Here is a 576,716-nt window from a genome sequence, read left to right as displayed (position 1 = left end):
AAGGGGGGTAGGACGTCAAACGAGCCGACTTGGAGCAGGAGAGGCACCACAGGACATTTTATTTTCTACTGTCTATACTTTTACAAATAAATTCATAAATTTTTGTCAGCATGACCAGGAAGGATTCAGGATTCACACTCATAGCAGTGGAAGTGCAAAGACATAACAAAATAAATTTTTTTAGATATGAAATTTCATCATTTTTTCACATGTAAAAAAAAAATATTTTGTTATGTTTTTGAACTTCCGCTGCTATGAGTGTGAATCCAGAATCCTTCCTGGCCATGCTGACAAAGTTTTATGAATTTACTTCTAAAAGTATAGACAGTGGATATTAAAATGTCCTGTGGTGCCTCTCCTGCTCCAAGTCGGCCCGTTCCGTTTGACGTCCTACTTCCCTTAAATGTAACTCTGTCTGTGGAGGAGCCCCTATGAAGGCCGAACTGTGTAGGAGCCAGTAAGCCATTTTGTGTAGTGTGACTATAAATCCTATCATACACTATTCTCTCAAATACCTTTGAGAATACTGGCAGCAGGGAGATGGGCTGACAGTTGGATATTTCATCCCTTGCTCCACTTTTGTGGATTGGCATCACTACCGCATGTTTGAATCTATCTGGGAAGACACCAGTTTCCATAGACTGGTTACACAAATAGCACAATATATAACTGATTAAGTCTGCACATGATTTTAAAATCCTACTTGATATGCCACCGTATCCACAGGAATCTGAGTTTTTGAGTAATTTTATGGTTTTTTCAATTTCTTTTAGGGTTGTACTTCTGAAACGAAGTGCTACTTTAGGTGTTATTTGCAAGTGGTTAAGTAGTTCAATAGCTTTTGTGTGAGACTGTTTATTATGGTTCGCTGCTTTTCAGCTATAGTGAGAAAAAAAATTGTTGAAATCGGAGGCTGCAACTTTGTGTTTATTATTGTCAGGTTTTATGTCCCTATTTGTCTTACTTTTTATGATATGCCATATGGTTATTATTTTATTGTTTGAGTTGCTAATTTTTTGTGCATAGTGTAACTGTTTGGCCTTCTTGATTACACTTGTTAGAATTTTACAGTATTTCTTGTAATGTAACTTTACTGCTGGGTCTGTACTAGTCCTCTGTTGTACATACAGATCTCTTCTTCTTACATGATATTTTTATGCCAGTAGTTAGCCACTCTTTCCTTTTACTACAGGTTGGTTTGATTTTAATCTGTCTTTATAGGAAAGAAGCTTCAAAATGATTAAGGAATAAGTTCAGGAAAGAGTTGAACTTCTCATTCACTGTGTCAGCCTGGTATGCTTCCTCCCATTGTTAATGGCATAAACTATTTCTGAACAAGCAAGTAGATTCAACATTTATTATTCTAACATGTTTGACTTGGCTAGAATGGCCATGTGCTGTTTTTCTGCTGGCAAGTTATGGGGTTGTCATTTGACCATCGTGATCAGACAGACCATTTGTTACTGCCCGTGTCATCACTTCATTGTAATTTGTGGTATCTAGGAACAGATTATCAATTAGGGTCTTGTGCCCATATACTCTTGTTGGGAATGAGATCATGGGGAGCAGATTGAAGGTTAACAGTAGTGATTATAATAGTTTCTTATTGTTATTTTTTGTGAGTAAGTTTATGTTAGTCACCACATACGATGACATTACCATTGTTTCTATAAAGTTCTGTAAGAACTGTTTCTAGCTGAGAGAGAAATTTTTGAATGTTTCCCATAGGTGCCGTGTAAACTGTTACTATGATCAGGAACTGTATTTCAAGCTCTAATTTGACTGCATAACATTCAAATTGCTGTTCAATACAGTACTTAGATACATCTATAACTTGTGACTTAATAGTATTGTGTGTGTAAATTGCCACTCCGCCTTCTCTTAAATTGCTCCGACAGTAGGAAGAACCAATTTAATAATTATTTAAATGTAGCTGATTAATTTCTGTGGCTTGCAAGTGATGTTCAGGTAAGCAGAGAACATTAGGAATAATTCCGTCTGTGTAAGCTGTTTCTTGCAGAGAAAGCAGCAGCTCTTCTTTTTTATTCGAAAGACTTCTTATATTCTGAAAAAGGTCTTACTGGAGTGTTGACTATTACTGGAATGTGTTGATGTGGAAAAAAATCACTATTTATCTTTTCTGTGGTTGGCGATGAAACAAATTTTGTCATTAATGTTGAATTTGTAGTAGAACTATTGCCTGTGCTTCTTTCAATTAGTTCTTGTGCTTGCAACCTTTTCCCAAGGCTGTTCAAATGAAACCCATGTGAGGTATGGAATCTTTGACCAACACCACTTACATCTAGAACATTTACATTTTTAAAATGTTTACATATGTTTGAAAGCTGTTCATTTGCAAGTTTGATCTCTCTGTTCACACAAGACCACTGATGTAAGTCGTACCTCTGTGGAATGTTTACATATATTACATTTGTGTGTCGTAGATAACACAAGCACCTCTTTAGTTCTTGGCCTGCTACCAATGTTTCATTACGGTACACGTCATTAGAGCCATTTAGTAGTATAAGAAATCCTTGGACGACAACTTACCGATTTCTTCTGAAAGTAATACAAAACGTGCTGCCCGTCTTTCAACATTTTCCAAGTAAATCTTGTGAGGACAGGTTATGTGTCGTGAATGGGTAGCTCAGATGGTAGAGCACTTGCCCGCGAAAAGCAAAGGTCCCAAGTTCGAGTCTCGGTCTGGCACACAGTTTTAGTCTCCCAGGAAGTTTTAAGTCAGCACACACTCCGCTGCAGAGTGACAATCTCATTCTGGATTCTCCATGTACTCTGTCAATCGTATCTGGTAAGGATCCCGCACCGTGCAGCAGTATCCTAAAAGAGGATGGACAAGCACAGTTCAGACAGTCTCTTTAGTACCTCTGTTACATTTTCTAAGTGTTCTGCCAATAAAACGCAGCCTTCTTTAGCCTTCCCTACAACATTTTCTACGTGTTCCTTCCAATTTAAGTTGATCGTAGTTGTAATCCCATGTATTTACATTTGAGTGGTTTATCGTGTAACCCAAGTTTAACGGATTCCTTTTAGCACTCATGTGGATTACCACACACATTTCGTTATTTATGGTCAATTGTCAATTTTTGCATCATACAGATATCTTTTCTAAATCGTTTTGCAATTTTTTTTTTTTGATATTCTGATGATTTCACTAGTCGATAAACGACAGCATCATCTGCAAACAACCTAAGATGGGCTCAGATTGTCTCCCAAATCGTTAATATAGATAAGGAACAGAAAAGTGCCTATAACACTACTACCTTGGGGAACGCCAGAAATTACATCTATTTTACTCTTTGTCTTTCCGTCTGTTACTATAAATTGTGACCTCTCTGACAGGAAATCACGAATCCAGGCACCTAACTGAGACGATATTCCATACGCACGCAATTTCCCTACAAGCCACTTGTGTGGTACAGTGTCAAAACCCTTCTGGAAATTAGAAATACGGAATGAATTCGAAATCCCCTGCCAATAGCACTCAGCACTTCATGTGAGTAAACAGCTAGTTGTATTTCATAAGAAAGATGATTTCTAAATTCGTGTTGACTATGTGTCAATAGACCGTTCTCTTCGAGGTAATTCATAATGTTCGAACACACTATATGTGTTCCAAAATCCTGCTGCATATCAACGTTAATGATATGGGCCTGTAATTTAGTGGACTACTACTACTACCTTTCTTGAATATTGGTGTGACATGTGCAACTTTCCAGTCTTTGGATATGGGTCTTTCGTCGAGCGAATGGTTGTATATGGTTGTTAAGTATAGAGCTATTGCAATTGTAACTGTAATTTTATTAATCCTGTAGATCATACATTGTGTGCACAGAAGCACATGATGATATAGGACAAGTAAAAATGGAGATGAGATAATATATAATTAAAATGATTATGGCAGTGATTTTATAATGATACAAGTGTTCATATAAGGAGGTGAGAAGCCAAGGTGTGTAAGTGACATTTTCGGAAAAAATGAGTTAAGTGCAAAAATGGGTTCCTAATATATGGTGGCCAAGAGGTACAAGTGTATCTCTGTCTGGTGCTGCAATCTGGCGGCAGAAAATTTAACTACTTGCAGAAATGGGTGTATTGTCTGGCGGCCAAGGGGTATATGTGAAGCGGCAATAAAGGTGGTGCGTGCGTTTGAATGCAGTGTTACTGTTACGAAGTGAAGTTCGTTGTTTCATTGCATATAAGTGATGAAACAAACTTCATTTACTGTCTTTCATCAATAAATACGAATATTAATGTTATTTTTATTGTAAATTGGAAATAAAATACGAGAGAGAACAGTAAAGGTGCGATTCCGAACACGATCGCAGACCGCAGACTGCACCGACCGGCTGCAGGCGGCACCACTGGTTGCCATTGTTTGCAATGTGAGACGTGCTGAACGCGGCGGCAGCGCGTCTCCCTGCTTCGGCGGCAGGCCGCACATCCGGTCAAGGACCAGTAGTGCCGCTGCCGCCGAACCGCATAGCGACCGGAGACTGCTTTTACTGGCCGAATATACCCACATTTGTGCCTGGCAAACATTTTGGTGGAGGTATATTAAACTCCTTTGCGGCTATTTTCTTGCCCATAGCCGATTTCTGAAATATACCGTTATCAGACTCTTTTTCCGTAAGCGCCGACATCAACGCTAATGAATTTACAATTTGCGTCCACAGTAGCCAGCAGATCAATTGAAAAAAAAATCTTTGTAATTAAAAAATAAGAGATCCACTTTTCTCTGGTGCCCTTATGCGAACATGGTTTCCATCTATAGCGCCTACACAATTAGGTATATTGCATTTAAGCCAAAATTCTTCTTCAATAAGTCTGAAATCTGATTCAGTAGAAGGTGGCATCAACATGGGCAGCAGCCTAATTCTTAATATCTTCAAAACATTTGTAACAACTCTTGATATGTAAGATGGTGATATACGATAGGCAAATGATAAAGACCGGTAACTTTTGCCTGTGGCCAAGAATCTGAAACAAACGAAAACATACAGCTAATATAATTTCCATTTACAGGTGATGACTGTAAGAAGAAGTGGAAATTTTTAAGGGACGGTTACCAGAGGTTCAAGAAGAAAAGCAAATTAGGAAAGGGCTCTCCTGCCTCAAAAAATTCAAAAACAATAAGACACAAGCAGCTATCGTACCTTCACAGTGTTGCAGAATACAGATCTGGAGGAACAAATATTACATTGAGATCATCACAGACAACAATGCAAGAAAGCCAAGAAGACAGTGGAGATCGAACTCGTCAACTGGACCTTTCGGCATCACAGGAAGAAGATACGGCAGAAACACATACAATAGGAAATAGTGGTGAAACATCCGTGGTAACAAACGATGAACGTTATGTGGCAGCACAGAAAAGGCAACCCAGTAAAGTTCGTAGTAATGATGATACAATATTACAAATGTGGAAAGAAAGGCACGAAATTAGGCAAAATTTACTAAAAACATTTATGGAACACAAAGATGATGATATTGACTTATTTTTCCGTCACATCAGCACAGTTGTAAGGGGTTTACCTCCAGTTTATAAGGCAGAAGCCAAAAGAAAAATTAGTATGATCGTTTCTGATTATGAAATAATGGCTGCACAGTGCAACACACATCAGCCAAGTGATAACAGCAGCCCTTCAAACTCCACAACTCTCTCACAAAGTCTTGGAACTGCAGCACAATCTAATAATGTATAACATTTTGTGGACTTACCTCAGCGTCAAATATAATTTTTCTTCTGCACTTATTGCGTTTCTTAGGCGCTGTGGCATTATGTCATCTTTAATAAAACTGAGCACGAAATTAAACTGTCTTTTATTCAAACGACAGTAGCTCCCGAAGATATTTTCATCACCTAACAAATGTCTTTTTATCAATGCTGAGTAACTACCTTCTGCAGTTCTACTTTTATATAAAGGCATTACCAGCTTTCATCTTTTCCTGGAATGCAACAATAAAATGTCATCGTCTTCCTCTTCCAACAACAGCGCAATTACAGCGGTGGTGTTAACAGACATCTCGCCTCGCGCAGTTGTTCCCGGCAACTGCGTTAACTTGTCTGTCGCTGCGTTCCGCAACGAACCTACTGCAGGCGGCAGCGTTGCCATCTGTCTTCTGCAGCCGCGGTAAGTCGCTGTCGCCGTGTTCGGAATCGCACCTTAACTATGACATCTCCAGAAGGGGACTTTTCTGACAGCTCCGAATGTGAGTAATTAAGTACACCATTAATATTATTGTCTCATGGTTACATAAAACACTCCAAAAATACGTATATTTTATATTTAAAGTGAAAAGCTGTTGATATTATTCGCTAGAATGACCTTTTTTTCGCTACAGACCAGACAGATGATGATGGTATTTCGTATGAACCAGAGGTAGATAGTGTAGATACTGACTCCAGGGAGAACTCTAGTGATGAAGGTAATTTTCTATAATTGATGCAATATGAGCAGTAAACTAAGTTACAGTTTGTAGAAATTTTCCTAGCAGAGTAGCTTCTTTCTTCTGATCGATAGTTCTCGATGGAAGTCAGAGTGCATTGTGCTGTTTTCTGCTTGCAGACGCTACCAAACGTAGTAAGCAAGTGCTACGAAAGATTTACTAATTAATTCCACATTCATTAACACTTCTTAGAACTACATTACTTTGACAGTGAATATCTGTATAATATTATGCTTTCATGAAGCATTGTTACTACCGTGCATCGTCAATTTCTACCATAGTGAATTATTAATGTGAAGTTAACAGTACTACACAGAATTGTCTCCCCTCCTCTTTCCTCACTCCACAGCCATGTTGGTGCATTTTCTTGTTCTAATTTTCGCCTTGCTGCTCAGAAAAGTTTTATAAGCTGTGTATTTACCATCAATTAACAAATAATAAGAAATAAAAATAACTTTCATTACCTGAAAAAGTAAAACTAACCAGGTTAACGTACTGCTCTATGCTTCTTCATTTCAGACGAAAATGAGGGGTCTGATGAAATTGAGGTAAACAGTGGAGGGCACAAAGCTTCTAAGACAGTAAAGCATGTGGGAAAAAAAAAACACGAAGGACTCATTTATGGAAAAGAGTAGTATCATCTACAAAACGTAATGAAGGCAAAGAATATGTGGATCGCAAAGGAAAGTTGCACAAAGAAAGAAAGGTAAGAGTGTACAATCATAACTGCCGATTCAAGTGCAATCAAAACATCAGTCAACAAACAAGACAGGAAGTATTTAAAGAATATTGGAGTCTTGGTAACTGGGACTTGCAGACCTCCTTCTTATACTCTTCTGTTACTGTCAGTGAGCCAAATAGAAGGAAAGGAACTGCTACAGAAAGAAAATCTATTAGTTGCCAATGTTCTCTCCAGGCCAAAAGAGTTTGCAAAGAATTCTTTTTGAGGACCCTAGATGTGTCTAACAAGAGAGTAACAAACGTGGTACAAAAGAAAACCACTTCAACTACAAATATATCACCAAAGGACAAGCGAGGCCATAAAACCCCTCGAAATAAGATTGATGAAGCTAAAGTAGGTCTTATAATGGAACACATCAAAAGTTTCCCAAAGTACAGTAGCCACTATTCACGCCAAAAAGCAACTAATAAGAAGTATCTGGCAGGAAACCATAACCTCAAGAAAATGTATCAGCTTTATAACGAGTTTTGTGAAGAAAAGGAAACAGAGTCAGTACGCGAAAGCTTTTACCGCCATGTTTTTAACAAATGCTTTAATCTTAGCCTCCACGGGCCATATAAAGACACATGTGCTATGCGTGACAAGCTGCAAAATACCATCATCATGGATTGCTTGACGAAAAACATGGTGCTCTTGTTGAAAAGGAACTCTATCTATGGAAGGCAGAAAGTGCTCAGAAACAAAAAAATCTGGTTGCTAAAGAAGCTCGGCATGTGGCTGTATTTTTGACTTACAGAAAATGCTCCCAACACCAGTTCTGACATGTTCACAAGCCTATTACTCTCGACAGTTGTGGACTTATAATTTGTGTGTACATGATTTGGGTACAGGAAAAGCCTACATATTTATGTGTCACGAGAGTCAAGCTTTGCGAGGATGTCAAGAGATAATGTCTAGCCTACTGAAATTTATTAACAGTTTGCCACCAACCATCATGCATCTCACTGCATTTAGTGACAATGCAGGAGGACAAAACAAAAGTCAACACATAGTGAAATTTTGGCTCTATATAGTCAACAACACTCACATTCAGACCGTTGACCATAAATTTCTACTTTCTGGCCATTCATTTAATGATTGTGCAGAAACTTTGGAATTATTGAGTGCAGTAGAAAAATTTCACAAAGGGGTATTTACGTTCCTCAAGACTGGATTGATGTAATCACCAAAATGTCGAGACGTTTTGAAGTAGTGAAGGATTTTGTCACACTAGACGTGACTGAACCATTTTTTCGGAAATCTGTAAAGGGAATTCAAAAAATGCAGTGGTTGAACCTCAAAAAAGATGAACCATGGACATTGTTTTACAAATGTACCTTCAATGAAGATTTTGAATTCTACACCCACAATATGAAAGCAAAAGCATTGGAAGACATGTTCAGATACTCCCAAGACTAACTCACAGAACAACTCTGCCAAAAATTAAGGAAAAACAGTACAAAGACTTCCTGAACCTTCTACCATTTGTGCTTCCTGTGCATCACAGTTTTTACACAGAACTCAGTTCTGCAGTCCATCCACAAGAGGAAAGAAATCGATTAATCCTGCAGAGGGAAACTGCAAGAGAAACTAATAAGTGTCGGCCCTTACCAGCAGCATGTGCAGCACACCGTCAAGAACAGTCGATAACAGAGAGTGATAACTTGGAAGGGGAAAATGACAATATTTTTGACAGTGATTCAGATTAAGAATGCGATAATAGAAGAAAATTATTACAGTTGTTTCCATTACTTTCCTTTTTTTTTTTAATCAAAAGGAAAGATTAGGCATTTTCAGTTTTTCTATAATTTGCAAAGAAACTTTTTCCTAGATTTTTCAACATTAATTATTACTGTATTTAATGTGCATTATGTATTATCATTGATAATATACTAAATAATTTGAAAATTCTTTTAATATTTCTTTGAGATCATACCTTTCTAACTCTCACTTGGAAGCCAAGGGTTAAAAGTGACACGTGTCATCAAATTATCAATGACAATTCTTAAATGACTAATTTTTTTGCTGTAGAAATATGAGGGAGATAAACATAAAACTATATCTTCAAATGATGTGCAATAATGTTTTCTATATTTATGTCCTAGAATTAACTATTCAACTTAAACTTTAAACTTGATTATTTCAAAACTAACTTTTTGTCACTTGTACCCCTTGGCCTCTCACCTCCTCATATAACACATGTGTAAGGCCAAGAAACAGAAAAGTGTATAGGAGGATATTTTGTGAAATATTCAGAATTGCACACTATTTCTGAATAAGTTCACATTATTAAGGAAAAGAAATACATTAGCAAGTAACATGGAAATTCAAAAGCACCATATACATTTAAAAGTCCATTACTAAAGTAAAACAGTAAAGGTGACATACTTCTGTATTAAGGTGTTCAGGTTTACGTACAAAAGTACAGCATATGGACAGAACGAATTTTTATGTTTCAAGATATTCATCTATACTATAACAAGACTTTTGCAATAAATATTCATGGACAGCAGTTTTAAATTCTGAAGTGTCTTTTATTCTTTTAATGTTATTAGGTAGATTATTGTACAGTCTGTTTCCTGTTTGCAGTGGTCCACTCTGTTTTAGTGTTGTGCATGCCTGTTGAACACGTATATCCTGCTTTCTTCTTTGGTTAGTTGATACAAGACTGTTGCTATTTTATAAGATTTTCCTAACAAATGTTATTACTTCTAGGATATATAGACATGGTAGTGGAAGAATGTGAAGTTTCTCGAACAAGGGCTTGCATGAGCTTCTTGCAGCAGCATTTTCTATTACTCTTACAATTCTCTTCTGGCAAATAAAACAACTTTTGCAGGCAATTGCATTTCCCCAAAAGATTATGCCATATCGCAATAATGATTCTGCCTGGGTGAAGTATACATTTTTAGTGCCTCTTTCGGTGTCCAAACAGAGAGAATTTTGATAGTGTAACAAATGGTATTCAATTTCTTTGTAATGTATTTTGCATGTTGGATCCATCTTAGATCTTCTTGGATCCATATTCCAAGAAATTTTGTAGAGCATACATTTTCAAGGGTTCTGCCAAACGACTCTATGTCTGGTGTTAGTAGGCACTTATTTTGCACTATGTGTAAGTGCATTGTAACTGTTTTTTCACTGTTTATTACGAAATTCTTTCCAGAAAACCAGTCTGTAATGTGGGTGGTACACTTTTTAACCTCATGCAGTAATTCTTCTCTGGTCCTTGCTTTTACAATCCCATTTGTGTCATCTGCGACTTTTATACAGTTATCTACATCTACATCCATACTCCGCAAGCCACCTGATGGTGTGGGGCGGAGGGTACCTTAAGTAACTCTGTCAGTTCTCCCTTCTATTTCAGTCTCGTATTGTTCGTGGAAAGAAGGATTGTCGGTATGCTTCTGTGTGGGCTCTAATCTCTCTGATTTTATCCTCATGGTCTCTTTGCGAGATATACATAGGAGGGAGCAATATACTGCTTGACTCTTCGGTGAAGGTATGTTCTCGAAACTTCAACAAAAGCCCGTACCCAGCTACTAAGCGTCTCTCCTGCAGAGTCTTCCACTGGAGTTTATCTATCATCTCCGTAACGCTATTGCGATTACTAAATGATCCTGTAATGAAGCGCGCTGCTCTCCGTTGGATCTTCTCTATCTCTTCTATCAACCCTATCTAGTACGGATCCCACACTGCTGAGCGGCATTCAAGCAGTGGGCGAACAAGCGTACTGTAACCTACTTCCTTTGTTTTCGGATTGCATTTCCTTAGGATTCTTCCAATGAATCTCAGTCTGGCATCTGCTTTACCGACGATCAACTTTATATGATCATTCCATTTTAAATCACTCCTAATGCGTACTCCCAGATAATTTATGGAATTAAGTGCTTCCGGTTGCTGACCTGCTATTTTGTAGCTAAATGATTAGGGATCTGTCTTTCTATGAATTTGCAGCACATTACACTTGTCTACATTGAGATTCAATTGCCATTCCCTGCACCATGCGTCAATTCGCTGCAGATCCTTCTGCATTTCAGTACAATTTTCCATTGTTACAACCTCTCGATGCACCACAGCATCATCTGCAAAAAGCCTCAGTCAACTTCCGATGTCATCCACAAGGTCATTTATGTATATTGTGAATAGCAACGGTCCTATGACACTCCCCTGCGACACACCTGAAATCACTCTTACTTCGGAAGACTTCTATCCATTGAGAATGACATGCTGCGTTCTGTTATCAAGGAACTCTTCAATCCAATCACACAATTGGTCTGATAGTCCATACGCTCTTACTTTGTTCATTAAGCGTCTGTGGAGAACTGTATCGAACGACTTGCGGAAGTCAAGAAACACGGCATCTACCTGTGAACCCGTGTCTATGGCCCTCTGAGTCTCGTGGACGAATAGCGCGAGCTGGGTTTCACACGACCGTCTTTTTCGAAACCCATGCTGATTCCTACAGAGTAGATTTCTAGTCTCCAGAAAAGTCATTATACTCGAACATAATACGTGTTCCAAAATTCTACAACTGATGGACGTTAGAGATGTAGGTCTATAGTTCTGCACATCTGTTCGACGTCCCTTCTTGAAAACGGGGATGACCGGTGCCCTTTTCCAATCCTTTGGAATGCTACGCTCTTCTAGAGACCTACGGCACACCGCTGCACGAAGGGGGGCAAGTTCCTTCGCGTACTCTGTGGTGTGCACTGGTCGGTTCCCAGTTATTTATAAAAAGTAGAAACAGAATTTGTTCTAGAATGGGGCCTTGTCGTACACTGTACTTAATGCTCTACTTTTCTGAGCATTACGACTATATCGTGTTGCCTTTTTGGGTAGCAAACTCAACTACTTGCTCTATATTTTGGAGATATGATTCGATCCATTCATAGGCTGGTCCTCTACTACCTACAGATTCAAGTTTCTTAAGAAAGATGTTGTGAATGCTTTAGAGAGGTCCAGAAAAATGGGTGAGACATACTCTTTGCTGTCTATTGCATTTAAGGCTTCATTTAGGAATGCAGAAATAGCAGTCTCAGTAGATGTAGATTTTCGGAATTCGTGTTGTGTATTTGAGAAGTAATCATTTTTTTCTATAAAATTGATTAGTCTTTTCTAATAGAGTTTTTCAGTTATTTTGGAAAAATCAGACAGTAGCGAAATAGGCCTGTAGTTTGATACTTCTGTTTCTGTCCTTTTCTTGAACAGAGGTTTTACTTTTGCTGTCTTCAGTTTTTCTAAGAACACCCCTTCTGGTAGGGGACAGTTACAGATGTCAAGAAGTGGCCTGGCTATGGGGGGGGGGGGGGAGCACATTTCTTCAAGATGTAGTCAGGGATATTGTCAGTACCAACAGAGAATTTGGGCTTCAATTCTTTGATTATAGCAGATATTTCGTTTTCATTGGTCGGGTATAGAAAAATAGAATTATTATTTGCAGCACATCTGGATTGATTTCTAGGAGTACAATGTAAATTTTGATTCATAAGATGTTCAGCTATCTGTGTAAAGTAAATATTAAATTTATTTGCAATTTTTGTAGGTTCAGTTATCACAGCTGACTTCTCCATTAGGCAGTTAATATTATGGAAATCTGTCTGTTTTGTTGCAGTTTCCTTCCTCACAATATTCCATTTGGCTTCCATCTTTCTGGTGGAATTTTTTATGTGACATTTGCCATTAGTTTTGCTTGTTTGACAACATTTTTGAAGATCTTTTTATAGGTTTTGTAAAAAGTATCAAATTCAGGTGATGTGAGCTGTTTGGACAATCAGCGTAGCAATCGTTTTTTGTTTGAGGATACCACAATCCCAGAAGTGATCCATTTATTATTTGTTTTCCTTTTGTATATTTTCCTCTGTGTTGGAGGGAAGCACAATTAAAAATAGTAGGAAAAATTACCGCTAAAGTTATTATATGTTCCATCTGTGTGTTTACAGTTACAAATCTCTTTCCAGTTTTCTTTGCTTAGGTAATGGAGAAAGTGATTTATATTTCCATTACTGTATTTTCTACTGGTGGTAGTTAGGCAATATTTCAATTTCAGCTCCTTTTCTTTACTTAGAGAGAGTTTTTGAGCTGTGTGATCCCTGAAGCCCGTGTTTAGTGTTTCTGTTTTTTAGTCCTTTTCTACATTTACAAATTTCTTATCAGTGGTGGTAGTTGAAGTCTTTGTGATACGAGTTGCTGTTTGTACAATAAATTTCATGTTAAATATTTTGCAAGAGATCCAGTAATTGATTCTTTTCTTTGGTGTCCTTTGGAAAGTTAATATTAAAATCACCACTTAGAATAACTCTTCTGTTTCTTTGTGTTAGCCTGTTAAGTGAATTTTTTAAACTTTTTAGGAAAGTATTTATGTCGCCAGTTGGAGCTCTGTATAAACAAACAATGGTTAGTTTAGTGTCTACTATCTCAAGTCCTGATAGCTGTATATCTTTTTCCTTCACTATTTCCATGGGAAATGTTATATTTACAAAGTGTATATTATTTCTTACAAATATACAATTGCCACCAAATTTAAGAATTTCTCTACAGAAATAACCACGTAGCATAAAGTTAGTTAGTGACACAATATATAACTTGTCCTCATCAAGCCAATCTTCTGTGAGACATAATAATGAGGTGCTATGCCGAGCCGGGAGCTATTGGGATAGCGTCATTAAAGAATCAATAGAAATACGGGTCCACGAGAACCTTGTGAACAGGGACGAAGGCTATCAACTGAGCGCGGCCTGGAATCCAGCATTAGCCGCAATACGCCAGGAACGCAACAAGAACCGTCCAGCTCACGAGACGCAATCAGAATGCTCTGACGGAGACACGAACGGCGCACCCGCTTCCCCCTCCACCTCGCCCGCCGGCTCCTCTGGACCCAGCCTCCCGCGGCCAGGTGGTGGGGGGCACACCGCAGGTATAAAGGGACCGGCATCCGCAAAGTCTCGGCACTTCGCCAGAAGATGATGAGTATGTCACTCGTCGAAACGTCGCTGTTTGAAGACACCGCCACCCGGCTGGAAGCCCGAGAACTCTTCGCCTAGTTTTTAATTCTTTTCCTAAGAGAATTTGGATTTCACTTATTTTACTATTTAGTGACTGCACATTTTGATGAAAAAGAACCAAGTTCATATTTTTCTGTTTTACTTGTGAGTTCAGAGATAAGATGTTTCTGTGACTTATCTGTGAGTTGGCAGGCTGATTTTTCACATTTTTACTTTTTTCCTTGCTTGAAACAACAAAAAATAGTAATTGAGCGACACAGATGTATTTTGCCTTTGACTCCTCCTTAAGCTGTGTTGAACTGCTGCTCCAGCTGTTCTTGGTTCTGTTACTGCTAATGGCTAATGTTGTTGTTTTTGGTGCTGCTGTTGCTGCTACTGCTTCTGTTGATGATACTGCTAGTGTTTTACTTATTGCTGGTGTTTGCTCTTCTACAGCTACTGTGCTGTTCTGTATGCTGCTTGCATTTGGGGTGTTCACTTGCGTTAACAAAATCTCACATTTGTCTTGGAGGGTTGTAGCTTCTCTGACAGCAGATTTCCCATTTCAGTCTGCAGGTAACACACACTTCTTGTCCATGAGAGGCATGACTCGTGTATCATCACACTGCACATTTGAGATTTTATTTACTGCTTCTAAATTTTTTGTTACTATAACGTTTTTCCCAAGTGTACAACCGTGTGTTGTGTGGAATCTCTTCCCCAAATTGCTTATGTTCACAAATGTTACATTTTCATACCTCCAGCAAATATTTTGCATCACCGTATTTGCACTTTAAAATTATTTGTTTACACAGTACGGTACCATTCCCTCAAGTCGTAACGATGTGGCACTGGAAAAAAAAAAGAGTTTGTTCCTCGCATTTCATACAGTTTTCTTTTTAATGAGATTAAAAGATACCGTAATTGTTTTCATTCCTTGCGACATCGTTAGATCCCGCCAGGAAGACAGTAAAGTCCCTTTTGCTCTAGGAGGAAATTCTTTCCTTACTCATTGAGTGGCAGGGAATTCTAGAAGAAACCTAACTGGTATACAGTCTGGAGTGGAAGGCTTGCTTTTGTTAAGTGATTTAAGTTGCTTCACTACTCCGAGGATATCTACTTCTACGTTACTCATGTTGGCAGGCGTTCTTGATTCGAATTCTGGAATATTTACTGCGTCTTCTTTGGTGAAGGAATTTCGGAAAGCTGTGTTTAGTAACTCTGCTTTGGCAGCCCTGTCGCCTATAGTCCTTCCATCGCTATCGCGCAGAGAAGGCATTGATTGTGTATTGCCGTGAGCATACTTCACATACTACCAGAATCTTTTTGGATTTTCTGACAGGTTTTGAGACATTGCGGAAACTATTATAAGCATCTCGCATTGAAGTCAGCGTTAAATTTCGAGTGTCTGTAAAAGATCACCACCTTGGAGATTTTGCGTCAGTTTAAATTTGGCATGTTTTTCTCGTTGTTTCTGCAACTGTGTTCTGACCCATTTTGTGTACCAAGGAGGATTAGCTCCGTTGTCCGTTAATTTATTCCGTGTAAATCTTTGAATTGTTGCTGATACTATTTCTTTGAATTCAAGCCACATCTGGTCAACACTTACATTGTTAATTTGGAAGATGTGGAGATTGACTCACATGAAGGCATCAAGCAAATTTTTATTGCTTTTTTTGAATAGGTTTTTTTTTTTTTTTTTTTTTTTTTTTTTTTTTTTTTTTTTTTTTAGGATTTGGAGGTTACAATATTCAATCTCGCTACGACAACCCTGTGTTCAGTAATCCCTGTACTCGTTTTGATGTTTGTTATTAACTCAGGATTATTTTCTATTAAAAACAGTATTAATCACAATTTATTTAGTACAGTGACCGGTTTCGACCACTACTGTGGTCATCTTCAGACCAATGAGTAAGAATCTCCTTCTGCTAGAGAATTCTCTAGCAGAAGGAGATTCTTACTCATTGGTCTGAAGATGAACACAATAGTGGTCGAAAACGGTCACTGCACTAAATAAATTGCGATCAAGACTGTTTTTAATAGTAAAATTTGTAACATATTGGTCACTGCCACTCCCATAATGTATTCAGGATTATTTGCTGCTAAGAGGTCATGTGTGTTTTTACAACCGTTTACTATTAACAGTCGAACGCTCAGAGGGGTCAAAATGACCCTTTTCAGTTTTTAAGTGCTAGCTATGTTTTGAAGAATGATTCAAGCGATTTCATATTATTGCCATATGAAATGACAACAATGGACTCGGTTCACCAGTGTTCGTCATTCTTTTGTAGGAATCAGTCTTTCAAAGATGATTGTGAGCTGAAGATCGAAATGAGTGGGAAAGAGTATTTACGAAATTAAGAGATTTTAGCAGGGTTACAGAGAGTTATGGAGTGTTATTCAGATGGTAGCGAACTTTTTTCTGACGATTCAGAGTAATAGCTTTTACCACAGACGTTGAGAAAAAATGAATCATCTAATACTAATGAATCTGATTCTTCAGATACAGATAATGGAAGTTTACAGTCTAGTAAGTATATTATTATTATTGTTGCTTCTAATTTATAATCATCGTATTCTTATCTACATATAATGTTACTGTACTTAATCTAGGGCCGGCCGAAGTGGCCGTGCGGTTAAAGGCGCTGCAGTCTGGAACCGCAAGACCGCTACGGTCGCAGGTTCGAATCCTGCCTCGGGCGTGGATGTGTGTGGTGTCCTTAGGTTAGTTAGGTTTAACTAGTTCTAAGTTCTAGGGGACTAATGACCTCAGCAGTTGAGTCCCATAGTGCTCAGAGCCATTTGAACCATTTTTGAACTTAATCTAGACTTCATGGTGACTTGCTTACATTTGTTCTATTATTCAGGATCTATAGACTGAGAAGAATCATGTAACAGAAGAGGAGATAATTCTGATCCTCGCAGTGTAGAACAAGTGACTGCTTCTTCATCGTCCGATGAGAGACATAAAGAAGTTGCCCCTGATGGAACAGTCAGGATAGAAGCAGAGCCTAATTCACAAGGTGGGCGTCTTCCTAATCACAAAATTTTGAGAGAATCTCCTGGATTTACACCACATGCAAAAAGAAATGTGTTTGGCACTTGTTCATAGACAATTATATAATCAAACATATATTGAAATGTACTGTAATAGAGGCACACTGAGTACTAGGAAATGACAGCTGGTCAATGATCACGGAAGAACTAGCAGCATTAATTGAAATTATGTATGCTCGTGGTGCGAGTGGTTACTGTAGTACAGACCTTCACAGCTCATAGTCAGATTCCTGTGGTCTACGATTTTGTGTGGAAACCATGAGTAGAAATTGATTCTGTGAGATTATGAGATTCCTGAGGTTCGACGAGAAGTCTACACTCCCTGTACGATCACAGAATGATAAGTTTGCATTGATTTCTGTTGTCTGGAACAAATTTGTAGAAAACTGTATAATATGTTACAAATCTGGAAGTGACATAACAATAGACAAGCAGCTCTTCCCAAGTAAAACTAGGGGCCGGTTTACACAAGTCATGCCTTCAAAGGCTGACAAGTATAGGCAAAAATACTGGTTAGGTGTAGATGTTGAAAGCAAGTTTATACTCAATGGTTTCCCTTATCTTGGTAAGGATACTGTACGATCCCAAGACGAAATGGTTTCAGATTATGAAGTGGTGCATCTTATGGAACCATTTCTGGGCAAAGACAGAAATGTCACTACAGACCGTTAATTTACTTCACTCAAACTAGCCAAAAAATTGAAAGAAAAATCAACGTCCATTGTAGGAATAGTAAATAGAGCAAGAAGAGAAATATCACATTATCTGAAGTCCTTGAAGAGTCCTCTGTAATCCACCAAAGTTTTAAAACATTATGATATTTCCTTGACAGTCTATCAAGGAAAGGAAGCAAAAATATGTGCTAGTAATGTCTTCTCTTCATCCTAGTTTTACCATTAATACAAATGAGAAAAAAACTCCACAAACTGTGTTGTGGATTGGCAAGACAGCCAACCCACTATGAGAGGAAGCCGAAAGGCACGCGTTTTAGCTCACGCAGGCTGGCGTGAGGTCTGGAATAGGTCAAGGAAATGAGACTAACGAAAAACGTACGTAACTGCTGGAATACTTTACTTTAATCCATAATTGGTGAACACCGCTCTTGACAGTACATGTTTTACAGCATCAATAGTAACTGGTAATGGCGCCTTGCTAGGTCGTAGCAAATGACGTAGCTGAAGGCTATGCTAACTATCGTCTCGGCAAATGAGAGCGTATTTTGTCAGTGAACCATCGCTAGCAAAGTCGGCTGTACAACTGGGCGAGTGCTAGGAAGTCTCTCTAGACCTGCCGTGTGGCGGCGCTCGGTCTGCAATCACTGATAGTGGCGACACGCGGGTCCGACGTATACTAGCGGACCGCGGCCGATTTAAAGGCTACCACCTAGCAAGTGTGGTGTCTGGCGGTGACACCACAAACTGTATGTTATTACAAGAAGCAAGATTTGGGGTTGATATAGTAGACAAAATGGCGTGGCAGTATTCAGTCAAAGCTCCCTCAAGAAGATGGCCAGTGCACTCCTTCTACAATATCCTTGAACGAGCAGGAATAAATACCTATATGGTATTGTGGTATTTAGGGCTGTTGCTGGGAAGAAGATCAAAAGAAGACATTTTATTGAGCAGCTTGCAGATGAACTACACTCTATGTGAAGAGTCGCTTTCCTCGTATGGCCACAGAGAGGTATAAAAAGAATGAAAATGAAGATGAATACGAAATGCTACAGAAGCGCCGTGAATGTCAAGTTCTAAAATTTTACAAATATAATAAAACTATATCCAAGAGCAGTGTTTGTAAGGAGACGGTTTGTCGAAAATGTACAAAAGAAACTGATTACAGATGTGTCAACTGTGTAAAACAATGAAGTAACTGAAATTTTTTTATGAATCTAGAACAAGGAAAAGCCTGTCACTTACTTACACTTGTTTGGGTGTTACCAGGTTCAGTGAAATTTGTTTATTTATTTATTATTTATTTATTTATTGATTTATTTAACCTGGCAAGCTTAGGGCCACTAGATCCTCTCTTACGTCTAACCAGGCATTCTACTTAGTTTACATTCATATGTTTTAGTAGGCATGTTAAACTACATCTAGTACAAAAAGTGAAATAAACAATTACAAAGGCACACTTGGAAAAATAAATACATATAGAGTTGATGATAAGTACTGTTATAATTAGACATTATGAAAGAGACAGATTTTAGATAGGAGTGCTAGCAGCAGGGAGTATGAGGGAGACTGATGGTGAAGGGAGGAAAAGAATAGAGACATGATGAAACATAATTAAGGAAATATAAAGGAAAAGAAGATTGCGTGGCTAATAGAGATAGATGAAGAGGAAGAAGAGAAAGGAGCAAGACAGGAGACACTAGCTTTGCTATTTGACAAAGGGGAGGATTGGCCTTGTACATTAATTTTGTGGAAAACGTTATGAGGATGATAGTAGGAAATGCTTCAACTTCTTCTTAAAAGCAGCAGGTGCTTGAATTTTGCGCAAGGTAAGGGGTAGTTTGTTCCAGAGGCGGACAGTGGCAACTGAGAAGGAGTGTGCAAAAGTTTTTCCATGCAGTGGGGTATATTCCGTTCACGAGGGAAAAATTAAATATGTCAGTTAAGACAGGTACTAAGATATCGGCAACATTCTTAATCATGGTTATACTGATCCTGTCGTTGCCTATCGCTTCAGAAGACATTCTCATTATTGCTTTTCTTGCCATATTTATTGTTACATGTTTTAGATGGAAGGTATCGTTGTTAGTTATCCAGTTAGGGGAATCTTCCATAGAGTCGTGGGCGTCAGATCGCTGCATACAAGGGAGAGAGCGTGCCTGATTTTAGCATTGCGAATGCATTGTTTCACTCTGTTCCGTAGCTTTCTATATTATTCGAAACGCTCGGGTTTCGGATCTGCCTTGAAACGCCTGTGGGCAGCATCCCTATTATTCATCATTTGGCGTAATTCAGCTGTCAGCCATGGAGCAGGAGATTTTCTTACACGGATTGTGCGAACAGGTGCATGGTTGTCATAGAGTTCATTAATTTTGCCATCGATTGTAGGTTCTCTGATTATTTGACGCCACGAGATTTCTGGCAGTCGGCTGTTAGAGCGTCAGGGTCAATACGTTTCATGTTCCTACAAGTTATGTAACGCGATTTGATCCGTGGGGGCTGCACAGAGTAGGCCAGGAATATTACATCATGTGCTGAGAGGCCTGGGGCCGAATTTTGGCCAACATCTCTTACTTTGTCAGTTTGTTTCGTTGCGATTACGTCTATAAGAGTATGACTGTGCGCCATATGGTGTGTAGGTTGTAATGGAAGAATGTTCATGTTATTGCAACTAAACAATCTTAGGTTTATTGCGGAAGGAGTGTCTCTTAGCAGGTCTATGTTCAAGTCACCCATTACGATGACATGTTCGTATTGACACTGAAGTGAATGTAATTCCGACTGAAAGGAACTCATCTAGCTTATTTTTGGCGGCCCGTATGCGACACCAGTCAAGAACTTCCGACTTTGTATATTTATTTCAGTGAACATGAATTCAGCCTCTTTTTCTTCAGCAGGGTTTGACGTACATAAGACTCTCGCTTTGAGATCTGTTCGTATATACGCGCCGACCCTGCCACCTCCCTTTTTTAATCTGTCTGCCCTAAGAAATGTGTACCCTGGGATATGAATAGATGCAGAGGATATGTGTGGTTTTAACCACGTTTCGGATAAGAGGATTACGTGGTAGTTTAGTTGGGTGAAGAGGAGGCTAAGTTCTTCGTAATGTCTAGATAAAGACTGGATGTTGCAGAGCGCTACTAAAAGCTCTGACGCGTTCCGCTGGGCTGCCTGGAGTAGGGTGGCAGACCGGTTTGTCCCTTTGTTAGGCACTACCTGCCGCGAGGGGCCCTGGCCGCAGCTTCCGCGAAGTGACATAACACAGGGGTGTCCGAGATTTTGCGAGCCCTGTTTGTGACTCCGCGAGTGCCGAAAGAAAGGCGATCGCAACAGATTTCCTGAGGTTGCAGGGGTATAGAAAATGGAGTAGTGGTATTCGGTGCAAGGAGAATATGACCAAAGCTGTGACGGCTGTGTGTCACTGTCTATCCTCTGTCGTAAGAGGTGAAATGTAATTGCTGTATTTGAAACAGCTTAGGGTGGAAATAAGGAAAAGTGGAGTGATTTAAAAGGCTGATGCTGCTAGCAGAGAGAAATAAGCTTAATAACTAATCGATTATCGTAGGAAGCTAGAATTAAATTGAAATTTACTGAAGTGATACTATTAGTGATTATCGTAGGAAGCTACAATTAGATTGAAATTTACTAAAGTGATACCGATAGTGATTTTTCTTATGAACAGTTTAAACCGAAGAGATGGGTGATTAATGAACTAAAGGATAGACTAATAATTGCAATGGTACTATTACAGAATTGAAGAAAATAAACTGAGCAAATAAAAATAGTATTAGCAGTAATTAAAATTGGCCGGCCTCAGTGCCCGAGCGGTTCTAGGCGCTTCAGTCTGGAACCACATGACCGCTACGGTCGCAGGTTCGAATCCTGCCTCGGGCATGGATGTGTGTGATGTCCTTAGGTTAGGTAGGTTTAAGTAGTTCTAAGTTCTAGGGGACTGATGACCTCAGATGTTAAGTCCCGTAGTGCTCAGAGCCATTTGAACCATTTTTTTGGAACTAAAATTAAGTAAAGGTTAGAGCTACAGGTACAAAAATAATACAAAGTTAATACAATTACAAAAACAATTAGTTGAAGTTACAAATATGGGGATAATTAAGAAGTTAAGACAATTACAAGACAGTATATCTGAGTATAGGGATGTAACAATTTGCAAATGGTGTTAAGTTTGCACTTTTGGCTTGAGTAGCTTCACTTGGTACTATTCAGTTCTGTCATGTTTGTGACTGTCTTCTTTCCAGATGCTGTCTTAATGATTACTCTGCCATCCTGAGTCCACACATTCTGAAGACCGAAATGGGATATGGCACTGTTTAAAATCTTTAGCGGTTCGTGTGTCAGATCTTCCCTTATTTTAAGCCCTGTCCTTGCTAACCTCTTCTTCTGGGTAAAGATCTCTGCCCTTTTTCGGTATGAGACAGATTTAACTATTATTGGACGAGGTTTTGGTAGCTCCTGATAGTTTTTGTCCCACCCGATGGCTCCTGTCAATGTCTGCCTTAGTCACTTCAACGACTAATTTTTCACGTGCAACCTCTATAGGCAGATTGTCTTTGTCTTCTTCCTTATTTTCTGCTACTCCAGACAGTCTTAGACCATTTCGCCTTTGGTACTGTTCTAGCTCGTCTGTTGCGGCAGATAGTTTTGCTTCCAACTCTCGTGCTGTTTTCTCGTATTCAGACACAGACTTTTTTAATGCTGTAATTTTGGCAGTATTGGCCTCAACAGTTTCACGCATTTTGGCCAGTTATGCTGCCGTTACTGTATCTGATATAGTGCCTGCTAACAGATCGAGATTGTCTTTATCGCGAAGCGCAGCGTATACCTCAGAGCGGACCAGCTCCACTATACTGGGAGCCATAGCCACACCTTCCGCCAAGAGCAGACACACTGCACCTGCTGCTTCTCCGCTGCTGGACGCGCTGCTGTTGACTCTCCTGTTTCCCATTTTCTCCAGCGTAGAAATTGGCGGAGCACAGATAAAAATAGCACTACTGCACAGAACACTGTTGTTTACACAATTTCCACTGGTACTAGACAACACCACCTGCGAGAGCACGTTCGAATTCAACTAAATTTCGCGAGCCGAACTTAACACGTGTTACACTGCAGCCGCCATCTTTTTATTCACAACTCTGAAATGGCTATAAATCTTGTAAACATTAAAATATAATAAATGCTTAAAATTTCGAAATAATGATTCAGAAAACTTTTTTTAAATGGTAGGTTTCAAAATGATCCCTCTGGGCGTTCTAAGGGACAGGCAAAGTCTGGGCGTCCGAGTGTTAACTAACTGTTTGAAATAATTTTCAGAGAATGCATTTAGCACAATTTCGGATGTTTCATGTGTACCTCCGGATTTAAACATGTATTTTCGCCAACATATCGAGGGTAAATTAAAGTCACCACTAACTATAATGGTATGAGTTGGGTACGTATTTGAAATTAAACTCAAGTTTTCTTTGAACCTTTGAGCAATTGTATCATCTGGGAAGGTCGGTAAAGGGATCCAGTTGTTATTTCACTTCGGCTGCGAAAAATGACCTCTGCCTACACTAACTCACAGGAACTATCTACTTCAATTTCGCGACAGGATTAACTACTCCTAACACCAAGAAACACGCCACCGCCAACTGTGTTTAGCCTGTCCTTTCGGAACACTGTTAAATTTTTTGCAAAAATTTCGGCTGCACTTATCTCCTGCTTTAGCCAGCTTTCGGTGCCTATAACGATTTGAGTATCAGTGCTTTCTATTAGCGCTTGGAGCTCTGAGCTATGGTACTTTCCCAACACAGATAAGACAATTTACAACTGTTATACCAATGGTTCTTGTACCTACGTTCTTCCTGTGTTCGGCCTGCACCCTTTGAGATTGAAGCCCTGTTTGTGTTTTACCGAGACCCTCTAAGCAAAAAAGCGCCCAGACTGGGCCACATAGACCATGCTACCCGTGTAGCCATCTCCTGTGTGTAGTGAACTCCTGACCTATTCAGCAGAACCGAAAACCTAGCCGCCCTATGGTGCAGCTAGAGCAATCTACAGGCTACACGGCACGGTCGCAGAACCGTCTGAGCCTCTGATTCAGATCCTCCACAATAATTACTCTGAAGTCACCGTGATTTCCTATGGTCCCCTGGAAATTATAAAAGGCAGGACATGGTTCTTAATAGGATGTGTCATCACCAAGGATGACAAAGCATGCTCTGCTCTCCCATGTTGGTCACAGGGTCAGTAAGGAGTTCTTTTGGTAGGATGTTCCATTCCTTCACGTGTGCAATTGACAACATCTGGATGGTTGTTGGTGTACATGACCATGTTGCAATGCTCTCCCCTACATTCTTGATGGGGTTTAACTCAGGAAAATGGGGAGGCCAGTCCATTCACCAAATATCCTCGCATTCCAAGAGCTCCTCCACTGTGCTATTCGATGTGGTCACGCATTGTCACCCATAAAAATGAAGTCATAGCCGAATGTGCTCCTGAAAAAACAAATATGGGGAAAGAGTGCAGTATCACAATGATGTTGACTAGTGAGTGTACTGTGTTCAAAGAGTTGGAGGCAGTATGCCCTTGCAGCATTGTACCTCCATACATTACAGCAACTAGACCACCTAAATTATAATGTTAGACAATGTTATTGGGGTGCTCCCTCCATGAGGTCACACGTAATGCATCCATGAACATTGTCAAACGTGATCATTTTGGTGGTCTTGGTTTTATGTCACATGGGCATAATGCCTACAAATCTTTGAACACAGTACACTCACAGGTTAGAATCATTGTGGCACTAATTCCTTCAGATGTTTGTCTTTTCAAGAGTGCATTCAGCCTTGATGTCATTGTTATGGATGACAATGCACAGCTGCATCGAACAGTGCAGGTATAAGAGGTTTTGGAATGAGATGTTTGGTGAAAGGGCTGGCCTGCCCACACCTCTGTCTTAATTCCCATCTAGTATGGATGGGTGTGTTAGGGAGATATACTGCAGCACATCCACATCGACCAACAACCATCCCACAATTGTCAACAGTACTGGTGAATGAAAAGCCCTATCACAAGAACTACATAGCAGACTTGTGGCCAGTATGGTAGCACATTGAAGAGTATACGTTGCCATCTATGGTGATCACAAGAGACATGTGCTGCTTTTTGCAATGTGCTTGCAAGAATTGTGCTTGCAACTCTAAATATATAAATATCAATTATGATAAATTAATGGTCACTTAGCAATTCTGTAAAATTGCATTTCTTAGGAAAACACATTTAATTGTGAACTAAAATCTATGTAATCATATCTCATAACTGGGCAAAGACTTTACATCATAATGAGAACACAAGTTTGAATCTTCAACCTAACAGCTATTCCTGAATCAAGATTTTGTGTGTGTTTGTGTGTGTGTGTGTGTGGGGGGGGGGGGGTGCTGTCAATATCACACCAATTCACAAAAGAGGAAAAAAAAGCGAACACTGCAAGCAATGAAATAAGCTACATGCAAGGAGCAAACAGTTAATTACTGGCATCTACAAATAATGTTCTTGCCTTTCTTCTGTCCTATAAAATATGGCTAGTGTGTGTGTGTGTGTGTGTGTGTGTGTGTGTGTGTGTGTGTGTTTTAATGGCCACCACTATCCAAAAGAATATTGGCAGAGGTGACAGACTTATCTCTTAGCATACCCTGCGATCTAAGGTAGGTTGATATGTGACAATATGATTATGAGTCTGTGACTGCGATCTAAGTAAAAGATTGATTTATGGGATAGCATATTGTCAAAGTTTCTTACCCCAAAGGTACAAACCATTACAAATACAACAAAACACGGTATAAATATATTTCCTCGCCTGCCATAGACAAACTCCAGTTTTATCACCAATTTACTGTGTATATTTTCCAAATGGAATCTTAGTTCCTGCCATTTCACGAATGTATAAGATCCACAATCGGTGCAAAACGCTTTAACAAAGAAACAGGATATGTGGCAAGCATCTTTATAAAGGAAAGCAACTAATACATTATTAACAAAGGAACAATATACATGGTAAGCATGTTCTTAACGAAACTAATACATTACTGTTGTAGATACACGCACAACGTTAGAGTGCATCATATTATATTGAATATTTTCCTTACCTGTCCTTTAGTATGCCTGTGTGTTTTCATGTTTTGTAAGCTGTCACATATCTGACATTGTTTTCTTCTCTGCCCTGCTGCCGCCATGACAAATGCACATATGTTTCCAAAAGTTTTGACTGTCGAAAAAAATCTGCCTGCAAATGTTGCACAACACTAGAAATTTGATCTGTATTTAATCCATGTGAAGCAAAATAATCTACAGAATACGCCACTCACAACACAATTTTTTCATTGGCTGATTGTAGTCATTAGCTGATTGCGAAATGGAGCAAATATATTTGGAATGGAATGTATTTTAGGTCAGGGAAGGAAGTATTCATTACCACCGTAATGATGACTCTCCAGTATCTTATGAACAGAGGAGTCATTTTCGTTGCGTTTTTTAATCTAGCTTTACTTGTTGACTGATAACAGAATGTTAGTCATCGGATAAAGATTGTATGAAAAGCATATGAGTCGCTCATTTCCAAAACTTCCTTTATCCAATTTTTGTGAAATTGAGTAACTGTTACCATAACATTCATCAATTTCTTTTACATCAGATTAAACCACGGTTTTCGTTCAAAATGTCCTTTAAACCATTACAATTTAATAACAAAATCCTGAAATATGCCTATTTAGTTTCAGAATGTCCCTTACCCAATCCAGCATGGCCGACTCATCTACTGTTAATTTTTGTAACAAAACGACCTATATCCTTTGCCTTTTTCTAAGCAGTGTGTCATTTTTTTCAAAAGTGACTCTTAGGCACAGTGCAGTTATCAACCATTTTAAGGAATAGGGTAATTTAAAATCATTATGTAGCGTATTTTTTCAGTGAAATGTGTTGTGGTAGAACAGGGGGTTAGCTGAAACTAAGTTTAGTTTACTGTTGGCGATAGGTTATGTTGCTATTGTTTACTGTGAAGTTGGTGCTTGTTTTGTGTGTTCACCAGGGTGGTTCTGCTACTTTTTACTGTCGAACGTCTTACCAATAATTGCAATTAGGCTGTTTTAAATGTTCTTCTGAATTTAAAATGAGCTTCTCGTTTTAAAAGTGTACTGGAGAGGCAGCGTTGTAGGCCTAAGAGATGATATACTTTGTGGTTAACCAATGGAGGAACAACAACCTTAAACTACTGAACAACAGCTTATGGAGGGACCGAAGATAACTCCGGCCCAGAAGAACAAAGGAAGGAAGCGTATAAAGGATCCAGATTAATGGAAAAAGACAATAGAGCAGCAGAAGCTCTACTCGTCAAAGACTTTGCCAAGACTATGACAGTGCCTTCATTCTGATCAAGTTTTAAGTGTAATCAGCATGCAATCCAAGAAGTTTGTAAGTTTCATGGAGGCTTTTATTTTTCTAAGAATAAAATTGATCAGGATAACTATATACTTAAATATACTGTGAGTGAAACACCTAAACGGAGGAGAACTAATGAAGATGAACGGAAACAAATCACTAAAAATTGGAATCGCTATCTAATCCCACATACCCACTTTTTTGGTTCGGGTATGTAATAAATCCTTTTGTGGCATACGTGGTGTTAGTGAGAAAAGAGCTTAACGAGTTTGTAAGACATGTTTCCACTCCAGAAATCTAGCTGTAGAGAATTGAGGAGGAGACCATAAATCTAAGCTGTTTGAGGCTAAAAGGCATTCTGTAAAGTCATTCATAGAGAGCCTCTGCCCAAATGAAAAACATTATTGCAGAGACACCAGAGTTGCAAGACAGTATTTTTCGAGTCATCTTTCAATAATTATGTTTCACAAGGGTTACAATTCAAGAGTAGAAAATGATCTTCAAGTTCCATATTCATAGTTTTGTGAAATATTTGTCAAAGATTATAATTTAAGCTTTGTCTCTCCTGTTGTGGACAAGTACTCCAAATGGATCCAGTTTCAGTTGAAATTAGACAGCCAGGACAAATCGGTTGAAACTGATTTCAATCTCCACAAAAAGAGAGCAGAAGAATTCTTTAATTTACTGATAACTACAAATGAAATCACCCTATCCTTTGACTGCCAAAAGAATTTGGTTTTACCCAAAATTCCTGGCCAGGCAGCTTACTATAGTCGACAGTTCTATTTATTTAACTTTACTATCTGCCAAGGTACATTAAAAGATAAGCAGACAAAAGACCACGTTTTTATACAGCACTGCACAGAATCAGACTTCAAAAAAGGTTCGAATGAAATCGCATCAGCAATTTTTCGTAGGCTAAAAAATACTTGCTTGGAAGGAGTGACCACTGTAAGGCTTTTTGCGGTTGGTTGTGGAGGACAAAACCAGAATAGTTCAATGATGATTATGCTTCAATACTGGCTTGTAAATGAAGTGCCGCCAAATATTAAAGACATTGTTTTAGTATTTCCTGTACCAGGTCATTCGTATATGACGTCTGATCAGGTATTTGGCAGAACTGAGAAGGAAATTCAAAATTATGAAACTATTATTAAGCCTGAGGAATACATTGAAATCTTTAAGGAATGTGGAACTGTTTTCAATATGAGTGAGAGCTGTAATATTTTTGAATGGAAGAAGGTATGTGAAAATTACCAAAAGTAGTCTGGAAACTGGCACTTTAAATTTTCAACTACTAGAAGATTCATTATAACACTAGACAATGTGGCAACCTGTGAAGTATTTGTTGCAGGTGAACCTTGGTATAATTCCTATTTCGGAATGGCGAAAAAAGTACTCAAACCTGGATTTAAAGTTCAAAACTTTCAACTACTGTTAGTACTACCTGAAGTAACAGTAAAGGAGCTGAAAGTGAAAGATGCCAACAAGCTTCTGACTCTTAAGTTTGGGGAAAACTGGGCTGAAAATGAAGACCTGGCCTTCTACAAAAATATTATATTCAATCCAGTATAGAATAGACCTGAAGAACAATCTGATGATGAGAACTCTTTAAATTACTTCACAGCAGTTAATAAGACAAATCCAGATTTAAATAATTAAATGACTACCCTTAAGGCACTTTTAAAATGATGTTATCTGTAATGTGTGTAGGTTTAATGTAATGTTATTTTATAATATTTTTCTGGTAAATGTATGTTTCTATCTGTTTCCCTAACTCAACCAGAAATTATTTAAATTGTTTTAAAAATACTTACAGACATTGTTTCCACAAAAATTAAATTATATACATTTACTAAACAAACACTGTTTGTAATTTTTCCCCTATTTTCTTAACCAAAGTTTTTATTTTCAAAATGTCTCTTCTCCATATTTAGCTTCCAAAACATCCCTTATCCAAGAGTTTTTTATTTATAACAAAATTTTGTAATAAGTTATTTTGATGGTGTTTTTAATAACAAAAATAGATAACTAAGGAACATGCAGAAAAAATTCAAGTTTGTACATACAACAGAAATTGTTAAATACGTTATTTACCAATTATCCATATTTATGCCGATTGGATAAAGCACATTTTGGAACTAAGCAACTTACATGTAAGTAACAGATGTAGATGATTTAAACAAGTGTCTGTGATTATTACTAGCTATATCACATAGGTAACTGGGAATTCATTATTGAGGACAGTCTCGCCTGTCCAAAACTCGATCCCAGTCAACATCCAACCCCTGTCCTGCAGTGCAGAGCACTGTGGAAATCAGGGGGCTGGATTACAAATGGAGTTATTTTTACCTCCATGGGATTACTAAACGTGTAGGCGGTGCATATGGATGTAGTGGTTAATTGCCCCATAATTATCGATAAACAACTGTCAGTAAATTGTCTACTATGCGGGAAAAAGTGATATAACGTGATAAATGGTACCATTCATGTTATTTTGTGGAAGCAAAACTCAATAAATATTCTAATGCTTGTGGAAATGAGTGCAAAGGTCCTGAAGCTGCTTTAGAAATTTGGAACGCTGGACTCGAAGTAAGTGTGAGAGAAGAACTGTAAAACGACTTAACCAAATCCAGACAAAATGCCTAAATGCTGAAAAGTTTGATTCAGTATGTTGGCATTCTCACAGAGATGCAAAGCTGTGAAAAAGAGGGTGTTATAGTCGTCCAAGAAATTCTCCCTCCCTGTGTTAAAAACGAACTCTTTTTGTATTCCATTAATGAATAATACGATAATGCTGAGTGTCCACGACCACGGAGAGAAAATTTCAGTGCTGCAGGAAATTGCTCAGAAAGAACTAATGACCAAAAAAGTGCCATAGAAAACTCGTTACCGCCAATTAGTGTTTAAAGTAGCATAAAAACCATGATAGTGCACCATAGCAATGACATAATGGCAGGAACTTCAAATTTTGGCGGGAAAATAGGTCACTTGTGCTAGCTCCACTAACCTAAGTCATCTGACCGCTGCCTTTTCCTAGGAATTGGTGGGAAAAGGTCTCACCCTGTGCTGGGCTGCTGAATAGGATGGAAGTAAGTCTTTACTTTGCATGCAGTGTTTATTTAAACTATTTGAGGCAGTAGTTCCATCCAGTGTGTTCACCATGAGGTCTGGAGTCCAACTGACCTAGTACACAGTACCACCAACAGAGGGCGCTGTTGTCCCTTCTGTGATGTAATCCAAGATAGCGATCTGGGGAGAAAATGGTGGGAAAAGGACTTAGCGTGTGCTGGGCTGCTGGAGAGAGGAGGGAGTGTACTTTATTTATTTAGGAACAATTTATTTTGGGGTGGATTTCTCACAGTTCATTTATTACACTGATACAAAACACTCGCCCTGATGTGCTTGGGGTCACGCTACATAACTTACAGACCAGCAAACTACTAGCAAAAAACCGAAATAATGCAGTACACTGATGTACAGACATGAAAACAACTCGTAATTACCGAAATAATGCAGTACACAACATAAAGACCTGCAAACTACAGGTAAATAACTGAAGTAATGCAGTAGACTGATGTGCATACACGAAAGCAACTCGTAATTTATCAAAATAACAAATGTTTAAGGCTCTGCAAATACGCTCACTAATTGAAACTGTCGAAATAATGCAGCACGCTGAGGTACAGACAAACAACTCGTAAATTGTCAAAATAATGGATGTAAAAGACTCTGCAAACATGCCCACAACGCTTAAATAGCCGAAAACTATGCAGTGCACATGAAAAAACGCTTTTGAACTTTCGTCAACCGCATCGTATCGGAGGCTCCAACGCCCACACACTCCAATGACACCGAACCCACACAGGCACTTTTCAGCAGCAGCTGGACACAAGCCACTGCCAGAGCGCGAGCCATTGCTCTCACGCCCCTACCGCCTACAGAAAACAGGTGATAATCACATCTGTTTTCGGGTATACATGTAGAATTCTTCAAGTGTTATACTGACGTCACATGTCTATGTAAGTAAGAGACAAGTCAGCCTCTGGACGTCCACGTGTTTACTGTTGCTTGCATGCTGCCCCTCTACCTGGGGTCCAGTGAAGACCTAATTGCCAAGTGACCGACCCTCTCAGACCCAGCTAAAAGGTTGTCAATGTTATGCTGACGTCACAGATCGCGCTTTAGAAACCTGTAACAATGCTTCTGAGAATAGCACAGGGTGCATTGTTCCTAGCGATCCCAAAGGGACATGTAAGATGTTTCCGGCTGCACATGTGATTACTGTGACCGACATCTACCTGCAAGTCCAGCATCATGTGAGAGATGTCTGCATAGCGGCTCATCCGCACAAGCGCAGCTAAAAGGTTCTCAATCTTATACTGAAGTCACATGTCCATGTAAATAAAAGCCAAGTCTACCTTTCAGAAATAGTAAAGCGCTGCACAAATAGTTACCAGTCGCTTTTGTAGGAGCTTTCGTGATGTCTCAGCTTGTCTGTATGGAAATTCTTATCCTAACACGAGCTGTTTACGAAAATAGCCCAGAATAACATCGATTGTATTCTTCCTGATGATCCTAATGAGGCACCCCGTCTATTATGTGTTACCCTTCCTGGAAATCGGGACGTCCTCCTTTCAACATATGTCTCAGAAGCGGTAAATGTTCTCGCCACTATGTAAAGGCTCCTATGTCCCAGTACAAAGGATGTTTCGCGAATGAATGGAACATTCTGATCGGCTCTTACAGAATTTAGCTGCTAAATTACTGATGCTGCCAATGAGGATGCACTGTCCGAATTTTTTCTTTCGTTCTGCAGGCGAGATTTTCAGCGGCAAAACTATTTTGTACAATTCTCCATATTACAGTGACAGTTAAACCCTGCCAGACACTCGTACATGTATGAAACTCGTACATACACTGCGAACACAGATAGCATAAGCGTATGCATCATATATACTCCTCACAGCCATAGATATTTTGACGCAAGGTTGTGTGGTCATCCACCGCAACTGACCGTTACAAGTCGTCCACCCTAGTTGTATGACTCGAGCACTCTCAGTGGACAGAAGAAGCTGTCAGAACTGTTGTACACAGACGGTCTCGTTTCCCCTCGGCACGAAGACGTTACTGGCTCTAGCCCCTACCTGCCTGCTTGCTACACACATCTCCAGACTCTGGGATTCCAAGAACATATGTAATTTCACATATTTTGTCTGAATATCATTCCAATTACGCGATACTTTTCGATAGCAAGCACACAGCAATATCGCTTGCATAGCAGTACCCCTCGCTCAGTATAATTCTGAAGATATAACTAAAAATTATTTCTCTAGAAACCCGAAACTTTAGCGAGGTGGAACGTGCAGTAACCTTTTACATGAGAACTCGAAAAAAATAGCGGAAACTGATATTTCCACACGTGTGATACTGATGTCGGTGATGTAACAGATTCCAAACCATTCTTATAATTTACAAAGTCAACCAAGGTGTTTCTCATGTCTAGAGAACCAGCAAATGTGTCTCCAACCCATCTTTCACCTGCTAGATGCACGCACTGTAATCGATGTCCCCTCAACTAAATAAATGCGCGAAATCTGTAGAAGCAGTCAGTAGGACAATTTATGTGGGAGGGAATAATGGTCCAGCATAAACACACGTTTATATTGAATCTTCTCAAATTTCCACGCGTTCACGAAAGATATGCAACACATACTAAGTATTAGTCCGCTATTTGGCTGTCTGGACGACATTATGGTTAAGCCAGCTACATTCCTGCATCCCAACAGGCCACTCCACTCGTACAGCTCCTACCATTAGATGGAAACATGAATGTCTCCTTCCACAGGCCATTGGCGCAGACAGAATAATCCTAGGAAAATGGTCACATATATATTTTATCACTGTACATACAATTAAATTTTACGATTCCACTGTAGGCGCCCCGGTGGTCCCAGTCGCCTACGGTGGACTGCATGGCCGAGCGGTGACCTCTCCAGTTGTCAGGATGCTAGGAAATGACTGTGGACGCGGCAGAAACGCCAAAGAAACATTATTAATTCATAACACCTTTATTCCTGCCGACTACAATGTGGCTTGATGATATCAACGACCTTCCCGAGTCCTCGCAGACTCGTAGCGATGACACCAGCGCCGGGCCGCACAGTCTTGCTAGCGCAGCGCCGTGTGCTGTGACGTAGCGAAGTAATGTCCTTAATTCGTACTTCGGCTGCTCGTGGCTGGCGGCGTTCGGCTGGCCGGCCGGTTCGGTGACTGACAGCGGGAGGCTCTGGGATGGAGTCCCGACGCTGTTGGCATGAGAGGCGTTCTTGTAGTGCGGAGTGTACTCTATCCCACCCCATCTTCTTCCCTGCTCCTCCTGGTGGCTCGTCCGTGGTGGACGGGCGGAACGGGCTACAGTCCCCCAGCTTCGTCGGCTCACCCAGTTGTGACGGTGGATGCACAGGGCCTAGGCCCCACACGACCTCGACGACGGCTCACTGATGTGGTCACCATTGGCGGCGAGCGAGTCTGCTGCGATGTCTGCTAATCCTGGGTTGATGATTGACAGCGGCAGCAGAGAGGACCAGAGCTGGTACTGTCCCCTCACATCTTCTGCTGGATGGGCCACCCTTACTGCAACATCTCCTTATTAAGATTAACATGTCGATCACTGAGCTGAGCGCTACGCAGCGACCCAGTACACATCTAACTGCAAGTCTAACTGCGAGTGCCTTGTTGCTATCAAAGCTGGCGTATTTGAAGGAAGCACGAGCGACGTCCTGACGTTATGCTCGTTTGCAATGAACGCATTCGTTCCACTTATACTGCTGACTCATCTGTCGTACTCACCCCTTAGGTGTTCTTGCAACAGAGTTACATGTTGTTACGGCAGACTTACGCGCAGTTGTGAAACGCAGTACAGCTGATGCTATACCTCTGTCTTGCACTCTACGAAAGTCTCCGTCTAACACAAACCCGCATGTGAAGCAATTCTCTCTCACCTGCTGTGTGTAACCAGGCCATTGCCCCTGCGTGACGACACATTCCGGTATATGTGCAATCCTCCTACCTCTTGGCTAACGCATTGCCTCTGGCTCTCGGCATAGGCAATGAAACTTTGACAATATTCCACGTTTCCAACTCTTTACTATTCCGCGACACTACAGCACTCTCAATTGGACGAAATTGACTATGAGCGAAGTATCATAAATACACCCTGCTGACGGCTGTGGCTCAGGAAACAGAAATATCTGTACCATTCTCATGACTTGACATACTTTCCCCTTTGCTATCACAGTAATCCACATCAGATCCATACCTTCCTTATGACTGGACATAGTCAGTCCCTTTGCACATGTCAGAACACACACACATACTTTATAAGCCTGATGCTCAAGGCGAACCTATCACACATCCCCTACTACTAAGTATAATACTCCCTCAATAACTGATTGCTGGCGATACGAAATAACACTGACCAAAAATCAGCGATGGGTGGACATGTCTCATAAGTTTTTCCTGCGAGTGCCACCACTGTGTCTTATAAAGAGAGGCGTAATCGTCTTAAAAACCACTATATGTTTAAAAAAAACACTATTGCCACGACTGTATTACTGTCACAAGCAGTCTTGGTTCTACAGGTGAAGATAAGTATCTATGTTAAAAGCTATAATGCATTTATAAATCGAGGTATGGCATTACCTCCGAATGAAGTGGTTTTTCCAGACAAATACCGCAGTACTGAATATAGACGGTGATCTCCAGAGTGTATATAACTAGGCCAACAGTGCGGTTACTAGCCGCTGACGGTGCAACCTCATAATAAAATTACTGAATTTAGCAAGTGATTCAGTTAAGGAACGTGGTATGAAATGAGTATTTGAAACTCACTCATGCTCTCACTAGATATTTGTCCAGCATTTGTAATGCATTCTGTCTCTATGCCATGCCAGATGTTCTGCGATATATCCACTGGATTATAGGCAAAGGTTGATTGAGAAGGATCACAAACAGTAGATGCTGTGCTGACTGAGGTTGTAAGAAATGTACGTGGGCTTTTCAGATCTCTGGTATTACGCTGTCCGCTAGAAATGCTGTCTGGGATTTAAATTCAAGTCTTTCCATTCAACCACATACCTGCCTTGGATCCTATGGAGAAATCCCTTAATAATTACAGCCACTAGTGCATCATATTTCTGGTACTCTGATATATCGAAACGACTCACCTTTCTCGAACCTATCTGCTACAGTAAAATTCCAATGACGTTTTAGGTAGTCTATATGCATCTTACAATTACCCCTCAGACTCGGGGCTACCTCCCCTGGTGCTTTGCGCATGTGATCATTCCAATTTAAGTGAGAACTGAGCAGAAGTCGTAGAGAGCTGTATCTACCACGTTCTGCAACCAGTATAGAAACAGAATGACCTGAATTAGTGCGACAGGACCGTCTTTTGTCCATTTGATGGAAATGGGAACATGTCGAAGCTCTGCCAACAGTGTATGATGTGTAAGGTCAGTGCCAAACCAAGCCTGTTCCTGCAACATGAGGTAGTATAGAAGACAGTATGGGAACTGGGAGAAGGACAAGGATTTTGCTACTCCGTTGCTGTGTGTCCCCATACTACATACAGCTAATGCAGTCCAAAGCAGATTCATGTCCCTCAGGGCCCATTCGCTTCTATCACCCCAACATGCAATCATCGTTATTTTGTACCGTGCAGCAGAGAAAAATTTGATCTATGAATTTCCTCTAACTTCATCTGATAGAAAACTTGATATGATTTTATCCGCGTCTCTCTCCTGCCACTAAGTGAGGTGGCGCAGTGGCTAGCACACAGGACTCGCATTCGGGAGGACAGCGGTTCAATCCCACATCTGGCCATCTTGTTTTAGGTTTTCCGTGATTTCCCTAAATCGCTCCAAGCAAATTCCAGGATAATACTCCATGCACTGAGCACATGTGACGAACCTATTAAATATACAGGTATTGATCCACTGCACAGACTAGTTTGAAGTTTCATCACCTGTACTGTAGGAGGATGATCGTGTCCCATAGACTATACTGTAAGTCACAAGAGATGCTCCCTGTGACAATGTGTCGTTGTTTGAAACATTGCCTTCTACTGTAACACGCTTTCTACACTGCCATACATTTTGTTTTTCTGCGACGACTTCGTGGATTTTAAACTGACATTAGCATGTTCTGATCCATTGGCTCTGACAGAAAACTAGATGTCGCACAGTGTTAATGATGTTGTAACTGCTACCACCATAACACACCATACACACTGGACGATTTTAATTAAAAGTCAGTTACAACATAAGGAAACTGGACGAGATTGGCACTGTTGTGGAGCGTTTGCAAACTAGAGTCCAAAGGTGATTGACGACCTCTACATTTAAATTCATCTGTCACAGTGATGGAATAGCTGATGGCTCTGCATTCCATTTCGACTGATTCCTCACACTGCATTCATGTACATAATCACTGTTTCTTTGCTAGATATCCCCAGAAGGTGTGGCCCTGCACCAGAACTCTTTCTCCAACTCAAACAAATGATGTTAGTCAATCATTATATGGTGACCAACAGTGTACCAGTGGATGGATGAGATGGAAAAGACACCATCTATGTACTGTAATAATAAGCATCACAGTTGATAGTGCAAACAATTTTAGCAATTTTACAGTAATTTCAAAACCGACCAATGATGCGACAGGATATTTCCCAGTTTCGGTATCATCGCTAAACAGCCCATTGTCTACTTTGCAAGTATCATTACGAATGTAGATAGATGACTGTGCAGTACGTTCATTCATTGTTTATTCATATACACCATCAAAGTATACCACACAGCACTCTACATATTTCTAGCATATCGAGCATAGTGCATAATTTACGATGTACCTCTATGATGTTAGTCACAGAGCATTCTCGCAGTCTTAGGATAAAATTAGAGACGGAAAGACCCCCTTTCACTGTCTCTGACCAACCATTACCGATTTAATCTGCAGCTGACCAGAAGTCGACCGCTACATTCCACATCTTGTGAATGAATTGACCTTGCTGAGTTCTTGCCCATCCATGTGCAGAAGAATTCTGCAGATGCGCCCTTGTGGAGGAGGTTAGCACCCTGTATCCATGTAAGAAGTATGAGGGTGATCCCTCAAAGTAAGGTCTCCAATTTTTTTTATAAGTACAGAACTCTGTTTGTGTGTCAGTTGGCCACACTGTTAGGAAGAGTGCTTCACGCACTGTGTGTAAACATGCGCACGCCGTGCTGAGGTGCTCAGTCTTGGCTTGTCAGCCATTGAGGATGGAGCTCCCATTGAATGTTACCACCAAGTACGAATTACGTGAAGTTATTCGGTTTTTGAATGTAAAAGGCACTAAATTGAAATCCATCGCCAATTGGCGGAAGTGTATGGTGAGTCGTGCATGGATGTCAAAAATGTTCGTAAGCGGTGTAGAGAGTTTGCAGCTGGTTGGACCGAAATTCACGACGAACAAAGGAGCTAGAGACCGTCAATTTCTGAGGAGACAGTGTTGAAGGTTGAGCAAAGCATGCGTGAAGATCGGCGGATCACCCTGGCTGGTCTCTGCACGTTGGTTCCTGAGGTTTCCTGAAGTACTGCTCACAGAAGTTTAATGGAAACATTGAACTATCAGAAGGTGTGCGCAAGATGGGTGCCACGCACGCTGACTGAGGTGCACATGTGGCAACGAGTTGATGCTTCCTGCTCATTTCTTCGCCTCCTTGCAGCCAAACAGAACAACTTTCTGGACACAATTGTCACAGGTGACGAAACCTGGGCATACCACTTTACACCTGAGATTCAGCTCCGACGACGAGGTGAATGAAGAGGTTCATAACTTTCTGAACAGCATGGCAGCTAGCTGGTATGACATGGACATACAAAAAATACCACAGCGTCTACACAAATGCATTGACAGAAATGGTGATTACTTCGAAAAATAGCTGTAAACTGATGTAAACCATTTATAAATAACCAGATCTATGTACTTATAAAAATAATAGGAGACCTTACTTTTGGGATTACCCTCAAACAAGAAATCACTGGTTTTTATGCATGATAGAGCTCCAGATGGGTTGGGTTCGAAGCATTTTACTTAAATCAACCACGCTATCAATTTTAATGTATTGTTCTAGTGTTTGGAATCAGTACCAGGAGGGATTTGGAAAGAGAGAACATAAACACACACACTCTCCTAAGGCTACACGGATCTGCACATAAAACAGGCTATAATATTAGATCGCTTCAATTTCTGACCAATCAGCTATTTTATAACAGGGGATGAGACGTCATGTTATGATCAAATGGCTAGAAGTGACATAAGACATCGATAAAATTCCGGAAAATTCGTATAAATTGAGAGAAAATACACCAAAATGATGTGAAATTGAGGATGTATTTGTGTGTAATCTGGCTGCTGCGTAGGATGATTTTGCCAGTTCTGGAGCACTAATGCACAATAACATAAATTCTGTTTTTTATATATATGCAAAGCAACCGATTTTTAAATATTGAATTAAAAATTCAGTATATTTGAATAAATCAACCGATTATATTAACATTAACTAAATACCTATTTTTGACAATAACATAGCTAAATACAATAAACTGCTGAAATCTAACATCATTATTTAATTTACTACATGATTGTAGCATAGTAACATGTATTATTTAATAAAGTAAGTTATTTTTAAAAAAACTCACATTCTGAATGAAAGTAAACTAATTAAAATGTATTTGTTAAAACAAAAGTACATTATTTTAAAAAATCACATTGTGAACTCTATATCATGAAATTCGTTGATTCTATTTTTAAGTTTCTTCATTCCTTTATATTTCAATTTCATTTGACCTTTTTTAATTATTTTAAAATCAAAATCATCAATTAATTTAGAAAATCTATTTGGTAAAACAACTTTAAAAAAATTATGAAGTTCTAGACAAAGTTGTTAACCAAATCTACCATTTAAGTAATCACAGTTCATAATATTATATAAAACATTAATCTATAAAAATTTACTTTTCTAATTTCCTTAGAAATACTTAAATTAATTAGCTTCTTGATTAAAGTAGTAGCTTCTTGATTAAAGTAGTTTCCATTTATACAGAAAAAATTTTATTTGCTTTACAAAAATAAATTTTTAGTTTATATTAAACATATATTTTAAAAATTGTAATTTTGAACTTGAAGCTAAATGATTCATTGAAATTTATTCTTTTTATTTTTTATAAACATAATAAAAATTAATTATAAATGGCGAACAAAAAGGAAATGCATGTTAAAGAAAACCATACTTATGAAATAATTGAGCTATGTGAAAAAGATATTATTTAATAAAATTGCAGCCAAATAGCCATATACAGTTACTTTGCTTAACATTTTGGATTTACATTTTACATTTTTGCATATTCATTTATCGATTACACTCTTTTACTGCACAGTTCTATATGATATCGTTCACAGGCTTCGTTACACAGTTCACATACACATGTTGTGGTTGGGTCGTGATAAGTTTTGTTTTTGCAGATTAGGTGATGAAAGGCATGAATAGAAAGTCTAGTTACGACATGTCGCTGTTCGAAGTTTGCTGCTGTCCATGAGCGGTTCGTCATTGCTTCGGTGCCATAGAACTCCGGCTATATTTTCTCTCGTTTGTCCTCCATGATCTTCAGTTGCTTTCTGGAAGCCCTGGTGTGTGGCATCATACATCGAAGTCTGATGTCTTCATTTAGGAATGTCTCTCTCGCTAGCAGGTAGACTAGTCTAGATCTTGTTGTCTTTGAGAGACCTAGTGCTCTTTTTAGATAGTTCGATTTTACCTTTTCTAGTGTTTCTAGATTTTTTCTGTCTGCTGGTCCCATATAACCACCATCCCATTGGCCAGGATTGGCAAGATTTTTGTGTTGAATAATTTCATGGCTGTTTCTAGACTGAGTAGGCGGATGTTTTTGATGTCCTGTATTGCTATTATTGCTTGGGCTGCACGTTCTGTTGTATGTTTTGTGAAGCATTTGGCTGTTGGTTGCAATGTCACTCCTAGGTATTTAAAATCTGATGAGATTTTTATTTTTTGTCCTCTGATGCTGATTTCTGCATTCTTGGGTGTTTTGCCTCCTTTTCTGAAAATTACCATTTCTGTGTTTGTTATGTTTATGTGTAGTTTGTGTTCACTGCACCACCTGTCTATTTTCTCAATGATTCTCTGCAGCTTCTGTATATCTGTTGAACCTACTGCTATGTCATCAGCATATGCATATACATACAGATCTTCTTCATTTTCTCCAATTTGGAGTACTTCTTCAGTGGAAAGAATGTACAGCAAATGGCTCATTGGGTCACCCTGTAAGACTCCGTTCAATTGCAGAATGGGGTTCGAAAAAGAGAGGTTGTCTGATATTGTAATTAAGTTGTGTTCGAGGATTGACTTGATTATTCTTGCCCATATGCTATCTTTTCCCATTGTGTTTTCCAGTTTTCGGACTATGAGCTCTCTTTCCAATAGGTCAAAGGCTTTGGTAAAGTTTATGAACACTGGGTAGAACATCTGTTTCTTTTGTAGCGCTTCATCGATGTTGTTTAGAAGAAGCCTGACTGCCGTAAGTGTTGAGCTTCCAGATTTGAAACCCATTTGTCGTTCTGGGAGATGACTGTCCACAGAGGCTTGAATTTTTTGTGTTATTATCTTTGAAAACATCTTGAATTGAGTATTTTCCAGGGCTATGCCTGTGTACTTGTTTGGGTCCATTGGGTCTCCTCTACCTTTCTAGAGAACTTTTATTGTCGAGTATCTCCATTGTGTCGGAATTCTTCCAAGTTCCGGGCATTTGTTAAACAGTTTGGTGCATATGCGTTGGAGGGCCTCTTTCGGATCTTTTATATATTCATTATATATATTATCAGGTCCTGCTGCTTTTTTGTTCTTCAGTGCTTTTATTACTTCTTTCACGTCTTCTTCATTTAGAGGTTCCCATGTACTGCCTTTTTCCTTAATTTGATGTTGTTTCTCTTTCTTTGGGGGTGTTTGGAGTCCTCGTTTGTTCAGTATCTTACTGAAGTGGTCTTCCCATTCCTTCAGGTCTATATTTGGTGTATGAGCCATTTCTCTTGGTCTTGCTGCTATGTATGGGTCTTTCACTGCTTCATTCGCTTCTCTTTTTGCCTCTCTTTCTATGTATTCTTTTTTCTTCTCTTCTATTAGTTTTTTGTAGATTCTCCTCTCTTCTGCACACAGTTTGTATGTTTCTTCGTAATGCTGGTTTCTTAGTCTGTGGAGGGTTCTTAGAACATTGTTCCTTTTGCTGTAGCATTCAGCATCAAACCATCTTTTGGCCGTCCTTGTTTTGGGGATTGTTTGTATCGCCGAATTTTTTAGGAGGTCTTCTATTTGGTCTGTTGCTTTTTGAGGGTCTTCTTCCTCTATGAAAATTTCTATTTGTGTTAATTGTTCTTGCTGGTTTGTTAATTTTTCTATATCAATTTTTCTTTGTGCTATTTGATGGGTCTTTCTTCCTGGAGGTGACGTGACGATATTTATTTTTATCTTCATTGGAATGTGTTTTCGTGTAGGAGTAATGGAGTCGTGCCATATTGGTTGAATACTTCCTTCTATGTCTCCTCTTGTTAATATGATATCAATTGTGCTTTTCCCATTGTGGCATATGTATGTAGGTATCTGTCTATCGTTAAGTAGGGTGAAACCATCTTCTTCTAGGGTTTCAACGACTAGTTTTGTTTTATAGTTTTCTGTGTCTATTCTGCAGCTGAGATTGCCTGCAATAACGGTTGGTATGCTGTCGCATTGTTTGACGAGTGTGACTATTTTGCCAATTATTTCTACAGCATTTGTGTGTGGTTTAAAATAGGCTACAATTGTATTTATGTTTGCCGCTTCTACTAGCATACTATTTTCTTGTTTTATGATTTTTTTGGTGGGAGTCACCCAGGGTTTCAATAGGATAGATATTCCTCCCATGGGTCGTCCTCTTTCTCCCTTCTTTGCCATTAGGTGATAATTATAGAAATCTTCATGTTGCCAGCTGTCTATCAGGAAGGTTTCTGCTAGAATTGCCAGATCCAAGTTTTGCAGAATGTCTGTTGGTGTTAGGTTAAAGTCACTTTTTACTCCCTCTGTATTCCACAAGACTTCTTTTATTTCTTGCTATTCTGGTTATCTTCTTACTTTAGTTGAGCTCTGCTCCCTCTTCCATTGATCATCTTGGAAAACGAAATCGACATACTTTTATGTTTTCTGGCCAAAATTCTGGTTCTTGTGTGACTTTTAGCTTTTCAAACGGAATGCCTACTTTGAAAGCTTTTTTGTCACCCAGTGTCCGCAGTTCTTCACATTCTAGTTGTCCCAGTATTCCATTCTTGTTAAGGTATTTCACTACTGTAGCAGTTGTGGTGGTTCTCTTTAAGTTACCGATGTATAGCCATGCTGTTGGAAAAAGATATTGATTGTCCTATTTGTTTAAGTGATGAATATAATAACCAATTTGTTAAAACAAATACCGATCACATTTTTCATAAAGAAAGTATTGATAAATGGTTAAAGGAAAAAGAAAAGTGTCCACTTTCTACACATATTATTAAAAATAAAGAGCAAACACTAGAAGATATATTGGCTACATTTGATTCTTTACCAGTAACTACAAGATCTTTTAATCCTATGTTTGATAGAATTCAACAATTTAGAAATCAGCATTATGAGTCCGATGATGATTCTGATGCTTCTTATTTTAAACATAATTCATATGAAGAATTTAAAATTAAAATTTAAATTTAATTTATAAAAGTTAAAAAATTTACTTATTCAAAAATCTACTAAATTTTTTGTATATAAATAAAGCAAGTTCAACAAGAATCATCAGTGAAAACTGAATTTTGTAAATATTGTAATATAGAGAAATAAACTGATAATTTTACATTACAAAAATTTACAAAAGATCGTTATAGAACTATATGTAGACCACGTATAAATAAATATCATCTACAAAACAAAAAAAAATCGAATTCCTTGTGAATGTGGAAAAAGTGTTGCTTAATATTATTTCAAAGAACATTTATGACGAAATCCAAGTGAAGTACATCCAAAAATAAACAAACAATGGATAATGAAGGAAAATCTACATCTACAATGAATAATGAAGAAGTTGTAACTGAAGAAACATCTACATCTACAAAGAAATGCACAAGTTGTCAAAAATTAAAGATTTAAATTATTTTTATGTAAATCCTTCTCATAAAGATAAACATGGTAATAAATGTTAGAATATATTAAGAACAAGAAAGCTAAAGTAGAAGCATCTTGAACTCTATAATTAATTCACTATTAAATATTCAGAATTCGTTTTGATTTATTAAAAAAATCATAAAAACTAATTCTTTAAAAAGTAATTGATTGTTAAATTTATTGATTGTTAAATTGCATGGTAAACTAAATCTTTTAAAAACTAATTGTTTAACTAAATAATAAACTAATCCTCTTTTTGATGAATTATCTATTAAATAATAATACCTATCCATCTATAAAATAATTATCATTTTATTAAAAAATATTTTTTACAAATCTAATGAATTTTTTTGTAATAAATGAAAGAGCAAAATGGATAGATACATTGTTGCTCAACAACTAGAAGAATTTACTGTTGTTAAACTTCGTGAATGTGTTAAAATAAATAATTTACAAGGATATTCAAATTTACGAAAAGCTGATTTAACTAAAATTATTATTAGTAATCGTCCAATAATTGGTATACATAATACATTTATTTTTCGAAATAATACATCTAAAGTAAGTGAAAATAATAGATATATTCTTAAAAGTAATACATCTGAATTAAGTAAAAATTATACAAGTATACTTAAAAATTATAATATATCTGAAGTGAAATCATAAAAATTATATAACTGAAGTAAGTAAAAATTATACAAATATTGTTAAAACTTATATACCTGAAGAAGTAAGTGAAAATCAAACAAATAATGTTAAAAAAATAATAAATTTTTGGAAAAAGTTTCCATATTACGATATTTAGGATGTTTTTCTTACTAAAGAAGATAAACCATTAAAAAGAATATTTCAATTTTCTACAAATATAATTGTAAAACCAATAAGAAAAGAGAGATAAAACAAATGAAATATTAAGTAATTCAAAAGAATTTGAAAATGGATTACAAAGTATAAATTTTGAAAATACCATAGATACACTTGATCGTAATCATTTTTAACTGGACTAAAAACAAAACTTTTTAAAATTGTTGTAGGCTATTTGAAAGTACATCATGGTTTAACGATAAATTTTAATTTATATTGCGAATATAAACTACAAACAAATGAAACATATGAAAAAGTTCAAGAATTTGGAGAAACAAACACGAAACTATATTATTTTAACAGAAAAAGATTTTAGTAAAAAATTTAAACAAGGTAAAAAAGATATTTTAGAAAAATATCTAATTTTCAAGCACAAGGATGGGGATGGTCATGAAATGAAATTATTGGTTTCAACTAGCTATTAATAAATATTTTCCCTAAAAGGATCAACTTCTATTGATTTGCCTAAAATAATAAAAAACAATAAAGCTTGTATTAATGCAAAAAAAAATGATCTAATATATTTTTGATGGGCTCTAAAATCAGCTTTGGTTCCAGTAGATAGAGATGCTGAAAGAATAACAAAATAATATAGTGTTGAACTTGATCTTGTTAAAAACTTTAAAATATTGAATTAACATTATTAGTTGATCATATTGCAAAATCAGAAAATAAAATCAATCTATCTATAAATGTATATTCATTTGTTGTTGAAGCTGAAAAATATCAAGTGTAGCCATTAAAAATTACAAAATCTAAAGAGGACAAGCATGTAAATCAACTTCATTTCAAGAAAGGTAATAGTTCACATTATTATTACACAAAAAGTTTATCTAGACTTGTGTCAAGTCATATTAATATACATCACAATGAAAAAGTTGTTTGTTATTTATGTTTAGTACATTTTCGCAGTAAAGAAAAATTTGATAATGATACACCAAATTGTTTAACTAAGAAACCCTAAAAGTTGAAATACCAAGTGAAGGAGAATATGTATGTTTCAAAGATTATCAATATACACAAAAAGTTCCATTTGTTACTTATTCAGATTTAGAAAATTTACTTTTAAAAATGGACAATTGTGAAGCAAATCCAGAGAAACCATGTACAATGAAATATAAAAAACCTGAACCAAGTGGATTTTGTTATTATCTACATCTACATCTACATCTATACTCCGCGAGCCACCTTACGGTGTGTGGCGGAGGGTACTTATTGTACCACTATCTGATCCCCCCTTCCCTGTTCCATTCACGAATTGTGCGTGGGAAGAACGACTGCTTGTAAGTCTCCGTATTTGCTCTAATTTCTCTGATCTTTTCGTTGTGATCATTACGCGAGATATATGTGGGCGGTAGTAATTTGTTGCCCATCTCTTCCCGGAATGTGCTCTCTCGTAATTTCGATAATAAACCTCTCCGTATTGCGTAACGCCTTTCTTGAAGTGTCCGCCACTGGAGCTTGTTCAGCATCTCCGTAACGCTCTCGCGCTGACTAAATGTCCCCATGACGAATCGCGCTGCTTTTCGCTGGATCATGTCTATCTCTTCTATTAATCCAACCTGGTAAGGGTCCCATACTGATGAGCAATACTCAAGAATCGGACGAACAAGCGTTTTGTAAGCTACTTCTTTCGTCGATGAGTCACATTTTCTTAGAATTCTTCCTATGAATCTCAACCTGGCGCCTGCTTTTCCCACTATTTGTTTTATGTGATCATTCCACTTCAGATCGCTCCGGATAGTAACTCCTAAGTATTTTACGGTCGTTACCGCTTCCAATGATTTACCACCTATGGCATAATCGTACTGGAATGGATTTCTGCCCCTATGTATGCGCATTATATTACATTTATCTACGTTTAGGGAAAGCTGCCAGCTGTCGCACCATGCATTAATCCTCTGCAGGTCCTCCTGGAGTACGTACGAGTCTTCTGATGTTGCTACTTTCTTGTAGACAACCGTGTCATCTGCAAATAGCCTCACGGAGCTACCGATGTTGTCAACTAAGTCATTTATGTATATTGTAAACAATAAAGGTCCTATCACGCTTCCCTGCGGTACTCCCGAAATTACCTCTACATCTGCAGATTTTGAACCGTTAAGAATGACATGTTGTGTTCTTTCTTCTAGGAAATCCTGAATCCAATCACAAACCTGGTCCGATATTCCGTAAGCTCGTATTTTTTTCACTAAACGTAAGTGCGGAACCGTATCAAATGCCTTCCTGAAGTCCAGGAATACGGCATCAATCTGCTCGCCAGTGTCTACGGCACTGTGAATTTCTTGGGCAAATAGGGCGAGCTGAGTTTCACATGATCTCTGTTTGCGGAATCCATGTTGGTTATGATGAAGGAGATTTGTATTATCTAAGAACGTCATAATACGAGAACACAAAACATGTTCCATTATTCTACAACAGATTGACGTAAGCGAAATAGGCCTATAATTATTCGCATCTGATTTATGACCCTTCTTGAAAATGGGAACGACCTGCGCTTTCTTCCAGTCGCTAGGTACTTTACGTTCTTCCAGAGATCTACGATAAATTGCTGATAGAAAGGGGGCAAGTTCTTTAGCATAATCACTGTAGAATCTTAAGGGTATCTCGTCTGGTCCGGATGCTTTTCCGCTACTAAGTGATAGCAGTTGTTTTTCAATTCCGATATCGTTTATTTCAATATTTTCCATTTTGGCGTCCGTGCGACGGCTGAAGTCAGGGACCGTGTTACGGAACACTGAATTCAGTATTTCTGCCTTTCTTCGGTCGTCCTCTGTTTCGGTGCCATCGTGGTCAACGAGTGACTGAATAGGGGATTTAGATCCGCTTACCGATTTTACATATGACCAAAACTTTTTAGGGTTCTTGTTTAGATTGTTTGCCAATGTTTTATGTTCGAATTCGTTGAATGCTTCTCTCATTGCTCTCTTTACGCTCTTTTTCGCTTCGTTCAGCTTTTCCTTATCAGCTATGATTCGACTACTCTTAAACCTATGATGAAGCTTTCTTTGTTTCCGTAGTACCTTTCGTACATGATTGTTATACCACGGTGGATCTTTCCCCTCGCTTTGGACCTTAGTCGGTACGAACTTATCTAAGGCGTACTGGACGATGTTTCTGAATTTTTTCCATTTTTGTTCCACATCCTCTTCCTCAGAAATGAACGTTTGATGGTGGTCACTCAGATATTCTGCGATTTGTGCCCTATCACTCTTGTTAAGCAAATATATTTTCCTTCCTTTCTTGGCATTTCTTATTACACTTGTAGTCATTGATGCAACCACTGACTTATGATCACTGATACCCTCTTCTACATTCACGGAGTCGAAAAGTTCCGGTCTATTTGTTGCTATGAGGTCTAAAACGTTAGCTTCACGAGTTGGTTCTCTAACTATCTGCTCGAAGTAATTCTCGGACAAGGCAGTCAGGATAATGTCACAAGAGTCTCTGTCCCTGGCTCCAGTTCTGATTGTGTGACTATCCCATTCTATACCTGGTAGATTGAAGTCTCCCCCTATTACAATAGTATGATCACGAAACTTCTTCATGACGTTCTGCAGGTTCTCTCTGAGGCGCTCAACTACTACGGTTGCTGATGCAGGTGGTCTATAGAAGCATCCGACTATCATATCTGACCCACCTTTGATACTTAACTTAACCCAGATTATTTCACATTCGCATTCGCTAATAACTTCACTGGATATTATTGAATTCTTTACTGCTATAAATACTCCTCCACCATTGGCGTTTATCCTATCCTTGCGGTATATATTCCATTCTGTGTCTAGGATTTCGTTACTGTTCACTTCCGGTTTTAACCAACTTTCCGTTCCTAATACTATATGCGCACTATTTCCTTCAATAAGAGATACTAATTCAGGAACCTTGCCCTGGATACTCCTGCAGTTTACCAATATTACGTTAACTTTTCCTGTTTTTGGTCTCTGAGGACGGACGTTCTTTATCAACGATGATAATGTCCTCTCTGGTAAGCCGTCAGGTATTTTATCGTTTCGTCCAAGGGGGGGTCCCTCTAACCTAAAAAACCCCCGTGTGCACGCCACACGTACTCTGCTACCCTAGTAGCTGCTTCCGGTGTGTAGTGCACGCCTGACCTGTCTAGGGGGGCCCTACAGTTCTCCACCCAATAACGGAGGTCGATGAATTTGCAACCATTATAGTCGCAGAGTCGTCTGAGCCTCTGGTTTAGACCCTCCACACGGCTCCAAACCAGAGGACCGCGATCGACTCTGGGCACTATGCTGCAGATATTAAGCTCAGCTTGCACTCCGCGTGCAATGCTGGTTGTCTTCACCATATTTGCCAGCCGCCGGAAGGAACCAAGGATGGCCTCAGAACCCAAGCGGCAGGCGTCATTCGCTCCGACATGTGCTACTATCTGCAGCCGGTCACACCCAGTGCGTTCAATAGCTGCCGGAAGGGCCTCCTCCACATATGAGGTATATGCATGGAAATTATAAAGATCCTACTGTTTATAGAGGACCAAATTACCATAAAAATTTATTGAATGTATAAAACGAGAAGTTGAAGAAATTGGAAAGTTTTATTATGAATCTGAAAAAATGTAACCATTTGCATCTTAAGAAAATAAAATTCACAATAATTCTAAATTTTGTATAATGAGTAAATGTTATTATACAAAAAATAATAAAAAAGTTCATCATCATGATCATCTAACTCGAAAATATGTTGTCTCATTATGCAAAAATTGTAATTTAAAACTAAAACAACCTGACTTTGTAGCTATTTATTTACATAATTTATCTTGTAATGATTGTCATTTTTTTGTAAAAGAACTTTGTTATGATAACAAGGAAATAGAACTAATACCAAACTAAGAAAATAAATACGTTAATTTTGGTCAACATACAACAAATTTAAAATTGACAGTTGTTGAAACATTTAAATTTATGGCTTCTTCACTTGACAAACTTTCATCAAATTTAAAGAAAAATAAAAAAAATATTAAAAACAATTTTTCTTCAGAATTATTTAATTTAGTGGTTATAAAAGGTGTTTATTCATATGATTATATGGATTCTTGGAAAAATTTGGAGAAACAATCTGCAACAAAAGAAAAATTTTACAGTAAATAAAATTATTGTGATATAACTGAAGAAGATTATGAACGTGTAAGATTAGTTTTGGAAAAATTCAATACGAAAAATATTGGTGAGTATCTTGATTTATATCTTAAAACTGATGTGTTACTGTTAAGTGATGTTTCTGAAAAGTTTAGAAAAACATGTATACAAAGATACAATCTAGATCCTTCTTGGTATTTTACAGCTCCAGGTTTATCTTGGGATGCAGTGTTAAATATTACTGAAAAAAACTTGATTTATTATATGATTATGATAAGCTTTTAATGGTTGAAAAAGGAACAAGAGGAGGAATATCACAAAGTTGTAAAAGATATGTAAAAGCAAATTATTTAAATTAATAAATATTTAAAATATTTTAATAATAAAGAAATATCAAATAAATTATAATGTATAATCGATATGGTTATGCTATGAACCAATATTTACCATATGGTGCATTTAAATGGGGTGAACCAAATGATTTTATTTGTATAAAAATAAATGAAATTTCAAACTATTGTGAAAATGTTTATATATTTGAAGTAGATTTAGAATATTCTAAAGAATTACATGATTTACATTAAGATTTACCATTAGGTCCTGAATCAGAACTTGGTCAAGGTACACATGAAAGTAAATGGATAACTGCTTTAGATAAAAATCGGAAATCGCAATTATGTAGTACACTATAGAAATCTTAAACAATATTTATCTCTTGGACTGCAAGTTACAAAAATACATAAAGTTTTAAAATTGAAACAAACTAATTGGCTAAAGATGTATATAGATTTAAACACAGTTATTAACTACAGCTACTAATAACTTTTAAAAAAGATTTCTATAAATTAACGAATTATTCTGTGTTTAGTAATACAATGGAAAATATAAGCAATAGAATATATATAAAATTAGTTTCAAACAGCAAAGTATATGATATACATGTAGCTAAACCAAACTTTAAAAGTAGAACTATATTTAATGAAAATGTTTCTGCTATTCATACGAATAAAAGTAAAATAACTTTTGATAAACATATATATGTAGGTTTAAGTATACTTGATTTATTTACAGAATTAATGTATGATTTTCGCTACAGAGTTATGAAACCTAAATATGGAGAAAATATTGATTTATCTCATCAAGCTGGAGATAGTTATATTTATAATATTAAAACTGAAGATTTCAATGAAGATATAAGGTCAATGACTGATATTTTAATACAAGTGATTATCCAACAGATAATATTTATAATATTCCAAAAAAATAAACGAAAAGGTGATGGTAAAATGAAAGATGAATGTAGTGGAAAAGTAATTGAAAGATTTTGTGGTTTAAAAGTGAAAATTATTGCTTATAAAGTTTGTAACAAAATAGAGAAAAAGTCTAAAGGAATAAAAAATGTGTTGTTAAAAACAAAGTAAGTTTAGAAGATTATAAAGTTTGTTTGTTTAACAATAAAGGATAATACAGAAAATTTAACTTAATTAAAAGTGAAAAACATGAAATACATACAATTCAAGTAAACAAAAAAGCACTAAGCCCTCATGATAATAATAGAAACGTATTGGAAGAAAATAGATACATTACCAGATGGTTTTTATAAGCACTTAAATTAATAACACTATTTCTGTACAAAATCAGTAATTTTTTATTTATAACATTTTTCGGTACAAATGGTACCTTTACAAAGGTCTAATAAAATTTTAGAAAGATCAGATAAAACATACAGATTATTGTATACAAAACTAGAAAGTTTGAATAAATTAAACAATGAAATAATTAAAATAAAAGATGAAGGAATTAGAATGAAAGATGAAATCATTGAAGTAAAAGATGATAAAATGGAAATGAAAGATGAAATAATTAAATTAAATAATGAAATAATTCATTTAAAAAATTAAATATTTAAAGTACAAAATTTTCAAAATCATAATTTGATGGAAATAACTGCTACTTATTTAAAAACTAATTGATTGTTAAACTAAAAAGTAACCTAATTATTTTAAAAACTAATTGTTTGAAAACTAAATAGTAAACAATTTCTTAATAAAATTATTTATCCAACTGTTATGTGAATTGTCAAAACCTAACATTTAACATAAACTTTATCACCTTTGTTTCTCAAAACTTTTTCAACTACGTATACATCTGGATATTTTATTTCAGCAGTTCTTGTACTTAAAAATGTCCTTTTTTTTAATTGATATGTAATTAGATTAGAATAGAGGACATCTTTAGTTTCAAAAATTTCTGTTGACCAATTAGCTTTAGAACATTTTTAATAAAGGTTTTGAGATTTATTAACGCTAACTTTTTCATTTTTTTTAAATTTTATGTTCTTCATTAAATACAATATTAGTAATTTTTAATATTTTTTCAGTAATTTTTATTGGTTTTATTTTTATTGTAGAATGTTTTATGTTATTGAATTCATCAATTAGATTTATAATTAAATTTAAACATTTATAATTTCCTTGGAAAGCAAATTTTTTAACTTTTTTTCTTTAAGTGTACTAATAAACCTTTCAACGACATCTGCATTTTATCCAGAAATAGTTGAATAATGGTTAATGTTATATTTTTTCATTAATCGTTGAAAATCGTTGTTATATAATTCCTTACCATAATCTGTTTGTAAATTATTTGGATTAATTAGTATCAAAATTTATGAAAAGCATCAACAATATTTTTAGCTGTTTTATCTTTAATGGGAACAGAAAATGCTTATTTTGAAAAAATCAATTTCTTTTAATAAAGATTTATACCCTTTAATTATTTTTGAATTCCTTATAAATTACCTTATTCCATTACAACTAGATCAGCTTGCCATAAATCATCTATATCAAAAGAAACAAAGGCGCACGAAGAATACTGCTTTACCACTGGTCAGTTTACTCAACAGCCAATAGCAAAATAACTTTCTCCCGCATCAGTCTGCACTTTTCATCAATAACCAATCGCAAAATAGTAAACCTAATGACTGCAATTTTTTCCGAATTATTTATCTAACTTGTTGAAGTTTTGTTTATGCATAAAGTTATTTACTATTGTTGTTTATACTTGAATTAACTTTCCCTTTACCATAAACTTACTTTACCAATTTATTCTACAAAAATCCCATTGGTCTATATCAATACTTCCACAAAATGTTCCCACACTAAATCTCACTACATAACTCATTAAACAATTACCTTCATATTAACCTTAAACCACACTCAAGCATCATTCATACTGCTAAAACACATTTATAACATTTTCCATACACGAAAAGACAAACTAACAGTTTAAGAAAATACTAGAACAGTCTATGAAAAACGTTATATTACTTCAGTGCACTCTAGTGGGCACAATAGAAACTAAATCACCGTTCCCTATCCAATACTGTCCTCTACCCGCTGATACATAAACTATGTGTGCATCCAGTCTTGGGTCACCATCTGTCACTATCCAGCTCTGAGACACATCTCTTACTTAACCGCCTCCAAGGCAGGATCGATATACGGCGCTACGCCTCACACCCCCTATGATTATAAAATCTTATCCCAAAAAATTTTAAAATTGTACTAATATCGGTCCTGACTTAAAATTACAACATTTTTCACAAAAATATTCTCATCCTTATAAACTTAAATCACAAATCTCTTACTTTAGACTTGGAAGTCTATAACTAACGTAGTCTAAAATCTTTAATTTTTTTATAATAATTCTCTCTTACTTGAAAACATTTTTGCAAATCTCTCAAAAACATTCCTAACTTTTTTAATAACTTTTTACATTTACTTTTTGAATGTCTTTTTTCAGGCACTGCGATTGGTGTCCTGCTATAAAATAACAGTATTTTTCCTACCTTTTTTTAAAAAAATCACACACTTTTCCGTGAGGGTTGTGTATGGCACCTTTGAATTGTACCATCCATGACACACCTCCGTTCTCCACTTATTGGTCCCTCCATGGTTTACATGCATAGACGTCTCTGAAACCATACTTCTGTTTAAGCCTACTTCCTTTATATACATTCTAATATCCAATTACTTATAGTATAGGAGAATATTTAAATTTATTACTATTTATTTTAATTTGAATTCAAATGAAAGCAAGATCAAATCTATTGAAAAAATTTTTCTAAAATTTACTTCTTTTTCAAAAGCTTAATGAATTTAAAAGATTTAGTTGCTATGCAAGTAAAGGCTATATTAATTTTCTGTGTTTAACTTTCACTCAACTTGAAAATATTTAACGTTAAAACACATTTCCTATAAAGCAATTATTTACAAACATTTTTATAGTACAAAGTTACCACTTTTTATGAAGTGTCCCTTTCCATCACTTCTTCCTCATAGTTTCACCACTATGTAACAGAATTCAAAAATATATCTTTTTAAATCAATAATATTTCTTAAACCCAATGGTTTCCCGGACTTCCAGTACACTAATCTATATGCATTTGGGTGTGATTTTTCAGTAATTCTAACTGGACCCATATATTCATCACTGAACTTTTTCATTTCTGCTGTAGTATTCTTTGATTTGTCCCTTGTTTTAACTAATACCAATTCTCCAATTTGGCAACCTGTCAGTGGAGCCTTAACATCATGGTGTCTAACTTTCCAATGCTTTTTTCTTAATGTTTTCTCTAGCAATTTTTTCTTTTACACTCTGTTCCATGTCTACAGTAACTGGAAACTCTACCAAGTAAAACAGCAATCTGTGTGGTCTTACCCCCCACAGCAATTCACATGGAGTGAATCCTGTAGCTTCATGCTTTATGTTATTGATAACATTCTCAAAATATTCTATATACTGTACCCATGCCATGTGTTTTCTATGACAATAATTACGACATAGCCTTTCAACTCCTTCACAATTCTTTTGCACATGTTTCCTTGCAGAAAATAAGCTGAGATCTTTATGTGCTCAATGTTCCTGCTTTCTAAACATTCCTTAAATTTGTTGGAGACAAACTGCGGACCGTTGTCAGACAGATAGCTTTTGGAACTCCTACCTCCACAAAATAGTCATTCTGGAAACGATTTAGTAGCACTTTTGCATTAGCCTTCTGAATTGGGTATAGTTTCACAAATTTTGTGGACCCATCCACCAACAGAAAAACGTATTCACAACCCCCTTGAGACACAGGCAAAGGTCCGAACAAGTCACAGGCTACCAGGTCTAATTTATTCTGTGGCTCAACTCTATACATGTCTCCTTGAACTATTTTGTTATTAGCTCTCATTTTTTGACATCTGGCACACATTTCAACTATTGCTTTTACTCGTCTCCACATATTATTAAAAATCACAATTTCACTGAGTTTAGTTACACATTTTCTGGCCCCATAATGCCCAAACTTCTTATGAATATGGCCAATTAATAAGTTCATATGTTGATCAGGAAAACAAACCTTCCACTGACTATCAGTATTTTTTCTCCTAAGGAATAGAATCCCTTGATGCATCTTATAATATTCGGCAACTTTAGGATAAGCTGGATTACCTAAATAACTTTTTACTATTTTCAAATTGTCATCTTGGTTCTGTTTCCTTCTTAATTCTTTACACACTTTATTCAACTGTCCCTCCTCATCAATCTTCATCACAGTTGCAAATACATGAACCCCTTTTTTGTCTGTCAAGATATTTCCATTATCCTCATTATCTTCTACCCCCCCCCCTCTGGATAATGCATCAGCCACCACATTCTCAGATCCTTTTATGTACTGAATTTCCAGATCGTATTGCTGCAAGTATAGAGACCACCTAGTTGGCCTGGGGTGTTTTAATTTGCACGTCTGCAGATATGTCAACGCCCTATGGTCACTGTATACAAATACTTTATGTCCCCAAAAGATAATAGTTAAGGTGAGCCGGAGGTGCCTATGCTGCCCATGTTAAAATCACTAAGTTTGTGGAACATTTATGAATAAACTACCAAATAGAAAATTTGAATTTTTTTTTACATATAGAGTGGTTTAGTATTGCAGTTATGACAGAGGGATTTTGGAGTATCTTTTCTAGTTTCCTTCCAATTATTTTTTTTATTAATGACCCAAATTTTTTTTACAAATAATTGCTTTATAATTAAACTGAAATGAAACTACTGAACATATTGCCAAATGGCTGTGTTACAATGTAAGTTTGATCACTAGGAGTGCTGTATAAAAATTTCATCTCTCTAGCTTGAGTGGATTTTGAGAAAATGTTCCTTATATTTGAAAAATTCTAATTTACGGGAAATGGCTATCAAAGTTTCTCAATACATTCCTGCACTATAGGATGGATTATTAGGGTCTTCCTCTTTATCCTCCAAAAGCTTCCTCCTCTGTCTTCTTTTCTGGCCTGTTGTTCCATCATACTTCGTATGCCTTTCTCTTATTTCTGCTCTTCTTATCCTTTCTCTGTCAATATTTCTTAGTGCTCGTACAGTGTTCACCCCAGCTGTAAATCCTAATGCTTTCAGAACTTCACACTTCACACTGTTCCCTTGGTTGTAGGTTGCTATTGGATCATAAATGCAAAAGTGCAGTGGTTTTATGCTTACAAACACCCTTTTAGGAATCACTTTCCAAATCAAATTGTTTACGCTCTCATTAGGATCCTGTGTCTTTCCGTGTAGACATTTGTGTAACAATTGGTTTTATTGCATTTACCACAGCTGCTAGCAAACCATGTTTGTGATCATAGTCCTTTTTTGCATTATATTTGCACCAGGAATCTTTTGGGCACAGGCTGTGTTGAGGGTATTCATTGGAAGAGGCAGTATGAAGGAACAATACCCACACTGCTTTTCGCTTGACACTAACATTACTAGAATTTGGCTTATAGCATATCCATAGTATCTCTGTAGACGTTCAATCACCTCATCAGTAAGCCTGCCTCTCGCTCCTATTGTCTTTCCACCACTGAGCTTACTTGAACCCAAAGTTTGTTTGAGCCTTTGAAGCCATGCACCCATACGCTTTTGCACATGCCCAATGCATTCCAACTTTTCAATTACAAATTCGTTTCCAAATGGTTTCAGTTCCTCTATAGTCTTGAAATCTTTGGAGTCACCATCCCCAAGGTAGTATTTGTACCTAACGTTGTATCTGGGAACTGAACGTTCAAAAAATTTGTTTCACTCCATCCACTTCCATTGCTCCACTTGATCCACTAAAATTTGCCTCACAGGTTCGACTGTGCTCTCCTTTGATTTTATTTTTGCACCTACAATGTTTTGATAATATTGCAACATCTATCACTTTTGCACCATCACCACAAGTAGCAGCTACAACCCCATTCAGGGATTATTGACCCCTCTTTTGCCAGGAACCATCTAATGCCACTACCAAATCCCTAGAACCACCGTTCATTTCTACAGATTCCTCCACTGCTTCCTTCATGGTTTTCAAAGCCACATCTTCAACAGAGGATCCTACCAGTTCACAGCAGTACCCAAATTTGCTTGGAGGCGATGGCAAGTTCATAATACCACAAAACAGTTTACCAGCAGCAGACCCTTTTCCAATGGATTGAAGACCATACACAAGTCGAACATTCACATCAAATACTCTAGATCGTCCATTTTCACCAAAGAGACTGGCATGTGAATTGTAGAAAGTCACTTGATACTTGCAACATGCACAGATTATCTTCATCTCACAAGCTAAACCAAAATACTTTGTTATCTCTAGTCCCACTGCTACACTTGAACACATTTTGCACAGAACACTTTCTTTCAGCACAGAAGATAATAATCCAATATTCAGTACTTCGTTAATATCATCACTGTCACTAACATATTCACGAAATCTGTCACTTCCACGAGTCAGCTTCTTGCTAGAAGATGTCACAGGGCTATGGCCAGTCATGTGTTGCTTAGCAGAAGAACGCACTGTTTCAGTAATTGTAGTATCGCAACTTGGTATTAGTGTTAATTTTCTTTTCACTACGTTCTTCCTCTTCTTATATGCACGGTTACTAAAACGTGGCATCGTAACCAGAACAACGCTTTACACAAGAAGTATAATACTACCAACAACAGGCGCAACACTGAACTAATTCGAAACGGTAAACAGCAAGGAGACGATGTTCCGCGCTCTTAGCGCTTCATTTGTCACAGAAAACAATGTAGCCAACCCTTGCACACTCGCTGTATGCGTAACATAAGGCGCTGTATGCGTAACAAGCCGAGAAAATCCCAATCAGTTCGCCAGGAAGACACGAGAGGGCGTTAGATGCATTCAGTGGCCGCCCATTTCCTCTGCAGACGTGGGGGAAAATGGTAATAACTCCACTTCTAGGGCGAGTAGAACAATAATTCATAGTTTACATTAAAAAGGATTGTTCCAATTAATTTTCGGTAGCAAAAAAAATCGTAATTTTTTGGTTTTGACCACCTTCAGCTCCCCTTAATGCCTCTTGTTCTGAAGTGCAATAATTTTTCTCAGACTGCTGCAATGATCTGCTCGCAAATTTTATGGTTTTATGAACATCGTTATCTCCTTCTTCATACACTTGAAACAGCTCTACTGCAATCACGTATCCACACGCATTTGTCATTAAGCAAAAAGGTTTGGAAAAATTAGGATGATGAAGTATGTGGCATTCACATAAGGCTTTATTTAGTTCCTCAAATGCATTTCGACATTCATTGGTCCATTTGCATGGTACATCTTTTCCCCACAAATTTCTTAAACAGGTTGCAATAAATAATTGCCCTGGTACAAAACGCCTGTAAAATCCAAATAATCCAAACATCCATTTTAAATTCTGTCTACTATTCAGAGCTTTGTATTCCATAATAGCCTTCAATTTTTCTGGATCTGGCATTATTCCTTTCCCACTAATGATGAGACCTAAAAATTTTAATTCTTTCTTGTTTACCTTGTTCCACCAGAACTATACCAAATTTGGTATCCTCATTTGACACGTTTTACACATTTGATTCAGTAACATTACCAACACTATCATCACACAACTGATCGTTACTGAGTTCATGCTTAATGTCACTTTTGGGATTAGTATTATCCCCACTAGTTACATTAACAGACATACTTGAAGCAGACTCAATTCCACTGTCCGTAAATAGCATAGAAATATCATCAAAACATCCCCTTTTACTTTAACATCTACTCGTTCTCTCTGTTCAGGTGTGCTACTGTGTGATGCACTCATACTGAATGAAAGTTATTCCTCCTTCAGCGTATTCAGAACATCTTTATCACTTGCCATGTTTCTCAGTATTTCAGCATACACACACACAAAACAGATGTAACAACGTTGACTTATAGTCGAATGCTGCAGCCTCGGCGTGTTGAAACTGCTATTCCAATCCCCTGCAGCTGCTGTTGTACAGCTCGCCGCCACCGCTAAGACGCCATCTGCTGCTCCGCTGTGCTCCCATCACTACTGCAGCTGTTGTGGATCATCTTCTTTCTTGCATATCCAGCAACTCGAAACGTGCTCCATTCAAACTTGTGCTTGTACCGGTTTACTAAATTCTTTCATTAATGTTCAATGTTGAGTCCATCACAATCTTTCTCTCGACCCTGGATTCAAAATACTATGTTTTTAGTGTTTCCCGTCGTCGGCGCACTACGTGCAGCGGTGCGGTTCCTTCCGTCCCTTTTCGACGAACCTGCACCTACCTGTGGACATTGTCTCAGCAGATCATCAGTAGGAAAGCCAAGCGAAACCTACTGTACTTCGACGTGAACCAGGCTGCAATTAAAGTCACTAATATACGTTTTGGGAGAAAGTTTTCATACCAAATGAAAGGTTGGAAATTTTGTCCTTAATTAATATTTTCTGAAACTTAGGTGAACAAGTATCACTGCCAAGTCCATGCTACTCTTAACACAGTCACTCACAATCCCTTTCACTCACGTTAGCAGGTTTATGGTGTTGCATTTCCCGAAAACGTAATAGCTACAAAAATACAGATTGTTTTTGATTGAGAGTGCTTGACAAATATTAAGTCTGTCGGTACCTAATGCAGTCACAGTTTTTAGCCACCGACCTGCTCAATACGCCAAGCGGAATTTATGTATTTTCTTATCACAAAATTCACTTAGAAATTCCGGAATTTCTACACACCATCGGAATAATTATGCCGTCACCTTACAACACTTTTGATGTATGAAACACTGCTAGATCCGGCAACTTATCATATCCATCGAAACTACTATTACACACGTCCGAACTGTTTCATGTCTAGGCTCTGACTCCTCTCTAGACTACTCTGTCTTCTCTACCAGCAGAGAAAGGTGTGCAAAGAATATTGCTTTACATTGGTCAGTTTACTCAACAGCCAATAGCAAAAAAACGTTCTCCCGCGTCAGTCGGCGTTTTTCATCAATAACCAATCGCAAAATAGTAAACCAAACAACCGTACTTTTTACCGACATAATTATCTAATATGCTGTAGTTTTGTTTATGCATAAAGTTATCTAGTATTGTTATTTATACCTGAATTAGCTTTCCCTTTACCATAAACTTACTTTACAAATCTATTCTACAACATTCCCCTTTGTCCATATCCACTCTTCCTCAAAATGTTCCCACACTAAATCCCACTACATAACTTGTTAAACAATTATCTTCATATTAACCTTAAACCACACTCACACATCATTCATAGTGCAAAAGTTCATTTATAACAATATCCATACACACAAAGACATAATAACACTTTATGAAAATACTAGAACAGTTTATGAAAAACGTTCTATTACTTTAGTGCACTATAGTGGGCACAATCGAAACTAAATCACAGTCCACTATCCAATACTGTCTTCTATAATCTGATACATAAAGTCTGTGTGCGTCCAGTCTCGCATCAACATCTGTCACTATCCAGCTCTGAGACACAACTCCCACTTAACCACCTCTAAGGCAGGATCGGTATATGGCGCTAGACCTCATTGTTAATTTTGGAAAATAATCATCAACAATTGGTTTTATTAAATATTTATATTTATTACCTTTACTTGATCTTATTTTATTTGGATTATTATCAGAATATAATGCTTCTGAATCTAATAATATATTTGCAAAATTTGATAAATCTTGAACATTAAAATTTTCATTTAAATTGTCTATAGTAATTTGTTTTTCAGTTAAAAGTTTCATTACTCGATCTGTATCTTCATATGTTATTTCAACGCTTTTTAATTTATCACTATTAAAATCTACAGGTAAATTACCAACATATTTAAACATACCAGCAAGTTCTAAACGAAAAACGTTATCATCACTATTATTAATGTACTTTAACATTTTTTTCACTAACATTTATCATTTTAATTTCATTTATATTTTTATTTTCATTTGTATTTTTACTTGTATTTTCATCTTCATATTTATTAAATATATCATTAATTTCTTTTTCACATAATGTATAATTATATTTTCCAGGAATATCATCAGAGTAATATGTTAAATTTTTTAAAAGGTGATAAATCTTTAAAATATTCTATATGATGATTATATGGAATCATTTGTTTTTCAACTTCTCTACTTTCTTCAACTGCTTTTAAAACATTATCACTAAACCCTCAATACCTTCTTTTAATTTTTCAGTAGCATTAATACCAGGTTGATCTCCTTTTTTATATTTTTCACATTCATTTCGTGGTTGATTTTCCCAAAGCTTAAATTGATCTTTTAATTATTCAAATTTCATTCTATTTTCTTTAGCTTACTTAACAACTTTTTCATCATCCTTCGCAAACATATATTGATGAAGAAAAACCATTAATTACGTTTATGTTTAACTTTAAAGTCAATGTTTGAAGTTAGAGTTAATGTTAATGTCAAAGTTAATGTTTATATTTCATCTTTATGTTGTTAAGAAATGTTGTATTTTATTTCTGAACTTACCTTCATTTGATTTTCTAGACATATGTATTGTTAAAAAACATAATCCATCATTCAACATTTACTACACATTTCGTTAAAATTACTTAACTTTAAATCTCCACCAACAAATTCATGATAATTATTATTTAAATTTGTATCATCTTGTGTAAAAGTATTTAAAAAATTTAAATCATCTCTAACTATGTGTTTTGGTATTTTTGAATAAGATTGTGCTAAATAAAGGCAATCTATATCTTTGTGTCCACCTATAGTATTTTCTACAATAAAATATTCAAATACAGCTTCTGGATTCTCTTCACATCCATTTAAATGGAATAATTTCTTCATTATTTTTAATGAAACTAACAATGTTTTCATTAATTTTATCTTCAATTTTTTTACATTGTTTTATAAATTTTTGGCACTTTGGTTGTTCTAAACTTTTTGAATAAACATACGAATATTTAATTTTATTCCAGTTTGACCACTCTGGAGCTAAAATATAATTATCAATCAATAATGTTGTTTTTCCACAACCACTTCGTTTAATTACTGCATATCTTATAGAATTTGGTAAAAGTTTACCATGTTTGCTTTTTAAATTATTTTCTGGAATTCTTACTTTAGGTTCCCAACCTGTTTTGTTCATTTATTAATAATTTTTTCAATTTTTTTAGATCTTCTGTTTATTTAAATTTTTTATTTATTAATAACTTTTACACTGATAAATAATTTTTCAGTAGTAAATGAATAGATTATTTCAACTTTACTGATAAATCTGCTGTACTTAGAAAAACATTAACTGGTCCAATGTGTGATAATTATACTAACCATTTCATTAGTTGGTTTTATTCAACTTTTTTAACACCACATATTGCTACAAAAATAATAAACTTAACTGTGGTGGAGAAACAATAGAAAATCCCGTTGATGAATATAGTTTTAAAAATCATTTGAAAAAAAAACCAATATACACATTAAAGCACATGAGATTTTAATCAGAATTGTTGCTGAAAGTGATGTAAAATTGTAGCAGATAGTATTAGAAGGTTACTTGGATTTAATAATCAAATTGTTCAAGCTAATGAAAAAGCTATAGCTAAGAATGTTCCTAAAATAAATCTTCTGGATTAATAAATATAAATTGTTATCTTGCGGATGGATTGTATGTAAAACATAATGATCATTTTCATTAAGAACTAATTTTATTGCTTCATTTAAACATAATGCAGAATTTGGTGGACCAATAACTTATGAACCAAATTATCCTACAAATGTTTCTATTTTTAATACAATTCAACATTTAGAAGTTACTGTAACTAATGAAAATGACAATTTAATTGACTTTAATGGTGCCACTGTAACAGTTATTTTAAAAATATCTTAATAAATAAATAATTGCTAAAACAATCATGATTAAAATTGAAAGTTATCAGGTTTGTTCATTTCCTGTTAATGAAAAAATCAAAAATCATGTAAATGTTCCTGACAACGATACAGAAATAAATATTGGTGATGGTTGGCTACATCCAAATCATGCACAATTATACTCGAATTTTAGTATTATTTGAAATGATGGTATAGATTATGCAACTTATGATGGAAAATCAAACAAAAAAGTAATTGATAATTATGTAGCTAAATTGTTTGACTTGATAACAATAAAAAAAGGAAATAATATATTATCTAGAATTGAACATACCTCTATTTCATCAAAAGTTTTACTACATTTAGCTGGCTGAAGACCTTAGCAGTTAAGTCCTACAAGATTCACACACTACATTTAACTTCATCTGTTACTGACAAAAGAAGTTTAGAAGGACATATTCTTAATACAGGAATAATAAATAGTAAAATGATGAAGTACTTTATCCATTATCATTACTTGGCAGATTTTTTTAAAGATTATGAAGAAATATGTTTGAAGGAAACTTAACTGTAGTTTTCACATGTAGTTCATCTTCTGGAGATGCAACTTTACGTTTGTTTGATAAAAAGGATGCTCTTCCTAAATAAGGTAAAATTATTACAGAATCCATGGAAATTCGTGTACCAGTTGTTAAATATGAACCAAATTATGAACTTCAACAATGTAAAAATATTTTTAAAAATCCTAGAAATCCTATTTGTTTTTATGAACTTCAAACAGAAGAAATTGCTGGTTTATCTAGTAAAAATAGTTTTGAACTAGATATAACAAATTTCTATAACTCTACAGAATTTGATATGCCATATTTTGTTTTTGTTGTATTTAATAAAAATAGTAAAAATAATCAATTAGTTGATTCATTATTACATGATCATGTTAAGCTACAGAATATATATTTAAAAAATAGTAAAAATGAAGTTTTTCCTGAAGAAATGTGGAAAATTTATCCACCAAATAATTTTCTAAAAGTATATGATGCATTTCTTGATTTTAAAAGAATTACTTTACTAAAGTCAGATATTGATATTAATCCACTTAGTTTTAAAACTAATTATCCAATTTATGTAATCAATATGACACATAGAAAAAAATCTCATGACTACACAAAAAACAGAAATGAAACTTTGTGCAACTTTTAGTGATAAAATTCCTAATGATACACTTGCTTATGTAATTATGTATGGTAAAAAGAATCTTTCATATGATGCACAACATAGATTACTTACTGAAAATTTTTAATTATTAACATTTGCTTCTATATAAATTAATGAAAAATTTAAAATAATTATACAAATGTTAACTTCATGCTTATATACATATCCGAAAGATATTACAAAAGATAGAAGAAATGAAAACTGAAAATTTTAATATAATTTACTTTTGTTAACTAACACATTTAAATTAATTTACTTACATTCACAATGTGATTTTTTAAAAATAAATTAATTTTTAACTAATACATTTTATTTATTTACTTATGTTCACAAATGTGATTTTTTAAAAACATAACTTACTTTTTTAACTAATACATTTTATTGTGCTACAGTCACACTGTAAAAAAAAGAATGTTGTTAGAAATCAGTTGTTTATTGTATTTAGTTGTGTTATTGTAAAAAATGCATATTTAGTTACAGTTAATAAAATCGGTTGATTTAATTAAACATACTGAATTTTTAATTTAATTTTTAAAATTCGGTTGTTTGAAATATAAAATAAAGAATTTATTTTAACAGTACATTATTGCGCCAGAAGCGGCCAAATCATCCTACTTTGGTGCAGAGGAATTCTTGCGCTTGGGAACAAGTATGTGACAGCAAGAGGAATTCGAGAAAATGTTGACACGGAAGCATTGGGAACTTGGGAAACCATCTTTTTTTTGTCAAGGCAGCATTCTACTGAATGTCTATTGAGGTAATAGTAATACACATGGGTTGACTGCTGTCTTTCATGCTTTCCTGGGAAAACAGAGAACCATCTGCCTCTAAACTTACTTGCATTTGCGTTCAAGGATGACAGAGAGCTGATGTAGTGGTCGGTTGAGATGGAGATGTGACGAGGTCTGATTTAATGGTGGAGTGATGATGCATTGTAGAGAGAGATAGGGAGAAGTTGCTGCAGGTTATTTGAACATTTTTTCCTCTGTTCTGTCAGGATGCAATGGTCGTGTGACATAGCCTGTGTTCGACTTGTATACAATCACATGTCCTGTATGTGACTTGGACCACTGTCTCCTTACGATCGACAAAAGCAAACCTCTCAGTCATCAGAGGACTTCCAACTGATGTTTGATGAAACGTGACACTCCTGTTTCGACCTAATCCTCTAAATGAACGAAGGTTTATGCAATGTACTCCATTCCCCTGTTGCATCGACACTTCAGTTTCATAACTAAGGTGATTCTAATTTTATGATAGGTGTTTGGGAGACACTGCAATCCCCATGGATACATCTTGACTAATGCACTTTTTACAGAGTTAGTGGTGGCATGATGTGTAAATCCACATGTTCCATGGCGCTGCTATGTGTTTATCTGTTTCCTTGTAGGAGGTATCCTTCGTTACTAACGATCATTTTATATAGTACTCATTTGGGTATGGTATAATTTCAGAATTGTGATCAGATGTGAGCAGCGGATGCTACGCATCTCTGGAAATGTATATTGTGCATGTATCACACAGAGCTACTCTTTTAAGGAAGTATTAAGGAAGTAGTTTTATTCATTTTACTGTTTGTTATCATAGTTTATAGTACAAAAACCTGGAAGAAGGTTGTATGTCATGGGCTGCAAATATATTACTTACAGGGGGATATTAACAGCGCTGCATTCCACGTGACTGATAGGTCGGAAACTAAAGCGATCTAACATTATAGCCTGTTTTATCTGCAGAACCGCGTAGCCTTAGTAGTGTATGTGTGTTTATGTTCCCTCTTACCAATACCCAACTGGTAGTGATTCCAGACACTGGACAACACATTAAAATTGATGGCGTAGCTGATTTATGTAAAATGCTTCGAACTCCATCCGTCTGGATCTCCATCACGCATAAAAACCAGTGGTTCCTTCTGCTTCTTAACCGTCTGCTATTACAACACTTTCAAATCTGTTACTATACATGGAGAAGGGATGCTAACCTCCTCCACATGGGCGCATCTGCAGAAATCTTGTGCACTGGGATGGACGATAACTCGGCTGGTCCATTCATTCACAAGATGTGGAATGTATCTGTCTACTTCTGGTCAGCTGCAGACAAAAACGGTAACGGTACTGCAGGGTGGGTTGGTGAAAGACAGTGAAACAGAGTCTTTCAGTCTCTAATTTTATTCTAAGACTACAAGAATGCTCTGTGACTATCATCCGCATAGAGATAGATCATAAATTATGCACTATGCTCAATATCCTAGAAATATGTAGAGCACTGTGTGGTATACCTTGATGGTGTGTATGTTCGAGAATTAACATTGAATGGACGTACTGCACAGTCATCTATCTACATTCGTAATGATACACGCAATGTAGAGAAAGGGCTGTTTAGCGATGATACTGAAATTGGGAAACATGCTGTCGCATCATTGGTCAGTGTTGAAATTACTGTAAAATTGCTAAAATTGTTCGCACTATCAACTGTGATGCTAATTATTAGAGTACATAGACGGTGTCTTTTCCATCTCATCTGTCCACTGGTACACTGTTAGTCACCACATAATGATTGACTGACATCATGTGTTAGAGATGTAGAAAGAGTTTTGGTGGAGAGCAACACCTTCTGCGGATGGCTAGCACTGAAACAGTAATTATGTACATGAATGCAGTATGAGGAATCAATCGAAATGGAATGCAGAGATATCAGCTATTCCGACACTGTCTGAGATGAATTTAAATGTAGAGGTCGTCAGTCACCTTCAGACTCAGATGGTACAGATATTTCTGTTTCCAGAGCCACAGCTGTCAGCAGGGTGTATTTACGATACTTCGCTCATTGTTGATTTCGTCAAATTGAGAGTGTAATCGTAAAATTTAATTGTATGTACAGTGATAAAATATATATATGACCATTTTTCTAGGATTATTCTGTTTGCGCCGATGGCCTGTGCATGCAGAGATTCATGTTTCCAGCTAATGGTAGGAGCTGCACGAGTGGAGTGGCCTGTTCGGATGCAGGAATGTAGCTGGCTTAACCATGGTGTCGTGTAGACAGTCGAATAGTTGACTAATACTTATTATGTGTTGGATAGGTTTCGTTATTGCATGCAAATGAGAAGATTCAATATGGACGTGTGTTTACGCTGCACCATTATTCCCTCCCATGTAAATTGTCCTATTGACAGCTTCGACACATTTCCCACATTTATTTAGTAGATGGGACATCGATTGTGGTGTGTGCATCTAGCGGGTGAAAGATGGGTGGAAGACACGTTTGCTGATTGTCTAGAGATGAGAAACACCTTAGTTGACTTTGCAAATTGTAAGAATGATATGGAAACTGTTACATCACCAACATCATTATTTACCAGTGGAAATATCAGTTTCTTTTACTTTTTTTGGAGTCCTCACTTAAAGGTCTTCGTAGACGGGATAAGGTTCTAGTTAGTGAGTGGCTTACAGCACGCTCCAACCTGCTAAAGTTTCGGGTTTCTAGAGAAATAATTTCCAGTCTATATCTTCGGAATCTTACTGTGCGAGCAATACCGCTATGGAAGCAGTATTGCTATGTGCTTGATATCAAGAATTATCGCGTAAATGGTATGTTATTCTGAAAAAACATGTGAAATTACATGTGTTCTTGTAGTCCCAGAGTCTGGAGATGGGTGTAGCAAGCAAGCAGGTAGGGGCTAGAAACAGTAACACCTTTGTGCCGAGAGAAAAACGAGCCCATCTTTGTACAAAAGTTCTGAGAGTTACTTCGGTCCACTGAAGGTGCTCTGGTAACGTGTGAAGGGTGGATGACTTGTGTTCATCAGTTGCGGTGGATGACTACCCGACTTTGCGGTAAGATTAGATTAGATTAGATTAATATCTAGTACTGCGAGGAGCATATACGATGCATATTCTTATGCTGTCTGTCTTCGCGGTATATGTACTAGTGTCTGCCGTTCGATAGCTATATGAATTATATGAAAGGGGTGTGTGTACGAATTGTATTTTACTACATCGACACTGTATGTGGTGATGGGTTGGAGATTGGTTTCATGCTTTAATATTGAATCTTCTGTCCTCAATGGCAGAGCAGAGTAATTCAGCAAGAGTCTTTCCATATTTGACGATCGGTAGGCCACTCTGCAGTGTTTAACTGTCAGTGCAATATGGTGATCTGTACAAAACAGTTTTGCCACTGAAAGTATCGCCTGCAGAAAGAAAGAAAAAAGGCGGACAGTGCATCCACACTGGCAACATCAGTAATTTGACGGGTAAATTTGGTAAGAGCCGATCAGAATGTTCCATTCATTCGCAAATATGCTTTGTGCTGGGATGTAGGAGCCTCTACATAGCAGTGAGAACATTTACCGTTTCTGAGATGTATGTTGAAAGGAGGACGTCGCGATTTGCAGTATGGATAACACATGACAAACAGGTGCCTCATTAAGACTATCTGGAAGAATGCAATCAGTGTTACTCCGGGCTATTTTCATAAACAGCTCGTGTTAGGATAAGAATTTACATACAGACAAGCTGAGACATCACGAAAGCTCCTACAAAAGCGACTGTTGACTATTTGTGCAGCACTTTACTATTTCTGAAAGGTAGACTTAGCTTTTATTTTACATGGACATGTGACTTCAGTATAACATTGAGAAACATTTAGCTGTGCCTGTTGGGGTGAGCTGCTATGCAGACATCTCTCGGCTGATCCTGGACTTGTTGGTAGACATCAGTCACAGTAAACACTTGCGCAGCTGTAGGCATCTCACATCTCCCATTAGGATCGCTAGGAAGAATGCACCCTGAGCTATTTCGAGAAGCTATGCAACAGATTTCTATAGCACAACCTGTGACGACAATATAACATTGAAAACCTTTTAGCTGTGTCTGCGAGTGTGAGTCAATTGGCAATTAGGTCTTTGCAGAGCCATCACACCAGTAATGGTAAACTCGTCCTCATCCAGAGGGTGACTTGCATCTTATTTATGTAGACATATGACATCAGTATAACAATCAAATAATTCTAACTGCATACTCAAAAACTGATGCAACTTTCACCTGCTTGCTGTAGGCTGCTGGGGCATGAAAGCGATGGCTCATGCACCTGGTCTGGCTTGCGTCCAGCTGCCACTACAAAGCATCTATGCGGGGTTGGTGGTGTTGGTGTGTGCACACGTTGGAGCCTCAGATACGTTGCATTTGATGATAATTCGAATGTGTTTTTCACGTGCACTGAGTGTTTGTGCACTGCAGTATTTTCTGCTGTTTAAGCGTTGTGAGCTTGTTTGCAGAGCCTTATACATACATTATTTTGATCTTTTACGAGTTGTTTTCGTGTCTCTACATCAGTGTACTGCATTATTTCGATATTGTAGGAGTAGTTTGCAGGTCTGTAGGCTATGTAGCATGACCCCAAGCATTCCTTCCTCTCTCCAGCAGCCCAGCACAGGCTGAGCTCTTTTCCCACCATTTTCTCCCAGACCGCCATCTTGGATTACTCAAGGAAGGGACGACATCGCCCTCTGGTGGCGGTACTGTGTACTAGGTCAGTTGGACTCCAGACGTCATGGTGAATACACTGGATGGAGTTACTGCATCAATTTCTTTAAGTAAACATTGTATGTAAAATAAATACTTACGTTCATCCTATTCAGCAGCCCAGCATAGGCTGAGTACTTTTCCCACTATGTCCTAGGAAGAGGCAGCGGTCAAATGACTTAGCTTAGTGGAGGTAGCCCAAGTGACCTATTTTCCACCTTTTTCTTAGGTTAGTGGAGGTAGCCATTTTGCGCTGCATTGTCATGCTGGAACTTGAACCCCACCCAAAGAAAATATTGGGAAGCTCAAGTTCCAGCATGACAATGCAATGTAAAATGGCTACCTCCACTAACCTAAGAAAAAGGCTGGAAAATAGGTCACTTTGGCACTTGGGCTACCTCCACTAAGCTAAGTCATTTGACCACTGCCTCTTCCTAGAGAATAAATTTGATATTTTTTGTTTGAGTGTACATTAGGCTACTGAGGAGGAACTTGTAGTTTTCAAACTTAATAGTTAATATACAGCAAATATTTTCAATAGAAAATTGCATATAAGAGTTGGTTTAGCCGTCTATATTAACCAGTCATTGAAATGCTTTGTTAATAGTTTGGATCTAGAGTATTTGTGTGACAAACAGAATTTTGAAGCTACAGGTATAGTCATTGATAGTTTTAAGTTAGTAATAGTTTCCAAGATTGATGTCTGAAATACTCCTCTCTGATGCTGACAAGTGGGAGATTGAGTCAATAATTAAATCACTGAAGACTAAGGACTCTCATGGATATGATGGAGTGCCTAGCAGAATAATAAAGCACTGTGTTGCCCATGTTAGCCCTGTATTTAACCATATTTATAGTTTTTCCTTTAGGAATGGTCAGTTTCCTGAACGATTAATGTACTCAGTAGTAAAGCCGCTTTATAAAAAGGAGGATAGGATCATGTAGACAAATTTAGGCCTATTTCTTTGCCATCAGTGTTTGCTAAAGTTATTGAAAAGGCTGTATATGTAAGGATATATGATCATTTTATATCACACGATTTGCTATTAAATGTACAGTCCGGTCTTAGAAGACGTTTAACAAAAGAAAATGCTGTATTCCCTTTTCTCTTTGAGGTACTGGATGGGTTAAACAAAAGGTTTCAAACGCTAGGCATATTTTTTGATTGAACTAAGGTGTTTGATTGTGTTGATCACAAAATATTGCTCCAGAAGTTGGACCATTACGGAACATGGGGAGTAACTCACAATTGGTTCACCTCTTATTTTAGCAATAGACAGCAAAAGGTCACTTTTCACAGTGTTGAGAGTGGCTGTGATGTGGGGTCTGAGTGGGGTACAGTCAAGTAGGGGGTGCCACTGGGATCAGTGTTGAGGCCACTCCTGTTCCATATTTATATAAATGACATGCCCTCTAGTATTTCTGGTAACTCTAAAATATTTCTGTTTGCTAATAACACTAGCTTGGTAGTAAAGGATGTTGTGTGTAAAACATTGGTTCGGTTTGAAATAGTGCAGTTCATCACATAAGTTAATAGTTTGCAGAAAATAAACTAACACTAAGTCACAGTAAGACACAGTTTATACAGTTTCTAACGCACAATTCAACAAAACCTGAAGTTTTAATTTCACAGAATGGGCAAATGATTAGTGAAACTGAACAGTTCAAATTTCTAGGTGTTCAGATAGATAGTAAACTGTCGCAGAAAGCCCACATTCAGGATCTTGTTCAAAGACTTATTGCTGGCATTTTTACTATTCGAACGGTATCTGAAGTGAGTGATCGTTCCAACATGAAAATTAGTCTACTTTACTAATTTTCATTTGCTTATGTTGTATGGCATTATATTTTGGGGTAACCCTTCCCATGCTAAAAGGATATTTTTGGCTCAGAAATGCACGGTTCGTGCAATAAGTGGTGTAAGTTCATGAACCTCTTGTTGACAGCTGTTTTTGAGTCTGGGTATTTTGGTATTGGCCTCTCAATATATATATTCCTTGATTTCATTTCTTGTCAACAATATTAGCTTATTGCCAAGGACAAGCAGCTTTCTTTCAGTTAATACTTGGCGGAAATCAAACCTGCATTTTGATCGGATTTCCTTAACTCTTGTGCATGAATGTGTGCTGTGTACTGCTGCATTCATTTTCAATAAGCTACCACTAGAATTCAAAAATATTTACAGTAATCCACGCGCTTTCAAATCGGAACTGAAGACTTTCCTCATGGGTCACTCCTTCTATTCTGTCGAGGACTTCCTTGAAATTAAGCTGATTCTTGTTGTATTGTTTATTGCATTTACTTACACTTATGGCTTGACATTTTTCAAGTTCATAAACATTTTATTTCTATCTGTTATTACTTTTATGTTGTAATTTCATGTACTGACATGTTCCATGACCTTGGAGATTTGCTCCTCAATTTGGTCCTACGGAACTTGATGTGTATATAAATAAATAAAATAGATTCTGGTGTAACAGTGGCCCAAATGTGTGATTTATCAAATTAGAAGATCACAAGTTAAAGAAATCATGCATTTGGGTAACTGGTGTATCATAATTTCTGTATTGAGTTTTAGAGTTCTCTTGTCATTTAATTATTGAGATTAATCAGAAGAAAGCACATTTGCAAAATGAGCACAAGCATTATGACCTTTGAACAAGTGTGTTGTAACCATATGGACTATTTACTTTCTCACAATGTCATTACAAATATATCGCATTTTGGACAAAGTAGAAATGAGAACTCTTAATAGTTCCTATTGAATCTGCCAATACAATCTTAATTCAATTATGTAACCAATTAATAATACTCCAAAACGAAGCTATTGGAATCCTCCAAACACAGCATTCTGTGATAAGTCATGGGTGTTCAACACTTTGTTGCCTATTTGTGGTTTCACTGTTCCTCTCTCACTTTTCATAGATGTTCACATCAGTAGCTCATGAACAGCTGACCAGCTTTATTGTTCCCAAAATACTCATTCCCTAGCGCCAGGCCATGATAACCTGACCTTTGTCGAAGTTACTTATGTCAGCGGATTCGCCAATTTTAGTTAGATATTATCACTAGAATGACTCCACATTCATTTCTGCTCTGCTTATCTTGCTTTCCTTGTCATGGTCTCTGCTGCAACTCCATCATGTGCTATTCAGCCTCACAGCAGACGGTGGTCATAACGTTGTGGTTCAGGAGTGTATTTCCCCGTGGAACTGTGTTCGCCAGGAAGTTTTCTCATAGACTAGTACAATTGTGGTTGCAGCTAACATTTTCTTCCAGTACTGATTTCATTCCCATGGAAATTTCTTTGAATGTGTTTTAGGGTGTTCACAATATAAATACACTGTAATTCCCTTTCATTGTTTTGGGCAGTGGTTTACATGACTGTCCAACTGTGCTATCAGACATGATTATAAATAATGAAAATTTTTTACACTCCTTGCGAATTTTCTGATGATGAGACCCTACTTTACTACCTACTTTGTACTCATTAATATTTGTTGATTTACACAACTTTTCAATCCACAAAGCTGTTGACTTAGAATACAGTACCTTCGTACCAGTAATTCAGTACTGCTCATCAGTCTGTGATTCATACCAGATAGGATTGTCAGAAGAAATAGAGAAGCTTCAGATAAAAATAGTGCTTTTCATTATAGGTTCATTTAGTAAGTGAAAAAGTATCATGGAGACACTCAGCCAATGTCACTACAACACGCTGCAGGACAGGCATTCTGCATCACAGTATGCTTTATTGTTAAATTCCGAGAGTACGTGTTTTTAGAAGAGTCAACCAATATATTACTTGATCCTATGCATAATCTCATAAAAATATGTCTGAGGTGAAATTAGAGAGATTCAAGCTCACACAGAGACATACTATCAATTGATCTTCCCACTAACCACTGTAACTGGAACAGGAGAAGGGAGAAGTGATAGTGTCTAACACTTTTCATTTCCTTATCTTAAAATATTAAAAAAATATAATGGTTTTTGCAGACGTTTCCTTGACAATGAACTTGTTTTAACTCAGTATTTTCCAGCTGCTTAAAATGCCGAAGCTAAGAGGTGATGGCTAGATCTCGAATGTTAACATGAATTTTGCAAATAATTATAATAACTTACCTTCTTCTTAATAAGAAGAAGATAATAACTTATATTCTTCATAATCATGAACAATGTCTTGGAGAATTTTATTCCTGTGTGACACAAAAGGCTGTTAGATTCATTTTATTTGGTGTGTTATTTTCAAAGAAGAGTTGCAGGCATTTATATTGTTCAACACTTTTATTTCGCAATATCAAATGAAATTGTTCAAGTAAATGTTGTCAGCAAGAAAACAATACAAGTAAGAAGAACACCAAACTGCCTTCCACAACCAAATTCCTACCAATAAACACAAATATAAAATGTACATCAATGACAATTTTTCAATAACAAATGATTAACTTAATGTTAATCTTTTCTGAAGTTAGTCTGAGAGTTTTGAAATAACAATTTCAGTGTTGATAGCTTCTAGTGTAATTGTATCAGACAACAAAATTACTTTTTATATAATTCAATATATGAAAAATAATTCGAGATTTTTTAAAACAATTAACATTATACAAGTTATATTCCTGTTGAAATGTATATCGTGTGTATAAGTACACATAAATATTTTATTTGTTTTATTAAAACTATAAGAAATGTGAATTTGCCGTTTGAGTTGTATTTGAGTGCATTGTAAATTTATGGAACATTTTGAATTGTGCGAGGGAGCCACTGACCAGCTCTGTTGTAAATGGTTTGCAAAGTACACTCTACGGCTTGCAAAGTGTAGCTGGAAATGTACATATAGTAGACCATTGTTATCACATACTGGAAACCTTCAATTTACTCCGCATTTTCTAACAACGTTAACCCATCAACAAAACAGAACTATTTTATCTTCTAAATGGCATCGTATTTGCCACTGACTGTCTAAATTATTTATTTTACTACTACAGTTTTGACCTTGGGCCGTTTTCAAATAGGAATGCAATAGCTTTTCGTTCAGCAAATGTCAGACATTGAAATCCTTCAATGTATATACACTCTTGATATGTAAAGAGTGTGTAACAATTTACGTGAATGATGTTAACAGTGGTAACATTCCATGCAATTTACAACATTTCATGATGCACATAGCTTTTCATTCGTCTGGTATTACTGTATTTCTACAGTGGGAAGGCGTATTTTTGACAAAGCTATGTATACTTGTTGGCGGATTTTAAATTCTAACACTTGCTGAAGCAAAATCTCTTGCAACATCACTTGAAAATGGCCCAAAGGCCGAACTTGAAATAGTAAAATAAATAATTTCTACAGTCAATAGTAAATATGACGTTCATTAAAAAATTCTACCTGATTCTGAACCCCAACCATGAGATAATAATCAGAACTATTTTACTTAAATCAAGAGTTCTAAATATTTATATAAATAAGTAAAGAGGTAGTCTATTAGAAACCCATGAGTGTACCCACTTCCGTTCAATACACTGAAACACCTGTAATTTTTCTGCTGCATTTCTCCTGCTTCTTTTTTATTTTCTGTTACTAATACTTAAATTTGGCAAGCTGCAATGTTCAAACAATTCTTTTCATGTGGCAAAATGAATATAATTTCTTCTGCACCAGTGGCCCTAACACTCTTACCTCATCTAGTTAGTTAGCTACTAGGTGATCCCCAAGTCTCTTACCATTTTAAAATTCAACACTTGATAGAACAATGTAGATACAAGGGTAAAAATCAGTGCACATGCATGAAATGACATGGGATTTACTGTAAACCGAAAGTAGTTGCACAAATTGACAAATAGATGGCACTTCATATGACACAAAAACTAGAATTAACAATACAATTGATTTTTAGCAGAGATGATATTGCTTATAACAAATGCTCAACATGTCAGCCTTCATTTGTCAACAATACCTAAGGTCTAGGTACAATGCTGTGAACAGCACTGTGCAGCATATCAGTAGGTACTGCTGTCAAATGTTTCCTCTTAGCACCTCTAATGAGGTCAGACAATCGCAGTAGACTTGTGACTTGGCTAACTCCCCAAGTGATAATCACATGGATTGAGGTCTGGGGACCTGGGAGGCCAATCATGATGGGAATGGCAGCACAGCACATGATTCTCACCAAACAATGTGTACAAGAGATCTTTCACATATCTAGCAATATGGGGTGCAGTTCCATCCTATATCAAAGCCTTACCTTCCATCAGGCAATCATCCATCAAGCCAGGGCTGACATGGTTTTGTAATATATCAGTGTATGCAGCACTCGTCATGCTGACATTCGCTTCGCTGACAAGTTGATGTCCAGCATTATCTGTTGGTCGTTTTTTACACTAGTTTTTGGTTTTAATAAAAAACCATGTCATTTTGAGTATGTAGGTCAAGTTTTATTTCTTTACCTACAGTACCTGAAGTTTTACATTTAGCATTTGAGAAATCTTTCACGCAGTAGGATCGTACAAACATACCGCCGTTTGAGTCTCGTTCCTGATTCCCATATGGAGGACATAGTGATAGACATCCCTGGGGTTGTGAAGCAGCTGAATGGGTTGAAAATAAATAAATCGGCAGGGCCTGATGGGATTCCAATTCGGTTTTAGAGAGAGTACTCTACTGCATTGGCTCCTTACTTACCTTGCATTTATCGCGAATCTCTTGCCCAATGTAAAATCCCGAGCGACTGGAAAAAAAGCACAGGTGACGCCTGTATATAAGAAGGCTAGAAGGACGGATCCTCAAAATTACAGACCAATATCCTTAACATCGGTTTGTTGCAGGATTCTCGAATATATTCTCAGTTCGAATATAATGAATTTCCTTGAGACAGAGAAGTTGCTGTCCATGCATCAACACGGCTTTAGAAAGCATCGCTCCTGCGAAACGCAACTCGCCCTTTTTTCACATGATATCTTGCGAACCATTGATGAAGGGTATCAGACAGATGCCATATTCCTTGACTTCCAGAAAGCTTTTGACTCGGTGCCCCACTCCAGACTCCTAACTAAGGTATGAGTATATGGGATTGGTTCCCAAATATGTGAGTGGCTCGAAGACTTCTTAAGTAATAGAACCCAGTACGTTTTCCTCGATGGTGAGTGTTCATCGGAGGTGAGGGTATCATCTGGAGTGCCCCTGGGAAGTGTGGTAGGTCCGCTGTTGTTTTATATCTACATAAATCATCTTTTGGATAGGGTGGACAGCAATGTGCGGCTGTTTGCTGATGATGAGTGACTGTAGGAGGATACAAGATGACTTGGACAGGATTTGTGATTGGTGTAAGGAATGGCAGCTAACTCTAAATATAGATAAATGTAAATTAATGCAGATGAATAGGAAAAAGAATCCCGTAATGTTTGAATACTCCATTAGTAGTGTAGCGCTTGACACAGTCACTTCGATTAAATATTTGGGCACTGCAGAGCGATATGAAGTCTGACAAGCATGTAATGGCAGTTGTGGCGAAGGCGGATAGTCGTCTTCAGTCCATTGGTAGAATTTTGGGAAGATGTGGTTCATCTGTAAAGGAGACCGTTTATAGAACGCTGGTGTGACCTATTCTTGAGTACTACTAGAGCGTTTGGGATCCCTATCAGGTCGGATTGAGGGAGGACATAGAAGCAATTCAGAGGCGGGCTGCTAGATTCGTTACTGGTAGGATTGATCATCACGCGAGTGTTACGGAAATGCTTCAGGAACTCGGATGGGAATCTCTAGAGGAAACGAGGCGTTCTTTTCGTGAATCGCTACTGAGGAAATTTAGAGGTCCAGCATTTGAGGCTGACTGCAGTACAATTTTACTGACGCCAACTTACATTTCGTGGAAAGACCACAAAGATAAGATATGAGAGATTAGGGCTCGTACAGAGGCATATAGGCAGTCATTTTTCCCTCGTTCTATTTGGTAGTGGAACAGGGAGAGAAAATGCTAGTTGTGGAACGAGGTACCCTCCGCCACGCACCGTATGGTGGATTGCAGAGTATCTATGTAGATGTAGATGTACTCCATGAATAATGCGTTTTCAAACATTAACAGACGTTTGGTCATCGTGTACATCTTCTATGGATTGAATTCACAATAAATGTTATGATGTGCTTTTTGTGCTTGCATGGTGGAAGGGCACAGGAAGCAAACAGCAGGTCCCTGTGACATCCATATGGGTTTAATGCACTTCGTTATTGGCACAAATATCTGGTATGACAATACTGAAGGATCTTCGAGATCTGGTCCAGACCCAGTGTAGTGCTGTGATGTGATTGCAGTTGGCACCTGGTCAGGTTCAGCAGGGCACAGTATTTTCCCACAAATGGACGCTGTTGCAATGGGGAATGATTAATGCCTGGAAAGAGTAATAATGTTGGTAGCTGGATGAGTTCGTTGGTGCACTGGGTGATGGCAGCGTCAGGAGACATCTGATTATTGACACATCGGTGAGAGGGATGCAGCTGGTGCCCATCAAGACTGGCAGTGTCAGTAGTCTGATGAGTTAGGGGTGGCAGCAGGCATCAGTGGATGCTGGAAAGCTGACACTTGATGGGTGTTAAAGACCTGGGGCATGGTGAGGCCGACAGCCAGCTAGGGCATTGGCAGGTGATGCTCAACCAGCAGAGCCACCTGGGATATGAAGGTACCAATGGAGTGTGCGGCGCAGAGCCACTGAGCAGGCAATAATGCCAGCAGATGTCAGGGACTAATGAGAGTGATACGTCAACCAATGGCAGCCCCTGAGGACAGACTGGCAAGATGGTAAATTAGGCTCCGACTGGTGGGGCACAACCGACTTGTGTAAGTGCCCTGAGTGGAAATACTGTCTATATGATTTTGGCGTCATGATGGCCTATAAAGGCTGCTAGTTTGCTATGTGAGTCAACACTTGATTGACTGTAGCACCAATATGGATGGTGTGCACAAATTTGTGTCTAGCCACATGATCATGGGCAAAGAAAATAGTTCTGCCATCACAGCACTACTATAGCCAGAGTGCACACATTGTAGTGGGAAACTGGCACCTGTGAAGAGGAAATGCCTGCGGCCCAGCCACTAGTATGAGTAGCGGCCTGGTTTGGGGTCAGCTACGATAATAAGGAACAAACGTCTTTGTCAGATGTGAGTGAGACACCAGAAAAAAAAATGTTTCTAATAGCACCTGACGTTTACAGTCACAACTGAAAGGCAGTAAATACCACAAAGCATAGATACAGAATTTAAAAATATGTTTTGTACAGAAGCCATGTATGTATAACCTCAGCATTGTAACATACTGAGACAATCTGGCATTTCTTAGAAATGAACGAAAGTTAAACCTCAATGATCTCAGTATTTTGATAGCTAAAGAGAAATTAAGTTTTAATATAACTTTAAATTACAGTTTTGCAGCCAAAATTGGACAGAAACACACACAGAAATCATGATAACCAGGTCCTAAAGACCAGCATAACACACATGAAGTGGCAACAAGTATTGTGATGACTGGTTTCGAATATGTTGGAAAGATGACTCTACACAAGTAATGAGAGACAAAAATGGCAGTGAAACTACAATTAATTTATTTATATGTAATGTTTATTGTACATATGATAAAGTGATATGGTCTACAAAGATATGAAACAAGAAAAAGATTACAACTGTTTCTGTTTATCTAGTAACACAGTAACTTAGACTCACCAAAATATATCACACCACTAACACAAGTTTTTTGAGCACAATCCTCTGACTAATCCATCAATACACCTACTTTCCACAACTGGTTTCTAATGCACCATACCTGTGTACTGTAGACACATTCTTTGACCATCTGCATCATAAGGGAAATTTGTCCTTCTTACAACCAAAATACAGCCTTACATGGGATTTGTATTTTGTTGCCTAGCCTAATGGACTGGTATCAGTAGCATTACCATAAAATATTTGATTTAATTACAACTATTCTTTTCAGTTCTTCTATTCTATTCTATTCTTTAAAGTTCTGACGGTCTATAATCTTCATCAAACTAGTCCTACAAAAACCACGCCACTCATCCTAAAGATATTAGCCATGGTCTATGTCTTCCATCCATAGAATACTGCTTTACAATTCCCAAATCCCACATCTTAGCATCCATATCAAATCTTGCTCTTCAACAACAAGGCAAAATAGCACCTTAAAAAACTATCTGATCTACTAACCTCATACTGTTTCCTTGTAATATCACCACCCCTATTGATCAAAAAAGCCTTCAACTAACCATTCTATGAACCTGTGAAAACAGTCACACCAAGCAAATATCACACCACCAGAGATCACCTCTTGGTGACTTGGAAACCAGACAGTCATGTAACACAGCGTTTGAACATTCTTCAAGTAGCCTTAGTCTTTTAAAACTTTGTTTTCTCCAAACATACTCTCTTTAGCCTTCCAATTCCAGCTATGCTGGATTTGCCAAAAACTCACTCTTCCCCACCCAGTCCATACAGTAAAAAAATTTGTTATGCTATTGACTAGAATCAGTTGAAAGTCCATAATCAGAGTAACTTACACAATTTGCTCTTCTATCCAACTGTAATCACTTTCACTCTCACATAACCATACACTGAAACTTCTCAAGAAGTGTTATCCTCCACCACCTCACCACTTTCACAACTAAAATAAGAACTGTCATGCACTACTACTGAACAAATCCAGATTGAGTAGGCCAGTTTCAAGATAAAAGCTTCAGCAGTATTGTTGTGAACCACTGTGGTTACTCAGTGGAAAGCCTCTCTCAAGTTTTGCATCTGGTCACTTACAATTTTAGGTGTGTGTATGTGTGTGTGTGTGTGTGTGTGTGTGTGTGTGTGTGTGTGTGTGTTAGTGTTTGTATTAAGATCCTCCCTTAAATTTGAACGCTACAAATATTAATTTTAAATAACATTGCTTCCAAGTGTTAACCACTTCATATGCAATTGAAAGTAGATATTTTTTAAGATAGAAATATTTACACATATTTTTAATCATGTACTCATAGATAACTTGGAAATGGCATCAGCATCTATGTGTTGTGATAAATGCATAGTCTAAATAAAAGTCATAGGTACAGCTGTGGTTTGTTGGTTGATTTGAGGGAGGGAACCAAACAGTGAGGTCATCAGTCTTATCAGATTAAGGAAGGATGGGGAAGCAAGTCGCCTGTGCCCTTTCAAAGAAAGCATCCTGGCATTTGTCTGAAGTGATTTAGGGAAATCAACACAGGTGTTTTGTACAGACAAGACTGAAACTTTGTAACTTGTTTCCACATATCGGCATTGGTAATATATTTTCAGTTTATACCACATACCATGGCCTCACGCTGTTCATTTTCATATTATATCACAAAACATTTTGAGAAAAAATACACTGTCTAGTGAAACATGGCAAAGATCTTAAGCTACTGTTCGTAGTTGCAATCACCAATGAGAGTGAAGCTCTTTTTGCCAAAAACATAGAGTATATGCATTGCACTTTGTTCTAGGAGCTTTCACACAGCTCATTAAATAAAATTAGTAACTAAGCTATTTCCATTGTTTGGTTTTATTATTATTTTAGATTAATGTCTATAATTCACTAATGTAAATTATTGTAGATAATTGAGAATATGAGAAACATTGATATGGTATCAAAATAAGGTAAATATTTCTGAAATTACTGATTTTTCTGTTACATTGTTAATTTGATTTGATGTAAATTATTACATGGGATATACAACGAGTAGTGCAACCCTTTTTTTTGTCAGAAAATTTTGATTGAAAAGTGTGGAACCTGTTGTAGGACATGTGGAACATTCCCACTACTCTACAGTTTCATAAAGTACCGCCAGGTGGGGACGCCATATGTAGCCTTCAAAATGGCGTCTGTAGGTAACAGAGGTGCATTACAGGCAGAGAGGTGTCGTTGACTTTATTTTGGCACAGAACCATAGCACTACAGATATTCATGGGCCCTGTAACGTAGCAAGTTATTACGATATGACATTCGTTGCAGTAAGGCATGCATCCGTTTGGTACGGTGGCTGCAGTATGGCTAACATTTTCTTTTCGATTTCCTCACAGTGTAGCTGACGCTCCCTGCCGTGAGAACCGCATAGAGTAAAATTCAGTTGGTACGAAGATTCATACTCTCTACGAATCTAAATAATCCATATTAGTTATTATTCGATTTTGTTCAAATTTGGTACACAGTCTTTTGTTATTAATCGAATGATGCTGTGAAAATTTCAGATTTTTATTTATTATAGTTCCGGAGATAAAGAAAATTACATAAAAGACCTAAAACTGACGATTATGTTTTAAAACTCAGTCAGGAACAATAACAAATTGACTTTCACTATCATTTGAAGCTGTTACAAAGTTATTAGCGCATAAAATCAATTACTTGGAACTTTCTTTTCAAAAATTAGTTACTTTACATTATGTAATACAAAAATCGCTCAAAATTATTATTTGTTTATAATTTATCTGTGTGACGGCATGAGAATGAGTTAGAGAGTGCGACCACAATTCAGATGACATATGTTGGTGTGAGCTTGCTTTTGTATAAAAGCAGTCAGAATGATAGTTACAGGTGGAATAAGCTTATTTATCAATTTGTATAATATTTTGAACTTCGGTTATTTTGATTAAACAATATACAAGAAATTGAAGTTTTCATGACATTAATTACGATCAGAATATTGATTCGATAAAGCAACTTTTGCCGCGAGAATGACCTGGAAGGAATATTCAGATTGGTTGTTTAGGTCAACAGCCAACCGGAACTAAGCTGATCCCAGGCAAATATAGTGGAATGGGCAGTGAGTAGAATAGTTCGAGATAGTCAGTTGCATACTCGCCTAGGATAACACCACGTTAGATATCTCCATAAAAATAGTCTGTAAGATGGAGAACTAGTGAGATCATTTCGATTAGAACGTGTTGTGACTGAAGCGACTGGAGCTACGAACATTTTAATGAAAGTTTGGTGTTTCTAAATTTAGTAGTTGAAGATTCATGAGTGTGTGAACTTTCTGGTCTTAGTAATAATTCTGCGTGGCATATTTCCTAATTTGTACGGAAAACTTTGGCGAGCACTTCTTACTAAGAAGACCACTGAAACGACCGAATGTTTAACTCACTAATAGTTGTGGGTCTGTGACTGTTAGAACGTGGAGATTAGTTGGGTCGGAGTTACAAAAATTCTGGCTGCTTTTTGAGTGAAACTATGTTGTACACACAGTGAACTTTCAATGATAGAGAATTAACACTGTAAATAAGGACTTGATAGCCATTTCATGTGTTTCTGTGTGAATAAAAAGCAGGTTCATTCTAAATTTTAAATGCTTTCTGCAAGTAGACTTCATCCTCCGAACGCCAGATTTTTTAAATATGAACTTTCAGGAATTGACTTTCAACTTGAATTACACGGCCTCTGCTTGGTAGGTATTAGGTAGTGGTTTCATCAACGCTGCTTTACACTGCCTAGCACGTATCTGCTACTACCAAGTGAAGGGACGTCGGAAGGAAGGAATATAGAGGTAGGTGGACTTTCGATAAGTGACAGGGAGAATAAAGACGACCGACCGCGCCCCGTTCGCTGCTGTTGTAGAATATCTATGGCGAGCTGGCAGTGAACAAAAGCATACTTAGTTGTTGGGCGATGCATCTGTTATCACTGCAACAAGATCGCACAATCTTGTCCAGTCTTCAGTGTGCCAACTGGCTGCTCACAGCTGTGACTCCTACAACGTTTAACTTCAATGTGTTCGTTGCCACAAAAATGCAAATGAACCTCTCATTCTCCATGACAATGCTGGAGCTCACCCAAGTCTGTGCACCTGAAAGAAGCTCACAAAACTTCTTTGGACTGTTCTTCCTCATCCACTCCACAGCCCATATCTCACACCTTCTGACTTCCATCTGTTTAGTCGAATGAAGGATGTACTCCATGGGAAGCAGTACATGGATGGTGCGGAGTTTATTGATGCAGCAAGATGACGGCTCCAACGTCCACCATGAGATTGGTACCATGAGGACATGTAGGACCGCCCAGTAAGGCAGTTTAAGTCTATCGCATAAAACAGAGATTGTGTTGAAGAAATGCGTTTTGTAGCCCAAAATAATGGTGAATAATATGGTGCACTGAAATCCTGAATAAAACCAACATCCTTCAGATAATAAAAACGTGTTGCATTACTTATTGAACATGACTCGTATCTAAAAAAAGTGAAGGACAGATGTTTGTCTTGGACAATATCAAAGTTACTTTGCAAAATAAGAATCATTTATTGGAAAACCAATTTTCATAGTATATAATTATAGCATGTGTTACTACTGATATGAAGACAGAAGCCACAGTTCGACTCACGTAGTAGCAAACTTTGTAAACATGTAAAACCATGAATAAGTTCAAACAAGGCTAAAAAGCGAGTGGTATTGTTGATTTTTTCAATTAAAATAAAGTCCATGAAGTGATGATTTATTACATCCCCCTCACATAACCTCAGACATAGAATGAGTAGGTTATTGTGTGACTTTATGAAATATGCAGGAAAGTTGGTTTTCTTAATTTTTATTTCTTTTATCCGCACTTCCAGCATTGCATTTGACTATGTAAAATCCTTTTATCATGGTAATGCCAGTGGAAATTTTGTTTTTGAAATACCAATTTTTCCATGAATACATTAGAAGGTTTAAAGAGAGCAAATAGAGTTTTTCTCTAATTATTGATAATACTGTTTGTAAAGATTTGATTTGATTTGATTTATTATTGGTCCTGTAGATCATACAATTTGTACGGCAAAGCACATCATGATACAAGACAAGTCAATTTGAAAAATTATGTTAAGATGGTATATGACGAGAGATGACAGTAGTGGTACATAACTCAGATAGCAGAATACGTACAGGATATATAGACAAAATATAAAAAAGGTGGTGTGTGATGAGAGAGGACAGCGGTGCATACTGCACATAGCAGAATACATATAAGAGATACAGACAGAATATGAGTAACAAACAATAATTAAATTATCTTACTAAGTAGAAATATCTACAAGTGAATATACAGCTTATTACAAGTAGCCTAATTAAAATATTGTGGTACATAGTTCACATAGCAGAATACATAGGCCTATATGAGATACAGACAGAATATAGATAAGATACAATAATTAAATTATCTTACTAAGTAGAAATATCTACAACTGAGTAAACAGCTTATTGCAAGTAATTAAAATTCTGTTTCAAGAAATTCATGTACGGAATAGAAACAGTGATTTAGTAGCAATTCCTTTAATTTAGTTCTCATTATTTTTGGGTTTTTGCTTGTTTTTATGTCTGTTGGGAGGTGGTTGTATATTTTAATGCCCATACATTTAACCCCATTCACATATAATTTTGTGTTGTGGGCTATAATTTGTAACTGTGTTTTGTTTCTGGTGTCGCGTGTGGCAGTATGCATTTCTGTTGAGGGCGTCCAAGTGCTATCACTATAACTTCTACATTTAATAACTGATTCTCCTGTTGGGAGTACATTGAGTGGTGGATTAAAATATATTGTTAGTGCACTGTGCTCTGAAAAATCAACTTCTGTAATTTTTACAGTGCAATCAGTGTTAGTAGCAACCTGACCAAGACAGCTGTTTAATCTCGTAGGACATATAACTTTCATATTTAAGTTGAATGACATCATTAAATTTACTAATTGGGACTTTCGAGCAGATTCTTCAAGGAAATCAATGTATATTGATTTTTTGAGTTGTTGTGACAAGCTTTTTCTAGCAATAGTGCAAAGTTTCTGAGGAAGACTGAAAAGTTACCACTAGGTGATCTATATACACACATTATATACATATTTAGGCCGGTAAGTACTACCCCAGCTATTTCAATGTCTTTGTCTAAGGAATACACTTCACAGGGATGGAAAGGTTCACAGCTAACGCTATTTCTTATGTATATACAAGTTCCACCACCTTTGTAATTTTTCCGTGAATAGTGGTGCACTAATCTGAAGTTTTGAATATAGTGATAAGGTAATTCTGACTCTTTTAGCCAGTGATCACTAATACACAGTAAGTGCATGTCCGACGAAACATTAGTATCACTTGTAAGAATTTCAGGTTCACTTACTTTATTTCTCAATCCTTGTGCATTGTGACAGTATGTGTTAAGGTTGTCACATTGTTCTATGTGAGGAAGATTTATGTCTGCTGTGTCCTCTTGCGAAAGACGTGAGTTGACCATAAAAAATCTTCGTTATTATATTAAACATTAAAAGCTTTTAATTAAAATCTTGAATGTCTAAGAGCAGTAAATATTTTAAAGTTTTCCATTTACGAGGCAAATGATGTTAAATGGCATTGTTGTCTTTGATTAAAAAGATAACTGCAAAGTAATAGTAATTTTTAAGTAATGAAAAAGGCAAATTTTACATATCAAAGAGATCTTTGTGTTACAAGAAACAATATCTCAAATATTTGATCATGAATAAATCTTTTAGTGGATATATCCAGAACATTCTGTTATCCACTTAATTGAGTTCAGTTTCAGACACATTTTGAAAAAAAGTCTTATAATCACTTGAAATTCATTCTTAGAAAATTGTCTTTCTGTTTACATATGTAAATTGTCCATGCTAGATGGCTACTAAAATTGTAATGTAACTTCAAACTTCAGATAAAATTTGCATCTGCTAAGCACAATAAGCTTCAGAAAATCAGGTTATGTAACTGTTAACTTTCAATTAATTTTCCTTATTTTTGCTTTACCAAATTAGTTTTAAATAACTGACAATAAGAGCAACAATGTATGCAAGTAAATATGTAGTATATCCAGTGATGTAGCATGGATTTGTGCCACCTGATGAGAGTCCTAAAATTGCTATCCCTCTCCTACCCCCCAACTCCCCTCCCTCCCCCCCCCCCCAAGCTTTTCGCAACTAAGACAAAAAGTAATAGAGACTTTTGAAAACATGTAGCAGTGTGGCTAATGCTCATCAAAATAAGATAGGGATTTTGCAATATATTTTCCTTGCATAATTTTTTGCATGTTTTCTATGCTTTCTGTTATGCTGAACAAATCGTTTTCTAATATTATTTATATGACTTACTTGTGTGACTTGTGTGCAACAACAAAAAAATACATCATATATTTAAGACAGTTTCAACAAATGGAATATATACATTCATGGATTGATAAGGAAATCACTTGTAACATATGAATCTACAAGGAAAGGGCTTTCACAGCAATAAAACTGTTCTCATTTAAGTTTGGGAAGGACATTTATTAAATCTATAAGAATTCCTTGTCAATAGAACTTCAGTGGGCATTTCCATTGCGTTTTACACGAGGTCTATCCAGTTTTGAGCATGAATACCTATGCTCCACTTCATGCACCATTAACTGACAAACTGAATTCAGTTAAAACTGGCTTCCTTGGGTTAAGGAGAATTCTGTATATAAGTGCCTAATGACAATGCTTTATTATTTGTAACATCCTTCTGATTTACAGAAACAGTCAGTGATATTGCAAGCAATCAGTCACTTTCCTTGACCCTGCGACACACGAGAAATTTAGCAAGGAATTTCAATCATTATTTCGATTGTCACTGCATCTTCCAGTATTGCCACGGAAAACGAGCTGCTTATGTTTAGGAACAGTGGTACTGATCTCTGCATGTTTCTTAACACTTGCAAAAAATAATAATAAATGGAATGAAATATGTAAAACTTGTTTCGGTACAGTAGGCTATCTTACGGAATACCGGTACATTGTTTATTTCATTAATACCTGGCGTGTTGTGTACACCTTTGTAGTCTGCATTTCATAAATAAATTTTAAAGTCTGAAAGCATCTTACTCCTTTTTGAACTAAACTGAGTGTATGGCTTACATGATCACATTCAAAATGTGCTGAAAGTATTTCGCTTTTTATACAAAATTTTGACCCATGAATGAATATTTAAATATTACATGAACTGACTTCATGTTGATTTTTATATTCAGAAGTAGGATGTCTTTTCATGGATCACTGAAAAATATAAGGGAACCTAGAACATTTTTTCAAGAATATGAAATAATTTTAAGCATTTACATGTTGCAGGTCTGGGGTATGGTACAGTAGGTAATACACTCATGGAAAAAATTCAGAGTGGGTGAAATGGTCATTCTCAATATGATGGAATATACACCCACCATGGTTAGGAATCCACATTATCCCATAGTTCCCCATATAACTAGCTGGATGTCAGTTTGGAAGCCAGAGGAAGGTCCTCTAACAGGACCATGCCTAGTAAAGCACTGTGGTGTTCAAAACAATCTTCAGATTGGTGAGTGCTGTGCTTTACTTTACTTATCTACACTGAAAGAACTTTGGCAGAGCAGCTATTCTAATTGAAGTTACAATGATATACAGACGTTGGAGAAAAATCAGGAAACACAGTGAGAAATGCATGATTGGACATAAATGCAGATGCTAACCAAGCCTTCAAGCTGCACTGTTGTATTTGGCCACAGACAGCAACAGTGCAATATCCTGAATACTTTGCAAATTTCAGTCATGATCAGGACAGTGTTCCCTGTATTTGTGAATGCATCATGTCAGAGCTAAGTGAATTCAAATGTGGGAAACTTGTTGGTGATTCATAACCAAGATAGCCGAGGTGTTTCGTGTTGAAAGAGGCACTTTGTCAAAGATTTATAGAACATTGAGAGAAAGCGGAAAAATCATCACCCACTCAGTCACAATATGGACGAAAGTGTGTGTAGAGAGATCATGAAAGATAAAGAGGATTGTGGCAAAAAATAAAGAGGACAATAGCTGCAAAGGTCACTGCAGAAAAGTGTTGCACTCATGAACCCTGTCAGCACCAAAATAACATGAAGGGAGTTCCATAAGCAAGGAATTGCACAGAGAGAAATCTGCTCATCAGGATGCAAATGTCCATAACAGGAGAATGTGGTTCTGAACCCATAGAACCTGGAGTATGGTGCAATGGAAGAAAGTCATTTCTTTAGATGAGTCTAAGGTCACACTGTTTCCACTTCTGGCAGAGTTTGCTTCTCCAGAATGAAACCTTGTGGGGGGTTTGATTATGATTTTGGCAGCCTTATCATGTTATTCCATGGTTCCCATTCTTATTCTACAATGTCAAATTAGTGTAGTATTATGTGACCATTTTGCCTGAGCAGTTCCATCCTATGGTAGAATGTTTCTTCCCCAATGGTAATGATATGTTTCAAGACACAGAACCTCTGTCCACACTGCATGCATTGCCCAGTACTGGTTTTTGAGCACGAGGATGAACTGTTAGATTTCCCCTGGCTGCCACAGTCGCCAGATCCCCACATCATTCAGACTTTGTGGTCTGCTTTGGAGATAAGGGTAGGCGATCCCTAGCCAGCTCAATCACTGTTGCCACTATTTTGACAGAAGAATGATATAAGATTCCGTTGAAAACTATACAGTAATTGTATTCATCCATTCCAAGATGAGTGGAAGCAGAAAACCAACCATTTTCCTACAATGTATTACACATAATAATGTGTTGTGTTTGTGATGTTTCCATTTTTATCCACTCCCTGTACTTACACCTTTACTACTTCTGGGGGAGCAGCTCTCCCAGATATTGACCCTACTGCTGCGACATACCAGACAGCAGTCGTATCTCTTTTGAGAGAGCTATTCTCCCAAATGATAATGCATACATTCTAAAGTGGGGCAGCAACATCACTTACGGTCGGTGGCATTACTAACCTAACATCTTAGTGTAGCCACTGCCGCATATTTTGGATTACTACAGTCCAAAACGTGAGAGCAGCTTACTTAAGCAATGAGATCACTGCTAATTATTGTGAGACGTGTTAATCTTATTTCGAGTATGGTAGAGAACACACACAAACTCACAGCATATCACAGTTGAAAGAACGTATTTTATTTTTCAGATGACACACACACATGGGTAGAATCCCACCGTTTCAACACATCATAACAAAAGTAACAACATAAGAAAGATTACACAAGAAAGGTAGTCCACATCACTGATACTTCTCCAGTCCTTGACCCCCATTAACTTCAGATGGGTTTTCAACTTCAGGTTGTCGATTGCCTCTGACCCAGAGTCAGTGACTTGCTTTTCACTTGCAATACATTGCAAACTAATGTTGTTGGTCTCCGCCTCCTTCTGTATGAAGAACATCTTTAGATCCCATGTTTAGTTTTTTCTGAAGCCTCACGATTTTCAGCAAGTTTCTTCACACCTTGATTATCGATGAAAATTTTCAAACAATGACACAGAAAATCTTGAGCAATCTCACTGAGAAAACTGTTCTTCCACTTTGCTTCTCTCAGTTTCACTCAGTGCAACAAACTCTGTTTCAACAGTGCTTACTGCCACAGTTCATTGTTTGCTGCTGCTCCAACCTGCAGCTGCACCCCCAAAAACAGTCAAATATCCACTGAAGGATTTACAATGATCTGGATTAGCTCCCCAGTCCACATCAGTATACATGTCAATTGCCTCACCAGTTCTCCTGGTAAACAAGGGCCTTTTTCGTTGTAACTCACAAATAATTTAGTGTGTGTTTGACAGCAGCCAGTGTTTCTCACTTGGAATACTGCTGAAATGGCTTAGATACATCGCTGTATATGCTAAAACTGGCCTTGTACCCATTGTCAAGTAAGGAAGACTTCTGACAGCGATTCTCTACCTTGATGCATCGTGTTTGCTATGATTGTCTTCGTCTGTTGCCTTCTGTTGCTTTACATTCATGATGAGTTTGCACAAGTTTCCATTTGAAATTCTTTTAATATTTCTTTTGTGTATTGTGTATGGTGTTTGGTCCTAAACCAGTGTTCGATCTTCCCTTGTAACTTGAACTGACTGTACATGTCATTCTACTCTGAGCTCCTTTACTTCAAAATTCAGTACTTAAAATATTTTTCATTTTACTTATTTCAGTTTTGTCTGCATACAACATTATATCATCTACATATGCAATTACTATGAGCTGATGCTGTAGATCATAATAAACACACAGGTCAGGTACCAACTGCAGCGTCCCTTGCTTGTGCAGGAACTGATCGAGAGTTTCATTTCATATCCTGCTGGACCAATGCAACCTGCAGGTGCACTTTCAAGTTTGCAGAACCACTCAGCATTTTGCAGTTGTGCCTGATGCGGTATCCCATTGAATTTTCTTTTTAATTTACCAGTGGCATCTGTGAAACCAATGGATAATTCCATATAGGCTTTATTTCTGATGTCAGCATGAAATATGTTGCATTGACATCTAAAGGATGAACTTCCCAGTCTCGTTCAATTCCTTTTCCCATAGGTACGTATTTTTCATTTTTTAAACTGGATTGTCAAAGTCTATGAATGATCTTTGCCACCACTTGTCCTGTCTGTCTAGCAATGTTCCCGTTCTTATCATATTTCTGTTAGAAGATCCACTTTTTTATATGGTTTCTGTGTTGTTGGTACTTGGAACAAATGTTCAGGTTCAGTTTCGTATTAGGTTATTCAGTTCTTCCAACATTGCTTCTTGTCACTTTTTATCTTCAACTGACATGGCTTCCTGTTCCCTTTGTGGGTCACTTTCTCTTGGTGTACTTTCAATTTCAACAGCATATGTCTTCTTCCTTTCTTTTGTCTTGAAGTCCACCAGCCATTTTGGTGGATTGATTTGTCACCCAGAATTTATTCTGTAGTATTCATTTATTTCAGGTTCTTGTAGATGACAATCATTAATATCTTTTGATTACTGCCTTATTGGAAGGCATTCCTTTCTCCACAGCTTAAGTTCATTTGATTTCAGATGCTTCTCCTGTTTCCATAATATCCACATTCTGTAATGGTTCTTCATCATCTGTCATTTTTATCTTCTTCACACCAATTACTTTTGCAGTACCTTTGTCCAGTTTTGCAGGAAAGATTCTTTCATCAAATACAAAACGATGGCAATAGTTATATTTCCTGTTGTTGGCTGCCACAATCTGCAGGCTTTCATGGTTTCTGAATATACAACCATTACGTGAGGTTGCCCTTTTGGTTCAAATTTGCCATGTCCATTTTTCATTTTTGCCTGTGCATGACATCTGAATAACTGCCGATGGTCAAAATTTGGTTCTCGTCCATGCCATCGTTTCCTGTTGTTGGATATCTATTTCACAAGTAATCTGCTATAGCTATTGCTACGCCCCAGAAATTTTGTGGTAATCCACTTTCTAACAGCATACATCGCATGATATTTGAAAGAATTTGATTGAACCGTTCTGCTACACCATTTTGTTGAGGTGTGCCATGGAGAGTTAACTGCCTCCGAGATCTATGTTTTGAATTCTGTACTCATATATTTGCCTCAATTTTCTGAATGCTGTGTTCCTCTTCTTTTCTGTTGAAAACTTTCTGCATACCCTTTATAGCCTTTAAATGAGTGAAACACTTAACTTTTGGCTTTTAGTACAACATATTTTGCTCCATCGAGTGACTGTGAGCCAGAGACACACAACATCTCTGTGTATCAAACGTAATGGTTCATTTGTTCTGTTCTCAGTCAGCTTGGGGAAAGGCTTAGATTTCATCTTGCCTTCAATACACACACAGCACATTTGATTTATCTATTCATTAGATGCTTCGAGAGTTATTTCACTGCATTCGATTTTTATCTTTGCTTTATTGCCATGAATGTCTTTGGTGCCACAAATCCAATTCCCAACTAGTGGTAAGACTTGCGACATGACCACGTCCACTCATGGGAGCACTCGAAGTGTCTTCACTAAAGTAATAGAGATTGCTTTTTCTTGAACCATTCGCAGTTATTTCCCCACAATGTTTCATTTCCTAGCTTTAGTTTTTGTTAATGATGCCAACATCCACTTATCGGTCGCCTGAGGGACTGATATCCAATTACATTTGATGTCTAGGATGTACGAAGTGTTGTGCAAGTCGATTGTTCGTCCTCCACATTCTTCTGACAAGCATATGGGTAAAATTCCAAAACCAGAACTCAAGAAATATCCACCCCCTGCAACCTTTACTGACTCTTCATGTTTGGTGAAAGTGACGAATTTATCTCGTTAGTGAGCCATGTGGTCTGTTGTTCCACTGTCCAGAATCCACAAATCGTTTCTTTTGTTTTCACATAAAGTGGTGTATGTCACATTGTGGATACATAGCAATTTACAACATGATAACACGTAATTTATTGGTAGAATGGTATGCCATAGAGTTTCACTGTCAGTAACGCTCTTTTGCTGCCAGCCAATGTAACAGAATTTGAAGATGTTTTATCTGTCTCCTTCCTATGGTTTGTTTGTTCATTATTTGAAGTGTTATCACCGAATTGTGGGCAATATGCTCCAGTATGTCCATATTCCTGACAACGAAAATATCGTGGACCATGGTCATGTGTTTTCTCGTAATTTCTGTGACAGTTATCACGCTGGCCTCGTCCCTTCGGATACTTCTGCAATGCTTTGTTTGTTGTGATTGGCCTCTTCTGAACGTCGAAACGTTTAATGCTCTCAGATTATTTTCACGTTTCATGTTTGTAAGCCGTCTTTCTTCTTCTAACAGTCGGCTATTCATATCTTAAGCGAGAAATCTGTCTCATCACACAGAACTTTTTAACAAACATTACACAACTGTTACGCAAAAGATGGAGTTGTCAGCTTCTGTAGATGCTGCTAAGCAATACCTCAGACCAGACATTTCAAGTAACTTCCATAATATGAATTTGACCCTCACTACCCCGGCAGAAATAATGTCCGTCATAAAATCTTTAAAATCAAAAACATCTAGTGTGTATGATGAAATATCAACAAAGCTAATTAAAGAATCTGATTCTGAGTTAAGTAACATATTAAGCTATCTGTGTAACCAGTCGTTCATCAGTGGAATATTTCCTGAATGGTGAAAATATGCTTAAGCCACTGTTTAAGAAGGGAGATAAAGGAATAGCATCAAATTTCCATCCAATTTCACTTTTGCCAGCATTCTCAAAAATTTTCTAAAAAGTAATGTACAATTGGCTTTATAACCATCTCAAATAACATACTGTCAAAATTACAGTTCGGATTTCTAAAGGGTTCTGATATTGAGAAAGCTATCTACACTTACAGTGAAAATGTGCTTAATTCATTAGATAAAAAATTGCAGGCAACTGGTATATTTTGTGATCTGTCGAAGGCATTTGACTGTGTAAATCACAATATCCTTTTAAGTAAACTAGAATATTATAATGTAACACGAAATGCTTCAAAATGGTTCAAATCTTATATCTCTGTCAGGAAACAAAGGGTGTTATTAGGAAAGGGACATGTATCAAGCTCAGGCATCATCCAACTGGGAACTAATAACACGTGGGAACCCACAAGGTTCCATTTTAGGGCCCTTACTTTTTCTTGTGTATATCAATGACCTTTCATCAGTAACATTACCAGATGCCAAGTTCGTTTTGTTTGCTGATGATACAAACATTGCAATAAATAGCAAATCAAGTGTAGTCTTAGAAAGATCAGCTAATAAAATATTTGTGGACATTAATCACTGGTTCCTAGCCAATTCCTTGTCACTAAACTTTGAAAAAACACACTACATGCAGTTCAGAACTTGTAAGGGGTGTCCCATGAGTATATGCCTAACATATGATGACAAGCAGATAGTAGAAGTGGACAGTGTTAAATTCTTGGGATTACAACTTGATAATAAATTCAACTGGCAAAAGCACACCACAGAACTGCTGTAGCGTCTTAACAATTCTCTATTTGCAATGCGAATTGTGTCAGACATAGGTGATATAAAACTGATAAAGCTGGCATACTATGCTTACTTTCATTCCACAATGTCATATGAGATTATTTTTTGGGGTAATTCATCAAGCCAAGCTAACGTTCTCCGGGCACAAAAACGTGCAGTAAGAGTTAAATGTGATATGAACTCAAGAACATCTTGCAGAAGCCTGTTTAGGGAACTAGGGATACTAACTACTGCTTCCCAATATATTTGTTCTTTAATGAAATTTGTCATTAAAAATATATCACTTTTTCAAACCAACAGCTCAATTCATGGAATCAATACTAGAAATAAGGATAATCTTCACAAGAATTTAAAGTCACTTAGTCTTGTACAAAAAGGTGTGCATTATTCAGGAACACACATTTTCAGTAACTTGCCAGCAGCTATAGAAAGTTCAACAACCAATGAAATTCAGTTTAAGAGAAGCCTAAAGGATTTATTGATGGCCAACTCCTTCTACTCCATTGATGAATTTCTCAGTAGAACAAACTGACTTTTGTGTATATATATATATATATATATATATATATATATGTATATATATATATATATATATATATATATAAGTGCAATATAACGTCTGCACAATTTTCGTGCAGTAATGTATTCATTGTAAATAAGTGTTTATGTGTGTGTGTGTGTGTGTGTGTGTGTGTGTGTGTGTGTGTGTGTGTGTGTGTGTGTGTGTGTATGTGTGTTTAAGTGCAATCTAACTTCTGCACCATTTCAGTGCAGTAATGTGTTCATTGTAAATAAGTATTATAGTAGTTGTATCACACGTTTATTACCTTATAAATAAATAAATAAAACTATTTTATTTTAAATTCAGTGCATTAGTATTTGTAAAATGATTCTTTCATATAGTGTTCATTAAAAAATGACGATCATTCCACTTGGGACCTGTGGAATGGTACATTAGCTTATTTGTTTGAGTTGTAAATATTTGTCTTGTATTGTTGTTTTTCTGACATGTTCTACATCCTGGAGGACCTCCTCACTACGGATCAATTGGAATGAAAGTAAATGTAATGTAATCTAATCTAAAGCATACTTTTTGCGAAAGTATCATATTCAGAAGGTAGATCCATCAAGCTACCCACAGTTGTTTGCTTGTCAGGTAATTCAACACCAGAGCTGCAAACTTTTGAGTAGCAGTGCGTTGCGTCTCACACGGAAATCTAATATCGGTTCTTATATTTTCTTTTCGGTGTTCACATTTTTCTTCAATCCAAGCATTCCGTCCCATAAATCAAAATGTGTATGTGGACCTTTCAGATCATCCCATATTTCTTTCGCTTTTTGGCAGTCTTGTATATCATCAAGTGAATTGTTATCTACCATTATTATTCGCATCTCCATCACCCTTTCATTTGCTCTTCGTTCGTTTGCTGTGTGTGTGTTTCCCATGCCAGGAGCGATAGACACAAACATTGTTTATTTATGAGTATTCCCTTTGTTACGACGTAAAGTCAAGCGCCGACACGCCAGTCGGGACCAACAGGGAAGAGTAGGTTGTGAGAAGAGGTCAGCCAGTCGCACGCTGACTGGGCCTCCCTCCAGGATGAGAACGTGACAGCAGCGGTCCCTGTGTGAACAGCACATTAGCGCCACGACTGACTGGTGATACCCCAGTTCAATAGCAGCTTCAAGATTAGCGACTTCGATAGCAATGTCAACGTTAGTTACTTCACCTGTAGTCTATATGTAGCACAGACTTGGGATTGTCTATACTGAAGAAGACTGATTATTTTGTATATCGCTCTTTGCTTGCGGCACATATGTGTAATTGCCAGAGTTGAGTATTGCATCTTTTCTTACTGTAATAAAACTCATTAGCACGACTTATTTGATTGTTTGTCTAGCGAACTGAGTATGCATGCTTCCTAGACACTACACATTTGGTGACGAGATGAATGAACACCATAGTGACCACCTGTTACCAGAGCTGACAGCCACCACAGATTCTCTGTTTCGTTTTGTCGTGGGCTTTTGTATTTTGCTGGCGTCTTCATTCTACCTTGTCTTTTCATTGCAGGGGTCAGTTAACATGTTTTAACAGTGTCTCTTGTAGTGTTTTTTCAATTCAGTGGCTTCACTGTGACAGGACACATTTTTGAGCATTACTTAAACATTGTGTGAATTTTATGTTGCATGTGCACGAGAGAAAAGAAGACGAGGCCTGTTCCAGAAGTCACAATTTCGCCACAACCTACGAGAACATCGTTCAGGCCAGACAATATACAATTAAATTTCTGTAGATAGAAATTTAGAATAACTATTTAAATGTCTATCGTTTGAATCAGATTCATTAAGTGATTGTTGAGTTGAACTTTAGACAGGAAGTGTTTATTATAAGTGAGTATTATGCAAAATTTAGGTCAGTGACATTATTAACTCAGATGCGAGTGACTTTATATATTTGTTGTTCGGTGTATTAATGGTTCTTACTAGGGCGGCTTATAAAATGGCAATGCAACAGCAGAGCGAATCACAACAGCCCTCAGCTGTTTCTGAGGTTAGTGAAACATTAGACGCTAGCTTAACTGAAGTAGTGCCTAGTGGCAGCATTAGTCAGGCCCCACAACAAAGCTTAAGTGTTTCGATGTCATCTGAGCAAGACGAAATAAACCCATTGACTGTAATCATGCAGCAGTTAACACTGTTAGCCAAAAATGTAACAGACTTAACGAAAGCGCAAATAGAGACTAAAAGGGAAATGAATGAACAATTAGCAGCCAATCAAGTGAAAGTCCAGGAGCGATTAGAAGCTAATCAAGCGGAATTAAATAATAAATTAGTAGAGAATTTTCAGAAACTTGATGATAAATTAAATAAAACTGCAGAAGAATTGAAAATTCAGAATGAAAAGACAGAATTAAAATTAGCTGCTCAAATTGAGCAAGTCACTCAGCAGCGTAATGAAAATGCGAAGAAGTTACGCCTAGAGCTAACTGAGTATGTTGCTACTAAGCTTGATACTATTAAAGAGCAGGTCGAGTCAATCCCACAGATAGTTCAAGCACAAGAACAGATGCAATGATCTATGGCGGTAATTCCGGTATTAGTTGAAGTTCAAGATGAATTAAAGCAATAAGTAAATGAGATGTCAGCAGATATGCAGGATTTGAGACAATCACAAGACAAGATCCCGAAGGACATCCAAAATTTGGATAAATCCATAAATAACATAAAGGAGAGACAAGACGAGGTTGATCATAAGGTAAACATTCTCGCGGGAAAATTCTGCAGTTAAGTTTAGAAAGGCAAAGCATTTGTTCAGACAATATTGAACGTACGGTCAGAGCAGCTATACAATCTATGACCGAAAGTTCTGAAGAAAATTTATTTAATGAAGGTTTTCGAGAAGCCAAAGAGCAACTAGGCGAAGAACTTAAACAATGGAAAGAAAACATTGAGAGATCTTTAAATCTATCTCGAGAAGATTTGTGTTCCACGCAAGGAAATAAACCCATAACAAGATCTATCAATGAAGCTACATTATTTACCTGACCAAGTACAGACAGGGACATTAATGCACACGTTTGCTTTTGCAGTCAACATCAATCACAACACTATGTGGGTAGTCATAATGACTGTAATTGTAAAAGCAATACTGCGGAGAAAATGTTGAAACAACGTCAATTCCAGATCTACAACCCAGACAAGAAAAATGTTCATCCCGTAGTGTTTATAAGAAGTTTTAGGGGAGTATTGCCAAAAAATTGGAGTGAGTGGCAAAAGGTTAGTTTCGTGACCGGTTATATTCAGGGGTCAGGAGCTATATGGGCATCTGATATGATATCAACTTGGGACAGATTTGAAGATTTTGAACAAGCATTCTTATCCAAATACTGGTCTGAAGGAGTACAAGAACGTTTAAGGCAGGAGGTATTATACCTGGAACCTTTTTCCTTTTCACGTGGGTCTTTAAAGAAATACTTTGAGAAATATATAAACAAATCGCGGTATTGGGACAAGCCTATGCCTCTACAAGATGTGATTGGCATATTAAAATCTCGACTTCAGGCCAGCATCAGAAATAGAATGCTGTATATTAATGAGCATGACCTTGACTCTTTCATGACTACGCTTGACGCTATAGATATGATCGAGGAAGATGAACATCGACCAAGACAAACGGTTATGAAGAGGAGATCGATTGAGGCGCCAAACGCAAACCGGAACGGAAACGGATTTAATAGTTATTATACTAGGAATAGTCAGAGATTCAACGGAAACAATTACAACGGAAATGGAAATTTCAATAACAGTGCTGCGAGGGGCAGCTTCAGAGATAATCGAACGGGTCGCAGATACAACCCAATGTTTGGAAATGCAAGAGATTACCAGAACCAGCAGTCTTCAAATAATAATAATGCGTACAGAAATTCTGACCCTAGATTTGAAGCAAATAACACAACCAGTCATCAACAACAACCAGTCATAACAGAAGTTGTAGATGATTAAAGAGGAAATAATAATCGACATTTAAACTGAAGAGGGCTGCTTTATGCTCCGTAAAGTTGGCCGGGGAATACAAAAGGGGCAAACCTGTTTTAAACGAAATTAATTCCGTGGCAATGTTGAGATATAATGAAGGCGAATTAATGACAAATTAATTGACGAGAGATAAAAGGGTTCCTGTGTCTGAGATCATCACAGAAGTGGGAGGAATTTTAACCAATGTTGTATTGGGCACAGCTTAATCTACAGACGTAGTATCCGGAACTTTGTTTCGCAGAATTAGTAAAATTAAGAAAATCCCTGTTCTACCAGTACAAAATTGTAGAATTATAGGTGCAGTGGGAGCAAAATCCCGGAACGTAAAGATACAAACGCTTATAGAGATAAAATTGGGAAATGTAGCTAAACAATGCACATTCCTTGTAGTGGAAAAGTTGTTAGTAGATTGTATTCTTGGCATTGGAACTTTGCAAGCCTGCAATTGCAAGTTGGACTTGGTAGATGGAAAGGTGCATTTTAAAATCGAAGATCAATTTGTTACACTGGTCTTACTGAGAAAGGAGGCAGTGTATGAGCGATATTTCCGTGGTGCTGCTATGCAGTTGATTTGTGCTGAAAATAATAATATGTACCGACTACCAATCAAGTCAATTCAAGAAGAGGCTTTCAGAAAAACAGTCGAACAGAAGATTGCTGAGTCAGATTGCTTAACGGATAGTCAGAGGGAACAATTATTCAATACATTAACAGAATATGAGTCAGTTTTTGATGAAAGGCCCGGAATTATTAGTGGATATATTTGTACATTGCAGATTAAGCCCCATAAGACATTTTGCCGCACACACTATCCCATTCCCTGGCGATTAAAACAACCAGTTCAGGAAGAGATACAAAAAATGTTAAACTGGAATCTTATTGAACCGTCGAACAGCCCATATTGTTCTCCGTTGCTTGTTGTACCAAAGCCAGGAGGAAAAGTTCGATTGGTATTAGATGCAAGGGAAACTAACAAAATTATAGTACCCGTGCGCACACATCCGGAGAACATCGATGAGTTAATACATAAATTTCAAGATGTATCCTATTTTACCAGTATTGATTTGAGAAGTTCGTTCTGGTAAGTCCAGTTAGACAAGGACTCAAGAAAATATACTGCTTTCATATATGGAGGGAGAAGCTATCAGTTCAAGGTCGTTCCGCTTGGTCTCAATATCAGCTCTGGAGTTTTTATTTCTGCTTTGGACTATGCCCTAGGACCAGAACTACGTAGTCGAATAACAATTTTTGTGGACAATCTATTAATTGCCTCTAAAACTTGGGAGGAACATGTACAACTTATTAGGAGGATTTTTGCTGTGTTCAAACAAACTGGTATAACGGCAAATCTAAAAAAATCCCAATTTTCTCTACAGAGAATTAAATTCTTAGGACATATGATTAATGCAAAAGGCATTCTTCCAACAGAAGCGAAGATTAGTGCGATAAAAAATTTTCCAACTCCAAGAAACAGAAGACAACTGAAAGGCTTTATAGGCTTGGCTTCATTTATTCGTCGATTTATTAAAACTCAAGCAATGAACTCTGAAGCACTAAACCGGCTCCTGAGGAAAGATGTACCATGGCAATGGTCTAATAATTGTGAAAAGGCTTTTTGTGAAATTAAGGATCAACTGATAAATGCTCCGTTATTATACCACCCTGATATGAATGTTGGATTCTGTTTAGCCACTGATTCATCAGATGTGGGATTAGGATCTTGTTTATTTCAAATTAGGTACATCGATGGTGTAAAAACCTTTTGTCCAATTGCATTTGCTAGCAGAGTTTTATCCACCTGTGAAAGAGCATATACCACTACGGAATTGGAAGCTTTAGCAGTTATTTGGTCCTTGAAAAGGTTTAATTATTATGTATATGGCTCAAGGATAGCCGTTTATTGTGACCACCAATCATTAGCCTTTTTACAAACTTGTAAGTTGCTGCATCCTCGCTTGTCAAGGTGGATGCTGGCGCTGCAAGAATATCAGTTTCAAATTATTCATGTAGCCGGAAAAGAAAATATTATAGCTGACGCGTTGTCAAGAATTCCAGAAGGAATAACACCGAACTGGATGTAAATAATAAGGCAGAATTTCCAGTGCTTCTTCTTCAAGAAAATAATTACAAGTTATATTATATTCATTTATGTAAGACAATGGCTCAGCTTCAGAAGAAGGATCGACGATGGAATACTATAATACGACAATTCAATCAACAAAATCCTATGGTCAATTTGGAATACTACCGGCTTGTGAATAATGTTTTATTTTTTAAATCTGGGAAGGCTGAGAATCCAAAGTGGTGTGTCTGCATACCCGAAGAATATGAAGAACGATTAATTTGGTTTACACATTTGACCTGGAGTCATGTTGGGGTTGTAAAGTGTGCTAATAAGATTAGATATTATTGTTACTTCCCAAACATAAGGCGAAAAGTTCGCAAAGTCATACAGAAATGTGTTCTCTGTCAAAAGGCTAAGCCGGACAACAAGGGAAATAAACTTGCGCTTCACTCAATAATACCTGAAGCACCAAGATCACTTATTTCATGTGATATTTGTGGACCACTTCCTAGAGCCAGAGGTGGTGTTAAGTACATTATTGGATTCGGTGATGTGTTTACAAAATATGTTAAACTATATCCTATAAAATCAGCAACTGCAAGAGCTGCCGCAGTAAAGTTTGTAAATGACTACATTCCTCATGCAGGGATTCCAAAACCTATAATCTCTGACAATGCGAAGATATTTACTGGATATTTATGGAGAAAATTAGTATCACAACTAGGAATAAAGCAGATATTTACATCTTGCTATCATCCACAAGGGAATTTAATTGAACAGGTCTTTCGAGAACTAAACAGATTCATGAGAACGTACTGTCATGATAAACAAACAAACTACCTGGATAAACTATTTGACCGAGTTTGAGCAGATTTATAATAATTTACCTCATAGTTCTACAAACTTTACCCCGAATGAACTGATGTTCAGAGATAAGGAAAGAAACTTTTGGGTAGATAACTTGCCTAAACTCGAGGACACCAAAATGTCATGGGAAGAAATAATTCGTAATGCTCTCATTAATATTACGGAGAAAGCAAGACAGCGAAAGGAAATCCATGACAGAAACATCAAACGGATTCAGACTTTCAATATCGGACAAAAAATTCTTTTAAGAAGACGCATCAAGTCATCAAGGTTGAAGAAGACCATCAGAAAATGGAATCTAATTTATACAGGTCCATATATAATAGTTGATATACCGAATCCTGGTGCATATTTATTAGCATATCCGGATTCTGGAAGAATAAAAGGATTATTTCCCCATGTAGACCTAAAGAGGTACTTTTAAGGAAAGTGTTTCAAATTAAATGAAAAGCCTGTATGAAGTATTTTGGTGTTAAAAAAAAATGAAGTGCGAAGGACAGTATGCCTCAGCTACTGTGATAGGAGAAATGACAGCATGCCAAGCATCTGTGATAGTTTGATGAACAGTAAGCAATTGCTTCTGTGATAGTATAGGAATATTTAGAAAAGTAAATGGAACTGTAGCTATTGCTGCTGTGAAGACTTACGGATTATCTATCTACACGATGATCACCAAAGAAGCTTGTGCGTGTGAAATAATATACATTCAGGGAGTGTTAATATCCAGTGAGAATAAGTTTACTTAAACTATATGATCGAATATGGCGCTTGTGTGTGAAGTTAGTGTTTGTAAACTGACAGTTCACAGGAGAACAAATGAACCGCGTTATGAAATTGGAATCGATTGCTACTGTCCACAGATATAAAGACTCGCTGGTTTTTTTTTTTTTTTTTTGGCGCGAGCTAAATTCTATTCAAGAGAATTTAATTAACCAGCTTAGTGTGTGTTTATAAAATTAGAGTTAATAAGAAAGTTCTTCATTGAATTTCTAATAATGTGTCATTTTCCAGTTGGATTTGTTTATTGTTATATTGCATTCATATACGTTCATGAGAAAATGCGGCATTTGGGGTATAAAAGAGAAAAATTTGATCGTCAATAACAAAGATTACTTTCAGCTGGAGAGATCATGCAGCAAGACTTAATTAAACGTTCTCTTTCAGCAAAATTTCATTTCAATCATGTATGAGTAAGATACAATTTTTTTTGGAAATTGTCTCAAATAATAAAGTTTTTAATATTCTGACATGCTATCCACATTTGTACTTGAAACCAAATTAGGAAAGATTCAGATCTACTTCCACCTGGAAAAGCCAACGAAAAAACAAATTAAATAAATAAATTAGTTAAAACCAAGATTAGAACCTTTCGGCTTACTCAAGAACATGGATGAAATTATCCATGTTTTCAAAATTGTTTTCCGATCTGGAGTTGTGATATTGTGCAACTACAGTATCGATTAAAACATCTAGATGTGGAAAGTATAAGATGAATGGATTTTCCCATTCCTCAGATGGAAGATTGGATGGATCAGGTCCATATTTGAGTTCGAAATGAATTTAGAGAAATTCGACTAACCCTTCTCTTCCAGGAATCTTTAATAGTTGACCATTCCTTAGACGAATTTCGATTGTTTCATGCCACAATCCTGAGTACCTGTTCCTGAGGTTTCTTCTGGTATCTCAAAAATCCGTTACGTCTCCTGTCCGGTACGCCAATGCGACGTCTGTCCTCTGTGCCGTGTCCCATGTTCCTGTTCGATCAGTTTCACCACAGTTCAGCAGGACATCGATGAAGAAAAATTTTCAGAAGATTGCAAAAAATTTGCATGTGTAAAGATTTTTTTTTTTTTTTGCTATGAGGCAGATTTTATCTTTCCTATGTATTCTAGAATATATCTCAAATTTCTAAATTATTCTGTCTTTCCTATCATCTGTGACACCTAGTTGGCATCTAAGCCTCCACGTTTTCCGGGGTTTCCCTGTGAAGGCCAGTTCCTGAATAGGTAGACATGATTAACAACTATGTAAGTCAATCTTCCCTGGTTGTGTACGTGGGATGCGGGTATGCCCCAGTACACATGAAAGCAACAACTAGGTATCTAGGTAACGGAGATACCAAATCTCTATCAATTCTTGTAATCAAAAATTCTTACTAACTTCTTAAAATTTATAGGAACGTATGTTCCACAAAATTCTAACGAGTTAGCTAAGCCAACAGTTAGCTCGCAAAGTGGATACATATTAACTTTGCTCGCTGCGAGGGGCGATGTAATGTCTCTTGCAGTGGTCTCTCCGCGATATTTTCAGAAATTTTATAAATTATATAACTCAGTACATATCTCGAAATATCTCTTCTTATCTTACCGATTATCAATGCAAAGTAGTTTCAAGCCCAATTATTCCTTGGAGCGTCCATTTACTCCATGGAATAGCTTCTCTGCTATCTATGTTTTCTCTTATGAAAAGAATAGGGACTTCTTGCCGATTAGTCATGAAAGGGGGATGTATATGTATGTATTGTTGGGCGAGTCGCCATCTTGATGAGATTCTGTATGAGAAGAAATTTAATACATGAACTAAACTAAAGTAAGTGTGTTCGCGTATTATTTAACTGTTTATTATTGACAGTGTTTGCTTACTACGCTGTGTTGCACGGGATCAGTGGGGAACGTCTGATTTACACTGGACGAACCTGCCGTTTTGTATGCTCAAGATATCCAGTTATTTCAAATAAATAGGCTAACACGGTCTTACCAGCAGATCTCCGGTCTTCCCCATGTGATCACCAAAAGTTAATAATTATTACAAATGTTTCCAGGAGATCGACTGACAATTTTCGTCGCACCGAGACTTCGAAATTGCTTCACTGCCTTATGGAATTTAAGATAAGCTCAATTTAATCAGGATAGAACAGTATTGAACTGTGTGAATGCGATAAGCCTGCTTTGTCAATGAAAATTCCCTTAATATACGCATGTTTTTACTATCCTGATCAGTGAAGCTAAATCAGGCCGGTGAGAGAGAGGTTTTTTAAATTTTAAAAAATATTAAAAGGTGGGCGTTGCAAAACTTTTCATTACTTGTGTGGTTATTTTTCTTGCTTGCATCGTCTGTTTATTGCATTTGACAATTCCTAAATGAGCAACCCACCTCTGCCACCCTCTGCTCAGGCGCCTCAGCTGCAAGCAATAGATGCAACACAGCTTGTAAAGGCAACAGTGATGAAATCTAAATGGAATTTTTATATTTTATGAAGTTGCCAAGACCATTAATAGTTATAGTTCATTACTGATAACATGATGTAATATCTTTAAAATTTTTTTTGTTCATTCTTTGGTAGCAAAGATGTGATGATTCTGGGATAGCTGCTAAGTTAAGTCAATAAAGAAGTCTTAAGCAGGCCAAGTGGCGTGTGTTCTTGGTGATTTAAAATTAGACTAAATATCGTCAAGCAACATCTTTTGGGAACTGCCGCAAATATTACGTTAGAGCATTGATATCTGGTGACCCCGACGTGATAATAAGAAGATATGACGACAAACGGGAGCGTTTGCGGAATTTTGATGCTAACCTTGTTTGCTTCCAGGCAAGGAGATTGCCTGGAAGCAAACAAGCATCAAAATTCCGCCTTTTTGGAGTGAAAAACACGAAATTTGGTTCTATCAAGTAGAAGAACAGTACAGCATTTGCAAAACTGTCACAGAAGAAACTAAATTTAACCACCTAGTGCCACAATTCGAACCAAAATACATCGAGAATATTTGGGACATTATTTGCGCCACAGATGCGAATAAATATTCTTTGGCGAAGGAACGTCTACTTAATATTTTCAAAGAAAGTAAAGATAAGCGTATTAAGAGATTAGTTACTGGAATTTATTTGGGAGACCAAAAACCTAGTCAGTTATTACGCAAAATGCAAGCCTTGGCAGGTGTCGATGTGTCAGAAAAAGTCCTAAAGACACTTTGGCTAGAAAAATTCCGGATTCTATAAGGAACATTTTAATTGTCAGTGACGATGGACTCGAAAAGGTGGCTATAATGGCTGATAGAATAACAGAAATAAATCCCCGTAACGAATTGTTCATCACAAAAAGTGGTGCTTGCAGCCAACAGGATGTTTCGATAATAATGAGTGACTTGATGACAAGAATTTCGGGGCTAGAGCAACAAATGGCTCTGAGCACTATGGGACTTAACATCTGAGGTCATCAGTCCCCTAGACTTAGAGCTACTTAAACCTAACTAACCTAAGGACATCACACACATCCATGCCCGAGGCAGGATTCGAACCTGCGACCGTAGCAGCAGCGCAGTTCCGGACTGAAGCGCCTAGAACCACTCGGCCATAACGGCCGGCAGCAAAAATGGCCGCGCTGTCAACTGGTTATCGAGGCAGGTCTCGTAACAAAAGCTGTGAGCGTCAACATAAAAGAAGTCGTAGGAAGTCTCGAAATAAATACAACCCCAAGGGCAAGTACTGTTATTACCACTTTCGCTTTGGGCAGAACTGCAAGCCTGAAAAATGCACACCTCCATATAGCTGGACTGAAAAGGGAAACGCGACCCAGCAGCTGAATTAGCGGCAAGTTCTGCAGCCCAAGTCCATTGTCGCAAAACCCGCTTATTTGTAACCGACAAACAAATGGAATTGCAATTTTTAGTCGACAGTGGGGCGGATGTTTCTATAATTCCCGCTCACGCAAATGTTAATCGTCGGTCACCATATAAATTGTATATTGCAAATGGTACCGAAATTCCTACATATGGAATCGAACTTCGTACTATTGATCTGGGACTGCCACGTCAGTTTCAATGGCTATTTATAGTTGCGAAGATCAATAAAGGTATATTGGGTACCGATTTTTTGAATAAATTTCAATTATTAGTGGATGTCCACAATAAAAGATTATTAGATGATGTAACCAAGCTCAATGCTGAGGGTAAAGTTATGTCAATCTCAGAGGAAAACGTCCTGAGCACCATGAGCGAAAACACAAAATTTACAGATCTACTGTTACAGTATCATCTACATCTACATCTACATCTATACTCCGCGAGCCACCTTACGGTGTGTGGCGGAGGGTACTTATTGTACCACTATCTGATCCCCCCTTCCCTGTTCCATTCACGAATTGTGCGTGGGAAGAACGACTGCTTGTAAGTCTCCGTATTTGCTCTAATTTCTCTGATCTTTTCGTTGTGATCATTACGCGAGATATATGTGGGCGGTAGTAATATGTTGCCCATCTCTTCCCGGAATGTGCTCTCTCGTAATTTCGATAATAAACCTCTCCGTATTGCGTAACGCCTTTCTTGAAGTGTCCGCCACTGGAGCTTGTTCAGCATCTCCGTAACGCTCTCGCGCTGACTAAATGTCCCCATGACGAATCGCGCTGCTTTTCGCTGGATCATGTCTATCTCTTCTATTAATCCAACCTGGTAAGGGTCCCATACTGATGAGCAATACTCAAGAATCGGACGAACAAGCGTTTTGTAAGCTACTTCTTTCGTCGATGAGTCACATTTTCTTAGAATTCTTCCTATGAATCTCAACCTGGCGCCTGCTTTTCCCACTATTTGTTTTATGTGATCATTCCACTTCAGATCGCTCCGGATAGTAACTCCTAAGTATTTTACGGCCGTTACCGCTTCCAATGATTTACCACCTATGGCATAATCGTACTGGAATGGATTTCTGCCCCTATGTATGCGCATTATTTTACATTTATCTACGTTTAGGGAAAGCTGCCAGCTGTCGCACCATGCATTAATCCTCTGCAGGTCCTCCTGGAGTACGTACGAGTCTTCTGATGTTGCTACTTTCTTGTAGACAACCGTGTCATCTGCAAATAGCCTCACGGAGCTACCGATGTTGTCAACTAAGTCATTTATGTATATTGTAAACAATAAAGGTCCTATCACGCTTCCCTGCGGTACTCCCGAAATTACCTCTACATCTGCAGATTTTGAACCGTTAAGAATGACATGTTGTGTTCTTTCTTCTAGGAAATCCTGAATCCAATCACAAACCTGGTCCGATATTCCGTAAGCTCGTATTTTTTTCACTAAACGTAAGTGCGGAACCGTATCAAATGCCTTCCTGAAGTCCAGGAATACGGCATCAATCTGCTCGCCAGTGTCTACGGCACTGTGAATTTCTTGGGCAAATAGGGCGAGCTGAGTTTCACATGATCTCTGTTTGCGGAATCCATGTTGGTTATGATGAAGGAGATTTGTATTATCTAAGAACGTCATAATACGAGAACACAAAACATGTTCCATTATTCTACAACAGATTGACGTAAGCGAAATAGGCCTATCCAGACATAGCTAAACCTAATTTGGTACCTAGCGAAATTAAACATGATGTCAAACACTATATTACCACTGAAAGCCCTCCTGTGTTTTCTAGGGCAAGACAATTAGACCCAAATCGCAGGGCGATCGCAAAACAAGAACTTAAATTCATGTTAGACAATGGCATCATTAGACCATCTAAATCTGCATGGGCAAGTCCTCTCCATATTGCACCTATGAAGGATGGCTCAGTACGTCCGTGTGGAGATTATAGACGGTTAAATGAAAGAACAATTCCAGTCCGTTATCCTGTACCTAGAATAGAAGATTTCCATTGTATTCTTCAAGGCAAAAACATACTTTCTAAAATCGATCTTTTTAAGGCCTATTATCAAATACCTATTGCTGAAGAAGATAAGCACAAAACAGCTGTAATCACACCATTTGGACTGTATGAATTTAATGTCATGAGCTTTGGCCTGCGGAATGCACCTTCAACATTCCAGCGATTCATTAATGAAGTCACGTTTGGGCTAGATGTTGTGTTTCCTTACCTCGATGACATTTTAATCGCCTCATCCAGTATTGAAGAACACCGAACACACCTGAAACTAGTCCTGGAGCGATTGTATAATTATGGACTTTGAATCAACATATCAAAATCAACCTTTGGAGTAAATGAAATTGAATTCCTGAGGTACTGGATAACATCAGAGGGATCCCGTCTACTACCTAAGAAAGTGCAAGCAATTTTAGAGTATAAGTTACCTGACAAACTACATGAGCTCCGCAGATTTCTTGGCATTGTCAACTACTACCGTCGCTACCTTAAAGATGTGACACAGACTCAAGCTGTTTTGCATGACTATCTTAAGGGAGCAAGAAAGAAGGCTAATAGACAAATTCAGTGGACTGAAGAAGCAGAGAAAATGCTTGAGAAATCTAAACAAAGTATAGTAAATGCTGCATTATTGGCTTTTCCTAACTCGGAGTTACCACTAGCATTATGTACAGACGCATCAGATATTGCTGTTGGTTCTGTGCTCCAGCAACTGGAAAATGGAAATTGGAGACCTGTTGCATTATTTTCACAGAAACTGAGTAAATCACAGAAGGGTTACAGTACCTATGACCGAGAATTATTGGGAATTTACCGTTCTGTAAAAAAGTTTAAGCATTTACTGGAAGGAAGAGACTTCATAATCTTCACTGATAATAAGCTACTCACATTTGCTTTCAAGCAAAACAATGATAAGGCATCTCCTCGACAGATGAGACAGTTGCAGTACATTTCACAATTTTCGACCGATATTCGTCATGTCAGTGGCCATGACAATATTGTTGCAGATGCCCTATCCAGAGTTGATGAAGTAGTAATACAGGACTATGATGAAATTGCCAAAAACCAGCAACAAGATCAAGAACTACAGCAACTCCGAACAGGGAACAACTCCTTAAACTTCAAGTCATATCAACTTCCATCAGGGAAAACATTGTGACACATCCACTGCAAATATCAGACCTTGTATTCCTCAACCTTTTCGTTATCAAATATTTCTTCATTTTCATGGTTTAGCTCAGCCTGGCATAAAGACAACAGTGATTCTGTTGAGTAGTAGAGCCATTTGGTCAAACATCAAAAGTGATGTGCGACAGTGGACTAAATCCTGTGTCAATTGTCAGAAAACCAAGGTCACTGGCCACACAAAAAACACTGCTAGAGAAGTTTGAAGAACTTGATGAACGTTTCAGTGTTGTACACATTGGCCTCTTCGGACCTTTTCCTCCTTCTAATGGCATGACTTATTGTTTAACTTGTGTTGACCATTTCACATCTTGGATGGAAGTCATACCACTTAAAGATATTTCAGCTGAAAAAGTGGCAACAGCCTTCTAGCAGCACTGGATTGCAAGATTTGATGTACCATCACAGGTAATCACTGACCAAGGAACACAGTTTAGATCGAAGTTGTTTAATAATTTGGGCATAGTATGTGGAATGAAAATTCAGCATACAACGCCATATCATCCTCAATGCAATGGTAAAATTGAGCGACTACATAGAACTCTGAAGTCTGCAATCAAGGCCCATAACAGTTTTAACTGGACAGAAATTCTGCCTACTGTTCTATTGGGGCTGCGCACTGCAATGCGAGAAACATCGAACCATTCCATTGCACAGATGGTATATGGAAAAACTGTAAGACTTACTGGTGAGTTTTTTGAAGAGCCCACTACAAAGATTGACCTTGATTCATTTGCATCTAATTTGCAATAGCAAATGATTCATCTGAAGCCTAGTAGGCCTACACAAAGCAAATCAAGATCAGTATTTGTTCCAAAAGATCTGAAAACCTGTTCCCATGTTTTCCGGAGAAGTGACAGGGTTAGAAAACCATTAGAACCTACATATGATGGTCCCTTTCCTGTCATTTCACTATTAAAAGGAAGTGCAAACACATAAATGTGTCAGTGGACAGACTTAAACCAGCTTATCTCCTGCAAGAAAAATGGGAATCAGAGAATGTACTTCCAAACTTTTCCAAGGACATTGAACCACAACATCCCACAGGGGAACCATCTCCAAATATCAGAGTATCGAAGTCAAGACTGATTATAAGGTTCCCACCTCGATTCTTAGAGCAGTTGTCTCTGTGGAGAATTAATCAAATATCACACCAGACTTTGTAAAAAGGTTTTGTAATTATTTTGTATCATATCTTTTGTCATTCCAATATGTTTTTTTATTGTTTTATGTTAATGTTGTGCTGATCTTTTTTTAAGAAAATTCCTTCATCACCATGTATTAATTCATAACCATGTTACTGGTGGGGGACTAGTGTAAAGGCAACAGTGATGAAATCTAAATGGAATTTTTATATTTTATGAAGTTGCCAAGACCGTTAATAGTTATAGTTCATTACTGATAACATGAGGTAATATCTTTAATTTTTTTTTTGTTTATTCACTGGTAGTAAAGATGTGGTGATTCTGGGATAGCTGCTAAGTAAAGTCAATAATGAAGTCTTAAGCAGGCCAAGTGGCGTGTGTTCTTGGTGATTTAAAATTAGACTAAATATTGTCAAGCAACATCTTTTGGGAACTGCCGCAAATATTACGTTACAGCAATTATAAGCTTACACAAATGTTTCAGACATAGCAGATTGCCTCCCTTCTCAATACAGTACAGCAGTTACTCGCACACCAAACGAATAAAATAACTGTAGCTCTGAGCACCATACCGCCTTTTCGCCAGGTTAACGAAAACAAAGAGGAGTGGCTCAAGTGGTTGCAACAGTACGAAGCCCACATCACTGCTCACAGAGTTTCAGGTACTGTGAAACTACATTACCTTTTGTCAACGGTAGGAAGTGCCGTCTTTTGATTCATTCAAAACTCCGAGCGAACTTTCCTATGATCAAGTTATAGGCTCTCTAACTAACTATTATGACCAACAACTGAATGTTGTGGCAGCTAGGTACCAATTCTCTTGTTTGCAAGAAATGGTCAGAACAAACTCATCATGAGTGGCTAACAGATTTGCAGGGTATGACGAGGAAACGCAAATTCAAATGTGCTTGAGGTGCTTTATATTCAGATGTTACATTGCGTGATGCAATGGTGTACAGTGTAACTGATGACAAACTTAGGGAACAGATTCTGAAACAGGCAGATCCGTCATTTCAGCATGTAGCGAAAATTCTCGATCAGTATGATTCAGGTGTCGTACCAGCCAATAAATTTCAGCAGTCACCAATTTGTTGGGTTGAGTCACCCCTTGGCTACGACTGTCCCAGAAGGCAGCAACATCACATGCACGCCACTCCACGTAAACAGTTCTCTAAACAAGCAGCTACGTCAGTGATTAGAATTAAGTCATGCCTTCGGTGCTATTCATGCCACAAGTCCCGAGAATGCCTATCCAGAAAAGATTAGTGTTACACTTGTGGAAAGAAATGTCATGTACAGCACATATGTTTGCAACAGAACAAACGTAAAAATTCTGCCTACTCACAAAAATCTAGTCACAAGGCCCATGTAATCAATGCAGTGTATTCAAAGTCTGTTGCAGGCATTAACAAAACTAGCAAGCAAACAGTTTCTTCAGTGCTACGCCAGTGCAACAAACTTTTTCTTCATTTGCATATTAGTGTAAATCGTGTGAAATTTCAGTTGCATTGCTGAATCATAACACATATGTACTGTTAGGCTCCCCACACCTGTCTAAAACTAGCACACAACTGATGGCTTATAATGGACAAGACATTCCCATTCTCAGAAGATGTACTTTGCCTGCCATGTATCGCTCACATATGCGAACTGTGACTTTCACTGTGCTACAATCATGCAACTGTGAGAACATATATGGCCTTAATTCGTTTAACTTGTTTGCTACATAATGGCGGCAAGTGTACACGTAACTTTAAACCGCTCTGCAGTTTTTGAGGACTTAATTTCAATCAAGTGTGTTGTTTGTGACGAAACAGTGCTAAATGGAGTTAGAATATGCGTGTTTAAACATAAATGGTGCCATTCACGCTGTTATGCTCAAGAAGATTTACAAATACAGTGTAAATGTGACATAGAGTGTAACGGCCGCGAGATCGCGAGTGAAAAGTGCTACGCGGGAATAGAAGATAGCGTGCATGACGAACTTCAAAAAGAACTTGACATTATAAAAAAATATATAAAAACAATGGAAAATTTGGTACTAACCATACGGGAACTGTCTGAATCGTCAAGGCAACAAGATCTCATTAATGCTAGCCATAAAATTCGTAGGTATGCACAACCAAATGTACAAAGTGTAAACAGTACGACTGTAACTAGAAATATGAACGAACTGATCACTCTAAAAGACACAAGTGAATTAAACGCAAGAAAAGAAAGTGTTAATAGTGCATCTATGGATAAAAATATGAACAAACTATCCACACAAAAATATACAAGTGGATTAAACGGAGAAAAACACAAGGTAAATATTCGTAAGGAAAAAAAAGTAAACAACCACGTTATGCATAAGCAAGGATACAAGCAACAGACATATATTTTTGCAGATAGTCATGGGAGAGGAGTTACGGAAATTATGAGAAGAAATCACCCAGACCTTAATGTAACAGGCATCATCAAACCAGGCGCGCCATTACGCGAAATTCTGAAAAACAGTGACAACATATTAACGACGGGTAACAGCTGCATCATAATAGGAGGCGCAAATGATGTTTACTGTAATGAAACTTGGCGTGCAACGAGAATCCTAAAGGAAACAATCAAAAGGATGCCTCAAGTGCATTTCTACATTGTTAGTATCCCCAGGAGGCACGATCTGATGGAAAACTCGTGCGTAAACATCGAGATTGTTACAGCAAACAGGCTATTTGAGAAAATATGTCGAGGTTTCCAGAATACGACTTTTGTAGAGATAAACAGTGTTCACAGAGAGCACTTCACAAGACATGGTCTCCACATGAACGTAAAAGGGAAAAAGATTATTAGTGCCGAAATACTTAAATTTATTAATGAGTCATCTGTAATGGAAGTGTCTCCAATCCCAATTCCGCCAAAACAAGAGTTGTCTGTAACAGTGGAACCATCATTATCTGCAGTAGAGCTACAACAAACACCAGCAGCAGCAGCAAAGGCTCAGATGTTCTCAGCAGCAGTGTCTGATAAACCAATAGCAGCAGAATCACCACAATCATCAGCAGAGCTGTCGTCATCAGCAGCAGCATCCAGAACAGCAGACCACATAATACTACCTCAAGGCAATGAAAATGCATGTGAGGAAAACATACGAAGGTCCTTAGCTGCAGCAGCTAACAAAGAAGGGCAGTCACCAAGTCGGCGAGCACAGGAGCCACCAGCAACAGCAACCACACAGAAGAGGTGCCTGAGGCCTGGGAGATCAACAGCAGAAGCAGCTTCCAATCAAGACAGATGCCTGAGAACTAGGAGATCTGCTACACTAAGTGACAATTTTTTATGGTACCGAGTAAGCAGAAAGAGAACATGGAAAAAGATGTAAGTAAAACTGTCCATTTTAAATACCAGTGTGACAATAGTGAGAGGAATATAAACACCGGACAAAGATACGTTCCAGGTTTAATGACACAAACTGAAAAAAATCACTGCATAGTACCAGAAGCAAAGGGAGCAAGTGAAGTGCTTAGTATATTACAGGAAGGGGAACTATTACATTTAAAGCCAACTGTTAGAATACTTCACCAAAATGTTCAATACATAAACAATAAAACAGAGGAACTAGAGATAATATTACAGGAGTATAGGCCAAACATTCTAGTAGTTACAGAACATGGGCTAAAAGAAAATCACATAGGAATGTACAACTTGAAGAATTATGTGAAAGTAGCCAGTTTTTGCAGAACTTCCTATAAAGGTGGTGGGGTTGCTATTTTTTCTAACTATAAATCAACTAAAGCCATAAATATAACAAAATATGCTATAGAATTGAGCTTTGAAGCTACAGCACTGGAAACTAAAATTGCTGGGAATTTATGTTGTGTATTAGGTTTGTATCGATCACCAAATGGTATAATTAAAACCTTCTTTGAACAGCTGGAAGATATAATCCAACACCTCTCAAAAACATATGCTTATTTGATCATTATAGGAGATCTGAACATAGACACGAGTAAAAATACAGACAATACTAAGACCCTACTGGACTTATTGTGCATATACAATCTAAAAATAAAAATAGATAAACCAACCAGAGTAACAAAGCATAGTGAAACTATTATTGATCATGTAATAACAAATATTCCTACATGCTATTGTGACACACAGGTAATAAACTCCACATTAGCAGACCATTTTGCAATCATGATAGACATAAATATAAAGACTAGTGATTCAGTGCAGAAGATATGGGAGATGAGAAGACAGAACTACCCACATAACATAAATCTGCTAAAAAAGATGTTAGAGGCAGAAAACTGGGAAACAATATATGCAGCTAAAGATGCAAACACCAAATGGAACCAGTTTTATTCTTTATTCAATTATTATTATGATGTTACATGTCCTGTTAGTAAAAGGCTTGTCAAACAGCAACAAAAAAAGAAAAGCTGGGTGACTGGAGAAGTAATCCATGCCAGAAATAATCTGAGAGTGTATTATGACCTCTCCAAACAAAAAAATAATGAGGCCTACAACACACTGTATAAAATAAAAAAGAAAGAGTACTGTAGTTTTATCAGAGAAACTAAAGCATCATTCATCAGGATGTCTATAGATAAGGGAAAGAACTACTCAAAAGGTTTATGGTCGTTCATTAATGGAGAGAGAGGAAAAGTAACAAATCGGGCAGAGGACATCTGCCCACTGATGAGTGGGAAAAGCAACGCAAACCCTCTAGAAGTAGCCAATACTTTTAACAGATATTATATTACTGTAGCAGACGAATTAATAAGTCAAAATAAAACAAATGCAGTAAGTAAATTGTTAAACCCCCCACATACAAATCATACTATGGTTTTCATACCTACAACAGATGCAGAAGTGTCAAACCTAATAAAACAACTTAAAATTAAACATTCTTCTGGCTTGGATGGTGTCACATCACATCTCATAAAGGAATGCAGAGAATGTATATTAAAACCATTGACACACATGCTGAATGCTGCGATAGAAGAAGGTATATTTCCAGATTCACTGAAAGTAAGTAAAGTGAAGCCAATATTTAAGAAAGGGAACAGGGATGAATTAGGAAATTACAGGCCAATATCATTGATCTCAACATTTGCTAAAATCTATGAAATGATAATAAAGAATAGAATTGTAAGTTTTATAACAAAGTACAGTATACTGCATTCATCACAACATGGTTTCAGAGAAGGGAAGTCAACAAAAACAGCATCAACAGATATAATTGAGCACATTCTTAATTTACTTGACAGGCAACAAAAGACTTGTGGGATTTTTATGGACCTATCTAAGGCATTTGATTGTGTGAACCACTCAAAATTAATGATGAAATTATATCAGTATGGAATTAGAGGAAAATGCTATGACATACTTAAATCATACATTACAAATAGGAAACAATGCACAGAAATCAGACATACTAGTGGGGGAAACATAACAAACTACATATCAGAATTACAAACAGTTAAACACGGTGTGCCGCAAGGGTCTGTGCTTGGGCCAATACTATTCATACTCTACGTAAATGACTTCCCTAACTATATAAATCAGAAACTTATAATGTATGCTGATGACACAACAATCATTTGCACAGCTGACACAAAGGAGGAGCTTGAGAAGGAAGCACTCCTGACTATTGAAAATGCAAATAAATATTTAACACAAAACAACCTGTTTATGAATCAGTCTAAAACAATGAATGTAGTATTTCAGACCAAGCGTAGTGAAAATTATAATATAAATGTTAATATAAATGGAAACACTATTAAAGAAGTAACCAGCACAAATTTTCTAGGAACTATAATAGACAAACATTTGGCATGGGGGGAGCACATAGATGCACTGTGTAAAAAGATAAACAAACAGATCTTCATCATGCATAAAACAGCTAAGACTGTGGATGATAAAGTCCTCAGATCAATGTATTATGGACTTGTCTTCCCACATTTGTCTTATTCGGTTCATATATGGGGAAATGCACAAGCTGGCTACCTAAAAAGAATATTCACAATTCAGAAAAGGGCAGTGAGATGCATTGCAAAAATACCACCAAGACAGACCTGTAGGCAAGCTTTTGTACACTATAATATTATGACAGTATATTCACTGTATATATACCAAAGCATAATGGTGGTAAGGTCAAGTGATAAACACCTCCTAAATAAAGATGTACACAAACACGGTACAAGAGGAAATGAAAATTACTACATGATAAACAGAAATCTAAAACTGTCTATAACTGCCCCAGAAGAAGCAGGCAAAAGGTTTTTTAATAAACTCCCCAAAATCATTAAAAAAGAAACAGATCTAAAATGTTTTAAAAATCATTTGAAACTATATCTCACAGAGAAATGTATATACAGTTTGAGTGAATACTAAGATGTGTTTAAATATATCATTACTGAAATGTACCTGTAAAAATTATCATTTCTGTATGTTTTTTTTGATTTGTGTGTACATATAATGTGAAACATGTAAAACCTTTGTATGATTATGGACTATTTCTGTTTAATCATTTGTTTCATTTATATATATATTGAAATCAAGTTTGATGTTAATAGGCTATTGTATGACACACCCAATACTCTCAGCTGGATTTTCAGCTGGAGTCCATGGGCAAAGAATAAATAAATAAATAAATAAATAAATAAACTTTCAAATTCAGGACAATATGTTGTCTGTGACTGCATTCAATGCCAAAGACAGTGTAGATAGCTTGCTGAAAGAGTTCTCTGAACTCTTTTCTGAAGGTTTAGACAAGGCTAAAAATTTTGTTGCACATCTTACTATGAAAGACAATGCTCAGCGGAAATTTTGCCCCGCCAGAACAGTTCCCATTGCATTATGGGACGAAGTGCCCACTGAAATACAAGAATTACAAGCTAGTCAGTTGGCAAGTCCATTGGTTTTGCTCCCCAAACATTCAGGTCACATTCGCGTCTGTGTTGATTTTAAAACTACAGTCAACCCACAAACTGTGATTCATACTTATCCATTGCCACACCTAGAGCATCTCATGGACAGATTATGCGCTGGTCGCTACTTTTCAAAAATTGATTTGTGCTACGCATATCTGAAAATGCCGCTAGATGAAAAATCTCAAACTGTGTGTGTCGTGAACACTCATTTCGGCTTGTTTAAATATTTACATTTGCCTTTTGGCAGTGCTTCCGTATCCGCCATTTTCCAACGGTATCTGGAACAGTTGACTACTCAAGTGCCAAACTGTTCAAACTATTTGGATGATTGTGTCGTAGCAGGTCGTACACCTGAAAAGACATTGCAAATTTGCGTGCTTTGTTTCATGTGTTTTCTGATGCAGAACGAAAGTGTAGACTGGACAAGTGTGATTTTTTTAAACCTGAGTTGCATTATCTTGCTCATGTCATAGACGGTCAAGGTGTACATCCTCTTCAGCCACATTTCTTAGCCATCCGTACCCTGCCAGTTCCTCGCAATGTCACAGAATTGCAGTCAGTCTTAGGGAAAATGAATTATTATATTCAGTTCATACGGAATGCTGCACAAATTACAGTTGCTTGCGTCGCAACAATGGTCCCTTTGTTTGGACAGATGAGTGCCAAGAAACTTTTCAAAAACTTAAAGATGCATTGCTCACTGATCGATGCTAGGTCAATCTGATCCTGACGAACGAATTGTGTTGCAAGTCGACGCTTCCTCTTACGGAATCAGTGCAGTGCTTTCACACACAACTTGTGATAAAGTCAGGCCTATTGCTTTCGCATCAAAAGTGTTGTCCAAAGCTCAGTGTAACTATTCACAAACATAGAAAGAGGCTTTGGCTATTGTGTATGGTGTCACCCAAATTCCACCACTATTGTAGTGCAGAAAATTCTAGTAACGCATCACAAGCCATTGCAATCTTTGTTTCACCCGAAGAAGCCTATTTCTGTACGAACTGCCCAAAAACTGCAACGATGGGCTTTATTGTTGTCTCAATAGTAGTACAAGATGGTGTATCGTCCTAAAGCTCAACATGGTAATGCGGACACACTTTCATGTCTTCCGATTGGCCCTGATACAGACTTTGACGCTTCTGCTGCATCTTGTTGTCACATCGATGCTCAGGATTCTGAATTACTTCAATCCTTTCGTCTGAACTATAGAAAAATTGCACAGGCCACAGAAGCTGATTCCAACTTGAATATTTTGCTAAAATACATTCGCACATATTGACCTCGCTCATTGCATAGCATAATGAACTCTGTAGTGCTCCGATGCTTCGCACGTTGGCATAGCTTCGCTGTACAACAACGTGTGATTCTTGATCAAAATGACTGTGGACAGTCATGTGTGTTGATCCTTCCAAGCTTTGCAAAAACAAGTGTTGCAGTTACTTCACCAAGGAGACTGAGGGATTGTTTGTATGAAACAGCAAGCGCATCGACACTGTACTTGGCAGGGTATGGACACCCAAATAGAACAGATGACGTCACAGTGTCACGCCTGTGCGGAAAATCAGTCCGCTCCGCCACAAAAAAATCTCTGGATGGCCTATAAGTCACAATCACTATGGCCACATGTATACATAGAGTTTGTGGGACCTTTTACGAACATTCGTTGGTTGATTGTGATAGGCCCTTGTAGCAAGCTTCCTTTAGCTGTGTCAATGAATTCGATAATGTCACATAGCACAGTTCAGGTGTTTTTCTCAATTTTTTGCCTCGATGGTTTGCCTCAAGTCGTAGGGTCGCACAAAGACCTTCAGTTCCCATCAAGTGAATTTGAAACATTCTGTGAACGCAACGGCATACAGCATCTTACTAGTGCACCATTTCATCCACAGTCAAATGGCGAAGCAGAACGTTTTGTCGGATCCTTCAAGCAGCAGATGGACAAACTTCACACCCCACACATCAGGGATCAAGCTTTGCAACTGTTTCTCAACTCCTAATGTTCGTATCGACAAGGTGGACCATCGCTGGCAGAATTGCTTCACAGCCGCCGCCATCCAACACTGCTCCACCTGCTCCACCCTCGTCTGCTTTCAGCACCGAAGGAAGCCACAAGTATCGATCACGCTATATGATATTGTGTTTTACAGAGTTTTTAGTGTCAGCAGCCAGTGGGCGCAAGGCGCGATCCTTGGTTGACTTGGCAGATGCATGTATCTCATTTCAGGCCCAGACGGATTGCAGCGCCGACATCACAATCAAATTCGCTACTGCCACGTGCACAGTCATCCTTCTGTATCTCTTCCCCAAGATTCATGAATCCCGATGAGAGTGTGTCCACAGCAGCTGTCAGAGGGTGTCATCACGACATTGCAGGACAACCTCATGGAGACGGATTCACCTGCTCCACCTCCACTCGTCCTACTGATGGAGATGGACCCGCCCACGCTGCAGCAGCTGTCACCTTCTACATCTTATGGGACGCATACCCTAGGGTTTTTTTCCCAGGAGACGTTTCCAGAAGAGCAGAGGCGTGATGGCAGGGTATGACAGGAAGTCTGACGTCCCCTACAGCCACAGCTTCCAGTCCATCAGAGCGTCTATGCTCCTGCCTCCTCACCCATTGTCTTGCTCCATATACGACAGTGCTCCGTCGCTCTAGGGGGAGGGGGGGAAATGTTACGGCATAAAGTCAAGTGCTGGCACGCCAGCTGGGAACGACAGGGAAGAGAAGGCTGTGAGAAGAAGTCAGCCAATCGCACACTGACTGGACCTCTGTCCAGAACGACAACATGACAGCAGTGGCCCCTATGTGAAGAGTTCATAAGCACTGCGACCAACTGGTGACGCCCCAGTTCAATAGCAGCTTCAAGATTAGCGACTTCTATAGCAGCGTCAACACTAGTCACCTCACTTGTACTCTATATGTAGCACAGACTTGGAATTATTTATTCTGAAGAAGATTAATTATTTTATATATCGCCCTATGCTTGTGACACATCTGTATAATTACCAAAGTTAAGTGTTGTATCTTTTCTTATTGTAATAAAACTCATTAATACGATTGTTTGTCTAGTGAACTGAGTATGCAGGCTTCCTAGACACGACACCCTTGATTATTTGCGACTAGTGATGGTAATTCATTCAACAGTTCGATTTTACGCATGTCCACCATGTTTATGCTGTAATTATATCGTCCTGTAAGAGAAAGAAAATATTTCTGTTCCTATATTTTCCAAATTATTTTCAAGGAATTCAGTCAAATGTACCATTTTCCCATTGATTTCGTAATATCTCTTACAAATACTCTTTGCAATTCTCAAAAGGGCAAATTTTCAGTACCAGTACTCATAGTTTCCTGGCGTTTCGAATGATTTTCCAGCCTGTTTTCATTTAGATGGCATCTTCACTCATTGTTGCAGTGGATCAGCGAACCTGGCCCTTGACCTGTTAATCTTCCTTTGAATGTGGCATGTTACACACGCAAAAGCACAGTACATCACAGCTGAAAGTACGTATTTTATTTTCACATGGCACACAAACATGGGCAGAATGCCGCCATTTCAACAAATCATAATAAAACTAACAACATATCAAAGATGACACATGAAAAATAGTCCACATCACTGACAGAGATGTAGCAGCCATTCTGACTGTGACAACAGCTTCACGAGCATTCTGTCAATATACAAACTCTTCCACTTATGAAAATACGAGATCGAAGTAACTAACCAAAAAAATTGAACGAGGAGAACTGCCACATAAAAGCGCTGTACTTTATTTTTATATATTTTTTGTCCTAAAATTGCATGTTTATTCTGAGCACTTACTGTAGAAAGCATTTGAAAACAGTTTTTAGGTTATTAAGTGCTTATTAGCGGCCACATCTGACACCATTTTCATATTGCGAAAGGGATTAGTGAAGTTGTTTACCGTTCAACAGTGATTGTGTTCGCCCCAGCTAGTCGGTTTTCTGGTTCACGTATAGTATAAGAACATTAGTAAACATTTGTATTTTCTTTGATATTTGTATTATCGTATATCAACTGAAATTTATTCCAGTTAGTCACGAATATTATAATTAACTAACAGACATTTTACAATAGGTGGAACTGTTTCCCTTTTGTTGTGGAAAACCTTGTAGGAACACTTAAAATAGATATCGATATTATATTCATGTTAGGAAGGAAAAAACAATAGGTGTAGTGTTATAACTGTACACTTAAAAGTATGCAGCTCAAATTTCTGCTTTACAAAATGGGTCATAGTGTTTTTAATAAGCAGTTTGTTACCTTCAATAGACTCGACATTGAATTTTGGAAACATATTACATGCCTGAAATACAAATGAAAAACTTTTAATTACAAAACATCCACGCCATTTGTTTTTATCGAACGAAACACAGTCCCTTGTTCCAACTCAACAAACTAATAAAAGAACGTGTCAAATGTGTCCTAAAGCGTGTGAGCTGCAGTCACCTTCTACAGACTCCATAAAATTCGAAAAAAACATGAGTTGACGATGACTTTTCAAACCGAATGCCCGGAACAGAGCCCATAAGGACTATCGTAACAAGTTCTTCGATATGAATTCCAGTGAAACATTAAAAAAAACGTCGAAACTGCTACTGGTAACACTACTCAATTGATATGGTCATGTCAGTTGAAACGAATGATCCATAATCGAAACGTGTTGTCGAAAATATTCGGCAGATTAAAGACACTGTCGAGTCAGGACGTCCCAATACAAGAATTCAACGATGATGAATATCAATAACTATACCATGATTTTAAAGGCTCGAGCAGATGTGGGAGAATTAAAATCTGGGTTGTAAACAGGTGGTCACAAATAACTTACATGATGATAAGTGAAATGAAATTTTCGAGTTTTTGACCACTCCAGTCTTGTCAGGAATTATGGATGAGTTAAAAACTGCTGAATATTTTTCAGTGTTATGAGATAAAACTTGTGACATGTCCCAAGGTGAATAAGTCTATGTCTGCATCAGAGTCGGTTATGAAGATCTGACAGTGAATGTATATCTTTTTGGATTTTATTGCATAAATAGAACTTCACCAATGACATTTTAGTCCTCTGCAATTATCACTCGCAAATCTCAGAGTCCATTGTTACGATGGGGCATCAAATGTTTTTGGCTAAGATTCAGGAGTGCATTCATAAATATGCAAAGAAGAGTCTTGTGCATTGTTTATAAATTCTAATGCTCATAATCGTAATCTGATCATGCAGAATGGGAAGGGAAACTATTTACCAGCAAGAAAATTTATTGAAATAATGAGTAGTCTAATAACCTTTGTATATGACTCAACGATGCACTGTGTTCAGTTCAGAGAGCTGCAATTGAAATTGAGGAGGAAACTCAAAAGTGTTCACCTACTATCCAACTAGTTAGGTATATATTATGATTAAAAGTTTTATTTAATTGTGGCTGATATTTAAATGGAATTTATAGAACGGTGTCAGCCAAAGTATCAAGTTACAATGATTATTTGCAAAGCTTTGAGTACTATTTTAATTTAAAAGTTTCTACTGAAGACTTTCATTGAGTAAAAATTTCAAACTCAAAATTGTGGAAGTCTAATCTAAATGTCTCCGAATCTTATGTACAAACAGAAGTAGTTATTGATGTTTTAAGTATTTCTCTTCATTTTATATTTGAGTAAATTTGGTGTAAAAGTGATCATGGAATGGAAACACACAGCAACAGAACATACCAGCGTGACTTCAAACACTTTGTTACAGGAATGTTCAAAATGTCCTCCGTTAGCGAGGATACATGCATCCACCTTCCGTCGCATGGAATCCCTAATGCGCTGATGTAGCCCTGGAGAATGGCATATTGTATCACAGTCATCCACAATACGAGCATGAAGAGTCTCTAAATTTGGTACCAGGGTTGTGTAGACAAGAGCTTTCAATAAATGAAAGTCAAGAGGGTTGAGGTCAGGTGAGCATGGAGGCCATGGAATTGGTGCGCCTCTACCAATCCATCGGTCACCGAATCTGTTGTTGAGAAGTGTACGAACACTTCGACTGAAATGTGCAGGAGCTCCATTGTGCATGGACCACATGTTGTGTCGTACTTGTAAAGGCACATGTTCTAGCAGCACAGGTAGAGTATCCCGTATGAAATCATGATAACGAGCTCCATTGAGCGTAGGTGGAAGAACATGGGGCCCAAACTAAAATGAGCTCTAACATGGAAATTAAGGGTTTCCGGACACATGTCCACATAACATCTTTTCTTTATTTGTGTGTGAGGAATGTTTCCTGAAAGTTTGGCCGTACCTTTTTGTAACACCCTGTATATGCAAACTATACATACTTTTCATAAATATTTTGAATGATGATGAAAGCTGAATTTCTTCCCCACTTACGATCATTTATCTTGCCATATTTTAATACCCTTTGCACTGACAATACTCTCTACAAACTTTAGAAAAGAATTCAGTTAAAAGTTAACATCAAACAGCATCTAACCCAAATGCTTTATAACACCACTTGTGAAGCAACTGATTTTCACTGACAACGTTTATACTGCTGAACATTAAAACACTGATATTTGTAAAATAGAAGCAAATCAAAACACATTGGGGATTTTTATAAATTCATCAGTAAGTGTCTTCCTTGATTTATATGAAACCATTAATCTGACTATCCACATTTATATGTTTTTGCATTCAGAAATTAGGCTTCATTAAATAACACAGATTATTATCAGTTTTCACACACAGGATACTTGGTGTTCAATAATTCTGAGGAGAGGACCCTGTTAGGTACCATGCAAGGAGTAAATTCATGGTTCGAACACACAGTTCAGTAGTATTTGAATTATTATTGCAAATTAAATCACACAAAGTCTCTGGTTCATACTGTTATACAGTTGTAACCACTTGGATCTGATGAAGTGGTGGTGCAATAGTGGTGGTGGGCGTGTGGCGGCTACCTGGTCTCTCCTTTGGCAGTAATATGCTCTACTGAGTTCTTCTTGGCGATGTGAATATCATTTTTAGAGCCATTACCAATGCGAGAGCACCCCTTTACAGCCTCAATTACACCCGAGGCCATTCCATCTCAAATTAGATACTGGATGCCTCGCTCAGAACCTGCACTGTAACTGGTCGGCTGCTGGAACTGACTACCTACTGTACTCTCTCGCATCCCGCTAAACCTGAGCATTAATCTGACCTTTTACCTCGCACCACACCATTTCCGTAGCGGAGGGGAATCACTATGTCTTTTATATTATACAATACAAAATTCCTAAGTATGAACCATTTTTTATATTACCATTTCTCATACATAAACAAACATATTTAATAAAATATCATTATTTAAGCACACAGTTATAATTCTACAAAATATATTTCACTAAATTCCACTTCCTTACAGTAATGCAAACACATTAAGCAGCAAAGAGTAAACAATTTATACTTCACATAATAAATTACACTGTATAAACAACTCACAATCGATTATGGTGTTACAAACTATCCACTCACACTAAGCATGAACTGCTGGTGTTGATATGCTGTGCTTCAGAGCGATTGTAAAAACTTAATCCTTCGAAAGTTTTGGAGATTTTATTTTTCCAACAATATCATCCCATTTGCAAAACAAAATATCCTTCAATGCTAGTTGTTTCAAGACCTTATTTGGGGGTTCATGGATTCGATTAGAGCATCCTCCTATTTTGTTTGGTAATTACTTGAAAACCATTGAAAAACACACATTTTAGAAAAAATAATCTAGTTTTGTGTGTACATGAAGTGAGTGTATAGAAAAAAGTTGAGGACCAAAAGAAACAATAATTCTTTACTGTGAGAAATTAGGCAGAACAGAGCATCTGGTGGCTAGTATATGAACTAACAAATCTATCCCTGTTAAAGAAGCTGCTGCTACCCATAAAAAAAATCATAATACTGACACTCTCATTAGCAACTGTTGCCTCTGACAACATGCCGAACCTTTTTTTTTTCCTTTTTGGGTTGAAGATAACCCTTGTATATGGCAGTTTGCGGTAGAGTACGTCAAAATACGACGCTTTAACTATCCCTAATTCTGGCAGGTTGTATCTTGTTGCTTGTTTATGGTACATTTATTTAGGGAAAATCTTACAACTCTATTTTGAGCCACTTCCACTTCTACAACTGTCTTTAAATCCTGCATAAGTCCCTAATTTATTTACTCACAATGACAAAACAGTTATCTGTTCTAATGAACATGCAGACAGAATTATCCAGATTGGTTGCTACCTATCACCTGTACCTATGCCACCAAGGACCATGGCCAACTCCCAGACTCCCTACGCTATGCCACTGAGTATATCACAGTAGGCCATACAGATTAGTAGTTAATTTTTGTTTTTTGTATATGATAAAGAATTTTGCAGAAATCTCAATTGATAAGAAATATGGTTTCATGTATCATGTTTATAAGGTTTTAATTCAGTGGCATAACGTATTCCATCTTTTTTTAGATTTATGATAAACCAGTCTTGGTGAGGATCCTCTAATATTTCAAAAGGTCCTACATAAATGTCAAAAAATTTCTTTATTTCACAAGTCAAGCTTTAGATTTTTCCTGAGCTTTACAACCACCAGGTCTCCACCTTGAATGCCTAATGCCCCTTTATTTCTCATTTCGCCTTTTCATGATCTCCTTGAAAACTTTTCCTGAGGTGACATAATTTTACAAACAGCGTATTCTATATTTTCTGAGATAAAACTAGCAGGCCTTTTATTGTACATCCTGTTGGGTGTGGTAAACTATTCATAACATATCCAAAATAATTCACATGTTCTATCCAGCTGACTTGTCTTTTACTACAAATGTTCTGTGAAGCCTCCCTCTTTCTGATAAATGTCTTTCAGCTGGGTTACTCAGTGGTTGATAAACAAAGATTAATATATTTTCTATTAGAATAATCAACAAAATCTTCCCAGTAATTGAATACAAACTGGGACTCATTATCAGAGAGGATTGTTTTTGGAGTACCAACATCAGCGAATAATTATTTCTAATTTTTCAGATAATCTGTTGAGTGGTCGCATTCATGATTGGGAATAATTTTATAAGTTTTGAAAATATCTCAACTCTTGCAAAGATATTGCAAAAACTCCAGTCTGTTTGTTGTAAAGGCCAACAAATGACAACTACTGGAATATCTAAGGTTTTATTTGGTCGAATGTTCTGCATTAACCCTCTATATGTCCGATTCCTAACTTTTACCCTTTGGAATCCAACACAACTGGCAAGTTTCCTTTTTACTCTTACCCCAATGTTGTAAAAATAACTGTGTTTTTGTATCTTTTGTAGACACTTTGTTCTGCCACAATGTCCAAAAATTTTATCTATATATGTGATTGAAATGTCAATATACTGTCTGGGCCAACACAGTTTCTAGTCATCTAAATGTGGTTTAATTCTCCTCAGTAAAATTGTTTTGTGTACCTTGTAATATTGTTCTGTTTTTCTCCCCCTTTATTTCATATCCAGAAGAATCTTTACTAATTTCCAGTTTCCATCATGATCCTGCTTTCCCCTGATATCCTTATAAATTTTCAAAACCTCTCCTTCATCCTTTATTCCCTTTAAAGCTCTCACTGCAATAACTGTATACACATTCACTTTTCAATATTGTAAACTATGCTCATTTTAAATTACTTTATTAAACTGTTTTGCCCTGAAAGTACTTTTCTGTTAGGTCTGATAATGACACTCTGTGCTTAAAATTGCGTTATTGTACACTGCCTTTCATTGTTACTTTTCTGACTGGACTTTTATGGTTGTGGCCTATAAAACCATGGATGATAAATTATGTTACAAATAACTGGTCACTCCTTTTACCTAATTTTTTCAGTGTGGCCATTTCACCCTGCGAAAACGCTAACTGCTTCTTCAAAACTGTAAAAATAAATGTGTGAGTTATATTTAGATTTTCATGAGTTTAATCCTTATTTCTGAATTTAAAAATAGAAAATTCGAAAGAAAAGAGAAAATGAAAACAGTCGACTGCAAGAAAATCAGTTTCTGGCGCCACACAGGTTTGCATCCACGTTCCCCACACTGAAGTAAAAGGGTCAAATACGTAATTTTGAGTTCTTGTTCGCTCTCTCCAGTTTTCTAAATTAACCCCCACAAGTAGTCTTGAAAGAGCATTGGCAATCACATTGAGCTTCCATTGGATATACTTAATATTATAGACAAAACATCATCAAACGAGTGCCCATTCGGTTCTTCCGTTATGGCGCAATTCACACCCTTGTAGACAACATAATTGATTGTGATCAGAAAACACAATTACATTATGAGCCGAACGATAACTTCGGAATTTGTTACATGTCCACTGAATAGCCAGGAATTCCTTTTCAATAATGGCGTACAATCTCTTGTGTTTTTGCACTAAACTCCTTGCAAGGTTTATGGACCTATGGTCAGCTCCCCCCGCCCCCCGCCACCCAGTTATTTTTTAGAATAAGTGAATACCTAGTCCAGTATCGCTACTGTCTCTCATAATACAAAGAGGGAGACACATGATTGGTCCATACAAGATTTCAATTTGACACAGTTGGGTACTGTTCTCATCAAATAAAATACCTCCTGACAGTCCTGACTGCAATTCCACGCTGTGTATTTCTTCAAGAAATTGCATGAACGGGCTTGATTACTTATAAATTTTCTGTAGAACACCATTAACCCAAAGATTGACTTTAGTTGTTTTTTGTTGTTTGGTGCTGGAAAGTTAGAAGTGATTTATATTTTATTTTTGTGTGGTAAAATCCCCTTTCCTGAATTAAAATGTGCCAAAAATTTTAGTTCACTCACCCCAAATTTTAACTTATCTAACTTCAGTGTCATTCCTCCATTCCTTAATTATAAACAAACCTCTCTCAGAAATTCAAACAGTTCTTCCCATGTTTATCCCATTATTAAATCATCATTTACATAAACAGTTATATTGGAATTGAATTCAGTCCCCAAAACAAAATACTAGGCCATAATAAACTCACCAACAGATACATTTCATCAGAAAGGTATACACAATATGGAAAACATCTACCCCCATACAGAAGTGCTGTGTATGTCCTAGAATCTGGTTCAATACAAATTTGGTGAAAACCCACTGCAGTCAAATCTAAGCTGCACATAAACTTAACACATTCAGATTCATATAACAGGTCATCAATATTTTTTGGATAGTCATTCTCTCTTTGCAGGAACTTATGCAAATGTCTGAAATTAAGGGTAAGCCTGATACCACTTTCACCAGATGAACAAGTTCCTTGTCTTCAGGTATGATGCTCAAAAGTGTTTTTTCTCACAGGCCAGCCGCAAGGAACTAATAGTGAGTTTGGATCGAGAATCTCAGAATCGCTTTTCGAAGCCCCAAACGTCCTTGTGACAGCATCTAAAGCAGGTAAACAAACTTCTGACCAGGTCAAAAGATAATTGAAAGATAGTTTCTTTCATGGTGAGGGAGAAATTTTGTATTATTGTTAGATTCTAGGGACTGTCATTATGAAAGAGCCGTATAGACCATCATACCTGATGGCAAGAAACTTGTTTATCTGGTGATCCCAAAGGACTCAGCGACACAAGTACAGCCATGAGATATATACAGCTTTCGATGTTGGAAGAACTTTGTGAGAAGATTTGCAGATCTAGTTCTGATGAATTTCGATCATAGAGTTTTCAAGAACGTTGATTATGTATCAACTTTTGTATGAGAAACATTTTTTATATATCATCATTTCGAAGAATTCTCTCCAAACCTAATTTTCCAAACTACGTTTCAGAGTGTGTTTTACCCCTTATAAGTGAAATTGGGCATACACAAAAAGTACATATTACATTATTTTGCCCCTCTACACACCTGCAAAGTTTCATCAAGATAGATTATTAACACCTGAGAATGTTCACTTGTTACTTATTTCATCAAAGGTTTTTTCTGAGGGTACTAATTTCTTTAATTGATTCCTACAGATATCCTTCTAAATCCATTCCAAAATTTACCCTTAATTCTAGGCTGTTATGATTCTGACCAAAATTTGTTCAAAAACTTTTTACAAAGTTCAGAAATGAAGCCAACTGACCATAGTTAATATCTGCCCATGACAAAGCTTCTCTTTCAGATAACTTCTTCACAAATTTAATTTTGAAATTGTCATTCATACCAAACACAAATTTATCTTTACAGTGCTGTAAAAAGTCAACAGGGTACAAATTTTCACAGCGAAAACTTTTAACTGGTTAGTTGGACCACATAATGCCACTGTCTGGATACAAATTTTCAGTGAAAAAAGTTTTCTTGGATTTCTACTAATTTTTTATCAAATAGAGTCATATGTTAACCTACATTTCTCTCCACATCATCAGTCTTTTTATTTAAGTTTGTTATCTGTAGCACAGTTTCAGTATCTTATTGATAAACATTTTCTTCTATAGTTTTTTATTCAGTCTGTAATTGTTCAATAGCCTGTGCTTCTTTAGAAGTTTCTATAATAAATTGATTTTATAACACTAAATATATTTTAAGCAGTATCTGCTCTTGCATCTACACCCTTTATGTCAGTTGTCTTACCATCTTTTAGTTCTGAAATGGGAATATTAATTTGTTCATTATCAATCTTCAGCATACCTACTAAATGGCCACAATCTGCTTCCATTTGAAACTGTAAATGGTCACTATTAGCTTTGATTTTTATCTTCTAAAGAGTCGCTATTTGCATTCATATTCCATTGCGTGTCTCCCAGATTACCTCAGAATTATTCTTAATAAATTATTCTGCTAAGGTTTTTTTATCAACATGTGTGTTGATTGAAACCCGACTCGTATCTAATACATCCTGTTTCACTAAATGTTTCGGTTTTTTGTGCATTTTAGCTATATTTGAGGTCACAGTACCACATAAAATACTAACTTTAAGTTTTTTGTGTACTTATTGTATTTCTTCCTCCAAAGTCTTGTGCAATGATGTTCTGTTGGTTTCATACTTTTCACTTACTTGTGGTCTTTCTAGAAGATATTGTTGTACTTGGAACAGGTGTCCATCTCAACCCTTTTCCTCTGCAAACTTTGTTACTGACAAAATATTTGGATTACACTTTGTAATATTCTTTTCAAAAACAAGGTTTATACAAATACATTAAGGGGACCTGGCCAACACAGCCTGCAGTTTTTACTAGTATTTTGAAATTTAATAACTAAAAATTTTAATAGATTTTAGTATTAAACTTTAACCATATAATTAACGTATTATGACCTCTATGAGAAAAAATTTAAAATTGTCAAATATGTAGTGGAGTCAATATTGATTTTATGTTATGTCCTGAATCACATATCACTTTTATTTTTGGTATGCTGTACTTCTACACTACTCAAAATAAAATGTCTATCACTTTTTATTCTTTTAATTACTCGCTTATTGAAACAGTAAACCAGCATTATTAAACAATTTGTTGTTTTGTGTATTTAAAAATGTATTTTAGAGGTCAATTTTTTTCTCCTAATAATTTTAGAACACTTTACATGTTCCACTTTGTATATTTAATACAATGTTGAATAATGTGGTTCATTGTGTGGGCAAGCTCTATATTATTATTCACGCTTATCTGTTTTTGTAGCTTTAAAACTTGACAAGATAAAGATACCTGTATCTACAAAAACGTTGCTTACAGCCAACAAAAGATTTGTATGTCACTTTCTTCTGAATGATAACATGTCAAAGAATCCAGGTCCATAATCTTGTTATTCTAAGTATCCTTTTGATCTTCTTCAGTTTTCTTCCTTTCCTTTATTATTCTGCTCATAGTACAATTGGTACGCTCTTCAAGGATATTACACAGAGGGGTTACTATGGAAATAGCGGCGCCAAAATTAAATAACGAGATATTGTAGGGAAGATTTCGTGTTCAACAGTAGTGGACAGCTAGGCATTCACATACTGCTGTTTCTTTAGAAAGCCATTTAAACACGAAAATTATGAGTTAAAATACATAAAGTATATATTTTTAGAATCAGGAAGAATCACAGAATTTTATTAAATAATAAAAATCCAGCATTTCAGACCCTCCTGATGTTCAGGCTCCCCTAAGCCAAACACCTTGGAATCCCAGCTCAAGTGTTCACCTATGAAGAACCTCTCTTAATTTTCAAATCTGTAAAAGTTAATTTTAAATCTACATTGCTTCCAAGTCTTAACTACTTTACATGTAACGAAAGTAGATAATTTTTAAGAAAGATATTTTTAATTATGTACTTAACTTGCAAATGGCGACAGCGCCCAGGGGCTGTGATAACTGCATAGTCTTAATAAAAATCTTCAGGTTCGGGTTTGTTGAACAGGCAAGTCTGAAGTAATGTAACATGTTTCCACATAATGGTAGATGCCATTATTTTCCAATTCATATCACATGCCACAGAGTCACAAACACTGTTCATATTCATATTATATCACGAAACATTTTGAGGACTAATATACTGCACAGTGCTATATACTGTAGATCCAAATACACTGTTCATGTGGACAGTCACAAAATGAGAGTGACACTCTTGACGCCAAAAATAGATGGCATATGCATTGCACTTGATTTTAGAAGCTTTCCAGTGCTTCAATAAATCAAATTAGTTACTAGGTTGCTTCGATTTTTTTGTTTTCAATGTAACTTCAAATTAATAGCGATAATTCACAAATGTAAATTATTTCAGATAGTTGTGAATGTGACAGACATCAAAATAGGATAAATATTTCTAAAATTACTCCCTTTACGTTACATTCTTAGTTTGATTTGATATCGATTGTTATATCAATAAAAATATAACTAAAGCCATTTGTCTTGAATAACATCAAAATGACTGCAAAATAAGAGTAAGTGACACAGTTGTGTTATAAATGCTTTTACTGTCATTTACTGTAAAACCAATTTTCATAGTATAAAATCATAGTGTATCTGACTGATCCCCTTTACCACTACTGCAGTGTAAAAGGTCCCACTAACATTTAAATTTCAGTTACAGTAGTCCCATTAGATTGTTTATTTGTGGAGGGTCATCTTTCACCAATACTCATGTAACTGCTAGGAAATATATTTATTCTCTCTTCATCTTGGCCATGACAGTGACAGTCAACAATGCTAAAATGATTATGATGCGTTCTGCCTGCAAGCAGATCCATCACTTCAAGTTTGCATTTCCCTTCACTCCTGGTTTTCTGGCATCCTGTTCATAGCTGTACACAGTGCATTTATCTTGATATCAACTACTTCTATCTTCTTCTCTCCTAGTCCTTTTCCTGGTCACCATTTCTCTAGTGCAGGCAATTCCAGCTGAAGTGCCTGTCTGCAGGATGTCAGGCATTCACAGGAAGTGGTGGATACGGAAAAACAAACAGCTGATATGGGGTAGTCAAACAGCAAGGCTGTAACATACACAGCTCTATTGCCCTAGTCTTGTGCCTGCAGGCAGGGGCGGCTGATTGTGTCACGTACCCAATAGGGCTACCTGGAAGGTAACCTATAGTAGCCACACCTGCAGACAATCAAGCTGACAGGCCTTCCCCAGTGTCCACGCCCCATTGTGCAGTGTTGGAACAGCCTGGTCTAGTGCATCCTTCATCATGCAGTCTCTTTCCTTTCAGTGTCCTAGGCAATTTATATTCCTCATCTTAACTGGAGGCTCCCATTCCAGAGTGAACCAACTACAAATTTCAACATTTTGAGTTCACTATGGAGGATGGTAGAAAATCACAAAAGAGAAATAGGGCCTCTTGTGGGGTAGTGAGTGATATTTTTCATGTTGTCACCTCTGGATTACCTTAAATATACAGTTATTTCTGGCTCAAAAGTGAACTAAATCGAGTGGAAAGGCAGTGGACTAAGTTGCAGGTGTAAATTCAATTGAGTCAAATGACAGTCATTTTGACGTTGAAAATGTGCAATCCTCAGATCAGCCAAGTAGTGCAGGTATATTGTATATTTAAAACTACATAAACTTCACAACAACAAAAATGTAAAATATTCTCTTGTTGTGTGCAGCTATTTAAGGCTCTGGTCATATGCAAAAGTGAATGAACTATATTCCAGCTAAAATTACTAGATACCTGATGACAGTCATTTGCTGCTATAGTGATGCCACATTACTGCCGGCTGACCCTTGGTTACAGGTGACACATAGCAGGTCACTTCAAAAGTGCTGTTTAGTGGCCTGCATGCGTTTACTGTTTATTGACAATATTTGGTTGTAATACCTTCAATACATTGAAGCAACACTCACACCATTAATAATTTTATCAATATTCAGAGTTAGCTACCTGATTTGACAAGGTTAAAATGTCAAACACACAAGAGAGTGCGTGGCCCAAAATTATTTCTGCTATAGCTGGTATACAACAAAAAACAAAGAAAAACAGGAACTAAGTCTGAGAATGGCTAAAAAAAATAAGTGGCTTGTCGTATGTTAATTTACTGACCAAATTAATAACCATGAAAACAAAAGATCGCATGAGCTATTTTCGTATGAATCCTGCATCTTCCAACAAATTATTAATGTTGATACAACACAAAATGGAGAAGCAAAATTCGTTAATGGGACACACGCAGTTGATGAGAGATTACGTGTAACTGAGATTTCTGGCAACAGGAATTTCATTCGAATGCTTGAAGTTTAGTGTTGCAACAGCAGCAAACACAATGGTGGCATGTAGATAAATAACAGGTCAATCGTTATAAATGGAAATTTTAGTTATTGGTGAAATTACTCTGTAAAAGCCGTCGCCAATAACATATATTCTGATACAAATGCCAGAACATGGGAAACAGTGTTTACAGTTGTCACAAGGTGGCTCTCGTGTCTAACACTAACATCCATGTTCAGATAATGCATTATGCACCAACTCTATGTTGCCTGTTAGTGTCTTTCTCGCAAGTGTGTGAACTGCTGACAACTGAAGTAGCTTTGTGATTTGTTTGCAAGAAAAGTGAATTGCTAAAGTAAATATTATAGATACAAAATACACAGTATTGCCAAATGGAAAGGAGAAAATGCACAAAAATGGAGGAAGAGAGGTGAAGGTAGTGTCCAAAGTGAAAGGAAGAAACCCCGCTGTGAAGGAAAGAAATATACTCAAAAATACAAAATTTTGTTTCCAGCAAAAGAGACTCCCAAGCGACAAATATGCCCTGACTGTCGTTTTAACATTTGCTATAAGACTCGGAATAAAAATAAGTAATGTTGAAGTATTTTAATACACTTAATTTATTACTGAAATGAATTTCATACTAACAAAAATATAGTTCTGATCATGAGGTTATAGTTAAACTACTTATGTACGCGCGGCACAAAAGTTGACACCCAGTGCGGTGGCTGATGGGAGCGACTGTAAAGGCATTTCCGATTTACAGCCACTCTCTTCAGTCAGCGCGTTGAATGTCCACTTTATTTGCCCCCTTAATACTTACTCGCAAAGGCCTACATATGCTGATTAAAAATTTTATTATATATAATATTTCACTCAGTGAAGCAAAACGTATATGTTTACAAAGTGAAGAGGCGAAGAACAAAAGAAAATAATTGTAGTAACAAAACTGCTCAGCTGTCTGCTAAGGAAGGTACTGAACAACGAGTAATATCAAAGAAGAAGGAAGTAACTATGTGCTACGTACTGCCTGATCCTGAGGGAGATATAATAAGAGTTTGTAAAGGGACATTATGTGAGGTTCTCAGTTTGATCAAAAGAAGAGTTCAGACATTAACAGAGTTGAAGCAGGGTTGAAATTTTCTGTGCAGAAAAGCGAGGAAATAAGGCAAAACATCGGAAATACGCAGAAGTTGACGAAAGGCTCGTTATTTATCATATTAACGCCATACCAAGGCAAGAACGCCATTGTTCAAGGGAAAAATCAGATGAAAAACAATTTGAAGTGAAGACCTGATTGTTTTTCATGTATTCACGGAGTTCATAAAAGTACTGAAATCACATATCACTTCTATGCTAAAGTCCTTTAGGACAAATTCGCTAAAATAAAATTTCGTTGTTTGTCAAGTGACACACGTTCTACACGTGGTCTTCTTAAAGCCAAATTGAGATGGGATCCCAATAATATAAACAATATACTGCAGCCAGAACTTCAGAAAAGCAAATAAAGCTACGGCTTCCATGAAAGCTGATACCATTAAGAGTTAAGGGCTCAACTCAGAAGTGTACACAGCTGCAATGGATTTACAAAAAGTGATTTCTCTTCCTTCATTAAGGCAAAGTGAAATGTATTATTTATGACACCTCCCAAATTACAACTTTTGTATTCATGTTGGTAATAATCAGACAGGTCAAATGTTTCTGTGGCATGAGGCCTTATGTGGCAGGGGTGGGAATAAAATTGCTTCCTGTGTACACCATACTTTTTGATTTATAAAAGACAATCTCTCTTCCAAGAGTTTCCACTGTGTTATGAAGTACAAACGTCAACTCTCTTGCTTCTATTTGGTTATCCATGATATGGGGATGTCCAAAGGTACTAGAGTGGAGAGCAGCTACGAAGGCAGGTGAGGGTCGGATGCGCAGAGGCATGCGGAAGTGTACCACGTGACTCACAGCCAGTCGCGCGCCAGTGACATTCTTGTCTTTGTTCTACACTGGTCGTGCTGTGTTCGGAAGTTCTAACTGTTTATTTCAGTCACAGTGTTCCATACTGAGTGCTGACTGCCTTCATAGTGTTCATTACGAGTGATGGTAAGCAATCACTCAAAGTGCTACACAAACAGGCAAGAGGAATAGTGTTTCGTGTGTACCAATACTTTAAGAGACATTCTTCCACTGGATCCACACCGGCAGAAGGTGCGGATCGTGCCATTGCCAAATGCCAGGAGCAGACAGCTGAAGCCTGTGGTGTTGGTTTGAGGACCGTTCAGAGAATGTCCAGAGAAGCTAAGATGTCTATGCAAGTCTGCGGCACAGCTGTGTTCAAATCACCAGGGAAGCAACACAACCGCAAAAAAGAAGAGGGTGAGCTAGACGATTTCGCGAAAAACGTTTTGCGGCGCATAGTGTTCAGCATGTATGCTGAAGGCGACTATCCAATAGAACCAAAATTAGTTTCGCGTATGAAAGAAGCTAGCACGTCTCGAATTTATTACTCAGATGAAACTTTCGTTAATCAGAACCACGCAAGGGCTATGTGCTGGAAAATGAGTCATGTGTATCGTGGATTAAAAGTTCCTGTTGATAAGGGTAACAGAATTATAGTGCTTCATGCCGGATCAGGCTTTATTCCCACAGTAAGCTGATTTTTAAGGTGTGAAAGACTACGAATTCTGAAGATTACCACACTGAAATGACGTGGTCTGTGGAAGCCGGACCACGGTCAGCTCGACAGTGTCATCGGGGAGCTGTGTGGGTAGATGTCATGAAGGAAGGTTCAGCCACCGAAGCTGGAAGTTGTTGAAGCAAGCCAGGCATCGTATTGGGCGTGCTGGTCGTGCGGCGACAGGTAGCCCTGCAGTTTGCCGGTGGAACGGAGAGATGACGACGATGTCTCCAGAGGGTGTGGAGAACACACAAAGCATGTCCAAGTCGACATCGGCCAGGAGGGAAACACATTTCACCAGGTGGCAGGGGATGGCAGAGGTTGTGTCGTGAGCACTGGATGAAGAGAAACACATGACGAACAGTGTATAATCGCGCAGTATTATTGAGATGTCATGCATTATGTCCGGAGGTACAGGCACAAACACCTCGAGCGAGGGCACGTTCAAGATGGGGGGCGTGAGAAACCTCGACAGGGCGAGGCAGGTGATGGTGGAGAGGTCGAAGGGACCAGCAAAGGGCCGGGCGGCATGGGCGTGATTGTAGGTAAGCTCGAAGTGGGGAGCATGTGGTCACTCGACGGAGTGCGTGAGGCCGGAGTAGAGGGCGAGGCCTGAGGAGAGCTCAACAATTGGATCTGGAAGTCACTCAACCGAGTGTGTAAGTCCGACGTGGAGGGAGTGGTCGTGAGCCATGACAGTGAGTGGCATGGTTGTGGCCTGAATGGGGGTAGAACAAGGCTCAACATGAGCAGTCTTAAGTCTGTTGAGAGAGACTGTAACAGCTGAATCTTTCATCTGGATGTCATAGGTGTTGGCTGAGCGCCGGAGAACTTGGTACGGGCCGGTATATGAAGGGTGGAGGTGAGTACGGACAGTGTCATCTCGGAGCATGACGTACTCGCAATTGTCCAGAGATTTCAGGATGCGAACCTTAGGGCAGGAGTAGCTGGCGGGTGGAGGGATATGGAGGTTGATGAAGTGGTGTCTGATGCGGTCCACGAAGGAAGGTAAGTCAGACTGAGGGAGAGAAGTGGAAGGGCTCACAAGTTCGCCAGGGAGAACAATGTTCTGGTCGTATATGAACTCAGCTATTGTGCCTTTGAGGTCTTCCTTATAGATCGCAAGAATGCCAAGTAGCACAAGGGGGAGGGCCTCCATCCATAGAGAGTCGTGGCATCGAAGAGCCAGCTTGAAAGTGTGGTGCCAGCGCTCAACTAGCCCGTAACTTTGTGGATGATATGCTGTGGTATGGATGCTGCAGATGTTACAAATCGCGTTGAACAGGGCTGACTCAAATTGTCTGCCCTGGTCAGTCGTGATGATAGCTGGACATCTGAAACGCGAAACCCATGACTCGACGAAAGCTCGAGCAACAGTTGCTGCTGTAATATTGGGGAGGGGGACAGCATCGACCAAGTGAGTTGTTTGGTCGATAGACGAGAGAACATAATGAAAGCCGTTAGAGGGGGGTGGGAGACGGCCTACAATGTCAATGTGAATATGCTGGAAACGTCCAGGAGGGATTGAAAAGGCGCCGAGGGGGGGTGAAGTGTGCTTGTGTACTTTGCACCATTGGCACACGATGCAGGAGAGAGCCCATTGCTGGCAGTCCTTGTTGACATTTCTCCACACAAAGTGCTCCGCTACGAGGTGGGTGGACGCACGCACACCGGGGTGGGCTAAATTATCCAATGCGTTGAAGACAGCTCGACGGAGCGTGGTTGGGATGAGGGGGCACAACGTCCCATACTGTCGTCACACCAGATCTCACCAGAAATGCCAGGGAAGGTGGTGAGGACAAAGTGTAGTGAAGAGGTAGAGTCTGAAATCAGGTTATATGTTTCCTTGTCAGCGGGTTGGAGGTTAGGCAGTTCAGAGAGGTCTAACAGCAAATGGACGGCGTCGATTTGTGAAAGGAAATCAGGAACTATATTGTCAGCACCCTTTATGTGTCTGACATCGGTGGTGATCTGAGATATGAAGTCCATGTATCTGAAGTGGGTCAGCTGGTGGGTTTGTAATGGCTGCAGCCAGGGGTTTGTGGTCCATTGAAACATAGAAAGGGCATCCCTCAACGTCAATCGTAAAATACTTGATCGCTTCGTAGACCACGAGCAACTCCCTGCCAAATGCGGAATATTTCTGTTGTGCATTGGTGAGCTTGCGCGAGAAGAACTGCAGAGGCAAAGTTTGGCTATCGATTGCCTGGGTAAGGACAGCGCCAATGGCAGTATCGCTCGTGTCCGTGGTGATGAAAAGCTGCACATTGGGATGAGGATGCGCGATGATGCAGGCCTCGGCAAGAAGATTTTTGAGGGCAGTGAAAGAGTCAATCATAGCAGGGGTCCATGGAATGGGCCGAGATCCAGAAGTGTTGGTGCCTGCCAAGGAGTCCGTCTGTGGAGCCTGAATCTCTGCAGCTCGAGGTAGATGTGGGCGGTAATAATTAACCGTCCCCAGAAAGTGCTGGAGCTCTTTGAATGACGAAGGTCTGGGTAGGTTTAGTATTGTTTGTACTTTGCAGGGGGTGGTGAAATGCCGTCGGCAGAGACCCGAAAACCACGAAAAGTGACAGCGGGTTGATGTAGCTGCAATTTGTCCTGGTTGGTCTCGATGCCTGCTGCCGTGAGAGTGTTCATAACAGTTTGCACATGTCCAATGTTGTCCTTGATGGAGGAGCTGAACACAAGAATGTCATCAAGATATGCAAAGCAGAATTTTAGATCGAATAACACTACATTGATGAATCGTTGCCAGGTCTGGGTTGTGTTTCTCAGACCGAAGGGCATGAATCGAAACTGAAATAACCTGACTGGGGTTGTGATTGCTGTGTTCTCGATGTCTTCAGGTACCATGGGGATCTGGTGGTAGCCCATTTGCAGTCAATGGCAGAGAACGTGGTCGCACCTGCTAGAGAATTGGCAAAATTGGCAATGTTGGGTATGGGGTAGGTGTCCATAATTGTTCGTGCGTTTAGTCGACGGTACTCTCCGCACATGCGCCAGGAGCCGTCTTTCTTGGGTGTCATATGTATGGGCGTAGACCAGCTACTAGCAGAGGGTTCAATGACGCCGGAGCTTAGTAGTTTAGAAATCTGGTTTTTAAGGTCGGAGAGGCGCTCAGGACAAAGTCGACGTGGTTTACTGGAGATCAGGGGACCTGGTGTGAGGCGAAGCTTGTGAACCATGCTGTTGGTGATGACGAAAATGTTGCCAGCAGCGTAGGAGGCGGTTTGTTTACAATGTGTGGTGGGTGGGGCAGGCAAGGCGTGGTGGTGGTGTTTGGAGCCACTCGGCGGATCCGACGGGAGCCGAGGCGGCAAAGTGTCCCTAGAATCAATGCGACAAGATGGCCGCCGGCCTGAAGCAGTAGCACCGAGGTCGGGTGAGCTCGGTAGAGCTCGTGAGCTGTTAGTGAGTCCATTGTCCGAGGGCGCGGCCTGTGGCAGCACAGTTGTGGGCGAAACGCTTGGCGCAAGTGCACTGTTTGAATTGTCAGTGGCAGTCGCATGGCGGCGCACAGGAGCCGAAGTTGCATAGTTTGAGGTGCTGTCCACGGAGGGTGGGGGGGGGGGGGGGGTAGGAGCCATCAGTTTGGGCACTATGGGACTTAACATCTGTCGTCATCAGTCCCCTAGAACTTAGAACTACTTAAACCTAACTGACCTAAGGACATCACACACATCCATGCCCGAGGCAGGATTCGAACCTGTGACCGTAGCGTCATGCCATTCCAGACTGAAGCGCCTAGAACCGCATGGCCACACCGGCCGTCTAGTTCGGGAACATGTGATGCTCATTGTGCATGCGCACTTGTGTCTGCCTGAGTATCAAACACTGCCGTGTCAGGAGGGTGTCGCGCTGTGGAGCTGTCAGTACATGTTGTGGCAGTCTTGATAGCATAATTGCGAGGGGTAGCGGGACGTAAACACACGGAGGCTCGATTGCTGGGACTGCAAGCAGATTCGGCGCACTTACTGACCTTGCTTTGTCCTTGCTGCAGTGTCTGTAATTCCTTTGCTGCATTGGAGAGCTGGAGCTGAGTTTCTTGGAGCCGGAGGGAGAGCTAGAAGTTTTCCCTGTGTAGGCGAGCGACGTTTTCAAGCTCGACAAGGCACTTGTGCGTTGTTTCTTATAAGCGTCGTCGACAGAGACGAGCATGTATGGATGAGATGAGCCCGGACCGATGTGTCATGGGGGGTTTGCTCGACAGAGCACAGGGGAAGTGAGTCTTGGACGGGTGATGAAACACAGTGTTTTGCACTAGGTCCATTGAAAGTTTGTGGTGTTGCAAGAAGTCAATGCCTAGTATAGGTTCGTCAATTTCACACACTAAAAAAGTCCAGTCGAGTTTGCAGTTTGTGGATAGTGAGACGACGTGGGAAGTTGAACCTGAGCATTGTAGTTTAGTTGAATTCACGGCCTGCAGTGAAATATGAGGAGGGCGGATGTTCGACGACGCTAAGGACATAGGCAGCAGCGAAACATCGGCGCCTGTGTCCACTAGGAAAAGGTATCCCGACGAAATGTCTTTAATGCAAAGTCGTCTGCAATTATCTGGTCGTTCCCAGACAGAATGGAGCACTGCGGGGTGCCTGTCATGTAGTGTGCAGGAGGCAGCACCCAGACCTACCTGCGATTGGCGTTTGGGAAGTAGCAGGGTGGTCTACAGTTCCGTGCCACCGTACCAAACCGTGTGTGGAAGTAACAGTACGGGTAGTGCGGTTGCATTTCCTGTGGAACGTACGTTGCCAGTGGTGGTGGCCGAGGTTTGGTGGCCTCAGCAGGCTCGGTTGCAGGAGGGGGCGTGACCGTGGGCAGAGCCGGTGACGTCCCAGTAGCTTGTTTACTGCTACCCGGAGCGAGTGGAATGGTCGGCACAGTGCGGCCCGGGCCGCGTCCGGCCGCAGGACGATGAGCCTGAACCTGAGACTTGTCAGATAGGCAGTGGCTGGTGAAATAGAGCAGTGATGCATCGTGTAGCTTGTCAGCAATTGTCATTCTTTGCTCGACAGGTTTGCGAGACCTCTGAGCCAGAGCAAAGAGGATGTGAGGAGATAGTTAATCTGACCAGATGGGGAGGAGAGCTGTATCAGAGAGTAGATCGGCCCTGACCAGGGCCCGTAGCCATCTACAGAGCTGGGAAGGTTTGTCGTTGCCTAGTTGCTCGATGTGGAGCTCTTGCCGTATTCCTGTGTCAGTTGAGCGTGCAAGCCGACGTAGAACTGTCATTTTGGCTAGAGTGTTCCGGGTAGATGAGTCTGGGGTGTCGACCAGGTCAGCAATCTAGTCCTCGTGGTCGTGCAGGTGGGTGATGAGGCACTGAAATCTAGTTGACTCGTCGAGTTTGTGATGGTCGAACACTTCGTCCGCTATTTTGAACGAGGTTGTAGCTCTGTCGGGATTAAACGGCGGCAGCGTCGGTAAGCGTTATAGAATGTTCGGAAGAACAGGTTCAGTTGAGTTCGTTGGGGCACTGTCTGAAACGAGCTGTTGTTGCTGTAGTATTCCAGGAGAGTGTACCTCCAGGGGATGTGGTAATGATGGCTGTTCATGTGACAGCGTGAAGGTGACACGTTGTGGTTGAGCGCAATCCGTTGCAACGCGGAAGGCCGACGCGGGTGAGACACCATAATGTGTCAAGTGCGGTTGCGGAAGCTCAACACATTGCGGGTGTGTTCAGATTGACACGTTGCGGAAGACCAACGTGGATGAGCCACCGAGATGTGCCAAGAACGGTAGCGGAAGCTCGACTGGAGCCAGCGCGTGGGAGACAGGTGAGAAAAAGTTCAGAGTATGAGAACGCGTGTTAGTCCGTGGAAAGCTCGATGTATGATCAGAGCTGGGGCCACCTGTGTTGCAGGAAGGCTGCGGCGGTGCGGGCTGTCCAGAAGCACAGTGTGGGAAATGATGTTGAACATGGGACGGAATATGTGAAAGTTCACTGTTGATAGTCACTCCACTCAAAACGGTGTGCGGATAAGGTGAATGTCGTGGCACAAAACACTGAGGCATAGCAGTGGGACGGAGGTGGAGGTCAGGCACAGATAAGAAGTTATTGTTCCTGTTGCAGGCCGAGGTATCAAAGTAGGAAGGCATGTGCTAATGCTGAACCAAGGCAGGCACGGGTGTGGTCGGATGCTGAGGAGGTTGACCTGTGAACGAAGCAGTGAGGGGGATGTTTGGGTTAGTTACACCAAACAGCCCCCATTTAGCAGTAGTTCATTTATTCACCGAAACACAAGCAAGGCTCACAAAGAACTGACATGGTGGAAGAGGCCATAGATAATCTTGGCTTAGTTCAAAGATGGATGCATTGATGTTGGTGCCGATTTCGTCAATGCCACACTCTCATAAATCAGCGATCTGTAATATGTAGAATGGTTACACATATGTACCGGGTGCCTATGCATGTTGTACATGAAACTTTAAAAATAACACCTCTATATTATAACAAGTGTAACAAAATAAACCAGCTTACCTGTAGATGCGCTTTTTTTCTACAGGATCCATCAGTAGCACGGAGGAAATTTTTGTCAGTTTATCTACCAAACAGTAAGTTCTGTTTGTAATATCTGAAAATAAGGTTCTATTGTGTGTATATAAAGTAACTCATTCATTATTACTCTATGATCATAATGGTTGTTTTCAATAGCTGAAGTGATAATTGATAAGGCCAAGGTAATAAAGAAATGTTACATGTAATGTGCTATTATTGAGTATGTTAATGATTTATAGGCGTTTGTATTCCTTTAGTGAATAGCTTGTACTAGAAACAATGGATTTAAAAAGCCATTATTCAGTTATGTACAATCTGTAGCTTCACAATCTTCTTTTTGCTCTTTTATTTTTGTTGTGTGTTGGATGAAATAAAAGTCAGTCGTAACAGCAGCAGCACCAAAACCAGCAACATCATCAATGATGAACTCTGATTATTTCATCAAAATGTCATGAAACTAAAAAACGAACTTTACTAATGTCCTGAATATTTATGTAAAACCAGTATAATAAACAGTGACCAGATATGTATTACTAAACATGACTTAAAACATAGAGTTGAGTCAGCAACATTGTGCAGATACAATATAGCAGCACATTGCACCAGAGACAAGGGGAAAGGCTGGAGGGGTAACTTATATTAAATATGATATAGTATTTAATTCCATAGGAATAAAAATATCCTGCACAACAAACAGGATATTCTATATTTCAATCAGCACCTCTAATCATCCCAAGAAAGGCTTCATTACAGATTATATTGTAACATTTTAAAGAATATTACTAAAAAAAACACCAAAGCCACATTCATATAATTTGAAATTGAGGACTTCAACAATAAAATTAAAATAATATGGAGAGACATAAAGAAGGAAATGGATAGAAGTAGTAAAGAGACTATGCGTAACAAAGAATTAACTCATAATGACACACTTTTAGGTGAACAGGTGAATGTTGCAGATACATTTAATAACCATTTTTAACAGTGAACTAAGACAGTAGTAATATCAATAAAAAACATAAACTTAACTGACATGTACAATATATATTGCTTAAAGCATTGAAACACTGCTGCAAATCTATAACAAAAATTTTACACTGAAGAGCCAAAGAAGCTGTTACACCTGGCTAATGTCGTGTAAGGCCACTGCGAGCATACAGAAGTGCAGCAGCATGACATGGCATGGACTGACTAATGTCTGAAGTAGTACTGGAGGGAAGTGACACCACTAATCCATAAGAGTATGTGAGGGTGGAGATCTCTTCTGTACAGCACTCTACAAGACATCCTAGATGAGTATTAGGGCAAGGGCGTTCCCATTCCAAAGTAACGTTATCCAAGATGGCGTCGATGACGTCATCCAAGATGGCGGCGATGACGTCAATCAAGATGGCGGATTTTGGCGGGAAGTTTTAATTCTGGAGGGAAAATGCCACGCCCCCTCCCCCAGAAAAACGGCGCGTAGTTCAAATTCCAGCAGGATAATGCACCACACCCTGGTTATCTCTACTAAGCAAAGAAAATGGCTGGAAAATAGTACTTGTCTTCATTATGCAACCTATTTCAAGCAGATGTGTCCGCCACTAGGTCTGGACTCCAACTGGTTTCATTCATATTGTCGCCACCAGAAAGCGCTCCTGTGATGTCAGGTGATGATGCATGTACCGCTATTCAAGATGGCTGCACCCAGTGTGTTCACCACTGGGTTCAGGGCCCAACTGGCTTAGTTCATATCGACACCACCGGAGAGCGCTACCGTGACTTCGGGTCATGACACAAGATAATCTGCTCTCTCTCTGGCGTGTTATAACCGTACACGTGCCACGTCAGCGGCCCGCAAGAGCGCGACTGTTGACCTCACAGCCTCCACCCTGAACGTTCATACCCGCGCCACAGAAAGTCTTCTGCAAATACCCTAAAGAATGTAAAGGAATGCATGTGACACCCACATTGCGCCTCTTACCTATCAATTACCTAAGTACTTAATTCCATTTCAATTTTAATCATACTCTATAAATGAATGTAAAATTAGCATATTCAATTATGAAATGACAATTTTCACATTTTCCCACTAGGAGCGCAATATTCATTCATTCATGAAGTACAACTCCCTTCCCCCCCCCCCCCCCCCCCCCCCCGCCCCCCCCACTGCTAAAATGCTACGCTCCTATTTGCTACTGAATTAGTCACGTGATTTTACATCATAGAACCCCAGATGGTGGTCTGTAGGGGGAAAATGGTGAGAAAATGACTCAGGCTGCGCTGGGGTGCTGGGGAGAGTAAGGAAGGAGTGCACTCTATTTATTTTCGAACATTTTATTTATCACACTGATACAAAAGACATAGTTTGTGCCATCTCACACAGCTCACAGACCTCTAAACTACTTCTAAATAATGCTGTCTAGACATGCAGACAACTCCTAATTTACCGAAATAATTTCATTACGCACTTGTAGGCTCCTCTTAAATAATGCAGCACAGGTATGTGTAGACACTCTTACTACTCGTAAACCGTCCAAATAACGCATAGCGTAGTCTACAGACCTGCTCGCAAAATACTTCAATTAACACGCGCAAGCACCCTCCGCTAAGCACTGTCCAGTAGAGTGCACAGGCAACCCCAACCACGCACAGGCCCGAGCCCGCATCCCGCAAGCATGAGGTGGCGTCATCTCATTCATCCTTCACTTCTGAGAAATTCCAATCCAAATACGTGTTCACCTAGACACACGTGCTGATGTGATCGGGTGGGAGCGCAGCCGCGAGCTGCCACAGAACGCAGGTGAAGGCGCCATTGATGATCCAATCGGACAGGGGCAAAGGCTTACTTACAGAGCACACACTCCAAGCAGGGCAGTGCGCGTGTGGGATTCCTAGCTACCCTCACTCTAACTGTGGTCCAGCGAAGACACTGCAGAAATCCATTGCAGAATAGCAGAACCTGCTTTCTCCTTAGCGATTCTAATGGACCATATGTCATGTTTGACTGAAGTTTCGGCGCACGTAGCTACTTACCATTGCAAGCGTATCTAGCAACGTTCTCAATCTTATACTCACGCCACATTGCTAAAACCTATACCCGCTTTACGAATTGAGGTACGGCATTACCTCTGAATGAGGTGTTTTTTTTCCGGACAAATACCGTGACGGTGATCGTAGGAATGCGTATAACCAGCCCATGATGCAACCTCATAATAAAATTACCCCATTTTGAAAGTGATTCGGCTAAGGAACGTCGTATGTAAGCTGTATTTGCGACTCCCTCACACCACCCCGACTAGATAATTCTATAGTATTTCTAGTGCATTCTGTCCCAATACCATACCAGACGTTCTGCCATATATCCACTGAGTTACAGGCGATGGCTGATTGAGAAGGAACACAAACAGTAGTAGTAGATGATGTGCCGATTGAGGTCATAAGAAGAAAAATGTACACTACTTTCTCAGATCTCTAGTTTTACGCTATCCACTAGAAATGATGTCAATCATTTAGAATAAAGTCTCTCTATTCAAGCACATACCTGGATCTGATTACACCTACAAGTGAATCATATTTCTCACACTCCCAAACCTCGAAACGACTCACCTTCATAGAACCTAGCTGCTACAATAAAATTCCGACCTGGTTTTAGCCAGCCCCTACGCATCTTGCACCCGATCCCATTTCTACAGCTTCGCGTTAGTGATCGTTCCATCTTAAGTCTGAACTGAGCAGAAGTCGGAGAAAACCATACCCACCACCTTCTGCAACCCGTGTAGATACAGAACGACCGTGTTTTGTTCATTCGACGGAAATGCGCGGAATGTGCTACCCCAAACTACAGTACATACAAGTACTACAGATCCGCATTCATTCAAATCAAACAGCCCAACATGCTATCATCCTTATTCTCTACCCCCCAAACAGAGAAAAATTACGAACTATAGAACTTCCACTAACTTCATCCCATATATAAGTCACCTAGACACCGATGCTGACGCAATTACGCAAAGCTGCGGTGGCGCTCCAGCGTGGAGAAAGAGATTTCGTAATGCTCCCGCAGAATACCGCAGCATGCAGCCATCCACGCATTTCCAACCGTTTACCAAGTCCATAACCTCAAACTGCTACTGCTACTGCCGCCTATTAAATATACAGGCATCGCAGACGCCACTTTAAAGTTTGATCATCTATACTCTAGGCGAATGATCGTATGAGGCGCTCCCTCTGGTCCTGTTTATTTGCTTCAAACACTGTTTTCTAACACGCCTTTGTACAATGTCAAACATTTCCCTTTTTTCTGCCACTACTTCGAGACCTGGGCCAGATTCTAAACTGACATTAAGAAGTTCTGATCGACGGCCTCTCGCAGGAAACTAGGCGTTGCATGGTGTAAATCATATTCTTACGGCGGATAGCATAACGCTGGATGATTTTAAATGAAAGACAATTACAACATAGCCAAACTGTAACAGTTTTACGGCGTTGGCGTAGGTCACCAAACTACAGTCCGAAGTTGATTCACGAGCTATACATTTAGACTCGTCTATCACACTGACGGAATAGCTCATGACTCTCCGTTCCATTTCTCGTATTGCACTCATGTACACGCTATCCGCCACAGAAGTTGCTGCCCATCCAATAAAACATTTTCCCCAATTCAAACAAGCAATATTAGTCAATAATTATGTGGTAACCAGTGCAGGGATGCAATGGAAAAGACAACATCCATATACTGTAATAATAAACATCACAGTTGATAGCGCGAACAATTTTACAGTAACTTCAACACCGGCCAGTAATGTGACAGCATGTTACCCCAATCTCAGTATCATAGCTAAATCAGCCGTTCTCCACATTGCGAGAATCAATGCGAACGTGGAAATCCATTCAGTGTTAATTCTCGAACACATAAATCATGAAAGTATACCAGACAGCACTCCACATATTTCTATCACCTTGAGCATAGTGTTCAATTTACGGTCTATCTCTCTGCATATGGGAGTCGCACAGCATTCTCACCATCTTAGGCTTAAAATTGGAGAGTGAAATATCCACCTCACATTGTCATTAACCAACCCGCCATGCAACACCGTTATCGAATTAATCTGCAACTGACCAGAGGAAGACCTCCACATTCCACCTCTCGTGAATGAATGGAGCTTTCCGAGTCCTCACCCATCTCGAGATGCATCCATGTCGAGGAGCTTAGCACTCCTTATCGATGTATAGTAACAAATTTCAAAGTGCCATGATGTAATAGCAGACAGTTAAGAAGAACAAGAAAGAAATAATTTTTATACGCGATGGAGCTCCAGATGGATGGAGTTCGACGTATTTTTATGTAAATCAACCAAGCTATCAACTCTGAAGTACTGTTCTAGAGTCTAGGATCGGTACATGGATATTGGTAAGAGAGAACATAGACACACGCACTCCTAAGGCTGCAACGTTCTGCACTTAAAACGGGCCTACAATATTCGAACACCTGCGTTTCCGACCTATCAGACGTATGGAATGTAGCCTTGTTAATATTCCTTTGTGAGAAATATATCTCAAGCGCATCACATACATCCTCCTTCCCGCTCTCTCTATGAAAACCGTTAATTTGTGAATTCTCGAAGTTTTCATGCAAATGCGGAAACCTGCCGGAAGAAATCTATTGTGTGAGAACCACGTGGGTGTGGAATAGGTGGAGGCCTTCAGCTGGACCAGATTATTCCCCATCGATTTGATTTATACAGCTAATATTCTGTGATGGAAATGAACTCTCTCTGCGCACTTTTCCTCCTTCGTATGCAGGTGCTGGTGGTGGTTTATTGCTGAATTCCATCTTCTGAGTCTGAACCGAGTAACTGAGTGTATGGCAATTTCCGTATTACTACATGTCCTTTCCCTAACGTTGAATTTCGCAAATGTTACGATCTTCTCTTTAAAGAGAAGCAGGTTATTTTGTTCCAGGATAAGGCAACCGTTTTTCTCTTATAAAGTAATTGATTCCCTCCATTATTGAGCACTGTTAATTGAATAAACCAGTGATAAGTTGTACACCATCAATCCTCCTTTTATTTCACAATCGTTAGGTTAGTACCTGGTTTCAATTGTAAGATCAATATAAATGCCCTGTTTATTTTTATATCTTTTGACGAGTCATTGCATAAGGGCAGTAATGAAAGAGAAGATGAAAGTCACCAGAACAACTTAATTAACTGATCAAAGAAAAAGGGGGAATACAATTACAGATCCCTTTTTTATAAACAATTTCCAGCTCGGTCAGCTCTCTTGTCTTAAGAGTCAGCTTAGGCTGGTGGCCACCCTGAAATTCTATCATATTACTCGTAGTTGTAAGTCTGAATGCCACAAAGTGCTAAAAGCAGTATACCGATTCATGGGTCCTAGGTCAAGTTGCTAGTGTATGCTCTATGCAAGACCTAAGCATACTACCTGCACATGGTCGACCATGCCCAGGATGCGCTAGACATGGGGTCTTCTGGAAAAATTCGTAGTTAGATTTTTACAGTGCTTTAATGATATGCGTTTATTTGTTTTTCTCCTTCAACTGAGCCAAAGAATTTCTGTATTGTTTGGCAAGTTCTGCATTGTGAACAGCGTTGTTGTTGTTTTTGTTCAAATGGTTCAAATGGCTCTGAGCACTATGCGACTTAACTTCTGAGGTCATCAGTCGCCTAGAACTTAGAACTAATTAAACCTAACTAACCTAAGGACATCACATACATCCATGCCCGAGGCAGGATTCGAATCTGCGACCGGAGTGGTTGCTCGGTTCCAGACTGTAGCGCCTAGAACCGCACGGCCACTCCAGCCGGCTGTTGTTTTTGTGTTTCATTTTGTATTTTTATTTATTTTGTGTTTTTTTTTATGTTTTATTCATGCGTGTGATGATATCATAAGATAACGTTGGGTAGTGCTACGCACAGTGATTGCAGAAATTGTGTTGATAGGCGAGTGTAGCGTAACAATTGTACTGCGGATTTCATTCGTGAAATGATAGAAACGCATAGTGAAACTAAGAGTGGTAACCGGGAAATCTGCAAAGGAAATAGCGAGGAAGATCAAAGAACTAGTGTAATTGCAGGAAGTGATAGTCGTGTGAATACAGAAGCCGTGAAAACCAGTGCAGTAAATAATGGGGCAGAGGCTGGAAGTTTAGAGTCAAATTTAGGAGTGTGTAAGACGTGGAAAGAATACCAAATCCGGAACAGAACGCTCATTCGGTTAATACATGGAGTGAACTTGCTGGTACTCACAATAGCAATGAGGCGATGTATGACTAGGCTCTTGCACTTTCTGACCGTAATGCAAGTTCGATTAGAAATTAAAATGAAGGAGCAGTCGGATGGAATCTGAGTCTACATGAACAGGCGGTTTGAGGAGGTAGCTGGAGGAATAAATAGTATTCTAAGAAACGTAGAGCATTGGCTTGGGGATATAGAAAATGAACAGAGAGAAAGCCTTCTAGATCAAGAACGGGCAATAGAAGCGAGGTTTCGGGCCATTGAGACACAATCTCGGGACGACAGGGAAAACCTACTGTCTTGGCTGCAGGTATCAAGCAAACATTGCCCAGACTCCATTAGCGAGCACGTCGACCAGAATACCTCGACCATACAGGCTTGTGAGAGTGACCTCACCTCTCACAAGCAGCAGGTAGCTATGGAAATACGGGAACTCTGAGACGAACTAGTGCGGGTTGCTGAGCTTGTGACTAACCGCTCAATTACGAGCAGCAACGAGCACACGCTGCCAGCAGAAGTAAACCGTGTCAAAGAAATACAGGCTACAACGAAAATTAAGCACCGAGAATACGGAAACACGGAGAGATATGTGGATTCAGAAAAAGAATTTAGTCTGTGCGTGGCTACACTGGAAGCCCACGGGAAGGGTAGGCACGGAATGGCGGTGAAGGATGATAGGAACTGTGGAAAAAGTAAGGAGAGGGACACAGATCACGAGGGAGAATCGAACTATGAGGATGATGAGACTGCAAGGTGCTCTTGGGGCCGGAGAAGGCGTTCTCGCGAGTGTTTATCACGGTATGCAACGGAGGAGCTGAACCACAAACACTTCCTCTCGGTAAGAACATTCGATGGTATCCATCCTGTGACTTGGGTGGAACAATTCTGTCTCACCCTCCCTCCAACGTGGCCTAGTACACACAAGATAGAATTCGTGTGTGGTTTTCTGGCAGGAGAGCCCGCCTCTAGAATTGCGAACGGTTGCGTGCCAGTGTACTTCCGTGCTAGAGTTTAAACAGGCGTTCCTCGCGGCGTATTGCTCGGAGGCGGTGCAAGATCGCGTAAAACACAGCATATTTATGATTCTGGCTTTGAAACTCTTCGGGTTTACGAGTGCTGCACGTTTGTTTGAACATATGGTGCAGTCAAATCAGTACCTTGACGATCCGTCTGGGCCTACGGAACTCAGATATATATGTATGACCAAGCAGCCTTTGCACGTGCATCACATCGTTCTGGCTCCAGGGTGCAAGCATGATATGGATGGCTTCAAAGCCATTCTACAAGAATTAGAATATGAAGCCAGGCCATACACACAGAATCACGCGATAGAGCAGCGTGGCAAAGAGGTGCACGATACCAGTCATGGGCACAGTAGGTGCACAGGAGAGAGGCATCGAGAGGGCATGAGAGGCAACAGTCACAGGACTGTTACTGGCGGAATAGACACGGGAACGGCGGCTGGCAAAGCCGTGGAAATTGGGGAAATTGTCAGGAATGTGGCCATCAATATCGTAACAATAGGGACCATGAGAATAGGTATGAAAATCGAGGTGAAAGACACATGGAAAATTACAAGCAAATGCCATGAGGGAGTGATAACAACAGGGGTGTGGCGTAGATGCCACTGCCCGGGGTCGAGATTCGCTGTCCAGATCCTCGGGAGAATCCTCCTGGCGAAGGTCACAGCTCCGACCTTTGACATGTGAACAAGGTGGAACTGAGTGGTTTCAATAATAAGGCAGTTGAGAGTGTGCTGCTAGTAGAAAGAGAGGACATTAGGGATGATTTGTTGCACAAGGAGGTATCTAGCAAGATGCCGGTCATTACGCCTGAAGTGAGCATCGATTAAGGGGGTATGCAGCTAGAATGTGTTTTGGACGCTGGCAGTCCTTATTCCATCGTGAGCGAGATGACTTTTGGGGCTACAGGCAGGCTGGGGAGTGGGATATTCTGCCGGTGCGAGGGGCAAAGGTGAGGGGAGCAAGCCACGACAAGAGTGTGGACATAAAGCAGCAAGTGATGTTAGAATTTTCGTGCTAGAGGCATACTTTTGAGTTTAGTTTCAATGTTGTACCCCTGTTGTGCGTCACGGTCATCTAGGGGACCGATTTCATGAGTAATTACGACACAGTAGTCGACGTCAGTAATCAATTTATGATGGTGAAGGTTCGAGATAACCTCATCACCCTGTATTTTAACCGGCGTCTGTTGTGTCGTAAGCTGCTTACGGTTTCCCACTCACGCTGAGGAGCAACCCGAGCATGAGTACTGCGTTAACTTTGTGAAGGGGATAGTTCCCATGCTGGAGGGGCAGAATCTGGACATAGTCTTTGTGAACGTTGAGGGTAATGGACTAGCCTGTGTCAGAAACCACGACGCACAATGCAAGGAGATGTGTGAAATCATTGCCAGACACGCGTCCGTGTTTGCTGACAACCCAGGTACTATAAAAGGGTTCAATTACAGGTTTCGAGTATGAGCGCATCGCCCTTTCTTCGTAAAACCATATCCAATTTCCCTTGTGCATAGGGCAAGTGTGGAGGCGGAATTAAAGAAAATGCTACAGTAGGGAATCATCGAACAGGCCAGGAGTTCTTATAAGTCTCCTCTAGAAGTGGTGCTGAAGCGAGACAAATCAGTCCGTCTGGTGTTAGACTCGCGGCAGATCAACACTGTTAATATGCCAGAGACCGACCGACTGGAGAGTCTCAATGAGCTTTTGCAACGATTTCATGGGGTAAAGGTTCTCTCATCGATTGACCTTTGGTTGAGTTACTGGCAGATAGCTTTTCACGAGCCCTGTCGGCAGTACACTGCTTTCCTATGTTATGGAAACTGTTTTCAGTTCCATCGCCTTCCGCTCGGCCTTAATGTCTCGTCCGCGGCATTTATCAGAGGCCTAAATAGCATTTTACCAAACAACTTAAAAAACAGAATGATGATGTATGTCGCTGACATACTGATTGCGGAGGCGTCATGGAAATAACACCACTAGGTGCTGAATAGACTACTCAGTGTCTTTGCCAAGGCCGGAGTCATGGTAAACCTTGACAAATCTCAATTTGAAAGAAAAGATATCAAATTCTTGGGGCATATTGTGTCTACGGAATACGGCTGGACCCGGAGAAAATAGTAGCAATCGCCAACTGTGCGACACGAAACACATAGCGCCAATTACGGGGGTTTCTTGGTCTCTGTAACTTTTATAACAGGTTCGTGAGTGTGAACGTGGCGACTACTCCCGGCTGTGTTCACTGACCAGTAAGAATATGGTGTGGGTTTGGGACAAGCAAGCGATCGATGAATTTGAAGGGCTAAAGAAGGCGTTAGCTAACGCTCCCATCTTATCCCATCCTGATTTGAATCAAGACTTCTATCTAATGACAGCTAGCTGCCTCAGTGGGCTTGGTGCAGTGTTATTCCAGACGAACGGAACAGACCATCCCGCGGCCTGGAAAACGATTTCGTTTGCAAGCCTGGTTCACTCTAGTGCAGAACGGAACTACTCCGTAACCAAACTTGAATCCCTGGCCGTAGTCTGGGCTTTCCAGAGATTTCGTTACTATCTTTTCGGACAGAGAACAAGGGTATTTATGGATCACTGCTACGAAAAGATGCAGGAGACTTGCTACTTTAATGACATGTTGAGGAGAATAAATCGTGTCATTAGGGTATGCAAACCCTGTCATCGAGCAAAGCCGCCCACTGTGTTGTATGCTGCATTGCTACATCTAATTGTTCCTAACAGACTGAGGGAATTCGCGGTCGTCGACCTTCTCGGACCACTCACCTACATACTAGTAGCTGTAGAGTTGACGTCAAAGTACATCTGCCTCACTCCCCTGAGGAGAGCGACAGCGAAGATGGTTGTGACGGCTTTCACCAACCATTTCTTAAAGGAAGTCGGTCTGGTGAAGCGCGTGATTTCAGACAATGGACCGCAGTTCTAGTCCACACACTGCAAACAAAAGCTGAGGAGACATCGAATGACGCCTATTATTGTCTCACTACTTCACGCCGCATCGAACCCGAGTGAACTCATTATAAAGGAAGTTAACAAGCTGTGCAGACTATATTGTAATAGGGAGCATCATACCTGGGACATGCACCTGAATACATTTCAGGACATCCTAAATAAGTTACCCAAGGCCTCTTCTATGCTACCACCTGTCCTGGTTCTGAAGAACAAGGAACCACCAAACAAGATTAAGGAGGTTGTGTCATGGCCAGCAAAGCCAAAAGTGCGGCATCGTGTGATTATTAACATCATGCTAAAAAACATAAGGAGAGCTGGTGAGGCCCGAGTAAAGGCATACAAAAAGAGAGTCAGAAAAATAGATTTTGCAGTAGGGCAGAAGGTCCTAGTGAGAGCTCACAAGCTGTCAGACAAGCGGGCAGGTGTGTGCAAGAAGTTTTTAATGTCTTCAATGGCCCTTATAGAATCACGCGCGTCCCACACTGGAATGTTGTTGAAATCGAGACAATCCATACAAAACAAGCGAAAAGGTTGCACCACGTCTCAAACGTGAAACCTTTCATTGAGTGAGGATGGCCACGTTGAGTGCAATATGATGCAGTAAATTAGGGATAAAATATTTACTCTATACATGTTAGCATCTGCTCAATTTATATTTCCAATTGGTAAAGTATAATTTTTTTCTCTAGTAAGTGTGTTTGCCTTTAGTAATCAGTGTATTTTTCCTGTAAATGGTTGTGGACGAATATCGTCCGGATCTTTAATGTATTCTATGTTTCAATGTCGAGTTCCCAACGAGGAACATCGTGAATCTGTTTAGGATTTCAGTAGTTGGTGGCACATAGACCATCTAGCACATTTCATCGCACTGGGGCTCAAGAGGCGGTATCTGCATTCCGTCTCACTTGGAAAGCTGCGCATTGAGGGTACAAGACGCCAATTGAATACGGTGATCTGTATAAGGAGAACAGTATTTGTATGTTCTGGTTCCATGTCACATGTCTTGCTAATAAGTGGTGAAGAGTATTGGGGCAAGAGTGGTAGGGCCCCAAAGTACCATTATCCAAGATGGCGTCCGTGACGTCAGTTGATGGCGTCATCCAAGATGACGGCGGTGAAATCAGCTGATGACGCAAGTACCGATATCCAAGATGGCGGGAAATTGTGACGGCCCCTGCCATGCCCCCCTGCCATTCACCCCTGCCACATCCTCCCTGGTGATAAGTTCAAATTCCATCAGGACAATGGAACCTCTAAAAACTTAAGAAAATGGCGCGAAAGAAAGGGCAATTTGGCTACCTCCACTAATTTAAGTCACCTGACCACCACCTCATCCTACGAAATGGCAGGAAGTTTGAATTTTGGCGGTACAGAAAGGTCAAATGGGCTATCTCTACTAATCTAAGAAAATGGCGGGAAATAAAGGACAGTTGGGCTACCTCCACTAACCTAAGTCACCCGACTGCTACCTCTTCCTAGGGATAAGTGGGAAAAGGCCTTGGCCTGTGCTGGACATAAGTCTTTGTTATTTTGCATGCACCAGTCGTTATTTAAACAATTAGAGGCAGTACCACCATGCAATGTGGTCGCCAAGGGTTGTGAACTCCAAGTGCCCTAGTACACAGTACTGACACCAGAAGGCACTCTCATCTGTGACGTCATCCAAGACGGCGGTCTGGTGATGGAGAGGAAGGGCCTCATATCAGGAAATTCAAGGGTATATTTTTTATTTATAAAAAAAAATCAGTTTGGGGGGGGGGGGGTTGGATTTCTCTTGCTCGTCATTCTCTGCTGTTTGGAAACATGTAGGTCTTGTAAGAAGTAATTACATGGAGCAAACATGATGCATAACCTAATGTTTAGTATTGTACTCCGGGTGTCTTAACGTAATGTTGGGTCCTTTGTCGGTACTTAACCTATTGTTCTGTTAAGTGGTTTTCCTTGTCACCCCCATTTCCTTAAACTATTCTACCGTCTTTGATACCAAAATTAAGTAATTAATTATGTCCTCCCACTATTTTCTGGTACACTTTTCGAACTTCACATACTTTTGAACGCTATTTCTGGCGCATTCTTCTTTGTCACCCACACCCTTAAACTATTGCACTGCATTTTAAATAAAAATTATTCGAATTAACCTAGTATTCTGCACTTAACCTGCCATTCTGCTCCATGTCTCCCACTCACGCACACTCTCCCCTTAACTATTGTATCGCTAACACCACATTGATATAAAAAATTTATGCAAATTAATTAAATCGATATTTTTTGCATGTATGAGGTAGTTTCTTTTTAATTCGCAGGATCCTATTGGTCGGTGAAATCGATGGAATACAGTTTAAACAAAAGATTGCTAATAAAAAACACATCCCGCCTCTTGACGCCCGACGCCGCCGGCGCCCCCGCCGGAGCCACCACAGCCGCCGCCACTGCCCCCAGCCAAGACCCCACACCAGCTGTGCAGCTGTGGCTGCCACAGCATTGCTCTGACGTCCGTGGGTCGCCCTCCCTCAGGTTAGTGGGCTAGGGCTGCAGTAACCAGGCTTCTCACGGCGGCTCGATTCAGCAGCGTCTCCTCTGTACAGGATGGCAGCCAGTCAAGGAATATTTTAGGGAATTGGTTTAAAAATATTTATTTTAAAGGCCCAGTGGAATCTTTACAATTTTTCTCCCAGAGTAATTCACGCCGCGTCTACGTGTCACAAGTTGCTTGCCTTTCAAAACTGAGGTGGTTCTGTTCAGTTAAAGCTGCTGACAGGAGATGCCCTAAGCCCTCTGCTGAAACTGCTAGCGAATTCAAGCCACTGGCTTTAGCCAATAGCATGCGCAGGATACCAATCACGTGTGTGGACGCTGGAGTGGTCTACGGTGCAGAACACAGTTGCCCCTCTCCCTTGTAATCCAGACCTCAAGCAGAACAGACGCCTTTTTGGAAGGCAGAGCCTCTGGCTCTGCTTTTCACGCCCGGCCACCAACGTAAGTTAACATGAACCGCTTCCCCTTCCGTTAACCATTGCATCTAATTGTTTGACCTCCTAGACTGGCCTAAACCTTCTAACTTCCGACCCTAGGGGCGCCTTTTGTACTCCATATACCGAAATACATCCTCTTTATTGTACTTATTTCCCTGTTTTGTCATTTAACGGGAGCCCTAGATACCCACTATCAAATTCTGACCACTTGACCTCCTGCATACTGCCGCCGCGAGGGATATTTGTCATTTAACGGCAGCCCTAGATACCCACTATCAAATTCTGACCACTTTACCTCCTGCATACTGCCGCCGCGAGGGATATTTTACAATCTTCTTCCCCCTCCCCTGCCATTTTATACATTAACATTGGTGTCAGAAGTTTCTCCCCCCATCCCCAAACCACGTACTCTTTTACACCTTCTCCACCTTACGTCCTTGCCGATGACGTGAGGAACAGCATACACCCCTGTCCAACTCGCCACAGAACTCCATGGTGTGCTCACACCGATCCCATATGTGAAACGCCTCCGGGCAGCACATGTGTTTACCATTGCTGACGCTATATGTAAGGATACTGACATCACAGACAGGGCTATAGAAATGTGTTCCAGAATAGCACAGGCTGCTTTCTTCCCAGCGATACTAACGGAACATATGAGCTGTGTCCATCCATGGATACCTGCCCCAGTATGACTGACACCTCACCACATAATGTCCGTGTGGTGACTCACCATCTAAAAGGTTCTCAGTGTTATTCTGACATCACATGGCTATGTAAAAATAAGAGCCAAGTCGACCTCTCGGAAATTGTATAGTGTCCCAGAAATAGTTAACACTCGCTTTCTTGATGTCTCAGGTGGTATGCACGGAAATTCTTGCCCTAATGGAACCTGTTTACGAAAATAGCGCGGAATAACGCCGAATGCATTCTTCCTCGTGGTCCTGATATGGCACCACGTCCATCACGTGTTTCCCTTCCTGCTTTCAACATACACAAACGTTGTCACCGCTACGTAGAGACTCCTATATCCCGGCACAAAGGATGTCATGTGAATTAATCGAGCATTATGATTGGCTCTTACCGAATTTACTCTCCGAATTACAGATGCAGCATGTGTGGAAGCACTGTCCACCTTGTATTTCTTTCTACAGACATGCGTACAGGCATCGAGCACATGTGACGATCCTATTAAATATACAGGTATTGATCAACTGCACAGACCAGTTTTAAGTTCAATCATCTGTACTGTAGGAGGATGATTGTATCCCACAGACCATACTGTAAGCCGCAAGAGACGCTCCCTGTGACCCTGTCTCATTGTTTGAAATATTCTTTTTTTCTGCTTGTGGGTGTTATGACTTTGATGGTATAGGGTTCCCTGTCAAGATCCAGGACATGCCTAAATTTGAGGCCAGAATACCAGCATTTTGATTCATGTTTATGACCTGGAGAAGAAAAACAAGACAGATGAGCAAGACAAGCGCATCATCATTGCCCCCTTCATTTCTCAAAATTTGCTGGTGAGCTGCATGTAAACATGCTGCTCTTCTCTGAAGGTGATAATTATCACTATGTTTGGATCAAAGACATGCCCTAACTCCTTTCCTCCCAGAAAAAATAAACATGAACAAAAACAACATATTTGCTTAAGGTGCCTGAATTATTTCTCATCAGACAAGTTCTTAGCCGTGCATCTAGTAGACTGCACTTCCAAGGATCCCATACATGTTATTATACCTACTGAGGAAAACAAATTCATAAAGTTTAAGAATGCTCACCACAGGGAGTGATGTCCATTTGTAGTGTGTGTCAACTTTGAATGCCTCCTCGCTCCTGTGACCCGCTGTGAAGGTGACCCTACAGCCTCACACGCAACCTTTACAGAGAAACACGTACCATGTGCAGCAGCGTACCAAATTGTATCGTCATATGATTCAGGTCTTAACTGCAACAAATCTTACGTCAGAGACACCAGTGCAGTTTGGTTGCTCACTGAGCTCGAAAAATTTTCACGGGAGGTTGATAAGCTATACAGCGGAAACGTTCTCATGACCAAATCGAAGGAGAATTGTATAATAACATGACTGACTGTCATATTTCTGGGCTGTCTTTAGATAGAAAAGCGGAAACTCCTCATAGGGACCACTATCATCTTACGGGGAAGTTCCGTGGTGCAGCTCACAACACATGCAATTTGAAATAAAAGATACCTAGACACATACCCATTTTCTTCCACAATTTAAGTGGGTATGACGCTCACTTTTTAGTTGATCACTTGGCTGATTTCGGTTTGGAGAAATATCAGGTCAGTGTCCTACCTGAGAGTGTTGAGAAGCGTATTTCATTCTCCAAATGAATGACACCAAGAATTATGGTCTGCTTCCTTTATATGCTACGTTTTATAGAGGCACCACTCCAGAAACATGTTGAAACTCTACCTCGGGGGACATTCATATCACTAGATCCACATTTCCCTAAGAGGAAAAGTTTCAACTTGCCACTAGGAAGGGGATTTTCCCGTATGAGTATGTGGATAGTATGGCGGAACTCAACGAAACCAGGCTACCTGACATAACTGCATTCTCCAGCAACCTCACAGACGACGCCATAATGAATGCAGAATATGAGCATGGTGTATTTATTACAATCTTCTATTAGTCCATCTCCTCCTTGTTTGCAGATGACCCAAGTATTGCAATAAATAGTATGTTGAGTGTAGTTCTAGAAAGATCTGCTAATGATATTTCCATGGATATTAATAAATGGTTTAAAGCCTACTCACTGACATTAAACTTCGAAAAGACTTACTATATGCAATTCAGAACCTGTAAGAGGTTTCCACCCAGCATATGCATAAAGTACGAAGAAGAGCAGATAGAAGAGGTTGACAGTCTTAAATTCCTGGGATTACAACTTGATAATAAATTCAGTTGGGAGGAGCACACCACAGAACTGCAGAAACGCCTTAACAAATCTGTATTTGCAATTCGAGTGTTAGCAGACATAGGCGACATAAAAGTGAAAAAGCTTGCATACTTTGCCTACTTTCATTCCATACTGTCATATGGTATAATATTTTGGGGTAACTCTTCAAGTCAAACAAAAGTTTTCAGAGTCCAAAAGCGTGTCTTGTAGAAACCTCTTCAAAGAACTGGGTATACTAACTACTGCCTCTCAGTATATTTACTCCTTAATGAAATTTGTCCTAAATAATATATTTCTTTTTCCAACAAACAGCTCAGTTCATACATACAATACCAGTAACAAAAATGATCTGCACAAGGACTTAAAAGCACTTACTTTAGTTCAAAAGGGTGTCCACTACCCAGGAACACTCATCTTCAATAATTTGCCAGCAAACATAAAAAATTTAGTTACAAATAAAGATCAGTTTAAAAGGAGCCTGAAAGACTTATTAGTGGCCAACTCCTTCTACTCCATTGACGAATTTTTTAATAGAAACAAATGATGTGTTGTATATATTCATAGTATTAGTATTGTTATTTCAGCTTAAAAAAAAAAAAAGTGACATGTTCCACATCCACGAGGATCTCCTCAACACGGATCTATGGAACGAAAAACTAATCTAATCTAATCATTCCCCTCTCTTTGTCCATCATCTCCTTTCTCCTGTCTATCCCTCTCCTCCTCTTCTTATCTACACATTTCCTTCTGTCTCTCTTTGCTATCTCTCTTTGTCCATCTCCTCCGCCTCTCTCTGTACATCTCATCCTTCTCCCTCCTTCTGTCCTTCTCCTCCTTCCCACATCTGTGTCAATCTCCTCCATTCCCCCCTCTGTCTGTCCATCCCCTCCTACCCATTTCCAGCCTTATCAGTCCCAGACCATCAGGAGATTACAGGCTCTTACATCCCACAGTATTTCTTTCCAGATAGTAAATAGTGTGTGTACCGTACCAAATTTGGTTGAAATCGATCCAGGGGTTTTGTAGGTGCTTTTAACCTGTGGATTTGCCCATCTGTGAACCTTTCATATACGTTTCACATATATTTAACATATTTCACATATATTTGTAGACATAGTTCACCTGTATCTCCGGAAAATATCACGCTGCACCTTTGTTTTCATGCATATTAATGTTTAAGGCATCATATCTCCTTAACTATGTGTCATACAACATTATAGTTTTGCAGGTATATTCAAGAGCATGTGTGGCTACTGTATACAAAATTTGTTGTGAATGGAGTAAGTAGCAAATTAATAATAAAGTTAAATGTCATTCATGACGTAGAAGTTTTTGATGCAACTCAGTGTTTATGCTGTCATATCTTCGTGTCGTGGCTCAAATGGCTCTGAGCACTATGGGACTTAACAGCTGTGGTCATCAGTCCCCCTTCATGTCATGTAATGATATAATTTGGAATGGACATTCAGTTGTATATGTGAATAATGTCTGCAAAATGTGTAATGAATACAGTTAGTAGTAAAGAAATAATAAATTAAAATGGCATGCATGATGCAACAGTTCTACTTCATGAATAGTGAAAATACAGTAAATATTAAACTTGTTTTCCTTTCATCATTTTGTGGGGCTTGTCTGTGAGAAAAAGTTTTCTAAAGCTTTGAAATTAGATGCAAAGTTAGTTGCAAGTCACTAATGGTTCTTGATCTTAAATACTGGATGAATTAAGTCTGAGTATTTGTGCTTCATGGGCTATACTTCTCATTCACCGCCATCCCGACTCCTTCAATAGATAGGTTGCTCTTACCAAAACAGCAATTCTTTCCAGACAGTAATAGATATGTGTATCAAGTTTGGTTGAAATCAATCACATGGCATAAGACAAGATGTGGAACATACCAGTACATAAATGCATACACACATACAAACATATACACATACACACATCCAGTTTTATAACACAGGTAGGTGTGGATTAATCAAAATATTTTGATATTTTTTAATGATATGCAATGGACTTGCCACTAGAATTATTGCTGCAAACTTGATGGCTGCCAGCTATAACAAACAGTTCAGGTTATATAATGACCATACTATTTTTTATTTACACTAATGAGACTAAACATGATGTTCAGCTTCTTAAAATCTCATTTGTCCACTTTTCATTGCTGTACAGCAACAGCTGTGCATGCCACAGTTCTGACATGTCTTTGCAAAAGTTTTTGAGGTATGTGGCACCTGATGGCTACACTATCTGATCAAAAGTATCCGGACACCCCCAAAAACATTCGTTTTTCATATTAGGTGCATTGTGCTGCCACCTACTGCCAGGTACTCAATATCAGTGACCTCAGTAGTCATTACACATCGTGAGAGAGCAGAATGGGGCGCTCTGTGGAAGTCACGGACTTCGAATGTGGTCAGGTGATTGGGTGTCATTTGGGTAATGTGTCTGTACATGAGATTTCCACACTCTTAAACATCTTTAAGTCCACTGTTTATGATGTGATAGTGAAGTGGAAACATGAAGCGACACATACAGCACAGGCCAACCTTGTCTGTTGAATCACAGACACCACCAACAGTTGAAGAGGGTCATACTCTGTAATAGGCAGACATCTATCCAGACCATCACACAGGAACTCCAGACTGCATCAGGATCCATTGCAAGTACTATGACAGCTAAGCGAGAGGTGAGAAAACTTGGATTTCATTGTGGAACGGCTGCTCATAAGCCACACATCATGCCCGTAAACATCAAATGATGTCTCGCTTGCTGTAAGGAGCGTAAACATTGGACTATTGAACAGTGGAAAAATGTTGTGTGGAGTGACAAATCATGGTAAACAATGTGGCGATCCAACAGCAGGTGTCGGTGTGGTGAATGCCCGGTGGATGTCATCTTCCAGCCGGTGTAGTGTTAACAGTAAAATTCGGAGGCAATGGTGTTATGGTGTGGTCGTGTTTTTCATGGAGGGGGCTTGCACCCCTCGTTTTTTTGGATGTCCTATGACAGCAAATGCCTACATTGGTGTTTTAAGCATCTTCTTGCTTCCCACTGTTGAAGAGCAATCTGGGGATGGCGATTGCACCTTTCAACACAATCGAACACCTGTTCATAATGCATGGCTGTCCGCCCCCAGTAGCTGAGTGGTCAGTGTGACAGACTGTCAATCCAAAGGGCCCGGGTTCGATTACCGTCTGGGTCGGAGATTTTCTCCGCACATGGAATTGGCTGTTGTGTTGTCCTAATCATCATCATTTCGTCCCTATCAATGCGCAAGTTGCTGAAGTGGTGTCAGATCGAAAGACTTGCACCCGGCGAATGGTCTACCCGACAGGAGGCCCTAGTCACATGACAACTCGCTCAATGCACAGCTTGTGGCAGAGTGGTTACATGACAATAACATCCCTGTAATGGAATGGCCTGCACAGAGTCCTGACCTGAATCCTATGGAACACCTTTGGCATGTTTTGGAACACCAAATCCGTGCCCGGCTTGACCAACTGAATTTGATTTCTCTCCTCAGTGAAGCACTCTGTGAAGAATGGGCTACCATTTCCCAGGAAACCTTCCAGCACCTGCTTGATCATATGTCTGCAAGAGTAGAAGCTGTCATGAAGACTAAGGGTGGGCCAACACCATATTGAATTCCAGCATTACCGGTGGAGGGCACCATGAACTTGTAAATCATTTTCAGCCAGGTGTCCAGATACTTTTGATCACATAGTGTATGTAGTGGTCACACAATTCCTGTAAGTTCTGCGGTGATGGCTTGTGGCCACAAAGCTGGTACCTGATGGCATCTCATATGTGTTATATCAGATTCAGATCAGGTGAATTTAGTGACCAAGACACCAATATGAGTTCACTATCACATTCCTAAAACCACAGTAGCATGATTATGACTACGTTCCAGATTTTATGTAATATCAAATTAAGAAACATATACATAAATATGTAACCAAAATTGGTGAAATATGTAAATAAGTATGTACTGAAGCTGCTACAATGTCATTGTAAAATTCCAAATTTCATTTTTTATTTATTTATTTATTTTTTGCTAGAAAATGTAAGTTCACAGGTAGGCTAGTCAAATATTTGTATTAATTCTTAATCAATACACTTCTGCTACAAAGTACTGAAGCACACATGTATCTTATTGAAGCAATGAAGTCACAGTGGAATTGTACACACAATTAATTACAATATACTTCTATCTGACATATGTTTTTATAAATAGAGAAAGACCGCCAAGCCTTACAAAAAGTCAAAGATGAACAGTTATACAAAGGGATTCTGCTAGTAATAATATTCTCATGTTGTGGGGGGTATTTACAATTTCACTTTTAAATAAGTGAGACAAAATAACAAGATTTGTGTATCCAGGATTCTTATTCAGCAGAGCTTGCAGTTTACTGGAAACTGCACCAACCACTTCACCTGGTGCAGTACTGACTGTCTGAACTGCATCTTCTGTTATTTCCACAGCCCCTTGGTGAGGCATACTTGAAGTCTCCAGTTTCTTGATACTGTTGGGAAGCCGGATGAAATGACTTATGATGTATGAAACTGAGCTAAGCACTTTAGAACTGTTGAATGCTGACAAGGATTCAGTCACAGACACTACAGGACCAGAAGAAAAGTTCTCCATTACTGACTTCACAGCTTAAAATTGCTTACTGTAGAAAATAAATGCTTCAACCCATGTTGCCCATCTTGTTATTACTGGCTCTGGAGGCAGAGGTACATCAGATAGCTGCTGCTTGTGGCAGTGTACATATACTGACATTTCAAGAAAACCTTTGTTGCTGATACCAGGATATTTCCTTCTGAGAATTGATGTCTGACTCTCTCTGCCACTCATTACAGTGCATGAGCCATGCTTGTAATATGCACTACTTTTGGATAAAATACATTGAGGAATTTCCCTGCTTTCATCATGTATGGAACTGCATCTGTGTACATCAGTAGGACCCTCTCTTCTTTTATGCCATGTGACCATAGTACATTAAGTCCATCATTAATAAACCTAGCAATTTTTGAGCTATATTTTGCCTCCAGAGGTTTATAATAAATTAAATTGCATTTAGATGCAGCCTCATAGTCCACGTTTCTGACAACTAGGTTAAGGTTAAAGTTGAAATAGCCTACAACATCTGCCGTCTCATCAGCAAAAATCCATGTAGGCAATTTGCCAATGTCAACCCTGAGAGTAATTCTCCCTGAGAGCGCACTCATTGGGAAAGTTGCCATTACAGTATTTCTGTAAGAAATGTTTAAATTCAGGTACCTGAAGTTTGTTCTGTGGTATGTTCCTTGCAACCAATTCAAATCACAATTATTTGCAAAATTCACTATTAGATGTTTTAAGCTGTCCTTGCAACTGTGTAAGCAGAACTTGTTGCTTTGAAGAACTCTGTTGTTTATTCCTAATATGTACACTGAAGAGTGAAAGAAACTGGTACATCAGCCTAACATCGTGTAGAGCCCCTTCGAGCATGCAGAAGTGCCATAACACAATGTGGCATGGACTCGACTAATGTCTGAAGTAGTGCTGGAGGGAATTGACACCATTAATCCTGCAGGGCTGTCTATAAAACTGTAAGAGTACAAGGGGATGGAGATTTCTTCTGAACAGAACGTTGCCAGGCATTCCAGATATGCTCAATAATGTTCATGTTTGGGAAGTTTGGTGACAGAAGAGTTTAAACTCAGAGGAGTGTTCTGAAGCCACTCTGTAGCAATTCTGGAAATGTGCAGTGTCGCATTGTCCTGCTGGAATTGCCCAAATCCATCGGAATATACAATGGACGTGAAAGGATGCAGGTTATCAGACAGGATGCTTATGTATGTGTCATTTGTCAGACCCATATCTAGATGTATCAGGGGTCCCATATCACTCCAAATGCACATGCCCCACACCATTAGAGAGCCTCCACAAGCTTGAACAGTCCCCTGCTGACACACAGGGTCCATGGATTCATGAGGTTGTCTCCATACCCGTACATGTCCATCTGCTTGGTACAATTTGAAATGAGACTCGTCTAACCAGGCAACATGTATCCAGTAATCAACAGTCCAAGGTCAGTGTTGACAGGCCCAGGTGAGGCATAAAGCTTTGGGTCATGTAGTCATCAAGGGTACACAAGTGGACTTTCAGCTCAAAAATCCAAATGTTGGGCCATCAACAAGTGTCAGCATGCAAACCATTCAATGAAACATCTTTGATATGATTTTTCATTGAATGGCTTGCACGCTGACACTTGTTGATGGCCCAGCATTGAAATCTGTAGCAATTTGTGGAAGGGTTGCACTTCTGTCATGTTGTAAGATTCTCTTCAGTCATCATTGGGGCAGTTCTTGCAGGATTTTTTTCCGGATGCAGCGATGTCAGAGATTTGATGTTTTACCAGGTTCCTGATATTCAAGGGACACTCATGAAATGGTTGTATGGGAAAAATTCCCACTTCATTGCTACGTTGAAGATGCTGTGCCTCATTGCTGATGTGCCTACATTCAAACTCACTTAAATCTTGATAACCTGCCATTGTAGCAACAGTAACCAATCTAACAACTGCACCAGACACTTGTTCTATTACATAGGTATTGCCAACCACAGCACCATATTCTGCCTGTTTACATATATCTCTGTATTTGAATATGCATGCCTATACCAGTTTCTTTGGTGCTACAGTGTAGATTGCTTTGTGTATGTTGATCAGTTTGAGATTTCATTGTACATCCTACATGTTTATGGCAAGTTTGACATAGGACTATTTTGCCTTGAGTGCTTAAAGTCTTGTCAATCACAATCTGTGTTCTCAGGTTTGATGACAATGAAGATCCAACCAGTTGCACAGTTAACTTCAATGCAGGTGACTGTTACACATTGTGAAGCACTTGAGAACAAGAAAGGAAAATGTTTAAAATGAGTTATTGTTGTCCGCATCAAACTTGTACACTTTAGGATTGAGTGTAATGGGATTGACAACAGTATGAGAAACACAACAATAAAGCTTAAATTTTTTTCCCTTACTTGCTACATAATGAAAATGTATCAGACTTGTGAACATGTATAATAATTCTGCAATAATACAAAATTATGTACTGCAGTGTGAAACAAGGGTCCTTTCAGTGCAGTTCATTGACATTTTAGTTTTTGTTATAACTACATATAAAGGAACAGAATATGAAATTACATAAAATCTGGGATCTGATTATAACATTTTGACATGGGCAGTTATTCTGCTGGAAGGTGTCACAACATTGACATTGTTGGAGATATTAAGCATGAAAGGATGTTGGTGGTCCACAGTAATATTCTTGCAATCCACAGTTGTCATAGTGCCTTTGATTACTAGCACAGGTCAAATGGAAGACCAGTTAAAAGCCTCCAATGACATAATGATGCCCTCACCAGCCTGTCTCTGTGGTGCAGTGCTTGTTTTGAGAAGTCATTTGCCTGGATAATAACAAATTCGGATATGATCATGAATCTGCTGCAACAAAAAGCGTGATTTGTCCAACTAGGTGACACATTTTTGTTGATCCACATCCATATCTCCCCACAGCAACAATAATGAATTATGTCAATGGGTCAGCACTGGAACCAATTGGGGATCTTCTGCTGCAAAGCACCATGTTGAACTATGAGTGCTGAAGGGTGTATTCCAAACTATCTTTGCCTCGGCCAGCACTGTCTTTAGTTATGGGATCAGCCATGTATCATTGTCTACCCTTATTTATCAACCAGGCAAGCCTCTGACCTCAATGTTTTGTAATGAAGTCTGGATGTCCTACAGCTTGTCATTTACTCATGGTTTCACCATTCTTCAACCACTTTCCATATGCTGATGGCAGTAGCATGTGAACATGCAACAAGTTTTGCCATTCCAGTATGCTTGTGTTCTGGTGCTGGACCATAACAATCTGCCCTGTATTATGTTAGCAGATTTCCCCATTTGCAGGATGTATCATCATTATAATGATTCTCTATTAATCTCTGCTCTACTAATATACTTTCATTGCCATTTCTTGTGTCTGCAATACCATCAGGTAGCTCTAAATCCCACAGTGGCCAATGGTCATAATATTTTGGCTAATCTATGTATGGAGTGATGTAGCATAGAATTTTACTCATTCCAAGTTTTATTATTCTCTCCAAATGCTTGAACAACATTCAGTCCATTTCTTGTTTCCATATCCAACTATATTATCCCACCTGTATGCTACACCAGTTCATAAAGTTCCTACATCTCTTCAAATGTCTCTCATCATTGTATTTGAATGGTTCCAAATGAATTCTTTTGTGTGTCATTTGTTTTGCACCTTTTCCATGCTTCTGAATCTAGTTTTATGCTGTATGACATAATATATAAAGTTTAGATCTGTATTACTTTTCAATTCATTGTGTAACTTTCATTCTCCTGCATTTAAGAATATTATACAATAACTTATAGTCTTCAGTTTGCTTGTCAAACCAAACTCATATTTTCTTCTTTGGAGTATTTTTTGATTCATGTTTTCTTAATTCTTGATTAATTTATTTTTGGTAGTTCCAGAAACAATCCCAAATGAAGGAAATCACTAAATCAAACAGAAATTTCTTGTATGGCCAAATGTATAATTCTCCCAAATTTTGTCTTTATAGAACCATGGACCTTGCCGTTGGTGGGGAGGCTTGCGTGCCTCAGCGATACAGATAGCCGTACCGTAGGTACAACCACAGTGGAGGGGTGTCTGTTGAGAGGCCAGACAAACGTGTGGTTCCTGAAGAGGGGCAGCAGCCTTTTCAGTTGTTGCAGGGGCAACAGTCTGGATGATTGACTGATCTGGCCTTGCAACACTAACCAAAACAGCCTTGCTGTGCTGGTACTGCGAATGGTTGAAAGCAAGGGGAAACTACAGCCATAATTTTTCCCGAGGGCATGCAGCTCTACTGTATGGTTAATGATGATGGCGTCCTCTTGGGTAAAATATTCCGGAGGTAGAATAGTCCCCCATTCGGATCTCTGGGCGGGGACTACTCAAGAGGACGTCGTTATCAGGAGAAAGAAAAGTGGCGTTCTACGGATCGGAGCGTGGAATGTCAGATCCCTTAATCAGGCAGGTAGGTTAGAAAATTTAAAAAGGGAAATGGATAGGTTAAAGTTAGATATAGTGGGAATTAGTGAAGTTCGGTGGCAGGAGCAACAAGACTTTTGGTCAGGCGAATACAGGGTTATAAATACAAAGTCAAATAGGGGTAATGCAGGAGTAGGTTTAATAATGAATAAAAGAATAGGAATGCGGGTAAGCTACTACAAACAGCATAGTGAATGCATTATTGTGGTCAAGATAGACACAAAGCCCACGCCTACTACAGTAGTACAAGTTTATATGCCAACTAGCTCTGCAGATGACGAAGAAATTGAAGAAATGTATGACGAAATAAAAGAAATTATTCAGATAGTGAAGGGAGATGAAAATTTAATAGTCATGGGTGACTGGAATTTGGTAGTAGGAAAAGGGAGAGAAGGAAACATAGTAGGCGAATATGGATTGGGGCTAAGAAATGAAAGAGGAAGCCGCCTGGTAGAATTTTGCACAGAGCACAACTTAATCATAGCTAACACTTGGTTCAAGAATCATAAAAGAAGGTTGTATACATGGAAGAAGCCTGGAGATACGGACAGATTTCAGATAGATTATATACTGGTAAGACAGAGATTTAGGAACCAGGTTTTAAATTGTAAGACATTTCCAGGGGCAGATGTGGACTCTGACCACAATCTATTGGTTATGAACTGTAGATTAAAACTGAAGAAACTGCAAAAAGGTGGGAATTTAAGGAGATGGGACCTGGATAAACTGACTAAACCAGAGGTTTACAGAGTTTCAGGGAGAGCGTAAGGGAACAAATGGCAGGAATGAGGGGAAAAAAATACAGTAGAAGAAGAATGGGTAGCTTTGAGGGATGAAGTAGTGAAGGCAGCTGACGATCAAGTAGGTAAAAAGACGAGGGCTAGTAGAAATCCTTGGGTAACAGAAGAAATATTGAATTTAATTGATGAAAGGAGAAAATATAAAAATGCAGTAAATGAAGCAGGCAAAAAGGAATACAAACATCTCAAAAATGAGATCAACAGGAAGTGCAAAATGGCTAAGCAGGGATGGCTAGAGGACTAATGTAAGGATGTAGAGGCTTATCTCACTATGGGTAAGATAGATATTGCCCACAGGAAAATTAAAGAGACCTTTGGAGAAAAGAGAACCACTTGTATGAATATTAAGAGCTCAGATGGAAACCCAGTTCTAAGCAAAGAAGGGGAAGCAGAAAGGTGGAAGGAGTATATAGAGGGTCTATACAAGGGCGATGTACTTGAGGACAATATTATGGAAATGGAAGAGGATGTAGATGAAGATGAAATGGGAGAAACGATACTGCGTGAAGAGTTTGACGGAGCACTGAAAGACCTGAGTCGAAACAAGGCCCCGGGAGTACACAACATTCCATTAGAACTACTGACGGCCTTGGGAGAGCCAGTCCTGACAAAACTCTACCATCTGGTGAGCACGATGTATGAGACAGGCGAAATACCCTCAGACTTCAAGAAGAATATAATAATTCCAATTCCAAAGAAAGCAGGTGTTGACAGATGTGAAAATTACCAAACTATCAGTTTAATAAGTCACGGCTGCAAAATACTAACTCGAATTCTTTACATACGAATGGAAAAACTAGTAGAAGCCGACCTAGGGGAAGATCAGTTTGGATTCCGTAGAAATGTTGGAACACGTGAGGCAATACTGACCCAATGACTTATCTTAGAAGCTAGATTAAGGAAAGGCAAACCTACGTTTCTAGCATTTGTAAACTTAGAGAAAGCTTTTGACAATGTTGACTGGAATACTCTCTTTCAAATTCTGAAGGTGGCAGGGCTAAAATATAGGGAGCGAAAGGCTATTTACGATTTGTATAGAAACCAAATGGCAGTTATAAGAGTTGAGGGGAATGAAAGGGAAGCAGTGGTTGGGAAGGGAGTGAGACAGGGTTGTAGCCTCTCCCCAATGTTATTCAATTTGTATATTGAGCAAGCAGTAAGGGAAACAAAAGAAAAATTCGGAGTAGGTATTAAAATCCATGGAGAAGTAATAAAAACTTTGAGGTTCGCCGATGACATGGTAATTCTGTCAGAGACAGCAAAGGACTTGGAAGAGCAGTTGAATAGAATGGATAGTGTCTCGAAAGGAGGATATAAGATGAACATCAACAAAAGCAAAACGAGGTAATGGAATGTAGTCGAATCAAGTCAGGTGATGCTGAGGGAATTAGATTATGAAATGAGACACTTAAAGTAGTAAAGGAGTTTAGCTATTTGGGAAGCAAAATGACTGATGATGGTCAAAGTAGAGTGGATATAAAATGTAGGCTCTCAATGTCAAGGAAAGCGTTTCTGAAGAAGAGAAATTTGTTAACATTGAGTATAGATTTAAGTGCCAGGAAGTCATTTCTGAAAGTATTTGTATGGAGTGTAGCCATGTATGGAAGTGAAACATGGACGATAAATAGTTTGGACAAGAAGAGAATAGAAGCTTTTGAAATGTGGTGCTACAGAAGAATGCTGAAGATTCGATGGGTAGATCACGTAACTAATGAGGAGGTGTTGAATAGGTTTGTGGAGAAGAGAAGTTTGGTGCACAACTTGACTAGAAGAAGGGATCGGTTGGTAGGACATGTTCTGAGGCGTCAAGGGATCACCAATTTAGTATTGGAGGGCAGCGTGGAGGGTAAAAATTGTAGAGGGAGACCAAAAGATGAATACACCAAGCAGATTCAGAAGGATGTAGGTTGCAGTAGGTACTGGGAGATGATGAAGGTTGCACAGGATAGAGTAGCATGGAGAGCTGCATCAAACCAAGTCTCAGGACTGAAGACCACAACAACAACAACAACAGGATGCAGTTGGAGACATAAATGCTTCTTTTATTCTATCTTTTCCTACTGATATGGAGAAACATACTGTATTAATTTTTTTTTTAAATTGAGTGACAGGGGTCAAAATGCCGTAACAGAATAGAGCAGAATTTGTGCTCTTTATTATTTACTGCTTTTAATTGATAGACACTGCCCATTTTCCCCTAGATAGTGCATTTTTAAATGAGATGATGTTTGTAGCAGTTATTCCTCATTTCTGCTTAATTACATGTACAATTTATGCAGTACCAACATATGTAGTTTATTTGCTGGCAATAATGAGGAGGGTAGTAACATTCCAGTTTACTAAACTGAGTTTTACCTTAACTGTTTCTGATGATTACTATAGAGAGTAGTCTGTTGGAGGGTGACTCTGTTATTGCAGTGTCTGAAGTCACCACGTTTGTAGGATTGTACGAGTCCAATCTAACTTAATAGTTTTAAATTACCAAATTACAGAAATTTGCATCAATTTTTGAGTTGCTCATTTGTGTGAGATCATTGGGTCCAGCTTGATCAACTATGCCACTGAAGCCGTTGAGGAAATTACCCACCTCTCCATTTGGTGGATGACAGATACTCACAACTCTGTGCTTCATTAGAATATCAGAAAGACATACAACAATGCCCATACCCAGGAGCAAGGGAGGGTGGGAGGTGCCCTAACTCTCAGGGAAAGGGAAAAAAGTATAGGATATTCAAGTGTTCTTTCAAGAAAAACCATTTAAAAGTCAGTATTATGCAGGTTTTCGACAAGGTTCAATTGGAACTTTTTTATGGGTATGTAAAAGTCATCATTCATTTTCCAAACTATTAAAAATACTCCATACCTCTGGATCCAGCCTGCCCATCCCCCTAACAACCTATTGTTAGGGGGATGAAAACATATAAAACTTGGTCATAATTTGTTCAGAGTAGTTTATTTGCTAAGATACTATTCATTGTCTACTGAAGTTTATCTCACAAAAACTTATTTTTGCATTTCTCTGAAGCATTATATCATATGCGATTATTTTTTATGGCAAAGGTAGTTACTTTCTCCACTTGTTGTGACTGCAGAAGAAAGTTAGTAAATTGGCTATGACTTAATTTATACGAAGACGAAGTTGGCAAACATGAAATTAAGACTAAATAGACATTTCTATCATACATCACACAGATGGATGTGCTCTCTCTTTCTCTTTCTCTCTCTGTTTCTTCCCCCCCCCCCTCCCCCCCCCCTCCCCCACACACACACACACACAAAATTCAACAGAGTTTCAAAGTCAATCAAAAGATATAAATTATTTAATAAACTCGTCTAGTTGTGCAAAATCTTCCTTTTTAACAAGAATCAAATGATTTGTTAATTTCTCACTCATTGCATAGCATTGACAGATTTCATCATTTTAGTATAGATTTGTAAGATCAATAGTTGACACACTGTAGTTGCATATTTGTCAGAATCATTGTTGTACAGTGCATTAGACATTGTTTATTTCTACAATGGTGTAATAAATATAATAATAATTATAGTAACTGTTATTATTAGTATTACATTGTTCTGAATGTTTAAATGCACTTAGTCATTCCTTTGTACATTTATTTTGGGTGGTGAGTTACAGCTCAGAGCAGCATACTGTTACATGTTCAACACACTAGTATTTTATGCTCTTATTTTATTCATAACAATTACAGTAGATTAAAACATTGTGGTAAAAAGATACCTGGTTTGTAAGGAGAGGACACTAACCTTGATCGTAACATACAAAATATTTTCAGCTTTATAATGAGATGAACCACATTTGACACACTGTTACTCAGTTTACACAGTTTTCTAAAAATTTATTAAATATATATTACTTAATGGAAACAGAAATATAACTACAGTATTGAAGGATGAAATGTTTTTGCTTACACTTTTGCTTTAACAATTTTGACTAATCCTCCATTATGAAAGTAAAAGAAAATCTTGCCTTGTATGAGGTAATGTTTTGATAATTACTGATTTGGTAAAAAAACTTCTCTGCCACAGAAATACCTAAAGTATTTTCTGTCACAGATACAACTAAAGTACACACACACACACACACACACACAGTTGCAAAATTACAACCTTAGGTTGCACATCTTGACCAAAAACACTGTGAGAAAATTAATTTATTCATTCATAGCTGACTGACACTTGTTTAATGATCAGATACAAAAAACTGAGACAAAAGGTTTACTCCCCCAATAACTGGAATCAACAGATGGAATATTGTGGAAGCAAGTGTGAGTTTTCCATGTTTCCTAAGGCATGCAAGATGTAACAGGCTAGGTAAAGTAAAGATGTATATAAGACCACTGAGAGCACCTGTGAACCTGAAATAGAAATAAACATTTGTACATAAAGTCAAATGAAAGTATGCTGCATAGTAGAGAAGGGTGTAGCACAACACTTATCCTTTAAATTATGTGACAATAGAGTGAGTAACAATGGACATGTACCATATACCACTGACATGGAAGGTAATGCATGAAAGTTTCCTTGGTGAGTAATAATAGTTAAAACAGCTTAATGCTTCATTAGTTTGCCTTATCACCATTCTGTCCAGATATTCTTAACACAACACTGAGTTCAACATTGTGTGACTGAGAATCTTACTGTCATCAAGTTCTTTACATGTGATCCACTGCATTTGTGCATTACTATTGTGAGATAGAAGGTTTTGATTCCTCCCATGAGCTATGGACCACGCCAAGGTGGGGTGACTTGTGTGCCTCAATGATACAGTTCTGCTTACAACAGGTGCAACCACAATGAAAGGGTACCTGTGAAGAGGATTGACATTGACCTATTTTATGAGAAATAACAAATAATAAAGAATGTTTTATTGAGCCAGCGTTCTTCACTCGGTTCTCACTGGCGTACTGAAAGATTCTCACAGCCTTCCATACAAACCATTATGGGGCAGAAGGGACCACCCTGCAGTAATGGTGTAAGGGTAGCAGTCAACACACTCTGGATTTAAAATAGGCCCCATTCAGATCTTGCAGGTAGGGGCTTCTCAAAAGGAAAACCAAAACTGGCATTGCACTGGCCTGTTGCAGCATTGGTCTCAGATAGGCTACAGCAGTAAGCCATGGAAGATTCAGGACAGCCACACGTGTAATTTTGCAATTGAACACTGCAATAATGTTGGCAATACAGTGGTCTACTGTAGCAGCAGGCCAGATTGCTACATGATGTAGCATCAAACAATGTTTCTTAGCCATTTGTGTGATGGGAAAAGAACTCTGTCACAAAACATCCTTGAATATAAATACACCAATCTCAGCTCATAACAGCATTTCTATTTGCACCAAGCATCTCCACAGCAATTATCAGCTGGAGTTGCAACTGAGCAGCTACTGGTTCACTGAGCAGTACCATCTACTAGGAGAAACTAGTGGTCTATGAGCAGTTGGCTAGCCCCGATTTGTTCTGGGCTCCAAATTGGATCCATTGGATGCCGATGCCATTTTCTGACACTCTGTCCAGTCTTTGAGAGTCCTGGATTCAGCTATGGGTGTCTGCTCATGTCTGCCATCTGCCTCAGGCCATGGGTAGTGTACATCAGACCAACTGCAAGATTGCTGTACTGCAGAGCTGATTACTCATTGAGCATCAGTGAGGCTACCTTTCCACCAACAGATCTTACACCATCTAAGCATTCTGCTGCCTCAGTAACATCTCTAGCTGCCACCAGCCATGGTTAGTTCCTGAGTGCAGCCATTGGCCTACTGTATGAGAAATAACAAACAATAAAGAATGTTTTATTGAGCCAGTGTTCTTGAATCGGTTCTCACTGCTGTACTGGAAGATTCTCACAGCCTTCCACACAAACCATTATGGGGCAGAAGGGACCACCCTGCAGTAATGGTGTAAGGGTAGCAGTCAACACAAATGCTACATCATTGCATGCAGTTTCAGAGCTACCAGTGTCTACAACTGCCATGAAGTGACAATCTGCAGCACCACTTCAATGTAGTGAGTGAAATGAACTGTTTTCCATGTAGAGCTGGACACACAGTGTATAATCACTAGTATAGGATGTCTGGACATTATGCCAAGGAATATAGGGAATGCCAGGAATGCCATGGTAGCACTCAGCTATAGTAAGTAGGTGTGTTCAGTAGAAGTAAGTATGATTGGAGTATTGGTCCTGGGTCCTCTCCTGTTGTATTTTTCCTCTTATTGTGAACACAAGATTTGCAATGGATAAACTTGGTGTAGAGAAGATAAATATTACAGATGTAGGTCAAAGGTTCATGAACCCAATGGTACAAATGTAGGCAGACAATACAAAGCTGCAAAAGCAGTTAGATTATCAGTCCATGTCAAATAATTTGGAATCCATTCTAGACTCTGGTACCACTACTTTGGTTTCTCTTTTTTCTGGTAAGGCAGAAGAGGATGTATGAGCATCCATAAGACAACTTGTTAACAGCAGCTAAGCTGTGATGTTGGTTGGAGGAACACCTTCTACATACGGCCCAACTGTGTTTGACTGAAAGGCACTAAAACTTGTATCATGTATAACAGAAAATATGATCAGACTACTGCTCTGGAAGATATATACTGTATGTTATGACCCAAGTTTGGGATAGAAAAGGAATTTTACCACTGTGGTTGAACAGTGGTAGACTTTTGCTTAGATGACTTAGTGGATGGAAGAAATTGTACCTTTTTTTTCTGGTAAGGCAGAAGAGGATGTATGAGCATCCATAAGACAACTTGTTAACAGCAGCTAAGCTGTGATGTTGGTTGGAGGAACACCTTCTACATACGGCCCAACTGTGTTTGACTGAAAGGCACTAAAACTTGTATCATGTATAACAGAAAATATGATCAGACTACTGCTCTGGAAGATATATACTGTATGTTATGACCCAATTTTGGGATAGAAAAGGAATTTTACCACTGTGGTTGAACAGTGGTAGACTTTTGCTTAGATGACTTAGTGGATGGAAGAAATTGTACCTTTTTTTTTTTTTTTTTTTTTTGAAAATTATTTGCAGTTGTCCATGGGAGGCTGTACATCATTGGGAAAAGCAGGTGGGGCCCATAACAGCATAGGGTACACGGAGTGAGATGGAATGTCATGCATTTGTTGGATTCAGTGATATTGAGTTTTTGGGTTGGAGCAAAAAATATTCAGGTTTGTATGGAAGTTTTGCCTCATAAAGGTGAGAGTTATTGTCCAAGCTTAAGGTTTGTTTTCTTGATTAATTATCATGCTGAAATTGAACTCGCTTTGTGCACAATAGAACCTGACTGGACATCATTCCATCTGGTGGGAAACTGCCGATAGTGCCTCACTGCTGTAATGTTGATCCCTTGAGCAATATGAATACTTAGAGTGCATGTGTGGCCACTAAGGATTGATTTGTGTGATAATGTACTATAAGATATGGGAAAACTAATGAGGGTGGGTATGGGAACTAATTAGCCTGTAAATGTATTGTCTCTAACAGAGCCAATAAAGGAAATATGGAATGTCGTATACTTGCAGAAGTTAGACAGAGAGCCAGTGGTGCCTGTCAGGATAGATAAATATATGCCTGTAAACATGGATGTTTCCAAAGGGTTGACAGTCACCAGTTTGGAAATTTTGCAGGAAGAAAATTTAAATAGAGCAAATTCAGACAGCTTAAGCAAGCCACCAGTATAGTTGCATTAAGGGAGAACGTTGTGCACATGGAGGGAGCAGAGAAGATAGCTACGGAACAGTTATTGTTGGAATATGAAAATCTGTTCAATCCTTGTGGGTCTTTCCCAGTGACTCCGCAGATAAAGCATAGGATACCAACTGGAAGTGAACTGCTAGTGTATCATAAACTGTACCATATCCCACAAATCTAAAAGTGGCTATGGAAGAATTTATTAACCAATAGTTATGAGACAGTATTATTGGGGAAAGTACCAGTTCCTGGGAAATGCCAGTAGTGACTGACCCAAAGAAATAAATAGGTGGGATGAAGGCATCTCATTTTAGTTGTGATCATCAGTACCTTAACAATTATACAGTTACAAATGTTTATCCAATCCCAAATCTAAAAGGAACTTTAGATAATCTAGGGCAATGCAGATATTTTCTAATATGGATCTGTGAAATGGTTATGATTAGCTGTAAGCAACATCAGATGATCAGCCAAAGACAGCATTTATGGTCCTGTCAGGACACCATTAGCATCATAAATGCCATTTGAATTATAAAATGCACTATCTATATTTCAGTGCCTTTTAGGAAGAGTTTTTTGATGACTTAAACCTAGCAATGTATGGTTTATTTAGAAAACATAACTCACTTTGCAAAGGATATGGAAGAGGATTTATTATGAGTAATGGAAGTGTTTAAGTGGTGGTGCACGGTATGCCTGATTCTCAACATAGAAAAATTGGTCGTGAAGGAGTTTGGAAGGACTCCAGCATAATAAAAGTCATACAGGATTTTTTGGCACCTTGCACAGAGAAGGAGTTACAGACTGTTTTGAATTTGGTCAAATGTTATTGATAGTTTGTGCCAAAATTTATGGAAATAGCATGGCCACTCACTCATCTGTTGAATAAAGGAGTGAAGTTTTACTGATTAGTGGAGTACACATATGTGTTCAGACATTTGAAAGAACTGTTAACAACTTGACTGATATTATTTTTTCCAAATTATGAAAAGGAATTTGTGTTGCCTATAATAGAGAACAACTACCATACTACAGAGAAAGATATGCTGAGTCTCATATATAACATAACATATTTTCAGTGTTTTTTATATGGGTGAAAATTTAAAGTCATAATGACTCAAGCAAAATTGAATTGGCTGTTACGATTAAAAGATTCATTGAGTAGGTTAATGTGCTGGAGGCTAGCACTCAATGTATTTGATTTTGAGATAGGTCATGGAAATGAAGATACGGATGGGCTAGTCAGAAAGTTTGTGCTTTATAATGAGTAGATTCCACCACTGCAGAATGGCAGATTGTGCAAGAAACTGACAAAGACTGCAAGTGCAACCACAATTCGTTGTACACAATCGAGTGTCATTTATGTATGAATCTCAGACATGTTCTGGTTCCAGCTACATTCTGAAATCAAGTATTAAAGCAGGTGTGTGATTGTATGTTAGCAGGACATGAAGCTCATAGTACAACAGAACAAATTTTAGCCAAATAATATTGGCAGCGAATACATAAGCAGGCTGTAGAACAGTATGTCAAGAACTGTGTACCATGCTCACAATGAGCCACATTAAGTCATCAGCATATTTCACAGCAGAGATTACTGGAGGCCAGTAAACCATTTGAGATAATTGGTTTGGACATCTTATGTCCTTTTTGGCAGACACCTACAGGAAATCGTTACATCTTAATGATAATACATCACTTTTGCACTACATAGAAATGATAGCCATTCTGAATGAACAAGTGAAAACCATGGCATAAGCTGTGGTTAATAATTGCTTGTTAGAGTTTGGTATTCCAGAGACAATTATTGACCAAGGCCATAATATGACACCAGAGCTGATGAAGCAGCTTTGTCATTTGTTGTGAATTCATACATTAAGAATTAGCACATTATACCCACATGCAAGTGGCAGAATGGAATGGTTTCAGCAGATAACAGGGAAGATGATGAGCCACTATGTCAACAGGCATCATGATGCCTGAGATACACCATTACATTAGGTTGTTGCAGCATTCACTTCAAAGCTTCATGAGAGTGCAATTCTATTACTGTATGAAGTAGTGTATGTATATAAGATGCCATCACCATGTGAGAGAGTCAAACACACAATGGAGGAAAATTTTGTGAGTACCTTAGAGACGGTATGGTGACAAATGAAGAAGTTAATACGAATGCCCTAGAATAGCAGGATTGAATGGGACAATGAAATGCCAAGTTGCCTAAATACTGTATTGTCTGGTCAAGATGTCCTTGCTAGTGAATGTGAAATTACAACTCCTTACTCAAAAACAGTTGTCCATGTTGGACATATTCAAGCCTGGCAAATTGAGCAAGCTGGTCACATGCAAAGAAATAAGAGATGGGTGATTGGAGTAGCAGACACTAATGGCAGTTATGAATGCTATATGGTACTTCCATATTCAGTGAAATGGGTGACTTTAGGCAAATCTGTACATATTAGAGGTATGGAGATTTTTCTAGTTATACCGGATAGAAAAATTCATGCACTGATGGCAGCAGAAAAGGTGCACTGATGCCAGAGGGAGCATGTTGCAACATTCTCTCCATAATGATCCAGACTGTCATGGGTACATGGGACATCCTTACAACCCACCCATATTTTTAGAAAGTAAGATCCCACTGGGTGTACTCAGTTTGTGACTCAGTCATAGCTATTACCACCTGCTATGAATAAGGATGCTACAGGGGAACAGAATGGTTAGAATTACAGAACAGTGAGATACTGCTAAATGAGACTCTGGGGCTGACTTTTTGGCTTCCATCAAGACTAACAAGGACAACAGAAAACCTATGTATCCTCTGCTGTAACTACCCAACAGTCCTTTCGAAACACTTCCAGCAAAGAACATAACATACCTCAATAATGCCCTCAATTCTACCACAGTTAGTTCCCTTGAGAAGCTATTATCAGCACAGAATGGGCACACTAGGGCAGTAATGTTCTTTCAGCATATTCAGCAATATCACAGCAGACACCAACACTGGGTAATTATAATAGGAATTAAGTTCTTGCGAACTTTCTCAATCCTGGCCATTACTTGTATGATCTATATCCAAAATCAATAGTGAGCCATTGTCTACTCAAACTCCCAGTCTATTATCTCTAATACAGCAGTCTGAATGCAGGTTTGATCAAAGTGATGGAACTTTGTGAGTGACTCAGTCACCCTAAATTGTGTGATAGACTGGATAGGGAAGAAGGAAAGACAGTGTGTAAGGATTAAAGAGTGGTGTGAGAGAGAATCCACAGCAGGTGTGGTAGGAAAAGAGTAGGCATAGTAGTACCATATTGTTTTAGTAGTTCTCAGGAACAGCAGCAGAAATGGATTTAGAAAACCAAATTCTCCCAACTGAGTAGGAATTGTTGCAGCTTTTTTTTCACAGGCAGGCCACAGCAGGCAGTCACAAAACATGCAGGCCAGCCACATATATAATCAGCTATCTCAGATGGTTCCATGCTTCAAATAGGATTCGCTAAGTCAAGGCCACTCGTTTGGTGCCATTGTCTGGCACTTGGCATGTCTGCTTGCCCCTGCCAGCTGCTCTGGGCTGTGGACAATATAGGCCAGCCCAACCTTGAGTCTGCTGTACTGCAGAGCTGTCCACTCTTCTTGCATTGTAAAGGCCACACTGCCGCCAGCTGTCATTATGTCATCTCTGTATTCTGCTGCTCCATGGTCACACTCAATGCCACCAGATACGGTCAGCACCTGATTGCAGCTGTCCATCTACTGTATGAAAAACAAGAATCTTTAATTGAACCAGCACTCTTGACTCTATGCTCGCCACAATACTTGAAGATTCCATTCCCATAGCATCCCACATGTGCCATTCTGGGGACAGAAGTGGCCATCCTACAGCACAGACGCCAGCATAGCAATCAATATGAATGCAGTACCATTACAGGTCAGAGTGTGGAATGTTAGAGCCTCTAATCGAGTAGGTAGCTTAGAGAATTTAAAAAGGAAAACTGATTGGTTGAAGTTAGAAATAATGGGAATGAGTGAAGTTCAGTGGTAGGAAAACAGGGCCTCTGGTCAGATGAGTACACGGTAATAAATACAAAATCAAATAGACATAATGCAGGAATAATTCTAATAGTGAATAAGAAAATAGACGTTTAAGTAAGCTACAGTGAATAGCACAGTCAATGCATTATCATAGCCAAGATAAACAAAAAGTCAACTTCCCCAACAATAGTAGAAGTTTATATGCCCACTATCTCTGTAGATGAGAAAGAGACTGAAAGAGTGTATGATGAGGCAAAAGAAATTATTCACATTGTCAAGGAAAACAAAAATTTAATTGTGATGGGAGACTAGAATTTGATAGTATAAAAGGAAGAGAAGGAAAGATGGTAGGAGCTCTTTGTGGTGTGGGGGAGTAGCCATGTATGTGAAAAACGGCATCGCATTTGAGGCAATTGATGTTTCAAAGTACTGCACTGAAAAGGTGTTTGACTGTTGTGCAGGTGTGGTTAAATTTAACGGAGCTAAACTTCTAACTGTTGTTATTTATAGATCCCCAGACTCCAATTTCACAACATTTTTGCTAAAGCTAGAGGAGGTTCTTGGTTCACTTTATAGGAAATACAAAAAGTTAGTTATATGTGGTGCCTTCAATATTAATTGTATAAGTGATTGTGCAAGGAAGAGGATGCTGGTAGACCTCTTTAATTCATATAATCTTATGCAAACCGTATTCTTTCCAACGAGAGTGCAAGGGAACAGTAGAACAACCATAGACAACATTTTTGTTCATTCCTCATTACTAGAAGGGCATTCTGTTAGCAAAAAGGTGAATGACCTTTCAGATCATGATGCACAAATTTTAACTTTAAAAGATTTTTGTGCTGCAACATGTGTTAAATATAGTCATCAGCTGTTCAGGAAAGCTGATCCAGTTGCTGTAGAGACCTTTGTAAACCTTATAAAGGAACAAGAGTGGCAAGATGTTTGTAGCGCTGATACAGTAGATGATAAATATAATGCTTTTCTCAAGACTTTTCTCATGTTCTTTGGAAGTTGTTTTCTACTAGAACGTTAAAAACAGGGTACTAGCACAAACAGGCAGCCTGGGTGGCTGACTAGAGGGATAGGAATATCTTGTAGAACAAAGTGGCAATTATATCAAAACGTTAGAAACAGTCAAAATCTAAATGCAGCAGCCCATTACAAACAGTACTGTAAGGTGCTTAAAAATGTTATTAGGAAGGCAAAAAGTTTGTGGTATGCAGATAGAATAGCTAAGTCTCAGGATAAAATTAAAACCATATAGTCAGTCGTAAAGGAAGTTGCTGGTCTGCAGAGACAGGTCGAGGATATAAAATAAGTGCGTAGTGTGAATGTCCATGTTACTGATAAGTCGCATATATGTACAGTATTTAATAATCACTTTCTGAATATAGCAGGTGAACTAAATAGAAACCTAGTCCCAACAGGGAATCATATAGCGCTCTTAGAAAAAAGTGTTCCGAGACTGTTACCTGAAATGCTCCTCCATGATACTGACAAGAGGGAGATTGAGTTAATAATTAAATCAATAAAGACCAAGAACTCTCATGGATAGGATGGGGTATCTAGCAGAATACTGAAGTATTGTTCTATGTATGTTAGCCCATTTCTCAGCCATATCTGTAACTTTTCCTTTAGGAGTGGTCGGTTTCCTGACCGATTAAAGTACTCGGTAGTGAAGCCACTTTATAAAAAGGGAGACATTGATAATGTTGACAATTTTAGACCTATTTCTATGCCATCGGTGTTTGCTAAAGTTATCAAGAAGGTTGTATATACAAGGTTACTGGAGCATTTAAATTCACATAATTTGCTGTCAAATGTTTAGTTTAGTATTAGAAATGGTTTAACAACTGAAAATGCTATATTCTCTTTTCTCTGTGAGGTTTTGGACGGATTAAATAAAAAGTTGTGAACGCTAGGTGTTTTCTTTGATTTAACGAAGGCTTTTGACTGTGTTGACCACAAAATATTACTGCAGAAGTTGGACCATTATGGAGTAAGGGGAGTAGCTTACAATTGGTTCGCCTCTTACTTTAAGAACAGAAAGCAGAGGGTAATTCTCCACAATATTGAGAGTGGTAGTGATGTTCAGTCCCAATGGGGCACTGTTAAGTGGGGCGTTCCCCAAGGGTCGGTGCTGGGGCCACTGCTGTTTCTTATTTATATAAATGATATGCCTTCTAGTATTACAGGTGATTCAAAAATATTTCTGTTTGCTGATGACACCAGCTTGATAGTGAAGGCTCTTGTGTGTAATATTGAAACAGTAACAAATAATGTAGTTCATGAAATAAGTTCATGGCTTGTGGAAAATAATTTGATGCTAAATCACAGTAAGACTCAGTTTTTACAGTTTCTAACTCACAATTCAACAAGAACCGATATTTTGATCAGACAGAATAGGCATATTGTAAGCAAGACGGAACAGTTCAAGTTCCTAGGCGTTCGGATAGATGGTAAGCTGTTGTGGAAAGCCCATGTCCAGGATCTTGTTCAGAAGCTAAATGCTGCTTTATTTACCATTAGAACAGTATCTGAAATAAGTGACACTTCAACACGAAAAGTAGTCTACTTCGCATATTTTCATACGCTTATGTCATATGGTATTATTTTTTGGGGTAATTCTTCTGATTCAAAAAGGGTATTTTTGGCTCAAAAACAGGCTGTTCGAGCTATGTGTGGTGTAAGTTCGAGAACCTCTTGTTGACCCCTATCCAAAAATCTGGGAACTCTGACATTGCCCTCACAGTATATATTTTCTTTAATGTCGTTTGTTGTTAGCAATATTAGCCTATTCCCAAGAGTTAGCAGCTTTCACTCAGTTAATACTAGGCAGAAATCAAATCTGCATGTAGAATGCACTTCCTTGACTCTTGTGCAGAAAGGAGTGCAGTATTCTGCTGCATCCATTTTCAATAAGCTACCACAAGAACTCAAAAATCTTAGCAGTAGCTCAAACTCTTTTAAGTCTAAACTGAAGAGTTTCCTCATGGCTCACTCCTTCTATTCTGTTGAGGAGCTCCTGGAAGAGCTAAAAAATTAAGCAAATTCCAGTGTTACATTGTTGATTTTCTTCATTTAAACTTACGACTTGTCACCTGAATATGTTTTTTTATATTTCATTTTATCTGTTTCTAATATCGTGTTATAATTTCATGTATTGACTTGTTCCATGACCATGGAGACTTCTCCTTAATTTGGTCCCATGGAACAATAAATAAATAAATAACAAATAAATAGGACAACATGGGCTATGGGGAAGCCACCTGGTAAAATTTTATGCTGAGCTTAATTTAATCATTGCAAACACTTGGATTAAGTATCATGAAAGAAGATTGTATACATAGAAGACACTATAATATTTCAGATAGATTATATAATGGTGAGACAGAGATTCTGAAACCAGATTTTAAACTATGAAACATTTCCAGGGGCAGATATGGACTCTGAGCATAATTTATTGGTTATAAACTGCAGATTACTGCTGAAACAATTGCAGAAAGGTATGAAATTAAGGGAAGGAAACCTGAGTAAATTGAAAGAACAAGAAGTTACTGGTTGTTTCAAAGAGAACATTAGATGATAATTTCCTAAAACATGAGAAAGGAATACAATAGAAGATAAATGAGTAGCTTTGAGAGATGAGATAGTGAAGGCAGTCAGGGGATCAAATAACCTAAAGACAAAACTTAGCAGTAATCCTTAGATAACACAGTAGATACTGAATGTAGCTCATGGGAGGAGAAAATATAACAATGCAAATGCAAATACAAAGCAAAAGGCAATATGAAGTCTAAAAATGAGACTGATTGAAAATGCAAAATGAATAAGCAGGAGTTAGCTAGATGACTAATTCAAAGAGGTAGAAACATGCTGGAAGAAAGGTCGATGACACCTACAGGAAAATTAAGAGACCTTTCAAGAAGAGAGACTTGTATGTATATCAAAATCTCAGATGGCAAGCCAGTAGTGAGCAAAGAAGGAAATACTGAAAGATAGGAGTCGAACATACAAGTGCTATGCAAAGGAAATGAACTTCAAGACATTATTAGAGAAAAAGATGAAGAAGTAGATGAAAATAAGATTGGAAATATAATACTGTGAGAAGAATCTGTCACACTGAAAGACCTAAGTGGAAACAAGACCTTTGGAGTAGGTGACATTCCCTCAGAATTATGAAGATCCTTGGGAGAGCCAGCCTTCATAAAATTATTCCAACTGATGGTAAGATATACAAAACAGGCAAATTACCCTCAGTCTTCAAGGAGACTAATAATTTCATCTCTGAAAAAGACGGGTGCTGATAGATGTGAATACTACCAAATCATCAGTTTAATAAGTCATAGCTGCAAAATACTGACCCAAAATATTTACAGAAGAGTGGAAAATATGGCAGAGGCTGACCTCAGGCAAGATCACTTTGGGTCACAGACAAATGTAGGAATACATTCAATTTGGCTTAGATGACAGGCTGAAGAAAGTCAAGTATTCTTTTATAGCATTTGCAGAATTAGAGAAAGCTTTTGACAATGTTGCCGGGAATACACTTTGTAATTCCACAGCTTGCACTGAAAGTAGACTGCAGTTATAAAAGCTGAGGGAACTGAAATGAATGCAGCAGTTCAGAAGGGAGTGAGACTGGGCTTAGGTTACTGATGACATTGTAACACTCTCAGAGACAGTAAAAGACATTGAAGAGCAGTTTCATGAAAGGGACACTGTCTTGAAATGAGATTACAAATAAAATAAGTGTAATCGAATGTAATCAGATTAAATCACATAATGCTAAGGGAATCAGATTAGGAAATGAGGTACTAAAAGTATTAAATCAGTTTTGCTATTTGGCCAGCAAAATAACATACGTTGGCCAGACTAGAGTGGATATAAAAAGCAGACTGGCAATAGTAACAAAAGCATTTCTGAAAAAATTGGAATTTGTTAAAATGAAATATAAATTTAAGTGCTAGGAAGTCTTTCCTGAAGACATTTGAATGGAGTGTAGCCTTGTATGAAGTGAAGGATGGGCGGTAATAAAATGGAATGTGCGATTAACTGGAATGTGCGATTAACATTTGTGACCAGGATCTATTTTCTAGGAAAATTTGGCAATAGGGTGCAAGTGTTTTTAAGGGTTTTTAGCTGACACACACACACACACACACACACACACACACACACACACACACACAGGGAAAATTCACAACCTGGCAACCTGGCCGGGTGTCAAACCTGGGGCCCTGGGATTCAGAGGCAGCAATGCTAATCCTAAGACCATCAGCTGCTGACACAGGGTGATAAACCGGTGAGACAAGAAATGAAGAGAAGCTTTTGAAACTTCGTCCTGCAGGAAAAGGTTGAGATTAGATATGTAGATAAAATAACTAATGAGGGAGAACTAAATTAAATTGGGAAGGAGGTAAATTTATGGCACAAGGTGACTAAAAGAAGGGATGATTTACAGAAAAAATCATGAGGCATCAAGGAGTCATCAATTTGGTAATGGATGGAAGTGTGTAGAGTAGAAATGGTAGAGGGAAACCAAGGCTTAATACATTAACCAGGTTCACATGAAGTTATGCAGAGATGAAGAAGCTTGAACAGGATATGCTACTAAGGAGAGCTGCATCAAACTTGTCTTCAGACTGAAAACCATAACATCAACCATTTTTATTCTCATCTTAATGAAAAATAATGGTAAACAGGAGGCAGTAGATGGAAAATAACCTGTATAAGGAGATGGATCACTATTTACTAAATTGAGAAGGTACTTAGCACTGGTCATCCATGTAAAAGAGGGCACAATAAATATTTTGCCAAATTTATAAATCACTCTAAATTACATGAGTCAGTTAGTGAATTTATTTATGAGCTTCAATACACAACACCACTGCATGTTTTTCAGCAAAAATTTTTTAAGATTTGAGTATAGCTATGTGTAGATAGTTGGAGGAGGGGGGAATCAGCTCCTGAATAAGATACTGTTGCCTTAGTTACAAAGAAATGGGATAGTAAGAATATCTAATGAATGAAAATATGTATGTATTCTTCAGTTGTGAACCTCACTAAATATGCTTGGAATTTTATGGACTGAGATGCTGCAAAGATCCATCAGTGCACTTTTACAATATACTGCTGATGCAACTAAACACTATTGTGAAGACTATGTTGAACAGATGCACATTATATGTTTGTCTCTGAGATGGTTGTCAGTTATACAGATTTGTCCTGATCTCTCACTGCAGTTTAGGTCATTATGTTGAAAGCCAACTGATCATAAAGCTCTGAATGCAATCTTCAAATATTTGTTCTCCTATCTACACTGAAGTGCCAAAGTAACTGTTATAGGCATGCATATTAAAGTACAGAGATATGTAGACAGGCAGAATACAGCACTGCAGTTGGCAACGCCTATATAAGACAAGTGTCTGGCACAGTTGTTAGATCGGTTACTGCTGTTACAATGGTAGGTTATCAAGATTTAAGTGAGTTTGAACATGTTGTTAAAATCGGCACATGAGCAATGGGACACAGCCTCTCCAAGATAGCGAAGTAGTGGGGATTTTCCCATATGATCATTCAATGAGTGTACCATGAATATCAGGAATACAGTAAAACATCAAATCTCTGACATTGCAGTAGCTGAAAAAACATCCTGCAAGAATGGGACCAAAGACAACTGAAGAGAATCATTCAACTTGACAGAACTGCAGCCATTCTGCAAATTGCTGCAGAGTTCAATGCTGGACAATCAGTAAGTGTTAGCATATGAATCATTCAATGAAACATCATCAATGTGGGCTTTTGGAGGTGAAGGCTCCCTCGTGTATCATTGATGACTGCATGACACAAAGCTTTATGCCTCAACACCAACATTTGACTGTTGATGACTGGAAACATCTTGCCTGGTTGGACGAGTCTCATTTCAAATTGTATTGAATGGATGGATGTGTACGGGTATGGAGACAACCTCATGAATCCATGGACCCTGTGTGTCAGCAGGGGACTGTTCAAGCTGATTGAGGCTCTGTAATGGTGTGGGGTGTGTGCCGTTGGAGTGATATGGGACCTGTAATATGTCTAGATATGACTCTGACAGGTGAACCATACGTAAGCATCCTGTGTGATCATCTGCATCCATACATGTCCATTGTGCATTTCAACGGACTTGGACAGTTCCAGCAGGACAATGCAACACCCTGTACATTCAGAATAGCTACAGAATGCTGCCAGGAACATGCCTCTGAGTTAAATACTTTTCCTGGCCACAAAACTCCCCAGACATGCACATTATTGAGCGTATCTGGGATGCCTTGCAATGTGCTGTTCAGAAGAGATCTCCATCCCCTTTTACTCTTACAGATTTATGAACAGCCCTGCAGGATTCATGGTGTAAATTCCCTCCAGCACTGCTTCAGACATTAGTCCAGCCCACGCCACATCCTGTTGTGGTTCTCCTGCATGTTCATGGAGGTCCTACATGATATTAGGCACGTGTATCAGTTTCTTTGGTTCTTCAGTGTATTTTGATGGTAGAAAATCTAATACAGTTTCTTCAATGAAAATAGTATTATTTCATATTCAGACATGAGATATGTGGTTTCTTGATGCATTTGAGGTATCTGCCAGAAAATGTTCAATCAACTGTAAGTATGTGAAAATTATCACAATGTTACAACCAAAACAAAATGATACACAATGTACTAATGATGAGTATTTAATACTGTATGGAATATATATCGCACCAAAATTAATTCATACATCACCAAAAGACTCTGAAAACACTATAATGCCCCAGTTTAAGTCTCATACCACTGAAAAGATGAGTGAAATAGATATTAGTGTCAGTGGCATAGAGAAACAGCTGAAATTGTTAAAATTGAACAAAGCCCTAGGGCCCAATGGAATCCCTGTCAAACTCTGGACCCAATTTTCAGCTGTGTTAGCCCCTCTTTTAACTATAATCTATCATAGATCATTCAAACAAATATTATGCTCAGTTTCTGGAAGACAGGACAGGTCACACATGTCTACAAGAAGGGTAGCACTGGTGATCCACAAAACTACCATCCCAAATCCTTGACATGCATAGGTTGTAGAATCCTAAAACATACTATGGGCCCAAACATAGTGATATATTGTCCTCCATGTGAACCAGCATGGACATTGAAAATGCAGATCACATGAAGCCCAACATACACTTTTCACAGATGACATGCTGAAAATCATGGATCAAACATTTAGTGAGATACAGTATTTCTCAATTTTCTTAAAGCTTTTGGCTCAGTACCACACCTACACTTATTATAAAAAATATGATAGTATGGAGCATCAGATGATATTTGTGACTGGATTGAGGATTTCTTGGTAAGGAGGCTGCAGCATGTTATCAGGGATCGAGAGTCGTCGATAGATATAGAAATAGCTTTGGGTATACCCTAGAGGAGTGCGTTTGGTCCCTTTTTGTTCATGTTAGATACATTAATGACCTTGTAGACAATGCTAACAGTATCCTCAGACTTTTTGCAGATGATGCAGTAATTACAATGAACCACAGCCTGAACAAAGCTGCAAAAATATTCAGTCAGACATTAAAAAAATTTCAAAGCAGCTCAAAGATTGTCAACTTGCTTTAAATGTTTGTAAATGTAAAACTGTACACTTCCTGAATGAAAATACTGTATTAGTGAGTCACAGTTGGAATCAGTAAACTCACACAAATACCTAGGTGTAACACACACAAAGTGGGGACATGATATGGAACTAACACAAAGGTTCAGTCATGGGTAAAGCAGGTAGCTTACTTTGATTTCTTGGTAGAATACTAGGAAAATTTAATCAGTCTACAAAGCATATTGCTTACAGATCACTTGTACAACCCATCTTAGAATATTGCTCAAGTCTGTGGAACCCATATCAAGAGGACTAGCATGAGATATTGAGCATACACAGTGAAGGGCAACATCAATGGTCACATGTTTGTTTGACCCATGACAGAGTGTGTCACAGAGATGTTGAAAGAACTATCCCAGAAAAGTCTACCAACAATGTTCAATGTTTCAACAACTGGATTTAAATAATGACTCTCGGAGTACACTACAACCCCCCCCCCCCCCCTTCCTAACACATATTGCTCCCATGATGATGAGATCAGATTAATTACAGCACAAATGGAGGCATTTAAACAATCATTATTTCTACACTCTATATGGGAATTAGATATGAAAAAGCCATATTAATTGATACAGTGAGACATAGTGTCTGCCATGCACTTCACAGTGACCCTGAACAAATTCCTTCAACTGTCAGAAAATTATTAGACAGTTTGGAAAACTGGTTCCAACTAAATGGGCTTAAACTGAATATTGAGAAAACACATTTGCTGCAGTTTAAAACTAAAAACTGTAATGTAAAATAATTTCACATTAGTAGTAGAAACCAAAATCTGAAAAAAGTGGACTGTGTTAAATTTTTAGGCATGCATTTGGACCAAAATCTATCCTGGTCTTCACGCATAAAGTATTTAGCATGTAAATTACACAGCCTGACATTTGTACTGAAGATTCTGTTATATTCGACTAACATGGAGACAAGAAACACAGTTTACAACAGATACTTAGAATCAGTTATAAGGTATGGCATTATTTTTTGTGGAGGCACAAGCAAAATGACTAAAATCTTAGAATTACAAAAATCAGTTGTTAGATACATGTCTAATGCAAAACTGAAAGTATCATGTTGCCCATTGTTAAGAAATTTAACACATTCCGGTCGCTGCCCATAGAAACTATGAGCACGTATTTATTGCTGTAACAGTCAGTGCTCGAAGAATCTATGAGTGCCGCCCTCTTGATTTTTATTTCAGGGTGCTGCGTATTATATCTGTGCAGAGACATCTGGAGTTGAGTTTTTTGTTCTTGTAGTACATCGGTCAACCACTAGATAGTGTTCCTGCCTCCTCTAAGCTATAGCACCTACTATAAGTACTATGTGACTCAAAAAAGGCACCGAAACAATGCTCGTGCATTCATTCTTGCAATGTGCATCTGTAGTTCTCTTTATCACAAACGTTTGTTGTAAAATGGGGGACAGTTTCACTGAAGAGGAAATTCTGATGCTGCTTGAAGAATCTGGATCTGAAATTGGCGATGAGGGGTTTGAAACTGGAAATAGTTCTTCTGAAATACATGGTAATTATAATGGTCAGTCATTGCGTTTAGGGATGACAATTATATTCTTGGCAGTTTCACTGAGTTATATCATTTATTATGAAGGTAATAACCGGTGTTCCAAAAATGAAAATGGGCCATCAGATGTATTAGAAAAGGGTGAAGCTCCCATTCAACGAGGCAGAGGAAGAATGCAACAACAGCAGAAGTCCAAAAGCAACGTTGTTGACTGGGTAAATGACGATGTCCAACATCAATTACCGCTCTTTGAAGGTGTAGGTAATGTCTTGGTACCTTTGAATACCAAAAGTACTGAATTTGACTGTTGGAGCATCTTTATCGACACAAATGTCATAAAAAACATAAAACAGAAACAAACTGTTATGCTGCAGCAACAATTTCAAAATTGCAGAGGCAAAATAAGATAACTTCCAGGTCACTTTGGGCTAATTGGTCTGCTTTGACACTACATGAGGTGTATCAGTTTTTTGCTATAATTATTCACATGTGCCTTGTACACAAACCAAATGTTATGGACTATTGGAGAAATGAGCTAATGCTAGATTCCTCTTTACCTGCAAAAATCATGAAAAGAGAGAGATTTGGAACAGTTTACTTTACGCTTCATATGAATAACAATGGTGATTACATATGAAGGGGTCAACCAAACCATGATCCTATACACAAAATTTTAACTTTTTTTTTGATAAATTTGTACTGAAAAAAAGAACAGTTTTTATACTGGCGAGAACCTCACAGTATGTGAGGTTTATGTCCATTCAGAGAGAGAATGCGATTTTGAGTATATATCAAGAACAAACTGAGCAGGTATGGTATAACATTTTTCATTCTAAGTGATTCAGCAACAGGATATGTTTTGAACTGTGAAGTATACACCGATGCAGTGCAGATTCAGTGGTGCTATGTTTGTGCAAAAGTTGTCTACGTAAGGGTCATATACTGTACATGGATCACTTTTATACTTCTGTAAAATTCTTTGAAAGATTGTTTGATGATGACACATCTGCTGTTGGCACAGTAATGAGAAAGAGGCCTACCACAGGAATTCAAACAGTATAAGCTACGAAGAGGTGAAATAATTTTCAAGAGAAAAAAATCCATGCTAGCACTTCACTGGAAAGATACTAAGGATGTGTTTGCCCTTTCTACCAAACATAGTGCTACAAACACAAAATCCAGGGCTGGAATGGTAGAAAAGCTGAAGCCTGATCTCATACTTGATTATAATAAAAATAAAACTGGTGTTGATCATGGAGATCAGCTAGTTACCTACTATGATTTTCAATGATGAACAATGAAATGGTGGGAAAAGGTATTTCTTCATGTATTTATGATGTATGTGTTCAATTCTTACATTCTGTACAAGAAACTTTGGCCTTTCTCTCACAAACAAATCAGATTGTTTACTTTTATGGGGAACCTGGGAAACAAATACTCAAGAAATCAGGTGAAGCTGTCAATGAAGATGAAAAGCAGGGTTCAGAAGCAAACAGGCTAACTCCAAGGCATTTCTTTACTCATGTCCCATTGACAACAAGCAAGAAGTATGCTTCAAGGTACTGCATTGTTTGCTCTGAGAAAGGAGAATGCAGTACTGCAAACGAGTGAGAATGAGACCAGATGGTGGTGTGAAGAATGTAATGCAAGATTTTGTCTACCTGACTGTTACAAGCAATATCCCACAAAGACAAATTTTTCTCAATGAAAAGAGTTGTATAAATTCAATGAAATAGTTTTGTACAGTTATTTTATAATAATTTCTGATTTATTGCAGTTACAAAGTTTTTTCTACCTCTGAATCTTCTTATTTTCAAAGTATAATGATTCTGTAAATGTGTGATATCTTTCAAACAACTTTAAACAAATGTTGAGATGTAGGATGATAATAAAAACATCAGTTAAAAGGTTTTGCTTTTCTTCATTATCTTTTGGTCTGGGGCCATGCAAGAAAGGTGCAATAGTGTACGACTTCTAATGGATTGCAGCAGTCCTTGTGGTCAAACTGCAATGTGTTAAAATTTTATGTGCTCCATGTTTGTACATTTAGAAGTGATTATTTTTGTATACAGTAACTCCAAGTTATTCATAGACAATAAATATAAACACGAATACAGTACTAGGAAAAAGGAGAATTTCATGCTTCCCACTCATAATTTATAGCTGTTCACACAAACCCCAGAATACTTGGGCATGAAAATATACAGCATTCTAAAAAAGAAACAAGTCCTCAGCATGGAGATGGGACAGTCACTACATAAATGTTATTATTCCTTAGAAGAATTTCTTAATAATAATACGACAATCTGGGCAAGTGGCTGAAATTTTTGGTTAATTAAGCTTAGAAGTTTTATGTCTAATAAATGACTGTAATAATTATTCCCTCTTTTTACAGTAATACTGTGTTAGGCTACACACAGTCTCTGTAAATTATAAATTAATAATTCTTGTTGCTGTAATACATGTAAATTGTAATAGCAGTATTGATGAGTTCCCCGCACATTAAATCTTGTGATTTAACTCTGTTTGTTATGGGACAATAAAAATTCTGATCCTGATTACAGAGTATAGATGTAGATGTAGATTGGGAACAAATAGTCAAAACAAAAGTCTGTAGTATCAGTGGAGCACAAATTATAATGATAATGAAGAAGATTTCATTATGTTAACATAGAAGGCATATGAAAATCAAAGAGACACACAATTGTTGAGCAAATATTATCAATTAAATATGTCAAAATTTGGCTAATGAAATCAAAATTTTTGAAAGAGAAAGTAAAAAGAAATATAGGTTTTTACTATTCTTCAACAAACCTAAAACGTAGTATACTGCTTATAAAAATTATTACCTTATAATTGCACCAATTTTTGGCAAAAATATTGCAAAAAATACACAAACAGTAATAATTAATGTATTCAAGCAGAGCACATGGAAGAAACCAGGATACTCATTTTCCACCAGTGCTGTGAAGATCTGTGCTCTCAGCATGTATGTAATGAGTGGATATACTGTCACAAGCTGGAAAAACAGAAATAGTCTTGCTACCGCTGTCATGAGGTCCCAGTTTTCAAAATTATTCAACAAGTTCTGTAAAACAAAGTAGAATTTGTTATTCAGTTTTTTCTATTTTCCCCCTCAAACTGTATGCAATCACACTAGCAAAATCTGCTTGGTTATAAAGTATTCAGAAAATATTTATAAATTAAAAAAAAAATCATATATGCATAAATTAGACATATACTACAAGAAATCCAATAATCTGAAAGGAACTACTGTGCAGAATAATGAAGTGTGGTATAAGAAATCTTTTTAACTTAGATTTAGATACGTGGAATTTATCATTCAAATTTTACAGTTCTACCAGAAGTTATTGAAATGGAACTTGCAGAGGAAAATAATTTTTTGCATACAACAGTAAAGGCAGTGTTATTTAAGTTAGTATAGAGGACATAAAAAACATTATTCACAAATTTCACACAACTTACAATTTGCACCTAACTGTCCTGGGCAACGACTAACAGCAAATAAAGTGCTTAGTGAAATAGAAAACAAGATTTAAGAGTTAAATTCATGAATAATTACATTAAAATGGTATGACCAGCCTATTTATGAGTCTTCTTTAGATTATGCAGTAAAACACCACAAATTGATGTCCAAGGCTTGCTCTGACAAAATTAGATGAGATAAACTCATTTTGGATAAGGCTTTCAAGCTGAGTCATAACTCAGGCAATAGTAGAAATCATAGATTTCTTTCATACAGCAAATAAAGCTATTTGTGGTATATCATACAGGAATTGTGTCAAGCAGGGAAAACCAAAGTCAGGTTAATCTGAATTGAATAATGAATCCCTGAACTTAATCCACCTGAACATACAATTTCTAGCAAATAACCTCCCTGAATAGGAAATATTCTTTGAAAAAGTGTAGTGTGAAATGAGCACTGACTAAACACTGGCATAATAAGGAGGGATGCAACTTATACAATCCAGCTGGCTGTACCACCTTAACTGGTTACCATAGTTCCCAGATAGTGAAATGTGATGGTGTACATACATTAATTAAAGAAAATATGCACCTTAAAGCCAAAGGAATAGATGTTTAACATTTAACTCTAGAACAAAAACTTGAAGCTGCAGCTGTCTAGTTCCACAACTATGCAGCAATTGTAATGTTTATGTACTGGCCGACCAACACAGTCTTTAAATACTTTGTGGAGTATTTGGAAAATATGGCATTATCATTAGTTAAATATATGATGAATAGAATATTAATAACTGATTACTTTATTTTCCCAAGGACATGCAGCTTTACTGTATGATTAAATGATGATGGCGTCCTCTTGGGTAAAATATTCCGGAAGTAAAATAGTCCCCCATTCGGATCTCCAGGCAGGCACTACTCAAGAGAACGTCATTATCAGGAGAAAGAAAACTGGCATTCTACAGATCGGAGCGTGGAATGTCAGATCCCTTAATCGGGCAGGTAGGTTAGAAAATTTAAAAAGGAAAATGGATAGGTTAAAGTTAGATATAGTGGGAATTAGTGAAGTTCGGTGGCAGGAGGAACAAGACTTTTGGTCAGGTGATTACAGGGTTATAAATACAAAATCAAATGGGGTAATGCAGGAGTAGGTTTAATAATGAATAAAAAAATAGGAGTGCGGGTTAGCTACTACAAACAGCATAGTGAACGCATTATTGTGGTAAAGATAGACACAAACACCATGCCTACTACAGTAGTACAAGTTTATATGCCAACTAGCTCTGCAGATGATGAAGAAATAGATGAAATGTATGACGAGATAAAAGAAATTATTCAGGTAGTGAAGGGAGACGAAAATTTAATAGTCATGGGTGACTGGAATTTGGTAGTAGGAAAAGGGAGAGAAGGAAACATAGTAGGTGAATATGGATTGGGGGGAAGGAATGAGAGAGGAAGCCGCCTTGTAGAATTTTGCACAGAGCATAACTTAATCATAGCCAACACTTGGTTCAAGAATCATAAAAGAAGGTTGTATACCTGGAAGAATCCTGGAGATACTAAAAGATATCAGATAGATTATATAATGGTAAGACGGAGATTTAGGAACCAGGTTTTAAATTCTAAGACATTTCCAGGGGCAGATGTGGATTCTGACCACAATCTATTGGTTATGAATTGCAGATTGAAACTGAAGAAACTGCAAAAAGGTGGGAATTTAAGGAGATGGGACCTGGATAAACTGAAAGAACCAGAGGTTGTAGAGAGTTTCAGGGAGAGCATAAGGGGACAATTGACAGGAATGGGGGAAAGAAATACAGTAGAAGAAGAATGGGTAGCTCTGAGGGATGAAGTAGTGAAGGCAGCAGACGATCAAGTAGGTAAAAAAACGAGGGCTAATAGAAATCCTTGGGTAACAGAAGAAATATTGAATTTAATTGATGAAAGGAGAAAATATAAAGAATGCAGTAAATGAAGCAGGCAAAAAGGAATACAAATGTCTCAAAAATGATATCGACAGGAAGGGCAAAATGGCTAAGCAGGGATGGCTAGAGGACAAATGTAAGGATGTAGAGGCTTGTCTCACTAGGGGTAAGATAGATACTGCCTACAGGAAAATTAAAGAAACCTTTGGAGAGAAGAGAACCACTTGTATGAATATCAAGAGCTCAGATGGCAACCCAGTTCTAAGCAAAGAAGGGAAGGCAGAAAGGCGGAAGGAGTATATAGAGGATTTATACAAGGGTGATGTACTTGAGGACAATATTATGGAAATGGAAGAGGATGTAGATGAAGACGAAATGGGAGATAAGATACTGCGTGAAGAGTTTGACAGAGCACTGAAAGACCTGAGTCGAAACAAGGCCCCGGGAGTAGACAACATTCCATTAGAACTACTGATGGCCTCAGGAGAGCCAGTCACGACAAAACTCTACCATCTGGTGAGCACGATGTATGAGACAGGCGAAATACCCTCAGACTTCAAGAAGAATATAATAATTCCAATCCCAAAGAAAGCAGGTGTTGACAGATGTGAAAATTACCGAACTATCAGTTTAATAAGTCACGGCCGCAAAATACTAACGCGAATTCTTTACAGACGAATGGAAAAACTGGTAGAAGCCAACCTCGGGGAAGATCAGTTTGGATTCCGTAGAAATGTTGGAACACGTGAGGCAATACTGACCCAACGACTTATCTTAGAAGCTAGATTAAGGAAAGGCAAACCTACATTTCTAGCATTTGTAAACTTAGAGAAAGCTTTTGACAATGTTGACTGGAATACTCTCTTTCAAATTCTGAAGGTGGCAGGGCTAAAATACAGGGAGCAAAAGGCTATTTACAACTTGTACAGAAACCAGATGGCAGTTATAAGAGTCGAGGGGCATGAAAGGGAAGCAGTGGTTGGAAAAGGAGTGAGACAGGGTTGTAGCCTTTCCCCGACGTTATTCAATCTGTATATTGAGCAAGCAGTAAAGGAAACAAAAGAAAAATTCGGAGTAGGTATTAAAATTCATGGAGAAGAAGTAAAAACTTTGAGGTTCGCCGATGACATTGTAATTCTGTCAGAGACAACAAAGGACTTGGAAGAGCAGTTGAACGGAATGGACAGTGTCTTGAAAGGAGGATATAAGATGAACATCAACAAAAGCAAAACAAGGATAATGGAATGTAGTCAAATTAAGTCGGGTGATGCTGAGGGAATTAGATTAGGAAATGAGACACTTAGAGTAGTAAAGGAGTTTTGCTATTTAGGGAGTAAAATAACCGATGATGGTCGAAGCAGAGAGGATATAAAATGTAGACTGGCAATGGCAAGGAAAGCGTTTCTCAAGAAGAGAAACTTGTTAACATCCAGTATAGATTTAAGTGTCAGGAAGTCGTTTCTGAAAGTATTTGTATGGAGTGTAGCCATGTATGGAAGTGAAACATGGACGATAACTAGTTTGGACAAGAAGAGAATAGAAGCTTTCGAAATGTGGTGCTACAGAAGAATGCTGAAGATAAGGTGGGTAGATCACGTAACTAATGAGGAGGTATTGAGTAGGATTGGGGAGAAGAGGAGTTTGTGGCACAACTTGACTAGAAGAAGAGATCGGTTGGTAGGACATGTTTTGAGGCATCGAGGGATCACAAATTTAGCATTGGAGGGCACCGTGGAGGGTAAAAATCATAGAGGGAGACTAAGAGATGAATACACTAAGCAGATTCAGAAGGATGTAGGTTGCAGTAGGTACTGGGAGATGAAGAAGCTTGCACAGGATAGAGTAGCATGGAGAGCTGCATCAAACCAGTCTCAGGACTGAAGACCACAACAACAACAACAACAACAACATACTTTATTTTAGATGTGCTAGTGAAAAATTCTAAGGCTAGATTCTAGATACTCTATGGTCACACAACTTTTATTGCCTATGTAATAAATCTACCAGACAATGTCACTTGAAATACATGTAAACATGATAGTCAATAGGATATCATTAGCTATTGCTATCTCACCATGATGGCCTTCTTCTGAGGCCATTTGCAGTTGCAGATATTCACATATATGAGATTGAACCCAGGAAAATGAGACTACTCTATGGTACAACCTGAAGCATACTGACAGGAGTTCCATTTTCAACAGATATCAATCTTCTTGTAAATCACATGGAAACTTCTCACATACTAAAGCAACCACTTTTAACAGATAATGTCATTTTACAAACACCAAGAGGCCATAAGAGGTAGAGCAGTGGCATTTTTCAAAGCTGTGGTTTTTCTCCTAATGTAGACAGGTGCATATACAGGGTGGTCCATTGATAGTGACTGGGCCAAATATCTCATGAAATAAGCATCAAATGAAAAACTACAAAGAACAAAACTCGTCTAGCTTGAAGGGGGGAACCAGATGGTGCTATGGTTGGCCCGCTACATGGCGATGCCTTAGGTCAAACGGATATCAACTGCATTTTTTAAAATAGGAATGCCACATTTTTTATTACATATTCGTGTAGTATGTAAAGAAATATGAATGTTTTAGTTGGATCACTTTTTTTGCTTTGTGATAGATGGCGCTGTAATAGTCACAAATGTATAAGTATGTGGTATCACGTAACATTCCACCAGTGCGGACAGTATTTGCTTTGTGATGCATTACCGGTGTTAAAATGGAGTGTTTACCAATTGCAGAAAAGGTAAATATCATGTTGATGTATGGCTATTGTGATTAAAATGCCCAACGGGCATGTGCTATGTATGCTGCTCTGTACCCTGGACGAAACTCATCCAAGTGTCCAGACCATTCGCCAGATAGTTACGTTACTTAAGGAAACAGGAAGTGTTCAGCCACACGTGAAACATCAATCATGACCTGCAACAAATGATGATGCCCAAGTAGGTGTTTTAGCTGCTGTCACAGGTAATCCGCACATCAGTAGCAGACAAATTGTGCAAGAATTAGGAATCTTAAAAACGTCGATGTTGAGAATGCTACATCAACATCGATTGCACCCGTGCCATATTTCTATGTACCAGGAATCGCATGGTGATGACTTTGAACATCGTTTACAGTTCTGCCACTGGACACAAGACAAATTACAGGACGATGACAGATTTTTGCACGTGTTCTATTTAGCGACGAAGCGTCATTCACCAATAGCGGTAATGTAAACCAGCATAATATGCACTACTGGGCAATGGAAAATCCACAATGGCTGCGACAAGTGGAACATCAGCGACCTTAGCGGGTTAATGTATGGTGCAGGATTATGGGAGGAAGGATAATTGGCCCCCATTTTATCGATGGCAATCTAAATGGTGCAATGTATGCTGATTTCCTATGTAATGATCTACCGATGTTACTACAAGATATTTCACTGCATGACAGAATGGCAATGTACTTCCAACATGATGGATGTCCGGCACATAGCTTGCATGGGGTTGAAGCGGTATTGAATAGCATATTTCATGGCAGGTGGATTGGTCATCGAAGCATCACACCATGGCCAGCACATTCACCCGATCTGACGTCCCCAGATTTCTTTCTGTGGGGAAAGTTAAAGGATATTTGCTATTGTGCTCCACTGACAACACCTGACAACACGCGTCAGTGCATTGTCAATGCATGTGCGAACATTACGGAAGGCGAACTACTCACTGTTGAGAGGAATGTCGTTACAAGCATTGCCAAATGCATTGAGGTTAAAGACATCATTTTGCGCATTAATTGCATTAATGTGGTATTTTCAGGTAATCATGACTGTAACAGCATGCGTTCTCAGAAATGATAAGTTCACAAAGGTACATGTATCACATTGGAAAAGCCGAAATAAAATGTTCAAACGTATCTACATTCTGGATTTTAACTTAGAAAACCTACCTGTTACCAAATGTTCATTTAAAATTTTGAGCCATATGTTTGTGACTATTACAGTGCCATCTATCACATAGGAAAAAACATTCATATTTCTTTACGTACTACACAAATATGTACACTACTGGTCATTAAAATTGCTACACCAAGAAGAAATGCAGATGATAAACGGGTATTCAATGGACAAATATATTATACTAGAATTGACATGTGATTACATTTTTAAGCAATTTGGGTGCATAGATCCTGAGAAGTCAGTACCCAGAACAACTACCTCTGGCCGTAATAACAGTCTTGACACGCCTGTTCATTGAGTCAAACAGAGCTTGGATGGCGTGTACTAGTACAGCTGCCCATGCAGCTTCAACACCATATCACGGTTCATCAAGAGCAGTGACTGGCGTATTGTGACGAGCCAGCTGCTCGGCCACCATCGACCAGATGTTTTCAATTGGTGAGAGATCTGGAGAAAATGCTGGCCAGGACAGCAGTCAAACATTTTCCGTATTCAGAAAGGCCCATACAGGACCTGCAACATGCAGTCGTGCATTATCCTGCTGTAATGTAGGGTTTCGCAGGGATCGAATGAAGGGTAGAGCCGTGGGGTCAAAACACATCTGAAATGTAACGTCCACTGTTCAAAGTGCCATCAATGCGAACCAGAGGTGACCAAGATCTGTAACCAATGGCACCCCATACCATCATGCCGGGTGATACGCCAGTATGGCGATGACGAATACATGCTTCCAATGTGCATTCACTGCGATGTTGCCAGACACGGATGCTGTAAACAGAACCTGGATTCATCCGAAAAAATGATGTTTTGCCATTCGTGCATCCAGGTTTGTCACTGAGTACAACATCGCAAATGCTCCTGTCTGTGATGCAGCATCAAGGGTAACCGCAGCCATGGTCTCCGTGCTGATAGTCCATGCTGCTGCAAACATTGTCAATCTGTTTGTGCAGATGGTTGTTGTCTTGTAAACATCCCCATCTCTTGACTCAGGGATTGAGACGTGGCTGCACGATCCATTACAGCCATGCGGATAAGATGCCTGTAACCTCAACTGCTAGTGATACGAGGCCATTGGGATCCAGCACGGCATTCTGTATTACCCTCTTGAACCCACCAATTCCATATTCTACTAACAGTCATTGGATCTCGACCAACGCAAGCAGCAATGTCATGATACGATAAACCGCAATTGTGATAGGCTACAATCCGACCTTTATCAAAGTCGGAAATGTGATGGTACGCATTTCTCCTCCTTACATGAGGCATCACAACAACGTTTCACCAGGCAATGCCGGTCAACTGCTGTTTGTGTACGAGAAATCGGTTGGAAACTTTCCCCATGTCAGCATGTTGTAGGTGTTGCCACCTTTGCCAACCTTGTGTGAATGCTCTGAAAAGCTAATCATTTGCATATCACAGCATCTTCTTCCTGTCAGTTAAATTTCACGTCTGTAGCATGTCATCTTCATGGTGTAGTAATTTTAATTGCCAATAGTGTAATAAGAAATGGGGGTTCCTATTTTAAAAAACGCAGTTGATATCCATTTGACCTATGGCAGTGCCATCTAGTGGGCCAACCATGGCACCGTCTGGTTTCCCCCTTCAAGCCAGACAAGTTTCGTTCTTTGTGGTTTTTTTCATTTTATGCTTATTTCGTGAGATATTTGGCCTAGTCACGATCAACGGACCACCCTGTATATAAGGTAATTTAGAGGTAATTCTCATAATTATCAGTATGAATAGAATAGCACTATTCACAACTTTTTGTTGTTATACTTTACAGAAATAGCCTGCAGTGGTTGTTTCTGGTTGTTGATGTATAACATGACTTGGTTCTAATCCCTGGAGGCTCTCCTTCATGATAGGATTTACAGAATGCAAAGTATGAATGAATGAATGAGTGTCACAATTTTAGGTTCACAAGTCTCATTGCCTGACCCATAAAAAAGTACTAGTGGGCATGGCTAAGATTTAAGCTCTTCAAGAGAATTTTAAGTTTGATTTGTCCTTTTCTGTATTAAAATCTAGAATTTATAAAATTACATGCTAGTGAGGCACATGCAATGAAGAAAATAACCACACAAGCTGACAATAATGTTAGATTGAAGACCAATGGCATACTTGTTTTCAACAGCTGAACAAATCCGCAGTGTTGAACATTGCGTTTCCTCTTTCATTCCATGACTTACAGTACTGTTCCTTTTTGTATTCTATGGGCACGGACACTATATATAAAAGACTCAAAGAAAAAAACTCTTACAGAGTTTCTGTAAGAGTGAAGACATAGTACACGGGGGTGTACTATGTCTTCACTCTTACAGAAACTCTGTTACAAAATTTCACTATTTCACATATCAACACTTGCTGCCAATTTTAACCAGAAACCACACGTCAATTCAGTGATTGACCTGTAGCTCTCTGGACCCCTATGTGTTTCTTTACAAAATGGTTCAAATGGCTCTGAGCACTATGGGACTTAACTTCTGAGGTCATCAGTCCCCTAGAACTTAGAACTACTTAAACCTAACTAAGGACAGCACACACAACCATGCCCATGGCAGGATTCAAACCTGCAACCATAGCAGTCACGCAGTTCCAGACTGTAGCACCTAGAACTGCTCGGTCACCCCGGCTGGTGTTTCTTTACATAGTGAAATCTTGGTGAGATGTTCTTCAGTCATCCATGGATAAGTACATATTCAGTGGGGAATGGTTTTGAGTATAAATTGTCATAATGGCTGCTTCAGTAAGTAGTATTGTAAATATGCACATCTATTGGGGGATTACAGATGTTATAGAAACAATATTCTGAAAAGGAAAGTTACCACTCACCATATAGCGGAGATGCTGACTCACAGATAGGCACAACGAAAAGACTGTGCAAGGCAACAAGAGAAACACAAGAAAGAAAAGAAAGAAGGACAGACATTGAGTATAGCGATGCAGTAGAAGATAGTAACAAGGAAACAGCACTGGGTTAAGATCAAAGTCTTACAGTGTTTTTGTTGTGCCTATCCACAACTCAGCATTTCCACTATATGGTGAGTGACAACTTTCCTTTTCATAATATTGTTACATTCCGCCCTGGATTTTCCATAGTTAGATATTATAGAAAGAAATATAGGCCTATGCACTATTATAAGCAATATTTAATAAATTTGTGGAATGATACACATTATTATAATATTTCTCAATTACTATAGATGTAACTACAAATAAATTTAACAAAACACACTGCAGTTATTAACACTTAGGTATGAAACTATTTAATTCATTACCAAGACAGGCACATCATGTCTCACTAAAGGCCTCTAAAAGTAAAATACAAAAATGTCTGAGAGAAAAGGGTTTTACACCACCAGATAATTTAAAAAGTGCCTTCATTCAATAAATTATGTGTTCACTATTGTATAGTGTTCTTTTCACATATTTGTATTTGTTATTTGATCATATATATTTTAGAGAATAGTATTTAGTACTATATATTATGCAACCACATTTTTTAAGATGTCAGTCCCCACTGTAATTTTTTTAAAATTATTCATGATGATATTGATTGCTTGAAAATACTTAAAGATATATGAATAAACTACATATATATTTTTTTAAAAAGTGATGAAACGTCTATTGCTTTAGGATACACTGGCATTCAAGCACAGAGGTTTCCATTGATTAATGCCACAGTTAAGATAATAAGATAATAAGGGAATTCAATATTTCTTGCAAGGATATATACCTTTCACCTAGACTTGATGTTTTAAAGGATCATGCTTCTATTATTGTGAGATATCTGCTTCTTTTTCAACACCTTTATCTTCTATTATCTCACCAATGACATGACACTAGTGCCAAACAAAACAAGGTATTGAAACTGGACATTACCGAGTTTTTCGTAGACTGTGTGCTAGTTTTCATCATGGTTGTTATTAATATTAACTTTTGCCCTATCAGGTTTCTGTAAAAAAGTTTCAATCAAATCAGCAGTAGACACTACAGAAAATATTTCCCCAAAAATTGAATGAGACTGCTAGGAGATCCAGTGAATTCTCAGTTTTTGCAACAAAATTATTTTGTCCCTTTTGCAATTGCTTGATTCAGAGGCTAAATATTTTTGGTGGTACTGGGAAGGAGAAAATCAAATTCAATGTGTTGCACTGAAAAATGTTTCAGGAGAGCTGGAGATCTGTCTATAAGAACCGCCACCTTGTGAATTTCTTCAATAAATTTGTGATCAAGTGATTTTATTCATGTTTGTCTGTCTTCCATGCTCATTGCTGATATGTTTACTTGCAAAACAGATTATGTATGTTTTAAAAGCAGCAAAAATTTGTAGGTTTACAGATGACAAGCAACTTCAATTTCTCTGTACCACCAGCATTGGTGTAGGCAACTATTAGCACCATGTCTATGCTGAACTTCCAACAATGGCTAGTTTCTTCTTGTACAGTGTGAGACTTGTCAGGGATGAGTTTAGAAAGCATTCCAAATTCATCTTCATTACATAGTTGACTTTTCATATTGTCCTATGAAGCCTGCTAAGACAAATTTTTCCAGGCACTAACATCATCTCCATTCATGGATTTAGCTTCAAGACAGAGTCTTCAGTAACTAATTCCAATACATCTCTAAAACTTACTGAGCCAACCTGAGTCCACAATAACATTTTCTACATTAACCTTCCTTCCAGTTTTTTACTTAGCTTATGGGTCCACTTACAAGTGATGTATTCATTGAATTAAAGTATCACCCAGTTCAATGTACCCCCATCGTTACTTTCTACAACTTCATTATCTTTACACAGGCAATTTGTTGAATATCCTTCTGTTTGTTAACAAAACTTTGCAACATTGAAGGTGGCATAACAAGAGACTGTCTAAGGTTTTTTCTAGGGAAAACATCTAGTCTCCACACTTCCAAATCATTTGCAATTTATCAGCACCTGAAAATTTATTCTTCTTATTTTGCACAGCCATAGTGTGGAACTCAACACACTTTACTGTAAGAAAATGAAAATGTTGTTCACCATTCATGTAATTTGTCACAGTAGGGGAGGAGGGGTAGGCAACCTCAGGTGATATTACCTGTGAGGATTGTGTTTTGGTGGTCACCAGCTGGAAGAAGAAATGTAGCTCATGTCCTGTTCTTAACAAGAGCAAATCATTTTCATTGTGCTATCTGATAACTTGCTCATTACTTGCAGAGAAGTTTTAATGAGCCTAGCACAGTGTTGCAAAGAAAGACTTCTGACAGATAGGCAGCATGCCTGTGGCGGCCACACCGTTCAAACACGTGAAGGGCTGAACTACAGCACAGCCGACACAAGTAAGCAACGCCCGGCATTAACAAGTGCAGCTATACTGCTACACCGAATTTTAGCAATGGTGTGTTGCAGACGTACCGTTCAAACACGCAAAGGGCTGAACTTCGGCACAGCCGACACAAGTAAGTGACGCCCAGTATTCACGAGTGCAGCTATACTGCTAAGTCGAATTTTGGGAACGCTGCATTGCGCACCGGACCCACGGAGCAAAGCAAGTGGACGGTGTGAGCCGGTCAACGAAATGCAACACACGTCTCCGCTTCACCGACTTCGCCGTCATGGAGCACGTGCATCGAGTCAATGCGACTCCCCCGCAAATGCGTACACGTAGTCTGAAATGCAGATGTTCATTTCACAGAGTGCACCTTTCCGTTTGACAGTGCCTTCCTCCCTTCCATGGACATCGCGGCACTTCCGCTCGCATCAGGAGCTGGACATTTGGCGACGCGGCCTTGATCTCACTCGGTCCATGCAGTCGCACCACAGCTCATCATTGGATTGTACACCCTCCGGAATCTGTGATCGAGCCGTACCGCTAGGGCAACACGCCTGTACGGATGAACATTAAGCATTTGTAACGTAGCGTAAGTCTTCCAAAGAATAAATGTGTCATGACAAAACTGCTGTAGTCATTCCATCACCAAGCCTCTCCCTTGAACACAGTGCATGGGCATGGCAATAAAGCCAGTTCACTGCACGTTAATGAAGGTAAGCGGTAATACCACACATCCCCGCTTCACTGGTGACCCCGACATGATCCGAGGCTAAAAACACGTGATGATGAACGTTCGTCAGTACGAGTGAGGTGGAACCGTGAGAAGGCTGACATGTACATGCCTGCACCTGAACAGTGCTACATAGATATTTTTTTTTCTTTCTCTTTGAACGCACTTTTTTTGTATCATTTTTGTGCATGCATTTCGTTCCGTACAGTCCAATGTTATTTTATTGTGTTTTACTTTGTCGTGTTATTTTCGTTGTGTGCTTTCCCCTTGTGCAAGGACTCACCTCTAAGCTAAGATGGCGACATTAGAAGAGTTCCAAAAGACCATTGAAGACCTGCTCGCATGCAACAAGAGACTGGAGAGTGAGCTACAAGCAAGGGCTACACGCATGGACGCCGCTCAGCCACAGACAGCTCAGGACAATTTTGGCACACAAATCCCCACCATGCCGACGCCTCCTACAATCGCCGGAGCACTCACAAGCACTGGATGGGTGTTGATCAGGCTGCTTCCCTCTTAGCCCCACGACCCTGTTATGTGGTTCAGCCAAGTGGAGGCGGTCTTTATGAGCAACCACGTAACCTGCAACCTGGCAAAATTTGGACACGTAGTGAGCCAGCTCGATCAGAACTACGCGGCCGAAGTGCGGGATATAATCACCGCCCCACCGATTCAGTCATCCTACAAACGACTCAAGGAGGAGCTGATCCAGTGGATCTTGTCGTCCGAGGAACAATGAGTGCACCAACTCCTGCAGCAAGAGGAATGCGGCAACCAGAGGCCCTCACAGTTCCTGCACCACTTGCGGAATCTCGTGCAGTCCGACATGGTGCCAGAGTCTCTGTTATGCACTATCTGGTTGTGCAGTCTCCCAGCTCAGGTGCAGGCAGTGATAGCAGCACAGACGGAGATGCAGCTGGATGCCATCGCTAACATGGCCGACTGGGTGCATGATGCGCTGACAACAGCACCTAGCACCACTGCCGCAGCAGCGTACAACACCGCCCCCCCGCCTCTGTGGCAACACGTGCCTCCCGCAGCCGCATCAGAAGCTGACCTGCACCAGCTAGTCCAAAACTTGGCCGCACAGGTGGCAGCTCTCTCCATGCAAGTTGACCAGTTGGTGCGCTCACGGCAAGAGGGCAGCACACACCGCAGCAGCAGCAGCGGAGCAGGCTACAGGCGGCGTGGCTCATGCAGCTGGCAACGCAGCAACGGCCGCTCCAACGGTACGCTGCAGACGTCAGAGCAGGCACAAAGCGGCTACTGCTGGTACCACGCCTGCTTCGGCAACGAAGCAACCAGGTGCCATGCCCCTTGCTCGCACCAAAACGCCAGTTGCGACCGGGCCTAGGTGCACCCGGCTGCAGTGCGATATCGAAGCATCTGTTTGTCGCAAAATGGGGTGCAGGCATGAGGTGTCTTGTCAACACGGGTTCGGACCGTTTGATATTCCCTTGTTCTATGTTACAAGAACGCAGGCGGGTCGAGGCACTCTGCCTCACAGCGGCGAACAATTCAGCTATTAAAACTTATCGCATACACAGCCGCAATTTAGATCTAGCTCTACGCAGCACATTCTCATGGACTTTTACTGTGGCCGACGTTAATGAGCTGATTATGGGCGTGGACTTTCTTGGCCACTACGGGCTGCTAGCCAACATCTCAAACGGCCAGCTCATCGCTCATCGACGCGACAAAAAATTTAAAAATAGAGGGACAGCGCCGGCAAGCCGCATTTTACAGTGTTAAACTCGTGAAGTGCCCCAATCCTTACGCTGACATCTTTGAGAAATTCGCTGACCTCACCTGCCCAGCTGCCGCACTGAGAGACATTAAACATTCGACGGTGCACAACATAATAACAGCACCCGGACCCCCCACATTGTGTCGCCCACGTCGACTCGCGCCGGATAGGCTTGCAGCAGCAAAGGCAGAATTCGAGGCCATGTTGCGGCAAGGCATCATTTGACCATCGAGCAGCCCATGGTCATCGGCGTTACACTTAGTGCCCAAAAAAGACAATTCGTGGCACCCGTGTGGAGACTATCGTGCCCTTAATTTGCGAACGGTGCCGGACCGATACCCAGTCCCACACCTGCAAGACTACAGTTATGCTTTGGCAGGCTGCGTGGTGTTCAGCAAGATAGATTGTGCAAAGGCGTAGACCCAAATTCCGGTGGCGCCCGAAGACATTATGAAAACAACTATTGTAACGCCCTTTGGACTTTTCGGAAGCCTGTTTATGACTTTAGGTCTTCAGAATGCTGCCAAGACTTGGCAGCGGTTCGTGGACGCCGTCTTGTGAGGCTTGCCATTTTGTTTTGCGTACGTTGAAGACATCCTGGTGTATTCCAAGTCGCCCGAGCTCCACCGCCGCCACCTAACGACCGTCTTTCAGCGCCTGAGTGAAGCTGGCATCGTTATTAATCCAGCGAAATGTGAATTCGGTGTGATGTAAATCGAGTTTCTTGGTCACTTAATTACCCCCACAGGATCGAAGCCACTACCGGGGAAGTGCAAGCGATACTGAACATGCCGTGTCCACAGACACACAAAGAATTATGCCGTTACCTCGGCATGTTGAACTTCTATCGTCGACACCTGCCCAACGCTGCCGCCGTGCAAGAGCCGTTGACTAAGGCGTTACACGGTCCTATCTCATAAGGAAAGACCGTGAATTGGACGGACGCAATGGAGCAGAGCTTCACGGACTCAAAATGAAATATAGCAGAAGCGGCGCTGCTCGCGCACCTAGTACATGACGCGGACTTGGCTTTAGTTGTGGACGCCAGCCAGGCTGCCATCGGTGCGGCGCTACAACAGCGCGTCGGTGGGAGCTGGCAGCCTCTCGGTTTTTTCTCTAAAAAGGTGTCCGAATTGCAACGCGCTTGGAGCGCTTATGACCGAGAGTTGCATGAGGTGTATGTGGCAGTGAAATACTTCCGACCGTCCGTAGAAGCCCGACAATTCGTAATTTTCACCGACCACAAACTGATTACCCACACGTTCCAGAACAACCACACTAAGTGTTCACCGCACCAAGTCTAGCAATTGGAGTACGTGTCGCAATTCACGACAGACATCCGACACATTTCGGGGTTAGACAATATCATCGCCGATTGTTAGTCCCGAGCGTGTGCCGTCATCTCACCCCCTGTGAACTTTGAGGACATCGCCCAAGTACAGAAGAGTGATGAAGAACTGCACCGCTTCCGTCACGACACTTCCAGCGGCCTGCAACTGGAGCTGGTGCCTGTCCCCGGCTCTGCACGGAAGATCTGGTGTGACATCTCAACCGGCATGCACCGACCGTTCCTTCCAGAGAAATTCTGGCGCAGTGCCTTCGATCGCGCCCACGGACTGTCACACCCCGGCATCAACACCACTGTGATGCTCGTGGCTGCACGTTTCGTCTGGCCCGGGCTTCGGAAGGACTGCGACGAACGGGCGCGCACTTGCACGGCATGTTAGGGCGCCAAAGCCGGGAGGCACACCCACGTACCCGTGGGCACCTGACGCGAGACGCCGATTTGTGCACTTGCACATGGACCTCGTTGGCTGCTTCCTCTCTCTCAAGGCAAGCGGTATCTGCTAACTATGGTGGGCCCCTTCACTCGCTGGCCAGAAGCAACGCCCATTGTGGACATCACCGTCGAGACCATCGCCACCTCATTTGTCGACACCTGGGTGGCATGCTTTGGATGTCCCAGTCACATGACAACTGACCATGGCCACCAGTTCGACTGCACATTGTTCACACATGTCGCCAGGCTGTGTGGCATCCGGTTACACAGGACAATGAGCTACCATCCGGCGTCGAATGGCATGGTTGAACAGTTCCACAGGACTCTGAAATCCGTCCTAACTTGTCACAACACCTCATGGCCAGAGGCACTCCCACTGGTACTGCTCGGCCTGCGAATAACGCCGAAGGAGGAGATCGATGCGTCACCTGCCGACCTCGTATACAGACAGCCTCTGACAATCCCAGGTGATTTCGTCAAGGAAGTACCACTCCCACATGACGCAGTGGCACCCACTCTGGCAGAACATCTGCGCACTCACATGGCCATCCTCCGAGCGCACGCACTGATGTGGCACGGCACCGGGAAGGTATTCGTGCATACCCACCTGCAGCACTTCACGCACGTCATGTTGCATACGGACACAGTACAGCCACCTCTCCGGATGCCCTACAGTGGACCACATCATGTGATCGCCTGAGGAGACAAAACGCTTGTCATCGAGTGCAACGGGAAGCTGTCTGCAGTGTCAATTGACCACGTCAAGCCAGCTTACATGTTGCCCGCTCCAGCAGCCATGCATTTCTTCGACCCGGCAGAAGACCTGGTTGCAGACGACAATCCCTCTGCCAGTGGTCAGACGGAGCACGCACCCGTAGCCACAGGTGACGCACAGCTGCAGCCTGCTGTCATCGCGTTGCCACGTGCGTGTCCCACCACCCCGCCCAGGCAGTCGGCATGGCTGCTCGGACCGCGCCCACCACAGGTGCACCGGTTGTCCCCACCACAACCGCCAGCGGACTACGTCATGTGCGCCGGCTGCCGCGTCTGATTCAAATGGCCTTGCTGCACCACAAACGTGCCGCGACACCCAAAACAGCAAACATGTGCCCGAGCCGCCGAACACCATCAGAATCCGGCGTCTACAAGCCGCCGTCCAAGGCAGAGATCCGGCTCCAGCTGCCCGCGTCTTCGGCCGGTACCTCCAGTCGAGTGCCAGACAACGCCTTCTGTGTCCGTCGCACCTCCTGGACCCGCGTTCACGTCCCTCTGCCTCCGCCACGTCAGGCGTTGAGGCCGGTTCGGCATCCGCGTCAGTTTAACATATTTGTGTTGCTGTCGGTTTGAATGCTGTGCTGTGTTCCTGCAACCGAGTCACTCGGTGAACTTGTGGAACGTTGTAACATATGAACATTTGGACTTGCCAGTCTGAACAATGTAAATAGCAAACTTTTTCTGTAGCTCTTGTGGATGCTCAGCGTTATTATTAAGATGTCAGTGCATTCGAGACATCATACCAAGTGACCTGCAGTGTGCTTCTTCGCCGCACATGCCACAGACAGTTATAGCCAGTGCTTCATGTCGCTGTCACTAGCCGACCGTGCGAGGACACGCCCACCGCACGCTCGCCGGTCTGGCGCGCTGACATCATGGGCCGCCGCATTGTAGCAGCTACTGAGCTCCGCTCTCCAAGGGGGGATCTGTGTGACGGCCGCACCGTTCAAACACGCGAAAGGCTGAACTACGGCACAGCCAACACAAGTAAGCGACGCCCGGCATTCACGAGTGCAGCTATACCGCTACGTCGAATTTTGGCAACACTGCGTCATGCACCAGACGCACGGAATAAAGCAAGTGGACAGCGCGAGCCGGTCAACAAAACGCGACACACGTCTCCGCTCCACCGACTTCGCTGTCATGGACCACGTGCGTCGAGTCAACGCGACTCCCCCGCAAACACGTATGCGCAATCTGAAATGCAGTCACTCATTTTGCGGAGTGCACCTTTCCATTTGACAGTGCCTTCCTCCCTTCCATGGACATCGTGGCGTTTCTGCTCGTGCCAGGAGCTGGACGTTCAGTGACGTGGCCTTTATCTCACTCGGACCGTGCAGTCACGCCAGGGCTCATCACTGGATTGTAAACCCTCTGGAATCTGTGATTGAGCCGTACCGCTAGGGCAACACGCCTGTACGGACGAACGTTAAGCATTTGTAATGTAGTGTAAGTCTTCCAAAGAATAAATGTGTCACGACAAAACTCCTGTAGTCATTCCGTCACCAAGCCTCTCCATTGAACACAGTGCGTGGGCACGGCAATAAAGCCGGTTCACCGCACGTTAATGACCATAAGTGATGATACCACACATCCCTGCTTCATGTCTTATGCAGGAGAGGAAGGAGAGGAGTGTTCTACATAGAAGATGCTTTAAATAGCCTCATATGGAAGTGTTTGTAGGGCTGGAGTCTAGAAGCAATTTAATTAGGAAAATGGTTTAGAGGGGAGCACCTTAATGAAGTTTTACTCTATCATAACTGGTATTTCCAACATTTTATCTGTTTCATCAGCTATGTCGTATATCATTTACATGCATTAGAGACATAAGAAGAGTTTTGATTCAAGTGTTTTTGGTGCCTCCACGAATAAATAAGCATGCTTTTGATCTCAGAAGTCAATCACAGATTTCCTTCAGCACCACTCGGAACAGCTGAAACTTTGGAAGACTAAGTAAAAATTCCAAATGCATGGTCAAAACTAATGACACATCCTGCTGATGACTATCTGTGATAGAAATGCATCTTTAGGTTACTGAATGTTAAGAAATCATTATTTGAGAAATTAGCCTTCTGCAGAATAATACAGTCCACATGCAGATCATGACATAGGAGTACAGGACTAATCTTACACAAAGTATTTGTTACATGTTTACAAAATTGAATAAAGACCTGAGAGGAAACATTTGTGTGGATGATGACATGGTTGAAGAGATGGTGATGAGATGAAGTTTAGAGCATTTGAAGGACATCTATGAAACCAAGGTAAAATTCTCTGAATAAATTGACAATTGGAGTTGATAAAACAGAAACTGATTATTGATCAATTCTACAAATTCTGTAAACTAACTAAAGGGTATAATATCCTCCAAATGTTCAATCAACCTTTCTAGTTTCTTGATGATATTCAAAACAGGCCATTAAAGGATGTACTACAGTGTGTAACTGAACAAAGCAGTTATATAGGGGCTCACAAATGAATTTTGGCTACTTGATCCAGTGTATACAGAAAACTATTTACTGTATATGTATTCAAATTTATTGTAATGATGTTCAGACTGTGTAAAGCAGGATTTGTATAGTTAGTTGTGTCAGTGTCATGACTTGCCACTAGAACCAGTGCTTGTTTGATGCCATAGTACTGAAACACAAGCATTAGCGTGCATTACAGTTGCAGACAGTCAACGTGGCTCTGGACAAGGTGTGCCTTACTCGTAAATCTGTTTTATCAAAACAAAAGCAACAGAACTGCTGCTCTTCATGCATATCAACACATTAAAGGAATATGGAAAGGTCCTCTTTCCACACTGGAGTTAAAGAGCATGATTCAGAAGTTCAAATGAACTGACAATTTGGGAATTGCATCAGAGAGAGGTCAGTGGCCAATTGCATCACAAATTTTTGAAATGGGTACTACTGCAATGGATGAGAATGTTGGAAGGAATGTGCGATCTTCAAGCAATGCACAAGCTGCGTCATGACAGCTGAGGGATTCCATGGTACACCATTCGGCAAGTGCTGCAAACAATTGTGAATTGTAATTTTTAGTGTAGTTCCAGGCAATCATTGATGCAGATGGTCTTCAAATTGAGCAACATTTGTAGCCTGGATTGTAAACATGGTATGCAATTAACAAATGTTACCCCCTCATGTGGAAATTAAAATGTGTTTCTTTCAATGATTCATTCATTGCTTCTCTTCTGCATGTCCTTACAAACGTTTCCACAAAGTTTTGTTGTTCTACAATCACTTGTTTTTCATGAGTGCCTTCTTGAGTAGTGAAAATTTAATTATAACCATGCTGCACATTTCTTTAGAGACTTTCATGTACCATAAGTAAAGTAACTTTTATAAAAATGAAACATGTACTTGTTATGGAAAAAGGCAACTAAAACCACGTAGGGCCTACATAATGTAATAGGTAGAGTCACTTACTTTTATTAAGTTGTTAATTCCATTACTTTCCTTTTCATTTTACGAGCAAAGGTTTTTACAATATTTATTAGATAATTTGTTTCAGAATAACCACAAAAAGTCACATAAACAGTAGCCCCTATTTCACAATGGTCCTTCAATATTAGTTAGTTGTTCTCCTTGACATCTAGCCATTCTCTTCTAGTATTACTCTACAGCAAAGCTTTCAAACTTTTCCCTCATGGTGACACCCTTTGTAATATACACAGTATCATGAGATACCCTTTCACTAATATTAATAAATACATTCTACTGTAACAAATTATATTTTAAAGAGATTTTAATTTTTACATTTCATTTCTAAGTATAGTATAGTTATAAATTCAACACCTTTTCACTTTTCAGTGCTGTTATGAATTCAATGATGCATGAGGGCTTGATGTGCATTATATATCTGTCTTATATTAAATCTGGATGGAGGAGAAATTCACAAGCACTTCCTTATCTAACTTTCTCGATATTTCACATCTGACTGTTTGTATATCAGTCATAGAAAATACACTTTCCCATGACTATGTTGTGGAAAACTGCAGCAAAGTGAAGTGTGCACTTTTTTTGCTTTTCTTTTTTTACTTATGCAGGGTAATCTTGCTGAATAAAAATCTAGAAGTTGCATAAATAGAATTTTTGGTACTTAAATTCTAAAGTGCAGTTGTTTTTCAGGTTGAACATTTCATCCTCTTCAACAGGTTGAAGTTCACAACTACTGGTAAGAGTGAAGTATTTGTAATACTGTCCCACTGGTTTATAGCTAGTGTTGAGAAATATCCATGCAGTTTGTCTGTCAGTTGCACTTAGTGGTCATAAATCAGTAGCCACATTTTGTTACTAACTTTTCATTTAGCTGTCTATGGATACATTTAAAAATTGGATTATCTGTTTTTCTCAACCATATATTGATTTTTATCTCCTAAGGTTGCAATTTTGTTTGTGATCATGAGGATATTTGCATCCTAACCTTATGGACTGGCATTTGTCTTTTTGAATATTTCAAATAAATCTGGAAGGAAAGCTAGTTTTGTGCTGCACAACTAATCTTTTAATGCAGCCACAAACATAGTTTTGTTTTGTTGCTCAAACAACTGCATCATTAATTATTAAATTCATACACATGGCTAAATATTCTCCCTCTTTATAGTCAGCAGACTTCTGTATAAAGAAGAAGGTTACAGTGCTGTCTTCCCAGCACATCACATGTATGAGTGAATGGTCTCGACCTGAGAGGCCTGCTCTTACTTTATCATTTTACCAGTCATGCCCAAACCTGGTTTCCAATCCTTCCCAATAAGTTTTGCTACAAGCACTTTCCTATGTAGAAAGCAGTGCATAATAATTAAGTTTTCATTTTTGTTGCTTCACCAGTGTCATAAATCTTTTACAGAATCTGTCACTGATGGGGCACCATCTGTGCATATGCCAATGCAATTCTTCCACGACAAACTCATTGTCTCCATGTATCCATTTATTATTTTAAAAAACCTTTGACTCTGATCATTTAAGGAATTTCCTTGCAACAGATATAATGCTCTATTATGTTTCATTCATTAATGAAACAAATAAAAGAAGCAAGCTGAGCTAGGCCACATACATTGGTAAATTCATACAGTTGAATTGCAAAAATTAAATTTAAATGATGGAAAATGCAGGATGGAATAGTGATAATATTATGAAAAGCATAGATTGCTACTCACCATATATTAGAGATGTTGAGTTGCAGACAGGAACAACAAAAAGACTACTAAGCTTTCAGCGAGAAGATCTTCCAATGAATTAGACAACATACACACACACATTCACACAAATGCTGCTCACACACATGACCACTGTTCCTGACTACCGAGGCCAGACTGGGAGCAGCTGTGCATGATGGGAGTAGCAATCTGGGTGGTGGGTGTAAGGAAGAGGGTAGGCCAGGGAGGAGGAGCGAGAGCAGGATACTGGTGGGGGATTGTAAACTGCTATTTGAGGGAGCATACACGGATGAGGTGGAAAGAGGGTAGTGCAGTCAGGAGGCTAGCTGGTGGATGGGGAGTGGAAAAGGAGAGAAGTAAAAAGACTGTGGGTGCACTTGTGGAATAGAAGGTAGTGGAGTGGGAACAGGGAAGCTATGGTGTATGGAGGACAATGACTAACAAGGTTGAGGCCAGGAGGGCCATGGGAATGTAGGATAAATTGTAGGGGGAGTTCAAAGAGTTCCCACCTGTGCAATTCAGAGAAGTTGGTGTTCGTAGGAAGGCTCCAGCTGGCGTGAGTTGTGAAGCAGTCATTAAAATGAAGAACACTGGGATGGGCAGCATGCTCAGCAACTGGGTGCTCCAGCTGTTACTTGGCCACAGTTTGTCAGAAGCTATTTATGTGGACAGACAGCTTGTTGGTTGTCATGCCCAGACAGAATGAAGCACAGTGGTTGCAGATTAGCATGTACATCACATGATTGGTTTCACATGAAGCCCTGCCTTTGATGGAATCCATGATGCTTGTTCCACCAACTTGAGTTGTAACAGAGTGTTCAATGTTTTCAAATATACCCTGAGTCCATCCCACAACTGTGTTATCAGCCATGGGAATTACTTTCCACATCACTTACCTACTCAGAGCTAAACATTGTTTTCATTATAGCACAGCCTGCTGGAATGATGGCTTTCTCTGTAATTACATGAAGTAATGTATTTTTTGCAATAATGTCAGCTACAAGACAACTAGCTTCTTGATTTTAATCAGAGGTCTTATATTTCTTAGTACACAAAAAACTTTGCTGATTCTTCTGTCTTGGAATTTCATTGAAACACTCAAAACTTTTTCCTTGTAAATGTTTGTGTTTTTCTGGAATATGATGGAGCAGTTTATTTGGTACCATGCCTGCACTGTAAAGTTTTTCTCCACATAATTCAAACTGTGGCATAGGACATTCTTCATTTCCAAATCATATGAACCCCATTTTTTAATATTCTTCATTGTACAGCCCCACTTTTGTGTTCTTGCTACTGCATGATGGTGCTGAACAAACAGAGGCTTGAGGTGCACTGTTTGGTTGTTGTTCAGTATCTACTGTAGTTTCAGACACATTGCTTTGCTATTTTTCTGCAGCTGATGTTTCATACACATCTTTCTGACAATAAATTTATCCATTTCTGGTGACTATGTATATTATACCTGTTTGAAAAAAGTACAATAATGGCACATGACAAAAACAAAACAAACAAACAGACTGGAGGAAAAGTGTACAACCCTCACTATCACTGCTTGAAGAGCTTGTTAAGACATGGGCTGACAGAGGGCACCAGTGTATGTCAACAGAAGAGAGACATCTAGTGTTGTAATTGGAAGTTATGTGCCCAAAATAGTGGAAATTAACATCCCAGTCACTCATTTAATACATGATCTATGGTTAAAATGTATGAACAGGAGGATATTTTGCATTATTTTATCATACGTTTTTCATTTGTTTTACATTCTGAGTTTATTAATCTCACAACACCCTTGATTATACTACTTGACACTCCAGGGTGAAAGAATATCCAGTTTGGAAAGCTCTGCTCTAGAGGTATATGAGTTAAAGTAAAATCTGGAGGTGGTCAGTAATATTCTTGGCCAAAGAGGAGATACAAGTATTTGAAAATAAAGTTTGTAGAAAAATCTTTGGTCCATATTATGATAATGAATTGCAAAGCTGCAAGAGAAGATGTAACACTGAAATCCACATGATGGCACAACAAGCAACAATAATAAGCATAATAAATTCCATAAGACTTCAGTGGGCAGATCATATGGTGAGAATGAAATCAGTAGATAACAAATTAGAGGCCTTTGACTGCGTAAATCACAGAATCCTCTTAAGTAAATTGGAGTATTATGGTGTCACTAGCAATGCTGTGAAAAGGTTTGAGTCTTACCTAACTAACAGGAAGCAAAGGGTGTTGTTGTGAAATAGCTGTGGAGTAAGCAGTCAGTCTTTATCTGACATGGAATTAGTTACAAGTGATGTTCCTCAAGGTCCCATCTTGGGTCCATTGCTTTTTCTTGTGTATGTTAATGATCTCTCATTTGTTACTCTAACAGATGCTAAGTCTGTTTGGTTTGCAGATGATACAAACATTGCAAGAAGTAGCAAGTCAAGTAAAGATCTAGAAATGACTGCTAATCAATTTTTCACTGGCATTAATAAATATTTTAATGCAGTTCAGAACCTGTAAGAGATTCCGTCTGGCATATGTATAACGTATGAAGACATGGAGATCGAAGAGGTTGACAGTGTTGAATTTCTGGGATTACAACTCAGTAATAAATTCAGTTGGAAAGGGCATGCCACAGAATTGCTGAAGCTCCTAAACAAGTCTGTATTTGCAGTGAGAATGATGTCAGATGTATGATATATCAATATAAAAAACTTCCATACTTTCATTCTATTATGTCACGTGGGATCATATTCTGAGGTAACTCATCAAACTGAGCAAAATTTTTTAGCGTGTAAAAGCAAGTAATAAGACTCATTTGTTGTGTAAATTCAAGAACATAATGAAGAAACCTGTTCAACGTACGTGTTATTCGAACCACTGGTTTTCAGCATATGTATTCCTTAGTGTAATTTCTCGGAAGTAATATGTCTCTGTTTCCAACCAATAGCTCAAAGAAAAAGAACAATCTACATAAAGACCTAAAATCACTTACCTTATTCCAAAAATGCATGCAATATTCAGGAACACACATTTTAAATAAATTTCCAGCAACCATTAAAAACTTACTTTCAGATAAAGCACAGTTTAAACAGAGTTTGAAAGCCTATTTGATAGGTAACTTCTTCCACTCTATAGATAAATATCCTAACAGGGACTGTTAGACCAGCTTTAGTAAAAATGTCTGTTAGATTTCAATTTTGACAGAACATGGTCACAACAGTCAAGACTAGGTACTCTGTGTATTACAAATTTAGTGAAAGTGCATAACTATGTTTCATTCTGACATTGTATTATTGTGAATATTGGCAGTTCCAGTTTTTTATAATGTATCCACATATTTTGACAATCTCCTGATAAATGACCACTGTAGCAAGTATTATATTCAAACGTTTTTTGGTTTTTATGTTATACATTCTGACTAGTTCCACATCCATGTGAATCATCTCATTTTTGGGGTTACTGAATCTAATCTAATCTAAGACCACCTGGTTTCAAGAATATTCATGGAGAAATCATTTGGCAAGAGACCAAGGGGGAGATCCAGGAGTACATGGCTAAATGAAATTAAAAAAAAAAAAAAAAAGTGCAACAGGATGGGCATAAATAATTGGCAGGAAGTAGCACAGGAAAGAGGCATTTGGAGGCAGCATGGGAGATCAGCACAGAAGCTTCAAGCCCCTTAGAAGCTAAGAAGAAGAAGACGAAGAAGAAGAAGAAGAAAGAGGAAAATTAATTTATACTCTTTAATATAAGTTCTTTTCCAATAATTTTACCCAGATGGTGTTTTAGTTGCATTAAATTGATTGAGAAATATTCTTCTAAGGTTGGTGAAGCAAATATCTACTTGACTCATAGGAATATCTAAGAAACATTCACCTTACACTTTTATGTAAAATTGTAGTCTTACGCGGCTTTTAACAGATCTTAATTCACTAACAAAAACTACTGTTGAAATGCACATCATTACTAATTATTGATTTAGTGACATGTAAATCATCAGAAGCCCCAATATCTCTTATCTACATTAAATTTATGACCATAATATTTAAGCTTACAAGTATATTTTGACTTACATCTTCTATGCATGACTTCTTTAGTGGGAAGCAGATGTAGAAAACTACCCCAATTGTCACATATGTAACTATGACAAGGACATATGCAACTGACAAATCACGACCCTGAAAAAATAAAATTTAAGAAAATTGGGTTATAAATTAACAAATCAGATTTATATATGGATGTGAAAACTGATTTCTTTTTCTGTTTTCACATAGCATGTGCTGCTATATGCATTTTCATTATTTGTAACTAATTCTAAATATGTGTTGCCAAGATCTTATATAATGCTTACACCAATTAATTTTTATTAATAGAGTATCTATTACACATAATCTTTTGTTTTTTTGTGGGATAGAGATATGACGATTACCAACTTACACAAAACAAAAAAAAAAAAAAAAAAATTACCAGTTATTCAGTTATTCTCACTGACAGCCTAATAACAAATTTGTTTACAACCCACCTATCTGTACACAATAATTAATAATTTCATGGATAGATCTTTGAAAGAGCTCAGGTAACACCATTTCTTTCACCTTACAACTCTTTTATAAACTGAAATTTGAATTTTTGTTTTGAAGGTGTATATCATAATTCACTATATAAAAATTAATACTGAAGCAGCTACAACAGATCACATAATAACATAAAAGACTTAAAAACAATGACTACCAACTGTCCACCAAATATTGATTATCAGACCTTTACAAAAAATGAAGTATGTACAAAGTGTACAACAGCTTCATACACTATCTGGTCAATAGTATGTCTATTAGTGGACATTAACATTGGGTGTACCCACCCTTCATCTTTATGATAGCATGAACTCTTCTGGGGACAGTTTCAGTGTGCTCTCTATATGTATGTGGAGGAGCAGCATCCCTTTCTTCATCAAGAGCCAAAACCAGATTAGGTAATGATGTAGGATGCTGAGGTCTATTGCAGTATTGATATTCTAACACATCCCAAATGTATTCCACTGAGTTCAAGCTACAACTATGGGCATGCCAGTCCATTTCAGGAATGTTACTGCCAATAAACCATTGTGTCACATATACTGCTTTATGAAAGGATGCATTGTCATGCTGATCATATCAGAACTGTTCCTCTACTGTATGCAGTACTCAACATTCTGTTGTTATGCTACTGACTTTTAATCACCTCTGGGCAGTTTCAAGTAATTGTACATGTTGCCATCATGTGTTGTATCACATTAACAAACTGAAAAATGAGTGTTTGTTAGTGTTGTGTGCAACACAGCTGGTGACTGCTGAGTGAACTTGCATATGTTCCATCACTCAGACTGTGACAACCTGCATGTGAATTTCATAACTTGGCTGATGCTTTCGGTTGGCGAACTTTTCAGTGAACTGCAGACTTGATATGTTGAATGGCCACTGGCATTTCCTTCTTTCCAGTCACCATGGCGTAACCCTCTCTTGCTGTTGTTATGCAATATCTGATGGCTCACCACATGGAAAGTCAAAAGCATACAAAAGGCCTCCTGGTCAGAGTACTGCTGCAGCTAGTGGTAAATTTTTTGCCATTCCTGCTGTATGAGGAAAAGTCAGAAGACTGCATTTTTGTACAAAAAGCAGCTGCAACAGCACTTTACAGCTCTCAAGGTAAAAGAAAATGATACTACTAGATCCCTTTACTTATCATGGTTTCTGCAAGAAACTTATCAGTTGTTGCACATTTTGACCCTTCTGATGGAAACTGATAAACTGAATTTTGACAAAATTTGTTCCTCACTAAGTGCTCATTACAAAATACATCATCATGTGATTTTTGGTCACCTCAAGTTTTACCAGTGTCGCAATCAACTGAGTCAGTCATACTGAGCTTGGTCGACTGAATTTCAGGGACTAAGTCATCGATGCAAGTTTCTTATGCCTACCACCAAAGAATCTTATGCAGAGGGGATGATGAGAGACATGATCATATGTGCAGCACCCAATAAAGAGTTTCAGTTACAGATTTTACAGTTTGATGGCCCCTCATTGAATGAAGTGTTGCATTTAGCTTAGACCTACGAAGTCACACAAGTGGCAGGCTGCTGGTTAGACTCCTTGGTGAGCATTGCCATGGTAAACAGTGAACATGGACTTGTGGCAGATTTGGCACCCAGTGGTGACAATGCAGCAGTACACAAGCAACAGTATGCACATCCTGCCACATGTAAACAGGGGGTCGCATGCCACTCCAGCTAATGACAACCTTACCTGTACTGCCTGACCTTTCTCAGAAGCATGTTAGAGACAACAGCCCATTCTAATGAGCAGATTGCACTAAATGTTCATGTCAGGGTCACATTGAATCTGTTTGTCAAGTGGCCATTCCTGTCTCATGATCACAAGATGAAATGGGCATTAATGTTATATGTCAAACAATAGGAAATCCAGGATGGAATAATGACAATATTGAGAAAAGGATAGATTGCTATTCACCATATAGTGGAGATGTTGAGTCATAGGCAGGCACAACTGTCTGTCTATGACTCAACATTTCCACTTAATGTTATATGTTCTGCACCATCCACTCAAGGGGGTTCCTTCAATAAGCTACTGTTTGTGGCTAGCAGGATGGTCAACTTTCAAGTTGATACAGGTGTTGCCCCAAATCTCATTAGCTTTCAAATATATTTACAGTTAGGGGAACCAACAGTAACTAAATTAGTTCAATGATTTGGTCAGTTACAGCAAGCAATGCATTTCATTGAAAAGTAAGTTTACCATGGAAGCCATTTACAAAAACATGACCAGGACATAACTTTCTTAGTCATAAACACTACCGATACCAAAAATCTCTTAGGTTTGGATGCAGTCACGTCTTTTGGATTTTCCATCAATGACACAGCCAAGATGGTCTCTGAGAATGTTCCTTATCAACAACTGTATGTGCTCTGCACTGAATTCCCCAACATTTTTTCTTCTGGATTGGGAAATGTGAAGAGTTTTGAAGCTGATAGTTTGCTGAAATCTATGGCATGACCTCAATTTTTTCATCTTTGGGCAGTTACATTTGCACTCTGTGGCCAGGTCAAGGATGAATTAGACAGGCTGCATGAATAGGGTGTGATAGAACTTATATTCTTGAGTCAGTGAGCTACTGTCCTGGTTATGATCAGGAAATCATCTGGCATAGACTGACTTTGTAGAGACCTCAAGATCATGGTGAATACTAGAGCCGATAAGGACACATACCCCATTCCAAAGCGTGAGGAGCTATATGCAAAACTCATGGGTGGGCAATTTTTCTTCAAAATTGACCTCACTGAGGCATACTTACAGCTCCCACTACACAAATGTTCAAAGAAGATATCAGTGATTAACACACCACATGGTTTATACAAAGATAAGCAGTTGGTTTTTGGAGCCTCCAGTGGCCTGGCAATTTTCTAGAGGTTCCTGGAACAGCTGCTTCACAATGTGCCGGGTTTTATTAGCTACTTGGATGACAACATCATCACAGGAAGTTCCACCAAGCAGCATTTAGCAAACCTGAAGACACACTTTTCTTCTTTTGTGGGAGGCAGGATTAACTACTTGACTGGGTTGTTCCTTGCACCACTGATATGTGTCAGTGCACTTTTCTCAAATCAAGTGATTGTTGGGATTGTGTTGACAATAAAAAACTTATGGAAGCAGGAATGTGAATTATGAAAATAAGCACATTACAATTGATTTATTTTGACAGTCTCATGAAGGTTTTTACTGGAGGAACAAAAACATACACAACACATTTTGGAAAATAGGTGTTCCAAGAATTTCTTTTTTCAGTAATACATTTCACAATTGGGTTTCTGAACTATGCCTTGTAGGAATAACATTGCAAACAAAGAATAGAAATCTCAGTGTTAGGTTGGTACCCATCTGTGCACATGCAATCATTGTTTCAATGTACCAACATGTGAACTTACAAACTGTTCAGCATATTTGTTAATCTGATTAATTATTACTGTTAAGAACCTCTCATCAAAAACAAATATGAAAATATGAAGTGGACTCTTGTGGCTGGGGTGAAACTCTAAATATACTTTGTCCAGCCTACCAAATGTTGTCAACTATGGGCCCGAGTGCAGTTCATCAAGCACACAGCTCAGTGCCACTAGGCAGTTCAAACTCAGTTTGTTCAGCACGGTCGAATGGTTTAAGTGTCATTTCAGCAAACATGAAGTTTTTCAGTCTTAATTGCAGTACTGAGGCCACATCCTTTCTCACAAATGTGCATTACCAACGTAGAAACATGTGAAAGTGATAACACCCATGCCATTGGAGGTGAACCTCAAACAGCTCCACGTTAAAAATTACAAATTAAAGAAAATTCAGTCCAGTAGCATGTCATATAGCTTATCCATTGCATCACTCATGTAAGAAGGCAGTGGTTTTCATGTGATTGGCCATGCATGAAAAGACATTCAGGGAACTCAAACAGTGTCTACTCTCAGCATCTTATCCAGTGACTTTCCAATCTAGGAAGCAGTTAGTGGTTTCAACAGACATGTTGAACTATGGGGTGGTGGCTGTCCTCACTCACTGAGAGGCTGATGGTTCAGAGCATCCCATTGCGTACACTTCAAAAACCCTCATCTCCGCACAATTTAAGCACTCTCAGATTGAGAAAGAGGCGCTGGTAATGCAATTGACTTTGAAGAAATTTTTCCTCTGTATGGCACCAAATTCCACATGACAATAGACCATAAGACATTGATCTCATTGTCCAACACAACAGTTCATGTTCCAGATCATACTGCTCTGTGGCTCCAGCACTTGGCTATGTTCCTCTCAGGATGTACCTATGAAAACCATTTCAGAAGCACATCTCACCTCACAAAAGTGAACACTCTTTTTTGCCTACCCCTGGGGCCAGACTAAAAGTTTGATCAAGAGGAAATTCTTTGTTTCTGTCTGGATGATGAGGCTCAATAAGCTGTGGACAATTTTACCATTATGAGAGCTCACATCACCACCATCACAGAGGTCGACACCATTCTCAAACAAGTTCACACCTTCATCTTGCACAGGTGGACAGAACCTCTTTGCCACCACTATGGGCTGTGACACCATTTGCTCCTTTTAGCCAGAGACCACACTGCACTGTACGTAGTGAATCCAACAGCCTTATGACAACAGATCCTACATTTGCTGCATGAGGGACATTGGGGTGCTTTCAGGACCAAACTGTTTGCTCAGTTCCATACTTATTGGCTGGGCATTGACTGGGAAATAGAGAGCCTAGTCCGTCAATGCAACAGATGTGTGGAACAGCAGGCAGACCCATGTCAGGCTTTTTCATCTTGACCAGCAGCCATCAAACTTTGAGTAAGAGTGCACCTTGATTTTGCAGGCCTGTTCCTGAATATCACATGACTCACCATAACTGACAATTTTTCCAGGTTCCCATACATTTTAACTGCTTTACAACCACAGTGGAATACACAATGACAGCATTCTCAAAGGTTTTCACCTCTGAAGGCCTACCATAGACATTAGTGACCAAGCACATTTTTTCATCCCAAATCGAATGGAGAGGCAGAGAGGATTGTCTGGATATTCAAACAGCATATTAAGAAGTAAGTCTAAGATGCTTCCATAGAAGACAACCTAACATTTTTTTAAGTTCATTTTGGGTGACACCATTCAGCGCCAAGAGCCCATCAGAGCTTTCACATAGACATCAACCCCATTCTCTTCTGCATCTACTCCTGCTTGCAGCCAAACCCCCATTTCCTCCTACCACCCCAAAGTTCCAGTCTGGCATGTGGGTGTGCTCCTAGGAGTTTGGCTGATAAGATAGGTTGTTCCCAGCCACCATTCATCAGCAATGAGAGCGTAGGATTTTTAGGCTTGATAATGAAGACTGGACTGTCACCCGACATCAGAACCTGCTCTGGTTACACACCTGCACCCTGCAATCTTTTTCTTCCCAATCCTTCCATCCTACCCCATTTTCACATCCTACAGAGAAAGAAGAGTTCATCCTTGAACCCCTCCCTCCATCCTCCTCCACCTGCCCCCTCTCATTCCATTGTTAGTTGCTCCATGCTATTGCAGCCACAGGGGGCAAGACTGGTCTTGCCACTGGCTTCCCCACCATGGGGCAGACTGACACTTTGCATCAAGTTAACACAGCTACAGATGCTCCTGGAGTGTGCACCAGAGAAGCAGCCACCGCTCTGGACCCCAGTCATCATGACGTCGCCTCCAGTGTCTGCCACTTCATCCATGGTGCCACTGCTGTCCAACTGATGTAGTCCCCTCCGGTAGGCCACTTCCAGCCCTATATTCAGGTCCCCACTGACCAGGGGCACCTGGAGCCTCTACCACGAGAGGGGCTGCGGAAGCAATGGTGGCCATACACCTCTCTCTCTGTGCAGCATGGAGCCAGGCCCAGTAGTCGGTTGGTGTGGTAGACTGACACTTATCACTACCTTTTGCCATCTGCCTCACTCGAGAATTGTATGCGGCACCAGTAACTTGTCATGCTGACACACCACAGATGTTGCTCACTGCACTGAGCTAAGGTCTGCTAGCCATGAATGTAGGGACCAACACTAGAGGTTCCATCATTGGCCTGCAGTGTGAGTCTACAACGCTGGCTGGCTGCATTGACTCAAAACTAGCACTGCCAACACTGGTGATGTCTACAGATGTCTATACCTAGGCTGTCATGAGACTCCTACTCTCTGTCTATGCTGAGTTGTCAACTTTTAACTATTGTGCAGCCCTCAAGATTTAGATGTTGTTATGCTCCTGACTTTGTGTCACCTCTACGTCGTTTCATGTTATCATATGTTCTGCTGCCATGTGTTGTATCAAACAGATTCAAAATCCAGTGTTCATTCCTGTTGTCTGCCACAACAACAACAACCATTGGTTTTATTTTTACACTGACTAGTTTCACCTATGATCAAGAGTGATCTTCAGATCAGTACTGCAGTCTGAGAAGCTTCATGACATAGGTAGACAAATGTTATGATACAACATATTTACCTCTACCTCACTAGGTTTCTGACACTGCAAAGATTAGCTAAGGATGGCTGTGGATCACAGCTGAAGAAAGTCAGTGTTGTGAGGTATAACAAAAGAAGAAAAAAAATAATTTTGCAGTCGTGGCTCTCCAGATTGACAGTAATGTCATATTTCACATTAATTAATATAATGAGTCATCAGTTGATCTCGAAAATTTCCAGTTATTTGAACACCACCATATTTTGCACTTCAAGAGGTTATAAACTTGTCTACAGCTGTGGTATGGTATATAAGTTAATAAATACATCATTGCTCTTGTAGCTTACGTGTTGAAAAGAATGCACATAGAAAATTGCTACATTGCAAGGAAGCATATTAGCTGGCCTATCTTTAGGAGGCAAAGTTACAGTATTGCCAGTAGGAGCCTTTAAAAAAAATATCTATCTTTCGTAACTACTAGTTTTGGATGTTGGGAAGGAGGATCATGTCATGCAGATCCCAGTTTTGAAAGAGACCTAGGATGGAGGGGACCAAGATAATAGGGGAACTGAGCAGGAGGTGAAAGATGGTACAAGGTGGATCACTGCTTAGCTCTTCAGTTCAGAGGAAGGAAAGGCAAAGAAGTAAAAATTGATTAAGAGGAAGAAAAATGAGAAGTGAAATGACTGGAGAATGTAAGCAAGCAATAGGATGTTTTTTCTTAAATTCAGTATAAGACTGGCCCTGAAAATAAACTATTTGTATCTATAATGAAGTAAAATTTCAGTTTTTTTCTTTTCTATAGGGATAATTTTTTACACACGAATAATGTTAAATATTCCACAACACTAGTGGCAAATAAGGAAATGAGCATCCTGAGATGAAAGTCCTAGATGGACAAAGTTCTATTCTCATATTGTACAAATAGCACACCAGATTTGATCATGATTATGGGATCACACACCCTTGGATGGACTGTAATAGATACTAATTTTTAAATGTCATATTTACAATGCAATCCTACGGACTTAAACACAGAGCATTATAAATAAGTTAGTGTTACCTTGGGAAACAGTCTCAAGCTTCTGCCACTTGATGTAACAACTGGTCAATGTGGGTTGTTAATAATGCAGAATGGGCCAGCTGCCATCTCATAATACCCTACACATATTCATTGAGGGGCTAGTATGTCAGTCATAGTGACCAGGGGCACTGACAAACATCCTGGAGACCATGTTAGGTATAATAAGAACTGTGTGCACAGTCATTGTCATATTACAGAAGTAAATATTCATGACATTACAGGAAATGGCATTGCTTCATCATTAGCAGGACATTAAACTCTAAGGTCTGTGAATGATCAGGATAGTGCACTAGATGTAGCCTCAACTGTTTAGTGCTCCATCAACAAATACTAGTGATTATCTGCTCACTGAAGGCTGTGGCTTTCAAGGCCATGATGCTCAGAATTGGTTCCATGTGTCACTTCTGGACAATGAAACACTCAACAAATGATAAGTACAGATGTCAAGGTAGACTCTGTTGTCATCACAAAGTGGAAATTCTTGCTAGTCAACCCAACAGTTGTGTTTATCATTACATCATTTAAGTTGGGTATCAAAGTGATAAGCTGTGGAGGGACACCAAATATGCAGTACATTTGCTCATGGCCCATTTACCAATGAAGGATTCATAATGTTACTAGCTGATAAATTAGGTGCAAGATTAGTTCTTATTTGTACTGTGTACTGTTATGCATATTTAGGTGATCTAATTGGCTGCCCAGAAATGATACATGGTAAGGTGTATTTCAGTGGCCACTCTAGCCCAGCTCAGGGCAAAGACCTGATGTGGGTAAAGCCCATATGAAGGAACTAGACAATGGTCACTCACTTAGCAGAGTGTGGAATGACTAGAAATGGCAAACTCTGAGACAAGCCGAAAGATGGCATCTTTGAGAGTCTATAACAATTTACAGTCAAGTATCAAATGCAAATCTGAAGAAATTGGTGATTCCAGAAAAATGAGGTGCATTCAATGACAGAACAATAATATCAATATCTTTAGAAGAATGAAAGATAATAACATTGCAGTATAGCTATTATCACTGAAAGCTAAGTACCTGTACCTATTTCATTTCTTGATTGATTACGTTTTTGATATCTTTTCATTATGCAAATGTTTTCCAGAACATCATATCCTCCACAATGACACAGAAAATGGAAACAGCATGAATACTTCATATTTTGTCATACTTGTGAATTTGTTTATTGAACTGTTTACTATTTTGCCAGAAATTTTATGTAAATATTGATTGCAAGAGCTATTAAAAAACTATGCTAATTTAAAGGTGATCAGTTGCATGTGTTAGTGGACACCACAATTGAAAAGAAAACTAAAAGACACTTCTGTTGAGAAGGCATAAATATTTATGTAAGCAATATTTAAGGACAAGCTGTTGTCATTCGTCATGAACAAACTTGTGCAAGAATGCTGGCGTCATTATTTTTGACCCGACTCTTACTTACATTTATTATAAATGATATGAATGTAACCAAATTTTTATAACATTTCCCTTATTTAAATATTGTTATAACATATTAGTTTAGTGCAGGAAAGTGGTCAAGGTGAGTCAAATCATGTCTGTAGGATGTAAGAATGATTTACATTTGGTGGGAATGGCATTCAGCCAGTCGAAAAGCAAACAGTAGTGGAACACTACAGGAGTCAAGTGGAGATTGGGGCTTCTAGAGTGAAGAGCTCAAGGGAGCAATTCTGGGCACTTTATGTCAGGTGATGGTAGAAGGCTGATCTGCATATGGTAACATGTGTGATTCAGTCATATAGGTTATTGATTCTGGGTGGTGAATGGCCGATACAATACTTTAACTTTTGAAGGATCTCTAACTCACAAGAGATCTGAATGTGCTCCAGAGTACCTAGAACAAACTACTTCTGCTTGATTTATGAAAATGAGAATAGACAGAGTGTGAATTACTATTCTGTGCATCACATGTGATAATTTGTGAATCATCATGTTGAACTATTAATTGTTTTGAGCTGATCAATGTTCCATGTGTTGTGATTATGAAATGGATTTAGTATGCATATCTTTGATGACTATTTAGTTTGGGGATTTTGCTACCATTCTTGTAACGTTCTCAATATTACTTTACTGCATCTGATAAGAGTATTTCCTGCCTATATTTTAATCAAATATTGTAGGACCATGTCTAACTTATTTGAGATGTCCTTTCTTGAATAAACATTATTCAACATCATTATGTGTAGTCTACATCAACTGCAGATGGTAGAATAGAATCCTTGTTATTAGATTAGTCATTTATCTTTTATTTTGCATTTCTGTATATTTTATTAACTTGCAGTTCTAGCCAATGTGTACACTATTTGACTGCAGGATCATAGTTACAGGTTATTGTTTGTGGTAAATTAGCTGCAGGACATGAAAGCAGATGGGGGTGGCATGACCCTATGATTACATTGAGCTATTCTTTTTAAACAGAGCCATGCATAACCCAAGTACCTAAAGTATGACTAACCACACATAAAGATGCAACTGGTTTGCTTGTACAGGGTGCTATTTAGAAGAGCAACTACTCAGCAGTAACTGTTAGGTACTGTCATAGCTGCAGCACCTCACTCAGTAACTTTATTTAGGTGCAAAATATCTTTAGTTAATGGTTGTCATTACAAAATACATCATAATTAAATCATATTGAGTGTCTTATAGCTATACAGATACAGTTTATGCAAAATATTATCAGATCTCAGACCTATAGACTGGATGGACACATACATGGTAGAATTACTGAAGCTGTTAGTTGTAAGAAATTATAGAAGTTTGTGATGTTTCTGAAGAACATGGAACCACGGGAAAGAGTATCTATTCATAAGGTTCAACCTAATGTTGATACTCATCTACCACCTCTGAAAACTTTGCTGGAACCACAGTTGTAGCAAGTTGTCCACCACCACTTATTTTCTGTATGGTGCCTGAGGAAGGGGACAATGTGAACATGGGGTCTCATGTGGTCCCAGGGTTGCCAATCTGTATTTGTAGCATTATGAGGAAATGACATGCCCAAACTTGACTACTTCTAGAGATACATTGACAACACCATTGTTGTGTAGCCACATGTCAGGAAAGACCTGGATAAAGTCATTTGACATATTGATCTTATACGAGAGATCATAAACTTTAGAATGAGACTACAAATATCCAATACAATATAGCACCACTGGTGTTTTAAGAATCTCAATCCTTCTAGCTTGGGAAGCACCACTGGTGTTTTAAGAATCTCAATCCTTCTAGCTTGGGATACAAGTGAGCATGAATGCCTATCTACTGAGCTGCAACACCTTAGAGGGACCATCTTAAAGAATGACTATAATGAGACAAAAACTGTTAAAGCCTTGCAAACAACATGCTGTACTGAAATAACTGAGGAAGAGAGCAAGCAACAAGCATTTCTGCCCTATGTATGACCACTAACACCCAAGATTGCAAACATTCGAAACAATACAATACCAAAATTATCTTCTCACCACCACAAATTTTTAGAGATATAATTAGCTTGGGAAAGAATCTCATCTGCAAATGCCTTTCATCTTGAAACATAGCAGAGTGGAGGTAATCCACCTCCTAGTGTTTCACTCCTCTTAAACAACTATTTTTTCCTTATCTTTTATTTGAAACTGTTTATACAGTGGTATTTACAACATCTGTGTCATATGTTGTACTGCACACAGACACTGTGGCGATTGACAGCTATATGAAATGAAAGAAATTTATCTGGAATTGTGAATATGATTAGGCTTCAGCTGCACAATTGATCCATAACAATGAAACTTTGTGCTGGATCAGGACTCAAACTGGATTTCCCCTTACTGCAAGCAATTGCCTGAACTACTTCAGCTACACGAATATGCCTCCAGGACCAACCCAAACTTCCAAAAGTCACTGACACAGACATTGCAAAAATTTTTTCCTGCCTAGACTAGGCCATAAAAATAATAATAAAAGTGTCTTCCTGTGTGGGGACCACAGCAACTGTGCGAGTGCAGGACGTAGACACACAGTGACATATGGAAGTTTGGGTCAGTCCTGGAGGTGTGTTCAGATAACCAAAGTGGTTACCGCGATCACTTGTGATGAATGGGAAATCCTCCTTTGGGTCCTGGCATGGCACAAATTTTCATTGTTCCTAATTAATTGTGTAGCCGAAGTCTCTTCACATTTACAAGTCCAAATAAATTTCTTTCAGTATTTATGCATATTGATTTCATGCTTTCTGGCAACCTGTTTCATTTTTCTGAAGACTAATTACCTTAAATAATATTTGGATTCCGTAGAAACACTGGAACACGTGAGGCAATACTGACCTTACGACTTATCTTAGAAGAAAGATTAAGGAAAGGCAAACCTACGTTTCTAGCATTTGTAGACTTAGTGAAAGCTTTTGACAATGTTGACTGGAATACTCTCTTTCAAATTCTGAAGGTGGCAGGGGTAAAATACAGGGAGCGAAAGGCTATTTACAATTTGTACAGAAACCAGATGGCAGTTATAAGAGTCGAGGGACATGAAAGGGAAGCAGTGGTTGGGAAGGGAGTAAGACAGGGTTGTAGCCTCTCCCCGATGTTGTTCAATCTGTATATTGAGCAAGCAGTAAAGGAAACAAAAGAAAAATTCGGAGTAGGTATTAAAATCCATGGAGAAGAAATAAAAACTTTGAGGTTCGCTGATGACATTGTAATTCTGTCAGAGACAGCAAAGGACTTGGAAGAGCAGTTGAATGGAATGGACAGTGTCTTGAAAGGAGGATATAAGATGAACATCAACAAAAGCAAAACAAGGATAATGGAATGTAGTCTAATTAAGTCGGGTGATGCTGAGGGAATTAGATTAGGAAATGAGGCACTTAAAGTAGTAAAGGAGTTTTGCTATTTGGGGAGCAAAATAACTGATGATGGTCGAAGTAGAGAGGATATAAAATGTAGGCTGGCAATGGCAAGGAAAGCGTTTCTGAAGAAGAGAAATTTGTTAACATCCTGTATTGATTTAAGTGTCAGGAAGTCATTTCTGAAAGTATTCGTATGGAGTGTAGCCATGTATGGAAGTGAAACATGGACGATAAATAGTTTGGACAAGAAGAGAATAGAAGCTTTCGAAATGTGGTGCTACAGAAGAATGCTGAAGATTAGATGGGTAGATCACATAACTAATGAGGAAGTTTTGAATAGGATTGGGGAGAAGAGAAGTTTGTGGCACAACTTGACCAGAAGAAGGGATCGGTTGGTAGGACATGTTCTGAGGCATCAAGGGATCACCAATTTAGTATTGGAGGGCAGCGTGGAGGGTAAAAATCGTAGAGGGAGACCAAGAGATGAATACACTAAGCAGATTCAGAAGGATGTAGGTTGCAGTAGGTACTGGGAGATGAAAAAGCTTGCACAGGATAGAGTAGCATGGAGAGCTGCATCAAACCAGTCTCAGGACTGAAGACCACAACAACAACAACAACAATTAAATTTCAGCCACATTTGAAATTACTTTTGGCATTTGAGCCATCTGCTTGTTAGAGTCCAGGACTTGACATTACACTTTTGTTGCCCTAATTTTTATGAATCAAATAACACTCTTCTGTAATTAAGCCTCTAATTAAGAATTTGAATAAATTAGTGAAATTTCAGATGTGGCTATTCTTCATGAAGTTGGTAATCTACCACAAAGGCATATAGTGTGCTAATCAAATATCACTGTAAACTTTTATACTTTTCTAATCATCTATATTTTAGTTAAACAAAATCATTGTTGGGCCTTGTAGATTATCTACTCAAACTTTCACCCTATAGTTTTATAAATTAATATCTAATTACAAAGAAAACAAAATATAATTATTCCAGTCTACATATACTACCCCCCCACACACAAATAATCAGTCAGTGGACAGAATTCAACCAATGAACAGCTATGTGTAGTCATCCGCTCTTCCGTAAAATGTTCACAGTTAGCAATCATCATGTCAACATCTCTATGCCAAATATCTTTATTATAGGTTCTTTGATTATTACAAGTATGAATTATGTCTGTTAGTGTGCACTTAATATTGGTGTTTTTACTTTTTGCCATATTGAATGTTTCTGATGGCTCACTCTAAGAACTGCAAATAATTAATTCCTTTTTCAGAATTGTGGTATGCAGAAAATTAATGTGTATGTTTTTTAAGAAACTGTTTATGAAATATATTGCCATTACGAATAATCATGAAGTATTTGTGCTAACCTGATGTTGGTGGAATACAAACAAGAGTGTAAGATAAACTGATCACCAATGAAATTTGGATAAAAAAAAAAAGTGCTCTACACAATACTGGAGATCAGTGCATGTTGCACTTACAATGCTGCTTTGGACATGTCAGATACATTGATCCTGGAGAAAAAGTTAAATTGGTGTTTGCTGAACACAGCTTGGATGGCAGCCAAATGCTTAATTTTGAAAGAAATAGAGTAATCTATAGATCAAGCAGATTATGAGGCATCATATAAACGAAGATTATGGTTTATACCACAATAGATGCACATATAAAATTTTTGCATTTGCATCTTTCATTATTATAACTAGCATACCAAAGAACTGAACCACAAAGGTACTGCTGTTTATGATAATCAATTAAAACTGGTACCAGAGCCTTGATTTGAACCTAGATCCTCTGCAGAAGTGCTAACTACTGTGCTAACCTGGCACCACAGCTAACACAGCTGCAAGAGATACCCTAGTGTATATCCCTCCCTAATACCAACTCCAATTTATGCCTCAACCCATTTTGAGGCTCCCCTTCTTAATTCATATAAGTATTGCAGAGGTTCTCCATCATTGGAAAAGCACCTTAACTTGGATTATATTCATTGTCATAGATAAAGTTGAGACTTAACATGTCTTTGAAACATATAATTTCATGCGATTAATACTGCTATTTATTTTTCTAAATTAATCATTTATTTCTCTTATAAGTGAACTGTTAGCAGAACCTTGACATAAAAATTTGTTGTCATGAATTTGTGAATATTTGATGAGCATAGGTAATGAATACAGAGCATCATATGCATAATGAAATTAAGTAAGACTGAAATGACTTACATTGTTTTCCTGGTGTTTGTTGTTCCTCATTATGCTAATTATAATGTTGTGAATGAAAAGAGAAAGTGCTAACATTCCAGATAGTGCTGGAAAACTAGACGAAAATGGTGGGACGTAAGATGGGCTCTCACTATCAGAGAGCTGTACATTAATACCCCACTTGCTGGCTTTGACAAAAACAAAAATTAGAAGATACATAATGGAAAGTGTACCTGAAACAGAGTAGTTTTTTTATTATACATAGCAAATGTTCATTACATTTCTATGGACACATTGTTATGTTTATATATGTGAAAATAGACAGCCTACCTAATGAGTTAAATTTAGTGAAGAATGTAGCTGATTTGATGTTGATAAGAGGAGCTATAATTATAATTAAGAAAATTGGAACTGTTTTCTCCAGGTCCCAAATCTGATGGAATGCTATAGCCTCTTCTGGATGCTTCATGGACATAGTTATATTATACAGGTCAGGATGCTGCATACATAATACTAAAATCAGAAATAAACTGTCATTCATACATATAGGACATCATTACAGTCTGAAAATAATGGAAACATATAAAATACTAAAGTGTAGCTATTAAAGAATATGATATTTACAACATTGGGATTATAAGGCTACTTTTAATTACATAAAAACTGCCAGGTTTCATATGCCCACAGTGTATGGTATCCTTAAACATTGCTGCAAATAATATGTTAAAAGTGCTTTGAGGGGCGTTCTCAACAAATATTTTGTTGTTAATGTTAACTACAGCATATATTGTACATAGTATTACAGAAAATTTGCTTTACACTGTACTGCAGAGGAAATCTTCGGTGCTTTAAAACAATTTTCATCAAAATTTTTCAGAGATTTTTTTTATGTATATCCTTGTTGTTTATGACAATATCAGATAGAAATGCTGAAGGAAACATGCAGATATGGCCACTCAATGATTTTTGTTTCACTGAAGTAGAGCAAACAGTATTCTTAAAACTGCATTTTAAACCTTGCCCGTCAAATGAAAATCTCTCACAAAGACTAAATGGTCACAGTTCATCACATTTTCTGGTTATTGAGTACAATGATGTGAAATATCATGGATTCAACAATTTAAATGTTTTCTATCAAAGGCCGTAGGTCTTCCTGAATGTGGAGAATCACCATCTTAACTTTGACCTTGAAATGAGAAAACAATTTTTTGATATGATTTCTCCAATGGCTCTCATTTCACACATTGCACAGTTGATTCTCATCATCAAAACATTGTCCATGAAATGAGAAAACCATTTTTTAATGTGATTTCTCCTGTGACTCGTACTCCATACATTGCAAAAATGTTTTGAATTGCTTCTATTGCCTTCTTTCGAATAATGAGCCAAAGCGAATAACATGTTGCAGATGTTTCACTGCAAACACATGCTTTTAGTTCATGAACAACCACTATACCCTTCTAACAGGCACAATTGTCAGGTGGTACCTGTGTCATTGTCCACTGAATGTAGGGTGAACTTTCAAGTTAAAAGTGCCAGTACATGGATAGACAGACATTGTCAAGCTCTTTCATAGAAATTCAGTAACTAGTAGTTTGGATAGTGAATTGAATTAGCTTCGCGATTCCATAAGACTGATAATGTAAGCATACAGTTGAAATGCGGTTTAAAAATTCAAGGAGACTTGAACTCATGACTTTGATTTCACACTTTGTAATATTTAAAGCCAGATGACAAAATCAAGCGGTCCCAGACCAACTCAGGCAGGAGAAACACTTCCCCTAGGAACATCTACATCCTACTGTGTTATAACCTCATGCAGATGACCAACTAGGATTTTGAGGGGCAGCCAAGTTTACTGCTGTGTGTGTGTGGTGGGGGTGGGGGGGGGGGGGGGGGGGAGAGGGACGAGTGGGGGGGGAGGGGGGGTGAACAAATCTTTGCTTCCATTCAGTGATTATCTTCTTTATTCGTATGAAGAACTACAACAGAGTATGAAGTTGCAAGCCATTAATAATTGAGAATATGTCAAATATGGTTAAGATGTTTATTTGATTGTCACCAAAACATGTAAATATACTAAAAATTAAAGGAAATGCTGTACTTAGCCATTTGAGAAGCTCAGAAAATTTTCTTCCTGTCCAATTTTTTTCTTCGCGTGTTGTTGTTGTTGTGGTCTTCAGTCCCGAGACTGGCCTGATGCAGCTCTCCATGCTACTCTATCCTGTGCAAGCTTTTTCATCTCCCAGTACCTACTGCAACCTACATCCTTCTGAATCTGCTTAGTGTATTCATCTCTTGGTCTCCCTCTACGATTTTTACCCTCCACGCTGCCCTCCAATACTAAATTGGTGATCCCTTGATGCCTCAGAACATGTCCTACCAACCGATCCCTTCTTCTGGTCAGGTTGTGCCACAAACTTCTCTTCTCCCCAATCCTATTCAATACTTCCTCATTAGTTATGTGATCTACCCATCTAATCTCCAGCATTCTTCTGTAGCACCACATTTCGAAAGCTTCTATTCTCTTCTTGTCCAAACTACTTATCGTCCATGTTTCGCTTCCATACATAACTACACTCCATACGAATACTTTCAGAAATGACTTCCTGACACTTAAATTAATACTGAATGTTAACAAATTTCTCTTCTTCAGAAACGCTTTCCTTGCCATTGCCAGCCTACATTTTATATCCTCTCTACTTCGACCATCATCAGTTATTTTGCTCCCCAAATAGCAAAACTCCTTTACTACTTTAAGTGCCTCATTTCCTAATCTAATTCCCTCAGCATCACCCGACTTAATTTGACTACATTCCATTATCCTTGTTTTGCTTTTGTTGATGTTCATCTTATATCCTCCTTTCAAGACACTGTCCATTCCATTCAACTGCTCTTCCAAGTCCTTTGCTGTCTCTGACAGAATTACAATGTCATCGGCGAACCTCAAAGTTTTTATTTCTTCTCCATGAATTTTAATACCTACTCTGAATTTTTCTTTTGTTTCCTTTACTGCTTGCTCAATATACAGATTGAACAACATCGGGGAGAGGCTACAACCCTGTCTTACTCCCTTCCCAACCACTGCTTCCCTTTCATGACCCTCGACTCTTATAACTGCCATCTGGTTTCTGTACAAATTGTAAATAGCCTTTCACTCCCTGTATTTTACCCCTGCCACCTTTAGAATTTGAAAGAGAGTATTCCAGTCAACATTGTCAAAAGCTTTCTCTAAGTCTACAAATGCTAGAAACGTAGGTTTGCCTTTCCTTAATCTTTCTTCTAAGGTAAGTCGTAAGGTCAGTATTGCCTCACGTGTTCCAGTGTTTCTACGGAATCCAAACTGATCTTCCCCGAGGTTGGCTTCTACTAGTTTTTCCATTCGTCTGTAAAGAATTCGTGTTAGTATTTTGCAGCTGTGACTTATTAAGCTGATAGTTCGGTAATTTTCACATCTGTCAACACCTGCTTTCTTTGGGATTGGAATTATTATATTCTTCTTGAAGTCTGAGGGTATTTCGCCTGTTTCATACATCTTGCTCACCAGATGGTAGAGTTTTGTCAGGACTGGCTCTCCCACGGCCGTCAGTAGTTCCAGTGGAATATTGTCTACTCCGGGGGCCTTGTTTCGACTCAGGTCTTTCAGTGCTCTGTCAAACTCTTCACGCAGTATCATATCTCCCATTTCATCTTCATCTACATCCTCTTCCATTTCCATAATATTGTCCTCAAGTACATCGCCCTTGTATAGACCCTCTATATACTCCTTCCACCTTTCTGCTTTCCCTTCTTTGCTTAGAACTGGGTTTCCATCTGAGCTCTTGATATTCATACAAGTCGTTCTCTTATCTCCAAAGGTCTCTTTAATTTTCCTGTAGGTGGTATCTATCTTACCACTAGTGAGATAGGCCTCTACATCCTTACATTTGTCCTCTAGCCGTCCCTGCTTAGCCATTTTGCACTTCCTGTCGATCTCATTTTTGAGACGTTTGTATTCCTTTCTGCCTGTTTCACTTACTGCATTTTTATATTTTCTCCTTTCATCAATTAAATTCAATATTCCTTCTGTTACCCAAGGATTTCTACTAGCCCTCGTCTTTTTACCTACTTGATCCTCTGCTGCCTTCACTACTTCATCCCTCAAAGCTACCCATTCTTCTTCTACTGTATTTATTTCCCCCATTCCTGTCAATTGCTCCCGTATGCTCTCCCTGAATCTCTGTACAACCACTGGTTCTTTTACTTTATCCAGGTCCCATCTCCTTAAATTCCCACCTTTTTGCAGTTTCTTCAGTTTTAATCTACAGGTCATAACCAATAGATTGTGGTCAGAGTCCACATCTGCCCCTGGAAATGTCTTACAATTTAAAACCTGGTTCCTAAATCTCTGTCTTACCATTATATAATCTATCTGATACCTTTTAGTATCTCCAGGGTTCTTCCATGTATACAACCTTCTTTCATGATTCTTGAACCAAGTGTTAGTTATGATTATGTTGTGCTCTGTGCAAAATTCGACCAGGTGGCTTCCTCTTTCATTTCTGTCACCCAATCCATATTCACCTACTATGTTTCCTTCTCTCCCTTTTCCTACACTCGAATTCCAGTCACCCATGACTATTAAATTTTCGTCTCCCTTCACAATCTGAATAATTTCCTTTATTTCACCATACATTTCTTCAATTTCTTCGTCATCTGTAGAGCTAGTTGGCATATAAACTTGTACTACTGTAGTAGGCGTGGGCTTCGTGTCTATCTTGGCCACAATAATGCGTTCACTATGCTGTTTGTAGTAGCTTACCCGCATTCCTATTTTCCTATTTATTATTAAACCTACTCCTGCATTAACCCTATTTAATTTTGTGTTTATAACCCTGTAGTCACCTGACCAGAAGTCTTGTTCCTCCTGCCACCGAACTTCACTAATTCCCACTATATCTAACTTCAACCTATCCATTTCCCTTTTTAAATTTTCTAACCTACCTGCCCGATTAAGGGATCTGACATTCCACGCTCCGATCCGTAGAACGCCAGTTTTCTTTCTCCTGGTAACGACATCCTCTTGAGTAGTCCCCGCCCGGAGATCCGAGTGGGGGACTATTTTACCTCTGGAATATTTTACCCAAGAGGACGCCATCATCATGTAATCATACAGTAAAGCTGCATGCCCTCGGGAAAAATTACGGCTGTAGTTTCCCCTTGCTTTCAGCCGTTCGCAGTACCAGCACAGCAAGGCCGTTTTGGTTATTGTTACAAGGCCAGATCAGTCAATCATCCAGACTGTTGCCCTTGCAACTACTGAAAAGGCTGCTGCCCCTCTTGAGGAACCACACGTTTGTCTGGCCTCTCAACAGATACCCCTCCGTTGTGGTTGCACCTACGGTACGGCTATCTGTATCGCTGAGGCACGCAAACCTCCCCACCAACGGCAAGGTCCATGGTTCATGGGGGGGTGTAAACACATAAATGTGAATATTGACTTGTTCTTGCATTTATTGCACAGAACTGAATAAACAATTTATTTCCTTTTCTTGTCTTTCGTCTTTAATTTTAAAATTAAGGGAGAATGTGTTTGCAGTGATCATGTACTAATTATTTGAAGAACATAACTGACAACATCTTCCATTTCTGTTTCCCTAGCACAATTAATAATTATATTTGTACTGTCTGCAAAAATTATTCTGCTATCTCTGCTGGATACATATTAAGTGTAAATTCAGGTACATATATAAGAAATTGGATAAGAGTCAAAATCCAAAACTTGCATGTTATATTCATAATTTATCCCAAGGCAGTAAAATTTCTTTCATGTCAGTGTGTAGACACCATGACATATGAAAATCACTAACTACGAATTGTGGTCTCAAGCAGGCAATCTTATCATGTCCACTGATACTTCATCATGTCTTGGGGCTTTCCCCCCCATTCATCTTCTTCACAGCTATTTCCATTTCTTCCTGTGTAATTTGTCCTAATTCTGTTTCCCAACTTCTCTCAATTTCTCCATTATATGTTGTTCCTCATGTATTTGCTTCTTGAAATATAATGTATGTATTGCAATTTCTTCTCCACTTTTTATGCTTTAGTGCCAACTAATTTGAATTTGTATGAGCAAAAGAAGATGAGAACTTCACCCAAAAATAGATTGGCAGGATAAAATGAGAAAAATAAAAGTGAATGGTTATGGTTAATTCTTCAGTATCTAAAAAATTTCTGAATAGGATATCAGAATCATGCATATTCTTTTGTAACTTACCTGCTGGATATGTAGAATTTGGATCTGATGAGGTTGCTACAACACCATTTACTGCATCTGAAAGAAATTCAGAAGAGTCTCAAATTTTATGAAAGAAGGAGACGTTAAATTGATGATGAAATCACTTTAGTATCTAATTATCTCATTCTTTTCCTACTTACCATATAAATAGTCAACTGAGTGATAAATAAAATTAGACATTAAGATCCAGTAGACAATGGTTGCACCAAGAAGCACTATCAAAGAAAATGATTTTGCTACTACTTCAGCTGGTCTCCCAAGGAGCTCTCTGCTTAAGTCTGCAACTTCACCATCTGGGCTATTAAAGCCTGAAAAGTAGATCAATATTCAATAACTGTTACTCAGTTTCAACTAAAATTTTAGTTTTGGTACATCTGAAAAGGTATGTAAAGCAATAGATATCAGATCATACATGTTAGCCTCACTTAAGAAAAACTAAAATATAATTAAATTACCTCATCCTTAGCCTACGCGCAGATCAATATTGAGAGGTAATCAAAAATACATCAGACAAGAACACGGCTTTGAACCAAATTTAGTGTAATATCCTAAAACAGAACTGATCCTATACCTCAACTGAAAATCAGTTCTTACAAAGATACAGCTATATTCCCCCTTTTTCTGATCTTATGAACTAGAGTTATTGTTATGGAAAAACATTCCCAGTACCGTACGTACATAATGTGATATGAAACAATTTTAGACTATCATCAGAACTGTAAGTCGTACAACCGTAACAAGAACCAATTTCATACATTATTTCTTCATAGATTATTTGATAAACAGAAATGATCACTTGTTCGATAGGCAGATCTTTAGATTCTCGTACAGCATTCTTGTCCTGCCAAAATTAATGTTGGAAACATCCTTAACAGTTTCGAAAACTATAAATATATTTAACTAAACTTGCATAATGTGACACTCCTGTTACATAGTGCTGATTATCTTTGATTATTTTTCTTCTTATATGTGTGTTTGATTTTATACTTTTTCAAAGTTAATGAGTGTCATGCATAAAATATTTTGTAGTACATAGAAAACTGTAAGTTACATTTGGACATTCTACACATTTCAGAAAAAATATCTAATATGAAGTAATTTTTGCTGAATTACAGAGTAACTATATGTATAACTATTGCAATATTTGCAACATTGATCAGTTTGCTCAAAGGAAGTATTTGATAGTGTATGGTCAGGATATAAACTTTGCTCTTTCAAAGTCAACTGCTGTGGCATAATAGTGTGTTCTGCACCTGCTGTAACTGTAACTTTCATATTGCATTACATTTAGTTTCTCCTTTGAACTTCAGTTACATTATCTTCATTTGATGGTAATTTCCCCACTTATTAAGTAAGTTAGTTAGCATAGCCTCCCAGAAAAAAAAGTTCAAGATAAAAGTTCTGAACAGCTTCAGGGCACCAACCAGTCTATCACAGGAGAAATAAAAGCCAGGGCTTTAAAACTTTCCAGTAACACTGTAATCCTGGCAGAGATGGCAAAGGACCTGGAGGAGCAATTGAATGAAATGCATAGTCTCTTGAAAAGAGCAAAAGCAAAACAAGGGTAATGGAATGTAGTTGAATTAAATAAATTGACGTTGAAATAATCAGAATACAAAATTAAACACTAGAAATAGCTGATGAGTTTAGCTTTTTGGGGAGAAAAATAACTGACAAAGGCTAAAGTAGAGATAATATAAAATGCAGATGCAACAGGAAGAAAATTGTTGCTGAAAAAGAGAAATTTAATGAGTTTAACTATAAATTTAATTGTTGGAACTTTTTTCTGCTACTGTTAAACCATTGCATAAGAGGGAGATGGGTCTGATGCTAACAATCTCGCTTTGACAGTTTTATCCAAAATTCTTGAAAATGTAATTTATTCAAGAATGGCTTCACATATTTGTAAAAATAAAGTATTAACAAAATGTCAATTTGGATTTATGAAGGGCTTTTCAACAGAAAATGCCACACATGCCTTCACTGACCAAATATTGAATGATCTGAATAGCTGAACATCACATTTTGCGATTTTTTGTGCTCTCTCAAAGCCTTTTGACTGTCTGAACAATGAAACTCTTCTAGATAAGCTGAGGTATCTTTGTATGAATGGAACAGTGCACAAATGGTTCAATTCGTATGTAAGTGGAAGAATGCAGGAGGCTGAAATGAAGAGTACATATTGTCTGCAAAAATCAGCAGGGTCCTCTAACTTCCGAGAAATCAAGAACAGTGTCCCATATGGTTCAGTCTTTGGACCCCTGTTGTTCTTAATTATATACTTGCCACTCTATAGTCATGAAGATTCAAAAGTAGTTGTTTTTGCTGATTATACAATACAGTAGTCACACCCTACAAACAAGAATTAGATGAGAAAATTGTAAATAATATCTTTCAGAAAACTAGTAAGTGTTTTTTTGCAAAAAGTCTCACTAAATTTTGAGAAAACACAGAATATACATTTCTGTACAGTAAATGGAATAACACTGGTAAATATAGACTTTGAACGGAAGTCTGTTGGTATCAAAGAACATCAAAAATTTCTGGGTATGTACATTGATGAGAAATTGAATTGGCAGAAAGACATTGATAGTCTGCTGGAACGTTTGAGTTCAGTTACTTATACTACTATGGTTACTGCAAATTTTGATGATAAACATACCAGTACACCAGCCTGCCCCCTCTATTTTCATTTACTTGTTTCATATGTCATCATATTTTGGGGTAATTCACTATTAATTGTAAAAGTATTCATTGCACAAAAGCATGTAATCAGAATAATAGCTGAAACTTCCTGGCAGACAGTTTTAATCTGCCAGGTAGTTTCATATCAGTGCACACTCTGCTGGAGAGTGAAAATCCCATTCTGGAAACATCCCCTAGGCTGTGGCTAAGCCATGTCTCCACAATATCATTTCTTCCAGGAGTGCTAGTTCTGCAAGGTTCACAGAAGAAGTAATGTGAAGTTTGGAAGGTAGGAGATGAGATACTGGCAGAAGCAAAGCTTTGAGTATGGGGCATGAGTCATGCTTGGATAGCTCAGATGGTAGAGCACTTGCCTGCGAAAGGCAAAGGTCCCGAGTTTGAGTCTGGAACTGGCACGCAGTTTTAATCTGGCAGGAAGTTTCATATCAATGCACACTCTGCTGCAGAGTGAAAATCTCATTCTAGAATAATAGTTGATGCCAACCCAAGATCGCCTTGCAAAATTTTATTTAATGAACTGGGAGTATTCATAGAACCTTCACAGTACATATATTTACTTATGAAATTTGTTGATAATAACCCATCCTAATTAAAAAATAATAACAAAGTGCATAGTTACAACGCTAGAAGAAAGGATGATCATCACTAGCCCGGGTTAAATCTGACTTTGGCACAGAAATGGGCGAATTATGGTCCCACAAAAATCTTTCGTCATTTAGCAAATAACATTAAAAATCTGAAGATAGCTAACTAGCATTTAAAAACAAATTAAAAAATTTCTGAATAACTATGTGTAGTCAATAGATGAATTTTTAGATATGAAGTATTAATTGAAAAAAAATGAAGAAAAGAAAGAAAGAAAGACAGAAGTTATGTCATGTAAAGAAACATTATGTCAAACTGACATGTTCCATATCATTATGAAATGTCAATAATCATGATCTATGGAACAAGTATTAACACAATGTAATGTTGTGTAATAGAAGAAGAAAATCATCTATATTAAATACCTGAATTTCAAAGGAAATTTGAAGAAAAACACTCAGAGAACTTACAATATTAAGTGTACTTCACTTAATCATGACAATTTAATGAATGGATGGGTATGTAAATAGAATTCAAAAAATCTGGGTGACCACTGTATTGATTTAAAATGGTTCACATTGACTACAAATGGAAATATAAATGAAAGAGGATTAATTGTTATTCACTGTGGCTATTAGGTACAGTGTAAAAGAGTATTTATACTCTGCCTGTTAGAGAGGTATATTCATCAGCAACAAGATATCTAGAGAGCTGTGTAAGCATAAACTTGACATAGTTCCAGACAGTGTGCATTGTGGTGGTTAAGGGTATTTACATAAAAAAATTTCCTGCTATTGCTTTCCTGTTTTTTTTTTTTTTTTGTATGTAACGACACAGAAATATCTACTGGAAGAACATTGCAAAAAAGATAGTGACATCGTGTGAGTAGACTTGTGTCTGTATAATTTAACCAGCTTATATAACAGTACAAAATGGTCCATATTCAAAGGAAAGTACATCTAGTACTCAAATATTCATTGTTTTACTGCAACCACCCTGTAAAATAGCCCATACAATCACTCTACTCCGCATAAAATTCATTCTGGGAAAATAAATACCATTATATTTAATTTTATACATTAAGCTATGTTACACAAACTGCATAATTATCTTACCATGACATTTTTGTACTTCAAGTAACTGATATGCTGTGTAGAGACACAAAGCACCCATAAGGATCACAATCAAGATCCCAGTCCACAGACCAGCTCTTTCAATGCCCCATGGCATAGTTAGTAGAGATGACCCCATAATGGTATTCCATACTGCAAATCTAACAGTAAAAAATAAAAATAATAGATTTTGAAGATATTTCCCATAATCAACTGCTACAAGCATGTCATTTACAGAAAGAAATTTGTTGAGAAATCCTTAAAATTACATGCATGTTTATGGCTTTCACAAAACAACAGACAATTTTTCACAACAGAAATCAAATTCCCTATAGCATTATAAATCTCTAAAGCTTCTTTTTTATAAGTTTTTCTTATAAATATAAATGATATCAACATATTTTCATGCAATTATTGGTTTTACTAAATTCACTGACCACAAAGTACTAATCATTCAATGAATTAGAAATATAAAATATCTAGAAATTTGTTTCAATAGAGAGAACACACACAGTTAGGTAAAAATATGTACGTTTGTTTTAGACACCTGAGTATGTAAAATATTTTTTGTGTATGACAACTATTTAATCCACAATGTAACATGTGTTGATCAAATGTTAGCAAGAAATTTTTTTCTGTTTTCATTAAATGTGCAAGTCTTATTTTTATTGGCCCTGTGAACTACATCACAGAGGACAAAACAAGTATTTTATTGCAGTGAACAAATGCAAATATTTTACTTGTAAATATTTCAAACATGCTGTTAGATTATACACTGAAGCACCAAAGAAACTGGTGTAGGCATGCGTATTCAAATTCAGAGATAAGTAAACTGGCAGACTACTATGCTGTGGTCGGCAATGCCTATATAAGACAAAAATAGTCCGGCACAGTTGTTAGATCAGTTACTGCTGCTACAATGGCAGCTTATGAAGATTTATGTGAGTTTGAATGTGACATTATAGTCAGAGCATGAGTGATGCAACCCAGCATCTCTGAGGTAGCGATGGAGTGGGGATTTTCCCGTATGCCCATTTCACAACTGTACCGTGAATATCAGGAAACCGGTAAAATTTCAAATCTGCGACATTGCTACGTCTGTAAAAAGATCCTGCAAGAACAGGACCAATGACGACTGAAGAGAAACATTCAGTGTGACAGAAGTGCAACCCTTCCACTAATTGCTGAAGATTTCAATGCTGCACCATCAACAAGTGTCAGCGTTCAAAACATTCAATGAAGCATCAGCGATTTGCGTTCTCAGAGCCAAAGGCTCTCTTGTGTACCATTGATGACTGCATGACAAAGCTTTAAACCTTGTCTGGGCCCGTCAACACCGAAATTCGACTGTTGATGACTGGAAGCATGTTTTCTGGTCAGACGAATCTCATTTCAATTTGTCTCAAGCGGATGGATGTGTGAGGGTATGGAGACAACCCCATGAATCCATGGACCCTGCACATCAGCAGGGGACTGTTCAAATTGGATGCTCTGTAATGGTGAGGGATGTGTGCAGTTGGATTGATATTGGACCCCTGATACATCTGGATATGACTCTGACAGGTGACACATACGTAAGCAAACTATCTGATCACATGCATCCATTCATGCCCATTGTGCATTTCGATGGACTTGAGCAATTCCAGCAGGACAATGCAACACTCCACACATCCAGAATTGCTACAGAGTGGCTCCAAGAACAGTCTTCTGACTTTAAACACTTCCGCTGGCCACAAAACTCCCCAGATATGAATGTTATTGAGGATATATATGCCTTGCAATGTGCTGTTCAGAAGAGATCTCCACTTCCTCGTACTCTTACGGATTTATGGACAGCCCTGCAGGATCCACAGTGTCAGTTCCCTCCAGCATTCCTTCAGACATTAGTAGAGTCCATGCCATAGTGTTGTGGCACTTCTGCATGTTCATGGGGCCCTACATGATATTAGACAGGTGTACAAGTTTTTTTTTTGCTCTTAAGTGTAGTTTTATTACTTACAAAACTGAACCCATGGTGAAACCAATAGAGGCACATGTTAAACACTTTAAAGCTTGAAGGTTTGAAAGTACCACCAGGCAGGATGAGTATATTCTAACACTGGGTGGATCAGGCTGATGTGCATCATTACTCCCACTAATACAAAGAGTGGGCTTTGAACATTTAGCATTTGGTAGAATTCCCAAAGTATATGGCTTGTCTTTATTCTGACTACTTCTATATACTGCCTCTGTGTGAGGTGTTGATCCAGAGTTACCCAAAAATACTTTGTGGTGAGCCTTGACAGAAAGTTTTGGCTCTGGAGAGATGATTTGTTTTTTGCTGGAATACATAACTGGTTGTGTATTTTCAGAATTGTTTGTTTCTGTTGCTACTGCATGAGAAAAGCAGTGCCATCATCATTTCGTGCTGCATGTGTTTGTAAGGAGTGAAGCATGATGGCACAGTACATATGGTACAGTACTGGGACTAAAAAATATCTTTGGAACAATATGGCTCTTATGTGGCATTTTGTTGACTTATATTTGTTTATATTAACAGTGAATGTCCTATTAATTGCTTGTCTCTGGTGCCCAGAAGTTTTATAGTCTCACAGAATGAGAATATTTTCAAACTCGAATATTTAAGACAACTCATTTTCACTCTGCAGTAAACTGCTGAATAGTTCACATCTATTTGCACAGCAGGAGTGAGCAAAACCCTTGTATAAATCAGTTATAGTGGACCAACTGGAGTGTCTACTGACACTCAGTAATTTTTCCCGAGGAAAGTATAGCTTTTGTAGCTACAAAACTTGTTGCAGTCTTCAGGCCAAAGACTGGTTTAATGCAGCTCCCCATGCTAATCTATCCTGTGCAGGCATCTTCATCTCTGAATAATTACTGCAGTCTACAGCCACGTGAGCCAGCGTATCTCATTAAGTCTCTATCAACAACTTTTACCCCTTACACTTCCGCCCATTACCAAACTAATGATTTCTTGATGTGTCAGGGTGTGTCCTACCAACTGAGCCCTTCTTTTAGTTAAATGGAGCAATAAGTTTTTTTGTCTCAAAATAAATTCAGAACCTTCTCATTAGTTAGTCTATCTATCCTTTTAATCCACGGCATTTTTTTGTAGCATCACATTTCAAAAACCTTTGTTCTCATTTTGTCTGAACTGTTTATCACCCACATTTCAGTTCTGTATAAGGCTACACTCCAGACAAATACCTTCATAAAATATGTCCTAACACTTAATTTATATGGGATCTTCATAAACTCCTCTTTTGCAGCTTTCCTTGCTATTGCTAGCCTGCATTTTATACCCTCTCTTACCTCAACCAATGTCAGTTATTTGCAGCCAAAATAACAGAACTTATTTACTACATTTCATGCCTCATTTTCTGTTCCCCCTCAGCATCACCTGATTTAATTTAACTGCATTCCATTACCCTCACTTTTCCTTCTGAAGACACTAGCATTTCCATTCAGCTACTATTCCATGTCCTTTGCCACTTCTAATAGAATTACAATGTTATTAGAAAACTTTAAAATTTTTATTTCTTCTTCCTGAACTCTAATTCTCTTTTCAAATTTCTCCTTTGTTTCCTGTACTGTTTGCTGAATTTACAGGTTAAATAACATTAAGGAGAGAATGCAACAGTGTCCTATCCCCTTCTCAACTGCTGATTCCCTTTCATTCCCTAACATATTATAACTGCAGTTTGGTTTCTGTAGAAGTTTTAGATTATTCTCCTCTCCCTCTATTTTACAGCTATTATGCTCAGAAGTTAAAAGAGTGTATTCCATTCAACACTGTCAAAAATTTTATTCTTATGCTACAAATGTCATAAATGTATGTTTGCATTTTTCAATCTATCTCGTAAGATAAGTCTAAGGGACAGTACTGCCCCATGTGTTTATAAATTTCTTCAAAATGACCTTCCACAAGGCCAGTCTCTACAAGTTGTTCCGTTCTTATGTAAATATTTATGTAAGTATTTTGAAAACATGACTTATTAAATTCCTAGTTCCATAGTGTTCAAGCCTGTCAGCACCTGCATTCTTTGAAATTTGGGTTATTACATCCTTCTTGAAGTCTGAGGGTATTTTGCCTGTTTTATATCTCTTCCAGAACAGGTGTGATAGTTTTGTCATGGCTGTCTTTCCCAGTTATCCCAATAATTCTGAGGGAATGTCATCTATTGCAATGGCATTGTTTCAGTTTAAGTCTTTTAGTGCTCTGTCAATTTCTTCTCCACCAAATAAGGTGGCAGAGTGATTAGCATACTGGACTTGTATTTGGGAGGATGACAGTTCTAACTTTCAAACTTGTAGAATAAAAGATGGATTAAAAAAAAGTAGTGTGCATTTCTTTTGGAGTGACCCTTGTACAAGGTCCTCCAGACCCTGAACTCCAACGGCATCGAGGTCAACAAGGACAAATTCCAATTTCGCCAGCCCTCTGTCACATTTTTGGGTTACACCGTCTCCACTGATGGAATACAGACTTCCAAATCCTGTGTGCAGGCTATCACGTCACTGCCACCTCTGGCTACTTACGAAGAACTCTGACATTTCTTGGGTACAATAAATTACTACCGTCGGCATCTGCCTTCTTGCCCCCGCCGTGCAGGCCCCACTGACAGATTCACTGTTGGGCAAACAGACGTCAGGCCTTAAACCAGTTCACTGGACTGAACCTATGCTGGAGGCCTTCAAGGCTCTAAAAGCTTCCTTAGCTCATGCCGTGACACTCGCCCATCCAACCTGTTGGCCGAGTTGTTCATCAGTACAGACGCCAGTGACATCGCGGTGGAGGCAGTACTACAGCAATGCAATGGCAAGATGGTTTCTCCCCTTCATTTCTTCTCTAAAAAACTGTCTACATCTCAGAAGAAATATTCCGCTTTTGGTAGGAAACTTCTGGCAATCTATGAAGCAGTCAAACACTTTCGCCCTGACATTGAGGGCCACTCTGGCTTCATCCTCACCGATCACAAACCACTAGCAGATGCTTTCTGCAACCCTTCTGAGGACCCACCCCCTCGGCATTTCCACCACTTTGATTTAGTCTCTCAGTTCACAACAGACATTTGCTACATCAAAGGCACAGAAAACATCCCCGCTGATTTTTTCTCGCGAATCAGTACTGTCTCACGCATCATCGACTTATCCAACCTGGCCGCTCTCCAGGCCTCTGACGAGGAATCTCAAGCTCTCCTCACTTATCCTCAAACATCTCTCATGTTTACCAAAGCCTGGTGTTTTGGATGAGGTGTGGTGCGATTCGACTACCGGCACCCTGTGGCTGTTGCTCCCACCCACATTGCTCCAGCAAGCCTTCAATTCCTTGGATAACCTCACTCACCCTGGCATCCGTGCCACTACATGGCTGGTATCACAGCGTATCATTTGGAAAAATATTAAACGGGACTGTCAGACCTGGACACACAGCTGTGTCCCCTGTCAACGCAACAAAATCGGCCACCACACCAACCCTCCACTAGGCAAGTTCGACATTCTGCTAAGGACAATTTCGTCATGTACATATCGACCTTATCAGTCCACTACCACCATTGGAGGGCCACAGATATATTCTCTCCACAATTGACCACATGTCTCACTGGGTGGAAGCTGTTCCTTTACCCAACATCACCGCTGAAACCATGGCCAAGGGTTTCATCTCCTCATGGATCGCAGGGTTCGGTTGCCCAACCACCACCACCACCACCACCAACTAACGTCAGCAGTTTGAGTCTGCCCTGTTCACCATTTTATGTAATATCTGCGGCATTAAAAATATTCATACAACAGCCTACCACCCGCAAAGAAATGGGTTAGTTTAACAGTGACACTGCACCCTCAAAACTGCGCTCAGGTGCCACAACTGCCTCTGGTTTGAGGTGCTTCCGTGGGTGTTACTTAGTCTCAGTTCAACCTTTAAACCGGACTTACAGGGAACCATCACTGAATTCGTTCCCAGGGAGAACCCAGTCCTACGAGGGGAACTTATCCTGCCTCAAGCACCAAAGGATTTTCCCCCCTCCCCAGATTTCATTAGTCGCATGCCAACCGCACTCAACACTTGCTCCCATGTTATGCTCAGGGATGATTCCTTTAGACAACCACTGCAATCACCCTACCTTGGCCCCTTTAAATTCCTCCAATGGGGCGAGACAACATTTGACATTATGGTCAAAGATCATCCTCAAACTGTTTCATTGCATCCCTCTGCCATCTCAGTTGGACCCTCCCGACAACTTTTCTGCCATGGAGCCAGAAAATGCTTTGTCTCATCCCTTGGCGCTGTTTTCTCCAATCCATGATTCATCATTGCCATTCACAGGTTTTCCAGGCATGTCGCCATCCACCCCATGTGCGGGTTTCACCACCAGTTCACCATCTGCAGAGACTCGCTCTCCCACATTCAACCTGTGCTACAACATGCCACCACACTGCGTGGACAAAGTGTCGATCATCACCTTCGATGACTGTGTGCTCATGCTCCTGACAGACACCATGGCCTCACCACCCAATGGGTAGTTAAATGTCAATGTGGTCCATAGCCTGTCCCTCCCCTCTGAGTGCGAGCTGTCAGAAATCCGCAGGTTCATCTTGTCGGACAGCTCAATCTGCATACGGGCCTGCACCACACTGTAGGCCATTCCACACGCCTGCTCTCAGGCTGGTCGATGCATCATCTGCCCCTGCTAGTTAACTGACTAGTCACTCTGCCTCCTCACTCCATCTTGACCGAGATAGAAATAGTGCGCCTGCTCACTTGCACGACTACTACCAACACCACCACCCACATGACCTCTGCTCAAGCCTGACTGTTGGTACTCCATACTGTGGGACGGTGAGGGGGGGGGGGGCATCAATAGGTCATATTGATCATGATTAACATTAACGCCATCTCTGGACTCTGACTGCTCTGCCATGTTAGTTTTTAGTTCTGTTCTGTATCGCAAGGTGTGTATACATATATGACTTACTGTGAAATATATCCCTATGTGAAATTTAATGGAGATAGTTATTGTATTCAACTGATAATCGTATCTGGTTCCCATAAGAGAAACTGGCAAAAAAGCAGTAAAATCAGTAACACTAACCTGGTTCAAAGTAGAGACAACATTACTGACTCTAACAGAGTAGCACATTGACCAGCAAAAAACCTATTTAAATGAAACAACAATATTTTTGTATGCTATAGGTGAAAAGGACATACTGAGTATTATAAAGGAATTAAAATCAAAATTTTCATCAGGCATAGACAATGTTCCTGATTCCATATTTTAAAACAATGTGCAACAGTATTGACTTTGCCCCAACTCATACTTGCATCTTTGCTTTATACAGTGATGTTTTTCAGAAAAGCTAAAAATGATGAAGGTGAGGCCTGTGTTCAGAAATGGAGACAAGGCAAATGAAGAGAACTAAACACCATTATAGCTGCTGTCTGCCTTTTCTGAAATACTGGGAAAGGTGTTTTACAGGAGACTTACTACATTCATAGAGCAAAATTAATTTGTATCAAGTACCCAACATGCATTCAGAAAAGACACATCAACAGAAACTGCCATTTCTAATTTGATCAATGAGGCCTTGACTGCAATAGACCAGAAGAAACATGTATCAACAATATTTATGGACCTCACAAAATCGTTTGATATTATAGACCACAACTTACTGCCTCAAAAATTGGAATATGTAGGAATTAGGGAACCGGCACATGTATGAGTGACATAATACAGGAAAAGCAGGTAGTAGCAATCACACATGAAGAAGATTGTATAACTAACATTCTAAAATAAAAGAAATTAAATACAGTGTGCACCATGGTTCTAGTTTGGGCCCATTGTTGTTCTTGATATTCATCAATGAGCAAGAGTCATTCAAAACTCCCAGAAATTTATAAAATTTGTGGATGACAAAACTGTATCAATCAAAGGTAAAACTACTACAGAACTATGATATGAAATGCAAAAACTGTTTTCCTTACCTATTGCGCTGTGTATTAGATTATACTATTATTTTCATGTATTGTATGGGTTTGCTTTATTCCACAGTATTACATACTTAAAATTATTTATGGTAATGAATCAATTTTACTGTAATGTACCATGTATTTGAAACTGTATATTAATGTACAAAATAAGCAATATTTTGTACCAATGTTTTGATGAACTGGATGCTTCATAAATAAATAAATGTATTAAATACTTTCATCAATTGGGCCATTATGCTTGTTGGGGTCCAGAATTTGACTTTAGATTTTTCGTGGTACTAATTTTTCTGAAGAAGATATTATTCTTCATTATTCAATTATGCTCTTAATTAATAACTGAATAAATTAACATAATTACAAATATGGCAACTTTTCTTGTAAGTAGGTGTACCACAGAGGTGGCACACAAAATGTTTTGGTAACATTTTGTACTTTGTTAACAAACAAAATTTAGCTAAAGAAAATTCTTGTTGAAACATTTAAATCTTTTGCTCCACTAAATTTTCACAATACAGGGTGTTTATAAATGAACATCGGGGTTTTAATGCTTTATAATATTTATTATATTTAACTTACAGTTATAAATGATATGTCAAATGAAAGATCAACTCCAACAGGTTTACCAAGAACCTTACAAATATCCAATGTGAGCACCATTTGTCACACGGCACACATCAAGTCTATAGCTGAGCTCTTCCCAAACATTGATAAATGTGTCTTCAGTGATTGTAGCAACAGCTGCTTCAATCCAGTTTCTTAATTCAGGGAGGTCTACTGGTAACAGAGGCCCATACACACGATCCTTGATGAAGCCCCAGAGGGAAAAAATCACATGGTGTTAGGTCGTGTGAACATGGAGGCCATGTAAAGCAATTCCTGTCATTTGGCCCCTAGTGGCCTATCCAGCGCTTGGGTACAGTGAAGTTCAACCAATTGCGTACTTCACTATTCCAGTGAGGTGGTGCACCATCTTGCTGGAAAATGAAGTTCTCTGCCTCATCTTCTTCCAACTGAGGGAAGAGCCATTGCTCTAGTGTATCAAGGTAAGAAGTGTCAGTTACAGTAGGTTCACCAAAAAAGAAAGGCCCACAAACTTTCCGCCATGATATGGCAAAAAAAAAAAAAAACAGACACTTTAGGGGAATCTCATTGTATTTTTACAACCTTGTGAGGATTTTCTGAGCCCTAGATGCGCACATTGTGAGTGTTAACATGTCCACTAAGGTGAAATGTCGATTCATCACTGAAGACAACATGATCCAGAAAATCTTCATCATCATGAAACAACATTTCGTTTGTGAAGGTCACACATAATCCATGGTCTGTCAGCTTTAGAGTCTGTAATAACTGTAAACAGTAAGAATGTAGTTGTATGCATTTTCTTAAAACTTTCCAAACAGTTGACACGGAAACTTGTAATTCACGACTAGCCTTCTGGACTGATTTATTTGGGCTACGAGTGAATGACTCTCTCACTCACTCAACAGCCTCTTCACTGACTCTTGGTCATCCTGTGCTCTTCCCTTTACAAAGGCAGCCAGCATCTTCAAATTGATGATACCATCTATGAATGTTGTTATCACTTGGAGGATCACAACCAAACTTCAGCTGGAATCCACATTGCACAGTAACTACATATTTGGTCTTTGCAAACTGCAAAACACAAAATGCTTTCTGTTCACTAGTCACCATCTTTGCTACTACTGCTGTCTAGCAGATTGCGGCAGAAACACTGCATGCTGTGCATGCGCACTGATGCCACACACAACTGTTTGAGTTGCTCTTTCATTTGACATATCATTTATAACTGTAAGTCTAATGTAAAAAATATTAAAAAGCATTAAAACCCCGATATTCATTTATAAGCACCCTGTACAGTTTATAAATTATAAAGTAATTATAATAATCATAAACTACCATAATCAGCATTTTGAAACTGACTGTGGTATACTTTATGCACAGTTTGCTGATGCAGTCTAAACATTTAATAATTATTAAATATTGAAACCTATATTATGCTAGGATAAATGTTGAACCATGATTTTTGGATGTTTTTGCCTCTTTTGTACTTAGTATTGATGACTTTGACTGTATTACAGACCTCCAGCATGCTGCTGGTGAAATAGATCAGCAACTTTTTCTTTATTGAAATAAATGATTGGAATTCCATCAAAAGTCATATTGAGAGGTATCTTCTATTTATTTATTTATGGCGATTAGGTTCGAACTTTATGTACATTTTTGAACCATCTGTCTATGTAAGTAATTAACACAGAGTCAAATATTCATGCTTGGAAACAGTCACAATAGACAGTTCAGAATGGCAACACAGGCAGTTCAAAACACAGTAAAAAAAACTATGCTGAACAGTACAGAGTTTTATTTTGAATGACATGTTGCCCTCTTAAAAATTTTGCATTGATGTTTATTTTATATGTTTTCTATTATAGTAGATGCACCAAACAGCTGCTTATAATAAGTAATATTTATTTATGAGAGACTGCTCAGTCTTTAATGCCATTTTCAAGGATGTCTAGCTTGATGTGATGTCCATATTACATCATTAGTGGACTGTCTTGTAACTGTCACTGTTATAATAAAATGGTAAATGATGTCAATATATTGAAAATAAAATGTTAATTATGATGTGACAGAAGTTTGGCAGTTCCACTCTTACGATGCTATATGTTTACATGTGTTTGACGGTTTACATATAGTGTTGGAACTGTCAAACTTCTGTCGCATCATAATTAATATTTTATTTTCAACATATTGTCATAATTTAACATCTTATTAAAACAGTGACAGTTCTAAGACAGTCCACTAATGATGTAATATGGATGTCACATCAATCTATACATACTTGAAAATGGCACAAAGCCAAAACAGTCTGTCGTAAATAAAGATTTCTTATTAGAAGCAGCTATTTGGTGCATCTACTATAATAATCATGTTGTTATCTGACATATATAAAGCTGCTTCCCCTAAAGAAGAAAAATTATATGTATATTTGTATTTGAACTCTTCATGTCATTTGAAAACGGTTGCTCAGAAATCTGCAAGGGTTCCACTTCCACTCACTGATGGGACAATCTCAGATGTATGAACATGTTTTCTGTCTGTATAGGTATGAGTCTTGCTGCCACAAAAACTAAATTACTAATATTTTGGTAGCTGGTGTAAACGAAACTGTTGAAAGAGACATTGAAGTACCATATGAGAAGTGTAAATTTACTACAAGAAATGTTATGACTTTCTATGCGAAAAATATAAATCTACTTAAAAAGCTATTGGAACTACCAAGTGGAACTGAGGTGAGATAAAGTTTGAAGGTCATAGCAGACACTTCAAAGAGACGATCACCATGATACAGAATTAAGAATAACAAGATGTGTAATACTTAACCAAAACTAATGTTGAACTGCGTTATGCTTTTTGTAATAGAGAAAAATTTGTTTATGCTTGAGTGATAGGAAGAGACAAAGGATTGTGCACGAAAGGTCCTTCTTCATTCTACTGATTTTTGTTGGAAACGATAACTAAGAACTTTGCATTACACCTGTTTATATTTTGCTCTGTTTAGTTTCACAGAAATGTATGTGTAAACAGATTTTTTGTATGCATTTTGTTTGAATCTTGCTAGTCTGAAACAGCTGCACTGTAATGAGTTGCACAGAAACAAATTTTCATTTACATGTACTCTGTAGTCTGTAGTCATTGTATTCCTAGTCTTTGTTGATGTATATAATTATTAGATTGGTCACAGTAATTTTTTGAATATGTAATTATTCACAATTTTTACTTCATTTCTTCTAGTAGTGTACAATTTTATTATGTACTTTGCAGAAATTTTCTATTTACATACATATTATAACAATATACATGGAATAATTATTTGCCTTGTGAGAAAGATACGAATTCTCCTAATCTTACTCTAATTATTGCTATTTGTGAATTAAATTTTCAAATGTTTTAAGTAAAAAAACTGCAGTATATAAATGCATATAAATAAGGTTTTCTTTAAAGGAAGAACATGTGGACATAACATTCCAGTTAAATTTATGTAATTTTTTAACTAAATGTTTTATTTTTAGGGAACTGTTTTCAGGAAATTATTTTCTTTAGATTTGTCAAAATTAAATACTGGGCAGTTCCATTATATTGCTATCCAAATTTTGATAATCGTACATGCTTGTAATGGAACTGATCAATGGCTCATTTCTTGATACAGTCATATAAGTGCATTAATTGACACATGGACATCCTTCAGAGACCATAAAAAATTTTGGCTCTTGATTATGATTCAATAAGATGTAGAGTGTTATTTCTCTTATGTACAAATATAAAGGAAAGGAAGGAAGGAAGAATGGAAGGAAGGAAGGTTGGGTTTAATGTCCCATCGGCATGGAGGTCATTAGAGATGGAGCATGAGCTCGAATTGTGTCAAGGATGGGGAAGGAAACTGGCTGTGTCCTTTTAAAACCAACCATCCCAGCATTTGACTGGAGCAATTTAGGGAAATAATGGAAAACCTAAATCTGGATGGCTGGATGTGAGTCCAGTGTGCTAACCACTGCGCCACCTCACTTGGTGTAAATATAAAAACTTTTAGTGACAAATTTTTGGATAATAATTTGAAAAGCGTGTAATGTGAATTTTGTAAAATATCAATGACATATAACTTTTACTTTTGATCATAAAGACCAAAAATATAAATAGAAACATCTTTGCATTGCGAGTTGAACATCTCTGGTCACTTCAGTCTAACTTTTTGGTATGAGTCACCACCTTTCTGAAATGCAGTATGGTATGTTAACACTGTTCTGTTCTGATCTGTAATGCTGTGCTCAGTACAGCAATGTGCCTTGTATTATTATGTGCACATTTCAAGTGCTTTACTATGCCAGTATTAAAGATTAATGGGGAGCAACTCAGCTGTACTATTACACATTTAGTGTGCTACAACTGGTATCATTCTTAGAAAAATATCATGTGTAATGTTAAAGACCAAATCCAAATCAATTATCACAAAAATTCTGTGAACCGTCTGGCAGAAGCATGGTGAGCAGGTATGGCATTCTGCTCACCATACTTCTGCCAGTGGTCAGCAGAATATATAGTTATATGATACACTGTACAAGACACATAACTGATGATTTTTTAACATAACAAACTTTAATCTGAAATATGTCTTCTTTCTTGCTCAAATTCTTAGACCATCCTTCATGAACTCTTCAAGCGAATATCAAAATTTCTGCACCAGTTTGTCATATACTGTTTCCAGTTGTTCTGAGTTGGTATTGAGTAGATCTTTTCCTTTTACTTTGTCACATATTTCCATACACATATGCTGTCAAGTTTGAGCTTTAAGTTTCAAATGATGGAAGGTAGCATAACATTATTTTGATTTCTGGTATTGTAACTGTACTGAAGCTGATTTTCTGCAAATAAATCAGCATTACAATGAACAAAGATAATCTTTTGGTAGAGGTACAGTGAAGGAGCACTTGGAATAGTTAGGTTTTTTGTAAGTGGGTGACATTATTTTCTTCAGTTTGCATTCTGCATATTTTTCATTAGACTCTTTAAGTGTTAATATACATGACATATTTTTTGGACTGCCTCAAAATATAGTTCCATACCCTACTACTACTCAAAGTTGGAATTTATTATGGAACCAGTACTTTATATAACTGATGAAGAGCAACAAGGTTCTGCAATATTTTGTTTCTAAAATTTATTCATGAGTAACCAAAAATCTGAGAAGCTTTTGGTAAAGCTGGAACATTCCATAAGTTTCAGCTAATTTAGAGAAACTTCAAGAAGACACCAGGAAAGAAATAAACAAGGTAACTACTTTCATTTCAAATAGTGGTTTATAATTATGTGCATTAATTTGCCTCCTTTTTTTCTTTTTTTTCCATATGCAATCCTGAATAATGCTCACCATTAAAGACTGCTAGAAAAACCAAAAATCATGATTTTAAAAAAAATTGTTGATAGGAAGATGTGACTAGAAGTGGTCTTCTTTACTCCTAAGTTATGGACCTATCAAATTTAACTCTAAAACAGCATGCAAAGGATGAATGAATAAATAAAATGTGCTATTGGTAATGACAACTGAGTTTCTGAGGTATAAAAACTTGTTTGAAGGATGAAAAACTTCTTATTCAGAATGCATGGATAGTGATTCCCAGATATAGTGAAGAATTTATAACTGACAGAGATTTTACATAGACTAAAATTACAAAATACTGTAACATTATTTAATTTACATAAATTTTTCTAATAAACTTTATTATTAGTAACATATTAAAAATTTTCTTACATTGTAACAAAGCTGCTCTGTTTTGGACTCTCTTGATCTCTTCCAGGAACATATGGCACAAACACTGATGTAGGAATTACATGATCAGGTACCACCTACAACAATAAATTCATTATTTACTGAAAATATAACCAGTGAAAGAGGAAAAAATCATTTAATTTTACTGATTTTCTTTAAAATAATGACATGAAAATAGTATCTGACAAGCCTGAAAAACCAGGTTTCAATCCTGACAGATTATGGGAATTACTGAGTATCCCTTGAAGTCCCACAATTTGCCCTACAACGTATATAAATTTCCTTCCTCCCCAATTGAGTTCTGTACCTCTTCATTAATTATTAAATCTGCCAACATACTCTTCAGTCACTCCGTATTTCAAAAGCTTTTATTCTTTTCCTGTCTGTATTGCTGATCATCCACAGTTTGTATCCATATATTAGGCCAACTCCAAGCAAATATTTGCAGAAAAGTTTTCTTTCATTTAAATTTATTATGTATGTCAATATATTGCTCTTTTTCGGAAATACTTTTCTTACTACTGACAGTCCGCATTTTACATGATCCAGTCATATTAATGTGACTACCGCATATGTTTGGCATCAATGTGCAGTACCCACTCACAGACCACAGGTGTCAGCACTAGCAGTGGACAGTATACAAAATCTGTCTGGGGAATGCAGAAAACAGTGCAGTCATTGTCATAGCACAGAAATGGAGTGACTTATCTGATGTCCAAAAGTTCATGATCATTGGCTTTTGGGTCAATGGCTAAATTTTTAAACTGTTCATGTGCTGCCATGGTTAAAGCATACCGTGCATGGCAAAATGGTGCTAACCAAAACTGGCACAGAGGCAACTGTGGTGCATCATGTGCCATAGAGGACAGGGGTGAATAATGGCTGTGGTTGATGTATATGGCCAATAGATATGCAACTGATGAGCAACTGACCACCCAGATGACCAAGGGGCTATGAACAGTGTCTTCTCAATGACCATTCAGTGAATGTTGCTGCATCTTGACCTTTGCAGCAGGTGTCTGGTTCACGCATCTATGTTGACTGCTGTTCATTGGTGACAAAGGCTGGAATTTGCATACCAATACCACGACTGGATTCCCACTGAGAGGCAACAAGGACCTTTCCAGATGGATCTCATTAGCATGAAATGTCTGAAATAAAACATCCTGCAGTTATCATTAGAAGGGTTCAGGCCAGAGGAGTGAGTGCTATGATTTGGAGAATGGGTTTGTGGCATTTCCTCGGTGATCTTGTGATTCTGGAAGGCGTATTGGATCAACACAAGTATGCATCTGTCCTTGTGGACCATGTCTGTGCAGTTTGTTTTTCCTCGACATGATGGCATCTTCTATCAGGACAATGCAATGTGCCACACAACTCACAGTTTATGTGCACGGTTTGAAGAGTGCCAGGATGGGTTTACCATATTCCCCTGGCCACCAAATACATTGGATTTAAACCCAATTGAGAATCTGTAGGACCATCTCAGTCAGGGTGTTCGTGCTGTGGATCTTCAACTGAGAGACCTAGTGCAGCTGGTCATGGCACTAAAGTCAGCGTCACTCCACACACGTCAGTACCTTCCATTACCTGATTGACTCTCTTCCTGCATATCTCAAAGCTGTCCATGCTGCAAAAGATGGTTATTCACGCTTTTGACAGGTGTTCACATTAATGCGATTGGGCAGTGTATCTCTCTGCTGTGGATTATATCAGTTATCTTGCTGCATGAACAGCAAAACTCATCTGTCAATTTAAGTATCTCATTTCGTAATCTAACTCTCTCAGCACAATCTGCCATAATTTTATCACACAATATTATCCTTCTTTTAATTTTATTGTTCATATTATGATCTCTTTTCAGGACACTATCTATTCTGTTCTATTGATCTACTAAGTCCTTTGCTGTCACAAAGAATTACAGAGGCTTTTCCAAACCTTCAAAATGTTTAGTTGCTCTCCCCTAACTTTAATTCCCATTTTTAAAAATCTATTAGGTTTACTTGAGTGTTTATACAGTGTACAGATTGAATAAAATCTCACACCCTTCTCAACTGCTACCTCCCTTTCACATACTTTGCTTCTTATAACTACAGTCTAGTTTCTAAACTTGTGGTAGATAACCTTCTGCTCTCTGTACGTTATCCACTTTGACTGCCATAACTGCAGTATGTTTCCTGAACAAGTTTTAGACAATCTTGGTCTTGTTTAGCACCAGAGCTGATACCAAATTTAATGATATAGTTCCATACCCTATCACCAGTTCAAAGATGTTGTGATATACTATTTTCCTGATGTTCATGCTGGCTGCATTGTGTAACATCATAATCGCATAATTGCAAATGCTAGGCTATTTAATTTATTAGCAAGTTACTGCATATGAGAGGCTCATGATAAGTTTTTATCTACCTGCATTCCTAGGAATTTCACATAGCTAGTTTCCTATAAATCATGGTTTTTGTGATTTAATTCAGTTAATAAAGTTTAAAATAAAATGAAGTAAGTTCTTTCCATGTTTATTTTTAACCCATTTAGATTAGACAAGTTATTTAATTTTTCTAGGGTATTTATTACAGTTTCAAGAATTTGGTCAGTAGTTTTAGTTTAAATGATTACATAGGCCTATGTGTCATTTTCATATAAAATTGAATGACAGTCAATACTGAGTAGTAGATCATTTATGTAAAACAGAAACATGATGTGACCCAAGACTGAACTTGGGGGACTCCCTGCAAAATGGTTTTCCATTCTGAAATAATATTTTCCTCTCTCTGATATTACAACCACCCTTTGTCATCCATAAGCTATGTAGGACCATAGCCATTCTAATTCAAAGCTTTTAAATTCACAAGTTTCCAATTTAGTGACTAGTAAGCTGTGGTTCACACTGTAAAATGTCTTTGATGGTTCATAAAAAAATTCTGTAGCATGCAGGGAGTTACCTAGAGAAGAGCTAGTTTTGTGTTCACATTCATTGATGGAAGCCACTGTATTTTTGCCTTTTAGGAACCCATACTTATTTTTAGATATTATGTTAAATTATTGTGCAAAACTTTGGATTTATTTTGTGACCACCTTCACAAATATTTTTGAGGGTGATGTAAGAAGAGGTTGTGTGATACATTCTTGTTTTGAATAGTAGTTAAACAACTGATACTTCAAAGTATCTGGGGAAAACATTTCTTCGCAAGACTGATTTACCACTGTAGATAATGGATGCACAATTATTTTAGGGATTGCTTTTAACACTTTGTTTGGTGTTCCACCCCACCCTGCCAATGTCACATTTTTTGGTGATAGTATTGCATTTTCTATATCTTTTGATGTAGTTAAGCTGAATTTATGAAAGGTTCACTTTCATATTGTTCAGTGCCAAAGAAATTGACCATATCTGTGTAATTTTTTGCACCATTGTTTGATTTATTTACATTTATAAACAATTCATTAAGCAACTATGACATTTGGGCAGTATTTACAATAGTTTTACCCTCTACCTTACTTTCATAAATATCATGACCACTAGCTGTAGTGCCTGTGCAGCTTTTATTACTGACCATAGGGCCTTTCACTTGTTTACATCTTACAAAATATGTTTTTCAATAATTATGCTGCCATTGCAGTCTTCTTAAAAATATCATTGTAATTTTTTCATAACACAGTTGGGACTTTTGTGTGTTTTAGTTCCCTGTGTAGCTATGTTTCTCGAGCACTATATGTTTTTATTCCTTTTGTAAACCACTTTACTTTATCAACTATTTTTATGGTACATAACAAAAGTAAATTTTTCATTAAAGACATGCAAGAACTTTTACAAGAATCTAGCAAAAAATTCAGAACTTAAAATAGGCTCTATTGGTACTGAGTTCTACAGTCCACTGCACCTTACTTAATCTATGATGGAAAAAATTCATATTTTTTTGTGCTGAACCATCATTAGTTGTTGGTTTTTAGAACAAGGTTCTATTATCTAGGTAACTCCATAAACATTGCGCAACAGCTACATCTACATGGATACTCCACAAATCACACTGAAGTGCCTGGCAGAGGTTCATTGAACAACCTTCACAATGAAACTTCCTGGCAGATTAAAACTGTGTGTCGGACCGAGACTCAAACTTGGGACCTTTGCCTTTCGCAGGCAAGTGCTCTGCAATCTGAGCTACCCAAGCACAGCTCACGCCCCATCCTCACAGCTTTACTTCTGCCAGTACCTCGTCTCCTACCTTCTAAACTTTTACAGAAGCTCTCCTGCAAGGTTCGCTGGCAGGTACTGGCAGAACTAAAGCTGTGAGGATGATGCGTGAGTCGTGCTTGGGTAGCTCAGATGGTAGAGCACTTGCCCATGAAAGGCAAAGGTCCCGAGTTCGAGTCTCGGACTGGCACACAGTTTTAATCTGCCAGGAAGTTTCATATCAGCACACACTCTGCTGCAGAGTGAAAATATCATTCTGGAACCTTCACAATAATTCTCTATTATTCCAATCTCAAACACTGAGCAGAAAAAACAAACACCTTTATCTTTCCATGCAATCTCTGCTTTCCCTAATTTTATTATGATGATTGTTTCTCCCTATGTAGGTCGGCATCAACAAAAAACTTAAGGAGAAAGTTGACAACTGAAAGTTGATGAGAAGGCTTCCTTTACCAGGATACAGATCATCTGGCTGTTTCTCAAGGAGCTCCTTGTGGGCTGGGGGAGTAGCTATGTATGTAAAAAACTGTATTCCATTTGAGTCCATAGATGTATCACAACACTGCACTGAACAGATATTTGAATGTTCTGTAGGGGCAGTTGAATTTAGTGAAACTAAACTTCTACTTGTTCTTGTTTGTAGGTCCCCTAACTCCAACTTCAGAGCATTTCTGCTCAAGTTAGAGAGGGTTCTTGATTCACTTTGTAGGAAGTACCAGAAATTAATTATATGTGGTGACTTCAATATTAATTTTGTATATGATGGTGCAAGAAAAAGGATGTTGGTAGATCTCCTAAATTCATGTGATCTGATGCAAACTGTGCTCTTTCCAACTAGGTTGCATGGGAACAGTAGCACAGCCATAGACAATATTTTTATTCATTCTTCATTACTAGATGGGCATTCCATTAGTAAAACCATGAATGGCCTTTCAGACCATAATGCACAAATTTTAACACTAAAAGGCTTTTGTACTCAAAACATTGTCACATTTAATTACAAACTATATAGGAAAGTTAACCCAACAGCAATAGAGAGTTTTTTAAACCTTCTCAAGGAACAATAGTGGCAGGACGTTTATAGTGCCGATAACATAGATGATAAATACAATGCTTTCCTTAACACATTGCTCATGCTCTTTGAGAGTTGCTTTCCGTTAGAACGTTCTAAACAGGGTACTAGCAGTAATAGGCAGCCCAGGCGGCTGACTAGTGGGGTAAGGATATCTTGTAAAACACAATTAAGCTACAGTAGCCCATTACAAACAGTATTGTAAGGTGCTTAAAAATGTTATTAGGAAGGCAAGAGTGTGTGGTATACAAATAGAATAGGTAATTCACAGGACAAAATTAAAACCATATGGTCACTTGTGAAGGAAGTATCTGGTCAGCAGCACAAGGTTGAGTATATAAAGTCAGTTCATATTAAAAATATTTCTGTTACTGATAAATCAGATATATGTAAAGTATTTAACAATCATTTTGTGAGCATTGCCAGTTAATTAAATAAAAATTTAGTTTCTACAGGAAGTCATGTAAGTTTCTTGGCAAATGCCTTTCCGAGATTGATGTGTGAAATACTCCTCTGTGATACAGACAAGAGGGAGATTGAGTCAATAATTAAATCACTGAAGACTAAGGACTCTCATGGTTATGATGGAGTGTCTAGCAGAATATTAAAGTACTGTGCTGTACATGTTAGCCCAGTATTTAACCATATTTGTAATTTTTGCTTTAGGAATGGTCAGTTTCCAGAGCGATTAAAGTACTCAGTAGTAAAGCCGCTTTATAAAAATTGGGAAAGGTATAATGCAGATAATTTTAGACCTATTTCTATGCCATCAGTGTTTGCAAAAGTTATTGAAAAGGCTGTGTATGTAAGGATAATTGATTATTTCATACCACACGATTTCCTATCAAATGTGCAGTTCGGCTTTAGAAGTCGTTTAACAACTGAAAATGCTATATTCTCTTTTCTCTGTGAGGTACTGGATGGATTAAACAAAAGGTTTCGAATGCTTGGCGTATTTTTTTTGTTTAACTAAGGCATTTGATTGTGTTTATCACAAAATATTGCTCCAGAAGTTGGACCTTTACGGAATATGGGGAGGGGCTCACAATTGGTTCACCTCTTACTTTAGCAACAGGCAGCAAAAGGTCATTATTCACAACGTTGACAATGGCTGTGAGTGGGGTACTATCAAATGGGGGGTGCCCCAGGGATCAGTTCAAATCAAATGGCTCTAAGCACTATGGTACTTAACATCTATGGTCATCAGTCCCCTAGAACTTAGAACTACTTAAACCTAACTAACCTAAGGACATCACAAAACACCCAGCCATCACGAGGCAGAGAAAATCCCTGACCCCGCTGGGAATCGAACCCGGGAACCCGGGCGTGGGAAGCGAGAATGCTACCACACGGCAACGAGATGCGGGCCCAGGGATCAGTGTTGGGGCCACTCCTGTTCCTTATTTATATAAATGATATGCCCTCTAGTATTATGGGTAACTCTAAAATATTTCTGTTTGTTGATGACACTAGCTTGGTAGTAAAGGATGTTGTGTGCAACATTGGCTCAGTTTCAAATAGTGCTGTCCATTACCTAAGTTCATGGCTTGTAGAAAATAAACTAACACTAAATCACAGTAAGACTCAGTTTTTACAGTTTATAACACACAATTCAACAAAACCTAACGTTTTAATTTCACAGAATGAGCATATAATTAGTGAAACTGAACAGTTCAGATTCCCAGGTGTTCAGATAGATAGTAAGCTGTCAAAGAAAGCTCACATTCAGGATCTCATTCAAAGGCTTAATAATGCCATTTTTACTATTTGAACAGTATGAGAAGTGAGTAATCATTCGACATGAAAATTAGTCTACTTTGCTTATTTTCATTCGCTTATGTCATATGGTATTATATTTTGGGGCAACTCTTCCCATTCTAAAAGGTTATTTTTGGCTCAGAGATGGGGGGTTTGGTCAAAAAGTGGTGTAAGTTCATGAACCTCTTGTCAACTCCTTTTCACGAGTGTGGGTATTTTGACATTGGCCTCTCAATATATATATTTCTTACTGTCATTTCTTGTTAACAATATTAGCTTATTCCCAAGAATAAGCAGCTTTCACTCAGTTAATACTCGGCAAAAATCAAACCTGCATTTGGATTGGATTTCCTTAACTCTTGTGTGAGAAGGTGTGCACTACCCTGCTGCATCCATTTTCAATAAGCTACCAGTTGAATTAAAAAATCTTAGCAGTAATCCATACACTTTTAAATCGAAACTGAAGAGTTTCCTCATGGGTCACTCCTCCTATTCTATCGAGGAGTTCCTTGAAAAATTAAGCTCATTCTTATTGTACTGTTGATTGCGATTACTTAAACTTATGGAGTGACTTTTTCCAGGTTCATAAACATTTATTTTTATCTATTATTACTTTTATGTTGTAATTTCATGTACTGACACATTCCATGACCTTGGAGATTTGCTCCTCAATTTGATCCTATGGAACTTGACGCGTTAAAAAAAAAAAAAAAAAAAAAAAAAAAACTGCCCCAATGAAAAATCCTTTGTTCTAACGAAATCCACCCCAAATCCTGTATCATGTCAGTGACACTCTATCCCCTATTTTGTGATAATACAAAATATGCTGCCCTTCTTTGAACTATCTTAATGTACCCTGTTAGTCCCATCTGGCAATAATCTCAGACCATGCAGCAGTATTCCAAAAGAGGATGGACAAGTGTAGTGTAGGCAGTCTCTTTAGTTGATTTGTTATATTTTCTAAGTGTCCTGCCCATGAAGTGCAGTCTTTGATATTCTTTCCCCCACAACATGTACTATGTTTTCTTTCCTATTTAAGTTGTTCATAATTGTAATTTCTAGATATTTTGTTGAATTTATGACCTTAACATTTGACTGATTCATTGTGTAACCAAAGTTAAATGGATTCCTCTTAGCACTCATGTGGATGACCATACACTTTTCATTATTTAGGGTCAATTGCCAACTTTGGTGCCTTACAGTTATCTTTTCTAAATTGTTTTGATCTTCTGATGACTAGTACAGCCATCAGAAGTCTAGTAAAGTTTACTGGACAATAAATGATAGCATCATCTGTAAACAACCTAAGACTGCTGCTCAAACTGTCTCCTAACTCATTTATACAGATTGGGAACGGCAGAGGGCCTATAACACTACCTTGGGGAATGCCATAAATCACTTCCGTTTTACTAATGATTTTCTGACAGTTGCTATGAACTGTCACCCCTCTGACAGGAAATCATGAATCCAGTTATGTAACTGAGATGATACTCCATAAGCAGACAACTTCGTTACAAGCCACTCGTGTGCCACAGTGTCAAAAGCCACCTAGAAATCAGAAATATAGAATCAATTTCAAATCACTTATCAATAGCACTCAGCACTATTTGAACACATTATATGTTCCAAAATCCTGCTGCATATTAATGTTAATGATATGGGCCTGTAATTTAGTGGATTACTCCTACTACCTTTCTTGAATATTGGTGTGACTTGTGTAAGTATCCAGTCTTTGGGTATGGATCTTTTGTCAAGCAAGCAATTGTATATGATTATTAAGTATGGAGCTATTGCATCAGCATGCTCTGAAAGGAACATAATTGGTATACAGTCTGGACCTGAAGGGATTTAAGTTGCTTCAGTACTCCGAGGATATATACTTCTAAGTTATTCATGTTGGCAGCTGTTCTTGATTTGAATTATGGAATATTTACTTCGTGTTCTTTGGTGAAGGAATTTCAGAAGACTGTGTTTAGTAATTCTGCTTTGGCACCACTGTCGTCGATACTATTTACATTGCTACCATGTGGAGAGTGTATTATTGTGGCTTGCTGCTAGCATATTTTTCAAATGACCAGAATATCTTTGGATTTTCTGCTAGGTTTCAAACCAAAGTTTCTATGTAGAAACTTTGTCTTGAAACCTGGCAGAAAATCCAGACAGATTCTGATCATATGCAGAGCATGCTAGTGGCAAGACAGAACCGGTGCCTTCTCTGTGTGATCGCAATGGAAATACTATTGACGACAGTGCTGCCAAAGCAGAATTACTAAACACGGCCTTCTGAAATTCCTTCAACAGGGAAGATGAAGAAAATATTCCAGAGTTCGAATCCAGAACAGCTGCCAAACCCTAATTTACACAAGTAAAATAAGTAAAATTAGTATTGAAATGCAATTAAAACTCATGTCAATGAATTTTGTCAAACTGTCGTAAACCTGTGTTGAAATTAGGGCCTATTATGACTCTGTTCCTGATTTATTTTTTAAATTGCTGGAATATACACTGGAATTCTGATAAAAAGTTTCCTTTTATTATTTTCATAACAGGAATTCTTTACACAGATACAATTATAATATTTTGTCTTTCCTCTAAGTAGCACCTTTCTTACATACATTAAGTTGATAGGAGTTATGTCTTGCTTTACTTTCCATTTGCCAGTGGCCTTGCCACAGTGGTAATGCTGGTTCCCATCATATCACCAAAGTAAAGCACTGTCGGGCTTGGCTAGTACTTGGGTGGGTGACTGTCAAGTTTACCAGATGAGGTTGACAAATGGGGTGTCCTCAGCCCTTGCGAGGCAAACTGAAGAGCTACTTTATTCAGAAGTAGAGAAGTAATGTCTCCAGTCACAATAGCTGACAACAGCTGGGAGAGTAATGTGCTCACCACATGTCCTACCATATCTGCATCCAACAAGGCCTGTAGGCTGAGGATGACAGGGTGGACAGTCATTATCATTGGGCCTTCAAGTTCTGTTCAGATGGAGAAATTTTAATTTACATTCCATTCACCTCTCCACAAGCACATAGGATTAACTTGCGGATTACATTACTCCTACAAAATTTACTGGCAACATGTAAATATCCAAGGATATTTGAGATTTTTATACTGTCCTCCATAGGCCAATGTTCATTGATGCAAACAGCTTATGTATTTATCCTTTCTGTCAGAGTGATTTGCGAGTTGTTAATTTTTGTTCCTCTGCGAAGTTGGTAGTATGTTAGCCTTCAGAGCATTAGTAAAGTATTTTTACTTCTTTGAATATTTTGAAGGACATCTGTTAAGATTGCTTGTATTTTTTACATTTTATTGTTTGCTAATTTTTACACCCCATCTCTGTATGCTAGTTTCTCTTATCAGTATGATATTACAAATATCACTGTACAGATTGTTTATTCTAGGCAAGCCCAACTTGTTTGTATGTAGCCCGTCTTGTCCTAAAGCTAAACATTCGTTGGCCTCATTAGTAGTTCCAAGAGCACGACATGCATTGTTGTGCTACTTGCTTTATGTCTTTTTTGAGATATTCTTCTTTAGAACATTAGGTAAAATTTTACGTGAAACCAGTTAAGTGCAGAATCCATGCAAATTTGCACATTTATTTATATCCTAAGCTATTTAATGTCTTTCAAACCAGTACTGTATTTGAAAAGGAAGTGACAAAGGTAATAAAAAAAGTTAAAGGCAAAAAAGACATCATGAAATTCCAAACTATCTAATCAAGCAGGTGACAGCAGAAATTATTGTACCACTATTGGATAGTGTCAACTTCTTATTCCAAGAACGAGCATTTCCTGATCAACTTAAATTAATTAAAGTAGTATCTGCACAAAAAATGAGAAAGTATGATGAGCCCAACAATCAAAGACCAGTAGCTTTAGTATCGTTCTTCTCAAAAATATTGCAAATGCTAATGCTCAACAGACTTCCTGCTTTCCTGGAAAGGCTTAATGTAATAACTGCAGCACAGCATGGATTTTGGTATCCTATTTGTGGACATGCAGCAGACTGGATAACATTGTAGCTTAGTAACAGGAGGCAATAAGTAACCAATGAAAACATAAACAGATCAGAAATTATAAGCATTATCAGAAATTATAAGCATTAAGTATGGTCTGTTTCAAGTATCTGTAACAGGACCTATCCCATTTAGTGAATCTGTAAATAATGTACAAACATATGACAATGAATGCACATGATATGACTGCACTAAATGTTGCCAACAATTTTGATGCACTTGAGAAAAACATTTTCATATCAGTCAGTAACAGAGCACAATTCCGCATGGAAAACAGCTTTAATCTGAAGAAAACGCTATGTGCATGGTTTTCAGCAATAAACAAACACAATAAACAAGGTTTTTTGTGGTGAAAATAGAGTGGAAGAAGTAGCTTCAGTTAACTACAGGCCTATCTCAATCTCAGCCTGCTTTCCTAAAGTTTTTGAAAAAAATAATGTACCAAAAACTAATGGACTTCATTTGGAAAAAAAAATTTAAAAAAAAATTTACTAAGTTTAGCTCAACATGGGTTCAGAAGCAACAGATCTACTGAAACTTCAACTGCAGTATATGATTGTATAAATACGCTATTAGAACTGTTAGATAAAAAAACAACCCATAACAGACATATTTCTGGACCTCTCAAAGGTTTTGACACTGTTGACCACAAAATATTGCTGGAAAAAATAGAACACTATGGTATCAGAGGAATTGCAAACAATTGGTTTGCTTCATTCCTAACCAATCAGATGCAGAGTGTCAGCATGAAATATACTAATAGACAAACTAACTCAATAACCAAAATTCTATTGAGTAACAAAACTGTAAAGCAAGGTGTACTACAGGGCTCAGTATTGAGACCTCTACTTTCCCTCCCGTATATTAATGACTTGAGCATGAATGTAGATGCACAAAAAACAGTTATATTTGTTGATGACACAACCGTACTCTTCAAAGGAGAGAATACAGAGGCTGTGCAAAAAGCTGTGATCTTGCTCACTGAACGACTCAGCAACTGGGCTAAAATCAACAGATTAACTATCAACACCAAAAAGACAGCTTCCATGAACTTTCACACAACACAAAATGCAAATTCCTCTCAGCCACGTGTCACTGTAAATAACCAGCCAATAGATACTGACACTGTTTTCAAATTCGTGTGTCTGTGTGTTCAAGATGAAATGGAATACACATACTGGAAAGGTAAATGCCAGAATTAGTACTGGCTGTTATGGATTGAGTGTACTGAAATCATGTGCTAGCCTGAAAACATTAACCAGTGCATACTACACTTACACCTAAAATATGGTGTGATATTCTGGGGAAATTCTCCAACTGCCCTGAGCACATTCAAAATCCAGAAGAGAGCAATGAGGATTATTACTGGGAGCAAACCCAGAGACTCCTGCAAACCCATCTTCAGAACATTGTAAATCCTTACACTGCCTTGTCTATACATTCCTGAGACTCTAAAATTTTTCAGAAACCACATAGTGCCAACTGACTCCAGAGTTATAAAAAATAATGAAATACATAAACACAACACCAGGAAAAACTCAAATCTGCATGTTTTATGTACAAACACTCAACTGTGTAAAAAGGGAGCTTTCCACATGGGCCTCCAACTGTTCAATAATCTTCCCACTAGTATTAAGTCCATCGAAGACAACATAAAATTTAGCAAAGGCGTGAAGTCATATTTGTTGTGTCACTGTTTTTACTCTATAAATGAATACCTAGAATAGTAATCTTGCTATTTATGTTAAACTGAAAACATTGAACAATCTTTGCAATATAATACATTAGGATACTATATGTTAATATATGTTAACATGTTAACTGATATTTTGTGACATCTGTAACACACTATGTACCATCGGATCACATGGAATAAATAAGTAAATAAAGGTGCAACAATAGATAGTGGACTAAACTGGAAACATCAGATAAATGCCATTTCCAATAAGCTAAGCTCAGTGATATTTACAATGAAACATCTGCTTCAGAATGTGTATCAAGGCCACTAGCCATATATGCAACATAGGATCACAGTATGGAGAACTCTATAATTATAGAAATGAGAAGAATATTCATACAGCAGAAAAAAGTCATTTGGAATATAGTAAAAAAGTAGCATAAAGAATCTTTTAGAAATTATTTCAGAGATCTTAATATTTTGATGTTTCTATCACTGTATAGGTTCAGGATCATTGTGGCAATATTATACGAGCCCACAAAAATGGAGACCAATGAGACTATTCATCCCCATAGCACAAAGAGCAGAAAACAATTTCAGTGCCTTTCACATAGACCACAAATTTTTGAAAAAGGCTCCCAGTGCTCTGGTATCAAGTTAATACAAGCACTGCAAAATTGAGAAGACATTCCCAGCAAAACTAATAAATTCTAATGGAAGAAGAATTCTATAATGTAGCTGAGTATACGAGCTGACAATGAACAAAAGTTCAACCTGTAAGTGATAAATTTTATGTACAACATTAGGAGAAACTACTATTACAAAGTAAACTAGAAGGAGAACCACTTATGGGCAGCTAAAGATAGTATTATGTCACAAAATTGTAGTTTTTAAACTCTGGCAACATAGATCATTATGTATTGGGTAACTTTATGTATTATAAAATATTATGTATTGTGAATCTTTCTGTATAAGGTGACATTATCTATTGTAAAAGATTATGATAGCAAATCATTATGTATTATGAGCAGCCTATACTATCCAAGTCATTACATGTGTTTACTGTGTAAGCATTTATATGAGGGCATACTGAAAATTAATGCCCCCGAAATTTGTATGTGAAAATTCTTAAAGCTTTTTGAATAAAATAAATATTATTACCATCTACACCTGTGTGCTGTAATTGAGTTATGAATTCGAAGAGCTCATCCACACATGGGGCACCCTCTCCTTCAGCATGAGAATGCAAGACCACACACGAGCACTGCGGCATCTGCAACAATCCAACGCCTTGCATTCACTGACATTGGTCATCCTCCATACAGTCCTGACTGGGTACCACCCGAAATTCATCTGTTTCCCAAACTAAAGAATGCTTTCGAGGACTTCTCTTTGACAGTGATGAAGCAGTGCAAGCAGAGGTGAGGTTCTGCCTCTGTCAATAAAATTAGTCACTCTACAGTGATGCGATAATGGTATCAACAAATTGGTCTCTCGTAGACAGCAATGTTTCATCACCTGGGTGTCTACATTGTGAAATAAATAGATATGGTAGATATGAAGAATAAAGATGTAGAATGTTAATTGTGGTTGTTCTATCTAAAAGGATTAAAAGTTTTCACACAAATACTGCAGAGGCATAGGTGTCTGCAAGGAGGGGCAAGAGCTGGCACTTGCCCCCTCCTGGAATCTGGGGGGGTAAAGATTTTTTATTCATTAGAAAATTCTCACACATTTCTAGAAATGATTGTCTGTGACATTACTAAACTGTATATTTCGAACTACATAGAGAAATGGGCAATACTGTGATTTAGCAGTTACTGTATAATTAGGATTTGTTTGGTTGTCAAGTTGTTCATGGAATACTATGCTCTTTCCTCAGCATGGCAGCAGTTTTTGCACTGTCCAGTAGTGTAGACGAATGGAAACCTTTAAAGAAGAGAGCCAAAACAGTAGACCACAGTCTTTCTTCTGTCACTTCTATGAATATTTTATATCAAGATGTAGAAAAGGATCAGTCAAACTTCCAGGCATGTGAATTTGACAAAAGTTGACAGACATCATAATCATGACTGCAGTATATCTGCCCGACACCCATCCTGAATCCACATAAGAATGCTCCCTTACATTTCTATACAATGTAATCACAACAGGAGTTTACCATTTATCTGTGGACAAACATGAAACATGAAGATTTGCTTCTGTTTTACATGTCAAAGTAATTGCATTAGGCTCTGAAGAACATGGCCATGCTGTTCATCAATGGACTCAACATCAACTGAAAAAGAGTGAAAAAAATTGCGAAATTGAATGATCAAAAAGATATTCTTTCCAGGAATTGGATTTTGTCTGACTCTTTGGGGTGCAATGTGATGCAACATATAACCACAGAGTTCGCGAATTCTGCAGTCCAGCTGGCATAACTGACAATAAATTTTGGAAATGAGAACTACTTTGGTTTAGTGCTAGGTTGCTAAAAAGCCCATTATATGAACCAATTTCAAAGTGGTTTTGTGAGGTTTCCCCACAATTATCAAGTCAAATGCTAGCCGTGGGTCACACTTTACCCAATGAACTCAAAACATTTGCCTTGAAAACACATTTTGCTCAATGTTTTTATTACACCCATCATCATCAGATACTAAAGACAATGTCTTGTTGGTGTAGCCATTCTTCTCTGTCCATTACCATTCATTGTAGTTGCTGGAATTCATTCTACTGATATCACTTCATAACGTGTGTGTTCTAGGTCTGCTTCTTGATTTTGTTACCAGTATTTTTACTTCCAAGAAGTACTTGTTCACCAGATTTTCTTTCAGTTCACAATGTTTTTGTGGTTCTTCTCTATATCCACCTCTCTATTGCTTCTGTTTTTTCCCCTTTTCTTGTATCCCAAGAATCCACCCTTCTCAACTGTAGCTTAAATTTCCCAAGTAAATTTTTTGATGAACTTCTTTCTTTTTTGCCTATTAAGGTGGGTTGCTGGTTAACAAATTACTCTATTTCAGAACGCTTGTTTACTCTCTGAAATTAATTATACAGAGGTGTCCTATAAAGCTGTACACCTCAAATATCAATTAATCATCTCTAGTTGAATTGCTTGTGAAATAGAAACACTGTCTTGAAAGTTGGCTGCACTGGACTTTATCAGAAGGTTGAGTACAGCTGTTTGTTCATGCATCAGTTGTTATAAGAAGCTTGTATTGTTGAGTTGTTATGGAAATGGGGCAGTTTGCATTAGAACAGCAAATTGATATTGTGGAGTGTTACATAAAGACAGGCTCTATCAAGAAATGTAAAATAAAAAAATGTTTCAAGTGATGTATCTTGGTAGGGAGCTCCTCACAACCAGCACTATCCAATATTTCTACAAGAAATGGAGGGCTGTAGGATCCATTCATAATGTGCAGAGCAGTAGGTGACCAACAGTCCCTGAAACTAAAGACCGAATTCACATGGACAATACAAGAAGTCCCTGGAAGTTGGTAAGGAGCTTATCACAGCAGGTTTGTGTGTCCCATTCATCATGCCACCATTCTTAAAAGATATGAAATTAAAAGCCTATTGTGTGAGTGTAGTGCAAGAGCTGAAATTTGAGGAACTGGAAAAATGAATTCATTATTGTAACTAGCTGTTAACATCAGCTGCTAACATTTACTTGGACCTCTTTCCTTACTTCCTGTCAGATGAAGTCTATTTTTATTTGTCAGGTTATGTAAACTCTCAGAATTGCTGATAGGGTCACAGGAAAACTCACATATTCTGCATGAAGAATCTCTCCACTCAGAGAAGATAGATGTTTGGTGTGAATTGTCCAACATGCGCATGGTTGGACCCATATTTTTCAATTGCAGCTTAAACAATGCCAGATATATAGAGGTCTTTGACTCTTTCTGTGCACAATTAACAGATGTAGAGAAGCTGTATGCAGCATTTCAACAAGATGGAGGAATCACTCACACATCCAACCAAAGTATGGCTCATATCGCCAATGTTTTCCCTCAAGATAGACTTGTCAGTAGAGGCCTCTGGCCTCTACAGTCCCCAGCTTAACACTGTATGATTTTTATTTATGGGGCACACTAAAAAGCAAAGTGTATGCTGGCAATCCTCACTCAATAGATGACCTTAAACCAAACATTACTAGAGAACTTGATAAAATCATACCTGCAGATTACATCATGTTGCTGGCAATGTCATCACATAAAGTCAGAGATGCCTGGATGCCCATGGCCCTCTCTTTCAGCAACTCTCATAAACAGGTAAATACATGTTTCTAACATTATTATTCTCTAGTCATTTTTTGTTAGTTCATTGTTATTATTCTCAGATGTTAGGCATACCAATTTTATGTAAGATACCCTACACTTCTGTTATCTAATACTGTACTATCTAAGTACCAAAATTCAAGTATTTACATTATCATTTTACTTACACTCTTTCTGTTTTCCTTCACTTGTCTGTTCAATTTATCTGTCATTATTATTTTAGTCCTGTTTGTGTTTATTTTCAGTTTGTGCATTGTAGAGTACATCCTCCTCAGAATCTGCTAAGACTATTATCATTGAGTCACAGTCAGGATTTTTGTTATGATTTAGTTCCCTGACTAGCTATCCTTCTTGAGCACTAGATGTTTTTATTCCTTTTGTAAACTTGTGAAAATCCTGACATGTCATTCTTGGATCATCATTCGTTCTAATATTCACTGAATCATTCGCATAATAAATGGAAATTTTACAGTTGTGCCACCTCTTGGAATAATTTCTGCACACTCCTTTGTTTGGAGGCATTAATTTTCAGAATGTTCTCATGTGTAAGTATATTTTCTACACTGTACATATCATGATATGCCCTTTGCTACAAGTACCTACACAGTTGTGCAAAAGGTAATTTACAGAACAAAAAACTCACTATTACAGTCACTTCCAGTACCAGTATTTCCTTTATGTGTGAGTAAAATCACACACATCAGATAAATTCTCCTCAAAAACTTAGGTCCAAACATGTCTTATTGAATGCTAAACATGTTTTTCATATCAATTGGATTACAACTCATGCATGTGTCATGATATATAGTGCATTTTCGGATGTTATGAGCTGCAAAATTCATGTTTTGCGCTGTAGCATCAGTTGTAATTAATGTGGTAGCAGAGGTCAAAGAGAACTCACTGATATTCACATTCCCCTAACTAACAAGTTTGAGGACCTGTCTTGCACTGAAACTGAAACCAAGAGGGTAAAATTCACTTCACCTACACCTGCTGCATCCTGTGTCTAGACAGGGCAAATGCAAAAAAGTAAGATTCTATTAATCACCTTCAGTTCAAGCATAAGGGAAATGGCAGCAAAGGATGTGAAAGAACATCATAGGATGTCAATGTGTATGCGTTCGGGTTTCATTTAAAGGGTTTAAAATGCTATTTTGGCAGCCATTGTGGAAACAAGGTCTCTACATCTACATCTACATCTACATCCATACTCCACAAGCCACCTGACGGTGTGTGGCAAAGGGTACCTTGAGTACCTCTATCGGTTTTCCCTTCTATTCCAGTCTCGTATTGTTCGTGGAAAGAAAGATTGTCGGTATGCCTCTGTGTGGGCTCTAATCTCTCTGATTTTATCCTCATGATCTCTTCACGAGCTATACGTAGGAGGGAGCAATATACTGCTTGACTCCTCAGTGAAGGTATTGTGGGGCGGCGGGTGGAAAAATAAATATTTATGTGTTTCTTTTGTATTGCTGTTCTCAACACAGGCTCTCTAACTACAATGTTGGCAACCAGAAAGTGATTAGCAAAAATGTGATGCCTGCAATTAAAGTTCACTGTGCCCACTCTGATGGAGAAAAAGTTATTGATTATTGAAGTTCATTACTCTGAGGATTTAGGATGATGTCTGGGATTCATAGAAAATGCAGTTTACTACAACAATTTTCACTATATTCTGAAAACAATAAAGCATAAAATTACAGACAAATGATTACCCATATCAGCTATTGTACTGTCAGAGCTGTTCAGAGTCTATTGTGTGGATCCTATTATCCCTAGATAACGAAACTGTTCAATAACCATTACTGATGTAAATGTTCAAATCGAATGCTCACCAAAATTTGATGTTAATACTCATCAAACACCATGCTAGTAATGGTAGAAAGTCTGTCCTGCAGCGACACGTGAAAATACGACATACACACACTGAGAAGAAATCACTGGAGTCATTCTGCAATTAACTCTTTACCCCAGTGTGAACTCATTGTTACGTCCATACCGAGTTATATAACATGGGATCCAAGGCTGTTCTTTGCAACTGCCCAAACGTGATGCGGCTTCCAATATGGAGTGCGCTCTGATACGAATCTAGAAGAGAACTGGGGCATTATTCTAGATTGCATGTTCTTGTTTATATAGCCACGGTGTGGACCGCCAAAGGAACAGCCGACAACATTTGCCTTACTGACTAACTGCTGGGCTAGCAAAACACCGCTTCAAGATACTAAATAATTAATTGCTTCAGTTGCTGAAGGCCAATGAAGCTCTCGAGTTAATTGTGCAATCAGCAGACAGGCAAGTATCTGTAATAAAATTCTAATGTGGCTAGGTTAAATACTTTAGGTGAGAGAATTATTTTAGTTGTACTGCACGCAATAGATGAGCTCTGAACTTGTCCTTTGGAGAGACGCTACAGCTATAGTTTTATAGCTACCTTTTTGAAACTTCTCACATCTTTGTTATTATAGCATATCTCCCTTCTACCTAAATCTAAACATCCTGGCTTTATCTAATCACTTACTTAATCTATCTTGCTTCTGAACTTTTAGGACACAAAAACAGAAAATCATGAATGTCAACCAAAATATTACTTTGTGAGATACAGCATGCTGTTTCCATTAAATTACAATGAAAAAGGAATCTGAATATAAAATTTTGAAGCTTCTAGCTCCTTCCTGTTGTTGTAAAACATCCAAATTTTGAAAACTGTTGAAGTTATTAAACCGAAACTTAACACGTTATCATTTTAGCATCACTCCTGACATGCTATTAACTTTTCAGATTATTTACTTTATTTTTAAGGTATTGCACAACATTCATGACATCATAGCTAGTTACAGTGGACTAGGCTGGTGCACAATGGAAAGCATATGAATTTTATATGGCATGAGTAGGCTGCTTTCCTACAGTATGTTCTTGAAACTTCAACAAAAGCACATACCGAGATACTGAGCATCTCTCTTGCAGAGTCTTCCACTGGAGTTTATCTATCACCTCCATAATGCTTTCGCGATTACTAAATGATCCTGTAACAAAGCACGCTGCTCTCCGTTGGATCTTCTCTATCTCTTCTACCAACCCTACCTGGTATGGATCCCACACCAGTGAGCAGTATTCAAGCAGTGGGTGAACAAGTGTACTGTAACCTACTTCCTTTGTTTTTGGACTGCATTTCCTTAGGATTCTTTCAATGAATCTCAGTCTGGCATCTGCTTTATTGACGAATAATTTTATGTGGTCATTCCATTTTAAATCACTCCTAATGCGTACTCCCAGATAATTTATGGAATTAACTGCTTCCAGTTGCTGATCTGCTATATTGTAGCTAAATGATAAAGGATCTTTCTTTCTATGTATTCGCAGCACATTACACTTGTCTCCATTGAGATTCAATTGCCATTCCCTGCGCCATGCATCAATTCGTTGCAGATCTTCCTGCATTTCAGTAAAATTTTCCATTGTTACAACTTCTCGGTATACTACAGCATCATCCACAAAAAGCCTTAGTGAACTTCTGATGTTATCCACAAGGTCATTTATATGTACTGTGAATAGCAACGGTCTTACGACACTCCCCTGTAGCACACCTGAAATCACTCTTACTTTGGAATACTTCTCTCCATTGAGAATGACATGCTGCATTCTGTTATCTAGGAACTCTTCAATCCAATCACGCAATTGGTCTGATAGTCCATGTGCTCTTACTTTGTTCATTAAACAACTGTGGTGAACCGTATCAAACGCCTTGCGGAAGTCAAGAAAAAAAAACACGACATCTACCTGGGAACCCATGTCTATGACCCTCTGAGTCTCATGGACGGATAGTGTGAGCTGGGTTTCACACAATCATTTTTTTTAAACCCATGCTGATTCCTACAAAGTAGATTTCTAGTCTCCAGAAAAGTCATTGTACTAGAACATAATATGAGTTCCAAAATTCTACAACTGCTCGACATGAGAGATATAGGTCTATAGTTCTGCACATCTGTTTGACGTCCCTTCTTGAAAATGGGGATGACCTGTGCCCTTTTACAACCTTTTGCAATGCTACGCTACTCTAGAGACCTATGGTACACAGCTGCAAGAAGTGGTGCAAGTTCCTTCGCGTACTCTGTGTAAAATCGAACTGGTATCCCATCAGGTCCAGTGGTCTGCAACTGTAGATTATGTCACACATTGGGATGAACAATGCAGTTATGATGATTACTTTGGAATTAAATAAACAGTTTATTTACTTTTTTGCACACATCTCGCTTTTATTTGCATCATTAAGAAAGAAATGAGCCAGAGGCTGTCAAATGAAAACCTTTGAAGGGATCGCAATATCGTAATGCCACTCCTTATGGAAGAAGTTGAGGTCCCTGTGGGAGCACTGGAAGGATGTGGGCACACATCCAAGTAAGCATGTGCATGCTTCAATCCACTGCAATTACTAGTGCCAAAAACAGATAAATGGAGGCTGCAAAAGGAGAGCAAATGTGTGTATTGGGTTTCTTTACAGCAGGGGGAGCATGGGTAGTGGAAATTCTTCGAACAATGGCACATATGTATGAAGTACACTGTATGTCCATTGCAAGGGTCAAGGAGTGGCACAAGAGATTCAAGGAATAATGGATGTCATTGGCTGATGACAGTCAATCTGGAAGATCACACCACATTGCCAATGTCACCATCCAGCTGGTGGATACACTTTCTATAGAACATGGGTGATTCTTGGCGGCAGCCATTGTCCCAGAAGTCCAATTGAGCACTGGAACTGCAAGGGGCATTCAGTGCTATCTGTACACTTGTGCCAGTCTTCGATACATTTCCATTCACCAAACTCTTTCCACTGTCAGGAAACACACTAAATCCCTCTGTTCTTCTTTGGATGCTTCCATTTCTCTGTTTTCAGTGCTACGGTTCCTTCCTGACAAGGGGCAACATCCTTTTTGGTAGTTGCAGTCTACATGGTTGACTGGTCTGATAAAACAGTTACTCATTCAAATCTTTGGATGGAGACCACTCTACACCTACATAATTACTCTGCAACTCATACGTAAGTGACCGGCAGAGGGTTCTTTGAACCCTCTTGAAGCTATTTCGCTACCATTCCATTCTCAAAGAGTGCGTGGGAAGAATGAACACTTAAATATTTATGAGTGAGCTCCGATATCTCCTATTTTATTATGATGATCATTCCTCCATACGTAGGTGGATGCAAACAAAATGTTTTCACATTCAGAGGAGAAAGTTACTGATTGAAATTTTGTGAAAAGCTCTCCATACAAAGAAAACTGGCTATGTTTTAATGATTGCCACCCCAACTCACATAACATATCCATGGCATTCTCCCCCCTATTTCACAATAATACTAGTCCAGCTGCCATCCTTTGAATTTTTTCAATGTCCTCTGTAAATCCTATCTGATACAGATATCATACTGTCCAGCAATACTACAGAAGAAATATAGGTGTAATGCCTTGACTGTTGTGACAGTGCCACGACATTCAAAAGTGCCGCTACGTTAGTACGCGAACACGGCGATAGAGGCGCTCCGCAGCTCGGCCGAGCGCGGGAGCGCCACCTGGCTATGAACGGCGCCGGCCGCATGTCACGGCACGGCAGTCGAATGACAGATACGGAGTTAGTAACATGTAACCCGCTAGTGTTTCTACTTTTGTATATCCACGCAATTTATTAGTGATTAAAGGTTATAACACTTTTTGGCGACGAGGTCGGATATTTTTTTTCTTGCGTTGTGGAATTGTGTGTTCGTGTCGGGGCAGACATGGAACAGCTTATGCAAGCGCTTATTGAACAACAAACACAGCTGACGGCTGCTATTCAGGCGTTGTCGACGTCGCTTACTCATCGTCTGTCTTCCTCTTCTCCGCCTCCGTTCCGTCCTTATGACGAGGCCGCTGAAGACTGGGAGGATTATGAGAAGCGTTTGCGGCAACACTTCTTGGCTCTCGGCGTTGTCGACGCTCCTATGTGTAAGTCGTTATTTCTATCTTGGATTTCCCCACGGATCTATCAGCTGCTATCTCAGTTAGCCCCTCTGCAGGAACCTGCCTCTCTGTCCTTCCAAGAAATGTGTGACTTATTGTCTAACTATTACCGAAAAAACACCCATGTCGTTGCCGCCCGCGTGGCTTTCTACCGGTGTCGTAAACAGCCCCATCAATCTTACCGGGCTTGGGCGGCGGAACTACACGGTCTGAGTCGGAAATGTCAGTTTGTCACGGACACTCATCATGAGTCTTACGCTGATTCAATGGTTAGGGACGCTATTTTACGGCTTGCTCCTGATAAAGAAGTTCGGCAACGTGCCTTACAATTGCCAAACCCGTCGTTGTCGGAAGTTCTCAGCATCGCTCAATCGTTTGAAGTGTCTCCCGCTGCTGGTGCGCAAATAGACGCGTGGTGTGATGTAGGCGCTGTGCAAACCACTTTCGACGCAGACAATTTGCCTGTTTCACAGGGAAACGACGATGTGGCGGCGGTGCACTCGCGTCAACAACGTCGCGTTGGGCCGCCACGCTCGCAGCGAAAACAGCAACCACAGAAGCAGGTTCGTTCCGCCCTTCCTTCTTGTCCACGTTGTTTCGTACAGCATGACAGGGCCGCGTGTCCAAAACGTTGGGCCACGTGTAATTCATGTAGGAAAAAAGGCCACATTGCTTCTGTGTGTCAGTCCCCTAAAGTTCCTGTCGACGAGGACGAGGCATCGGACATGGATGTTAACTGTGTGCTTTCTCAAACGAATAAGTTGTTTGTTACTGTTCGTGTTCTGGATAAAGACATTCGCATGCAAGTGGACACTGGTTCTGCAGTAACTCTCATTAATTCTCGCACGTATTTGGAGTTGGGCTCCCCTCCCTTGTCTCCAGTTACGCGAAATCTACGAACTTATAATAAGCAGAAAATTCCTATCGTTGGCCAGTTTGATGCTTCCACTGCCTACAAGTCTGTTGTTAGGCCCCTCACGTTTTATGTGGTGGATCATGCGGGCACTGAAAACCTGTTCGGTTATGATGCTTTCCAGTTGTTTGGGTTCTCCATTGATGATGATGTGCACCTCATATCTGAGGACATTCCATATCAACAGCTGGATGGCTTGTGTTCTGAATTCTCGTCCGTGTTCTCTGCTGGTCTGGGTCGTGCCAAGGATTTTGAAGCCCACATTACTCTTAAACCTACGGCTCGCCCTAAGTTTTTCTGGGCACGCCCTATTCCGATGGCGTTGCGTGCACCTTTCAAAGCTGAGATAGACGGGTTAACGGCTTCGGGGATTCTCCTTCCTGTTACCTCCAGCGAATGGGCATCGCCCATCGTGGTGGTTTCTAAACCAAACGGGAGTCTGCGATTGTGTGGTGATTTTAAAGCCACTGTCAACGCTCAAAGCCTCATTGACACTTATCCTCTTCCCCGTCCTGAGGAGTTATTTACCAAGCTCGCTGGGGGCCAGTTCTTTTCCAAACTTGACTTATCGGAGGCGTACCATCAGTTGCCGTTGGATGCATCTTCCAAGGAATTTCTCGTCATCAACACTCCTTGTGGGTTGTATCAGTACCAGCGGTTACCATTTGGCGTCGCTAGCGCGCCGGCCATTTTTCAGCGGTTTTTGGAACAGCTCACGGCTTCCGTTCCCGGCTGCATCAACTACCTGGATGACATTGTTGTCACGGGGGCCTCCACTGAGGAGCACCTTCGCAATTTGCGTTCACTGTTTCGGGTTCTGCATTCGGCTGGGTTGAAGTGCAATCTGGACAAGTCACAGTTCTTCCAACCCTCCGTTGTGTATCTTGGTTTCCACTTGTCCCGTGAGGGTATACGTCCTCTACGACAGCACGTTGCGGCCATTACCGCTCTACCCCGGCCGTCTACGGTCAAAGAACTTCAGGCGTTTCTAGGCAAGGTTGCTTATTATCACAAATTCATTCCCTCCGCGGCGGCGGTGGCTCATCCTCTGCATCAGCTGTTACGCAAAAACGTTCCTTTCTGTTGGTCCGCCGAGTGTGAGCAGGCTTTTGTCCGCCTGAAGGCTCATTTGCAGTCGGCGCCTTGTCTTGCCACATTCCGTCCGGGTCAGCACTTGGTTCTGGCGACTGACGCGTCACAGTATGGCCTAGGGGCTGTTCTCGCCCATCGGTATGAGGATGGGTCGGAACGACCCATCGCCTACGCTTCCAAGACCCTCAATGATACCCAACGGCGTTACTCTCAAATAGAAAAGGAGGCGCTCGCTATCATTTATGCTCTAAAAAAGTTCAGCGTTTTTTTGTATGGTTCTAAGTTTCACCTCATCACCGACCACAAGCCGCTGGTCTCTCTGTTCAGCCCCTCGGCGTCGCTTCCGGATAAGGCAGCTCACCGCCTGCAACGTTGGGCCTTATACTTGTTTCGTTTTCACTATGAGATTCACTATCGCCCCACGGCCCAGCACGCCAACCCTGACGCGTTGTCGCGTTTGCCGATGGGCCCCGACCTGGTTTTCGATCAAGATGAACTACTGTTTCCACATTGATGAGGACGAACGTCGTGCGGTCGAGGGTTTTCCACTTACAGGTTCGCAGGTCATGTCGGCTACTGCGCGGGACCCGGTCCTGCGTCAGGTGATCGGTTTTGTTCAGCGGGGTTGGCCGGACAGGACCAAGGGCCGGGCATCGGATCCCCTTCGCAACTACCATGCCTTGCGCCTTCGTCTGTCTGTTCGTGAGGGTATTGTTCTTCTGGCCACGGATGGCGCATCTCCACGGGTTGTGGTGCCCGCCTCTCTTCGCAAAGAAGTTCTCAAACTATTGCATGAGGGCCATTGGGGGATTTCTCAGACTAAGTCCCTGGCCTGCAGGCACGTTTATTGGCCAGGTATTGATTCGGACATCGCCCACATGGTCGCTGCGTGTGATCAGTGTGTTCAACAACTGGCTGCGCCTCGTACTCTGCCCTCTCCGTGGCCTGATCCGGCGCAGCCATGGGAACGGGTGCACGCTGACTTTGCCGGCCCCTTCCTCGGTACTTATTGGCTACTGTTGATTGACACCTTCTCGAAGTTTCCGTTTGTTGTTCGCTGTCCATCGCCCACCACTGCGGTGACGACGCTGGCTTTGTCCAAAATCTTTGCGCTAGAAGGTCTTCCATCCACGATTGTCACGGACAATGGCCCTCAGTTCTCTTCGCAGGCCTTCCATGATTTTTGTACTGGACAAGGGATTCATCATGTTACAGCACCGCCCTTCCATCCGCAATCGAAGCCAAATGAAAAAATTCCTTAGTGATTTTTCCACAGATGACGCTCTGTTGCAATTTCTGAGTTCTTATCGCTTCACGCCTCTGGGTGATCGCAGCCCTGCTGAACTCTTGCATGGCCGCCAACCGCGCACTCTACTGCACCTGCTTCACCCTGCCAGGCCTTGTACTGTGTCCCCTAGTGCGGGAAAATACCCGGTGGGCGCCGACATGTGGGCACGGGGGTATGGATCTCGCCCTAAATGGATTCCAGGAGTGGTCCAGGCTCTTCGTGGCCGCCGGCTTTGTGAAATACATACGGACGACGGCATGGTTGTTCGCCATTACGACCAGATGCGCCCACGGGTGGTGGCCACGCCGGTACCACCGCCCCTTCTTTCGTCTCCACCAGCCCCAGAAGCCAGTCCTGTCGCTGCTGCTGATCTTCCGGGCGTGTTGCTGCCGCCGCCATCGCTACCGCTTCCGAGTACGCCGGAACCAGCCCCAATCGCGACGCCGCCTTCTCCGGGACCCATCTCGCTGGAGCACACCCCCAGGTCCACGACACCTATGGATGCTGCTCCGGAGTTTTCACCCATCATCTCGTCCAGGAGGCACGTTCCACGCGCAAGCTTCCGTCCTGGACATTTTCGACCATACTCTCGTGTTTCTCCGCGGGATCTTCTCGGGGCCTCCCAAGAGGCCATGGATGTCTCCGCACTGCCGTGTCTCCAAGGAAGTGAGAGTTTTTTTTTTTTTTTTTTTTTTTCAAGGGGGGAAAAGTGTTGTGACAGTGCCACGACATTCAAAAGTGCTGCTACGTTAGTACGCGATCACGGCGATAGAGGCACTCCGCAGCTCGGCCGAGCACGGGAGCGCCACCTGGCTATGAACGGCGCCGGCCGCATGTCACGGCACGGCAGTCGAATGACAGATACGGAGTTAGTAACATGTAACCCGCTAGTGTTTCTACTTTTGTATTTCCACGCAATTTATTAGTGATTAAAGGTTATAACATTGACATTTTACAAGTCAGAGCATGGAATATTAGATCTCTTAATTGGGTAGCCAGGTTAGATAACTTAAAAATAGAAATGGATAGTTTTAACTTAGATATAGTGGGAATTAATGAAGTGCAGCAGCAAGAAGAACAGCACTTCTGATCAAGTAACTGCAAGGTTATCAAAAAATTCAGTATGGTAATGCAGTGAATGATAAGACAGACAAATTTTTCAGCACATGAAAATTTAATTGTGATGTATGACTGGAGTTCAATAAAGGAAGAGAAGGAAAAATAGTAGGTGAATGTGGACAGGGAGAATGAATGAAACCGGAAGCTACCTAGTAAAATTTTGCACAGAGCATAATTTAATCATAACCAACACTTGGTTTAAGAATCATGTAAGGAATTTGCATATGTGTAAGACACCTGGGGCCACTGGAAGTCGGCAGATCAGTTACATAATGGCAAGACAGAGATTTAGAAACAAGATTTTAAACTTTAAGACATTCACAGGGACAGAGGTGGGCTCTGACCATAATTTATTGGTTTTGAACTGTAGACTACATAGATGATCACATAGGAAAAACACAAGACCTGGTAGAAATCCCTGGATATCACAGGAGATACTGAATTTAACTGATGAAAAGAGAAGGCATAAAAACACAGCCAATCGAATAGGTGAAAGGGAATACAGAAGTCTAACAATTGATAATGACTTAAAAGATGAGGAGGACATGGGAGATATAAAAATTGAAGATGAATTTGATAGAGCACTGAAAGGCCCCTTGAGCATATTATGTTACTTCTGATTTAGTGAGATTTATGGGAGAGACAGCCATGAAAAAATTATTCTATCTGATATGGAAGATATACACTACTGACCATTAAAATTGCTACACCACGAAGATGACATGCTATAGATGCGAAATTTAACCGACAGGAAGAAGATGCTGTGATATGCAAATGATTAGCTTTTCAGAGCATTCACACAAGGTTAGTGCCGGTGGGGACACCTACAACGTGGTGACATGAGGAAAGTTTCCAACCGATTTCTCAAACACAAACAGCAGTTGACCGGCATTGCCTGGTGAAACGTTGTTGTGACGCTTCATGTAAGGAGGAGAAATGTGTACCATCACGTTTCCGACATTGATAAAGGTCGGATTGTAGCCTATCGCGATTTCAGTTTATTGTATCGCGACATTGCTGCTTGCATTGGTCGAGATCCAATGACTGTTAGCAGAATATGGAATTGGTGGGTTCAGGAGGGTAATACAGAACGTCGTGCTGGATCCCAACGGCCTCATAACACTAGCAGTCGAGATGACAGGCATCTTATTCGCATAGCTGTAATGGATCGTGCAGCCACATCTCGATCCCTGAGTCAACAGATGGGGATGTTTGCAAGTCAACAACCATCTGCACTAACAGTTCGACTATGTTTGCAGCAGTATGGCCTATTAGCTCGGAGACCATAGCTGCAGTTACCCTTGACGCTGCATCACAGACAGGAGCGCCTCCGATGGTGTACTCAGCGACGAACCTGGTTACACGAATGGCAAAACGTCATTTTTCAGATGAATCCAGGTTCTGTTTACAGCGTCATGATGGTCGCATCCGTGTTTGGTGACATCGAGGTGAATGCACATTGGAAGCGTGTATTCGTCATCACCATACCGGCATATCACCCGGCATGATGGTATAGGGTGCCATTGGTTACACATCTCGGTCACCTCTTGTTCGCATTGACAGCACTTTGAACAGTGGACGTTACATTTCAGATGTGTTATGACCCGTGGCTCTACCCTTCATTTGATCCCTGCGAAACCCTACATTTGAGCAGGATTATGCACAACCGCATGTTGCAGGTCCTGTACGGGCCTTTCTGGATACAGAAAATGTTCGACTGCTGCCCTGGCCAACACATTCTCTAGATCTCTCACAAATTGAAAAAGGCTGGTCAATGGTGGCCAAGCAACTGGCTCATCACAATACGCCAGTCACTACTCTTGGTGAACTGTCGTATCGTGTTGAAGCTGCATGGCCAGCTGTACCTGTACACGCCATCCAAGCTCTGTTTGACTCAATGCCCAGGCATATCAAGGCCATTATTATGACCAGGGTGGTTGTTCTGGGTACTGATTTCTCAGGATCTATGCACCCAAATTGCGTGAAAATGTAATCACATGTCAGTTCTAGTATAATATACAGGGTGTTTCAAAAATGACCAGTATATTTGAAACGGCAATAAAAACTAAACGAGCAGCGATAGAAATACACCGTTTGTTGCAATATGCTTGGGACAACAGTACATTTTCAGGCGGACAAACTTTCGAAATTACAGTAGTTACAATTTTCAACAACAGATGGCGCTGCAAGTGATGTGAAAGATATAGAAGACAACGCAGTCTGTGGGTGCGCCGTTCTGTACGTCGTCTTTCTGCTGTAGGCGTGTGCTGTTCACAACGTGCAAGTGTGCTGTAGACAACATGGTTTATTCCTTAGAACAGAGGATTCTTCTGGTGTTGGAATTCCACCGCCTAGAACACAGTGTTGTTGCAACAAGACGAAGTTTTCAACAGAGGTTTAATGTAACCAAAGGACCGAAAAGCGATACAATAAAGGATCTGTTTGAAAAATTTCAACGGACTGGGAACGTGACGGATGAACGTGCTGGAAAGGTAGGGCGACCGCGTATGGCAACCACAGAGGGCAACGCGCAGCTAGTGCAGCAGGTGATCCAACAGCGGCCTCGGGTTTCCGTTTGCCGTGTTGCAGCTGAGGTCCAAATGACGCCAACATCCACGTATCGTCTCATGCGCCAGAGTTTACACCTCTATCCATACAAAATTCAAACGCGGCAACCCCTCAGCGCCACTACCATTGCTGCACGAGAGACATTTGCTAACGATATAGTGCACAGGATTGATGACGGCGATATGCATGTGGGCAGCATTTGGTTTACTGACGAAGCTTATTTTTACCTGGACGGCTTCGTCAATAAACAGAACTGGCGCATATGGGGAACCAAAAAGCCCCATGTTGCAGTCCCATCGTCCCTGCATCCTCAAAAAGTACTGGTCTGAGCCGCCATTTCTTCCAAAGGAATCATTGGCCCATTTTTCAGATCCGAAACGATTACTGCATCACGCTATCTGGACATTCTTCGTGAATTTGTGGCGGTACAAACTCCCTTAAACGACACTGCGAACACCTCGTGGTTTATGCAAGATGGTGCCCGGCCACATCGCATGGCCGACATCTTTAATTTCCTGAATGAATATTTCGATGATCGTGTGATTGCTTTGGGCTATCCGAAACATACAGGAGGCGGTGTGGATTGGCCTCCCTATTCGCCAGACATGAACCCCTGTGACTTCTTTCTGTGGGGACACTTGAAAGACCAGGTGTACCGCCAGAATCCAGAAACAATTGAACAGCTGAAGCAGTACATCTCATCTGCATGTGAAGCCATTCCGCCAGACACGTTGTCAAAGGTTTCGGGTAATTTCATTCAGAGACTACGCCATATTATTGCTACGCATGGTGGATATGTGGAAAATATCGTACTATAGAGTTTCCCAGACCGCAGTGCCATCTGTTGTTGAAAATTGTAACTACTGTAATTTCGAAAGTTTGTCTGCCTGAAAATGTACTGTTGTCCCAAGCATATTGCAACAAACGGTGTATTTCTATTGCTGCTCGTTTAGTTTTTATTGCCGTTTCAAATATACCGGTCATTTTTGAAACACCCTGTATTTGTCCAATGAATACCCGTTTATCATCTGCAATTCTTCTTGGTGTAGCAATTGTAATGGCCAGTAGCATATTACACAGTCTAAATACTCTCAGACTCTAAAAAGAATGTAATAATTTGAATTCGAAAGAAGGCAGGTGTTGACAGGTGTGAATACTACTACCTGACCATAAGCCTTGGTTGCAATATATTGACACAGATTATTTACAGAAGAACAGAAATATGGGTAGAGGCTGACCTCAGGGGAAGATCAGTTTGTGTTTCAGAGAAATGTAGCAATGTGTGAGGTAATACTGACAGTACAACTTATCCTAGAAGATGGATTGAGGAAACACAAAATTATGTTTGCTTCATTTTATCTCTGCAGAAAGGTTTTGACAATGTTCACTGGACTATGTTCACTGAAATTTTAAAGGTAGCAGGGATAAATATATGGTCCAAATGGCTATTTGCAATTTGTACAGAAACCAGACTGTAGTTAGAAGAACCAAAGGAAATGAAAGGGAGGCAGTAGTGAGGATAGGAATGAGGCAGTATTGTAGCCCATCTCCAGTGTTATTCAGTCTGTACATTGAGCAAGTTGTGAAGCTGACCAACTAGAAACTTGGAAAGGGAATTAAAATTCAGGAAGAAGAAATAAGAACTTTGCTGTTTGCTGATAACATTGCAATTCTGTAAGAGACAGCTAAGGACTAGGAAGAGCACTTTAATGGGGTGGATGGTGTCTTTAAAGGAGATTATAAGATGAACATCTACGAAAGTACAAACAATGAGAATGAACTGTAGTTGAAGTATATTGCTGAGGAAATTAGATTGGGGAATGAGACAATAAATGTAGTATATGAGACTTGTTACGTGAGTGGCAAAGTAACAGGTGATGGCTGAATCACAAAAGAAATAAGATGCAAACTGGCAATAGAAATAAAAGCATTTCTGCAAAAAAAGAATTAACATCTAACATAAATCTTAATACTGTGAAGTCTTCTCTGAAGGTGTTTATATGGAGTGTAGCCTTTTATGGCAGTGAAAGGAGAGCGATAGGCAATTCTGACAAGAAGAAGATGGGAGGTTTTGATATGTTGTGCTGTAGAAGAATGTTGAATATTGGAATGGTAGATCGAATAAACAAATGAGGAGTTACTGTCTCAAATTAAATAAAAACAAATTTAGACACAATTTGACTAAAGGAATAGATTGGTTGGTAGGGGACATCCTGAGATATCAAGGAATTATCAGTTTAGTAAAGGAAGTAAGTGTGTATGGGGGCAGGGGGGGAGGGAAGTAAATACTGTAGAGGGAGACCAAAGCTTGATTACAGTAAGCACATTCAACTGGATGTAGGTTGTGGGAGTTATGCAGAGATGAAGAGACTTGTACAGGACAGACTAGCATGGAGACAGGGCTCGCTTAAGCCCAAGTAACACAAACTACTGCTTGGAGTGCTAAGCTAAGAAGGATGCCAGTGGCACCACTGCTTAAGATTTCTATACAACACATAAAATGGTTAGAAGTGACTGCTTGGCGCACCAGTGGTGCTCAGTGCAATATCTGTGTATGTTATGGAGGAAGTGGATGATTAGGGAAGGTAAACTTTCCATAGTGAATGTATACAATAGTAGTGGAACAAAGCAAATGTATCAGACACAGCAGCGATGATGTCATCCAAGATGGTGGCCTGTAGACTTGGCAACAGCACATGGTGTCATCCAGGATGGCAGCCATGACATCAGCTGATGATGCAAGTACCGTTATCCAAGATGGGTGGAAAGTGCCACGGATCCCTGCCACGCCCCACTGGCAGTAAGTTCAAATTCCATCATGCAATGCAACCTCTAATAACCTAAGAAAATGTAGTGAAGATAGGTCAATTGGGCTACCTCCACTAACCTAATAAAATGGCGGGAAAGAAAAGGCACTTGGGCTACCTCCACTAACCTAAGTCATCCGACCGTCAACTCTTCCTCGGGATTGGTAGGAAGTTTGAACTTTGGAGGGACGATAGGTCAATTGGGCAATCTCTATTAACCAAAGAAAATGGCGAGAAAGAAAGGGTACTTAAGTTACCTCCACTAACCTAACTTATCTGACCGCCACCTTGTCCTAGGAAATGGCGGGAAGAGGACTCAACCCGTGCTGGACATAAGTCTTTATTTTGCATGCACTATTTATTTAAAAAATTAGAGGCAGTACTACCATCAAGTGTAGCTGCCATGAGGTCCAGTGCCCATCTGATCTAGTACACAGCACTGCCACCATAGGACGCTGTCATCAATTCCATGCCGTAACCCAAGATGGTGGGGTAAAATGGCGGGAAACAATGTGGTCGCCACAAGGTCCGGGTCTAGTACACAGTACCGCCAACAAAGAGCATTGTCGTCTGTTCCATGACATAATTCAAGATGACTGTCTGGAAGGGAAAATGACTCAGCCTGCACTGCGCTACTGGAGAGAGGAGGAGTGTACTTTATTTCTTTTGGAACAATTTATTTAGGGATGGATTTAAGATAGTATATTTATCACACTGATACAGAACACACGCTCTGACATGCTTGGGGTCACACCACACAGCCCACAGACCTGTAAACTACTCCTAAATAATGCTCTGCAGACATGCAAACAACTCCTAAGTTACCAAAATAATTTCAGTACACAGCACACAGACATGCAAACTTCTCCTAAATAATGCAGTACACTGATGTGCAGACACGAAATCAACTCATAAACTGTCCAAATAACGCATAGCACAGCCTACAGACCTGCTCACAAAATAATGCAACAGACACGCAGACAACGTGCCCAGGCACCGCCCACCACCCTCTATCCACTGGACCGCACAGAATGCAATCACACATGCACCCAGAAGTCGGGATGCACTGGCACCCCCCACGAAGTGACTGATAGGTGTCAATTTGGGTCCATCAAGCATGAGGCGGCGGCATCCCTTTCATACTTGACACCTGATAAATTCCTCTCAAAATATATGACCACCCAGGCACTGTTGCTCACGCAACTGGACGGGAGCCAAGAGTGATTTGCAGAGTGTGGACGCTCCAAGGGCATGCAAGCCTCAACACTGCCATGAGCCACTGCCAGATGCAAGCCAGCATGAGCCATCACTCTCACACCGCTGCCGACGGCATGTCAAAGTTACCTCTACAGTTAAAGTTCTTCGAGTGTTACACTGACATCACATGTCAATCTAAATAAGTGCCAAGTCATCCTCTAAACAGCATGCACGTGTGTTCCTGCTCCAGGTGTGATCCCTCTCTCTACCTGCAGTCCAGCGAAGACAAAATTGCCGAGCGACTCTTCCTTGCAGACGCTGCAGAAATCTGTTCCAGAATAGCACAGGCTGGTTTCTCCCTAGCGATTCTAGTAGGGCATGTGTAACGTGCGGCTAACACATCGCTGCGTGTAGCTACATACCACACATCTAGCAACATTCTCAATGTTATACTGAAGCCATATGGCTATCTAAAATAAGATGCAAGTCGAACTCTCGAAAATTGTATAGTGCCCCAGAAATACTTAACGTGCAGTTTTGTAGGAGCTTTCGTGATGTCTCGGCTTGTACACATGGAAATTCTTGCCCTGAAATAACCTGTTTACGAAAATAGTGCAGTATAATGTCGAATGCATTCTTCCTCGTGATCCTAACGTGGCACCTCATCCACCACATGTTACCCTTCCTGCTTTCAACATACACAAACATTCTCATTGCCATCTAGAGACTCCTATATCCCAGCACAAAGGATGTCTTGTGAATGAATTGTGCATTGGGATTGGCTCTTATCGAATTTATCAACGGAATTACTGATGCCGCCGGTGTGGAAGCACCATCCATCTTTTTTTTCTTTCAGCAGCAAAAAAACTATTTTACACATATCGCCGTACTGCATCGACAATTAAACCTTGCAAAGTGCTCCTACATATCGTCAAATACTGAAAAACTCTTACTCAATTACACTGCTCTCCCACAGAGGACACGAGCTTTAATATTAGAGTGTGAAACCGATCTCCAACCCAGCAATATATAATGCCTATAATGTCAATATAGTAAACATACAATTCGTCTCCTGCACCATACAAAACCACCCCTTTTACATCATTCGTACATATACCGCGAAGACAGACAGCACCGTATACACTCCTCACAGCACTAGATATTTCCCTGCAAGGTCGGCGGTCATCCACGCCCGACATGTGACCAGAGCGCCCTCAGTGGACCGAAGTCACTCTGACAGCTGTTCTACAAATTCGAGCTTGTTTCCCCTCAGCAGAATCACATTACTGTTTCTGGTCCAAATGTGATTCCTTCCTTGCTTTATACACCACCTCCAGACTGTGGGATTACAAGAACACATGTATTTTCGCATGGTTTGCCATAATATTATACCATTTTCGCGGTACTTCTCGATATCATTCACACATAAGTATCCTACCGATTGCTTGTGCACATAATTCCGAAGATATAGTCTGGAAATTATTTCTCTACAAACCCCAAACTTTAGCAAGGTGGAGCGTGCTATTGACCCATGAGTAACTAGAAACTTATCCCATCTGCGAAGATCTTTACGTGAGAACTCTATAAAAAAATAGAGTAAACTGATATTTCCACTCGCTGATACCGATGTCGGTGATGTAACAGATTACAAATCATCCCTATAATTTACAAAGTCGAATAACGTGTTTCTCACGTCTAGAGAACCAGTAAACGTGTCTTTCACTTGCTACATTCCTATAATCCAACAGACCTCTCCATTGAGACGGCTCCTACCGTTAACGGGAAACGTGGATCATTCCCACACAGGTTACCAGCGCTGCGCGCCAAACAGGCATAGACGGAATCATCCCTGTACTTACAACTAAATGTTACGATTTCTGTCTCAGTTGAGCAACATTGGACAATGAGCGAAGTATCAGAAATACACTCTGTTGACAGCTGTGGCTCTGGAAATATAAATATCGGTACCATTCTTATGACTTGACATACTCTTCCCTTTGCTATTACAGTACTCCACGTCAAATCCATACCTTCCTTACAACTGTGCATAGTCATTTCTTTTGCACATGTCAGAACACAAACACATACTTCGTAAGCCTGATGGTCAAGGCGAACCTATCACGCACCACCTACTACTAAGTGTAATACTCCGCCAATAAATGATTGCAGACAATACAAAATAATACTGAGAGAAAATCAGCGATGGGTGGACATGTCTCAATAAGTTTTTCAGAAAGAGATGAGTGATCGTCTTACAAACCGCCAGATTTTAAAAAACCCGATCACGACAACTACTGTATGCTGCTGTCACAAGCGGTCTTGGGTCTACAGGTGCACCCAAGTATCCATGTTAAAAGCTATACTGGCTTTATAAATCGAGGTGTGGCATTACCTCCAAATGAACTGGTTTTTCCAGACAAATAACGATACTGTGATCGCCAGAGTGTATGTTATCACACCAGCAGTGTGGTTACACATCGCCGATGGTGCACCCTTGTAATAAAATTACATAATTTTGAAAGTGATTCAGCTAAGGAGCGTAGTATGAAACCCATATTTGCAAGCCCCTCACGTCACTGTCACTAGATATTTCACCAGTATTTGTAACACATTCTGTCTCGATGCAATGTCAGAGGGTCAGTGATGTATCCACTGGACTATAGGCAATGGTTGATAGAGAAGGATCACAAACAGTAGATGGTGTGATGATTGAGGTCAGAAGAAATGTACACTAGCTTACCAGATCTCTACTGCTACGCTAGCCACTAGAAATGCCATCTGGGGTTTGGAATCGAGTCCCCCCCCCCCCTCCCCCATAATTCAAGCACATATCTGTGTTGGATCCTATGGAGAAGTCTTTTAATGGTTACAGCCACTAGTGAATCATATTTCTGGCACTCTCATATCTCGAAACTAGTCAGCTTTCTCGAACCTACCTGCTACAGTAAAATTCCCGCCTCGTTTTACGTAGCCCCTATGCATCCTGCAACTGCCCCCTCAGACTCTGCGCTACGATCCCTGCAGCTTTGCGCTCGTGATCGTTCCAATGTAAGTCGGAACTGAGTATGAGTCAGAGGGAACTATATCTAACACCTTCTGCAAGCCGTGTAGAAACAGGCGAAGCTGAGTTAGTGCGACTGAACTGTGTTTTGGCCATTCGATGGCAGTGAAGCCTGCTCCTGCAACATGAGGTAGTATAAAAGGCAGTACAAGAACTGGGGGAAGGGCGTGGATTTTGCTACTGCATTGTGGCGCTTCTCCAAACTACAAGCAGGTACTACAGATCCATGTCCCTCAGGGCCCATTCACGCGTATCTCCCCTAACATTCTATCATCGTTATTCTATTCCATCCACCAGAGAAAAATTATGAACTATAAAAGCTCCACTAACTTCATCTGATAGAGAACTCCATAATATTTTTACCGCAACTCTCTCCTCCCATATATTGAAAACAAATGCCGCATGCATGCCGGCATCGAGCACATGTGACGATCCTATTAAATATACCGGTATTGATCAACGGCACAGACCAGTTTAAGGTTTCATCACCTGTACTGTAGGAGGATGACAATATCCCACAGACCATACTGTAAGCCGCAAGAGACGCTCCCTGTGACCCTGTGTCGTTGTTTGAAACATTTTTTTTTTTCTGCTGTAAAACACTTTGTACACTGCCATACATTTTCTTTTTCCGCCACGACTTCGAGGTCTGTGTCAGGTTCGAAACTGACATTAACACATTCTGATCCATTGCCTCTCGCAGAAAACTAGACGTCGTGCGGTGTAAGTCATCTTGTTACTGTGGCTACCATAACATGACACACACACACACACACACACACACACACACACACACACACACACACTGGATGATTTTAAATAAAAGACAGTTACAACATAAGGAAACTGGAAGAGTTTGGCGGTGTTGTGGAGAATTTCCGCCGCGCGGGATTAGCCGAGCGGTCTCAGGCGCTGCAGTCCTGGACTGAGCGGCTGGTCCCGGCGGAGGTTCGAGTCCTCCCTCGGGCATGCGCGTGTGTGTGTTTGTCCTTAGGATAATTTAGGTTAAGTAGTGTGTAAGCTTAGAGACTGATGACCTTACCAGTTAAGTCCCATAAGATTTCACACACATTTGAACATTTGTAGAGTTTCCAAACTGCTGTCCGAAAGTGATTGATGACCTCTACATTTAAACTCATCTGTCACAGTGACGGAATAACTGATGGCACTGCATTCTCTTTCGACTGATTCCTCAAATCGTAGCCATTTACGCGATCGCTGTTTCATTGCTATCCATCCCCAGAAAGTGTTGTCCCTCCACCAAAACTCTCTCTCCAACTCAAACAAGTGATGTCAGTCAATCATTACGTGGTAACCAACAGCATACCAGTGGACGGATGGGGTGGAGAAGACACCATCAATGCACTCTAATAATAAGCATCACATTGATAGTGCGAACGATTTTAGCAATTTTACACTAATTTCAACACCGAGCAAGGCTGCGACAGCATGTTTCCCAGTTTCAGTATCATAGCTAAACTGCCCCCTCTCTACTTTGCGAGTATCATTGCGAATGTAGATAGATGACTGTGCAGTACATCCATTCATTGTTAAGTGTCTAACATATACATCATCAAAGTGTACTAGTCAGCTCTCTACATATTTCTAACATCTCGAGCATAGTGCTTAATTTACGATCTATCTGTGTGCTGATGGGGGTCACAGAGCATTCTCGCAGTCTTAGGATAAAATTAGAGACTGAAAGACCCCTCACACTGTCATTGACCAACCCACCATGCAGCATGGTTATCGATTTAATCTGCAACAGACCAGAAGTAGACCGCTACACTCTACGTCTCGTGAATGAATGGAGTTTTCCGAGTCCTCACCCATCCATGTGCATGAGATTTCTCGAGATGCACCCATGTCGAGGAGGTTAGCACCCCTTATCGGTGTATAGTAACAGATTTGAAAGTGTTGAGATGTAATAGCAGACAGTTAAGAAGAACAAGAAATAGGAGATTTTTATGCATGATGGAGCTCAGACGGATAGAGTTCCAAGCATTTTACGTAAATCAACTACGCTATCAACTCCAAAGTATTGTTCTAGAGTCTAGAATCCGTACCTGGAAGTACTGGTAAAAGAGAACATGAACACACACACTCCAAGGGCTACAGCGTTTCGCACTTAACACAGGCTGTAATGTTAGATCGCTTGAGTTTCCGACCTATCAGTCGCGTGGAATGCAGCGCTGTTAATATTCCAATGTAAGAAATATATTTCCAGCGCATGACATACATCCTTCTTGCAGGTTTCTCTACGATAAACTATGGTATCGAACCATAAAACGAGAAAACTACCTCCTTAAAACAGTGGCTCTGTGTGATACATGCATAATTTAGCTTTCCAGAGATGTATTGCATCCACTGCCCACATCCGATCACGGTTCAGAAATTATACTATACCCACATCAGTCCTATATAAAATGATCATTAGTTATGGAGAATACCTCTTACAAGGAAACAGATAAACGCATAGCAGTGGCGTCCGACATTTGAAGTTACAAGTCATGCCGCCACTAACTTTGTAAACAGCACATTTGTCAAGTAGATATATACACATGGGATTGCAGTGTCTCACAAACACCTATCGCTAACTTAGTTATGAAACTGAAGTATCGATTCTACATTTAGGATGCGACAGGGGAATGGAGTACATCGCATAAATTTTCGTTCGTTTAGAGGAATGTGTCACGTTTCACCACACGTGAGATGGAAGTCCTCTGATGACCGAGAGGTTTACTGTTAACGATCGCAAGTAGACACTGCTCTAGGACTCACACAGAACCGGTGCTTGTATACGAGTCGAACGCAAGCTGCGTCACACATCTGATGTGTCCTGATGGAACATCAGGAAAAAAAATTGTCAAATGACCAGCAGAAACTTCTCCCTCCCTCCATTCTCTCTCTCTCTCTCTCTCTCTCTCTCTCTCTCGAATGCATCATGAGACTACCAATAAATCGGACCTCGTTACAATCTCAACCGACCAATCCCTCCACACTATGTCCTCCTTTAACGATCACCCTCTATATTCAGTGTCACAGTATTTGTATGGAAAAACCATGTCATTCATATAGGTAATGCCATACGTGGATTTATAAAGTCGGTATAGCTTTTAACATGGATACTTGTGTGCTCCTGTAGGACGAAGACCGCTTGTGATGGTAAAATGGTTGTTTTTTTTTAACATATAGCATTTTGTAAGACGATTACGCCTCTCTTTCTAAGACAAAGCGGTAGCACTCACAAGAAAATGTTATGAGACATGTCCACCTATCGTTGATTTTAGGCCAGTATTATTTCGTATTGCCAGCAGTCAGTTATTGACCAAGTATTATACTTAGTAGTAGGGGGTGCGTGATAGGTTCGCCTTGAGCTTCAGGCTTATAAAGTATGTGTTTGTGTTCCAACATGGCACAACGGAAATGACAATGTCCAATTGTAAGGAAGGTATGGATTTGACGTGGAGTACTGTGATAGCAAAGGGAAGAGTGTGTCAAGTAATAAGAATGGTACCGATATTTCTATTTCCAGAGCCACAGCCGTCAGCAGGGTATATTTCTGATACTTTGCTCATTGTCGAATGTCGCTCAACTGAGACTGCAATCATCACATTTAGTTGCAAGTACAGGGATAAAATATGGATGAGGCTGTTTTTTTTCCTAGGACGATCCTGTCTATGTGTGCCTGGCGTGCAGTGCCGGTGACTTGTGGCGGGAATGATTCATGTTTCCCATTAGCGGTAGGAGCCGTCCGAATGCAGCGGCCTGTTGGAGTGTAGGAATGTAGTTGACTTAGCTGTATTGTGCTCTATCCGGCCGAATAGTGAACTAATACTTAGTATGTGTTGGATAGCTTTCGTGAGCATGCGGAAATTTGAGAAGATTCAATATAGGCACGTGTTTGCCCTGGACCATTATTCCCTCCCTGTAAATGGTTCGGTTGACTACTTCTGTACATTTCACGACATTATTTAGTTGAGGGAACTTCGATTGCGATGTGTGCATCTAGCAGGTGAAAGACAGGTGGAAGACACGTTTGCTGGTTCTCCTAACATGAGAAACACCTTAGCTGACTTTGTAAATTGCAGGGATGATATGGAATCTGTTACATCACTGACATCAGTATTCGTGAGTGGAAATATCAGTTTCCTCTATTTTTTTCGCGTTCTCACGTAATCGTTTTTTCAGATGGGATAAGTTTCTAGTTACTCAGTGGTTTACAGCATGCTCCACCTCGCTAAAGTTTTGGGTTTATGGAGAAGTGATTTCTAGTCTATATCTTCAGAATTATGTTGGGTGAGCGATCAGTAGGATATTGCTGTGTGCTTGATATCGAAAAGTACTGCGAAAATGGTATAATATTATGGAAAACCATGGAAAAATACATGTGTTCCTGTAGTCCCAGAGTCTGGAGATGGGTGTAGAAAAGCAAGCAAGCAGGCCCGGATCAGAAACAGTAATGCGTTTGTGCTGAGGGGAAATAAGCCTAAATTTGTAGAACAGTTCTGAGAGTGACTTCGATCCTCTGAGGGCGCTATGGTCACACATTGGGAGTGGATGACTTGTGACCGTCGGCCGCGGGAAAATATTTAGTGCTGCAAGGAGCATATATGGTGCTTTCTGTCTTCGTGGTATATGTACGAGCATCTGGTGGTTGATAGTTATACGAATGATGTAAAAGGGGCAACTTTTGTATGGCTCAGGGTACGAATTGCTTGTTTACTATATCGACAGGGTACACGGTGATATATTGCTGGGTTGGAGATTGGTTTCATGCTCTAATATTCAAGCTCCTGTTCTCAGTGGCAGAGGAGTGTAACTGAGTAAGAGTCTTTCCATATTTGAAGATCTGTAGGTCACTTTGCAAGGATTAATTGTAGGTGCAATATGGGGATCTGTGTAAAACAGTTTCTTGCCACTGAAAGTCTCGTCTGCAGAAAGAAAAAATAGAAAGGTAGATGGTGCATCAGTATTTCAGTGTGCAAATGAACCAATCATAATACTCCATTCATTTCACAAGACATCCTTTGTTCCGGAACGTAGCAGTGAGGACGTTTGCGTTTCGGAGATGTTTGTTGAAAGCAGGACTTAACAATTTCCAGGAAAGGGTGCCACGTTAGAACTATCAGGAGGAATGCATTCAGCGTTATTCTGTTAGGACAAGAATTTCCATGCGACAAGCCGAGACATCATATAAGCTCCTACAAAAGCAACCGTTAAGTATTTCTGGGACACTATACAATTTCTGAGAGGTCGACTTGGCTCTTATTTTACATAGCCATGTGATGTCAGAGTATAACATTAAGAACCTTTCAGATGGTGAGTCACCATGCAGATGTTTTGTGGCAATGCGTCAGCCATTCTGGCTATGTGTGCATGGCTAGACGCAGCTCGTATGTCCCATTATGATCACTAGGGAGAAAGCAGCCTGTGCTACTCTGGAACAGATTTCTATAGTGCGATCTGAGATGTCACTATCGACAGGTATGGCGTCAGTAATGGTAAACACACATGCTGCCCAGAGGCGTTTCGCGTATGGGCCTGATGTGAGCGCAACTTGGAGTTCTGTTATGTCAGTATAACACTCGAAGAACTCTAACTGTATACCCGAAAATAGATGTGACTTTCATCTGCTTGTCGTGGGCTGTAACGGCGTGAGAGTGATGGCTCATGCTGGCTTATGTTCGGTGGTGGCTTGTAGGGGTGTCGACACACATGTACCCTTGAGCCTCTGATATGTTGACAATAGTTCAAAATCGTTTTTATGTGCAATGAGTGTTTGTGTACTATATTATTTCTGTCTGTTTAACCCTTGTGAGTGTGTTGGCAGAGCATTATATATGCATTATTTCAGTTTACGAGCAGTTTTCAGGCCTGCACATCAGTGTATCACATTATTTCGGTGATTTACGAGTAGTTTGCAGGTCTGTATGCTGTGCACTGCATTATTTAGACAATTTACGAGTTGATTTCGTGTCTGCACATCAGAGTACTGCATTATTTACGAGTATTTTGCATGTCTGTGTGCTGTGTAGTGCATTATTTCGGTAATTTAGGAGTTGTTTGCATGTCTGCAGAGCGTTTAACATGCGATATTTCGGTAATTTATGAGTAGTTTGCAGGTCTGTAAGCTGTGTGGTGTGACCCCAAGCATGCCAGAGTGTGTGTTTTGTATCAGTGTAGTAAATAAACTATGTGAAATTCGTCCCGAAATAGATTGCTCGAAAATAAATAAAGTACACCTCTTCCTCTCTCCAGCAGCCCAGCAGAGGCTGAGTCATTTTTCCGCCATTTTTCCCCCCACACCGCCATCTAGGATTACATCAATGGAGGGATGACAGTGCCCTCTGGTGGCAGTACTGTGTACTAGGTCAGGTGGTCTCCAGACCTCATAGTGGACAGACCAGATGGTGGTACTGCCTCAAATTGTCTAAATAAAGATTGATTGTGAAATAATGACTTATCCATCCTATCCAGCACAGGCCGATTCCTTTTCCCGCCACTTTCCCCCACCCTGAACCGCCATCTTGGTTTATGTCACAGGAGGGATGAAAGTGCCCTCTGGCGGCAGTATATACTAGGTCAGTTGGACTCTGGACTCCATGGTGAACACACTGGACAAAGGTACTGCTTCTAATTGTTTAAATAAGGACTGCATGCAAAATAAAGACTTATGTCCACCACAGGCCGAGTTCTCTTCCTACCAATTCCTAGGAAGAGGTGGCGGTTGGATGACTTTGATTAATGGAGGTAGCCCAAGTGACCTTTTTTCCTGCTACTTTCTTCAGTTAGTAGAGGTAGCCATGGTGTGTTGCATTGTCCTGATGGAATTTGAACCTCCTGCCATTTTCTGGCGAAGGGGAGGGGAGAAGGTCAGGTTAGTGGAGGTGGCCCAATTGACCTGTCTTCCTACCATTTGCTTAGGTTAGTTGAAATAACCCAAGTGCCCTTTCTTTCCCACCATTTTCTTACATTAGTGGAGGTAGCCCAATTGACATATCTTCCATCCAAAACTTAAACTTCCCGCCAGGGAGGCGTGGCACTTTCCCACCATCTTGGGTAACGGTATTCGCGTCATCAGGGGACGTCACGGCAGCCACCTTGAATCACGCCAATCACGCAATCAGCTGACGGCACGTTATGTCACGTACTTGCGTCATAATCTGACGTCACGGACACCATCTTGGATGACGCCGTCAGCTGACGTCACGGCCGGCATCTTGGATAATGGTACTTTGGGGCCGCATGAAGGTTGTCCTCTACTCACGAAACACAGACCAGCTATGTGATCATCGTGTCAGTGAGACTGACGAAGAGCGTAGACAGCATTTGAAGGCAAATCAAATAGAAATTCTTAAGTGCGATCCATTCTGAGTCCGGAACAATGGATATAATCGAGTTCGACTTGCCCAGTTGGTGCTTAAGCACAAATTAATTTGGAACGTCAACAAAACAGACAACCAGACGTGTGTTATCGGTTGGTGATCATACCTCAGGTGCGTTGCAAAGATTGAACTGATATCAATTCATGTTCATCTGGTGTGTTGTAAACAGTTGATTTCAGTTCATGGTTTATTTCTTTGGAAGAAATATCACCACTGAGGTGTCGAAATATCGGTTGGTGTACGCGCAACACAAGTTAGCTACAAGATCTTCAAGTCAATGAGACTGACAAAGAGGGTAGACAGCATTTGGAGGCAAACCTATCAAGAATTTCTCAAGCGCGAAATACTGTTATGAAAGGTACTATCCTCACAGATCCAGAAGCTCGAAATGTCTCTCTCAAACATTATATACTATTCCCAGTCATGGTTCCATTTGTAATGATAATGAATAAGGTCAGAGAAAGAGAGAGAGAGATGTGCAGGGGGAAGGTGATGGACAGAGATAGTGGGGGGAGGAGGGAGCTTGAATCGGTCCTGGGGACATATTCTAACAGCTGAAGTTGTTGAAGTGACCACTCACAATAAGTGGTAAATGCGTATCGGAACAAATTCTCATGGGTCATAAACAGCTGTTGTCAATGCATATTCGCAGGTTGGGAATCTATTTCGTATTGTTTACTACAGCTATAATCAGCAACATAGTTGCATGTCTGAAGGGAGTTTGTATTGTGAAGATACACCATATAAACACAGAATTTTAACCACCAATAATGTATCTAATCGTTCCTTGACGGGCTAAAACTACGATGTAATATTTGTCTCCCGGTGCGGGCTTAAGGGTTGGGACTACGTGACATATGGAAGTTTGCATCACTGCTGGAGGCTTGGTCGGACAGCCAAAGTGGTTAAGGCTACTTCTCGCGATTAGCAGGATATAGGGGATCGAGTACCACTCCAGAACAAGTTCATAGTCGCATAATGTGATTCTATCTCTTCATGAAGATTTTTCGTAAATTTGACAAAAAGTATTCCTGAAATCTACTTTTCAATTGTATCTCTATAACAGCGCTTTTTTTCATCATTGTTATTTCAATTATTATAAAAATGGGCTGGTGACAGTGGAGAAAACCACAGGCAAAGTTTACATATGTTTAAAAGAGGTTTTAAAATACATAAAAAACATATTGATCGACAATATTTATGATTTTAAAACATTTTAGATGATTTTATATGACACTTAAAGTATAATAACTGATTAGAATGTTAATAAAGCTATCGTGTAATTGTGTAATGATCTTGATCATGATGGAAAAGGACCCTGTAGAACGGCAGGTGGCGACTATAAGTTAGACAATGGGAGGAATGGGGAGAGGAAATGAGAATATGGTGTGAGGTGGAGCGCTGTGATTATAAAGTTGGAAAGGGGAGTATATCTTGGGATGAATTTCATCCTTAGCGAGTGGAAGTTGGTTGAAATTTTACTGGGAGACGATTGATAAGGCACGAAGACGCTTGGAAGGTGGAATGTGGCTGTATTGGCGGAGCTGGATACCTGGACTGCTGGTTAGTGGGATATAGCGGCGCGTTTCAGCGCCCGGCTATTCGGGTGAGTACAAAGAATAAAACAATCTGATTACTAAAATAATTTTTTTGGAAAGTAGTGTCATCTTGCGGAAGAACTAGTAACTTGCCCCTCGAGGAAGGCTTGTTGCCGCGCAGCTTGCGGTAGTTCCTCTGACCCAGCAGACGCGAGGCACGATGAACCCAGTGAACAGCAGGAGAGACGTCACAGTCAACACACATCACGGAAACGTTCTCGAAAAATATAAGATACCAATTCGGAATGAATTCTGTTTGTTCGTTCAAAGTTGTTTGTGGAGCTCTTTTTTTGAGGATACAAATTTTTAGACCCCATAAGACTTTCTGATATTTTATTAGTATGACCAGATGAAAAGAAAAAAATAAGGCAATGTGCCCACATGAGCGCCATCTATTGGCTTGTACTTGTGTCTTTGAAATTTGTGAGGCATTTATTGACAGAGATACTGAGAGATGTTTTACAAGTTCTGAGTTTTGACGAGTGAGCTTTAATTATTTTAAATATTACTTTTTGGATTTTCATCTTTTGCTGCCTGATAATGTATAACATACACCTCTCTCGTTATGTTTCATAATCTTCATTACAGATCTGATTATGGCAGAACCTATAAACACACATCAAAAAATGTTTTCCATCACCTCGGTTTCGAGAGATCCGGAATCTGTACAGAAAATTAGAATAGAGATCATCATCATCATCATCATTTAAGACTGATTGTGCCTTTCAGCGTTCAGTCTGGAGCATAGCCCCCCTTATAAAATTCCTCCATGATTCCCTATTCAGTGCTAACATTGGTGCCTCTTCTGATGTTAAACCTATTACTTCGAAATCATTCTTAACCGAATCCAGGTACCTTCTACTTGGTCTGCCCCGACTGCTCCTACCCTCTACTGCTGAACCCATGAGTCTCTTGGGTAACCTTGCTTCTCCCATGCGTGTAACATGACCCCACCATCTAAGCCCTGACTGCTACATCTATAGAGTTCATTCCCAGTTTTTCTTTGATTTCCTCATTATGGACACCCTCCTGCCAATGTTCCCAACTACTAGTACCTGCAATGGTTCATGGTGTGGGTTCCTGTAGTCATGTCCTAGTTCATGAACCATGGGCAACGTATGAGTGGCCAAGTAAGTGGTCCCGACAGTCGGGATACCAGTTACTTTGGAATAAGGCTGGGCATCTCAGACATATTCTGAGTCGTGGTCACCTTTGTGCTCATACGGCAAAGACTACCAAATCCACCGGTTAGTCCCTCAGCCGTTAGGGGTAAAACCCAATGGGACTCAGGGCAAGTAAGGCTAGCAACCTGCTTCCCTGGTACTTTAAATATGATGCTGGCAACAATCAGAGCAAATTAGAATAGAGATCAAAATAAAAATCATTTCCGCCCTTTTATTGTTCATGAAAACCAAACATTGCATGTTGTACCAGTATACAGTGAGACCTTCAGAGGTAGTGGTCCCGATCGCTGTACACACTGGTACCTCTAATACCCAGTAGCACGTCCTCTTGCATTGGTGCATGCCTGTATTCGTTGTGGCATACTATCCACAAGTTCATCAAGGCACTGTTGGTCCGGACTGTCCCACTCCTCAACGGCGATTCGGCATAGATCCCTCAGAGTGGTTGGTGCGCCACGTCGTCCATAAACAGCCCTTTTCAATCTATCCCAGGCATGTTCGATAAGCTTTATGTCTGGAGAACACTCTAGTCGAGCGATGTCGTTATCCTGAAGGAAGTCGTTCACAAGATGCGCAAATTGTCGTCCATGAAGACGAATGCCTCGCCAATATGCTGCCAATGTGGTTGCACTATCGGTCGGAGGATGGCATTCACGTACAGCCGTTACGACGCGTTCCATGACCACCAGCGGCAACGTCGACCCCACATAATGCCACCCCAAAACAGCAGGGAACCTGCACCTTGCTGCACTGCTGGACAGTGTGTCTAAGGCGTTCAGCCTGACCAGGTTGCCTCCATACACGTCTCCGACGATTGTCTGGTTGAAGGCATATGTGACACTCATCGGCGAAGAGAGCGTGATGCCAATCCTGAGCGGTCCATTCGGCATGTTGTTGGGCCCATCTGTACCACGCTGCATAGTGTTGTGGTTGCAAAGATGCACCTCGCCATGGACATCGGGAGTGAAGTTGCGCATCGTGCAGCCTACTGCACACAGTTTGAGTCGTAGTACGACGTCCTGCGGCTGCAAGAGAAGCATTATTCAACATGGTGGCGTTGCTGACAGGGTTCCTCCGAGCCGTAATCCGCAAGTAGCGGTTATCCACTATAGTAGTAGCCCTTGGGCGGCCTGAGCGAGGCTTGTCACCGACAGTTCCTGTCTCTCTCTGTATCTCCTCCATGTCCGAACAACATTGCATTGGTTGACTCCGAGACGCCTCGACAGTTCCCTTGTTGAGAGCCCTTCCTGACACAAAGTAACAATTCGGACGCTATCGAACCGCGGCATTGACCGTCTAGGCTTGCTTGAACTACAGCCAAGACGAGCCGTGTGCCTCCTTCCTGGTGGAATGACTGGAACTGATGGGCCGTCGAACCCCCTCCATCTAATAGGCGCTGCTCATGCATGCTTGTTTACATCTTTGGGCGGGTTTAGCGACATCTATGAAGAGTCAAAGGGACTATGTCATGATACAATATCCACAGACAACGTCTATCTTCAGCAGTTCTGGGACGTGGGGGTGATGCAAAACTTTCTTTGATGTGTGTACTATGATATGTGACGAAATAAAGGAACAATAAAAATAAAAGTTACTGTACATCGGTATATGGAAGCCTAACGTATGGAGTTATTTATTTTAGTTTATATTCTCCACACTTTAGTTTTTTACGCTTTTCAACAACAAAAATCTGATTTTTTTACCTGTATGAAATAACGTTCATATTTACGAGATGAGAGAAAGAAATGTGTTGATATAAAATAGATTATTACATGTCAGTTCAGTTTTTTTAACAAAATGAAACGATTATTTCCAGCACATTAACTCAGTCTGTGAGAGATGTTTGCAATAAACATTATGACGTTCATTTATAAGCGTTCACCAACAAATATAAATCCACTTAAGTTGAATGTTAATTTCTGTAAGACGACCAACTTCGTAATTTTTTGCCTATAAGCACGTCTTATGTTTATTATTCATTCTTTATCCATCACATACTCACTGTACAGTATTGTTTGGAGTACTGCTAATGCCTGATTGTTGACACTCTTGACAGTTTATTCAAATTACTCAGTTACGCAGCTATGTGTCTCAATATCATCCTTTCCCTATTACTTCTGATTCACATTAACTGTGCTACAAAATCTCTGCACTGTTCCATGACTTAATATAGGTCGTTTCGGCAATGGCATAATCATCACAGAGCGCTGAAAGACAAAAACTATTACAACAGTCAATAACGATTTTTACCTTCACCTGTGTTAAAGGTAGTCTACTGATAGTTGGAATTCAACTTGTTACCCGGCCATCCTGTTTTACTGCGTATATTGTTTCTCTTAATCAGTTTAAATGAATGTCAGGTCGACTCTTTCATCAAGGCCATGGAATATTTATTCCGCGAGAAACAATAATTACTTCCGACTGATCGATTCTAAAAAAGTAGAATGCCCTGATTGTCCTCTATTATGGAAGTTATTAGTTGTACATCTCAAGCAGTTTTAACCTAATTAGACAGCCACCCTACACTTTATTCGACAATTAAGCCGTGTTTCAGAAAACATCCTATACTTCTCCTACAGGTCTTCATTGAGTGCCCCTAACACACGTTTTGTTCCATTAACTTTGCCTGTTTGTATAATCTTAATTTATAGATGCCCCCATGGTACTTCTCTAGCGATCACGACCGGTTAGGCATTAATCAGTCAGCTATTACAAAATCTCAATAGATCTCCCTCCTTATTTCATCATAAACTCTCATCGTATACAGAATCATTTATCATTCGTAGAAAAGCAATTATTTACTCTAATACGTCTTGTGCACGTGTACTGTTATCCTTGTGAGGAATGTTACGGTATTGGTCTCACTGCCTTAACTAGGTTATTTATTTCTACTGTATTTTAGCTTTGCGTTGTCTGTTTGTTCGTTTGTTATATGCGTGGAAGAACAGAGAAAAAAACTGCTTGTAAACAACACTGTTCAGTAAAATTATTTGCAGAAATTTTCTCCATTTTGTTCCTCATTTATGTAGACTTCATAAATGGCAAAAACAAATTTGAAAAGAGTGAGATAACTTACGTCACTACATGCTATTCATCGTCATTTGATCGTAATCAAACATGTACTGATATCTTGAGGGGGAGTCTCTCTTGTTTCCTCAAAATATTTAATGTTTGTTTACATGACGTATGAATGAGGGTTGTGATTTATTGTGAAACTAGCCAAGTATCCGGCATCGCCCAGGTACGTATTTATTCCAGTCTTCTATTAGTCCATTTCCTCCTTCCCCCTCTCTCTGTCAACCTCTTCCTATTGCTCTCTCTGCCATCTGCTCCCCCCCCCCCCCCCATCTCTCTCTCTCTCTCTCTCTCTCTCTCTCTCTCTCTCTCTCTCTCTCTCACACACACACACACACACACACACACACACACACACACACACAGCCAACAGGAGACTGGTGGCTCTAAACCACATCCCCCCCCCCCCCCCTCCACAATATTTCTTTCCAGATCGTAACTGATATGTGTACCAGATTTTGCTGAAATCGTTTCAGGGGTTTAGGACGAGCTTCTTACCTATAGTTTTGCCTACGTACGCAAATGTGAAATATATTTCACAAATGTTTAACATATTTCAATGTGTACACATATTTCATCTGTTATCTCCAGCGAATTTCAGCCTGCAGTTTCATTTTCACGCAGTCAATGTTTATGTCATCGTATCTCTTGAACTATATGTCGTACAATGATATAATTTTGTAGGTACATCGAGTGATATATGTGGCTACTACCTGCAAAATGTGTTTCGAATATATTTAGTATTAAGAAAGTAATAAATGAAAGAGTCGTACTACATGCGGCAGTTTTACTGCATGAAGAGTGAAAATGTAGTAAGTTGGGGTTGTCAGTGAGAAAAAAAAATCATAAAGGTTTGAAATTATATGTAAACTTCCTTGCAAGTCACTAAGTGCTCTCATTTTCAAATACTGGATGAATAAAGTATGGGTATCATGTCGTGGCCTAAACTGCTTTTTCATCTAACCTCCACCCGTTTGATAGGTGATTCCTATCCCCCACAGCGATTCTTCCCAGACAGTAAGTGGTATTTGTATAAAGTTTGGTTGAAATCGGTTCAGTCGTTTAGTCGTAGATGTGGAACATACACATGTAAGTACATTTTTATTGCGTGTATTTATAAGGATGTAGTGTTGTACTTGCACATTTATGGAGGTTCGAAATCTCGATCACGGGAACTAGGAAAACCGCATTCGCGTCTGTCAGCCAGTTCGGCCACGGAAGAGATTATGTCCGTGAAAATACATAACTTACAGGTAAAATTTAAAGATTTATTTTTGCTTACATTTCTTAATATTTAACATCTATTATCTCTAAATTTAGTTAATAATAAGAGAGAACTATTCAGTTTTTGCAAACGTAGAAGGTAACCATCTTCACAGTTTTCGTATGTAGACCCAGTCAACTACCAGGTTAGACTGTTTTCGCAATCATTACGAAAACTGGATAACACTTTACCATTAAATCAGAATAGCTGTGGCTTCGAGATGTAAACCCCATCTCAGTGTTCCACAACTAATTGTACAATGTCGGCAGATGAATGGAATGTGTACGGATCTCATTCAGTGTAAATAAAGGAGTGTCACATTTTGGCAGTGAAGTGTGTCTTTAAGCGCCAAATCGCCAAGGTTTCCTTTATTCACTTGAACAGAGCAACTATCCATTACGAAATGTGAGAATTGCATCTTAAGTGTAACTGTTTTGAAAAGATGATTTGTATGAGATCATATGGTATGTAGTGTCACGGTTTTGTTTTTGAGGTCGATGAAAGAAAGAGACCGGAGAAATTCAGTGCCAGCACATCAAACACGCCTTCAGGCCTCTATGCCAATTTTCATTCAATGCTTTCGTATGGCATCATATTTTGGGGTAAGGCATCATTAAGGAAAATAGTATTCATTGCACAAAAACGTGTAATTAGAGCAATAGCTGGAGCACAGCCAAGGTAATCTTGCAAAAATTTATTTAAGGAACTACGGATATTCACTTATGAAATTTGTTATTAATAATTTATGTCAATTCAAAAGTAATAGCAATCTGTATAGCTTTAACACTAGGAGAAAGGCTGATCACTACTTTGGGTCAAATCTAACTTTAGATCAGAAAGGGGTGACTTGTGCTGCCACAAAAATCTTTGGTCACATATCAAATAGCAACAAAAGTCTGACAGATAGCCAAGCAACATTTAAAAAGAAAAGAATTTCTGAATGGCAATTCCTTTTACTCAGTTGATGATTTTTTAGATATTAATTAGTAAACTTACAACTAAAAAGAACTTGAATTATGGCATGTAAAGAAACATTTTCTTAAACTGACACGTTTCGCAATATTACGACGTGTCGTATCTATTATCTATGGAACAAGTTTTAATGTAATATAATGTAATGTAGCAGCAACGGGGCGACCCAGCGTAACGCCTCCATTCTAAGGAAGAGCCAACATCAACACTGTTACACACTCTACTGCGAATAGATTTGGGATTTAATCGAGATCACTGGTAAACAGCCTGGTGAGCAGGCGCGTCAGTCATCGTCTCTCTTCTTTTTGTCACCCATAGCCTGGTGACAAAAATATATGCTATTGCCAGGGATACAAACGGCAACCATTGGGTCCCAATACCCATCGCTAGTAACCACAACTATAAGAGGCGAATGTACTCGAGTATAAGTTTAATGTTGGAACTACAGAACCTCATCACATCATAGGTATCATAAGCATAAATCTTCTTTGTCGCAGTACCGAAGTAAAGATGAAGCATCTGGTCATTCTATTTAAAAATTTTCGTTGAAGTAGGCCTACTTACCAGTGCAGACTCATCTTCTGGTGCGTATGCTCTCAGTTTGCTGTAGTATTGAAAGCGATTATATGTCATTGAGTTCATCTCGTCTGGTAGCCCATTCCTAAATTTTTCGTACGTGTTCCCATGGTAGAAAGGTGGTCTTCTGAAAAACAAACGTTATGTCACGTGTTAACGCAACATTAAAATGACCATGCATTTCGCTTTAGCGACTACCACACACAGGAAAACATTATCTGATAATAACGGCTCTTATGTTATTACTCCGCCGCCTCTACTTAACACTTTCGACTAATATCTACATTTAAAATGTATATGTACAGTAATTTAGTGTAGAAAATATTATCACTGTCTGATTTCAGTGCATTTATTTGCAAACCTACAACTTCATCTTCAAATCTGTCAAATTTCAACACTTATTTCCCTACTCTCTTGATGTTTCCCGGAATATTCGGTCTATATAATGACAGTGTTCATCGGAGGTGAGGGTATCATCTGGAGCGCCCCAGGGAAGTGTGGTAGGTGCGCTGTTGCTTTCTATCTACATAAATGATCTTTTGGATAGGGTGGATAGCAATGTGCGGCTGTTTGCTGATGATGCTGTGGAGTACGGGAAGGTGTCGTCGTTGAGTGACTGTAGGAGGATACAAGATGACTTGGACAGGATTTGTGATTGGTGTAAAGAATGGCAGCTAACTCCAAATATAGATAAATGTAAATTAATGCAGATGAATAGGAAAAAGAATCCTGTAATGTTTGAATACTCCATTAGTAGTGTAGCGCTCGACACAGTCACGTCGATTAAATATTTGGACGTAACATTGCAGAGCGATATGAAGTGGGACAAGCATGAAATGACAGTTGTGGGGAAGGCGGATAGTCGTCTTCGGTTCATTGGTAGAATTTTGGGAAGAGGTGGTTCATCTGTAAAGGAGACCGCTTATAAAACACTAATATGACCTATTCTTGAGTACTGCTCGAGCGTTTGGAATCCCTATCAGGTCGGATTGAGGGAGGACATAGAAGCAATTCAGAGGCGCGCTGCTAGATTTGTTACTGGTAGGTTTGATCATCACGCGAGTGTTACGGAAATGCTTCAGGAACTCGGGTGGGAGTCTCTAGAGGAAAGGAGGCGTTCTTTTCGTGAATCGCTACTGAGGAAATTTAGAGATCCAGCATTTGAGGCTGACTGCAGTGCAATTTTATTGCCGCCAACTTACATTTCGCGGAAAGACCACGAAGATAAGAGAGATTAGGGCTCGTACAGGGGCATATAGGCAGTCATTTTTCCCTCGCTCTGTTTGGGAGTGGAACAGGGAGAGAAGATGCTAGTTGTGGTACGAGGTACCCTCCGCCACGCACCGTATGGTGGATTGCGGAGTATGTATGTAGATGTAGATATCACCACATGTACTGGACCATTTGTTCAGCCTGTGAGAAATCGACCATTGTCGAATGTCGAATAACATTCACTTTATATCAGGGACGTGCGAGAGCAATGCAGATGGAATCATTTGGCATTTGTTTCTATATAATGACAGAGGAGACCACGCGAAGGGGACTTTGCTATCAGTACATCAGCAGAACCGGCGCATCTCTTAGCCGCCTGAACGCGTTAATGAGATCCCATACAGATCGTGAAATTTAGCTTGCAACATTAAACTGAGGTTTCAATTGGTAATAGGTAACAGCAACATTTAGGTGTCAAGCGACAGCTATTAACGACTCGAACTCCAATAAACTCAGAACAATACGAAAGTGGCTATGTAATGGCATACATTGTATTCTCAGAAATGCTTTCTGTTCAGTGGGGAAACTGCGCGAATCAGTGAGGCGTGGAAATCGCTTTGCTTAGCTGTTAGATGATTATAGACTTTATTAAAATTCAGTAAACCAGTCTCGACTGCAACAGATCTTTATTTTGGTTGGCAGCCGGTTTCGATCTAAAATTTAGACGTTCTTCAGACCATAAGCACTGCAGCACAACATTAATACATGTTCAGAGGGATGTCTAGACGAAGAGATGGTTACATGGCTAGAAACGTCTACAATACAAGCTACATCAATAACAAAATGAGATGTTATACCCATGATCGCGGTTCGCGGACGTGGATGGAGCAAGATCCGCAAGGACGTCACCTGCTAAGTGAAGTTCCATTACTCAAGAATATATACTGTAAGCCCCGTCCATAGCATACGGCGTTGCGTCATTCACAATCAATCATGTACTCATTACGTGAGGTGTATTACATTAAATGTTATAGTTGAAATTTACAAGAAAAATACGTATAAAATACGTACAAAAATTATGTACATATAGTTCACAACAAATTCTATTATAATGTATTTAAAATAAGGAAAACCACAGCAAAAGGCTTGATTTGATCGGTTTTATACGTAGACTGCCCTCTATGGGCGTTTATGTGAACTCATTTACATTATTGTTGTTGTGGTCTTCAGTCCTGAGACTGGTTTGAAGCAGCTCTCCATGCTACCCTATCCTGTGCAAGTTTCTTCATTTCCCAGTACCTACTGCAACCTACATCCTTCTGAATCTGCTTAGTGTATTCATCTCTTGGTCTCCCTCTACGATTTTTACCCTCCACACCGCCCTCCAATGCTAAATTTGTGATCCCTTGATGCCTCAGAACATGTCCTACCAACCGGTCCCTTCTTCTCGTCAAGTTGTGCCACAAACTCCTCTTCTCCCCAATTCTATTCAATACCTCTTCATTAGTTATGTGATCTACCCATCTAATCTTCAGCATTCTTCTGTAGCACCACATTTCGAAAGCTTCTACTCTCTTCCTGTCCAAACTATTTATTGTCCATGTTTAACTTCCATACATGGCTACACTCCATACAAATACTTTCAGAAACGACTTCCTGACACTGAAATCTATACTCGATGTTAACAAATTTCTCTTCTTCAGAAACGCTTTCCTTGCCATTGACAGTCTACGTTTTATATCCTCTCTACTTCGACCATTATCAGTTATTTTGCTCCCCAAATAGCAAAACTCCTTTACTACTTTAAGTGTCTCATTTCCTAATCTAATTCCCTCAGCATCACCCGACTTAATTCGACCACATTCCATTATCCTCGTTTTGCTTTTGTTGATGTTCATCTTATATCCTCCTTTCAAGACACTGTCCATTCCGTTCAACTGCTCTTCCAAGTCCTTTGCTGTCTCTGACTAGACGTAGCAGAAATGGCTGTGTTGGTTACTATAGCAATAGCTTGCCGGTATCGATAGTGCTGCACCACGAATAAGTACAGGCATGAATTTGGGAAATTCTTGTTAACTTCGCACAGCTATGGCTGGAAGGCAGTAGTTAAGGGACCAATTGGCCCATCGGATGGTAGGCGCAGGCAGTGCTGATATTTTGCAAACGCGTCTGCGAGGCAGGTTTACAACATTGAGGGCACTATATGCAAATGTGAAGTAGTCAGGGCAACAAAGGACACCGACGTGCTGTGAAAAGCCCATACGTTGCAGTTACAATAGCGCCTAATGGGCTGTGTGTAGGGGCCGAAGCGGACTGAGGAAAGTTGACGTTGTAATTATCAAAGAGTACTCCACATTTCCCCTCCAGAGGAACTACGTCAGAGGCGTACAGAAAAGACGTATTGAAAGGGTACAGTACTGCCCGACATAGAAAAGATGTACAAAAACATACACTCCTGGAAATGGAAAAAAGAACACATTGACACCGGTGTGTCAGACCCACCATACTTGCTCCGGACACTGCGAGAGGGCTGCACAAGCAATGATCACACGCACGGCACAGCGGACACACCAGGAACCGCGGTGTTGGCCGTCGAATGGCGCTAGCTGCGCAGCATTTGTGCACCGCCGCCGTCAGTGTCAGCCAGTTTGCCGTGGCATACGGAGCTCCATCGCAGTCTTTAACACTGGTAGCATGCCGCGACAGCGTGGACGTGAACCGTATGTGCAGTTGACGGACTTTGAGCGAGGGCGTATAGTGGGCATGCGGGAGGCCGGGTGGACGTACCGCCGAATTGCTCAACACGTGGGGCGTGAGGTCTCCACAGTACATCGATGTTGTCGCCAGTGGTCGGCGGAAGGTGCACGTGCCCGTCGACCTGGGACCGGACCACAGCGACGCACGGATGCACCCCAAGACCGTAGGATCCTACGCAGTGCCGTAGGGTACCGCACCGCCACTTCCCAGCAAATTAGGGACACTGTTGCTCCTGGGGTATCGGCGAGGACCATTCGCAACCGTCTCCATGAAGCTGGGCTACGGTCCCGCACACCGTTAGGCCGTCTTCCGCTCACGCCCCAACATCGTGCAGCCCGCCTCCAGTGGTGTCGCGACAGGCGTGAATGGAGGGACGAATGGAGACGTGTCGTCTTCAGCGATGAGAGTCGCTTCTGCCTTGGTGCCAATGATGGTCGTATGCGTGTTTGGCGCCGTGCAGGTGAGTGCCACAATCAGGACTGCATACGACCGAGGCACACAGGGCCAACACCCGGCATCATGGTGTGGGGAGCGATCTCCTACACTGGCCGTACACCACTGGTGATCGTCGAGGGGACACTGAATAATGCACGGTACATCCAAACCGTCATCGAACCCATCGTTCTACCATTCCTAGACCGGCAAGGGAACTTGCTATTCCAACAGGACAAGGCACGTCCGCATGTATCCCGTGCCACCCAACGTGCTCTAGAAGGTGTAAGTCAACTACCCTGGCCAGCAAGATCTCCGGATCTGTCCCCCATTGAGCATGTTTGGGACTGGATGAAGCGTCGTCTCACGCGGTCTGCACGTCCAGCACGAACGCTGGTCCAACTGAGGCGCCAGGTGGAAATGGCATGGCAAGCCGTTCCACAGGACTACATCCAGCATCTCTACGATCGTCTCCATGGGAGAATAGCAGCCTGCATTGCTGCGAAAGGTGGATATACACTGTACTAGTGTCGACATTGTGCATGCTCTGTTGCCTGTGTCTATGTGCCTGTGGTTCTGTCAGTGTGATCATGTGATGTATCTGACCCCAGGAATGTGTCAATAAAGTTTCCCCTTCCTGGGACAATGAATTCACGGTGTTCTTATTTCAATTTCCAGGAGTGTACTTTGTTGTTCTCGTCAGAACAGAGTTTTTGTAGAATAACACCATTTTATTTAATACACCGAAGCCTAATACCAATGTAGGAAAGAATGGCAATTTGTATGTTTAATTATTCAGATGTGAACTTCCTTAAAATAGATCCCTGAATCCAGTTTGGAGCCGGCCGGGATGGCCGAGCGGTTCTACGAGTAGGCGCTACAGTCTGAAACCGCGAGACCGCTACGGTCGCAGGTTAGAATCCTGCCTCGGGCATGGATATGTGTGATGTCCTTAGGTTAGTTAGGTCTAAGTAGTTCTAAGTTCTAGGGGACTGATGACCTTAGAAGTTAAGTCCCATAGTGCTCAGAGCCAATCCAGTTTGATAATGTTTGTGAATTGAATGAATGGCTGGTCGTCTGCTGACCACAGATAGTGAAGGTAGATTATATAATCATCTTTGAGAAAGTTCTCTGGTCACCTTTGGCTGAACCAAAGAGAGGAAGTATACCAGAGCACCAGAGGGCCTGGAATGTGGCTGACCAATACCGTGGCATGGTCCTCCCCCACTTCTGCGGAAGCGCTGGATGACCAGATGAACGGCCATGTTTCAGCACTCTGTCGCTGGTTCCTGAGCTGTGAAAACGTGCTCTATGTGTGCTCCAGAAAAACAAAGTTAAATGGAAACGGTATGCATGTAGAATATTTAGGAGTAGATGACCTAATAATTTCTCTCTTCAGAAACTTTTGGTGGGAGGCAGATGTAAATTGTCCTGAAAAAGATAGGCAGGTAAAAATTCATGGGGAACATAAGATTCTTCGGAAGTGACAAAGAAACCACGTGTTGTAGTCATAAGACGAAATATTAGCGTATGGTAGTATTAAGATGAAATACTTGCGTGTGTAAATCTAAGATGAAAATAATTAAGATTTCCATGTGCAGAACTTGAATTAGAGGCAAGCACTTCTACGTGGTGGGTACAGTGTGAGTGTCAACCTGATTATGAGACAATAAAAAGAATTAGAAGTGCTTGTCCCAGCATTCAGTTGAGGATCCGTGTGTGAAATAAATAAGATACTAAAACTTCCATTATGAGATTCATTCGTGTGACGCCAGCTTGATATTCAGATACTCTGAGAGTGAATTAAGGTGAGTTTGCCATCTACCCGGCAACTCCATGAGGGTTGCATTGCACAGGGAGATGTGCATAAATCCTCCAGAGTTTGTGGTAGGAAAATTATTACGTGGGTCAGTGACGTGTGAATCTGGGATGACTACTGTTTGATGTTGGAAAGCAGAACGAGTAGAAAACTAAACATTTTGTTTTTAGAGATGTGTTTTATACTGTCAGAATGATTTATTATGTGTATGTAATCTGTGTGATTTGCATGAGACAGTAGCGAATTTAGTGGGTCAAGCATGATTTTTCCCAGTACAGCACGAAAGTCGGTAAAATCGTTATGTTGCTAATGAATGAGATTACGAGAATGTCGGAGAGAATGAAGTAGCAAAAGATTCCTTACCAATCCAGAAAGTGCACAGTAGCAATAGACAGAAACATTACGAGACCATAGAATAGTAAAATGCTTATGTTATACCATGACCATTGGGTGGAGAATCACTTGTTTTACTATTGTCTTTAAGTGTAATGCAAGAAATTTTGCAACATTAGCATGAAAGAATTTATTGTAATAAAAGAGGAGATATACGAGACAAGTAGTGGTGTTGATTATTGAGTTGTGGACATAACGTCCATTTTCTTGCTGGGTTGTCCAAGCTCTAGATAAAATATATACGACAGGAAGGAAATGTGGCCTTGCCAGGGTGGAGTGAGTCCATCAGAAATGTGCAATAGCTCTTAGTCAGATGCGTTATCCATTCCGTTGCATTAAAAAGTAAGGGCGAGAATAAATTATAGCTTAACTGAAAGGCACTAGGGCTCATATTTCACGCATAGTTGCAGTGGGTACGATAATCATGAAAATATTTCTCATGTACGAATAATAATCGCACTCGCTTGGCAAGCCACTCATATGGTAGGCCTGACTATTAGATGCCACAGAATGGGGTAGGAACCTCCCAGTACAAATAAGCGAGACCGCAGGCTCAAATGTGGAAAGTCGTGTCGCCATCCTGTCTGCGTATAGAATCGGAGAGAATAACGATTGTTTAAGTTTTAGGCCAACCACGACGACCTTCTGGTGATGGATATCGGCGGCCAACTGGCCCGCTAAAGCTACCTCCAACCTCCGCTGCACTGACGCGTCATTGATGTGGCGGGACGCGTTGCACGTTGGAGCTACACCGGCGCGAGAAACTAGAGGACTGCGGATTGCAAATTGCCGTCCACAGGGGCGCGAACTCGCGGCCTGCCGGGTGCAGAGCTGTCTGTGGGCACTGAATAAGCTGTTCTGGGCGGACGGCCAGAGCTGCTAAGGCTCAGTACAACGACGGCGGTCAGTTTCTTCCCTTCGGCGCTCTACATGGGGTCCACGAGTCGCGCTTGAGGGAGCAGTCAGCCGTGTTCTGGGCGCCACTTAGCCGTGGTGAGAGTAGGTTTACTGGGCAACCGAAGGCCAACGCAGCAGATTCCAGCGTTCGCATTGGCCTTGACCCACACACGCTGCGCGGCTCCATCGCCGAGTTTAGCGCGAGGCCGGCTGTGTACCTTCGATGTAACGAAGTCAATGACACATTTGCCTGTGTTTCTCTGCACGATTCGGCTTGAGTCATCCCTCCCTCCCAAACTATACCTCTCGGTCGTTCTGACGTATTACAACCCCTGATCTCAGAGGGTTGTAACAATTTGGTGTCAGAAAGTGATTCTTTCGATTTCCAGCACAATCTGTTGCGTCGGAAAACGTTCGTCCATGTCCACCACTATGTTTTGGTGAGAGAGTTGGTTCTGGCGACTGCTGAGTGAGGCAGTGGCACTTGACGTAGGTACCAGCTCAATACAATGTGGTGTGGTGAGTCTAAATTTTATTTATATTATTTTTTATGTCACAACGGAGGGGTATCTGTTGAGAGGCCAGACAAACGTGTGGTTCCTGAAGAGGGGCAGCAGCCTTTTCAATAGTTGCAGGGGCAACAGTCTGGATGATTGACTGATTTGGCCTTGCAACGCTAACCAAAACGGCCTTGCTGTGCTGGTACTGCGAACGGCTGAAAGCAAGGAGAAACTACAGCCGTAATTTTTCCCGAGGGCATGCAGCTTTACTGTGTGGATAAATGATGATGGCGTCCTCTTCGGTAAAATATTCCAGAGGTAAAATAGTCCCCGATTCGGATCTCCTGGAGGACGTCGTTATCAGGAGAAAGAAAACTGGCGTTCTACGGATCGGAGTGTGGAATGTCAGATCCCTTAATCGGGCAGGTAGGTTAGAAAATTTAAAAAGGGAAATCGATAGGTTGAAGTTAGATATAGTGGGAATTAGTGAAGTTCGGTGGCAGGAGGAACAAGACTTTTGGTCAGGTGAGTACAGGGTTATAAATACAAAATCAAATAGGGGTAATGCAGGAGTAGGTTTAATAATGAATAAAAAGATAGGAGTGCGGGTAAGCTACTACCAACAGCATAGTGAACGCATTATTGTGGCCAAGATAGACACGAAGCCCATGCCTACTACAGTAGTACAAGTTTATATGCCAACTATCTCTGCAGATGATGAAGACATTGATGAAATGTATGACGAGATAAAAGAAATTATTCAGGTAGTGAAGGGAGACGAAAATTTAGTAGTCATGGGTGACTGGAATTCGAGAGTAGGAAAAGGGAGAGATGGAAACATAGTGGGTGAATATGGATTGGGGGAGAGAAATGAAAGAGGAAGCCGTCTGGTAGAATTTTGCACAGAGCATAACTTAATCATAGCTAACACTTGGTTCAAGAATCATAAAAGAAGGTTGTATACATGGAAGAATCCTGGAGATACTAGAAGGTATCAGATAGATTATATAATGGTAAGGCAGAGATTTAGGAACCAAGTTTTAAATTGTAAGACATTTACAGGGGCAGATGTGGACTCTGACCACAATCTATTTGTTATGAACTGTAGATTAAAACTGAAGAAACTGCAAAAAGGTGGGAATTTAAGGAGATGGGACCTGGATAAACTGACTAAACCAGAGGTTGTACAGAGTTTCAGGGAGAGCATAAGGGAACAATTGACAGGAATGGGGGAAAGAAATACAGTAGAAGAAGAATGGGTAGCTCTGAGGGATGAAGTAGTGAAGGCAGCAGAGGATCAAGTAGGTAAAAAGACGAGGGCTAGTAGAAATCCTTGGGTAACAGAAGAAATATTGAATTTAATTGAGGAAAGGAGAAAATATAAAAACGCAATAAATGAAGCAGGCAAAAGGGAATACAAACGTCTCAAAAATGAGATCGACAGGAAGTGCAAAATGGCTAAGCAGGGATGGCTAGAGGACAAATGTAAGGATGTAGAGGCTTATCTCACTAGGGGTAAGATAGATACTGCCGACAGGAAAATTAAAGAGACCTTTGGAGAAAAGAGAGCCACTTGTATGAATATCAAGAGCTCAGATGGAAACCCAGCTCTAAGCAAAGAAGGGAAAGCAGAAAGGTGGAAGGAGTATATAGAGGGTCTATATAAGGGCGATGTACTTGAGGACAAAATGATGGAAATGGAAGAGGATGTAGATGAAGATGAAATGGGAGATACGATACTGCGTGAAGAGTTTGACAGAGCACTGAAAGACCTGAGTCGAAACAAGGCTCCGGGAGTAGACAACATTCCATTGGAACTACTGATGGCCTTGGGAGAGCCAGTCGTGACAAAACTCTACCATCTGGTGAGCAAGATGTATGAGACACGCGAAATACCCTCAGACTTCAAGATGAATATTATAATTCCAATCCCAAAGAAAGCAGGTGTTGACAGATGTGAAAATTACCAAATAATCAGTTTAATAAGTCACAGCTGCAAAATACTAACGCGAATTCTTTACAGAAGAATGGAAAAACTGGTAGAAGCCGACCTCGGGGAAGATCAGTTTGGATTCCTCAGAAATGTTGGAACACGTGAGGCAATACTGACCTTACGACTTATCTTAGAAGAAAGATTAAGGAAAGGCAAACCTACGTTTCTAGCATTTGTAGACTTAGAGAAAGCTTTTGACAATGTTGACTGGAATACTCTCTTTCAAATTCTAAAGGTGGCAGGGGTAAAATACAGGGAGCGAAAGGCTATTTACCATTTGTACAGAAACCAGATGGCAGTAATAAGAGTCATTGGACATGAAAGGGAAGCAGTGGTTTGGAAGGGAGTGAGACAGGGTGGTAGCCTCTCCCCGATGTTATTCAGTCTGTATATTGAACAAGCAGTAAAGTAAACAAAAGAAAAATTCGGAGTAGGTATTAAAATCCATGGAGAAGAAATAAAAACTAGGTTGCAGTAATTACTGGGAGATGAAGAAGCTTGCACAGGATAGAGTAGCATGGAGAGCTGCATCAAACCAGTCTCAGGACTGAAGACAACAACAACAACAACAACATTTTTTATGTTTGTTCTCGTTGTCAGCGTTAGTTGTGTTAGCTACGGTACAAGATGTTTAAAGTTAGTGTTGTGAAGCCACAGGAACCTGTGGACTTATCTTTGATTAGAATTAATGGTTTGCGTGATAATGTAGTGCTAGTGAGATGTCCATTTTGTAGTTTTTCTGTTCACAAGTTACTGTGTACCAGAGGTTTAGCAGCTGTTGGTACTGTATTTAGGTGTACTTGTCATCTGTCTGGTAGTTGTACTGAGTGTAGGTGGGCGATTGTTAGCCGGAGGAATTAATCTGTGTTTACATTTTTTGTGTAGAGTTGAACGGGAGTATGTGTTTTGCCACGTTTAAAAAAATCGGTAGCATTTAGGTGGAAGTAGAGTACGCAAAATGGTGTAAACCCGTGCTACTGCCGCAGATGCAGTTGCTGCTATAACTCGGCTAGTGCAAGCGAGAGTACGCGAAAGAACTTGCCCCCCCCCCCCCCCTTCTAACAGCCGTGTAACGCAGATCTCTAGAGGAACGGAATGTTCCAAATGATTGGAAATGAGCACAGGTAGTCCCAGTCTTCAAGAAGGGTCGTCGAGCAGAGGCGAAAAACTATAGACCTATATCTCTGACATCGATCTGTTGTTGAATTTTGGAACATGTTTTCTGCTCGCGTATCATGTCATTTCTGGAAACCCAGAATCTACTCTGTAGGAATCAACACGGATTCCGGAAACAGCGATCGTGTGAGACCCAACTCGCTTTATTTGTTCATGAGACCCAGAAAATGTTAGATACAGGCTCCCAGGTAGATGCCATTTTACTTGACTTGACTTTACCGGAAGGCGTTCGATACAGTTCCGCACTGTCGCCTGATAAACAAAGTAAGAGCCTACGGAATATCAGACCAGCTCTGTGGCTGGATTGAAGAGTTTTTAGCAAACAGAACACAGCATGTTGTCTCAAAGGAGAGACGTCTACAGACGTTAAAGTAACCTCTGGCGTGCCACAGGGGAGTGTTATGGGACCATTGCTTTTCACAATATCTATAAATGACCTAGTAGATAGTGTCGGAAGTTCCATGCGGCTTTTCGCGGATGATGCTGTAGTACACAGAGAAGTTACAGCATTAGAAAATTGCAGCGAAATGCAGGAAGATCAGCAGCGGATGGGCACTTGGTGCAGGGAGTGGCAACTAACCCTTAACATAGACAAATGTAATGTATTGCGAATACATAGAAAGAAGGATCCTTTATTGTATGATTATATGATAGAGGAACAAACACTGGTAGCAGTTACTTCTGTAAAATATCTGGGAGAATGCGTGCAGAACGATTTGAAGTGGAATGATCATATAAAATTAATTGTTGGTAAGGCGGGTGCCAGGTTGAGATTCATTGGGAGAGTCCTTAGAAAATGTAGTCCATCAACAAAGGAGGTGGCTTACAAAACACTCGTTCGACCTATACTTGAGTATTGCTCATCAGTGTGGGATCCGTACCAGGTCGGGTTGACAGAGGAGATAGAGAGGATTCAAAGAAGAGCAGCGCGTTTCGTCACAGGGTTATTTGGAAATCGTGGTAGAGTTACGGAGATGTTTAGCAAACTCAGGTGGCAGACTCTGCAAGAGAGGCGCTCTGCATGGCGGTGTAGCTTGCTGTCCAGGTTTCGAGAGGGTGCGTTTCTGGATGAGGTATCGAATATATTGCTTCCCCCTACTTATACCTCCCGAGGAGATCACGAATGTAAAATTAGAGAGATTAGAGCGCGCACGGAGGCTTTCTGGCAGTCGTTCTTCCCGCGAACCATACGCGACTGGAACAAGAAAGGGAGGTAATGACAGTGGCACGTAAAGTGCCCTCCGCCACACACCGTTGGGTGGCTTGCAGAGTATAAATGCAGATGTAGATGTAGAACAGAGCAGTTTGAGCGCATGAAGGAGAGAAATTTCGAACTTAATCGTCAGTTAGAGGCTTAAAGGAGAGTCATGATCAGTCGCTATCAGAGTCTCGGGAAAAGAAGTCTGGACTGAGAGTGCATTCTGTTCTGTATAACCCGGCAGTGGTCGCACTGAGTAATCTCTTCTCCGGCAAGGCAACGGAGGACGTGACAGTTTTCCTTAAGGATAAAAAAAATGTTCAAATGTGTGTGAAATCTTATGGGACTTAACTGCTAAGACCATCAGTCCCTAAGCTTACACACTACTTAACCTAAATTATCCTAAGGACAAACACACACACCCATTCCCGAGGGAGGACTCGAACCTCCGGCGGGACCAGCAGCACAGTCCATGACTGCAAAGCCTTAGATCGCTCGCGTTAAGGATATTAGGGACGCTGCGGAAGCACATAGGTGGTCAGATGAAGTAGGCTAACCTTGAATGTTGCTAATATGCGTCTGGCAGGCGACGCCAAAGCATATGTTGCCTACCACGAGATATTGAGTAAAGTACAAACATTCCAGGAGTGGCTCACGGAATTGTGCGAGTGATACCAAAAGCAGAACAGTGTGGGAGGAATTAAGTACATTGTCTATCAGCGCGGCGAGTCTGTGAAAGCGTTCTCGGATAGAATCCATAATCTAAACGGAAACAAATATGTACAGACCCAGAATACAGAAGCTAATAAGGTATTGTTACAGGAGGCACAAAATAGAGCGTTAGATGCTTTTTACGTGGTGTACCCACTGAAATGTTACGGAGGACACGGATGGAGAACCCAGAGGACTTGCAGTCAGCTCTTAGGATCGCAACACTTATAGAGGACGTGGATATGGCCAAAAAGAGGAGAGTGGACCATCGCGTGTTCCCTTCTGAAGTCAAGTGTTATAGAAGTAGTAGGGAGGACCATGTAAGGAAACAGTGTAAGAAGCCACAGTTCTTTATGTGTGGCATAGTGGGCCACCGGGCATTTGAGTGTAGCGGTAGGAAGGGTAGAAAGCACCGGCAAGGGAAGCAGCCGTTAAACGAAAATGGGATTGCTTCAGCCGTTGGAAGGCAGTCTTAGTAGACTGTAACACAGCACAAGTTACTGGACACACAGAATGTAGCTTGGTGGGCTAAGTGGTTGGCAGGAAACAGAGATTTTTGACGAACACAGGTGCGAATGTGTCAGCTATCAGTCTGGACCTCGTGGGAAAGAGGAGACTGGGGCACATTTGTGACATTTTGTTCTTTGTGTTTAATGAAAGTGTGAAAGCAGTGGAGGCAATTCGAAACACTTGTGCCGTGTGTAGAGTGAGAGCTGTCGAGAAAGTCAAGTTGTATCGTTTCAAATACGATCGTTTTGAGATAAATTAATCACCACATTCAGGATGGCAAACACGCGTCGATGAACGACTTTTCTGCGATTTACTACTATGGTTAATGACAGTGTATGCAATAATTGGCAACTGTGGCGACCAGTTAACCTTTGTGCAACACTTGCTTTCAGTGGTCATATTGATGTCAAAAGGAAGGAAGAAGGATTACGGTGCGAACCGTCGTCGAGAACGAGATTAGACGCGAAGCAGAATTTCGAACTGGGAAGGATGGGCAATCCCGGCATTTGCCGTAATACATTTAAGAAGGTCACCGTAAACCTAAATCAGTAGGATCTGATGGAAATTTGAAGTACCGTATGGTAACATCATAAGAAGAAAATAGTGGGTAAGTCATAACACATATTATCTCAAACGATCGTCTGCATACTCCACAAAATGTATTGTTATTGACATACGTCTGGTGCCACAAAGGAAGTGTTTTGTGCTACGAAATGCTTCACAGGGATGTGTCCATCGCAGTTGTTGCCAAGAAACGAGATGCCTTGCAGTCACAGAGTAACAAATGCTACCTTCCTTTTCTCTCTGCCCTAAGATAAAAACAACTGTGGCATACGTCTAAGTAAGGAATACTTTGCAAGCTTTTCGTTCTTTTAATTTACACTTCTGTACTCTTATCCATTCCCAGATCCCTCCCTCCTTCCTGCTACCCCTCCCTTGACATCTGCATCCACATCTACATGAATACTCTGCAATTCGCAATTAAGTTCTTGGCAGGGTGTTGCTTGAACCACCGTCACATTATTTCTCTACCGTTCTACTTTCAAAAAAGACTTGGAAATAATGAACAATTTCACCTTACCGTGCAAGCACTGATGCCTCTTATCATAATTCTCTTGTTTCCCATGTATGTCGGGGTAAACAAAATATCGTGACATTCAGCAGAGGAGGTTGGCTCAAATTGTTCAAATGGCTCTAAGCACTATGGGACATAACATCTGAGGTCATCAATCCCCTAGAACTTAGAACTACTTAAACCTAACTAACCTAAGGACATCACACACATCCATACCCGAGGCAGGATTCGAACCTGCGACCGTAGCGGTCGCGCGGTTCCAGACTGTAGCGCCTAGAACCGCTCGGCCACCCCGGCCGGCCATCATTTTGCAGTTCGCTTTGCTCTTCTAAAGAGTTTACTAGACGGCAGCATTACGCGTCACAAATCTATGAGAAATGTTCTGATTGTCTACTAAATAGTTTATACTCTACGTGATCAAAAGCATCCGGACACCTGGCTGAAAATGACTTACGAGTTCGTGGCGCCCTCCATCGGTAATGCTGGAGTTTAAAATGGTATTGGTCCACCCTTAGCCTTGGCGACAGCTTCCACTCTCGCAGGTATACGTACAATCAGGTGCTGGAAGGTTTCTTGGTGAATTGTAGCGCAGTCTTCACGGAGTGCTGCACTGAGTAGAGGTATCGATGTCGGTCGGTGAGGTTTTGCACGAAGTCGGCGTTCCAAAACATCCCAAAGGTGTCCTTTAGGATTCAGGTCAGGACTCTGTGCAGGCCAGTCCATTACAGGGATGTTATTGTTGTGTAACCACGCCGCCACAGGCCGTGCATTATGAACAGGTGCTCGATCTTGCTGAAAGATGCAATCGCTATCCCCGAATTGCTCTTCAACAGTGAGAAGGAAGAAGTGCTTAGAACATCAGTGTAGGCCTGTGTTGTTATAGTACCACGCAAAACAACAAGGGGTGCAAGGCCCTTCCATGAAAAACACGACCATACTATAAGAGCACCACCTCTGAATTTTACTGTCGGCACTACACACCCTGGCAGATGACGTTCACCAGGCATTCGCCATACCCACACCATGCCATCGGATCGCCACGTTGTGTATCGTGATTCGTCACTCCACACAACGTTTTTCCACTGTTCAATCGTCCAATGTTTACGCTCCTTACACCAAGCGAGGTGTCGTTTGGCATTTACCGGCGTGATGTGTGGCTTATGAGCAGCCACTCGACCATGAAATCCAAGTTTTCTCACCTCCCGCCTAACTGTCATAGTACATGCAGCATAGTACTTTGGAAGCATTGAGCATAAAACATAGTGGGATTAGTGCAAAATCTTCGGTGCAAATAGACAAAGAGAGATTCAGCAAATCAGAAATTGCTAATTTAAATGCACTGAAGAAGCAAGACAGAAAAGATGAGAGAAGAAGAGAAGATCAGTATGACTCAGATGATGCTCAGTATGGTGCAGGGTAGCCTGCCCGGCTAGCCGCGCGGTCTAATCCGCTGACCGAGCGAGGTGGGGCAATGGCTAGCGCACTGAACTCGTATTCGGGAGGACGACGGTTCAATCCCGCGTCCGGTCATCCTGATTTAGGTTTTCCGTGATTTCCCTAAATCGCTCCAGGCAAATGCCGGGATGGTTCCTCTGAAGGGCACGGCCGACTTCCTTCCCCGTCCTTCCCTAATCCGATGAGACCGATGACCTCGCTGTCTGGCCTCCTCCCCCAAAAAAACCAAACCCAACCCTCTAATGCGCTGCTTCCCGAGAGGGAAGGCGTGCCGATGTCCGGTGCGCCGCCCAGCCTTTGGATGGTTTTTAAGTCGGTTTTCCATCTGCCTCGGCGAATGCGGGCTGCTTCCCCTTATTCCGTCTCAGTTACACTACGTCGGCGATTGCTGCACAAACACTGTCTCCACATACAAGTACACCATCATTACTCTACCATGCAAACATTTGGTGTTACACACGTCTGGTACGAGACGTTCCTGGTGGTTCGGGGGAAGGGGGCAGGGGGCAGGGGGGGTCCACTGGTGATCGAACCGCACAATAACCCTGGGTTCGGTGTGGGGCGGAGGTGGGGTGGGTGGACTGCTGTGGCCTGTTGTGGGGTTGTCAACCACTGAGGGCTACGGAGGGACGAAGCCACTCCGTCGTTTCTAGGTTCCCAGTTTAATACACAATAATAAACACAACGGTGCTGGATAATACTAATTATAAGTTCAAAAAATGTTCAAATGTGTGTGAAATCTTATGGGACTTAACTGCTAAGCCATCAGTCCCTAAGCTTACTCACTACTTAACCTAAATTACCCTAAGGACAAACACACACACCCATGCCCGAGGGAGGACTCGAACCTCCGCCGGGACCAGCCACACAGTCCATGACTGCAGCGCCTGAGACCGCTCGGCTAATCCCGGCTCGGCTAATCCCGGCTCGGCTAATTCCGCGCGGCACTAATTGTAAGTAATTCTCATAATTAACTGTATTAAAATTGGAATATTAAACTTTATACCGATTTTTCTCAAAACTACATTTTATGATTTTCAGGAATCATTATTTTCTGAACTAAAAGGCTTAAAAATATAAACTTGGTAAATTTGTACTTAGCCGGCCGAAGTGGCCGAGCGGTTCTAGGCGCTACAGTCTGCAACCGCGCGACCACTACGATCGCAGGTTCGAATCCTGCCTCGGGCATGGATGTGTGTGATGTCCTTAGGTTAGTTAGGTTTAAGTAGTTCTAAGTTCTAGGGGACTGATGACCTCAGAAGTTAAGTCCCATAGTGCTCAGAGCCATTTGAACCATTTGTACTTAGGATGGTAATAAGTTGTTACATGTAAATTGATAACCACCAGCCCGACAGAAACTGTTTTTTGATCACTAATGTATAAAAACAGGGAAATTTTATTATGAAAGATTAATAAATGTTCCTTGAAATACATCAGAGATGGGTTGTTCACTTTAATTGTAAATGCAGGAATGGTTGTTACATACATTCAGTAAAAATTTCACTGTTCTAACACTTTCTTTTGAAAAGTGTACCTGTTCAAAGGGTAAAAGAGCATTGGCAGAATAGGGATAAAAATTGCGTTCCGTCTCCCCTTAAGATTCTTATTTTATTTTTAATTTAATGAACTGCTGCGCATGTTAAAACATTAATCGTCGCTATGGAAACATTTAAACTACTTACTACACGTGAAATTGGTTTGTCAAAACCGTGAATTTGCGAAAGTGAATCGCATACTAAAACGGACGAAGCCACATCGTGAACAGTAAGTCAAAGTGAATTTTACACTGTTAAAAAATGGTATGGGCCGTTAGTAGTCGCGACCGCTATGGTCGCAGGTTCGAATGCTGCCTCGGGCATGGATGTGTGTGATGTCCTTAGGTTAGTTAGGTTTAAATAGTTCCAAGTTCTAGCGGACTGATGACCTCAGAATTTATGTCCCATAGTTCTCAGAGCCATTTGAACCGTTAGTAGTAACAGAATTGTCTGCGTAAGGAACGATATAATCATACACCTACGATCTAGGAACTATGCAGCAACATTTACTTCCGACCAGTCTGTGACTGAAGGGAATATAAAGAACACATTAAGCAAGAGGACGTAACCATCGCAATGCACAACTGGTAGAGCTGCTTTAATTAGCCGCCAGACCCGACAACCCACCGTCGACGCCACAACTCACTGACCCGAGACCCGTGGTCTTTCTCGGGTGTCTCGGCACTGACCCTGAAAGTAGTTCGTTTCCATTCTAATATTCGTTTGTTTCCAATGAACTTCCATAAATAAATGTAGTTTCAGGGAAGAGTGTTTGAAATCAATGTTGGCATTGTTGAGACCACCATTAACAATAGTCATTGCTATTCACCTCCGTCATTCGTTTTTTATTTTATTGTAGTTGTTATTGCATGTGGTTTATGTATCTTTTGGGTGAGTGTCTTCTTACCAATGTGTGCAACGTTTTGCTGTCGTATGCGGCAGGTTGCGTGATCCGTGGCGTTCGCTATTACTTTCCGTAGCTACAAATGGTTCAAATGGCTCTAAGCACTATGGGACTTAACTTCTGAGGTCATCAGTCCCCTAGAACTTAGAACTACTTAAACCTAACTAACCTAAGGACATCACACACATCCATGCCCGAGGCAGGATTCGAACCTGCGATCGTAGTGGTCGCGCGGTTGCAGACTGTAGCGCCTAGAACCGCTCGGCCACACCGACCGGCTCCGAAGCTACAATTGAGCAATATTACAATCAGCTCTGCTATTGTCTACAAGGTACTACATATACTCTGAGTTTGCTAACCAAGTTCTGATACACTTCATTTCAATAACACTGGTAGTGAAACGGGTTCTTTTGAGTTTAAAAAAAATTATCAAATATATTTCATTACGTTTTCAAGTTAAATGTTCAAGTAAATAGAACAAATTTCTTTATTTCCGTCTGTGATCACAAACTTGTTAGGTCCTCAAACTACCAGTTTTGGTCGATAATGACCGCTACAGATTTGCAACAAAACGTGCGAAAAATACAAATACTACTAGTGGATTGTCTACAGCTTAAAACAACAAAACAGACCACAATGAAAAGTGTTACTGACATACATGTGAAAATCGTGCGCTTTAAATATGACGAGGCATACCCGTTTTAAAAACATGTCCTAATGTAATGGAGCCATCGTGACGTCGTCAAAACATAATCACAAAATCAGCTCAGCACTGTCGCGCATAAATAAAATATTGCATATACTAGAGTCATCTTGTTAACAGTGTTACTGTTCAAAACAAACTGCCGTACAGTAGCCACAAAAGTTAGTGTCGCAAGCTCGCCAGATGTCGCTACTGTTGGCATACCCATATTCTTCAATCATCTAATTGTGCGATACGGAATATAGTAAGACTTGTTCTTAATGCAGGTATGCCTCGGCATATTTAAAGCGCACAAGTTTCACGTGTATGTTATTAATACTTTTCGTTATGGCCTGTTTTATTGTTTTAAGCTGTAGACAAGCCACCAGAAGTTCAAATGGCTCTGAGCACTATGGGACTTGACATCTGCGGCCATCAGTCCCTTAGAACTTAGAACTACTTAAACCTAACTAACCTAAGGACATCACACACATCCACGCCCAAGGCACGATTCGAACCTGCGACCGTAGCAGTCGCGCGGTTCCGGACTGAGCGCCTAGAACCGCGAGACCACCGTGGCCGGCCCACCAGAAGTATTTGTCTTTTTCCCATGTTTGTTTGCAGATCTAAAGATGGTCACTGCAGACCGGAAACGGTAGTCTGAGGACCTAACAAGTTTGTGATCATATATAGAAATAAAGAAATTCATACTACGCTTCCTGGATCACTGTTCTATTCGCGATCATGTCGCAGCTTGCTCAGATAAATTCCGGTCAAAACTGCGCATAGTAAGTCTCTTAGAACCGTTTTCTTCATAAGTAGAAAAAAATAACTGAAAAATTATTTCAAGCAGGATTATGAGACAGTTTACATGTGAGGAACAAGTGTAGAACATCAACATATGACAATTGTTTATAATAAATGAAAAGCACCAGTTTGCTTTTGTTCTACAATATTGTAGAACAAAAGCAAACTGGTGCTTTTCATTTATTATAATGTTGTTCTACCAAGAACCGACGAAATATTCTGTTAAAATTGTTTATATTAGGTGAAGTGACGGGTCTGACGTCACTGTTATCTAAAGTGTGGGTCGCAGCGCCTTGTTCTAAGGAGCGTTGATTGAGGACGAACCTGTAGCTGCTGGCAGCTCAAAATCAGTGACACAACAAGCTTTTTGGTACTTGCAGGGTGCAAATATAAACAGTGGACTAGGAAATGGCTTTATTTAGTGTTTATAGGTTTACTTTTGACTGTGACAGTAATTACAGATTTAGACGTGGTTGGCTCAGATAAACAAGGCTTATGTCGTACTTCACGTCATCCTCTCACAATGAAGCTGATAAGCAAGACAGTTCTTCTTATCTGACGGTGAACATTCTCAGTGTTGTGTTAGACAATCGCAGATGGCCTTCTGGTCGCGATTGTGGGTGTAATTTTATCGTATTGGAGAATATTGTGTGTTTCGGTGCCCAGCAGTTTCAGAACTATCCTGGCGTTCCGTTTATTACATTCCGTGTGGCAGCCATCTAGTTGTTCGACAGTGGACTGGGGTCGCTTGACAGTCAAATTTACGTGAGTCTGCTTGGAATTAGCGGCTGCAGTGCAGGTTCGGTGGATTCTGGTGCATGGGACACTTGCTTATCCTTGTGTTTATATTGTTGCTCATGTACACCAACTTAAATGGAGGATACAAGGCTTCGACAGTATAATATCTTTTTACGAGACGCATGTTTTATTGATTTTCTGGCAGACCAACATCTCCCTGGGTTGTTTTTGTAATGCAAAGATTAGGTATGTTACCCCAGTTGGAGCGCAGCGTCAGAACGAATGATGACCGGGCAAGGACAGATAATTTTTAACAGGTGGAAACAGTGCAGGAAGGTGCACCCGTGGTCATTAGTAATCCAAACGTCCTTGGTCCCGGGTTCGAAAACCGCCACCACTTACAAAGTGAATAACAGTCATCAGAAATGGCGGCCGAAGACTTCCGGTATAAGAAGTCATCCTCATTCAGCCAACGGCCTTTTCAAAGAAGGCGGAGGAACGGATAGAGTTTCAGGGCACTTTCTTGCCCTTGGGGTGGGAAACTGGTCCTGAAGGCGGAAGAATCAGCGATGATCAACGGCATGAGAGTGCAGAAGGCAATGGAAACCACTGCATTAAAGACACGTAATGTGTATCCACAGGATATGTGGCCTGTAATTCGAAAGGGTCACGATGTTCTCTCCACTGGCAAAAGATTTCGGAATAGTCCATTCGGATCTCCGGGAGGGAACTGCCAAGGATGTGGGAAGAATGAGAAAAAGATCGAATAATCAACGCAAAGGTAACGTTCTACGAACCGGTGTACGGAATGTCAGAAGTTTGAACGTGGTACGGGAACTAGAAAATCTGAAAATGGAAATGCTAAGGCTCAATCTAAATATAGTGATGGTCATTGCAGTGAAATCGAAAAAAGACAAAGATTTCTTGTCTGATGAGTGTAGGTTAATATCAACAGTAGCAGAAAATGGTATAACGGTAGTACGATTCCTTATGGGTAGGGAGGTAGGGCAGCGAGTAAGTTACTGTGAACAGTTCAGTGATAGGGTTGTTTTCATCAGAATCGACAGCAAATCAATACCGACAATAGTAGTTCAGAAGAACATGCCGACGTCGCAAGCCGAAGAGGAAGAGATAGAGAAAGTATGTGAGGATACTGAATGGGTAATTCAGTACGTAAAGGAAGATAAAAATCTAATAGTCATGGGAGATTTGAATGCGATTTTAGGGGAAGGAGTAGAAGAAGGGGTTACGGGAGAATATCGGCTTGGTAGTAGGCACGAGAGGAGAAAGACTAATTGTGTTCTGCAACAGGCTGCAGCTAGTATAGCGAATACTCTGTTCAAGAATCACAAGAGGAGGAGGTATACTTGAAAAAGGTCGAGAGATACGGGAAGATTCCAGTTACATTACATCATAGTCAGACAGAAATTCCGAAGGCAGATACTGGATTGTAAGGCGTACCCATGAGCAGATACAGACTCAGATCACAATTTAGTAGTAATAGTGATGATGAGTAGGCTGAAGTTTAAGAGACTAGTCAGGAAGAATCAGTATGCAAAGAAGTGGAATACGGAAGTGTTAATGAATGAAAAGATTCGCTTGAAGTTTTCTAAGGCTATAAGATACTGCGATAAGGAGTACTTCAGTAGCCAGTTCAGTCGAAGAGGAATGGATATTTCTAAAAAGGGCAATCCCGTAAGTTGGAAAGCAGGTACAAAGAAGGTAACTGAGAGGAGACCATGGGTAACGGGGTTGATCGATGAAAGAATGAAGTACAAAAACGTTTAGCGAAATTCAGCAATACAGAAATACAAGTCGCTTAGGAATGAAATAAATAAGGAAGTGCAGGGAAGCTAAGGCGAAATGGTTGCATGAAAAATGAGAAGAAATCGAAAAAGAAATGATTGTCAGAAAGACTGACTCAGCATACAGAAAAGACAAAATAAACTTCTGTGAAATTAAAAGCAAAGATGGCAACATTAAGAGTGCAACGGGAATTACACTTAAATCTAGAGGAGAGAGCGGATAGGTAGAAAGAGTATACTGAAGACCTCTGTGAGAGGGAACTTGTCTGATGTGACAGAAGAAGAAGAAGCAGGGGTCGATACAGAAGAGATAGGGGATCCAGTATTACAATTTAAGAGAGCTTTGGAGGACTTGAGATCAGATAAGGTAGAAGGGATAGATACCATCAAAATTTCTAGAATCATTAGGGGAAGTGGCAACAAAACGACTATTCACGTCACTGTGTGGTATGTACAAGTCTGGCGATATACAATTTGGCTTTCGGGAAAATATCATCCACAGAATTCCGAAGACTTCAAGGGCAGACAAGTGCGAGAATTATCGCACAATCAGCTTAACAGCTCATGCATCCAAGCTGATGACAAGAATAATATACAGAAGAATGGAAAAGAAGGTTGAAGATGTGTCAGATGACGATCAGTTTGGCTGTAGGAAAGGCAAAGGCGCCAGAAAGGGAGTTCGGACGTAGTGGCTGATAATGCAAGCAAAACAAAAGAAAAACCAAGAGGAAAAAGCGTTCGTCAATGTCAAATGGTGCACGATGTTGGAAATTCTGAGGAAAATAGGGGTAAGCTATAAGGAGAGACAGGTTATGGAAGACCAAGAACGAAATGCTAGGATTAGGTTCAAATGGCTCTAAGCACTACGGGACTTAACATCTGAGGTCATCAGTTTCCTAGAATTAGAACTACTTAAACCTAACTAACCTAAGGACATCACACACGTCCATGCCCGAGGCAGAATTCGAGCCTGCGACCGTAGCAGCAGCGCGGTTCCGGACTGAAGCGCCTAGAACCGCTCGGCCACCGTGGCCGGCCTAGGATTAGGAAAAGACAGGAATGTAGTCTTTCACTCCTATTGTTTAAACGATACATCGAAGAAGCAATGATGAAAATAAAAGAAAGGTTCACGAGTGGAATTAAAATTCAAGGTGAAAGAATGTCAATGATAAGATTCGCCTATGACATCGCTTCTCAGTGAAAGTGAAGAATTACAGAATCTACTGAACGGAATGAACGGTCTAATGAATGCAGAATATGGACTGAGAGTAAATCGAAGAACGAAGAAAATAATGAGAAGTAGCAGAAATGAGAACAGCGAGAAACTGAACAAAAGGATTGATGGTCACGAAGTGGATGAAGTTAAGGAATTCTACTGCCTAGACAGCAAAATAACTTATGACAGACGGAGCAAGGATGGCATCAAAAGCAGACTAGCATTGGCAAAAAGGACATTCCTGAGAAAAACGATATCAAAGTGTGTAAAACAATTCAAAAGATGCTTAAGGGTCAAGCTGTAGCTTGAAATGGAAATGAGCATTTGGCGTCATTGGCTGGGAGGCCAGTTACAGGGCAGGTCCGGCCGTCTTGGTGCAAGTCTTATTACATTCGACGCCACATTGGGCGACTTGCGCGCCGTATGGGGATGAAATGATGATGATGACAACACAACACCCAGTCCCTGAGAGGAGAAAACCCTCACCCCAACCGGGAATCGAACCCGGGCCAGTAGGACGGCAATCCGTCATGCTGACCACTCAGCTATCAGGGCGTACAGCTGTACCTTCGTACGAAGTTGCATAAGCTTGGGCTTATTTTGTAACACCATGCAGGAGGTTTTCGTGTCAGCTATGACGATACGAAAATAAGGACAACGCAGTATCTATTTCACAAGCAGAGAAAATCTCTCAGCCAGCAGGGACTCGAACACAGGCCCTTGCAATTAGCCATCTGCCACGCTGACTCCACAGCTACCGAGGCTGACGACCTATGGACCTATACTGCTCACGTAGACGTAATACGGAGGGCGAAGTCGACGTGTTTTAAGCAAGTGAGCAAACTTAGAATGGTTAACACTGATGATTCAAATGGCTCTGAGCACTATGGGACTTAACATCTAAGGTCATCAGTCCCCTAGAACTTAGAACTACTTAAGCCTAACTAACCTAAGGACATCACACACATCCATGCCCGAGGCAGGATTCGAACCTGCGACCGTAGTGGTCGCGCGGTTCCAGACTGAAGCGCCTAGAATCGCTCGGCCACACTGGCCGGCGGTTAACACTGATTCTATGGTCGTTTGTTATGAGAAAGAAGCAATGACAGCCACTTCCGCCACACTGTTATAAGTACTAGAGTTTTTGGCTTTTGTTCCCTTTTTTCATCCATTCAATGTATTCTGTAGATCACGTCATGGGGAAGAACCTTCCGATATACGGAATGAGTCGAGGTATTTAGTGACAATGAGGAATGGCTCTCAGAAACAAATCTCTTACGCTGTATTAGCAATTAAGTACAATGAAAGTGATCCACATTTGCTTTATACAGTCTACAAATGAAGTAAATACACTCCTGGAAATGGAAAAAAGAACACATTGACACCGGTGTGTCAGACCCACCATACTTGCTCCGGACACTGCGAGAGGGCTGTACAAGCAATGATCACACGCACGGCACAGCGGACACACCAGGAACCGCGGTGTTGGCCGTCGAATGGCGCTAGCTGCGCAGCATTTGTGCACCGCCGCCGTCAGTGTCAGCCAGTTTGCCGTGGCATACGGAGCTCCATCGCAGTCTTTAACACTGGTAGCATGCCGCGACAGCGTGGACGTGAACCGTATGTGCAGTTGACGGACTTTGAGCGAGGGCGTATAGTGGGCATGCGGGAGGCCGGGTGGACGTACCGCCGAATTGCTCAACGCGTGGGGCGTGAGGTCTCCACAGTACATCGATGTTGTCGCCAGTGGTCGGCGGAAGGTGCACGTGCCCGTCGACCTGGGACCGGACCGCAGCGACGCACGGATGCACGCCAAGACCGTAGGATCCTACGCAGTGCCGTAGGGGACCGCACCGCCACTTCCCAGCAAATTAGGGACACTGTTGCTCCTGGGGTATCGGCGAGGACCATTCGCAACCGTCTCCATGAAGCTGGGCTACGGTCCCGCACACCGTTAGGCCGTCTTCCGCTCACGCCCCAACATCGTGCAGCCCGCCTCCAGTGGTGTCGCGACAGGCGTGAATGGAGGGACGAATGGAGACGTGTCGTCTTCAGCGATGAGAGTCGCTTCTGCCTTGGTGCCAATGATGGTCGTATGCGTGTTTGACGCCGTGCAGGTGAGCGCCACAATCAGGACTGCATACGACCGAGGCACACAGGGCCAACACCCGGCATCATGGTGTGGGGAGCGATCTCCTACACTGGCCGTACACCACTGGTGATCGTCGAGGGGACACTGAATAGTGCACGGTACATCCAAACCGTCATCGAACCCATCGTTCTACCATTCCTAGACCGGCAAGGGAACTTGCTGTTCCAACAGGACAATGCACGTCCGCATGTATCCCGTGCCACCCAACGTGCTCTAGAAGGTGTAAGTCAACTACCCTGGCCAGCAAGATCTCCGGATCTGTCCCCCATTGAGCATGTTTGGGACTGGATGAAGCGTCGTCTCACGCGGTCTGCACGTCCAGCACGAACGCTGGTCCAACTGAGGCGCCAGGTGGAAATGGCATGGCAAGCCGTTCCACAGGACTACATCCAGCATCTCTACGATCGTCTCCATGGGAGAATAGCAGCCTGCATTGCTGCGAAAGGTGGATATACGCTGTACTAGTGCCGACATTGTGCATGCTGTGTTGCCTGTGTCTACGTGCCTGTGGTTCTGTCAGTGTGATCATGTGATGTATCTGACCCCAGGAATGTGTCAATATAGTTTCCCCTTCCTGGGACAATGAATTCACGGTGTTCTTATTTCAATTTCCAGGAGTGTAGAATTAGCGGGATTGGTATCACATTAAAAAAAAGTGCTATTTGTTCCATTACACTAAGCAGCTACTGTTTCTCGTCTGCTAAATGTTAAAGAAGCATAGTTATCAAATGTTGTAAGAATAGATGCCTATTTACAACAAACGTTATTACTTGTCATACCGCTAATTTGAGTTTTTAATCCTTGAATGTAGATGCTTAAACAATATGCAGACACTTTCCTTTGGCGTTGTTCGTAACTATTCCTGTATCACTAGGCATCTTCTCACATTTTGTAGTAATCAGGGAGAGAGTCAAAAATCATCTACACTTTTCTTTCTACAACGTATTTACAAAAAAATGAAGGCTCTACATGGAGATTATTTTTCAATATGTTCTCCTTCCTTTTCAATGCACCTAGGTTCAGCGGTTCGCTAGCTTGTATGTCCCTCCCAAGAAGAAAGTTTTCGATCGGCCGTGAAAGCACTTTGACATCGCTTTCTGCAGCTCAACATCTGAGGCAAATAAACGACTTCGCAGAACATCCTAAATTTCTTGATGGTTTCAACGGTGTGGTGAGCCGTGTGCTGGGGGAGATTGTCAAGCAACATCAACACTTTGTTTGACCAACACACCTCGTCGTTTGCGAGAATTGCTGGCTTTAGCTCGTTTTCCAAGAATTCACTGAGAGATTGGTTGTTGATGGTTATTTCCTTTGTCATGATCTCCTACAGTACAGGCCCATCTGCGTCAAAAACAATAGTAAGCGCAACTTTTCTCACCGGTGGCAGAGTATTGCCCTTTTTTTTCATCCAATTTGTTTCCATTCTATTTTTCTATTCTCTGGCATTTTGATTCTGGCTGATAGTGATGAACCCACGTTTCATCACTCGTGTGATTATTCCGGTAAAAAACGAATTGCCTTCCCTGTTGAAACGGTCGAGTGAGCGTTGGCAGATGTCAAAACTGTCGACCTTAAGTTCTTAAGTTAGCTGTCTCAATACCAATCGCACAATAACTTTATGGAAGCCGAGTTCATCGTGGGTGATTTGGAAGGCAGAACAATGACTGATTCCGAAGAAGACGTTTCCTTATTAATGGAAACCCACTTATCAGCTAAGACCATCACTTGAGCTCACTGTGTCATTTGGACTGTGGTGGACGTTAAAGGCATCCTGCTTCCTCTTCTTGTGTCACCCTCGGCTGGCCGCTATCAAACATCTCGATCCTCAAATTAAAACTTTCGTGTGACACTGCATTGTTACCGTACTATACTGAAAGTCTACGATACACCATTCCACCCCTTCCGATATTCCTCCTTGGTGCAAACAGCTGAAGTGGTCGGGTCGCGCACAAGTGTAAAAGGCAGTATGAGATCTTGATAGGTTTGTATGATCAAAGTTTGGATAATTTTTTACTCTCACTCGTAATTGTTTCTCGGATTGCAATTTCATTGTCTGGTACCCGCAGTGCAGTTATGTAGATTGCACATCTGATTTAAAATTACGTTGCATCACAGTAATCATTCGGTTCGGAATTTAACAAAAGTAAAGACGTTTTCATTCGGACGCAATGGTTTGTGCCGGATTAACGATGGTACATTGATCAGTCTAATTGTGTGTTTTATATTGTTTTTGAAACTTATCTAGAGAAAAGTTCCCGATCTATGCCGCAGCAACACAACACGTTCTACCCTTGACTTTCCTCGTGCAAGGTAACTGATTATTGTAATAATAGGATATAAGACAGAATATCTATAATTAGAGTATGACAGATAGCTCATCATCGTTACAGGTAGTAGTAACTACTATAACAAGTCAAGACGTCGAACATTTGCTTCGGAGAAATATTGTGAGACTTAAACAACGTTATCCAGCGGCAAACACGAGTAATTTATAAGGTATTGCTCTCTGGGAGACTTCGAGGGCTACAATGTTGGCTACAATGACTGGCTGCAGATAGTAGTGTCGATAATTAGGGAGAGTTAGGGAGGGAGGGAGGGAGTTAGGGAGGGAGGGAGGGAGGGAGGGAGGGAGGGAGGGAGGGAGGGAGGGAGGGAGGGAGAGAGAGAGAGAGAAAGAGAAAGAGAGAGAGAGAGAGAGAGAACTAGCACGGGCACATAGCCTTGTTCAAATAACTCGAAGGCGGCCATCCGACGAACGTGTCACCACCAACAGTGTCACATGCTATCAGTTATTAAAAACTGCCGAGTGGTTTGAAATTTAAATGAGGACATGTAGTGTTCACGAACTGTACGCTCAACTCACAGAATGATAAAGATTACTTCCATCAGCAGAAGTCGAGACGACTATCTACTTCGAGCTCCCCAAACTCGCATAGTGTAAAATAACAGTTTCTTTCCATCAGTGTAATATTGCTTAAATGGCAATGACACAATGACTTCGAATATTTCCTTTCTTGTAACTGTATCTTACTTTAGGCAAAACGACAACTGTCGTTGTTCTAGATTTCAAATGATCCTCTTCATAATAACATGCTTTGTTCCAATCGGACCGCATATTATTAGTGTGCATTTACAGGATTACCTATACAAGTATAGCTTACTTTTTCAATTGGTCTTGCTAGCATGGGTAGGATATATGCATGCTGTGTGCGGATCTAGGAGAAGCTACCCGCTGTTCGCTAACAGCCGAATACCCATTTGGCTATGTCAGCAGTAGTTGCGGAGAATGTAGCGCATCGCATGGGACATCCCAGGCGTCGCTTGTTTAACGCGCGGGCTCTGCTGCCGAGGCACCTCCTGTAGTTGGAGTCACGAACGATGGCGGTCGACTTTAGGCTTGTTCTGCGCACCTACGTCACGTATTCTCCGACAGCCAATGAGCGTTCAGTAGTGTTCTGAGCGCTCTGCTGTGAATACCGTGGTTAATGCGAGAATTTAACGTTATCCTAGCGAAATTTGTACTGAATTTCAATTCCATTGTTGCAACCGGCCGGTGTGGCCGAGCGGTTCTAGGCGCTTCAGTCTGGAACCGCGCCACCGCTACGGTCGCAGGTTCGAATCCTGCCTCGGGCATGGATGTGTGTGATGTCCTTAGGTTAGTTAGGTTTAAGTAGTTCTAAGTTCTAGGGGACTGATGACCTCAGATGTTAAGTTCCATAGTGCTCAGAGTCATTTCAACCATTTGAACCATTTGTTGCAAGCTGACATCGCTGATGGTGATGGTAAGTGATAAATTCGGCATAAGCAAGCGAGAGACATAATTGCATAATATAAGCTTTCTTCGAGCGGAAAGTACGCGCATGCGCATACCTTAACTGCCGCTGGGAATCGTCAACAATTCAATCTCCGCCCGTGCCTCCAGATGCGCGAGTCGCCATCGTTCTTGGATCGGACTGTAGCGTACCTGACGCCGTGGATCACAGCAGGTGAGTGGCGGGTGGTAACGCGTTCGTGTCACTCGAGGCGGAGGACCAATGTTGGGGCCAATGTCCTGGCCTCACCTATTCGCCCTGTGGGTGAACTGGTGGCCTTTACTTCAGCAGAGTCCAAGCAGGCACATGTGGGCAAGAGATTGCTGGTTATGGGGAAGCCCTTAGGAAGATAGTGTTTAGGACTGGAAGGAAAGTCAATGTGTATTCGCTATGTCTGCAGAGTGGAGGGCGGATGGCTCATCCGAGACGTGGAGGCAGCCTTGCCATCTGCTATCGAGCGTGCAGGTTGCAGTCGTCTGCAAGCTTTGGCCTACATCAGCATCAGCAACGTCTGTCTCATGAGTTCTGAGGCGACCATCAGTTCATACAGGCGGCTGGCGGAGGTAGTGAAGGCTGCTGGCCTTGCGCGCAGGGTGCCAGTAGAATCGCAATTTGCAGCATTGTTCGCAGAATTAATCGGTGTCCTTTGGTTTGGAGCCAAGTGGGGGGCCTCAAGCACAGGCTTCGTCGACCCTGTGACTGTCTTGGCTGCAGATTTCTAGACCTGCGTTATCGGGTGGGGATTTGCAGGACTTCACTTGATAGGTAAGGGGTGCACTACACAAAGGAAGCAGCTATTCGAGTAGCAAAGTACTTTTGGAGTGCAGATAAGGGTTTCTTAGGTTAGGCGGTAGTTTGAGGTACTCTGATGAAACGTGCCGGTCTAAACGCAGAAAGGGAAGTCAGACCGCGTTCAGAGTGAAGATACTTCGACTGCCAAAATTTTATCAGTAAACTGTAGAAGTATTCGTAACAAAGTTCCCGAATTTACTGCCCTCCAGGAAGTTCTCGTGCTCAAATTATTCTTGGAACCGATAGCTGGCTGAAATCCTAAGCATAAAGCTCTGAAATATTGAATGCTATAGGAGGTCGAATGTTCACTCAAGAGCCAATGCCGACATTATTGGTAACCTACGTAAATTGGTACGTTATGAGCCCTCAAGCCACCAACTATAGTAACGGCACGATAAGTAGTCCACCGGCCCCCAAATAGGCTAGAGATCGTTAAAACCGGTTTCATTTGGAACACTTCGTGTCGACTGTGGTCTTTTTCAGATTGCCAGCAACCTCAGCGTCCAACAGTTGCGACACTGTCGTTGCACGTTGAAGTAATGGTTTTACTGTGGCGTGAAAGACTTTGACTAATAATCGCATTTGTACCTATATTTAAATGCATTATTGAATGTGACAGACCATCACTAAAGTTTGATAAATGATTTAATTTATTTCTTTTTTCTCACTGCGTTGTATTACAACTGAAAATTTAATTTCGTAGTCCTTGCTAAAAATATGTAAAGCATTTAAAGTCGACCGTCTCTATAATGCACGTTCACGAACTCATGCTACTTCCGTTTGAAATTTATATCGCAGCAGCTGATCGGTAAGAGTCGCGCACTCCTGTGAGTTGTCAGTGCTGGATCATAAACAATAAAACACTCTCTCTCACACACATCTTCTAACCCGCAGTGGCTTCGCTTCTTACCCCACTGCCCCTTAGTTAAAATCGGCCAATTTAGCTCGCGGCCGAATTCACCATCGTCAATTAAAGTTTGGCGGGTCTTAAAATATTGTTGTCTCTCTAAGTATCTTTCTTTGTTACTGAGAAGAAAAACTATGCTCTTAAGAAGCTCTTAACGTTAGTAGGCGTTATTGGATTCGGCTGTTGGTTGCTAAATGCATATTATTAGGAAATACGGCTGAGAACCACCGACCGTGTGAATACTTGATTTGGGCAGCAGTTTGACGACCACTGTCCTAGTGGGTTGTATGACAACTATATTACACACTTTTTCGAATATATATAATGCCGTTTACTTACCAACACGTAATAATTTGTGATTACCTACTTGATGTGTCTTAAAAACACGCTATAGATGAAGGTTTTTTTTACAAAACCGTATACAGTATGTACTTGTCATAACACCATACAGAGTTTAGTTGAACAGACGAGAGGAATGAGACTGCTCCTAAAAATTAAAGGACTCGCCCGCTAAGGCGCTGAGACTTCATCTATCCTGCTGCAAATTTTTCTGCACCAAAGCAATGCAGTGGAGGTGCAGTAGATTTGAAAGTGTCGAAATGTGAAGCCGATTTTTCTGATAAGTCGGTGCTAGATTGCGGGCTTTCAAAAACAAAATGAAATGATAGTGGTGGCCCTCAACTACGCACCCTCAGCCTCAGAGCTGAAATATTAAAAGTTTTGGCAGGTTTCGTTGTCTAGGGACTGGGATACGTAGTTGCCACATTAAAAGCCATGTACTACTGAGCCTACAGTCTGCAATATGAATATACACATGAGTCGAATGGTCGAAGGTTCCTATCACTCGGCAATTGCGAATTTTGAATGTGACATAGAAATTCATAAATGAAAGTTTGCAATTAAATAAAATCTGCAGATACTATTTTAACGACTTTAAATGATGAGTACGATAGCAGAAGTACCTTTAAGAACGCCATTTATTACTGTAAAACACTTATTGATGTCGATGGTTAAATAACAGGGAAACAACAGATTCCTACTTCATCTACATCTACATTTATACTCCGCAAGCCACCCAACGGTGTGTGGCGGAGGGCACTTTACGTGCCACTGTCATTACCTCCATTTCCTGTTCCAGTCGCGTATGGTTCGCGGGAAGAACGACTGTCTGAAAGCCTCCGTGCGCGCTCTAATCTCTCTAATTTTACATTCGTGATCTCCTCGGGAGGTATAAGTAGGGGGAAGCAATATATTCGATACCTCATCCAGAAACGCACCCTCTCGAAACCTGGCGAGCAAGCTACATCGCAATGAAGAGCGCCTCTCTTGCAGAGTCTGCCACTTGAGTTTGTTAAACATCTCCGTAACGCTATCACAGTCACCAAATAACCCTGTAACGAAACGCGCCGCTCTTCTTTGGATCTTCTCTATCTCCTCCATCTCCTCCGTCAACCCGATCTGGTATTTAGTTATGAACAACAACATAGCTCGTGAGATATTCACTTGAAAACGCATACTACGTCTTCATTGCAGAAGCCACGGAAATCTCATAAGTGCACAAGTCGGCACTATGAAATATTTCTATCTCCCACGATCACGTGCAAACTGCTCCACTCTCCAAATATTTCCCGCAACCGTCCGTCGCGCCTCCACGTCCAACACTCCACCAGTCCTGTGCGACCCGATGCTCCTTCCCTAATTCGATACAGTCTCTCCATTCTTCGGTAGACGCCTACCGTAGTAACGAGCGCTGTTATTGTGTAGAGCGCTCCCGCCATGTCTCCAAGCCAATGCACACTCACAAAGAAATCAAAATACATACGAAATACTGGATTTGCATTTAAATAACTTGAAATTAAATAAATACCCTATGGCTGGACCATAAACACGCTCTAACACACATTATTAAATACACAAACAAGTCAAATAAACATACGAGGGTCACTCCAAAAGAAATGCATACTTTTTTTAAAATCCATCTTTTATTCTGCATGTTTGACAGTTTTACAGTGTGTAGATACACCCTTTAGGAACAATATTTTCATTTCTCCACATAATTTTCATCCCTCTCAATTGCCTTACGCCATCTTGGAACCAGCGGCTGTATACCCACACGGTAAAATTCTGGACCAACCTGCTGGAGCCACTGTTTGGCAGCGTGCACAAGGGAGTCATCATCTTCAAACCTTGTTTCACGGAGAGAGTCTTTCAGTTTGCCAAAGAGATGATAGTCACATGGAGCCAGGTCAGGACTGCAAGGCGGATGTTCCAGTGTTGTTCATCCGAGTTCTGTGATCGCTTCCATGGTTTTTTGACTGACATGTGGCCGTGCATTGTCGTGCAACAGCAAAACATCCTGCTTTTGCCAATGTGGTCAAACACGACTCAGTCGAGTGTGAAGTTTCTTCAGTGTCGTCACATATGCATCAGAATTTATGGTGGTTCCACTTGGCGTGATGTCTACAAGAAAGAGTCCTTCGGAATCGAAAAACACCGTAGCCATAACTTTTCCAGCTGAAGGTGTGGTTTGAATTTTTTTTCTTGGGTGAATTTGCATGATGCCACTCCATTGACTGCCTCTTCGTCTCTGGTGAAAAATGATGAAGCCATGTTTCATCATCTGTCACAATTCTTCCAAGAAATTCATCTCTAGCATTCTCGTACTGTTCCAAAAGTTCGCTGCATATCGTTTTTCTTGTTTTTTTTGTGAGCCACTGTCAGCATCCTGGGAACCCACCTGGCACAAACCTTTTTTAACGCCAACACTTTCAGTATTCTGCAAACACTTCCTTCCCCTGTCCCAACGTAGCATGACAATTCGTTCACTGTGATGCGTCTGTCAGCAGTCACCAATTCGTTAACTCTCTGCACATTGTCTGATGCGTGTGCAGCACAAGGCCTGCCACTGCGAGGACAATCCTCAATATTGCCGTGCCCGCTTTCATCACGTAATCTGCTTGCCCACCGACTAACTGTACTGCGATCGACAGCAGCATCTCCATACACCTTTTTCAACCTCTTGTGCATGTTTCCCACTGTCTCGTTTTCACAGCACAGTAATTCTATGAGAGCACGTTGCTTCTGATGAACGTCAAGTGTAGCAGCCATCTTGAAGACATGCTGTGACGGCGCCACTCACGAGAACAGGTTGAACTAAGTTTGAAAACAAGCGGGAAGGATGTAGTTTGAAAACAAGCGGGAAGGATGTATCTACACACTGTAAAACTTTCACACATGCAGAATGAAAACTGTGTTTTTGTGAAAATAGTGTGCATTTCTTTTGGAGTGACCCTTGTATATCAAAGGAACAGAAAGAAAAGCAGGCCAGTAGCCTAATTTATTTTCTCCACATTTAAAATGTTAAGGTATTTGTTGTCTTATTAGCTTACTCATACCACCAACTGCCGTTTTCATCAGAACGCCAGTGACTGGGAAAATTACTAGTACCCTATTTTTGATCATGTTCATAAAACTTTCCGACGCCGCTGACACGTTGGTTACTACCTGAATCTGCCGTAGAAGTGCCTGTACCATTTCTTTGCCAACTTTAATTTCAATAATTGGCTGTACATTGACCATTTCCTTTCGTTCTAAATATTTCTCCCTTAATAAATCATTTTCTATGTCTCGTCCCTTCTCTTCCAATTCTAGCGTATACACATCCCTCAATCTCATGTTCATCCCAAAATTTTTCATTAAATATTTCCTTCGCCTCAAATTCATTCCTTCCATTTTCTAAACCTCTAGCAACTTTAAACTTCTCTCGTTTCCACATATGCAGCAGTAACGACCGTGACGTTCTACTGTACCAACGCGAATCTGTCACACTTAAATCACACTCCTCCTTCATATACCAATTCGTAAGAACTTCATTACACAAAATACCCTCACCCACACTATTTACTTAAGCTCTCTCTAAATTTTCTGTTAGTTCTTCCGCATCTTTCGCCGATTCACTACCCACAGCATGCACAACATTATTGTCTTTTCCCTCCAAAATATCGACACTTGCCGCTTCAACAAAATTACACATCAATTCACTGTTAAACACTTCATCTTCCTGAAATAATAAATCGATGCCTAAGCCATCATCACCATAAATATTCATCTCAGCAACCTTATCTGCTGATGCACCATTTAAATCACTACATAAATTCACATCAGAAAGTCTGCTTGCCTCCGTCAACAAATTAACTTTACATGAAACGTACACAACTTTACCTTCCACTGCTACATTACACAAATTGCTGCTATCTTGTTGTACAATTTTGGGACTTCAGACTTGCTACATTCAGCTGTGATCGGACAAAAACTCAGCACACACTGCCATTTCTACACACTTATTATTCAGATTAACCCCCGATCCTACTTTACACACATTCTCACATTCATACTCTGACCAATGTTTTAGATCCACACATTCATCAATAAGTTTAGTTTCGCCTTCATTCGCGACTAGAAACCCGTAAATTCCTTCCTCCGAAGTATCAATACCAGTAGCTTTTACATCATTACATAAATTACCATTACTCTGTTCCTTTAAACAGAAATCATCTACGTCCGCCGATACATTTTTAACTTCAACTGCTGGTGAGACACTGACGCTTTCCGCCGAAACACGATCACCCTCAACTTGCAGCTGGCGAGACCAAAGCGACGCCGCCTTCACTAACATCGACACTTTTCGCCGACTCACTAATACTTGCTACTGCAATTGCTTCCTTACTGCTGTTGCCACTATTTGCTAATACCTCTTCAGAACTCTCTACACAATTTGCTTTAACAAAATTCATTTCCTCTTTAACTTCTTTTTGAACCACTGAATCTTTCCATTCATCACCATTCACACACTCATTCATTACACATTCATAACTTACATCAACCCCGAAAATTTATTACCATTCCTTTTACTTAAATCTCTCACAAATCTATGCTTCCGCCGTTCACGCCTGCTTTTATTGAAAGAGCCTCCTACATTACCTTCCTCTTTAACATACTCCATATTACGTATTTATTGCCTTTCTCCAAACCTATCAACATTTCTACCATTACCATTGCCTGTTCAAATCGCCATCCCGGACGTGAGATGTGGTGAACAACAGTTTCCCGCCCGGTTGTTGTGCGACTGCAATTCGCACGAATTTCCCCTGTCAAATCTGCGTTTTTTACTAGGGTCCCATTCACGGAAGTTATCACTCCCGTTCGTTCTCTGACCATTCTGCTCACTCCAGTTACTACCTACCTGAAAATTCCTTTGATTTCTCTCACGATTTTTATTTTGGTGACGATTATTTGGATTCCCATTTTGATAACTACCACACCGTTTGCTCTGAGGTTTGAACTTCAAAGTCCTCTCTAATTTTTCTACAAATTCTAGAAATTTGTCCACAGAATCACATGGATTATGGACAAGATTCCACCGCAAATTTTCGGGTAATCGCCATTTTAACGCGGTGATTTCCTTTAAAACCACCAACAGATGTTTCACATGCATAAGCTTGACAAATTCGGGCTTACAAAAATCCCTCATTGTCCCATTACCGTACCTGTAATTCAGCCGGTTTAAGAATTCATTTTGGATCCGCGTCTGTTTTGCCTCGCTCCAAAATTGATTCAAAATACACTTTTCGATCTCTTCGTACGATTAACAGGAATTACATTTAACATTTACCCAAGACTGTGGGTCTCCCTCCAAATGCCGTTTAACGTATTTTATTTTCGCTTCGTCCGACATGCCGCGAACAAAAGCTTCCCTACACGCGGCCAAGAAATTTACTGGGTGATATCTTCTGTCACCCTTGTAACATTTCTCAGATCCGGTATTTGCCCAAGAGATATTTATAACCGGCGTGGCTTGTTGGGAGGCTAACGAATTTAAATCACTTTTTATCTGTTGCACTTGTTTTCAAATTCATTTTCACTAGTAATACTGGACTATTTTATCTTTAATTTTGCCCATTTCTTTCTCACCCTCACCTACACGATTGGCAATATCACTAATTCCTAAATTTATATTGCTTTTATGAGCGTCTTGTGCTTTCTACAGTCGCTTACCTTTCCCCCAAGTTCCGTCTGTATCTTATCCATTTTTCCCAAGATATTTTTCCACTGATTCGATTTTAGATTTTACTGTTACAACTTCGTCTGTAATTTTCCCCATATCCAATCGGACACATTTTAATTTATCATCAATTGCTTTTTCGAGGCTACCCATAATTTTTTCAACTTCCTCTTTCATAGCAGAACCTATTTCAGTTCGCATTGTACCCATATCAGTCCGAATTGTATCCGTAACTGTTCGAATTGTACTGATATTATTTGCCATTGTATTCATATTATTTCCCAATCCCTAGATAATTTGCATTAGCTGAGACATCATATCTCCCCCACATTCATTCCCCTTGCCTGAACTCCTACTATTTACACTTTCGCCCTCTGATTTCGGACTAACCGGCTAACTTCCGTTTTCAGAATTACACATGCTAGGTAACTGTTTTATATTCGCGAGATCTATAAGTGGAGCTTGAACTTCAGAGTTAAACACTATCTCACTATTTGTGCAAGCACTTATCTAAGCTGAGATGGTTCCCTCTGCCATTGTGATGTCATGGGTTGCAGTGGAAGTCGACACTGAAGACTGCCTTGGAGTATTCGGAGACGCTACCGTCGTACCGCTGTTGGTCTGCGTCCGCAACTGGAGAAGTCGCTTGATGTAACTGTAGCTGCTGCCGCTTACCGCGTGTTCCAGCCGTCGCTGATACCGCTCTCCGTTAAACGTCTTAACCGCTACCGTTCCCTGCACTCAACTTATTTAGACTCTGAGCCCCCACGCAAATTGCCTTTAACGTGATTGATTAGGACCTCTATCGATAGCATGTGGTAGTTGTGAAAATTACTACGTAATTTCACTATTTCCAGAAACCTACTTGTGGAAAAAAAAAACGATCTCACACTCTGTTCTGTGAGAGGTTCACTCTACAGAAATCTATACTGGTTGTGCAAAGACTTTTACACGTTACATTGTACGCTGAATAACAGAGAGCAAAGGAATTACCACCTTGCTTGTCACAAATCCCGGACGAGAAACCTCCAATTGCGGGCTTTCAAAAGCAAAATGAAATGATGGTGGTGGCCCTCAACTACGTACCCTCAGACTCAGAGATGAAATTTAAACGTTTTGGCTGGTTTCGTTGTCTATGGGCTGGGATACATAGTTGCCGCATTACAAGCCGTATACTGCTGAGTCTACAGTATACAATATGAAAAAATATACACAAGAAGTGAATGGTCAAAGGTTCCTATCACTCGGCAATTGCGAATTTTGAATGTGACATAGAAATTCATAAACGAAATATTATAATTTAAAAATCTGCAGGTACTATTTTAACGACATTAAATGATGAGTACGATAGCAGAAGTACCTTTTAGAATGACATTTATTACTGTAAAACACTTATTTGTGTCGATGGCTGGCTCTGAGCACTATCGGACTTAACTGCTGTGGTCATCAGTCCCCTAGAACTTAGAACTACTTAAACCTAACTAACCTAAGGACATCACACACATCCATGGCCGAGGCAGGATTCGAACCTGCGACCGTAGCGGTCACGCGGTTCCAGACTGAAGCGCCTTTAACCGCACGGCCACAACGGCCGTATTGGTGTCGATGGTCCAGCAATTAAACAAAATATAAGTTGAATAACAGGGAAACAACAGATTCCACGTAATTAGTTATGAACAACATAGCTCGTGATATATTCACTTCTAAACTCATACTACATCTTCACTGCAGGAGCCACGGAAATCTCTCAAGTGCACAAGTCGGCACTACGAAATATTTCTATCTCCTGCGACAACGCGCAAACTGCTCCACTCCCCAAGTATATCCCGCGACCGTCCATTGCGCCACCACATCCAGCACTCCACCAGTCCTGTACGACCCGATGCTCCTCCCCCACTTCCATACAGTCTCTCCATTCTTCGGTTGTCACCTACCGTAGTAACGAGCGCAGTCATTGGCTGAGCACTACCGCCATGTCTCCAAGCCAGCGCACACTCTCAAACATATTAAAACACATACAAAATACTGGATTTACATTTAAATAACTTGAAATTAAATAAATATTCCTACGGCTGGACCATAATCACGCTCTAGCAAACGTTATTAAATACATAAACAAATCAAATAAACATATATCAAAGGAATAGAAACAAAAGCAGGCCAGTAGACTAATGTCTCTGTGCTTTCTAAAACACAGTAAATATTTGACCAATTTCTTCATGAATAGTTTATATCGGACATAAACAAAGACATAGGAGAATACATATATTTATAAGCACGCTGCTACCGGTTTATCGTGTAACTGTGGAGTGCTTATGGCCTGACGCGATCAATAGTAATCGGCCACTTTGACCTCCAATAACTCATGTACTATTCAAGTTACACGCCTGTCATTCATACCAATTTAGGAACGCTAATACACTACTGGCCATTAAAATCGCTACACCAAGAAGAAATGCTGATGAGAACAACCACCTCTGGCCGTAATAACGGCCTTGATACACCTGTGCATTGAGTCAAACAGAGCGTCGATGGTGTGTACAGGTGCAGCTGCCCATGCAGCCTCAACACGATACCACAGTTCATCAAGAGTAGTGACTGGCGTATTGTGACGAGCCAGTTGCTCGGCCACCATTGACCAGACATTTTCAATTGGTAAGAGATTTGGAGAATGTGCTGGCCAGGGCAGTAGTCGAACATTTTCTGTATCCAGAAAGGCCCGTACAGAACCTGCAACATGCGTCGTAACACATCTCAAATGTAACGTCCACTGTTCAAAGCGCCGTCAATGCGAACAAGAGGTGACCGAGACGTGTAACCAATGGCACCCCATTCCATCACGCCGTGTGATACGCCAGTATGGCGATGACGAATACACGCTTCAAATGTGCGTTCACCGCGATATCGCCAAACACGGATGCGACCATCATGATGCTGTAAACAGAACCGGGATTCATCCGAAAAAATGACATTTTGCCATTCGTGCACCCAGGTTCGTCGTTGAGTACACCATCGCAGGCGCTCCTGTCTGTGATGCAGCGTCAAGGGTAACCGCAGCCATGGTCTCCGAGTTGATAGTCCATGCTGCTGCGAACATCGTCGAACTGTTCGTGAAGATGGTTGTTGTTTTGCAAACGTCCCCATCTGTTGACTCAGGGATCGAGACGTGGCTGCACGATCCGTTACAGCCATGCGGATAAGATGCCTGTCATCTCGACTGCTAGTGATACGAGGCCATTGGGATCCAGCACGGCGTTCCGATTACCCTCCTGAACCCACCGATTCCATATTCTGCTAACAGTCATTGGATCTCGACCAATGCGAGCAGCAATGTCGCGATACGATAAACCGCAATTGCGATAGACTACAATCCGACCTTTATCAATGTCGGAAACGTGATGGTACGCATTCCTCCTCCTTACGCGAGGCATCACAACAACGTTTCACCAAGCAACTCCGGTCAACTGCTGTTTGTGTATGAGAAATCGCTTGGAAACTTTCCTCATGTCAGCACGTTGTAGGTGTCGCCACCGGCGCCAACCTTGTGTGAATGCTCTGAAAAGCTAATCATTTGCATATCACAGCATATGCTTCCTGTCGGTTAAATTTCGCGTCTGTAGCACGTAATCTTCGTGGTGTAGCAATTTTAATGGCCAGTAGTGTAGCTTTCTAAAGACACGTCGATCGACAAAATCTGATGATCTGTTCAGATTTTGGGAATTCATTGTTGGGTGTTACATGTACAATTTACAGCCGGATACTAAACTTTAAACTAATAAAACTATTCAAAATCTGATTACACCATCAGAATCGTCGTACAAATAATGGTACTGTACAGATTTCTTTTTAAGGATCATAATTCCTCTGGCTACAATTGATTTCTATATGAACTGTGAAATGTCTGCCACTATGGTTTCACAAAGTCCGCCATCTTTGGCACTCCCGGCATACACATCTCCATCATCGACCCAAAGCACAGACCTCGACACCAAGTGAACATGGAATTTCCAGCCACGCGGTCGGCCTGGACCACACACTGCAGCTCCCCCTCTTGCACCGGCCGATGCTCTGCACCGTGCGGCCACCGCCGAGCCGCGGCCTGCCGAGCGGCCAGGCCAACTCCGAATTTAGAATATTTTCAGGGCGCCACAATTCACCCGTTACCTCACAAGATTCATGGCACTAAATCCGTGTTCACATTTATCCATAGATATACACAAATCAAAAAACCTTTGCATCACTTCTGCTCCGAGAGTTCCGGAACCTGTACAGAAAATTGGAATAGAGATCAACATTAACATCATTTCTGCTCTTTTTATTGCTCATGAAAACCACACATTGCATGTTGTACCACCATACAGAGAGACCTTCAGAGATAGTGGTCCAGATTGAGGTACACACGTGTACCTCTAATACCCACTAGCACGTTCTCTTGCATTGATGCATGCCTGTATTCGTCGTGGCATACTATCCACAAGTTCATAAAGGCAATGTTGGTCCAGAGTGTCCCACTCCTCAATGGCGATTCGTCGTAGATTCCTCAGAGTGGTTAGTGGGTCACGCCTTCCATAAACAGCCCTTTTCAATCTAGCCCAGGCATGTCGATATGGTTCATGTCTGGAGAACATGCTGACCACTCTAGTCGAGTGAAGTCATTATCCTGGAGGACGTCATTCACAAGATGTGCACGATGGGAGCACAAATTGTTCTCCATGAAGACGAATGCCTCGCCAATATGCTGCTGATATGGTTGCACCGATATGGTTGTACTATCGGTCGGAGGATGGCATTCGTGTATCATACAGCCGTTACGGCGCCTTTCATGACCACCAGCGGCGTATGTCGGCACCACATAATGCCACCCCAAAACAGCAGGGAACCTCCACCTTGCTGCACTCGCGTTCAGCCTGACCAGGTTGCCTCCAAACACGTCTCCGACGATTGGCTGGTTAAAGGCATATGCGACACTCATCGGTGAAGACAACGTGATGCCAGTCCTAAGCGGTCCATTCGGCATGTTGTTGGGCCCATCTATACCACGCTGCAATGGTGTCGTGGTTGTAAAGATGCACCTCGTCATGGACATAAGGAGTGAAGTTGCGCATTATGCAGCCTATTGCACACAGTTTGAGTCTTAATACGACGTCCTGTGGCTGCAAGAAAAGCATTATTCAACATGGTCGCGTTGCTGTCAGGGTTCTTCCGAGCCGTAGTCCGTAAGTAGCGGTCATCCACTGGAGTAGTAGCCCTTGGGCGGCCTGAGCGAGGCTCTTCATCGACAGTTCCTGTCTCTCTACATCTCCTCCATGTCCGACAGTGGCATAGCGTGAGTGGAGATTTTGAGACTTAGTCTCCCCTGCATTCGTGCTTAAAAAAGATGTAATAGTAATTCATAACAAAAATATGAACAACTTTCTACTAAGCCTTCTAAATGTGCGAAGACATCAGTTTCGTAGCCTGCGCCGCACCCTGAGTATTGGCGCATTTGCCTGCTTCAGACTCGACTGCTCCCAGTCTCTGCCTCCCTTCCCTGACCTGGCTGTGTGCACCTGCGCTTTAGTGGCATTCTCAGCTCCCCTCCACTTCCCCTCTTCCACGAAGGCCGGTGCGCTGCACTTGCTAGCAGGTATCGAGACTAGTCTCTGCCGCTTCCGTGCTGGCTTTTAACACGGAAGTGAACAGTCGCGCGGTTTGTTTTCATAGTCATTCTTGTGTGATTTTAGTGCATATTTTCGTTGTGTCGCCAACATGAGCGAGTCAGCAACTGAACACCTTATAGAATTTTTACTGAAAACGCCTTTTTCTAGATTAAAGTACGAAAAAAAGTGTGAATTGAAGGACAAAAGACTTACTCCTATACTCAGTGTAATTAAAGTGAAGCCAAACAAAAACCCACTTTTCAGGCAGCCTGGTGCAGTTAACAACAGATTATAATGTTATACATCTCTTTTGTTTGGTGGTGAAAAGGAATGGTGCAGTTAGGGCATTTGTACAATAAACAACTTTGACAGGAAAGCACAAAAGCATCGGATATCCAAACGTCACCCCCAGAACAAAGAATCATTTCAGTTATTGGGCAAAAGTAGAATTGAGCACGCCCTTTCTGAAGGTGCTCGCCTGAAAGCAATAAAATACAACGAACAAGTTGCATCCAACAGGAGAATATTCGCCGTCTTATTGAGACAATTGTATTTTTTTGTAAACAAGAACTAGCCCTTCGCGGCCATCTAGAAGACGAATCCTCCAGCAGCAAAGATAACTATATGGAATTGTTGGATTTACTAGCTCAAGGAGAGCAGTTAATCCGACAGCATCTGTCATCATCTTCAATATTTAAAGGAACTTCTCCAGATATACAGAATGATGTAATAGAAATGATAACTCTGGCAGTTAATGAGAAAATAAAATCTGAAATTCAGAACTGCAATTTCATTTCGATTCAGGCTGATGAAACATTAGAAGTGTCATGCGTGAGTCAAATGAGTATAATATTCAGGTACTGTATTGCAGACAAAATTGAGGAAAGATTCGTTGGATTTTACGATGTTTCAGGAGATAAAACTGCTGAAGGTTTGTCAAACATTATTCATGCAGTATTGAAAGAATGGAATGGGGAAGGAAAAGTGGTTAGTCAAATATATGATGGCGCTGCAGTCATGGCGGGCAGAGAAAGAGGACTACAACAATGGTGAAGCAGTTCCGTCCCTAAGCGCTGTTTATTCATTGTTACGCACACCAACTGAATTTGGGACTGTTACATGCCTCCAAAATCATACAAGTACGCATGTTTGTAAGTGATCTTACTGCATTCTATTCGTTTTTCAGCAAATCATCAAAACGAACTGTACTGCTAACTGAAAAAGGGTTTAAACTTCTACATGTATGCAACATTCGCTGGAACTTTCGTTCAAATGGTTCAAATGGCTCTGAGCACCATGGGACTCAACATCTTAGGTCATAAGTCCCCTAGAACTTAGAACTACGTAAACCTGCCTAACCTAAGGACATCACACACATCCATGCCCGAGGCAGGATTCGAACCTGCGACCGTAGCGGTCACCCGGTTCCAGACTGACGCGCCTAGAACCGCACGGCCACACCGGCCGGCGGAACTTTCGTTCCAGGGCAGTTTCAACAATATCTAGTCATTTCTCAGAGCTAGACAGTGTTTTTATTTATATAATTGATGATACAGGCTCTCAGTGAGACCCATAATCTTTGAGCTGTGCTGTGGGAATGAAACGACGGATGGATGATCCTACGTTTTTCTACTTGCTTTGCTTCTACTGAGGGTGCTTTGTTTACATTGTTCATCTCTTTAATGTTCTTCAGTCGAAATCTGTCAGTATATCTGCTTGCCACGACGAAATAAGAACTGTTTTGTGAAACTTACGACAGTTAAGAACAGAAACATTCGTTGACGAATGCCTTAAATGCAGCTTGTGTTTGAATGGCAACTTATCATTCTGTGACAGTCAGAAGACATCTCTCAGGGCACTAACTTACGAGATACTGGATTTGCAAATTGTTCAGATGGAAAGAAGATTTCAAGACTTTCCCCACATTCAGTCTGTTGAACTTTTGAACGCAAAGTGTTTGCCGAACTATCAAAAATAATTCCCATAGTTGAAACTGCTTCAGTTATTAGAACAGTACCCTTTTTTCAAACAAGAACAGCTTGAAAGTGAACTGTGTAACGTATACGCTGATGAGAAAAAACACTTATCTCCAAGAATACTCTTAAAGTACATTGTCAACAATGATTTATACTCTGTTTATGAAGGAACAACGAAGTTCCTGCGTTTGGTTTTGACCCTACCCTCATCTACAGCAAGTAGTGAACGAAGCATGAGTACTCTCAAACGAGTGAAGACTTATTTAAGGAAATCAATGTCCATCACCCGGCTGTCATGTTTGAGCACGTTAGCAGTAGAAAAGACACTACTTGAAGAGCTATCCAGTGATCAGATCTTTGTAGACCGAGTTATAGACTTATTCGTGGAGAGAAAAGACAGGCGCATTGCACTTGTGTACAAGAAAATATAAGTGCTTCTTCTCCTGCTGCTGGAGTTCTACAAATTTTTCATCGTTTCTTGAACAAGTTAGTTATTATTATTATTATTATTATTATTATTATTATTGTTGTTGTTGTTGTTGTTGTTGTTGTTGTTAGTGGCGGTGGAAGTGGTAGTGGTAGTGGTAGTAGTAGTGGTAGTAGTAGTTGTTTTATTTGATGCATTTTGTTTCATTTGTTTAAATTATTGTTTATTGTACTATTATGTCTCCCTATAGTAACTGTAGAGTCTCTCCAACTTTTACAACCGCGCTACGCCAATGATGTCCAAACAGCTTTGCTTTGGTTCACTCTGAGATTCCTGGACATTTCCCTTGTTGAGGGCCCTTCCTGAAACAACAATGCGGACGCGATCGAACCGCGGTGTTGACCATCTAGACTTGGTTGAACTAAGCCAACACGAGCCGTGTATCCCGTTCCTGGTGGAATGATTGGAACTGATCGGCTGTCGGACCACCTCCGTCTAATAGGCGCTGCTCATGGATAGTTGTTTACATCTTTGAGCGGGTTTAGTGACATCTCTGAACATTCAAGGGGACTATGTCTGTGATACAATATCCACAGACAACGTCTATCTTTAGGAGTTCTGGGAAGCGGGGTGATCCAGAACTTTTTTTGATGTGTGTAGGTATAACTTCGATTGCTTTCACAAGCTGTTTCACACGAGCAGGAATGTGTTGAGGGTTTTCTTTATAGCATCGAAAGTATTTAACTTAATTTAAAATCAACCTTCTCACTTAAATAAGGAACTGATATGTCGCCATAAAACACACATTCATATTCATCTGAAGACCACGTGTCTGAATTTAATTCGGCTGTATCCGAAAAGAAATTCAAGTCTTCAGAGCGGTTTCTTATATTGTCTACCAAAGACTGAAAAAATTTCTTGCGAAATGTTTGAAATTTGTTATACTTATAGTAATCGCGACCAATTTCAATATGCGCGTTTCCTCCAACTCCTGTATTATCATCCTAATTCTCAGCGAGTCATTAGTTTTCAGAGTTTCAAGGGCTTTTATAGCCACGTCAATTTCTTGTTTGGCCTTAAGGACTGATGAATTTCTGTTTTACATAAGGAATGATAATATTTGCAGAACTTTTAGGGCCTCATACAGCACAACTAATTCCATTGTAAGCATCCATTTTGTGAAAAATTTTAGCAACCTTCGAAATCCGGATCTGTCACGATTTGATTGGGAACCACCGTGACTCAGTTTTTTGGAAATACGGACAAGACAAATGAAAGCCTGGCCTGATTTTAATAACCGAGAGGGCAGTTTTTTGTGAAACACCCTGTAGTTGTCTTTGATTATTGGGACTTTGAGAAAACACAAAATATAGGGAAGTTAAAAACGTCTGTTTATGGTACACATCTGCCACATCATCCAAAACATTATGGTCAGCTAGTTCCATTTTGTAGTTCGTACAACGCACGGCAATTAAGTTCTTATGTAAATGACTACGCATTAGAGCTGCCACGCCTTTGTAATGTGCAAGCATTGTTGATACATCAAGTGAAGAAATGCCAACAAGATGGTTTCTTAATACATGGTATTTAATGTTATACTGGGGCTGGTAACAGTCTACCGGAAATACCTTCTCCTCCTCCACTTTCTAAGTCAACGATATCAAAAAAATAATTCAAGCAACGCCCTCAGAAGACAAACGAACATGTATTATTTAACAGATTTTACAGGAAATCGTTGTACTTTTGTCCACCATGACACTGAAGATTGTATCCGATTCTGTAAGGAAGTAAGTAAGATTATTATTCATGTCTTCTCCTATAAGCATAATGATATTTCGGCGTTAATACTTAGAATGAAGCATACAACTGACTGAAAAAGATTTAATTTTTGTAGTTCCATTACTTCGAATATGATTTGAATGATAATTTCTGATCAGCTATTACATATGCGGATCTGGACAACAAAGGAGTTGTAATTACTTTTTCTTGACGTTGCTTTCCTCACAACTTTTCACTTTCACTCGCGCATTTTTCTATATTTTGCTTTTCTTTGCTACGTATAGTTCTACATATTTCATGTGTGATTTGCACTTTGCATGGTCACCAGTTTTACCACATAGTTTTTTGGTGTTATTTGCAGAAACACCAGCTAAAGACCGCATTATCGACAAGAACATGTGCCATGTTTTTCGCCTTCAGATCACGATCTTCTGATCACACTGTGTATATTACCAAGCTTTTGTCATTCACAGTCAGCCACAGCTTAGTTTTTTTCCAGTTTTGAAAAAGGGTAAGGGTACACAATATCCCACTACAATTTTAAGCCTAATGTTACTCCCATTCGTACTTTAAGAATTCTTACAGTTCTTAGTCCCTGGAGATTCAATATCTTTCTCTTTGTTAGCACCTTCATTACCGTTTTTATTTTTAGACTGACCCTAAGTTTTAACTCTTTTAGCGCCACCGTTAGTATCGTGACTGTCAATGTTCGCCCACGTTTCTGGGAATGAATTGCTGCTAAGGAATGACGAAATTTTGCTTTGTTTGCAAGACATGCTGAAATTCCGTAGCTTTTCCAGGTAATGCTACATACTCGCAGGCAACGGATGTCAGAGCTTACGTTAGATTAAAGCAACAATTACAGCTCGAGAAGGACAATTCAGTTTGAAATGTCTTCAAATGTTTAAATACATAACGCTTCTTTCCGAAATCAGTGAGAAAACATGTTAATAAAGCAACGATTACAGCTCGAGAATGACAGTTCAGTTTGAAATGTCTTCAAATGTTTAAATACATAACGCTTCTTTCCGAAATCAATGAGCAAACATGTTAATGTTAATGTAGTAATAGTGTATTAATATTTGTATTTTCTGTGTACAGTTCCACAAATTTAAATTAAATGTTAAGTATTACATATCCGATGAGGGGGAAATAAAGATTGGGATTGGATTGGCAATTTTAAATCAGAGGGTGGGATGATTTGATGCCGAGGGGGAGGGGGCGTGGAGGGGGGGGGGGGGGAATCCCTGCCATCCCCCTTGCAAATCGCACGCTGCTCTATTGAGATCGAAGCTGAGTGTGACAGTGAAGTTACCTGATTGCGTATAACAGGTCTGGTGGAGCCAAGTTAATTGTTGGATGTTTTTACCGGCCACACGATTCCTCTGTGACGCATCTACGGCCAGTAGCGCGTAATACGCATATCTTGCAATACTAGTAGGAGACGATTTCAACCTACCGAGTATAGACTGGGACGTCTGTGGACTAACTGTGGGGCTATAGTCAGACAGTCTTGTGAAATATTTGGAACACATTCTGTAAAAACAGTCTTGAGGAGATAGTTCGGCAGCCCAGACACGATGGAAATATTTTAGACCTTGTAGCTAGAAACAGGCCGGACCTTATCGACAGCGTCAGTATAGAGCCGGGGATTAATGACAATGATGTCATTATAGCAACTATGGTTGTGAAAGTTAAGAAATCAGTCAAGAAGGCTAGGCGAGTGTTTCTGCAGAGGGTAAGCAGTTGAGAGCATCTCAGTTAGTCAATTGAAGTCATTTAGCAGTAACATGGACGCAGAGGAATTATGGGCAAAGTTTAAACAGACTGTAAGTTGTGATCTGGGGAACTATATGCCTAGTAAGTGGATTAAGGACGGAAAAATCCACCTTGATTTAAAAACATAATCCGGTAATGCTGGGGAAGCGAAGAAAGATTGTTGTACTCTCGGTTCAAAAGAGAACGCGCAGATGACGATAGGCAAAGGTTAGTAAAGATCTGTGCGTCTGTGAAAAGATATATGCGCGAAGCATACAACACCTTCCACCGTCATACCATAGCAAAACATCTGACCGAGAACCCGAGAAAATTGTGGTGCTATGTAAAATCGCTAAGCGGGTCTAAGCCTTCCATCCAGTCAATAGTTGACCATTCTAGTGAGACAATCGATAAAAGCAAATGAAAGCAGAAGTTTCAAATTTGCGTTTAAGAAATCTTTCACACAGGAACATACCGTCACTTGGCCATCGAACAGACTCCCGCATGGAACAAATAGTAATAAGCATCACTGGCATAGAGAAACATCTGAAAGAGTTGAAAACAGTTAAGTTGCCAGGTCAAGATGGAATCCCAGTTCGGTTTTACAAAGAGTACTCTACGACATTGGCCCCTTGCTTACCTTGCATTTATCACGAATCTCTCTCCCAGTGCAAAGTCCCAAGAGACTGGAAAAAGAGCATGGGACTTCTGTGCATAAGAAGGGTAAAAGAACGGACCCGCAAAATTACAGGTAAATATCCCTAACATCGGTTTGCTGCAGAACCCTTGAAAATATTCTCAGTTCGAAAATAATACATTTTCTTGAGAGAGAGAAGCTTATGTCCACGAGTGAGCACGGTTTTAGAAAGCATCGCTCGTGCGAAACTCAGCTTGTCCTTTTCTCACATGATACCCTCAAACCATAGATGAAGGGCAACAGGCAGTTCCCATATTTCTACATTTCGGGAAATCATTTGACACGGTGCCCCACTGCAGACTTAACGAAAGTACGAGCAAATGGAATGTTGTTGTTGTTGTGGTCTTCAGTCCTGGGACTGGTTTGATGCAGCTCTCCATGCTACTCTATCCTGTGCAAGCTGCTTCATCTCCCAGTACCTACTGCAGCCCAAATCCTTCTGAATCTGCTTAGTGTATTCATCTCTTGGTCTCCCTCTACGATTTTTACCCTCCACGCTGCCCTCCAATACTAAATTGATGATCCCTCGATGTCTCAGAACATGTCCTACCAACCGATCCCTTCTTCTAGTCAAGTTGTGCCACAAGCTCCTCTTCTCCCCAATTCTATTCAATACCTTCTCATTACTTATGTGATCTACCCATCTAATCTTCAGCATTCTTCTGTAGCAGCACATTTCGAAAGCTTCTGTTCTCTTCTTGTCTAAGCTATTTATCGTCCACGTTTCACTTCCATACATGGCTACACTCCATACAAATACTTTCAGAAACGACTTCCTGACACTTAAATCTATACTCGATGTTAACAAATTTTTAATTTTCGCAAGCGCTTTCCTTGCCATTGCCAGTCTACGTTTTATATCCTCTCTACTTCGACCATCATCAGTTATTTTGCTCCCCAAATAGCCAAACTCCTTTACTACTTTAAGTGTCTCATTTCCTAATCTAATTCCCTCAGCATCACCCGACTTAATTCTACTACATTCCATTATCCTCGTTTTGCTTTTGTTGATGTTCATCTTATACCCTCCTTTCAAGACACTGTCCATTCCGTTCAACTGCTCTTCCAAGTCCTTTGCTGTCTCTGACAGAATTACAATGTCATCGGCGAACCTCAAAGTTTTAATTTCTTCTCCATGGATTTTAATACCTACTTCGAACTTTTCTTTTGTTTCATTTATTGCTTGCTCAATATACAGATTGAATAACATCGGGGATAGGCTACAACCCTGTCTCACTCCCTTCCCAACCACTGCTTCCCTTTCATACCCCTCGACTCTTATAACTGCCATCTGGTTTCTGTGCAAATTGTAAATAGCCTTTCGCTCTCTGTATTTTACCCCTGCCACCTTCAGAATTTGAAAGAGAGTATTCCAATCAACATTGTCAAAAGCTTTGTCTAAGTCTACAAATGCCAGAATCGTAGGTTTACCTTTCCTTAATCTTTCTTCTAAGATAAGTCGTAGTGTCAGTATTGCCTCACGTGTTCCAACATTTCTACGAAATCCAAACGAGCAAATGGAATAGGTTCTCAGATACGCTGATGAGCTGAAACGTTATGACCACTGTCCACCGCGAGGCTGAATGCCTCCGGGGGTGCTGCAGGCACGTGACGCTGTAAGGAAAGGATGTAAGCGGAAGAGAGACGAATGGACAGTCATTATAGCGATGACACTGGCCGTAAATGCGAAAATCGACTGATATAAAAGGTTTTGACAAAGGGCACATTGTTATGGCCCTGCGGCTGGAAACGAGAATATGTGAAACGGCGAAGCTGGTCACCTGTTGGCGTACTACTGTCGTGAGCGCCTATGGAAAGTGGTTGAAGATGGCGAAATAACGGGTAGGCTGTATGGTACTGGACACCACATCTCATCACAAAACGTAGAGGTCGAAGGATCATCCAGGATAGGCAGCGACCTGTAGCAGATCTGAAGACAGAGAATAATGCTGGTGCGGGCGCAAGTATTTCGGAGCACACCGTTAAAAGGCCATTGTTGAAGATGGAGCTCCACATCACACGACCCCTGTGTGTTGACCGAACGACATTGTCAGTTATGATTGCATTTGGCACAGCATCACCGTGGATCGATAGAAACGTGTCGCCTGTCGAATCAGTCGCATTTCTTGTTATACCAGGTAGATTGTTGGGTCCTTACACGCCAGCATTCAGGCGAATATCTGCACGAAACATGCACTGCGCCACAGATGCAGGCCGGTGAGGGCACAATTATGCTATGTGGTACACTGAGTTGGTATTTCGTGGGATTTATGGTGGTAATCGAAGGCACAATGACAGCAGCGGACCAACTGCATCGCTTCATGCTTGAAGTCTCCCCCTATGGCGATGGCATCTTCAAGAAGTATAACTGTCCATGTTGCAAGGTTAGAATCGTGATACAGTGGTTTGATGCGCATTACAGTGACCTCGCATTGACGTCTCAGCCAGCAAATGTGCCTGCAACACACACAGGTCGCCAGCTGCGTGCCCGTAAACTACCATCCCATAATTTCCGAGAATTGCTTGACCTGTATGTAGACATATTGTGCCACATACACTATGTGATCTAAAGTATCCAGACACCCCAAAAACATACATTTTTCATATTAGATGCATTGTGCTGCCACCTACTTCCAGGTACTCCATATCAGCGACCTCAGTAGTCATAAGACATCGTGAGAGAGCAGAATGGGGCACTCGGCGAACTCATGGGCGCTGAACGTGGTCAGGTGGTTGGGTGTCACTTGTGTCATACGTCTGTACGCGAGATTTCCACTCTCCTAAACATCCCTAGGCCCACGGTTTTCGAAATGATAGTGATGTGGAAACTTGAAGGGACACGCACAGCACAAAAGCGTACAGGCCGACCTCGTCTGTTGGCTGACAGAGACCGCCGACAGTTGAAGAGGGTAGTAATGTGTAATAGGCAGACATCTCTCCAGACCATCACACAGGAGTTCCAGACTGCATCAGGATCCACTGCAAGTACTATGACAGTTAGGCGGGAAGTGAGAAAACTTGGATTTCATGGTCGAGCGGCTGCTCATAAGCCACACATCACGCCGGTAAATGCCAAACGACGCCTCGCTTGGAGTAAGGAGCTTAAACATTGGACGATTTAACAGTGGAAAAACGTTGTGTGGAGTGACGAATCACTGTACACAATGTGGCGATCCGAAGGCAGGGTGTGGGTATGGCGAATGCCCGGTGAACGTCATCTGGCACCGTGTGTAGCGCCAACAGTAAAATTCGGAGGCGGTGGGGTCATGGTGTGGTCGTGTTTTTCATGGAGGGGGCCTGCACCCCCTGTTTTGCGTCGTTCTATCATAGCACACACCTTCGTGCTTCCCACTGTTGAAGAGATATTCGGGGATGGCGATTGCATCTTTCAACACGATCGAGCACCTGTTCATCATGCACGGCCTGTGGCGGAATGGTTACACGACAGTAACATCCCTGTAATGGAGTGCAGAGAGGCCTGACCTGAATCCTGTAGAACACCTTTGGTATGTTTTGGAACGCCGACTTCGTGCCAGGCCTCACCGACTGACATCGGTACCTCTCCTCAGTGCAGCACTCCGTGAAGAATGGGCTGCCATTCCCCAAGAAACCTTCCAGCACCTGCTTGAGTGGAAGCTGTCATCAAGGCTAAGGGTGGGCCAGCACTATATTGAATTCCAGCATTACCGATGGAGGGTGCCACGAACTTGTAAGTCATTTTCAGCCAGGTGTTCAAAAGGTTCAAAACGCACTAAGCACTATGGGACTCAACATCTGAGGTCATCAGTACCCTAGACTTAGAACTATTTAAACCTTACTAACCTAAGGACATCACACACATCCATGCCCGAGGCAGGATTCGAAACTGCGACCGTAACAGCAACGCGGTTCCGGACTGAAGCGCCTAGAACCGCTCGGCCACAGTGGCCGGCCTTCAGCAAGGTGTCCGGATACTTTTGATCACATAGTGTATATCCGGAATCCTATCAAGGACTTGAAGAATCTCTGTTGTACTATGCTTGAAATGTGGAACAACATGCTATTAAACAGGTGGTCATTATGTTTTGGTTCATCGGTGTAGGCGAGTGGCTCGAAGAGCTCTTCAGTAGCAGAAGCCGGCATATTGTCGTCGACGGTGAGTGTCTTTCAGAGACAAGATATTGTTAGCAGTGTCCCAGGGAAGTGCGATGAGACCGCTATATTTTATGTATACATAAATGATCTGGCGGACAGTGTGGGCAGCAATATGCGGTTATTTGCTGATGATGCAGTGGTGCACGGGAAGCAGTCAAAGTTGAGTGACTGCAGGACGATACAAAATGACTTAGACAAAATTTCTAATCGGTGTAATGAATGGCAGCTAGCTCTAAATGTAGAAAACTGTATGTTAATGCGGATGAGTAGGAAAAACAAGCCCATGATGTTCGGATGCAGCATTGGTTGTGTCCTCCTTGACACAGTCAGCATTAGTTGTGTCCTCCTTGACACAGTCATATCGTTTATATATCTGGACGTAACGTTGCAAAGCAATGTGAAATGGAACGAACATGTGAGAATTGCGATAGAGGGGGGGGGGGGGGGGGGGGGGGGCGAAGGGTCGATGTCGGTTTATTGGGAGAATTTTAGGACAGTGTGGTTTGTCTGTAAAGGAGACCGCATATAGGACGCTAGTGCGACCTATTCTTGAGTACTGCTCGAGTGTTTGGGATCCATACTAGGTCGGGTTAAAGGAAGACATCAAAGCAATTTAGAAGCGGGCTGCTAGATACGTTACCGGCGGATTTTGAGGAACGCTATTGAGAAAATATAGGGAACCGGCATTTGAAGCTGACAGCAGAACGATTCTACAGTCTGCAAGATATATTTCGCGTAAGGACCACGAAGATAAGATTCGATGAATTAGGGCTCGTACGGGGGAATACAGACAGTTGTTTTCCCTCGCCTATTTGCGAGTGGAACAGAGGGGAAATGAAAAGTAGTGGCACAGGGTACCCTTCGCCACGCACCGAACGGTGGCTTTCAAAGTATATATGTAGATTTAGATGTAGATATTAGATTTAAGTTACTCTTCTATAAGCACTAAAGGCACAGAAATTGTTTTTTTATGTGAAATATGAGTACACCTTACCTGTTAACGTTGGATTGTAAGTCTTTTTTTTCTCCCGATGGAACCTCTGTAGTAACTGTCGTCTCGAAATCGCTTGTTTCCGAGTCCGGAAACATGCAGATCCCCCTGTAAATGAAAACCACATTAACTGTGTTGCTAATAACTGTAGCATCAAATTTGCATATGAGTCGTCACTACAATGAAAAACATATGGAAGACAACGAAAAAGACGTAGAACAGGGGAACATATCGGTGATTGTAACTATATATAAATTGTTGACATGGCTTCTTTAATCTTCAAATAACTACAGATACTGTAGTCAGTTCAAAAATGGTTCAAATTACTCTAAGCACTATGGGACTTAACATCTGAGGCCATCAGTCCCCTAGACTTAGAACTACATTAACGTAACTAACCTAAGGACATCACACACATCCATGCCCGAGGCAGGATTCGAACCTGTGACCGTAGCAACAGCGCGGTCCCGGACTGAAACGGCTAGAACCGCTCGGCTACAGCGGCCGGCTGCCTGTAATAAGTGTTCCATTATTTTGTTAATCAGAAAATTCCGCGCAGAGCAATGCCATTGCAACATGTAAGTGTAACATACACAGCTGTCCCCAAAATCAGGGAATAAAGTAACGAAATATCTTCTTATATAAACTCTGCTATGCGGTGTTCTTATAGCAGACGGCCACTTCGCAGATGAAAAACATATAGCGATGAGATCGTATTATTCAGACTGATAGAAGAGCAGCCTTTCGTTCAATGAGACGAAGAAATTAATGAAGTGGATTCTAACGTGGACAATATGCAAATTGTCCTCTACGAGCATGTTAAGTGAATTCGCAGTTGTTGGCCAAGAGCTATTTAAGATCAAAATTTGGATAATGTTCGAACACTTAACATGAGGAAGATTACGTATATACACTGCTGGCTATTAAAATTGCAACAGCAGGAAGAACGTAAAATAACGAAATTTTATTTATTGTTCATTTACTGTATAGTGGGGAGAATAAATGATTTAATTTGTGCGTGATTTGGGGATATACAGGATGCGAAGTTTAGTAGGCAGAACTGTCACCTCTGGCAGAATAATGGCTCTAAACTTGTCTGGGGATCGAGTCGAACCGAACTTTTATTACAGGCATATTGCTTCTGCTCTATGTCAGACTTCATCTGCCGCAGCGCAGGCGCGTGATGGCGTATCAGTTTCTCGGCAACCCATATTTTCAGTGGGTGAGAGACCTGAAAGATACGCTGGCCAGGACAACAGTCGAATTTCGTCTATATCGAGGTAGGTCAGGACAGTACGGCCAGTATACGGACTTGCGTTACCCCGGTAAAAGATAACTTTATGGAGGTCTCGAAGATAGAGCACATCCACTGGTCTTTAAACGTCTAAAAAGTAACGCCTTCTGTTCAAGTTACTATCTGTGCGGAGCAGAGATGAACATGTTAAGTGCCTAACGGCAACTCATACCATCACACTAACAGCTGGGCCCACATGACAATGACAAATGATATCGGTCTCCTTGGAAGTTCGATGCTCGCATGTGTCTGTTGTGATGCTGTACGAAGAAATGGGAGTCGTTCTAAAAGATGGCGCTGCGCTACTCGTGTATCCGCTGCTGTCGTTATGCGCACCACTGTCGTATAGAAACTTCTCTTGCTGCAAGCAATACTATTTCCTGGCTCGAGGTATGCGAGGTGGCTATACGATACTGCACGGCAGGGCAAACGATATACTGTATGTTTTCCTTGGCGCTAGACGTGTGGGGCCGTTAAAGTCCTTCATGGCGATGAGTATGGCGCTGTTGCATTCACTGATTCCATATTCGCATTGTAACGGATGGCTCTGAGCACTATGGGACTTAACTTCTAAGGTCATCAGTCCCCTAGAACTTAGAACTACTGAAACCCAACTAACCTAAGGACATCACACACATCCATGCCCGAGGCAGGATTCTAACCTGCGACCGTAGCGGTCGCGCGGTTCCAGACTGTAGCGCCTAGAACCGCTCGGCCACTCCGGCCGGCCATTGTAACGGAATACCGCTTCTGACACCAATTACAACAGGGTGTCTAGGATGGCTAGTGTGAGCGGCGATTCTGTACCGAATAAGGTTGCAGGTACAGCAGACAAGGCAATCCTTGGATACAAGAAATCCTTTATTGCTGTTTGTTTATTAGACTTTGATGCTGCTAATCTCCATGGCGAGGGCGGCAATTGCACCGTCACGGCGTCTCCCGGTACGCCAACCTCCGACCCGGCCTTGTAGACTGAGTTGCCAGATTTTCAGGCAGTAATAATCCCTTAAATGTGTATGCATTTATGCACCAAAAAATTTAAATTACGCACATAAAGTATGCACGTAAACTGTTCGCGTGAAATGATATAAAAACTGAATTGATGTCGTTTTAGTACAAATAGAACATATGTAAATGCCTGTGAATGATGCACAAAGAAACTTTAACAAAACATGCAAGAAAACTAGTACTTTATATTAATTTACAGAAAGCTATTGTGCTCACAGTTATGTTTCCTCCTCCTTCTGTCACAGTTCACAATAACTGTATGTTCCAGATGTTCGAAAGTAAGTTGTTGCCTCGCAAAATGTGCTTGTAGGAGGAGAAACTTCTCTGCTTCACAGGAACTTAAAGGTGCATGTACAGAATCGGCTGTTTGTTCCCTGTTAGCGATGTATTGCTCGGAAGTTCGATGCACTTATCGGTTAAAGTTTCTTCGATTTCACAAATTTGTTCGTATTCTGGATTTTTGAAAGTATATTTTGAACTTTTTGCTTCACTATTTAACTAACTCTCCCAGGAGCAGAATCAAGTTGAGAGACTGCGTTTTTGAACACAATAAATCACAAAGAGAACTGCCTGTCCCCATAGAAACAATTGCCGTGGGAAGATGAGAAAAATGAGCAGATATATATGTAAGATCAGCTACTATTTCTGGGGTGTTCAGAACATCTTGGACAGTTTGAACTGATGCTGCATTTTTACGATCAAATGTAGAAACGAGTTCCTAACAGTTTCTAAATCTTCGGTGTAGTAAATTACTGTAGGCAAACATGTCTCCCAGCGCCTTATGATTGGTTCTGGTGGCAGCGGAACGTCAAGTGCTGCTGCTTTGAAGGCTTGTTTTCTATAAGATGCTTTTACATCTTCTTCAAAGCAGACAACAATTTGTCAGCAGGATGCAAATTTGCACGAATAGTTTCAACTATGTGATGTAACCCATGAGAAAGACAAATCAAATGTATCATGATGGGAAATATAACTTTGAGAGCAGTACCAGCTTTGACCATGTAACTTGCTGCACCAGTCACAAACAGTTGTACATGCTCATACTGAATGTCATATGGCCATAGTAAATTTATACAAGCGATAAAAAATGAGGAAACTGTGGAGTTATTTGTCATTTGAAACTGATCCATGGCAAGTACATACGGCGTAGATCGAACATTTTAGTCAAGGGAACCAATTAAAATATTTGAAATAAACCGTCCCTCACAGCTTTGTGTTCCGTCGATTGACACCCTTATAAAATTATTTTGAATTAGATCCCTTATTTTTTTAATGGTCTGGTCGTAGCACTGCTGTACGTATTTTTTACGTATTGTCGATTCGTCTGACATTTTACACCCTGTATGCTTCTCAGTGAAATTTCTCAGAACTAGGTTAGTTAATTTCCACAGCAGAATATCTGACAGCAAAACGGTTTCGCACAAATCAAAAGAAAACTACGAAAAAGAACTGTTAGAACATTCACCTAACAACATCTGGATGGGACGACTTTTGTGGATTGACGTCTTACATTCGTTCCGAAAATGAGTCATTTGCAGTTTAGTATTGTATTGATTTAAATGTTATGAACATTATAAATTGAAACACTTTTAAAAAATCGTATTCAAATTAAATAATAATATTAAAGCTGTTGCTATGTGTTACATATTAAGCAGCTTGTAATACTTACATCGGTTAGGAGTAGGTTTATTTTATGTAACTGTGTATCTGAAATTTGTGAAGTGTGTATTAATTGTTGTTTAAACTCCTTGATCTACGGTAAGAAAATTAGAGTTTTGTAATGTATATATGAAAGAAGCAAAAGAATATGTTGAAATTTTAAATTATTATAATATGAATATGTTTATATAATAGAATATGTTTGTTAAAACCTGCTTCATGCTTAGGGCAATTGTATTTGTAACATGTAAACGCTGTAGGAAAGTCCCTCCGCAACGGAGGTGGTATGGCGCGATGTAAAGGGTGGGGTTGGTGGTCGAACAGGGCACCTCCTTCGTGTGAAAGGTACGCAGTATGTGGCTAGCTTCAGCACGGTACACTTAGACGGTGCTAAAAGAGGTAATTGGAAGCTGCATTATAAGGGATTTGCCTCGGATGAGGATCTGACTATTATTTGCTATTCACGGCATCATGGAATGGCTCTAATAAGTTGAAAATCCGACGCCAAGAAGAGACTTTATAGAGCATTCGTACATCAAGAGCCGTGAGTACAGTTAGCCGCCATGTCACCTGCCACCAATCTTCGCCACTGCTTCACAAACTTCATACACTCAGTTAAGTAATGTATATGGGCATGGGCCAGTTAATTTATATGCTGTTTCAGTAATAACCATACGAAACAAATTCGTGTCCGGCACAATATTTTCAATCCTGATCACGAACCTACGCAGGGTCCTCACCTACGTGTTACTAAAATCGAGTATGCTGATTTATATGAACAATTCTTGCATTCATGTGTTTGAAAGTGGTTTTTTGTCTAAAGTAATAGGAGTAGCGAAAGTTAAAGCTAAAACCACAAAAGTAAAGGTGGATAGGCTTTTGCTACAGAATCCTTAGTTTATTATAAAGTATAATTTTGTAGGATTACAGCCAAGATTGTGTAAATATTGTTGGAAAGAGTACCTGCTTCACAGGTAATTAAATTTCAAGTACATATAAAGCTTTAATGAACAGATTTACGATAGTATTGTTAGAAGAGAAATTATGCACAATTTTAAAGAAGGTGTATTTTTGGAACCCATCATGAAAGGTTCCTTTTTTTAAGTTAATTAAACCCAGTGTTGTACTTTATTGTCTTGCAAAGTAATTTATGAACTACTCCAAGTGAAGTGAATGATTAGCTTTTAGAGTTAGTCTTTACTACTGGAATAAACAAAGAACTTTGACTAGTGAAACTGTACTAGTTTATGGGTCCCCGTCATATCCACGCCGCGCGGGATTAGCCGAGCGGTCTGAAGGCGCTGCAGTCATGGAGTGTGCGGCTGGTCCCGGCGGAGGTTCGACTCCTCCCTTGGGCATGTGTGTGTGTGTGTGTGTGTGTGTGTGTGTGTGTGTGTGTGTGTGTGTGTGTGTGTGTGTCCTTAGGATAATTTAGGTTAAGTAGTGTGTAAGCTTAGGGACTGATGACATTTGCAGTTAAGTCCCATAAAATTTCTCTCAGACACACACACACACACACACACACACACACACACACACACACACACACACACACACACACACATCCTCCACCTATTAAGAAAAATTTTACTATTACTGTTACTAACAAAAACTACTATATGTAGAGGAACTTAAACAGTGTATTTATGATATTGCTAACCTTTATTTGCGTTTTTCATGCCACTCAAAATAGAAGCCCCTTATGTCCAAATTTAGTTCTGCACTTCATGCAGTGACATTCCAGTATCTGATAAAGCAATGATCTTTAGTGTGAGTGTCATTAGTATGAACGTGGTGCCAATTTGTTCCCCATAATTTACTGGTGTGTGTGTTACTGGTAACTTCAGCTACACAATATAGAGTGCACTGTGTCAGTTTGTATCCTGTTTGCTATTCAAAGGGAAATCTTATCAAAATTAACTGCAACAATACTCAATTTTCTCAAAAATTTTGTATCACCTCGGTTCCCAGAGTTACGGAACCTGTACAGAAAATTGGCATAGAGATCAACATAAACATCATCTCCGCCCTTTTTATTGCTCATGAAAACCACACATTGCATGTTGTACCACCATACAGAGAGACCTTCAGAGGCAGTAGTCCCATTGCTGTACACACTAGTATCTCTAATATCCAGTAGCACGTCCTCTTGCATTGATGCAAGGCTGTATTCATCGTGGCATACTATCCACAAGTTCATCAAAGCACTGTTGGTCCAGATTGTCCAACTCGTCAACAGCGATTCGGCGTAAATCCCTCAGAGTGGTTGGTGGGTCACGTCGTCCATAAACAACCCCTTCCAGTCTATCCCAGGCATGTACGATAGGGTTTACGTCTGGAGAACATGGTGGCCACTCTAGTCGAGCGATCTCATTATCCTGAATGAAGTCATTCACAAAATGTGCACGATGGGGGCGCGAATTGTTGTCCATGAAGACGAATGCCTCGCCAAGATGCTGCCAATATGGTTGCACTATCGGTCGGAGGATGGCATTCACGTGTCGTGCAGCTGTTACGTCGCCTTCCATGACCACCAGTGGTGAACATCGGCGCCACATAATGCCACCCCAAAACAGCAGGGAACCTCCACCTTGCTGCACTCGCAGGACAGTGTGTCTAAGGCGTTCAGCCTGACCAGGTTGCCTCCAAACACGTCTCCGACGATTGTCTGGTTGAAGGCATATGCGACACTCATTGGTGAAGAGAACGTGATGCCAATGCTGAGCGGTCCATTCGGCATGTTGTTGGATCCATCTGTACCGCGCTGCATGGTATCATGGTTGCAAAGATGGACTTCGCCATGGACATCAGGAGTGAAGTTGCGCATCGTGCAGCCTATTGAGCACAGTTTCAGTCGTAATACGACGTCCTGTGGCTGCACGAAAAGCATTATTCAACATGATGGCGTTGATGTCAGGGTTCCTCCGAGCCATAATCCGCAAGTAGCGGTCACCCACTGCGGTAGTAGCCCTTGGGCGGCCTGAGTGAGGTATGTCATCGTCAGTCTAGGCATGGTTGAACTACAGACAAGAAGAGCCGTGTACCTCCACCCTGGTGGAATAACTGGAAGTGATCGGTTGTCGGACTCCCTCCGTCTAATAGGCGCTGCTCATGCATGGTTGTTTATATCTTTGAGTGGGCTTAGTGACATCTCTGAACAGTCATAGGGACTGTACCTGTGATACAATATCCACAGTCAATGCCTATCTTCAGGAGTTCTGGGAACCGGGGTGATGCAAAACTTTTTTTGATGTGTATATATTTACAAATTAATGCGCCTAATTGGGCTGGCGACCGTTCATTTTTTTTCATTCTTTTACGATTTTACCACTTTCATTAACTGCCAAGGTTACAGTCTGGTTGGTTTTTTTTTTTTTTTTGTTAATTTCATCAAAATCAGTCTATTATATTCCGATACCCTTGTCCATTAGACACGCGCGCGGTCGAACTTCAAAATCCTCTCAGAGGGTAACATTAGCGTGTTTCACTGAACGTTCGTATTATAAGGTCCAAAAGACACAGTCCCGAGTAGTCCCTTAATATTCATGTTGGTGCAGCTCTGCAGGGAAACCAGGGAGGTCTCGCAACCAAGGCCACGTACTACGAGAGCAAGTGCAAAGGGTAACTCCTAGCAGCGAATGGGGAAAAATCATAAATAAATACATAAAAATAAGCTTTCATATTAACCGAATAAGTGAGGAAATAATCAAAAAAATCCACATTTTGTAGAGAATAAGTATTTTAATTTGAAACAATTAAAGATTTCCGAAAATATTATGCTTATTCACAAAACAGACAAAATACCCGTTTATATGCACTATAAAAATGCCTAAAACGTAAGAAAACAAGTAAATCGAACATATTATCCACAAAGCATACGTGTCGAATAACAGAAAAAATATGCATTTGCTCGAAAATCCGGTCCCTACTGATGGTGCTGACCGTGTGCTACCACCACAGCTGTGTCTGAGGGGAAGAAATCTCACGTTACCGCCGGTCCGTAGCGTGGTAAGACCAATGAAGATAGCTGTCACTGTAAATACGTCAGGCTGCGTCCGTCCCTCCCCTCTCCTCCCTCCCCACCCTCCCCCCACCAGTTGTACAGGGCGCGGACGTCCGAAAAGGTAGCATCAGAGTGATGGCTACTAAGGACCTGGGCAGTCAGGCAATGTTCGTTCGTGGGGCGACGTTGGAGGCAGCGACCTCAGGGCTGTGTCAGTACAGCTTGCGGCGCTGATTGACACACAGTAGGCGAAAGAGATGGGAACCCATCCGACTGACGTTTCACTTTAATGGGTTAAATAAGTAACTGTTTGTTTGCCTGCAGCTTTCAACAACGTCAGCCCAATCTTCCAAGCCAATAAAAAGAACACTAGACGCCTAAGGTTGGACTCGAGCCCATCCTGACACACCCCGAGACAATTCCTACCAATCAATAGCGGTCATTTGCAGTACGCCCTGAAAATATCGCATGTGTGTGGCAGTAAGGCCGGATCACTGCGCGATTGACATGTAAGTGGCGAAAACAACACTTTTTCACTTCAGCATGAGGCCTAACATGATCTTCTGATAAACAGCCAACTTAAAATGCCATATTGAATAAGAAACCCAGTGCATAATTCTTCTTTCTATATAGAATCAATATAGCAATTCTCCAAAGTATTTTGTGTGGTTGCACTGAAATGCGAATTATTTGCTACCGTCTTCAAGGTGCTGCAATTTTAATGGTCAGGAATATACAGGGTGAACTTTAACAAAACCGACAAACTGCAGGGGCGGATTCCTGACTGTAAATAGAAGAAAAAAGGTCCTATGAACATGTGTCCGGAAATGGACGGTGTGTGTGCAACGATAACAAGTCGTCACGGAACACATTACAGAGCTGCATCGCATCCACGTCACAACAGATGTTCAACGTGGCCTCCATGGGATGCAAAACACGTGTTCACACGTCGCATCATGGATTGCCGCATTCATTCGCACATTCAGGCCTCTCTCCGAATATCGTCTCACTGTGGAAGTGGGGTGATGCTCCGTTATGCAGAAACCACATAACCTGTCATATTACCAAAGGCACATTCTTAAGCAGCCCCGACAGAGTACACTGCAGTAAGTCCACTTACGTTTCCCCGTCGAGACATTGCAGAACAATAACCGGTCCAAGTATGTGGACGCCAAAAATCCGTGCCCACACATTGATGCTGAACCGATGCTGGTGAGACACCTCAACTGTTCCCCGAAGATTGTCTGCAGCGCACAAAAGACAGTTATGCAGATTGATGATGTCAGTGCTGGTAGAGGTTGTTTCGTTGGTAAAGAGGATTGATGACAGAAATCCTATAATTATGATGTATGTAGCTTCAGACAGGTTGCTTACAGGCCATCAACTTGCCTCCTCCTAACCAACACACGGCCATCACTGGCACAGAGGCGGAACCAGCGGTCATCAGAAAAGACAACAAACCTCTAGCAAGTCCTCTAATGAGCTCTCGTTTGACACCACTGAAGTCGCAAATGACAGTGGTTTAGGATCAGTGGAATCGACGCTACAGGGAATCTGGTTCGGAGCTGTCCTGGAAGTACCCGGTTTGTAACAGTCCTTTGTGTCACTGTCCATAACGCCAAATACGATAGTCTTGCCTCACGGTAAATCCAAGTGGCCGCCCGGAGCTAGGTCTTATTGCGACTGTACATTCTCGTCACCACCGCTGCCAGCAAACGTGTACAGTGGCTACATCCACTGTGGTGTGCCACGCTTGTCTGCGCAAGATGGAATCCTTCTGGAAATCCATGAAGAAGTGAGGAAGTGGATGGGGCGTTAGGAGATTAGACTGGTGGGATTCAGATAGTACTGCAACAAATGGTGCTGTCCGCATTATCCAAATGATCCTAGCATTCGCTTCAAGTGACTTAGGGAATCAGGATCGCCTAAGACGAATTTGTTTTCCCGGATTCTGGATATGTCTCCAGTGTTTTAATCACCAAAGCAACTCATTCGATCTATTTGAAGATATCTTTGTGTGAACAACATTCGCTCTAGTGACTCAACCACGTATGAACATCGCATTAAAATACAAAAGCCCCATTTTCTTCCCAGTCTTCTCCAACGTCGATCTGCTGCCGCACATAAACGAGTACCAACATGAACGCCCCATACCCCTCTCTCCAACTCGCTTACATTTTCCCATCCTACCACCTCTAGGCCCCATAAGCTATCATTAGATCAAGGCTTTAATAACTGCCACAGTTTCTTGACCACTATAATACTATCCTAGTTCCTCGATGTTCCAGACTCTACTTATCAGACATTTTGCAGCCCAACAGATACCCTGTGTCGTGTGCCGCGGTCGGTATCATATAAGAACTTAATTAGCAATTTCCGTTTTCTTTGGATATGTAATTGAGAATTAGTCTGATAGGAGTTACACAAACACGAAGTTCATTATTTTGTTTATTCTATGTGAAATTGTGAAGAATGGCGCATTCGGGAGGACGACGGTTCACACCCGCGTCCGGCCATCCTGATTTAGGTTTCCCGTGATTTCCGTAAATCGCTTCAGGCAAAAGCTGGGATGGTTCCTTTGAAAGGGCACGTCCGACTTCCTTCCCCATCTTTCCCTAATCCGATGGGAACAATGACCTCGCTGTTTGCTCCCCTCCACCAAATCAACCAACTATTGTGAAGAATGGAAATTATTTGCGATTCGTAAAGTGGACTATAATTGCGCAGATTCTCGTATTCTGCTAGTAAGAAGCGAGTGACATTCCGTTTAAACAAACCATTTCAAAAGCGAATTATTTATACAGACCAGTTCCTCGATAACAGTTTATGACAGCCTGAAGATAACGGAATCACAACCTACGTTCTGTTTTCTGTACAGAGCACAACAACTACGGAGGACTGCAGGTTGGTAAACATCATTCAGAACTTATGCATTCCACTCAGGGCGGTGGAAGCACTCTTAGTACAAATAAGATCACTAAACAAAAAACATGGCTCTGAGCACTATGGGACTTAACATCTGAGGTCATCAGTTCCCTAGTTCTTTTTAAATGATATAATCCGTCACAGCCACTCTAAATTCGCAAGCAGTAAAGCTACGAATGCCCCTTTACAATATGGAAGCTCCACCAAAGCTCGTCACGGTTTTCTACTCAAAGAGGCCTTTGAGTAGTCTCTCCAGTTTAGTGTTGAATTCACTGGCCACACCTAAGCAGCCACGTTGTAAAATACTGCGAACATTGTCAGCGTTGTTTAACTGCGAAGACAAATCTGTGCTATTATAGAACTCACGGCACTTTGAACTGCGAATGGCAGTTGATTAAACCACATGCGAAATTTCAGCTTCTGCAAGCAATGTTCGAAGGTTATGCTAAAATTCTAATGGGAATGTGTTGCCTGTAACCTCACTATATGGCACTTGTTGAATTCATAGTCTCTTGAGTTCCGAAGACAACGAAACACTTGGTTTTTCAGCTGTTCATTTTTTTCACACAGTGGTTGTGTTGTGAATAATCTCAGACAATAATGAACGAATCTGAGTGTCCAAAGCACCAATGTTTAGTGCAAACTGAAAACTGTTATCCATAGACAGTAACGAAAATTACAGCATTTTGAACCACAGGTCTGGCTGTTGCGGCATATACAGGGAGTGGGCAAAAAATGGGAACACCAAAAACGTAACACATTACAATGCCTAATACAGTATATGGATCCCACTGGCGTTCAAAACAGCATCCAATCATCTCGAAATGGATAACTGCAGGCCCTGTATGGTTTTCAAGGGAATTTTATGTCATTGTTCCTGCAAACTTGTGACAAGTTCAGGTATCTATGATAAATCTGGAGAGTGCCCAAGCACCCTTCTCTCCAAAGTAGCCCAAAACGGTTCAATAATATTGAGATCTGGTGATTGCGTAGGCCAGGGGATGCGACATTTCATCCTCGTGCTAAAAGTGCTAACAGTGAAATATTGCAGTTTATTATTGCTCACTTGCAAATACATAAAGCATGAAACAATACAGAAATTCACCCACATGGAAGTAAGTTAAAGGAAGGGAAGACAGACACAATAATAAAAAAGATATTGTATATTACATTATTTCAGTGATTGTCTTTATTTATCGATAATTGTGTCACCACAAGTGGTATTAGCAAAATTGAGAAACCAATGTAAGATACTGATTTCTGTGGCGTCATCATGGGTACCAGCGACGTTGTTGCCTGAGATAAGACTGCTACCTCCATACTCCAGTCCAATCGAATCAAACCACACACAGAGCTCAGTTCGAAACATAGTAAAGAACAATGATAAGTGGGACATATACGACACACCAGACAACAATCGACACTTGAGTGCCTCTCGGCGATGATTTCAGACACACATTGTCAGCAGTGCTACCAAGAATGAGTGCTGATGAGTTAAAAGGCCTGCTTAAATGGCTCCAGCCTGCGGCGCAATATCACGCGGGTGCATTTAACTGTGAACAGGCTTGTGCGAAGTCCACATGAATGGACTCGCCCGCACACTAGGAGGTACGTTTTGTTTTCTCAGCGACTCTTAGAAATCATGCAAGCATGATCGATACGATAGCGTCATGATTACTAAGCGGTCTGCTTATCGATAATAGTTTTGTGCTGCAGAGCAAGTAAGTTGCTAAATCTTTGAAGGGTCACCGGTTTGTAAGTGAATCATTGGGACATTAAGTACTAAGTACTATGTGATAGATCACTTGTGCGTGTTGTCTATAGCAATCTATTTTATCACGTTCATATGAAGTAGCATTTTCAGTCCTGTCGAGTTATCTAGGGCAACGCGTATATCCATTATTCGGTTATAGAGGTCGTAAATAGAAACATAAAAGAAGTGTGAAATTATGTGTGGTTTGTAAGTTAAAAAATAAAAAAGTCTCCCTCTAAGATTTTTTATAAAAATAATAGCCTGATTTTCTTGATGATTACATAGCAAAAACTCACGTCTTCCATTAATATTTGATATTAAGGACGACGCAGGAGAACTATCTGCATCAGGATTAGGACCGCATGAGAAGTAGGATTTGTTGATTCTAGGATGATATGCGTTTTTGTAAGTGAATGGTTTGTAAAGGAAGAGGAAGGCAAAGCTGTTGGTAAAGGAAGGGGAGAAGTTGCGAGAACTGGAAATCTGGCATAGAGAGGACAATGAGAATTCTGTTTAATCTGGAAGATTGAGCAGATATCTAGGTGAATGTCAAGAGCAGCTAGGGAAATGCTAGTCCAGGAAATTCGAACTTGTGGACCCTTTGAATCATGCCCCATTCGGACTCACTGTATTCCTCCTGGGGAGTGTATCTAACTGAATGTCACGTTGTGGCATCATCCACGCACAAATACATATCCTGATGTTACAGGGCGTACGTTGATTATGGTCCGTAGAGTCATATGTGTAAACAAAGTAAATGTCATGCGAGCCGATGCAAGTGGCCTTCATCAACTTGACGACGAATTCATGTGTGTGAAATCCGTTAAAAGAAGAAAGGCATTTGACCTGTCTCTTTTCATAATTATTCGTTCTTGATAATTATTCAGTTGCATAATGAGATCAGAAAGCAGTAGGTTGCTTGGGTAAGGATATGAGATTAACTATTAAAGGCTGCGTTCACACTGCCGGCCGGGCCGGGCCGGGCTGACGCGTACTGGCTCGGCTCGTGCCTAGCCAGCTCAGGCCGACGAGTAGTGCATTCACATTGCACGCCGCGCCGAGCCGGGACGGCGAAATGGAAAATCCATTTCTCCGATTTTCATGTTTTAAAAATTCTTAGCAGTATTTAAGACTTCGCCACATCGTTTTATGAACTTATTTTTTCCTTAAAAGCGTTACTTACGTCGTGAAAAAAGAAAAAGTCTACTTTTCGTTTCGCGTGATTTCTTAGTTTCGTAACGCTTCCCAACCGATTTTGAAGAAAGTATGCGGCTAAAGAATCTGATTTTTGCACACGTGATAGTGCAACATCTTAGCTTCGTATTGAATCATTTATCTTTCCATATTTCTTAACAGTCATTGTGAAATGATGCTATTTGTCAACGTTGTGCACTTGATTTACAAATCTTGTAGTGAAAAAGTTATGTAGCGGGTAGCTTACTGTTAGATCCGTTTTAGACCATACATTGTTGGGAATGAAATGTAGCTAAAAGTACCAAAAAGTTTTTGAAATGATGATGATACTGATATCTGTCTCTGGTCACAAATAATGCGAGCTATTCAGTGGCGTCAGTGCCGCGTCCGCAAGCCACGGAGTTCGCGCGGTTACAGCTTGGTTTAGTGTAGTCATATGATGCAGGACAGAAAAAAACTAATTACTAGTGATCAGCGCAGACCTAATGCCGGCCCCTCTTATTATTTTAATGGTCTCATTCTCTAGATAAATCCAAATGTATAAGAATTTTTCCCTCGGCTACTGGACAATCATCTGCTATGCTTTTATAATTGGCCACACGTTGCATTACAAAAGACAAACAATTATTTGTCATCAACATCCTACAATTAGTATGATGTACATTTCGTATTTCGAACTAAAAGATAACTGAAGCGCAATTCTGTAGTCTCGTTGTCTACTTTGACAGAAAAAATAATGGAGAGTTAATGAAACTACTGTAGATCGGCACAGATGTGCGTTTCATTGTTCTTCATTGTTTTTTTTTTTTTTCTTCCTTGGCGGGCTGCGCTGCACTGTCAAGGTAATCCCCACTCTTTGGCTAAATGGCTGGCGGGAGGCCAAATAAATAAATTTAAAAAGATCTCCACCCTTCGACAGCTGACAAGCAAGTCAGTAGAAAACGCAGCTGCAGTCAACAGTTGCTCGCCTTTAGCTAGTCTGTGCTGTATGTAGAACAATGTCTTCACTCTTTTATTGGTATTGTTTTGACTCTGCAGTAACTCGTCGAGTTCTGAAGTACAGAAGAACTAGGAGGTTATGTATTCATCCTGTGAATAGCGACAGACATTTAGGAGAGTTTTTTTCTTTATATGAAGAACTTAAAAACTATCCTGAAAAATTTTATTCAAATTACAGAATGAATCATAATACATTTCAGTATGTGCTGCAGAACATTCAAGACAAAATTTCTAAACAGAACACAAATTTTCGCAGAAGTATAACAGCAGAAGAAAAATTGTGTATAACGATAAGGTAAGATTCGTTAGTACACACTTCTTGGTTTGCAGTAGAACTCTGTACAGCATTCGCTACCTCCAATTAATTGTAGTCATGCTTTTGTATTTTAAATTTCACAAACGCTTACCTCTGAGGGGAAGAGTTTATGGGACTCTTGAGAATCATTAGGAAGTAATTAGCTTCGTCATTTTGGGTAATGTCTTGCTGTGCCTTCACGAAGAATCGCAGAAATACTCCTTCAGAATTTTCCAACTTTTTTCTTCATGATGCAGCGCTTGGCAGTGGTGATGGTTCATCATGTGGAGCCACTGATGGCCTCACAGAATTCTTTTCATTACCTTGTAAGATAGACAGATTGATAGGCGAAGAGTTTTGAGATAATGCCCTTTGACTCAGTGGTTCTATCTCCACTGATAAGGAACTGCCACAGCATGACTTTACAATGCATTATCATCTGGAAGGGACACATTTCCGTCCCTCAGTGACACTCATATCTGTCTCCGTTTACAAGTAAATGCGAACTATTCAGTGGCGGCAATGCCGCGATCGCTGGCAAGCTATTGTTGTAAATGCATGTAAATACGGTAGATTAAATAAATGAAATAAAAGTAATTTCGCATGTATCATTATAATAAACGTAATTTTTCCTCACTGATTGTGAAATGTGAGGTAACATCTTAAAATAAAAGACGTGTGCAGTCACACTTGTGATGAAAGCAGAAGGGAGACGTGTGATGCGAGTACTGCAGAAGCTGTAGTGCTGCTCCACAGGCTCGCGCCTGCGGTCGGCTCGCGCCGGCAATATTAAACACTCGGGATGTCGCCGGCTCGGCTCCGGGAGGCTCACGCCGTGTCGGCGCGGCCCGGCCGCCAGTGTGAACACCGCAATTCAAAACCATGTGTTTGATATCGAAGCGGGCGGCGGCACGGCCAGGCTCGGCTCGGCCCGGCCGGCAGTGTGAACGCAGCCTATTAACGGTACGGCTCAGGCTGGATTGTTTTCCTCTGGGAACTGCGACCTGGAGAGCAAGAAAGTGACTGCGTTTGTGAATCGGGGCCACGAAACAGTCTTGAGGTGAGAAACTAACCTCTCGCCCAACCTTTCTGCTTTCTCGTGGACTTTGTAGCGAGGCTAGCTGTTTAAGAGAAGGCACAGATTGGTCAATGGTTCTGTGACGTCAAATGGACGTTGGATATTCGTTCAACAGGTGTTCAAAATGGCTCTAAGCACTATGGGACTTAACATCTGAGGTCATCAGTCCCCTAGACTTAGAACTACATAAACCCAACTAACCTAAAGGCATCACACACATCCATGCCCGAGGCAGGATTCGAACCTGCGACCGTAACATTTGTTCATTTACCACTTCATCTAACAAACGATCGGCCACTGTAGGCAGTTAAAAAGTGAAACAACCATTCGGTACCATGTTAGAACACACGAGTGGCTAATTTCATCCTCCTCTAACTTTGCCAAGCAGTAGCTTCTAGTGAATGTTCAGCATTGTAAAGCAACTTTTTTTAAATTATTCATATTTTGTGTTTAATGAAGATTCCACAAGTCTGTTTTATGGCAATAAAACAGCTACCTAAAATTTGCATCTGACTCTTATTCTGTTAGTGGATAATTCCCTTATCATTGGCAATAAATTCAGTAGTAAAATTTTGATTTCCCACCTTCAGTTTCAATGCTAGGGTTGCAATCTTCTTTACGGCGGTTTCTTATTGCTACCTTTTTAAATCCCATGTGCATATCTCACCAGCATTGGATGTTACGGTTGTGCGTTGATTAGGACCAGGTCCGCTTAAGTAACCATACCAACCCACATAAGCGGGATTTCACACCTGAGTTCATCCTTTTTCACCAGTGCGACTTATCTTACAGGCTGCAAACAGTGTATACCATAATTATTGAGTGGTGTATGTTTTGTTGAGAGTTTTAAGATCTGGTAATCAGTTTGCATTGCGCCGGAGTTCGACGTGGTGGGAGAGGACAAAAAAGCTTTCGTCAAAAGGAGGTGAGCTCCAGCATCCTACCAACGCTGTCTGGTAGGTCACAATAAGGTACCGACAAAACTGACAACCAAGCGAGGGGGCACAGTGGTTAGCACACTGGTCTCGCGTTCGGGACGACGTCGGTTCAAACCAGCGTCTGGCTATCCTGATTTAGGTTTTCCGTGATTTCCCTAAATCGCTTCAGGGAAATGCTTCCTTTGAAAGGGCTCGACCGATTTCCTTCCCCAACCTTCCCGAATCCGATGGGACCGATGACCTCACTGTTTGATCCCCCCTCCCAAACAAACCAACCTACCAACCAAAACTGAGACTGATAGCCAATCATGCTGCCGCGTAATCTCGTACTTACACGTTATGTGTCCCAGAATCTCCCATAACGACAGCAGCAAATAGTAATCAAAGCGATACAATTTAAACAGGGTCTAAGTCTGCTAGTCAGTGCTGAAAGTATAAAAATAATATAAGTAGAAGGTTAAAGTAGTTTTAGAAAGAAAGTATACTTCAACAGATCCTCAGATGTGGACAATGGCGAATACTGTTTAATAGCCGGCCGCGGTGGCCGTGCGGTTCTGGCGCTGCAGTACGGAACCGCGGGACTGCTACGGTCGCAGGTTCGTATCCTGCCTCGGGCATGGGTGTGTGTGATGTCGTTAGGTTAGTTAGGTTTAAGTAGTTCTAAGTTCTAGGGGACTTATGACCTAAGATGTTGAGTCCCATAGTGCTCAGAGCCATTTTTTTGAACTGTTTAATACCACAACAGTTTATACTTTAAGTATAAAACAGAAAAACCGTCAGTATGTAGTCGAGCACCACATATATAGCATTGCTTCCTTGCATTTTTCGTACAGACTTCACAGTTTCTTTCTTTTTCTTGTGACTATACGCTCAAGCTTATGTCTAGATTTTGAACATCTGATTTTTAGAGAAACATGTAATTTTGATGTTTTTATATATGCACGTCCAACTGTCTTCAAGTCGGAAAGAAAAGATAATACTGCAAGATAAGCTCTTGCAACCGATCTTCGTAATCGAAGCATAAGGAATATTTTCATTTCCAAAACAATAAATGCCATGTGAATTGTCCATTGTCATATGTGTTGCATTTGTCAGACGTGTAAAGTACAATGTCTTTCCCAAAAGTCTGATTTTATACCTCTGCAGATTACAGACATGCTTATCCACGTCTCCTATGGGCTTGCTATATTCTGCAATCAATCTAGTCTGTGGAGATTCAAGATTGTCTTCTTTTTTCTTTCTCCGTCACTTGATACGAGTTATTGCAGTTTACAGTGATTACAAAGAATTTTTAACCGAACTGTTACTTTCACATTACTGCTAATATCTCGTTTTGGCCATCCAATCCCTTGTCATGTTTTTTTTTTTTTTTTTTGTTTTTTTCTTTTTTTCGGGTGGAACCGCAGCGTAGAATACGTCATAATATAACATTTTATAATGAATGAGTCCAGGAAAGCTGCAAACAGTTTAACTAGTAGTGTTTCTTTCTTACTACAAGATGTTTTCGGCTATAGTGCCATTCTCTAAGTAAACCTGTAGATATTGCAACTGGTGAGTCTACTTACGTTTATAAAAGTTGTACATAAAGGTCAGTTTACATATATACTTACGTCAAGTTCTAATAGACGCCACATTGCGTCAATGAGTATACTGTCGACTGCCTATTTGATGCTAGAATGTTAAAAGTCACGAAATTTCTGTTTGTATAGAATTTTTACTTGGGAATGACGCTATTGGCGAAAAAAGATTTTAGTAGGGGAGAAGCACTACTAATTGAACTATCTGCAGCTTGCCTGGAATCATTCACTATAAAATCTTCTCATGTAGTTGTTGTTCTGGTCTTCAATCTGAAGGCTGGTTTGATGCAGCTCTCCAAGCTGCTCCATCCTGTGCAAGCCTCTCCGTCTCTGAATAACTACTGCAACCTACATCCTTCTAAATCTGCTTACTGTATTCATGTCTTAGTCTCTCTCTACGATTTTTACGTGATATACCCATCTAATCTTCGGCATTCCTCTGTAGCATCACATTTCAAAAGCCTATATTCCCTTATTGTGCAAACTGTGTATCGTCCATGTTTCACTTCCATACACGGCTGCACTCCCGATAAATAACTCCAGAAAAGACTTCCGAATACTTAAATTTATATTCGATGTTAACAAATTTCTCTTCTTCAGAAAATCTTTCCTTGCCATTACCAATTCACATTTTATATCATCTACTTCGGCCATCTTCAATTATTTTGCTTCCAAAATTGCATGGCCTATCTACTACTTTAGGTATTTCGTTCCCTAATCTTATTCTCCAGCATCACCTGATTTAATTCTATTAGATTCTATTATCCTCCTTTTGCTTTTGTTGATATTCATTCTATATTGTCCTTTCAAGTCACTGTCCATTCCGCTCAACTGATCTTCCAAGTCCTTTGCTGTCCCTGACAGAATAACAATCTAATCGGCAAACCTCAAAGTCTTTGTTTCTTCTCCCTGACCTTTAATTCCGACTCCAAATTTTCTTTGATTTCCTTTACTGATTGTTCGATGTACAGATTGAATAACATCGGGGATAGGCTACAAATATATCTGACTCTTCTCAACCACTCCCGGCTGCTGTGACCGCGCTGCTGCTACGGTTGCAGCTTCGAATCCTGCCTCGGGCATGGATGTGTGTGATGTTCTTAGGTTAGTTAGGTTTAAGTAGTTCTAAGTCTAGGGGACTGATGACCTCAGATGTTAAGTCCCATAGTGCTTAGAGCCATTTGAACCTTTTTACGCCCCTCGACTCTTATAACTGCCGTCTAGTTTCTGTGCAAGCTGTAAATGTCTTTCGCTATCTGTATTTTACCTCTGCTACCTTCAGAATTTCGAAAAGAGTATTCCAGTCAACTTTGTCAAAAGCTCTCTCCAAGTCTACAAATGCTATAATCTTAGGTTTGCCTTTCCTTAACCTATCCTCTAAGAGAAGTCGTAGGGTCAGTACTGCGTCGCGCGATCCTACGTTTCTCCGGAGTCCAAACTGATCTCTTGTCATAGAATCCTCTTTCTTTCTTATTCATATTATTCTACGTTTAAATGGGGCAACTATTGATTCAATTTATACGGGAGGTTCCTATACTCTTGCACCCATCACATTTTAATCTAGTGAGAACTCTTAAAGAGGTTTTCGAAGTAGATTTGATGAAGTTCTGGATTTTGCAGCAAGGAAAACGTCTTCAGTACAACTGAGGCGCCAAGCCTCACAACTGAACCTTCATTGCAATCTTCTTGATGTAATAATTTACCCACAGCCTTATGTATTGTAGAAATTTATTTTATTTTATGAACTTCTGTGATGGATCAACCAAGATTCATTGCAATCAGTCCTATTTCCTTGGTAGTACGGCATCTGATAGCAGTAACCAATTAGGAAATATCCCATTACCCACTGCTTCAACGCATATATCATTGGCTTTCCACGAATCAACTGTTTGAGAAAGTGATTCCACAGTGTCGAACAACTTCCTCGCCGGTACTTACGGGCGTAGCGCAAGTAAATCAACATTAATGCTAAATCTGATGATAATGTTTTATTCCTTAGACTTTTGTCTTTAAGAAATCATTTCTGTATCTACATCTGACGCTCTCTGTAACCGCTGCACCAGGTGGAAGGACCCGACCGGTACATTGGTCAGCGTAGGGAATTCCCGAAACCCTCCTATTGGACATGTAACAAACTAATTCTGTATAAGTCACTTTCAATGTATGTTCTACCAGCACGCATAGAATAATTGAAAAATGTTAAGACCGCTACGATCGCAGGTTCGAATCCTGCCTCGGGCGTGGATGTGTGTGATGTCCTTAGGTTACTTAGGTTTAAGTAGTTCTAAGTTCTAGGGGACTGATGACCTCAGATGTTAAGCCCCATAGCACTCAGAGCCATTTGAAAAATATTAAGTTCTAATAAAATGATGACATGTTGAAACAAATGTCATTTTTTACACCCAAAAATAGAGATGAAAGCGTGCACCAAAAATGGACTTCTGAAGAAATCGCAAAACGACCACGTAGGCTGATAGAGAATTCCATTTAGAATTCCGGCATCAAATTCAAATCAAAATCGTATTTACCGTTCTCAAGTTATGTTTCCCGCCAATCTAGAAAATACTGTTTCCAGAGAAACGCGTTTAAAGGTTTTGGTTAAATATTCTGTAGTTAAGTAAAGCATACTTCTAGTTAGCAATTCTTGGGCAATACAGCGGTCCTTCCACATCGAAAAGAACGTTCTCCTCCATCTTTTTCATAGTCATGATGGTCCTGCAGACTTCTGTGGCAGCTCGCTCGACACGCTTTTCGTCCGCTATTGTGCAGAAGTAAAAGCAGGTTGATCTGATTTCAAGTTTCAGCACATTCATACTGTAATTTCCATAATGTGTATTAGGCCAACACTGAAATAACATGCTGCCACGGCGTCGACTATTTCTTTCCAGCTGTGAATAGTTCACGGAGACACTTTGAAACAGTCGGCCGTTGTGACCGAGAGCCGGCACGGTAGCTCAGCGTGTTCGGTCAGAGGATTAGCTGCCCTCTGTAGTAGTAGTAATAATAATAATAATAATAATAAAAACTGAGCTATTGGATCAACGACGAACTGAAACGAAACGGGAGTCTTGCGACGTCTGCCACGAGCAGATGCAACGAACGAAAACGAACCAAATGAGATAAAAAAAAAAGCGGTTGTAGGCGCTTCAGTCTACAACCGCGCGACCGCTACGGTCGCAGGTTCGAATCTTGCCTCGGGTATGGATGTGTGTGATGTCCTTAGGTTAGTTAGGTTTAAGTAGTTCTAAGTGCTAGGGGACTGATGACCTCAGATGTTAAGTCCCATAGTGCTCAGAGCCCTTTGACCATTTGAACTTTGAAACAAATCGCTTCGTAACTCAATAATGAAATTTCTGGCGAGCTTGGTATGAACACTACAATAGATTAGACTTCTAGAGAACATTCTAAGTAAAAAAAATGATTTTCTGAAATTCTCAAAGAGGACTACCCTCTTAAGGAATTGCGATTGAGTTGACGCATACTTGATGCATAGAAGGACGAACCCTGATGAGTTCCCCCTTCATTCAGCAGGGCTTCTGCAGAGGAATTTATAATCATTGAGCTGAAAATAGCGCTTAGTTGCTATACAGGATGCACGAGGACGAATAGTCAATTTTCACACACACACAATATATATATATATATATATATATATATATATATATATATATATATATATATATATATATATATATATTAGTGTGTGTGTGTGAAGGCCAGTGATCTAAGGGGCATTATAATAGTAGCATGTGCATAACTTGAAAATTTTGATCTAACGTCAGAAACGCTCGTTCCAAGCAAAAATTACTAGTAAACATGGGCTCTAAAATGCATACCATAAGAGCTATGGGCACTACTTCATCTTCGACACGGTGACACAAATCTCTTTTACTGTAAGCTCTTTGCTTTCCATATTTTGGAGGGAGGTAGTATGGAATAAATAAGAAAAAATGGTCCAGTAAACATGGGACTTAAAATGCATACCTAAAGAGTTATCAGCACTTGTTCAGTAGAACAGACGTGTTTCAGTAGTGCTCATAGCTCTTAAGGTACGCACTGTAGGTCTCATGTTTACTCCAGTTTTTTTTTCTTTTGTAGTACCACAAAGCGCTCACAGCTATTAAGACATGCATTTTAGAGCCAATGTTTGCGAAACGTCTTGGCTTCGAATGATCTTTTCTGCCATATCCTTGAATATTGACCATTCCTTCTGCGAGACCTTGGATATCAGTGACGACTTATATATTGTCGTAAGCACGTTGAATCTAGATCGTCATCTGTACTCCAGTACAGTTGGTCCTATGGAAGTGTGTGATGTCCTGTGAAACGCAATATTCCTAAGAATTTTTTGTGCATTCTCTTGACAGCTGAAAGCTGTGATTATTTTTGTTAGAGGCACACTGATCATATTCACTAGACAGCGTCATTAAGCGCTGCTTCTTAAAAAAAGTCAAAACAGTCAACAGCAATATTTGCTTCTACAGTTTCTATCAAATTGCCTTACCGCTGATCAGTTGTTTAAGAATGAGGACAGCTATTACTGTAGATAGTGTCTTTCTTTATCCGCTTTGAAATGGTATCAGTTTTACTTTCTTTCTTGTGTTTTCATCAGGTTTTTTTTGTAGGTTGAATAGATGCATCGCAGTTACGTTTCCGGTACGTGTGCCGATTCACATATCCTGCTACGTCTATTTGGAAGCACTACTTCTAACACATTTCCATCAGTATCCTCAGAGTCTGATATTTCATCTACATGATTTGGAGGACTTTGTATCTCATCAAGGGATTCATGCACACACGACTCGTCATGAGATATCAGGAATTTAAGATCATCAATAGTTTCTTCAGTTTCACGAATACTCAAAACGCTGTAACGATTCAATGCTATATGAAAGGAAAACAAGAGGAAATAATGTTTTCAGATGGAGTTTATAATGTGTTGGAATTGTGAATCAAGGTTAGAGATATCCTCATGGCAAAATAGAAACAATTGTCTGGTATGAAGCGATTATTCTCCAAAGAGATTAAGAAACGAAATAGGAAAGGATGCAACCAATCACCTGCGTGACCAACGCTTTTCGGAAATAAACATACATTGTGAAGTTGAGAAAACACTTTTTTACACAAAAATTAAGCACTGCAACTCATTTCTCTAGTTAACATTAACGCCCTCTGGACACGGGGGGACTCAAATGAAACCTATTGTAGATGCGAGTTGGTAACCCGTAGATTGCGCGAATCACTTCGTGTTTAGTTAAATAGAGCTCCGCAGAGTGACACCAGTCAATAGCTTGCAGCGCGTTACAAATCAGTTGTCAGAGACTGGCTTCAGTATTACCAAGCGAGCTGAGTTGGATCATGTCATCGAACACAGGTATGTTTTGGTTCAATCTGAAGATGAACGAACACGTTGTGGACATTAACTTTGTACAGGATATGGAAATGCATCCCATTTTGTACAACTACAAACTCCCAGGCTACGGCAAGAGGGATCTGGCAGAGAAAGCGTATTGTGAAGCAGAAAAATGTGTTTATGTGGCAAGTGTATAGTGTGCTGTGCCTCTAATGTTCACACTATAATTGGCGGCATGTCAATGGGAGCAAAAAAAAAAAAAAAATCGTATCGAAAATATTCTTTTGTGTGATTAGTGGCGCCTGTGTCGTTCCGAAAAATTACGTTGTCATGTGCAAACGGAGACTGAAAGGGGCAGGAAAACGACAAAAAACAGAAAACACACAATTCTGTGAGTTTTCATAATAAAAAGTAAGTGAAAGATCTATTTTGTATTCATTCACACAGACGAAAAGATGCTCGTGTGCAACAAACGAAACTTCCTCCGCTCCACTCACAGTAACTGCAGCCTCTCATTTCACAGTTGCGCAGTGTGCGGAACTGGGTTGCCAATTATTCGGCAACGAGTCGCCGATTTCGATTGCCTGCCTGTTGCGTTCCTTTCCAATCGCTCCGTGTGCGGACGGCCTAACAGTCAACCAATCCGCAACGTCAAAAAGGTCACAACAGCAATGTAAACTTATGATCATTGTTAGCAGTCACTAAATGATAAAACAATCGCTCTAAGAACCAAAATCCCCAAATGGAGATCGTGGTAGATAGGCCGGCCGCGGTGGTCTCGCGGTTAAGGCGCTCAGTCCGGAACCGTGCGACTGCTACGGTCGCAGGTTCGAATCCTGCCTCGGGCATGGATGTGTGTGATGTCCTTAGGTTAGTTAGGTTTAAGTAGTTCTAAGTTCTAGGGGACTGATGACCACAGCAGTTAAGTCCCATAGTGCTCAGAGCCATTTTTAGATCGTGGTAGATAATCCACGCAATCGAATGCCCATTTTGAGAAAGTTAAGCCTGAACGTAAAATTGTGACAGAATATTATGTTCACCTGTAGAGCAAACGTTACGAAGTGCATTATTCATATGCCCTGTGGTTTCGCCCAAGATCGATTTGTAAATATTTTTGCCCATTTAATGAATATTAATGGACGTATGGGAACGATGCTGAGAATGTACGAGATGCTGATAAATCGGTATCAGTACTGTGGGAGACTACGCATATGCGGAACAGCACGCATAAGCGCACATGCCGCCGGCTCTGACGTCAGTTACGGGTCACCGAAATGATGAACTCCTCCGCCGTGACAGATAAGATTCATAGCTACGGAATTCTGATGCTGTAATGAAGTCATGTGAATGGTGAACACAAGGAGGCAAACAACAGAAATAATATGAGTGTAATACCTCAAATACAAACATTGTTTGTGAACATTACATTGATATACAGTTGTAAGACGATATTTTTCACGACGATGCTGAAGCTTCATATGCTGTTGACTCAGGCAATGAGAAAAATACCAAACAAAACTGTTTACATGGGTATCTGCGCATAAGTTAAAATTGCAGAATGGTATGAGGTCTCATGAGGTACATGGGAAATACATAACAGAAGGCTGCGTTCGCTTATTTCACCAAAATATGAAGAGGATTAGAAGCAAAGTACAGAAACTGTTAGTATACTTTGATTGAACTTTCTGCCTGATTGTCGGCTGACAGATACATCGCTGCTAGGTGTAGTCGTCATGCGGCAACAATCCCGCCATCTCATGGAATTTTCATTACTCTGGGAGAACTACGTAGCTTAAGTGTCTTGCTGACCAAAACATTTTGCGTAACAGATATCTGACCGCTACAGGGATGTTTCACTCTTTCAATATTAGTCTTCTGCAGATCTCTCTACGACTGATACTGTACGAAGAAGAGGAGTTAATTTTTTGTGTAGAGTTTGTATTGTTCTTTTTGATGGTTTCCCAGAAAAAGTGAAGTTTCTAGATTCGTTGTAATGACCATTATCACTATGGCTTGTCTTGTGTCCATCTGTAAAATTACAATATCTTTTTTGTTCATGAGTACACGTAGGGTGATTATTTATTCATGAGATATATTCAGCTTTGTAGTGTTTGCATGCTGTATGTCTCTGTTTATTGTCGGATCTTCTCTGCTTCTGCCTGAGACAGTTTCCAGAGCCACATTACGATGGTTTGTATGACAGCTTCTGCTAGTATGCACTAATGCGTCACAGAATAATTTAAATCCTTAGACTGCACATCCGTGGTTGCCCTGCTGATGGAATCTGTTGAAAGATTCTCCACAGTGCGAGACATGTACTGTTTTTGCTGAGTACTTCTTTTTACTTGTCCGAGCTTCATAAATTTTCTCTTTTGGCGGTTCTTCACTGCTTCACTCGGTGCGTATACTTGTTTGTGCGCAATTCAGTGGATATTGTCCCATTGGGTTGCCGATAAATGACTCTGAGCACTATGCGACTTAACTTCTGAGGTCATCAATCGCCTAGAACTTAGAACTAATTAAACCTAACTAACCTAAGGACATCACACACATCCATGCCCGAGGCAGGATTCGAACCTGCTACCGTAGCGGTCGCTCGGTTCCAGACTGTAGCGCCTAGAACCGCACGGCCACTACGGACGGCGGTTGCCGATAACTTCGAAGCCAAACGTAGATTTTGAGTAGCAACTTTTTGTTCAAGTCGGGAGTGAATCGTACTTATAACAAATTTTGGGAAGTCATGTCCATCACAAACCCTAGAGCCTAACAGAGAATTGCAGCACCATAATGTTGAAGAATATGGCTAATTTGGAATGAAACAGTGAGAATAATGCTAATTGTCCCCAAGTTCATTTTAAAATCTGTTTCGGAATGCAGTGCGAATTTTGACTCAATGTGAAAAAATATCATTACGCCGTAATTAGTGTTCGTAAAAAGTCGAATTTCATTTTGTTTAATTATAATGTCAAGTGTCGCTGCATCTGCATCATGATAGTCACATTCTGTTACGAGCCCAAATGAAAAGAGGAGGAGGAGCCAATCGATGTCATCCTTGAACTATCTCTAATCACATTACCTGCAAAAGTGGAAAGATATCCGACTGAAGATAACGAGCCCTAGTTCGATGAACAGTTATTCAGAATAGAGGCAGCAACTGAGGGTAAGAGACTAAGTTCCCGGCCGTATTAATACCGTAGTGCCTGATAATGATAACTAGCAATGACTGCCCTCGCATACGGTGATGCTATAACATTTTGCGTGAAAATAAAGATACAAAGCAGAAAAAAAATTTCTTGAGTATTTTACTTTCATATTGACTTGCTTTCAGCGTGTACTCAGAACAAACATGTCACATTTATTCCCATACCTTTAGCCACTTATACACATAATCAGTCCGTATGTCAATATATTTTGTGAATATATGTATGAGCTTTTTATTTCAACAGTATACAAATGTTCCTTATAATTGCCAACTATTCTGTCTGCGCTACATGAAACATGGTCTGCAGTGTCCGTCCTTCCAGTTGCTTGTTCTACTTTGAAAATAACTTAAATTCACTTGGTGCGAGTTCTGAAATATAGGATGGACGTGTGAAAATATTTTACCCGAAGAACAGCTGCAGCTCTGTGCCACGTGTGGTGCGCGAACGGGCTGTATTTGTACAAAAAGTAATAATAATAAAAACAAAAAAAAACTGTAACGTTTCCAAGTAAATGACACCATTGAGAGGATGTCCTCAAGGCCAAATTTAGAAAAGAAGATGCACCTTTTTGTACCATACAGTGTTTGATATGATTCTTTGTGGTGCAATTTACGTCTGTATACTTTCTTGAACGCCATTCCCGTGTTTGTATCTCGTTCTTCAGTGCGCTGTGAACTACTCAGATTTCACCACACGTTACTATGTAATCCACGAAATCGGTTCTTTGTTCTATCTTAAGGCTACCTCCGCATCTGTTGAGACCGGACTCAATATTTTTCAACTCAAATTTCCAACACAACAACGTCGCAACTGCGGTCTGATGAACTGTGGCTCGTCATGCAAGCAACAAACAAAATTTCTGTCGATACCGCCAACTGCGACTAAGTAACATTTTTCCACTTTATTAGACATTTTCCTTACTTTCTTCACGACTCGTATGTTTTGGGCCTTTTTAATTTGAGCAAATAGATCTTCTATTTGGATTTTCCAGCCCTTCCTGCTTACAATAACTACGCCAAATACTGTTCCTTCTGATCTTTTTGGAGTTGTTAAGTTTTTTTTTTTTGTTTTGCAGGCAACCATTTGGTTTCTTTGTCATTGTAGATGCCTATTCAATTTTTAGCGTAGTATTAGTAATTTGCAAAAGCTGGTTCACTTGGTAACAGTAATACAAATTTCATGAACTACTCAGACCGTCTGTCTAGCCTTGAGGACTCTGAATAGTCCTGTAGTCCTTGATAAAGCAGTCACTACATAGTGACCTTGAGGAGAGTCGTCATGGAGACGTGAAATACACGCGGCCACGTGGCAAGGCAACTCACAAAAAACTGTTGCATAACATGCGTGGAACTCAGATTGCCATTGTAACTTTGTACTGCAATATTCGGAGGAAAAGAGCTTTCTGAAATGAAAGAACCGATGAAGGGTAATTACTTTTCATGTTCAGCGTCATTAAGGGGGGGGGGGGGGGCTGCAAAAGGTAAGTTCTCAAAGAGAATAGTTCTAGCCTCAAGATCTAGGAATACCTGCGGCAATATAACGTTAAAAGAAATGTTAAAAATTGTGGGACAATATTGCTGTGCAAATAGTGACAGTAACAAAAATAATAAAAAAAGACGAAATCGATGAGTCGGGTATTTGTCACGTGACATAAAACGAATGAAAACGTATAATAATGCAACGTATGATTTCCTCAAATTTCTCTTCCTATCCCTCTGAAGAACCTAAGAGACCTAAAACAAACCGTATATATTCCTGGCTGGTTAAACAATTGAACAACTAGTTAATTCAAGTCGAAAGTAGTGTTTATGATAAGTAACTGGCTGAGTGCAACACTAACCGATGGATGTTTCATCAGTGTTGTTCCTTTTTGTGGGATTACTTTCATATGATGGAGTTCTTTTAGGCTAAACAATAGATTTAACTTCAGACGTAAAGTGTGAAACCCAACGTTGTTCTTCAGAACTTATTATTGCGGTTGTTAGCGGATACTATAGATAATGCAGGTCACTTACTGGACTGTGGATGATAGCTTGTTCTTCCACGTTAAATTGTATGAAAAAAGTATCGTAACATATTAAGTCACGGGGTAATCATCTTGGGATGTTAGATAACCTTAGAGGATTAGATGTTGTGAATCTCATCATTGTAGCACTGTTTGGTCAATGAGTAACAGACCGTACATTTTGGCCTAAAGTAAGTAACATATGAGGCTGGGAGTATAGTATCGAGGGTATTGCATCATTCTTCGTATCATTTCAGCGACCCGAAGCATTTCGTTATGTCTGTGAGCAATATATCTCAATGGATACTGACCTCAGAAAGACAAATTAAAAGTTTTGACAAATGAACCCTAAGCGGTATCTCTCGTTAAATACTCCACCGTTCCTGATTTCTCATTATTATTAGCATCTGTTGCTGAAAATTATTTCTTCCAAAATACATCTTGAGCTATCTTCCGCCTTTTAGAAAGCGTAAGGGTTTTTCTTGTCCACACGTGTTTCAACTTGCATTTTGCGTTAGTACTGTTAATGTGGTTTTTTTCCTGTTGAGTTCCACAGCCCTCACAAATCTCACCAAGGTTAAACCATATCGCTTTATAAGATTCTAAATATGTATTGCTACTTGATGAGAACTGTAGTTAAAACAAAATAAAGACTCAAAAATATTATTTCTTTCTTTAAAATATCTACCAGCACTTTTCTTTAGCCTTTAATGCACTGCTCAAAATAATTTCATTTAAAAGATAGACTTCTAGGTCATATTCCTCTTTTAATCAGTGACAAAACAGTTGCTTACGTACTATTCAATAGGAACAACAATGCTAGCACAAATGATTTATCTGTTGCTCTAATGGCTGGCTTTGTTACCTAAGACTTACGAGGGTAATCCCAAAAGTAAGGTCTCCTATTTTTTTATAAGTACATAGACCTGTTTGTTTCTCCAGTGGTTTACATCAGTTTACAGTTTGAACATTTAGCTATTTTTCGACATAATCGCTATTTCTGTCGATGCATTTTTGTAGACGCTGTGGCAGTTTTTGTATGCCCATGTCATAGCAGCTCGCCGACGTGCTAATCAGAATGAATCTCTTCTGTCACCTCGTCATCGGAGCTGAATCCCTTTCCGGCCAAATGTTCTTTCAACCTAGGGAACAGGTGATAGACACTGAGCGCCAAGTCAGGACTATAGGGTGCGTGGGTGACTCATTTTCCACTGAAACTGTTGCAGGAGAGCAACGGTCTGCCGAGCGATGTGTGGGCGAGCGTTGTCATAGAGAATGTGTGCGTCCTTGCTCAATATTCCTCTTCTCCGGTTCTGAATTGCCCGTTTGAGTTTTTTCAGAGTCTCACAGTACCTGTCAGCTTTAATTGTGGTCCCAGCTATTCGGCTCTGACGTCGAGGTGAAAGAAGAAGTTCATAACTTTCTAAACAGCATGGCGGCGGGCTGGTATGACATGGGCATACAAAAACTGGCACAGCGTCTACAAAAATGCATCGACAGAAATGGTGATTATGTCGAAAAGTAGCTAAATGTTCAAGCTGTAAACTGATGTAAACCATTGTAGAACTAAAGAGGTCTATGTACTTATAAAAAAATAGGAGACCTTACTTTTGGGATTACCCTCGCAGATACTCCCGGTTATGCTGTGGTGCTATCAAAGATTTGTCCGCCACATCTTCACAGGAGAACTGTGCTTCTGAATGAATCGGCGGTGATGGGTGGGGGGATGGGGGGGGGGGGGGGAGGAAGGGAGCTTTTCTGAACAACGCAGTGTGAGTAGACTTCCAGCCCCTGTTGTTACCATCGTATAAGGAAGCCGCGTGGTTATTACAAGATGGATTAGATCAGGAGGAGGACAGAGAAAAAAATGCAGAATGAGATTTTCACTCTGCAGCGGAGTGTGCGCTGATATGAAACTCCCTGGCAGATTAAAAATGTGTGCCAGACCGAGACTCGAACTCGGGACCTTTGCCATTGGAAGGTAGGAGACAAGATACTGGCAGAAGTAAAGCTGTGAGCACCGGGCGTGAATCGTGCTTCGGTAGCTCAGATGGTAGAGCACTTTCCCGCGAAAGGCAAAGGACCCGAGTTCGAGTCTCGGTCGGGCACACAGTTTTAATCTGCCAGGAAGTTTCAGAGAAAAAAATGGTTCAAATGGCTCTGAGCACTATGGGACTTAACATCTTAGGTCATCAGTCCCCTAGAACTTAGAACTACTTAAACCTAACTAACCTAAGGACATCAAACACATCCATGCCCGAGGCAGTATTCGAACCTGCGACCGTAGCAGTCCCGCGGTTCCGGACTGCAGCGCCTAGAACCGCACAGCCACCGCGGCCGGCGAGGACAGAGAGAGTGAATGGGAAGCGACGTTAACTTGTAGAGAATCCAACCGCGAAATAAATAGTAAACATGGTACATTAATCTTACTGCACCATTACAATAAAAGCAACGAAGTTTTAGCGTAAAATCCGAATAGCAGAAGATCCTCAAATTATAATATTATTTTTTTCAAAGATGGACGAAGTGGAAAAATGGCAATTACACTGATAAGGCAGTTATTTGAGTAGAGTCCTGCAATATCACCATTTAATAGCTATGGGCGTTGTGTAGAATGTATGTACAGAGTGTTTCACAATTCATGTTACACACTTCTATTGGTTGTAGAAGGGACTTAGTAGATCAAGTTTTACGTAGGAACCCATGTCCAGAAACTGTTAGTTTCCATGCTACATGGAAACAAGAGCTACTCAATCGTGCGATAGATGTTTCTTACGCAGTTCACCTGTTATGTTAGGCTACCCATATTCATGGGTGGTGCGATGACGCGATGTCACGTGATATCCTCTGTTTCCATCTGCTTTGTTTTTCTTACTTCCTGGTGATATATCAGCTGACATTACGGTGACTAGTACTGCAGTACACGTTCGCAGAGTACACCAATACGTTGTGTAAGTAGGCTGTTTATGTTTTCTCTATGTAAGTAGGCTGTTTATGTTTTCTCTATGTAAGTAGGCTGTTTATGTTTTCTTATTGGCAACGTTACGTAGCGCTCAATATGAAAATCACTGGCTGTGCTGTGTGCAGTCTGTGGCTAGTTTGCATTGTTGTCTGCCATTGTAGTGTTGGGCAGCGGCAGCTGGATGCGAACAGCGCGTAGCGTTGCGCAGTTGGAGGTGAGCCGCCAGCAGTGGTGGATGTGGGGAGAGAGATGGCGGAGATTTGTAATTTGTCATGAACTGATATATATTATGACTTGTGATGATATTAAGGTAAATACATTGTTTGTTCTCTATTAATATCTTTCATTTTGCTAACTATCCCTATCAGTAGTTAGTGCCTTCAGTAGTTTGAATCTTTTATTTAGCTGGCAGTAGTGGCGCTCGCTGTATTGCAGTAGCTTGAGCAGCGAAGATTTTTGTGAGGTAAGTGAGTTGTGAAAGGTATAGTTTAATGTTAGTCAGGGCCATTCTTTTGTAGGGAATTTTGAAAGTCAGATTGCGTTGCGCTAACAAAATATTGTGTGTCAGGTTAAGCACAGTCTTGTATAATTGTTCAAAGGGGACGTTTCATATGTCGACCCTTAGCCTAGGATACCTCACTGGAATCTTCTGATTTTTTCTTGTAGTTTGTGTATTTAGTGTAGCTTTTGTTTATTGCTAGCGCGTAATTGTAGAGAGAATTTCCTTTGTAGTTGCAGTCTTTCATTGTTGTATAGTAAAACAGTTGTGGCATGCATGTAGATTTGCACCAAGTATTTCGCAGCTACGCTTGCAATTAACTACATATTATTTTCAGTGCTATGTTAATGTGTTCTCCTATTTTTGTACTTCAAATTGTGCTTCTCTGTGTTATCGTGTGAAATATTGTGACAATTATGGCGTGTGAAAAACGTAACACTAGGCTCCAAACTAAACTGAGAAATAATAGTGACGACGAGCGTAGCTTATCAGCGCCGCCGAGTAATGAATTTACTAATGTTCAAAGTAGTAATTTGGTAACTGTGCACAGGGAAATGGAGCGGGCGGCAAACAATGGTGTAGACAGTGAAACAGGTAGTGAACAGGGAAGCGTTATCGATCGATTGGTCGGCAACAGCTCGCCTCAGGAATCGGGAATGACAGAACACAATATTGCAAATACTGTAGATTCAGGTTTTGGATCCTCACCGTTTTCTCAAATAAGTCAAGACACATTTTCTGCTTGTCAAAATGTGAATGTTTCCGGTGTAAATTCACTGCCGAAAAGCACTGAGGAACATGTTTCAGACACCAATGCATTGTTATTACAATTAATACAACAAATGGGACAAACACAGCAAAAGCTTCAAAAGTTAGACACAGTGGAACAAAATCTTAAAAAGTTAGACACAATGGAACAACACCAGAGACAAACACAGCAACAGTTAGACGCAATGGAACAAAATCTTCACACCACGCTTGAACAAACACGTGAAGATTTAACTACTGAGTTACATAACATTGAATCGAAATGTCAAAAAGTCTGTAATGACGTAAAAACACAAATCTGTGAGCATTTTCAACATATTTTTTCGCGGCATGAAAATGCATTACAGAATCACGAAGCAGCCATAAAAGAACTGCAAGCCATTGTTCATGAAAATCATGAGACCTTGTCGGCTAAAATTGACTCAGTTGCATCTACCGATTCGGTTACGCAACTTGCAAAAACTCAGGAAAACTTAAAGGACACAGTAGATTCGATTTCAGCACAAATGGACACTCTGAAACTTGGTTCAGAAAAACACACTGAGGAAATGTGTTCACTATCGGAGAAAGTAGCCGAACTTTCGGATCAGGTCACTAACTTATCTACAAAGGTAGATGATGATCTGAATGACACAAGACCTGTAGCCTTCACTGACACTGAAGAGTGCGAACAAATTAGGAAATTCAAACAAAATCAGAATCAGATTAATACGCAACACCAAAGAGAAATCCGGGAAGTACAAGATCAGCTGACACAGTTAATACAAGAATTACGTATTTCAGAGGATACTCGTGCCCCAACACGGGAAGAGGGACTTAGAAACACGGAAAAGCCGCAAAATAATAACACAGGGCATTTCGGAAGTTCTGAAAGAAATTGGCAATGTGCACCGAATTTTGAGTTGGAACCGCCGAAGCGACGTAACAATGACCGACATGCGACTCGCCGACATGATGATTTTGACTATAAGCTGTTCATTACTACACGTAAATTCAAAACATTTAAGAATTCTGGCAACGACATTCATCCACAAGCATGGCTCCATCAATTCTCTCATTGTTTTCCTCCCAACTGGTCGTTAGAACACAGATTAGAATTTATGTGTGGCTACTTAGAGAATGAACCAGCTGTAAGAATGCGATCGGTCATTCACGATTGCCACAGTGAGGGAGAATTTTACCATGCCTTCCTCTCAACATATTGGTCTCAAGCCACACAAGACCGTGTAAAACATAGCATCATGATGATGAAACACTTTGAACAGTCTGAATTTTCCAGTCTTGTGAAATATTTTGAAGACATGTTGCACAAGAATCAGTACCTGACAAACCCATACAGCCCCTCAGAACTCATCCGCATTTGCTTAATCAAACTGCCTGAACATTTACGACATATTATTTTGCCAGGACGTTGCAAAGGCGACATTGAAGCATTTCAGGGACTTTTACAAGAATTAGAAATTGACACTGACAATCGCGGAACGCGAAAGCAGGAACACAACAATTACAGATCACATCCGTCGCAATTCCGCGATGAAAGAAGTAATAACTTGACACGACAAGGCTATTCTCACAACACAAATCGTGACCAAAACAGACACCACCCGTATGACAACCGTTGGCAGAGTAGTAATAACTACAGGGAAAGATCACCTCTCCGTGGTAATGACTATCACAGAGACAATAAGAGAAACAGACAATATGGGAACCAAAATAAATACTATCAAGGGAGACAGAATAACTTTAGACGCAACGGATCAGCGCGCAGCTACGATTCAAGGAGAAATTCTCCACCACTTAACCGACAAGAAAGTAACTACAGGAACTACCGACATGACGACAGACGATGTGATCGTAACGACAGACCTGAATTGCATCAGAACTGGCGGGATTCAAACAGAGCAGGGCACTTTCGACAACGTGAATTTGTAGAAGTTAGGTCTCCAAATCCCAATAACGACGCGCGCCAACAAAGGGACAGACAATGACTCGCACCGCAGGCAGCCGCGTGCGGCCGCTGGCTCAGGGAAAAATAACATAGACGCTAACCTTGAGAAAAATTCCAGTATTCTTTACCGACGTATACTGCATGATAATTGTATTCCAGCCAAACTGTGAGTACTATGAAGAGTAAAGGATTGCACCACATTTCACATGCAAAACCGTTTATTGAAAGATAATCTGCTTTTTAACTTTGTCATTGCCATAAAACTTTTCACTTTACATTACTAGTATGCTTGTCAGACTTAAGAAACTGTTAACATGCAACAATGTTTGAAGTTAAATATCCAGTCTAGAACCTAGGGAACATTTTTAAACAGAAATTACGAATGCATTGTTATAGTGAACAGACGACACAGTGCTGCATTTGTACATTCTTGCTTGTTAGTTACACGATTACGTAACGACTATAATTTTTACATACTTAGAACATATACTGCTAATGAGATTTTAATGCAACATTTTGGTTTACTTGAAAATACATTCGGAATTAAAGTACTTTCTGAGAGATACCAGATGACACAGAGGTTAGTTTATGTGACAGCTACACGATTTTTATCACGACGCTACTAATGAGTGACAATTTACAATGTTGCTTTTGCGGTGTATCTGTTTTATATCTGCACAGTTTTCTGAATTCTTCTGGAAAGAAAAACATGTTTTAGTAGTAACTTTTGTGATATAGCAACAATGAGACAGCCTTTTTCGTGGCACAACATTACGTTACTGTACAGTACTTTCTTCATCACGCCAATAAGCATAATAACTACGATATCTATACGCAAAGCATTTCACTTTTGTTTATCATGAGGTAAGTACATTGGCTTCTGCAGAACTTAGCTTTCGGAGGACGATAACTACGACACTTCCACAGAGATTATGTTACAAGACGAACAGTTTAGCGCTACAGTACACGTATTTGAGTGATCAATTTTATACTTAAAACATTTATTTTTAAAGATTTTTGAATTACAAAGAAAGTTTTCAGTGATACATTTCATTTCATTGCTGTAATCTGTAACACCTGAGGGTATAATTACATTAATCCTCAGGGGGGTACACACTTACTTTGTGTACCATGTGTTTGGCAAGCACAAGGAACCCTAGCTAATATGGTATTTGCTTATACAACTTTACACATCGGTACCATATTTCTCTAACACACAAATTACACAGCTATCTGATCATTTAACTGAGAGAGACAAACATTTATTTTACTATATCAGTGACAGATGTTTACGTAATTACACAGTTGGATAACTTCACACTTATGAAACTGTATTTTGTCTGTACTTTGTGAACTGTTCATATTTTTTCGGAACCATTGTGATACTATGAGAGCTTTGAATGATGTATTTGGTATGGATCATGATTTTTAAATTACGTTTGAGGTAGATGACATTATTGAAATGAGCAGAGAATATTTTTTAGGGTTTGAAATTATTGCAGAAAGCTACAACGTTTTTGAGATTTGACTGAGGTGTAATGATGTTATTTTTACGACGACGATGTGCATTATGCTGTTGAGGTATGTTTATGGTCAATAAGCTGATGTTATATGAGGAATCTGATTATGCTATGTAGTTATTATGTGTTGATGAATACGAATATGTATATGTGTAATAAGGTAAGGAATAATGAGTAGTGATTAGGGACTCTTGACTTGTGAAATAGGATGTTGGAAACCAAGAAACGTACTTTAAGAGTTATGAAATGTGTGACTGTATCACAATGCTGACCAATATTTTTTTTGGACACTTATATTTATAGGATTTTGTTTCTACAGATTTGCAACGCTAATTCTTGACCTGTGAAATTTTTATATGAGACTGTCACTGTAGCGAAAACTGCTGTCGTCGTAAATATTTCCGTAAGAAAGTTAAGTGACCACCTGCACGTAATGCGTCGTGGGCACGCAGCTGTGTCAGACGCCGGGAGAACAAGTCATTAGTGAGTGCCTCATCAGAAGCACAGGTAGAAAAAAAAAGAAAGGGAAGGCCATTGTCCACGCTACTGACATTTCCTTGTTGAAAGCATACTGTGGAGCTCGTAATTTATGATATTTACTGAAATGCCTAAAAAAATGACAAGAAATACTTTTACATCTGCACACCTGATTATGACAAGCGTCTTTCTATGAGAGTTGAGAGAATTTCTACTAACTTATGAAATGTCACATGACTACTGAATGATATTTTTATGCTTTGCTTTTCATAGTTGCTTATTTCATTTGACATCTGTTTTCCAGCTGTGTTGCAGCATTGCTTTTATAAAATAAAATGCATTTGCTAATGTGAACACTTTCTGTCAACAGATCTATTAAATAATTATTTTATGATCCACATTCTTTAAAAAAGGAGCACTTGGAAAGGAAAGAACAATAAGAAGGAACTAGTAACTGCATTCATAATTTTCTTTTCAAGTAATTGGTAACTTTTTGGTAGAATAACTTCTTGTGGTGCACCACTTTAATTACTTAGACATTAAGATGTGATTATACATTTGCCTTATCTGCATTGTTATCTTTAGTGTACTATTTTTTCTGCTTGCGCTATGTCATGTTTAGGTATAAGTTGCTGCTGTTTGCCAGGCATAGTGTTATTGAATTTGACTTTTGCTCATTTATGCTGCTAGCTTTGCCAATTTGCATTTTTTGCATTGCTGCTTGTGTTAATTGTTTTGTGCTGCTGCATTGCCTCGTCCCGTAGTTTAGCATCTGAGCTCAGTAGATTTAAGTTAGCTTAAGAGGGGGTAGACTATATAAGAAACTAACTATGGAGAATAGGGGAAGAATGCTTTGAAAGTTACATGAAAACGGTTTGGGCCTAAATGAGTATTGTACAATGAGCCATATTTATTTTGAAAGAAATATGAATAGAATACAGAAAGCAGGTATAGATAGGACTTTTTGGGAATAATGACGAATGAAGGGAGATCTCTGAGAAATAATGCAAAATACTGCAGTACAACAAACTCTGTCCTTTCTTTTTGTGTTATCCCACTATATGTTTGTGTACCCTTGTGTATTTGTTTTCTTCCTGTCTCTGTGTAGTTTCATAGAATTTTTTCTTCTTTTAATATTAAGCTACATTCACTATGATGAGGAATACTGTTATCCTCGAATGTAATTGGCATTAATAATATGTTATTTACTTTGTAAAGATGTTAGATATTATTAATTCTGTTCTGTTCAATGCTCATGTGTGAAGTTGATGTTTCAAAAGTTATTGTGATCCTTTATGTATGTACTCATGTCATAATTCCACTGATGTATATGTTTATTTCTATTCTTTTGTAAAGCCTGTGTTACTACAAATGTTATCTGTATTATTATGTTTTTAATGATGTATTTTGTACCTTAGTTATTGTATTCTCATGTTATAAAATTGTACTTGACACCAGTTCATCAAATTAAGTAACTTGTAAGTTCCATTTCACTGCACACGTTTCTGTTGGTCATAGTATACGGACAATATGTGAGAAGTAGGGACTGATAGTGTTTGCACGTGTGTTGGTAATTCAGCAAGGGACTGGATAACAGCATTGCTGGTTCTAAGGACAATTAAAAAAAAAAAAACTTTCTGAGTGCACAAGTGGTGGTTTATGGACTTGCTATATTCTCCGCAAGAATCTTCGATGGTGATTGTGCACCTGCACAGTCGCAACGGATGGCTGCTGGCCGTCTCTACAAGGACTACAGTGAGTCTACACCTTTGATGACTCACCAATACCATTATCTCTACAAGGACTACAGTGGGTCTGCACCTCTGGTGGCCCACCAATACTGTAATCTCCACCAGGACTACAGTGGGTCTGTTCTGTGATGACCTACCTACCAATCTTCTTCAAACCGTCGAATGACTCTGCTGTGGGTTTGCTCTGTTGTGGCCCATTACCTGTCAGCATGTCAAGAGTCAGCACTGTCTTTCAGTTGGAAGGACAACAGAACTTCTTCAAGACTGCATGGAAACCCACTACTTCCGTGTGCATTTTCTTCTACTGCTCAGACTTTGATAAAAGAAACGGCAGTTTTACCGTAATGAATGATCAGGACTGTCTTTATGGACTGTGAGAAAATTTGAGCTTTTGACCAACATAATATCAATAAGTGTGTGCATTTGATTTCTTTGTTATTGTAATTATGAAAAATTTTATCAAATCATTATTGGCCACTGCCCAAAAAAAAAATTTGTAAAATTTTTGTGGGGAGCATGGGGGCTATGTAAGTAGGCTGTTTATGTTTTCTCTATGTAAGTAGGCTGTTTATGTTTTCTCTATGTAAGTAGGCTGTTTATGTTTTCTTATTGGCAACGTTACGTAGCGCTCAATATGAAAATCACTGGCTGTGCTGTGTGCAGTCTGTGGCTAGTTTGCATTGTTGTCTGCCATTGTAGTGTTGGGCAGCGGCAGCTGGATGCGAACAGCGCGTAGCGTTGCGCAGTTGGAGGTGAGCCGCCAGCAGTGGTGGATGTGGGGAGAGAGATGGCGGAGATTTGTAATTTGTCATGAACTGATATATATTATGACTTGTGATGATATTAAGGTAAATACATTGTTTGTTCTCTATTAATATCTTTCATTTTGCTAACTATCCCTATCAGTAGTTAGTGCCTTCAGTAGTTTGAATCTTTTATTTAGCTGGCAGTAGTGGCGCTCGCTGTATTGCAGTAGCTTGAGCAGCGAAGATTTTTGTGAGGTAAGTGAGTTGTGAAAGGTATAGTTTAATGTTAGTCAGGGCCATTCTTTTGTAGGGAATTTTGAAAGTCAGATTGCGTTGCGCTAACAAAATATTGTGTGTCAGGTTAAGCACAGTCATGTAGAATTGTTCAAAGGGGACGTTTCAGTTGTTAATTTACGGTGAAGCTCGCCGTAATGAAAGAGAACCTCAACGTCTGTACCGCAAGTACTTTCCAAATCGTGTGATTTCATCTCATCCCATCCTTGCCAGAGTAAACAACGGCTGCAGAAAAATGGGAAATTCTCAAGTGATAGAGCAAACTGCGGTGCTCCAAGAAGGCGGACACTGTCGAATTGGAAGAGGAAGTGCTTCATCATGTTGAAGAGAACCCATCGATGAGTACTCGAGCCAGTGCACATGACTTGCATGTGTCTCACTCGTCTGTCTGGCGTTTTCTGTATGAACAGCAGCCCCAACCGTATCACCCACAGAAGGCACACGCTATTTCTCGGCGGATTTTGTGCCACGTGTCAATTCTGTACTTCGTTTTTGCACCGTTGTGTGGATTTTTCTCAGTTTCCAGTTTTTTTCAACGACGAAGCGCATTTCAAGAGAGAAAATGTTTTGAACACTCGAAGTAGCCACATTTGGGATCAAGAAAACCTCAAAGCCACGTGTACACGAAGATTTCAGCACACTCTCAGCATCAATGTCTGGGCCGATATCTGCGGTGGTCGTGTGATTGGGCCGTACATCCTTCCTCCCCACCTAATGGGTGCCAGGTACTTGATATTCCTGCAAATAAGTGCTGGCGGAGTTTTTGGTAGATGTACCATTGGACATTCTGCACGAATTGTGGTTCCAACATGATGGCGGCGCAGTACGTTTTGAAGTTCGCATCCGAAACAATCTGAACGTAGTCTACGGGAACAGGTGAACCGGTCGAGGTGGAACACGTGCTTCACCACCAAGATCTCCAGATTTAACGCCTTGGACTTTTTTCTTGTGACGCCACGTGAAGAGTCTTGTTCACGAGACCCCTGTCCAGTCGGAGGATGATCTTGGTTGCACGGACCATGGCTACAGCAGAAGTGCATCTTGGACAGAGTTTATATGAACTTACTGCGCAGACACACTGTGTGCACCGAACTTGGTATACGAATCGATTAATAAAGGCGTCTTCTCTGCCAGCGGACATACAGAGAAACCTGCGCAACACAGAAGCCCTACCACCTCGGCTGTATGGATTACCCAAGATCCATAAGAACAACGTTCCACTGAGACCGATCGTTAGCGCTCCTGGCTCACCAACGTATAAACTGGCAAAACACTTGGCCTCTCTGCTCCAGCCACACGTGGGGAAGACCGACACATACATCAAGGACTCAGAACATTTCATTGAGAAGCTGAAGGAACTGAAACTTGCACCAAACGACATACTGGTCAGCTTTGATGTTGTTTCGTTAGTTACGAAAGTGCCACTCAGTGACGCTCTGGAGCACATCGGTTCCATGTTCCCACAAGAGATCAAAAAGCTCTTCCATGCATGTCTCACTACGAGCTATTTCACGTGGAATGGTGATTTCTACGAACAGCTGGAAGGCGTCGCCATGGGTAGTCCACTCAGTCCAGTGGTGGCCAACTTCTTCATGGAACAATTCGAAGCACAGGCACTGGACTCGGCGACTTGCAAACCTAAGATGTGGTACAGGTACGTCGATGATACTTTCGTGGTGTGGAGCCATGGTGAAGAACAGCTCGGTGACTTCCTACGGCACTTGAACAGCCTCCATGCCAACATAACATTTACCATGAAAGTAGAAAAAGACAAGAAACTGCCATTTCTAGATGTGCTGGTCACAAGGGACGGCGAAAACCTGGGACACAGCGTGTATCGAAAACCGACACATACGGACCGATACCTGCACAAACTGTCAAACCACCACCCGAGCCAGAAAAGAGGCATGATTAGTACGCTCGTAACGAGAGCAGGACGAATATGTGAGCCGCAACGCCTCAAACGAGAAATGCAGCACCTGGAAACTGTTCTGAGGAGCAATGGGTACTCCACAAATTACATTAGAAGTGTAACAGAGCCAAACACTCGGCGAAGTAAGGAATCAGAAAAAGAAATGTCGGGTACGGCCTTTCTGCCATACATTCCCACCAGAGTGACGGACAGAATCGGCCGTATATTGCGCAAACATGGCGTAAAGACCATTTTTAAACCGACAAGGAAGATCAAAGAGTGTCTTAGATGGGCGAAGGAGAAAAGAGACCCACTTGCAATGTCGGGAATATACCGTATACCATGCACATGCGGAAAAGTTTATGTCGGAATGACTGGACGATCCATTAACACCAGGATCAAAGAGCATAAGCGACATTGCAGGTTGGGGCAGGGGGAGAAATCGGCCGTGGCAGAGCACGCACTGAATGAGACCGACCACGTAATAAAATTCGCCGACACGGAAGTTCTGGCTGTAGAGAGGCACTATCACACGCGCTTGTTTAGAGAAGCTGTAGAAATACAAAAACACGCGAACAGTTTCAACAAGAAAGAGGAAAGCCTTAAGGTAAACGGATCCTGGCTTCCCGTACTGCAGCGAACGACCGTCGCAGGTAGCAAGAGGAGAACCGCACCGGAAATGACCGCGGAGAAGCCCTCGGACGTTGGCGTGCCAGGTACATATAGCCTGCGGCCGCGAGCTCGGCTCCAGTTCACCACCGGCAATGGAGGGTGAAGCTTTGACAATGCCAGCCACTCGTGCTGGCGAAACGTCAGAAAAATCATTAGATGAACGTCGGCCGAAGAACCCGAGACAGAAGCCAATAGGCAGTTTGTCATAAACCCTATTATTCGATTACGTCACAGTTGATGCCAGTTATAACGTCATCATTGACATACATTCCGTTTATAATGCAACTTCCGCTGCCGATGAAAGTTCCAGTGCTAGCGTTACTTTCTGGTAAGTACGTTATCAGTCCACTGACCAATTTTAAAATGACGAGACATTCGAATTTTAGCGATAAATTAAAAAAACATAACTGACAAGACATTTCACTTGAATAATTCCTGGCAGGAAATGCCCTTGTCACACGGGATGTAGTCTCAGACAAGCAGGAAGTACTAAATGCAGTTCTTTTTCTCAATACGAGTATCAAGTCACCGAAAATTCAATTTCATCTCTTTCTTTCAGATCTCAGTAAGTCTCCTGGGGCTGGGTATCCAAATGACTACTGCTTTTACTCCTAGATTAAATAGTGAAAATCGGTTTTCCTGTTATTTCGTACATTTTCTCTAGGTTAAAAGGTATATAAAATCATAATTGTGGAAATTCTCACTTGTATATTTCTTTCGGGTCTACGGTGGGCTAAAAATTCACTCATCTCTTTCTCCTTTTTACATTCAGACCACTGCAGGACAGATATTGTCATATCGTTTCTTTCCGTGGTGGCCGAGCGGTTCTAGGCGCGACTGGTATTTGTTGCCCACAACTGAGACACTGATACAACTTTCGGACGTAATGTAAAAAAAACGTCAGCCAAAACTGCATTGCGCGTTGCTACTACACGATAACCAGCTGTGCTGGATTCAAACCCAAAACCATTCTGGAGGTTGTTTGGGAATCCATCCCTCATGCACTTATTATTCAGATCTTACGTCCTCAAATGTTTACTCGTTCCGCTACTTATCGAACAACCGACAAGAAAATTCGTTTCTGGACGAAAATGCAAATCAAACCTGGTTTGACCAGTAGGTTACTACAGGCATGGAACTGGTAAACTATTCGAGCATTGTCAGACTATTTTATATAATTTGAGAGAATATATTGCTGATGATTGATTAATGTTCACTGTTCTGTTCAGTACATTAATGGAAACGCTCTTAAAATTTGCAGTATGCTAGTACAAAAGAAATACAGCTAACAGCGGTACCTTTAGGACGAAAGTCTATTTCAGTAAAACATGAAGTATCTGTAATACGAGTGTGACTAAATCAGCATGAATTAGTAACATTATTATTCACTTTGGGCTTCGAAATGGTTTGTGTTTATTTTCTTTCCCATGTCATACTCAAGTAGAATGGAAATGTGGAATTTCATAAATAGGCCGGCCGAAGTGGTCGAGCGGTTCTAGGCACTACAGTCTGGAACCGCGCGACCGCCACGGTCGCAGGTTCGAATCCTGCCTCGGGCATGGATGGGTGTGAGGTCATTAGGTTAGTTAGGTTTAAGTAGTTCTAAGTTCTAGGGGACTGATGACCTCAGCAGTTAAGTCCCATAGTGTTCAGAGCCATTTGAACTTTTTTTTTTTTTTTTTTTTGTTAATCTTACGTCCCACCTTAAGTGAAAATCGCAAAGATTAGTCAATAGTAAGGACATGCAAAATCAAGTGAATTTAGCGGAATAATTCTTTTGCCATCCAGAAAGTAACTCGTTGGTCACAGAGTTGCCAAACTTATTCTGCGTTTTTGCCAAGATTCAGTTACACTACCCGCAGAAAGAATACCGGCTGCTGCGCGCCTTGAGTAAGGTCAGTGGTGAATACAGCCTACGTCTCACAGCTACTGAAGGTTGGAATATTACAAATGCTTCAAATGGCTCTGAGCACTGTGAGATTTAACTTAAGAAGTCATCAGTCCCCTGAACTTAGAACTACTTAAACCTAACTAACCTGAGGACATCACACACAACCATGCCCGAGGCAGGATTCGAACCTGCGACCGTAGTGGTCGCGCGGTTCCAGACTGTAGCGCCTAGAACCACTCGGCCACCCCGGCCGGTTTATATTAGAAGTATATGTCACTGTGTTTTATTGCCAGTCCAGTAACTTGCTTTAGGGAGCGTTATAATACTTAGGTGCAACACCTGCAAATTAAATGCAATAAATCAATAACTGTAACTTTTTTATTTTCTGTCTTAAGCGAACTAAATACTCGCAAATCTCATTCACCAGACTGGATTCACTTTTTTGGAGCGTTCCAGTGGTTATGCTACAAACATTATGAGTAGGCAACCCCATTATACACTTTGAAATTATTTTTCTTAAGAACACTGTCATTGGCACTATCCCTAATACAGAGGAGGACAAATTAAAAGTTAATACTGTGAGTCATATTTTCTGAATTACTCACCTGTATCCTTCTGTCGAGTGAAGGTAAGATCCTTAATCCTGTTTTGTGTGTTGCGTAAGTTTTGATATCACTACATCTTACTTTGTGAGCAGTTTATTTTTTTCTTGTGATCAAAAGTGTGTGGGCAGTCTATGTCTGGTTAATATTTCGATGACTAATAACATGATCTGTTTCCACTTTCTCCTTCGGATCTGTGAATAGAGTTTCACCTTGGCTACACGTGCACTGCCTTCAGAGCCAAGATGGTGTCTTAACGTCTGCTGCAGTGTCCGTTGGCCGGCGAACATAAACACGTTTGGCGCCATTTATCGCTGCAGTGTCGCGAGTCACGATCTCAAGAACGCAGTTTCTATGCTAAATATGTGATAGATCGCCCAGGAATTTAAGTAACTAATATGCTGGACACAGGTTCAGTAACTGATTTTTATAGCTTGTCGCATTAAATTACTTCACAATAATATTTCATCCAGATTTAATTGTTCCTTGTTTTAAAGGTATTTATTCACACTATGGTCAAAAATGAACGAACGCGCTCTCTCTCTCTCTCTCTCTCTCTCTCTCTCTCTCTCTCTCTCTCACTCACACACACACACACACACACACACACACACACACACACGTTATTAACCTTCCTATCCCTACGAATTCTGATACGAAAAACTACCGCCACTTACTTTGCCCGTTGTGCTATCGGCGCTCTCAGCTAAGAGCGTTTAGCAAGTGGGTACATAAGCGGCAGTTGTAAAAGTTCCCTCGATTTCTGGAAAAACATGCGTTTGCAGCCCTCATACCTCATGATGAAAAATGCTCTATTTACGGCGGGCCGGAGTGGCCTTGCGGTTCTAGGCGCTGCAGTCTGGAACCGAGCGACCGCTACGGTCGCAGGTTCGAATCCTGCCTCGGGCATGGATGTGTGTGATGTCCTTAGGTTAGTTAGGTTTAATTAGTTCTAAGTTCTAGGCGACTGATGACCTCAGAAGTTAAGTCGCATAGTGCTCAGAGCCATTTTTTTTTTTTTTTTGCTCTATTTACAATCAGCTATCGATCCCGCCAATTTTGAGTCGATTGCTCATCATAACCTTTAGGAGTGATTTTCACGAAAAGTGGGGTGTTGAGCCAAAATATCTTAGAGTCCTTCGTTTTATTTTGAACACAAGTGACATGCCAAATTTGAGCCGAATCGGTTGGCCGTGTCTGAGGCCTTCCCCTTGTTAGAATTCTAATCGGCGGTCGGTTATGTTAGCCCCTTACGTGTGTGACTCCGACTTATTAGTCTCAGCGGCGGCTGCCCGGCGGTTGGGTTTTCTGTCTAACATTGTACATGATAGTCGTAAGTCATCAGAAAAATTACTTTGTAAAAAAAACGAGTGTATATGTACAATAAAAATGGCTTTGTAAATACACCAACAAATAATTTGTAAATTATTGCGTATAGGGAAAAAATAGCATTTGAAAAAACCACTGTGTGTATACAATCAGTAACAAATAGTTTTGTAAATAAAATTGTTGATACACAACAACAAATTATTCTAAATAAATGTATTCCAAAAAGCAAAATTGATAATAATAAACCATTAGTACTTTTTATATCATTGTTATTATTTCCAAATCCTACCATTACAGAGTTATTGTTTACAATAAACATTTACCTCTCCTCATGATACACAGATCTTGAAATGAAGATGTCTAGACAACTGAACTAGTTGTAAATGGTGATAAGGGGGAGTGGGAGCTCGAATCTTATTCGTCCAGTGAGGATGGGAGGGGTTTCCTGCCATTTTAATGTGGTCCCATTGGTCCAGGCGTTTCCCAACAACTTTATATCACGTGACCGGTATCGAGTTTACGTCATGACCTAGTCCACCTCCAGAAGGGGGCGTTGGTAGTGCAAGCATTCCCCCGGGTGGCCTTAAATATAAATCGCACAATTGCCTAATGTGTGTAGATTCCCCTGGATGACCCTGAGCATTTCCCTGAGGGGAGGGGAGTGGGGATGACACTGAATATAAGTCACCCAAGTGTACAGTAATACAGTGGAAATGTAACATGACACTGGAAGTGACCTTGAGATAGGCTAGTTATCTCGATCAGGAAGAACCCTGTATTACTACTGATGTACAATTCTAGATACCTGAATTATATACTTGTTAAAATTAAAATAATGAAATTAATTACCTTTTCGAGAAATATATAAAATACAAAAATCATTTTAATTTGGTGCTAGTTCACATGGGACTAGAAGACTTTGGTACGTCCCGAAGTATATTAGCCAGATATTTCACTCTCTTTTACAGGCCCACGATTCACTCGGTGGGAAACGCATAAATCATGTCGCAGACTGCTCTGCTAACAGACTCTGTCCATGACAAATGAGAGCGGTGAACTTGATACCACTGACAGTGATAAACTACGCGGCGTAGGCATTAACACAAGAAAATCCGCATGATAAATTAGGGAAAGTCATATACGCCGAAATAGCGTCAGGCAAGAAGCTGCTGAAAAAATTGTGGAATCTCAGTCTGGGGGAGTCACCAAACTAAAGGTGATGCGCTTACGAGTCGAACTGTACAGCAAGAAGAACCCAAATACGTGCCGACACCAGGACCATTAAAGCTGGGATGTCGAAGATGGAGGCGCTGAGCAGTTACAGCATCTGCGGCAGTCAGACAGTCAATTCCAGTCACCAGAGTCAACACACCCTCTTGGTAATAGGAGAGGAGAAAACACATCTTTCACGCGCTCTGGCGATAAAAGGATGTTAAAGCTTCTTCGATTTGCTGAATTCGAAATAAGAAAGACGGAAAATCGGCTATACGGAAACTACAAACAGTGTGATAATTGGTGGTAATAGGTTTAGCAAGTGCGAGAGCGTTTCGGAGATGTACAACAAACTTCAGTGGCATACGCTACAAGAGACACACTGTGCATCACTAAGAGGTTTACTATTGAAATTCCGAGAGCTGATATTCCAAGAAGAGTCGGACAGCATATTACTTCTTTCCACATATATCTCGACATGAAGGCGACGAGGAAATTAGAGAAATTAGATCGCATGGGGACGTTTACCTGCAGTCGTTCTACTACGTACTTATCGTCAATGGAGCAGGGAAGTGGAGAATTTATAGTGTCCTCGGCCACACACAGTAAGCTAGCTTGCAGAATATAGACAGATGCAGTAGCGGATGCAAACAAAATAGCGTAGAATCCAAAATACATATCATCGTACGTAGTGACCTAAGAAAGTAAGCTACACATGTCTTCCCACACTTAAGATGTTTTAGAACAAGAGCGCCGCATTGCCAGAAGAAGTACATGGTTCTGGTTACCTTGCAGACACAGTCTGATGCTGTAGTGATAACAAGTGCATCGTGGTGTCGTGAAATAATGCGGAAACTGGAAACGTACTACAAAGTTGAAGTAGGCTCGACAGTGCTATACTTGGGTGTCAAACGCCTAAATTGCACACAGATTCACCGTAAAATTTTGGCGGTATGTGGACCAAGTGCATGGTCGTATCCAGCCGTAGTGAAACTGTGCTAACAATTTGACAAAGACGTGTGGGTGATGCTGATCGGGAGGGAAGACCTTCGACATCGACAACGGACGACGATGTCCAGGCAATATTTTCGGCAGACTTAAAGAAGATCTGGGGAGGAAGAGATTTTCCAACGGTGAGGATCTCCACCAAGAGGTTCTATAAGAGCTCCAAGACCAAAGAGCGGATTCCTATCGTCGAGGAATTGAATGATTAGTAGAACGTTCCGATCGTGTTTTACAGAGACTTTGTGCCTATGTTGAAAAATAGTGTCATCTGTCTGTATCACTTTGATGTATAGTGCAGCACTGAATAAAAGTTACTTGACCTGAAATAATAATAAGTAACTTCCTTTTCAAGTCGCCCATTATATGAACGACGAAGACAAAAATGTTGGGGTTGGGTTGTTTGGGGAAGGAGACCAGACAGCGAGGCCATCGGTCCCATCGGATTAGGGAAGGAAGTCGGCCGTGTCCCTTGAAAGGAACCATCCCGGCATTTGCCTGAAGCGATTTAGGGAAATCACGGAAAACCTAAATCAAGATGGCCGGACGCGAGACAAAAATGTCACTGAGAGGGCACACGCTTTATACGAAGAGGACCTCGCTCATCATCTCAACAAACATGAATTCGAGCGAGAAGTTCAAAAATGGTTCAAATGGCTCTGAGCACTATGGGACTTAACATCTGCGGTCATCAGTCCCCTAGACTTAGAACTACATAAACGTAACTAACCTAAGGACATCACACACATCCATGCCCGAAGCAGGATTCGAACCTGTGACCGTAGCAACAGCGCGGTCCCGGACTGAAGCGCCTAGAACCGCTCGGCCACAGCGGCTGGCTGCCTGCAATAAGTGTTCCAGTATTTTGTTAATCAGAAAATTCCGCGCAGAGCAATGCCATTGCAACATGTAAGTGTAACATACACAGCTGTCCCCAAAATCAGGGAATAAAGTAACGAAATATCTTCTTATATAAAATCTGCTATGCGGTGTTCTTATAGCAGACGGCCACTTCGCAGATGAAAAACATATAGCGATGGGATCGTATTATTCAGACTGATAGAAGAGCAACCTTTCGTTCAATGAGACGAGGAAATTTATGAAGTGGATTCTAACGTGGACAATATGCAAATTATCCTCTACGAACATGTTAAGTGAATTCGCAGTTGTTGGCCAAGAGCTATTTAAGATCAAAATTTTGATAATGTTCGAACACTTAACATGAGGAAGATTACGTATATACACTGCTGGCTATTAAAATTGCAACAGCAGGAAGAACGTAAAATAACGAAATTTTATTTATTGTTCATTTACTGTATAGTGGGGAGAATAAATGATCTAATTTGTGCGTGATTTGAGGATATACAGGATGCGAAGTTTAGTAGGCAGAACTGCCACCTCTGGCAGAATAATGGCTCTAAACTTGTCGCGGTTCCAGATTGAAGCGCCTAGAACCGCTCGGCCACACCGGCCGGCCGAGCGAGAAGTGAACCGTAGTCTGCTGGTAAGTCATAATGACAAAACGCACATTTACAATATGATGAAAGCTGGTGGAAGCTCAGAGAACTACTTGTTGGATTGGATAAAGTATACCTAAGATTTACTGTAGTACCTACAAAAGACTATTCAAGAGCATCGAAGTGCCACAAGTCTCAGGGTTTCAGATAATGAGTAGCTACGTTCTGCAAAACAAACGATGTAGTTTTCGCACACTGTGGAGAGCCCTCCCACTTTGAGAAAGACTTTCCGGAGGCTAAGGAACGTGCAGATTACTTTCCATGTTCACTAAGAAGTAAACCACGTAGAAATCACGGCAAGAGTGCTCCACATACCAGCCTGTTACTGACAGAGATATCGAGCACAGTATCATTTCGAGACAGTATTTAACACTGTTGACATCCACGATGGCGGCGAACTTTAGGCTGATTGAGGTAGGTCATATAAATGCTCAGGATAGTGGCTGATATCTGCAACACATTAATAAATCTGCATATTTATATTATTAACGTTCAGGTGTCATACATGACAAATTGAAGACACAAAATACCTCGCAGGGTATGCAAAAGGGGGTAGCCGGCGCAAATACTGTAGCTGCTGTCAGAGGTAATATTAAAGGATTTTTTACGAGGGTACGGAATACTGTCTTTGCAAGTAGTTAATGAAGTTACGGAAGTACTAAGTACGCCACACGCGGAATAGGAGATTTTCATTATTATGAGCAGATTGTTTAGAGTACGAAGCTAGTCCAATTTTATCGGGTGGAAAATGTATCTCAGATGATCAATGAAACATTTCTTTCCTGGTCTGGCCGGAGTGGCCGTGCGGTTCTAGGCGCTACAGTCTGGAGCCGAGCGACCGCTCCGGTCGCAGGTTCGAATACTGCTTCGGGCATGGATGTGTGTGATGTCCTTATGTTAGTTAGGTTTAATTAGTTCTAAGTTCTAGGCGACTGATGACCTCAGAAGTTAAGTCGCATAGTGCGCAGAGCCATTTGAACCATTTCTTTCCTGGGTCGAGATAGACATTTTAGAAGCTCTCTCTTACGTGCTGCTGTTTTAATTTTATTTTTAGGGTCTCGTATCTCAGTCGGTAAAAACGGGCCATTCATGACAGGGGTGAACGACTACTGCGGAGATGTGTACGGGCGAATAGACGTGCAACTGTTAAGCATCTGAGCGCCTATCAGTCTGGAACCGCGCGACCGCTACGGTCGCAGGTTCGAATCCTCGGGCATGGACGTGTGTGATGTCCTTAGGTTAGTTAGGTTTAAATAGTTCTAAGTTCTAGGGGACTGATAACCTCAGATGTTCAGTCCCATAATTCTCAGAGCCATCTGACCGCCCAGATGAACTAAGCGGCTCCCAATAGATTCTCCTGAACGACAGTTCAGCGAACGTTGCTGCCTATGGGCCTCTGCAGCAGGTGCCTGGTTTTTGCACCAATCCTGTTCATCGGCGACGAAGGGTGGAATTTGCGTCATTACCGCAAATGGACGTTCAGGGAGTGGCGACACGTGACATTTTCTGAAGAATCGCGTTTTATGCTCCATCGGCGTGAAACTTCTGAAAGCAAACACCCTGCAACAATCGTCGCAAGGGTTCAGGCTGGAGGAGGGAGTGTTATGGTCTGGGGAATATTTTCGTGACATTCCCTGGGTGGTCTTGTTATTCTGGAAGATGCAAGCCATCGACACGTATGCATCTGTCCTTCGGGATCATGCCCACCCCTACATGCACTTCGTCTTTTCCTCGCAACAATGGCATCTACCAGTAGGACAATGCAACGTGCCATACAACTCGTGGTGTACGTGCATGGTTCGAAGAGCACCAGGGTGACTTTACCATACTCCTCTGGTCACCAAACTCCCCAGATTTAAACTCAGTCGAGAATATGTGGGACCATCTCGACCTGGCTGTTTGGTCCATAGATTTTCAACCGAAAAATCTAGTGTAGCTGGGCACGGCACTGGAGTAGGCATGGCTCCACATTCCAGTCGGTGCCTTCCAGAACCCCATTAATTCTCTTCCTGCGTGTCCGCGCTGCAAAAGTTGGTAATCCAAGCTCTTGACAGATGATCACATTAATTTGAATATATGTGTGTGAAATCTTATGGGACTTAACTGCTAAGGTCATCAGTCCCTAAGCTTACACATTACTTAACCTAAATTATCCTAAGGACAAACACATACACCCATGCCCGAGGGAAGACTCGAACCTCCGCCGGGATCAGCGGCACAATCCATGAGTGCAGCGCCTGAGACCGCTCGGCTAATCCCACGCGCCCGTTAATGTGAGTGGACTGTGTAGGATCACTGTGTTGTTCGTCTGTCCGACTGTTAAGATACCTTTTTCTCGGAAACAGATAGATGCGTGAAGATGAAATGTATGTTACTTTCTAAGGATCGAATGTCGGTCGGACCACGGATTGTTTATTCGTCGTTTTAACCTAGCTTTCACCTTCCAACGATACGTGGAGTCACTAGGAACAAAACGTGGTTCGTATTCCACGTTAAACTGTAGGGTCACATTCCCCAGTTGGATAAGTGAGGTGGGTTATGAACACCAAAGTCGCCTCAATGGTGTCCAGTAGATAAACTTGCACTAGGCCATTGAACCACAGGAAATTATCATTATTATCTCTATACAGAATCCTCAGAGCACGAGCCCTACTCGTATTTGTCTGGTTCTTTATATTACACGTCCAGTTACGTATGACCAAACTGGAATTCGTCAGTGCACGGAAAAACATCATACACTACTGGCCATTAAAATTGCTACACCAAGAAGAAATGCAGATGATAAACGGGTATTCATTGGACAGATATATTATACTAGATCTGACATGTGATTACATTTTCACACAATTTGGGTGCATAGATCCTGAGAAATCAGTACCCAGAACAACCACCTCTGGCCGTAATAACGGCCTTGATACACCTGGGGATTGAGTCAAACAGAGCTTGGATGGTGTGTACAGGTACAGCTGCCCATGCAACTTCAAGACGATACCACACTTCATCAAGAGTAGTGACTGGCGTATTGTGACGAGCCAGTTGCCGGACCATCATTGATCAGACGTTTTCAATTGGTGAGAGATCTGGAGAATGTGCCGGCCAGGGCGGCAGCAGTCGAACATTTTCTGTGTGCAGAAAGGCCCGTACAGGACCTGCAACGTGCGGTCGTGCATTATCCTGCTGAAATGTAGGGTTTCGCAGGGATCGAATGAATGGTAGAGCCACGGGTCGTAACACATTTGAAATGTAACGTCCACTGTTCAAAGTGCCGTCAATACGAACAAGAGGTGACCGAGACGTGTAACCAATGGCACCCCATACCCTCACGTCGGGTGATACGCCAGTATGGTGATGACGAATACACGCTTCCAATGTGCGTTCACCGCGATGTCGCCAAACACGGATGCGACCATCATGATGCTGTAAGTAGAACCGCGATTCGTCCCAAAAAATGACGTTTTGCCATTCGTGCACCCAGGTTCGTCGTTGAGTACACTATCGTAGGCTCTCCTGTCTGTGATGCAGCGTCAAGGGTAACCGCAGCCATTGTCTCCGAGCTGATAGTCATGCTGCTGCAAACGTCGTCGAACTGTTCGTGCAGATGGTTGTTGTCTTGCAAACCTGCCCAGCTGTTGACTCAGGGATCGAGACGTGGCTTCACGATTCGTTACCGCCATGCGGATAAGATGCCTGTCATCTCGACTGCTAGTGATACGAGGCAGTTGGGATCCAGCACGGCGTTCCGTATTACCCTCCTGAACCCACCGATTCCATATTCTGCTAACAGTCATTGGGCCCGCATCTCGTGGTCGTGCGGTAGCGTTCTCGCTTCCCACGCCCGGGTTCCCGGGTTCGATTCCCGGCGGGTCAGGGATTTTCTCTGCCTCGTGATGGCTGGGTGTTGTGTGCTGTACTTAGGTTAGTTAGGTTTAAGTAGTTCTAAGTTCTAGGGGACTGATGACCATAGATGTTAAGTCCCATGGTACTCAGAGCCATTTTTTGAACAGTCATTGGATCTCGACCAACGCGAGTAGTAATGTCGCGATGCGATAAACCGCAATTGCGATAGACTACAATCCGACCTTTATCAATATCGGAAACGTGATGGTACGCATTTCTCCTCCTTACGCGAGGCATCACAACAACGTTTCACCAGGCAACGCCGGTCAACTGCTGTTTGTGTATGAGAAATCGGTGGGAAACTTTCCTCATGTCAGCACGTTGTAGGTGTCGCCACCGGCGCCAAGCTTCTGTGAATGCTCTGAAAAACTAATCATTTGCATATCACAGCATCTTCTTACTGTCGATTAAATTTCGCGTCTGTAGCACGTCATCTTCGTGGTGTAGCAATTTTAATGGGCAGTAGTGTACAATAAAATGCAGACGACAAGCTTCTGAGGATATATACTGGTGTGCAAAACTTAAGGACGCAAGGAACTTACCCATGATCTGTCACCGCCATAGCGTAACTCGATAAAACTTTGACAATACACAGAACTGGAAAAAAATACACAATGTGACGAACAGAAACGACACTTCCACTCAAAGACAAAAACTACACTGAAGTTAGCGCGATTCTTGATGGTTCCCTAGACAATACAAAAGGCAGAGCTGGATCTTAATGGAGCTTGTGATCGCCACGGGCGGCACTGCATGCTCTGCAGCGTGCTCCCATGCAGGCCAGAAGGAATTCCTCGAGCAGTGCAGTTAACAACCGACGGATGGTCGTCGTTGCTTCATGTAGACGTGCTGCAATACGTCTCCCAAACCCGTGCTCGATTGGGTTTAAGTTAGGGGGAACTGGCAGGCCAATCTATTCACCGAATTTCCTCTCGTTCCAAGAGCTCCTCCACCTGCACTGCTTGATCTGGTCGCACATTGGCATCCATAAGAATTAAGTCAGGAAAGAATACACCAAGAAAAGACGCACATGGGGAAGGAGAACAGTGCCACAATAGCGTTGACTGGTGAGTGTACCGTGTTCAATGATTTGGAGATCAGTACGTCCATGCAACATTATGTCTCCCCACACCATATACCTGGACCACCAAAACGATCATGTTGTACAATGTTCCTGAGTGCATTATATGTTCCCACTCTCACCATATGAGAATACGTCCAGATTCACAACTCATAACGAATCTGTTCTCATACGAGAAGTCACCTCAGACATCGTTGGTCCAGTCCCTGTACTGCAGGAATGCTATAATACAGAAAGTCGGTTATTGTACCAAGCGGAAGATAAACCTGTAAAACACTAATCTAGAATTAAGTAATCTAGCATATCAACGTACCCTGGTAAATAACCTTGGGAGGTACTGCACAGGGATGTCGAGCTCACGGGAACATTCCGAGACTTCCTTCCTGGGCAACGCAGGTGAAGGGACATCTACTACTCAGTCTTTCCTATCTCCTTTTTATCTCTCTTGTTAAATCAAAATTCTTGTCTTTTATAATTTTCTATGTCCGGTCTGATGCATAATAGCTTGATAAGTATAATACAGCTGTCATATATACAAAGAAAGAGGACAAAAGATCTCCACCAGGATCCACCTCCACGTTTTGCTACACGGTCAACGGAGCATGCGGCCTCAGCTGCGTAGTGTAGAGCTGTGTGGACTGAGTGCAGCACTACGGCCCGCACAAAACTTATTAGATGGTGACCAGAACAGTCCGACTGCAGCATGCAAAAAAAGGAAGTCCCTATGCTCTTAGTAAAATCGCAAACGGTGCTGTCAGAGTGTGAATGGAAGACAACATACTGGTCGTCGAGCAAAGAGACCAGCCCGATGTTGTCGCCGTACCACTGTGGAGCGTGAGATTGCGTGCATTGCAGCCCTATTAAATGCGGTTTCCATTACACCCGCTGTTTGACATACGTCCCTTCTTCCTGTTCCACAATTTAGCGGCCACCTGCTGCTGTAGTTGACCGTGTTCCATCACCTCCTCTCTTTCGGCTAGCAGTGCCTGTGATTGGGAACACTCCTTACACACATGAAACAATGCTGTGAGTAATACCACACTCCTGGATTATACTCGTCAGACTTCGGCCTTTTTCCAGTTTCCCTATGATTCCTTCCGGTGTAAAGTCATCCAAATGAACTCTCCAGGCCAAGTTGTAATGAAGAAAACTACACAGTACTCCGTAACAGCTCGCTGATAGACACACACTAGCTTTTGCCATTCCTTCAACTGCCTCGTGCTGCAGAGCCAGCCCCAATTGGTGCTACAGTCACGCTCACCTCACGCCATGTGATGTCCAGATTTCTGTGTACGACTGGGAGGTCTCTGGCAACATGCTCCCATACTTTCATACATTTCGACCGAGTTTTTAATATGTTACATTACTTTATCTGCCTCGTCCTTAAGTTTTGCAGGGCAGTGTATGAGCATAAGGAACAATTTAACACAGGAATCTGCTTAATCTTTTTCCAGAAAATCTCCGACAGGTTAGGTTAGGTTCGGTTACGTTTAAAAGGAGCGATCCATGAGGGAATTCTTCACTTTCGACTTGAAAGTACGAGGACTACTGTTAAAATTTCTGAATTCATGTTATAGATTAATGAAAATGCCTGCATCAGAATAATGTACATCTTTCTGCAGAACAGTGAGGGGCCATCCAAATCCAGATCAGAATTCTGCCTAGTATTAACTGAGTGAAAGCTGCTAATTCTTGAGAATAAGCTCATATTGTTAACAGCAAATGACATTGAAGAAAATATATGTTGAGAGGCCAATATCATAACTTCCAGACTGTTGAACAGAGGTCGACAAGAGGATCGCGAACTTACGCCACATCTGTCTCAAACTGCCCGTTTCGAACCATAAATACCCTTCGTGAACGTAAATATTTACCCCAGAATATAATGCCTTATGTCATATGCGAATGAAAATAAGCAAAGTAGACTAATTTTCATGTTGAACTATCACTTACTAGAGGTATCGTTCAAATGGTGAATACAGCAGTATTAAGGTTTTGAACAATACCTTGAACATGGTATTTCCATGGCAGCTTAACATCTATCTGAATATCTAGGAATTAGGACGGTTCAGACTCGCTAATCATATACCCATTGTGTCTAATCAAAAAGTCAGTGTTAGTTGAATTGTGTGTTAGAAACTGTGAAAACCTGGTCTTATTGTGATTTAGCATCAGTTTATCTGCCACAAGCCACGAACTTATAGTTTGAACTGCACAGTTTCATATATTGCATTTATTGCACTCAACAACCTACACTACTAAGCTAGTGTCATCAGCAAACAGAAATATTTTAAAATCACCTGTTACATTAGTAGCCATATCTTTTATCTACGTAAGAAACAGTTGTGGTCCCAGCACTGACCCCTGCACGCCTCGCTTAACGATGTCCTTATCAGACGCCTCCTCATGACCGATCTCATACTGTGGAGAATGCCTTTCGCATTCCGGTTTTCAAGTATGACAGAAACCATTTGTGAGCTATTCCAGAACTTTTTGTTTAATGCGTCAGTGCTTCCCAGACAAAAGAGAACATAGTATTTTCAGTTGTTAACCCACTTCTAAGACCAAACTGTACGTTTCACAGCAAATTATGTGAACTAAAATGATCAGTTACTCTTACAACGTGCACAGACTTTTCAAAAACTTTCGCAAACAATGACGGCATAGAAATAGGTCTAAAATTGTCTGTATTATCAATTTCTCCTTTTTTTATACAGCAATTTCACTACTGAAAACTGACCATTCGTACAGGATAAATTACAAACGTGGCTAAGTAGTGGGCTAACATATGCAGGACAGTGCTTCGCTATCCTGCTACATACTCCACCATATACGCTAGAGTCTTTAGTCATTAACGAACTAGTTATTTACTCAGTCTCCCCCTTGTCATTATCACGGGGGTGTATTGCAGATAGCAGTCTTGGAAATGCATTTTCTGAGAGAGTTATATGATTCTCTATAGAAGCTAACTTTTTATTTAATTCACCTGCTATATTCAAAAAGTGATTGTGAAGTACTAAACATATATCCCGCCTACAAGCGATTACGCATCGGGTTAGTCAGTCTGTGAGAAATGTAAAACTTAGATACGCCCACTCGATAACTAAGGACTTTCGCATCATCTACGGCACACACATACAGTAAATTTTAATATGTAATGACTGCCATTGCATAATACAAAAATAAATCCATTAAATACTCATATCTACGTTTGTAACCCCTTCCACTCCTGTGGCGTTGATATTCAAAAAATCATTCCATGTGTCCTTATAGCATCGCAGGACGCACTCCTCTCTTATACGTCTGACACATTATTTCAGTGCACCATAATCACAACTCGGAGACTCCACAACACCCCATTTATAGAGTGAGTCAGAGCAACGACCACGTCCAGAGCGGATTCTGTTTAATTTGACTCTCAGTTTCCTGTCAAGTTCTACAAGCCCAGTGTCACAGTCATATTTCTCGAAAATGGCTCTGAGGACTATGGGACTGAACTGCTGAGGTCATCAATCCCCTAGGACTTAGAACTACTTAAACCTAACTAACCTAAGGACATCACACACATCCATGCCCGAGGCAGGATTCGAACCTGCGACCGTAGCGGTCGCGCGGATCCAGACTGTAGCGCCTAGAACCGCTCGGCCACTTCGTCCGGTCATCCAGCGTACAGTAGTGGTGGGTATCTCGAACGAAGCCTATTTCTTCGTAAAACAGGTATGTCGTGATGTATGGGTAGTTCCTTATTCTCTTATATATTGTGGTAATCTCTAAGCAGGGTCTCAGTTCTGCGAGTCTGTGATTGCTTGGCATGGGATGCCAGTAGACAGGATTTGGTCTGATTGTGCCTTAATCATGCGCATCGTGTTGTTTAGTTGCTCCTCGATGAGGCTGGTATGACAACTATTACACCACTCTGAAGTACAATACTCTGCGGAAGAAAAAAGCCAGTGTAGGAGCCGATGTAAGCAAAGTCTCCATTGAAGACCCCCCCCCTTCCTCATTGGCTGCGTCACTCAGCCTCTGAATGATGTTACTGTGAGTTTTATCTTGGCCGATGTGTGTTCCAGACGTTTTTTAGAAGATAGAGTGCGGTCGAGTGTGACGCCAAGATACTTGGGGTACTTGTAGGACAGAGAATATTGCCATCAAACTGCACCTTGAGCTCAGTGTCAACGTGTTTGTTGTAGAGGTGAAATGCATGAACTTCCTCTTGTTGGTACTGGGCTTCAGTCTCCATTTTTTGAAATGTGAGTTAAGGGCCGCTAAGTCCTCTGTTAGTGTTCCCTCTGACTAACCATGCTCATTTGATTGACAAGCCAGAGGGGTTTCACCTGTATAGCAGAATTTCCGTAAAGATATTTATGGAAGGTCGCAAATATAAAGGGTCAACAGGAGAGGTGCGAGAACTAAGTCCTGTGCCAGACCATTATTTAGTTTCCTTACTGAGCTTCTATTTTCACCCAATCAAATCTGAAAGTATCGATCACTTATAATGTCATTAATAAGATATGCTGTCGTTCGGCATTTAATTACTTTCAATAATTTGTAAATCATCCATTCCCTCCCGATAGTGTCGTATGCTGCCGTAAGGTTGATAAAGGCCAAAGACGTATTTTAATTTCTCCAGGAAACCGGCCTTTTTGAAAGTTGTCAGAGCTAGTACCTGGTCGTTTGCAGCTTCGGTGAGGCCTAAATCCCCTTGTTCTTTGAGAATGTGTTCTAACATACACCCACTAATTCTACGGTAAATAATCCTCTCCAGAAGCAACTAAGCAAGGAAATTAGCCAAAAATTCTGGGGGAGATAAAGTGCTTTGTTAGGTTTTAAGAATGTCACAATTTTTGCTCTTTTCAGTTCCTTGAGAAGTGTTCTTGTCTTCAGAATAATAGAGAGGAGGCGAGTCAGCGAGTGTTTGGCATTTTCCCCAAAATGGAATAAAAATTCTGGATGTATATTATCAGACACCAAAGCCTTACCACTTTTAACCTCTGATAAAGCTACCTCTGTTTCATCTAGGGTGCATGGGGAAGAGACGTTTTAATCACTTGGAGACTGAGTTTTTATATTTTTTACCTCTTTTTTTTTATCCTGGAGCTATGCTGTTTGTCCCTGGATGATCTGGACGTTTCTACTATACGGTTATCAATATGACTAGCTGAAATACCAGGCTTCTGATCAAATTTATTTAAGGAGACACCCAATTTACGGAGCAACGACCAAGCCTTCATACTTGAATATTTGAAACTGAAGTTTTCTACCGTCTCTGACCAGCACACTTTCCTTGCATTATCAAGACTAAGAAGATGTTCATCTGCAGTGTCACTGTCTCCACTTCTGTTAAATTGTTCATATAGATGTTCACATCTCTCGTCCCACCCTAGAATTTATTCTCTCCAATATCCAAAATGAAAATATATTTCTTAGCAGATGCCAGAACACCTCCAACAAAGCGGGTGTATCTCGGGGGTCCTGGTGGAATGAAACAAATATATCTTTCCAGGTGGTCCGAGAAACACTGCAAGTTTGCCTTTCCAAAATTCCATATGGGTCGTGATACTGACTTAACCAGTGGGATGGATAAGCTAGTATTGAGAATTACAGGTCTGCGTTGGCTATGTGAGAATCTCACAAGACTTTTCTTGATGTAGGAATTGGATAGTCTTTACGATCATGGGAGAAAAACCAGAGGTCTGGGCTATAGCCTCTGTGCCATGTAGTCGATCTAAAGGTATAAAAATCCTTGGGGTCAAAAGCTAGGTAAAGATTGTTATTTTCAGCCCAGTCAATAAGTGCATTACCAAAGTCATTTTTCCGTGCATACTTCCGCTGCTCGTGGTGGCTTTTAAAATCAGTAGCATATATTGATGGATGGGCAGTAATTTGTAGAATATTTGTTTGCCAGTCTAGATCAGGTGGTTTCTAGATATTATAAATAGTAAGCTCTTCAAGCTTTCACAGTCCGTCCGTTTTGTGGAAAAATCTACGAGGGCTAAGAACAGGTTAACATTAATCTGCAGCTTAACCTCTAGTACCTACCGAGGATCTAAATTAGCGTTTCGCCACGGTGCGTCTCTACTTTACCCACACACAAGGACGCAAATGATCGATTCCCTTGAGATATCAGTGGTCGGTAGAAACGAATAATTTTTTTCCGCAGCCGGTAAGCTTAACACAGCCAGGATGTCAACTACGCGAATTTGTTCGACAGCTGCAGGACACGACAATATCAGAACACAGATGATCAGTTTCCTCGTCGATCCATTACTGCCCATAAGAAAGGAAAATTGTAACTATTCTCTAACATTCAGCATCTTACCAATGGCCTGGAAAAATGGATTCGTAAAACCTATACCAAAAACGAAATCTGCCAAAGAACCTACTGACTACAGGCCCATTTGCATTCTACAAGTAATATCAAAACCTTTGTGACATGTAGTTCACGATCAGCTTACCAAATACTCGTACTTAACATCAAATAACCTTCTGGATGAATACCAATCTGGTTTCCAGAAAAATCGCAGCACTATGACTCCTCTTATACAAATGAATGACGAAATCAAACAAGCTATGGACAAACAAGAGGCGACTATTACGTGCGTTTTGGATTTCAGCAAAGCTTTTCACACTGTCGACTTCAATATTCTACTTGATAAACTCGAAAGTCAAAATTTTTCTTCAAGACATGTACAGTGGTTCCACTCATACCTCACATGCCGCCATCAATTTGTAATGACTGGAACAAAGAGGTCACAGTGGATGGATGTAGTGTCAGGGGTCACGCAAGTATTAGAATTGGGCCCATTACTTTTCTCATGATATGTTAATGATGTGTCGACTATTATCTCCTATTGCAAATTTCGTTTATACGCTGACTACCTTCAGTTACACCTAAATAAGCCCAAAAACATATGCACAGCCATCCAGATCATAAATGCTACTTACTTGCTTTATCAGAATGGGAGCAGAACATAGGCTTGAAACTTAACCAATCTAAAACGCAAGCAATCTAAGTCACTCACAAAAGACTTATTACTCCTCAGTTCAGAAAATATCTTCCACCCTTGATCCAAACAGCACACAAATCACCTTTCCTTCTTCTGTAAGGAATTTGGAGATAATTCTCGACCATCGCCGGCCGGAGTGGCCGTGCGGTTCTAGGCGCTACAGTTTGGAACCGCGTGACCGCTACGGTCGCTGGTTCGAATCCTGCCTCGGGCATGGATGTGTGTGATGTCCTTAGGTTAGTTAGGTTTCAGTAGTTCTAAGTTCTAGGGGGCTGATGACCACAGCAGTTAAGTCCCATAGTGCTCAGAGCCATTTGAACCATTCTGGACCATCACCTAAACTAAACTGAACACACAACTGCAGTCTGTGTCAGCATGACATCATTTGCTACAGAAATATAAAAAAAGTATTTCCTCTCGAGCTTATAAAGAAACTTGTAAAGTGACTAACACTCTCCTTGAGTATGGTGACTCTATTCTCCAAGGACTTTCGTATGAGAGCTTATCTTGGCTGGAACTGGCGATGAATGGCTCTGAGCACTATGGGACTTAACATCTATGCTCATCAGTCCCCTAGAACTTAGAACTACTTAAACCTAACTAACCTAAGGACAGCACATAACACCCAGTCATCACGAGGCAGAGAAAATCCCTGACCCCGCCGGGAATCGAACCCGGGAACTGGCGATGAATGCTTATGTGCGATACATTTGTGGTGTACGCTATTTGGACCATATTACTCCTGCCTATGAACGGTTATCATGGCTGCGTGCCGGTAAGCGTAGAGATTATCATATCCTGTGTGTGCTATATCGTCTTCTCAATCGTCACGTTCTTTCCTATTTATCTTCAACCCTTATACTGCTATCTGAACAACACAGCAGGAATACTCGTTCTCAACAAAGTAAAATCCTCTCTGTACCACTACAAACACTATCATGCTCTCTAAACCATTTTCTGTATCAGGAACCCGACTTTGGAACTATCTTCATCAAAAGATTAGAGAAATTAAAATTGGTTCAAACTTCTGAAGATAACTAATGGCCCACCTTCTTTCGCAATAGCTATCTCTCCTTGCACCTCACTCTCATCGACCATCCTTCCCCCTTTACTTTTCCCTCCCCTGATTTACAGATTTCTCTACTGAAATTCTCTTCTTTCCTAGCGCCTCCAGTCACTTTAATTTCTATCTTCTCCTCCTTCATGATCCCTTCCACTTCTTCTAATACCAAACAAGGCTTCAAAAGTGATAAACTAATCAATATCATTCTTAATGCCTCCCTTATTTTATTATTATTGTTATAATAATAATAATAATAATAATAATAATAATAATAATTATTATTATTATTATTATTATTATTATTATTGCTAATTATTATTTTATTGATAATGCATATTATTATTATTATTGTGATCGTTATGTAATCTTTTGGTATGTGTTGCTGGTGTGTTGTAAGAGAGGGCCTTAAGGCATTAATGTGGTCAGGCTAAGTAAGCAATATATAAATAAATAAAATATATCTTACTTTTCAGAAACCAAAATATTTTTGCTATGTATTGACATTGTATCCTCGACCTTGCACTATTAGCCAGACACTTTCTTCACAACTAACCGTATGGTTATAATTTTATCCTATGAATTAGCTATTATGTTTGCATATAACATGCTTTTTCCCTTCCTAATTATATTTTAAGCACCTTAGAGCTACTTCAGCTCGATTGTAATTATTTCTAACGTTTTGATATAATTCCTACTTTTTTCTACATAAAATACTTATCCCAGTCTGCAGCTCGTGGTCTCACGGTAGCGTTCTCGCTTCCCGAGCACGGGGTGGTGTTGTGTCGTTTTCATCATCATCATTATTCATCCCCATTATGGTCGGAGGAAGGCAACGGCAAACCACCTCGATTAGGGCCTTGCTTACTGCGGCGGTGCGGGTCACCCGCATCGTTTCCCTACGCTCTGTCAAGAAGCACGGGACTTCATTTCCATTTCCATACTTATTCCATTAGTCAGTCACTTGGGTTGTCTTTTAGTGCTAGTAGCCAGTTGTGTTCTGATGCAAAGCAGCACGAGAAACGTATTGATGTAAGCCTACATTTATGAAATTTATTGGAACCTACGGAATGTTTCTGACATTAGCCCCATTAGGTATAAAGATATTTACCTTTGGCGACACATGAAAATTTGTGGCAGACTGGGACTCGAACCAGAATTTCCTGCATTTCGTGAGCAGTTGCGTTAGCCACTTTGAATATCTGAGCACACCTCCAGGACGGATCCAAACTTCTTAATGCCGTAATGTCTACGACCCTATTACCACAACTTTACTTCGATTCCCACCATAGCGTTTCAAGGAGACAAATGTATTAACCGTTAGTACTACTATCATCGTTTTGCCCGTCAAGCCCAGAACTTTCAAAACATCCTCAGGCCACTGCCATACTCGCCGGCGATGGTCATCCGGGGTAGTACTGAAGCACGATTCATCGCTGAACACAACGCGACGCCGTTCATCAGCAGTCCACGATTCCCAGTCAAGGCACCACTCCAGACACAGACGTTTGTGCTCTGGTGTTAATGGCAGCTTACTTGTGGGACGGTAATTCCTTAGTACCGCTGCTGCTAGCCTCTGACACAGAATGTTGCAAGGAGTGCGTTATTTGTTTTCGGGTGGTATGCGCAAATGTGAACAAGTTGGTGCACGATACGGCGATTCACCCTCGTGGCGGTCAGACGCTGTCGACCAGGACGTTGGCGATGAGTATGCCTAACCTCGCATTCCCATGTGGTTGATTGTAGGGGCCATTAACAGTTCTTGTGAGCTAATTTGACATTACAACGTATGTAAACTAATGACGTCGCGGAAGATTCTGCAAATGGTGGCAAATATTAACGTAAGATTTTTTGGCGTTACGGTGTGTATACATTAACGGCATCATGAGATAACCAGCAAAAACAATGACATTCACACATACTTTTTTTCATGTTATACACTACTGGCCATTAAAATTGCTACACCACGAAGATGACGTGCTACAGACGCGAAATTTACCCGACAGGAAGAAGATGCTGTGATATGCAAATGATTAGCTTTTCAGAGCATTCACAGAAGCTTGGCGCCGATGGCGACACCTACAACGTGCTGACATGAGGATAGTTTCCCACCGATTTCTCATACACAAACAGCAGTTGACCGCCGTTGCCTGGTGAAACGTTGTTGTGATGCCTCGTGTAAGGAGGAGAAATGCGTACCATCACGATTCCGACTTTGATAAAGGTCGGATTGTAGCCTATCGCGATTGCGGTTTATCGTATCGCGACATTGCTGCTCGCGTTGGTCGAGATCCAATGACTGTTAGCAGAATATGGAATCGGTGGGTTCAGGAGGGTAATACGGAACGCCATGCTGGATCCCAATGGCCTCGTATCACTAGCAATCGAGATGACAGGCATCTTATCCGTATGGCGGTAACGGATCGTGCAGCCACGTCTCCATCCCTGAGTCAACAGATGGGGAAGTTTGCAAGACAACAACCATCTGCACGAACAGTTCGACGACGTTTGCAGCAGCGTGGACAATCAGCTCAGAGACCATGGCTGCGGTTACCCTTGACGCTGCATCACAGACAGGAGAGCCTACGATGGTGTACTCAACGACGAACCTGGGTGCACGAGTGGCAAAACGTCATTTTTTGGGATGAATCCCGGTTCTGCTTACAGCATCATGATGGTCGTATCCGTGTTTGGCGACATCGCGGTGAACGCACATTGGAAGCGTGTATTCGTCATTGCCATTCTGGCGTATCACCCGGCGTGATGGTATGGGGTGCCATTGGTTACACGTCTCGGTCACCTCTTGTTCGCATTGACGGCACTTTGAACAGTGGACATTAAATTTCAGATGTGTTACGACCCGTGGCTCTACCCTTCATTCGATCCCTGCGAAACCCTGCATTTCAGCAGGATAATGTACGACCGAATGTTGCAGATCCTGTACGGGCCTTTCTGGATACAGGAAATGTTCGACTGCTGCCCTGGCCAGCACATTCTCCAGATCTCTCACCAACTGAAAACGTCTGGTCAATGGTGGCCAAGCAACTGGCTCGTCAAAATACGCCAGTCACTACTCTTGATGAACTGTGGTATCATGTTGAAGCTGCATGGGCAGCTGTACCTGTACACGCCATCCAAGCTCTGTTCGACTCAATGCCGAGGCGTATCAAGGCCGTTATTACGGGCAGAGGTGGTTGTTCTGGGTACTGATTTCTCAGGATCTATGCACCCAAACTGCGTGAAAATGTAATCACATGTCAGTTCTAGTAAAGTATATTTGTCCAATGAATACCCGTTTATCATCTGCATTTGTTTTTGGTGTAGCAATTTTAATGACCAGTAGTGTATATGCAGGGTGAAACACCTGAAACTTGCAACGCCAATGTTGCGGAAATGGAAAGCGCTATGATGTACGGTTTTCACAGAATGGATTGAAGTCAGGGTCTCGTATTGTTGACCAATAAACAGATTGTAATAATACTTAGTAAGTGTCTTTTAGGTGTAAACATACCCTTTCCTAAATGGAACAGCGCCTATTGACATTACCGAACTAAGAGTAGGGTAAATTAGAATATCAGTGGAATCTGTTGGAAGACTCTAGCGCGAGCTGTTTACCAGATATCGTATTTTGGAAAGTTTCCAGATAGACACTTGTTTGTGGCATTCAACCTGCGTAGTTGCTAGGTACGATGTTGTCATGTTTACTTACAGTATCCTCGTGTGTTCCTTGAGTGCATTGCGACTTGCTATACAATTGATGTGTGACAGTCCAAGCAGTAAGTTGTGAGTGGACGATGGGATTTACGAGTGCAGAAAAAGCCGACATGCGTACGATGTATGGGGCAAGATATCCCAACAGCCCTCAACTATCTCCGCATTTGTTTATCAGCTTCGTCGACCAGTTACGTGAAATTCGTAGTCTAACATCTAGAAAAATGGTTCAAATGGCTCTGAGCACTATGGGACTCAACTGCTGAGGTCATTAGTCCCCTAGAACCTAGAACTAGTTAAACCTAACTAACCTAACTAACCTAAGGACATCACAAACATCCATGCCCGAGGCAGGATTCGAACCTGCGACCGTAGCGGTCTTGCGGTTCCAGACTGCAGCGCCTTTAACTGCACGGCCACTTCGGCCGGCCTAACATCTAGACAACGCAATAAAATGAAACAAGTGGCAACAGAAGACGACAACAGAAGAGGAGAATATTAATATTCTTGCTGCTGTTGCAGTTGATTCGCACGTTAGCTCCCGCCGCACTTGGAAGTGGCGTGAGTCAGCCAAGTGTCCCATACATTCTCCATTGGCATAGGTTCCATCATATCACGTCTCTCTCCATCATGAGGTGCATGGAAACGATTATGTTAACTTTTCTGCATGGGCGTTAATACAGGATACTCCTGATGTATCATGTATCTTGTTTAGTAACGAAGCCACAATTAGCAATTATGGTCACGTAAACCGACGAAACAGGCACTATTGGTTCAAATGGCTCTGTGAACTATGGGACTTAACATCTGAGGTCATCAGTCCCCTTGACTTACAACTACTTAAACCTAACTAACCTAAGGACATCACACACATCCATGCCCGAGGCAGGACTCGAACCTGCGACCGTCGCAGCAGCGCGTTTCGGGACTGAAGAGCCTAGAACCGCTTGACCACAACGGCCGGCGCACTATTGGTCTGTTGACAGTCCCCGTTGGTTTCTTCAGGTGGAATGTCAGCGTCCATGGAGTGTCAGCGTGTCGTGTGGGATGGTGAACCATCAGCTCGTAGTCCCGTTTTTCATAAAATGAACACTGAATGCGTAGAAGTATTGCAGCCTCCTAACAGACCATCCTCCACGGGTACTAGAAGGCGTTCCTCTGCAGAGCAGGAGGACCTGAATTACCAACATAATGGCTGTCCAGCCTATAGTGCACGAAGTGCTACACCATGTCTTCACGAGTTGTTTCCAAATCGTTGGATTGGACGCAGAGGACCTGAACCTTGACCAGACTTTTCTCTGTGGGGAAAGCTGACAGACGCTGCCTACAAGGACATGCGAAATAAACCGGATGATATACGACGACGTATTACTGCAGCCTGCTCGGACATCTCCGATGAAATGCTAGCACGTCTGCAGCTGTCTTTCCATACTAGACTGGAAGCATGTATTGCCGCTGTCGGTGGTCATTTTGAACACAACCTGTGATGACCAATTGTCTCGTAACTGGTGAGAATCCACAAACTACTGTATGCACTTGTGTTGTTCTTTAGCGTGTGGTAACACAGGCATCGTGCGACTGTCGGTGTGGGAAGTTTCCGGAATACGATATCTCATAAACAACTCGCACTAGAATCCTGCAACAAACACCACCGACATCCTAATTTACCCTTCTCTTAGTTCGTTAATACCAACAGGCTTTGCTCCATTTAAAAAGTGTATATTTGCACAAAAAACACACTTTCTAAGTATTATTACAATCTGTTGATTGGCTAACAATACGAGCCCTGAACCACCAATCCATTCTGTGAAAACCGCACATCAATATCATTTTCCATTTCCGCAATATTTGCGGTGCACGTTTTTGTGTGTAACAGAAGAAAATAATGATAATAATGTTTAAGGAACATATTTTCTCCTACTGCAAAATACACACATAGTTCAATTACACTCCACTTGCGAGCGGGTTAGGAAAGGAAATGACTAATGGTAAATGTTAACGTAAACATAAGGCATGACAGTATATCATACCAATTGGCCGAAAGGAAAAAAATTGTTACTTAATAGCTTACTCGATTGTCAATACCACTGACGTTTCGCTAGAGAGAGATCTGAATGGACAAATACTTATTGGCAGTCTTCTACGCCTTTAAGTGTTGTGTGTATGATAAAGAAGAGTGGAAATGGAAGAGATCGAAGACAAAAACGAAATCTGGTTATATGGCGAAGATAGTTGCCACAAATGAGCAGTATGGACTGCTATTGGAAAATGAAGAAGCCACTGCATGTGTGCAGGCAAGACTTATAAAATACTTTGAACTCTGGAGGAATCTGTGTACAAGCGGAGAATATAACACATCCCTAAACACGTCTGCCCTAATTATTTCGAAGTTGATGTACGTCAGAGTGGAAAAAAGTGTCAATTACTAGACTTTAAAATACGACGTTGGTTACCATTTATTATTATTAACTCCACCTCGCTTGAATTATTACAGTCAGAGGATGCTATACATGTACTGGAGAGGTTATAGTCTTAGGTGGAGATTTCAATTTACCAGATATAGACTGGGACACTCAGATGTTTAGGACGGGTGGTAGGGACAGAGCATCGAGTGACATTATACTGAGTGCACTATCCGAAAATTACCTTGAGCAATTAAACAGAGAACCGACTCGTGGTGATAACATCTTGGACCTACTGATAACAAACAGACCCGAACTTTTCGACTCTTTAAGTGTAGAACAGGGAATCAGTGATCATAAGGCCGTTGCAGCATCCCTGAATATGGAAGTTAATAGGAATATAAAAAAAGGGAGGACGGTTTATCTGTTTAGCAAGAGTAATAGAAGGCAGATTTCAGACTACCTAACAGATCAAAACGAAAATTTCTGTTCCGACACTGACAATGTTGAGTGTTTATGGAAAAAGTTCAAGGCAATCGTAAAATGCGTTTTAGACAGGTACGTGCCGAGTAAAACTGTGAGGGACGGGAAAAACCCACCGTGGTACAACAACAAAGTTAGGAAACTACTGCGAAAGCAAAGTGAGCTTTACTCCAAGTTTAAACGCAGCCAAAACCTCTCAGACAAACAGAAGCTAAACGATATCAAAGTTAGCGTAAGGAGGGCTATGCGTGAAGCGTTCAGTGAATTCGAAAGTAAGATTCTATGTACCGACTTGACAGAAAATCCTAGGAAGTTCTGGTCTTACGTTAAATCAGTAAGTGGCTCGAAACAGCATATCCAGACACTCCGGAATGATGATGGCATTGAAACATAGGATGACACGCGTAAAGCTGAAATACTAAACACCTTTTTCCAAAGCTGTTTCACAGAGGAAGACCGCACTGCAGTTCCTTCTCTAAATCCTCGCACAAACGAAAAAATGGCTGACATCGAAATAAGTGTCCAAGGAATAGAAAAGCAACTGGAATCACTCAATTGAGGAAAGTCCACTGGACCTGACGGGATACCAATTCGATTCTACACAGAGTACGCGAAAGAACTTGCCCCCTTCTAACAGCCGTGTACCGCAAGTCTCTAGAGAAACGGAGGGTTCCAAATGATTGGAAAAGAGCACAGGTAGTCCCAGTCTTCAAGAAGGGTCGTCGAGCAGATGCGCAAAACTATAGACCTATATCTCTGACGTCGATCTGTTGTAGAATTTTAGAACATGTTTTTTGCTCGAGTATCATGTCGTTTTTGGAAACCCAGAATCTACTATGTAGGAATCAACATGGATTCCGGAAACAGCGATCGTGTGAGACCCAACTCGTTTTATTTGTTCATGAGACCCAGAAAATATTAGATACAGGCTCCCAGGTAGATGCTATTTTCCTTGACTTCCGGAAGGCGTTCGATACAGTTCCGCACTGTCGCCTGATAAACAAAGTAAGAGCCTATGGAATATCAGACCAGCTGTGTGGCTGGATTGAAGAGTTTTTAGCAAACAGAACACAGCATGTTGTTATCAATGGAGAGACGTCTACAGACGTTAAAGTAACCTCTGGTGTGCCACAGGGGAGTGTTATGGGACCATTGCTTTTCACAATATATATAAATGACCTAGTAGATAGTGTCGGAAGTTCCATGCGGCTTTTCGCGGATGATGCTGTAGTATACAGAGAAGTTGTAGCATTAGAAAATTGTAGCGAAATGCAGGAAGATCTGCAGCGGATAGGCACTTGGTGCAGGGAGTGGCAACTGACCCTTAACATAGACAAATGTAATGTATTGCGAATACATAGAAAGAAGGATCCCTTATTGTATGATTATATGATAGCGGAACAAACACTGGTAGCAGTTACTTCTGTAAAATATCTGGGAGTATGCGTGCGGAGCGATTTGAAGTGGAATGATCATATAAAATTAATTGTTGGTAAGGCGGGTACCAGGTTGAGGTTCATTGGGAGAGTGCTTGGAAAATGTGGTCCATCAATAAAGGAGGTGACTTACAAAACACTCGTTCGACCTATACTTGAGTATTGCTCATCAGTGTGGGATCCGTACCAGATCGGTTTGACGGAGGAGATAGAGAAGATCCAAAGAAGAGCGGCGCGTTTCGTCACAGGGTTATTTGGTAACCGTGATAGCGTCACGGAGATGTTCGGCAAACTCAAGTGGCAGACTCTGCAAGAGAGGCGCTCTGCATCGCGGTGTAGCTTGCTCGCCAGGTTTCGAGAGGGTGCGTTTTGGATGAGGTATCGATTATATTGCTTCCCCCTACTTATACCTCCCGAGGAGATCACGAATGTAAAATTAGAGAGATTAGAGCGCGCACGGAGGCTTTAAGACAGTCGTTCTTCCCGCGAACCATACGCGACTGGAACAGGAAAGGGAGGTAATGACAGTGGCACGTAAAGTGCCCTCCGCCACACACCTTTGGGTGGCTTGCGGAGTATAAATGTAGATGTAGATGTAAGCTACGGGGGGAGAGAGTGGAGAAGTGGGAACTGGTAATTGGCAGTAAGCCTATTAGAAGGAGAATGCGCTCCGATAACTGAATTTTGAATGTTGATAATAAGTTTAGCCAGTCGTCAGAGTCATGTGGAGAAGTGTCTCTAGTAGTTGTAGATGCAGCAGACACTCACCATTGTTAGGGAGCCGAAGCTAGAAAGGAAAATTAAGACGAAAGGTATTCTGCTGTTTGGTAGCAGACATGGATGCCGTGTAGGCCCACAGTTGTAGGAGACATTAGATAAGGAATATCAAATCACCACCATTTTTAAACGAAGTGCTGGGCTCAGTAACGTGACAGAAGACTTAGGGGTTTTGTGTAAGGATTTTACTAAAGAGGACCAGGCAGTGACAATGGAAGGAACTGGTAATAAAAAATCTTGGAATGAACTGGGCTAATGACATAAGTGGTGACTTGAACAGGACTGCTGCTCAAACTCGAGCTAGTAATGCTCACTTGTACAGCTGATCTAGCATTACGATCAACCTCATGTTGACAGTGCTGTGCCGGCCGCGGTGGTCATGCGGTTCTAGGCGCTGCAGTCCGGAACCGCGGGACTGCTACGGTCGCAGGTTCGAATCCTGCCTCGGGCATGGATGTGTGTGATATCCTTAGGTTAGTTAGGTTTAAGTAGTTCTAAGTTCTAGGGGACTGATGACCTAAGATGTTAAGTCCCATAGTGCTCAGAGCCATTTGAACCATTTTTTGAACAGTGCTGTGACGCACGGTAATGTGGGACTTGACAGGGCGCTGATGACTGCTGTCAACGCACACAGTTGTGCCAGTTGAGGGCATTCATAGGTCCGGCTGTACTAGGCACGGCCTACACCTAAATAGGAATGGGAAAAGATGGTTGGTGGAACATGTAGGTGACAGTACAGTACGTGAATCAGGGCTCCCTCAAAGCCAAATTCCGCTGATAACGTGTAGAAGAGTTAGAACTTTTTTAAGATGAAGTCTGATAGGAGATATCCTCGCTAGAAAAATATTCCTTTACCGCTGGAAGATAGTTCAATAGGATTGGTACTGCCTGCGCGCGAAAAGGTTAACTCTTTGTCCACCTGTGTGCGAGTAGTTTCAACATTACCTCAGCAAACATGTCGACTGCGCGCGTTGAGGTGTGTCATAAACAGGTCGACTGCGCGTGAGTATTTTATTTGCTACTCGGAAATATTTGCAGTGAACTGTTGGTAGCACTGTTATCATTAGTCACTTTCTCCGAGTACTGTGTTGTTACTTAAACAATTAATCAACCCATTTTCTGTTTACTAATGAAATCACACACGATAATGAAGCTATTGATAGCTTAAGCAGTCGAATAACTTCCAATGGTGTAAAACGGAAGGCTATTACCGTACCAAATTATGCGAGAGACCTTTAAAATTAATTTGCAGAGAGGTTGCCTCCAATGGACTAGATATTTCCAGCCAACATGTTCCTAACATTAAAAAATGTATTTATCGGGCGAGAAGGTCTATTTTGCTGCCATTAAGGTTTTTTTTGCGTTATTGACTTGACTTAAAAATTGACCACCACGCGCAGGTGACGTATGTCGAAAAGTGACAGCACTTGTAGTTGACAGCTCCAAGTAATGGTAAAGCTTTGTATCTGCGCGTAATAGGGATCAGCCGATTCAATAAATGACGAACGCAGATGAATAAGCACAATAAGCTTATTTATGGGAATTAAAGGTAAAGTAAATGAATTGTTGATAGATCTTGACACAGGCAAGGAGTTCGTTGCGGAAGGGAGGACTGGTTACTTATGCCAAATGTAATGTCTCATTCAAAAGAGTAGTCATATCAAAGCACTGTCAAGACCAAACATACGTAGGGTGCGCAGGACAGTTTAAATTTTCGAGGAAGAACCTTTTCATTATACTGTACGGATCCCCCAGTTCATACTACAGGGTTTTTCTCTCCAGACTCGATGCTGTGATAGCCGCGGTTCTTACGAAAGAAGTAAGGCTGATTTCGTGTGGGGATTTCAGTATATACTTTCTGACTGATTCTCCAGAGGAAAGAATGTTAATTGATTTATTTGAATCTTAGAATCTTGTACAGATAGCATATCCTCCAACTAGAATTCAGAGAAACAGCAGCACGATCATCGACAATATCTTCATAGACTGTTCTCTAGTATATGGGTACGGCCTCTCGTAAAATTATGCACAGACAGTAATACTGAAACGAATCAAGGCAGTCATACCCCAAAGTAGTGAACAACAGATACAGAGTTATTAATCCACTTACAATTCGGACATTTAGAGCCTTACTCGAAGGGCTAATTGGCAAAAGTTTATGACACAGACGACTTGAACGAGAAGCATAATACATTTCTTCAAACCTTTATCACTTTCTTCTGTCGCTCTTTCCCGGTAACAAAGCGCATGCACTTACACAACACTAATGAGCAACAAATCAGGGTAACTTAATAGCATTCATGCAGAAGGAAACGAGAGCTGCATCACAATATGAGAGGCAGTCGGGGCATGGCAACAGAATTTTACCACAGAAAATACCGCAAAGTGCCAAGAAATGTCATTAGCCAGGATAAAACTATGCATTACACCAACAGAAAAGAAGCTTCTCAGAATAAAATTAAAATTATATGGTCAATTGTGAAAGAGGTATCAGGGCAGAACGTTTGTGCTCAACGTATTGCATCTCTCTCGGGTAAGAATGAAACTGTTAGTGATCCAACAAAGTTGTGGTAAATGTTTTATAATCACTTCTCGTCAATAGTCTTCAAGCTAAATCAAAATTTTATTGGTACTGGTAAATGTGGAGAACTGTTGAAAGCTGATGTTCCGACACAACTACGTCACATGCAGCTAAAGGAAACAATCAAAGCTGAAACTGAATCAATTATTAAATCATTAAAGAGTAAAGTTTCCTATGGGTATGATGAAATTGCATGTATGGTGGGAAGGGGGGGGGGGAGGGGAGTACTATAAGATTCTGTTCAGTATCCACTGCTTTTCTTGATATATATTAATGATTTACCACTAAACGTGACAGATGACACAAACGTTGTTCTCGTTACAAATGACACAGGCGTTATTATAAAAGATATGGAATGTAATATAAATGATGTAGCTAACTGCGTGGTCGGTAACACCAGCACACGGCTTTCGCAGAAACAGATTAACGTTTAACAAAACGCAATGCATACAGTTTCTAACACGAAAATGTTGTAAAAGCAAAATTTTCTTGACCGAAGGTGCTACAACAGTCAGTGATGTCGACCATTTTAAATTCTTAGAACTCTGGTAGACGGAAGGCTTTCGCGGAAGCATCACGTTCAAGATCTTATGCAGAAACTGAAGGCTCCAATCTTCACTATAAGAATGGTCTCCACCGCTTAACGCTGATACACGACGGCTTGTTTACTTCGCTTACTTTTACTGTGTTAGCTGGTATGGTTTCATATTTTGAGGCAACTCTGAGCATTCACCAAGAATATTCTTAGCGCAGAAAATTGCCGTCGCGAGCTTCGTGCAGGGCGTTGTTCTGGTGTCTCGGCATTGTAGCTCTGCCGTTGTTGACGGTATTCACTCATTCAGAAGAAACTACAACATTCATTCCTTGAAGAGTGGAAGTACAAACGATAAACACATCGATAACACTTCCTTAAATGTTGTAGGAAAGGTGTGCACTATTCAACAGGTTTCAGCAGACTTCCAGATGAACTGAAAAAATTAAGTGATAAACCTTTTGGCACATTCCTTCTATTCCGTACTCGAGTTCTTCCAGTAGTTGAGAAGTTCTTTCTGTAATGCGTTATTCGTATATTCTGTTTTCTAGTTTTTTTTATTAATTCTTTAAGTCTTTGTTTATAAATTTTTGATCAGCATTCTGTAAACTATGCACCGTACTGACTCGTTGCATGAGCAAGTATCTTTAGGTCATATGGTCCACGGTATGATAAATAATTAATAAAATAAAATTAAAAAATCAGCGCGATGGAAGGGAAACATGCAGATGTTCAGTTGTCCTTAACAAACTTGCTACCTAGTGGCGACTACCCAGTCTCCGTTAAGTAAATATGGACCGATCCTCAAGTTACATTCCAGAAATTCATACTCAGCAGTGTATAACTCGATTTATTCTGTGTCCCAAGTTACTCTCTCGCAAACAGCCTACGCTGTCACTAAAGACTTGTCTTTACATACTTTGTTTAGTTAGGGCACTGGTTTAGTCGCCAATATACCTGTTCAGTAATTCCGTTCTACACTCCTGGAAATTGAAATAAGAACACCGTGAATTCATTGTCCCAGGAAGGGGAAACTTTATTGACACATTCCTGGGGTCAGATACATCACATGATCACACTGACAGAACCACAGGCACATAGACACAGGCAACAGAGCATGCACAATGTCGGCACTAGTACAGTGTATATCCACCTTTCGCAGCAATGCAGGCTGCTATTCTCCCATGGAGACGATCGTAGAGATGCTGGATGTAGTCCTGTGGAACGGCTTGCCATGCCATTTCCACCTGGCGCTTCAGTTGGACCAGCGTTCGTGCTGGACGTGCAGACCGCGTGAGACGACGCTTCATCCAGTCCCAAACATGCTCAATGGGGGACAGATCCGGAGATCTTGCTGGCCAGGGTAGTTGACTAACACCTTCTAGAGCACGTTGGGTGGCACGGGATAAATGCGGACGTGCATTGTCCTGTTGGAACAGCAAGTTCCCTTGCCGGTCTAGGAATGGTAGAACGATGGGTTCGATGACGGTTTGGGTGTACCGTGCACTATTCAGTGTCCCCTCGACGATCACCAGTGGTGTACGGCCAGTGTAGGAGATCGCTCCCCACACCATGATGCCGGGTGTTGGCCCTGTGTGCCTCGGTCGTATGCAGTCCTGATTGTGGCGCTCACCTGCACGGCGCCAAACACGCATACGACCATCATTGGCACCAAGGCAGAAGCGACTCTCATCGCTGAAGACGACACGTCTCCATTCGTCCCTCCATTCACGCCTGTCGCTACACCACTGGAGGCGGGCTGCACGATGTTGGGGCGTGAGCGGAAGACGGCCTAACGGTGTGCGGGACCGTAGCCCAGCTTCATGGAGACGGTTGCGAATGGTCCTCGCCGATACCCCAGGAGCAACAGTGTCCCTAATTTGCTGGGAAGTGGCGGTGCGGTCCCCTACGGCACTGCGTAGGATCCTACGGTCTTGGCGTGCATCCGTGCGTCGCTGCGGTCCGGTCCCAGGTCGACGGGCACGTGCACCTTCCGCCGACCACTGGCGACAACATCGATGTACTGTGGAGACCTCACGCCCCACGTGTTGAGCAATTCGGCGGTACGTCCACCCGGCCTCCCGCATGCCCACTATACGCCCTCGCTCAGAATCCGTCAACTGCACATACGGTTCACGTCCACGCTGTCGCGGTGTCGCAGTGTTAAAGACTGCGATGGAGCTCCGTATGCCACGGCAAACTGGCTGACACTGACGGCGGCGGTGCACAAATGCTGCGCAGCTAGCGCCATTCGACGGCCAACACCGCGGTTCCTGGTGTGTCCGCTGTGCCGTGCGTGTGATCATTGCTTGTACAGCCCTCTCGCAGTGTCCGGAGCAAGTATGGTGGGTCTGACACACCTGTGTCAATGTGTTCTTTTTTCCATTTCCAGGAGTGTATTTGATTCTACCACGTGCATCGCTGCTGGTATTCAGCTTAATGACATCCTCTTGGTTGTATGAAAGACAGTATATTCTCTGACTTCCTAGCTTTATGTGCAGGGCAATGTATAGTCATTTCACAGTCTTCGCATGCCACTTGATGAATACCAAATGTGGTATGGTTGTCTGTGTTGGTTGTCTTTAGTTTTCTCTGTATTAAAATACCTGTTCTGTAGGCTATTTTCAGTCCTTGTTTTGTGAGTACGTTATCCATCATCTGAGGTACTTTGTTGTTGTGAGTGAGAGTGCACCATTTGTTTGTTGGTGTGGGTTCTTCATGTTCACGCGTGTTTGTGTGTGTGTGTGTACTGTGTGTTTGTGTTCTGTGTGACTGTGTTCGTATGGTTTGTATGTCTGTCACTATCTGTTTTTCTGTGTGATAGGTGCTCCTTTCATTATTGGTTTAATGTTGTGATTCAGTAACAGTATAATTTTTGTATCATGGCCGTTCTCCACAGCTGTTTATTTGATTTTCTGAAGTCCATACTACTAGTTGCCTTCATTGAGTGGAGTTTTATTAAGTCTGTGCAGCATGTGTTGGAAACCTGCTTGCTTGTATATAATAGAGTGGTTAGAGTTTTTGTGTGGGGCTGTGCGGGTGATATTGAGTTTCCTGAATGTGGAAAATTGATATAGGTTGTTGTGTCTGTGTACAGTATTGTGAGGACAAGGAAATTAAACTTTTCGTCATTGTCTGTTACTATGGTGAATTTTAGTTTTGGATGGACTGTGTTAATGTAACGGTGGAGCTGCTGGGTGCAACTGGGTGTTTCATCCAGAAAACATTATTTCATCTGCTTAGTGGTGCTAATATACTCTCCTGTATTGTTTGGATCTTACTATGGTTTTACATATTTTGTTCTCAGTATGATTACGGAACATGGACGCCATGGGGATCCCATCCTGTTGTGAGCCGAACTGTTTGTCAAATCAGAAACAGCTTTGCTGTCTGATTAATTTTAAATTGTTTGTTATGTCTTTTTTGTGAGTTTTTGGAATATCTTTCTGTTCCCAGAATGAGATTTTCACTCTGCATCGGAGTGTGCGCTGACATGAAAGTTCCTGGCAGATTAAAACTTTGAGGTACTGGCAGAATTGAAGCTGTGAGAACGGGTCGTGAATCGTGCTTGGGTTGCTCAGATGGTTGAACACTTGGCCGCCAAAGGCAATGGTCCCGAGTGCGAGTCTCGGAGCGGCACACAGTTTTAATCCTCCAGGAAGTTTCATATCTTACTGTTGTTCTAATTGCTGTTTGATGATGTTGATCGTTTCTGGGATGAGAACGTCGGTGTACATGGATGTGATGTTAAATAATGTAAGTGTGACAATAGTGGGTATGTTGATATGTTTCATCTTTCATATCAGCCTTCTGGTTCAAATGGCTGTGAGCACTGTGGGACTTAACATCTGACGTCATCAGTCCCCTAGACTTAGAACTACTTAAACCTAACTAACCTAAGGACATCACACATCCATGCCCGAGGCAGGATTCGAACCTGTGACCGTAGCGGTCGCGCGGTTCCAGACTGTAGCGCGCGTAGGGCCGCTTGGCCACACAGGCCGGCCACCCTTCTGGTGTTGTGTATGCTCCTGTTGTTTGTGTATACATAATTTTTATGTAAATATGTTTTTATTTTTCCCGGAAGAGTGGTATGTAGGTGCTCTTCAGTAGCCTACAACTGGCAATACCGGTATACTCTGCTTATGGATCTTTTGTAGCCTGCCGGTGTGCGTGCCTTGAGGCTCTTTTGTTTTAGCCATTGTTTTCTTAACATGTGTGAGATATTTTTAGAGGTATCTGTGCGTTTTTCTGGTATCTTTGTGTTGGGTCACTGGTTAACTTTACTATTTTGTTCTTTTTTAGAAATTTTAGGGTTCTGTATCATTATTACATTAGTTTTGACTTCGTCTGTTTTTTTTTTCAAACCTTTATTCCTTGTATCCTCCGAAAATAGTACAAAGTTTCGCACTGTAACCAAAGAACTTACGTTTGAGTACAGCCTACATCCGCTTCCAGCTGCAATCCTGTTTCATTCTGTATCTTTCAGGTAAACGCATCAGACGACGTAAGTAAAGTACCCCGGCTGCTGCACGTTAGGGTATTAAAACAACTTTGCTAAGTTATTATTCTTGAGATGAAATTAGTTAAAGCAGATTTTTCTGGTCATCTGGAACAAACGTAAGCTCGTATTTCAGACATTTCATCCCAGAATTTGTGATAAGCGATTTAGGTAAGTGAACGGAAACCCTAAATCTGGATGACTGAACCACCTCGCTCCCAAATGTGACTTCAGTGACTGACCACTGCGCAGCCTCGCTCGTAGTCGTATTTTTGTTTAACTGTGCATAACACGCATATCCTTTCAGAATGCGACATCCCAGAGGTTCTCTGAGACAGAAACATCATTCCTTGACGGTCTCTGCTGTACCAGCCAAGGCACAGGACGAGCAACATACGCTAATGGACACTGAAGGAGGAAATTCATTCGATCCTGTCTCTGCAGCCGAGGTCGCTAACGCACACTTGTGCGATGGCACTCGACTCTGAGCTAATAATAATTGCAAGTGGTTCAATGAGCGAGTGTCTTTCAAATGGAAATCAGTTTGGCGACTCGAGTGTCCCTAGCTCACCACAGCTATCCAACCATGGAAAGGTGACCTACAGTCTAACATAGAATTCGAATAACAATTTTTTCTTAGCAGTTCATCTCGTCGTTGAGAGGTGAAGGTTAGATTAAAGGCAGAATGAAAATTTCCGTGGTCGGACCTGGATTCGATTTCACGACCTTTCGGTATGTAGACACGCGCTTTACCACTAGACCACCAGGCTCGACTTATCTCAGAGAAAAGCCGGATCGAATGCTGAAGGTGGATGAAATTTTCACTGTCAGTATTTGGCCGACAAGGCAAGGGGAGATGGCAACATGAAGTTCCAGTCTTTGCGCCAATGTCCTGAAACCTCTCCGCAGTGTCTCATTAAGTGATGGCATGTTACACTGTTGATAGTTATCCATCCGTCACATGGGGCGTCAGCTCGGAGACCCCCTTGATGTTATTTGAGAGGAGTAGCCTATGTGCTGGCACCAGGTTTCACTCTCTTCCTTCTCTGTCATCATCATCCAGCACAAATACAACACTAGACAAAACACGCATCCATTGCATTCACCTGCTTCAGTCCGGAACCGCGCGGCTGCTACGGTCGCAAGTTCGAATCCTGCCTCGGGCATGGATGTGTGTGATGTCCTTAGGTTAGTTAGATTTAAGTAGTTCTAAGTTCTAGGGGACTGATGACCACAAATGTTAAGTCCCATAGTGCTCAGAGCCATTTGAACCATTTGCATTCACCTACACGCTACAAATACACGTGCGACACGACATGGCGGCGAGCTGGTATGACATGGGCATACAAAAACTGCCACAGCGTCTACAAAAATGCATCGACAGAAATGGTGATTATGTCGAAAAATAGCTAAATGTTCAAGCTGTAAACTGATGTAAACCATTGTATAAATAAACATGTCTATGAACTTATAAAAAAATAGGAGACCTTACTTTTGGGATTACCCTCGTAACAGATCTTAAGATTCCAACAAATGAAAAATTAGTGTGATGCACATAGCATGTCCTCAAGAATTCCTGTGAAAGAATGTATAGACATTGTCTCAAAATTATTGTATTAATCTAGAAGAACAGCTGAGTGTAGCTAATAAGGAGAATTTTGTTTAAATAAAAATTATTTCTGCCTTCATGGGAGCTATTATAAGCAAGCACATGGCCTAGCAATAGACCCTCCCTTCTTACCCCACTTGCTACCAGAAATGTCCATAGTCAAGTGGAAGGCTGAGTTTCTTAAGAGAGAACTACTGCCAAAACATACAGCGTGTTGGTAAGATATACTGACGATATTCTTTGTATGTATAAAGGTTCCACTATACAAACCCAGATGTTCTTGGAAAAAATGCACCTGTGGCATAGTAATTTTAAGGTCAGTATGGAGTTGGATGGTTCCACCATTAATCTCCTAGACATCTACTTGGAGACAGAAAATAGCAACCATAAATTTAAAATTCACAGGAAAGACTCTTTTACTGACATGTTCATCCCAGCTCCCTCTCTATACTCAACAGGTTAGAAACATGCAGCATAGCACCACATGATCCGCCACAATCTTTCTATCCCATGTCTCAAGAAGATTATCATCATGAACTAATACAATAAAAAATCTACAAATAATGAATTTTAATCCGAAGCTATTGATAATATTCTCAATAAAAAACTGAAGAAGCAAGCCAGATCGCTGCTGTATCAAGTGAAATTGTAGATAGACAAAAAGGAAATTATGCAGTTCAACTTCTGTAGGTAAAATTTCTAATAGAATAAGTAACATCTTAAAGGTAAAGGGTATCTCTGTGCTTATCTACGTCCAACAGACACTAAGTAGATATTTTTTCAGTTCAAAGGATAAACAACCACCATCAAGAAAAGTGGGGCTTATGACATCGTTTGCCAAGAGTGTCAATCCTGCTTTATAGGACAGACTAGGAGGTCAATCTGTACATGGCTAAGAATACTTCATAGGACCTGTAGATTAAAAGAGACCAGATTCATTCTGTGCAGAACACAGCTTAAACCAGAACCACAAGCACGAAAAATATGTAGAATTCCTACACATAGAGGGAAAGGGTGCAAAGCCCACTCAATCAGAAATATTAGAAATTAAAAAACAGATGTATATCCCCACATACACTACCCAATGAGCAAACTCAAATCGGTTTCTCAGCCCCTTTAGATAATGTCGCAACTTCCACGTAGGAGAAGAACTTTGATGCCTTCCTTCGTAAATAAGTAATCGTACAGTTACCGATTCAATGTGGACATAGCTCTAATCCAGTGTACATTTGTTCATAGATACAGAAAATTCTGTTCTAATGAACGTCATAACATTGTAATATACAAATGTAGCTGTGTCAAAACTGTCAACACAGATAACGTTTATAGTTTAAGTCGAGAATTGTTAGATTAAGAGGATTACACATGTTTATCTTTGCATGGTTGACACCTTCGGAATCAGCTGTGTACTGGAGAACTTTGGTCGAAACCTAGATCGTACAAAAGTAATACAATTTTGTGAAACAATGCAAAAAGTGTTTGTGCACCTACGTTTTCATACATACTTCGCAAGCCACCGTATGCTGCTTGACAGAGGATACCTTGTACTACTACCAGCCACTTCCTTTCGTTCAGTTAATAAGATTTCACATGATGCACACCTATACGTTAGTCAGATTTGCTCGCCACACAATGTCAGTAATTAAGTACAAAATAAATCGTGCAAAGCAACGATTCATATGCTCTCATATACCACTGGCAGAATTATTCCACAATACGTCCGGTTTCGTTACTATCGACTGAGGCTTATCTGAAATACACTCCTGGAAATGGAAAAAAGAACACATTGACACCGGTGTGTCAGACCCACCATACTTGCTCCGGACACTGCGAGAGGGCTGTACAAGCAATGATCACACGCACGGCACAGCGGACACACCAGGAACCGCGGTGTCGGCCGTCGAATGGCGCTAGCTGCGCAGCATTTGTGCACCGCCGCCGTCAGTGTCAGCGAGTTTGCCGTGGCATACGGAGCTCCATCGCAGTCTTTAACACTGGTAGCATGCCGCGACGTGAACCGTATGTGCAGTTGACGGACTTTGAGCGAGGGCGTATAGTGGGCATGCGGGAGGCCGGGTGGACGTACCGCCGAATTGCTCAACACGTGGGGCGTGAGGTCTCCACAGTACATCGATGTTGTCGCCAGTGATCGGCGGAAGGTGCACGTGCCCGTCGACCTGGGACCGGACCGCAGCGACGCACGGATGCACGCCAAGACCGTAGGATCCTACGCAGTGCCGTAGGGGACCGCACCGCCACTTCCCAGCAAATTAGGAACACTGTTGCTCCTGGGTCTATCGGCGAGGACCATTCGCAACCGTCTCCATGAAGCTGGGCTACGGTCCCGCACACCGTTAGGCGGTCTTCCGCTCACGCCCCAACATCGTGCAGCCCGCCTCCAGTGGTGTCGCGACAGGCGTGAATGGAGGGACGAATGGAGACGTGTCGTCTTCAGCGATGAGAGTCGCTTCTGCCTTGGTGCCAATGATGGTCGTGTGCGTGTTTGGCGCCGTGCAGGTGAGCGCCACAATCAGGACTGCATACGACCGAGGCACACAGGGCCAACACCCGGCATCATGGTGTGGGGAGCGATCTCCTACACTGGCCGTACACCACTGGTGATCGTCGAGGGGACACTGAATAGTGCACGGTACATCCAAACCGTCATCGAACCCATCGTTCTACCATTCCTAGACCGGCAAGGGAACTTGCTGTTCCAACAGGACAATGCACGTCCGCATGTATCCCGTGCCACCCAACGTGCTCTAGAAGGTGTAAGTCAACTACCCTGGCCAGCAAGATCTCCGGATCTGTCCCCCATTGAGCATGTTTGGGACTGGATGAAGCGTCGTCTCACGCGGTCTGCACGTCCAGCACGAACGCTGGTCCAACTGAGGCGCCAGGTGGAAATGGCATGGCAAGCCGTTCCACAGGACTACATCCAGCATCTCTACGATCGTCTCCATGGGAGAATAGCAGCCTGCATTGCTGCGAAAGGTGGATATACACTGTACTAGTGCCGACATTGTGCATGCTCTGTTGCCTGTGTCTATGTGCCTGTGGTTCTGTCAGTGTGATCATGTGATGTATCTGACCCCAGGAATGTGTCAATAAAGTTTCCCCTTCCTGGGACAATGAATTCACGGTGTTCTTATTTCAATTTCCAGGAGTGTATGTACGATAGCCACACTGCATCATCCCTGAGAGTTTGTAAAATCATTATCTAAACATACTGCGCAGCCTATCAGTGTTAAAAAAAAAAGCAGGTACATCCTAGCAGATCAGATAAGTGGAGTTATAAAAGCCTTCAGGTTGGGTTCCACTTGCATTCGTAAAGCTGGCCTTCACCTTGGGAGCCAGTGGGATGTGTAACATGTTTCAAGGGCAACTGATATAGCTTCTCCTACTTAACATGATCATCACTTACCTGTAGCAGGTAATATGGTAGTACTTAGCAAATCACGTAATATACCAACACGGCCATCATTTCTGCAACTTTCATAACACGATTTCTCGAGAGATTAAAGGAAAAGAAACTAACGAAAAATTATTAAACATAAAGATGCTAAGATACATTTACCAAGCACAAAAGCAGCCAAAATCATGTCAACTCATACCGTCTTCCATGGCTGAGCCGGCGTCTGAGTGCTTACATACAACTTTTAGATGCTGAATTGTTCTAGAATTTCACCGGCAGCATGACACCCGATAGCACAGTACTGTCTATATATAGAAGAATGCAGATGTGACTGAATGAACTTAGTGCCACAGATTAGGAAGTGGCAGTACATAAAATGTTAGAATCACACAACTCAGCCGGCCGCGGTGGTCTCGCGGTTCTAGGCGCGCAGTCCGGAACCGTGCGACTGCTACGGTCGCAGGTTCGAATCCTGCCTCGGGCATGGATGTGTGTGATCTCCTTAGGTTAGTTAGGTTTAAGTAGTTCTAAGCTCTAGGGGACTGATGACCACAGCAGTTGAGTCCCATAGTGCTCAGAGCCATCACATAACTCAGCATGCTCTCTGAGATTAAAGACGTAATGGTTCCGTTGAGGGTGGCTGTTTGTTGAATAAGATGCTAATTTTGGTCATATGGCCATCCACATATGATCATATACAGGGTGAATCAGAAGTTCACTGACAAACTTTCAGAGGTGGTAATCTGAACCACAAAAAGAAAAAAACATAGGCTCTAAAGTGCATTCTTCAAGGGCTATGAGCAGTTGTTCATTTTCGCTCTTATAAAACAAATCTCTTCTACTGAACAAGTACTCATAGCTCTTAAGGAGTGCATTTTAAATCCCATGTTTAATGGACATTTTTCTCTTGCTTCAGTCTATTCCACTTCCTCCCAAAATATGGAAAGTACAGAACTTCCAGTAGTAGAGACGTGTTTCGCGCTATTGAAGATGAACAAGTGCTCATAGATTTCAGGTGCGCATTTTAGAGCCCACCTTTACTCAACATTAGTTTGTTTTTCTCCATATTACTACCTCTGAATGTCTGTCGGTGGAGTTTTGGTTCAAAATGGTTCAAATGGCTTCGACCACTATGGGACTTAACTTCTCCGGTCATCAGTCCCCTAGAACTTAGAACTACTTAAACCAAACTAACCTAAGGACATCACACACATCCATGCCCGAGGCAGGATTCGAATCTGCGACCGTAGCGGTCGCGCGGTTCCAGACTGTAGCGCATAGAAACGCTCGACCACCGCGGCCGGCGGAGTTCTGGTTCACCGTGTATATGCTAATAGTAGATCGTACATGCAGTCGTAAATAAAAACGTCTTTTTTAGTTGAATGAATTTCATCCATAGTGGATGCTGTTGAACTCTGTGACTGTTCCTTTATAGGTTGTGGAAAAATTTCCGTTACCAATCACAATACAAAGTTATTTAAAAATAAATAACCTTTTATTGTGACTGGTAGCGGAAATTTTTCTACAATCTTTTTCAGTTATTTTATACACAGTTCAGTTACATTAATACGACCACCGCCCATGTTCGACATCAACTTGCAATAAACACTCAAAGACGACAGGTGGTAGCACAAGCAGTGTCGGCGGAACGCGGAAAACAGTCGTTGTCGTAATGGGGTGTATCTGGCGTCCAAAAGGACGTGATCCTTGGCTTTCGGGCTAAGTGTGAAAGCATTTCCTAAACGGCTAAGTGAGTAAACTGTTCGCGTGCTGCCGTGGTTAAAGTACACGAAGGAAGCATCCGAATCAAGTGAAATTCACACCATGGGTTTGCAGCGATGAGATATGCAACTGATTAGAATTTCAGCGCAGACGCACATAACGCGCGCCTGTGGCGCCACCTCATAGCGCCATTTAAGGCTTGGCGATTTCGACGAGTGTACGTTCGGCACGTGTGTTTACCTTGTGATTGTTTCACAAGACGATCAGTTATGCCTCGTAGACAACAGCGAACATCGTTTGATCAAGTATCCGAGTTCGACAGAGGAAGGATAGTGGCTTACCGAGATTGTGGATTATCATACAGAGAAATCGCTAGTCGTGTTGGACGAAACCAAACAACTGTAATGCGGATATGTGACCGTTGGATGCAGGAGGGTACGACGGACCGACGTGGTCGATCGCATTCACCTCGGTGCACCACTGCACGTGTTGATAGGCAAATTGTGCGCATGGCAGTGACGGATCGCACAGTGACATCCCGAACCATAGCACAGCACATTGCGTCTGTAACGCATCATCCAGTGTCTGCGCGTACCATTCGACGCCGTTTACAGCAGAGTGGTCTGTCCGCAAGACGTCCATTGCTTCGTCTACCATTGACGCAGAACCACAGACGTCTCCGTCGCCAATGGTGTGATGACAGACGGATGTGGACTGCAGAATGGAATGTTGTCTTTACTGAAGAGGCACGCTTCTGTCTGCAGCACCACGATGGTCGGATTCGAGTGTGGAGACACCGTGGAGAGAGGATGCTGGACAGCTGCATTATGCACCGCCACACTGGTCTTGCACCGGGTATTATGGTATGGGGCGGTATTGGTTATTACTCTCGCACGCCTCTAGTACGCATTGCCGGTACTTTAAATAGCCGGCGCTACATATCCGAGGTGCTGGAGCCAGTAGTCCTTCCTTACCTTCAGGGCTCGGCCACAGCCATATTTCAACAGGATAATGCGCGACCACACGTGGCACGCATTGTCCAACGGTTCTTCGTCAATAACCAGATTGAAGTGCTTGCCTGGCCGGCTCGCTCTTCGGATCTTTCGCCGATAGAAAACATGTGGTCCATGGTTGCTCAACGAGTGACCCAGATTACATCCCCAGCTGCCACACCAGATGATCTTTGGCAACGTGTGGAAGCTGCTTGGGCTGCTGTACCCCAGGAACACATCCAACGTCTCTTTGACTCAATGCCGAGACGTGTGGCAGCGGTTATCTCCACCAATGGCGGCTACTCTGGCTACTGATTCTGGCAGGAACCACATATCACAGACGTCTGTAAACGTAATCATTTGATACTTGGTCAACATGTTATCTACAAAATAAATTTTGTTGTGCTACCTCTTGTCTTTCTTGGTGTTGCATTTACGGTGGCCAGCAGTGTATATCCTACTTGGTAAAATGGCGCTGTCCAAAAACAGCGCCGAGGCAAGTGTGGTGAACTACGTGTCACGGGCCATAGATGACAGGGTGAAAGACAGCTACAGAGATGTGTACGGGCGAACAGACGTGCAACTGCTGAGTAACTGACCGCCTAGGTGACCAAGAGGCTACCAATGGTGCCTCCGCAACGACCCGTCAGCGAACGTTGCTGCGTATGGGCTCCTGCAGCAGACGCCTGGTTCATGCACTAATGCTGACTGCTGTTCGTCGACGATGAAGGGTGGAATTTCCACGCTAGTACCGCAAATGGACGCCCACCGAGTAGAGACTGATAGGCTTTTGTGATGAATCACGTTTTAGGCTCCTTCGGACAAATGGCTGTTGGATCGTCGGAATGGTACAGGCTGGAGGAGGGAGTGTTATGGTTGGGGGAATATTTTTATGGCATTGTATGGGTGATCTAGTCATTCTGTAAGACACAATGGATCAACACAAGTATGCATCTGTGATCTGTGCCTGTTGTCCACCCTTCATGGCTTTTGATTTTCCTCAGCAAAATGGCATCTACCTGCAGGACACTGCAACGTGTCACATAGCTTGCAGTGTACGTACTTGGTTTGAAGAGCACTAGGATGAGTTTACCTTACTCTACCACTCAGTGTACAGGCCACAAGTGGCCCACCGGGACCATCCGACCGCCGTGTCATCCTCAGTGGAGGATGCGGATAGGAGGGGCGTGGGGTCAGCACACCGCTCTCCCGGTCGTAATGATGGCATTCTTGACTGAAGCCGCTACTATTCGGTCGAGTAGCTCCTCAATTGGTATCACGAAGCTGAGTGCACCCAGAAAAATGGCAACAGCGCAAGGCGGCCCGGATGGTCATCCATCCAAGTGCCGGCCAAACCCGGCAGCGCTTAACTTCGGTGAGCTGACGAGATCGGTGTATCCACTGCGGCAAGGCCGTTGCCATACCATACTCTACTCGCCACCAAACTCCCTGGATTTAAAACCAATCCAGAATCTGTGGGACCATCCTGATCACGTTGTTCGCGTCATAGATCCACACCCTAGAAACCTAGTGCAGCTGGCCACGGTAATGGAGTCGGCAGGGCTCTACATCCCTGTCGGTATCTTCCAGAACCTCATTCACTCTCTTCCTGCACGTCTCGCAGTGGGCTGCACAGCAAAATGTAGTTATTCAGGCTTTTGACAGTTTGTCTTACTCCCCTGGCCATCAAATCCAGTCAAGAATTTGTGGGAAACCCTCGATCGGGCTTTTCTCGCCAAGGATCCTCAAACGAGAAATCTAGCGCTTCCATGTACTACATGTTATTAGCTACGTACATGAGTCTGCACTGCTCTGTACTTAATAATGACCGAGCGAGGTGGCGCAGTGGTTAGACACTGGACTCGCATTCGGAAGGACGACGGTTCAATCCCGCGTCCGGCCATCCTGATTTAGGTTTTCCGTGATTTCCCTAAATCACTCCAGGCAAATGCCGGGATGGTTCCTCTGAAAGGGCACGGCCGACTTCCTTCCCCATCCTTCCCTAATCCGATGAGACCGATGACCCCGCTGTCTGGTCTCCTTCCCCAAACCAACCAACCAACCAACTTAATAATGTCTATATAGTCGAAACAAACGAAACTATGGCGTCTTTTAAATGATGGTTATGGACCCAAACATAAGGAAAATCCCGCCGTACATATCAGAATTAACAATTCCTGGCGTGATGAAAAACATGCCGATCAACCAAAAACATGTTCGATGGGCGAATGTGCATGCCATGGGAATAGCAATACCTGACACTGCTAGAAGTAGGCTTCCACATTCTTCATCACACGTCGCAAGGTATTGTCCTGCTGAAATATAATGAGTAAAATTACCTGAATAAGCCAAACATGCTGTAAGAGATGTTGTTTAGATTTCCCTCAATATGTAGGTATCGAGATACATGTTGTGCCAATCGCATCCCGTAACATCACACCAGGCGTTTGTCTGCTGTGCTGCTAAATAATGCAGACTGCCAAATTGCTGTCTGCACAGGAGCGTCTAACACATATACGGCCATCAGTGAAGCACAGACTGAAGCAAAACTCATGGGTAAACGCTACATCATGCCACACAGCATGCCTTTAACGGCGTTCACGTGCCCACTGCACTTGGAACGCTGGACATTCGAAATCGCTGTCATGCTGAGCGTGCCACCTGTCCAATTCGCAGCAGACAGTCGATGCAGACAGGTGCACCCCCTTTGCAGTGTTCTAGCAGCCAGCCAAGGTTATGGACGAAGGCTTATACAGTGGTGGTCATCCTATGCTGCATGAACCAGTATCCGCTCGTTGTTGCATGTGACCCACTTCTATTCACTGGCTCTATACATGCAACAGGATCGTAGATGAGACCTAAATGACACGATTTGCTAAAACTAATTTTTCTATAATTCTGTCCCCTCTGAATTCATTCGTATGCTGATATGTATTTCATTGTTTGTCGTCTACCGGGCGTATTGTCACTTACTTTTATTTTCCACTTTAAGTAATGGGCTGAATGTCGTGCAGCTCTGACTATTGTGAACACTTATGAGAGGACACTACTGGGAGTATCTGTACACCATTTTGTCGCGTATTTGCTGATACTCTATTCTTCATAATTTCCGAGCTATTCTTTCTGGGTGATGTTATTTTGTCAGATGTTAGGAGCATTAGTGAGCACAGTTTCAGATAAATACTAAGAATAGAAATTACACACAAAATTATATCCCTAGTTTGTAACAATATAAAATTCCTTTTTAAGCGAATTATAAATGACGCTTTAACAAATTCTAATGCACCGTGAACCTAAGTAAGAAAGAAGGCCGTTTTGATTCGAAATAAACATACCGTCGATCACTAGGTTATTTAAGACGGTGCAACCCCTGACTGGAGAAGGATGTGACAGAAAATCCTTTGTGGATCTTCCAAAGGAATAGTCTTGGCATCTGCATTACGTATTTAGGGCACAAATGGAATTCTACCACTCGAAACTGGATGCGGACCTCACCGGCTCCTGCCGTATGAGAGTCCAATGCCTTCACCTAGGCGCCACCTCGCTCGGTGGATTTCAGGTTTACATATTTATAATTGTCCTCGAATCTAGATTTCTAAAGCATGTGGAATTTAAACCTTACCCAAAATGTATTTGTGTAAAATATAATGAAGTATTTCATGTTCTGTCGTTCTTTTTACTGTCAGATCGCGTAGTTGCAGGAGAAATTACAGTTTCTATTCTTCAGAACATACTTGCTAAATTGATAGGAACAACAGAAAAACCTTGAGTCACGGACAGTGACGTTGAGGGCAAGGTGATGGCAGATTATGTAGTTTTCCGGGTGATACAGCTTCTTTCCTCACGACGAAAGTAATGGACGACCTCTTGGACATTTTCGTTGTCAGATGCACACATGACTGCTGTGTTTGTGAGTTTGTCGGAAGAATTACAAAATAGCCCTATTGGCGTCGTTTGGAAAGTTCTTCGAAAATGATGTATGCTTTGATGTGGATCTGAGAAAGACTCACAGTCCCACAGGATTAAGAATTCCAAAGCAGTATATCGGGTAAATGTTATACGGTCCGTAAGTGGTGTTATGAAATAAAGAACTGAAAATATAAAAAATAGCTTATTCGCCTTGAAAGCAATCTCTATTCACCACAACAGCACTTTTGTAACGTGCTGCTGAAAGCTGTCATTTAAGGCTTCTTTTGGAATCTATGGAATCATTGATGTCACATATCTTTAGGTTTCCGTCGAAGAATGGTACAGACTACCTTCCTCAATTTTACATGCTCTACTCCAGATCAAACTGACACAAAAAGATAATATCACCTGTGATGATAGTTTGCATATAAACGAACTTCAATCCACAAAAAAATGGTTCAAATGGCTCTGAGCACTATGAGACTTAACATCTATGGTCATCAGTCCCCTAGAACTTAGAACTACTTAAACCTAACTAACCTAAGGACATCACACAACACCCAGTCATCACGAGGCAGAGAAAATCCCTGACTCCACCGGGAATCGAACCTGGGAACCCGGGCGTGGGAAGCGGGAACGCTACCGCACGACCACGAGCTGCGGACCTTCAATCCACAGGTGCCGATGAATGTTCCAGTTCAATACGAGTTGCCTTTGTCCCACCAATTTAAGAAACAATCGCACTTGCACGACGTTGCCTGTCGCTACGCTTTTTGCCAGCCAATCTGAAGTTGGTGTACTATAAGTAGTTTTACTACGGTATGTTGATGATTTTCACTTATGGACCGTCTGACAGCAACTGAATAAAACACAATTTTAGTGCCATACGCGTTTCGCCTTTATTTTCTGCAAGGCATCATCAGTGGCCTGTAATATGTACATATGTTAGCTATTTTATTTACATTTTTGTCAATGTGCCTATAGGTTATAAACAGTTCTGGTGGTTGGTATTTCCTATTAAGTAGTAATGTTTTGAACTGTACTTACAGGTTGCGTAGACAGTTTCTTACATATTACGCTCCTGTTGCATTTTTGGTCTTGTTCTTCTTCCTATGAGCGCCAATTTGCTGTTTTTTCTGCATTCCACAGCACTATGCACTGAACGCTTGTTTTAATGCAATGTTTTGGTTTCTGTTGCCGACTGTCAAATGTTTTTGCCAAAGATCGAATATTACTGCCAAACTTGTGAGTGTAACTATCGAAGTATCTGTGGTCTGTTCGTGTATGCATTTGTGTGTGCGCTTGTGTGTGTGTGTGTGTGTGTGTGTGTGTGTGTGTGTGTGTGTGTATTTTGGTGTTATATACTTTTTTTATGTTATCATTTCCTCTATTAAGTGTAGTAAGGAGCCTGTGCTGATGTGTGTTTGTTCATTTATCACATGTTTGTTTTCTGCTATGGCTTTCTGGATGTGGAAGTTTTCTTGCATTTGTATAAGATGTTTGCCATGGTTGCTTATTCTCATTATTTTCATTTCTTGTTCCATGTTTGTAGGATGATGGTTGTAGTGTTTTAAATGCTCTGCAAATGTGGAATGGTTTGTTTCATACTTCCAACTTTGTATCTTGTTTCAAAATTCCTGCATGTCATGCCTATGTATACTGCATCACAACTTTGACATTCAAGTTTATATATTCCTGATTGTTGGAATTTGTCCCTCTTGGTAGCTGGCTGGCTTAGGTGTGATTGAAGGGTTTGCCCAGGCTTATATGCTATTTTGAAGCCCTGTCTCTTTAGGATGTTTGCAACTCTGTGTGTTAGTTTATGTGTGTAGGTCATGGTGTACCATTTGGTTCTTTTCTGTGTGGTGTTGTCATTGTGTGTGTGTTTGTTGAGTGTGTTTGTAAGTTTTCAGCTTGTGAGTTCTTTTGTATTGTGGAAATGTTGTGTTTGTTTTTTATTTGTGTTTTTATTTTTTGATTGAGCCTGTGTACCACATGTGTGTCATACCCGTTGTTCCTAGCTATTTGTATGATCGTGTTCATTTCTTGTTCATAGTTTCTCTTACTGAGTGGGATTCTGTTTAATCTATGTAACATGTGTCTTAGTGCTGCAAATTTCTGGCTTTGGGGGTGGTTGGATGTGGAATGTATTATTGTGTCCGTGGCTGTTGGTTTTCTAAAGATGTTAAATGTATGTTTACCATTTTCTTTTTTAATTGTAATGTCAAGAAAATTTATTTGATTTTCTTTTTCTTTTTCAAGTGTGAATTTTATGTTCTTATGAGCTTTGTTTATTTCTGAATGGAGTTCATCTACTTTTTCACTTGGCTCGTCTACCAAACAAATAATGTCATCCACGTATCTGTACCAATATATGATTTTGAAACTTTCATTTGTGGTTATCTTATCAAATATCTGATTTTCAAGGTGACTGATGAAAATGTTTGCTAGTGTTCCTGATATTGGGGATCCCATGGGCAGTCCATCAGTTTGTAGATAATATTCTTCCTCAAACTGAAAGTAGTTTTGTTCAGTTGTCAGTCTGAGCATATCTGTTATTTCTTTTATTGCGTCTGTGGTGAGGTTGCTGTGGGATGAGAGATTTTGTTCTATGATTTCTTCTGTTTCTGTGATAGGGATGGAGGTATACATATTTTCTATATCGAATGAAATCAGTGATGCTGTGTGTGGTACCTGTATGTTCTGTATATTTTCTATTAGGTTTCCTGTGTTTATCACTGTTCTGTTGTTTTCTACTTTATAGTGTCTTGTAACTAACTTTTGGAGGTGTTTGGCTATGCGGTATGTTGGGGCTTTCTTGAAGTTGATAACAGGTCTCATTGGCATTCCGTCTGTATGTACTTTCGGTTGACTGCGGAGTGTTGGTGCTTGTGGGTTTTTCTGTGTTAAGTAGTATTTCTGTTTGTCTGTGAGTGTGTGTTCAATGTTTTTCAGTGTTCGTTTCACATTTGCCTGGAATCGTGTAGTTGGATCTGACTTCAGTTTTTGTATTGCGTTGGTGTTTATGTATTCCTTGGTTTTTGTGATGTATTGCTCTTTATCCATGAGTACTGTTACATTTCCCTTGTCTGCTCTTGTTATTAATACGTTGTTGTTTGTTAACTTTTGTTTTAACCTTTTCATAGTAGCTGCTTCTGTTTGGTTGTTCTTATTGTGTGTCTGCTGTGTTTGTTTTATCATGCCTTTTATTTCTTCTTTTACTAGTTCTCTTGTCAGTCCTATGTTTATTTCACAATTATTTTGTTGTTCTTCACGTGTAAGGATGTGTTCGGTTTCTACTATGAGATTTTCTATGTATTGATTGTTCACCTTGCTATTGGTGCAGTGTTTCAAACCTTTTTCCAAGAGCATTTTTTCGTTTTCGTGTAGTTCTGTCTCTGTTAGGTTAACTAAGCGTGGATGGAATGAGTGTTGGTGTTCATGTGGTTTCACATTTAAAATGTAAATGTATTTTTGCGTCTTTTTTACTGTTAGTTTCATTATCTTGTGTTTATGTTTGTTTTGTAAATGTTTCATTGCTATGTATGTGTTGTGCTCAGTTTTTTCTACTAGTGCCATGAAAACTGCAGCGTTTCCTACGTTTTTTGCCAATTCTAGATGAGTCTCATAGAGCATCATGTTTAGGTGCTGTTTTTTCGAATAGAGCATCTTAATTTCATGTAGTAACAAATATCGTTCTGCAAATGATTTCGACTTTTGTGCCACTGTAGAACTGTTTTTAACCTTTACATTAATGTAGCTTGGAATTAAATCGTTCTTTTTGCATGTTCTGTTGAATTTTATATGCTGTATCGTCTTATGGAGTCTCAGATGTATTGAGTCTCAGATGTATTGACGGTCCATAAGTGAAAATCATCAACATACCGTAGTATTACGCGCAACTGAGGAGGACAGGACCAAAAAATTGATTATGAGTAGTTTGTTTCGTATTCTAACGGAATTCATCTGATACAGTTTTAAACGTTTTCTTTTTTCATAGCATCTGTTCCATACACTTACATCAACATTGCACACATCTATATCACTAGTTTACGTAATCTGAAACAAAACGGTGTCTATGCACTTCTCCATTGCCCTTTGACACACTCTTTGTCAGATAAACCGCGGCAGGCAAATCCGGTTCAGCTTAGTGCTCTCGACGCTACGTGGCGCTCCTCGATATGTCTATGCAATGAACAGTAGCTGTTCGAGTGTTTCGTCTCTAACGACACTGACGTCGACGAGGATTTAAACTGTAATCCTCTATCTTCCTTCCACGCACATTCTCAACGTAGACTGCTATTTAAGCATCTACCGATTCACCGATCCTTCAGGCGTATCTTGCAGGTACTTACCAGCTGTAAAGTATTGTCACTAATTCTCACTTATTTACTTGCATCCCTCATTCTACAACAATTCACGAAATTATTGTGTCCTAAGGAACTTTCATTCATATGCAACAGCAATACAAACAGGATGGAGTGCTGTTGTGACATTGTGAGTATTGGCTTAAAGTATATTAAGCAAGGATGTAACAGACACACGGACTACTACGGAAAAGCATTAGAGATTAGTGCTACAAACCAACATGCTCGATGGGCATCTATCTTCTGTCATATGAAGCAAGTAGCTCCTAGCATCATTAATTGCCCACTTAGAAACATCTAAGTGTTCGCCCATGTTGGAGCGAGATCTCTAAGAACCCAGTTCCTCAACATATTCTGCTGCTCTGGTGTAATTCGAATACAGAAATAGCAGTTAGCCACAAAAAGAAATTTGCGAACCAACTGACGGGAATGCGACTGCACTGTTGCGCAGCAAAATTATGTACTTGGCGCAGGAGGGGAAAATTAATGTATCTCCCTCGGCATTACGAGTAGCCAGAGAAGCAGGTCAGGTGGGACGGCAAAGCAAAGTTTCGCCAGAAACGTCTGCTGATACAAAGCATACTGCTAGTGGGGCGCCAGGTCAAATACCTCATGTTGACGCCAAGCAGAAGGACTGAGGGCACAATAGTACTGACACCGTAGAAACCCGGAGCTGTACCGAGTGAGTTCACATCCGAGCCACAGCCTTTTTGTGGTTTATGTAATGAAACCGATGCAATACCAAAGCAACGATGGACCAAGACCGTATAAATGCTCGTAATTTTTAGTCAAACGTATCGCAGTCTTCTGGCCAGTCCCGAGGAGGGACCTACACTACTGGCCATTAAAACTGCTACAACAAGAAGAAATGCAGATGATAAACGGGTATTCATTGGACAAATATATTACACTGGAACTAACATGTGATTACATTTTCACGCAATTTGGGTGCATAGATCCTGAGAAATTAGTACTCAGAATAACCACCTCTGGCCGTAATAACGGCCTTAATACGCCTGGGCATTGAGTCAAACAGAGCTTGGATGGCGTGTACACGTACAGCTACCCATGCAGCTTCAACACGATACCACAGTTCATCAAGAGTAGTGACTGGCGTATTGTGACGAGCCAGATGCTCTGCCACCATTGACCAGACGTTTTCAATTGGTGAGAGATCTGGAGAATGTGCTGGCCAGGGCAGCAGTCGAACACTTTCTGTATCCAGAAAGGCCCGTTCAGGACCTGCAACATGTGGTCGTGCATTATCCTGCTGAAATGTAGGGTTTCGCAGGGATCGAATGAAGGGTAGAGCCACGGGTCGTAACACATCTGAAATTTAACGTCCACTGTTCAAAGTGCCGTCAATGCGAACGAGAGGTGACCGAGACGTGTAACCAATGGCACCCCATACCAACACGCCAGGTGATACGCCAGTATGGCGATGACGAATACACGCTTCCAATATGCGTTCACCGCGATGTCGCCAACAACGGATGCGATCATCATGATGCTGTAAACAGAACCTGTGTTCATCCGAAAACATGACGTTTTGCCATTCGTGCACCCAGGTTCGTCGTTGAGTACACCATCGCAGGCGCTCCTGTTTGTGAAGCAGCGTCAAGGGTAACCGCAGCCATGGTCTCCGAGCTGATAGTCCGTGCTACTGCAAACGTCGTCGAACTGTTCGTGCAGATGGTTGTTGTATTGCAAACGTCCCCATCTGTTGACTCAGGGATCGAGACGTGGCTTCACGATTGGTTACAGTCATGCGGATAAGATGCCTGTCATCTCGACTGCTAGTGATACGAGGCAGTTGGGATCCAGCACGGCGTTCCGTATTACGCTCCTAAACCCACCGATTCCATATTCTGCTAACAGTCATTGGATCTCGACCAATGCGAGCAGCAATGTCGCGATACGATAAACCGCAATCGCGATAGGCTACAATCCGACCTTTATCAAAGTCGGAAACGTGATGTACGCATTTCTCCTCCTTACACGAGGCATCTCAACAACGTTTCACCAGGCAGCGCCGGTCAACTGCTGTTTGTATATGAGAAATCGGTTGGAAACTTTCCTCATGTCAGCACGTTGTAGGTGTCACCACAACCTTGTGTGAATGCTCTGATAAGCTAATCATTTACATTACACAGCACCTTCTTCCTGTCGGTTAAATTTCGCGTCTGTAGCACGTCACCATCGTGGTGTAGCAATTTTAATGGCCAGTAGTGTATGTTAGTATACATATCTGTGAGTCTATGTGACTCATCCGGCCACCCTCTTTGTATTCTGATGCTGCTGGGTGTGGCACTGCTGCTTGTGCCAAGTCCAATGCTACGGACTTAGCGCTCTCCGACTGGCGGGCTATTTGGTGGGCCTACTTCAGCTGCTGCCTGCCTTCCACATTGGAGGCCTCTGGCTCCCACCTGTGGACGTGCAGCCACTCGTCCGCCATCGCCTGTGCAGACAAAATTCTTGCTGGCTGCCTCTGCACTCGTGGCGCACTCCGCTGTTGCGAGCTGCCTCTTCAACAATGGGTCCACACAGTGATTCGGCGCAGGGTGCTCGTCTCTCTGAGTAGCGGCCTTGCGGTGTTTCTGGCGCTGACGTCACTGCTTGCTTACCCACCACCTGCCGTGCTGACTGCAGCACCTTCTTCCACTGGGTGTGCTCTGTTTACGTCCTGTGGTCCTATGGGCGTGCCAGCCGGTGTGGCCGAGCGGTTCTAGGCGCTACAGTCTGGAACCGCGCGACCGCTACGGTCGCAGGTTCGAATCCTGCCTCGGGCATGGATGTGTGTGATGTCCTTAGGTTAGTTAGGTTTAAGTAGTTCTAAGTTCTAGGGGACTGATGACCTCAGAAGTTAAGTCCCACAGTGCTCAGAGACATTTGAACCTATGGGCGCTAGCTTCCCAGGCAACGACATGACGGTTGTACTTGGACTAGCAAATGAGCGGTTTTCAGTGCTATTTCTCAGATGTCTTCATCAGGCATCTAACAGGCACCCACTCACCTCTCCATTACAACCCTTGCCTTCCAGCATCCTGACCTTAATCTACTCAGTTCCACCAACCACCATAGTGATCGTTCAGCCCGGTTGTTGTAGCATATACACATGGAACAGTTTTATTTGAAACTTTATTGAAGTTATTTGGGCTGTGATTACATAAATTTTGTAATTTTTATGACAAAAATCATAAATACAATACATGAGTCCTAATTTGAAAGAGATGGAGCTGCATTCAAACGAATTAATTAATTAAATTGCTCGTTTTACTGAGAGTTAAAGGAACAACTGCAAGTGGGTTTCACTCGTGACGGATAATGCTATCCACGTCCTGAATAGTTCTAATACAATCACATGTGCTCGGGTCAGTGTAAATGGGAGCACTTCAGGGAACCCAGTATTCATTTGCCGGGTATGGGCTCTGTGTTCCCAGGTTTACTGACCTGAGGGCTGGCGAGCGCCACCACTCATCTGTAACCGTAAGCTCTGGCGTGCTTCAGTGAGCACTGTGCAGTACAGTGGTGGAATATTGTGTATCACAAGGATAGGAATTTTGGCTTAACCATTAGGATCGAGAGGCTGATAAAAACCCCTATAAACAAAACTCTCAGTCTCAAAGTGTACTGCATGGCCGTTAAGAAAACACAGTCGTTAATGGGCAACCTCTAGCGAACCTGCTGCACGTCGTTATATAAGGCTTACCTAGGCAAGTGTGGCTCTCATTGTGTGTAAACGGACTTACTTACTGCTCGTGGGACTTTGGTCTGTCCCCCCCCCCCCCCCCAAACGGCGACGTAAAACGTTTAGAAGAGTCCTTTGAAAAATTGTCACCTTTCTACGTCCATTCAATTCTACTGGCACTTGCAGGGCAACTTAAATACATCTACACAGTGCAACTGTACACTCCAGATCGAGACACTGAAGGCTACCCAGGTGAAAATGTTATTACATGGCTAAATACTTTGAGAATATGCTGTCAACAGTGAGCTACACACTAAGCTAAATTGTTGAAAGACAGTTGTGGCGTGCAGGGAAATTAAGGATATAGATACCAAGAAACTTCAACAGCAATAGGAAAGCGAATGTGTAGCTGAACTACGGAATTTCATGAAAAGGGTGGGTGGTGAGCTCCAGAAGTCAGCGACTTTTACCCTGAGATTCAGTCTACCAAAGCTGTCTCAGTATATTGCGGCAAACTTTTTCCGACTTAAAGCTAAGCTCTACGCACCTAGTTCAATGCGCTGCTTTAAGTGGCAAAGCTTCTGTCACAACTCCATGCGTTGTAACAGTCAGTCTACGAGCGGTTCCGCTGCTTGTGAACCAAGCAGTCAACATACTACCCCACTCAAGTGCGTTAATTGCTTCCAAGCTCATCCAATTTGGAGCAACGAATGCGTTGTCTTTGCGGAAGGAAAGACAGTCTTTCTCCCTTGTTCTGTTTGCGACTGGAACAGGAAAGGAAATGACTAGTAATGGTATAAGGTACCCTCCGCCATGCACCATACGGAGGATTGTGGAGTATGTATGTAGATGTAGATGTAGACTCCAGGAGATTAAAGTCAGCCACAGTATCTTCTGTTCTGATGCGAGAAAGGCGTTTAAGGCGACACAGCCAGCCAGTTTCTTGAAGCCGCTTGCCTCAACATTCAACCAGCCTGTACAGAAGACTAATGTTGGCACCGACACTTTACCAGTTGAGCAGAGCACATCAACGTGCACCTGAAAGAGAAGCTGCAAGTCTTCACCGCTAGTCCCAGAACCAAGCCTTCCTATCATTGAAATACTGTTGGGCACCGAAAGTAATGTTGGAAAGGATAGCAGACTCTCACAGCCGTCACAATCCCAAAAATCCAAACTGGTGATGAAAACCAACAAAGGAAAGATCAAGTCCGAAGCCATCAGATCATGCGACCTTGGTCCTGTCTGATTGATCAGACAGTGACCATACTATCGATGGTATGGACGTCAACGGCTGCCCAAGGAAACCGGCAAGTCCCACAGGTAACCCCTCCCTCCCAGTACAATCTCACCACCATGGAGGAACGACAGGGGAAAGACAGAGGAAAACCTCGCCGTTTGTGATGGCTTCCATATTTCAATGGAACTTGAAAAGGTTCAGGACACTTGAGGAGGAACAGCGTCGATTAGACCACTGTGTCTACATCTTCACTCATTTTAAATTCTATGTCGCCTCTGCGCTGGTGACTACATTCCCCACAAAAAGGACGACCTTGCTGGAGAGGTAGCTAAAGGAAAAGTGGCAATTTTTATAAACACCTACTACTCCCCCCTTCTCTTCCTCACAACCAGCTTACAAGCAGCCGCTGTATCAGTGCATGTGCATCATTCGTTGTGTTCACTCTGCCTGCCCCCAAATGAAGTGCTAAACGAATAGGCTCTCGGTGACCACCTTACTCAGCTCCTCCATACCTTCATATTCTGTGGTGATTTTAATGCACACAATGTACTTTGGGGCTATGCAGCCATCTACCATAGGGGTGCAGAAATTGAAAGCTTTCTCATGTCCTCATACGCGTGTTTGTTGAAAATGGTGCAGAGAACGCATGTCAGCATTGCAATAGGGCAGTTCACTGGTGTCGATATCTCTGTATGCTCTCCAGGCCTCGCATACGCCGCTCTCTGGGAAGTGGTCGATAATTTGCACTTTGGTGATCACTTCCCTATCTGGATTCACCTGCCAGACAGAGTGGTGCTCCATAGAAAGCTCCCATGACAGGTGCTCAGTGGGGCAAACTGGATGCTTTACAGCCGTCTTGCTGTTTCTACCATATTACCAAGATTATTCACCACGCCACTGAAGCATCCGTTCCTTGGTTATCATGCTTGCTGAAGGGACAGCCTGTCACTTGGCGGAGCTACGAATGCCACCCTGCGATCAGGACCAAGGGGCCGGCTCGGTGTGGGCTCAAGTGCTGGACAACTGCAGAGAACAGTTAGTTTATGAGCCCACACGAATTGTTTATGGTTGTGAAAAGACACTTGACCTCTTAGCCACAAATAATCCTGATCTAATAGAGAGCGTCATGACGGATACAGGGATTAGTGAACACAAGGTCATTGTAGCGAGGCTCAAAACTGCATCAACCAAAATCACTAAAAATAAAGGCAAAATATATATATTTAAAACAGCAGATAACAATTCGCTTGATGCCTTCCTAAGAGAGAGTCATCATTCCTTCCAAGTTAATTATGTAAGTGTAGACCAGATATGGCTCAAATTCAAAGATACAGTATCGACAGCAATAGATAGATTCATGCCACATAAGTTAATAAGAGACGGGACTGATCCACCATGGTACGCAAAACACGTCAGAAAACTGTTGCAGAAACAACGAAAAAAGCATGCCAAATTCAGAAAAATGCAAAATCCCCAAGACTGGCTAAGTTTCACGGAAGCTCTAAATTTAGTGCGGACGCCAATGCGATATGCTTTTAATAGTTTTCACAATGAAACATTATCTCAAAATATGGTAGAAAACCCAAAGAGATTCTGGTCGTATGTAAAATACACAAATGAAAAAAAAAAAAAAAACAGTCAATACCGTCACTGCGCGATAGCGATGGAAATGTTATTACCGATGATGCTGTTAACATGAGTGACATAAAAATAGATATCTTAGGTGTTGCGAAACAACTCAAACCACTTAAGAAAGGCAAGTCTTCCGATCCAGATGGTATACCAATCAGGTTCCTTCCAGAGTATGCAGACACAACAGCGCCTTTCTTAGCAATCATATACAACCGCTCACTTGACGAAAGGTCTGCTCCTAAAGACTGGAAAGTAGCACAGGTCACACCAATATTCAAGAAAGGAAATATGAGTAACCCATTGAATTACAGACCCATATCACTGCCCTCAATTTGCAGTAGAAGTTTGAAGCATATACTGTACTCGAACATTATGAATCACCTTGAATAAAATGACTTATTGATACATAACCAACAGCGATTCAGAAAATATCGTTCTTGTGCAACACAGCTAGCTCTTTATTCCCATGAAGTAATGAGTGCTGTCAACAAGGGATCTCAGATCGATTCCATATACCTATATTTCGAGAAGGCTTTTGATACCGTTCCTCACAAGCGACTATTAATCAAATTGCGTGCATATGGAGTATCGTCTAAGTTGTGTGACTGGATTCATGCTTTCCTGTCAGAGAGGTCACAGTTCGTAGTGATAGACGGTAAATCATCGAGTAGAACAGAAGTGATATCTGGCGTTCCGCAAGGTAGTGTCATAGGCCCTCTGCTGTTCCTAATTTACCTAAATGATCTAGGTGATAATCTGAACGGCCCCCTTAGATTGTTTCCAGATGACGCTGTAATTTACCGTCTAGTAAAATCATCAGACGATCAATTCCAATTACAAAATGATCTATAAAGAATTTCTGTATGGTGCGAAAAGTGGAAATTGACACTAAACAAAGAAAAGTGCGAGGTCATCCACATGGGTACTAAAAGAAGTCCGATAAATTTTGGGTATACGATAAATCGCACAAATCTAAGGGCTGTCAATTCGACTAAATACCTAGGAATTACAATTACTAGCAACTTAAATTGGAAAGACCACATAGGTAATATTGTGGGGTAGGCGAAACAAAGACTGCGTTTTGTTGGCAGAACACTTAGAAGATGTGACAAACCCACTCAAGAGACAGCCTACATTACACTTGTCCGTCCTCTGCTGGAATATTGCTGCGCGGTGTGGGATCCTTGCCAGGTAGGATTGACGAAGGACATCGAATACGTGCAAAGAAGGGCAGCTCGTTTCGTGTTATCGCGCAATAGGGGTGAAAGTTTCACTAATATAATACGCGAGTTGGGGTGGCAGTCACTGAAATAAAGGCGGTTTTCTTCGTGGCGAGATCCATTTACGAAATTTCAATCACCAATTTTCTCTTCCGAGTGCGAAAATATTTTGTTGACACCCTCCTACGTAGGGAGAAATGATCATCATAATAAAATAAGAGTAATCAGAGCTCGAACGGAAAGATTTAGCTGTTCCTTTTTCCCATGCGCCATTCGAGAGTGTAATGGTAGAGTAGTAGTATGAAAATGGTTCGATGAATCCTCTGCCAGGCACTTAAGTGTGAATTGCGAAGTAACCATGTAGATGTAAAACCTCAGCGTCTTTCATGTAGCGAGGGCGAAATGTTCCTAGCCTATTATGGAGGGCAAAAAGAGATCGTGGCAACAGTTTCTAAGCACCAAAAACCGTTCCACTAAAAGTACAATCGTTTGGGATACCGTCAAGAGGATTTCTGGGAGAGGAGGGAGATGACCAGCGACTGTTGCAATGGAGAACAGACATCTCCTGACTAACATGTGAGACATTGCCTAGACCATGGGGGCTTATTTTGTCACAGTTATCGTCACTGTCAGTCAGAATTCATATTTCCGATGTTACAGGGTGGCTGCTGAGAGGAGCAGTTGGGTCTTTGGTTCCACCACTGATGATCCATGTGGGAGATGCATTTTGTGTTATCTGCAGCTCGCAACACGTCATATGGTCATGATAGGGTCCACAGGGTGGGGAAAAAAGTTGCAGCGAAGTCTTCGAAGGAAGCACTTGAGAATTCACTACATCTAGTAACAGATGGCCCCAGTATGATAATTTTTGAGAGGTGCATATGGGGCCATATCGATCTGCCGAAACTGGCAGTGAAAACGAAATAAAATAACTTCTCAATTTGCACGACTGTTTGGCGACTCATGTCCACAATGGATCAACGGAGACAGAATTATAAGAATGGTTGCACTCCAGATTTAATTGATGGATCCAAACAAGGGGGACTCGCTTGGCTGTCCAGTGGTGTTCCCTGGCCATGTCTTCAGGATTCACCTTCCATCTATTTACCACAGAGCGCCATGTGACCCTGAAGGCATTGGAGCAAGTGAGGCATCTTCCAGGCAAGAAGTTTCTTATCTGCTCCCATTCCCATAGTGCCCTAAAATCGTTGCAACACATGTACTCAGCAGAGAAAATGGTCCGCTTCATACAAGGCCAACTAAATGTCCTGCAGCTATGGAGGGAGGGGGGGGGGGGAGCAGGTGTCATTTTTTCTGGGTACCAGGGCATGTGGAAATTCCAGGAAATCAACAAGCACACCAAGGAGGCCTGCAGGGAATATGCCATTGCGCTGCAGGGTGTCATTTCGCTGGTGAGTCGGAGATCCATGACGTTTTGGATGAGGAGGAGGGGCTGGCGGTGTCGGACAGTAAACTGTATTTGGAGAAGCCCATGGTCATGGCGTTCCTCATACCAATCACTGCGGCAGATGAAGTGACCCTGTCTCACCTACAAATTGGGCAATGTCCCCTAACCCAGGGCTTTCTCCTTAGGCGATAGTAACCTCAATCTGTGATGCCTGTGGTGTGCAAATCACAGTACATGTCTGGACTATGGCCTAAGCCTTTAGGCTGGAGTTATTAGTGTGTTGCAGAGTGGCCACAACTATCTGCTGTATTATTTTAATTATTTCCATTCTTTTCCAATTTTTATTGTAAGTTTCACATCTGACAATGTGATTTTTGTTTTGTGTGTGTGTGTGTGTGTGTGTGTGTGTGTGTGTGTGTGTGTGTGTGTGTGCGCATTTTTTTTAGACTGGCAGTGAGTGTGCATTACCAGAAAGGGTCTGCATTGGGCCCAGTGTCACCCTGAACTAACTTCTATCAACTAGCGGTCATAGTATAACAGTAATTTACACTGAAGCGCTAAAGAAACCGGTATAGGCACGCGTATTCAAATGCAGTGCTATGTACACAGGCTGAATACGGCTCTGCGGTCGGCATTGTCAATATAAGACAACAAGCGTCTGGCGCAGTTGTTAGATCGGTTACTGCTGCTACAATGACAAGGACCCTGTATGTCAGCAGGGGACTCTGCAAGCTGGTGGAGGCTCTGTAATGGTGTGAGGCGTGTGCAGTTGGAGTGATGTGGGACCCCTAATAGTCTAGATACGACTCTGACAAGTGACACATACGGTATGTAAGCATCCTGTCTGATCACTTGCATCCATTCATGTCCACTGTGCATTCCGGCGGACTTGGGCAATTCCAGCAGGACAGTGCGACACCCTACACGTCCAAGATTGCTACAGAGTGGCTCCAGGAACACTCTTCTGAGTTTAAACACTTCCGCTGGCCACCAGACATGAACGTTATTTAGCATATCTGGGATGCCTTGCAACGTGCTGTTCAGAAAAGACCTCCACCTCCTCGTATTCTTACAGATTTACGGACAGCCCTGCAGGATTCATGGTGTCAGTTCCCTCCAGCACTACTTCAGACATTAGTCAAGTCCATGCCACTTCGTGTTGCGGTACTCCTGCGTGCTCGCAGGGGCCCTACGCGATATTACGCAGTTCTAACATTTTCTTTGGCTCTTCGGTGTATGAGAATCTTGTACTAAGTCTTCCTAGAAGTGACGTTCAGATAGCTGCTAGACGAAGCCTGTCTCACAGCGTTCTTCCTCAAATAAATCAATAGTGATGGTGTATCTCTCATTTCACTACTGAAGCTGAGTAACTCCTGCAATAAGTGCATCCTCACATAGACCTCTAGTAAAGGTGTCTCTCTCATTTCACTACTGAAGCTGAGTAAACCCTGCATTAAGTGCATCTTTTTTATTGAGTCAAATTGTGCTCTTACACCGGCCAGTCCAATCGTTTATTATTTATAAGTTCTCTCTGTGTTGGGCGACATCCACTGCTGACTGGAAACATATTCATACATCCCCCTATACATATCTTTCAGTGACATTTCTTTAAATCAACATTTTCACACTAGAATTAGAAGATGAAATATGAAATTGCAACAATGCACATACGCAGACATCAGCAGTTGCTAACTTAGTTAGAAGGGACTATGAGAGCGGTAGTAACGACATGAGGAACCCATTGATGATGTTTCATCGAAGCTGTCAACATCATTTTTCTTCTTCAACAAAATGTAAGTCTGACACACATAATACTACTAAGAATCTTATACTTCTTCACCTACTGATTACTTCCTGTAACTCATGCATGCTTTTGCTCATTCAGAGTTGCAGAATCTGCAAGCTGCTGGGAGGCGAGAGAGCAGTGGCTGTCATCAAAGTACCATATTCAACACGCGTTGAAACTGTCCGAAAAATGTAACTCTTACATATATTCTCGAATGACATTTTCGCTCTGAAGCGGAGTGTGCGCCGATATGAAACTTCCTGGCAGATTAAAACTGTGTGCCGGACCGAGACTTGCGGGCAAGTGCGCTACCATTTGAGCTACCCAGGCACGACTGATGCCCCGTCCTCATAGCTTTATTTCTGCCAGTAGAGCACTTGCCCGCGAAAGGCAAAGGTCCCGAGTTCGAGTCTCGGTCCGGCACACAGTTTTAATCTGCCAGGAAGTTTCTTACATGTATTGCCTACTGATTCTTCTTCCTCGTGAAATGTTTCTTCTTATACAGTCTGTCATTCAGGCATTTGTTATACACGTTCATTAACTGCGTTCCTTGTGATACTTATGAATGCAACTACATTTTATTTCCTAAAGTATGTTTTTTCAGATTCAGTGTTGCAGGGTCTGCAACCTGCTGTGAGAAGAGAGAGAGCAGTGACTGTTGTCAAAATATCCAAAAATTCAACACGAGCGGAAATTCTCTACAAAAAAAAGTCTTCTGCCTATCGATCCTTCTTCTTGAATTGACAGCATTTCCAGCAGGATTTTAAAGGCTTTTTCCCAAGAAATAAGTGGGATTCTCAGCCACATATGTAATAGCTCTCTGAAGCAGGGTATTTTCCCAGATAGACTGAAGTATGTCATTGTTAAACCACTACATAAAAAAGGAGATGCGTCTGACGTCAACAACTACCGCCCAATCTCTCCTCTGATTGCCTCATCCAAAATTCTTGAAAAAGTAATGCATTGTAGAGTAGCTTCACACCTTTGTCAAAATAAAGTTTTAACAAAATGTCAGTTTGGTTTCCAGAAGGGTTTTTCAACGGAAAATGCTACATATTCTTTCACTAATGAAATATTAAATGCTCTGACCAACCTGAAGTCACACGTTGGGATTTTTTGTGATCTATCAACGGCTTTTGATTGTGTAAATCATGTAAAACTTCTAGATAAGCTCAAGTATTGTGGTATGAATGGGACAGTGCTCAAATGGTTTAAATCATACCTAACTGGAAGAGTGCAGAAAGGTGAAATAAGCAGTTCACAAAAAACTGGTGATTTCTCAAAATGGGGAACAATCAAGAATGGGGTGCCGCAAGGTTCGGTCTTGGGTCCTCTGCTGTTCTTAATATATATTAATGACTTGCCATTCTATGTTCACGAAGATGCAAAGCTGGTACTTTTTGCCGATGATACAAGTATAGCTATCACACCCAACAGACACGAATTAACTGGTGAAATTGTAAATGATGTTTTTCAGAAAATCATTAAGTGGTTCTCTGCAAATGGGCTCTCATTAAACTCTGACAAAACACAGTATATACAGTTCCACACAGTGAATGGAATGACGCCATTAATAAATATAGACTTCGATCAGAAATCGGTAGCTAAGGCAGAATATTCAAAATTTCTGGGTGTATCCATTGATGAGGGGTTGAACTGGTAAAAACACACTGAGGATCTGTTGAAACGTTTGAGTTCAGCAACTTATGCTATTAGGGTCATTGCAAATTTTGGCGATATACATCAAAGTAAATCAGCTTACCACGCCTATTTTCCTTCTCTGCTTTCGTATGGCATCATATTCTGAGGTAACTCATCATTGAGTAAAAGAGTGTTCATTGCACAAAAGCGTGTAATCAGAGTAATTGCTGGTGCTCATCCAAGATCGTCCTGCAGACACTTATTTAAAGAGCTAGAGATCTTCACTGTAGCCTCACAATATATATATTCACTTATGAAATTTGTTATTAACAATCCGAACGAATTCAAAAGTAATAGCAGTGTACATGGCTACAACACTAGGAGAAAGGATGATCTTACTACTCAAGGTTAAATCTAACTTTGGCTCAGAAGGGGGTAAATTATGCTGCCACAAAAGTCTTTGATCACTTACCTAATAGCATCAAAAGTCTGACAGATAGCCATATAGCATATAAAAGAAAATTAAAAGAATATCTTAATGGCAACTCCTTCTAATCATTAGATGAATTTTTGGATATAGTAAGTGGGTAATTTCCCCAACCCCACAAAAAATTAAAAATATTAAGTGTCATGTAATATTTTGTGTAATGTAATATCTTGTAGAGACACCTTTTATTAACCTGACACGTCCCACATCATTACGAAGTGTCGTATTTGTGATATATGGAAGTAATAATCTAATCTAATCTTCCTGAGCATGTAAGCAATGAATTGTTTCTACTGGACGATCAGTTTCCTCCACAATAGTGGAGACTGACTACCAAAGAGCTTGCAATGTGTGGAAAATATTCAATTGAATAGCACGTGGAGAATATTCGGATTTATTATTTGAAAACTGACGTGCTACTCCTTGCTGATGTTTTAGAAAACTTTGCAGTCTTTGCTTATGACACATGAAGTGGATCCAGTGCATTGCATTACTTCACCTGGGTTGACGTGGGATTATCTACTAAAGAGGAGTTGCAGCTTATTACTGATATCGAAAAACTGCAGTTTGTTGAAAGAGGTATTGGAGGTGTAATTGTCTATTGTTGATGATAAAATTAACGAACCTTACATCATTTATCTTCATGTGAATGGCCTATACAACTGGGCAATATTGCAGTATCTCCCTGCGTCCATTTTTGAAAGGCTTCCTCCAGAGAGTGTCGCAACTTTTGACATGACTGACGTACCAGACGATTCCAGCACAGGGTACACATTCAGGTAGATCTCGAATACCCTGAAAGTATTTACGATTTACATTCTGCTTTGTCCTTATGTGCAGAAAAAATATGACCACTAACAGATAATAAAAAACTAAAGAATGCAATGAGTTCTAGAAGAACTTTTGCCAACTGATGAATAATAGTGTGCTTGGAAGAACCATGGAAAATGGGCGAAAGACGACGGAAGTAAGACTGGAAACATCGTGGGAAGGCAATTTAGGGGAGCTTCATTAATTGCGAAACCAAATTTTCAAAGGAGCGTTATTTTTAATGGAAATTTGGCCGACATGGAGCTGAGCAGGCTGCATGTAGTCTATGATAAACGCCCTGCAGTAGGAATGGTAATTTAGTATATTTCTAAGACGCTTCTATTCGACTTTCACTATGGACATACATTAAACGAGTTTCTACAAAAAACTGCACCATACAGACAGCGATAGCCTGAACTATCACATTAAAACTCTACATACCTATGAGAATATCAGGAGTGATGTGCATACAAGTTTTGATACTTTGGGATTCCCAGCAAATAACAGAAACAATGATCTGCTGGTGAATAAAAAACAAGTTGGCTTGATGAAAGACGAACTTAATGGTGAATCTGTAACAGAATATTTTGGCCTATGAGGAAAAATGAATCCTGTCGAGACCAATTCCAGGTGCAGAATGTGCAGAGCAAAAGATATAACACAATTTTCTGTTAATAGCTCAACAATCGATGATTACAATGCGTGTCGATTTCGGAAGTACGAACGACTGTATAGTACAACATTCAATCTCGTAGTATAAATAAGGTGTCTTGAAGTCACTATCGATGATGATTGATTTTATTGTAGATAATGTAAATACCTGAAAATATAAACTGTAGATTGAAATTGTAATTGTAGATTGTAACTTAGGGTCACTACCACCTTTGCAACTGAGGTGAATTCAATGTAATAAACATTTGTGAAAAAATTAATTACATAAAAATGTGGGAGATAAATGTAAAATGCAGATTTAGTTTGAGGTAACTAGCATCTTCATGACTAATGTGAATTCAAATAATCATTACTAATGTTCTCATTATCTTGATGTATACTTTCTGATAGAAATTTAGTGATCCATAGTAGTTGTTCAGATGGTGAAAAAACATTGTATGTAAAAACATTGACTATACAAACCAAGTATATAAAACCATTGAATGTAAAAACATTGAAAAAAATTCTGAATATCTCTTGTCATAGCTATAAGGTATGAAATAGGCTGTGCTGAAGCGTAAAAACTTTATATGTACAACCACTGAATATAAAACAGATTTTTATAATTTCTGATAAAAACATTGAATGTAAAAACGTCATACAAAGTTTATAATAAATTTGATATCTAAAATATTTTTGTTTGAAATGGAGTTGTGTTGTTTGGTTCCTTCCCATTACATGTTATTTCTTTTTCTCTCATTTTTGGGGCAAGCTGAAAAGTTTTGAGGGCAAGTTGATACGTTTTTGGGGGCAAATTGACTTTTTTTTTAGGGAAAGCTGATACATTTTCAGGGCAAGTTGATATATTTTTGGGATAAGATGATACATTTTTGGGGCGAAGTGATACATTTTTGGGGTAACTTGATACATTTTGAGGTAAGTTGATACATTTCTCGGGGCAAGTTGATACAGTTTTTGAGCAAGTTGATACACAGCTTTGGGGCAAGTTAATACAGTTTTGGGTCTAGCTGATATAGCTTTGGGGCAAGTTGATGCAGTTTTCGGGCAAGTTGTCACAGGTATGGGACAAGTTGATACATTTTAAAGAGTAAGGTAAATACCTGAAAAGATTTAAAGAGAGAGAGTGTGTGTGTGTGTGTGTGTGTGTGTGTGTGTGTGTGTGTGTGTGTGTGTGTGTGTGTGTGTGTGTGTGTGCCTATGAAGAAACGGAAAGGAAATAAAGCTTTAAAGCTTTCCACACAGTTACAGGATTACTTTGTAAGAGAGGTAACATGTGCAAGTACGATATCTGACTTTTTGTAACGTAATGCATGTGATGCCAAACTATCACCGAAGTAAACGTTACTGAGACATGGATTTGTAAATTTTGGTTTGGCAGGTGAGACCAAGGCAAGGGGATTTAATTTAATAATAAGCATTAGGGAAGGTCTGTCACAGTTGGGGTTTTCCAAATCTGGGATATGAATTCAATCCCTTTAGGGTCACACGCATGATCCAGTTCGCCAATTTAAAGCATAATAGGCAGCTTTGGATGGGGGCTCGGAGCTAAAGATTTTTCAGTAGTTGTATACATAAGAGTATTTAGCAGAAATTAGGCTCAGGAGATGTAAGCATGGAGTAGAGTTTCAGGAAAGGAGGGCACAACAACGCAAAGGTTGTCTGAGACTTCAGGAGCCAGCAGCGGAGACTCAGATGTGAGGCAGGCTTCGGCAGCAGCTACAGCTTTTGGGGGCTATGGCTGCAACTCCAGAGACTTTGAACGTCTGAAACCGGCAGAGGCTTCAACTTTAGCAGCGAGTTCACTTTCGGCAATAGTAGCAAAGCAGAAGCAGTTAACACTACTGATAAGTTTACTGTCAGAAATGGTGGCTCACGTGAGCAAGTAATCACCAAATGTAAGTGGGTGAGCCAGTGTTATGGAGTCCAGTAGACCAAAATCAGAGCATGAGAATGTTGTTGTGCGAGATTAGATAGTAAAAATACTACAGTTGATAACGAATTTAGCGGGAAATGTGGGACAGATAAATTCTAAAACGGGGCAAATGAATTCTAGGATGGACAGGGGACATTTTGGACTAAGTTATAATATGGGGAAATTAAATCCAAAAATTGAAAGGGTAGAAAGGTTAAGTCAGCTTGTATTTCTATTTTGTCATGTAAATGTATCGACTCTGTCAGAGAAGACATTGATAGCCTGATCTATGGGGACTCGTTGTGGCATTTTATTACTGGGAACTATACCATAATGATATTTCAGCAGCTTAACTCTTAAATCCTTATGGTGGCTACGAATCAACAGATATATGGGCGCAGTACGTGGGTATTGGAGTCACGAATGATCGTAGAGACATCTGGAGAACGAACGATTCTGAAAATCAGCATAGAACATCGCTCTCGAACAGAGTAAACATATGACAGGGCAGTGAAATGACATGATAAAACGTTAATTGATACAACAGACTGAATAAATAAGAGCAAAATTTAAATGGTTGAAATATATTATTGAAGTCCATAATCTATCTTCATTACTGAAGCAAAAGTTTACATTTGAAATGAATGTGATAGCACAAATACTCAATTTAAATTCAATTTGATACCATGTTTACTTTAATATTTGATTGCTTACGTTTAATCGCGCATTGAATTAACATAGCTTATTTTTCTATATTTTTAACATTTATTATGTTTTCATGTGGGATAATTTATGTTCACGTCATATCCCATGAGGTTCATGCTGCTCCATACACCACCACAAAGTTGTTTCACACTATTGGTGTGATATAAATTAAGATTTCATTATATTCTGAGTTTAAGTGAGTCAAATTTTGGTGTTACTTAATCTGTCAAATTAGCAAGCTAAGTAGCATATTAAGTGGAGGCATGTAACATAACGCATATGCTGGCCAGCTATCAGCCAAGTAAAAATTATTGAGTCATGTAATTCATTGTGTTGGTTCGGCAGCTGATGCTAAGGCGATGGGAGGTAGCTGGGCTGTCCCGGCAAGCTACATGGTGGCCAGTGAGTGAGTGCCCAGCGACAGGTAAATCAGTGGTTATCCCCAGGCGGCAGGAGTTGGGGATGGCAGTTAACCGTTAGAAAGCATGGTCTCTGTGTTAGTGGGCCTAAAATGGCGTCGCTCGTAACATTGGCAAAATATGGCCACTCTGAAATACTTTCATGTTCAGCAGTATTTCATAGTTTCATCATAGCACAAAAGCATCAGCATATTCACAGTGCAGAGGTGCATGTACCTGTTGAGACATTAATATTATGAATACCACATAACTTACAGACGTTGGATTGTCACAGTAAGTGAGAAATCTTTTAAAAAAACATTAAAAATTAATAAACTTTGAACACTTAATGCTATCTTGGCAAACAAGGTATTAGATAATAGTTTAGGATATCAGTTAGCATCACTGAAAGCCACCCATTTATACACATTTCATTTATTGAGGAATTATGTATTTTATATTTTTAATTATGTAAATGCGTCAGATCAACGTATTCTCCACAGTTACATAACAAATGAATGCAGTATGTCATTCCTTATACATCTCCTTACTTAACTTTGCAACATACGTCTAGATTATAAATTGATTTCTAGTCTCTTAGTTAAATGTTAAATCGATCCATACTAAAGACACAAGTCATTTGAAACTGATAATTTGTTTGTAATATTTGACAACACCACTGAATAGAGTGTAAAAGTATGCATCTATTGAACAGGCTAACTGTATTTTTTTTACATGTTCCAGCAACTTTTTCACACATCTATTTAGCAGGCTAATTTTATTGTTTTACATGTTTCAGCAACTTTTTCTTAGTTATTTCTCGTAGGTGCTCATGCACAAAATTCATGTTTTAATTGAGTATGCTTAAACGTTTAGATATAGAATAATCTGTATGGTCTGAGGGGGATCGGGATAGAAAGACCTTACATTTAATGTAAATGTCATATTTGTAGCTTATGTGTATCCTGAATTGTGGCCCATTTTCTATGTTTTAAGTACATTGTGGAATTTTGAGGGGAAACTAAAGGTTAAACGCCCTGATCATTCTATGCTTCTGGTCAGTCTGTACGGATTGGTCTTGAGATAACTTGTTGTGGAGCTGATAGCGTGGTTTCAGACTTATAAAAATGATAGATTTTTGATCAGCAAGCAGTCGTATGAATAATTCTCATATTAATTTGTAATCAGAAAAATTCTGAGCCGATTCCGACTTAGACACTGAGAGCTAGCTGGAACTTTAACGTATTGCAGACATCAGATGATGTGCAGTATTGGACTTCAACTCATTTCTGTTACTCTTTGGAAAACTGGATACAGTTCAGGTACCTACTCACGGTTATTGATACATTGATTGCCATAGTGAACTTGATGCATTTTTGAGCTGGCGAATACTTTGAGTTTAACGAAACGGAACTGTTTTTTCGGGTACTACTGATGTCTAAATTGTATCTGGGGAACCTGCTGCCATTCTAATTACGCAAACAAACTAACTTTACTGCATTACAATATTGTTATTATCTTATTTTCATATTCAAGTGAATTATTGTATAACCACCATTTTAATGATTTCACTGTTTTGATTGACTGAATAAATTATCGGTTCATTCAATTTAAGCCTTTGGAGTCGACTACATCTGTTATTCAGTAGAATATAACAAATTTTTCATTACTGTTACTATTATTATTATTTCCTTCACTTTCTCAGACGTTAAGTCCGGTTAAAAATGGAGTGACACGGACCTTGATCAAGCGTCACTTCCTTTTAACTGTACGGTATGTGTTATATTGCATTTAGGAACTTTCGGGTAATTGAACATGTATCAATAATTAAAGATTTCTGTAGTTGTATATATATGTTTGGATGTAGCTGTATTGCATTGATGTACTGGTGGATATTGTGTGGTATGACTCCTGTAGTTGATAGTATAATTGGTATGATGTCAACTTTATCCTGATGCCACATGTCTTTGACTTCCTCAGCCAGTTGGATGTATTTTTCATTTTTTTCTCCTGTTTTCTTTTGTATATTTGTTGTATTGGGTATGGATATTTCGATTAGTTGTGTTAATTTCTTCTTTTTATTGGTGAGTATGATGTCAGGTTTGTTATGTGGCGTTGTTTTATCTGTTATAATGGTTCTGTTCCAGTATAATTTGTATTCATCATTCTCCAGTACATTTTGTGGTGTATACTTGTATGTAGGAACGTGTTGTTTTAAAAGTTTATGTTGTAAGGCAAGCTGTTGATGTATTATTTTTGCGACATTGTCATGTCTTCTGGGGTATTCTGTATTTGCTAGTATTGTACATCCGCTTGTGAAGTGATCTACTGTTTCTATTTGTTGTTTACAAAGTCTGCATTCATCCGTTGTGGTATTGGGATCTTTAATAATATGCTTGCTGTAATACCTGGTGTTTATTGTTTGATCCTGTATTGCAATCACGAATCCTTCTGTCTCACTGTATATATTGCCTTTTCTTAGCCATTTGTTGGATGCGTCTTGATCGATGTGTGGCTGTGTTAGATGATACGGGTGCTTGCCATGAAGTGTTTTCTTTTTCCAATTTACTTTCTTCGTATCTGTTGATGTTATGTGATCTAAAGGGTTGTAGAAGTGGTTATGAAATTGCAGTGGTGTTATCGATGTATTTATATGAGTGATTGCCTTGTGTATTTTGCTAGTTTCTGCTCGTTCTAGAAAGAATTTTCTTAAATTGTCTACCTGTCCGTAATGCAGGTTTTTTATGTCGATAAATCCCCTTCCTCCTTCCTTTCTGCTTAATGTGAATCTTTCTGTTGCTGAATGTATGTGATGTATTCTATATTTGTGGCATTGTGATCGTGTAAGTGTATTGAGTGCTCCTAGGTCTGTGTTACTCCATTTCACTACTCCAAATGAGTAGGTCAATATTGGTATAGCATAAGTATTTATAGCTTTTGTCTTGTTTCTTGCTGTCAATTCTGTTTTCAGTATTTTTGTTAGTCTTTGTCTATATTTTTCTTTTAGTTCTTCTTTAATATTTGTATTATCTATTCCTATTTTTTGTCTATATCCTAGATATTTATAGGCATCCGTTTTTTCCATCGCTTCTATGCAGTCGCTGTGGTTATCCAATATGTAATCTTCTTGTTTAGTGTGTTTTCCCTTGGCTATGCTATTTTTCTTACATTTGTCTGTTCCAAAAGCCATACTTATATCATTGCCCAATCCTTCTGTTATCTTTAGTAATTGGTTGAGTTGTTGATTTGTTGCTGCCAGTAGTTTTAGATCATCCATGTATAGCAAATGTGTGATTTTGTGTGGGTATGTTCCAGTAATATTGTATCCATAATTTGTATTATTTAGCATGTTGGATAGTGGGTTCAGAGCAAGGCAGAACCAGAAAGGGCTTAATGAGTCTCCTTGGTATATTCCACGCTTAATCTGTATTGGCTGTGATGTGATATTATTTGAATTTGTTTGGATATTAAGTGTGGTTTTCCAATTTTTCATTACTATGTTTAGGAACTGTATCAATTTAGGATCTACTTTGTATATTTCCAATATTTGTAGTAACCATGAGTGGGGTACACTATCAAAAGCTTTTTGGTAATCAATGTATGCATAGTGTAGCGACCTTTGTTTAGTTTTAGCTTGATATGTCACCTCTGCATCTATTATCAGTTGCTCTTTACATCCTCGTGCTCCTTTGGAACAGCCTTTTTGTTCTTCATTTATAATTTTGTTCTGTGTTGTATGTGTCATTAATTTCTGTGTAATGACTGAAGTTAATATTTTGTATATTGTTGGTAGGCATGTTATGGGGCGATATTTAGCTGGGTTCGCTGTGTCTGCTTGATCTTTAGGTTTCAGATATGTTATTCCGTGTGTAAGTGTATCAGGGAATGTGTATGGGTCTGCAATGTAACTGTTAAATAATTTAGTTAGATGTGAATGTGTTGAGGTGAACTTCTTTAACCAGAAATTTGCTATTTTATCATTTCCAGGGGCTTTCCAATTGTGAGTAGAATTAATTGCTCAGGTGACTTCATGTTGCAAAATTATCACTTCAGGCATTTGTGGTATCATCTTGTATGTGTCTGTTTCTGCTTGTATCCACCGTGCATGCCTGTTATGTTGTACCGGGTTTGACCATATGTTGCTCCAGAAGTGTTCCATGTCTGTTATGTTTGGTGGATTGATTATTTTAATGTGTGTGTTATCTATTGTCTGGTAAAATTTCTTTTGGTTTGTGTTGAATGTTTGGTTTTGTTTCCTTCTATTTTCACTTTTTTTGTATCTTCTAAGTCGTTTGGCCAATGCTTGTAATTTCTGCTTCTTTTCGTCTAATTGCTATGTCGCTTCTTGTTGTGAGATTTTACCTAACCTTTTTCGTTTTTTTCCGAGATTTCATTTCTTATAAATTGTGTTAGCTGTCCGATGTCTTTTCTCAGTTTTTCTATTTTGATCTGTACCCTGTGTTGCCATGCTGGTTTTGTGGGTTTCTTCTGTGTGTTGGTTGGTTCTGATCTCTGCCTAGTGTGTATATTTAGTGTAGTGAGTGCTCCTATATAAACCAGTAGTTGTAACTCTTCCATAGTTGTATTTTCATTTATTTTGTTGTGTATGATTGTGTTGATAGTTTTTATTGTTGTTTCGACTTGTGGGTTATTTGGTGGTCTATGCAAGAATGGTCTAATGTCTGTATTTGTGTCTTTGTATTCTATATATGTTAGCTGAAATTTTTCTTCTATATCTAACATCTGTGCCACTTCGTGTTCTATTTGTGCTTGTTCTGGTGGCTGTCTTAAGATTTTGTTTTCCTCTGATTGTTTAATTGGTGCGTGTTGTTCTTTGTTTGTTTGCTCTGGGATGTTTGAGTCCATTACTGTGTTTTCTTCTTCTTCTTCTGATTGCACATTATTTTGTTCCAGTATTTGTTGTACTTGTTGTTTGATGTTTTCTAATTCTGACTGGGGTATCCTGTTATTTTTTATTATTACACGGATCTGATCAGCTAGTCGTTGTTCTGTTAAAAATTTTAATTCTGGGTATCTGGTAATAAATGTTGTGTATACTTGTGATCTGTATCCAGTTGTGTTGGTTCCTAGGTTTGTTGCTTGGTAATAACAGAACATGAGGTGTCGATTAACTTCATCTGACCATCTCATCCTCTGTCTTTGTTTTCCTTCTAGGGTGGTTGTAGGAAGCATATCCTGCAAAACACCTCTATTTGGATTTAAATCATTTTCCAGTTGGCTAGCAGTGTCGTTACCATTGTGGGCGGGCATAGGGTTCAAGTGTCGTCCCCGACCATGACGGCGCTTGTCCGAGGCTTCTTTAGTTCTGTCCTGAACCAACTAATCACACTAAAAGGGGGGTTAACCCTATTAGTGGTTTGTTCTTTTCGTCGCCTTTTACGACTGGCAGAACATACCGGAGGCCTATTCTTTTCCCGGGCCTCCACGGGGATTATTATTATTATTATTATTATTATTATTTTGTTACAACCTTTTTATTAAAAAATGCGCATTTCAGTGCTTGGATAATCAGACAGATGTATCACAGGTTACAATCACTTTTGCAGAGTCTTTATTAGCTGTTGGCGATGAAAGCAGACATGCACGGCACCCCATGACTATATCGAGCCACAGTTCTATTATCGTCTTGACTTTTACGGAAATAATGCAACTGGACACCATTTTTATGGATAATTTTAATATCACATTGATTAAATAGAGACTTTCGAGAGAAGGTTTGGAAATAAAGCATATCTTTGAACTTCAAGAGAGTAGCTTGCATCTACTATCTCATTGCTTGCTTCATTGTAGTATTACGCTTTGACTGGCTGAAGAGATGAGGACAAAAATGGAATGGGACAAGCTGGGGAGAGGATAAGAGGGTACAAGCAACAACTGGGTTAGTCCACCAGCTTGGATTTTTTTTAAAAGTTCCCACTAGCTCAAATATTTTAGTTCTGTTGTCTTGTATTTTGATTGCCTGGAGAGAGGAGGAGGCGGGAAGGGGGGGGGGGAGGGAGGGAGGGGTGTGGCATATCATGTAATGATGATGATGCCATTAGTAATGAATAGCAGCAATTGAGGGTCCCACTTAGTGATGTTTACATTTTAATAAGTGAGTCAATTAGTAGGTAACCATACTACTGGCGCTATCATGAATTTCCACTGCCGCTTTCCATTATCGGCCTAACTTTGATGCATGTTATGAGCAAAGAGTTTATAAGAAGTGAAGAACCGTACCGACGTTGCTTTCGTTCCTGTGATAGCTTTCATAATTATTTTTAATATATCACGAAACAGAAACATAGAAATCGTGGTGAAACGAAAAAGTAGTTACACAAATGTAGCATGATGAAGGCTTTTTCTTTACTCATGGCAATCAAACTCTGGAACGGTGTAAGGTACAGTTTGAGGAAAGACCGACTGAAGAAAGGACTATTAGACCTGACAGATGTTGCTGCACACAATGATGATCTAAGAGACCGGGTATTTTGTCTGCTCCTGACACCAATTCAACTGAGACATATTGTCAGGGAGTGTAGGAAGAAAATATTCACCTTGCTGTTATTGTAGTACAGCAGGTAATAACACGTTCTGTAAAACCAGCGCTGATTGACAGGGCACCATCATACATTTTGGAGCATTTTTTTGGAATCATAAATGCCGATCAGCATCATAGAGAATTAACTGGGACCAGAGCCTGTTGTTATGGCACCAGAATAGAAACAAGAGTGGCAAGAAACCAAGTGAAAGACACTTTGTTACGAGCTGTTTGGCCTATCTCGTCTGCGACCTTTAATTTGCAATACATAACGGCAGTGTGGTATCCGTTTGCTTTCGCAGGAAGATGAAGTGCATCAGAACGCATATCGTGATTCTGCGTGGCGAAACTGAGCGCTGGAGTGTCTACTGAGAGTCGTGAGAGTTGCTTAGTACTTAGTCATTGCAGCTTAGAGCAGCAAGTAACGCACAGATGAAGGTGGCAACATTAAAACCAGTTTAATGGTAAAAAGGCGAAAATATGCAGTTCTGGATACTAATTTTTTTTTGGGGTCATCAGTAGTTGGTTGGTTGGTTGGTTGGTTTCGGGGAAGGAGACCAGACAGCGTGGTCATCGGTCTCATCGGATTAGGGAAGGATTGGGAAGGAAGTCGGCCGTGCCCTTTCAGAGGAACCATCCCGGCATTTGCCTGGAGTGATTTAGGGAAATCACGGAAAACCTAAGTCAGGATGGCCGGACGCGGGATTGAACCGTCGTCCTCCCGAATGCGAGTCCAGTGTCTAACCACTGCGCCACGCTGCTCGGTCTACTAATTCTTTTTTAAATGATGGCATTCACTTTTTATGCGCTATAGTCTTTTTCTGAAATTACAAAAATTAAATCGGAATCCTAAGGTTTTTCCTTATGTAAAAACATGATCCAAGGTACAACATGGTCATTGAAATTTAAAACCGTTGCAGTCGATAAACTCTTGCCAATACCGTATTTAGTCGTCTGTGTGTTACATTACTCTACTACACGGCAATAATCAGTAACTCAATTCAAATTAAGCAGAAGTTTTATCAAAAACCAGTTGCAAGTTAAATGCGTTTTGAATTTGAAGCTGTTGGAAGCTAAGATAAATTTCCATTTCTAAGACAGATAGAACAGTTAAGACATTGAAGATAATGATTGAATCCACAAATATCTCATGTTCCATGGTAAGAGATATTCTCCTGTTTCAAGATTCAAATCAGAGCACAATCGACAAAGTACGGCTCTGACGTCCACATGTTGTACACTGAACAGCCAAAGAAACTGCTGCACCTGCCTAATATCGTGAAGGGTCCCCGCGAGCACGCAGAAGTGCCGCAACACGACGTGGCATGGACTCGACTAATGTCTGAAGTAGTGCTGGAGGGAATTGATACCATGAACCCTGCAGAGCTGTTCATAAATCCGTAAGAGTACGAGAGGATGGAGATCCGAACAGTGCGTTGCAAGACATCCCAGATACGCTCAACAATTTTCATGTCTAGGGAGTTTGGTGTTCAGTGGAAGTGTTTAAACACAGAAGAGTGTTCCTGGAGCCACTCTGTAGTATCACTCCAACTGCACACGCTCCACATCATTACAAAGCCTCCAGCAGCTTGAACAGTTCCCTGTTGACATACAGGGTCCACGGATTCATGAGGTTGTCCCCATACCCATTCACGTCCATCCGCTCGATACAATTTGAAGCGAGACTCGTACGACCAACTAAAACGTTTCCAGTCATTAACAGTGCAATGTCAGTGTTGACGGGCCCAGGCGAGGCGTAAAGCTTTGTGTCGTGTAGTCATGAAGGGTCGAAGAGTGGGCCTTTGGCTCCGAAAGCCCATATCGATGGTGTTTCGTTGAATGGTTCGCACGCTGGCACTTGTTGATGGTGCAATAGTGAAATCTGCAACAATTTGTGGGAAGGTTGCACTTCTGTCACGTTGAACGATTCTCTTCTGTCATCGATGGTCCCGTTCTTGCAGGATCTTTTTCCGGCCGTTGCGATATCGGAGATTTGATGTTCTATCGGATTCATGATATTCACGGTGCTCTCGTGAAATGGCAGTACCGGAAAATCCCCACTTCATCGCTACCTCGGAAATGCTGTGTCCATATCCCGTGCGCCAACTATAACATCACGTTCAGACTCACTTAAATCTTGATAACCTGCCATTGTAGCAGCAGAAACCGATCTAACAACTGCGCCAGACACTTGTCTTATATAGGCGTTGCCGACCGCAGCGCCGTATTCTCCGTGTTTACATATCTCTGTATTTGAATACATGTGCCTATGCCAGTTTCTTTGGCGTTTCAGTGTATAATTAGTTTTAAAAATGTGTAGAACTTCATTTGCCATAAAATTCTGTAAGTGAAGATTTAACAATACATTCCAAATAGCTTTAATATACAGGGTGTAAAGAAATTACCGTTACAAACTCCTAGGACTTGTAGAAGGGACTGAGTAAATAATATTTTGAATTGGAGGTCATGTCCGCAGATGTACTTTTTCCGTGCTACAACCATTTGGAAACACATTGGTAACGCTATATTTATTAGGCGTGACTCAGTACATCCCTTGTTTTACAGTTCCAGTCATTAATAACCAAAGTAACCAAAAAGGGAAACGTCTTATTAGGCGTGGCCCAATACATCCCTTGTTTTATAGTTACTCTCATTAATAACCAAAGTAATAAAAAGGAAACGTGATGCAGTACGGCCTCTACCAAATTGGGTGTTCGGCGTCTCCTTGGAGCACAACAGTCAAGTCTGATAACATAGAAGGTATCCTTTTCTCGAACCTGTTGCGGAATTGTGGCGAATTGGGTATGCGGTAGAGTCGGACGTTGTGGATAACGATTTTGACAAAGGCGACGAGCAACTTTTCCATTACCGTGTGCTTCGGCAGACAGAAGGATCATGACAGTATAATCTGTAAACGTATACTCAACCATGTTGCCATAACACTCACAGACATGTGAATGAGGCTCAACGAGGTCAGAGAGATAGGATAGACGTCAAATGACATCAGCCGATCCGACGTAACCATCCCCCACCATGACTGCCCTGTTGCATACCTACCTTGCAAACTTGTTTTCAAACGGTTGTAGCACGGAAACGCTACGTTTCCGGACATGGGTTCCTATTCAAAACATTATGTACTCCTAGAAGTTGGTAACGGAAATTTCCGAACATCTTGCACTATACAGCACTTAAATGAATAACACTCAAAATACTTACAAATGCAGCACAAAAAGCAACCTCGTGTCTAGAACTAACAGAAAGTGTAGAAAATGGCGGAAACAGTTTATGGTAGTCTCTGTTGCGCATTCCTTTATGTGGGTTCAACATCAGACACTAGGCTTAAGTATCGACCAGAAAGCAGCATGTGTTCTTAGATACATTATCCTCTAGGTACAGCACTCTCCCCTACTAGTGCTGAAAGTAAAATTTGTTTTCAATCATACTTAATAATATTAATACTCCTTTAAACGGAAGAAGAGGTTTGGTATATACAGTTTTAGTGCTGTTCAGGTTGGCACTAAAATTTTCGTAGTATATCCATTTGAATCTGGACATATTATCATTTGTGGCCCTTTTACAAAATGCGGTCCCGGCTGTGGTGGCCGTGCGGTTCTAGGCGCTACAGTCTGGAAGCGCGTGACCGCTACGGTCGCAGGTTCGAATCCTGCCTCGGGCATGGATGTGTGTGATGTCCTTAGGTTAGTTAGGTTTAAGTAGTTCTAAGTTCTAGGGGACTGATGACCTTAGAAGTTAAGTCCCATAGTGCTCAGAGCCATTTGAACAAAATGCAGTCTCTTTCAGCCAGCTAGCAGCCGGGATGCTTGAAAAACGGTGGAGGACGAGTATAAGAATGATGTCTATGTTCTGGAAAATACTGGCAGCCGAATGTGCAGTGATTACCTGTTTGGTATTTGATATATTTAGCTGCCGGTCTCTGTGCGACTTCTTGTGATACTCCCGTCTTTCCATTTATCTCACAAAAAATGTCTGTCAGAAAGGAATCTGTGAAGGGAGCGAGCCATAATTTCACAGATAGAGTCCTGCCTTCGACAAAAAACCGTTATCTCCGCCTCGCTGCATACGGACGTATGACAAGTTGCTCCTTTTTGTCCTTGTAACTTATCCCATATAGGGTGGTTATCAAGGGCGTCTATACCCGGAGGCAAGGGGTAGCCGCCACCCCCCCCCCCCCCTCTTCTCCCTACACCAGACCTAGCTCTCAAGGAAAGGAAAAAATATAGTGCAGTTAGGCATTTTTCTTTCAAGAATATTATTTAAAATTGGTTATTGCGTAGTTTTTTAACAGAGTCGGGAATGGAACTTCCTTATGGCTACTTAAAAGTTGCCATTCATCTTCCAAAATATTAAAAATACTCCGTACCCAGGTCAAGTATCCCCCCCCCCCCTCCCACCCCTAAAGCTTATCGTACAGGCGCTCTTGGTATTATAATGAAACTCTCGCTATTTGGGCCAGTGTAGACGGAAAACTATTTACGGTATGGGTACCCAACTTTGTAAGAATGATTTTCAGACAGTGTGCTGCAGGATTTGCGTTGTTGATAGTGTTAGTGTCATGACTTGCCATTGGCCGCTGGTACTGGTACGGCGACGTACGGTAGGAACACAGGCATCAGAGTTGCAGACAGTCGACGTGGACCTGGTCACGGTGACTACAGCTTTACTCTCAAAGCTGTTTTATCAGAACAACAGCAACAATGCTACTGTTCTTCGCGAGTATCGAAGCATTAAAAGATTACGGAGAGGCCCTCTTTCCGCACCGGAGTTGAAGAACATGATTCGGAAATTAGCATTAACTGGCGATTTGGGAACTGTTCCTGGGAGAGGCCGACAGCCAATTGCGCCACAAATTGTTGAAGAAGTTTCTGTTGCCATGGCTGATAACGCTGGGCACAATTTGCAATGTTCAAGCAGCGCACGTGCTGTGTCACGACAGCGGAACGTTCCGCGGTCCACCGTTCGAAAAGTGCTGCGAACAATTGTGAAATGGTATCTCTAGTGCGGTTCCAGGCTGTCATGGATGGAAATGGTCGTTGCAATCAGCAACGTTTGTAGCCTGGAACGTAAACAAGGTACGCTATTAACAAATGTTACCCTCTCATATGGATATTAAAATGTTTCCTTCAGTGTTTTATTTCGTTGTTTCTCTTGCGCGTGTCCTTACAAATGTTTCAACAAAGTTTCATTGTCTTTCGAGTTCTTGTTTTTCGTGGGGACTTTCCCAAGTAGCGAAAGTTTAATTATAACTGCCCTGTATATATACTGTTCTGAAACTGGAGTTTAAATGGGTCGAAAGTCAGTAGCTACAAATATGCTCTCATCCATCATTTGATGAAGATCATGCAGAGAATCACCGTGAAGGGAAGAATCTGCTAAGTATTCCCTCTTTATCGGAAGTGAACTTCCGAAACCATTTATAACGTAATGCATGCTTTCTATAAAAACTGATTTAAAGTTCATCGGCACATGTAGCGACGCCTTCGATGGTGATATTTCTTCGAACAGATGTGGAGGTGCGTTCGCCGTAATGACTCGACATCGTCGCACGTGTCGATTCGAGTTTGGCCACCAGATTCCAGATGAATATTTCGGGAGGAGCATCAAGGCCACTGTATTCCCTTCAACAGTCACTTTCGCTCTACTGACCAATAAGTGTGAAAGTCAAAGTTACGTTGCTCAGTTCAAAAAATGATGCCGGCCGCGGTGGCCGTGCGGTTCTAGGCGCTCCAGTCCGGAGCCGCGCTGCTGCTACGGTCGCAGGTTCGAATCCTGCCTCGGGCATGGGTGTGTGTGATGTCCTTAGGTTAGTTAGGTTTAAGTAGTTCTAAGTTCTAGGGGACTGATGACCACAGTAGTTGAGTCCCATAGTGCTCACAGCCATTTTTTTTTCAAAAAATGTTCAAATGTGTGTCAAATATTATGGGACTTAACTGTTAGGTCATCAGTCCCTAATCTTACACACTACTTAACCTAAATTATCCTAAGGACAAACACACCCATGCCCGAGGGAGGACTCGAACCGGAACCAGCCGCACAATCCATGACTGCAGCGCCTTAGATCGCCTTTTTTTTGTCGATCGTAGTGTTTGTTCGTTGCGGACGTCACATGACATCCGTTCAAGTTCGCTGTCGCTCCTGTCACACAGTTTTTTATTACAGAGGCCACCCAGCTCTCTGACCGATCACGCTGAGCTACCGTGCCTTCTAAAATCTCATTTTGTTCGTTTTCGTTCGTTGTATCTGCTCGGGGCGGACGTCGCAAGACACCGTTTCAGTTCGTCGTTGACACATTAACTCAGTTTTTTTTATTACAGGGGGCAGCTAACTCTCTGACCGAACACGCTGAGGTACCGTGCCAGCTAGACCGCTCGGCTAATCCCGCGCGCCCGTTGCTCAGTGTTGTACGCCGTCTCGTTCTCGGCAACAAGCACGGCCGCGCACTTTCAACAGCCATTCGTCTATCATCGTCTCCCATGTGAGAGACAGGATGCAATCATATGGGAGATTTTGTTAAGTGTAGCTTTCTCATTTCTAACGCGAAGTATTTAGGGCCATTCTTAATACACCTCTAAGGAAATACTGACATTTCGTGGCAATGAAAATGTCCTCTGCTGTAACAGCAAAAACTTTGCACTTCTAACAACTATCGCGCTGGATTCATTAGCACGCCGGACAAAAAGTTAGTCGTCCTCAGGGTGCATGGCGCTAATATCGTGTAACAACGCCTCTAGTCTTGATGTGGCTTCAAATCGGCGAGGAAGACTGTCACAAGTTTCTTCAGGTATATCCATCTGAAGCCACTCGCTGATGATTGCATCCCACAAGGCTTCCAGATTGCGGGAGTCTTGACTGCTACTTTTCAACCGCTGTTTCAAATACTCTCGTAAAATTTCTGTTGTGTGAAAATCGGGTTGCTATACGGTGCCTGAGCGTTTCTTAAACCAGGAATGTATGTGTGGAGTACTGTGATTATGGCTATTGTCATCTTGGAAGATGGATATGTCCACAGCATACTCATCATGAAGATACAGGGAAAAAGGGAAACACTTGCATCACTGAGAATGTTGAAATAAACATTTTGGTTAATATTCGTGGTAACCTACATGAGTGGGCCCAAGTTATAGTACAAAAAACGCTCCCAAAACATCACAGAACCGTATGTGGCTCGAACTACACACGCGGGTTAAACGCTTCATTAGGCCTTTGATGCACTCGACACCTTTCGTCATTTGGAAAGAATCAAAACTGTGCTTCGTGTACCTCACTACACGCTTCCAGGCAGTTACTGTCCAGTTTCTGCGTTGTTTAGACCATTGAAGAGGTGGTGTGTTATTTCCCACTATGAGGAATTGGCTTTTTGGAGTACCGGAGTGCAAATTTCCGTTGCATGCCCTTACACTGAGGTGACAAAAGTCATGGGATAGTAATATGCACGTATACAAATGGCGGTAATATTGCGTACACAAGGTATAAAAGGACAGTATATTGGCAGTGTACGCTCCGAGTGGTACACCATTACATGCAGACGTACTGCACAATCCATAGTGATACAGAAATAATTCGGGCAATTTCATTCACGGTGAGATCGTGGTAACGTCAAAACACGATATCTCCTCTCTGCCACTCTGCCACACCTTCTCGTCTACCCATCCTATAGATTCCATACAAAAGACTGGCACATATAGATCGCTTTACTGCCATTACATATGTCAGCGATGGAGGGTCATGTGACCGCATGGTAACAGTTTTATATCATCTACAGCGCTCTAAAGAGACCACTGTGCTCTTTTAAGAGATTGACCAATATTTTGTGTGGTGAGCTTACGTCCACAAACCAAAATTTTTGGAACCAATTCATTCTAAGAATACTCGACCAACGTTCGTCAGTAGGCCTCACTATAATGAGACAAAGAACAACAACCAGTAAAGTATGTATAATACATGTTACACTTGCATTAAACGCTGAACATGTGTTCTCCAGGTGGCAATTATGCCCTACACACTGAATGTACTCTTGAACTTTCAAACAGCTGTGATGTCACTAGTACTCAAAAATGATCTAATCGAGTATGTAGATGCTTCGAAACACGTTCCGTTTCGAAGATTTCATAACTGCTGTTCATTCTATGTGCACAGCTATGATCAAAATGTTTCAAGCAGTCACAGTGCGCAAATATTATTGGGTAAGAGGCTACTTGCGTATTGCGAAGTGAGAACGAAACAGATTGACAAGTTAAAAACCTCATCACATAAAGCTATCTTGTGGTGGCGTAATATTGCGTTTGTCGCAGACAGTGATGCACTAAGGATTTGATATTACTCAGTCACATAGGAAGCGCCGCCAAAATGACTTTAAGAATCGTCCACTTTTAATCCGTACTTCCGAACTACTTCCTCGATAGTAGACCGAAACTTTAAAAAGCACTGCTTCCAACCATCGGGTCAAAGCCGCGGACTTGTTACAATTGTAAGTAGGCTGTTTAGGTTTTTATATTGGTAACGCCACGTAGCACTCTGTATGAAAATCACTGGCTGTGCTGTGTGCAGTCTGTGGCTGGTTGGCATTGTTGTAATATTCGCTGTTGTAGTGTTGGGCAGTTGGATGTGAACAGCGCGTAGCGTTGCGCAGTTGGAGGTGAGCCGCCAGCAGTGGTGGATGTGGGGAGAGAGATGGCGGAGTTTTGAGAGCGGATGATCTGGACGTGTATCCATCAGAGACAGTAAATTTGTAAGACTAGATGTCATGAACTGATTATATATATATATATATATATATATAATGACTTTTGAACACTATTAAGGTAAATACATTGTTTGTTCTTTATCAAAATCTTTCATTTGCTAACTATGCGTATCAGTAGTTAGTGACTTCAGTAGTTAGAATCTTTTATTTAGCTGGCAGTATTGGCGCTCGCTGTATTGCAGTAGTGTGGGTAACGAAGATTTTTGTGAGGTAAGTGATTCATGAAAGGTATAGGTTATTGTTAGTCAGGGCCATTCTTTTGTAGGGATTATTAAAAGTCAGATTGCGTTGCGCTAAAAATATTGTGTGTCAGTTTAGTGTTGATCAGAATAAGTAAAGAGAATAATGTCTGAGTACGTTCAGTTTTGCTCAGCTGTTTGAAAAGCAAATAATGTAAGAGGTTTATCAGCACAGTCATTCATAAATTTTTCTAAGGGGACGTTTCACAATTTGTGAAAGATAACTTGCTCATACAAAGAACAAGCATTTACAGAATTATCTTATTATATGGTAATACCCACGCTGTGAAACCCACATGCACCATGCAGTTTTATTGCGTCGAAAATCTAAAATTCACCAACCATTTATGAAAATATCTGTTTTTGCTGAGCGCTGCTTCGCTATAGGACATTCCATGTCCTACGACATCGGCCGGATATTGACCTCCTCAATTTAGTGGAATCAATTATCAAGAGATATGCGTAAATACAAAAGTCGGACGAATTTATCAGTCGTGCTGATGGTTTCTACCTCGATAAATTCTGGTAACTGCTGCTCTCCATAATTCGTCCTAAATACAATAATTTCTCCGAAACTACTAATGAGGCAGGAAACGTCATTGAATACGTCTTTTAAAAGCTGCTATATTAGCAACAGGAATTGCTATAAGTTTGTTCTGAAAATGTGAATATCCTTGCAATATATGATATATAAAATCTGTCTAAACGTCGTTTTGTGGGAATTTCCTTATAATTCATCTGTCTGTAACAAGGTATCGATACCTTAAATTGGAAACCGGGCTAGATATCAGCACGACAAAAGGCTAGACGTAACCACCAGGAGCAGGGCTGAAATAGTGTCACAGTTTAACTCATGCAACGCCAGGCAACCTTGGGTATGGTTCATTACCCAACACCGAAGATAACTGAGGTGTGCTGTGTCTTTAATGAAATCGTGAAGCTATCCAAAACAGTGAGTGGTCAAGTCCGATGAGAACGACTAGAAAGTGTTTTTTTTAATTTTAATTTTTATTTTTTGGTAAATTGTCTGCAGACGCGTTCAGTCCATAGTAGTCGCCGATTAGCATCCGAACACGAATGCAAGGGGCGCCGGCTCAGAGTTTCTTTCGGCGGCCATCAGAATTTTGCATAATATAGGCTTTCTCAGCACAAACACCATGCTTAGTTATACAACAGGGTCAACACAAATGCTCATGATCGTTCTTCCAGAAACAATGCAGGAATCCAGTTGTACTCTCATAATCTCGAATAACACTGAAATAGCTCTTTCACATTATGCGGCTAAATTATAAAGAACTCGAGGCAGAAACACTGAGCCCTTAACAATAACACCGAAAATAAGAGGAAAATAGTAAAGAACCCGTTCATTCTGAAGTGCCATTTAATGAGTTCGTGCTATTTTTGTAATAATTATGTTGACAGGGGAAATAAAAATTTGAACTGCACCAGTAAAGATGCTCTTGGGGGAGTAAGAGAGCGAAACAGATGTCCCGTTGCAGTGCTGAGTAAAACTGCTGTCTTCACAAAGAGTCGAATAGACAACCACTGCACGTGGAACCACATGAGGACAAGGAATATTTAGCAGTTCTCATTACGGCGTTCGCAGACTGCAGCCAAGGCAGCACTTACGTAAAAGGGGCAACTGCACAGAGCCGTCCGATTTGCTTAACCTCCTGTCATTCCTTTAATGGGAAGACTGCCTCGCGAGAAAATAATTTCATTTGCATGTAAGTATCTTCGTATAACACAAACAGTATATTGAGAAACCTGAGATCTCTGACAGCGTTCCCGGACACCATCAGCTCCGTACATTTGTTTCGCATTTCATATCTAACATCAGAACAAATGGCCGCAACTAATCTTTTGATACACACTCTAAGGAGAAAAAGACTGACCAAAAAGGACTTGTCGGAATGGGACGGAAACCGGTAGATGTGATGTACATGTGCAGATGAACAAATGATTACAATTTCGGAAAAAGTGGATGATTTACTCAAGACAAAGAGCTTCAAAAATTCAGCAAGTCATTAACGTGTCGGTCCACCTCCGGCTCACCAGAAGTTATTCGGCTTAGTATTGATTGACAGAGTTCTTGGATGTCTCGCTGAGGGATATCGTGCCAGATTATTTCCAACTGGCGCATCAGATCTTAAAAAACCCGAGCTGGTTGGAGGGCCCTGCCCATAACGTTCCAAACGTTCTCCATTGGAGAGAAATCGGGCGACCTTGCTGGCCAAAGTAAGGTTTGGCAAGCACGAAGACAAGCAGTAGAAACTTCCGCCGTGTGTGGGCGGATATTATCTTGCTGAAATGTAAGCCCAGGATAGCTTGCCACGGAGGACAACAAAACGGGGAGTAAAATAACGTCAACGCACCGCTGTGGTGTGAGGGTGTAGCAGATGACAACCAAAGGCACCCCAGACCGTCAGTCCTGGTTGTAGGACCATATATCGGGCGACAGTCACGTTTGTTACCCACCGCTGCCCGGGGCTTCTCCAGACTCGTGTTCAGCCTGGAATGTCATTGACTGGAGTAGAATTGTGACTTATGAGACCCGCTTTGGACTGAGCCCCGACGACCAGCGAAGATGTGTCTGGAGACGCCTAGGATACCAACCTAGGCGGACTGCGTGGCTGAGCGGTTCTAGGCGCTTCAGTCTGGAACCGCGCGACCGCTACGCTCGCAGGTTCGAATCCTGCCTCGGACATGGATGTGTGTGATGTCCTTAGGTTATTTAGGTTTAAGTAGTTGTAAGTTCTAGGGGACTGATGACCTCAAATGTTAAGTCCCATTTTGATACCAGCCTGACTGTCGCTCGCGGAAAGGCCCGACAACTAAGAGTGATGGTATGGGGAGCCACTTCATTTTACAGTAGAACCCCTTCCTCTGTACTCTTACAGCACAGTAGTACGTCGACGATATTCTACCCCATTTTGTTGCCCTTCATGGCAAGCCATGAACCCTTCAGCAATGTAATGCCCACCCGCCCACGGTGAGAGATTCTATTGCGTGTCTTCGTTCTTGCTAAACCCTGCCTTGCCCAGCAAGGTTGCCGGATCTCTCAGCTGAGAACGTTTGGGGCATTATGGGTCACGCACGCCAGCCAGCTCGGAATTAATACGAAGCCGGAGCTTGCGTAGGTGCCAGAGGTGAGCCAACGCATAATTGACTTGCTCAATTTGTGAAGCTATTTCGCTTGAATAAACCATGTAATTTTTCTGAAACTGTAATCATTTGTTTGCTCATGTGCATCACATCTACCGACTTCCGTACTATCCGTGGGATGTCGTTTTGTCGTGGCGTATCTTTTTTTTTAGTTTATTCAGTTGCTTATGCTCTTCCATGAAGGAACCTGCGTGCGTCTATTTCATAATCTAAAAATGCGTTCTGAAATTAAGTATCCAAATTTTATTTGATAAATGGATCTACATCGAATAGTCGAAGTAACATTTTCCTTAGACAAGTCTCGTTCTACCACCTAAGCATAAAATTTCCAACATTAATCACAATATAGCACAAACAAAAAATGAATATTGTATTCCTTAAAGCGTATGACTTTTTCATGCAGACTAATTGTGATGACGACTGTGAAAGTGAAGAGCATTCGCTGTCACCACCCGGTTCGCAGTGGCAACGGTAGATAACAACGAGTAAGAGTAAGCCACAAAAACGAATACACAAATCCTTTAATGGACAAAGTTGCTCTTAAGCACTAGTCATTGTACGATCACTAAGAGTCGTAACGCATTCTACCCGGCAGTGTTGGTCTCAGTCATCAGACTATGCACAGTTAGCGGCTTCTGTATTATTATATCACTAAATGACAAATTTACGCCAGGCTGCACGACATCCTTGAGTTAGCAGACAGCATGTGCATCACAGATTTTATCATGATCATGGATGGGGGAAGACATTCACGTAGGGTTTATTAGTACACTTTTTTAAAATAAACAGGTACCATCAATTTAGAAGTCTTCTGTCGTTCTTAGTCGCTAATTTAATGACACTATTGTCTTAACTACATAAGACTCGCACCTGCGAATAAATGAAAGACTGTTAGTTTGATTGCCACACACTTTTTTTTTTTTTTTGATCGCGAATTCTTTACAGACGAATGCAAAAACTGGTAGAAGCCGACCTCGGGGAACATCAGTTTGGATTCCGTAGAAATATTGGAACGTGTGAGGCAATACTGACCCTATGACTTATCTTAGAAGATAGATTAAGGAAAGGCAAACCTACGTTTCTAGCATTTGTAGACTTAGAGAAAGCTTTTGACAATGTTGACTGGAATACTCTCTTTCAAATTCTGCCGGTGGCAGGAGTACAATACAGGGAGCGAAAGGATATTTACAATTTGTACAGAAACCAGATGGCAGTAATAAGAGACGAGGGAATGAAAGGGAAGCAGTGGTTTGGAAGGGAGTGAGACAGGGTGGTAGCCTCTCCCCGATGTTATTCAGTCTGTATATTGAACAAGCAGTAAAGTAAACAAAAGAAAAATTCGGAGTAGGTATTAAAATCCATGGAGAAGAAATAAAAACTTTGAGGTTCGCCGATGACATTTAATTCTGTCAGAGACAGCAAAGCACTTGGAAGAAAAGTTGAACGGAATGGACAGTGCCTTGAAAGGAGGATATAAGATGAACATCAACGAAAGCCAAACGAGGATAATGGAATGTAGTCGAATTAAGTCGGGTGATGCTGAGGGAATTAGATTAGGAAATGAGACACTTAAAGTAGTACAGGAGTTTTGCTATTTGGGGAGTAAAATAACTGATGACGGTCGAAGTAGAGAGGATATAAAATGTAGACTGGCAATGGCAAGGAAAGCGTTTCTGAAGAAGAGAAATTTGTTAACATCGAGTATAGATGTAAGTGTTGGGAAGTCGTTTCTGAAAGTATTTGTATGGAGTGTAGCCATGTATGGAAGTGAAACATGGCCGATAAATAGTTTGGACAAGAAGAGAATAGAAGCTTTCGAAATGTGGTGCTACAGAAGAATGCTGAAGATTAGATGGGTAGATCGCATAACTAATGAGGAGGTGTTGAATAGAATAGGGGGGAGAAGAGGAGCTTGTAGCACAACTTCATTAGAAGAAGGGATCGGTTTGTAGGACATGTTCTGAGGCATCAAGGGATCACCGATTTAGTATTGGAGGGCAGCGTGGAGGGTAAAAATCATAGAGGGAGACCAAGAGATGAATACACTAAGCATATTCAGAAGGATGTAGGTTGCAGTAGGTACCGGGAGATTAAGAAGCTTGCACAGGATAGGGTAGCATGGAGAGCTGCATCAAACCAGTATCAGGACTGAAGACCATAACTAATATTTTTGAAGTATCCTCAGTGGTATTTTCTGTGGCCTTTTCGTCACATATGCACCTCGATGGAATTGTATTTGAATGTCCTGTACAATGCAGTTCATCCTATTCACGGCATATGCTTTCGCCTTTCTCTACGTAGACTTCGCGTCTTCGCATGTGTATCTGTGCGTTTTTTTAAACGCGTATATACTGTGCGTGTAAAGTAACAACAGTATTTTATTTAGTCATACACGTATTTATCGTCCATGTTTTACTTCCATACATGGCTACACTCCATACAAATACTTTCAGAAACGACTTCCTGACACTTAAATATATACTAGATGTTAACAAATTTCTCTTCTTCAGAAACGCTTTCCTTGCCATTGCCAGTCTACATTTTATATCCTCTCTACTTCGACCATCATCAGTTATTTTGCTCCCCAAATAGCAAAACTCCTTTACTACTTTAAGTGTCTCAGAGTAACAGTATGCTAATAGTCAAGCTAGCGACTCAGGAACGGCATAAGGTATATAAGAACAGAATGATAGTGTCTGAATACGTTTCATGAAAATGTACTGAAGAAACCTTCGTGATAATAAATTAATAAATATTCTCCCTCCCTCGTCTTTCTCTCACAGACACACAAAGAGAGAGACAGAGAATATATAAACAGGGTTTTTAATTTTAAAAAAAGAGCACGCTTGTGAAAACGTGGAGTTTATGCGGTGAAATGTGCACGCAGATGTCGAGAACAGGACATGCAGTTTTATCCTGTCACATAAGTGAAGAAAGGAGCACACAGTATGACCACTGAGGATGCTTCCGAACTAAGAGAAGAAAATCGTGTATGTCAAGCAAACAAACAGACTTTTATTTATTGTATGAATGCGCTGCTGTGATACATCATATGTAAATTGAAGGTGGAGAGGGGAAGGAAGGACTGCACACAGGTGGCGCTCGCTGGGTGGGAGTGCGGGTAGGCCGAGGGGCGTGCCGAGATGGTCTGCGCAGTAGCGATAATTACTGTGTTCGGTTGGCGCATCAAGTACTAAGCAGCAGCTACCAGGTTAGAATCCCGGTCCCCCACACACTTTCGCTGGTCGTCGCTGGTTCAGCGTAAAGTCCTGATGCAGCTGGCATAACTCGTCCCTTCATTTACTCTCCTTTATTCCCCCTCCACCTTCAATTTACCTATAGCTTTTTATTTAGTCATACAGATGAGGGGGGGGGGGGGTAGTAAGAAGATAAAAATGATATATCGGTACAATTGCACTGATTTACATAAAAATAATGTAATATATTAGCCACAGGAAGGACTTAACTGCTCACGACCAACATCTTATAATATTTAAAGAAAAGGAAATAAACATTCTATGTATAAACACTCCATTCAGTTAAAAAAATTTAAAAATTTGAAAATTTTAAAGCAGTGCAAAATAAAGAGTTAAATATCAATTATAAATGTGAGCACAATGATGCTGAATCCAGCTTCACAAAACAGTTAAAAGGAAGAAAAAACTTCTCATTTTCCACGGTATTTTGTTGAAATTCATCACTGGAAATTAGATTACGCATTGGGGTAGCAGCTAGAGATGGATGACAGCATGAAACAGAAAATTTAAACCTATGTGACCAAAAGTATTCGGACAATTGGCTGAAAATGACTTACAAGTTCGTCGCGCCCTCCACCGGTAATGCTGGAATTCAATATGGTGTTGGCCCAGCCTTAGCCTTGATGACAGCTTCCACTCTCGCAGGCATACGTTCAATGAGGTGCTGCAAGGTTTCTTGGTCAATGGCAGCCCATTCTTCACGGAGTGCTGCATTGAGGAGAGGTATCGATGTCGGTTGATGAGGCCTGGCACGAAGTCGGCTTTCCAAAACATCCCAAAGGTGTTCTATAGGATTCAGGTCAGGACTCTGTGCAGGTCAGTCCATTACAAGGATGTTTTGTCGTGTAACCACTCCACCGCAGGCCGTGCATTATGAACAGGTGCTCGATCGTGTTGGAAGGTGCAGCCGCCATTCCCGTATTGCTCACAATGGGATGCAAGAAGGTGCTTAAAACATCAGTGTAGGCCAGTGCTGTGATAGTGCCACGCAAAACAAGGGGAGCAAGCCCCATCCGTGAAAAACACGATCACACCATAACACCACCGCCTCCGAATTTTACTGTCGGTACTACACACGCTGCCAGATGACGTTCACCGGGCATTCGACATACCCGCACCCTGCCATCGGATCGCCACGTTGTGTACCGTGATTCGTCACTCCACACAACGTTTTTCCACTGTTCAATCGTCCGATGTTTACGATCCTCACACCAAGCGAGGTGTCGTTTGGCATTTACCGGCGTGATGTGTGGCTTATGAGCAGCCACTCGACCATGAAATCCAAGTTTTCTCACCTCCCGCCGAACTCTCATAGTACTTACAGTGGATCCTAACGTAGTTTGTAGTGCCTGTATGATGGTCTGGATAGATGTCTCTGTCTATTACACATTACGATCCTCTTCAACTGTCGGCGGTCTCTGTCATATGAGGTCGCCCTGTACACTTTTGTGCTGTACATTTCCCTTCACGTTTCCACTTCACTATCACATCGGAAACAGTGGACCTAGGGATATTTAGGTCTGTAGAAGTCTCGCGTACAAACGTATGACACAAGTGACACCCACTCACCTGACCACGTTCGAAGTCCGTGAGTTCCGCGGAGCGCCCCATTCTGCTCTCTCACGATGTCTAATGACTACTGAGGTCGCTGATATGGAGTACCTGGCAGAAGATGGCAGCACAATATGAAAAACGTATGTTTTGGGGGTGTCCGGATACTTTTGATCACATAGTTTAGTTTCCAGTGATTTTTGTTATCTTCTTCGTTTGCCCATGCTATTCATTAAACTGCTTTTTGAATCTGATCACCATATTCTGTATCGAATGAATTTAAGGAATTGCGTTCTATTATTATTAATTTCAAGAGAAAGTACCAAGTAAATATCACAAAATGACAACACCCGTAACGTAGGCAAACTCCCAGCAAGTACGCGTACTGTTTCAACAAAGTCATTTATTAATGAACGTCTTCACCGTACAGCATCCGCAACTGAAAGAATATTTCGTACCATTACACGACGACGGGAGGTAGTTGATTGGTTGCAGTAAAATGAAATGAAATGTCGTGGGACGAGGGCCTCCCGCCAGATAGACTGGCCGCCTCGTGCAAGTCTTTATAGCTGACGCCACTTAGGCGATTTGCGTGTCGATGAGGATTTTCTCCCGGGCGGAGAAAATCGTCGACCCAGCTGGGAAACGAACCGGAAGCCCTCGCATGGCGTTGTGCCGCGATGATCACTCAGCTAAAGAAGCGGATGGTTGGAGTGAAGTATTCAGAACGGTGTAGTTAATGCACGCTAGGACACTACACTGTCCAAAGTTTCAGTATGTTACTGCTTAACATTGCGTAATTTTCCTAATACTTACAGAGATAATCGGCGGTGTTATCTTTGAAGGAAGCTAAATTCGGCTAGAGCGAGTTCGAGGGCACTGAGAAAATCGGGATCATAATGATCAGAAAGGTATTTCAGCTCGGACAATCATGAATACGAATCTTCGCCACGATCATCTTGGTAGCTCGCTTGATATGATCCATGGAAAAAGAAACATGTGGCACGAGTAAGCTTTGTTAAAGACCAAATGTCCAATAAAATGTATGATCAGCGGTCCATTTCGTGTACACTTAACCGCTATTAATAACACGATGTACACTAAATTATGGCCTGTGTGTAAACGGTCCCTTAATCGCGGTGGTATGGAGCTTATTGGCTCGTAGAAGGATAGAATTCTCTTCCTTGATATTTGGTAATTAGAGTAAGGAAAATGGTATAATTCTTTTTATAATCTTTAGATTTTTCAGCGGCGCTCCGGGATGAGGCTCATAGCCCACTACCTCGTTTTGTTAACGCCGAAATTCATCTAATTTTACCCTTTTGTTCATTACGTGAAATCTACGTGTCTCGTTTTCGGACGTGAACTGGAGTTTGTTTGAGCATTTCTGTGTTGCTTTCTTAGGTTTAGACTTAGTTCCTCCAACTGTGGAGTTAATTAGTTAGACAACTGCTCTTGCGAGAACTGAGAGGGCATTATAATATGCACGCTGCTCCACCCATGAGCGTGTATATCGCCATAGTCTGAGACTAGGGATGAGTTGATGTTTTCTTGCGTATCGAGAAACATAGGGTAAGTTTCTGCCGGAAAATTCAGCAAATGTTTAATTAGTTTTATAGGAATTTCGGAGGGCGAGGACAGCCAGGCAGACGACAGCTCATCGCAGCTAAGGTAAATACCGCGTGCAGAAGCGTAAACTTGTTGGTTCACCAGCTTGCGTCCACTATGAACTCGAGCGACCTTGGGTAATCTTTTGCTCAACTTGTCACAAAACTAACCATCCTCCGTAGACTTGAATGTCATCCTAAAAATAGTACCGAACTTTGTACCGGTATCGGATGTTTTATCGTAGTACTGGCCAACATCATAACACAATTATAAGAATAATTTTGTAAAGAAACTTCTAGTTAAAATTTAATATTGTTGTGTTTAGGATTATTTAACTTTCTGAGAGTTAAAATTTAATACCGTTATGTTTAGGATTAGTTCACTTTCAGAGGACGAGATGCATCATTTTGACAACTGTCTTAAGATTGTCACAATGTAAACTGTGTAAAAGCGTGTATTTCCGTGACAAGATTGCAATATTAAACAATGTCATTACAGCTTACACAGTTGTGTTCAGTCATAGAATAAGAAACCACCTAACCATAACCTTACAAGTTGTGCAGTCTTGGAGGAAGTCACCAAATGCAAGTACAGCTTACGTTCCATAGTCTACAGCATATTGACGTCAGTGAGACAAGTCATTAATGACCTCGTCGTCGTCAAGACGTTAAACCTTAAAAACTATTTGCATTTCGTATTCGGATTGATACCCACGTAATACCTGCATGCCATGGACAAATATTGACTTGCCTTGTATTTGACGGCAATCTTCTACCAAAAAAATTCTGTATATTCCGCATCCATAGTATTCACCCGCAAGGTCTGAAAGAGTCTAATTATGTGGTCAATAACATCTGGGGCTTAAGAAGGTGATACGACAAGTCAATTTGCAGACTAACAATAAACTCTTAGCAGGGATACTACCTGTGTCGTTCCAGTTAATGTTCTGGATGTTTTCCCTAACGAATGTCGTAGTCGTCCCTGGAATTCCCTCCAAATAAATTCCCAGCTCGGCGATATAAGTGACCCCTTAAACACGCGATCAAGAAAAAATAAGCAGAGCCACAGTACACAATACATTTATAAAACATCCCGCTCGCTCTTTAACAGGATTAAACGAAAACTGCCAAAAATAGCTAAATAAAATGTCAATATACACCAGCTGTAGACAGATGTCTACATTAATTCTGCCTAAAAAAGCCTTTCGAATAAATATAAACTTATCTATCATATCGCTGACTTCTAATAATCCTGGACTAAAACAATAAGTGAATTACAGTTCACTGCCGCACTTCCAATTATCAATGATGACTTCACTCACGCACGTCCCCGTCCCCACCCCCACCCCACCCTCAATCCCTCAGCCCCTCTTTTCTCACCATACAGAAAGAAAATAAGAAGAAATGGTAAGATTTTCTTTTCTTTGAAAGTATCTAAATGATAAATATCGACATAAACGCGATTTTTCTTGTTTTTGAGCCGAAATCTACAATTCCGTACTGATTTTTGGGGACTGTTGACGCTAAACTGGTCCCGTCAACTGATATAACAAAGCAGATATTAACAAGTGCCCTTACAACTGTTTCGTAATTCGGGTAACATCAGATCCACACAGAACAGATGTTTCCTGCTGTGCAGGTCGTTGTGGATGACCGCAACTCTGCCATCATTACCCATCACAAATGGTGATGTTGCAAATTTTACAAATAACTGCTTCTGCAATACGGGTGGTATTCGCATTATAACTTCCACCTGCCTGGTCAACCCCCTGCTGATCCTTTATGACTAATACAATTTTATTGTCCTCATTATATTTCGCCGTCTCCTACCAGTTAGTATTTACAGCCCCTGAAACTCGCACAAGAGTGGCTACCACAACAATTTAGTCATTATTGCATGTCATCGCTGTCGGACGGCAAGGTGAGGCAAGTGGTAAATGTGTCATCGTGTTGTAAAAACCAACGGCTGTTAGGTTACGGTCCATTCTGCCAAATGTTACCGACTAACTGCAGCATTTTGTCGTAGAGCGTTCGAGCAACAAACGGAACCAAGCTATTGGAGAAAGTGTGGGTCATTCTCGTTTTCAAGAAAAGTCGTTGGACAGATGCACATAATTGTTATCTCATGTGGCTGACGACAATCTGTTATGGAATTATAGAACACGTTTCATGCTCACGATCTATAACGTTTTTGAAGAATCTGCTCTATATAAATGAACATGGATTCTGCAAACAAAGATCTTGCAGAAGTTAGCTCGCTGTTTTCGTCCATGAGAACTACAGCGAGAGATGTAGACAACGGCGCCCAAGTTGGTACCATGTTCGCTGACTTCCGGAAGGCATTCGATACAATTCCGTACTTCCGTTTTGTAAACGAAATACTATCTTACTGAATATCAGACCACATTTATGACTGGCTTCAAGACTTCGTTTCAAATTGAACTCAGTACGTGGCTCGTAACGGAACAAAATCTACAGATGTAAAGGTAATTTTGAGTTTACCCCAAAAGAGTGTTATAGGATGGTTAATATTCACAGTATGTGTAAATGATTTATTGGCTAACGTCGGGAGCCCCATAAGGATGTTCGCTGACGATGCAGCCCTCTATCCAAGGTTGCAGAGCCAAAAAATGACTGTAGTGAAATGTAGGAAGAGTTGCAGAGGATCAGCAATCGGTGCAGGGATCGCAGGTTAACCCAGAGTACATAAATATAACGTACAGCGCATAATTAAGCTAAGAGGTCACTTTTGTTCGATTACACTATTGGCAGGAAATCACTATAAACAGAAATTACCACAAAATATCTAAGAATAAGCAATCGCAGTGACTTGAAGACGAATGTTTACGTTATATAAATTGTAGGAAAATGTTTGTTGAGAGAATTTTAAGGAATTCATCTACTAAAGAAATGAGCTACAAAACGGTTGTTCGACCGTGTCATGAGTATCTCTCACCAGTTTGGGATAACGATTCAACGAAGAACGAAGCGTTTCGTCATGAGATCGTTTAGTTAGCTCTCTAGCGTTACGGAGAGGGTCAACAAAGTTCTGTGGCACACGCTCAATGAGAGTCGTTGTGCACCACGGAGAGGTTTACTTTTGTAATCCTGACAGCGTACATTCGAGGAAGAGTTGGGCAACGTATTACGCTCCCCGCAAACACCTCACACCTTTCCTGCTGATAGACTCCACCGACACCACTGAAATGTGACCCATGCTTTCTGTCATCAGCGCACCCCAAAGTCTCATGTTATTACGCCTGACGGCTGTATTAAGATGAGGCCGATCGTGACGCTGAAACAGTTCCACGAAATGCACATTCGTGTTGCCAGTCTGAGTGGCTATCTTTTCCAGGTCACCATCTATGTCATACTCCCCATCCCTATCAATACTATTACCAGCCCCACCCACAATCACTACCTGATCCTCTTTAGTAAAATCCCTTCATAACCCCCCTATGTTAACAGTCACCTGAGCCAATCCTGCATTTGGCTTCACAATGCTGGTGACCTGGTACTCACTCCCCAGCACTTCCTGCAACTGCTGGCCTACAGCTCTGCCATGAGAACTACCTAACAGCAGAACCTTCTTCTTCCTCTTCGACTTCGCAACTGTTCTAGCCACCGTAACTACTGAGGTCTGCTGCATACTTCCTACATCTACAGCTACTAGAGATTCCTCTCCACTAGACTCTGACAGTTGGTCATATCTATTGTAAACACCAATAGTAAAACTATCTGAAAATCTTCTTCTCCTAGCATATCTCTTGCCAACAGCCAGCTCCCATTCTTCAACCCCCTTCTCCCTCCTCATCCTATCTAGCTCCTCCTGCGCGTTTTTCAACTGCACCTGAAGGGCACAGATCTTACGCTCCTGCTCCTCTATCAACTTACTCTTGCTACATAACCTGCAGTTCCAGGAGAGGATCTCACCAGAATGCCCACTGGCTTCCCCACTGCATTGCCCCCAGTGAAAATACTTCGAACAAGTCTCACACCGCAATCCACTACTCACGAACCTACGGCAAAGCCCACACTTCTCACTCATGGTAAAATTTTCCTTTTTCTAAGTTCCGCTACTACAATAAGATTATGTTAAAAACCTGACTACAATAATCACAAACTTACTCTACAAGGGAAGTAACTACTATTATTAACAGTATTAATAAACAACAAATGTGAGTATAACGAAAGACTAATACAGAAAGAGAATCAAACGTCTAATGACACAGTAACGAAGCTGAAAACAGTTCCCAAAAGGTTCTTCTGAAATTATTTCACCAGAAAACACAAAAAACACCGGTTGAAGACTACTAAAGTTCCTAAAGAAACCACTATACACAAACAATTAATTAGTACTTAGCTTTCGATGCGCCGCTACAGCTGCAACTGATCAGCGCGGAATGTAAACACAGGTAAGAGGTTACGTTGCTCGATACGAAACACAAATATCAGGTCACAACACAAGAAAGGCAGAGGTGAATGAAGAAACCACTAATAAGTCACTTATATAGTAAATATTATCACAAAAACCGTTAAAATATGTATCTGAAACCTAAAAATATATAAAAACTTGGAGATCGATCTCACACACAGTCACTCGCTTATGACGTCACATCCTAATATGGCTTACGGAGTATATACATACGTAGATCTAGTTTAGTTGCCTTGGAACTTTCTCATACTATTTACATACTTGTTCATCGAATTGTGTAGTTAACATTAATTCTAGCATAATTTGTTAATAACAGCTACAGACTCACAAATCTCAACTCCAATTTGTTTAACATTACCAGCATGCAGCAAGCAAATCACTTACAGCATCTGCAGTTGGCTGCACTCATCGAGTGTTGTTTGGTTAAATAGTATTACACAGGGATTTTATTATTAAGAAATGGTGCTTTCGTGCAGATATCTGAAGCCTCAGAGACTTGGTATCACAGACCTTTTTCCAAAATTTTAGTAAGGCACTGAGCTGTTGTAGTGAATTACGAAAGCCTAACGTTCACTCTGGTCATCTTGCGAAACTGAATAAGCTTTATTAGTAGCCGTTATTACAAGTTCTAGGCGGTAGAACCAGTGAAAAACACCTCAAGTCGGTTCATAATGTTAGTATTTAGCTTTTCCGCTTCAATCGGGAGACAAATATCTGATCCTCTTGAGCTATAGACAGGATACTCAGATATACTAGTGCCTTAGAATAGAAATATCTGTACAGAATGGGAGCGATCTTACGGAGCCGGCCGGTGTGGCCGAGCGGTTCTAGGCGCTTCAGTCTGGAACCGCGCGACCGCTACGGTCGCAGGTTCGAATCCTGCCTCGGACATGGATGTGTGTGATGTCCTTAGGTTAGTTAGGTTTAAGTAGTTCTAAGTTCTAGGGGACTAATGATCTCAGATGTTGAGTCCCATAGTGCTCAGAGCCATTTTTGATCTTACGGAAAAAGCAATGACATACTAATTTTAGGAGCTGCTGTACCAGAACTGTACAATAATATGGCGCAGGATCGAAGAAAGAAAGAGATAAAAAGAATTGGGTGTCTTCTGTCGATACCTTAAGCAGTCATAAGTTTTTGTGTAATGGACAGCCAGTGAAAATTAATGGAACATGAACAGTAAGAAACTACATCTACGTGGTGAAAAGAAAATACAAAGGATGATTTAAATAAATTATATTGGTGAGTTAAAAGCGGATAAACAGTAATCTGACGAGGGAAGAACGCCATGAGTAAAAGATTTTTAGTCGCGCCTACGAGGGAAACGAGAGCTAGTTAATTTTGGTGTTGACTAAGGCTGTGTAGTGCTCTACTCTGTTAATTAGAACATTATAACCACATGTCTTCAACGCATCAACTCGCACCTGCTCACATAGAGTGTATACAGTGATCAGCCAAAACATTACGACCACCTGTTTAATAGCCTGTTTGTCCGCTTTCGGAACGAAATACATCACTGTTTCTGCGTGTCAGGAATCCAACAGTTTGTTGCTAGGTCTGTGGAGGTATGTGGCATTAGATGTCTACGCACAGGTCATGTAATTCGCGTAAATAACGGGCCGCTGATTTGCGTACACGGCGATGGCGCCCGATAGTGATCCAGATGCATTCCATAAGATTTTCACTCCCTTTTTGAAAATCCGAAGGGTGTGAAAATCTTATGGTTGAGTTCACTATAATGCTCCTCAAACCACTGTAGCACGGTTCTGGCTCCGAGACACAAACTATTTATTATACTGCTGAAAGATGACATCGCCGTCGGGGTAGACCTCAAGCACGATGGGATGCAAGTGGTTCGCAGCAGTCAGAGTGTCTTCGAATACTACCACAGCTCCGGTGCAAGCGCAGAAGAATGTGTCCCATAGCATAAAATTGCTCCCACCAGCCTGCGTCAGTTGTGCGCTGCACGTTTCGAGCCGCCGTTCACCTCAATGACTGCATTTGTGGAGACGACCATCGACCAAGTGTAGCAAAAATGTGATTCATCCGAAGAGCCGACACGTTTCCGTTGATCGACGGCCGAATCCCGATGGTCCCGTGCCCATTGCAATCGAAACTGACGATGTCGTTGGGTCAAGATATGAACACGTAAGGGCGGTCTGCTGCAGAGACCCGTGTTCAACAATATACCATGAATGTTATGCTCCGAAACATTTGTGCGTTCACCAGCATTATGCTCTTTCGTCGGAGATGCCACAGATCACCATTTATCATACTTTACAAGGCAGACAAGCCTACGATCCCCAAGGATTGTGAAGAGTCGTGGACGTCCAACCATCTAGCGACTAGTGGTAGTTTCACTGCCCTTCTACCTCTTTCCTTAGATGCTCACGACAGTAGCACGTGGACATTCGACCAGCTTCGCCGTTTTCGAGATAATCGTTCACAGGTTCTGCGTAATAATAATCAACCCTTTGCCAAAGTCGCTTATCTCAATGGGATTCGCCATTTGCAGCCCACATCCTAGGTACGGTGATTCCTCATTCGTGCCTGCTCTGCTTACATGCTTTTGTTAGCGCGTCACGTGCTGCTACGGCACCAGGCGGCATCCAGCGTCGCGGTGGGCAGAGCTCATAATGTTTCGGCTTATCAGTGTCTGAGACTATACAACATGCGCATAACATAGTACGGGACATGAAGGCATTATACGGTCGAGTTCGTGTGCAGAGAAAAGAGAATAAGGTGAGTTTGGCAAAGAACACACTGCGATAGTCCACGTCGGGAACAAAATATCACGGAAACTGTGAGACTTGTCGGATGTTTATTTGCTGGTGATACTGAAAGTGGAAGAATATCGATGTAATCGCTGGTAGATGATACCGCATTGCAATTCCATTCCCCATCCAAGAGCGTGACCGAAGCAAGCCTAACGTGTTGTAATGCAATAATCAGTGGAGTACAATGATAGCGAAGGCAGAATTTTCGTCTCACGCCGTTCATTGTTAAGTTGGAGCGATCGAGCTGTGTGCCGTGTTTGACTGTGGGACATCCTCACTAATGTCTGTAACTATCGTAGGAACACCATGGTTGAACTGCGGACTACATCTACGTTTATACTCCGCAAGCCACCCAACGGTGTATGGCGGAGGGCACTTTACGTGCCACTGTCATTACCTCCCTTTCCTGTTCCAGTCGCGTATGGTTCGTGGGAAGAACGACTGCCGGAAAGCCTCCGTGCGCGCTCTAATCTCTCTAATTTTACATTCGTGATCTCCTCGGGAGGTATAAGTAGGAGGAAGCAATATATTCGATACCTCATCCAGAAGCACACCCTCTCGAAACCTGGACAGCAAGCTACACCGCGATGCAGAGCGCCTCTCTTGCAGAGTCTGGCACTTGAGTTTATTAAACATCTCCGTAACGCTATCACGCTACAAAATAAACCTGTGACGAAACGCGTCGCTCTTCTTTGGATCCTCTCTATCTCCTCTGTCAACCCGACCTGGTACGGATCCCACACTGATGAGCAATACTCAAGTATAGGTCGAACGAGTGTTTTGTAAGCCACCTCCTTTGTTTATGGACTACATTTTCTAAGGACTCTCCCAATGAGTCTCAGCCTGGCACCCGCCTTACCAACAATTAATTTTATATGATTATTCCACCTCAAATCGTTCCGTACCCATACTCCCAGATATTTTACAAAAGTAACTGCTACCAGTGTTTGTTCCGCTATCATATAATCATACAGTAAACGATCCTTCTTTCTATGTATTCGCAATACATTACATTTGTCTATGTTAAGGGTCAGCTGCCACTCCCTGCACCAAGTGCCTATCCGCTGCAGATCTTCCTGCATTTCTCTGCAATTTTCTAATGCTGCAACTTCCGACACTATCTACTAGGTCATTTATATATACTGTGAAAAGCAATGATCCCATAACACTCCCCTGTGGCACGCCAGAGGTTACTTTAACGTCTGTAGACGTCTCTCCATTGAGAACAACATGCTGTATTCTGTTTGTTAAAAACTCTTCAATCCAGCCACACAGCTGGTCTGATATTTCGTAGGCGCTTACTTTGTTTATCAGGCGACAGTGTGGAGCTGTATCGAACGCCTTCCGGAAGTCAAGGAAAATGGCATCTACCTGGGAGCCTGTATGTAATATTTTCTGGGTATCATGAACAAATAAAGCGAGTTGGGTCTCACACGATTTCTGTTTCCGGAATCCATGTTGATTCATACAGAGTAGATTCTGGGTTTCCAGAAATGACATGATACGCGAGCAAAAAACATGTTCTAAAATTCTACAACAGATCGATGTCAGAGATACAGGTCTATAGTTTTGCGCATCTGCTCGACGACCCTTCCTGAAGTCTGGGACTACCTGTGCTCTTTTCCAATCATTTGGAACCTTCCGTTCCTCTAGAGAATTGCGGTACACGGCTGGTAGAAGGGGGGCAAGTTCTTTCGCGTACTCTGTGTAGATTCGAATTGGTATCCCGTCAGGTCCAGTGGACTTTCCTCTGTTGAGTGATTTCAGTTGCTTTTCTATTCCTTGGGCACTTATTTCGATGTCACCCATTTTTTCGTTCGTGCGAGGGTTTAGAGAAGGAACTCCAGTGCGGTCTTCCTCTGTGAAACAGCTTTGGAAAAAGGTGTTTAGTATTTCAGCTTTACGCGTGTCATCCTCTGTTTCAATGCCATCTTCATCCCAGAGTGTGTGGATATGCTGTTTCGAGCCATTTACTGATTCAACGTAAGACCAGAACTTCCTAGGATTTTCTGTCAAGTCGGTACATAGAATTTTACTTTCGAATTCACTGAACGCTTCACGCATAGCCCTCCTTCAGCTAACTTTGACATCGTTTAGCTTCTGTTTGTCTGAGAGGTTTTGGCTGCGTTTAAACTTGCAGTGAAGCCCTCTTTGCTTTCGTAGTAGTTTCCTAACTTTGTTGTTGAACCACGGTGGGTTTTTCCCGTCCCTCACAGTTTTACTCTGCACGCACCTGTCTAAAGCGCATTTTACGATTGCCTTGAACTTTTTCCATAAACGCTCAACATTGTCAGTGTCGGAAGGTAGTATGAAATCTGCCTTCTATTACTCTTGCTAAACAAATAAACCTTCCTCCCTTTTTTATATTCCTATTTACTTCCATATTCAGGGATGCTGCAACGGCCTTTAGGAAACTATCAATCATTTGTCGAGCTTATGCCACGGTTAATTATGGCTCTTATACGTACAACAGACACACCAACATACTATCGATGGCCATCCTGTACTGTATCACTGTGGTGTACAAAACCGAAGGACGAAAGTAACTTTCGCATACTCGTATGTCACTGCCAAGTAACAGAGTTCCATGAAACTTGGACCATACATAGAAAGAAGTGCTGGATGGTCGTTGGTGCATGTGAACGTGTAGCAACACTTCTCCTCAACGCATCCCACATGTGCTCCATGGGATTTAATTCTGGGGACGGGCAGCCCTCTCGTTCTAAGAGCTTCTCCGCCGGCGCTGTCCGATGCGATCGCGCACTGTAGGCCTTAAAAATGAATTCAGAGCCGAATGCATCCACAAAAAGCGCACATGGGGAAGGAGTACAATGTCACAATAACACTGACCAGTGAGTATATTGTCTTTAAAGATCCTGAAGCCAGTACGCCCATGCAACAATATGCTTCCACATATCCTAAGGCCTGGACCACCAAACGATCGACAATGTTCTTGTGTACATTACGTGCTCCCACCCCTCGCCACGTGGGGGTATGTCCAGAATCACTACTCAGACTGAATCTTCTCTCATCTGAGAAGAGCGCAGTACTCGTTGGTCCAGTCCCTTTGCCCTTGGCGTCATCGCAAATGGTGCCGCTCATGTGCGAGTGTACGGAACACAACTTACTGGTCGTCGGGCAAAGAGACTACACCCATGCCATCGCTTTGCCACTGTGGAGCGTGAGATTGCGTGCCTTTCAGTCCTGTTAAATATGATTGCAACTGCACCTGCTTCTGACGTGAATCCCTTCTTACCTGCTGCACAATATAGCGATCAGCTGCTGCTGCAGTTGACCGTGGTCGATTACTACCTCTCCTTCGGGTAGGAGTCCTTGTGGTTCGGAACACTCTCCATGCACATAAACATGCTGTGACCAATACTAACCTCCTGTGCTACACTCGTCACACTTCGTCCTTCTTCCTGTTTTGCGATGATTCTTCTCCAGGTGAAGTAATCGCGATGTTGTCTTCGGGTCAAGTTGTGATGAAGAATACCACGACAGTGCACGTATCTTCTCACTGACTGACATAACCTGTCTTTTCCCGTTCCTTTAGCTGCCTCGTGTTGCAGGGTCAGCCCCGTTTGGAGCTATAGTCACTCTGACCTCACGCCATGTGACGACTAGCTTTCTCAGGGAGGTGTCTGGCAACATGCTCCCGTACTTTCATTCACTTCCACAGAGTTTTAATACGTTATGTTACTTTATCTAGCTCGTGCATAAGTTTTGCAGAGCAGCGTATTAGAGCGTATTAAAACGAAAGGAACTGGCTTCGTAATCTGTCTGTCAATGTCCCAAACGAGGACAAAGAAACGTAACAAACTGATTACCACTGTATGAATTAATTAAGTCTAGATAGCTCCACTAGCATGTACAACTACTTCATTTTAATTTCCTAGTACTCCTAACACATGTCCCGTTTTCTGGCCTTATCGTTAATTGTGTCTTAAGAAAGGCTGTAAATCTTTCCACAGTTGTTCTTCCAAATAAACCGGCTCGCTACCCGCTAGTAAAACACTCGTAATTCTTACCTGTACTGTTTGGACTACATCGTCGTTTATGAAAGATACGTTATATTCAAACATCTTTCATTCCACCCAAGTTTTGTCGAGCAGTATAAGCAGCGGGCTAGCTGTTACCATTGCCTAGTTTTCTGAAGAATTCCTGACCGGTCGAACCAGTTTAGTCAGGAAACGCAAATTATGTATAGCTGTCTGCGGATCAGCCGCTCCTTAGCACGAGGCAAAGCTGCTACACAGCAGCGCTCTGGCCGGTTCTCTGGTTAAGGCATTGCACTCGCCGCTGCGTGAGCGGCTTTTATAACCTCGTTCGCCGAGCAAGATTTACGTTTTCCGACGTTTCCTTAAGCACTTAATCCTTTCACTACCTCTGGGATGTACGTGTCCCACGATAGAATTATCACAGAACCAGTGAGAATATGTTGCACGTTACTGCTGTGTTTCCATATCCCACTCGTAAGGGGAAACCTGCTAATGGTTTGCAGAATTCCTGTAATTATAAATTGCAACTGTAGATTGTGCTGTCTTCAAGTCTCGTTGTTAAACTTCTTGCTAGTTGCTAACTTTGTCGCATCGTATTAGTTGGCGCTTGCAGATAGGCAACCAATAAATATTCTTCCAACGCGGGTTGCTCTCGTTCCTTGCCGGATATATTTGTCAATGAATTGCACGCACCTATTGACGTTCGCCTCATCAAAAACTGTGTCCACATTATGCGCGTGCAATGTAGAGAGATGCTCTGGACACTAATGTGTGCCTGGTTTCTGTATGTCTTGTAGTTTTGCGCAGTCGCCCTCTGAGAACACGAAGTTACTTGTAAATAACACTGTCTGTCCCACTATTCCCTGCGCTGGAAACCGAAACGACGGAAAATATTCTTTTTCGAATTGTTACTTATAACTACGACATTAATTAATCATACATAAATATCTTCCACTCATAAAAAATGACAGTGGACGGGTTAAGGCGAATGCTGATATGGTTCGTCTGAAAAGCATAAGGCCAATTTCCTTCCCCATTATAACGGATCTTTTACGTTGGAATAAATTTATTTTATTTTTTTGTTAGATGTTTTCGTTAAATATCTGAATAAATTGTAATTAGGAATAATTTAATTAAGCAGAGTAAAAAAGATAAAGTCAAAGAGATGTTCGTTGGGCGGACATTGTCGTAATGTAACGTCATTGCGTTGTTCGGTTGTTAAAACAAGTCGTTTGTGTTCCGTTCTGCTGTTCGGTCGTGCGCGTATCTGAAAGGAATTAATTCGGGGACTAGAATAAACTTTCACATAATAGCTACGATTCGAGGTTCCGACAAAAGGGGTTAACGTCAGTGTTAATTTGAATTGTGGGCGACAGGATTAGTTTTGACAGATACGTGAAAACGGACGTAACGAAAGTTGTTCGCATATCATCCTTGAACGTGACTTTTTATTTAATTACCGATTGCGGGCTCATTAAAAGCAATTATCTCATGATTAGGATCAATCCCTCTTTCCTCCTAGATAGTAATCGTTCATTAACATTTACGTCATAAGAAAAAGGATTACTAATAAAAGTGATGTTAAATGACAATTACGTGTTATTCCGTTAGTGTGGAACCGACATAATATCTCTGAAATGACATTGATATATAATTTGTGTTAAATACTGAACTGAGATAGGAAGTAAATTGAAATTAGTGAACATTTGATACTGAGACTATAGAAGCAGAAGTGCTTAAGGTTTCTCTTCTCTAAAATGGCAAAATATGTACGAACTTTAACTCAATAGTCGACATTATGTATTGCAAAGACATTAGCATTTCATACTTTTTTTGACGACGTGCTGTTAAACACAGGAACGTTGAGTCTCTGTACGAGTAATAAAATTAAATCTAAAAACATAATTAATACCGGCGAACTCCGCTTTAACAAACTGTATTGCGTGTCGTCATCGGGCAATAACTGCTCAACCCTGGAGACTTGTGTGGTGAAATTAGAAGTCGGGCATACAAAACAAACTTAAAAATCCATTCAAGCTACAGTGGAGTCGGCACAACACGACGTGGGCAGTTATACCATCCTTGTTCTAACCGAGTTTGTGTTCCATGTCGTCGTTTATGGGCCCTTACACCACAATCTTCCTTCCTTTGAAACGTCACAGCTTCTAGCCATCTTCAAATTTGTCACGTAGTGTCAATACGCCTATGAATAGACAGCGATAACTCACGAGTCTCTAATAAACAGGAGCGTTTGCTCTTGGCGCAGTTTTTTTCTAATATTGACAGTGGTGATGACTCAATTTGTTAGGGGAACGGAATACGTAACTACAAAAAACAAGAGGGAAAATCTCCAACCCGGCCGGGAATCGAACCCGAGCCCGCTGCATGGGAGGCAAGCACTTTACCATTTTTTTTTTATTATTATTCTCATTTTGTTCGCTTTTGTTCGTTGCATCTGCTCGGGGCGGACGTCGTAAGACATCCGTTTAAGTTCGTTGTTGATCTATCAACTCAGTTTTTTTTTTATTACAGAAGGCAGCTAACACTCTGACCGAAGACGCTGAGCTACCGTGCCGGCAACCATCCGACTCAGCAGTTGGACTGAGGTCTTCAAAAAACCGTCAACAAGGAAATAAGCGTTAAGTCAGAAGTTTTTCTTCTAATGCCGCAGTGCCATTCATCGGTGAATAGAGAGATATTTCTATCTTTGTTCCTACGGACTGTGAGCTAAATATACACTGCCTGACAAAAAAAGTGAAGCATCCAGGAGACGTGAGCTGATGTAAAGTATACGCACACACCATCGGCGAGTGCGTATATGATAGGAGTCAGCAATTCTCTGTGACAGGTAGGAATTCCTGCTGAGTGCACTGGTATTGTTCGTGTTTAGTGTTTTTTCCGGGACTGTAGACTATGTAAGGGGCGTCAAGAGAGCGAAATGCTGAGTGATCACTTAACAGAGTTTGAAAGGGACCTCTTTGTGGGTCTCCATTTGGACGGCTGACCGAGTCGTGCAATATCCAAATTAGTGGGATATTCGGATGTGACAGTGGCCCACAGTTGGAAACTGCATGGAAACGTGATTGCAGGCATACACGTTTCTCGTCGAGCACGTCTGACACAACAAGGGGAGATCGTCGTTTCGTGCACCAAGCACACTGTAACCCTTTCACATCTGCGCATGCCATCCGAGGACAGGTTATGGACTCCATGCAACATTCTGTGTCATTCCACACCATTGGTCAGAGGCCATCTTCCCACAAGTAGACGGCCGTTGGTGTGGTGCTATGGCTGGGAAGCATGTATTGCTTATGAATGGCCTCGAATTGTGTTCAGCAAGGAATACTGGTTCCGCACTACCCCGGATGACCATCACCGGTGAGTACGGTGGCCACCTGGGGAGAGGTTCCATTCTTTTTTTTGGAGAGTGACAGTGACTCATGGTGTCAAGGCGTGGAGAGCCATCGGATATAACTTTAGGTCACGGCTGGTAGTAACTGAGGGAAGTCTGGCGGCACAACGGTGCGTTACGGACACCCTGCGTCCTCATGTCTTACCTCTCATGCGCCAGTATCGTGGTGCCATTTTTCAAGAGGACGATGCTCGTCCAGACATGTATGTGTCAATATTAACCATCTGCGTGACGCTGAGGTACGTGGCCAGCAAGATGGTCAGATCTGTCCCAGATAGAACATGTGTGGGACCAGGTCTGACGTCAACACCGTCCCAGTGACAATATCCTAGACATCAAGGACCGCCGACAGAATATCATATGCCTGTGGAATCCAGCAGTCGACAGTTGAGGGGCCTCTTTTCAGGAAAGGGTCAAGACGTAATGAACAAATCTGAATGTGACTAAATATACCTCTACGAGTACAAGTAAACGGTGACAGTTAATGGAGCAACGAGGATAGCACTTTTTGTAGTAGTAGTAGTAGTAGTAGTAGTAGTAAATAGTAGAAGAGCGTACAGTAGTAGTACTACTAGCGCAGGTGGTTATGTTACACAGATAAACTAATGGGAACTGGAGGAAGGAGCAATGGCTACCAAAGTAGTAGCCACGTACAGAACAATAAAGAAACCTTCTTTCACTCGCATCTTTAAAATTATTTTTGTAGGCAACAACAACGAATTAAACAAGAATAATTATTATTATGTAAACATTTAAGTACCTTAACATCGTGTTTGTGGTGAGTAGGCCAATTTTATCTATCTGTATAAGGAGCTATAATTTTGAAAGATGAAAAAATGTAGGAATATTTATCTTAGCCTATTCTTAAATGCCGGCTGCTGTGACCGAGCGGTTCTAGGCGCTTCAGTCTGGAACAGCGTGACCGCTACGGTCGCAGGTTCGAATCCTGCCTCGGGCATGGATGTGTGTGATGTCCTTAGGTTAGTTAGGTTTAAGTAGTTCTAAGTTCTAGGGGACTGATGACCTCAGATGTTAATACTCATAGTGCTCAGAGCCATTTTAACCATATTCTTAAATTATAAACGTTCTCATTTGTGATTTTACAATATAACGGCCAAATTATACTTATAAGTGTGTGAGCGTGCGTGAGTGCGTGACCTAAAAGATTTTCACCATTTGACCTACCGAAGATCTTTTTTACTCTTTTTTTACAGGGTGGGGAAAATAAAAGTGGCCCGAGCGAGTGATTGTCCGCTTTTAATGCATAATATTAATACAATTCATACTGACAAGGGTTCTATCAGTTTTCAGTAAATAGTGGAAAATAGTGACACTAGATCTCCACGAACAAGTGGATTTTAAGGACGTGATTTGTGAGCTTTGAATTTCCACTCAATAGCATCCAAAATGATGTAGATAGTGCAGAACCTCAGGAAATTAGTTTGCCAGAACATGAAATGAAATTTATCCTGCCGCTCGTCAAAATACTGTAGCCCGATTCTGGCCTTGTGACACGGACAGTCATTTTGATGGAAAATACCATATACTGCGGCGAAGATGTAAGTCATGTACGAACCACAGGTTTCAGGGAGGCGACTATGTACGTTACGCAGCACAAGTATTCTGGAAAGCTCCGTATTTTAATACAACCTGCTACTTATTATAACGGCAAGAGTGATTCACCTAACGAGGTTATTCTTTAGCATTGTTTCACGATCCAAATGCAATGCCCCAGTACTCAGTACTAGCGTGGTCACAACTGAGGCTTTAGTTGAATAAACAACAATTGGTAAAAATTTTATTCTTTGACCATCATTCACAAGATGGAAAGAAGAGGCGCGTGGTTAGCACACTAGTTTCTCATTCGAAGGGAGCAATGTTCACATCACCGTACGGTTGTCCTGATTTAGATTATCAGTGGTTTTCCTGTGTCTGTTCAGACGACTTCCTTGACGGTTTCTTTGAAACTGATACTATCCAATTTACTCCCATTTCTCGCTCTATCAGAGCTTCAACTCCATCGTCGTCGTATCTTGCTTCCATCCTACATTTGCAACAGTGTGTGATAAGCAATGTTCTCGGAGACATTTATGTTTTCCACGGACTCTGTATTATTAAACCGCTATCCCGCTTGCAGATGAGACGAAAGTTTGATTTTTCAACACTTCGCGATGTTACAGACTCTATTTAAAGATTGAAAATGCCGTCAAAATCTTCTCATTGAAGAGATATAATCTTAGGTTAAAAGTTTAACACAATAAGACAAGCATCACAGTTAGAAACTGTGTTTGCCTTGAGGCAGCGCAACTGACGGCGGGCAAATACCCAGACTTCATTCATCGAGTTTTGAAAATGATAGCACTTAGCGACTTCTAACAAACTTTACACCTAATTTCAACCTTTGCAAAACTTTCCCTAGTTGACATCCCCCTTAAAATGATGAAAAAAAGGTTTATCGTTTACTATATTTTCGCTGTTCATATAGCCAGACTTCAGATCAGGTATTGCGCTTTAACTTATTTCTCCTTCATCACTAACCCTAGTCGTAACTCATTCCGCTGAAAGTATCTACTTATATCACTGAATGCATCTGAAAAACTGTGTAATTGTACAACACGTAGGTCAGGAAATATGACGTCATAAACACAGAGATGCGTGAAAAACTAGTTTTTGCTTAAAATGGAAGGAAAATTACCCAGACTACATCCGACCAGTCTTTCACAATGAGGGCACTTGCGACTTCCAGCAAACCTTAACTATAATTTCAAACCTCTTCTAATTTTTTTACGCTTGGATGTTTAAAGTCAAATATTTAACACATTAACTTATTTGTAAACTAATAAGACGTTTAAAGCTATTTTTTGCATGGGAGTTCGATTTTTTAATGAATCGTGGTTTGCTGGTTGGTGGTTGCCCTGTCAGTTTGACGTCGAATGCGGGCAAACTTTGGGTGTCATGATGATGAAAGAGGTGTGCTGCCTTGTGTGCTGCCTTGCCTTCGATTAGCTATTTCGTTATCATTAGTCCACTTTTGATCGACAGACCAATTAATGAAGATATTACATGAACATCTGGCGGGCCTCGATGCGTATATAGTACTAGCCCGCAGACACTACCCTTCATACTCTATCAGTTGTCAAATTTGCTTAAGTCGCGAGCATTTCAAATTGCCAACAGACGAATTTCACCCAGCGGTTTCTCTCTGTATACTAAATGCGTTTAAAAAGTCATAGAAAGAAGAAAGCTAAGGATATTAACAAAATACACTCTTAATGTACAGGGTGATTATAATTAAAGTTTAACTTTCAAACCGCTGTAGAAATAACACCACTGGTCAGAATGACGTCAAATTGCAACGGAATATTTTCGGAGAAGGTCGAAAACGTATGGCAGCCAAAAAATAAATAGTTCCAAAATGTAGCAATAGATGGCTCTGCAAGCATCATAATTTAATAGTGGTCGACTACAAATGACAAATGAATCATACAACAATGCCTAAGATGTACGTTTGACGTTAAACAAACAGTACTACTCAGTGTGCTTGGGTGTACAGGTGTGATACTGTTGGTTATGTAAGACCATCCATACGGCAAGGTCATATCACATCGGATGGCAGAGATCGGTTTTTAACTGTCCTGAGGCCAAAAACCGCATAAAAAGCGTCACTCACATAGGTTTTTAATTGTCCTGAGCCCAAAAACCGCATAAAAAGCATCAGTCACGTCGGTTTTTAGTTGTCCTGAGGCCAAAACTGCACAAATAGCATCAATCAAAATCAAATCGGATTATTAATTTCCGTGTGACTGGCGCAAAACATGTTCAAAATGCTGTCCACCGTTTTCGGCAACAAGTCGAAATCGAGAAACAGCATGTTTCACAACAGATCGAAGTGTTTCCGGGGTCACCTTCAGAATGTGTTGCACAATGCGTACCTTTAATGTTGAAATCGGAACACTGAACACAACATCTTTTAGATAGCCCCACAGCCAGAAGTCACACGGATTAAGATCAGGAGATCAGGACGACCAGGCTGTAGGGAAATGGCGGCTGATAATTCTAGCATTTCCGAAATGGCGCTTCAGCAGCTGCTTAACTGGATTTGCAATGTGCGGAGATGCCATCTTGCATAAAAATTATCCCATGCACACATCCACGCTGTTGGACCGCTAGAATCACGTGATTGCACAAAAGACACTCATAGCGCTTACCAGTGACGGTACAAGTAACAGGACCGGAAGCACCTGTCTCTTCGAAAAAATATGGCCCTATGATAAATTATGCCCTAAACCCACACCACATAGTGACCTTTTCAGGATGAAGAGGTGCTGGTTGATTTGCGTGTGGATTTTCCGTTGCCCATATTCGACAATTCTGTGTATTGAGATATCCTGTCAGATGCAAGTGGGCTTCGTCTGCACACAAAATCTTCCACGGCCAATCGTTATCTAAGCAAAGGTCTGTCTTGCTGGAAGGTCAGCAGGAAGCAACTCGTGCACATGGGTAATTTTGATTAATGCAAAGAAAGATGTTTCGCAGAATTTTACGCACCGTGTTCGGACAATTCTCTGTGCACTACACGTTTGCACACCACCTTGTCTGCTCCTGCACTGTTGTGGCCACTGCTTCCACTGACGTCGAATCAATTCGTTTCCTCCCTCTACCAGTTTGCACACCAAAAGAACCCGTATTTTCGAACTTCCTAATCATTTTCTCCAGATCCACGGTAGTCATCGGAACAACGCCTTTTTTCAAACCCTTCAGTGTCCGGAATTTCTGCAGAGCGACGTTTGCACAGTCATCATTCTTGCAATACAGCTTGGCAAGCAGAGCGCGATCTTGCATTGAGACAGTCATGGCGAACGTCGCAGGCGCGAAAGGAGGAAAAGCCGTGTACCCGGCGTGTTTATACCAACTTCAATGGCTCGTGCGCATTACAGGTGTTTTCATTTACGTATTCTGACACATACAGCGCTATCTATTGATCAACTTTCACGCTATTTTTTTCTTCTACCATACGTTTTCCCCCTTCTCCGATAATATTCCGATGCAGTTTGACGTCATTCTGACCAGTGGTGTTATTTCTACAGAGTTTTGAAAGTTTAACTTTAGTTATAATCGCTCTGTATATACAGATCAGCCAGAACATTATGTCCACCTATCTAACAACCGGTAGCCCACTTTTGGCACGGATAACAGCGGCGACGCGTCGTGCCATGGAAGCAATGAAAACTTGGTAGGTCACTGGAGGGAGCTGGCACTACATCTGCTTACACAAGTCACCTGACTCCCGTGAAAGTAAAGGGTCGATACGTACTGACGCCACATTCAATCACATCCCAGATGTGTTCGATCGGATTCACATCCGGCGTGTTGGGGAGGCCAGCACATCGAATGGAACTTGCCACTGTGTTGCTCGAACCGCTCCATCACAGTCCTGGGCTTGTGACATAGCGCATTATCTTGTTGAAGAATGGCACTGCCGTTGGGAAACATGATCGTCATGAAGGGGTCTACATGGCTGCAACCAGTGTACGATACTCCTTGACCGTCATGGTGCCTTGCACGAGCTCCACTGGACCCATGGATGCCCACTTCAATGTTCCCCAGAGCATAATGGAGTCGCCGCCAGCTTGTCTCCGTCTCACAGTACAGGCGCCAAGGAGCTGTTCCCCTGGAAGACAACGGATTCGTGCTCTCCCACCGGCATGACGAAGAAGGTATCGGGATTCATCAGATCATGAAACGCTCTGCCACTGCGCCGACGTCCAGTGCCGCTCATCACTTGGCCATTTCAGAATCGTAGTTGACGAAGTCGTTGTGTTAACATTGGCGACACACTTGTACTCTGCCCAGCATTAAAGTCTGATAGTTCCGCAACAGTTCGCCGCCTGTCCTGGTTTACCAGTCTGCCCAGCCTGCAACGTCCGACATCTGTTATGAGGGGTGGCCCTCCAACCCCACAACTTATGTATGTAGAAGCTACCAATAAACGCGTCCTTGAGAATCGATCTAACCACATATTCCATACTTCTTTGGATGTACTGAACAGGGTGGCTCAGTGGCAAGAGACTAGTTACGGATTCGTAAAGTCGGTGATTCCAATCCCGGTCTGATCCTCCAGATTTAGGTTTTTGTGATTTCTCTACATTGCTTAAAGGGAATGGCCGGTTGGTTCCTTTGAAAGGTCACCAACCCGAGTTTGTGCTCCGTATATAATAACCTCGTCATCGACAGGACGTTAAACTCTAGTAGTCCTTCCCTCTCCTATGGTTGTCCTTGATGGTGGTCTGGCCTACAATGGATCGAATTTTTTTGCACAGACGGTGATGATTTGCAAAAAAGCTGAATCTCGACCACATTTTTCATTGAAACCTCCGTCAGTTTCTGTGTTGCCTTCTGCTCTTCACCAATTTGTGCGGTAGAAATTACGCACCGTCCTACTGCTCTTCCAAATACTTGTGAGAGGTGGCTTTAATAATGGCCGGCCGGAGTGGCCGTGCGGTTCTAGGCGCTGCAGTCTGGAGCCGCGCGACCGCTGCGGTCGTAGGTTCGAATCCTGCCTCGGGCATGGATGTGTGTGATGTCCTTACGTTAGTTAGGTTTAATTAGTCGTAAGTTGTAGGCGACTGATGACCTCAGAAGTTAAGTCGCATAGTGCTCAGAGCCATTTGAACCATTGTTTATTAATGCCTTTGCTAATATCCAATTCCTGTGATGTTACTTTCGGAGGCTTTCTTGGTAGGAAGGATGCAGCGTGATACCTTGGATAGACAGTCATCGACAGATGTAGAAGTAACTTAGGGTGTGTCCCTGGGAAGCGTGTTGGGACGCTTACTTCTAATTTTTAATATTAATGGCCTCGTAGAACTCCGCTGCGCCGGTCTCAAGCCCGAGGCCTCAACATACAAGAGGTGAGGAAGGAGGTAGGGGAGGAGTAACAACCTCGTTAAGAAACCATGGTTCACCTGGCCCGGGTGATAGCACCTTGTAAGGGCTCCTCGCTAGGACTACAGTGAATAGCTCAACGGTAGTGAAGGCGGAGGGAATAGTTCTCGGTACGGCGGAACTAGCGGAAGAGGCAACAAAAGAAAAAACTCACTTGGCGTCTGTCTTGAAACAAGCGGCTCAGTGGTCAGCGTCTGTCCAACAGTGGTGCGGCTGAAAACCGTTCCTCGGAGGTAACAACCTCGAGTAGAATCATTAGGGGACTTGTTCCCTCAACCCAACAAACAATCGACAATGGATACGCACCTTGTAAGAGATTTTACCCCAGGGAGTAACCAATCTCCAATTTCTAAGGAAATTAAAAGTAGGCATTCGGATTCTGGGGGTCTACAACGCTGTTCGAAGGGTGAGTCGGAGCATCCTGAAATCTGCCCTCAGAAAGCAACAAATAAAATTAAACACAAAAATATAAACTATTTGGCAACTTTCAACGTAAACTCACTTCTAAAAATAGGAAAACTTAAAACGTTAATAAATTTTATAAAACAGAAAAATATAGTGATAACAGCACTCCAAGAAACAAGGTATACTGATGAACATTCATTTGATTCAGAGGGATTCAGAATCTTCAAAGGGAGGCCGGGGAAAAGTGTTATGAAGAACGTACCCCAATTTGGAACAGGATTCATTGTAAACCAAAATATATTAAACTCAATAGTAGAATTTAAATCTATCAATGAAAGACTTTCAACATTAACCTTCAAATCAGTAAACAAACTGTATACCATTGTAAATACACATGCAGCAACAAATGAGAAAAACAGAACACAAAAAGAACAAACAGATTTTTTTTTGGCAGGAAATGTCAAACACCTTAGACCAGATTTCATCCAAAAACACAATAATATTGCTGGGAGACTTTAATGCTCAAATCGGCAAAGAACGTCATCACCAATCCATAGTAGGCAAATTTTCTGCACGTATGCGAACCAATGCAAATGGGAAGGACTTATTAGTTTATGCAGAGAACATGACATAGTTCTAAAATCTACATTTTTTTAAAAATCCCTAGGAAACAAACTACATTGGTATCCCCGAATCCTGTCTTTGGGGGGGAAACAACTTGACCATGTTGCTATAAGCAGACAGTATACATCAGAGATACTCAATGTAAAAGTTGCTTTGAGTGCAGATTTAGATTCAGATTACTATCTATCTATCGTTAAATTCAAAATTAGGCCAATACATAAAAGAAAGAGCCAGTATCAATATAAAAAGTTTGACACTTAGAAATTAACTAAGGAAGATAATTTCAGGACACTTTTGGAAAAGAGAACAGCTAAAACATGGGAACATCTACAAAAACACATAGTACAGACAGCAGAAGAAACCATTCTCTTTACCAAAAAATGGAAACATGCCAGACGGAATGCTGAGTGTGACGAACTAATCCTAACAAGACAACGAGCCTGGAACATATGGAATGCAAATAAAAATGATAAAAATACGATCTCCCTAAAAGGAGCCCGGAAGCAAGCATCAAAAAGCCTTAAAAAGATCAAAGTACAATACATGAAAGACCAACTAGCATCAATAGACTCAACTTAAACAGAACAATGCTAAGGACTTTTACAAAACTTTCAAAAGTAGCGTAAAGAAATACACTCCACCCAGTCTATTTTTCACGGGCCCAAAAACGCAGAAAACTGCATATAATAGCACAGAGAACTGTAGAAAACTTTCCGAATTCTTTGAAGAACTAGGTAACTGTGATCCACCGAAAGAAAAATTTAATTTCGATATTGTAAACCCAACACCACCAGACTCAAAGCCGCCAACCACAGAAGAAATAATAGAAATCATAAAAGACTTTAAAAATAATAAAGCACCTGGAGAGGATAATATACACTCCTGGAAATGGAAAAAAGAACACATTGACACCGGTGTGTCAGACCCACCATACTTGCTCCGGGCACTGCGAGAGGGCTGTACAAGCAATGATCACGCGCACGGCTGGGCACAGCGGACACACCAGGAACCGCGGTGTTGGCCGTCGAATGGCGCTAGCTGCGCAGCATTTGTGCACCGCCGCCGTCAGTGTCAGCCAGTTTGCCGTGGCATACGGAGCTCCATCGCAGTCTTTAACACTGGTAGCATGCCGCGACAGCGTGGACGTGAACCGTATGTGCAGTTGACGGACTTTGAGCGAGGGCGTATAGTGGGCATGCGGGAGGCCGGGTGGACGTACCGCCGAATTGCTCAACACGTGGGGCGTGAGGTCTCCACAGTACATCGATGTTGTCGCCAGTGGTCGGCGGAAGGTGCACGTGCCCGTCGACCTGGGACCGGACCGCAGCGACGCACGGATGCACGCCAAGACCGTAGGATCCTACGCAGTGCCGTAGGGGACCGCACCGCCACTTCCCAGCAAATTAGGGACACTGTTGCTCCTGGGGTATCGGCGAGGACCATTCGCAACCGTCTCCATGGAGCTGGGCTACGGTCCCGCACACCGTTAGGCCGTCTTCCGCTCACGCCCCAACATCGTGCAGCCCGCCTCCAGTGGTGTCGCGACAGGCGTGAATGGAGGGACGAATGGAGGCGTGTCGTCTTCAGCGATGAGACTCGCTTCTGCCTTGGTGCCAATGATGGTCGTATGCGTGTTTGGCGCCGTGCAGGTGAGCGCCACAATCAGGGCTGCATACGACCGAGGCACACAGGGCCAACACCCGGCATCATGGTGTGGGGAGCGATCTCCTACACTGGCCGTACACCACTGGTGATCGTCGAGGGGACACTGAATAGTGCACGGTACATCCAAACCGTCATCGAACCCATCGTTCTACCATTCCTAGACCGGCAAGGGAACTTGCTGTTCCAACAGGACAATGCACGTCCGCATGTATCCCGTGCCACCCAACGTGCTCTAGAAGGTGTAAGTCAACTACCCTGGCCAGCAAGATCTCCGGATCTGTCCCCCATTGAGCATGTTTGGGACTGGATGAAGCGTCGTCTCACGCGGTCTGCACGTCCAGCACGAACGCTGGTCCAACTGAGGCGCCAGGTGGAAATGGCATGGCAAGCCGTTCCACAGGACTACATCCAGCATCTCTACGATCGTCTCCATGGGAGAATAGCAGCCTGCATTGCTGCGAAAGGTGGATATACACTGTACTAGTGCCGACATTGTGCATGCTCTGTTGCCTGTGTCTATGTGCCTGTGGTTCTGTCAGTGTGATCATGTGATGTATCTGACCCCAGGAATGTGTCAATAAAGTTTCCCCTTCCAGGGACAATGAATTCACGGTGTTCTTATTTCAATTTCCAGGAGTGTAGTTGCTGAACTATGGAAGTACTCTAGTGACAACATGATACAATGTCTATCAGAAATAGTAAAATAAATCTGGACAACACACAGCTTACCGCCAGAATAGACATCTGCCCTAATACATCCACTACATAAAAAAGGGAAGAAAACTGACCCTAGCAATTATAGGGGAATCTCCCTCTTACCAGTGACCTATGAGATCTTGTCTAAGGCGCTCTTAAAAAGAAAAACTTGACAAACAACTAGAGGAGTATCAGTCTGGATTTAGGAACGGAAGGTCACGTGCAGAACAAATATTAAACTTAAAGAACATAATAGAAATGAGTAAAATCAGGAACTTAAAATATGTAATTACTTTTGTGGATTTTAAGAAAGCCTATGATTCAGTTCACAGAAATACCCTGTTTGATATCTTAAAAGAATTGGGACTCGATACTAAAACAACTGAAATAATTAAAGCAACTTTGACAAATACAAAATCGAAAGTAAAATTTAGGGTAGAGCTCTCAAAATCGTTTGAAATAAGGCCAGGTGTCCGACAGGGAGATGGTCTGTCACCTCTGCTTTTCAAATGTGTGTTAGAGAAGGTAGTTCGGGAATGGAGGAAGGCCATCAATATTAAAGGGATTCAACTAGGAAGGAATCCAAACAAGATCACTGTCGACTGTTTAGCCTTCGCAGATGACATGGTATTGATTACAGATTCGCTAGATAATGCCCAAGAACAAATAAGAGAACTGCAAAAACAAGCAGCCAAAGTAGGACTACAAATATCCTTTGAAAAAACAAAGTTCATGACAAACATCTGTGATAGTCCTCAAAATATTGCAGTTGACAACAATGCAATACACAAAACAGATTCCTTTAAATACCTAGGAGAGGGGATTACATACAATGCAAAAGAAAAGACAGCTATAGAAACTAGAGTGCACAAAATGGAAAGAGTGTTTCATATGACCAAAAACGTTGATAACAAAACATCCTTATCCTGGAACACGAAATTAAGACATTACCAAACAGTGGACAGGCCTGAAGTTCTGTATGCGGCAGAAACACTTAATCTAACAAGAAATGGAGATCTTGAGAAACTAGAGAATGTCGAAAGGAGAAATTTAAGGAACATCTTGGGAGCTAAAAGAAACCAAACAGAGAGCTATACCTGAGAACTGAAAAACTAACTGATCTAATGAGGAAGAGAAGACTACAGTTTTTTGGGCATATATTCGGAGTGGATAACAACAGATTAACCAAGCGGATATTCACATTACTCAATAGTTACAAATCCAAGCCCGCATGGTTCATAGAGACTGAAAAGGACATGGAAAACGCAGGAATTACAATAGACACAATAGAAAACAGAACACATTTCAGAAAGGTAGTTCAAAACGCAGAATTCCAGGAGAGAAAGAAAACAACTAGACGCAAGTGAGCCGGCCGGTGTGACCGTGCGGTTCTAGACGCTTCAGGCGCTTCTAGGCGCGTGACCGCTACAGTCGCAGGTTCGAATCCTGCCTTGGACATGGATGTGTGTGATGCCCTTAGGTTAGTTAGGTTTAAGTAGTTCTAAGTTCTAGGGGACTGATGACCTCAGACGTTGAGTCCCATAGTGCTCAGAGCTATTTGAACCATTTTGAACGAAAGTGTACTCAAGAAGAAAGGGAACAACACTCTAAAAGAATGAAGGAAATATGGAAACTAAGGAAATCTAATACAATGAAGAGTAGCCAATGTTGATTCATCGTACCCTCCAAATGGGTTATTCGAAAGAAGAAGAAGGATGGGCTTGTAGAAAACATTAATAGTAACCTCAGAGGCTTCGCAGATGATGTGGTCATCTGTAATGAAGTATTTTCTGGAAAAAGCTGAACAAATATTCAGTCAGATCTTGATAAGATTACAAAGTGGTGCAAAGATTAGTAACTTCTTTAAATGTTCAGAAATGTAGAATTTTGCACTTTATGAAACGAAAAAAATAGTATCCTATGTTTACAGTAATAACAAGTCACAATTGGGATTTGTCAGCTCATACAAATGCACTGTGTAGAGATATGAAATGATACGATGATACTGGCTCAGTCGTAGGTAAAGCAGGTGGCAAACTTCGGTTCATTGTGTAAGGTGTCAGGCAAATCCAACACCTTCCATGAAAACCCTGACATGATAAGGAAATCCAGTAGTATGTCACATAGCTCCGAATAAATCGTGACATTAAATTAACCAAAGTAATACGAGTAACGAGTGAGCAAATGGAATACCACAGACTAACACAAGAATGCCTAAATGCATGTCATACCTTCCCACCGTGACACAGACGCAGTTCCGAGGGGACAAACGACAACAGAAGCCGAGAGCAGAACTGTATTAAGCTAGAAGGCCCTACGATAAGGGACGGACACTCACGTCGCCAGCTAACCGACAGGACCACCCCCCAGCCCATGTTAAAAGCTAGAGCCCTCCAGAAGAACAGTATAGATCTTACGATAACACTAAAAGGGCCACACCAGCCGCAAGTTTTAGCGTGAGACTTTTTCGCGTCTCTGTTACGTTGCAAACGTTATAAACATTGCCCTTTTTCGCGTCTCTGTTACGTTGCAAACGTTAAAAACATTGCCCTTTTTCGCGTCTCTGTTACGTTGCAAGCGTTAAAAACATTGCCCCACCACGAAAAGTAACCGACAGACCGACAGGACCACCCACCAGCCCATGTTAAAAGATAGAGCCCTCCAGAAGAACAGCATCGATCTTACGATAACACTAAAAGGGCCACACCAGCTGCAAGTTTTAGCGTGAGACTTTTTCGCGTCTCTGTTACGTTGCAAACTTTAAAAACATTGCCCCACCACGAAAAGTATAACGTTTCTCATTGGATAGACAGAATTTTTGTAGGCGGAGCTTAGGGGTAACATTGAGACCCTGATTGGTCAGATGAAAACACAGCCAGATAGTTTTTTTTCAACCAACTTCGGTAAATTGTAGTAAGGAGAAGTTAGCGAGAGTTGCTTTGGAGACGGCGAGCTGGATGGAGCTGTGCCGGCCGCCGCCCCCTGACGAACACCGACAAGGTAATGAACGCACGAGATGCCGCATTTTTGAGTGCATAAGGCTTCACTCAGAACTGCAGAAGTCTCATCTGTTACATCCCCTTTTTACGTAATACCAGTGTCGATCGTCAATTGAAGCTCATGGTATTCACATTTGCTACGTAAGTTAAAATCTGAAAGGCGATGATTTTTCTGTTATATAGTTATTGAGAAGCCACATCAGCCACTGTAATTTACGACAAGTTAGATAAGTAATTAAAGATAATTGAGGGTCACTGTAGACCATTTTGATGGTTTTCTCTTTTGTGAAACTTAATTTAAACCTAGATTATAGATATGATATGGCATAGGTCATCCTTCGATCCATTGTAGAACTTGGAAACCCACTCAGGGAATATTCGTTCACATTTTTGTTGAACGCAGTTGGTTTTTATCATCCTTATTAAAATATTTACTTTTATCAAACAATGTTTTGTGAGTAGAATAAAATTTCCAATGGTAAACTTAACTGCTTTTTCGACGTTTTTTACCAGCTAACTAAAAATAGGAAAGCCTTGAACCCCTTCCACTAAATTTAGTTAGTATTAAGATTCTTTTACAGAGAGTGCAGTGGAGTTGACGCTGAAATCATTAAGTATTTGGTTATATCATCGCTAGTCTCACTGAACTCTTCTGAACTCTACATGTCATGTGTGGTCTGGCGTCTCCTTACCAGCAACAGGTCCCTGGTTCAAACTAGTCAATTCCCTAAAAAATACGCTCAGAGCGTCGTTGCGCGAAAGTGGTAGGAGACACGACTTAGAACAAACAGACACCACGCAGAATGTTAGAACTGGTAGTATACTAGAAAATGCAGTCTGCGTACAAAGGAGATTGCTAACGAACACATGTGTGAGCCTTCCTAGGACATTGTTCCAGTGCGTGGGACCGATACCAAATAGTGCTAACAAGAGACATTGAATGATTGAATGTATACATAAAAGGGCAGTACTAATGGTCACAGTTTTCATGGGAGAGTGTCACGGTGATGCTGCAAAAACTGATATAGCAGAACTTGAACAGTGAGGCAAATTACTCCACGGAAGTTGACTTAGAAAGTCTCAGAAACCACTTTTAAATGATGAATCACCAACAAATTCCTACGTTTCGCTCCCGTTACAGTAGTGAGGACAATATTGGATTAATTACGGCGCGTAAAGTGGTATTTAACAGTCGTCCTTCACGTGCTCCGTACGTGACTGGGACGAGAAGAACCCCTAGTATGTAGTGAAAGGGAAGTACTTCCGCTATGCACTTCACTATGAGTTGCAGAGTGTGGTTGGATATTTAGATGTAAATGTAGTCGGTGTTTTTGTGCGAGTATAGGTTACACTGTGGAAGGACGGCGGAGAAAACTTTCTGGACTCATACCCCTTGAATGCAATGCTGTGACGAAAGCTAACGTTGTTATTGGAAGAAAAGCGCAAAGAAGCCTATACATATTTAAAAATTTTGTACACTTTTATACTATTAACGGTTTCCACGGTTGGCTGTGCTCGCAAAAGCGAATCGCTGACAGACAAGAGACGTGGATTCGGGAATTTTATTGACCTTCACTCTGTATAGTCTTCGTCCGTGTGATGTCATATCTTCAAGCTGTGAGTACTGCGAACCCACCACCAGACAGGTTCACCATTATGGCAGGTTACGAAGGTAATTGATCTGCTTTGATCTTGATGATAATAGGCTGAGAGAGCACCCTATAAGTACTGGGTACAACAGGATGATATTTTGAAAACTTGGTGAAATGCAGAGGAGGCACTGGAAAAAAAGTAGCATTTCTCGCCTGGGAACCAACGGTTAGAGGTGCGAAATATTTACAGCACTACTGGTATGAGTCATTTCTTTTCCGTTCTTGAAATAACAAACTTAGCACAAATTTCGTGCGTTAAATAAAATACTACATTAGTTAATGCTGTACAGCAGCAACAAGCCACAAATTGGTTTTAGATTATTTGGTTGAAAAAGCAGCAAAGAGTGTTGTACCTGGGAATACTTCTTAGACTTTCGTCTCTAGGCAGCCCTGTAATAGAAGTTTCATATATTTTGTTACTCCATTTTTAAATCATAGTATTCACTTACTGTTTTCTGAAGTTACAAAAATTATTCCGGGAAATTAAGGTCTTTTCAAATGTGAAAAAAATGTTGCAAGGTACAACTTGGTAATTTTTCAATAACATAATCTAAAACCGGTTTGTAGCTGGTTGCTGCTGTACGCCATCAACAATCTATATCACATAAGTCACGGTCTGGAATCATGCCTTCATTTGACAAAACAGCGTTATATTACGGTAGGTTTCAGAACAGATTAACGTTCACGTAACAATCATTGGCCAAAATAACTACAGCCAACTTACTCCAGTAGAAGAGTACCCGTCTCAGTGGTTGTTAAGATACTACAAGCTGGTGTGTAACTGCAGTTCGAGCTCCTCCAGAAGTTTAGGCATGGCATTTCGCGGTACGCTTAAATACAATGAACAATTCAAGAGCCTGGTAACGTGTTTAATACAATAAGGTGGCCTTCAAAAGTTGTGGGTCAAATATTTACTGAGAATTTTACATGGTAATATTTCTCACGAGCAGTGTGTAAATTTTCAGCGAGCCTTATGAGGCTATGTTGGTAGTCAAAATTATTCTTCCTCGTGCGTCAACAGACCAAGAGAAGTGATGCAGTCAAAAAGATTGAACTCACGCTCGGGACGACAGCCATTCAAATACGCGCCCAGTGACCTACAGCTACTCTTTTCCTTGGTTTCCCTAAATCACTTACGGCTAATGCCGCAACGGTTCCTTTAAAAAGGTCACAACCGATATCTTTTCCCATCACTGTTAAATCTGAACTTGTGTTCTCTGTTTGTATGCACAACGAAAAGATGTAATAGAACGAATAGTTAAAACTATTCTCCCTTCAGCGTGCACGGTCGACGTACTATTTGCAACAAACCAACACAGTCTTTTTAGTTTGAAAGCGGCCACCCGGCCATTAGAAATCAGGTTTTGAAGCTCGCGTTGGAATGTGATTCCAGACCCAAGTTTTTCGGTGGCTGTATGGCCTGCAGGCAAAAAGAAAGTTCTAGATGCCAATTGACTTATAATCTCTCGCATTATCTGCATGGTTCTTCGCGACAATCTTCGTGAATGTGAGTTCAAATCGCTCTGAGCACTATGGGACTCAACATCTGTGGTCATCAGTCTCCTAGAACTTAGAACTACTTAAACCTAGCTAACCTAAGGACATCACGCACATCCATTCCCGAGGCAGTATTCGAACCTGCGACCGTAGCGGTCGCGCGGTTCCAGACTGAAGCGCCTAGAACCGCTCGGCCACACCGGCCGGCGTGAATGTGAGTATTCTTGGGTAATGACTGGGTGTTATTACCATCGATTTTGTTGCCCTTAACGCATACATGATACATACAATCGTAGCAATGCTACAAACATTTGCACCAACTACAGCCGTTACAGCAATCTGCCATCGCTAAATTTGAAAGTGGATACTACGTAACTACATATTATAAATGGTGATTTATACTTTTTATTTTTATTTATTTATTTATTTATTTTTGCATTTCTTCTGCTATGCTTCAACGAATCTGAAAAAATAGAAGTGTACCGTTGGTAGTGAGAGAAGGCCAGCGTGTAAGATGAACAAGCTTTAATTTTAGTAACAGTATGCGGACTGATTTCATACGCGCAAAGCACAATAGAGTAAAGGAATGAGTCAGAAGAATCAAACGCGCTTTCCTCCGGCTCTTGACCGGTAGCGTTAGCATGGCCTTGGTTTAGTCAGCCACTTGAATTTAAGATGCTTTGCCTGGCGCGCGTGAAGACCTCCGGCGTTCTCACAATTTTCGTTCAAATATACGCAACAAAAGAATATAAAAGAACAAACAGCGCTTAGAACTAAAATAACGTGACCCACGGACAGGCTAGGCAAATCCCTAATAAGTCATCAACGGTAGGTTACTTTTATCTACAAGTGTTCCAGAAACGAAATATGTAGGCGAATCTTAGCAAGAAAACGTGCAGGAACGGTTAACTTCAAACAGTTCGCAAAGTACAAATAGTATCGAAAACACTGAAAGAGAAAGGCTAACTGATTAATAATTACTTGCGCACACTAGCTTAAAGCAGGGACAGGTTGCTCATGTGTATTTCGTAGTAAAAACAAGTCAAGTAGTGCACTATAAAAACTGAAAGTGGAGTGCCATTCCCTGAAGACTCTCCGACAAGACCTCACTGGAACTCACATCAAATAAACATGTTACGAGCTGTAGAAGCGGGAGAACGCTGCTTTAGATCCTGGATTTAGGTTTCCTGTGATGACAAACGTCAGGATGGTTCCCCAGCCTTCCCTTAATCGAGCTCGTGATCTGTATCTAAGACCTCATGGCGACGGGTCTAGTCTTCCTTCTCCCTTTATACCAAGTGTTACGGAAATACAAATGAGGAAGAAACTGATAAGCCAACCCAACGACACCACTGTATGAGTGAGGATGGCCAGTAGAAAACATGTAAAAGTGAGAGGCACATTGATAGCCTCTGTGTGGAGATGTGATCATTTATAGGCAAATACAGAAGTCCGACCATATCACTGATGTTTGCTGAACAGCGAGTTGCCGCATAGTAAGCGCTACGTGACTTAATATATGTACCGGGAAAGCACAATGCCTGTCCATATGTGCACGAGAATTCGCTAATTAAGTACTGACACGTGCCAGAAATCATTTGCAGAACATACTGTAGCGACGAGGGACGTTTCGTTAAGAAGCTGTTTCACATTTTGCTGCAATTAAAGAAGTTTACAAGAGGTTAGAGACAAGACTTAAAATAGGAAAAGGTATCTCCCGAGTAACAATACCAACCAAAGGCGTTAGACAAGGGTGCTGTATTGTACCTACTCTGTTTCAGTATTATCTGAACGAAGTTCTTAAAGAATAGATGAAACTGCGTGGCGGAATGGGCCTAGACGTAGATGGGGATTACCTATCGAGTTTACTATTCGCCGATGGTCAAATAGTACGGCTGAAAATGATTATGAAATAAGTATATGATAAAGAAAATCTTAGAAACATACGATGAGGTCGGACTAACGATAAATTTTTAAACAAAACCTCTCTCTACGAAGTAAACAACATGACGTCAGCGTAGATGAAAAACTACTGAGGCATGTCAAAATTATAAACATCTAGGAACTATAATCTCAGATCAGGGTTCGAATAAACTAGAAATAAGGCAGAGGACAACACACGCTAAAAAAAGCAATCAATAAGCTGAATTCTCTGCACTGGTCATATAAAATTAATAAAAACGCAGGAAAAAAGGTTAATACAAAGTATTTGTTGCATTGAGTGGAAACCTGGGAAATGACAAAAGAAGTAGACGAAGACTTGAAGCAGCGCAAATGGATTTTTTTAGAAGATTTTCAATGTGAGAGAAGATGCCAAATACAAAAAACTGGAAACCGATTAAAACTTCCACGTACATCACCGAAGAAGTGGAAAGACGGCGTTTAAAACTGGGTGGGCATGTGATTCGGAGATGAACATGTTGGCAACCTCCATACAAGAGGAAAACGGGAAGACCCATTGCAGAATGAAAAAATCAAGTGATGAATGATATGTTACGAAGAAATTTGAAAGATCATTAACGAAAGGATCGAGAGGCTTGGATACGGATTTGAGAGAAACAGCCTAAAGAACAGTCAGGAACTCGTAAAAGGAAAATTGTATTGGTAAGTTTTGGCCATTTACGTGTGAGTGTATATAATAGTGATATGGTCAAGAAGAAAGAGTTTTCAGTTCGTTTTAAAATTAACTTTCCTCTGTGTAAGGAACTTTATATCATTGGACTGAAGTTCAAAGATTGATGTCGTCGAAAAAAAGTTTGCGGGATAAAACGTTGTTTCGGCAGAAACAAAAAAGCTTGAGTAGAGAATACGTTATCATATTCTACGCAATGCGGGCCCTAAATATCCCCGAGAACGTCTCAGCTCAGTCCTGGATACCAAATGCACTGTCGGTTAAGTTTGGCACGCCGGGTTCTACTGAAAATATAATGACTCGAGATCAACGCAAAACACAATCAATCAATTGACGAGTGTGCTGGATGACAGTCTGACAGGGGTCTGTGTTGACGAGAATCAGTAGACTCGCAAGTAACCATCATCTCGTCTGAACGTCATTCCTAGAAACTTGGGTACGCACACAGTAAACAGGACGAAGTAACGAAAATTAATTATAACCACCATGTGCTATAGCTTCCTAATCATCGGTGCTGCAAGGCCACGAAACAGTATTAGACTAATCACAGGAACAACACAGACGTTTAAGTCGACATTCTTCCTGCTCTACATATGTGAAAAAAGCGGAAAGAAACTCTAAAATGTGGTACAATTGAAAGTGTCCTCCGCCACGCACTTCACGCTGGTTTGCAGAATATGCAGGCAGACGTAGATGCAGACCTATTAATGAAAGGATGCCGCCTGAAAGCCGGCCGTGGTGGCCGAGTGGTTCTAGGCGCTTCAGTCTGGAACCGCGCGACCGCTACGGTCGCAGGTTCGAATCCTGCCTCGGGCATGGATGTGTGTGATGTCTTGGGTTAGTTATGTTTAAGTAGTTCTAAGTTCTAGGGGACTGCTGACCACAGATGTTAAGTCCCATAGTGCTCAGAGCCATTTGAATTTGTTAAGTCCCATAGTGCTCAGAGCCATTTTTGAACCGCCTGAAAGACGAGGTGGGCAAACGCTAAACGCGTCTAGATTAACAACGATGAGCTATTTAACTTATTTTAAAGACCTCATTCTCGCTTTCGCCTCTGAAAATTGTTTATTTATGAACTTCATGACTGCAGTTTCGGCCCTTGGCCATTTGCGAATGGTACACTGACTAAAATTTTCGTGCTTTAGTACATTTAAAAACTTAAAAATATCGTACAGTGTATTCAAATCAAAGTCGCATGGCCCATTTCCAATCGCTATGTATGCAACGTTTTTTTTTGCATTTTTTAGTATAAATAACGGCAACGGCCTTGCCGCAGTGGATACACCGGTACCCGTGAGACCACCGAAGTTAAGCGCTGTCGGGCGTGGTCGGCACTTGGATGGGTGACCATCCAGCCGCCATGCGCTGTTGCCATTTTTCGGGGCGCACTCAGCCTCATGGTGCCAATTGAGGAGCTACTCGACCGAACAGTAACGGCTCCGGTCAAATAAAACCATCATAACGACCGGGAGTGCGGTGTGCTGACCACACGCCCCTCCAATCCGCATCCTCAACTGAGAATGATACGGCGGTCGAATGGTCCCGATGGGCCACTTGCGGCCTGAAGACGGAGTGGTTTTTGGTTTTTAGGTTAAATTACACAAACTGCTGTACAAATAAATCGTTTGATTGTAATCTGTTGTTCAATTTGCAATCAGATGGTGTATCTGACAGTAGCTTAATGTTATTTACACAAAGGATTTCACAAACGATATATTTACAGTCTCTGGATATTGACCATAGGACGATGACATTTATACAGTCTCTAAGTTTTTAAATGTTTGAAAATTTGAGCAATGTTCCACTTCAAAACGGACGACGGTGGAAACTGCAATTGTGGATTATATAAGCAAATCATTTCAATAGACAAGGGGGCCAGCCTGTCTTTTAAAATGTTTTAAGGTCCGTGGCTCCCACCGAGAAAAAAGGGTGTTGCGCGTACGAAGAGGCACTTCGTTAACGACAGAATACGTGTACGCCTGGAGACGAGCGAGACACCATTTTGCAAGCCGCGGCAGTGTGAGAATACTCGCCCGAAACTGCGGCGGCTGGCGTGGCTGGCGTCGGACGAGAGCAGCGGCTGCGACTCGCTGCCCGAGTCTGAGTGGTCGGCGAGGCGGCGGCCGTTCCTGCGCGCGCCCATCTTGTCGTACATGCTGCCGCTGCCAGGGAGCCACTGCCAGCTCCTGCCTGCCGGCCGCGCCACGCCGCGCCGCGCCTTGCATAACCACGGCCAGCGACTCTGCTGCCCTGCTGACACGGGTCCACGCTCTCAGCTCACAAATAACATCGCTTCTCTTCCTTACCGGGCCACTGACAGTGCGTATTATTCCTTCGTCCCGTAAACCACCTCGACCTCGTGGATTGGTTCAAAATGGTTGGCTGGCTCTGAGCACTATGGGACTTAACATCTCAGGTCATCAGTCCCCTAGAACTTAGAACTACTTAAACCTAACTAACCTAAGAACATCACACACATCCATGCCCGAGGCAGGATTCGAACCTGCGACCGTAGCGGTCGCCCGGTTCCAGACTGAAGTGCCTAGAACTGCTCGGCCACCAGCGGCCGGCACCTCGTGAGTTATCCACTTCTACGTATACAGGGTGTTACAAAAAGGTACGGCCAAACTTTCAGGAAACATTCCTCACACACAAATAAAGAAAAGATGTTATGTGGACATGTGTCCGGAAACGCTTAATTTCCATGTTAGAGCTCATTTTAGTTTCGTCAGCATGTACTGCACTTCCTCGATTCACCGCCAGTTGGCCCAATTGAAGGAAGGTAATGTTGACTTCGGTGCTTGTGTTGACATGCGACTCATTGCTCTACAGTACTAGCATCAAGCACATCAGTACGTAGCATCAACAGGTTAGTGTTCATCACGAACGTGGTTTTGCAGTCAGTGCAATGTTTACAAATGCGGAGTTGGCAGATGCCCATTTGATGTATGGATTAGCACGGGGCAGTAGCCGTGGCGCGGTACGTTTGTATCGAGACAGATTTCCAGAACGAAGGTGTCCCGACAGGAAGACGTTCGAAGCAATTGATCGGCGTCTTAGGGAGCACGGAACATTCCAGCCTATGACTCGCGACTGGGGAAGACCTAGAACGACGAGGACACCTGCAATGGACGAGGCAATTCTTCGTGCAGTTGACGATAACCCTAATGTCAGCGTCAGAGAAGTTGCTGCTGTACAAGGTAACGTTTACCACGTCACTGTATAGAGAGTGCTACGGGAGAACCAGTTGTTTCCGTACCATGTACAGCGTGTGCAGGCACTATCAGCAGCTGATTGGCCTCCAAGGTTACACTTCTGCGAATGGTTCATCCGACAATGTGTCAATTCTCATTTCAGTGAAAATGGTCTCTTTACGGATGAGGCTTCATTCCAACGTGATCAAATTGTAAATTTTCACAATCAACATGTGTGAGCTGACGAGAATCCGGACGCAATTGTGCAATCACGTCATCAACACAGATTTTCTGTGAACGTTTCGGCAGGCATTGTTGGTGATGTCTTGATTGGGCCCCATGTTCTTCCACCTACGCTCAATGGAGCACGTTATCATGATTTTATACGGGACACTCTACCTGTGCTGCTAGAACATGTGCCTTTACAAGTACGACACAACATGTGGTTCATGCGCGATGGAGCTCCTGCACATTTCAGTCGAAGTGTTCGTACGCTTCTCAACAACAGATTCGGTGACCGATGGATTGGCAGAGGCGGACCAATTCCATGGCCTCCACGCTCTCCTCACCTCAACCCTCTTGACTTTCATTTATGGGGGCATTTGAAAGCTCTTGTCTACGCAACCCCGGTACCAAATGTAGAGACTCTTCGTGCTCGTATTGTGGACGGCTGTGATACGCCATTCTCCGGGACTGCATCAGCGCATCAGGGATTCCATGCGACGGAGGGTGGATGCATGTATCCTCGCTAACGGAGGACATTTTGAACATTTCCTGTAACAAAGTGTTTGAAGTCACGCTGGTACGTTCTGTTGCTGTGTGTTTCCGTTCCATGATTAATGTGATTTGAAGAGAAGTAATAGAATGAACTCTAACATGGAAAGTAAGCGTTTCCGGACACATGTCCACATAACATATTTTCTTTCTTTGTGTGTGAGGAATGTTTCCTGAAAGTTTGGCCGTACCTTTTTGTAACACCCTGTACATTCACCATCTGATCAAAAGCATCTGGACACTTGCTGTATACATTAATATGGGGCGTGTCCTCCCTTAGCCTTTACGAAAGCTTCAACTCTACTGGAAAAGGGCACAGGTCATCCCCGTTTTCAAGAAGGGACGTCGAACAGATGTGCAGAACTATAGACCTATATCTCTAACGTCGATCAGTTGTAGAATTTTCGAACACGTATTATGTTCGAGTATAATGACTTTTCTGGAGACTAGAAATCTACTCTGTAGGAATCAGCTTGGGTTTCGAAAAAGACGATCGTGTGAAACCCAGCTCGCGCTAGTCGTCCACGAGACTCAGAGGGCTATAGACACGGGTTCCCAAGTAGATGCCGTGTTTCTTGACTTCCGCAAGGCGTTCGATACAGTTTCCCACAGTCGTTTAATGAGCAAAGTAAATGCATATGGACTATCAGACCAATTGTGTGATTGGATTGAAGAGTTCCTAGATAACAGAACGCAGCGTGTCATTCTCAATGGAGAGAAGTCTTCCGAAGTAAGAGTGATTTCAGGTGTGCCGCAGGGGAGTGTCGTAGGACCGTTGCTATTCACAATATACATAAATGACCTTGTGGATGACATCGAAAGTTCACTGAGGCTTTTTACGGATGATGCTGTGGTATATCGAGAGGTTATAACAATGGAAAATTGTACTGAAATGCAGGAGGATCTGCAGCGAATTGACGAATGGTGCAGGGAATGGCAATTGAATCTCAATGTAGACAAGTGTAATGTGCTGCGAATACATAGAAAGAAAGATCCCTTATCATTTAGCTACAAAATAGCAGGTCAGCAACTGGAAGCAGTTAATTCCATAAATTATCTGGGAGTACGCATTAGGAGTGATTTCAAATGGAATGATCATATAAAGTTGATCGTCGGTAAAGCAGATGCCAGACTGAGATTCATTGGAAGAATCGTAAGGAAATGCAATCCGAAAACAAAGGAAGTAGGTTACAGTACGCTTGCTCGCCCACTGCTTCAATACTGCTCAGCAGTGTGGGATCCGTACCAGATAGGGTTGATAGAAGAGATAGAGAAGATCCAACGGAGGGCAGCGCGCTTCGTTACAGGATCATTTAGTAATCGCGAAAGCGTCACGGAGATGATAGATAAACTCCAGTGGAAGACTCTGCAGGGGAGACGCTCAGTAGCTCGGTACGGGCTTTTGTTGAAGTTTCGAGAACATACCTTCACCGAGGAGTCAAGCAGTATATTGCTCCCTCCTACATATATCTCGCGAAGTGACCATGAGGATAAAATAAATCAGAGAGATTAGAGCCCACACAGAGGCATACCGACAATCCATCTTTCCACTAACAATACGAGACTGGAATACAAGGGAGAACCGATAGAGGTACTCGAGGTACCCTCCGCCACACACCGTCAGGTGGCTTGCGGAGTATGGATGTAGATGTCGATGTAGATGTACTGGGGACACTTTCAGTGAGGTGTCTGGATATCTGTGGAGGAATGCTAGCTCATTCTCCAAGTTGCACACCGGCGTCTCGAGGGAAATCAATCTTCTGACTCATCCGAAAGATGTTCCATCGGGTTCACATCCATTTCTGGGATGTTCTTATCCACAAGTCATTTCGTCTCAGATTCTGCTTTATGACAGGGTGCACTGTCATGTTGATACAAACAATCTCATCTACTGTACTCTGTACACGGTGCTGCAAAATATTTTCATATCCTCCAGCATTCGACGTTTCCATAAGTACAATAAGGAGACCACACCCTAACCACCATAAACCTCCCCATTCCGTAGCATCGGATTGCAAGAGAGTATAGCGTGATTCATTATTCCAAATCACTCGTATCGAGTCATGCCTCTTTCTAGCGTCGCTCAGAATTAGATACAGAAATGTGCGACTTATGACGAGCTGCTCGACCACTAAATGTCGTGTGACTAGGGCCTCCCGTCGGGTAGACCATTCGCCGGGTGCAAGTCTTTCGATTTGACGCAACTTCGGCGACTTGCGCGTCGATGGGGATGAAATGATGATAAGTAGGACAACACAACACCCAGTCCCTGAGCGGAGAAAATCTCCGACCCAGCCGGGAATCGAACCCGAGCCCTTAGGATTGACATTGAGTCGCGCTGACCACTGAGCTACCGGGGGCGGACTGCTCGACCACTGTACCACATTGTTGTTAACTCCCTGTGCACAGTCACTGTGCTAGCTGGACTGCTGGTGGCACACCAGTGATTGCTTCCGCAGATTTAGTGCAATTTTTTACTACCACCACAATGATTGACAGTTCCTGTCTGTCAATACATGAGCTCTGCCTGGCCTTCTTTTAGTTACGGTCGTTCCTTCGCTTTCCCACTTCACAATGACATCATCGACAGTCGACCTGGACAGCTTTAGAAGGGTTTAAATGTCCGTGATCCATTTGTTATTGAGGTAACGTGCAACGACTAGTTCACGTTAGAAGTCACTGAGCTGTCCTGATCGCACAATTGACCTGTCACTACTTCTTTACTGACAACACAATACTCCCCGCTGCCCTTCATACTGATGGGCCCGCCTCACGTGCCGTCTAGAGGTCAGCTCCACAGTACGTTGTGCTATTCAGATACTTTTGATCAGATAGTGTAAACTCTGTTAGAACATTTCTTTAAAGTCATTACCGCTATTACACTGTTTGTTTATTTGCAGTGTTACATTAACACTTACACGATCATGATTTCGAATTCAAAGTGCCATTATCAAGTGTTTTAAGTGTTAAACAGTGCCTAAGATGGCATACTCTCGTATTTAAAATACACTATTAGACACATTGTCTAAGGGTCGATATTTCTGGTAAAGCCTAGTGCTTTGTTTCATCATTGAGTATACCATCTTGACTCTTGTCTTGAGTCAAGATGGTATACTCAATGATGAAACAAATGTGATATTCCGAATGCCGATTGCACCCCGACAATCGTGTCTCCTTCACCCATACTAGATAGTGTGCGGTCTCTGTGAATGCCATAATACAGGGTGATTCAAAAAAAAATACCACAACTTTAAAAATGTGTATTTAATGAAAGAAACATAATATAACCTTCTGTTATACATCATTACAAAGAGTATTTAAAAAGGTTTTTTTTCACTCAAAAACAAGTTCAGAGATGTTCAATATGGCCCCCTCCAGACACTCGAGCAATATCAACCCGATACTCCTACTCGTTCCACACTCTCTGTAGCATATCAGGCGTAACAGTTTGGATAGCTGCTGTTATTTCTCGTTTCAAATCATCAATGGTGGCTGGGAGAGGTGGCCGAAACACCATATCCTTAACATACCCCCATAAGAAAAAATCGCAGGGGGTAAGATCAGGGCTTCTTGGAGGCCAGTGATGAAGTGCTCTGTCACGGGCTGCCTGGCGGCCGATCCATCGCCTCGGGTAGTTGACGTTCAGGTAGTTACGGACAGATAAGTGCCAATGTGGTGGCGCTCCATCCTGCTGAAATATGAATTGTCGTGCTTCTTGTTCGAGCTGAGGGAACAGCCAATTCTCTAACATCTCCAGATACTGTAGTCCAGTTACAGTAGCACCTTCGAAGAAAAAGGGACCAAAAACTTTATTGGCTGAAATGGCACAGAAAACGTTCACCTTAGGCGAGTCACGTTCATACTGAGTTGTTTCCCGCGGATTCTCAGTGCCCCATATACAGACATTGTGACGGTTGACTTTCCCGTTAGTGTGGACAGTTGCTTCATCACTAAACACAATCTTTGAAACGAAAGATTCATCTGTTTCCATTTGAGCAAGAATAAAATCACAGAAATCGATTCTTTTAATCTTATCAGCTGCAGACAGTGCTTGAACCAATTTCAGACGATAAGGTTTCATAACTAACCTTTTTCGTAGGACTCTCCATACAGTTGATTGTGGAATTTGCAGCTCTCTGCTAGCTCTGCGAGTCGATTTTCCTGGGCTGCGAACAAATGCTTGCTGGATGCGTGCTACATTCTCATCACTCGTTCTCGGCCGTCCAGAACTTTTCCCTTTGCACAAACACCCATTCTCTGTAAACTGTTTATATCAACGTTTAATACACCACCTATCAGGAGGTTTAACACCATACTTCGTTCGAAATGCACGCTGAACAACTGTCGTCGATTCACTTCTGCCGTACTCAATAACACAAAAAGCTTTCTGTTGAGCGGTCGCCATCTTAGCATCAACTGACGCTGACGCCTAGTCAACAGCGCCTCAAGCAAACAAATGTACAACTAAATGAAACTTTATAGCTCCCTTAATTCGCCGACAGATAGAGCTTAGCTCTGCCTTTTGTCGTTGCAGAGTTTTAAATTCCTAAAGTTGTGGTATTCTTTTTGAATCACCCTGTACAATCCAGATTGGTCAACATTCCTGCTGCTGAATAATTAGGAACGATAGTGTCCGTGAATTCAATACCAAATGCAATCGCAGAATTACCTATCATTTTCTTGTGCTTGAGCACGTTTGCATGTTACAAACTGCATAACTTTGCAACTCACAGTCTTGTGAACTACCTTAAAATTGTACATCCAGGTAGATCTAGCTTGGAAATCCGTCAGTCCAACTCTAGCTTTGGCGGGCTTAACAAGAACAGTATGAAAGGAATTTTTTGTCCAAACGTAAAATCAGCCATAAGACCCATATCACATGGTCCAAACATTCCCGTGCCCGAACCGCCCACTGCTTTAGAGTCTTCAGCATCAACATCAAGTGAAACTTCAGATCCTGATTGTCATCCCACATCCACAAAAGGACAACCAGATATGTGTCTCACAAAAGCAGTACCACATGTTTTGGGGTCTTGATTAAAGGAAAAACATTTGCTTACTCCGGCCACAATATTCTGTTTCTTTTTTTCAATTAAGAGTATAATACACTACCAGCCATTAAAATTGTTAAACCAAGAAGAAATGCAGATGATAAACGGGTATTCATTGGACAAATATATTACACTAGAACTGACATGTGATTACAGTTTCACGCAATTTGGGTGCACAGATCCTGAGAAATCAGTACCCAGAACAACCACCTCTGTCCGTAATAACGGCCTTGATACGCCAGGGCATTGAGTCAAACAGAGCTTGGATGGTGTGTACAGGTACAGCTGCCCCTGCAGCTTTAACACGATACCACAGTTCATCAAGAGTAGTGACTGGCGTATTGTGACGAGCCAGTTGCTCGGCCACCATTGACCAGACGTTTTCAATTGGTGAGAGAACTGGAGAATGTGCTGGCCAGGACAGCAGTCGAACATTTTCTGTATCCAGAAAGGTCCGTACAGGACCTGCAACATGCGGTCGTGCATTATCCTGCTGAAATATAGGGTTTCGCAGGGATCGAATGAATGGTAGAGCCACGGGTCGTAACACATCTGAAATGTAACGTCCACTGTTCAAAGTGCCGTCAATGCGAACAAGAGGTGACCGAGACGTGTAACCAATGACAATGGTTCAAATGGCTCTGAGCACTATGGGACTTAACATCTATGGTCATCAGTCCCCTAGAACTTAGAACTACTTAAACCTAACTAACTTAAGGACATCACACAACACCCAGCCATCACGAGGCAGAGAAAATCCCTGACCCCGCCGGGAATCGAACCCGGGAACCCGGGAACCAATGACACCCCATACCATCACGCCGGGTGATACGCCAGTATGGCGATGACGAATACACGCTTCCAATGTGCGTTCACGGCGATGTCGCCAAACACGGATCCGACCATCATGATGCTGTAAACAGAACCTGGATTCATCCGAAAAAATGACGTTTGCCATTCGTGCACCCAGGTTCGTCGTTGAGTACACCATCGCAGGCGCTCCTGTCTGTGATGCAGCGTCAAGGGTAACCGCAGCCGTGGTCTCTGAGCTGATAGTCCGTGCTGCTGCAAACGTCGTCGAACTGTTCTTGCAGATGGTTGTTGTCATGCAAACGTACCCATCTGTTGACCCAGGGATCGAGACGTGGCTGCACGATCCGTTACAGCCATGCGGATAAGATGCCAGTCATCTCGACTGCTAGTGATACGAGGCCGTTGGGATCCAGCACGGCGTTCCGTATTACCCTCATGAACGCACCGATTCCATATTCTGCTAACAGTCATTAGATCTCGACCAACGCGAGCAGCAATGTCGCCATACGATAAACCGCAATCGCGATAGGCTACAATCCGACGTTTATCAAAGTCGGAAACGTGATGGTACGTATTTCTCCTCCTTACACGAGGCATCACAACAACGTTTCACCAGGCAACGCCGGTCAACTGCTGTTTGTGTATGAGAAATCGGTTGGAAACTTTCCTCATGTCAGCACGTTGTAGTTGTCGCCACCGGCGCCAACTTTGTGTGAATGCTCTGAAAAGCTAATCATTTGCATATCACAGCATCTTCTTCCTGTCGGTTAAATTTCGCGTCTGTAACACGTCATCTTCATGGTGTAGCAATTTTAATGCCCAGTAGTGTAATTATATACTTTTCATTGTGTTTAACCCAGTTTTTAGTATGACAATCTCTCATGGTTACCCTACGAGACTATCGTTTTTGTTTATAAAATTCACTAGTTTTGAGGAACATAAGAGTAACGATATTGCAACCGAAGTGCTTCGGACACCTTCGGGTTACTTTGCGCTCCTGGGAGACGAAGTACTTAGGCTGCGCTAGTCACTCTGTTTCGGGCATTCTTCAGGGCCGGGTATGTATCTCTGTTTCGGGCGGACATGTCGTACTCTATATCGGAAGTGGATAGAAAATTTACCGTACAATTAAGAAAGCTATGTCGAGTGTTGTAAAAGACAGTGTAAAATGTGTGAATATTGAAATAATAACCAAACAGGACACATTAATGAGAAGTGCCGCCTACCATGATTGTCAGTACTACAGATCTTGCCCTCTGTAGATACAGAGACTAATCTGGGCAAGTGGCATCCTATAAAAAGCACAATCCCAGGTTCAAGTTAACAGCGTAGCAGCCTCCGCCGGAGAAGATCCCACGACCGACGAGCTGTCTTCTCTCCAGATCTCTCCAGCTTTCAGATCTGACCTTCCAAAGCACACATAATTTATAGTGGCATAGATGTGGTTTCATTAGCAGAAATTTTCTACTTATAGCACTTGCACCATTACTGCGTGTAAGCGCGTTCTCCACTTGTTTCTTTCGCCAATCGATCGCCTACGATTTCCGATACCTCCAACAGTATATGGTGTGCATTGTGACTATCCTTTATACTCGCATATCCCAGTCCAGTTGCTGCGGAAGAAATTCCACAGCCAAGTCCCAGCAATATGGACCTCATATGGGTGATTCTGACACCTAGACCACCTGACGTCAAGCACTCAGATCGGTACCAAACGTTGTATGAAGATAGAGCATCAACCAAAACACCGATTTGGTTCGTGCTACGTGCTGTCGTTCAGTATAACATGCCTAAATTGCAATTAAAAGTCAGAGCACAGGAAAGACGTGTCTGCGAGTAATAGCTTTGCAGATCTCGCGTGGGTTAGTTGGTAGAGTATGCGGTTGTCATGCCAAAGGTTCTGTGATCAGACCCCACTGATGACAATCCGCTTTAACTGTTTACCCGTGAAACTGTAATATGGGAGAACATTTTTGTGATATGTAAAAGGATTTTTCGACCTTTGTAGCAATGTTCCTTTGGCAGTCAGTTTTCGCTTCTTTAGCTGTAAGTAGGAAATCTATAGAGTACATCTGTATAGAGAGGTGCGGTGTTCTGTCGGACATGTACGACAGAACAGGCAAAACTCGTGATGAAGCAGCCAGTGCATTTGTAGTTCCACAGAATAAATTTAAACAATCGGAGCAGTAGAACAAAGAAACAGTTGCATCACACGTGCGGAAGTATTAATAGTTCCATGCAATACTATCACGCATAATACAGTAAAAAAGGTCGTCTTTGGGATGCTGAGTGCTATTGACAAGGGATTTCAGATCTATTCCGTATTTCTGGATTTCCAGAAGGCTTTTGACACTGTACCACACAAGCGGTTCGTAGTGAAATTGCGTGCTTCTGGAATATCGTCTCAGTTATGTGACTGGATCCGTGATTTCCTGTCAGAGAGGTCACAGTTCGTTTTAATTGGCGGAAAGTCATAGAGTACAACAGAAGTGATTCCTGGCGTTCCCCAAGGTAGTGTTATAGGACATTTGCTGCTCCTTACTTATATAAACAATTTGGGAGACAATCTGAGCAGCCGACGACGACGAGATTACTGTTTAACGTCCCGTCGACAACGAGGTCATTAGAGACGGAGCACAAGCTCGGATTAGAGAAGGATGGGGAAGGAAATCGGCCGTGCCCTTTCTAAGGAACCATCCCGGCATTTGCCTGAAGCGATTTAGGGAAATCACGGAAAACCAAATCAGGATGACCGGACGCGAGATTGAACCGTCGTCCTCCCGAATGCGAGCCCAGTGTGCTAACCACTGCACCACCTCGCTCGGTCTGAGCAGCCGTCTTCGGTTGTTTGCAGATGACGCTGTCGTTTATCGACTAATAAAGTCATCAGAAGATCAAAACAAACTGCAAAACGATTTAGAAGAAATATCGGAATGGTGCTAAAAGTGGCAGTTGACCTTAAATAACGGAAAGTGTGAGGCCATCCACATGAGTGCTAAAAGGAACGCGTTAAACTTCTGTTACACCACTAATCAGTTTAATCTAAAAGCCGTAAATTCAACTAAATACCTAGGTATTACAGTTACGAACAATTTAAATTGGAAGGAACACACAGAAAATATTGTGGGGAAGGCTAACCAAAGACTGCGTTTTATTGGCAGGACATTTAGAAAATGTAACAGGCCTACTAAGGAGACTGCCTACACTACGCCTGTTCGTCCACTTTTAGAATACTGTTGCGCGGTGTGGGGTCCTTACCAGATATGACTGACTGAGTACATCGAAGAAGTTCAAAGAGAGGCAGCGCGTTTTGTATTATCGCGAAGTATGGGAGAGAGTGACACAGAAATGATACAGGATTTGGGATGTACATCATCAAAAGAAAGGCGTTTTTCGTTGCGAAGGAATCTTCTCACGAAATTCCAATCACCAGCTTTCTCCTCCGAATGCGAAAATATTTTGTTGACACCGACTTACATAGGGAGGAACGATCACCACGATAAAATAAGGGAAATCAGAGCTCGTACGGAAAGATATAGGTGATCATTCTTCCCACGCGCTATACGAGATTGGAATAATAGAGAATTGTGAAGGTGGATCGATGAACCCTCTGCCAGGCACTTAAATGTGATTTGCAGAGTATCCATGTAGACGTTGATGTAGATATGAACACTGGACCCTTGGTACGACAATCTAACGCTCTAGCAACATCCCCACGGAAGCTATACATATTAGTTCTGGTGTTACTTTCAATTGACGTTTACGCCAGTTCTTCTGGACGACAACACATAGTACGAACTAAATCAGTGCTTTGGTTGAAACTCTATTGACATACAATAATTGGTACCGATCTGGGTGTCTGACATCTGGAGGTTTGGTCGCGAGTACATCTTGGCCCGCGCAAAAATTGGGCAAATTGTCCTAAACTTCTTCGTTTCAGACTGGTTCTTTTAAGCTCTTTTTATTTGATTAATGACTGCCATGGACGTCTTCCAGACCCCCAGCAGCCTTGCCAGCCGTCACGTGTTAAACAATAGCGTAGTCGGGAATAGACTAATCACTTTTCATAGAAGTAAAGCGTCGAATCCGGATTTTAATTCGGGTAGTGTTTTTACATTCATTGCAGTGCACTGCGAGTTTTCGTTTCGTTGAGACCAATGGCGGACGTCCAATGAATTTCTGCGCAAAACGTCTGAAAAGAGAGATTTCCTTTGCGACATAACATTTATCGGAGGATAGGTTTCCAAATCTGAGCACAGTTTGTGCTCTCGGGAGAGGTTTCCGGTGGTCACAGAATACTCCGGTTTAAATTGTCAGAGTGTTTTTCATCACGTCGCCGGCCGGGGTGGCCGAGCGTTTTTAGGCGCTACACTCTGGAACCGAGCGACCGCCACGGTCGCAGGTTCGAATCCTGCCTCGGGTGTTGATGTGTGTGCTGTCCGTAGGTTAGTTAGGTTTAAGTAGATCTAAGTTCTAGGGGACTGATGACCTCAGAAGTTAAGTCTCATAGTGCTCAGAGCCATTTTTCATCACGTAGCTCAAAACTTTTCAAAGTGTTCGGATGTAAGTTATTGTAACGAAATGTCATATATACATTTCAAGTGCACAGAATTAATGCGAAATCGCTGCTACATTCCCTTTAGCTGTAGAGACATTTGACTGTGTTTTTAGCATAAGTGTGCGACACGTCGGTCGCAGTCCTCTGTTAGGATGAAGAACCCAGAGAAAATTTTGGCCAATGAGATAGGGCTTGTGTTGAAAATTACTTTCAGCAGATAGAGAACCAACACGTGAGGGTAACGTCTTAGAGCCCCTGGCAACAAACGGACCTGAACTTATCGAATCAGTTAATGTAGAGGAAGGTATCAGTGATCATAAGTCTGTGATAGCATCTATGACAATGGGTCTTATAAATAGTGTTAAGGAAGGTAGGAAGATATTTTTGCTTACCAAGAGTGGCAGGATACAAATTTCAGTGTATCTGAGCAGTCAACATCAAAGATTCGGTGATGAGGGCGAAGATGTGGAGAACAAATGGAAAAACTTCTAAGGAATCATGCAGTATGCCCTAGAGAAGTATGTTCCGAGTAAGGTCATAAGGGATGGGAAAGAATTGTTTAATAGCCGTGTTAGAAAACTGTTACGTAAACAAAGAGAACATCCTAGATTCAAGAGAAGTAAAAACCTAGTAGATAAACAGAAGCTGAACGAAGAGAAAATGAGCGTAAGGAGAGCAATGAGAGAAGCGTTTAATGACTTTGAAAGTGAAACTTTGCGTAAAAACCCTAAGAGGTTTTGGTCGTATGTTAAATCAGTAAGTGGATCAAAATCATCATCCCAATGACTCAGTGACCATACTGGCATCGAAACGGAAGATAGTTGTTTCACAGTCAAAGATCGTAGCACGAAAGGAAAAGGTCCCGAGTTAGAGGCTCGGTCCGGCACACAGTTTTAATCTGCCAGGAAGTTTCAGGACCGTTACTGTTTTCAGTGTATATAAATGATCTAGTAGGAAGCGTCGGATGCTCTTTAACGCTGTTCGCAGATGAGGCAGTTGTCTATAACAAAGTAGCAACGCCAGAAGACAGTAACGGTATGCAGAAGGACCCCAGAGAATTGGTGAATGGTGTAGGCTCTGGCAGTTGACACTGAACGAAAATAAATGTAACATATTGCGCATACATAGGAAAATAAATCCACTACCGTACAGCTACACTATTGATGACAATCTGCTGGAACAGTGTCTACCGTAAAATATCTAGCCGTAACTGTCCAGAGTCGAATGATCACATAAAATAAATAGTGGGAAAAGCAGATGCCAGACTAAGATTCATAGGAAGAATCTTAAGGAAATGTAACTTATCGACGAAGGAAGTATTGTTCATCTATCTGGGATCCCTACCAGACTGGACTGATAGAAGAGATAGAGATCTAACGAAGAGCGGCTCGTTTCGTCACAGGGTCGTTTACCTGGCGCGAGAACGTTAAGGAGTGCTCAACAACATCCACTTGCAGACGTTACGAGAGAGGTGTTGTGCATCACGGTGAGATTTACTACTGAAATTTCGAGAGAGCACTTTCCGAGGAGGGCTGGACAACATATTATTCCCCCCCCCCCCCCCCCCCCCTCGCCGAAGTGGCCGTGCGGCTCTAGGCAGTGCAGTCTGGAACCGCGAGACCGCTACGGCCGCAGGTTCGAATCCTGCCTCAGGTATGGATGTGTGTGATGTCGTTAGGTTAGTTAGGTTTAACTAGTTCTAAGTTCTAGGGGACTAATTACCTCATAAGTTGAGTCCCATAGTGCTCAGAGCCATTTGAACCAAGCCACCCCCCCTACCCTCCCTTACACACACACACACACACACACACACACACACACACACACACACACACACACACACACGGGCGCGCGCGCAATGACTATGAGGAGAAAATTCGAGAAATTAGAGCCAATACAAAGGCTCACAGACAATAATTCTTCCCACGCGCTATTCGCGAGTGGAACAGGGCTGTGGGGCTCAGTTAGTGGTACGGAAATATGTACCTTCCGCCACACACCATTAGGTGCCTTGCCTAGTATGATACAGATGTAGAGACGTAGATGTAGACTCATACGAGGACGTTGAACTTTACAAGGAACCACTTGGAAGTTCAGTTCAAGACTGTTAAAGGTGCCCATTTCCCGGGCCAGTCGATGGATCTGGTTCGCTTCTGAATGTAAGCAGATAGCAATTAGTGTCGCAGGAGTTGTGAGAAACGTCGCCTGGCGAGCCAAAGCGAGACTTTCAGTTCTTACCAAAAACCTATTTCAACAATTTCGCATGTATAGGAGTGTAGAAGTGTGATTTGTGTCCAACCATAATATGTGTCTTGCACAGTAATGACGTAATTATGTCGTGTAACGAATTTACAAGTGCCGTGATTCGCCTGGAACATGTTGACGACGAAAGTGGACGTTCTTACGAGTTTGCAAAGAGGAGAGAGGAAGATGTTAAGAGTGTGAACAGGAGGCCTCAATGCCACATCCGTTTAAAAGCATTTTGCAGTCCTAATAATAAAAAGGAAGGATTTTTCCTTGTTGAGCTGGGGCAACACGAGATGCATAAGATATAGCAATTCTTATCAGAAGTGTGTAGGACAGAAACCACTCTGACCATTAGCGATACAAAGTCATGAATTCAAAAACTGACGGAGGCTTTACAACGGATTTCTACTGCTCCGCTAAGCTGACTACAGGCGGCGTGTTTGACAGTCACAGTTCACAAGCCTATTGTACAATTAATTTTCATTGATCTTCGTAAGCTGTGACTCCACAGATTTCGAACCGGTTTACTTTGACGTGTGCGTGACTGTTTCATTAATTAACATTTTCTGTTGCACTTTGTGTCTGTAACACTCGAAATCATTAATGCTTCTTTTAAACATATTCCGTAAACTTTTCATTATTCTGCACTGGTTATCTGTCCAACGTTTCTCATTAGCGACGAGTGAAGCGTGTGTTCCAATAGTCAACGACTGCTGCCCCTCGACCTTGGCCGAGTCAGCGTTGTTGGACATTGCGTGTGTGTTTCCGCATGTGACCGCGGATCAAAAGATCACTGAACCGTGAGTGCGGGTCGCCTACGGAGCGATAAGTCTGCCAACTTACAGCATGTGTTTCTGAGCACTCGTCTGTGAAGCTCACGATTTAACTTTAAGAATGTCCTCCTAGCTTCTTGCGACATAAACGATATTGTTCGAAGATTTATCTTAACACAGACCTTGGCACACATTTCAGAGACGCACTTTACCATTCTTTACCGTTTTTACTTTTTACCACAGTATGGTAGCGCACGTAGCATATCTGTCTCTCGGACACAAAATGGTCTTAAAGACATGCATTTTATTTAAATACAGTACAAAGATTTGAAAGAAAATAATTTCAACAAATCTGCAACTGTTTTCTCTTTATTTTCGCTACTAATTTCAGTTTGTACTCAATGTCGAGCGATACTGTACGAATTCAGGCTATCAGCAATGAATAATATCCCATATAGCGTCTGATCGTTTTGTGTCTGATTTTTACTTGCTCTGCTATGAGAGTCCTCTGCAGGGGTTGTCTGATAACATCTTCGTTCTGTATGCTTTAGTGTTGAGCGATCCTTTGCAGTTTACTGCTTAACTTAAAGCAAACCAGACCGGTAATCGACCATGGTAATACCATGAGGTTTCTACTTCACAGTAACATCGTTAGGGACTTTGTGGGGGCGTACAATACCCTCAGACTTCAAGAAGAATATAATAAGGTTTATAATTTATATAAAAAACAGCTACCAGCCACATGTATGGTTTAAAAAGGTTTATTATCTTCAGACCAGTGCAGACGAGTGCTCAGATCTTCTGAAGATAATAAACCTTTTTAAACCATACATGTGGCTGGTAGCTGTTTTTTTATATAAATTATTAACATTAAGTACAACAGCCACGTTTCTCAACATGTCGACTTTCGACATAATAGAATATAATAATTCCAATCCCAAAGAAAGCAGGTGTTGACAGATGTGAAAGGAAAAACTTGTAGAAGAGGACTTCGAGGAAGATCAGTTTGGATTCCGTAGAAATATGGGAACACGTGAGGCAATACTGACCCTACGACTTATCTTAGAAGATAGATTAAGGAAAGGCAAACCTACGTTTCTAGCATTTGTAGACTTAGAGAAAGCTTTTGACAATGTTGACTGGAATACTCTCTTTCAAATTATGAAGGTGGTAGGGGTAAAATACAGGGAGTTAAAGGCTATTTACAATTTATATAGAAACCAAATGGCAGTTATAAGAGTTGAGGGGCATAAAAGGGAAGCAGTGGTTGGGAAGGGAGTGAGACAGGGTTGTAGCCTCTCCCCGATGTTATTCAATTTGTATATTGAGCAAGCAGTAAAGGAAACAAAAGAAAAATTCGGATTAGCTATTAAAATCCATGGAGAAGAAATTAAAACTTTGAGGTTCGCCGATGACATTGTAATTCTGTCAGAGACAGCAAAGGACTTGGAAGAGCAGTTGAACGGAATGGACAGTGTCTTGAAAGGAGGATATAAGATGAACATCAACAAAAGCAAAACGAGGATAATGGAATGTAGTAGAATTAAGTCGGGTGATGCTGAGGGTATTAGATTAGGAAATGATACACTTAAAGTAGTAAAGGAGTTTTGCTATTTGGGGAGCAAAATAACTGATGGTGGTCGAAGTAGAGAAGATATAAAATGTAGACTGGCAATGGCAAGGAAAGCCTTTCTGAAGAAGAGAAATTTGTTAACATTGAGTATAGATTTAAGTCTCAGGAAGTCGTTTCTGAAAGTATTTGTATGGAGTGTAGCCATGTATGGAAGTGAAACATGGACGATAAATAGTTTAGACGAGAAGAGAATAGAAGCTTTCGAAATGTGGTGCTACAGAAGAATGCTGAAGATTAGATGGGTAGATCACATAAGTAATGAGGAGGTATTGAATAGAATTGGGGAGGACTTTGTGGCACAAGTTGACTAGAAGAAGGGCTCGATTGGTAGGACATGTTCTGAGGCATCAAGGGATCACCAATTTAGTATTGGAGGGCAGCGTGGAGGGTAAAAATCGTAGATGGAGACCAAGAGATGAATACACCAAGCAGATTTAGAAGGACGTAGGTTGCAGTAGGTACTGGGAGTTGAAGAAACTTGCACAGGATAGAGTAGAATGGAGAGCTGCATCAAACCAGTCTCAGGACTGAAGACCACAGCAACAACAACAACAATAATTTCCTATCAAGTCGCTTTGTTGACTTATTTTGACAGAAAATAGTACATGACGCTGACAATTGTATTTGCACTTACATATCCGCTGATGCATAGCCCAGTGTTACAAAGAACGCGTTTACTGGGCTGTCAAGAGGTTGCATGATCCGGCTACGTGGGGTGCGACTGATACGCACTTACGCTGCAACAGGCAATGGTTTCATCTTATAACGCTACCATGCTTCATAACATAGGGTTCAACTCGGGGCCAAACCTCTTCAGTCGCAAACAGTTTAGCATGTGGAGTGACTCGCTACATTTCTGGCACCAGATCACAGACAGTATATCTGGGAAAGACAACTGATTTAACGTCTCGTCAGTGTTGGAGTCATTAGAGACGTTACACGTTTGCGAAGCCTTCGAGAGGCCTGTTCCCATTCACAAGATTCCTGATTACATCATGTGAATCGCATTTCATGGATCTCCTGGAATGGGGTCTCTAGGACATGGACGGGTTTCAAGGAAGCACATTTTATTGAAACGCAATTCAATGAAGTTATTTAATTTTTTGAAAGACCGTAGTATTACAGAGCTGTTATTAACTTTTTTATAATTAAATACATTAATTCTAAGAGTTTTTGTGAACATTCTCTTCAATGAAGTATAAGGAGTAGTCCAACAGAAAGTTCCTTAATTTAGTTCTAAGCTTCACTGCACTACCAGTAAGAATGTAATTTGCCTTGGAGGCTGCTAAATATATGTGTAGTCATGTAACTGACTACTTTTCTATACTGATGTCAAACACTTAAAGTCTTTGTAGAAGTTCTTCGTGGCTAGCATTTTACTCATACTTTTCGTTTCTTTTTGTTTTTTTACTTTTTACTTTTCAAAAGAGAAAAGAATATTAATCAATATATGTTGTGTGAAGCAATTGTCAAATGCATAGTTTCTGAAAAGGTCTTCGCAGGATGTTGTTGTGATAACACCACATATAATTCTTACATGTTTCTGCATTCTGAAAATATTATTTCCGTATGTTGAGTTTCCTTTCAAATACGCAAAACGAACTAATTTCTTCATTTCGAAATCACCTACATGCGCAATCCTGCGTTACAAAAGTAGCTGAACTAAGGTGCTTAATTAGTTTTAGGATGCGGGTTTTCCAGTTTATATTTGAATCTATCTGTAATCACAAAAACTGAACAGTGTCTATGTCTTATGTTTCATTGTTTCAATAAACTATTTTGTAGCTTGCAGAAGTACTGAATTTAATGAGTGAGTGTTGTCAAACATTAATGTTAATCCGTTATCCTTGAACCACCTCTTGTTTTCAAATTTTCATTAGCTGTCTTTTAAGTAAGGTCACTGCTGGTCTATTTTATTTCTTTACTTGTCTCATCTGCACAAAGGACCGAAATTACAATTTCTGACAATGGAAGTGGATGATCATGTAGGCCTGTGTATACCAGAAACAACAAAAGACTCAAAATAAAGCCCCGTGGACACCATGTATCACTGCTCCGGATTCAGAGTGCATATTGTGGATCGTCACAGACCTGCATCTTTGCCACGCTGAGACCCACTGTACCAGAAGAATGGCATTAACATTCTACGCAGTTCATGGTCACCGCCATTAATACCACCACAAATCGTCTCCAAATGAAGTTTTCACTCTCCAGTGGAGTGAAACTATCTCGCAGATTAAACCTTTATCCCAGATTCTACTCTTGCCGTGGCCGAGCGGTTCTGGGCGCTACAGTTTGGAACCGCGCGACCGCTACGGACGCAGGTTCGAATCCTGCCTCGGGCATGGATGTGCGTGATGTCCTTAGGTTAGTTAGGTTTAAGTAGTTCTAAGTTCTAGGGGACTTATGACCTCAGCAGTTGAGTCCCATAGTGCTCAGAGCCATTTGAACCATTTTTCTACTCTTTCCTTTCATGGATATTGGTCTTGTAGACCTAGCTATTGGGTGATACGTCCCAACCTGGCAAAATGATTTAATCTGTCGGGCAGTTTAATCTGTCAGGCAGTTAGAACTCATGCGTGACTAAGTTCAAAGGGTAGGTGTCAGACTAGAAATCCAAAGGTCTGGGGCGTATTCCACTGTTGATCTCAGACTTTCATTTTTCATTTTTTTCCTACTTTCACCCTAGGAACGATTTGTGTGTGTGAAAAAAGCCAAGTTGCATCCTCGGTCGGAGTCCACACTAACCTCTACGTCCTCCTACAAGTGGTTCAGATGGCTCTGAGCACTATGGGACTTAACTTCTGACGTCATCAGTCCCCTAGAACTACTTAAACCTAACTAACCTAAGGACATCACACACATCCATGCCCGAGGCAGGATTCGAACCTGCGACCGTAGCGGTCGCGCGGTTCCAGACTATAGCGCCTAGAACCGCTCGGCCACCTCGGCCGGCGTCCTGCTACAACTCGCTGGGTAAGTCAGTTCGAAGATTTGAGGAAGGAAGGGCATATCACCTCCGCTAGACCCATCCCTAGTAAAGCACCGCGGTATTCAAACCCCCCTATGTGTTGAGAACAGCGTTACCATTTTTACTACTCGATATGGTCATACTCCACATTTACGATACTTGTAGTATACCAAACAGAAATAACCATTCCACACGTATCACAAATATTTTAAGTACTAACAAAAGCTCTTTGTTTGTAACTGTAATTCCATGTTTTATGCATCCCATGTTATTTGGTCTGCACTTTGGATATTTCGCATTGACGTATAATGCTTTGCATTATTCTTGAGGTATTTATTCAATTTACGGAAGCTAGAAAATATTGTTATGACGATAATGGAATTCGTTTGGGGAGTCGCCAGATAAGACAATAAAACCTTTGCAGCAATGACCCCGCTCTCTGCGGCCGATGCCTTTGGGTAGGCAGGATTGGAGCATACAAATGCGGAAGCTCGCCTAGCAATGAGGCGGTCATTCCTCCCGTTACGGCCGGCTGATAGCGACGTCGCCATGGTGTTTTCGCCGACCCATCTTACGACATACGTGTTGCAGGTCTCGTGACTGGGATCCATAGCATCTGCTGCCCTGTGTGGAATGCGCCATATCTGTACTAGTCGCCTGTTGTGAATACGTTTTTTTAACTGATTTACGTTATTTGTGTGTGTTCCAAAAGCCGAAGTTCCAAAAATATGGAAGTCTGTAAACGCATGTACTGAGAGGAGACTAACGTTACTGAATGCTGCTGTTCTCCAAAACAGACAAAAACAAAATTAAATTCAGATCCCCTTCCTATGACAGCCTCGTCAGCATACTCTGAAAACCAAATTTGGTCAGCATTATCTATGTGAATCGAGACATTATGAACTTGCTGAAATATGTTTTCCAGAGGACAGAGATTCGGTACACCCATAATTTCGACCGAACTGTTGACAGGGTTCCGATCTTGGCACCTGTCGATACGGTCAACAGAATGCAACGTATGCTTGCCCAATTAATGACGGCTTGTCCACAATTTTTCTTCGTTGGCATCAGGCAGTAAATGTAAAGCTTAAGCTAGTGGTGTCCACACTTAAAAATTGACATGTGTACGTGTTTCACGTCCTCCCCTCCCCCCCTCCCCCCCCCCCCCCCACAGCACCCCACACTTATTTGTATCGACACAGGATCTGAAATACTTAAGTTAACCACATAAGTCACTAATCCAAAATATGATTTCTTGTTCTATGCACCATCACTTGCGTCTGACACGAAATTTCTGCCTCGACAGTGTTTACGCCACATTAATGATCTAGAATCTAGGTAAGGCATCTACAGTTTGGGCGTTGTAGCGTTGATACGTCCAATAAATTGACTAATTTAGTTACATACACACGATCTGCAGAACACAACTGCCAAAGCTCTGTCCATTTGAAATTCAATAGTTTCTGACATTAAGCAATGTCGACTATCAAGCGCATACAGTATTTTTCGGCGATGATGATGATACGAACTTTCAGAGATGATGGGAAGGACAAGTGTGTCAGTTAGAGGCAGGAAATGTTCGTTTGATAACGACGATGTCCAAAGTTATAATATGAAATGCGAAAATTTAAAAGTTACTAATGGTCTGGTGACGATGATGAAAATCGGGGCATGCACAGTTTGTAATAACTCGATTTATCTGCACAAGACGCTACATTCGCAATAGCTGTTCAATGTGCTGTATCCGTTATCTATGCAGCCTTGACACCATCGCATAAAATTCTCTGGTAATCGTTCGAACAATTTATAATTGTTATATAACGTAGTCTAATTACTATTTCTTTATTTTTTGCACTTGGGTTGTGTCTATTGTCTTCTGCAGCGCTCGATTGTTGTCATGCTTAACTGTTGTTATATAATTTGGTAATCTTTTCTGGTTCTTACGTTAGCATATGCGTATTGGTTCCATGTTAAGTGTTAGATGTTAGATGTGAAGCTTAGGCACTGTTATTTTCAGATATTAAGGCCGTTTTTATCGTATTAGGACTTGCTTCATTGATGTTGTTTAAAAAATTGCTACTGCTCACACTTCCCCTTTTGTCATCACCTATATCCTATTCTGCATTTTTCTTACATTGTTCTGAGATTTTACAATTTTTCTTGTTTTGGCCGGCAGGTGTGGCCGAGTGGTTCTAGGCGCTGCAGTCTGGAACCGCGCGATCGGTACGGTCGCAGATTCGAATCCTGCCTCGGGCATGGGTGTGTGTGATGTCCTTAGGTTAGTTAGGTTTAAGTAGTTCTAAGTTCTAGGGGACCGATGACCTCAGATGATAAGTCCCATAGTGCTCAGAGCCATTTTTTCTTGTTTCATTACACTCTTTCATAACTTGCTTGTAATTTTGTTGTAAAATTTTTATACTGTTCTAGTGTCAATGTTTTATGTCACATCTTGTAATAACTTTTAACACTGAATGCATGAAGAAGCGTTAGTTATATATTCGCTTTCGTTTCTTCTTCCTAACAGACACCTATGGTTGTATACTCTTTGGCACGTGTACACTTACCTGATGATCAGTTGAAAATGTGATTTCTAATTGGACACACCATCTTTTCTGCAAGGTTACCGGTTTGATTCTGTATATGTTTAGCACTTAAGATGGAAAAGTAATTATATGGATTGCCATATTGATAAATGCCATACTATTTTATTAGTATCTCAACTTTTGTAAGTATTAATGTGCACCGCATCTGTACACAAGGTAATCAAAAGTATCCGGACACATTGCTGAAAATGGATTACAAGTTCGTCGCGCCCTCCATCGTTAATGCTGGAATTCAATACGGAGTTGGCCCACGCTTAGCCTTGATGACAGTTTCCATTCTCGCAGGCATACGTTCAGTCAGGTGCTGGAAGGTTTCTTGGGAAATGACAGCCAATTCTTCACAGAGTTCTGCACTGAGCAGTGGCATCGATGTCGGTAGGTGAGGTCTGACATGAAGTCAGTGGTGCAAAACATCCCAAAAGTCTTCTGTAGGATTCGGATCAGCACTCTGTGCAGGCCAGTCCATTATAGGGATGTTATTGTCGTGTAACCACTCTGCCACAGGACGTGCTTTATGAACAGGTGCTCGATCGTGTTGAAAGATGCAACCGCCATTCCCGTATTGCTCTTCAACTGTGGGAAGCAACAAGGTGCTTGAAACATCAATATAGTCCCATGCTGTGATAGTGCCACGCAAGACAACAAGGGGTGCAAGTCCCATCCATGAAAAACACGACCACAACATAACACCACCGCCTCCAAATTTTACTGTTGGCACTACACACGCTGGCAGATGATGATCACCAGGCATTCGCCATACCCACACCCTGCAACCGGATCGCAACATTGTGTATCGTGATTCGTCAATCCACGCAACGTTTTTCCACTATTCAGTCGTCCAATGTTTACGCTCCTTACATCAAGCGAGGCGTTGTTTTCCATTTACCGACGTGATTTGTGGCTTATGAGCAGCCGCTCGATCATGAAATCCAAGTTTTCTCACCTCCCGCCTAACTGTCATAGTACTTGCAGTGGATCCTGTTGCAGTTTGGAATTCCTGTGTGATAGTCTGGATAGATGTCTGTCTATTGCTCATTATGATCCTCTTCAACTGCCGGCGGTCTCTGTCAATCAACAGACGAGGTCGGCCTGTACGCTTTTGTCGTGTATATCTCCCATCACGTTTCCACTTCATAGGAAGCAGTGGACCGAGGGATGTTTCGGAGTGTAGAAATCTCGCGTACAGACCTATGACACAAGTAACACCCAATCACCTGACAACGTTCAAAGTCCGTGAGTTCCGTGAAGCGCCCCATTCTGCTCTCTCACCATGTCCAATGACTACTGAGGTCGCTGATATGGAGTACTTGGCAGTAAGCGGTAGCACAATGCACCTAGTATCAAAAACGTATGTTTTTGGGTGCGTCGAAATACTTTTGATCATATAGTGTATAATTGATTACATTTTGGGCATTTCTATTTGTCTCACACTTTATTTGGATGTATACAGAAGTAGTGGAAGAGAGTATGTTCTGCCCCACTCTCCATTGTTGCCAAATTTCCTCAAGATGGCGGGTCCAAGATGGCGGCGATAAATATGGCACTGTCGCAATGACTTCATGGTGGGAAGTTCAAATTTTGGTGGGAAGATAGGTCAATTGGGCTACCTCTACTAACCTGACCCCCTCAATCCTTCCCCCAACCTTCTCTCCATCCTCTCCCCCAGAAAATGGTGGGAAGTTCAAATTCCATCAGGACAATGCAACACACCACAGCAACCTCCACTGACCTAAGAAAATGGCGGGAAAATAGGTCACTTGGGTTACCTCCACTAACCTAAGTCATCCGACCGCCACCTCTTCCTAGGAATTGGCCAGAAAAGGAACAATTTATTTGTGGGCGGAATCCATGTAGATTATTCATTATACTGATACAAAACACATGCTCTGAAGTGCTTGGGGTCGCAATTCACAGGCTACAGACCTGCAAACTACTTATAAATCACCAAAATAATGCAGTACACTGAAGTACAGACACGCAAACAACTCGTAAATTCACAAAATGATGCATATATAACGCTCTGCAAACACGCTTGCTAATTGCAAACTGTCGAAATAATGCATTTAACAGCCTACAGAACTGCAAACTATTTGTAAATTACCGAAATGATGCAGTTCACTGATGTGCAGACACGTTCACTAATTATAAACTCTCGAAATAATGCATACAGTTTATTTAGGGATGGATTTCACCTACCTTATTTATTACACTGATACAAAACACTCACCCTGATTTGCTTGAGGTCGCGGTAAATAGACTACAGACCTGCAAATTACTCGTAAATCACCGAAATAATGCACTACACTGATGTGCAGAGATGCAAACAACTCGTAAATTGTCAAAATAATGCATGTAAAAAGCTCTGCATACACGCGTGTTAATCGTCAACTGTTGAAATCATGCACTGCACAGCTTACAGACCTGTTCACAAAATAATGCGACAGACACGAAAAGAACTCGTATATCACCGAAATAATGCTTATATAACACTGTGACAACACGCTCAGAACGCTTCAACAGCCGAAAATAGTGCCGTGTACAAACACTCAGTGCACCTAAAAAACACTTTCGAACTATAGTCAACTGCAACATATCAGCGAACTGCTCCCCTACCGAACTCCAAAGCATGGACACACGGGTCCCATAAGAGAGACGCCTGTGGCGGGAATGACTCACATTTCCAGCAAATGGTAGAAGGTGTCCGAATGGAGAGGCCTGTTGAGATGCAGGAATGTAGCTGACTTACCCGTGTCGTCCTATAGACGGCCGAAAAGTAAACTAATACTTAGAATGTGTTGGGCAGCTTTCGTGATCAAATAGAAACTTGAGAAGATTCAATATGGATGTGTTTGCGCTGGACCTTTATTCCCTCCCATGTAAATCCTCCAGTTGACTGCTTCTGCACATTTCACACCTTTATTTAGGTGCGGGAACATCGATTGTGGTGTGTGCATCTAGCAGCTGAAAGACAGGTGGACGACACATTTGCAGGTTCTCTAGATATGAGAAACACCTCAGTTGACTTTGTTACTTATAGGGATGATTTGGAATCTGTTACATCACTGACATTGGTATTCACGAGTGGAAATATCAGTTTTCTCTATTTTTTTCGAGATTTCATGTAAAGGTCTTTGCAGATGGGATAAGTTTCTAGTTACTCAGTGGTTTACAGCATGCTCCACTTCGCTGAAGTTTCGGGTTTCTAGAGAAAGAATTTCCAGCCTATATCATCATAATTATGTAGCGCCAGCAATACTGGTATGTGCTTGATATCAAGAAGTATTGTGTGCATGGTATGATATTCTGGCTAGCCACGCGAAATTGTATATGTTCTTGTAATCCCAGGGTCTAGAGATGGGCATACAAAAGCAAGCAAGCAAGCAGGTCGGGGCCAGAAGCAGTAATGCTTTTATGATGAGATGAGCTGACCCTGAATTAATAGAACAGTTCTGAGAGTGTCTTCAGCCTGCTGAGAGTGCTGTGGTCAAGCATTGGGAGTGGATGACCACCCAACCCTGTGGGAAATATCTAGTGCAGCGAGGAGTATACCTATGGTGCGTGTACTTATGCTGTCTGTCTTTGCGGTATATGTACGAGTATCTGGCGGCCGATAGCTATACGAATGATGTAAAAGGGGCGATTTTATATGGTGCAGGATACGAATTGTATGTTTACTACATCGACACAGTTCACAGCGATATATTGCGGGGTTGGTGATCAGTTTCATGCTCTAATATTCAATCTCCTGTCCTCATATGAGGAGCACAATGATGATGATGCATGCTTAACAAGTGAAAGTGATAGTGAAACACATGTCGAGCAATGTAGTTCATCATGCTTCTTGGGTACCTAACATAATTACATACATGGAAGATCATCCGCAGCATAGTGCAAAAAATTACAAACAGATTTAGCATAAGTCAATAACAATAGGACCGAGTGGCACATAAGGAAATGACAGACATTCAAGTGAGGACTAAGTGTACTTATTACACAAACTGGTGTTTTTGCATTTCAAGGATGCTGGATGCAATTTACAGGATGTGCATATAGTGACCTTTTGCATTATGAACATCAAATTGCACGCGACATAAACTGTAGCGCCAAAGAAACTGGTATAGGCATGCGTATTCAAATATACAAATATGGCCGCGCGGGATTAGCCGAGCGGTCTAGGGCGCTGCAGTCATGGACTTTGCGGCTGGTCCCGGCAGAAGTTCGAATCCTCCCTCAGGTATGGGTGTGTGTGTTTGGCCCTAGGATAATTTAGGTTAAGTAGTGTGTAAGTTTAGGGACTGATGACCTTAGCAGTTAAATCCCATAAGATTTCACACACATTTGAACATTTTTTGAACACAGATATGTAAACAGGCAGAATATGGCGCTGTGGTCGGCAACGCCTATATAAGACAACAAGTGTCTGGCACAGTTATTAGATCGGTTACTGCTGCTACAATGGCAGGTTAGCAAGATTTAAGTGAGTTTGAACATGGTGTTATAGTCGGCGCACGATCGATGGGACACAGCATCTCCGAGATAGCGATTAAGTGAGGATTTTTCCGTTCGACCATTTCACGAGTGTACGGTGAATATCAGGAATACAGTAAAATATCAAATCTCCAACATCGCTGCGGCCGGAAAAAGATCCTGCAAGAACGGGACCAACGACGACTGAAGAGAATCGTCAACGTGACAGAAGCTCAATTCTTCCGTAAATTACTGCAGATTTTATTGCTGGGCCGTAAACAAGTGTCAGCGTGCGAACTATTCAACGAAACATCATCGATATTGGTTTTCGGAGCCGAAGGCCCTCTCTTGTAACCTTGATGACTGCATTGCACACAGCTTTACGCCTTGCCTGGGCCCGTCAACACTGGCATTGGACTGTTGATGACTGGAAACATGTTGCCTGGTCGGCACCCCGTACGGGTATGGAGACAATCTCATGAATCCATGGATCTGCATGTTAGCAGGGGACTGTTCAAGCTGGTGGAGGCTCTGTAATTGTTTGGGGCGTGTGCAATTGGAGTGATGTGGGACCCCTGATATGTCTAGTTGCGACTCTGACAGGCGACACGTACGTAAGTATTCTGTCTGATCACCTGCATTCATTCATGTCCATTTTGCATTCCGACGGACGTGGGCAATTCCAGCAGGACAATGCGACGCCCCACACGTCCAGAATTGCTACACGGTGGCTCCAGGAACACTCTTCTGAGTTTAAACACTTCTGCTGACCACCAAACTCCCCACACATGAACATTATTGAGCATGTCAGGGATGCCTTTTAACGTGCTGTTCAGAAATCTCCACTCCCTCATACTCTTACGGATTTATGAACATCACTGCCGGATTCATTGTGTCAATTCCCTCTAGCAATACTACAGACATTAGTCGACTCCATGTCACGTCATGTTGCGGAAACTTCTGCGTGGACGTGGGGGCCATACACGATATTAGGCAAGTGCACCAGTTTCTTTGGCTCCTCAGTATAAATTACAGTGATTTCAAGGAAAGCAGTGGATGTTTGTATAACTTCAAACAGTGCTACACAATTGGAAAAAGTAAGATAATGAAATTTCAAATAAAGTGCCACCCTTATGATGCACGACAAACTGCGGAATCGGCAGAAAATTTGTACATGAGATAAATAAACTTATCCCATCGTTCAGTAAGGAATTTGCCTTCAACTCCGACCAATCGGAATTTGAAGAGGAAATGTATGTGAAAGAAACCCTGGAAATTACAGGTAACGAGAGAGTTGTATCAAGATCAACTAACATCAATGCCTTAATGCATTCGTATACAATTATCCCTACTGTTAGTCCGGATGATAAATTGATTGGAAAGTTATGTATTGTGCTGCGAGAAGTTGGAGGTGCTCTGTGCCCTATGCTCTGTACCCTACGATTCTTTTTCGTTTGCGTGATCTTGCAAGGGCTGTAGGAAATATTTACGTCACAGCAAGCAAGACTATTTGTACCTCACAAGGAGTTCGTCTTCGATGTTGATGAAGTGAACCTTTGTGATCACTGTGGAGTGCCATTTTTCATTAGGTGTTCATGGTGCAAATTAAAGGTTTGTTGTGAACATTTGTTGAATATCGACGATGCCAGTTTTGAGAAGTGTAGTACATACATCCCCTAAAAGGTCGATCTCTGCACCTCCCGGACATTCGTTTTCTGTCGTCCTCGTGATGCACATGGTGAGTCATTAGCCGTTAATATTTGTCCTGTCATAATTGTTACCACAACACTTTCAAATGAGCCTTACTTAAGACTGAACTTGCGACCTCCCACTTAAGGGGCCCCTTGTCAGTCGTTTCCGGACCAGTGTTCAAAGTGATACAGTTGCTCTTGTTCATCAGCTCTGAAAATTTGTGCCCCATCACGGATACATCCTCTGTAGCATCACATGGGAAAATAGCTGACAATACACCGAGTAAGTCGGTTTCTAATGACCTCGTTGACTACGAGACGTTAAACCCTAATCTTCCTTCCTTCCTCTTACACAGAGTAAACGGCGTTGAGTGGTAAACATGAAAGACGCAAAGAGAAATCAGCAGCGGCAAAGCGCAGCCTCAACAACAAACATATGTCTTATGAGAACACAAAATTTCTGTACCGAACCACTGTCTGTTTGAAAAGCATCATAAATGAATAAACTGAAGTAAAGGGTTAACAGCAAAAGGTCTATTAGCTCAGTTCGGCTGCAAGCTGAGAATGCGCATGATAGTGGCCGGTTTGTCAGGTGGGACAAGAACACCCATGCAGTGAATCGAGTGGGGAAGCCAGCACAAAGTAGACACCGTGCATCAATCAAGAGCTGACTGCCGTTCTGCACCGTACACACACGAGGACGACCACAATGTCTCAACATTTCACTTGGAGATGGGCATGGTACTCGCTGCCACCTGGCTGGAAACCAGATGTAAAGGGTGAATCTCAACTCAAACGACAAAATTTCGGAAACGGTTCGGGTATATTTCTGAGTATTTTGGTGTAAGAGACCAGTGTTATCCGGTGGATCGTTACCTAGTAATTGCATTCACTGCAAATGTGGACGGTATGCGCCATGTTCCATGTTTGAAAACAAACTTAGTTCATTCACTCACAGTATTTGCTGCCGACAACAGTAGACTCTAGTGTCCACCTTACTCTTCGCCTTCAAGCTTGTTCAGTTCTGTCTCGGGTTTGTTTTTGCAGCAGTTTCAGTTGCATGTGAATATACACAGCAGTATGGATAGGTTACTGATGAGGCGGCCACACGCACCTCGTGTACAGTTTCACTGACTGCAGTGGAAGAGCCGGCCAGAGTGGCCGAGCGGTACAGCCGGCACGGTAGCTCAGCGTGTTCGGTCAGAGGGAGCAGCCCTCTGTAATAAAAAAACTGAGCTAATCGATCAACAACGAACTTAAACGGATGACTTACGACGTCCGCTCCGAGCAGATGCAACGAACAAAAGCGAACAAAATGAGATTTAAAAATAAAATAAAAAAAAAAAGCGGTTCCAGGCGCTACAGTCTGGAACCGCGCGACCGCTACGATCGCAGGTTCGAATCCTGCCTTGGGCATGGATGTGTGTGACGTCCTTAGGTTAGTTAGGTTTAAGGGGATTGATGACCTCCGAAGTTGAGTCCTATAGTGCTCAGAGCCATTTGAACCATTTTTTTGCAGTGGAAGAGCGGCACAACGACGATATGCTGAGCTGTTCCTGCAACGTAATTACAGTAATTTTGTATCTGTTTGAGAACTGATGAATTATTCTGTTGTACATTGTGCGCTTTGTTGACTCCATTTTCCAGCTTTTTCCTCTATTGTGAAGGTATTTTCACATAAACATTGTTAACAAGGATAACAAATCGAATAAATCATAATTATACCTACATATTACTCTATAACGACCCACTGGAGATCACTGGTTCCTCATTCCAGTATACCCACAATCATAAAATATCCTGGTAAACCTCCGAACTTTTGTCGGTGATGTTCAGGTTCACTCTGTATGTAATCATGGGCGGTGAGTGTGTGTGGGGGGTGGGGGGGTGGGAGGGGTTTAGGGGGGGGGGAGAGGGAAGAGGGGGGGGGAGAGAGAGAGAGAGAGAGAGAGAGAGAGAGAGAGAGAGAGAGAGAGAGAGAGAGAGAGATGGAATGAAAAACTAATGTATCCACTGACGTTAATTTATAGATATGCAGTGGAATCGCTTTTCAAAACGCACTTTGTGCACCTTTGGATATACATATTGTGTGACACAGAACGCGCTGAAATGGATTTCAAAAGACTTTGGACCACTTTGTGTATTTTACACGGCATTTAGAGCTATCAGCTGAATGTGATTAATTTGAATAGAAGAATACCATAAAAGTTGGTAAATTATGGTCCTCATTTTTTCCATTTTTCGGCCTCATCCGTTTTGGTGTATGATTCTCTTACATTAAGAATCAGTGTACATCGACCCTGACTCCGCCCGACTACGTGCCCACCATCGTAGCTGTGCGCCTTATCGGGGAAATATATGGAGCGTGTCGGCAACCTTGCGTGCAGTCCATAGGCTAGAGCCGTGAAGGGGAAGTGGAGTGGCGCCACTTATCTGGAGACTGACCCCTGGCCTGGCAAGCTGTCTCCGTGCTGGCCTTACCGTCATCGGTCGCACTACTCTGTTAAACAAAATGCCCACAAGTCTAGTAGATAACTGCTTTTCTCTTCATTAGCGCTGGGGCGTCTGTATCGTGTTCAAACCGAAGGTATGGCGTGTAGTACTAGCAATGACAGTTGGTTCGAAGCCTCTTAATGACGAGCTTAACTCCACCGCCTCTGCTCCCCTTACCAGTCAACTATTGGTATCGAACACTTCTACGCTGTTCCGAATCGCCTACCTCAGCGTCGAAGAATACTGCACTGGTGCTTGTTAGAATTCCATGAATAGCGGCTATCTGTAAACTTTATTTCAACACTATATGTGCATCTGTGATCTGCTTCCTCCAGTAAAGTCCAAAGTGAAGGACAATCTGGAAAAGAGGAACACAGAAAGAGAATTACCGCCCAGCTGTTCTCGGGAATAGGATTTGTGCTCTCTATGTACGAAAGGATAACAGCTTGCTTCATAGAGGCATGTACTTCACTAATAAATTAAAGTGTTGCTTTAAACCCACCGTATCTAAGTCATGTTTTCAGTTTCGTTGAGAGGAAACTGTGGTCTCTTGATAAAGAGTACAACATAACCCCGCCGACTCGTCGTTTCGGCCCTGTTTGGCTGAGAGGAATCCTCGGTCACATTGACTAAATAAGACAGAGACTGTAGTATCAGCAGCCCAAAATGTGTCACAATACCATTTAAAGGATTTTTTTGAAGGCTCAGGGCACAGGAAATGTTCGTATTGGACCAGTATAAGGAATAAAACATTTCAAACCATTCTGAAACTTAATTTATGGGTCACCTTAACTTCACAACGAAATCCATCGATACACGATAAGGCCAATGGAGCCATATGAGGTCGTGATTAACGCACTCCAGTCCATTGTCTTTTCTACAATCTTTCGCCAGTAGTCCCAAACTCCAATGTATGTAGGTCTTCCTTATACTCCGTCTATCTATAATTTACTAGGTCTTCTCATGGGACACTGTCATCTGGTAACATGCCCATCGAAATCTCTTGCCATCGATCTTCCTTCTAGCCACATTTCCAGCCTATTGTAGAACATTGTTCTTCATCAGTTCTATAATGTTGAACTGTTAGTATGCATCCCCTAGCTCTGTGGTGTGAAGAAACGATTTCTCTCTCGATTCGCTGTCTCTTACCAGTTTCTGGCATTTTAGGGGACGTTTCTCTCAAAAGTCAGCAGCTATTTCAGTCCGCACTTTATTGTGGTCCGAGTCTGTCAGTCGTTAGACTAACCGAAAATTACGAGGGACGTTCGATAAATGTGTGTGTGAATTCCTAAGGGACTAAACTGCTGAGGTCGTCGGTCCTAGACATACACATTACTTAAACTAACTTATGTTAAGAACAACACACACACCCACGCCCGAGGGAGGACTCGAACCTCCGGCGGGAGAGGCCATGCAGTCCGTGACATGGCGCCTCAAACTGCATGGATCCTCCGCCCGGTGAACGTTCGATAAGTATAAACTTTGTTGTCGACCAGTTTCGGTTGAAAAAAATGGGGAATTTGTTATGGGAAGTCGTGGAATATTCCCGCTTCACACCATGTAGCCTCATGAAGTCCCGATGGGTGGCGACGGTATACATAGCCTTAAAAGTGGCGTGTGTAATAGCGGTGCGTTCAAGGC

General features: G+C 40.9%; 1 protein-coding gene across 2 annotated transcripts; it reads right to left on the bottom strand.

The window, feature by feature from the left end:
* Positions 1-173,803: 173,803 nt before the first annotated feature.
* On the bottom strand, positions 173,804-543,999 carry LOC126469753 (sodium-coupled neutral amino acid transporter 9-like). Of its 2 annotated transcripts, none has more exons than XM_050096967.1 (12): positions 543,841-543,999; positions 369,483-369,587; positions 314,528-314,666; positions 261,438-261,532; positions 247,123-247,280; positions 242,857-243,024; positions 242,696-242,752; positions 236,770-236,952; positions 236,461-236,672; positions 221,361-221,465; positions 195,289-195,527; positions 173,804-174,875 (listed from the first exon to the last, which is right to left on the bottom strand). In XM_050096967.1, the coding sequence occupies exons 1-12, from the start codon at positions 543,960-543,962 to the stop codon at positions 174,701-174,703; spliced, it is 1,758 nt and encodes a 585-aa protein (XP_049952924.1). In that variant the 5' UTR covers positions 543,963-543,999; the 3' UTR covers positions 173,804-174,700. The 2 variants fall into 2 exon arrangements, with proteins under 2 accessions (XP_049952924.1, XP_049952925.1); XM_050096968.1 differs by having other exon boundaries at positions 314,528-314,663.
* Positions 544,000-576,716: the final 32,717 nt, after the last annotated feature.

This window comes from Schistocerca serialis, chromosome 3 (genome assembly GCF_023864345.2).
Source record: "Schistocerca serialis cubense isolate TAMUIC-IGC-003099 chromosome 3, iqSchSeri2.2, whole genome shotgun sequence".
Classification (NCBI taxonomy): domain Eukaryota; kingdom Metazoa; phylum Arthropoda; class Insecta; order Orthoptera; family Acrididae; genus Schistocerca; species Schistocerca serialis.
Note: the sequence above shows the minus strand (reverse complement) of the source record. Positions and strands in the feature narration are given on the sequence as shown.

Bases quoted from the DNA above. Each gene is read 5' to 3' on its own strand.
- LOC126469753 (XM_050096967.1), bottom strand. From the start codon at position 543,962: ATGTACGACAAGATGGGCGCGCGCAGGAACGGCCGCCGCCTCGCCGAC. The intron at 242,753-242,856 runs GTAAGTAGGAAA...AATTTCTTTCAG, and splicing joins CTCAGTTGACTATTTATATG to ATGCAGTAAATGGTGTTGTA. The intron at 174,876-195,288 runs GTAATAATTTTT...TTTCTATTTCAG, and splicing joins AAAATTGGTGCAATTATAAG to GTTCACAGGTGCTCTCAGTG.